General features: G+C 44.5%; 2 protein-coding genes and 1 pseudogene across 2 annotated transcripts; all 3 read right to left on the minus strand.

The window, feature by feature from the left end:
• Positions 1-7,323: 7,323 nt before the first annotated feature.
• LOC124789569 lies at positions 7,324-19,845 on the minus strand. Its single transcript, XM_047256973.1, has 3 exons — positions 19,311-19,845; positions 14,652-15,039; positions 7,324-8,811 (listed from the first exon to the last, which is right to left on the minus strand). The coding sequence occupies exons 2-3, from the start codon at positions 15,012-15,014 to the stop codon at positions 8,383-8,385; spliced, it is 792 nt and encodes a 263-aa protein (XP_047112929.1). The 5' UTR covers positions 15,015-15,039; positions 19,311-19,845; the 3' UTR covers positions 7,324-8,382.
• Positions 15,035-420,655, minus strand: LOC124788592 (serine/threonine-protein kinase 17A-like). The gene is made up of 10 exons (XM_047255862.1): positions 420,408-420,655; positions 194,695-194,907; positions 188,522-188,660; positions 57,370-57,496; positions 31,875-31,923; positions 28,323-28,502; positions 19,868-20,240; positions 19,725-19,795; positions 19,311-19,673; positions 15,035-15,077 (listed from the first exon to the last, which is right to left on the minus strand). Exons 1-10 carry the CDS (start codon positions 420,653-420,655, stop codon positions 15,035-15,037), a joined length of 1,806 nt encoding a protein of 601 aa, XP_047111818.1.
• A 49,949-nt stretch (positions 420,656-470,604) lies between these two features.
• LOC124790768 lies at positions 470,605-470,722 on the minus strand (annotated as a pseudogene).
• Positions 470,723-576,716: the final 105,994 nt, after the last annotated feature.

A 576,716-nucleotide genomic window follows, 5' to 3' on the forward strand; every position in this document is an offset into this window, starting at 1 on the left:
TGACATTTTTGTGGTGATTTTAGTTTTTGTGATGTTTTTAGCTTTCCTTTCCTCTCATCAACCAGGTTCAATCAGTATACACCGTCTGATAAAAGGACTGAAGGAGCCAGAATACATGATCGGATGCCAATGTAACGTCGTACATGTACACATCATTGGCAAATTTGTAAGTTATTATAGTTGCAGTTCTCCGTGTTTTTCGAATTACTGTTGTTACGAGGCCTAGAAGGATCGGCAACTGCTAAGGTTAACTGCTAAGGTACAACATAGGCTCTTCTGTAAATTTAAAAATCGTTGTATGCAGTAAAAGTGAAGATATCTATCGGAAGTAATCATCACAGTACATGTTGCACCTCATAGAAAATGTTGTGCCATTATGACGTGGGCCTATAAGGTTCGAATAATTTGCACTGAAGATGGTCACACAGCGACCGAAATAGATCCGTAAAATAAAGTATTTCACTATTTACGACCGATGCTGCCATTTATTCACGATATATGGATATACACTGAAGAGCCAAAGAACTGGTACACCTGCCTAATATCGCAGGGCCTCCGTGAGTACGTAGAAGTGCCGCAACACGAGGTGGCATGTACTCGACTAATGTCGAGTAGTGTTGGAGGGAATTGACACCATGAATCCTGCAGGGCTGTCCATAAATCTGTAAGAGTAGGAGGGGGTGGAGATCTCTTTTGAACAGCACATTGCAAGACACCCCAGATATGCTCAATAATATTCATGTCTTGGGAGTTTGGTGGCCTGTGGAAGTGTTTAAACTCAGAAGAGTGTTACTGGAGCCACTCTGTACCAGTTCTGGACGTATGGGGTGTCGCATTGTCCTGCTGGAATTGCCCAAATCCGTCGGAATTCAAAATGGACATGAATGGATGCAGGTGATCAAACAGGATGCTTATTTACGTGTCACCTGTCAGAGTCGTGTCTAGACGTATCAGGAGTCCCATATCACTCCAACTGCACACGCCCCTCACCATTACAGAGCTTCCACCAGCTTGAACAGTCCCCTCCTAACATGCCGCGTCCATGAATTCATGAGGTTGTCTCCACACCCGTACATGTTCATCCGCTCGATACAATTTGAAACGAGGCTCGTTCAACCAGGCAACATGTTTCCAGTCATCAAAAGTCCAATGTCGGTGTTGGCGGGCCCAGGTGAAGCGTAAAGCTCTGTGTCATGCAGTCATCAAGGGTACAGGACTGGGCCTTCGGCTCCTAAAGCCCTTATCGATGATGTTTCGTTGAATAGTTTGCATGCTGATGCTTGTTAATGGCCTAGCATAGAAATCTGCAGCAATATGCGGAAGGGATGTACATTTGTCACGTTGAATGATTCTCTTCAGTCGTCGTTGGTCCCGTTCTTCCAGGATCTTTTCCCGGAAGCAGCGATGTGGGAGATTTGATGTTTTACCGTATCCTGATACGGTACACTCGTGAAATGGTCGAACGGGAAAATCTCCATTTCATCGCTACCTTGGTGATGCTGTGTCCCATCGCTCGTGCGCCGACTAAAACACCACTTTCCAACTGCTTAAATCTTGATAATCTGCCACTGTAGCAGCAGTAACCTATCTAACAACTGCACCAGACAGTTGTTGTCTTATGTAGGCGTTGCCAACCACAGCGCCGTATTCTGCCTGTTTACATATCTCTGTATTTGAACCAGTGTGCGATTTGTGCTTTTACCAGTAGGGGGGGATGTCTTAGGGGGTTAGTATAATTACGTATGTTACTAGCTTGGACCGTGGCGTTACCCATGGTTAAACAGTTATTTATAAATAGATGTTAATGCCGAAACTCACTATTCACGCGTATGCACTATCAGAAAAGCTATCCCTTATTATATCTTTAAAAGTACATTATTGGTAAAGTTTATTTACAAAATCATCTACATACAGGTATACGATGGGAATTCAAAAAGTAAAGCACATTTGTGAAATGCTGTACTTATTCTGATAACAGATAACTGAAACATGCGTTATTTTTCTATGTAACCTCCCTAGACTTCAATGCAGTTTTCCCGACGTTTTATGAGTTTTTTTCCATCAGAAAATACGTTTTTCGGTAGCATCTGTAACCAATTTTGCACCGCAGCAATGACGTCTTCATCACTTTCTAATCTTCTTCCCTGTAGTGCTTCCGTTAAGGGCCCAAACATGTGAAAATCACTTGGAGCCAGGTCTGTACTGTATGGTGGATGTTCCAGCACCTCGAATCTCAACTCCTTTATTGCGTCGGCTGTCTGTTTGGCAGAATGTGGGCAAGCGTTATCTTGCTGCAGGATGGCACCTCTTCACAGTTTTCTACGACGTTTGGATCTGATTGCAGGTTTTAGTTTCGTACGCAACACATCACATCCACGATAAAATACAGACCTAGCTCTAAAGCCTCGTTTACGCTGGGGCGACGTCCTGCAACATTGTGGCATGCTACGGAAATGTGGCGTGCGTCGTCTTGTAGCATGCTACAACAGGCAACATCTGGTGGCGTATGTTGCATGCGGCAGGTTAATTTATACCAAAGCAACAGAATTTGTGCCACACGTGTGTCGGTCTTGCATTATAAAGGATGATAAAGTATCGCAGCGGCGGCCTACTTGGTACTTGCATGTGCAGCTAACAACGGAAATGAAAACCAAAGGAAAATAAAACGATGGTGGAAGAGAAGAGTATTTAAAGAAGGTCCACGAAATAGTATCCTAGGAATTAGAAGCAGACGATGGTGCGTTATTTAGTAATGTGTGCTTTCGTCCCAGGCGCGTTAGTCCGTGCCGTACCGTTGCCAAAAGGTGGTCTAACGGTGAATGTTCGCACAGGTACCGGGCCGGTCACCACCCTGTGTCAGGGGCCGGGGTGGGACTTTCAGCCACCAGCTCACCCAACTCTGCGGTACGACTGCTGCGGTATGACTGCCACACAACTTCCCTCGCAAGCTAGCAAGTAAACGAATTACGACGCACCTTAGACGAAAGCAAAAATGACAACATGAGAATGATGATTTGGTTCTAAATGTTTTGAAATGCTTAACTACTACATAACACTTTTTCAAAATTAATAAGCAAACATATTAATAGTATTAATAGTAAGACTGTATTAAAAACTTTCAGTGTTCGGCTCCACAAATTTAAATTATATGTAAAGTTTTACTCCAGTGCGTGGGAAATAAACATCCCAGGTTGGGATGCATAAACTAATGCCAGAGGAGGGGATGGTCTGAGGCAGAGGGGGGGGGGGGGGTGGAAAATCCCCTCCATCCCCCCCTACAAATCGCACACTGATTTGAACACGCATGACCATACCAGTTTCTTTCGCGCTTCAGTGTATAAGGGGCGTGAATAGTGTCAGCTGTTGAGTGATCGCTGTCAAGAACACTGAAATGTCGTGTGCTCGTGCGAGCATGGAAGAGTTTAATATGGACTTCATTTTAGGTCTCCATTTGGATGGCTAGTAGAATCGCGCAACGTCCTAATTTGTAGAGCATGCGGATGTGACGTTAAGCTGGACTCCATAGGAACGTGAATGCGGAAATACTCGCCGTCAGCGTTCCGCTCGACCACGTCCGACCACCACAAAGGAGAAATGCTGTACTGTGCAGCAAGTACATCTTAACACCTTAACATCTTTGCCTGCTGTTCGGTAACAAGTCATGGACTCCCTGCAACCGTTTTCATCATATCATTTCATTGGTCAGAGTCTAGTAGTAGTCGGACTAGGGAAGTATCGTCCCATATGTAGACTGTCGCCATTAACGCTGCAACACAAACGACTGCATTTGGAGTGGTACCACGATTGTGAAGCACGGACTGCTGATGAACGACTTCACATTGTGTTCAACGATGAATCGCGGTTCTGCAGTACTCCGGATGAGTATGGCGGTAACCAGGAGAGAGATCCAGTTCTGCCGGTTTTTTGGTGAGGCACAGCGGTTTTACTCCTGGTGTCATGGCATAGAGAGCCACCGGGTATGACTTCATGTCACGACTGGTAGAGATTGAGAAAATGCGATGGTACAATGGTTTATCACATGCATGCTGAGCCCTTACGTGTTTCCTCTCATGTGAAAGTATAGTGGTGCCATTTTTCAGTGGGACAATGTGCGTACATTCATGCTAGGTGTCTCTGTGACCTGTTTGCGTGATTTTGAGTCATTCACGCAGCCGAAAGATCCCTAGGTTTCTCCCTGGCAGAACATGTGTGGGACCAGGTCGATCGTCAACGCCGTACCATTGCTAGTATCCAAGATATTAAGGAACAGTTACAAAAGATGTGGGACAGATTGCTCCAGAAGAGGATAGAACTGCTGTAAGACACTCTTTCCAGCCGCATCATTGCAAGGATCCAGACTCTCTGTCATATTGATAAGTGGACTCATGCTGCCGATATGTTTCTAAATTTGTCTTGGCTTCGTAATCACTTAAATAACGTAACATATATTCCGAATGGGTGAAGTTTCATCTAGTTTCCTCCTCCTCTTCTGGGTGTTTCAATTATTTTGTCAGGTAGTGTATTATACACATGATTTGCATGCAAGCAGAACTGTCAGTGTATGAGGGTCACCAAATTTTATTTTGAGCCTCTCAATCAACCAGAAAACTGGACCTCACGGTCATTCGAAATTGTACAAATAGTAATTTGAGTCGTAAGACACTTCGTATTTCTGACGTAGGGCATATCTGACGCCATAAGAATGTCACAAACCACTATCACCTCAGCTGAAAGTTGGCAGTTCTGATGAGTTTTCAGTGAGTTACAAGCAGAATGACTGAAATAACAGTTTAAGATGATTCTGTACTAACAAATGGTATGGTGGCAACACTGATAAGCCATGTTGAAGTGGAGCGGATTTTTTTTTTGTGCTGAATGATGATAAACAAACATTGTTTGTTTTTGTGTCGTTCCACATCACGTCAGACATTTGTTTTTGTATGTTGATTATACCTGCAGCTCTGGAAAAAGCAAATTATTTCGACAGGATTTGTGGATTTTAGAGTGTACTGATGGGGGCTCGTCTTTTATGTTAAAAAATGTAGCATAAGCAGATGTCGTGCTGCTGATGCTTACTTATGTAAGACCTCTCCAATTCCATACCATGAAATTTAGAAATGATTATTGTGGCAGCTTCGTATTACAGTATTACACATATCATATACTCTCGAAGACAGGTCGTAATCATGTATCTGCGGTAATATTACAAGAACAGAAATTCTAGGATCGATACAGTAAACTAAAATGAGGCAAAGCAGCCAATCACCTATTGCTGACAGACGTGTGGTGCACAGCCATAATTAACAGTACAAAGACTTAAGTCGTTCTTGAGCTACTACTCTTAGTCTGCTGTATGTACACACCTTCACAAGCACGTAGGTAAAGTTGCCACAGCTGTAGATGGTTGCGTTACCGTATCCATTATAATATTTCTTTGCTCTCAAAGGCTTTTGCCATTGATCAGAAGAGACAAGATACATGACTGTCCATGGTAGCAATTTTGGGTCAATTCTAGTGTCCGATACCACCCGTCGACTTTGACCAATGACGTAATGTGTGATGTTATTTTGTTTGTGTCGTAGATTGCTGTCGATGAACATTAAATGATTTCTCTGGATTTCCGCGTTACGCGCGTATATTAAAATACGATGTAGGCTGTTTTGTTTTCATCTCGTAATTTGTTTGCGGCATCTTTTGTTAATGAAAGTAGTCGTGATTTATAAGTAGTCGTGATTTATAAGGTCTTGATTTTTGACGCTGTTCGTTATGGATGCGTCTTTTTATGTTACTGTATTGTGCCAGTGCTACATTTTTGGTTTCTCTGAAAGGAGGTTTTTCTGTTGTTTTAATATTTTCTGTTTACAATGGTGGGCCGAGGGGTATTGCTGTGTCTTTCACGACTACTTTCATTTTTTTTTTACTATTTTAAAATTTTGTGTCTGGTTGAGGGCGGGTAGGAGGGAAGAACTGATTTGGGTGGTACCTCGTTCGTGCCTGGCAGTTTGTGTTTGCTATAATTTTTTTAATTAGTTGTTCTGGATTTTGCTTCTTTCGTTACAGTTTCACCTTCTAACATTATTATTTCTTGTTACGTCCTTATTTCGTTCTTGTCAGCCTCGATTTTTGACTGCTTTGGAAGTTCATTTGCGGTAAGTTTCTTTTTATGTAGCCACTTTTTGTTTTGTTTTTTGTTTTCGATGTTTCTGCTACACTTCTCTTACATTTACTGTCACTCCTGGTGTATCAATTTTACTGCAGCTGGTGCGACCTTCGTGTAGTATAGTTACCAGTTGCACGGTTTGGTCATTTTTGCGTTTTATTTCTTTCCGTGTACAGTAGTGTGTGTAAAGATTTTCATTTTTTGAAAGTCTCGTCGAATTCTGTAGTTCACTGACAAGATCACTTTTTAGGTACGTTTCTGATATGTTATAAGATTTTTTTGCAACAGACAGTAATATTGGAATCGGTAACTAGAAATGACCTCCTACACAGCGTTTATTATTTAGATCGTTTTTGCAGTACATGTGGAAAATACAAATATGCACTCGTAATTCTTATTTATTTCAGTCATCTTCAACTCGTTTAAATGAAATTCGCGCGTAAATAATAATCGCGTTAAAGTATTATTTTATTGCATGCTACGTTCGTTTGTTTAAGAGTATGATCCGTTACATTCATAGATTGTCCATTGCAGCATCTTTGTCGTACGTCTGATGTCATTCGTCAAAGCCGACGGGTAGTATCGGACACTAGAATTTATCCGCAATTTTAATTCCTTTGCTGTCTTTTGTCTGTACTCTGTCCAGACTTCTCTTGCTTCTGATTATAAAACTTTTTAAAAGTTCTGAAAACTAGAAATTCAACCGACTTTTTAAATGTGTGCTTCTGTGCCCTTCTGGATACTCATATTTTGTAGGCAGTAAGTAAATGATTTCGTGTTTGTCAGATATCCAGATATTGCATTCATAATATTGAAATATACTGCTTTTTCAAAATATTGGTGCCATCCATAATGCTAATCAATTCAGCAGGTATAACGATGTCATGAATATGAATGGGGGGGGGGGGGGGAGAGAGAGAGAGAGAGAGAGAGAGAGAGAGAGAGAGAGAGAGAGAGAGAGAGAGAGAGAGAGAGGAGATAATGTAGTATAATTTTCAGATACAAAATGATTTAAGGTTCATGTCATTCTCTTGAGTGGAAACAAGATGCTATTGTTTTATTTTAAAGTTGATGTTTAATTGTTTGTATATGAAATTAATGTAATGCTTCAGTGTTAGGAAATTATAAAGGCTTATTATTGTAGACCAAAAATAAACAACAAATACTTTAATCGAACTTATATATTTATTCTACATACAAAAATGAACCATTATGTTTCTTAATATGTTACATGATAATGTTTGTATATGACAGCTTCATTTTAAAGTGTGCATTGCTAAAATACTAGATACATTACCTTATTCAACAAAAAAGAAATGAGGAATAAAAGGACAGAGAATATTCCTTAACTGCTAATTCCGGGGGTAAACTAATACTAACAACTCTAGGTACAGTTATGGATGTCCAATAAGATTGGTAATGGAATCACCAAGATTATTGCATCCAGGAATCTAGCTTCTGTCAATCACACTCGGAAACTCCCAGAAATGAGTAACAACTTTGTTGTTTATTGTATAGTCCCACAACTGAAAAGGATACAAACAGTAACCACTCGCTCTGATGTTCTTCTGAGCAGTCAAGCCATTAGCTTTCACGTCTGTACTACTCTTCTTTTCAAGTTAGACATCTGAGTATATGACTAGCTCTGGTATAACGAATATAAAATTACATAAATTGCTCAGTTAGATGTCACAGATAATAAATTTGCACACAAAAATTGAATTTCATTGTTGTATTCTTAAACTAAACTTCTTTTGTGGACGGTAAACCGCCAAAAATTCAATATGTGGCATAGCAACATGTGCATCCCATGATCCTTAAATAGAGAAATTTATTTGAAGTAATGCGAAATTTGACTACATATGTAGCTGTTCCAGAAAAAAAAATTCTATTTAGATCTTTCAAGGCAACTGAGGTCAAGTCACAAAAAGGTTGAAACTAATTATTACTTTCTCATGTAAATATATGGCCACAACATGTGGCATATCAACATGTGCATCCCACGATCCTTAAACAGAGAAATTTGTTCGAAGTAATGCGAAATTTGTCTACATATGTAGCTGTTCCAGAAAAAAATTCTATTTAGATCTTTCAAGGAAACCGAGGTCAAGTCACAAAAAGGTTAAAACTAATTATTATTTTCTCATGTAACAGCAAAAGTCGAACAAAGGATACAATTATGTAATTGTTTACGCTGACTACAAGTGGGGAAAAGATACCAATTACAAATAGACATTTTTAATGGCTGGAGTTGATTTGCGACGTACTTTTTCTGTAATTTGAACTGGAGGTTCTGAAATTGCTGTAAGAGATTTCCTCGTTGGTCGAAACTTGTCCATGGCACGAGTGTAAGAGCCTGTACAGATACGTTCCCACGAAGAACTGCGGGTACCATTGGTGTTGCTGATACACTTGTTATTTCTGTTGTTGTTTGTATCATGGTCTAGACAGAAAGCTGATGTTCTTTCTAAGCTGTCTCCATTCCTGGAGACTCCACCAGCTGATTTCTTGCTGACTTCCTGATCAGATACTCCACTGTTTGACTGAAGACGATCATAATCTGCTGGCACAGTTATCAAGGTCTGATCACCTGTCTTGGAAACAATAGATGACTGTTGCTCTTCAGGTGACGTGGTTTTCTCACCCTGCTCCTGCAAATAGAAATGTTAAATTCGTAAGACATGTCAGATTCTACTTAATTTAAAATTTCATCATTGCAGCAAACGAAGGCATCGCTTGCTGGGGCACAGTGACCGTTGTAATTAATATTCAGATGAAACAGCGACAGGTTGCACACAGTTCAGTTTGTTATTACTGGTTTCGAAGATACTAGCTTTGTCAGATAGTTATTGCCTTGAGGGCAACACGTTAAATGTTATAGCACCGTTTGGTACCATGATCAAATAAAACTTCATGTTTGATTGTAGTTCTGAGAGAAAAAACAAAGTGAGTTGCTCAAATAGGAACTGTTGTTAATGCTACATGGATGGCGATGTGTCTTTTTATCAATTATAATGTTTACGCAAAATGTTTAGTTTGCCATTAAATAGTAAAACATTCACGAAAAAATAAAGACAGTCAAGATCAAACTCTGACTCTGGGAAAGGCAAATGGAGACTAAAAAACCACTGCTTTATAAACTATATCAATAAATGCCTGATTCCTTAAAGCCTCAAACTCCCATGTATACAACATCTTCAAACGACAAATCACTTTACAAATGAATTAATGTTAAATTAAAAATGAATTAATGTTGACGTTAAACATTTACGCGAGAAAAAGTTTAGAAAAGGTTTGGAATTAATTTTAAAGTTCGATGGAACTGCGAAGTGCTCTCATTATCAAAGACTGGATGAGTGTAGTCTGGTTAATTTGCGCACTGTTTCAAGTAAAAACCAGTTTTACACTCAACTCAATGTTCATGACGTCATAGCCCCTGAACTAGGGACGTTAAACCCTAATCTTCCTCTCTTCTCCTGAACTGTGTGCAGTACAGTAATATAATTTTGCATGTGCATTCAATGGTACATGTGGATATTGGCAACAAAATGTGCTGGAGTACAGTTAGTAGTAAAGAAGTACAGTGTTTACTTGGAACCAAAGATTACAATGTGCCTCTTAGTAAATTGATACTGCAATTGCTAGCGTGTACTATAGTTTTATCTGTGACAAGGCATTGTCTTTGACTGTACCTTTGACTGTTTGGCCTAGTTACATCTGTCAGTGTGTTACTAGCTGTCGACGTGGGCTTGCTTCTTGAGGAAAATTATCGTACACGGTTATTACTATGAAAAATTACTTACGTACTATAGGGGAATTAAAAGAGCAAATTACTTTTGTTCAAATTATGGTATAAAATTCCTGACATTTATGCCAATAAGTGAAATTTTACTTAACCTTCCCTGTAAATCTCTAATCGTTTGATTTATTTTTAGGCTAAGCCTGATAATGGTCATTAACTGAAATTAGTACCGAATTGTGCAAAATAAATGACAGCTGAAGGTTTCACCATGTATTTTAACAACTATTTGGCGGCTGAATGTCCCCAGCAGCAGACATACATAAATAAATTAAAAAATCATGTCAGATGGTGAAGTTCTACGGCATGCACAACGAAACTGTAGTAAACGATAAACTTTTTTATGCATAAAGTTGGTGTAAGTCGCTAAGTGCTCTCTTTCTCAGATACTGGATTTACGCACTCTCTGCCTCGGGCTATACGTATACACATTTTCTAACTGTAATACTTGTTTTATTGTCTTAAATCTTTAACATAAGATTATACCTGTTAATGAGTAGGTAGTGATAGCAATTTAAATTTTTAAATTCTATTAATAAGCATATGAAATTCCGAAAATCAAATTTTTGATGCCCCTGGAAGTTGCCAGATAGGCAACCTGCAACTGAGGTTGGGTTCCGAGAATGATGGCTCTCGTTTGCTGTTTCGTAATAGAGATGCGAAACGTATATTGAATAGTTTCGGATGCTATTTAGCACGTAGAAAGAAAATAGTGACCAAAGAATAAATTAAACAGGCGGTATGTTCTACATCTATATCTAGAGTTATACTCCGCAAGCCACCCAACGGTGTGAGGCGGAGGGCACTTTACGTGCCACTGTCATTACATCCCTTTCCTGTTCCAGTCGCGTATGGTTCGCGGGAAGAACGACTGCCGGAAAGCCTCCGTGCGCGCTCGAATCTCTCTAATTTTACATTCGTCATCTCCTCGGGAGGTATAAGTAGGGGGAAGCAATGTATTCGATACCTCATCCAGAAACGCACCCTCTCGAAAACTGGACAGCAAGCTTCACCGCGATGCAGAGCGCCTCTCTTGCAGAGTTTGCTAAACATCTCCGTAACGCTATGACGCTTATCAAATAACCCTGTGGCGAAACGCGCCGCTCTTCTTTGGATCTTCTCTATCTCCTCTGTCAACTCGACCTGGTACGGATCCCACACTGATGAGCAATACTCAAGTATAAGTCGAACGAGTGTTTTGTAAGTCACCTAATTTGTTGATGGACTACATTTTCTAAGGAGTCTCCCAATGAATCCCAACCTGGCACCCGCCTTACCAACAATTAATTTATATATGATCATTCCACTTCAAATCGTTCCGTACGCATACTCCCAGATATTTTACAGAAGTAACTGCTACCAGTGTTTGTTTCGCTATCATATAATCACACAATAAAGGATCCTTCTTTCTATGTATTCGCAATACATTACATTTTTCTATGTTAAGGGTCAGTTGTCACTCCTTGCACCAAGTGCCTATCCGCTGCAGATCTTCCTGCATTTCGCTGCAATTTTCTAATGCTGCAACTTCTCTGTATACTATAGCATCATCCGCGAAAAGCCGCATGGAACTTGCGACGCTATATACTAGGTCATTTATATATATTGTGAAAAGCAATGGCGCCATAACACTCCCCTGTGGCACGCCAGAGGTTACTTTAACGTCTGTAGACGTCTCTCCATTGAGAACAACATGCTGTGTTCTGTTTGCCAAAAACTCTTCAATCCAGCCACATAGCTGGTCTGATATTCTGCCCTCTAAATATTTTTTATGTTTGTCTTTATTTTCTCAAGTAAATAACTGATAATATTATTGGTTAAATCACTCTTGAACGGAACGTCTAAACTTTCCACAATGAATTTCAAATGGTGGCATTCACACAGGCCACCAATTGAACGGAACGGGGTGGACGCCAAGATCAAGGTTTCTCAGGAAATTACGATATGTCATTGAAAAATCTTTAGGTACTCGTATATTAAAGTAGAAGAGAAACTTTCACATTTTAACTGCATGCCAAAATAGCCTGGGCTTCGGATACTGCCATCTGCAAAAACGTGTTTCGGTATCTCGAACAGTTTGAGAGACATGAAGGATGTTATGAATATTTCACTTTCACGCTACTCTTTGTGCACATGAATGAAAGTGAATGCTCTACATACAACCTGTTTTCTGAAGATTGGAGATAGGCATAGATTTTGCATACAATCTTTTTTCTGGAAACTGGAGTAGCCATAGATTTAGTCTCACATTTAAAGGAAAAATGAATATGTTAATTACATTTCGTATGCAGCAATCTATGACCTAATACTCACCAAACGCAAACTCATAGCAACTGCTGTTTTTCATAGAAAAATATTAAAATTTAGAACATTAGCTTACTTAATGTCGAAATATCTCATGACGCTCATAAATGAGGGTATGAGATGCTGGAGGATCAAATTTTTACTGAACAGTTTACTTAAAATTGTTTGGGAAGATCGGAGAGCAGATGGTATGCTCACGCCTCCATTCCCACAGTGTAGTGAATCTGCCACCAGCCACACAGAAGCAGGCGGAGAAAGTTTCGTTCATAATAGATGGAGTGCACAGCCATTTGGCGACAGCAACACTTTGGAACAGAGGCGTGGACTCGGCCAGCACTGGGAACGATAATACATATCTGTGCAGAGGCCTAGTTATCTTCCACGGGCTCTTCTTCAGATACTGAATTGATAGCTTGTGAATGTTGGCAGTGTCCAGCCAAAAAACAATTGCGGGACGAAGTCGACCGATTTCTGTCGATCCAGTACTACGGAGCCCTCGTTCTGAATGCTCTGAACAAATACAATGGGGTCAGGAAAGTCATGGGGTAGCGATATGCACATGCACAGATGGCCGTAGTATCATGTACAGAAGGTATAAAAGGGCAATGCATTGCTCTCAGCTAATTTATGTGAAAAGGTTTCCGACGTGATTATGACTGCATGACAGAAATTAACGGACTTCGAACACGGAATGATAGATAGCGCTAGATGCATGGGACATTCCATTTGGGAAATAGTTATGGAATTTAATATTCCGAGCTCTATAGTGTCAAGGGTGCGTCCAGTATACCACATTTCAGGCATTACCTCACACCACGGGCAATGCCATGGCCGGCGGCCTTCACTTAACGACCGAGAGCAGCGGCGTTTGCGTAGCGTTGTCAGTGGTAACAGACAAGCAACACTGTGTAAAATAATAGCAGAAATCAATGTGGAACATACAACGAACGTATCCTTTAGGAAAGTGCGGCCAAATTTGGCGTTAATGGGCTACGGCAACGGACGTCTGATGTGGGTGCTTTTGCTAACAGCATGACATTGTTTGCAGAACCTCTCCTGGACTTGTGATGATATAGGTTGTACCATAGACGTCTGAAAAACCGTGGGCCTGGTCAGATGGGTCCCAGTGTCAGTTGTTAAGAGCTGGTGTTAGGGTTCGAGTATGGTGCAGACGCTATGAAGCCATGGACCGAAGTTGTCAATAAGGCAATGTGCAAGCTGGTGGTGGCTCCATAATGGTGGTGGCAGTCTTTACACGAAACGGACCGGGTCCTCTGGTCCAGCTGAACTGATCATTGATTGTAAATGATTATGTTGGGCTACTTGGAGACCATCTGCAGCCATTCTGCCGGCTGCGGTGGTCTAGCGGTTCTAGGCGCGCAGTCCGGAACCGCGCGACTGCTACGGTCGCAGGTTCGAATCCTGCCTCAGGCATGGATGTGTGTGATGTCCTTAGGTTAGTTAGGTTTAAGTAGTTCTAAGTTCTAGGGGACTGATGACCACAGTAGTTAAGTCCCATAGTGCTCCGAGCCATTTGAACCATGTTTTTTTTTTTTTGCAGCCATTCTTCCCAAAAAGCGATGGAATTTTTATGATGATGCGCCACGTCACTGGGCTACAATTGTTTGCAACTGGTTTGAAGAACATTCTGGAAAATTCGAGAGAATAGTTTGGCCACCCAGATCATCCAACATGAGTCCCATCGAGCATTTGTGGGACGCCGTTGGAGGTCAGTTGGTGCACAAAATCTTGCACTGGAAACACTTTCTCAATTATGGACGCCTACAGAGCCAGCATGGCTCAGTATTCCCAGGGGACTTCCAACTACTTGTTGAGTCTGTGTTACGTCGAGTTTCCGCAGTACCAGGGCAAAAAGAGGTCCGACATGATATGAGGGACATTCTATTTGCGAAATAGTTATGAAATTCAATATTACGAGGTCCATAGTGCCAAGGGTGTGTCCAGTATACCACATTTCAGGCATTATCTCTCACCACGGGCAATGCCGTGGCCGACGGCCTTCACGTAACGATCGAGAGCAGCGGCGTTTGCGTTGTGTTGTCAGTGTTAACAGACAAGCAGACAAGACCGGTCCGTTTCATGTAAAGACAGCCACCACCATTATGGAGCCACTACCAGCTTGCACAGTGCCTTATTGACAACTTGGGTCCATGGCTTCATAGCGTCTGCCCCACATTCGAACGCTAACATCAGCTCTTAACAACTGACACTGGGACCCATCTGATCAGGCCCACGGTTTTTCAGACGTCTGTGGTACTACCCTTGGTGTAGCATAAGCTGCTGAGACTTTTCCTGGCGCAGTGAGAGTAGGGATGCGTGGGTGGTGGAGGGGGTGGAGGGTGGGGAGAGGGTGCGTGTTTGACTCACTTGTCGTCCGTGGCGGCGGCGCTGGCGCTGCCTGTCGCGGTCGCGGTCACGGTCGCGGCGGATGCTGATGCCCGGGATGAAGAGGCGCAGGGCGTTGGGCCCCGTGGGGAAGCGGCCGGCCTCCGGAGCGGGCGCGGCGCCCGCGACGGCTCGCTCGTGCCGCGTGAAGGCCGACACCAGCTGTGCCACAGTGAAGCGCGGCTCCTGCGACGCGCCCTCGCTCTCCTGCCCCTCCTCCTCGTCCTCCTCGGCCTCGTCGAAGCCGTCGTCTTGCGAACTGCTGCCTCCTCCGCCGCCTCCGCTGCTGGAGCTGCCGGCACCGCCGTCCTCGCCATCCGAACCGCTCGAATAGGACGTATTCATCTCGTCATTGCCGGTCTTCTTCAACCTGCATTTTGTTCAAGGGCAAGTGTTACACCAAGACGCCTGTGGAGTCATGTAAAAGTTTTTTTTTCTTTATTGTATTTCAATAGCTGCTGGCAGCAGCAATGCGCTGCTCTTCAGCCGAATGACATAGAAAAAACAATAGAAGACATTTAAAAATAACAAAGGAGAAAACACGGTGAACATAGATATAAAAAAGGGGGAACATCATGGAAGGCAATAGACAAAAAAGCGGCAACTGTAAAATGGAGATAAAAACCGTAAAAAAGTAGCGCAGATAAAAAACCACACACTGGGACAGTTAAAAGAACACAAGGCGCGGTATTACCGGAACATAAAAGTCTCGACGGATGGCGTAGCACATAACAAACACTAACAGTAACACTAAGTACAGGGCTATTACAAATGATTGAAGCGATTTCATAAATTCACTGTAGCTCCATTCATTGACATATGGTCACGACACACTACAGATACGTAGAAAAACTCATAAAGTTTTGTTTGGCTGAAGCCGCACTTCAGGTTTCTGCCGCCAGAGCACTCGAGAGCGCAGTGAGACAAAATGGCGACAGGAGCCGAGAAAGCGTATGTCGTGCTTGAAATGCACTCACATCAGTCAGTCATAACAGTGCAACGACACTTCAGGACGAAGTTCAACAAAGGTCCACCAACTGCTAACTCCATTCGGCGATGGTATGCGTAGTTTAAAGCTTCTGGATGCCTCTGTAAGGGGAAATCAATGGGTCGGCCTTCAGTGAGCGAAGAAACGGTTGAACGCGTGCAGGCAAGTTTAACGCGTAGCCCACGGAAGTCAACGAATAAAGCAAGCAGGGAGCTAAACGTACCACAGGATGGTGCTCCACCGCACTTCCATCATGATGTTCGGCATTTCTTAAACAGGAGATTAGAAAACCGATGGATCGGTCGTGGTGGAGATTATGATCAGCAATTCGTGTAATGGCCTCCACGCTCTCCCGACTTAACCCCATGCGATTTCTTTCTGTGGGGTTATGTGAAAGATTCAGTGTTTAAACCTCCTCTACCAAGAAATGTGCCAGAACTGCGAGCTCGCATCAACGATGCTTTCGAACTCATTGATGGGGACATGCTGCGCCGAGTGTGGGAGGAACTTGATTATCGGCTTGATGTCTGCCGAATCACTAAAGGGGCACATATCGAACAATTGTGAATGCCTAAAAAACTTTTTGAGTTTTTGTATCTGTGTGCAAAGCATTGTGAAAATATCTCAAATAATAAAGTTATTGTAGAGCTGTGAAATCGCTTCAATCATTTGTAATAACCCTGTACAATGCCAGTTGCAAAGCGATTTAGAAAAGATTGCTGTATGGTGTGGCAGGTGGCAGTTGACGCTAAATAACGGAAACTATGAGATAATCCAAATGAGTTCCAAAAGAAATTCGTTGGAATTCGATTACTCGATAAATAGTAAAATTCTCAACACTCTCAATTCAACTAAGTACCTGGGTGTTAAAATTATGAACAACTTCAGTTGGAAAGACCACATAGATAATATTGTGGGGAAGGCGAGCCAAAGGTTACGTTTCATTGGCAGGACACTTAGAAGATGCAACATGTCCACTAAAGAGACAGCTTACACTACACTCGTTCGTCCTCTGTTAGAATATTGCTGCACGGCGTGGGATCCTTACCAGGTGGGATTGACGGAGGACATCGAAAGGGTGCAAAAAAGTGCAGCTCGTTTTGTATTATCACGTAATAGGGGAGAGAGTGTGGCAGATATGATACGCGAGTTGGGATGGAAGTCATTAAAGCAAAGACGTTTTTCGTCGCGGCAAGATCTATTTACGAAATTTCATTCATCAACTTTCTCTTCCGAATGTGAAAATATTTTGTTGAGCCCAACCTAAATAGGTAGGAATGATCATCAAAATAAAATAAGAGAAATCAGAGCCTGAACAGAAAGGTTTAGGTGTTCGTTTTTCCCGCGCGCTGTTCGAGAGTGGAATGGTAGAGAGATAGTATGATTGTGGTTCGATGAACCCTCTGCCAAGCACTCAAATGTGAATTGCAGAGTAGTCATGTAGATGTAGATGTAGATGTAGATGCCAGTGCACAATTAAAATCACACCTCTTGATGCACAGGAGAACAGCACCAAACACAAGAGAACAGCACCAAACACAACACTGAAGTGGCACACTGATGTTGAACAAAACGTAGGATCTGCCAGGTGCAAGGAGATGACGGAGAAGGGAAGAAGGAAGGGAGGGGAAGAGAGGGGGGAGATGGGCGGGGGCGTGCTGAAGAGGGCCAGGGAGGGAGGGACGTGGGAGGGACAGAGGCGAGGATGGGGTGCAGGGTCTCAGTGGGGGAGGAGGAAAATCCGCTTTGAGAGAAGAAGGGAAGAGGAAAAGGGGGCCCTGGGGAGGGAAGGGAACAAGGCCAGGTTATAGTTGGAAGGAAGGGTATATGTCACGCCCAAGTTCATCATCCGGGAGGGGGAGGCGCTGGAAATTGCCCTGATGAAGGAGATGGAGGGTGTGGAGGTGGAGAAAGGGAGGGATACAACGATGGAGGCATGGCAATGGGCCAATGGGTGGGGGGTGGAGAGGAAGGAGGAAACCAGGGGGTGGGGTGGGATCAAGCCTGTGGACACTGTAAAGGATGTGGAGATGTTGGAGGAAAAGGAGGAGGTGGGGGAAGGGGCTGCGTTCATACAGGGGCTGTGTGTGGGAAGGAAGTCAGATACAGAAGGCAAGGTGGAGTGCATGGCGTTCAAGGATTTGGAGGGCCTTTACAAAGCGGGTGGGGGGCGGATATCCAGGCAATGCTGGCATAACAGAGGATAGGATGGATGAGGAATCTGTAGGTGCAGAGGATGGTGGTGTATTTAAAGGTTATTTAAAATCTACTTAAAAGGCTCAAAAACAGTGTTGCACCATCTGCCTTCAATCTCTAATTAAAAGTATCCAGACACCCCTAAGTATTGCTGATTTGAACACGAAAGAGGCGAACCTGCCAGTACACAAGGTACATTCAATGAGCAATGTAATACATTTTTTTCTCGGTTAATATCGATAGAAAATTTGTGAAATTTGTTGTGGGACATTGTGGAATATTCCTTCAGCCCCTGCAGTTTCATGAAGCTCCGATAGGTGGCGGCACTATATGTAGCCTTTAATATGGCGTGTCTAATGGAGGTGCGTTCCACACAGAGAGGGTCTTTGAGATCCTTTTGGTGGAAAATCAGAGCATCGCAGATATTCATAGGCAGCGCCTGCAGAATGTCTACAGAGATCTGGCAGTAATAACACCGCAGTGAGTCGTTGGGCGAGATGTCTGTCACCATCACAACAAAGTCGCCTTCCACCAAAACAACCAGCCAATCAATACATCTACATCTACATTTGTACTCCACAAGCCATCCAACGGTGTGTGGCGGAGGGCACCTTACGAGCCTCTGTCATTACCCCCCTTTCCTGTTCCAGTCGCGTATGGTTTGCAGGAAGAACGACTGCCGGAAAGCCTCCGTGCGCGCTCGAATCTCTCTAATTTTACGTTCGTCATCTCCACGGGAGGTATAAGTAGGGGGAAGCAATGTATTCGATACCTCATCCAGAAACGCACCCTCTCGAAACCTGGACAGCAAGCTACACCGCGATGCAGAGCGCCTCTCTTGCAGAGTCTGCCACTTGAGTTTGGTCAACATCTCTGTAACGCTATGACGCTTACCAAATAACCCTGTGACGAAACGCGCCGCTCTTCTTTGGATCTTCTCTATCTCCTCTGTCAACCCGACCTGGTACAGATTCCACACTGATGAGCAATACTCAAGTATAAATCGAACGAGTGTTTTGTAAGCCACCTAATTTGTTGATGGACTACATTTTCTAAGGAGTCTCCCAATGAATCTCAACCTGGCACCCGCCTTACCAACAATTAATTTTATATGATCATTCCACTTCAAATCGTTCCGTACGCATACTCCCAGATATTTTACAGAAGTAACTGCTACCAGTGTTTGTTCTGCTATCATATAATCATACAATAAAGGATCCTTCTTTCTATGTATTCGCAATACATTACATTTGTCTATGTTAAGGGTGAGTTGCCACTCCCTGCCTCCTCTGATGCTGGCAAGTCTGCCTCCCGTGGCATCTAGTGGCTAATTCCGCAGTACGTAGCAGTGCCCGGATATGTACTCCTTTCCGACAGTTTAAACGTTTCAAGAAAACACTTAAATGGTTTCGAAAGACCTGTGTAAACAGGTAAGTTTTATAGTAAATTGCTCTGACCTGTGGACCTTGTCGAGGTCCTCGACTTGCGGGTCTGCCGTCCTCGTCTGTTCAGCAGCTGGGATGTCTTCACTTTCGACCGGGTTGCTGTCGTAGCCGTTCTCCCTACCGTCGACGCGCTCTTCGCCGTTGGCGGCCACAGCCTCGACTGCCGCCCTGGCGGAGACGGCGCTGCCGAGGCAGTTCCTGAGCAGCGCGGGCGACGTCAGGTCTGCGGGGGCGTCCCGCCACTCACCGCGGACCGCAGGTGGCTCCGGTGTCGGGGCGGTCGGCACGTCCGCCAGGAGATCGTCCTCGGCGGACGGCGCATCGCAGTAGACGTTGCTGTTGGTGACGTCGGCGGGCGCGGGCGACGCCGCTCGGCTGCAGACGTTGCTGTTGGTGAGGTCGGCGGGCGCCGGTACGGGCGCGGGCGCTGGCGATGCGGCGCGGCTGCAGACGTTGCTGTTGACGTCGTCGCAGTTGTCGAGCGAGGCGGAGCTGGGCTGGCGCGAGAGCGCGGCGCCGCACAGGTCGAGCAGCGAGCGGCAGCCGGGCCGCAGCGGCAGCGGCAGCGCCAGCGCCTCGCTGGAGCGCGACAGGCTGCGCAGCCCGTACAGCTTCTCCCGCGAGCGGCTGAGCGCGGGCGCCGGCCACGGCTGGTCGGCGAGCGCGCGCGCCCGCGAGGCCGCCGCCGGCGCCAACAGCGACGCGTGGCTCTCGCAGAGGCGCCGCCGCTGCTGCGACAGCAACGTGCGCCGTCGCAGGTCCTGGCAGCTGCCCTGCTGCTGCTGCTGCTGGCGCTGCTGCACCACGCGCTCGAACAGCGCCTCCCGCGATTTGGACAGGTACTTGCGCAGCCCGCCGCTGTCCTTCGCGCGAGCCTTCACCTTCACCTTGCTGCCGGTAAACCACCTGTGGCGCAGGCACTCCTTCGCCGTCGGTCGCGCCCTGCGGAAATGATCAGCTTAGATTAGTTTACCTTTTTTAATCTTTTATAGACACCGCCATTTGACTGTATTGTTGTTTATTTTATTACTACCTAGGTTTCGGCCTTTTATGCCATTTTCAAGTGACTGACTTTATGTGATTCTAGATGTTTTGATTAGAAGACGAGCTAACGGTACTTTAGACCACAGCATGTATAGGAAGAAGACGCACACCGATTTCTACCCGGCACAAAAGAATGGCGTGCTCAAAACTCTTGTACACAGTGCTCACACCATCTCCGACAGGGACAGTCTCCAACAAGAATTGGACCATCTGAAGACCGTGTTTCGCCGGCTGGTGTGGCCGTGCGGTTCTAGGCACTTCAGTCTGGAACCGCGTGACCACTACGGTCGCAGGTTCGAATCCTGCCTCGGGCATGGATGTGTGTGATGTCCTTAGGTTGGTTAGGTTTAAGTAGTTCTAAGTTCTAGGGGACTGATGACCATAGATGTTAAGTCCCATAGTGCTCAGAGCCATTTGAACCATTTTGAACCAAGACCGTGTTTCGGAGGAACGGTTACAAGGAAGGGCAAATTCGGAAGGCTCCGAGGATGAACCTCAGGAGGAGACGGCCTTGGCTATTATTCCGTTTTGTGGGGCGTTATCCGGAAAAATTGGACCCATTTTACGTAAACGCCAAGTGAAAACCATCTCCCGTCCTCCAAGCAAAACCAAGAGCCTTCTTGGTAGTGTCAAGGACAACCTTGGTCTACGTAACTCAGGGGTTTATCAGATATCTTGCCAATCCTGGAGTGTATACATAGGACAGACCATTCGTACCATTGACGACCGATGCCGAGAACATCAACGGCACACTAGACTGCAGCAGCCCAGTAACTCGGCAATCGCTGAGCATTGCCTGTCGGAACTCTAGAGCATGAATTATGACCAAACCAAAGACCTGACACAGACTTCCAAATACTGGGACTGTATCATCAAAAAAGCCACAGAGATTAGAGTAAGGCAGCCACAACTAAATCGTGACAGTGGTTACATCCTTAGCGAGGCGTGGGAACCCGCGATCACCCAGATTAAGAAGAAAAAGGATATTTCCCAGTATGTACCGACTTCGGGGGGGGGGGGGGGGAGGGAGGGAAGAATAACGAAATAACGAGAGCGGTGCCGGCAGAAAGATCTCTTGCCCGCGTCGTTTGGTGATGATCGTGTGCTCAGCCGCCACTTTCGTCATGCTTGGCATCCCAGGTCCCCAGACCTCAGTCCGTGCGATTATTGGCTTTGGTGTTACCTCAAGTCGCAAGTGTATCGCGATCGACCGACATCTCTAGGGATGCTGAAAGACAACATCCGACGCCAATGGCTCACCATAACTCCGGACATCCTCTACAGTGCTGTTCACAACATTATTCCTCGACTACAGTTATTGTTGAGGAATGATGGTGGACATATTGAGCATTTCCTGTAAAGAACATCATCTTTGCTTTGTCTTACTTTGTTATGCTAATTATTGCTATTTGATCAGATGAAGCGCCACCTGTCGGACATTTTTTGAACTTTTGTATTTTTTTGGTTCTAATAAAATCCCCTGTTATTTCAAGCATGTGTGTTAATTTGTACCTCTCTATCTACATTATTCCGTGATTTATTCAGTTTTCAAATTTATACTGACTTTTTCATCACCCGGTATATCGAGGGTCTATCCAAGGGCGATGTTCTTGAGGACAATATTATAGGAATGGAAGAGAATCTAGGTGAAGATGAAACAGGAGATATGATACTGCGTCAAGAGTTTGACAGAGCACTGAAAGACCTAAGTCGAAACAAGGCCCCGGGAGCAGACAACATTACATCAGAACTACTGACAGCCTTGGCAGAGCCAGGCCTATCAAAACTCTACCATCTAGTGAGCAAGATGTATGAGACAGGAGAAATACCGTCAGACGCCAAGAGGATTATAATAATTCCAATCCCAAAGAAAGCAGGTGTTAACAGATGTGAAAATTACCGAACTGTCAGTTTAATAAGTCACAGCTGCAAAATATTAACGCGAATTCTTTACAGACGAATGGAAAAACTGGTGGAAGCTGACCTCGGGGAAGATCAGTTTGCATTCCGTAGAAATGTTGGAACACGTGAGGTAATACTGACCCTACGACTTACCTTAGAAGAAAGATTAAGGAAAGGCAAACTACGTTTCTAGCATTTGCAGACTTAGAGAAAGCTTTTGACAATGTTGACTGGAATACTCTTTTTCAAATTCTAAAGGTGGCAGGGGTAAAATACAGGGAGCGAAAGGCTATTTACAATTTGTACAGAAACCAGATAGTAATAAGAGTCGAGGGGCATGAAAGGGAAGCAGTGGTTGGGAAGGGAGTGAGACAGGGTTGTAGCATATCCCCGATGTTATTCAATCTGTATATTGAGCACGCAGTAAAGCAAACAAATGAAAAATTCGGAGTAGGTATTAAAGTCCATGGAGAAGAAATAAAAACTTTGAGGTTCACCGATGACATTGTAATTCTGTCAGAGCAGTTGAGCGGAATGGACAGTGTCTTGAATGGAGGATATGAGATGAGCATCAACAAAAGCAAAACGAGGGTAATGGAATGTAGTCGAATTAAATCGGGTGATGCTGAGGGAATTAGATTAGGAAGTGAGACACTTAAAGTAGTAAAGGAGTTTTGGTATTTGGGGAGCAAAATAACTGATGATGGTCGAAGTAGAGAGGATACAAAATGTAGACTGGCAATGACAAGGAAAGCGTTTCTGAAGAAGAGAAATTTGTTAACATCGAGTATAGGTTTAAGTGTCAGGAAGTCGTTTCTGAAAATATTTATATGGAGTGTAGCCATGTATGGAAGTGAAACATGGACGATTAATAGTTTGGACAAGAAGAGAAGTTTTCGAAATGTGGTGCTACAGAAGAATGCTGAAAATTAGAAGGGTAGATCACGTAACTAATGAGGAGGTATTGAATAGAATTGGAGAGAAGAGAAATTTGTGGCACAACTTGACTAGAAGAAGGGATCGGTTGGTAGGGCATGTTCTGAATAAAGGGATCACCAATTTAATATTGGAGGGCAGCGCGGAGGGTAAGAATCGTAGAGGGAGACCAACAGATGAATACACTAAGCAGATTCAGAAGGATGTAGGTTGCAGTAGGTACTGGGAGATGAAGAAGCATGCACGGGATAGAGCAGCATGGAGAGCTGCATCAAACCAGTCTCTGGACTGAAGGCCACAACAACAACAGCAACGGACAGGTATATCTGGTGTGACACGCAAGAAACACACCAACAGAGAACATCATCGAAGATGAAAGCAAGAAACTTGTGTTTTTGCCTTTCTGTGGTACAGTGTCGGGAAAGATTAGTCGCCTCCTGAAGAGATATAACATTTCATCGGTGTTCAGACCCCCAGCTAAAATTCGACAGCTCATGAGGCCTGTGAAGGACGATCTAGGGCTTAGAACGCCTGGGGTGTACAAGATACCATGTCAGTGTGGCTGTTGCTACGACGGCCAAACAGTACGCACTGTGGAGCAACACCAGACGGAACACGAGAAGTGCTCACGCCTACGCTATCCAGAAAAATCAGCCGTGGCAGAACACGCCTTAGAAAATGGACACCGAATTCTATTCGACGAAACATCTGTCGTTATGAGGACGAAGGGATTTTGGGATAGCATCATAAAAGAAGCTACTGAAAGAAAAACCTCTGAAAACACCATCAACAAGGACGGCGGTTTGCAGCTCAGCACAACCTGGGACCCGGCCATCACGAAGTTGAAACGGGCGCGTCGGATGTGGGATGAAAACATTACCATATGTGGCGTGGAAGAGAGCACTATATTTTAGTGACGTCACAGCCAGCAGGGCGGCTATATAACGACGCGGCCACGGCAACACAGCAGTCAGTCTTACCACTTGACAATGACCGGGGAGAGCTCGGTCGAAAGCTCGTGGGATTTTAACCATCTGACACGGCTGGAAGTCCGAGAAAATTTTATTAAACTGATATAGGCATGTTTATTCAAATACAGAGATATGCAAAAGGCAGAATACGGCGCTGCGGTCGGCAATCCGGCAGTTTGGAGGTCTTTATCATCGTCTTTGCTTGTGATGTTTGAGAACATAGGAGAAGCTCTCGTTGTCTGTTAGGAAAAGATGTGCAGTTCAAGTGCTACATCACAATAAAACCGTCAAAACACTTTCTTCCTCCCTCCCTTCCTAACATGTTTGCTTAGTTGGTTCGTCTTTTGGCTGTTTTTTGTATGTGAGTGTTTGTTTTCACATCACGTATTTTTATTAAATGCCGATGTTCTTTAAATAGCTGATTGTAAGAAATATAGTATGTAAACCGTTTAGAGAGCCGTGACAATATTGTTCCGATTGGTAAATATTACAACCTACGTCGAAAATCGTTATTGTACATAACCTGTAGTAAGAGTGGGTCATTTGTAATAAAGACAGTAATTGTCAATTAGTATCATCGATAATATTTTGTAATGCATAATATGATGCGTTTTCTTTGTCACTCCTAAAATGAGGCTTTAGACCACTGTAGGTGTGAAAATATTTAATTTGAGGGTGTACTGTGAATTACATTAAGAGTAGGCCTAAATTATTACAGTCTTCTAGTAAATCATACTGCCTATTTTTTTCTGCTGCTCTGCAACCGAGAGAAGAGTAAAGCAACACAATGGTAAGATAACAAACAATAAAAAAGGCGATAAAACGGTGACTTTGTCAATAACAGTAAAATGGCGGAAAGTTGCGGAATTTAAAATATAAAAACACGGCGGTGACGCAGCGGATGAAGACACACAGTAAGTAGACAGGCACAATTAAAAAACACGGCGACAGTCTGGTTTCTGTTCGCACGAGATAAAAAACACAACTAGCGACAGTATGGTGGCTGTTCGCAACACTGACAGGGGACGCACAACACTGAACATCACTGAAAACAGCACTATAGAGGCGACACGGTGGAGATGGGGAAAGAGGGGGAGGAGTGGAAAAGAAAAGGGGGGAACGGACGCGAGAAGGAGTGGGGAAGGCAGTGGAGGGGAAAGCAAAAGGACTCGGGGGAGAGAAGGGAGTCAAAGAGAGGAGAGGCAGGGAAGAAGAGGATGGAAGGGGTTGGGGGGGGGGGAGAGCCCAGGAAAAGGATGGGGGGAGGGAGGGGGAGCTGAGGATCAGAGTTGATAGGGGGCATAAATGGAGGGAGAGAAGCCATCATCCGGGAGGGGGGGGGGGGTTGGTGGAAGCCACTTCGGTCGGATGTTTGTCAATCGAAGTCAGTTTTAGTAGTCTCAACATCCATATCTTGAAAACTTTCAAAACTGTCACTGAAATTATCGTCAGTTTCTAAAAGCAGCCTCTCTATCTCCGAATCTGTTACACGACTTCTTTTCGCCATTACAGGACATCACTCTCTAACGCAGCGGTAAACACAGACGAAAAATGCGCGCTTTTGCGGCTGCTTCACAGGACGCATACTGTCGACGCGCGATTGGGTGGAAAATGTTATAACTAGCCCAGAATACACTATGTTGACTGAAGAGAGCTTGTGATCTGGTGGACGAAGCTCAAACACCACAATTTCAACGGCAGACCGATAACTCGTCATTCTCACTAGCTACTACCCATAGAACGCGGTGGACGGACATATCAGGCCAGCCCACTGTAAATTAGCAGAGCGTGGACGGATGTATCCGTCATGCCCACTTGAAGGGTTAAGAGTACAACGAGCATCATTTTTGTTTGTTGCTAGTGCCGTGAGGGAGTGGAGCAAGTGCGATTCGAAACGAGATACACGGCGCATACAGTCGACATTCGTGCTGTTAAATGCAGATATTTTCCGTGAAATGAAGTTACACTGGTAAATGCCCATAAGAAATCAAACGAAAGCAAAGGCATGAAAGCCATGTTCTTGCAATAATTCAACGGAATATGCTGAATGTAAAGGAATGAACTAATGATAATCAAGGACACTAACGTCTGAAGCAACTGTGTGTTGTATATTGGTATTCAAGTAGCTGAAAAGGAGACCTCAAAAAGTTTTGATAATTTTGCTTTCCTAAGTCACACGAAAATTTTTAAAGGACAATATTTTTTCCGAAACTGGCCGAATACGTAACGTACCTCTATTCTGCGTTATTTACTAATGCAATAATTCGAAAACTGGGAACTTCTGTTATATACGTTATTCATTCCCATCCAATATCAACTGAAATACAAAAAAGAGAACACGAAGGAAAGCTTTTAAGTGTGAGACAAGCACACAGCACCATGGCACCAGGGCGCGCAGGCGCATACAGTATTTCCCACTGACCATTGAGGAAGAGGCACGCCAGCTGCCCACTTAACAGGTTAATACTTAATCTCGCAATCAGCACTGCTCGGTTCTGTCTCATATTGGTTTTTCCAACAGTATTAGTTGTACGACAAGAAAGTTTCTCGCGGCGACATGAGAAAGCGGTTTTAAATACGCTAATACAAAGATCTGAGACTCTCTGTGATAAGATATCTGAATTCTGAGATCAGATACCTAAGAAACGTGTTCCGGAAGAGCGGCTGTACCGATCGAGACATTAAGTTATCCATCTGTAAGAATCAAAAACACAGAGAAACTCAGGCATCGGAAGATGATCAGACGGTAGCATTCCTTCCTTTCTGCGGTGCTACATCAAATGAAATAGGCAGAACCATGGGAAGACACGGTATTTAATCCAATTTCCGAGCATGCAAAAAAATTAAAGGAATGCTGTGGTCAGTAAAAGACCATCTTTGTCTCGTCGTTCCTGGAATCTATATAATACCTCTTGAATGTCATAGTAGTTTCACTGGTCATCCAGTACGATTTCAGGACGCCGCATAGATCACTGACGTCACATTAAATATCGCGATTTCGACAAATGTGCTGTTGCCGAACATAACTTTAAGAACGAACAAACGAAATTACGTTTGATAGAACGGAAATATTATTCCATGCATCTGCCTACATGGGCCCCTGTCGTTAAAGAAGTCATTGAGATCAGGCCGTGTAAAAACAACCGAGGGAGCGGATAGATCGTTAACGGTGCACAGAAACGATCACTTAATGATGAAAGTCAACACAGAAATCATTTGTGACGTGCACCATCTAATGAAGTCAGCATCGCTACCAATGTTCTTCATTCAGAGACATCGACATAATCTCTAGTAGCATACGGAAGTTCCGTGACGTCTATGACGTCTCCATGACGTAATTCGGCCAACTAAAATATCCAAGGGCCTTTTAAAATCGTCGAAATCCCGTGATTGACAAATATGAGGCGGCAAGAGTTTCGTTAAGCATTTGGGCCGGTCGCTGTGGACGAAAGGTTCTAAGCGCTTCAGTCCGGAACCGCGCTGCTGCTACGGTCGCAGGTTCGAATCCTGTGTCGGTCACGGATGTGTGTGATGTCCTCAGGTTAGTTAGGTTTAAGTAGTTCTGAGTCTAGGGGACTGATGACTTCAGATGTTAAGTCCCATAGTGATTAGAGCCATTTAAACTCCGGTAAGCATTTATTAAATGTAAGTTCAATTGTAGGTTAACAGTCACTGTACATTCTGCCCTGATCATGGCGGTCGACAATTTGAATAGTACGTGTGAAAGAACAGTTTTGCTTTTTTTACGTGCTGCACTGTACGCTGGCATAACTGATTGAACATACTGTGATAAAAGTGCATGTGATTCGTTACAGGGTTGTCGCATTACTTCGCGTTTTGCGGTGTACGTTTTCGTGGTTGCAGATTACAGGCTAATTCAATATTGTGAAGGTATTTTCAGAGAAATGAAGATAACTGTGGTAACAAATCAAAAACTCATAATTACATTATTACGAGTACTCTGGAACGAGCCATCAGAGACCACGTGCCCCCTTGTACCAAAATACTGAGGAAATATCCATAATTAGCTTCCAAAACTTTGTGGGATTCAGTCTCGTGCCATTACTCACGACTGTTGTTAAAGCGTAGTAGGTACTCGGTGTGTTATCGCAGTACGGGCGCCGTCTTCACTGTGTTTCGCACTGCGGCTGAGTAGCAGGTCAGGACTCACCTGGGATCCCGCACGAGAAGCCTGCGGATGAAGTCCTGCGCCGCCTCCGACACATCCTCGAACAGCTCCTCCGGGAAGTCGAGCTGCGCGCCGGAGATGTTGCAGAAAGTCTCCTGGTCTGTTTCACCGCCGAACGGCGAGAAGCCCGTCAGCAGCACGTAAGTCGTTACTCCTAGCGACCTGTCGGCAAACATCATTTCATGCAGCAGGCAATAGCTGCTAATCTGAATGAAAGTATCCTGACTCCCCTATGTAATGCGAAATTGACCACTAGATGTCACGAGAGATGGATCCGCCAGTATACCACTGATCACGACCGGGCCAAATATCTCGCGAAATAAGCGTCAAACGAAAAAACTACAAAGAACAAAACTTATCTAGTTTGAAGGGGAAACCAGATGGCGCTATTGTTGGCCCGCTAGATGGCGCTGCCATAGGTGAAACCGATACCACCTCCGTTTCTTTAAATAGGAACCCTCATTTTCTATTACATATTCATGTAGTACGTAAAGAAACATGGATGTTTTAGTTGGACCACTTTTTTCGCTTTGTGATAGATGGCGCTGTAATGGTCACAAACATATGGCTCACAATTTTAGACGAACAGTTGGTAACAGGTAGGTTTTTAAATTAAAATACAGAACGTAGGTACGTTTGAACATTTTATTTCGGTTCTTCCAATGTGATACATGTACCTTTTTGAACCCATCATATCTGAGATCGCATGCTGTTACAGCGTGATTACCTATAAATACCACATGAATGCAATAAATGCTCAAAATGATGTCCGTCAACCCTCAATGCATTTGGCAATACGTGTAACGACATTCCTCTCAACAGCGACGCATGTTGTCAGGCGTTGTCGGTGGATCACGATAGCAAATAACCTTCAACTTTCCCCACAGAAAGAAATCCGGGGACGTCACATCCGGTGAACGTGCGGGCCATGGTATGGTGCTTCGACGACCAATCCACCTGTCATGAAATATGCTATTCAATACCGCTTCAACCGCACGCGAGCTATGTACCGGACATCCGTCATGCAGTGAAACATCTTGTAGTAACGTCGGTAGAACATTACGTAGGAAATCAGCATACATTGCACCATTTGAATTGCCATCGATAAAATGGGGGTCAATTATCCTTCCTCCCATAATGCCGCACCATACATTTAACCCGCCAATGTCGCTGATGCTCCACTTGTCGCAGCCATCGTGGATTTTCCGTTGCCCAGTAGTTCATATTATGCCGGTTTACGTTACCGCTGTTGGTGAATGACGCTTCGTCGCTAAATAGAACACGTGCAAAAAATCTGTCGTAGTCCCGTGATTTCTCTTGTGCCCAGTGGTAGAACTGTACACGACGTTCAAAGTCGTCGCCATGCAATTCCTGGTGCATAGAAATATGGTACGGGTGCAATAGAAGTTGATGTAGCATTCTCAACACCGACGTTTTAGAGATTCCCGATTCTCGCGCAATTTGTCTGCTACTGATGTGCGGATTAGCCGCGACAGCAGCTAAAACACCTACGTGGGCATCATCATTTGTTGCAGGTCGTGGTTGACGTTTCACATGTGGCTGAACACTTCCTGTTTCCTTAAATAAGGTAACCATCCGGCGGACGGTCCGGACACTTGGATGATGTCGTCCAGGATACCAAGCAGCATACATAGCACTCGCCCGTTGGGCGTTTTGATCACAATAGCTATACATCAACACGATATCGACCTTTTCCGCAATTGGTAAACAGTTCATTTTAACACGGGTAATGTATCATGAAGCAAATACCGTCAGCACTGGCGGAATGTTACGTGATGCCACGTACTTATACGTTTGTGACTATTACAGCGCCATCTATCACAAAGCGAAGAAAGTGGTCCAACTAAAACTTTCATATTTCTTTACGTACTACACGAATATGTAATAAAAATGGGGGTTCCTGTTTAAAAAAAAAACGCATTTGATATCCGTTTGACCTATGTCAACGCCATCTAGCCGGTCAACGATAGCGCCATCTGGTTTCCTCCTTCAAGCTAGACGAGTTTCGTTCTTTGTAGTGTTTTCGTTTGATGCTTATTTCGTGAGATATTTGACCCGGCCACTATCAATGGACCACCCTGTATAAGGAAGTATGTTTTCAGCAGTAAGCAGTGATTTCGAATGAGGACTAATCATTGGATGTCACCTGAGTAATATATCAACATTTCCAAAGCTGACCAAGTCGACCGTTGGTGATGTGACTGTGAAGTGGAAACGCGAAGGATCAACATCAGTGTAACCCACACCAGGCACTCCTCATGTGCTGGAGGACAGCGACCGTCAAGCACTGCGGAAGGTGTTTGTAAAAAGTCATGTGAAACCAGTGGAAGGAATCACTCGTGAGTTCCATTGTTCTACCAACAGTCCATCTATAACAATGACTGTGCATAGGGACTGAAAAAGAATGGTGGACAGTGGTCGAGCAACTCATCATAAGCCACAAATTTCTGTAGTCTGCGCTAAACGACGCTTGAAGTGGTGTAAAGAGTAACACCATTGGACAGTGGATGACTAGAAACTAGTTATTTGGAGTGATAAATTACCCTTTATCCTCTGCCAATCAAATGGAAGGATTTGGGTTTGCCGAATGCCTGAAGTCGTTACCTGTCGTCAGGTGTAGTGCCAACACTGAAGTATGGACGGGTAAATAAAACGTAAATGCTGTGTGGCTAGGGCCTCCCGTCGGGTAGACCGTTCGCCTGGTGCAAGTCTTTCGAGTTTACGCCACTTCGGTGACTTCCATGTCGATGGGGATGAAATGATAATGATAAGGACAACACAACACCCAGTCCCTGAACGGAGAAAATCTCCGACCCAGCCGGGAATCGAACCCGGGCCAGTCCGTTGCGCTGACCACGCAGCTACTAGGGGCTGACACGGACGGGGTGGTGTTAGTATGGGGTTGTGTTTTTCGTGGTTAGGGTGTGGTCCTCTTGTTGCTTTTAAGAAAACATTACATGCGGAAGAATATGAAGACATTTTACACCATCGTGTACTGCGTAAGCTAGGGAAACACTCAGGAGACGATGATAGCATCAGCATGACAATGCAGCATGCTATAAAGCAGCATCTATGAGGGAACTATTTGCGGTCAAGAACATTCCTGAAATGGTCTGGCCTTTCCAGGGTCCCTACAAGAATCCAGTGGAACACAATTGGGATGAGGTACAACGTCGACTTCGTTCCAGACCTCTGCGTCCAAAATGATTACCTTTTTCTGGTTTCGGCTCTTGAGAAAGAATGCGCTGCTGTTTCACCACAAACATTCAGATACCTCGTTGAAAGTGCCTCAAGCAAATCTGAAGTCGAAGGGTGGACACAAATCATATTAATGTCTGAAAACAGGAGTGTGGATACTTTTGGTGAGATAGTCTCTGGCAAGTCTTGGGATAACTGTGTTGCTTATTTTTAGGGCACAAGATGTTGAAAAGAGACACTTGCAAGAGATTATGTGCTTTTAACTTCAGTGTCACAGAGTACTAAACAAAGTCTTTTTAGAGATTCTAAACTTACCACATATCCGCAGCGAGTGTGATCGGCTCATAGTGAAGGATTTCAGGAGCTGTAACAGAAGTAAAGCATTGCAGCATTACTACATGAAGCGTTGATTATCCTCATTAAACTATACAGCTCAATTGATTTACTGAGGTATTTTCTATGAAGAAGACTAGTTGCTATGTAACATAAATTGTTGTTGTTGTTGTGGTGGCTGGCTCAAATGGTTCAAATGGCTCTGAGGACTATGGGACTCAACTGCTGAGGTCATTAGTCCCCTAGAACTTAGAACTAGCTAAACCTAACTAACCTAAGGACATCACAAACATCCATGCCCGAGGCAGGATTCGAACCTGCGACCGTAGCGGTCTTGCGGTTCCAGACTGCAGCGCCTTTAACCGCACGGCCACTTTGGCCGGCTGTTGTTGTGGTCTTCAGTCCTGAGACTGGTTTGATGCAACTCTCCATGTTACTCTGTCCTGTGCAAGCTTCTTCATCTCCCAGTACCTACTGCAACCCACATCCTTCTGAATCTGCTAAGCTGAATTTCTGGGCAGTATGACACTATAAACGAATAGTAAGTAAACATCAATTTTGCATTATTTGTGATTCAGACAGCCTTTTACAACTCGAGATATAAAGGTCAATAAAAGCAAAACAAGGGTAATGGAGTGTAGTCGACTGATTTTTCTCATTATGAGAGTATTGAAGGGCGATCTGTTTTAATTGTTAAAAACCGTTCAAAAGACAAGATCGCAAAAAATATATTTTTTAAAATTCAAGACAATACGTTTAAACAGTCTTTGCTGTCATCTTCAGGTCTTAAACGTCTGTTTTGTGGTAAAACATATTCATTTTACGCTGCAACTGATGCACAAGATATCAAGTGGATAAAACTCACTACATTATAATCGTTTGTCATCGCTGAGTGTAGTCGAATTAATTCAGCTGAAGCTAACGGAATTAAATTAGGAACTGAGAACCCCAAATTAGGAGACGAGTTTTTTAATGAAATTTCAGCCGATTGATTGTATCTTTTAACATTAATTTATTTCATTATATCGCGATTTCACCCGCCCGGTTGTCCGTGCGGCCTAACCCACGGCTTTCCGGGCGGGAAGGAGCGCCTGGTCCCCGGTACGAATCCGCCCGGTGGATTTGTGTTGAGGTCCGGTGAACCGGCCAGTCTGTGGATGGTTTTTAGGCGGTTTTCCATCTGCCTCGGCGAATGCGGGCTGGTTCTCCTTATTCCGCCTCAGTTACACTATGTCGGCGATTGCTGCGCAAACAAGATCTCCACGTACGCGTACACCACCATTACTCTACCAAGCAAACATAAGGGTTACACTCGTCTGGTGTGAGACGTTCCCTGGGGGGTCCACCGGGGGCCGAACCGCATAATAACCCTGGGTTCGGTGTGGGGCGGCGGAGGGGTGAAGTGGACTGCGGAGTCGTCGTGGGGTTGTGGACCACTGCTGCTGCGGTGGGGATGGAGCCTCTCCGTCGTTTCTAGGCCTCAGGTTAACATACAATACAATACAATCGCGATTTCAGCTTTGTAGCCATTGTGAAGTGCAAAGGTGAGAGACAGAAAAATGTCCGACATTTCCAAAATGACAAGTGATCTTCGAAATATCACAACATATATCTCGCTATATATACCAGTCGTCGCATTGTAGGATGTCAATACGAACAGAAGAAAAAATAAACGATGTTCTTAAAAGTATCATTTACTGGTTTTCTATAAATGGTCTCATCCTCAATTTAAAAAGACACAACATATTCAGTTCTTCTCGTCCAGAGATATTACACCAATGATATTTGTAACGCCTGGAAAGGAAATAATAATAGGTTGAAAATTTCAAATTCTTAGGTGTCCAAATTGATGAGAATTTAAACTGGAAAGAGCAAATTTTGAAACTCCTAAGAGAACTTAGTTCAGCCACATTTGCATTTAGAATCATTACAAATCCTGGGGAGAGACAAATCAGCAAGTTGCGGTATTTTGCGTATGGAATGATGTTCTGGGGTAACTCATCTTTAGGAAAGAAAGTATTCGTTGCTGAGAAACGTGCTGTAAGAATAAAATGTGGTGCTCACCCACTGTCATCTTGTAGATATCTGTTTAAGGAGTTGGGTTTTCTGGCTGCTGCTTCAAACTGTATTTATTCCCTCATGAAGTTTGTTGTAAATAATTCACTACAGTTTAAAAGTGACAATAATGCATATAATTACAATGATGGAGGAAAAATTTCATTCACTACTCCACATGAAAGTCATCCATAGCATAAAAAGGGGTGTACAATGCTGCAACAAAAAGTTTTGATCACTTACCCAGTGGTATAAAATGTCTGACTGACAAGAAGTAAAATTTTAAAACAAACTGAAAAAGTTTCTTCTTGACAGCTCCTTATATTCCGTAGAAGAGTGTCTGTTATAGTAATGTGTAAAAGGTGATGGGCAGGAATTACTGATTCACATATGTATAAAAAATAAATAAAAAGCAAAAAAAAAAAAAAAACGTAGAAATATTCAGTATTAAACACAGTCACAATTAATTTGCTCTGTGGACGCAAAATAGTTCGTTCAACATTATTGTGATTTATCGTGCAAAATTATCCAAGGAACAAGAAACTAACAAACTAGAACTGACATTATGGACAGGAGAGACACTTCATCATATTTTGTTGTGTTTATGGCGGCCTAAACCGTGCTGTGGTATGCATCATACACAAAACACAGTGTGATAAAATGTTTGTCCTGGCGACGGTGTCAGCTGCACTGGCTATTGTCAGTTAATATTGATACACTGTAATGTGACGGCCAGATATACGTTGTAATATTTCTACGATCATTTGTCATTTAGACATATGCGACATTTTGATGTCTTTCAGCTTTGTACGTGATAACGGCTATTTGTACTTGGTAATGGCTATAAAGCTGAAATCGTGTTAGTGTGAAATAAATGAATATTAAAATGTACAGTGAAATAGCGGAAATATTATTAAAAAACTCTACATAGTCTCCGACGAATAAATAATGTTTAGTAGATGAGTTTTGGTAATTAGGCAGAAAAACAGCTTATGACGGTAGAAGTAAAGAAGATATAAAATGTAGATTGTATATAGTGAGAAAACCTTTTCGGAAACAGACAAATGTTTGTGTTTTATGAATGTATATGATTGGAGTGTGTTTGAAGTGAAAGATGAAGAATAAACAATGTAGAAAAATGTTTTAATCAGTTTTTAAAATGTGATGTAACGGAACACTACTACAGATAAGAAGAGGAGAACGGATAACCAATGAAGAAGTACTCAATCGAATCGTCAAGAAAAGGGCTTTATGGACAACCCTGGTAAAGTAACAGATAGGTTGATAGGACACATCCTGGGGTATCAGTTAACTTATGCATCAACCAAGGCATCAATACAGTAAGCAGGCTCAAACGGTTGCATGTTGCACTAGTTATACGGAGATGAATAGATCTTCCTAGGTTGGACTAGCGTGGGGGGCTGCATCAAAACACTTCTCGGACAGAAGCGAACAGTATGTGGTTAAAAGTAACCGGAATATGTAATTAACTTTTCAGAATAAAATTACACCAACAGTAAGGGTAAATAGTTGGTATTTTGTGAAGCCATCGCGAGCTGAAATGCTTCTCTACGTCACATGAGTCATTGAACTTGTTGTTCGTGTATTGCGGACTTGGCTATAATGGAGACCATGAATTACTGATAGCGAGCGCTAGAGTGGTCTTTCATAGTAAGCTGCACATCAATACAGACTTGTTCATCACTCGTCTGTGAACTTTGATCTGCTAGTGTTTGCGCATATAATTCTAATATTTTTCGTAATTTTCTGTACTTAAACATCGCAAAACATTCTGACAAGTGTTCACGTAAGATCGTTCAAATCCAAGCTTACGTTATGGCGATCAAAATACGACGATTGTCTGCTGGTACATCTCGTGAAGAGGGTAGCTGGTTAATATGTGAACGAATACGGTCTCAGCTCTTTTCTTACCGACCTTTAATACTAGCTTTAGAAACGTGTGCCACTATTTCTCCTTCAACTATTTTCTCAGTAGCGCTCACGAGTCTGAGAGGAGAGTCCTCACGAGTCTGAGAGGAGTGCTCAAGGAATGGGAGATGGTCGCTGAAGCACCTCTCGACTCGTATGTACTGTCGTTTCACGCCATTATGCAAGTCAGAGGGAGATATGCAAAACACACACACACACACACACACACACACACACACACACACACACACGCACGCAGAGAGATAGAGAGAGAGAGAGAGAGAGAGAGAGAGAGAGAGAGCGAGAGGAGAGAGAGAGTGGGAAGGAGGGAGAGAGAGAGTGCTCCTTAAAAATCTAAGCTGTTGTTGCCTGAAAGAAAAATTGTTCTATTATGAACTTTAACTATTGCTGTAGCTGCGGGGCTCGGCTTGACCATAATGAATGTTCTGAAGTCTCGTTACGCACTGTCGTACCCAATGTTGAGATGGCTGCATGGGCAGTCTCGAAAGCCCATAAATTATAAAAAAAGCTATTGGCACTCACATTTAATCTAAATTAAATAAATTATAGGGGAATTTCGAAATTAGGGCCGTTAATGAAGTCCAGTTTAGTAGTTTATTGCTCGCTGTCAATACTACACACCCTAACTGTGCCTACCACACACAAACACTTCGGTAATTTTACTATTAAAGTTGCATCCACTGGAGAGTTTGCCATCGCTTAGCCCTTCTCTAAAAGATCTAACATCTCACTTATTTCAATTAATTCTCGGTCGCCGAAATGGTACGGCTTAACTTTGAGTGATTCAGCAGGACAATAGATGATAGAGAATCAAGGCCGCATTGAATTGCTCGTACATTCCAAATCATACGTGCTTAAAAATGCAGTATTACAGTTAATCCACTCGCTACTACGCTACTTGCGACGACAGGCTTTGATACGTTACTGTTATATGGTTTGATAAACACACAGCTTATGCTGATGCATTCGCCGGTTGCGCTGCTTGGCTATAGCTACTAGGTGACATCTTCCCGAAACAGTCCGACAATACTCTCCTAACGTAATAGGTGCACGGGGTTTCCAGTGCCCACGTAGGACAGCGATGAATGAGGTGGGCGCAAATTACTAAAAGCTACACTCGAGTGTCTCGTGAAAATCGGCGAGTCTCGCGAATTCGCTTCGGCTACTCCGTTGAGTTGCAAGATTGTGCATACAGTCCAACAGTTGGCGCAGAGACTCCGTAACAGGCGTCCATCTCTAGTCACGTTATCCCCTATCGCCGGCCGCTGTTCCGAGCGGTTCTAGGCGCTTCAGTCCGGAACCGCGCTGCTGCTACGGTCGCAGGTTCGAGTCCTGCCTCGGGTATGGATGTGTGTGATGTCTTTAGGTTAGTTAGGTTTAAGTAGTTCTAAGTCTAGCATCCCGTGGTCTAGGGGTAGCGTCTTTGATTCATAATCAAAATGTCTTCAGTCCCGGGTTCGATCCCCGCCACTGCCTAAATTTTGATAAATAATCAGCATTGGCGGCCGAAGATTTCCGGCATAAGAAGTCAGCCTCATTCTGCCAACGGCCTTGTCAAAGAGGCGGAGGAGCGGATAGAGGTTCAGGGCACTCTCTTGTCCTAGGGGTGGGAAATTGCCCCTAAAGGCGGAAGAATCAGCAATGATCAACGACATGAGGATGCAGAAGGCAATGGAAACCACTGCGTTAAAGACACGTAACGTGTATCCACAGGACATGTGGCCTGTAATTGAAGAAGTGTCATGATGATCTCTCCATTGGCAAAAGATTCCGGAATAGTCCCCCATTCGGATCTCCGGGAGGGGACTACCAAGGGGGTGGTTACCATGAGAAAAAGACTGAATAATCAACGAAAGGATAACGTTCTACGAGTCGGGGCGTGGAACGTCAGAAGCTTGAACGTGGTAGGGAAACTAGAAAGTCTGAAAAGGGAAATGCAAAGGCTCAATCTAGATATAGTAGGGGTCAGTGAAGTGAAGTGGAAGGAAGACAAGGATTTATGTTCAGATGAGTATCGGGTAATATCAACAGCAGCAGAAAATGGTATAACAGGTATAGGATTCGTTATGAATAGGAAGGTAGGGCAGAGGGTGTGTTACTGTGAACGGTTCAGTGACCGGGTTGTTCTAATCAGAATCGACAGCAGACCAACACCGACAACGATAGTTCAGGTATACATGCCGACGTCGCAAGCTGAAGATGAACAGATAGAGAAAGTGTATGAGGATATTGAAAGGGTAATGCAGTATGTAAAGGGGGACAAAAATCTAATAGTTATGGGCGACTGGAATGCAGTTGTAGGGGAAGGAGTAGAAGAAAAGGTTACAGGAGAATATGGGCTTGGGACAAGGAATGAAAGAGGAGAAAGACTAATTGAGTTCTGTAACAAGTTTCAGCTAGTAATAGCGAATACCCTGTTCAAGAATCACAAGTGGAGGAGGTATACTTGGAAAAGGCCGGGAGATACGGGAAGATTTCAATTAGATTACATCATGGTCAGACAGAGATTCCGAAATCAGATATTGGATTGTAAGGCGTACCCAGGGGCAGATTTAGACTCAGATCACAATATAATAGTGATGAAGAGTAGGCTGAAGTTCAAAACATTAGTCAGGAAGAATCAATACGCAAAGAAGTGGGATACGGAAGTACTAAGGAATGACGAGATACGTTTGAAGTTCTCTAACGCTATAGATACAACAATAAGGAATAGCGCAGTAGGCAGTACAGTTGAAGAGGAATGGACATCTCTAAAAAGGGCCATCGCAGAAGTTGGGAAGGAAAACATAGGTACAAAGAAGGTAGCTGCGAAGAAACCATGGGTAACAGAAGAAATACTTCAGTTGATTGATGAAAGGAGGAAGTACAAAAATGTTCACGGAAATCAGGAATACAGAAATGTAAGTCGCTGAGGAATGAAATAAATAGAAAGCGCAGGGAAGCTAAGACGAAATGGCTGCAGGAAAAATGTGAAGACGTCGAAAAAGATATGATTGGCGGAAGGACAGACTCAGCATACAGGAAAGTCAAAACAACCTTTGGTGACATTAAAAGCAACGGTGGTAAAATTAAGAGTGCAACGGGAATTCCACTGTTAAATGCAGAGGAGAGAGCAGATAGGTGGAAAGAATACATTGAAAGCCTCTATGAGGGTGAAGATTTGTCTGATGTGATAGAAGAAGAAACAGGAGTCGATTTAGAAGAGATAGGGGATCCAGTATTAGAATCGGAATTTAAAAGAGCTTTGGAGGACTTACGGTCAAATAAGGCAGAAGGGATAGATAACATTCCATCAGAATTTCTAAAATCATTGGGGGAAGTGGCAACAAAACGACTATTCACGTTGGTGTGTAGAATATATGAGTCTGGCGATATACCATCTGACTTTCGGAAAAGCATCATCCACACAATTCCGAAGACGGCAAGAGTGACAAGTGCGAGAATTATCGCACAATCAGCTTAACAGCTCATGCATCTAACTTGTTTACAAGAATAATATACAGAAGAGTGGAAAAGAAAATTGAGAATGCGCTAGGTGACGATCAGTTTGGCTTTAGGAAAAGTAAAGGGACCAGAAAGGCATTTCTGACGTTACGGCTAATAATGGAAGAAAGGCTAAAGAAAAATCAAGACACTTTCATAGGATTTGTCGACCTGGAAAAAGCGTTCGACAATATAAAATAGTGCAAGCTGTTCGACATTCTGAAAAAAGTAGGGGTAAGCTATAGGGAGAGACGGGTCATATACAATATCTACAACAACCAAGAGGGAATAATAAGAGTGGACGATCAAGAGCGAAGTGCTCGTATTAAGAAGGGTGTAAGACAAGGCTGTAGCCTTTCGCCCCTACTCTTCAATCTGTACATCGAGGAAGCAATGATGGAAATAAAAGAAAGGTTCAGGAGTGGAATTAAAATACAAGGTGAAAGGATATCAATGATACGATTCGCTGATGACATTGCTATCCTGAGTGAAAGTGAAGAAGAATTAAATGATCTGCTGAACGGAATGAACAGTCTAATGAGTACACAGTATGGTTTGAGGGTAAATCTGAGAAAGACGAAGGTAATGAGAAGTAGTAGAAATGAGAACAGCGAGAAACTTAACATCAGGATTGATGGTCACGAAGTCAATGAAGTTAAGGAATTCCGCTACCTAGGCAGTAAAATAACCAATGACGGACGGAGCAAGGAGGACATCAAAAGCAGACTCGCTATGGCAAAAAAGGCATTTCTGGTCAAGAGAAGTCGACTAATATCAAATACCGGCCTTAATTTGAGGAAGAAATTTCTGAGGATGTACGTCTGGAGTACAGCATTGTATGGTAGTGAAACATGGACTGTGGGAAAACCGGAACAGAAGAGAATCGAAGCATTTGAGATGTGGTGCTATAGACGAATGTTGAAAATTAGGTGGACTGATAAGGTAAGGAATGAGGAGGTTCTACGCAGAATCGGAGAGGAAAGGAATATGTGGAAAACACTGATCAGGAGAAGGGACAGGATGATAGGACATCTGCTAAGACATCAGGGAGTGACTTCCATGGTACTAGAGGGAGCTGTAGAGGGCAAAAACTGTAGAGGAAGACAGAGATTGGAATACGTCAAGCAAATCAGTGAGGACGTAGCTTGCAAGTGCTACTCAGAGATGAAGAGGTTAGCACAGGAAAGGAATTCGTGGCGGGCCGCATCAAACCAGTCAGTAGACTGATGACCAAAAAAAAAAAAAGAAAAAAAGTCTAGGGGATTGATGACCTCAAATGTTAAGTCCCATAGTGCTTAGAACCATTTGAACGATTTTTATCCCCTATCAGATGGCTACGTTAACAAAAAAGCGGTCATATATATAAAGAGATTCTGTTTCCATCCCGTACACAGTCTGGAACCGCGCGACCGCTACGGTCGCGGGTTCGAATCCTGCCTCGGGCATGGATGAGTGTGATGTCCTCAGGTTAGGGGACTGATGACCTTAGAAGTTAAGTCCCATAGTGCTCAGAGCCATTTGAACCATCCCGTACATATTGAACACACCCCATTATCGGAGGCAGATTATAGAATGGAAAACTCCACGTGCTACATTTAAATCTGAAGAAATATACGGGAAAGTTTTTCAAGTCTTATAGAATGAGAATAAAGTTTTAATGACCCACCGCTTGTAATTGCTACAACATCGAACGCCTCGACAAATGAAGAAAATGCTCTGCATCGCTAGAAGAACAGGTGTTATTTTAAGGTAAGTGAAACATGTTAGCTATCACTTTGAATTTCCATTATTAATTTAATTAATTAATTCATTAAACACATTTCAAATCATGACATATCCAGTTTAGTACTTTCTCGTGAAGGACTCAAATCCGTTATGTAAGTTGTTATCTACACTCTCAATAAAATGCTACGCGCAGTTGGTGGTAATTCGCACTATTTTGAGTGCTTTAATGAAGATTCTTTTGTGATTATTAAAATGCGAATCTTCGCAGGTGTCCTGTTTAGTCGAGATTTGTGCCTGCCGATACACGATCGTGAACGTTGTCGCCCAGTTGCTATACAGTTGCTCTACATCTACATCTCTCATCAGCAGCAAATAGCACTTGCGTCGTTTTCAGGGATTAGACGTTATAATCTACACTTACTTTCATCATCATGATTATCTATCACAAGTCTCATTTCTTCGCTTTCAGGGATTAGGTGTGATGCCTGTTCTGTCTACGGGGGTTAGCCTTACTCATTCAATTTATTCTTGGCTCTTTCAAGATTTCTTGTACCTTATGGTACATGTTTCTTGCCTTGTAGTGGTAGTCGCCGCTCTGAAATTCGTTCCACAGGATCGCTCCAACTATCTCTGTATCGTTTATTGTTTTTTTAATATTTTCATTTCTCATAATTTTGTGCATCCTTTCACAGTCATATTTTATTATTAATTTTAGTTTTTTCCCTCATCTTATTTTTGAAGTTCTGTTTACAGTGCCCCAAATACGTATATTGGACTATTAATGTCCTTACTTATGTCTTGATCTTCTAGATAACCTATTTGATCGCCAAAATAGTTAAAACCTATTGTTTGTTATAAATGACAATTTTTGATAGACGCTTGTGTAGTCCCTTGCTTACTTAGATTTTACCAGATATTTTTGAGATTTATACACACATAATCTTCCAATACGAGTCCATTCTTCATCACAGATGTTGTCTGTCTATTTGGCCGAATACCTTCATATCTATACAAATAAAAATCAGTTGTCGCATGTATAAAATATCATCACTTGAGAACTACTCAATGAAAGAAATGTGATGGTCGGTTTGAAGTTGTGTTGTCACATGATTTCAAAACAAAAAAATGTGATGTTCAGTTTGACAGCTCTGCTGTCGCATGTTTTCGTACCAACAACAAATTCAGCACTGAATATTGATATTTCGCGTAAAAGAATAAAGTTAAAATCGACATTTCAGTGTATTATCGCTGGTGATCATATCTTTGGTGTACTGCAAAGGTTTAATTGATGACAGTTCGTGAGCCGGCCGGTGTGGCCGTGCGGTTCTAGGCGCTTCATCTCTGAAACGCGTGACCGCTACGGTCGCAGGTTAGAATCCTGCCTCGGGCATGGATGTGTGTGATGTCTTTTGGTTAGTAAGGTGTAAGTAGTGGCTCTGAGCACTATGGGACTTAACATCTATGGTCATCAGTCCCCTAGAACTTAGAACTACTTAAACCTAACTAACCTAAGGACATCACACAACATCCAGTCATCACGAGGCAGAGAAAGTTTAAGTAGTTCTAAGTTCTAGGGTACTGATGACCTCCGATGTTAAGTCCCATAGTGCTCAGAGCCATTTGAACCATTTTGACAGTTCGTGATAATTTGCTATCTTGCAAACATTCAGTTGATTTCATTTTGTGATTTGTTTCTTTGGAAAGAATGTCACCAGTGAGGCGTCGAAATATCTGTAGGCGTACGCACAACGCAGGTCATCTACTTGATCGTCGAGTCAGTGAGACTGATGAAGAGCATAGACAGAATTTGGAGGCAAATCGCATAAGTATTTCTCAAGCACAATCCATTATGACTTCGGAACAAAGAACAGAGTCGAGTTTGACTCCCCCAGTTGTAGCATACACGCAAAATGACTTGGAACGTTGACAAAACAGACATCCAAACGTGGCAATTCGAAATATACATTTAGCTTTCGGATACAATCAAACAGTCGATTACACGAAAGTTGTGTTTATCGCTAACTATGTAATTCTGCCTGTTTGCACATTAAAACTGTGCGAAATACTGTCATTAAAGCTACTATCCTCACAGATCCAGCAGCTGGTAAAGTCTCTCTCATACGCCATGTACTAATGATTCCTACTAATTTACCCATTCATTTTCACTTCTATTCCCGATCAAGTTTCGGTTTGCAATAACAATAAATTAGGTCAGAGGGCGGGAGAAGTAGTACACCGACAGAGAGGGGGGAAGGAAACGAATATAAAGAAGGGAAGGAGGATATGGATGAAGAGATGAGGGAGGAAGAGATGGATAGAGAGAGTGTAAGACAAGTAGGGGAAGGAGGTGGGCAGAGATTGGGGGGGGGGGGGGGAGGGGAGGATGAGATGGGCAAAGGGAGGGGGGAGGAGGAGGAGAAGGAGATTAGGGCTATATCCAATTCCCATACATACTTATCAGCTGTGAATCATTACTGAGTTCGCTAGTGGTCTACGCTGTATTGGGTGCATTATTATACCCTCTTGTTTTTATCTGTTAGTTCATTAGGAACACGCTGTGGCTACAAGACTTGTCTTTTGCAAGGCTACTCTGCTCTCCTGAAAGAAGTGGTTCAGTTATTATTTGTACTTCTACATTGTACAGCTACATCCATACCACTGTGAGTGAAGCACATGACAGGGGGGGCATCCCCGTAATGTCCCATGTTGCAATATAATTAGAGGACGGTCGAAGGGTTTTTATGATTTTTCTGACGAGCTAACGACTATTCTGTCAAGTAGCTATCATTTGCTGTGTATGCGCCCCACCACAGTTTCCCGTTACCTATCCGTGCGTAACTAAACAGTTAGATATTGATAAACTTTTCAGGTTGTATGGTAGTGGCGCATGAAACTTTTTTGTTCCTGACGTTTCGTCCAGAGCCACATTGGGCAACTTCAGAGTTGTTCCTCGTTCCGATGAGTCTTGTCGACCGACTCACTGTAACCAGGAGTACCTCTGCAGATGCCCAATGCAGCTCTGGACGTAATTCTATTCCATGAGCCTTGTCCCACAGTTATGCAGTGTCAGCCATTGTTGATCGTATTTGGCACGTTAATGTTAAAGGGGTGGCCGGATGCCCTTCCTGCCGCCACCCCAACTGTCTGCGTCGAGTGTAATCCATGGAACAGTGCGAAAGTGTTCAGATGTCTGTGAGCCGTGTAACTGTGGCGGAACCTGGGAACCAGGCCGGTATTCACCTAGCAGGATGTGGAAAACCGCCTAAAAACGACATCCAGGCCGGCCGGAACACGGCCCTCGTCGTTAATCCGCCGGTCGGATTCGATCCAGGGCCGGCGCGCCTACCCGAGTCGAGGAAGCAGCCCGGGAGATTCATCAGCAAGTAAGACAACGGGTCGTGAGGCTTTAATTGAAGGCGCTAGTTTTTCGAGTAAACGCTGTGTGTATGTGACTGGCCTATGACTACGATTCGATTACCTCGAAATGAGTATTATTACACAGTGTCTTTCTCAAAGCAATCTTTCCAAATTTCGCCTTAAGCCATCAACATTGCTCGAGGGAAGTTCAGTACCACTACTCCATAAAGCGCGCCCAGTATTTTAACAACAGTGGTATCTTACTCGGTCACATAAATGGGAAAGTCTTTGAAAATCATAGCGATCGAGCTCAGCTTGCGATGTAAAATTTTGTCCGCTTTGAAACTATAGCATCCTCGGGTGGCAACACTCATCTGCACACAGATTGTACCTCGGAAAGTGAGCGTCGAGCGAATGTGAGACATGCGTAACGACAAGTTAAACATCGTCGAGAGCAAGCGAATAATATGAACCGCGAAATGCCTGGCTCTTTAGCAGCAAAGCGTCCTCAAATTTGCCGAACTGCCAACTTGTGGCGGTCCCATTTTTGAAACGGGCCTGTAATTTGGCGGATGGCTGAAAATAAGGAGCGACGGCCGCAGAATTCGGGACGGTCCTGCCGCGGGGCCGCCGCCCACTGGGCTGAATCACGCCGCCCACACCAGACACCTGCTCTGCGTGCCGGGTTCGCCGCCCTTCTGCTGCAGTAAACGGCACTGCTGTCTCCCCAGCGGTTACCACTGTCTGCTGCGTCACAACAATTCTCCTGCTTACCTTTTACAAGTATGCGTAGTACTGTGAACTGCAGTGCTTTTGTCTGTTATGAAATAACATTTGCTGCTGCCGGTCACCATATTTCTTTATTTCTTTTGTGCGCTAGGCGCTACGAGAAATAATCCTTTTATCAAGTGCCATCTTTGTGTACTACGTCATTTACGATGTGTGAGCTGCTGCTTTAGTCTGATCCCTTTACTACAGTATAAACACGCACAAGATTGTAATGGCTGAGATATACCCTGTGCAGTCACATTAATGTGACACATCTGTCTGTGGTGTGCGCACTGCAAGACCTTCAGTACACACACCATCAGATTATTTGACTTGTCACTCCAACGAAGTAGGCGAGTGTCAGCAATCTGTCTCGTGGTGTTATTGTCGTGTGTTTATCTTCTGCCGTTAGGTCAGACGATAGAAATGCCACTTGCACGCTTAGAGTAGCAGATTGACGGTGACCAACTTTAAACAGAACTTGATTAATTTTCACACACATTTATTAAAATAATAACAAGCATAAAAATTACTTAACTTGGTTCTGGATGCTATTTACAATTGATAATCTGAAGTTCCTTTGGTCTTGGTACGTTAATCTTATTCTCACATATATCTCTGATACTTGACAAAAGTGTCTATACATTTATCTTCATGGCTATGTACAGGAATATGGTAAGCTTATTGGGCGCAGACTGAAACTTGACTATAGACTGGTACAGACAAATGTAGAACTCGTACAGACTGGTACAGACTAATGCAGACTGACCAATCGGAGGTCTGTACACTCGTTATAATACCTCGCGTGTTCATGTATCACTGCACGAGTGTGATCCGCGAGGAGAAAAGGTTCTACGTTAGCAGCAATCTCATTGGCTGCGTTACATATTAATACGCGGATCGGCGGAAGCAGAATTTGGTCCGTCTCTATCGCAGCGCCATCTCGTAGTGCGGAGACGGACGAGGGCTGCGCCTGTGCTGTTGTGCTTAGCTGGGCGCGCTCTAGTGGGAAAGTTGTGTACGCGCTGACTACGTGTAACTATGTACAAAACACTGTCAAAAACCTGAAGAACCACCTTTTGCAGTTTGGATTGCTGCGAGACATGCAGGAAGAGAATCAACTGATTTCTGGAAGCTATTGACGGGGCTGTGGAGCTACGCCGATTCTGATGCCGTGGCCAGCTGCACTGGGTTCCCCGGTTAAGGATCCATGGCTTGAACAGCCCAATCGAGGTGGTCCAACAGATTTTCTATTGAGTTTAAATCCGGGTAGTTTGGTGCCAGGGGAGTACTGTAAATTCATCCTGGCTTTCTTCGAACCACACATGTACACTGCAAGCTTTTTGACATGAATTGTCCAACTAGTAAATGCCATCGTGCCGAGTAGATGGTCCCCAAGCATAGATGCATAGTTTTATTGATCAATTGTGCCTTCTAGGGTGACGATATCACCCAGGGAATGCCCAGGCCACAACGCATTCAAGGTGTTTGCTTTCGGACGTTTCGCGCCATACACGCCAATTCCATCTGTGCGATGGAGCACAAAACGTGATTCATCTGAAAGGACCAGCTGTCGCTGAACAGTGGACGTCCATCTGTGGTACTGGCGTGCAAATTCCAGCCATCGTTGTCAATGAACAGCAGTCAGTGTCAGTGCATGAACCATTGGCCTGCTTGCTGAGGCCCAGAGGCAGCTAAGTTCGCCGACTGTAGTTGAGAAATTTTTGGTAGCACCTTGGTTCACCTGAACGGTCAGATGCTCAACAATTGCACTACTGTTCGCCCGTTCACATAACTGCAGCCGTCGTTCACCCCTGGTGTACTGCAGTTGCCTCAGCGCCGGTTTTGGACAGCGACCATTTTACGACGTACGATATATTTTAACCCCAGCGGCCTGTGAACAGTTTACAAATGTAGCCGTTTCGGAAGTGCTTCCACTCTTGCCCCGAAAACCACCGGTCATGCCGTTTTGGACGTCAGATAAATCACTCAATTTCCGTATTAGACAACAACTGCACTATTTCCTGCGTCCCCCCCCCTCCCCCGACACTGCCAGTGCTGCCACCTGCCGTCTGTGAGAGGTTATTGATGTCGAAGATAGACGGTGGTCATATTAATGTGACTGGACTGAATATTTCCGCTCCATGTTCCATCTAGGAAAAACAGGCCGATGTAGTCACACCTGTTATAAAATGCACATAAGAGCTTACGCGCACACCAGAGACACACATCAGAAAAGACGAGGCACCCCTTCCGAAACGTAAAATAAAATGATAAAATACTCCACCGATTAAATAAAAGTCATGAATCGTCTCTGTCGGAAGAACTGGAGATATGTTTATAATACAAAAATAATAAGGAGATAAAATATTCAATGAAAAATTTGAAAGTGACATAGTGAATTTCTTCATGTGCTTCGTAAGCTTTTAAATAAGCGCATTCAAATACTGACACAGAGCGACAAGGGAAGCGTTCATGAAAAGAGAAATTTCCTAACCGCAAATATACATTTGAGTGTTAGGAAGTCTTTCCTGAAGTCTTTTCCTGGTCTTGAGTGCAGCGTTTCATGGAAATGAAATGATGATGATAAAATGGTTCAAGCGGCTCTGAGCACTATGGGACTCAACATCTGAGGTCATCAGTCCCCTAGAGCATAGAACTACTTAAACCTAACTAACCTAAGGACATCACACACATCCATGCCCGAGGCAGGATTCGAACCTGCGACAGTAGCGGTCGCGCGGTTCCAGACTGAAGCGCCTAGAACCGCTCGACCAAACGGCCTGCTGAAGAAGATGAACAATTCAAACACGAGAAGAACAAACGTTTTCAAATGTGATGTTACAGAAGAATGCTGACGACTAACATTAAATAACTGGTGACACGGTACTGATTCGAAGTGAAGGGAAAGAAATTTTTGGTACAACTTGACTGAAAGAAGTGAAGAAGGGTACATACTGAGGCACTACTGAAACGTCAACTTAGTGTCAGCTTCATCTTTTTTGGGTCTTGATGATGAAAGAAGCAGCTGAAATTTGTTTGACGAAGAATTTAATTAATAGAGACAACAGTTTCTGCTTCTACAGATCATGGTGTCCGGCACTTTTTTTTTGGATAAACTTGCAAAGACGTCGCTACAGTGGTGCTCTTAATGATACGTCGATATCTCAGCATGAATCGATCGCTGTCCACAGATTCAGTTTATGTACACTTTTTTCGACGTCTCTGGCGCTTGTGTTCCTGTGGCCTTACTGTGCAGTGGCGCGGTCCGCGGGTTCAAAACGATGCATGCAGTGCTATTGCATCAACTGTGGGGGAAACTAACTTCACCAGATTCTTGTTGGGAAGTGACGCCAAAATGACGAGTCTTTCATAAAACTCGATGGCAGCGCGAAACTCGATAGCTGACGGCAAATGAAGTACTTTGGAGAGGCCATATTTGATTTACGTATTTCGTTGTTTTCGAATTATAATTTGCGTACTACGAGAGTATGCAGTTTCGCTTCAAGGCATTGGTTCTATCGATTTATCGCCGACATGTCACTCTGGGTACGATTTGTTATTATAAAATGACAGTTAATGACATATCAGCGGTGAAAGCCCTCAGAACTGAAAAATAGTATCATAAATTGCATGATATCGTCATAGCATAATAAATAGAGACATGTGGTTATAGAAAAGAAGGAAGTAGGTTCGTGTTCTGGTTCAAATGGCTCTGAGCACTATGGGACTTAACATCTGAGGTCATCAGTGCCCTAGACTTAGAACTACTTAAACCTAGCTAACTTAAGGACATCACACACATCCAGGCCCGAGGCACGATTCGAGCCTGCGACCGTAGCAGCAGCGCGGTTCCGGACGGAAGCGCCTAGAACCGCTCTGCCACAAGGCCGGCTGGTTCGTGTTCTGCTGTATCGTCATATTTGATTTTCCACCTTCGCCGTCGGGAAATGATGCCGAGCACCTGCTTCTATAAGAGGTTGAATGATGTCTTTGATACAGATTTTTCAAAGATTTTATAGCTAAGCACATTCAATAGCTTTGTTTGATCTTCGCAGTACATGGCTGCTATGAACTTCTGTCCAACCTCATCAATGCCATCAGGAGTCGCACTGGAGCTACTGAATATATCAGATGCTTTCTGCAGGTTGTTTTTCGTCTGCAATGCCCTGAGGAGTTTCAGTTCTCTCGTAGCCACTGAAGGCATGTAGGAACAGAACGTCGTCTTTCGATATTTGAGGCAACTTCAAATTTCGGGAGCTGTCTCTGCCTGGCTTCAGAAGCGAAATGTTGGGGAACAATGGGTCTTAAGCGATCTGAATCACAAGCAGGTCAGTGTCCTCCCCAACAACAACAACGGTATAGAGCGCTGAGCAAGGTCGACAGCTGTAGAAGTAGAAGTTGCTGTTAAGTATCGGCGTCCTCAACAACTTGCTTAACACTGAAGTACTCACCATCAAGCTGTGCCGTCAGTAAAGGAACGCAGCACTGCTTATTTTGTTCGTTCGACAGAAACACATATTTTGCCATGGTTACCGACGTTGTTGGCACTTGTCACATAAGGGTATCCATCAAGCACAATCGTGACCATTCTACCATACCAACACTTGATGTAATCTACATACTACACACATCAAAAAAAGTTTTGCATCACCTCGGTTCCGAGAGTTCCGGAACATGTACAGAAAATTGGAATAGAGATCAACATAAACTTCATTTACACCCTTTTTATTGCTCATGAAAACCACACATTGCGTGTTGTTCCACCATACAGGGAGACCTTCAGAGGTGGTACACACCGGTACCTCTAACACCCAGTAGAACTTTCTCTTGCATTGATGCTTCCCTGTACTCGTCGTGGCATACTATCCACAGGTTCATTAAGGCACTTTCGGTCCAGATTGTCCCACTCCTCAACGGCGATTCGGCGTAGATCCCTCAGAATGGTTGGTGGGTCACGTCGTCCATAAACAGCCCTTTTCATTCTATCCCAGACATTTTCGATAGGGTTCATGCCTGGAGAACATGCTGGCCACTCTAGTCGAGCGATGTCGTTATCCTAAAGGAAGTCATTCACAAGATGTCCACGATGGGGGCGCAAATTGTCGTCCATGAAGACGAATGCCTCACCAATATGCTGCCGATATGTTTGCAGTATCGGTCGGAGGATGGCATTCACGTATCGTACAGCCGTTACGGCGCCTTCCATGACCATTAGTAACGTACGTCGGTCCCATATAATGCCACCCCAAAACAGTAGGGAATCTCCACCTTGCTGCACTCGCTGGACAGTGTGCCTACGGCGTTCAGCCTGACCGGGTTGCCTCCAAACGCGTCCCCGACGATTGTCTGGTTGAAGGCGTATGCAACACTCATCGGTGAAGAGGCGTGATTCCAATCCTGAGCGGTCAATTCGGCATGTTGTTGGGCCCATCTGTACCTCGCTGCGTGGTGTCGTGGTTGCAAAGATGGACCTCGCCATGGACGTCGGGAGTGAAGTTGCGCATCATGCAGCCTATTGTGCACGGTTTGAGTCGTAACACGACGTGCGGTGGCTGCACGAAAAGCATTATTCAACATGGTGGCGTTGCTGTCAGGGTTCCTCCGAGCCATAATCCACAGGTAGCGGTCATCCACAGCAGGAGTAGCCCTTGGGCGGCCTGAGCGAAGCACGTCATCAACAGTTCCCGTCTCTCTGGATCTCCTCCATGTCCGAAAAACATCGCTTTAATTCACTCCAAGACGCCTGGATACTTCCCTTGTTGAGAGACCTTCCTGGAATTAAGTAACAATGCGGACGCAATCGAACCGCGATATTGAGCGTCTAGGCATGGTTGAACTACAGACAACACTAGCCGTGTACCTCCTTCCTAGTGGAATGACTGGAACTGATCGGCTGTCGGACCCCCTCCGTCTAATAGGCGCTGCTCATGCATGGTTGTTTACATCTTTGGGAGGTTTTAGTGACATTTCTGAACAGTCAAAGGGACTGTGTCTGTGATAGGTCTATCTTCAGGAGTTCTGGGAACCGGGGCGATGCAAAACCTTTTTTGATGTATGCATATAATTATGGAGGAAAATAGATCTTTGGCCTCCTATGGCACTGTACAGAACTAAAATCCTCCATCTGCATGAACTCTGCCTTTTCGAAGTCAACTGGGTCTTTAAAGGCATCAAAACTTGTAAAACATAGCTTTTTGTGTTTCCCACATACCTACGTCACTAAACATACTCGGTCCAGTCATATTAATGTTCGACGTCAGCGTGCAATGACCAGTCATAGACGGAAAGTGGTAGCACTAATAGTGAACGGTATGTAACGCATATCGGGGGGACACGGAAAAAAAACTGCAGTCCTCGTCGTAGTGCGGAAACGGAGAGATTTATCTGACCTCCTGAAGGGCATAATCATTAGCTTTCAGGCCAAGGATGGAAGCATTTCCGAAACGGCTAAATATGTATACTGTTCACGTGTCGCTATAGTTAAAGTGCAGCGTGCACGGCAAATTGGCCCTATCCAAAACCGGTGCCGAAACAACTGCGGTGCGCCACGTATCATAGGCGTCGGGTGCAGAGATGTGTTCGGGCAAATACACATGCAGCTGTTGAGCAACTGACCGCTCGGATGAACCAAGGCATTACCAAAATTTTCTCCTCAACGACCGTTCAGCGAACGTTGGTGTATATGGGCCTTCCAGAAGGCGCCTGGTTTATGTACCCATGCTGACTGCTGTTCATCGGTGACCGAAGGCTGAAATTTGCCTTTTCAGATGAATCAAGCTTCATGTTCTTTGCACAGACGGCCCTGCAACAAACGTCGGAAGGATCCAGGCTAGAGGAGAGTGTGTTACAGCCTGAGGAATATTTTTGTGGCATTTCCTGGGCGATCTCGTCATTCTGGAAAGCACATGGTTCAACAGAGGTATACATCTATCCTTGGCTGCCATGTCTTTCATGCAGTTTCTCTTTTTTCACGCCACTGTGCCATCTATCAGAAGGATTATGCATCGTGTCACTCATCTCGCAGTCTACACTGATCAGAGGGAAGGTTATGACCACCTACCTAATAGCCGGAATGTCCATAGCACAGCGGCGACCCGTCGTGGCATGGAAGCAATGAGACCTTCTTAGGCCGCAGGAGGGAACTGAAACCACATCTGCACACAAAAGCCACCTAATTCCCGTAAATTCCGGAGAGGGGCCTATGACTTCTGACGCCACACTCAGTTGCATCCCAGATACGTTCGGTCGAGTTCAAATGTGGCGAGCTGGGGCCCAGCACACCATTTGTAACTCGTCACTGTGTTCCTCGTACCGCTTCCACACACTCTTGGTTTTGTGAATTCGCGCATTATCTTGTTGAAAAATGCCACTGCCGTCGGGAGACATGATCGTCATGAAGGGATTACATGGTCTGTAACCAGTGTACGATACTCCATGGCCATCAAGGTGCCTTGCACGAGCTCCGCTGGAGCCATGGATGCCCACGTGAATGTTTCCCAGAGCATAATGGAGCCAGCTTGTCTCTGTCCCGCAGTACAGATGTCAAGGAGCTGGAAGACGACGGTTTCACTACCATCGGGATGATGAAGAAGGTATCGGGAGTCGTCAGACCATGCAGCGATCTGCCATTTTGCCAATGTCCAGTGACGATGGTCACGTGCCCATTTCAGTCTTATTTGCCGACGTCATGGTGTTATCATTACACTTGCGTGGGTCGTCAGCTACGGAGGCCAATCGTTAGGAGTGTTCGGTGCACTGTGTGTTCCGACACACTTGTACTTTGCCCAGCATTGAAGTCTCACGTTAGTTCCGGCACAGTTTGCCACCTGTCCTGTTTTACCAGTCTGCCCAACCTGCGACGTCCGACATCTGTAATGATAGGTGGCCGCCCAATCTTACGACGTCTGGTCGTGGTTTCACCTTGGTTGCGTCACTTGTTGAAGACACTCGCCACGGCACTCCTCGAACAGCCGACAAGTCGTGCAGTTTCCGAAATGCTCGTGCTGAGCCTCCGGACCATTACAGTCTGCCATCTGTCAAACACAGATAGATCGCACGCCTTCGCTGTTCTACACGTGGACAGCACGCTCACTGCATGCCCCGTGCGTGTGTCTGACTAGCAGTCATTCCTCGCCAGGTGCCGCTGCTATCGCCTAGACAGGTTTATATCGGCAGTAGATCGGTGGTCATAATGGTCTTGCTGATCAGTGTCTGTGCGTGGTTCGAACACCACCAGAATGAATTCACCGACTTCCATCTCCACCAGATTCCCCGGATTTAAACCGAGAACTGTGGAACCATCTCGATCGGGCTGTTCGCATCATGGATGCTCAATTCGCACCATGGATGCTCAACCGGGAAACCTAGTGCAGCTGACCACGACACTGAAGTTGGTATGGCTCAACATCCCTGTCGGTAGCTCCCAGAACTTCAATGGCTCTTGATGTCCGCACTGCAAAAGACTGTTATTCAGGGTTCGGCAGGTGGTCACTTTAACATGACAGGACCTTGTAGACAGGGGATGTGTGGCTACCTCGCACTGTAAATAGTGCTGAAGCTCTTCAGTGGACTCTTTGTAGAACGCGATTCTGCGAAAAATCCTTTCACCGTTGATGATCTTGTAGGGCATTGTGAGTCTATGTGTCTTTAAAGGGAGGACTCGATTTCTTCTTTGTAATTTCGCAAACTGATACGTTACAACTTTTCTCCTGCAATTTTTAGCCTCAAATTGGCCAGTTCTCAGATGCTGCACGTTTTATAGTGACGAAACGACTATTCTTGAAAAGGGTGCAAAATTACCGTTTCCTCACGTAGCTTTTCTATATGAAAATTTAATCAAATATTTGTGGTCAATAGACGCAGAATTTTATGCTGTACATTTTTGTTATCCTTGGCTTTTTCGATTAAAGGCTGAGTTTCGGAGGAATTTGAAAAAAAAAAGAAAAGTGCGAAATTTTGGGAGCTTTCTTTTCATCTAGACTGAAGCTCCACTCAGAAATCGGGACAAACTCGGATTAGTTCATGCCAGATGAAGCCTACTTCAGTGATTAAAACAGTTTCTTGAACTACATTAAGTTTTGGAAGACAAAACTTTCATTTTCTTGGCCTATTAACAGTTGGCCTACAGTTTTTACCCTGCTTCCTCGCACACCTGTTGAACTCTTAAAGGAACGTATAAATGGACACTTTGGTTAACTGGCGACTATCGTGAACAGGAGGAATATCCTGCCAAAAAATTAAAATAAAATAAATTTGTCAAATCGTGGATACAGCGAAGTTTATACGACGAGGTAAGCGCTAGGAAAGAGTGAAGTTGCAGAGCGCAGCTGGCTTCCAGATAAAAAAGTTTAACTTAATGAAGAAACAGAGTAATACATAGTATGTTTCTCAACAGGAGCAGCGAAACAACTGTTCTGTCATTTAATATGCCGAAAGCACGCCGCCTGCTCCGCTTCTGGAAAGACAATGAACGCAGTCGCTAAGGAACAACAAAGAGAGTGGGACTCACGGTCACTGTGGAAGTGGACAATAGTACTTGACGCAATGAACCCAGAAGGATTCGGGGAATGCGTTTGTTTCATTTCAAGCAAGGCTCTTCTGTAGGCGAGGTAAGAATTCCCGACAACTTACGGAAACAAAATTACTGCGCATACTTGACAGCGTTAAGCAAGATTTACGGGTGTATATGAAGCAATGCGTAATGTCGCAACTGTGGAACTCGTCCCGGTTCGCACTAAGGAAAAGCCCCGGAAGGACAGCAAGAACTGACATATTGCACTGTAATGGAATGCGTCCTTCAGAAAGGCTGACGCTAGCGTACGGACACGTCTCGTGAAGACGTCATTTAGCTGCCGTGCGTGCAAACTTCACCTGCCAAGCTCTAGTGGGAGTATTAGACGCCTGCAGAAACTTACAAAGAACTAAGATTCCAGTGAGGTAAGCCATCACACAAACCCTTCACGCAGTGGGGCTCCTCAGGATCGTCCCGCCAGTGAAAAGTAGCACTGCGTGGATAGTGACGGGTAGACCATCACACGTCTTAATTCGAGGAAGATGCAGACGAGTGGCAGCCCAACAACGAGAACTGCCACACAGCCATAGGGAACACATTTGGAAGTGAAGTACAACCGTAACAGCGATAGGAAATAGACGTTTGCACCGAACCCTTTGATCTTCATCTCAGAGTTTGTTTTTCAAGTGATGTCGGGACTTGGGTAATGTCCGCTTATGACCTTTCAACTTAAAAACAGAAAAAAAGCCTTTCAAGTTCCACTATGGATCTGAGATATTTAAGTGCTAATTATCTGTATGTGGGAGGTTTTTTTCATAGATTTCTCAGTACATCTGTGAAAAATGGCAAGTGTTTTGAAAATCCGTCAATGTGCCTGTAAAACATTTCTCAAACCTAAAATAATACGTCTGGAGTAATATATAAATATTTATGAAGGTATAAGCAGATCGTAAATAATTGTTGACCAGGTGTATTTCAGGGGCAAGGAGGTGGGGGGCGAGGGTGGAGGAGGGTCTTGTGGGAGGAGAGACAAGAGGAGGTGTCACTTGCCCCCTACTGGAATCTTGTATACAGTCTTTTAGTTCCTTTCACACCTGTGCTTCCCCCTACTGGAATATGGTGTACAGACTTTTAGTTCCTTTCATACCTGTGCTTAACAAGTGTAAATAAACACTTCTGCCTTGATTACAAAGCAACACAATCTTAAGTTAGTGCAGCTCAGGTCACAAGGCTCATGACCATAAGAGACGATAAGTCTCAGCCCCCTCTTGTTACAAGAAAAATCCATAGCTCTGTTGACATGCACTACGTTAATCTAAGGAAGTTCATCCCGTCGTCTGTCTAAAAAAATACTTATTGTTATTGGAGTACGAGTAGTCTACAATGGAGTGTTTTCCGGTTGATTAATGCAGTGCTTATTTTCCAGTTCTCGTTCTTGTGCCACCAAATAATGATGAAAAGGTCACTGAACAGGTAGTCGACGTAAATAAACAGTGTCTGAAGCACCAAATCGATGCTGTTAATGGATTAGAGGTTTCTACGGAAAATTAGGAAACATACAGGAGTTGGTCACGCGTAGTGCCTGGTACAATGGTGACTGCCGCCAGATGGGGTAGTGTATTAAAAGCACAGAGGACACTCCCCAAAAGAAGTCTAGTAGCAGAAAACACAGGTGTTAATTTGAGAAAGAAATTTCTGAGGATGTACCTCTGGAACACAAAACTGATCCGTCCAAAAAGTTCGCCGACTGTTCTTATTCCTTGGCGTACAAGCGACGTTAGTGCAGTAATTACGATGGCAGCTTGATCTGACAGCTGCAAACAACAGCTCTGCATTCGGCCAGTCAGTTGTAAGAAGACAGTGTTAAGTAGTGACCGTGCGGTCGTGGTGTGTCAGTGTTGTTGTTTAAAGCCTCTGAATCAAGTGTTCAAGACATTCCCCAGAATGTTTTGAAAAAGGGAAAGGGCGTGTGTAAAGTTTGTTCCGCACTATTTGACTCCAGTCTACCGCGAGTAGATTGAAATGCAGAACGCCGATAATTCTTTTCTGGAGAAAAATCAACAAGGATAACAAGACTTGGTATTATCAACACGAACCTACCACAAAACAGCAAAGTGCAGAAATTTATGTGAAGGGTCAACGCTTTTATGACATAACTGACATTCAAGCAAACTTGACGCGCCAGTTGAACAACATTCCAAAGAAAGAGTTTTCTGACAGTTTCACATGGTTGTATGGACGTTATGTACATTGTACTCGCGTGGTGGCAGCTATGTAGAACACCTGAAATCATCTTAACTTTTCTCTATTTTTTATAGGTCCAGTCTCGAAACTTTTTGTACTGATGAGGGAATGTAAATAACGTAAATAGAAGGTGCAGAATGCTAGGATACTTCCTAAATCGGGAATAACTTCCACGGTAAGAGAGAGAGCCGTAGATGGTAGAAACTGCAGAGGAAGATAGAGATTGTGATAAATATATTCCATAAATAACTGAGGATGTCGAGAGATGCTCGAGATGAAGACTTTGACTCACGATACTAAGTCGTGGACGGCCACTGTAAATAAGTCCGAAGACGGACGATGAAAAAAATAAAATAAATTAAAGTAAGACAAATTACTCACCGACATAGTCTGGTGTGCCGAGCAGTTCTCGGATCTCTGCGCCCTCAACAACAACTCGCGATATCTCGAAATCGCAGAGCTTGACGTCGCAGTCAGGGAACTGTGACATCATCACCAGGTTCTGAGGCTGGAACAGAAGAAAAAGGATGGTGATGACAATTCGCAGTGCTTCAGTGGCCGCAGAACTGCTAACATCTTGGAAACACGTAGCTAGCGAAATGTTTAAAATGTATCTGTTAAGCCCAGGTGACTATAGTGGATGTGGATATAGTCTGGTGTTCAAATCAGAGGCTGTTGCTCGGTATCAGTGCTGCAACTGGGTATACCAATCAGTACGCGATGGGAGGTTGGACCTGCAATGCTCTATATTCTGACCAAGCGAGTGAACTCCCAGAACAATCGGCAACGGGTAACAGTCTCTAAATAGGTCAGTCGATGCGCAACCATTATTTTGTTAAGTTTCAGTTTGAGTTTTGTGCACAGCTGTCTGAGCAAATGCTATTAGCACACCACTGTGAAATTCTAAATGGCGCTACGAATTTCTCGGACTTTTTTCCAGGGCTACTTTGAGTTTATCAGTTTCGGAAAAAACTTTTGCCACAGTCAGAGAAACGAACCAGAATGTATGTGGTGATCGGAGCCTGCCTTTCCGGTATTGATTTTCGTGCAATGCCAGACACAGAACTCGTGTCGTACGTGAAACCCCTGTATGTATAGGGTTGGCAAAATAAAAATGCCCTGTAAAATTGTCGTGCACCTTAAGATAGGCAACTCGACGTACATTATGCGCACCTGGGGTAGATGATGTAAGTTGGGTTGCCCAGCTTAAGAGGCATGAAATATTTTGAGTTCTATTTAATTTGCACGTCGTGTATCAATCACCGTAACACTGCACCCACTCGCAGCTTTCTGTAGTGTAAAAGCTGAAGAATTTGAGGTACGAATCGATTGAGCATCGAACTCATTTACCTGGTTTGACAAATTTTGACTTCTACAGTGTTTGTCTTGAAAGGATGATACAAGATGAACATCAACAAAAGATAAATGAGGGTAATGGAATGTAGTAGAATTAAATCAGGTGATTCTGAGGGAATTAGATAACGAAATGAGACACTTGAAGTAGTAAATGAGTTTTGCTATTTGGGGAGCAAAATAACTGATGGTGGTCGAAGTAGAGAGGATATAAAATGTAGACTGGCTATGGGAAGGAAAGCGTTTGTGAAGAACAGAAATTTTTTTAACATCGAGTATAGATTTAAGTGTGAGGAAGTCTTTTCTGAAAGTATTTGTATGGAGTGTAGCCATGTATGGAAGTGAAACATGTACGATAAACGGTGTAGACAAGAAGAGAATAGAAGCTTTCAAAACGTGGTGCTACAGAAGAATGCTGAAAGTTGGATGGATAGATCACGTGACTAATGAGGAGGTACTGAATATAAGTGGGAAGAAAAGGAATTTGTGACACAACTTGACTAGAAGAAGGGATCGGTTGGTACGACACATTCTGAGGCGTCAGGGGATCACCAGTTTGGTATTGGAGGGAAGCGTGGAGGGTAAAAATTGTATAAGGAGACTAAGAGATGAATACACTAAGCAGATTCAGGAGGATTTAGGTTGCAGCAGTTATTCGGAGATGAAGAGGCTTGCACAGGATAGAGTAGCATGGGGAGCTGCATCAAACCAGTCTTTGGACTGAAGACCACAACAACAACAACGCTGTTTGTGGCTGGTAGATCTTTTGAGTCCAATGAAGATGTTATTGAAGCTGTATATTGGTATTCTGAGACCTTGGTTTGTTGGTTGGTTGATTGATTCGGGGGAGGGGACGAGGGGACCAAACAGCGAGGTCATCGGTCCCACCGGCTTAGGGAAGGATGAGGAAGGAAGTCGGCCGCGCCTTTTTCAACGGAACCATTCTTGTATTTACTTGAAGCTATTTAGTGAAATCACGGGAAACCTATATAAGGATGGCCGGACGCGGGTTTGAACCGTCGTCCTCCCAAATGCGAGTCCAGTGTGCTAATCACTGCGCCACCTGGCTCGGTTTTGAGATCTTCCGGAGTCGCATTTTACGAATTAATTCAGGGAAAAAGTTGGACAAAGTGTGTTGATCCACGACGTATGTACTACGTTTTACTGCAAAACGGTATGAAATCGTCAAATGTATTTTTGATAGTATCCCAAGGGAACGTTACACGGCCATTACTTTTTACAATATGTATTCACTATCTGGTAGCTAACGTCGGAACTCCGTGATGCTATTCGTGGACAGTGTTATTATCTGTAGAAACGGTGCAATGCCATAGAATGTATCGAAATACGGGAAGACGTGTGAAGGATCGAAGACTGGTGCAGGAGATGGCAGTTGACTCTCATTGTTAACAAATATAGCGTTTGCCCACTGTACACTATAGATGATAAATCATTGCAAACAATCTGGGGCGTCGTGAAGTGGAACGACCACGTAAAAATAGGTGAAGCAGAGCTGACATTTCCTAGAAGAAGCTTGGGGAAACAAAATTCATCTGTGAAAGAAATGGCTCTGAAACCAATCGTTCGACCTGTTCTTGACTATTGCTCACCAGTTTGGTACCTTTACCAGGTTGGTATAAAAGAAGGGTTAGAGAAGATCCATCGAAGAACAGCAAGTTTCATCACACATACGTTTCGTAAACGCGAGAGCTTTATGGAGATGTACAACGGAGGTCAGTGACAGACGTTACAAGAGAGGTGTTATGCACCACTCAGACGTTTACTGTTAAAACTTCGAGAGCGAGCCTTCCAAGAAGACACAAACATGCGCTTCTTGAAATTACCGGGAGGAGAAAATTTGAGTCGTTAGAGCTCATGAGGGCACTTAACTATTACGTATTCGCTGTAAGAAAACTCTGTTCTTCGGCTAAAGGGAGAAGCCGTAACCACAGAAGTCGAAAGACAGCGTATGACTTAAGGCCGATGTTCACTTTTTCCAGTCGTACGAATACAGTGCTAGTTGACTGTACAGAGGCAGCTGTCGGTACCGAAGGAATTATATTACCACCACACCGACAGTCTTCTTAGAGTGAACAATTAATACACTCATTTGTCCCACGAGACATTCACGAATGGTACAGGGGAGGGAAGAGATGATAGTGGTAACGCAAATACCCTCCACCGCACACAATTGTGATATTGCCTAGGCTTGAAATCAGTTAAAGAAATTAAATTTTGAGCCCCCTTTCAACTGAAGCCACAAATCCAACATATGGATTTCACTAATAACAATGATTAATTAAACTGGCTGCAGCTCATTCCAGGAATTTGGTTCCAGTGTTCAGTTGTGCTATGCACTGTGTTCCAGGTACTGAGTAATAGGTCAAAACATGTCTCTATGTCACAATATTTATCACGTTAACCCAGTTCAGAATACAAATTCATAGCAACAATAGCCAATGACCATATTTTCCCACTGTTGACAAAATTCTTTCGGAAGGCACTCATATAAATATAAGTAATATCGGCGTACACCACCTACCCACAACATTACTACCCTTTGAACAGGCTATTGATTCCTCAAAAATCTATAACGGACATGAGGTCACAAAAACAAAGTATAAATTAGTACTTTACAGCGGAATTAATCTGCCTGATGGCTAGCGCCATTTAATTAATATTAGTTTCAAATGAAATGAGTTTTTCCTTTATATATCAAATTAGTCGTAACGTGTATTAATAACGGTAGCAACCATATCTGAGTCGACTACCTTCCCACAACCTAATATACCATCTAAGCAAAATAGACGTAATTTTTATGACTGTTGAAACGACGGTGAAACGATGCATAAAATTTCACAACTGAAAGAAATATTTGTGCTAATTCCAAAACTGATTTTAGATTTTGCTAGTGCTTAAAGTTTCCAAAGTTATGGAGAATTTATTATTACATTTAATATTTTATTTCTATTAATTCACCTGATGCGTTTGGGTTACAGCATGTGTAAAAATGCTCTTTTGATCTCTAGCGCTAGTTTAATGATGGACACATTTGGAAATAATCGTTTAATTCAATTTCAATATGGCATCACAATTTCTTTCGTTAATACTTGACACAGTTTTGGAATTATCCAAATGAGGAGCTCCCCCATGGAACTTAATATCCTTTAGTTGTTATAGGTCCTCAATTCATGGTAGCAATGTATGGGGTGATGAATGTAGCGGGTTTCAACTTTCAAAATATGAATTTCTTACAGCGGTCCCAAAATACAATTTCAGAACTGTTGTGTGGTATTTATGGAATCAGCAAGCAATATTGTAGTGTTATTATAAACTTTTCTTGTATATAAAAGACAAAATTTGCTTATCACAAATTTAGAATGGGGTCAAAGAGTCTGTTGCTAGGTGTTGCAATCGACTTTGCTTCAATAATCGACAATTGGTTGTGAAACCGTATCTCACCGTGAACTGCTTGCGGAGTAAAGAAGCAGAAGTGGTGCAGTTTACTGGTAGGACCGTCTCACGTATGATGATGCCCGACAAACATGTTGTGGTCTTCAGTCGAGAGACTGGTTTGATGCAGCTCTCCATGCTACTCTATCCTGTGCAAGCTGCTTCTGCAGTCATGGACTGTGCGGCTGGTCACGGCGGAGGTTCGAGTCCTCCCTCGGGCATGGGTGTGTGTGTTTGTCTTTCGGATGATTTAGGTTAAGTAGTGTGTAAGCTTAGGGACTGATGACCTTAGCACATAAGCCCCATAAGATTTCACACACATCTGAACATTTTTGAACAAACTTCTTCATCCGCCAGTACCTACTGCAATCTACATCCTCCTGAATCTGTTTAGTATATTCATCTCTTGGTCTCCCTCTACGATTTTTACCCTCCACGCTGCCCTCCAATACTAAATTGGTGATCTCTTGCTGCCTCAGAATATGTCCTACCAACCGATCCCTTCTTTGCGTCAAGTTGTGACACAATTTTCTCTTCTCTCCATTTCTATTTAATACGTCCTCATTAGTTATGTGATCTACCCATCTAATCTTCAGCATTCTTCTGTAGCACCACATTTCGAAAGCTTTTATTCTCTTCTTGTCTAAACTATTTATCATCCACGTTTCACTTCCATACATGGCTACACTCCATACAAATACTTTCAGAAACGACTTCCTGACACTTAAATCTATACTCGATGTCAACAAATTTCTCTTCTTCAGAAACGCTTTCCTTGCCATTGCCAGTCTACATTTTATATCCTCTCTACTTCGACCATCGTGAGTTATTTTGCTCCCCAAATAGTAAAATTCATTTATTACTTCAAGTGTCTAATTTCCTAATCTAATTCTCGCAGCATCACCCTATTTAATTAGACTACATTCCATTATCCTCGTTTTGCTTTTGTTGATGTTCATCTAATATCCTCCTTTCAAGATACTGTCCATTCCGTTCAGCTGCTCTTCCAGGTCCTTTGCTGTCTCTGAGAGAATTACAATGTCATCGGCGAACCCCAAAGTTTTTATTTCTTTTCCATGGATTTTAATTCCTACTCCGAATTTTTCTTTTGTTTCCTTTACTGCTTGATCAATATACAGATTGAATAACATAGGGATTAAGCTACAACCTTGTCTCACTCCCTTCCCGACCACTGCTTCCCTTTCATGCCCCTCGAGTCATAACTGCCATCTGGTTTCTGTATAAACTGTCAAATTGTAAATAGCCTTTCGCTCCCTGTATTTTACCCCTGCCATCTTAAGAATATGAAAGAGAGTATTCCAATCAACATCCCGACAAACATAAGCGCAGCTTTAGGCTAAGATTCATCCTTAGACCCGTTTAAAATGACTGTACAGTCGAAACCAGTATAACCAGACAAACATTTACGCAACTGCGTAATATATTTTCTTGAACCTGGCTGTGTTTTATGTTTCCACCGGTTTTCGGCCATTCCTTTTTTGGGCATACACGTAATAAAACGTTTAGGGTACGATGCACTGTCTGTTTGACAGTAAGAGCAAATAATTTTGTGAGTGCTACGCTAAATTTGGCACACAATTTACAACACGCTCCACTGAATGGCAAAGCGCCACAGGCCGAGTGTTGTGAAAGAAGAGCCAGCGGTAGGAACCCAACCCCCCCCCCCCCCTCCCCAATCTTGTGTGTGTGTGTGTGAACGGCGGGCTGCTCTTCGCGTGACGCAGCAGGTGGTGCGCGCTTAGCTCGGCTCGGCTCCCAGACGGCGTCCTGTCTTCTCTCCCACTGCGACGCCGCCTCCGCGTCCGCCAGGTTTCGCTCGGCAGATGCCACCGCTCGCTTGTTTACGGGCCAACTTTGCGGCCCACGTGCGGTCCGCTACGTATTTATTATCCGTGCTGTGACACTGTTCCCGCCTCCTTCCACGCGTAATATTTGCGTTGTAAACCAAGACGACTCACGTTCTATTGTGACAGCGGTGAAAAATTTTTCTCTCTGTAGGGGAGGTGCAGTTCTAAATCTGAGGGTACTTTTCCCATCACTCGCATATGGTACCCGAGAAGAACGCCTGTCGGCACTGAAACGGAATAATGAAGCCCCTCACAAACTCAAAATACCGAGTATTGTGCAACAATATTGACCGTCTGAGCGCGATATTGACTTCTTGCGCGGTGTATTGAAGGAGGCTGCAGAGCTTTAGAAATATTGATTCTCCCTCAGTACACTGCGCAATACACTGATGTGACTAAAGTCATGGTACAACGATATGCTCATACAAAGATGGCGATGCTATCGCGTACACAATATATAAAAGGACAGTGCTTTGACGGAGCTGTAATTTCTACTCAGGTGATTCATGCGAAAAGGTTTCCGACGCGATTACGGCCGCAAGACGGGAATTAACAGGCTTTGAACGCGAAATGGTAGCTGGAGAAAGAGCAAGGGACATTATATTTCGGAAATCGATAGGTAATTCGGTAGTCCGAGATCCACAGTGTCAGGAGTGGGCCGAGAGCACAAAATTTCAGGCATAGCCTGTCACCTCGGATGGCGCAGAGGAGGACGGCTTTCACTTAAGGCGAGGTTTACTATCTTTTGGTCCAAAAAATCGATTTTTTTTTTAAATTGAAGTTTCGGATCCATAAAAGTGTTTAGAATCCTTCCCTGAAACGGTTTTTGCGAATACGGAACAGATATGTTTGTTATTCGCGATTGAACAAAAAAACGCACCTGCCTGAAATCGGTCTTTTTCACGCACCAGTTTTTTTCTTTCGGAAGACGAATTATTGTACCGGTGCTTGGGAGGAAACACACAAAATTCAAATGAAAGTTTGAACGCGTGTGTTTGGTAGTTAGCCCCCAAGCATTTGCATTCTGGTGCGAAGGCCGTGGAGATTGCGAATTTTCTGGCAGTGAGCAGCTTCAACGAAGGGTTTTCAGCAATTCTGAAGACCATGAAAACGATAGACGTCACCCTGGGACACTATTCGACGCAGTTCGCCAAGCATTCGGACGACCACCGGATTCAAGCGGCCGAAAACCGCTTGGCACCGGCCGTATGAGCGGCTCTGGAGCAGCGCAGGATGGCCCAGATCAAGCAGAACGCCCTCTACGAGGAAGTGGAAGGACTAGTTTATGGATCCGGAATATCAGATTGAACGTAAGTTGCATAATATTGCGTTTATATGTAGTCAAAACTGCTAATGCGTTTTTCCCGAAATGACTTTTTTTTATTTTTTTTATCGCGCGGTATGCTAACTTCAAATCAACTGAACCGTTTGGCGTGATTCTTTTTTTCCGACGAAGCTAACTAAATCGTCTAGGAGTTGTACCACTTTTAGTCCAATCCATTAACTATAAATAGTTTTACATGGCCGATGAACTCGAAAAATCGATGAAAAAAACCCTATTTTTTCAAATGGCCGCCATTTTGTTTCCTATGGTCCAAATAATATAAGCGAGGTACAACTCCTAAAGAATATTATATACTTCGCTAACGTCAACTCAATTTTGATTTCAGACAAGCCGGCTGAGCTTTGACATACCGCGCGTGGAGGTCTACATCGAAATTTTGTTTCGTTCCGACGGCACTTCCGCCTTTCCTCTTCGACATGCCAATTTGTAGAGGAAGTATCAATAAACATTTTGACCAAATTTGACATTGATATCTATAACAAATCCCGAGAAAAAAATTCTAAAAGAACATGCTTTTTTCGAGCCAAAGTCAGTAAATCTCCCCTTAACGACCGAGAGCAGCGGCGTTTGCGTAGGGTTGTCAGTGCTAACAGACAAGCAGCACTGCCTGAAATAACCGCAGAAACCAATGTGGAATGTACAACGGATGTATCCGTTAGAAAAGTGCAGCGAAATTTGGCGTTAATAGGCTATGGCAGCGACTTCATTTGTTAACAGTACGACATCATCTGCAGTGCCTCTCCTGGGCTCTTGGCCGTTTTGGGTGGACCGTAGACGACTGGAAATCTTTGGCCTGGTCAGATGTGATCCTATTTCATTTGGTAAGAGCTATTCGAATGGCTCTAATAGAAATATGTAAACCTAACTAACCTAAGGACATCACTCACATCGCTGCCCGAGGCAGGATTCGAACCTGCGACCGTAGCAGCCGCGTGGTTCGAGACTGAAGTGCCTAGAACCGCTCGGCCACGTCGGCCGGCTGGTAATAGCTGTCGACAGGTCACTGTACAAATTGGTGGTGGATCCATAATGGTGAGGGCTGTGTTTACACGGAATGGACTGGGTCCTTTGGTTCAACTGAACTGATCGACTAGAAACGGTTATGTTCGGCTACTCATAGACCATTTGCAGCCATTCATGGAAATGGTTCAAATGGCTCTGAGCACTATGGGACTCAACTGCTGAGGTCATTAGTCCCCTAGAACTTAGAACTAGTTAAACCTAACTAACCTAAGGACATCACAAACATCCATGCCCGAGGCAGGATTCGAACCTGCGACCGTAGCGGTCTTGCGGTTCCAGACTGCAGCGCATTTAACCGCACGGCCACTTCGGCCGGCGCCATTCATGGAATTCGTATTCCCAAACAACGATGTCGTGTCACCGGACCGCAGTTGTTCGCGATTGGTTTGAATAACATTCTGGACGATTCGCGCACATTTCGTGCAGAAAATCCTACATCAGCAACACGTTCGTACTTGTGGACGGCTATAGTCGCTGTATGGGTCAGTATTTCTGCAGGGGACAGCTACCTTCTTGTTGAGTCGATGCCACTTCGGGCTGCTGCACTACACCAGGCCAAACGAGATCCGCCGCGGTATTAGGAGGTACCTCATGTGCTTTGTCACCTCATTGTACAGAAACGTGTAAGGGTAACATTGCGCAATAAACTACAGTTTCTGCCGAGATCGAGAGAAATTCAGTTCAGCCCGAACGAATTTCTGCAAAGACATGAAAAAGGTAAATCACGAAAGATTAGGGAGTGAGGTGGAGGATGTGTATGAAAGAACTATGCGGTATATTGAGAAATGACATTTCTGCTGTTTAGCAAACGCTAAATACCTCGTCGCATGACTTAATTTATGAGGGACGCGGCGGAACGGTGTTCCCGTACCTCTCAGGAAATTTATTTTTAACTTACAAGAACAAGTCGACACTGGCGATTGAAACTAGTGCACGTGTGTTAAATCGAAACGTAACTAATTTACCGCTGAGACGTATTAAATGAACGTTCCGGTTCAAATGTGTTGCGTATTTGTAGTAATGAATATAACCTTAAATCGATCCAGTTGTAATATAACTCAATGAGTAGAAGACAAATGACATTTTTACATTTACGAAACATCTAACTCAGTGTCTCATGTTACATCGCATTCTGTTTTTCTTAACTCTTCGGGAAGTAGGAATTGGACGTGATCCCCATTGGGCCAGGAATATCGTCATTGTCATTAATCGCTAAGTGCCGGACACACGTTTACCGACCAGCTACAACGAAAGTGTTTGAGCATTGCGGCTAGCAGTAGTTGATAAAATGACGTCATATCAACGAAGACTACCGACTTTGGCCGATATGTGTCGAGCAAAAGTAGGGAGAAAAGTAACACTGCTAACGGAACGCTTGGGAGCACCTGTTGTTTTTGTTAAATCTTGTGGTTTTTGTATTGTTCGCAAGAAATTATGTTTTAAAAAGCTGAATTACAGAACAGTATTTTGTATCATTTTAAATTTTATCACAAGTTTTCAAAAATCGAAACTTGTGGTTTTTATGGCTGTGGCATGCTGTGGGGGGTTGTATGATCGAAGAGGTGCAATCTGGCACCTAAGATTTTAGAAATTGAGCACTGCCTCGTTATCGACAATCTGAAAGGAAACTGAAGATCATGGTGTCATGACAGTAAGCATAAATGTTGATTTTACGTGTAGCTGTTTTCAGAATTCGCATTCAAGATGGTCTCAAATGCCCATGTTTTTATTTCTTGCAGCAGTTGTCACACTCTGAACAAGATAATTTAAAATTACTTGCGTCCCTGGAATCTCGTATCCAGCCGCCGGTCTCTACGTCATGATGGAAAGTTCAATGTAGCGCCGCTTCTCTATCGTCCCACGGCGCCACAATCAGCTGATTATTAAATAAACGTGATCATTGTACCAATTCTTCACCCCTTTTTACAAGCTACGTAATTTTTCTAAAAAAATTTATACGCTTCATTAGCATGTGACATAAGATCTTAATGGTGTTCCATTTCTTTAAGATTGATGTCAAATTTGTTTGACTTTTGTTATAGACACGAAAGCCCTCATTGTACTTAGTCTTCGTGAGCTTTTAGGCACACTAACGCTCATTGCTTCTTATGTACGTGAAACCTTTTATAGCCAAACTGTCTGCTGGTGCTAATCATCATCATCATATGTCTCGTAGTTTTTAATATTTTACTTATGACGCGAAGTTTTTTTCGTCACCATATCTTTACATTTTTTACGTTACTTTTTAACCGCTTGCAAGTGCTATGTAAAAATTTTAACGAAGGTATTTTTATAACGTGCTTATTACTGTACTCTTATCATTATTAATCTGCTGTTAAGTGTGATACAACCCTCGTAATCCCTAAATCTTTATTCTACATCCATTTTTGTAGGACTCTATCGTCCACTGTTTGCTTGAGGAATACTTCCCGATGTAAGCTTAATTGTATGCTCTTCTGAGGAACTAGCCAAGAAGTTAATTTAATAAAAATCTGTGCAGCTAACAACTGATTATTTCTGTTCTTAAAACGTGCTTCACAGCTGCAGACTGACAGCCATGAATAAAATTGTAGATCTCTAAGATCCACGATGCAGTTTGTTTGACATTTCTGTGGCATTTGCGCACTGGTTAAGCAAATCGGTAACGAATGGTGCAGTCCTTCCTCGAATCTCTTATCTCCTCTGCTTTTCAACAAGGTAAGTCAACAAGACAGACGAACAATACTTAAGAATGGGTGGAACAATATTTTGTAAGCGACCTATTTTCAAGCATCAATTGCAATATCTTCCGCACTCGATGGCTTTCTAGGGCGCAGTCGTTTAATATTTGTGTAATCGCACATTCTCGCTGTGCAGCGGAGTGTGGACAGATTAAAACTGTGTGCCGGACCAAGACTCGAATTCGGTCGGTAGAGCACTTGCCTTCGAAAGGCAAAGGTTCCGGGTTCGAGTCTCGGTCAGGCACACAGTTTCAACTTGCCAGGAGGTTTCGAAAAGGTAGATGTTGATCGCTCTGAATTTTTTTAAATGGTCTGTAAGAAGTGCTTGTTGTCTTCGCTCTTGTGGTGGTTTATGACTTAGGACTGGTAGCCAGAAGTTGGGAGTAGTTTTAACCGGGCGCGAATTCATTCGTTTTGTGTGATTGAGTCCGATTATTTTCTTAGGCTGGAGGCTTTTGAGACGGATGGTGCAGTAGTAATGTGCTACTGAATAAACTAGAACTATAGCTACACTACTGGTCATTAAAATTGCTACACCAAGAAGAAATGCAGATGATAAACGGGTATTCATTGCACAAATATATTATACTAGAACTGACATGTGATTACATTTTCACACAATTTGGGTGCATAGATCCTGAGAAATCAGTACCCAGAACAACGACCTCTGGCCGTAATAAAGGCCTTGATACGCCTGGGCATTGAGTCAAATAGAACTTGGATGGCGTGTACAGGTACAATTGCCCATGCAGCTTCAACACGATACCGCAATTCATCAAGAGTAGTGACTGCCGTATTGTGACGAACCAGTTGCTTGGCCACCATTGACCAGGCGTTTTCAATTGGTGAGAGATCTGGAGAATGTGCTGGCCAGAGCAGCAGTCGAACATTTTCTGTATCCAGAAAGGCCCGTACAGGACCTGCAACACGCGGTCGAGCATTATCCTGCTGAAATGTAGGGTTTCGCAGGGATCGAATGAAGGGTAGAGCCACGGGTAGTAACACATCTGAAATGTAACGTCCACTGTTCAAAGTGCCGTCAATGCGAACAAGAGGTGACCGAGACGTGTAACCAATGGCACCCCATACCATCACGACGGGTGATACGCCAGTATGCCGATGACGAATACACGCTTCCAATGTGCGTTCACCGTGATGTCGCCAAACACGTACGCGACCATCATGATGCTGTAAACAGAACCTGGATTCATCCGAAAAAATGACGTTTCGCCATTCGTGCACCCAGGTTCGTCGTTGAGTACACCATTGCAGGCGCCCCTCTCTGTGATGCAGCGTCAAGTGTAACCGCAGCCATGGTCTCCGAGGTGATGGTCCATGCTGCTGCAATCGTCGTCGAACTGTTCGTGCAGATGGTTGTTGTCTTGCAAACGTCCCCATCTGTTGACTCAGGGACCGAGACGTGGCTGCACGATCCGTTACAGCCATGCGGATAAGATGCCTGTCATCTCGACTGCTAGTGATACGAGGCCGTTGGGATCCAGCACGGCGTTCCGTATTGCCCTCCTGAACCCACCGATTCCATATTCTGCTAACAGTCATTGGATCTCGACCAACGCGAGCAGCAGTGTCGATATACGATAAACCGCAATCGCGGTAGGCTACAACCCGACCTTTATCAAAGTCGGAAAAGTGATGGTACGCATTTGTCCTCCTTACAAGAGGTATCATAACAACGTTTCACCTGGCAACGCTGGTCAACTGCCTTTTGTGTATGAGAAATCGGTTGGAATCTTTCCCCATGTCATCACGTTGTATGTGTCGCCACCGGCGCCAATTTTGTGTGAATGCTATGAGAAGCTAATCATTTGCATATCACAGCATCTTCTTCCTGTTGGTTAAATGTCGCGTCTGTAGCACGTCATCTTCGTGGTGTAGCAATTTTAATAGCCAGTTGTGTATTATTCGTAACATAGATGCCGAAGAGCCTCATGTTTTGCCACACAGCTTCTCTATGTGTTATTCGTTGTACTCTTTGGAGCCGTCTTTGTCAGGTGTTACTTATAGCTTAACGTTCTGTTTAAAGTAACTCCTAGATACCTCAGAGTTTTATTGTGAATTAAGGTGGCATTCTTGAAAGGAATTCTAAGCTCCATGTATGCAAGTATATTGCTCAGATGAAAGAATGAAACCTCCGTGGTATTTGAACTGAGCTGCAGCCTCCATTTCTGGAAACTGTTGTATTGTATTGTATTGTATTGTATTGCAACCGGGGACCTAGAAACGACGGAGAGGCTCCGTCCCCGCCGCAGCTGCAATGGTTCACAACCCCACGGCGACTACCGCAGTGCACTTCACCCATCCGCCACCCCATACCGAAACCCAGGATTATTGTGCGGTTTGGCCCCCGTTTGACCGCACGGCCACCCGGGCGAGCCTGGAAACTATTACCCTTTACAATCAAATCACTTGTTAAAAAGCCCTCCTTTTTTTAAAATTTCCTTATGTTGTGTAAGTAGTGCCCAACCCTGAGCGTATCCTAATTTTAGAGATGTTGTTACAGGCATACCAGGGACATCCATGCTAAAGAGCAGAGGAGTTAAGAGGGGCCATTGAGGAAAACCATTGTAAATTTAATTTGCTTTGTCTATGTTTTCCCAACAATTATTTTGAATGTTCTTTTTGGAAGCGACAGTGTGTGTGTGTGTGTGTGGGGGGGGGGGGGGGGGGGGTAAGAGAGAAAGAAAGAAAGAAAGAGAGAGAGAAGAGAGAGAGAGAGAGAGAGGCTGAAGGGGTCCAAGTGCTGGTTCACGTTGAAAAATCCGCAGATCACAAGTGACGTCGGCCGCTTTACGTCTGAGCGAGAAGTATTTGAGACGGCAGGAGAAAGAAACGGCGGAGGGGTAGGAGTTGACGGGTCCGTCACGGCGCCGCGGTCCCGTCCCGGCAGAAGGCTAACCAGAGCCGCCTGCGGTCGTCCTTTTTCCGTGCGCTGGCTCATGACGACGGGAACACGCCGGCGGCGGCGGCGTTCTCTGGAGATAGCGATCGCCGGCTGATTGGCGACGTCTCCTTGAGCTGCTCACTGCCTCTCCAGCCGGATTCCAGATCCTCCCCCACCTCCGGTCGCACTGCTGCTGGCGCCACACGGCTCCGAGTTAGCAACCGTGTTGGGCTTCCTGCTTCATTAGCGTTGTGGCTTCCTCCCTTCTCCGGTAATTATGCATTAGCCGCCAATTAGTGCCTCGCTGCGGCTGCGTTCCATCCAGACGAGTCACTTCCTCTTAATACGCACGTTCGCGTTGGTCGCGAGCCTCCGACGACTGGAGTAATCGCTTCGTTAGTTCCATTGTTTTACTGTCCGAACGGTCCTGTTGTTATCTTTTCTTTTGTTGTGTTCGAGGGAAACCAGCAGCGTAAGGGTTCTAACGACCGAAGGGTTAGGGCTGAGGCGAATAACGACACGTAAGAGGGCAATATCCTCTTTCGCACGTATTCGCGGGGGCCTTTTCTGCGTCGATATCTGCGGGGTGCAGTCGTCTCTCTCTATCTTTATTCCGCACGTCACTGTACAGTGGATGACAGAAGATACACTATGTGATCAAAAGTATCCGCCGTGGCCGAGCGGTTCTAGACACTTCAGTCCGGAACCACGCGGCTGCTACAGTCGCAAGTTCGAATCCTGCCTCGGGCATGGATGTGTGTTATGACCTTAGGTTGGTTAGGTTTAAGTGGTTCTAAGTCTAGGCGACTGACGACCTCAGATGTTATGTCCCATAGTATTAGAGCCATTTGAACCATTCGTTATTGCGTGGGACTTTTCGCAGACCGTGCAATTATCTACGAAGAAATTATATCCGGTATATATTGCGTTACTATCCAGTTCTGCTTCGATAAAATACCTTACTGAAGAAAAGTTTGGCAGTTAACTCTTATTGTAGATCAATGCGAAGTTGAACAGTTTACGAAAAGCGGAACGTGGTAACCTCGCAGTATATGGTTAGTGAGAGATCCGGAATCAGTCATGTTTTACGAATATTTAGCGGTAACAATGGATAGAGATTTTAAATGGAACGAACACACGCATTCAGATTATGTGTAGTAAATGGCAGCCAACAACTAATTGGGAAGGCACTAGTAACTGCACTTTGTCTACAAAAGAGATTGCGGTACAATACAAACGTATAGTCCATACCTGTATACTGTTCAAGTGTAACTGAGCACATAGAAAGAAGGATCGTGTGAATATTTACAGTGTTTCGTGGCAGAGCAGTAGCGTAATTGAGGTATGGCAGCTGGGGCACGTGCCCTAGCCCTCTACGCGGCGTTTCTGATGGGAGAAACAAAATGAGGAAGGATAAAAGAAAATGAGTTGAAGGATGGGAAAAGGGAGGAGAGGGAGGAAGGAGAGAACTGGAGAGCAATATAATGGTAAGGAGGCTGAGATGCAGAGATAGCACTAGCCTATACCTCGCTGGGCGGCAGTTTTGTTCTGATGATAGCAAGGATGGAAGGAAGGAAGGAAGGTTAGTGTTTAATATTCCGAACACGACGAGATCATTAGAGACGGAGCAGAAGCTTTGATTAACGAAGGATGGGGAAAGAAACCGGTTGCGCCCTTTCAAAGAAACCGTTCCAGCATTTGCCTTGAGCGATTTAGGTAAATCACAGAAAACCGAGATCAAGAGAGTCGAATGGCGGATTTGAACTGTCGTCCTCTGGGTGCTAATCCGATGGGATAACCACTGCGCCGCATTGCTCGGTGAAATACTGATGTCGAAATTATGTTGACTAGCTAATTCAGACTTGGAATACAAAATTTTTTACGGTTAACACAGGAAGAAACTTTGTAAAAAAACTTCACGTATACAGCCTGACGAAAAAAAAAAAAAAGGTGACGCACCTAGAAGAGATGGTCGGATGTCCTTGTGAGTACGTAAATGTACACACCATCGGCGGGCATGTAAATGAGTAGAATTGCGATTCCCTGTGAGATACTGAATGGTGACCAGAATACATTTTTTTGTTCATGTTTCGTGTCGTTACCAGGCCTATTAGGATCCCTGAGGGACCTTAACAGCGGCAAATGTTGCCTGAATGTTGTGAGAGACAAGGAATGCACCGTACTCGTGTGAGGCAGCGTTATTAGCATCTGACATACACTCCTGGAAATTGAAATAAGAACACCGTGAATTCATTGTCCCAGGAAGGGGAAACTTTATTGACACATTCCTGGGGTCAGATACATCACATGATCACACTAACAGAACCACAGGCACATAGACACAGGCAACAGAGCATGCACAATGTCGGCACTAGTACAGTGTATATCCACATTTCGCAGCAATGCAGGCTGCTATTCTCCCATGAAGACGATCGTAGAGATGCTGGATGTAGTCCTGTGGAACGGCTTGCCATGCCATTTCCACCCGGCGCTTCAGTTGGACCAGCGTTCGTGCTGGACGTGCAGAGCGCGTGAGACGACGCTTCATCCAGTCCCAAACATGCTCAATGGGGGACAGATCCGGAGATCTTGCTGGCCAGGGTAGTTGACTTACACCTTCTAGAGCACGTTGGGTGGCACGGGATACATGCGGACGTGCATTGTCCTGTTGGAACAGCAAGTTCCCTTGTCGGTCTAGGAATGGTAGAACGATGGGTTCGATGACGGTTTGGATGTACCGTGCACTATTCAGTGTCCCCTCGACGATCACCAGTGGTGTACGGCCAGTGTAGGAGATCGCTCCCCACACCATGATGCCGGGTGTTGGCCCTGTGTGCCTCGGTCGTATGCAGTCCTGATTGTGGCGCTCACCTGCACGGCGCCAAACACGCGTACGACCATCATTGGCACCAAGGCAGAAGCGACTCTCATCGCTGAAGACGACACGTCTCCATTCGTCCCTCCATTCACGCCTGTCGCGACACCACTGGAGGCGGGCTGCACGATGTTGGGGCGTGAGCGGAAGACGGCCTAACGGTGTGCGGGACCGTAGCCCAGCTTCATGGAGACGGTTGCGAATGGTCCTCGCCGATACCCCAGGAGCAACAGTGTCCCTAATTTGCTGGGAAGTGGCGGTGCGCTCCCCTACGGCACTGCGTAGGATCCTACGGTCTTGGCGTGCATCCGTGCGTCGCTGCGGTCCGGTCCCAGGTCGACGGGCACGTGCACCTTCCGCCGACCACTGGCGACAACATCGATGTACTGTGGAGACCTCACGCCCCACGTGTTGAGCAATTCGGCGGTACGTCCACCCGGCCTCCCGCATGCCCACTATACGCCCTCGCTCAAAGTCCGTCAACTGCACATACGGTTCACGTCCACGCTGTCGCGGCATGCTACCAGTGTTAAAGACTGCGATGGAGCTCCGTATGCCACGGCAAACTGGCTGACACTGACGGCGGCGGTGCACAAATGCTGCGCAGCTAGCGCCATTCGACGGCCAACACCGCGGTTCCTGGTGTGTCCGCTGTGCCGTGCGTGTGATCATTGCTTGTACAGCCCTCTCGCAGTGTCCGGAGCAAGTATGGTGGGTCTGACACACCGGTGTCAATGTGTTCTTTTTTCCATTTCCAGGAGTGTAGTTCGAAGCGGACTCATTATGGGTCTTCATTTGACCAGCTGGTCGAAACGTGCAATGTCGAGATGTGTAGAGCGTTCTAATGTGACAGTGGCCTGATGTTGGACGGTATGGGAACGTGAGAACAGACATATTGTAATATTTCCGGCTTATTCAGCCATCATATTAGGCTCCAGGAAGCTGTTCCCAGGGCAGCGGACATGCAAGAAGCATAGAGATGACGCAATGCGGGATGAGGTAACGGTGGCAGATGTTAGATTCGGTACCATTCCCGTGAGAAAGACCGCCTGCATGAAGCTGCTGCTCTTTGATTGCCTGCTGTGTTCGGCGGTAGGGCGCCAAAACGTTAAACTTTAGTTGCTATTATTAATTAAACTCGTCATCCAAATTACTTCATTTTTTTAATAAACATCTCTCAACAGCCAGCTTTCGGTCAGTCATTTCAAAATTATTAAAATCAAAGTATTACTAAAACAAAAGACTGACGATATTACTGCGTTCGGGTCACGCCTTGCTGGCTTGGCGCGCGAAGTGTCTCGGGCAGTCCGGCTCTCCAGTTCTGACCGTTCCAATAGACAGACATGTTGTCTGTTATAGCAATATTTGTTTCATGCAATTTTATTTACTACAGTTCCGACCGTCGCTAGGTACAGACATGTTGTCTGTAATAGTAGTATTTGATTCATGTAATTTTATTCTCCAGTTCTGACGGTTCCAGTAGACAGACATGTTGTCTGTTCATGTTATTTTAGCCAGATATAATGACTGTGGAAAGATATGTTCAATACGTTGTGATTAAGAATAGTTTCTCGTGTCTATATCAATAAATACGCGAGTGGCATCCCAAATGAGTTATAGTACATTCGTAGCAGCAGTTCCTTGCAAAGTTAATTTCAGCCTCAAGAAAAATAATCCACGACCTGCGTGCTGTTTTCTGCGCTGGGGACATCATCATCATGAAGACAGCAGGTTAGTGAAGTGTACAAGAACTTATGTATTCCACACAGGGCAGTGGAAACAACTAGGCACCTCACGTGTACTGAATGCACAGTACAAATGTGCTCAGTGACGCGTCATCTGCAGTAATGCAGAGGAAGTAAAGAAGGATGAAAGTATTAATACTATCTCACTTTTATTCCTTTTTCTTGTCGTAATATGCATCGTCATTGTTGCGGTCGACCACTTCTGTCTATCAAAAGGCAGGATCACCGTATTGTGCAACAGGTACATCGTAACCCCACCTCTGCAACATTCTACATTGTCGTGCACCACTGACCGCAGACCAGCAGCAGTCAGATTTGTGAATTACTGACCCACGGGCAGGCTGCCGTTGATGCCATGACACAAACAGCTGCGTTTGTGGTGGTGTTCTAACGGGGAGGCACGGATCGCTGATAAATGGCGTCGCATTATGTTCGGTGATGAACGCGTACAACACTACCTCTGATGACGTTCATCGACGAGTATAACGGTGACCTGGGGAGAAGACCGATTGTTTCAATGTTTTGGAGAGGCATAGCAGTGTTACGCTTGGCGTCATGGTGCAGAAAGCAATTCCGATTGACTTCAGGTCACGGTGGTAGTGACTGAGGACACTCTGACGACAGAACGATAAGTTAGGAGCATCCAGTGTCCTCGTGTGTTGCCTCTCATGCGACATCTTGCTGTTCTGTTTCAGCAATGCGATGGTCATCCATGCATGACATGTTTCTCTATAAACTTTCCACGTGATATTTGTGTACTCCAGTAGCCAGCATGATCCCAGCTGGTTCCCGACAGATCGTGTGTGGGACCACACCGGACGTCAACTCCATCCCAGTTCAAGTATCCAGGGTATCAAGGTCTAGTTACAAATGGTGTGGGTCATAATGCCTCATGAGAGGATAGAACGGCTTTACGACACCCTTCCCAACTGAATCAGTGCGTGCATACAGCCGAGAGGAACTGTAGCGTCGTTCTGATAAGTGGGCTCATGCTCCCAACTTGCTCATGCCAGGCGCCTTGATTCTGTAATCACTGCAATAACATCACGTATTCTGTCATCACGTGAAATTTCGTCTCCGTTTTCTCCTCTCCTTTCGAGTGCTTCATTTTTTTTGGTCAGGAACTGCATTTTCAGATGTACAGCGCCATGCTATTTATGCAGTTACTCATGAAATTTTGAAGAAAAAAATTATCACATGAAAGACGAGTAAAGAACTTTAGTTTTGGGAAAATATTTGACAATGTTCAGTTGTATTTAAGGGAGGGCTCACTTGAACAAGTGAGTCACACATGTTCTGAAGCTTGTTATCATTTAAAACCGATCTGTTACCTATGTTTGTATGTGAAATACCATGGCTAATACATTATCTGTGGCCGGCTGGAGTGGCCGAGCGGTTCTAGGGGCTACAGACTGGAACCGCGCGACCGCTACGTGCAGGTTCGAATCCTGACTCGGGCATCGATGTGTTTAATGTCCTTAGGTTAGTCAGGTTTAAGTAGTTCTAAGTTCTAGGGTACTGATGGCCTCAGAAGTTAAGTCCCATAGTGCTCAGAGCCATTTGAACCATTATCTGTGAGTACAAATAAATAATTAGCTCAGTGATAGATAGTGCATTCATTTTTGCCCCTCCCCTTCTCCCTCCACCCCTCCTCCACCCACTTGCAATCCAGGTAGGGAAATCATGTGGAGATTCAGATTGGACGGTGTTGAGCAACAGTTCGTGCCTCTCCCTGGTACGTAGGCGCTCGTTTCTTGTTTTCGGCCACTTAGACGAAGACACTCATGGTGTGCCAAATAGCATTTGCGAGGAAAGTGTGAGCAGTACAAAATCTGATCAAAAGTCTGACAGACCTATGTAATGCAGAACTGACCAGTAGAGGTCACGAGAGGCGGATCCGCCAGTATAAAATGAGGCGAGGTGTATTGTTTGTCAGTACAGATGCTGTAAGAGCAGAATTTGTCGCTCGTGAGGGGTCAGTGACTTGGAACATGGATTAGTCGTTGAATGTCACCTGAGCTACAAATCCATCAGGGACATTTCAACCTTTCTAAAGCTGTCCAAGTCGATGATGCGAATGTGATGCAGAAACGCAAAGGTACCGCCACAAGTAAAGCAAGACGAGGCAGGACTCATGTACAGACCGTCGACATTGCTGAGGGTGTTTGTAAAATCTCACGTGAAAATAGCGTAAGGAGTGCTACCAGCAGTTCAGTTCGCACAATGGCTGTACTTAGGGAGTTAAAAGGAATTGCGTATAATAGTCGAGCAGCTCCTCATAAGCCACACATTTCTGTAGTCGATCCTAAGCGACGGTTGAAGTGCTGAAAATAGCGACATTGATGGACTTTGGACGACTGGAAACGATTGATTCGGAATTCTGAATCACGCTTCAACATATAGCAGTCCACTGGAAGCGTTTGGGTTTGGCGAAAGCCTGGAGAACGTTACCTGCCATTAGATGTACCGCCAAGAGTGAAATACGGAGAAGGAGGCGTTAAGGTATGGGGGTTTTGTTGGGGTTTTGTCACCTTATTATTCCAAAGAAAACGCTAAATACACATAATGAACACATTTTTAGTACTGTGTATGCGTACAGTAGAGGAACAGTTCGGATTCAATGTTTGTTTGTATCAGTATGACAATGCACCCTACCATGAAGCAGCATCTGTGTGGCCATGGGTTGTGGACGATAACATTCTGCCTAGAGTCCCGACCTGAACCAAATGGAACACCTTTGGGGTGAGTTAGAACGTGGCCTTCGCTCCAGACGCCATCGTCAGACAGCACTACCGTCTCTGGTTTTGACTCTTGAGGATTGGCCGGCCGCTGTGGTCGAGCGGTTCTAGGCGCGTCAGTCCGGAACCGCGCTGCTGCTACGGTCGCAGGTTGGAATTCTGCCTCGGACTTGGATGTGAGTGATGTCCTTAGGTTAGTTAGGTTTAAATAGTTCTAAGTCTAGGGGACTGATGACCTCAGATGTTAAGTCCCTTTAGTGCGTAGAGCCATTTGAGGATGAATGAGCTGCCATTCAGATACGTCATACAAGTGTCCCTAGCAGAAAATTTGGTGTGTAAGACATGCGCAAATGAGAGGCATGATTATTCAAGGAAATCTGATTCAGCTGTAATAATAATATTATTAAAAGGAAAGTTGCTACTCACCACGTAGGGGAGGTGCTGTGTTGCATAAGACTCTCACAATTAAAGTTTTCAGCCATTAAGGCATTCGTCAGCAATAGCCACACATACGCACGCGCGCGCGCGCGCGCGCGCGCACACACACACACACACACACACACACACACACACACACGGAAACGCAACTCACACACACGACTGCAGTCTCAGGCAACTGAAGCCACACTGCGACTCAGCATCTCCACCATATGATATGGCGAATAGCAACTTTCCTTCTCGTAATATTGCTACATTCCATCCTGAATTTTCCATTGTTTGACTTTTGTCAGTTGTAATAACGATTTATTCAATCCACAGCCGGTTTTGGGACGTTAAAATCTCATCTTGAGCTGTATAAAGTTATTGCAATTGGTCAGTAAAATTTGTAAAGTCGGCCGTGCATAAGCGGTAACCGGGTGTGGCCTGACTGTAAATAGAGAACAGCCTTTTTCTCACAGCGGCACTAGGAGAGGGAGAACGGCGGGCCCACCGCTACGGCCACCTTTTACCCCCAGGTACACTGTACAACACAAGCGGCTAGTAGAGAAATTGTGTGCTTATGGAATATCGTCTCAGTTATGTGACTGGATTTGTCATTTCCTGTCAGAGAGGTCACAGTTCGTAGTAACTGACGGAAAGTCATAGAGTAAGACAGAAGTGATTTCTGGCATTCCCCAAGGTAGTGTTATAGGCCCTTTGCTGTTCCTAACCTAGATACACGATTTGGGAGACAATCTGAGCAGCCGTCTTCGATTGTTTGCAGATGGCGCTGTCGTTTATCGACTAATAAAGTCATCAGAAGATCTAAACAAATTGAAAAACGATTTAGAAAAGGTATGTGAATGGTGCGAAAAGTGGCAGTTGACCTTAAATAACGAAAAGTGTGAGGTCATCCACATGAGTGCTAAAAGGAACTCGTTAAACTTCGGTTACACGATAAATCATTCTAATCTAAAAGCCGTAAATTCAACTAAATACCAAGGTATTACAATTACGAACAACTTAAATTGGAAGGAACAGATAGAAAATGTTGTGGGGAAGGCTAACCAAAAACTGCATTTCATTGGCAGGACACTTAGATCCGTACCCAAAGACTGGAAAGTTGCACAGGTCACACCAATATTCAAGAAAGGTAGTACGAGTAATCCACTAAATTACAATGCCATATCGTTAACGTCGATATGCAGCAGGACAGCACGTTTTGAACTATCGCGAAATATGGGAGAGAGTGTCACAGAAATGATACAGGATTTGGGCTGGACATCATAAAAAGAAAGGCGTTTTTCGTTGCGACGGAATCTTCTCACGAAATTCCAGTCACCAACTTTCTCCTCGGAATGCGAAAATATTTTGTTGACACCGACCTACATAGGGAGGAACGATCACCAGGACAAAGTAAGGGAAATCAGGGCTCGTACGGAAGGATATAGGTGTTCATTCTTTCCGTGTGCTATACGAGATTGGAATAATAGAGAATTGTGAAGGTGGTTCGATGAAACCCTCTGCCTGGCACTTAAATGTGATTTGCAGAGTATCCGTGCAGATGTAGATGTAATACCCCCAGTACTCACTTGACAGCAAGCTGAGTGGAGCTGTCTTTGAGGGAGTGGAGCGAGGAAAAGATCACTACCCCTATCCGGGATTGAAGTCAGGTCCTCCAGCATCAGGGCACAGTGCTCTACTCGCTAGTCCACCAAGGCCACATTCTATCAGTGCCCATGCATGTTTCCTGAATCAGTACTACGCAATCACAAAAAAGCAAATCGAAATATCAACTCTGGAGATCAGAAACTTTCGAGCGCAACCAAGTACAGAACATTTCTACCTAATTAACGAATACGGGGTAGTTCGTGTTTGGACGCAGAGACGCGCGGGGGTATGCTGTTGGCGGTGTGCAGCGGAACAATTGTTTACCGCGGAGTGTCGATAGTTCAAATGGTTCTAAATGGCTCTGAGTACTGTGGGACTTAACTGCTGTGGTCATCAGTCCCCTAGAACTTAGAACTACTTGAACCTAACTAACCTAAGGACAACACACACATCCATGTCCGAGGCAGGATCCGAACCTGCGACCGTAGCGGTCGCGCGGTTCCAGACTGAAGCGCCCAGAACCGCTCGGCCACTCCGGCCGGCCATTGTCGATAGTGCTCGAGGGAAGTGTCTGCTGGACTTCCTCCTCCCCTGGTGAGTGTAGTGATTGTTGCCCTAGGGTGCGCGGACGCAGCTGCACTGGACGGCTCAGAGGTGCAGAGCGGGCGGGCGTCCGGTGGCGTCCCGGCCTTGGCCGCCGGCCGGCGTGACGCGTCAACGCGGCGATCGTTGACACTGGCGGGCGCGAGCGGCAGGGCGCGGCCGGCCGTGCGTGAGCGGCTAATGGACGGGCCGCCGAACCCGCTCTCTCCTGCTGCTGCGTCTCTCTGCCGTTCGTGTGGCGGTCGCGTTTCGAGACACCCTAACCAGAAACTACTGCACGCAACAGTATATATATATACAAGACAGAGATTGGAATGCATCCAGCAAATAATTAAGGACACACACACACACACACACACACACACACATATATATATATGGGGCAACAATCACTCACACACACAAACACAATATATATATATATATATATATATATATATGTGTGTGTGTGTGTGTGAGTCATCAGTCTTCTGACTATTTTGATGCGGCCCGGCACGAACTCCTCTCCTGCGCCAATCGCTTCATCTCACAGTAGCAGGCTACGTCTTCAATTAGTTGCTGAGTGTATTCCAATCCCTTTCTCTACAGTTTTTACCCCCTACAGCTCCCTGTAGTACACTGGTTCCCAACCTAGGGATAATTGCCCCCTGAGGGGTAAAGTAAAATTTTTTGAGGAGCAAAAACAAAACCATTCGATTCTATTTCAGTCACGGACCTAAATTATTTTCAAAATATCACTACTATTATCATAATTTTGTAAGACTCTCATTATACAAGTTATCAGTAATTACACTACTCGCCATTAAAATTGCTACACTAAGAAGAAATTCAGATGATAAACGAGTATTCATTGGACAAATATATTATACTAGAACTGACATGTGATTACCTTTTCACGCAATTTGGGTGCATAGATCCTGAGAAATCAGTACCCAGGACAACCACCTCTGTCCGTAATAACGGCCTTGATACACCTGGGCATAGAGTCAAACAGAGCTTGGATGGCGTGTACAGGCACACCTGCCCGTTCAGCTTCAACACGATACCACAGTTCATCAAGAGTTGTGACAGGCGTATTGTGACGAGCCAGTTGCTCGGCCATCATTGACCAGAAGTTTTCAATTGGTGAGAGATCGGGAGAATGTACTGGCCAGGGCAGCAGTCGAGCATTTTCTGTATCCAGAAAGGCCCGTAAAGGACCTGCAACATGTGGTCGTGCATTATCCTGCTGAAATGTAGGGTTTCGCAGGGATCGAATGAAGGGCAGAGCCACGGGTCGTAACAAATCTGAAATGCAACGTCCACTGTCCACAGTGCCGTCAATGCGAACAAGAGGTAACCGAGACGTGTAACCAATGGCATCCCATACCATCACGACGGGTGATACGCCAGTATGGCGATGACGAATACACGCTTCCAATGTGCGTTTACCGCGATGTCGCCAAATACGGATGCGATTATCATGATTCTGTAAACAGAACCTGAATTCATCCGAAAAAATGACGTTTCGCCATTCGTGCGCCCTGGTTCGTCGTTGAGTACGTCATCTCAGGCGCTCCTGCCTCTGATGCAGCGTCAAGAGTAACCGCAGCCATGGACTTCGAGCTGATACTCCATGCTGCTGCAAACGCCATCGACCTGTTCGTGCAGATGGTTGTTGTCTTGCAAACGTCCCCATCTGTTGACTCAGTGATCGAGACGTGGTCGCACGATCCGATACAGCCGTGAGGATAAGATGCCTGTCATCTCGACTGCTAGTGATACGAGGCCGTTGGGATCCAGCACGGCGTTCCGTATTACCCTCCTGAACCCACCGATTCCATATTCTGCTAACAGTCATTGGATCTCGACCAACGCGAGCAGCAATGTCGCGATACGATAAACCGCAATCGTGATAGGGTACAACCCGACCTTTATAAAAGTCGGAAACGTGATGGTACGCATTTCTCCTCCTCACACGAGGCATCACAACAACGTTTCACCAGGCAACGCCGGTCAACTGCTGTTTGTGTATGAGAAATCGGTTGGAAACTTTCCTCATGTCAGCACCTTATAGGTGTCGCCACCGGCGCCAACCTTGTGTGAATGCTCTGAGAAGCTAATCATTTGCATATCACAGCATCTTCTTCCTGTCGGTTAAATTTCGCGTCTGTAGCACCTCATCTTCGTCTTGTAGCATTTTTAATGGTCAGTAATACACTTTTTCTCAGTTAGTACCCTTAATGTGGTGGAGATTACAGTTTCTTCACATAGTCCACCAACTACACAAATATGTTATGCTTTGTCCCGTACATCGTTTTTACCCGTTACAGTTTCCTCTACTACAGTGGTTCCCAACACGGGAACTATGCGTAACAAATACTAAATATCTCAAGAAAGTGTCGTCCCCAAGTTGTAGATAGTACCTGCAGTAGCGCAGAAATTGCTTCATTACTCGCTTCGATGACTCACAGTTCTGAGAAAAATAGCTATAAGCTACAGGGAGACATTAGTAATATACAAAATGTAAAAGAACGAAGTTGTACAAGTATGAAGTTGTAGATAGTACCTGCAGTAGTCCAGAAATTGCTTCATTACTCACTTCGAAACGGGGAAATGAATTAATCGATGGCTCGACACAGCAGTAACTACATAAGGGCTACTGCAGTTTTGTACAGAGTATTATTATTATTATTATTATTATTATTATTATTACTATTATTGGCTGTTGTCAGACACAAAGCATTAACAGTCTGAATCTTCCAATTTCTGCAACTTCAGAAATAAGGAGCGCACCAGTCATGTGATTTACAAACAGTAAGTATGGTGCACACATTTTAAATTGCTTCATTTTAAATGGGGTTGCAGCGTGCAGGTCAATCAAGTACCGCAATGGACAGGAGTAATGCGGGGGAAGTATGTTTTGTAAGAAGTGTTCAAGTGGTTCAAATGCCCTGGTCACTATGGGACTTAACATCTGAGGTCATCAGTCCCCTATAACTTAGAACTACTTAAACCTAACTAACCTAAGGACATCACACACATCCATGCCCGAGGCAGGATTCGAACGTGCGACCGCGGCGGTCGCGCAGTTACAGACTGAAGCGCCTAGAACCACTCGGCCACACCTGCCGGCTTGTAAGAAGTGTCTAACCTCATTGTGGATAGTCAGCTTTCTTATCTGAGAAGGAGTTGTGAGTAGCGCTTGCGAAGCACCACGAATTCCTTCGGCATTCATTCTCTCTCTCTCTCTCTCTTACTTACACAGACACACACACACACACACACACACACACACACACACACACACAAACGCGCACGCATAAACTTATTCATCTTTCATCATTTTAAAAATAAAAATGTACCAAGAAAAGTATTTAATTCTCCAGTTTATTTACCTGCTAAAGTTTCTATTAATGTGACGTAGGCAGTGGCAACAGTTAGCAGGGGGGAGGGTGGGGGAACTAGCTAATGTCTAGTTGCACTCGGGGTAGTGGTGTAAGAAAGGTTGGGATCACTGCTCTAGTAGCATAACGGAAGTTATTCCCCGATGTCTCAACAGGTGTCCTACCATCCTGTCTCCTTTTTCTTGTCAATGTTTTCAGTATATTCCTTTCCTCGCCCATTCTACGGAGGATCTCCTCGTTCCTTACCTTATCAGTCTACTCAATTTTCAACGTTCGTCTGTAGCAACCCCATCTCAAATGCTTCTATTCTCTTCTGTTCCGGATTTCCCACAGTCCATGTTTCACTACGATACAATGCTGTTCTCCAAACGTACATTCTGAGAAATTTCTTCCTCAGATTAAGACTTTTGTTTGATTCTACTAGATTTCTCTTGGCTAGGAATGCACTTTTTGCCAGTGCTAGTTTGTTTTTGATGTCGTTCTTGCTCTGACCGCCATGGGTTATTTTTCTGCCTACGTAGCAGGATTCCTTAACTTCAACTACTCTCTGATCACCAATTTTGATGTCAAGTTTCTCGGTGTTGTCATTTCTCTTACTTTTCATTACTTTCATATTTCTTCGATTTACTCTGAATCCATGTTCTGTACTCATTGGACTGTTCATTCAGTTCAGCAGATTCTGTAATTCTTCTTCACATTCACTGAGAAGAGCAAAGTCATCAGCGAATTATATCATTGATATCCATTCACCTTGAATTTTAATTCCACTTTTGAACCTTTGTTTTATTTCTGTCATTGCTCCCTCGACGCATCGACTGAACGCAAGGACGAAACACTACATCCCTGTCTTACATTGTTTTCAATCCGTGAACTTTTGTCCTGGTTTTCCATGCTTGTTGTTCCCTCTTGGTTCTTGTACGTATTGTTTACTACCGTCTCTCCCTATAGCTCATCCCTATTTTCCTCAGAATTTCGAACATCTTGCAGCATTTTATATTATATATACTAAGATGGTCAAGTGGCCGGTGAGCCTTCACTATATATATACTAAGATGGTATCTGTTCTTTCGGACATCTTGACCATCTTCTTCTTCTGTGCGAATGCACAAACAGTGCCCGAACTCCTACGGGAATCGGCAACGCACCGCGAGTAATGAGTATAATGGGCGGGGGCACTACGAATGTAGTGCGAGACAATACGTTGAGAATATGGGTTTCGCGGGAGGCGTGCCAGAGATAAATCCCTGCAGTCGCGCTATCCTCTGTGTCCTCGGTGGTTCAGATGGATGCCGGCACGGTAGCTCAGCGTCGCGTGTTCTGTCAGAGAGCCGGTTGGCCCCTGTAATAAAAATCTGAGTGTAAGGATCAACCACCGAACTTGAACAGGATGTCTTGCGACGTCCGCAACGACCAAACACAACGATCAATAACAAACAAAATGAAAAAAAAAGATGGATAGAGCGTCTGCTATGTAAGGAGGAGATCCCGGGTTCGAGTCCCGGTCGGGGCACACATTTTCATCTGTCTCCGTTGACGTATGTCAACGCCTGTAAGCAGCTAAGGGTGTTCATTTCATTGTAATTGTATTTTACATTCTCGAACGCTTTTTCCACGTCAACAAGTCCTATGAACGAGTCTTGATTTTTCTTCAGTCTTCCTTCCATTATCAACTGCAACGTCACAATTGCCTCTATGGTGTCTTTATCTTTCCTAAAGCCAAACGATCGTCATCTAACAGGTCCTCAATTTTCTTTTCCAGTTCTTGTCTATAATGTTCTTTTCAACAACTCAGATTCATTAATTGTTAAGCTCATTGTGCAATAATTCTCGCATTTGTCGGCTCCCGCAACCTTGGGAACTGTGTGGACGATATTCTTCCGAAAGTCTGATGGTATATGGCCAGTCTACATACCAACGTGAATAATAGTTTTGTTGTCACTTCTCGCAATGATTTTAGAATCTTATCCATCTCTTCTGCCTTATTTGATCTTAAGTTTTTCAAAGTCCTTTTAAATTCTGATTCTCATGGTGCACCTCTTCCCTATTGAGACCTGTTTCTTCTTCCATCACATCATCAGACAAGCCCTCCTCCTCATTACCCTGCCTAATACGGTGTAGGAAAACATTTGGCACTCAAAATAGCTTCCATTCCTCTCGGGTCGGATAAGTGGCCGGCCGGAGTGGCCGTGCGGTTCTAGGCGCTACAGTCTGGAACCACGCGACCGCTACGGTCGCAGGTTCGAATCCTGCCTCGGGCATGGATGTGGGTGATGTCCTTAGGTTAGTTAGGTTTGACTAGTTCTAAGTTCTAGGCGACTGATGACCTCAGCAGTTAAGTCGCATAGTGCTCAGAGCCATTCGAGCCATTCGGATAAGTGCACGAGTACAGGCCCTACACGGTTTTCGAGGTAAGCGTATACCGTTCTTCCTGCAAAATAATGACAAGTGTAGGTAACGGAGGCGGGTAGCGATCACTCAAGCTTCTCTCCAAACTAGACCACAAAGTCTTAATAATAGTGACATCTGGTCACTGTAGGTGGCAGGCTAGGTACGACAGTTCATCCTCACGGTCGCAAAGCTGAGATGAAAAACGCAGGCAAATCTTTCTTGAAAAAAAGAAAAAGAATGACGGGTGACGAGAACTGGTGTTATCAATACGACCCTATCATAAAACATCAGAGTGAAGAATGGGCCTTTGAAGGTTCGCCAAGACCCAACAAGGAGCGAATGTGCCGTGCGAGTTGAACAGTGTGCCGGCCGGTGTGGCCGAGCGGTTCTAGGCGCTTCAGCCTGGAACCACGCGACCGCTATGGTCGCAGGTTCGAATCCTGCCTTGGGCATGGATGTGTGTGATGTCTTTAGGTTAGTTAGGTTTATTTAGTTCTAAGTTCTAGGGGACTGATGACCTCAGATGTTAAGTCCCATAGTGCTCAGAACCATTTGAACCATTTTTTGAACAGCGTTCCAAAGAAAGACTTTTCTGACAGTTTCGCATGGTTGTATGAACGTTCTGTACTTTTTACTCAAGAGGGGGAAGGAGGAGATTAGCGACTACGTAGAACACCCTAACCATTAAAACCACCATCTTAACTTTCATCTATTTTTTATGAACCCTGTCCCGGAGTCTTTTGGACTGACGGGGTATTTCGCCATTCATCACAGTTCAATACTCTGAATGAAAGAATAATGTGGACTGAGATGACAAAACCTACAGGTTAGCAATGTGCACAAATACAGATGGCGGTAGTATCGCGTACACAACGTATAAAAGGGCAGTGGACAGGAGGAGCTGTCATTTGTACTCAGTTGACTCATGTGAAAAAATTTCCGACGTGATTACGATGGGAGTTAACAGACTTTGAACGCAGAATGGTAGTTGGAGCTAGACGCATGGGATATCGTTAGGCAATTCAGTATTCCGGGACCCATAGTGTCAAGAGTGTGCCGAGAATAGCAAATTTCAGGCATTACCTCTCACCACGGATAACGCAGTCGTCGATGGCGTTTAGTTAACGACCGAGATCAGCGGCTTTTCCGTAGAGTTGACAGTTTTAACAGAGAAGCTGCACTGCATGAAACAACCGCAGAAATCTATTTGGGGCGCACGACCGATGTATCCGTTAGGACAGTGCGGCAGAATTTGCCGTTAATGGGCAATGGCAGCAGACGACTGACGCGAGTGCTTTCGCCTCTCCTCCACCTTATCGGTTGGACTCTAGACAATTGACACCGTGGCGTGGTCAGATGAGTTCCGATCCAGCTGGTGAGAGTTGATGGTGTGGTTCAAGGGTGGCACAGACCCCACGAAGCCATGGACCCAAGTTGTCAACAAGGGATTGTACAAGCTTCTGGTGGCACCATAGTGGTGTGGGCTGTGTTTACGTGGAGTGGACTGAATCCTCTAGTCCAAGTGAACCGATCATTGACTGCGGACGGTTATTTTCGGCTCCTTAGAGACGATTTGCAGCCATTTATGGTCTTCATACCAGCAAACAACGATGTCATGTCATCGGGCTACAATTCTTCGCGATTGGTTTGAAGAACATTCTCAACAATACGAGTTATAGATTTGACCACCCAGATCACCAAGCATGAATCCCATCCAAGATTTATGGGACGTAATGAACAGGTCAATTCGTGCACAATATCTTGCACTGGCAATTCCTTCACAATTATGGGCGGTTACAGAGGCTGCGTGGTTCAATATTTCTGCAATTACTTATTGAGCCCATGCCACGTCGACTTGCTGAACTACGCCAGGCCGGGCAAACGAGATGCGACATGGTATTACGAAGTGCCCCATTACTTTTGTCACTTCAGTGTAAAGTAGGAGGCAGCGTACCACAAGGACAGTTTATGAATGAAATTAGAGCTGTTAAGAGACTAGCATCAACAGGGGTGGAAGTATGAGTGAGCCCTCCAAATTTAGGGTTGAGGAGAAATAGAAGACTGCGCCAGGAATTGCACAGTGAATTTCGAGATTTCAAGTAAATTTTCCATAATTGCTCACATACTGCCTCAGACTGTCCAGTATTTGCAAAATCGTGTAAAACTAGACGTAAATTCTGACAGTTTATGCACTTGTTCTGGAGTCTGGTGTCGATGAAACAGCGCTGAGTACCACACAGGGTGGCGTAAGAGAAAATATACGAGTATTAGTTTCTCACATGCTCGTAACTATCACACTCTGGAATGGCGATAGTATCGGCGCACGAGTAGAGGTGTCGGGAGGATGCTACTTTGTCCGGGAGCTGTTTAATATTCGAGGCGAGGACGCGTTCCGCGAAAGCCGAACCGGGCGCTATTAATTAGACGGCGATGCCGCGATAAGACGAGCCGACACCTGCCGCTGTGGGCGTCTGCTGCCTGCCGGGCAGCGGCCGAGCGACGGCTCCATCAGCAACCGGCGTGGCTGTCCGGCCGCAGAGCTGGGAGGGACCCCAACCCACCCCACGTGTCCGTGGGCACCGCCGTCTGAGACGCTCAGGAAGGCCGCGGGGCTGCGAGCTCTGTGTGTCATAGGGAGGGTGAGTCACTGCGGCTGGCCAAGTTACGGAGGAAGGTCGATCAGGTGCCGGTTCTTGTCCAGCCTACTCTGTTCGCTCACAACAAGGTGGGTTGACAAAGTTTTAATTATCAACTTGACAAAATAAATATCTACTACTACTTGTGCAAACTGCAAGGTCAAGAAAGAGACATGAGATTGCAATGAAAGTTATTCCACAGATTACCAAACTGACAAATGTAAATCATTATGACGAACATACAATAACACAGGCCAAGGATTTTTTTTTTTGCTTTGATAGCTGATCTTTATAGATTTTTATGAGATGAATCCAAATCTAGCCTTAGTTTTTTTGTATCACCCACAGTTTACTAGCAATAAGCTTTTTATTATATGGTATAAAAATCAAATGCTATACGGAAAACGGGGAAATTAATGGAACACTTTGTTACAACATAAGCATGGTTTGTATTTACAGTAAGCTACTTAAAACAATGATCTGTGTTAATAGGTGTTCCACTTGTCAGCTGGAATTGGTTTGTATTCTGAAGTGTGAGGTTGATCTGTTATTCTGCACAACGGATTAATCTGAGATGTACCCTTTACCCTGTGGCTCCTGCAAGATGCAATTTCCACTCCCACACTACTACAGAAGTCAGACAGACGCTCCTAACTTTCTAAAGAGAAATGCCTGAAAAATTTTTATTAATAAATATCTTCTGGAGTCGTCCGCTGTAAGGGAATGACACAAAAATTCACAAAATTTATTGCATAACTAGTGGGATACTTGGGTACTGGAGTGGTGCTAGTTAGTGTAAGAAAAACATGAAACTAACGAAAGTTATTATTTATTTTGCAAAAATTCTGAGAAATCACAATGGCACTTTTAGTTATGAATCGAACAAGTTATATCCTGGTTCTTTTCAGAGTGTGAAGTTACCTCTCAAGGATAGGATTCGCTAATGCAATTTATATACAAAGTTTAAGATGGTTGTTGACTTGCCAGAATGGCTGAGAGGCGCACCTATTCAACTTGAATAATTATCCTTTATAATGTTGCTAGGTACGGTCGAGGCTGTCACATATGAAATGCAGTGAAGTGTACTGTTGTGGAGGAAATATAGGGCTCGCAATAACTGTAGCGCACAATACCATAAGCTGTGATGACTGCTGTCTGCGCCACTCGCTGCTGACAAATAAGATCACTGTCGTTCTATTTGGATTGACCTTCGCCAATCAAACTCCCCCTATGGCTTGATGAAGTCAAGGATTCCTATTCGCCCCTAGTCTAACTATTGGCGTGGTACACTGGTCATATAACCAGTCCACAGCGATGCCACTGAAAATTCGCTCGCAGGCATTTAACTATAACTCTGCCCATTCACACTGCACAATAAGTGTGTCGGCCAACACAGTGAACAACACTTAATCGCAAGGACTCAATATAGAGTAGCACTTCGATTCGCTCTCGACAGAGGTGCTCTCCCAGTGAAGTACTGAGGAGAGACTTGTTCCTCGCTCCAAGAGCGACAACGGAACGGCGCCTCTCCACGCCAGACGTGAAGGGGTATATCTTTCGGTCTCTTCCATTATTCCTTCAGCTCAAGGCATCAGAAATATCGTCTGACAATCAGCATTGCACTTCTAAAACGGGAGAATGACGTTTCGTTTAAGGCGGCCAATCCAGAAATCTGTAGCATCGGCGTTTGGCGTTTGCTGTCTCCCTGTGAAAATTTCTGAAACTGCGTGCTATGTGTAAAGAATGTGTAGGCTGGCCGCTCCCACACAATGTAGCGGAATTTGCTTTTAAACCAAACACGGGGTTGTTCGCCCCTTTCACTTGGGCCCACGCTGTCCGCTACACGGGCGGTCACTGGCCGACATAGGCTGGGTCGTCGTCTGAAGGGACCGGCGTCGCGTTGTGTGGTTTCTCTCCCGAACTAAAAGCTTCTGTGACCATTGTGTCTGGAATGTATGTGTGTACGCCAGCCTCGAGTATTTCAACCACGGTGCACTTACATGTTAATTACATATAGTTTACATGAATTCATACAACATTGACTTTATCTTATCGAGTTTGGGTTCGAATGAAGCGTCTTGATGTGCGGAATATGATTGTGAGAGTGGAATATGTAAGCAATGAAGGTCAGGAGACCACGACGTCTTACAGTATTTTCTTTCTCTTTTTTCTTTGAAGCTACGATGAGTCGCTTGATGACCTTCTCGGTGAATTGATCAACAGCAGTCCCACATCATGTTGGTGCTCCAGTGGCCTTGGTAGCGTTTTTCCATCACTAGTTTTGGATGAATCAATAAACAGCCTCCAGTCTTCCTTTTTGTATTCAATACCAACCTCATTCATCAGACCGAGAATTTCTAAGCAGTACACTAAATCACCTCCATGTTGAAAAAAACTTGGAAAATTACTGCTCTCTCTTTCTATACATGTATATACTGGTTCCAACTGCCAATAATTTCTTTTCTTTTAATCTAGAGCCAAGCAATCTAGCTTTTTCTTTCGTTAAGCCCAGATCCCTAACCAAATCGTTAAGCTCGGGCTGAGTAACAAAGATGGGCTCTAGACTTTTTGTATTACAATGGAATTCATCATCATCTGGTTCATCTAAATCAGATTTTACATCAAAAAATACTTCTGTTGGAATAGAATTTAAATCATCTGGTGGTTCATGAACTGGCAAACCTACACCATGCCCTACTGGTCGGATGGCGGACGGAAGTTTAGGTTAGCTTATTACCTTCTTGTTTTTGGAATTATGACCAGTAATATCAACTCTGCAAAATTAGCAATCATCGGAATTATTTCTTGGCTCCCTCCATATCATAGGAACAGCAAATCTAAAGGCTTTTTTCTCCTTTTTGGACCATTTTCTCAGATCTTCAACACACACATAACATCTGATGCGGCGCCCAAGATTTGTCTTGATCACCAAGTTTAGATCCAAAGTATGATAGATAAACCTTTTCCACAAAGTCTGTAATGTTTATTTGGTGTTTTTTAGTCACAAATTCGCCACAGCCACAAATATAACAAAAACTGTCAGCAGAGTTTTTACAACCACTATTAGACATTGTACTGAGCAAATGTACAGTAAAGAAAACACCATCTGTTAACACGAAAATAGAATCGACTTTTTTTAGCCAGCAAATGCTTTTCAGCAGTGCTACCAACGTCATCTACATTCATTACAGCTCCTTAGTAAAGTATTTTAACTATATAAAAGGTGTTAAATTCTTTAAAAAATCGCTTAATTTAATTAATTTAACTGTAAAATGTGAAGAAAGGGTGGGTGATACAGTTTTTTAAGTAACATATTTGGATTTCCCACCCTAAAAAACATAAGTATAAGGTATTTTCAGCAAAAATGTTTTCCATCGTTGGCCTGTGTAATTGAAGAGACAAACTGATGTAGAAAAACCTGTATGTTTTTCCAAAATCAGAACTTTGCTGCTTCTCAACATAATCCACACCAACAGACTTGACCGAACGAATTAGTTTACTAATATCTGATGCAAGGAATCTAATGAAACTACACTCACGTTCAGGAAAAACAGAACACCTTGAACTACTAGAGATAGGACGTTCATATTCACAGGACATGTACATTAGCATTTTCTGTAGAAATAACTCGGTTCAACACGTGTCTTGTTGCCTAGCAGGCACAGGGTCAGCCATGGGTGGTGCCATCGACGCGTATAAGGTGCGAATGGTGTCTTGTGGTGCAGCCATCCATGCTGCATTCACCTGGTTCCAAAATTCATCTGTGGTGGTTGGCATTGGGTCACAGTACTGCACCCGTCATTTCACCATATTCCACATATTTTCGATCGGTGACACATCTGGTGATCTGGCGGGCCAGGGCAAAAGGCTGACATCCTGTGCCATCTAGAAGGCACCTGTTCGTGCAGCAACATGAAGTCGTGCATCGTCTTGCTGAAAAATGGAGTCTGGTTGTGCAGAAAGGGTATGGCTACAGGTCACAGGATGTCATTCACGTAGGTCACACTAACCATAGTGTCCTGGACACGCACCAACTGTGATAGCACTCTACACCATAAGGCCTTGAGTTGGCGCTGTGTGTCTTGTGCGAATGCAGTCACATCATTTTTAAACAAACAGAATCTCGATTAGTCCGCAAACACTGTCTGATGACATGCCTGTCCCCAGTGGCGTCGTTCCACAAAACATTCCCGTCTAGCATGTTTCTGCACATTCATCAAGAAGTGCACGACGCGCAAGTAACCGATGTCATAATAAACGGCGACGGACAGTCATCTTGGGGGGGGGGGGGGGGGGATCTGGGTGGTGCGACCTGGCCAATCTCGTCGTGTTTTACGACCTACAGCATTCTGCACACACCTGTTGCACTGCCGTAATACTTCGTCCCATACTAAAAAAAAAAGTGCGCGTCATATATGTTGGCGGCCGAGTTTAGGATTGTTCTGCGCATCTGACGTCACAAAACACAGTCAGCCAATGAACAGAGAACGACGTTGCCAGATCTCGGCTGCAGAGTAGAGCACAGACGAGTGTCTTCAGTTTTAGAAACGTTCAGTCATAAATAAAGTAATAGAACAAAAGCAATGTCTTGATAGCAGATTTTCTTTCATAGAAAGTTTGGAAAAAGCGTTCTTTATACCAATTGCTTCATATTCTAATAATTAATTAAACCAAACAAACAATAAGTCTTCTAATTCAGGCGATAGCAAGGAAAGGTGTTTGTATCAATCTCACGAACCGCTTTTTCGCAATAAAGAACAGCGGTAATTGTTTATTTCCTATTGTACTTCGATGAAGTGTGAGTAATTCATGATCATACCAACAGTGTTTGTCAGTATTTTGCGTGACGTATTAGATACCTCGTGGTGTTCCATTGTAGGACGAGTTGCGGTAGCGTAACGGTAAAGGCGTTGGGATAGTAAGCGAAAGGTGTAGAGTTCAAACCTCGTGCGATGCTTATTTTCTTTATTTAAAAACAATATCGAAGTGTCTTACTTCACGAATTTTATTCGTTTGAATGCAATTTTTTGAAATTTCTAGTGGTTTGTCTCTTCATTAAGCCTTTCGCTGCTGCAGACACGTGCTCCCCGCATTCCGCGCTGTGCGCGATTTTGTCATCACTGCACTGCTCGCATGTGCAGACACATGGTGTTCTCACTGCTTTGACACACTTATCATTCGATTTCACAAAAACTATTTGGCCCAAAAATTAGATTTTTACACATCTTCTTGACTGATACCTTCCCCCCATAAATGACTTAATTTTGTTTCGATGTTCAATCCAGTTATTGTGCAGCATTAAATATAGTAAACCACTGCACGAAATTTTGAAGAGTTTGCAGAGGTAAATGTCCATAGAGTATACTTTCCGTATGGTCGATTTTAGTTGCCACAATGTTGAGAATGAAATGTGGACAAGGTACCTAAATTTCATATAAAATTTACTGTGTAACAATATCTCATTTAATTTAAGTACCACATAATTGTCGTATGTAATATTGAGAAATATTCCATCTTTCGCGACTGCAACAAAAGTGTGTCTGCACAGGCGAGCAGTGCAGTGACAAAATCGCGCACAGCGCGGAATGCGGGGAGCACGTCTCTGTAGCAGCGAAAGGCTTAATGCGGCCTTGGTGGCGTTACTTCATGAACTGCGCGCTCCCCCCTAAACGTAAGCCTGCGAACTATGCTATACTATGGCGCTGCTTCTCTTGGCGCGTGCGTCGTGTGCAACTGGCAACGCAGCAACCTCCCGCGTCTGGGCGGGCATGCGCGAGCCGCCAAGATAAAAGAATTGAACTATAGTAGCAATTTACCGAATGGATGCATCATATTCTCTCATATCAGTAATACCCCTCTTTCATACTCTCTGATTTGATCGTGTGGTCCGCGCATTTTGTGAGGCATCCTGCTCGTCAGCTTAAGTCACACTGATCCATTGCCTTCGGTTTATAGCTACAACGAGCGCCGCAGGGACATTTTACCGGTAGGTGGTGTTGCACCGCGGTGTCGATGTTGACTTGAACTTGTGGCCGACATGGTTCAGATGCTGATCATTTCTGCAGAAAATACTAATGTATATGTCTTGTGAATATGAACGTCCTATCTCTAGTCGTTCAAGGTGTTTTGTTTTTTCGGAACATGAGTGCATATTGTTCCAAAGACCTTTTTTGAAGTCTCGAACTTCTATGGTGTATATGTGTAGATTGAAGCAACGCATGCATTTTTTCCGTATTTTTTGAGCTGTTCTGCCCACTTTTAAACATTTCTGCGGTTATACAACTTTGAGCAGATTGTAAAATCATTCTAGAAAAGATTTTAGGTGGCTTTTCACTCTGAGAAAGCAAAAAACGAATTACTGGACGTTGTCGGAAACTTCACACGGAACCGAGCGAGGTGGCACAGTGGTTAGCACACTGGACTCGCATTCGGGAGGACGACGGTTCAATCCCGTCTCCGGCCATCCTGATTTAGGTTTTCCGTGATTCCCCTAAATCGCTACAGGCAAATGCCAGGATGGTTCCTTTGAAATGGCACGGCCGATTTCCTCCCCCATCCTTCCCTCACCCGAGCTTGCGCTCCGTCTCTAATGACCTCGTTGTCGACGGGACGTTAAACACTTATCTCCTCCTCCTCCTTCACACGGACACGCCATCGTTAAATGCAATGTTAAGGTTATAATCAGAATAATTTTCATCCGTAAGCTGTTCGCAGCTCATTCATGTCAGGCCAACCTAAAGTCTTGAAATTGGAAAACTCCTCCTAAATACTGCTTCATTTCTACATCAAATTGTCTCTTTGACTACTGAATGTCCCTCGTTATACAGCGAAACTGGACAAGCGATTTGATTGCAAGAATTCACTATAGTGTGAAGCCACCACGCTCTGTAATCAGAGCACGTGGTGGCATGGAATCAAAGAGGGCCTGGATATACTGCTGGGAAACACTCCAGTACACTGTTTGTAGGCGCGAACACAAAGCGTTGAATGTGGTTGCTTGAAGCCCAGAACGAACAAGCTGCCGACCGACCATATCCCAAACATGAAAATAGAATTATATTAATACCTCCAGCTGCTGACGGGCGTTGATATATATCAACGGGGACAGGTGAAAATGAGTGCCCCGATCGGGACTCGAACCCGGGATCTCCTGCTTACATGGCAGACGCTCTATCCATCTTAGCCACCGGGGGCACAGACGATAGCGCGACTGCAGGGACATGTCTTCCATGTAAGCAGGAGATCCCGGGTTCGAATCTCCGTCGGGGCACACATTTTCACATGTCCCCGTTGCTATATATCAACGCCCGTCAGCAGCTGGACGTATTAATATAATTCTGATTTCATTCTAGGCGGCTGCAGGTCATCAATGGTGTCTATTCTATCGGACATGTCCGAAAGAACAGACACCATATCCATATAAGTATATGCCAAACATGTTTTACGGCGCAGGTGCAAGCCAGGGCAGCAATTATACCGCAGTTCTTCGAAGAAGGCTTGCACATTCCTCGCCATATGTAGTCGGACAGTGTATTTCGGAAATATGGCATATGTCTGCAGGAAGGGCAGTGCCTCGGGCTCTAAGACATCCCTGGTGTAGCAGTTTCTGTTCGGATTGCCTTCAGTACGTAGGATACGAGGTCATATGTTATGGAAAATGGGACCCCATACCATACACTTCACGTGTGTCCACTAAGCCGCTCAAAAAAATGCTGTCTGTCCGACCGCGTTCACCATTGTAACGTCTAATATGTATACGGACATCACTGCAAGACAAGTTGAAGGGTGCAGCCCTCGGCATACAACACTTAACCATCGATGAAGAAACGTCTACACGTGCTGCTTTCTTTCAACGCCTAGGCAAATACTGCACGAAGCTGTTCTTTTGGTTACGGCAATGCGGGCAGGATGACGGTCATCCCAGGCTCCCGACACATTGTGTGATCCCATTACCCGTTCACTGCTATGTATGACCCTCCACTACCCATATGTTCCACACACGCTTCATTGTTGCAGCGTGTTCTGTACCGGCCGCAATGACACGGTGCACCACACATTTTTCCAGGGACTAATAATTTTTAGTAATTTTTGAGAGCATTTCCAGACCAATCTGGCTAAAGGTGCTAAAATGGATAACAAACAGTCTCTACCACAAAATATTTATTTCGATGGTAACCGGTTTCGGTCAGTATTTGACCAGCCTAAGATCCACATACCATGACGGTAAGCCATGGAAGTGAATGGAGGGGTGTTGTGACTCCAAGGACGTCAACTGCGGTCGAGACTGTTTGTAATCCATTTTAAGGTACCAACAATTTTGCCTCGTTCGAAGTTACTCAAACGCTGATATTGTAACCTTTGACTCCACGAGGCGTACTGGCACCTGCGTGCGTGTTTCCATTTCGTTTGATGGCTCTGCATCTACTGAGCGTGGCTTAACACTGACCTGTCCTGTCATACAAAAGAGGTCGCTGCTGGGCCTACGTGCACATCATATCTCTGCAATCTTAATCACTTATCATACTTCCATTGTTCTGCCTATCATCCGATTTTGGACTGATTTAGACCATTCCTTCCGGGTGTAGCAATTTTTGCGAACTGTAGTGTACGTAATTGCCAACGGCCTTGCCGCGGTTCCCGTCAGATCATGGAAGTAAAGCGCTGTCGGGCTGGGCTAGTATTTGTATGGGTGACCGTCCGGTCTGCAGAGCGCTGTTGGCAAGCGGGGTGCACGCAGCCCTTTGAGGCCAATTGAGGAGCTACCGGATGGACAATTAGCGGATCCGGTCACTAAAACGGACAACGGCCGGGAGAGCTGTGTGCTGACTACTTGCCCCTCCACATCAGCATCCAGTGACGCCTGTGGGCTGAGGATGACACGGCGGCCGGTCGCTACCCGTTGCGCCTTCAAGGCCTGTTTGGACGGAGTTTAGTTTTTAGTGTACGTAATTAAGGTCTTTTTTTTTTGCAGTACTAGTGCTCTTTGAAACCCATAGGTGATGGTACTGTAGTACGTTGCCAGAGCACTCGCAACAAATAAGTGCATTCCACTGATGAAGTGGAGTATCGTGCGGTAGTTCGTTTTCTGAATTTGGGGGGCGACAACGAAGCAACACCCCATGCTGAGTTAGTGGATGCGTACATCTACAATGGATCGTCATAAGACAGAATGAAATCTGAATAATAAAGAGCGAAATGGCAAATCATATCAGAGAGAAGAAGCGGAAACTGCAAGTGAAGAAGAGGCCATAGTGGTCTCAGAGCGGCATATACCATTCGAGGCGATAGTGGAAAAAGTGAAAATCAACGAGCCAAACCGAGGCAGCAGAGAAAATGCTACAACTGTATTAGACCAATCCGCATTACTTCTTTAGATGCCTAATCTCCATGGAAACAGCTGGGTGTTTTACTACGACTTCTAGAAAAAGGAGCAAGGTAAGAAGTGGGAACATACCACTACCAAAAAAGGCGAAGACCTGCTCATAGTCGGAGAAGGTAATGCTTTTCTGGGACCGCCACGGTATGGTGCCAACAGACTGTGTTTGAAGGGGTCATACCGTCACAGGAGCCCACTATCAATTGAGATGCAGGTGGCTGTTAAGACAAAGCGTCTCGGGAAGCTGCCTAAGTAGGTGTTTTTACTCCGTGACAACGCCCCAGATCATTTTTCACTGGACGCAGACACGCATGCTGCTTCTTTGAGCTATCAAATTGTGCAATATTCTCGCAAATCGGCGTATCACGATTAAGGCAATAGTGTAAAAAGTGAAAATTTGCCAGGGTCTATATTCAGCATCTTGCAGGAAATTTCGAATGTGACAAAGGTCACCATCCGCTGAGTTCCGCGACTGATACATCCATTCAAAGAAGGTGCCGAACTGAGGCAACGGCGGAAACGTTGCCAATCGATATGAGTTCTTTAGCAGAGTAATAAACATCGACGATGTTTATTTCCATACAAAGTTTACAGAATAATGAAATCTGATTACAATTTCATCAAGTCTAGTTTTATCACCTACTTTAGTAATATCACTACGTGGAATAGGTCCAGCAATAATACGCCAATTCTTAAATGAATTACAAACTTCACAACCAGTTAGAACGTCTGTCAGTTGATTAGTAGCTACAATTTTGTCAGTTGACAAGGTGCTTCTTGCGTGTGTATACACTTTGTATTTTTTGACAATACTAGACTTAGCACGAACACGTGGAAACATTCCATGTTCTGAAAGTTTAAGTCCAGTTGGCTGTGAAGATATACCACGCCAAGGACCAAAATAGAATTGTGGGCGGGTACTATACCTCTGAGGAGTGCTGACGTGACATGCTGTTACATACTCTATGCCGACAGATTCTAGATGTACCCTTGTCCGGTTCTCAGCTACGCTACAGATCACTTTATTTGTGAAAATACAAAGTACAGTCACCAACAAATTTTACATATTCACATACACCTTTTCCTTTAATCCAAATAAATACAGACTCATTTACAGATATTTTCCTTCTGTTACGAGTATACAATGTTAGTGCAGAAGTTGACATATATGCTGATTTTCCAAAGTCTATATTCGCCATTTCAGCCATATGATAGGTACGGTAGGCAATAATGTCTCTATCAACAAAACTTTCAAGTCCAGTACGTCGTGTTAAACAAACGGTATATAAAACAATTGAAAACATAGAAATGTCCACGTCTGCTGCAGACAAGAAGAGGAATACTGTGAAGAACATTGCCGCTAATGCCCTCGTCGACGGCCCCTGTGTATTTGTTGGATGTAGAATTAATTTTAGCATAGAACTTAATGATACATTCAGTCATGGTAATGGTTGGCTTACTGTAGCTATTGTACGAGGTGGTACTGGAGTTCCTAATGTACCTGGACTTGAAAGTTTTGTTGATAGAGACATTATTGCCTACCGTACCTATCATATGCCTGAATTGGCGTATAAAGACTTTGGAAAATCAGCATATATGTCAACTTCTGCACTAACATTGTATACTCCGAGACACTGCCAAAACAAGACGACGACCCAACCATAATCGGGCAGGATGATACTGTTTTTGGAACTGCCGTGGTGTGATGGTAACAAATTTCGCTCGTAAGGGGAAAATCGTCGAAGGGGCATACTACCGAAATCTCCTGGCGAGTGAAAATAAACTGTTTAGCATGTCATTGTGCATCCTATCATGAGCACAAGCTACGCGGGACTACCATTACTCAAACGAAACAGAGATAAACGAGACACGTATTACGTATGAAAAACCGGGCGTACTAGATGCTTAACAGACTTAGTTAAATACGAGCTGCTGAGAAGGTGAATTGCGCTGCTGCACGTCTCCCACGTACATTAAGCGTACCCAACTCCGGAAGAGACATGAGCGGGTGGCGACTGCCCAGAATGCAAATTCTCTCCAACCCAATAGCTCGATTCCCAAGTTCGACTTGGAGGGGAAAAATGAATGCTGCTGCCAGCCTGACGTACGATAATGTGCCTCCAGCCACGCAAGAGCATTGGAACGCAACCGAAACTTCCCACTGAACCTATAAATAAATGTATATTACAACGCATTAGGTTGGTACTAATTTTGAACAGTCTCTCCCCATTGGTCAGCAATGTCTGCGTCAAGTCTAATGGCGGGGACGATACTTTGATTGCATAGTCCGTAATTTTTGGACGAAGAGCAACGAACTATCTCACGCAAGGGTATACGGTGGTAGGCAGCATCTTTTCATGTGCACGCACAAAGGCTAATTTCATGCTCAAGCACGCACAGGCAAAAGCTGTGGCGGCTGGCAGCATTGCACCTGTGGAAAAATGAGTCATATTACACGAGTTTAGGGAAGCATCTCAGGAGGATTTTCACGCAGCCGAAACGCCCAATTCATTCTGCACCAGGTGCAGTGTTAAATTTTGCCTTAACACTGTTTTTCTACCGACACGGAACTCTATGACATCTCCCTCTCTCCTTGGATGACGGGTAGTTTTAGAGGTGGTACGTTTTCTGAACAGTCACATGGCAGAATTCTACAACCAAGGTTTCTGCCACGTCATAAATCCTTGGTAAACACACACACACACACACACACACACACACACACACACACACACACACACACTCACATTCACACTCCGTAGTGTGAACAGAATCTCTAAGACATGGCGATGATGCAGTCAAGTTAAAGGCTTTGAGTAGTATCTAGAATCACGCTATCCTCTTTGCCTGCCACAGCTGTTGAAGTGTGCTATTCACACAACGATCGACGGACACACAGAGGCATTCAAATGAGTGACGAACTGTAAACTTCACACAACGATCGGGGGAGACACAGAGGCGTTCAAATGAGTTACGAACTGGAAACTTCACACAACGGTCGAGGAAAACACAGAGGCGTTCAAATAAGCTACGAACTGGAAACTTCACACAAAGATTCGCACAACTATCGAGGAAAATACAGAGGCGTTCAAATGAGTTACGAAGTGGAAACTTCGCACAACGGTTCACTCAACGATCGAGGAAAACACAGAGGCGTTCAAATGAATTACGAACTGGAAACTTCACACAACGGTTCACTCAGCGATCGAGGGAAACACAGAGAACTTTGAGGTCTAGAGGCACGATTTAAAGGTTTGATCGTTCTCTTACAGCCAGTTATGGTTACATCTAGACCATTCTGCTTCCTAGACGAGGTTGCCGTAAGAGTGTACGATTGGGTTTGTCAATAAATCCGTCGAAGTGCTGACGATATATATATATATATATATATATAGAGCTGCCTAATATAAATAAAACCCAAGGCAGGTGGGATCAAGCAGTACAAGGAGAATACTTCTGGCCATTTAGGTAAAGGGAGATTGTAGGTTTTGCTTGAGGACTGGAATAATCGCGTAGATTTGTCACTCCCTAACGTGTTTCAGGGAAACTGCCCACATATCAGCAAGGACCATCAGCTGTCTGGAACACTCTGCACATCCTTGGGGATATCTTACAATGATCCTTCTTAGGGCTGATGGAAAGATCTGCGAGCAACAGGACATGGAAGTCATGGAAGCTGGCAGCAAACCCTGCATAAACAAAGGATTTATTTATCTCGATTTAATTTAGCAAGGAACGTGATGATCGGATGAACGAGCTTTTATTTTCTCCATAAAACTAATATTCCATATTAGAACAATTTTTCTACTCTATTTAAGAGTATGTTCAAAGCAGTTCTTAGAATGTTTTAGTTATAATTACTACTAATATCTTTAACTTTTGTGCACTTATTTTATTTGTTATTTAACTTGATCAGTTCACGATCTTCGGACCACCTCTTACATTACGCCACGGTTTTTCAGACACAACTTTTTTTTTATTTCAGTTTAATTAAGCACAATAACTAGAATAACACATTTAATAATAAAAATAACAATTGTGAAACGATTTTGGCTGTTATAACGCAGGAACAACTCTAGTAATTCCGCTGTCAGCGCAATAACGATGCTATTTGACAATAGTTCAGCTACTGCTGATACCACTACAACAGCTTAAAATAGTGATTATCCTTGTAGCAAGTGGTAAACATGAATAAAGGTACTATAATGATTATGTTATGGCATAGAGAGCCCTACGAAAGACAAATGCAGGCAGATCCCTTCAGCTTTCGGGCATGGGTGAGGCATGATGGCAAGGAAAGGTAACCAAATGTAAATGGCACATGGTGGGTTCCAAATTAAGGGGGCACGTTATTGTTGTTTCAGAAGATAATCATTAGCTGTCTTTTGGAGCTATAGATGTGAATCAGATGTCTGATATTTGTGAGGCAGAACAACGTACAGTCGGGTTTCTGCCTTGGATTCAGAAAAGACGACTGTGTGATGAAGTGAGACAAAGAATTTTGCTCTGATGAGACCGAGTGATTCTACTGTTACGTTCGTATAAGATAAATAAGGTCGAGAATGGAAAATTTACTTAAGATGCAAATCAGGCGATAAAGCAGTTAGATTGAAAGGAAATCTTTGCGCTTGCCCGCGGACGTAACCAGGGTAGTTGGGCATCCGATGATGCAGTATGATCACAGATGCATCGTGAGCATGCGTTTATCAACTGCTCTGAACAGCTACGGGATGTGTTGTATTCACGCCGGCCGTTGTGGTTCAAATGGCTCTGAGCACTATGGGACTTCACATCTGTGGTCATCAGTCCCCTAGAACTTAGAACTAATTAAACCTAACTAACCTAAGGACATCACACAACACCCAGTCCGGCCGTTGTGGCCGAGCGCTTCAAGGCGCTTCAGTCCGGAACCGCGCTGCTGCTGCGGTCACAGGTTCGAATCTTGCTTCGGGCATGGATGTGTGTGGTGTCCTTAGGCTAGTTAGGTTTAAGTAGTTCTAAGTCTAGGGGACTGATGACCTCAGATGTCAAGTTCCGTAATGCTCAGAGCCATCTGAACCATTTTTGTTGCATTCATGCCCTTTACAATAATTTTAATATGTATGGGATTTTTTATCCTTACGAGAGATAAGAACTTCTTATAATTTTGTACTGAATGGAGAGACACTCTTGCCTTCCTGCAATATGTATCCGTGTGCGCAGAACAGTTTCGGTTTTTGTCCACTTGGATTCTTCACTGAGAAAGACAATTTTGTATTTGCCTTCCTTGTTACTGAACCACTAACATTCTCGACGTTCCAAGTTAATTTGTTGCCCACTTTACTCTAGGACAGAAACGAGTCGTCATTAACGTACAATTATTCAACTTTTTGTTTTCGAAACACAGTGAAGGCCTGGTTCTACCTGCATTCAGTGCTCATTGTGCGCTGGACGTCAGATTCGAGCTAAAACATTGTATTTCCCTTATATAAAATTTTAAATTACTAATTTTGGCAAGAAAATATTGAAGACAATGGTATCGGAAGCTTTGCGACAGTCTAATATCAAAACAGTAGTTGCCTCTGGCTTCCCCATGGATATCCGGAGGTGGTCTATTACTCTTATTAAAGAAGATGTCTAGATTTGCGGAAGACTGATTGGTATTTGTCTAGTGGGTTATTCGTCGTAAAACAGTCGCAAAACAGCCGCAAAGCTGGTCGTGGACTATATATTCTAAGGTCCCTGACAGCGCCGGAAGAATACAAATGAAGTGGTAGTTAGAGGGTGGTGTGGCTGAGTCCTTCTTGGGTAGTGGTTTGACAACTCCCTGTTTCTAGGCCGCAGGAGAAGCATTTGCAGTCAGACGGCGGTTGAAGATATTCAGTTACTGTGCGCAGCAATGGATCGATAACATACTCGATCATTTATACTGTAATATCGCCGTGATCAGCAGACGGTGCTCCAACAGTAGCGATTATTCTTTTCACAGCCTTAAGAAAGAACTTTTCGCAAGTGCCGTCATATCTCTGCACGAAATAATAAATAACCTTTACCTGCGGATCAGTAGTTATTGACTTCAAACTGATGTTACTTTTAATGATCATCGTGTTTTATTCTTTCTGTTTTTTTTCCACAAAATGAGAACCTGTTTATTCTGGGATGATTCATCATTGACATGAAACATAAACGACGAAGACAGCTCTTTCTGGTGCTGATCATTAACTTTTTAAATTATGATGTATCTCAGATCGTTACAGTGATTCTGCTGGTTGCGTAAATTTGCTGTGTCAAGGGCAATGACTCCTCGAGTGTCACATTCCGTAAAAATGAGTTTAAACGAGGCTTCCGGCTGAAAGTCGGTGCACTGGTAGCTAGCATCGGAACAGTTTAGTGTCTGTGCACTTATACTTCCGGCCATACAAGGACTGGTAGTCGTTAACTTCGACGCGTGCGTTGAGAGCCTCTTTCTCAACCAATAATCCGAGGTAATTGCTGAGTATCGGCTAAGTGTTTACGTTCCGTAAACTGCGAAAGTGTTGAAGAGTAGCAGGGATGATACTAGTGACAATCGTGACATAAACATTAGAGCCACCTACTAAACAAAGTGAAGGAATTATGGTACCTTAAAAGCAAAATATGGCATGGGGGACGAAGCAAGGAGGACATAAGAAGAGACTAGCGCAAGCAAGTAAAGCTTTCCTCGACCATCAAACATTGCTCGCAGTTTAAGAAAGAAACATCTGAAAAATTTATGCCTGGAGCATAGGAATGTACGGAAATTATTACGATTACGAGAATACCGCGGCCGGTCGGTGTGGCCGAGCGATTCTAGGCGTTTCAGTCTGGAACCGCGCGACCTCTACGGTCGCAGGTTCGAATCCTGCCTCGGGCATGGACGTGTGTGATGTCCGTCGGTTAGTTAGGTTTAGGTAGTTCTATGTTCTAGGAGACTGATGACCTCAGCTGTTGAGTCGCATAGTGCTCAGAGCCATTTGAACCATTTGAGAGTACCGCAAAAAAAGAGAATCGAAAAGTTTGAGATGTGGGAGTGCAGAACGATGCTGAAATTTAAGTGGGCTGATAAAACAAAGTAATGAAGTTCTCGGCAGAATCCTTGAGGAAAGCCGGCCGAAGTGGCCGTGCGGTTAAAGGCGCTGCAGTCTGGAACCGCAAGACCGCTACGGTCGCAGGTTCGAATCCTGCCTAGGGCATGGATGTTTGTGATGTCCTTAGGTTAGTTAGGTTTAAGTAGTTCTAAGTTCTAGGGGACTAATGACCTCAGCAGTTGAGTCCCATAGTGCTCAGAGCCATTTGAACCATTTGAACCTTGAGGAAAGGAATAACTTGAAGATGGGAAACGATGACAAATATGTGTTAAGACATCAGGAAATAAATTCCATGGTACTAGAGAGGTAGCCACTTCCTTTCGTTTCTTCATTTTTATTTTGTCTCATCAGTCTTCTGACTGGTTTGGTGCGGCCCGCTTGAATTCCTCTCCCGTGCCAACCTTTTCATTTTAGAATAGTAATTGGACCATATCTCCTCAATTATTTGTTGGCGATATGCCAATCTCCGTCTTATCTTACAGTTTTTACCCTCTGCAGCACCGTCTAGTACCATGAGATTATTTCCTGATAACACGTTTCCTGCCATCTCGTCCCTTCTTCTTGTTAGAGTTTCCTGAATGTTCCTTTCTTTGCCGATTCTGCTCAGAACTTCCTCAATCCTTATCACCGTATCTAATTTTTAATATCTTTCTACAGTACCACCTGTCGCACTGTTTGATTCTCTTGTTCTCTGGTTTTTCCAGAGCCCGTGTTGCACTACCATACAATGGTGTGCTCAGACGTACATCTCGTGGTGCGTCGTCTGAAGAAGACACAGCCAGGGCAAAAGATGCCAGCTGGTGTCAGTGCCATAGAGACTCGCCACGTGCGTGAGTTCCACCAGCGCCACGGGCGGCGATGAGGATGAAGATATCGACTTCGCCTCGGCCAACTGCCCGTCGAGTACCATCGACTAATGACTGGACGACAACGGACAGAAGCCTACTCAAAAGAGAGAAGAGCAGCTCTCGCCCACTTGATCGTAGATCATCGCCGCGCGGGGTAGCCGCACCGTCTACGGCGTCTTGTCACGGTCCGCGCGGCTCCCCCCCGTTAGAGGTTCGAGTCCTCCCTCGAGCATGGGTGTGTGTGTCGTCCTTAGCGTAAGTTAGTTTAAGTTAGATTCAATAGTGTGTGAGGTTAGGGACCGACGACCTCAGCAGTTTGGTCCCACAAGACCTTACCACAAATTTCCAAAAAATAGATCATCGTCCAGGACGGACTTAATCAGGGAACGTCATTTAGTGAACTCCTAGAATTGTGCAGACAGTTTTTGTAACTGCATTTGCTATGTACTGTGGAGTTTACCTACGATTATTAGCACTTAGCCACAGAGGGTCTATTTTTGTGTTATATTACAAGCAGTGTTGCAGACTTCAGTATTCAACTAGTCACGAAGATAAGTAAACCTTTTAACTCATTTGTTAACTAATTTGTTGGAGTGTTGCAGAACCTTCGTTCTCCTATCCTGTTACCTGACCCTGGGGCATAGTTATGTAGTGGCGTACTGCACAACTCACAAACTCGGCCTACCGTAACAACAGTGGCAACTCGGCCTCCACAGCAGTAGCGGCGAGGCCTTTACAAAACTGGCAACTAAGGTTTACAAAATTTCAGAAATTTCTTCCCTTAAGGCTTATGTTTGATCATAGCAGACTTGTCTTGGTCCGGGATGCCCTTTTTACCAGTGCTAGCCTACTCTTGATATCCTCCTTGCGCCGACCCGATACATTATTTCGCTGCCCAGGTAGCAGAATTCCTTAACTTCATCCACTTCGTGATCATCCCTCGTCATGGTAAGTTTCTCGGTGTTTTCATTTCTGCTACTTCTCATTGCTCTCGTCTTTCTTCGATTTACTCTAAGTCCATATTATAACTCATTAGACTGTTCATTCCATTCGACAGATCCTGTAATTCTTCTTCACTTTCACTTAGGATAGCAATGTCATCAGCGAATCTTGTCATTGATGTCCTTTCAGTCTGAATTTTAATCCCACTCCTGAACCTTTTTTTTTATTTCCGTCATTGCTTCTTCGATACATAGATTGAATAGTAGGGGCGAAAGGCTACATCCCTGTCATACACCCTTTTTAATCCGAGCACTTCGTACTTGGTCTTTCACTCTTATCATTCCCTCGTGCTTCTTGTGCATATTGTACAGTAAAGGACCAAAGAATCTGTTATAGGCAAGCGTATTCAAATACAGAGATATGTAAACAGGCAGAATACGGAGCTGCGGTCGGCAACCCTATACAAGATAACAAGTGTCTGACGCTGCTGCTAAAATGGCAGGTTATCAAAATTTAAGTGTGTTTGAACCTGGTGTTATAGTCGGCGCACGAGCGATGGGACACAGCATCTTCGAGGTAGCGATGAACTGCGGATTTTGAGGTACGAGATTTTCACGCACTACCGTTTCACGAGCGTACCGTGAATATAAGGAATCCGGCAAAGCATCAAATCTCCGACATCGTTGCGGCCGGAAAAAGATCCTGCAAGAACAGAATCAACGACGATTGAAGAGAACCGTTCAAATTGACAGAAGTGCAACCCTTCCGCAAATTGGTGCAGATTTCAATGCTGGGCCATCAACAAGTTTCAGCGTGCGAACCATTCAAGGAAACATCATCGATATGGGCTTTCGGAGCCGAAGGCACAGTCGTGTACCCTTGATGACTGCACGACACAAAGCTTTACGCATCGCCTGGGCCCGTCAGCACCGACATTGGACTGCTGACGACTGGAAACATGTCGCCTGGTCGGACGAGTCTCGTTTCAAATTGTATCGAGCTGACGGACGTGTACGGGTATGGAGACAACCTCATGAATCCATGGACCTTGTATGTCAGCAGGGGACTGTTCAAGCTGCTGGATACTCTGTAATGGTGTGGGGCTTGTGCAGTTGCAGTGATGTGGGACCTCTGGCTTGTCTAGATACCACTCTGACAGGTGACACGTGCGTAAGCATCCTGTCTGATCACCTGCATCTATTCATGTCCATTGTGCATTCCGACGGACTTGGGCAATTCCAGCAGAACAATGCGACACACCATACTCTCAGAATTGCTACAGAGTGGCTCCAGAAACACTCTTCTGAGTTTAAACACTTCCGCTGGCTTCCAGACTCCCCAGACATGAACATTATTGGGCATATATGGGATGCCTTGCAACGTGCTGTTGAGGGCTCCACCCCCTCGAACTATAACAGATTTATGGCGAGCCCTGCAGGATTCATGATGTCAGTTCCTTCCAGCACTACTTCAGGCATTTGAAGACTCCATGCCACGCCGTGTTGCGACCCTTCTGCGTGCTCGTTGGGACCCTACACGATATTAGGCAGGGGCGAAAGACTACATCCCTGTCATATACCATTTTTACTTCGAGCACTTTGTTCTTAGTCTTCCTCTCTTATCGTTCCCTCTTGTTTCTTGTGCATCTCGTATATTTCCTGTCTTTTCCTATAGCTTACTAGCTTACCAGTATTTTTCTCAGAATTCACACGTGCACTGCGGCAGACGGGGGCAGCTGGACGGCGAGGGAAGCGAGCGCACGTGGAGCCGCAGAAGGCGACTCCTTTAAATGGCTCCAGCGAGCGCGCGGCTGCTGGAGGCCTTCCAAGGCGCGGGGGCGCGCGCGCCTGCGGTACGGGGGCAGCGCCACCACGCCCACGGGATGCCGAGGCGGCTGCCTAGCAACGCCGCGGCTGTGGCGCTCAGCCTGCGCGCCGCAGTGCTCGAGGCGGCCTGGTGCACGCTGTGGCCCTCTGCTCTCACCAGGATAGCGAATGGCGTAACAAGGAGCGGAAGCGAAACGTGGGGACGTGAAGAAAGCACGAGATCATGAAATGTAGTGCCACAGAAGAATGCCGCAGTTGAAGTGCGTAGATCGGCTAACCAGTGATAACGTACTGAATCGAACTGAGTGGAAAAGAAATTACTTGAGACATAAACGAATAGTCAGTTTCGTAATGGAAAGAAGTGTTGTGTGGAGTGGGCTGGAGGGGGAGGGGGGGGGGGAAGGACCATTTACTGTGTGATACTTGTGGCATATAGATCACAATGCGCCTTATTTTACTGAACTGCGTTTTATTTTCAGACCAAAAGGCGGCAACTCATTTGTCAACAGTTTTGCCCTCTATTTTAATTGACAATCAGACGAATATTGACATTTACGGTTTTATGAATTCCTCGACTTGTTCCGTAAGATTTTAGGGTGAGGTTTTTAATGGGTTACCAAGGTGGTGATCAGTTGTCCACATACTCCTGTGAATCTATTTTAGTTTTTCTGTTGCCTTACTGAGCTTTACTTAACAGTTTTAGAAGATCTGAAGAATTTTAATGGTATCTTCTATTACGTAAGGTAGTGAGACTGTGCGTGTGATCATGTGTCAGACTGGCAGAGAGTGAATGCCATGTTATTTTAAGTTTCTTTTTATCTCTTTTTTCGCATTTTCTCCGTTTTAACCATATTATTTTCTACAAATTTCGCATGGGCACTGATAACATCGTCGTTGAGCGCACCACGCACGACACACACACACACACACACACACACACACACACACACACACAAGGGTTAGGATAATAATAGTAGAAGGCTTTCAGTAGCTACAAAGCGAAGAGATGTAGAGGCTTCTAAAGATGGGTAGCGTGGAGAGTTGCATCAACCAGTTTTCGGACTAAAGACTACGACGACGACAACAACAACAACATCAACGAAGAGGTACTCAGTCTGACTGAGGAGAAAATCACGCGGCTGCTACGGCCGCAGGTTCGAATCCTGGCTCGGGCATGGATGTGTGTGATGTCCTTAGGTTAGTTAGGTTTAGGTAGTTCTAAGTCTAGGGGACTGATGACCTCAGATTTTAAGTCCCGTAGTGCTTGGAGCCATTTGAACCATTTGAATTTTGAGGAGAAAATAGCTTTACGATTGAAATTGACTCAGAAATGGAGTAGATCACAATCAGAGGCGTCAGTGAATAGTTTGGTAATAGAGGTAAGTGTGTGGAGGGGAAAGGGGTAAAAGTTGTAGATGATGATCAAATGGATGTAGACTGCAATTGTTCTACATCTACATCTACATTTATACTCCGCAAGCCACCCAACGGTGTGTGGCGGAGGGCACTTTACGTGCCACTGTCATTACCTCCCTTTTCTGTTCCAGTCGTGTATGGTTCGCGGGAAGAACGACTGTCTGAAAGACTCCGTGCGCGCTCGAATCTCTCTAATTTTACATTCGTGATCTCCTCGCGAGGTATAAGTAGGGGGAAGCAATATGTTCGATACCTCATCCAGAAACGCACCCTCTCGAAACCTGGACAGCAAGCTACACCGCGATGCAGAGCGCCTCTCTTGCAGAGTCTGCCACTTGAGTTTGCTAAACATCTCCGTAACGCTATCACGGTTACCAAATAACCCTGTGACGAAACGCGCCGCTCTTCTTTGGATCTTCTCTATCTCTTCCGTCAACCCGATCTGGTACGGATCCCACACTGATGAGCAATACTCAAGTATAGGTCGAACGAGTGTTTTGTAAGCCACCTCCTTTGTTGATGGACTACATTTTCTAAGGACTCTTCCAATGAATCTCAACCTGGTACCCGCCGTGCCAGCAATTAATTTTATATGATCATTCCACTTCAAATCGTTCCGCACGCATACTCCCAGATATTTTACAGAAGTAACTGCTACCAGTGTTTGTTCCGCTATCATGTAATCATACAATAAAGGATCCTTCTTTCTATGTATTCGCAATACATTACATTTGTCTATGTTAAGGGTCAGTTGCCACTCCCTGCACCAAGTGCCTATCCGCTGCAGATCTTCCTGCATTTCGCTGCAATTTTCTAATGCTGCAACTTCTCTGTATACTACAGCATCATCCGCGAAAAGCCGCATGGAACTTCCGACACTATCTACTAGGTCATTTATATATATTGTGAAAAGTAATGGTCCCATAACACCCCCATGTGGCACGCTAGAGGTTACTTTAACGTCTGTAGACGTCTCTCCATTGATAACAACAAGCTGTGTTCTGTTTCCTAAAAATTCTTCAATCCAGCCACACAGCTGGTCTGATACTCCGTAGGCTCTTACTTTGTTTATCAGGCGACAGTGCGGAACTGTATCGAACGCCTTCCGGAAGTCATGGGAAATAGCATCTACCTGGGAGCCTGTATCTAATATTTCCTGGATCTCATGAACAAATAAAGCGAGTTGGGTCTCACACGATCACTGTTTCCGGAATCCATGTTGATTCCTACGGAGTAGATTCTGGGTTTCCAAAAACGACATGATACTCGAGCAAAAAACATGTTCTAAAATTCTACAACAGATCGATGTCAGAGATATAGGTTTATAGTTTTGCGCATCTGCTCGACGACCCTTCTTGAAGACTGGGACTACCTGTGCTCTTTTCCAATCATTTGGAACCTTCCGCTCCTCTAGAGACTTGCGGTACACGGCTGTTAGAAGGGGGGCAAGCTCTTTCGCGTACTCTATGTAGAATCGAATTGGTATCCCGTCAGGTCCAGTGGACTTTCCTCTGTTGAGTGATTCCAGTTGCTTTTCCATTCCTTGGACACTTATTTCGATGTCAGCCATTTTTTCGTTTGTGCGAGGATTTAGAGAAGGAACTGCAGTGCGGTCTTCCTCTGTGAAACAGCTTTGGAAAAAGGTGTTTAGTATTTCAGCTTTACGCGTGTCATCCTCTGTTTCAATGCCATCATCATCCCGTAGTGTCTGGATATGCTGTTTCGAGCCATTTACTGATTTAACGTAAGACCAGAACTTCCTAGGATTTTCTGTCAAGTCGGTACATAGAATTTTACTTTCGAATTCACTGAACGCTTCATGCATAGCCCTCCTTACGCTAACTTTGACATCGTTTAGCTTCTGTTTGTCTGAGAGGTTTCGGCTACGTTTAAACTTGGAGTGAAGCTCTCTTTGCTTTCGCAGTAGTTTCCTAACTTTGTTGTTGTACCACGGTGGGTTTTTCCCGTCCCTCACAGTTTTACTCGGCACGTACCTGTCTAAAACGCATTTTACAATTGCCTTGAACTTTTTCCATAAACACTCAATATTGTCAGTGTCGGAACAGAAATTTTCATTTTGATCTGTTAGGTAGTCTGAAATCTGCCTTCTATTACTCTTGCTAAACAGATAAACCTTCCTCCCTTATTTATATTCCTATTAACTTCCATATTCAGAGATGCTGCAACGGCCTTATGATCACTGATTCCCTGTTCTGCACTTACAGAGTGGAAAAGTTCGGGTCTGTTTGTTATCAGTAGGTCCAAGAGATGGAGACTTGCACTGGATGAATACAGAATAAACGATCCTTTAGCTGCAATTATTCATACAAAAATACTACGCACGATCGATTTCTAAGCTAATACGCTTCATCACCAGGCATTTGTTGAAGGTTACATTTGCCTGATATTAAAATTTGTCTTGTATGGATTGCAAATTTATGAAACGATGACCAGTTTCGATTAGAATCATCTTCAGAACTACAATGGACAGAACAAACCATTGTTCGCAAGGTATTCTAACTACAAGCAATGTTTACCATTTCTAAAAACTAACAGAGAACCTTACTGCAAGTAATTCGTCAAATATAGCATAGGAACATACTGTGTCATTAAAACTAGTGTGCATTCTTGGATGCTACTTTTTAAGACAGAAGCAAACGCCCATCCGGTAGAGGGCAAAAAGGCGAGCGTAGTTCCATGATTAAATGTATTGTATGAAAGAAAATTAAATCTAATACGTAAAAAAAGGAATGTTATAAACCTTTCGTGATAGAAGAACCAACAAGTGAATGATGATAAAATGTTGGAAGAGTATGTAACATATTTCCTGGCCACTAAGAGTGCGTGGGCTCTAGCCGCAGATGTGAGTGTGATTTCGCGCAACGCTGCGGAAGCTCCGAAGTAACGACAATAGGAACACTTCAGATATCAGAAAACGTGGACATACTCTGAATGAGTAAGGCTCTGAATGGAAAGTAGGACGACGCATGTTTTTAATTACTAGGAAAGACGAGGATAAAATAAGGAAATAGCCTGGAGTGGAATTCGTAATTCTGACTAAAGAAAATGAAACAATGCAATGGTAAATGGTACAAGTATCTAGGCGATCGATTGGTACTTCGACCAAGGCAGTTATTTTCAAGATTCCAAGACGCAAGAAACGTCCAAGGTGAAGACTTATGAAAGGTAGGTAGATGGCATTAGAAAATACAATGCACATTATTCGAAGCAGATACAGCCCAGTATGGCTTCACTACAACAAGCAGATGAATCTGTCGATAAATTCACTGCATGGCAAAGAAAATTTAAGGTCCAGGAAGGCAGGAGGAAACGAAATGAAACGTCTGGGGCTAAGAGGCTATGTGATGTTATTTAAGTGACTGTAAAATTGAGTCAAATTTACAACGAATTTGATAATACGAGCCCTCTTATCAATATGAAACTGCACCTTCTCCTACCTGGATGCATTCACTGATTCGGCTCTTGTGAGTGAGTAGCCTTTACTTGTGTGTCTGTTACCGTAAATACAAACCTGGGAATGTGAACTAACAATGTAATTGTGCTACTGAGCTCAAAGCCACATCACTTACATGAAATTGAAATGAATTATGTGTGTACGAAAACTGATCTCATTAATAAGCAAACCAATAATTTCACGCTCGGTAGACTTGGTCAGTGGGAACTGTTTGAAGAAAAAAAAAAAGCGTAACTGTATAAAAATGAAACCAAACTGTAGTGTCGGCGTGTATGAGTGTAACCTGAAACGCACGAAAATTTCTGCTCTGACATAGGCCCCTGCTAAAATAAACTGACGGAACCTACAAGGCGCAAAAGCAACGAAACAATTATATGTTTTGAATCTCACCTGAAAAATGAAGTACTGGCAGAAACAGCAACACAGCAACACTCCACAAAAACTAAAACGGTACTGCTAAAAACTAACTACAGTTGGTCCAAGGAAATTGGATTCATAATCTTGACACAAAATGCTAGTGAAACACATGACTCAACCGACAAGTTCTGAAATTTCAGTCAGGAAGGAACTTATCAAAGAAAACAAATATAGAATCAAATATGAAAATTCGTTTAATCTAATAAATTCCATGGTACAGTAAATTAACTCACGTCAGTCAATAGAACAGTTATCAAAAACTCGACTGTGACGAGAGTGAAATGGACCAACAATACAGCTCTACAAATACAAAAATAAACTTTTTACCTCGTCAAATAATAACTTGTTTTTCATTTTAAAACCTTTTTTATGTCCGTATAACATCCAACCACTGTTCTGAGTCGTCATTGCTCCCCCTAATAAATCTGCAACTCACATAGTTCCAAAAATGTGTGCATGCATTGCACTGTACACTCAACGAAAAAGTCCACGTGTTGCACACGGCAGCTATCCACTGCGGGCTGTCAAAGATTCTACGACTCCACAGTACTGCCATCGCAAGCACAGATACTGTTGCCTCCCCCCGTCAGAGGTTCGAGTCCTCCCTCGGTCATGGATGTGTGTGTTGTCCCTAGCGTAAGTTAGTTTAAGTTAGATTAAGTGGAGTGTAGGCTTAGGGACCGATGACCTCAGCAGTTGGGTCCCATGAGACCTCACCACAAATTTCCAAATTTCCAAACAACTGTTTCTCTGTCAACAGTTCTTCAAATATATCATTTTCCTTTACAAATATTAATGCGTCCAATAACATCTTCAAAAAATAGCCATCCCACACTGTGTTGGGATGGTTGTCAAAAGACAGTTCTATCCTCTCCTGAGGCAAATTGACTCAAAACTGTTGTAACTGCTCCTTGATATCCTGGACACTGGTAATAGGTCGGAACTGAGATGGTCGCAAGTGTCGACCTCAGCATCACGCAGACTGTTCATGGACACACGTGCCGTGTGTGGACGAGCATTGTCCTGTTGAAAACTGGCACCACGATTCTGTCTGATGAGTGGTAACACGTAAGGACGCAAGATGTCCGTGATGCATCGTTGTGCTGTCACAGTTCCCGCATTCACTACAAGCAGTGACCTGAAGTCATACCCAATGGTTCACCACACCAAGGTGCCAGAAGTAGCGCTGCAATGACTATCCAAGAGATCAGGAGAATGGGACCTTTACCGAGATCGCTTCCATACTCGCCGACGACGCTCATCCGGGAAAATGCAGAACCGCGATACACTGCTGAACGCAACGCTACGCCATTCATCAACAGTCCATGCTTCCTGGTCAGTATACCACTCTAAACGCAGCCGTTTGTGCTGTTGTGTTAACTTCATCCAGTTCACTGGACGGTAATTCCCTAGTCCAACTACTGCTAATCTCCGACCAGTAATGCAAGATGACACCGGGTGTTGCAGAGATTCCATTATATGCTCTCGGATGGCAGGCGAAAGTACCAAGGAGTTACGATGTGCTTGATGCAGAATACCGTAATCCTCAGTTGTTGTCGACTGGAGCCGGCCGCGGTGGTCTAGCGGTTCTGGCGCTGCAGTCCGGAACTGCGGGACTGCTACGGTCGCAGGTTCGAATCCTGCCTCGGGCATGGGTGTGTGTGATGTCCTTAGGTTAGTTAGGTTTAAGTAGTTCTAAGTTCTAGGGGACTGATGACCTAAGATGTTGAGTCCCATAGTGCTCAGAGCCATTTGAACCAATGCTGCAAATGTCGACTGGAACCTAGACGACGACTATCCCTGCCTTCATATTACCCAACATCGCGGGCTACAGCTACGCCGACCGGGGTGGCCGAGTGGTTCTAGGCGCTACAATCTGGAACCGCGCGACCTCTACGGTCGCAGGTTCGAATCGTGCCTCGGGCGTGGATGTGTGTGATGTCCTTAGGTTATTTAGGTTTAAGTAGTTCTAGGGGACTGATGACCTCAGAAGTTAAGTCCCATAGTGCTCAGAGCCATTTGAACCATTTGAACCAAGCTGCATCTACATGGTTATTCTGCAATTCACACTTAAGTGCCTGGCAGAGGGTTCATAGAACCCTATGACATCTGAATGCTCCACAAATGTGATTATTGCACGATTCGACTAAATGAGGTAATGGAGACCTACAATTAGGTCCTTTTCCATCTCTGTCATGCTGACCCACGCCATCTCACACGGGTATGCGGCATCTCCGTGTCCTTTCCAGTGGTCACTCAACGTCTGGCGCGGCTAACGCCACTTATATACCTACCAGGCATGGTAACAGCACTAAACACAAACAACACTAATGCATTCAAAAATGTTTAGTTTGATAAAAAAAAATATTTCTCACTTCCCTTTATCAAAATGCGGTGGGCTACTGAAACACTTGAGGTAAAATTTCTGACTTTTAAAACATATATGTTGTTTCGGATGCCTTTGTGTAAATGCAGACAAGTAACACACTCTCTCATTCTTTGCGTTTCTATGACCAAATCAAAGGCACTCCCCACAATTACAGTCGCATTGTGCTGTGAATGGAATCCCGTCTCTTCGGCTTGATTTCATGTTTCCCTACAAGTGACTCCCTACAGTGCCCCCACTGCATTCGTCAACAGTTGTTTTAAATTGTCTGCTTGCCAACAAAATGGCTCTGAGCACTATGGGACTCAACTGCTGAGGTCATTAGTCCCCTAGAACTTAGAACTAGTTAAACCTAACTAACCTCAGGACATCACAAACATCCATGCCCGAGGCAGGATTCGAACCTGCGACCGTAGCGGTCTTGCGGTTCCAGACTGCAGCGCCTTTAACCGCACGGCCACTTCGGCCGGCGCTTGCCAACATTTAGAAATAATAAAGAATAATCCGAGATACAAGGAAGCCGATTGTTACAGACCACTTCAATAGTTAATGATAGGTTAAACGTTTTATGTTAAGAAGTCAGTATTTTTACTTTAACAGGCGGACCCGTATCGCGTACGTTATGCCTCTGGATCTGTGGGCTCGTCCAAATACGTTTGAACTTGAGTTTGACCCCATTTCTGTTGCTTTTAAGTCATCTGAGCTGGGGCAGTCTTAACGTGTGCTTATAGTACCGGTATATTTTACTTCATCACAGCACAGATCTTTGTGACACACGAAGTGTTCATTAACGATTATAAATGAAAGGTAATCATTTTGAAATACATCGAGACTCCACAGGAAACATATACTACATTCCACCATTGACATCCACCCTCAGAAATCTTGGAAAGTCGGCGCCCTTGCATCCGACTATGTGTTGTGTGCTTCACTTTCTTTGCCAAGTTGTCTATATGCTTAATTTATCACGATTTCTCAGAGCGAATGTACCACAGTGATTATCATTATTGTAACTGTTTTTCCGAACAAACATGATTTGCTGTAGCGATACAAGTGTTGGTGGAATATCAGGAAGAAAGAGGACGAGAGTGGACCGCAGTAAAGGAAAACTTCTAGTCGGTTGCGCTAACATCTCTGCTCGCCGGCAGGCGCTCTCCTATGGTATTCGACAAGCAAGTAAAACTTCGGACATCAGTTTCTCGGAAGCGCTTCAGAGGTGCATCGTACAAGATCAGGAATTGTTGCATCTAATTGTGTCTTACGACTGAAAAGTGAGAAAAATCGGTTACCTATTGAAAGGTGGCTACACTGTGCCACTGCGCCAGAGAGTGCGCCAAAGAGTACTATTAAGCCGCCTCCACAGTGCTTGTTATGAGATTGTAGAAGTCAGTGCGTGTTTAGAGTTCGTGGCAGTCAGTGGCTGTCGAGAGTTCATGGCGGACAGTGCCTGTTGAGAGCTCGTTGAAGACAGTGTGTGTTAAGAGCTCGTGGTTGTCGTGAAGTTGGAGTAAGATGGTGTAGTAAAGAGTGTTGCTCCTTGTTTTATGCAGTTATTTGATGGGAGAGATAGCAGATGTTATTGTAATGAGTGCATTTCGTCAATATATATGAAGGTAAAATTTATAATGTTTTTTTTTTATTAATTGTCTATCTGAAATAATGTGTCACTACAGGTTCAGTCAACAAAGCATCTGGCTTGTGTTCTAGGATTAGAGTGGAATTCTGGTTTTCTTGCGTAATTATAGTTTTCTAATTTTCTTTTGTCACGTCTGTATAGTTGGTATTTAAAAATTCTTGTCTTGTTGGAAAAGAACCGTGCCAGATGCATACGTTGAGTCACACTCCCACATACAGAACAGTTACATTTGTGCTTGGATTTTGTAGGTTTTTTAGTTGCTGGGGACTTAATTAATTAACTGTGTTTACGAAAATTTTCTTACATTGTTTGTTGCAGTCAGATAGCGTAATAATACTAGTCAGGGCCAACCGATTACGAGACTTACGTAATCGGACATACAGCTACTAATACTAAAAATCATTTTCTATCATAATATTTAAATAAGCCCACATGCACTATTGATGTATGCTTCTTTCCTGGCATTATTCTCATGAAATAATGTATAGGGTAAGCACTCCGTCTTCAGACCACAAGTGGCCCATTGGGACCATCCGACCGCCGTGTCATCCTCAGATGAGGATGCAGATAGGAGGGGCGTGTGGTCAGCACACTGCTCTCCCGGTCGGATGATCGTTTTCTTTGACCGGAGCCGCTACTATTCGGTGGAACGGCTCCTCAATTGGCATCACGAGGCTAAGAGCACCCCGAAAAATGTCAGTATCGCGCGGCGGTCCGGATGGTCACCCATCCAGGGGCCGGCCACGCCCGTCAACGCTTAACTTCGAATATCTGACGGGAATCGGTGTATCCACTGTGGAAAGGTCGTTGCCAATGTGTAGGGCGCGGCGCTTAAATCCGGACAAATTTCGGTTTGAATTTTCTGCCCTATCGCAGTTCCGCTGGAGGTCGCGATTGGCGTTCTTGAAAGCCATAGGCATCTAGTAAACAGTCAGAACCTGAAAATGGCAGAGATGTTACGGACAAGTGTGGAGTACAAACGAAGAGCCGCGATTGTCGAAAGTCTTCACGCTGGGCGTTCGCCCACTGAAATAGATCGATTCCTCGGGTACCCGAGATCATCTGTTCACGATATTGTGGCCAAGTATAATACTTCAGAGAAGTCTGGGGTTCACGTCCTAGGTGTTGTGCCAGTGAGGGTGATATCATGCCGTCACATTTCTTTGGAATGGGACAAGCTTTCACAAAGGAAGTTTATCTGCAAGTTTTGACGAATGTCGTGAAATTATGGATGATAACTGTGGCTTCGGGGAGACAATACGTCTTTCAACTGGACGGTGCACCGGTTCATACGAGCCAGTTATTCCAAAACCGTCTCTCGGTTAAAATTGATAATGTTATGGTCATCCGGCCGGTGTGGCCGAGCCGGCCGCGGTGGCCGTGCGGTTCTAGGCACTTCAGTCCTGAATCGTGTGACTGCTACAGTTGGAGGTTCGACTCCTGCCTCGGGCGTGGAAGTGTGTGATGTCCTTAGGTTAGTTAGGTTTAAGTAGTTCTAAGTTCTAGGGGACTGATGACCTCAGGTGTTGAGTCCCATAGTGCTCAGAGCCATTTGAACCATTTTGAACCGGTGTGGCCGAGCGGTTCTAGGCGCTTCAGTCTGGAATCGCGTGACTGCTATGGTCGCAGGTTCGAATCCTGCCTCGGGCATGGATGTGTATGATGTCCTTAGGTTAGTTAGGTTTAAGTAGTTCTAAGTTCTAGGGAACTGATGACCTCAGATGTTGAGTCCCATAGTGCTCAGAGCCATATGAACCATTTTGAACCGGTGTGGCAGAGCGGTTCTAGGCGCTTCAGTCTGGAATCGCGTGACCGCTATGGTCGCAGGTTCGAAGCCTGCCTCGGGCATGGATGTGTGTGATATCCTTAAGTTAATTAGGTTTACGTAGTTCTAAGTTCTATGGGGCCGATGACCTCAGATGTTACGTCCCATAGTGCTCATCGCCATTTGAACCATTTTGTTATGGTCAAAGGAATTGTGGCCCTCGAATAGCCCGGGTTCGATGTTTGGAGCGTAGTCGAAAGAGTTACAACGACGCATCCTAATGTCTCATCTCTACGCACCGCTATCGAAGCAGCATTCGCTAATATGGACAGCGCTGTTTTCAAGAGTGCGTGCGATATCTTCAAGAGGCGATTGGAGGCGGTCATTGCGGCTGAAGGGCGTTGCATTGAGTAATGTTACTCTTGAAAGTTACCACTACTTATATGGAAAAGGATTTTAATTTTCATTCGTATTTCGTTTTAATAAATTTGCTTTTAAAAAAAAGTTTCATTTGCCCGGATTTATGCGCCGCACCCTGTAGTTCAGGAACAGATTGAGAAGTCGCAATTCGGTACACGAGGAGCCCCGTCGAATGGCAGCACCCAGCAATCAGCTGAGCAGACCTCGGGTGTGGCCGGCACTTGTCGGGAGAGGTGAGAGCGGCCCGCCATGCAGACGCTGCGAGTGTCGTTGCGGCGGGTCGAGGAGTCCCGGCAGAGTAGAGTACCGCAACGTGCCGCGCCCTGCCCTGCCCTGCCCTGCCCCCTCCGCGGGCAAACTGGGCCAGCATTGTCTCAGGCCGCTCCGTATTCCGGACACACTTATTTGGCCGCTCTGACCCGCACCACCGCCGCGCCGTTCGCCCTGCCAGACAGCCTCCACCGCCGACAACGGCGACTCACTTTGATGCGGTGGCTACCGTGTCAGTTGGGCGAATACGTATAAAAATACACAAAAGTTCTATGAACTTGTACATAAAGTAGGCATATTCGAGGAGTGAGCATTCAAATGCACAGAACAGAATTTTTGTCACGACTGTACATTGACTTCAAAGGTCATACGATTGTAGTACGACGTATAGGTTTGTCCAGCAGCGCTCTGCAGCTTTCACATCACTAGTACAGTGCTATCGCAATCTGAAGTACGGTGGATTTTGTACAAACGTTTCACAGGCATCTCAATAATTTTCATTTGATGCCTCGAATGAACTTAGCTTAAAGCTTTTGACAGATAAATGCAGCAGTTCAAATGATTCTAAGCTCTATGGGACTTAAAAATGCAGCAGTAATTTGCATATTTGGGACAAGTGTCACAGCTCATATATTGCTACTTTTTTTTCTTATAGGAAGAAAAGGGATGGACGCAGCTATATTTGTTTTTGGACTGCTTTTGATCGGATTTCTGCTTTACTAAACTGTGCTGCTGCGACACTGCGAAACGGCTTGTTATTACGTCAAAGTGATAAGTTTCCGCCGGCCGAAGTGCCCGAGCGGTTCTAGGCGCTTCAGTCTGGAACCGCGCGACTGCTACGGTCGCAGGTTCGAATCCTGCCTCAGGCATGGATGTGTGTGATCTCCTTAGGTTAGTTAGGTTTAAGTAGTTCTAAGTTCTAGGGGACTGATGACCTCAGATGTTAAGTCCCATAGTGCTCAGAGCCATCTGAACCATCTGATAAGTTTCCGAAAAGTATTTAAGAATGGTTCAAATGGCTCTGAGCACTATGGCACTTAAAATCTGAGCTCACAGTACACACATCCATGCCCGAGGCAGGATTAGAACCTGCGACCGTAGCGGTCGCGCGGTTCCAGACGAAAAATATTAAATTTTGAACTACAACATTAACCAAATTATGGGCTTTTCACACTTTGAAATATTTTCAGGGACAATATTCCCTCATCTTTTCTTTCTGGTTAATTGCACATACTCATTCTCCACGTAGTAGGTACCAGAGGCGAAGGCGTAAAAACTGCCACATGTGAAAATATTGGCATCCTTCTCAAAGAGGGGATGGGAAGAGCTGCAGTCTGGCGGCGAGGACTGTAAACGGCACGTGTTGTAATAGGAGATGCCAATGAGCAGTTAGATCCATACTTTGACGCATCAGCACCATTTTTTCATGTTCTGTGCGGAAGAGCGGCAGTGTACTGGAGCAGGAATCAGACAAGAAATCAAACAATAATAAAGTGTGGAGCAGGAGATTGGAAATCGCAGTTGTGATGGAACCTTCCTAGCGCTCGCCTGAAGAGATTTAAGAAAATCACGAATTTAAAAAATCGAAATATGGCCGGAAGTAGTAGATATATGCTTTCAAATTCCGCTTCTTGCGAATAGTCGCTTGATGACTGAAGAAGAGGTTGGGTTGATGGAATCATCAGAAGCCGCGTTGCCTGACGAAATCCATTGGAAGACGAATAAGCTTTAAAGAGTTCAGTCCTTGTCATCGAGAAGTTTTCACTACGCCCTAATAAATTTTAAGGAAATTTTTGCTATCGCAAGAGACGTAATATGTCGGTGTATTTGGCTCAAATGGCTCTGAGCACTATAGGACTCAACTTCTGAGGTCATTAGTCCCCTAGAACTTAGAACTAGTGAAACCTAACTAATCTAAGGACATCACACATATCCATGCCCGTGGCAGGATTCATACCTGCGACCGTAGTGGTCTCGCGGTTCCAGACTGCAGCGCCTAGAACCGCACGGCCACTTCGGCCGGCGGTGTATTTAAAACTGTGATAACGGAAGAATCATTTTGAGAGGAAAGGCTCTCTATTTTATGTCCTTACACGCCGGAGAAATGGTTCAAATGGCTCTGAGCACTATGGGACTTAACACCTGTGGTCATCAGTCCCCTAGAACTTAGAACTACTTAAACCTAACTAACCTAAGGACAGCACAAACATCCATGCCCGAGGCAGGATTCGAACCTGCGACCGTAGCAGTCGCGCGGTTCCGGACTGCGCTCCTAGAACCGCTAGACCACCGCGGCCGGCACACCGGAGAGAATGTGTGTTCGTTGATAAATAGAAGACTAATTATAAGAAGGAATGAAACATAAAGAAGTGGGAAGAAGTAATAACATAAATTTAAAAAAAATAAGAAAAAATGTTTATTACAATTCTAGCCAGTATCTCTCAGAGGAGTAAAAGAGTATTCACTATTTTCAAATAACAATATATTATGTCTATCTGGCAGTGCCTTGTTTCAGAATCATCGTGAGGCCAGAAGGATCAGAGGTAATAATTCACAGGAGACACACTACAGCTCTGCACGCGCGGAACAAAGTGTGCGCTAATAGAAAATCAACGCGGAACACCGGCACAGTCGTGACTGCCGGTAGAGGAATTGCCTCACTTGAGGACACTACCCTTCGCTGGTGCCGACAGGAGCCGCTAATTCCATGGCCTTTGCTTTCCGCCGCTCACGACCGCAATCAGCCGCCTCCTCTAACGACTCTACAGGGCATGGCCTTCCCCGCGGGTCAATTCCGGGACTACTCCAACACTCCTGGGAAAGTTCCCAGAATGAATCTTTCACTCGCCAGCAGGAGTGTGCACTGTCGTGGGCAGCGCAATCCGTAAGAGGATTCCTCGCAAAAGACAAGGGTCAGGATTCGAGTCCCGGTCCAGTACATGATTATAAATACTTTCTCCTGTATGAGAGAGTGGTAAAAGTGGCACTCTTCGAAGCGCCGGAGTTCTGATGCAACTATTGATGCACATTCTCTGACGATAAAAATGAAACACTCAGAAGATAAGGTCAGATGTCGATGTAACTTCGTTCACGTACACAGTATCTACGGATATGTAAATGATTGCAGTTTTAGTTCTCTGTCACAGGTCGAAAGGCCACCAGACTATGTTAGTGTTGTTCGTGTTTATTATTGTTAGTAGGCCTGGTAAAGTGTTTAAGGGGTGCGAACAGGGTCAAATGTTGAGTGATAGTTCTGAAGGACATGGAGGAGCCTTGTACTCGTGCGAGACAGTGCATGAAAGCGGCTACATTGTGGGTCTCCATTTGGGCGCGGGGTCAGATCGTCTGGCGGGGCATTCGGATGTGGCGGTGGGCCCATTTTGGACTGCATGGGGACGACAGGGAAGGCATAATTGCCATAAAGGTTCCGGTCGACCACGTCTAACTACGGGGAAGGCTTGTCGTATTGTGCACCAAGAACATCGTACCACCTTCACGTATGCGCGTAACATCCGAGAACAAGTAATGGACCTCCTGCAATATACTGTGCCATTCTGCACCATTGGTCGCGGACTATCAGCAGAAGGACCAGGGTGCGATTTGTGCTTTTACCAGTGGGGGGATGTCTTAGGGGGTTAGTAGAATTATATATGTTACTAGCTTGGACCGTGGCGTTATGCATGGTTAAACAGCTATTTATAAATAGATGTTGATGCCGAAACTCACTATTCACGCGTATGCACTATCAGAAAAGCCATCTCTTGTTATATCTTTAAAAGTACATTATAAGTAAAGCTTATTTACAAAATCATCTACATACGGGTATACAAGGGGAATTCAATAGTAGAGGCACATTTGTGAAAAGCTGTACTTATTCTGATGATAGAAAACTGAAACACTACTTAATGGAAAACTTATTAAAAAGTTTCAGTGTTGGGCTCCACCAATTTAAATTATACGTAAAGTTTTACTCCAGTGCGTGGGAAATAAACATCCCAGGTTGGGATGCATAAACTAAAACCAGAGGAGGGTATGGTCTGATACAGAGGAGGGGAAATCCGCCCCCATCCCCCCCTGCAAATCGCACATTGAGAAGGACTGGAGAATTACCGACCCACGCGAAGGGCCAGTCGGTGTGGCCGAGCGGTTCTAGGCGCTTCAGTTCGGAACCGCGCGACCGCTACGGTCGCAGGTTCGAGTCCTGCCTCGGGCATATATGTGCGTGATGTCCTTAGGTTAGTTAGGTTTAAGTAGTTCTAAGTCTAGGGGATTGATGACCTCAGATGTTAAGTCCCATAGCGCTCAGAGCCATTGGAACCAACCACGCGAAGGCTGGAATTAACACAAAAACACGTCTCCGTTTGGAGTAGAGGGGGGAACATGCGGTGCTGATGGATGGCGTTGTGTTGTATTCATCTCTGAATCGCGGTTCTGCATTACCCTGGATGACCATCGTTGGCTCAAATGGTTCAAATAGCTCTGAGCACTATAGGACTTAACATCTGAGGTCATCAGTCCCCTAAACTTAGAACTACTTAAACCTAACTAACCTAAGGACATCACACATATCCATGCCTGAGGCAGGATTCCAACCTGCGACCATAGTGATCGCGTGGTTCCAGACTGAAGCACCTAGAACCGCTCGGCCACAACGGACGGCTGACCATCGTTGGCAAGTATGGTGGTGATTTGTGGAGGGGTTCCATTCTTCCTTTTTTTTGGGGGGGGGGGGGCACAGTGTCGTTACTCGTGACGTGATGCTCTGGGGAGCCATGTGGTGTGCCCTCAGTTCATGGCTCGTAGAGACTGAGGGAACTCTGATGACACATTGATACGTCACAGGTACCCTGCGTCCTCATGCTTTACCTCTCTTGCGAAAGTATCGTGGTGTCAGTTTTCAACAGGACAACGCTCCTCCACATATAGCACATGTCTACGAACTTTCTGCGTGATGTTGAGGTAGCCGGTGGCCAGCGAGAAGCCCAGATCTGTCACGGATAGAACACCAGCTCGGATATCAACTCCGTCCATGTTACATACCCAGGATATAGGAGACTAGTTACAACAGTTGTGGGCAAGATGGCTCCCGGAGAGAATACACCCTTTCCAACCGATCAGAGTGTGCATCCAGACAGGAAAGGAAGCAACGTCGTACTGAGAAGTAGGCTCATAATGCCAAATTCTTTGTAATTTCGAGCTGCTACGGTCGCAGGTTCGAATCCTGCCTCGGGCATGGATGTGTGTGATGCCCTTAGGCTTGTTAGGCTCAAGTGGTTCTAAGTCTAGGCGACTGATGACTTCATATGTTAAGTTCCATAGTGCTTAGAGCCGTTTTTTTGTAATTTAGTCTCCATTTTGTAACAACAGTAATACATACCCCATCAGTCCACTAAGTTTCATATCGTTTCCTCTTCTCCTTCTCGTTGCTTCACTTCGTTTTGTCAGGTAGTGTATGTATACTGAAACAAACGCTCCAGATGTCAATAGTGTTGTAAGACGATCATTCTGAAGCTAAAGCCTCCCTTTTTGTGCTGACTTTGAGTTTTCGACACAATTATGTTGATGTAGGGACAATTTTTGAACTTCCCCCTATCGTCGTTTTGGTTTGGATGTGCAAAGACAGTGGCAGTAGGGGAGCGCTCCAGGCTGGCGTCTGACATCAAGACGCATAGAGTACAGATGTATTTCGTTGAATACCACCGTAATGAATAAACTGCGCCACTTGATAGCTATTAACTCTTGTTGATGTTACGCGGAGGAGTACAACTGATACGAGTAATATGAGGTGGCAGATATTACGTGTCTGTGCTGAAGAAACGGTAAATGAAAAGCCATACCCTGATCGACTCTTCTCAGCTGCCATTTATCGTCATGTGCAGTGTCTCGACCGCAGCTGAATGTCGGCTGTAATGTCTTAGACAAGACATTTCGCAAACTGCGTGCGAGATGGGTCCTGCAGAAGGTTACATAAGACCAAAGAAATCATCCAATGGAAATTTATCACGACCTGTCGGTTGAGGTTGAGGTGGGCAATTTTCCGAAGAAAGTCAGAGATGAGACCTGGTGGCATCCCTATGAGATCCAAAACACAGTCGACGGAGTGGCGACTTAACGAAAATTTTTTCTTCTCCATATATGAAAGGCAATGTCCTGACTGGCTGGCTGACTCATTATCGCCCAGGCCAAATCGCTAAGGATAGAAACTTTAGCCGGCCGCGGCGGACGAGCGGTTCTAGGCGCTTCAGCCCGGAACCGTGCGACTGCTACGGTCGCAGGTTCGAATCCTGCCCCGGGCATGGATGTGCGTGATGTCCTTAGGTTAGTTAGGTTTAAGTAGTTCTAAGTTCTAGGGGACTGATGACCAAAAAAAAAAGATGTTAAGTCCCATAGTGCTCAGAACCATTTTTGATAGAAACTTTAAATTTCGAGAAGGTGTGGATCTTATACTATAGGTGTCGCTTAAGAAGAGATTTTTTGAAATTCCAACCCTGAGGGGGTGGGGTGAAGTAGGGAATGAAAGGCTTTTTGAAAGCTTGTCGCTACTAAGGGAATTTTGAAGCCAGAAATACTAAAACTGGTATTTGATTTCACAGTCAGAAAATAAAAAATTCGTGAAGAACTACTAAAAAAATTTCAAGGCTATGTTATGACAATTGATATTTGACTTGTTGGTGAGAAATAAAAAAAAAATATGTGTTTTAGTGCTTCTGGAAATTAAACTCTTAAGGGAGTGGGATAGGGGATGGAAATTTTTAAGAAAATATTTCGTTAAAAATGTTTTAAAGCTAAATCTCTGCTAGAGATAAAGAAATATTTGTTTGGGGTGAAAGTTGCTATGGAAATATCTCCACAAGAACGCAAAACGTATGATTAACAAAAAATGTTGGACTCCAGTTGTGAGAATCGCTTTTTGGCCGGAAGTACATCCCGAGAGGACCATGCTTTTATGGCGTCAATTAGCGTGGAAAGCTTAGAAGGAATTGCACTTTGTGAACAGCATAAAATTTTGATTAAACAAAAATAAAACACTCTCTGCAGGCCATAGGTCTACGCGAACAAAGCATCGGGCGCTGAGGTAGCCTCTAATAAAGAATAAGTTCAAGAGGTTGCTGTCTCCAGCAGAGTGATGTAGAGAGGCTTCTGGGATTAGTAAGGTGAGGTCCTTTGGATTTCCTGAAAACTAAAGCAACAGTCGGTTCTGTCCGCTACAAGACTAGACTGAAAGCCTGAATTTCCAGGGTCAGGCCATAGAAGAGGACAAACTTCCGCTTGCAACACCAGGCCGCACACCCTTTCTGCAGCCATGAAACTCGGTGTCAAATTTAGCTGAAGTGTCCTACCATATCCATTGCATAGTCCTCATACAGAATCTTCAGGCTTCCATCTGTTAAGGACTATGGAAGATGGACTACATGGCTAACGTTCTCTACACTTTGATGCCGTTATCAAAGCTTTAATACGTTGACTAGTCACAACTGGTTCAGGTTTTTACGAGAGATGTATGTAAGAAGAAGCAATACATTCACCAATTGTTCGTGGAAAGTACTGTAACGGAACTGTAATGCACAATGCCTCTCTTGTTCACCGTTGGCATAAGTGCGTAAATAACGCGGAAAATTGAAAGTACTGTGACTTAAATCTTGTTGTAGTTACCTGTGTTATTGTGCTTTCTGAAAGTAAATGGGAGGAGGCATTACTTTCGCAATGATCCGGTAGTTTTATTCCCATAACAGGTTTCGAGTCAGCTACGACTCAGTTTCAAGTGTGCTATTATGCCAAGGAAAGCATCGTCAGATAAAATGTGTAAACTCGGACGAATACATTGCTATCTGGTGCAGAAAGTGGAGAAGACTACCGGTAAGCCTTTTTATGAGTTCCAAGTTATGTAATTTTCCCGCAGCGAAAATTTAATAAGATGCACATGCGAGGAAGCAATACGTCAACCGACTCTTTCTGGAAAGTACTGTAACAGAATTGTAGTGTCTGCCACTGGAGTTTGATGACCTCTTCTACGACGTCTCAGAGGCTTAGTTAATAAAACCGTGACGTAACGCGCCACAGTTATTGGCTCTTATCTGCAATTCTAGCTGATTGGTTTAAAATCTGACGTGCATTCCTCAAGATCAGGTCTAAAAAATGTTTTACTTAGCCACTTCAATCGTGGATGCATTACATTTCCTCAGGAATCTTCTAACGAATAAAAACTGGCACCTGCTTTTCCTATTACTAGTTGTGCACTATGTGATCAAAAGTATCCGGATATCAGGGTGAAAATGACTTACAAGTTCGTGGCGCCCTCCATCGGTAATGCTGGAATTCAATATGGTGTTGGCCCACCCTTAGCCTTGATGACAGCTCTCGCAGGTATACATTCAATCAGGTGCTGGACAGTTTCTTGGGAAATGACAGCCCATTCTTCACGGAGTGCTGCACTGAGGATAGGTATCGACGTCGGTAAATGAGGCCTGGCACGAAGTCGGCGTTCCAAAACATCGTAAAGGTGTTCTGTAGGATTCAGGTCAGGACTCTGTGCAGGCCAGTCCATTACAGGGATATTATTGTCGTGTAACCACTCCGCCACAGGCTGTGCATTATGAACGGGTCCTCGATCGTGTTGAAAGATGCAATCGCCATCCTCGAATTGCTCTCCAACACTGAGAAGCAAGAAGCTATTTAAAACATCAGTGTAGGCCTATACTGTGATACTGCCATGCAAGACAACAAGGGGTACGCGCCCCCTCCATGAAAAACATGACCACACCATAGCACCACCGCCTCCGAAATTTGCTGTTGGGACTACAGACGCTGGCAAATGACGTTCACCAGGCATTCGGCATACCCACACCCTGCCATCGGATCGCCACATTGTGTACCGCGATTCGTCAATCCACACAACGTTTATCCACTGTTCAGTCGTCCATTCTTTACTCTCCTTACACCAAGCGAGGAGCCGTTTGGAATTTAACTGCGTGAAGACTGGCTTATGAGCAGCCGCTCGACCATGGAATCCAAGTTTTTTCATCTCCCGCCTGTCGTAGTACTTGCAGTGGATCCTGATTCAGTTTGGAATTCATGTGTGATGGTCTGGACAGATGTCTGCCTAACATGCATTACGACCCTCTTCGCCTGTCAGCTGTCTCTGTCAGTCAACAGACGGGATCGGCCTGTACACCTTTGTGCTGTACGTGTCCCTTCTCGTTTCCATTTCACTATCACATCGGAAACAGTGGACCTAGGGATGTTTAGGAGTGTGGAAATCTTGCGTACAGACGTATGACACAAGTGACCACCAATCACCTGGCAACGTACTAAGTGTGTGAATTTTGCGGAGTGCCGCATTCTGGTCCCTCACGATGTCTAATGACTACTGAGGTCGCTGATATGGTGTACCTGGCAGTACGTGGTAGCACAATGCACCTAACATGAAAAACGTATGTTTTTGGGGATGTCCGGACACTTTTGATCACATAGTGTATGTGGTCATTCCACCTAAGGTCCGTCCGTCTTGACGAATGTGTTAAATATTTTAAGGGCACTACTGTTCACGGTGATTCATCGCTAGTAGTATAATTTTTAAGATCTGCCGATGACATTGTAATTGTGTCAGAGACGGCAAAGCACTAATGACCAGTTGAATGGAGAAAAGAGAGTTAAGGCAATTATTAAAAGAAGTAGAAGAAGATTAATGAAATGATGTCGAATAAAATTAGGTGAGACTGAGAGAATTAGGTTAGGAAACGATGCACTAAAAGTTGACGATGGCCAATATATAGAAAACAGTGCCTCTTTCCAAGCGTGAAGTGCCTGCTATGAAGTTTCGCCCATATAACGCAACTGTCATACGCTTCCTTTTTCACGACAGTTCTCCGCTGCACACTGCAGGTGCAAAGAAGACGCTCCTGCATCATTCTCGATGGAAAATGTTTGACCACCCACAATACAGCCCGGACTTGGCTTCCTCTGATTTTAATCTGTGCTCAAATGAAGTGCTGTCTATGAAGAGAGCGTTTTGGCAGAGACACGAGCTGAGATCGTCGTAGGGAATTGACGGAAATCACAGGCGGCTGCCTTCTATGACGAGCGTGTTGGAAAGCTGTTAGTCAGAGCGACGACTGTGCAGAGACGTAGCTAGACGATGTACGTAAATGTTTCAAAGAAAAAAATTTGGTTTTCACAGTAGTTTGCATTTCGTGACCAATCTGAGGTTAAAAAAAAAAAACCGCCCTCGTAAATTCAGCGATGTAGGTATATACTGCACGCAAAATGAATTGGGAACGTGATTAGTGCGAAAGAAGTAACAAATTAAAACGTCATGCCTGATGCCGAAGTTTTACTGTATGAACAGCGAAAATATAGTAAACGCTAAACCTTTTCTCCTTTCATTATTTTATGGGAGGTGTCAGTGAGTAAAAGTTCCGAAAAGGTCTGGAATTTTGTCTACAGACTGCTAGATGTACCAAAGTGCTCTCAATCTCCAAAAATTGATGAATATGGTCTGGGTAATTTGCGGGTTGTTAGTTATGCTGTCTCGAGATATAACTACATTTTGTAACTGTTAATACTTATCTTACTGTGTTAGGTCCTTAACATAAGATTGTACCTCTTAATGAGGAGATGACGACAGGACTTTAAATTTTTAAATTCGGTCAATGAATTTATGAAATACAGAACAACAAATTTTTTGCTCTTGGAAACCATTAGACAGGCAACCTGCAACTGGCATTCAGTGCAGTGAACGGGATTATCCGTTTGCTAATACAGATACCTGACTGAAATTGTGTTCGATTCAGCTGTTTGTGATGTCTCTTGTAGCACCTGAAACGGCGGCGTAAAGACTGCTGCCTCCTTGGAGAAGCCGTGAGCTGCAGGTGGTGGTGGGCGAAACCGGCATGATCCGAGTAGGCGGCCGACTGCATGGCGATGGGCGAATTTATAGAACCGGCAGCGTTTACAAGTCGGCGACGGCATTTATATTAGCGCGCTGCCAGAGTGGGAGCGCCGGAGCTTGCTGCGAAGCCTCGTTACCTCCTCTGCACCAGCCATACTGCACGCCGGTGCAGGCGAGCAGGTGTTTCTGGCTAGCTGCTACACAGTGAAGCATCAATGCCAACGTAGATTCGGCGTAATGGTGAGGAGGCTGGAGCACTACAAACCGATCTATGTCTGCGTTAGCTGATCAAAAGTGGCCGAACGCCCCTGTGTTGTGCGGAATTGACGGCTAGATGTCAAGAGAACAGGACCCACCAGTATAAAAGGAGTCGGAGGGTGTTATGTTGCCAGTAGAGGAAAAGTAACAGCAGAATTGGTCGGTGAGGAGAGCTCAGTGGTTTCGAACGTGGACTAGTTATTGGGTGTCACCAGAGTAACAAATACATCAGGGAGATTTAAACCCTTCTAAAGCTGCCGAAGCTGACTGTTGGTGAATGGTTGTGAAGTGGAAATCACACATAAAATGAGATCAGGAAGATCTCTGGTACTGACGGACAGGGACCGCTGTGGCCGAGCGGTTCTAGGCACTTCAGTCCGAAACTTGGCTGCTACTATGGTCGCAGGTTCGAATCCTGCCTCGGGCATGGGTGTGTGTGATGTCCTTAGGTTCGTTAGGTTTAAGTAGTTCTAAGTCTAGGGAACAAATGGCCTCAGATGTTAAGTCCCATAGTGCTTAGAGCCATTTGAATCATTTTTTTGAGCACTGTGGAGGCGGGTTGTAAAAAAATCGCATGAAATCAGCGAAAGGAATCACTCCTGGAATCCAAAGTGCCACCGGCAGTGCAGTTGAGACAATCGTGCGTAAGGACTTAAAAAGAATGGGGTACAGTTGTCGATCAGTTTCTCATAAGTCACACATTTCTGTAAAAGTAACTCCATCTTGCAGCTGTGAAGTGTGGTACTGCTGCTGGTCGATGAATTGTGATATAATATTCCAAATAACAGCTACTGGAGTATTATTTTACAGGACATTTCTGTAGTCAGTGCTAAGCGATGGTGTAGAGAGTGACGTCACTGGACAGTAGATGAGTAAAACGAGTTATTTGGAGCGATGAATCGTGTTGTACCCTGGGGAAATGGATGGATTTGGGTTTGGCGAATGTCTGGAGAACATTACTTGCCGTCAAGTGTAGTGTCAGCAGTGAAGTGCTGAGGAGGTGGTGTTACGGTATGCGTGTGCGCTTCGTGGTTTGGGGGTGGATTCTTTGTTGCGCTTAAGTAAAGCCTAAATGCGGAAGGATATGAACATTTTTACAACATTGTGTACTGCATACAGTAGAGAAACAGTTAGGAGGTGGTGATTATTTGTATCAACATGACAGTTCCTCCTGTTTAAGGAAGTATCTTGGAAGACAATACCTCTGCCGATGGTTTAGGAACTCAGCGGAATTGAACCGCAAGAAATAAAGGAGTTCTGCCTGTCACTGTTTCCCCCACCATTAAATTTCTAAGCTTCCTTTAATTTACGTCTATGGTCACAAACTGTTTGATAACAGACTACCGGTTTCGGTCTTAAATTTCTGTCATCTGATAGGCTTAGATGAGAAAAGAGGAATGTGTGTTGGTGGAAAGAGAATTGAATGTATAAGATTTTGCTGATGACATGGTGAGCGGACAGTGAAGAGCATGCTGAAAGATCTGAATGGAGCTTGTGTGGAATATGGGACGCAAATAAACACAGCAAAAACAAGGAGTATGGTCATCAGTACAAGACGCAGACTGTCCAATATTAAAACAGGACAAGGTACCATTAGCCAAGTAAGTGCATTTGAAAATCTTGGAAGCACAATAACTGAAGACTTGATGTGTCACCAGGAGGTGAAAACTCGAATTACCATAGCGAAGAAGACATTCAACAGGAAGAGGAGACTGTTTTGTGGTAAAGTAGATAAAGGTCTAAGGAAAAAGCTTGGCAGATGTTTTGTCTGGAGTGTGGTACTTGTAAGTAGGCTGTTTAGGTTTTTATGTTGGTAACGCCACGTGGCGCTCTGTATTAAAATCGCTGACTGCGCTGTGTGCAGTCTGTGACTGGTTGGACTCGTTGTTGCAAATTTTTCGCCAGTGTGGTGTTGGGCAGTTGGATGTGAACAGCCCGTAGCGTTGGGCACTTTATGCCTATCAGTAGTTAGTGCCTTCAGTAGTTAGAATCTTTTATTTAGCTGGCAGTATTGGCGCTCGCTGTATTGCAGTAGTTCGAGTAACGAAGATTTTTGTGAGGTAACTGATTCATGAAGGTATAGGTTATTGTCAGTCAGGGACATTCTTTTGTAGAGATTATTGAAAGTCAGATTGTGTTGCGCTAAAATATTGTGTGTCAGCTTAGAAATGATCAGAATAAGTAAAGAGAAAACAGTGTCAGTATGTTCAGTTTCACTCTGGAGTTTGATAATCAAGTAACTTGGATGTTTTACCAGTACAGTCATTCTTTACTTTCAAAAGGGGAAGTTTCATACTAAGGAAAAGGTTTGGCAAATGTTTTGTCTGGAGTGTGGCACTATATGGGACAGAAACATGGACACTGAAACGAGAGGATGAAAAAAGGTTAGAAGCATTTGAGATGTGGATGTGGAGGAGAATGGAGAGGATAAGCTGGATGGAAAGAGTGCGTAATGAAAGAGTATTGGACAGGGTTGGTAAGAGAAGATGTCTGTCGAAGCTTGTAAGAGAAAGGAAAAAGAACTAGTTGGGACATCCATTGGGAAGGGAGTGCTTTCTAGCAGATGCTTTGGAAGGACTGGTTTATGGAAGAAGACTGAGAGGAAGACGGAGATACAAGATGATAGACGACATAAAGGGAAGAGGAAATTATGCGGAACTGAAGAGGATGGGAGAAGACCGGACAGCCTCGAGAACTACCACGTGAAAACCTGCCTTTTGGCAGAACACTAATGATGATGATGATAATCTTCTTATCTGGAACTTGGGGCAGCGACACTCTCTAGTGTCGAGTACTCAGTTACCGAGATAAATAAATAAATTGACAAATGAAGGGAACAGGAGAAGGCTACACACCCGTAACAGATGGAGAATAGTAATTGAATCTGATATATTCTTCACGAAAGACAGAAATGCGAGGTAATCTCGTTATGTAAAGTTTGAATTTGCTAACCCACAAGTTTGCACTGTACGGAGATGTGCAGGTTTGCTATGGGTGAAGCGAAATGCACATGAGAAGACCCAGAAATACATTAAAAATAATGATCACTTGTTCACTCTCTAGAGAGAGTACTGATCAGAAAATCAGAGAAGAACCTTGAGAATTTAGAATAAAGAGTGAAACTAATGAGCCGTGACTGATCATGAGTTGCGAACACGCAGACAGGAACAGCGCGAGAAAGATTACCGGTCTAGCGTTGTAGATACCGCGAAGCGATGCAAATCGCTACTAGCAGTATGCAGCGAACGTCACGGCTTAATCTGAACGAGACTGTGAACGGTTGCTTCCAAGGTCGTGGAAACCAACACATACACGGCGAAATACTAAGGTCGAGAGGACGTCTCTCAGGAGTTTTGTTTCCTCGGACGGGACGGAACTGTATGGTTCCTTCGAAAGTAATAGCGGTCTGTAGCCACTTTTGACAGGCGGTGGGGATGCCGATGGTCACTTACGCTTTCTGGCGAGGAGCAGTTCGGTCCGCCCACGCGGAGTTTGGCTGTCCTGGTGGTGAAGGCATCTCTCTGACCGCCGAAAGGGTTACTGTTCCTCTGCGCAGCCGTAGCCTTGACTTGAATTTGAAACTAACAGCCACTAGTTTTTCTGCAGATTTGCGCCATCTTGAATAGTTTTTGGATCTCATGATTGCTCATCACGAAAATTTATTTGTCCACACAATTAGTCAGCCACTTAGGCAAGACATCAGTGATTTCGGTTGGCTTGGAATAACTACCTTTGATGTGTAAATAAGCAGATTAAATTCGGAGACTTTGTAATTAATTGGTGTATGCTCTCGATCCTCGTAACACATAAATCTTAATTTCAATTTCAGTACGAATCTGTGATTGGAAATATCACTAGCAGATGATGTTTGAAGTGATCGCTATATCAAAAATCTACAAATAGCAGTCAAAATCTACAAATAGCAGTCTTTGAATACTGGTTCCTATTTTGACTGGAACCGAGGTTGGAATATTCCTATACGTCGGTCAGGGGGCATGAAGATGGCGAATTATATCGCAGAAACTGGTAGACCAATAAAATAACACTTTTGAAACTAGCTGGCTGGTAGCTGTTTGATTTGACATTCTGTACTGAACAGCCGAGGCCCCGCAACCATCTCTGAAAAAATGGACGTACAGAGAATAGGTGTAGGTCGCTAAACAACGAAGAGTACCAAAAAACGCGGGTCATTCCCGTTTTCAAGATAGGTCAGCGAAAAGTTGTATATTATTATACGACTACATCACTGACGTAATTCTGTCGTATAATTATGGAAAATCTGTGGAGAACAAAAATCTCTATAAAACCACCATGGGTTCCATAATGTTATGGAACAGAATATTAAGGGATAGAAAGTACAAAAAATATTAAATATAACTCAGATTGCCTGAGGCAAATTGAAGCTTTGTCTGAGACAGAGGCGGAAGCAGGAAGGGAGCTGTTATGTCGCGAGTGGGTCGGGTCGACAACAGTGTCCGCAGCTCGTGGTCTTGCGGTCGCGTTGTCGCTTCCCGAGCACGGGGACCCGAGTTCGATTCCCGGCGGGGTCAGAGATTTTCATCTTCCTCGAGATGACTGGGTGTTTGTGTTGTCCTCATCATTTCATCATCATTCATGAGAGGGGCGAGATTGGATTGAGCAAAGGTTGGGAATTTGTACGGGCGCTGATAACCTTGCTGTTGAGTGCCCCACAAACCAAACATCATCATCGACAACACTGACTGTCGAGTAAGGAATAAGTATGCAGCAGAAAGAGGACGGAAGCGAGACAAGCATATTAGTAAGGTCGTAAGGCATGTTACAATGAACTATGTCTGTTTCATAAGAGTACATAGCGAGGGACCGGCACGGCAGTTATCAGCCTGTTAAGTGAATGTGGCAGAATACGGAGGACACATTCAGTCGTTACGAACCGAGCTCTGCGTCGTAGCCTGACGCTTCTAGCTCCTTTTACATACTCTAGCTTTCCAGCCCATGTCGAGAGTTGATCACTGGGATCGGTGGCATTCACAGCAATTGCTCTTGATCCCACGATTACGATACTGTAGTGAATCTACGTCCTAGGTGCTCGAGCACAGTCTGTCAACTAGCCGAAGATGGTACTCAAGATAATGGCCTTCACCATATGAACTTCGTGCTGCTCGCCGCTAACTGATTGCCTCCAGACAACATCACGTCTCAGAATGCTGCCAGTTCTCCACTTCAACGTGGAAGGCAGCAACAGGGCCCCTTGGGGTCCACGTTCCTGTTCAGCAGTAGGCGCCTTGGGTGCTGAAACCTACCTGGGATAGGGAGGAGATTAACCGACCACACGACTGGCGACGCTAGGTACATCGCAGGTGGGTCATCAAAGATCATCGTAGAATTTAAATGGAACCTAGTACACCTCGCAGCCGATGCGAGAACGTGCAAACGCTGAGCTGACTCCACGGAAGTCAGCTAGAATCCAGCACGCAGCTGAATTAGCAACAACCGAGGCTGCTACAGACGAACGACGATTTGTAAACACTGCGAAAAAATAACTGGACTCTAATAATGTTTTATTGGCGTCGTTGGCGCCCCACAGGTTCCCAACAGCCATCCTGACTTCATGCAGAGGTGTCTCCGCTTGGCCCTCTGTAGTAAAAGGAGATCTCTCTACGTACAGGCATTGCGCTATTAGCAAAAAATGGTTCAAATGGCTCTGAGCACTATGGGACTTAACATCTATGGTCATCAGTCCCCTAGAACTTAGAACTACTTAAACCTAACTAACCTAAGGACATCACACAGCACCCAGTCATCACGAGGCAGAGAACGCTATTAGCACTTCGGAACTCACGAGTGATTTCATCCACTGATTTCATGCCATTTAGACGAGTGAGGCCTTCGGCTCCGAAAGCCAATACCAATGATGTTTCATTGAATAGTTCGCACACTGACACTTGTTGAAGGCTCAGCTTTGAAATCTACAGGAATTTGCGGAAGAGTTGCACTTCTGTCACGTTGAAGAAATCTCTTCGGTCGTCGTTGGTCCCGTTCTTGCAGGATCTTCTTCCGGGCGCAGCGATGTCGGAGTTTTGATGTTTTACCGGATTGCTGATATTCACGGTAAAATCCATACGTTATCGCTACCACGGATATGATGTGTCCAATCGCTCGTGCGCCGGCTATGACACCACGTTCGAGCTCGCTCAAATCTTGATAACCTACCATTGTAGCAGCAGTAACCGATCTAACACTTGTTGTCTTACATAGTCGTTCCCGACCGCAGCGCTGTATTCTGCCTGTTTACCTATATCTCTATTTGAATGCCTATACCAGTTGCTTCGGCGCTTCAGTGTGTATTCGTCCCACAGAAGGTTTACCTCCGTACCTTGCGGTCACTCATTTTCTGCCGCGCCCCGAATGCACATGGTGAGTCATTAGCAGCTAAATTTTTCGTGTCATACGAGGGTAATCCCAAAAGTAAGATCTCCTATTTTTTTGTGAGTACAGAACTCTGTTTGTGTGGCAGTTGGTCATACTGTTGTGAAGAGTGCTTCACGCAGTGTGTGTAAACATGTGCACGCCGCGCTCAGGCGCTGAGTCTTGGCTTGGTAACCGTTGAGAATGGAGCTCCCGTTGGATGTTACCGCCAAGTTGAATTGCCCGCAGTTATTCGGTTTTTGAACACAAAGGGCACTACGGCGATTGAAATACATCGCCAATTGACGGAAGTGTATGGTGAGTCGTGCATGGATGTCAAAAATGTTCATAAGTGGTGTAGAGAGTTTGCAGCTGGTCGGACCGAACAGAGGAGCGGGAGACCGTCAATTTCTGAGGAGACAGTGTTGAAGGTTGAGCAAACCATGTGTGAAGATAAGATCGGCGGATCATCCTGGATGATATCTGCACGTTGGTTCCTGAGGTTTCCCAAAGCACCGCTCACCGAATTTTAACGGAAACATTGAACTACCGCAAGATGGGTGCCACGCATGCTGACTGAAGACCACATCGTGCGGTAGCGTTCTCGCTTCCCACGCCCGGATTCCCGGGTTCGATTCCCGGCGGGGTCAGGGATTTTCTCTGCCTCGTGATGGCTGGGTGTTGTGTGCTGTCCTTAGGTTAGTTAGGTTTAATTAGTTCTAAGTTCTAGGCGACTGATGACCTCAGCAGTTGAGTCGCATAGTGCTCAGAGCCATTTGAACCATTTGAAGACCACATGCGGCAACGTGTTGATGCTTCCTGCGCATTTCTTCACCGCCTTGCAGCCGAACAGGACAACTTTCTGGACTGGTTAAACGAACATTTGGCCGGAAAGCGATTCAGCTCCGATGACGAGGTGAAAGAAGAGGTTCATAACTTTCTGAACAGCATGGCGGCGGCTAGCTGGTATGACATGGGCCTAGAAAAACCGCCGCAACGTCTACGAAAATGCATCGACAGAAACGGTGATTATGTCGAAAAATAGCTAAATGTTGAAGCTGTAAACTGGTGCAAATCATTGTTGAAATAAACAGGTATATGAGCTTATAAAAAAATAGGAGTCCTTACTTGTGGGATTACCCTCGTAATTGAGCGTTACTAAAGACTGAATTTGCGACCTCACACTCAAGGGATTCCGTATCAGTAGAATTTCTCAGGTACCTCATCCGATCCCGATGCCTTTCCACAACTGACACTGGCCTATGTTCCGTACACCGAGTACTAGGGTGAAACTGCTTGAGAAAGCACTGCTGTGCGTGACAGAAGAGCTAGTCTTTGCGGAGCGGGTACGGTGGCCGACTGCGCCCTACGCGGCTGCGCACGAGGCAGGTCACGTCGGCGTACCCTGTAGAGCCCCAGAGGCCGGCGCGGGGCACACTAACGAGTTTGTGCGCGTGTGGGCAGCGCGCGTGCGGAAACGGCTCGGCCACGCCACGCCACGGCAGGCCGGCGTGATGGATTCGCTGGCCGCCCCGCGGGCTCGGCCGGCACCTGCGCGCTCTCGCTATGGCCTCGGGTTGCCGGTGTCACGGCCGCACCGCGCCACGCTACACCGGCCTGTGACAAGCAGCGGGACGGGCCGTTTTCTCGGAAGACGGCCATTACTTTTTCTGTATACGTGGAGGCGTGGCTGCCGGCTCCCAACTTTGGATCTCAGGCGATATCGTACAACACGGACCTCGCGCTTACGTCACCGGTGCAAAGGTTAATATTTCTGTTGGCATGCCGTCGAGCTTTTGACTGGCCATGGCAAATATGGCCATGTTGTTTCCACACCGGAGTCAGTTGCAAATGCTGTTTCAGAAAGATTCGTTCAATTTCACAAGATTTTTCACTTTTTCATTTCATGGGCTTTCGGGAGGTGCCCGTCCAGCCCGCTCAGCAGTGGTATGTCAGTTCTGACGATGCGAACGTATGAACAACATAACACACAGTACCCGAGTGGTGAAAATCTCCGACCTGGCCGGGAATCGAACCCTGACCCCTTCGCTTGCTAATCTGCCGCGCTGACTGAGCAGCTGGATTTGAGAGGTGGCATGAGCCCCCTCTCATATTTCTATCTTACGATTCTCCTCTCTAATTGCATGCGGTGGAAAGTTGCTATTCCTTCACACGTGGACTTCCCACGCAGCGTCTCTCGTCACCCAGGTGGTCCGGTGACAGGCGGGCTCCACTGATCTCGAGAGGGTTAAGCCGACGTGTGTGAGGCAGTCGAGTGAATGCTTTCCAGACGCCGACATTGTCAAGAGACACGCCCGCCGGGGCCTGAAGTAGCGGCTGGGCTAGAGGTTCCGTTACTTCGCAGAAACTTAGCGAAAACACTTTCTGGCGGGCTACCAGTGAGGCGTGGGAATGACTTGTGTACCCAGGCAGTTGTGGCGGGAAAATTCCTGCGCTTTCTGCAAAATAGTAACTGTAATTGGCTTGCTCAGGGCATAGCTTCGTGACGTAGCAAAATCAGCGCAGAAATTGGCGCCAAGAATCTCCATTGGTGGAATGGTAGTGCTCCAGCAATGAGGTGGAATTTTCCGCCGGTTTTCGAGTTGCTGATTGGAACGTTTAACCACGGCCACTGTGGTGGGGGCGGGAATGTTCTGTGTTCGGCCTGTACGGGTGCTCTTGTGGGTAGTCGGCTCTCGCCTTTCGGTCGAGGACGTCGAAGCAACCAGCCATCGTATACGGTACGCCAGATCGTGTTCTGGCAGTTAAGAAGACAGTTTGGTAATGTATGTCCGCAGCACCGGCAGATAGGGATTTTCCTAGGTGATAATCAGAGCTCAGCAGAGCGTGCCTGTTTGTCTTTTTCTAACTTTGTTCTGTCTTGAGTACCAGCAATTAATGTTGGGTTAGTTGTGTGTCTCTCCTTGAGTAGCAAGGAATTGGCTCCACATACCACTTCGTCTTGAACCTCACAATCTAGTTTAGGGACAACTTCACCTTTACAGTGTTTGTATGAGTATCCAATTTGAGCCAATTTGATGTAAATGTTTCATGTGATTTGGTTTAGTATTTTGTGTTTAGTCTTAATAAATCATATTGTTATTTTGGACAGAACTTTCATTCTGTTAATCGGTAGAGCAAACCTATCATTCCTCACTATGTTAATGAAACCTTCGTTTATTTAACTTATTTATCAAATTAAATTATTGCAGGTGCCAAACTCTTTTCTACTCCACTTGCAGGGTTGATTACAGTCAGTTCGCGTATATTTTTTAATCCTTTTGCAACAGCAAAAGTCGGAGTTAGAATAGGGGGGGGGGGGTTTAGAGCATCATTTACATATGTAGATTCTAGAATTTAGTGTTAAATACACTGCTAGCCCCGGCACCTCGCAGATGTTTATTTAGTCGGGCTACACCTATTCTCAAAAATAAATAGTTTTTGTGTAGATCAGATCCTTGAAGCATGTGCTTGTGAGTTGTTATTGCAATATACTTCTATAGTAATTGGAACAATCTACAACCAATGTTTGTCAAGTAAAATGTCCGTCCAAAATAGCAGTAACAGAAGTGCGTACTTAAGTGTGGTTAAAGAGTTGTTAAGTTCCTGTACTTGAAAGAAGTGAAATGATCGTGTGGCATTGATGGCCGTCCGGGGAAGTTCGGCCGCCGTGTGCAAGCCTTATTTCAGGTGGCGCCACACTGCGCGACCGGCGCGTTGGTGATGATGAGATGATGACGAGGACAGCATAGCACACAGTCCATGAGAGGTGAAAATCTCCATTGCGTCCACGAATCGAACCCGGGCCCACTTTATGGCAGGCAAACACGTTACCACTCAACTAAGCAGGCGGACTGTACTTGAGAGAAAGCCTTAGGGGCCGGCTGCGGTGGCCGAGCGGTTCTAGGTGCTTCAGTCCAGAACCGCGCGAGTGCTATGGTCGCAGGTTCGAATCCTGCCTCGGGCATGGATGTGTGTGATGTCCTTAGGTTAGTCAGGCTTATGTAGTCTTAAGTTCTAGGGGACTGACGACCTCAGATGTTAAGTCCCATAGTGCTCAGAGCCGCATGAACCATTTGAAAAGCCTTTTGTGTTAGAAAACTTAGTGTTAAACTGTTCCTTTTGATTCTACAAATGTGCACCGTTCTATGTTGGATAGTTCGGTAATTGCTATGTTGGATGTTTCAGTTATGACCAATTTGTTTAAAAGGCACTGAGGCAGACCAGTGCCGTGGGGTTGATGTTTGATTGCCTAAGTGGTGCGAGTCCGAGAGAGCGTAAAAATTAGTTATACGGTGTTCTAGCCTCTGCGACGAAAGGTATTTTTGTTGATCCACTATTTTAATCTCTGTACCAGCAGACTATTTCGTCGTGTTCCGCGCACAAAATTCATTACTGCTGAGGCTTGGCGCCTTTTGGCGTACCCATTTGATACTTTTTGGTACAGCCTTCCACCGTTTAAGCACGTGTCTGTGTTAAATAATAAATTGAGCTGTTAACTCGCCAGTTAGAACTGAGTGGCTAGTCATGATTTTGGGTACTGAATTGTAACTTGAAACTGTCATGGACCGAGCACTGTAACGTTTAACTGATTTCGGATTCTTTCAATAGTTGTCTTGGCTAAGTTGCCTGAAAAACCTTATGAGCGTAAGCTCTTGTTGTGAGCTGTTCGGATGGTGTTACTACCAAAACTTACTTGTATAGAGTGTCTCCACATCGTTCATGAAAACATTTTGGTTTTGTTGTTTATTCTGCTATGTTACGAATTTCTTTGACTACAAGCCTGATGCAAATTTTGGAGCAGCGGGTAAGAGTGTATTTCTGAATGCTTTCAAATTTTCTAAGCTTGGTTTAATTTCACTTGGTGATTCTTTCATTTATTTGACAAATAATTTCTTCTATTTGAATTTAATTGAATGCCTGTCCTGGTGTGGATTTTAAAGCAACCGCTACCGTTGATGTCTGAAGTTTGAGTGATCTTTGCTTTATAATCTTAGAGTAATAAGGATAGTTAAATTTGGTTAAGCGTTGATCTGCTGTGAGTCGTGGGTCATGAAAAAAATGTTTAATCACGGACCTCTGTAATTTGTCAAGAGATCGGGTTAGTTTCGTACAGTCGTATTGTGTTCTAGATTGTTTCCTTTGAGCAGCAGCATCTTACCACTGCAATCTAGCTCCCTATCAGCTGAATGGTAGCAGAGCATGGTTGAATCAAGCAGCAGTGTTCTGATTCCGTCTAAAGGCGAAGGTGCTAATTTAGGCTTGTGTACTGTGCCCATGTGTGCTGTTTCAGATTGTAGCTCGAAGGAAGGATCATACTTCGAGGAGTGTTAAGAATGTTCTGCCTTAACAAAGAACAATTCCTATATGAGCTCGCTGTGAGGGGTATCGAAGCTGAGGGCAGGGAAATGTTGAGGTTTTTGGGTGGCAGTGCCCCGATTAGGGCTCAGCTGTTCAGAATTCAGGTCCATCTTAACCTTCTTGGGAATCGACTGAAGGACCTTGGGTTTGCGTATAAAGATGCTAAACTGAAAGAAGTGGCTGAGGGCTTGCAGAGTTTGGGTAGTTAACCTTTAACTGGAGTGCAGTTCGCTGCGTTGGAAGGAGGTTTTGCAGCGTTTAGGTGGACCCTTGCGAAGTCCAGTTAATGCGTCACCCGTCCAAGATGAACAGCCTGCTTGGAATCTGCTCAATAAGTTACCTAAACAATTATGGCCTCTTGTACAGACGATTGAGCGTCTTGCTCTGTATACCGCTCATCGAGTTATTAATTTGTTGTGGTTCATAGCTGACTTATAAGATTAGACTAGAGTTACTCAATAGATTTATAACAGAAGCACTTAACAGGGGTGAGACATTATAAGATTAGACTAGAGTTACTCAATAGATTTATAACAGAACCACTTAACATGGGTGAGACATTAGCTGAGATTAGAAGTCGATGTTTAGCGGATAGACATCACATTCAGATGGCTAACCAGTGTTTTTCCCAGGTGCAGCTGAGGTTGGTCCGATACATAGAATATGCTAGGACTGCGATGATCGCTTTGTGAATTAGTGTTTCTGAGGGTGGAGCCATAATTTGCGGGGCATGCAACTTGAGGATGATGATGTTGGAGTCCCATACTCCGAGGAGCGTAGGGGACGATGCGGGAGACCCGCACCGCCGTACTAGGCAAGGTACTAGTGGAGGTGGTTTGCCACTGCCTTCCTCCGACCGTAATGGGGATGAATGACGATGACGGAGACGACACAACAACACCCAGTCATATCGAGGCAGGAAAAATCCCTGACCCCACCGAGAATCGAACCCGGGACCCCGTGCGCGGGAAGTGAGAACGCTACCGCAAGACCACGAACTGCGGACTTGAGGATAGCTCCCGTATTTCGTTTGATATTCAACCGCAAGTTGATCACCTGTATGGAAAACACGTGCATTTTAGTGATGAAAAGAGGAATGTGACATTCCAAGGAGGGACGCCAAGGACGGAGAACCTCGTGACGTCAGAAACGAAGATACACTCTAAGAAAAAAGAAAAAAAAGAAGGAAAACGACCCACCACGGTGGAATTATCCGAATGGAACGGAAATCGGTAAATGTGACGTACATGTACAGACAAGCACAAGATCACAATTTCAGAAAAATTGTATGATTCACTCAAGAGAATGAGCTTCACAAACTGAGCAAGTCAATAACGCGATGACCCACCTCTGACCCCCATGCAAAGCAGTTATTCGGCTTGGCATTGATTGACAGAATCGTTGGATGTCCTCCTGAGGGATATCGTAACAAATTCTGTCCAATTGGAGCGTTCAAAATCCCTAGCTGGTTGGATGTCATTGCCCATAATGCTCCAAATTCTCTCAACTGGGGAGAGCTCCAGCGACCTCGCTGCCGGAGGTACGGTTTGGCAAGGACGAAGACAATCAGTAGAAACTCTCGTAGTTTGCGGACGGTCATTATCTTGTTGGAGTGTAAGTCCAGGATGGCTTGGAAAGAAGGACAACACAACGGGGTACAGAATATCGTCGACGCAGTGTTGTGCTGTAAAGGTGCCACGGATAACAACCAAAGGGTTCCTGCTTTGAAATGAAATGGCATTCCAACCCATTAATCCTGGCGGGTGACAGTTAGGTTGGTATTCCACGCTGCGCGGGGTAGCCGCGGGTCTTGGGCGTTCTGTTACGGTTCGCGCGGCTCCTCCCGTCGGAGGTTCGAGTCCACCCTCGAGCATGGTGTGTTGTTATTAGCTTAGGGACTGAAGACCTCAGCAGTTTGGTCTCATAAGATCTTACCACAAATTTCCAAATTTTGGTATCCTACTGCTGTCCAGGCTCCAGACACGTCTTTGATGATCATCGGGGCCTGGAATTCCATTGATCGGAGTGTAATTCAGACGTGTCTGGAGAAACCCGGACCGCGGCGGGGTACCAACCTGACTGTCACCCGCAATTGACTTTCTCAATTTGTGAAGCCGTTTCTCTTGAATAAATCATCCAATTCTTCTGAAATTGTAACCAATTGTTTGTCTGTACATGCACGTCACATCTACCGATTTCCGTCCCATTAGCATAATTGCTTCGTGGTGCGCCGGTCTTGGTGGTCGAACGGTCCTAGGCGCTTCAGTCCGGAACCGCGCAACTGTTACGGTCGCAGATTCGAATCCTGCCTCGGGCATGGATGTGTGTGATGTCCTTAGGTTAGTTTGGTTTAAGTTGTTCTAAGTTCTAGCGGACTGATGACCTCAAATGTTAAGTCCCATAGTGCTCAGAGCCATTTGAACCTTCGTGGTGCGTCGCTTTTTTTTGTCTTAGAGGCCGAATATATCACAATTACATTGTTACTCGAAAGGGTGTTTCACTGAAGCTGTGCCTCACATGCTCATATGGAAGTCCATGCGCCGGAGAAGTGAGGCCTGTACCACGGTCCACGGTTGTAACTTCTAACAACTTCTTTGTGGACGAACATTGTCTGCTTTTGTTCTTATTTCTCGATTTCTGCTCTACTGAGCACAATAAATGTGCTCTCTCGCTCTGTTGGTATTCTTCTTTTCTTGTGTTTTGTGTCCTCACTACTGCGCCAGGGAAGACTTTCCTACCATGCATTGCAAAGTGATTTTCCATCGTCGAGGTGTACTCTCTCTCTCTCTGCAGAAATTTTGTACCTGCTGTGCGAAAAGCCCGTATAGGGGGCAATTTGAGACCACGGATCTCCGAAAATATCTCTGAACAACCTCCGAACACAGGAGCTGGGGTTCGCACTGCTGCCTTGGTAGCAGACATATAGGAATTTTATTTCGAATGAAACAACTAGTTTACTGTTACCATTCGCTTTTTATTTGTCTCCACAATGCGTTTCGAAGCTTTAAGGCTCCATCATCAGGTGAATTTGTATGTCTTAGTACGACATGTGTATGTTGTGTTACGACTTTGGGGTAACCTGTTTCGCAGTCTGATGAAGAATCAAAAACATTATTTCAGAAGATGGTTTTTGGCAGGTTTTTGACTAACAATCTGTTTCACAATTTAATGAAGAAACAAACACATTTTATTTTGGAACATCGTTTTGGGCAGGTTTTTGGCTAAACTTAGGCCTGTATATAAATTTGATAGTAAAACAACTAAAATAGAATACCTCCAGTGCTCACAGCCCCTTTTCTCTCTCGTAATACATCACATATAAGCTGTCCGCCCCAGTAGCTGAGTGGTCAGCGTGACGGATTGCCGTCCTCTGGGCCCGGGTTCGATTCCCGGCTGGGACGGAGATTTTCTCCGCTCAGGGACTGGGTGTTGTGTTGTGTTCATCATCATTTCATCCCCATCCGGCGTGCAGGTCGCCCAATGTGGCGCCGAATGTAATAAGACCTGCGACATGGCGGCCGGACCTGCCCCGCGAGGGGCCTCCCGGCCAATGACGCCAAACGCTCATTTCCACATATAAGCTGCCATACTTTGTAAACAGTGATGGTTTCTGGAAATTACTAGGTGCAAAGAACATACAGCAAGACCGAAACATTATCTCGAAGTGCAAAAAGTATTTAGTGAAACAATACTATTATTTTAGAATAAGTTTTAAAGGATTGTAGAGATCTTTGGTTGAGATGATGAATGCGTGCATCAGAATAAATATTTTAAGTAGTATACAAATCCTTTTATGTTAAGTTTATATACGTAACATAAATTTCATACTAGTTTATATAATGATGATGATGTTTGGTTTGTGGGGCGCTCAACTGCGCGGTTATCAGCGCCCGTACAAATTCCCAACCTTTGCTCAGTCCTACCTCGCCACTATCACGAATGATGATAAAATGATGAGGACAACACAAACACCCAGGCGTCTCGAGACAGGTGAAAATCCCTGACCCCGCCGGGAATCGAACCCGTGACCCCGTGCTCGGGAAGAGAAAACGCGACCGCGAGACCACGAGCTGCGGACTTATATAATGAGGTGGCATGTTGCAACTCTTAAGTACAACAATTACGTTGCCAACAGTGGTAAAATTACGCATAAATAACAATTCTGGCTGGGATTCACAGGCACAGGATGAAAGAACTGCGAGAAAGAGAGCTAAGTTTTGGATATGCTAGACCTATGGGTTTGTTAAACTTCCATCTTTTACGTGTTGTAACTAAGTAAATGCTGAAGTAATACATTGGGGATAGATACACCCTTGACAATATAAACAAATATATTTAGTATCACTCTGACATGAGGTAAAAATCGTTGATTTTATTTCAGTGGATCATTCTATCAGTAGTTATTCATCAATCTAAAATTATCTGTGTGAAATTGTTCCACGCGTTTGGGAACGATTGTTTGGGAAGCGATGTTTGGAAAAACTTTTACCAGGAGACGGGACAAATTAGAAGGACCTATGCTAAGGTATGAAGCCGTAATTAACTCACCAGTAGTATAGAGGCGAACTCTTGTTGGAGCACAAAAGACGGATGGACGTGAATGTTGACAGTTTTAGATACGAAGAGATGAAAATATTATCAGATGGTGGGGAACATGGAGGACGGAGACAAAGCACTCGAGAAAATGCTGGCTGGAAACAAAATAAGAGAGGCTAAAAGGATTTGTAACCTGTGGCAAATGGACAGCGATAAAAGCTCATGCTCGATGTGATTGCAAATTAGGTCCGACAGTAGCTTGCGGGTGAGACCACACGGGAATGTTGTGGTCCGTGAGTAAACAACTTACCTTCCTGGAGACTCGGAGATAAGCTATTTAAACGCTTCTACCTGTCTGGTACATTAAGAAATCTTTGCCGGTAAGTGAGTGCAAGATTCCAAAAGGGTACCGGAGAAATGGGCAGTCGATGCACTTTGCGCAAGTTTGCCCGTAGCGGGCCGGCTGAGCTATCGCGACAGGGTTTGTTTACCGTGTCGCCGACCGCAGCGGAGTCACCGACGAGACGCGGCCGGCTGTTGGCGCGTGGGTAGGCGACTAGATGGCAATCGGCCAAGGGGCGCCGTTAATTGAGAGAGCAGTTGTCGATTTTATTGCGCCCACCGTTTCTTTCCTGCGTATTGCGCCAGTGCTGATAACTAATGCTTCGGCCGCCGTCGGACTTTCAGAACCGGCGGCAGCAGTGGCGGGCCGTCTACGCTGGCGACACGGGGTGTGGCCGCCCACGTCGTCTCACGTGGAGAGAGACAGACAGCCGTAAAAGCCAGGCGACCCACATAGTGCGCTTGGCGACATTACCTGACCCCTGACCTCTGCCGACGAGTGCAAGTTCTCTGGTGGGACATCAGAGGTCACAGATCCGTACTTTCAATGATGCACAGAACTGCCATTACAGTGGAGGTGGTACTTGCTGATCTCATCTTGCCTTGCAGGTTCTGAATGAACTGCCATTTGCGACGTCCAACCACACGACGCTTTAAAACGAAAAGACTAGTATCGCCAAATTGAGGTGGCATCCGTCGTGTATTCATTTTTTGTTCTATAGTCTGTCCACGCTGAACAAGGAGACTTGACGTGACTAATGGGCACTGGGTGCCCCAGTCTTCATCATCAATTTTTGTATTTTGGAATTTGTCTCGGAAAATTCCTATATTGCTTTCTAGTGGTAGTGTTCATTTTACAGTGTCTTAGTCGTGTTTTCTCTGCGTCTAACAGTTCAAAAATGGTTCAAATGGCTCTGACCACTATGGTACTTCTGAGGTCATCAGTCCCCTAGAACTACTTAAACGTAACTAACCTAAGAACATCACACACATCCATGCCCGAGGAAGGATTCGAACCTGCGACCGTAGCTGTCGCGCGGTTCCAGACTGTAGCGCCTAGAACCGCTCGGCCACAGCGGCCGGCCGTCTAACCGTCTTGACTAGCGGTTCCTTATATATTCTGCATGATTGTAACTGCGCCACGAAGTGGATTACACCTGTTAAATTTACACCTGTAATTTTAAAAAGAAATTTCTTGGTTAGAAATATTGTTTATTACTGTGTTTTAATTATAGTTGTCCTACAGATGTGTAGTGTAGGCCTTCAGCCACTAATTGTTTTGAATTGCATTTTTTTAAAATTACCTTCTATTTTCAATAGCTTTTGCCCGCCGGGGTGGCCGAGCGGTTCTAGGCGCTACAGTCTGGAACCGCGTGACCGCTACGGTCGCAGGTTCGAATCCTGCCTCGGGCATGGATGTGTGTGATGTCCTTAGGTTAGTTAGGTTTAAGTGGTTCTAAGTTCTAGGGCACTGAGGACCTCAGAAGTTAAGTCCCATAGTGCTCAGAGCCATTTGAACCATTTTTATTCTTTGTACTTTGTGACAATGTTTTCTGTTCTGTCATATGATCCATGCACCCAGTAGATTCCGATGCAATGTTTGTTTACAAACTACGACAGTTTACATGTGATGTGTTACGACTGTGAAAGGAACCTGTGACCACTGGAGGTACTTTATTTTACTTATTTTATGTTTACCGTTAGAGACACGTTTAATTTTTTGTCAAAAGAAACCCAAAACCCTGTTCTGAAATAGAGTTTTGTTTCTCCACTAGACAGTGCCACAAGTTCCTCCAAAATATCGTAACACAACACATACAAAAATTTCATATTAACAAATGTCTTGTATTGTATTGTATTGTATGTTAACCGGTGACCTAGAAACGACGGAGAGGCTCCGTCCCCGCTGCAGCCGCAGTGGTCCACAAGACCACGACGACTACCGCAGACCACTTCACCCCTCCGCCGCCCCACACCGAACCCAGGGCTATTGTGCGGTTCGGCCCCCGTTGGAACGTCTCACACCAGACGGGTGTAGCCCCTATGTTTGCGTGGTAGAGTAATGGTGGTGTACGCGTACGTGGAGAACTTGTTTGCGCAGCAATCGCCGATATAGTGTAACTGAGGCGGAATAAGGGGAACCATCCCGCATTCGCCGAGGCAGATGGAAAACCTCCTAAAACCATCCACAGAGTGGCCGGTTCGCCGGACCTCGACACAAATCCGCCGGCCGGATTCGTGCCCGGGGACCAGGCGCTCCTTCCCGCCTGGAAAGCCGTGCATTAGACCGCACGGCCAACCGGGCGGGCTAACAAATGTAAATCCACCTGATGATGGAGGTTTAAACCTTTGAAACGCGCCGTGGAGATAAACAAATAGTGACTGGTGTATCGCATCGGTCTGCGCTTCAAAAGGTGGTTGTTCAGGCTTTTGACAGGAGGTCTCATAAATGTGACTGTTCAGTGTAATAGCTTATAAACGGAGGAGATTGCTCTTTACTTCGTGGAATTTTTGCCACGACCGCTAGGATTTCCGGCTAGGTAACGCGCAAGAACGGCGCAGTCCGATGTATTGTGCAGAGTGGAACAGGCGCGGGAGATTACCATAGAAATGGACAAGGCGCAGCAAGTGACCGGAGTGGCTAGCGTTGCGCCAGACGCTCGCTGCTGCTGCTGGTGCCGGCCGACAGCGGCCCTCGACCGGCCCTCTCCCGGGTGGGCTTGCGTGCGTCGGCTGACCCGCCTTTTACAGCGTCCCCATCACCCGCTGCTGGGACGTTTACACGCTCCGCTTCAATTACGGCGTCCAGAACTGGCGTGTCTTTCTCTCCATTTCTGTCCTGCGCTGGCCGGCCGGCGCTTAACACACTGCTCACACGGAAGGTCCCGCACACGGTGCCAAGAACGGCCCCTGTCAACCAGTCCACTGCCTAAGCGACGCCCTATCGCTTCATCCTGTTCACGCCCCCTAACAATCGCAATGTAAGCCTATTACTCTACAACGAGGTGACTAAAATCATGGGATAGCGATATGCACATCGCGTGTCCAAGGTGTAAATGGACAGACCATTAGCGGAGCTGCCGTATTTACTTTAGCTACAATATAGTAGGTCTGCAGCTGAAAGCAGTTAATTCCTGGCTGGGAGTAGGCATTAGGAGTGATTTAAAATGGAATGATCATATAAAGTTGATTGTCGGTAAAGCAGATGCCAGACTGAGATTCATTGAAAGAATCCTAAGGAAATGCAATCCGAAAACAAAGGAAGTAGGTTACAGTGCACTTGTTCGCCCACTGCTTGAATACTGCTCACCAGTGTGGGATCCGTACCAGATAGGGTTGATAGAAGAGATAGAGAAGATCCAACGGAAAGCAGCGCGCTTCGTTACAGGATCATTTAGTAATCGCGAAAGCGTTACCGAGATGATAGATAAACTCCAGTGGAAGACTCTGCAAGAGAGACGCTCAGTAGCTCGGTACTGGCTTTTGTTGAAGTTTCGAGAACATACCTTTACCGAGGAGTCAAGCAGTATATTGCTCCCTCCTACGTATATCACGCGAAGGGACCATGACGATAAAATCAGAGAGATTAGAGCCCACACAGGGGCATACCGACAATCCATCTTTCCACGAACAATACGAGACTGGAATAGAAGGGACAACCGATAGAGGTACTCAAGGTACCTTCCGCCACACACCGTCAGGTGGCTTGCCGTGTATGGATGCAGATTTAGATGTAGGTGATTCGTGTGAAAAGGTTACCGAAGTGATCAATGCCGCACGACAGAAATTAACAGACTTTGAATGCGGTATGGTAGTCTGAGATAGGCGCACGGAACACTCCATTTCGGAAATCGTTAGGGAATTCAATATTCCGAGATGTATAGTGTCAAGAGCGTGCGGAGAGTACCAAATTTAAGGCGTTACCTCTCACCTCGGACAATGCAAACCGAGAGCTGCGGGGTATGCTAGAGTTGACAGTGCTAACAGACAAGCAACGCTGCGTCAAATAACAGCAGAAATTAGCGTGGGACGTACAGCGATCGTATCCGGCGAAATAAAAATGAAATGAGCGTCTGGCATCGTTGACCGGGAGGCCACTCTTCGGGGAAGTTCGGCCGCCAAGTGCAACTCTTATTTCAGTCGACCCCACATTGGGCGACTTGCTCGCCGATGATGAGGATGAAATGATGATGAGGCCAACACGGCACCCAGTTCCCGAGCGGAGAAAATCTCCAACCCGGCCTGGAACCGAACCCGGGCCCCCTTGCATGGGAGGCGAGCACGTTACCATCCAGCTAAGCAGGTTGACGATCCGGCGAAATTTAATGTTATTTGGCTATGACCGTAGATGACCGATGCGACTGCCTTTGCTAAGAGTGCTACATCGCCTGCAGCGCCTCTCCTGGGCAAGTGACCATATCGGCTGGATCCTGGACGAATAAGAACCGTGGCCTGGTCAGATGAGTCCCGATTTCGGATGGTAAGAGCTGAATGTAGGGTTAGAGTGTGGCGCAGACCCCACGAAACCATAGATTCAAACTGTCAACAAGGCACTGTGCAAGGTGGCTCCATAATGGTGTGGGCTGTGTTTACATGCAATGGACTGGGTCCTCTGGTCCAACTCAACTGATCAGTGATTGGAATTGGCTATTTTCGGCTACTTGGAGATCATTTGCAGCCATTCATGGACTTCATATTCCGAAACGACGATGGAATTTATACAATGTGCCATGTTACCAGCCACAATTCGTCGCGATTGGTTTGAAAGACATTGTGGACAATTGGAGCGAATGGTTTGGCCGCCCATATTGCATGATCCCATCGAACATTCATGGAACATAATAGAGAGGTCATGCACAAAATCCTGCACCGGTAGCTCTTCAGCAATCATAGACAGATATAAAGACAGCATTGCTCACTATTTCTCCAGGGGACTTCCGGCGACTTTTTGAGTCCATGCTACGTCTAATTGCTGCAGTACGCCGGGCAGATGGAGGTCCGACACCATATTAGGAGGTATCCCAGGCTATTACATATTTTCAGGCTGCTTGCGGATAGACTGAGAATCTTCAGCGACTGAGTGCACCAGTCTCATTTAAAAGTTAACTGCAGTGAAGCCGGAAGTTCAACGCAGTTTTCTCGTGCACCGATCTAGATGGAAGTTAAACGTAGGAGTTGACCACGGTTAAATCTCTTGTAATTGTGCCTTCACGTGTGAGAATATTACCTGTTTTCCTCTAACAAGTGGATCACACGACAATCGAATTTTTGTATTTTTTATATATTTATGATACGTATAATTAAAACTGAAATACGCCTCTTGCAAAGTAATTCGACGAAACTGTCAAAATGTTTTGAGAAAATCGACTTGTAAGTTTTCCGACCATAGTTAATGTACTAAAACAAGCAGGATGGCTCTGCTTCAGCATGTTTATTCATTGCGTAGGGGTCCTGGATTAGATTCCAGGTGGATTCAAATTTTTAAACAAAGATGAATTTACGTCAAGCACAAAATACAAAAAGATAGGTAAAAATTTAATTTGTAGTTTTTTAAATCTACAGTCTTGATTAACAATATTTTATAAAAGATCGGTAATTCAGAAATTTCGTTTGTAATTAAAACTGGATTTTTGTATGTAGTATATTTTTAGAAATAAGAAGTGTATTTTTCATAAAAATGACAATCAGATGTATTACCTAGGATACATTCTATGAATTTGATATATAAATGTCGTAGGAACGGAACGGAAAGAGCGAAAAAAATAATGATGGAAACGTGAAAGTGTACATTTCTTTTTTTATGCTGCAGCCATCAGTTCCTTTAGTTTCAAGAACTAATGCCTAGTGTAGCTGATGTCTCTGCCAGGGGAATCCCCGTCGAATCTAGAAGTAAGAAACTTTCCCGCAGACAAAAGGGGACGGGGCTACATGAGAAGAGCCGAATAAACCTGAACGAATAAATGCCAGTCGCTATTTGTTTATGTGGTTGAATGGGTGTGCCAATCATCAGTGATGTTATAAATATTAGCGAAATCCATAGATTCAGATCACCAGAATGGAAATAAGCGACTAACAGGAACAACAGGTAAGAAAGACTACATATTACGTTCTCGGTGTATCCGAGAAAATGAAATTTTGACAGAAAATGTTTGCCAGTAGGTTAAACTACTCAGGGCCGGTTGTGCAATTAACAGCCATTTAAGTTCTATTCTCCGAATAGCGCAGAAAATGCTTCGTATGAACTCGTAATAACGCCTAACTGGACAATAAGTGTGGGATAACTAGACTGGTGATTCCGGCAGTAGTAAAGTTAACCAGAGAATAACTTTTGAGAATGGCAGGAATAGTTACAGAATTAGTGATGACAAGATTGTTCGTTAGAACGAGGAAGGAGAAGAAACGAGGACGTTACACAAATTATATGGAAGAACATGACGATTCCAAATATATGTATATAAAAACGTCGTACTACTACTTATCGATATCATGCTTGAGAAACTGGAGCGCATGAATGAAGTGTGAAACTATTTCTGACATTAAATTTTTTGCTTGTAGTAGTCCTAATAGGCGTTTGAAATTAGTACTTCATGAACTATATTTTATCGTGTTATTTATGTAACTGAGTTACATAAAAATGACGATTTGTGCCAAAACGGTCTCGCTTATTTGACGTGTGTTGCAATTGCTGCAATATTAGAAAGACCTATTTCATTTTATCTAGTAGACAGGGACGAAATAGATGTAATAAACTGAGAATCCACACCAGTATTGAGTGCTATTCGCATTAACAGCTTTTCCAGTATTAGACAACGACATTTTTATTTCTCATGTAGCAAAACGTTTGACGAAATTTGATTAGGCAATAGTTTCTTTCACAGAAAGGAAAGCACACCGTGTAAAGCTGTAGGAAGATTAGAGAAAAAAAATTTTGGGACCTAAGCATTGAAGAAATGTGTACTGTCTTACTTGTCTCTTGTCTTTACTGGTTTTACGTTTCCTGTACTCAGTTTTATGTAACACAAAAGAGAGATTTATTAGCTAACAGCCAATAAAGACTGAAAATTTTCTGAGGAGTTCCTATTCTCCCGATCACAAATAATTCAACCCATACTAATTGTAAGTTTTTGTAACTGGGGTAGGAAGTCAAACTGTCCGATTGGGAACAGGAGAAGCACCATAGGACATATTAATTTCCACTGTAGTGAATATAGGTTTGATGGCTTCCATTACATGTTTTGTGAAGAGGTGTTACACTGCACTTTGACACACTTAGGAATGAATAACATGGCTTACATTTCTGGGAACATATGCACTAATGGCCATTAAAACTGCTACACCAAGAAGAAATGCAGATGATAAACGGGTATTCATTGGACAAATATAATATAGTGGAACTGACATGTGATTACATTTTCACGCAATTTGAGTGCATAGATCCTGAGAAACCAGTACCCAGAACAACCACCTCTGGCCGTAATAACGGCCTCGATACGCCTGGGCATTGAGTCAAACAGAGCTTGGCTGACGTGTACAGGTACAGCTGCCCATGCAGCTTCAACACGAAACCACAGTTCATCAAGAGTAGTGACTGGCGTATTGTGACGAGCCAGTTGCTCGGCCACCATTGACCAGCCGTTTTCAGTTGGTGAGAGATCAGGAGAATGTGTTGGCCAGGGCAGCAGTCGAACATTTTCTGTACCCAGAAAAGCCCGTATAAGGACCTGCAACATGCAGTCGTGCATTATCCTGCTGAAATGCAGGGTTTCGCAGGGATCGAATGAAGGGTAGAGCCACGGGTCGTAACTCATCTGAAATGTAACGTCGACTGTTCAAAGTGCCGTCATTGCGAACAAGAGGTGACCGAGACGTGCAACCAATGGCACCCCATACCATCACGCCGGGTGATACGCCAATATGGCGATGACGAATACACCCTTCCAATGTGCGTTCACCTCGATGTCGCCAAACACGGATGCGACCATCATTGTGCTGTAAACAAAATCTGAATTCATAAAATGACGTTTTGCCATTCGTGCATCCAGGTTCGTCGTTGAGTACACCATCGCAGGCGCTCCTGTCTGCGATGCAGCGTCAAGGGTAACCGCAGCCATGGTCTCCGAGCTGATAGTCCATGCTGCTGCAAACGTCGTCGAACTGTTCGTGCAGATGGTTGTTGTTTTGCAAACGTCCCCCTCTGTTGACTCAGGGATCGAGATGTGGCTGCATGATCCGTTACAGCCATGCGGATAAGATGCCTGTCATCTGGAATGCTGGTGACACGAGGCCGTTGGGATCCAGCACGGCGTCCCGTATTACCCTCTTGAACCCACCGATTCCATATTCTGCTAACAGTCATTGGATCTCGACCAACACTAGCAGCAATGTCGCGATACGATAAACCGAAATCGTGATAGGCTACAATCCGACCTTTATCAAAATCGGAAACGTGATGGTACGCATTTCTCTTCCTTACACGAGGCATCACAACAACGTTTCACCAGGAAACGCCGGTCAACTGCTGTTTGTGTGTGAGAAATCGGTTGGAAACTTTCCTCATGTCAGCACGCTGTAAGTGTCGACACCGGCGCCAACCTTGTGTGAATGCTCTGAAAAGCTAATCATTTGCATATCACAGCATCTTCTTCGTGTCGGTTAAATTTCGCGTTTGTAGCACGTCATCTCCGTGGTGTAGCAATTTTAATGGCCAGTAGTGTATGTTTTACATCTCAAACTCTTAGGAAAGGAGTGCGGTACAAAATGAACGTATTTTGAAAAAATCGGTATTGTTTTAAATTTTTGACGTCCTATCTCAAACGCTCGATGGCTGGGGGGAGGGGAGGGGGCCGCCACTATCAGTTTTTGCCCCGGTTGGGAAATATCGTAGATCCGGGGCTGGTAGGAGTATGCAAGAGTTCAAATGAAGGTTGTCTAGTAATGTTGCGCCTAGAAGTCGGGCGATGTCACCCAGCTGCAGTAGTTGCTGGTCTGTCGCGTTAACAGACGGCAGCGTGAATTTCGCTGGGCGTGTGAGATAATAAAAAGCGAAAAGAGTGCGGTAATTGAGCGGCGAGCTAACGGTAATATTCTTTGTGGCTGCTGTATAAGGAAAGGATGGCTCATCTGGTGAGTGGCGGCAGAGTGCTAATGACGAGCGCTGTGCTGTCTGGGCGCCATTTTACAGCCGACTGCCTCGCTAATGACGCTCCGGGCGTGTGTGTGCCGCATACAGAGCACTCTGGCGGCGCCTGTGTGAATGCTGGACGCATGTAGCAGCAGTGAGCATGTGAGATTTACGGTTTGCAGAGTGGCTATGAATTTATAAGCTGCGCTGTATTTCTACGAGCTCTAAAGCATAATTATTTTCACGGACTTAAGAAGAACATACAATCATGAACTGGAATGTTATATGAGTAAGTCAAGCTGTTTTTTTTGTTTCTTTTCTTATTTGCTTTGCTTTAGACATCGCTAGAGGACTTATCATAACAGAAATGAGCCGGAGAAGACTTGCGGTACAAAATCACTTGCGAACGCAACTACGAGGCTACAATATCCACGAGCGACAGCTACCGAATCGGATAAGTAACGTTAGAGACAATATCTGGATACAATGATTTTGTCTCTAACCAGACCGTTTGTGTCGTGGTACTGGCACAACTCGGCAACCCGATGACGTTTTAAGAACGAAACCGGCCGTGATACAAAAAAGGTGTAATAATACAGCTGAGGTGGTTTTCATTACTCATTAATCAAGAAATGGATAATGTATTGCGAAGTGATTATCAGATGAACATCGCCAAAAGTAAAATAAGGGCAATGGCGTGTAAACAATACTGCGAGAATCAGATAGGGAAGTAGAAGGCTGAAAGCTGCAGATTAGTTTGACTATTTTAGTCAGCAGAATAAGTGATGACGTCAGAAATACGAGAGTCACTCCAAAAGAAATGCACACTATTTCTTTTTTAAATCTATCTTTAATTCTGCATGTTTGAAAGTTTTACAGCGTGTAGATACATCCTTTAGGAACAATATTTTCATTTCCCCACATAATTTCCATCCCTCTCAACTGAACTGCCTTACGCCATCTTGGAACCAGCGTCTGTATACCCGCACGGTAAAATTCTGGCTCAACCTATTGGAGCCACTGTTTGGCAGCGTGCACAAGGGAGTCATCATCTTCAAACCTTGTTCCACGAAGAGAATATTTCAGTTTCCCAAAGACATGATAGTCACATGGAGCCAGGTCAGGACTGTATGGAGGGTGTTTCAGTGTTGTCCATCCGAATTTTGTGATCGCTTCCATGATTTTTTGACTGACATGTGGCCGTGCATTGTCGTGCTACAGCAAAACATCCAGCTTTTGCCGATGCGGTCGAACACGACACAGTCGAGCTTGAAGTTTCTTCAGTGTCGTCACATATGCATCAGAATTAATGGTGGTTCCACTTGGCATGATGTCCACAACCAAGAGGCCTTCGGAATCGAAAAACATCGTAGCCATAACTTTTCCAGCAGAAGGTGTGGTTTTGAATTTTTTTCTTTGGGTGAATTTGCATTATGCCACTCCATTGATTGCCTCTTCGTCTCTGGTGAAAAATGATGAAGCCATGTTTCATCACCTATCACAACTTTTGCAAGAAATTCATCTCCACCATTCTCGTACTGTTCCAAAAGTTCGCTGCATACCGTTTTTCTTGTTTCTTTGTGAGCCACTGTCAACATCCTGGGAACCCACCTGGTACAAACCTTTTTTAACGCTAACACTTCCAGTTTTCTGCAAACACTTCCTTCCCCTATCCCAACGTAGCGTGACAATTCGTTCACTGTGATGCGTCTGTCAGCAGTCACCAGTTCGTTAACTCCCTGCACATTGTCTGGAGTGTGCTCAGTACGAGGCCTGCCGCTGCGAGGACAATCCTCAGTATTGCCGTGCCCACTTTCATCACGTAACTTGATTGCCCACCGACTGACTGTACTGCGATCGACAGCAGCATCTCCATACACCTTTTTCAACCTCTTGTGGATGTTTCCCACTGTCTCGTTTTCACAGCACAGGAATTCTATGACAGCACGTCGCTTCTGACGAACGTCAAGTGTAGCAGACATCTCGAAGACATGACGGCGCACTCACGGGAACAGATTGAACTAAGTTTGAAAACAACCGGGAAGGATATATCTACACACTGTAAAACTTTCACACAAGCAGAATGAAAACTGTATTTTTACAAAAATAGTGTGCATTTCTTTAGGAGTGACCCTCGTAATATAAAATGAAGACTGGACGTAACAAGAATTTTTTTCCGAGAATAAAAGAAATGAGTTAACATGTTGATTAAATTTAAGAGTTCGAAAACCTTTTCGTAAAATTATATCTTTGGAGTGCAGCGTTATATGGAAGAGAAACGCAGTCGATAACCAGTACAGGCAACATTTCGAAATGTTTTCTTACAAAAAAGTGCTGAAAATTAAGTGGAAAGATCGAGCAACTAATGAATAGATACCGGATCGAATAGGGTAGAAGAGGCCTATCTGGCACAGCTTGCCTGAAAGAAGGAATAGGTTGGTAGACAACATCGTGAGTTGTCAAGGAATAGTTAACTTCGTGATGGAGGTAAGTGCGGGGTCTCAAAACTGTAGAGCGGGACTAAGGCTTGAATACGATTATCAGGTTCAGATGGAAACAATTAGAGATGAAGAAATTTGCCAAAGAGAGACTAGGGTGGAGAGCTGCATCGAACTAATTGTCGACTAAAGACTGCAACAACATCTAGTATAGATCTGAAAGACGTCCCGCGCCAACAACACGATTTGTGACTGTGACTGTACTTTCCAAAAAAATGTTCAAATGTGTGTGATTTCCTAAGGGACCAAACTGCTGAGGTCATCGGTCCCTACATTTACACACTACTTAAACTAACTTATACTATGAACAAAACACACTAACCGTGCCCGAGGGAGGACTCGAACCTCCGGCGGGAGGGGCCGTGCAATCCGTGCATGGCGCCGCAAACCTCGCGGCCACTCCACGCGGCTCGGCTACGCTTTTATCTCAGATCTTACACAAGAATGGGTCGTCATGAATCTTGATAACATGCCTTGCGATCGTCATCAACAGACGAAAGCACACTGCAATGCGGAAGACGACAGTTTCAATACCACGTTGCAGAGTACAGCCATTTTTAAAAGTACGGGGGTCATTCAATAAGTAAGACAACACTTTTTTCCCCATCCAGTTTCGACTGAAAAAATGAGGAATTTGCTGTGGGACATCGTGGAATATTCGCTCTTAAGCCCCTATAGTTACATGAAGTTCCGATATATGGCGGCTTTATATACAGGGCGAGTCAAAAGTCCTTGGACACCTTCATAAGTTGGAAGATTAAAGGGAAAATTGAAATGCGCTGATGGGAACATAGGTTTGACGTGGGGCCGCAACTTTTGGAGTGAATGTCATTCATGGCCGCCATCTTGAAATCCGCCATTTTGGATTCAAGTTTTTCTTTTTTTATGGGAAGGGAGGTGTATGACACATCAAATAATACTCGCTTGAGCTCTGGAATTGAGCGTTGTAATTTGTTTTCATCTATCTTGTACAGTTTAGAAGTTATTAATGTTCAAAGTTACCTTGATACCGACTCATGTCTCGGGATGGACAACATGTAGAACATGTGTTGTAGCAGTCGGTATGAAGGTAATTTCCCAACTCTGAACATTAATAACCTCTAAACTGTACACGGTAGACAAGAACAAATTACACCACTAAATTCCAGAGCTCAAGCGAGTGTTATTTGATGTGCCATACACCCCCCCTTCCCATTAAAGAAAATGACTTGAATCCAAAATGGCGGATTTCAAGATGGCGGCCATGAATGACATTCACTCCAAAAGTTGCGGCCCCACGTCAAACCTATGTTCCCATCATCACATTTCAATTTTACCTTTTATCTTCCAACTTCTGAAGGTGTCCAAGGACTTTTGACTCGCCCTGTATATCATTCAAAAAGACGCCTGTGACGGAGATACGCTCCAGAGAGCTGTCATTGTGTTTCTTCTGGCGGCAAACCAAAGCATCACAATATTCATGTCCGTAAAGAAGAGATACCATCTTCATAAGGCTTACCGATCAATGATCTTTTTCAGTGCGGATGCACTCACATTGCCCGATCTCTTACGGGAATCGGTAGATTGACAGCCGGGAGTAATGAATATAGTGGGCAGTTGGAAGTGTGGGTCTTACGGGGAGCGTGCCAGAGATAAGTCCCTGCAGTCGCACTATCCTCTGTGTCCTCGGTCGCTAAGTCGGATAGGGCGTCTCTGTATGCGGCAGGAGATCCCGGGTTCGAGTCCCGGTCGGGGCACATATTTTCAACCGTCCTCGTTGATATTTGTCAAAGGTCTGGATTTTCTTGTAATTTCACTTTAATTTGAAGTGATCGACGGATCATAGTCGAACACCTACCTGCTCGACTGGACGTCTCTGTTGGTAGTGCTGACATACTCTCCACCATTTGGGATATTCAAAGGTGTGTGTCCACTGGGTTCAAAAATGGTTCAAATGACTCTGAGCACTATGGGACTTAACTTCTGAGGTTATCAGGCCCCAAGAACTTAGAACTGCTTAAACCTAACTAACCTAAGGACATCACATACATCCATGCCCGGGGCAGGATTCGAACCTGCGACCTTAGCAGTCGCGTGGTTCCAGACTGTAGCGCCTAGAACCGCTCGGCCATCCCGGCCGGCCCACTGGGTTCCTCGCCACCTAACAGAAGACCATCTACATCTACGTATATACTCCGCTGGCCACCAAGCGTTGTGTGGTGGGGGGCACAATTCGCGCCAAAGTCATACCTCCCCCCCCCCCCTCTCTGTTCCACTCGCGGATTGTACGAGGGATAAACGACTGTCGTAAAGAACGAGCTCTTATTTCCCTTATCTTTGAATGGTGATCATTGCGCGATTTGAAAGTTGGTGGTAATAATATATGTTCTACATCCTCGGCGAAGATCGGATTTCGGAATTTAGTGAGCAATCCCTTCCGTTTAGCGCGTCGTCTATTTGCAAGTGTATCCCACATCAGACTTTCTATGAGATCTGTAACGCACTCGTGATGGCTAAATATACCAGTCACGAATCCTGCCGTCTTCTTTGGACCTTCTCAATCTCTTGAATGAGACCCGACTGGTAAGGGTACCATACAGACGAACAAAACTCTAAGACTGGACGAAATAACGTATTGTAAGCTATTTCCTTTGTTGAAGGACTGCATCGCTTCAGGATTCTACCAATAAACCGCAATCTAGAGTTCGCCCTGCCCCTTTACTTGGGTAATCTGATCATTCCATTTGAGATCATTTCGAATAGTTACACCCGATACTTGACGGATGTTACCGCTTCCAAAGACTCGTACATTAAGGGGATTTTCGCCTTGTTATGTGCAGTAGGGTACGCTTACTACTATTGAAAGATAACTGCCAGTCATTACACCACGCATTTATTTTCTGCAAATCCTCATTGATTTTTTCACATCTTTCGTCTGATACTACTTTCCTGTAGACTACAGCATCATCGGCAAACATTCTAATGCCGCTGTCAATACTATCAACCAGATCGTTTATTAAAATCGTAAAAAGCAGCGGACCTATTACGCTGCCCTGGGGCACACCTGAAGTTACGCTTGTTTCTGTTGAAGTCACCCCATTCAGGAAGACATACTGCTCTCTGTCTGCTAGAAACCTTTCTATCCAACCGCATATGTTATCGGATAGACCGTAAGCGCGCACTTTTTGGAGCAATCGACAGTGCGGAACTGAGTCCAACGCCTTTCGAAAGTCGAGAAGTATGGCGTCAACCTGGGAGCCGGTATCTAGAGCCTGTTGTATATCATGCACACAGAGGGCCAGCTGTGTCTCGCATGACCGCTGTTTCCTAAAACCTCGCTGGTTTCGGCAGATGAGCTTCTCAGAGTCTAGAAATGTCATTATGTCGGAATACAAAATATGTTCCATGATTCTACAACCAATCGATGTCAGTGAAATTGGCCGGTAATTATATGCATCCGTTTTTCTCCCCTTTTTATAGGTTGTTTTGACCGGGGCCTTCTTCCAGTCCCATGGAACTTTCCGCTGTTCCAATGATCTCTGATACATGTTGTGTGACTAGGGCCTCCCGTCGGGTAGACCGTTCGCCTGGTGCAAGTCTTTCGATTTGACACCACTTCGGCGACTTGCGCGTCGACGGGGATGAAATGATGATCATTAAGACAACACAACGGCCACTCCCCGAGCGGAGAAAATCACCGACCCAGCCGGGAATCGAACCCAGGCCCATAGAATTGACATTCTGTCGCGCTGACCACTCAGATACCGGGGGCGGACATCTCTGATAGATGATGGATAAGAATTGTGCTGTATTTGTAGCATGGTCAATATATAATCTTACGGGGATACCGTCTGGGCCAGATGCTTTGCTGGCGTCTAAGGATCTTAACTGTTTTACAATCCCAGACACACTAAATTTTATGCCAGCCATCCTTGCGTTTGTTCGATAATTGATAGGGGGAATGGTGCTGAAGTCCTCTACCGTAAACGAGTTTTTGAAAGCTAGGTTTAGAATTTCGGCCTTCTGTTTATCTTCATCCGTTCCATTACCCATACCGTCAGCAAGCGTGGGTATTGAATTATTTTACGTACGACCGTAAAGAGCAACGAAGGGCCATCTGTGGGGAATTGCTTGGGCATCACGAGGCGTTACGAAGCAGTACATGGATGAAATAGTACATGGATGATGGGGAGCCGACCGCTGTGGCCGAGCGCTTATAAGCGCTTCAGTCTGGAACCGCGCTGCTGCTATGGTCGCAAGTTCGAATCCTGCCTCGGGCATGGATGTGTGTGATATCCATAGGTTAGTCAGGTTTAAGTAGTTCTAAGTCTAGGGGACTGATGACCTCAAATGTTAAGTCCCATAGTGCTTAGAGCTATTTGAACCATTTTTGATGATGGGGAGGTTATTAATGGAACAAGTCGTTGGCACCGACGTCGACCAGAAAATGCGATACCATGTGATTATTTAGGCCCTCACAGTAAGGTCGCGTAAGGCCGCCGCATTGGACGGAGACTATGATGAAAAATGGGATTGCGTAGTCAAAAGAGTGGGGAATAATATGGTGTTTTGGAGCCCTGAATAAAACCGACCTGCTTTCGGAAAAATTGTGTTGCATTACTTATTGAACGTACATAAAGGGATGCTGCGCCACAAGCTTTCCCTATGCATCCATGCAGAGGCAGCGGTCTTCAGACCGGTTCTGAGACCCGCAACCCCTTACGTCCCAGCAGAACATTTCCATTTCTCACACGCTGACATTTCCTGCGCTCCGTTCCGCAGCTCGCACGGAGCGCATTTCGTCGCGGCTGTCATCGCCCGCGCTGCTATTCGCACTTTACGCAAACCCTTTCCTTGGTGTCCCAACCGCCAGTTTTGTATACATCGGTAACTCACGGCGGACTGAGCGTTGCATCAGCGCGCCGCGTCGTTCTCGTGCTTTCCTGCTGCCGCGGAGTTGGTTGGTCTCCGCATCTCGAAAAGGCTCGCAGGACCTCTAACTGGAAGTGTCAAGTTTCCTTTCACAATTCCAGCGGGACCTGAAGAGGCGTGAAAAATAGCACTTTCGGCAAGTAAATCGTGTAGTAGTTAAATTAATGTCTAAATAAATTTGTCAACATGACTACATGAACTCTCTAGAATACAATTGTTTTCAAAATATTTAGCAGCGATTCTTTACTAAGATACAACAATAATTTTTCCAGAAGGGACATTAAAATTCATCAGTTGTCCAAATGTGTGATTTTATTATTTTGAAAAACACGACGTTTTCGAGGAGATATGATTCCATTCCCACAGTTCATTATTTCAAATACTCACAGAGACTATTGGAAATTTCTGTGTTGTGCATGTAGCACATATGCGCACCTTAGAAGTATAACCCCATCAGAAAGAGACGAAAACTGGCAAGTTTGAAAAACATGTAAACATGACGACCTACTTTAGCGTGTACACGACAATAAGAGCGATTCATCTCAACAGATTATAATGATGGGTAATTCCTGGTGGCTGATACACACTGAATTAAGTAATAAATGATCTGAAGACGTCTCGTCAGTGAGCTGGCGCTAGTAATCAATAAAGAAGTTTTAACGATATTGATATAGGTTTTATTTATCCACACATTTTAACACACCTATCCATCCATGCATATATGTGGAAGTAAACTTGTCTACCGCTTGGTCTGGCATTACTGTTTTCCACCTTATTTACAACTAACATGCGTAAAAGTTTATACGTACTGTGCTGTTTTTTTTACATGTACATTCTTTATTTAGTGCAAGGGAACAAGGAGAACGAGCCTGATTACTACATTCATGCTCATAAATTAAGAATAATGCTGATACACGGTGAAACAACGCTCTGGTGGGCGGTTTGCAGGTTTAAATCACCTCGGAGTATGACCATGTGGTGCATTTGACCTGTTGTCGTCGCACGGTGGCGCTGGCAACAGTCCACATACGCAGGGGTATGTTGGTGCATGTCAGAGTAAGGTGCAGCGAGTAAGTGTGCAGACGTTTCCAGACGTGCTAATGGTTACTGTGTGTTGAAAATGGCTCAAAGAACACACATTGTTGACGTTATGAGGGGTAGAATACTAGGGCGACTGGAGATTGGTCAAACACAGCAGGTCGTAACACGGGCCTTCCGTGTGCCACAAAGTGTGATCTCAAGATTATGGCAACGATTCCAGCAGACAAGAAACGTGTCCAGGCGCTACAGTACGGGACGTCCACGGTGTACAACACCAGAAGAAGACCAGTATCTCACCATCAGTGCCCGCAGACGGCCACAGAGTACTGCAGGTAGCCTTGCTCGGGGCCTTACCGCAGCCACTAGAACAGCTGTCTCCAGACACACAGTCTACAGACGACTGAACAGACATGGCTTATTCGCCCGGAGACTTGCAGGGTGCATTCCACTGACCCCTGGTCACAGGAGAGACCTTAAAGCCTGCTGTCAAGAACACAGTACATTGGTCCCAGGTTACGTTCACGGACGAATCCAGATATAGTCTGAACAGTGATTCTCGCCGGGTTTTCGTCTGGTGTGAACCAGGATCTAGACACCAACCCCTTAATGTACCTGAAAGGGGCCTGTATGGAGGTCGTGGTTTGATTGTGTGAGGTGGGATTATGATTGGTGTACGTACACCCCTGCATGTCTTTGACAGAGAAACTGTAACAGGTCAGGTGTACCGGGACGTCATTTTGCACCACTATGTCAGCCTTTTCAGGGGTGCAGTGGGTCCCACCTTCCTTCTGATGGATGATAACGCACGGCCCCACCGTATTGCCATCCTGAAGGAGTACCTTGGAACAGAAGATGTCAGGCGAATGGAGTGGCCTGCCTGTTCTACAGACCTAAACCCCACCGAGAACGTCTGGGATGCTCTCGGTCGACGTATCGCTGCACGTCTTCAAACCCCTACGATACCTCTGGAGCTCCGACAGGCACTGGTGTAAGAATGGGAGGCTATACCGCAGCAGCTGCTCGACCACCTTATCCAGAGTATGCCAGCCCGTTGTGCGGCCTCTGTACGTGTGCATGGTGACCATATCCCATATTGATGTCAGGGTACATGCGCAGGAAACAGTGGCGTTTTGTAGCACATGTGTTTCGGGACGGTTTTCTCAACTTATCACCAATACCGTGGACTTACAGATCTGTGTCGTGTGTGTTCCCTATGTGCCTATGCTATTAGCGCCAGTTTTGTGTAGTGCCAGGTTGTGTGGCACCACATTCTGCAATTATCCTTAATTTATGAGCATGAGTGTAGAAAGTCTGAATGGCCACATGTACTTGAGGTTCGTGCAAAGAGTTTTACCAGAGTTGTTGGAGAACGTGCCCTTGGCTGTTCGTGAGAGGATGTGGATACGACATGACGGTGCACTGCCGCATGTGGATGTCCGCAACCATCTCAGTCCTGCATTTCCTGGTCGCTGGATTGGAAAAGGAGGTCCTATCCCATGGACTGCGGGGCCACCTTACCTGAAGTCCCTAGATTATTTACTGTGGGGATATCTAAAGTCGCTTCTGTATGAGACCCCAGTGGGTACGGAGATGGAATTAGTTACTAGAATTATAGCTGCCCGTGATTAGATTCGAAACACGCCAGGGATATTTGTCAGGATGCGTCAGAATCTTGTTCGCCGATGTCATGCTTGCATTGAGGTTGATGACCATCAGTTGCAGCACATTTTGTAATATGGAGTATGTTCACTGTGTCATTGGTGATATTTGCAGTTCACTGTAACTAATGTAAATAAAAAAGTACATAGTAATGTGATTTTATTTCTGTTATCTGCTTAAGCTGGCTTTTCCGATCCCAGGTTCTCCACCTCAAATTGTTCAGTGGAGCATCGTCATGTCCTGTTAAATTTTTCCACGCTCTTACGGAACACCCTCTATAAGCAGAGTAGAGACGAATGCGGAATCATTCGACCAACGATAAACAAACGGGGAAATCCACGGACATTAGCGATTCTGACAAAGGGCGAATCATTACGACGTGTTGCATGGGAACTGAAATCTCGAAAACAGTGAAAATGGAAGGATATTCGTGTGTTACTTTCTTGAGCGTCTATGGGAAGTGGTTGAAGGATGGTGAAATCACGAGCGGGCGACGTGATGTTGGAGCTCTCCTTAAGGGGGGACGTTGATGAAGTTGACTAAAAATGTCAACTTACAATATATTTTTTATTTGTTAGTACAACTCATGGACAATAAGTTCGAAAAATTTCAATGTTGAAATCGCATCCGAAGTGCCTGAAAATTAATTAAAAGTGTGACGCGGCCTCCCTGCCACACCCACCTTTTGAAGGAGCACTTCAATACCAGCTCAGTGAACAACGATTCTGTGTATTACTTTCAACCAAACGTATGCGGGATGTATCTAGAAGGCCGTGATACATACTCTTTGGTTTTATAGATAATCTTTGACTCCGTTCCGTATCTTATAAACAATAACAAACTAGCTGCATCATTTATGAAGAAGCAATTTTTCTTTTGCCTTGTGATACTGACGGAGATTTATGCTAGTGTTCGATTCTTTCTTCATTCAGTTATGATGCAGTTATTGTATTTCATGATAGGAACGTCGGGAGGATGAAAGTATTACAAAGAATGGACTTCAAGATAGGAAATTTTACTCGAGACATCCTGAGAAAAATAGATTTACAGAGCGTAAAGGAAAGAAGACAGACAACAAGAAACCAGAAGAGAAGCCTTGAAGGGAAAGATGACCCAGAGTAAAAATGTGGTGCCTTCTGAAGAAGTGACATAAGGAAAAAAGTTAGTTGAACTTTAAATTGCGTTTCCTGAAAAGTTTGTTTTTTAAAGTTTATGTACCTTTTCTTCAGATTCTATGAATGCTAGAAGTATGAAATTTTGTACACATATTTTTGTAAACCTAATAAACGTTGTTTCAAGAGAAAATTTTGAAGTTCTGATTGCAAGCTGAGATATGGGACAAAGTGCTTGGAATTTTGCATGAATTTAAAATTGTATTTGTGGAATTATAATTACAAAATTATGAAAATTCCCCTATTTCACCTGTTCCAAAAACCTCATGAGAGAAGTTTACAACATATAAAGAGATGAAACAGAGAAATTTTTGTAGAAATCTCTTGAATATTCTCTGACAAAAAGGAACATATAATACTTTTTGAAAATAAAACTTCAAATTTCATTAAAAAAAGAGTTGAATATATCTAATCATGGACTGTATATGTAAATGTGTTACTTTCATGTAAAGTGTGGTACAAAATTTCATTGCCATATCTCCAAAACTGTGGATTTGGCGCATTTTTGAAATAGTGTGTGTGTTTCATCAACTTCCCTCCTTAAAGCTGGATGTGGTGGATATGATGACAGGGTACAATGCTGGAGCAGGCACAAGTATTTAGGAGTACACCGTTCAGTGCAAAGTGTTGAACATGAGGCTCCATCCCAGCTGACAACTCCTACATGTTCCCATGTTGACACAACTGCGTCGTCAATTGCGATCATCGAAAATTGCTCCGCGGATCGATGGGAACGTATCGGTTGGTCGGTTGAATGCATTTTCTGGTTACATCAAGTCGATGTTCGTGTGTGGATATTCCATTATCCAGTCGAAAGGGTGAAATTCGCCGAGCCGTTATTTAGGGGAATCGCGTGACCCGTGCGTAGACACCTGAAGCCACGTAACTTCGAGGACCTTCCAAATATTTGTCGGATCCCTGCTATGCAGAATCGCCGCTACATTGCGTTCCAAAGTTTGTCGACACACTGTTAAGAAATGGTCATAATGGTTGACTGGTGAGTGTAACTCTTAACAGGCAATGTCACGGCATGCAGTTGAATACATTGTAAACAATTTGTATACTCGCAAGATATTCTTTGTTCCTTTGTGATTTCTATGCGCAGTGATTTTCAATTAATGTCGTTCCTACAAGTACCGCAACTGATATATTCACCTTTCCACTGTCAGCGTATGCTGCTGCAATAAAATGGAATAAAAGATGTCTCATAGGTTCCGGTTCTTTGTGAAGTGAATGGGTCATTAGTGTCTCTGCCTACTCTACACGACAGATAAAACAACCATGAATGTAATACAACAGGTGATGCTGGACAGCAGAGGAAAGATCTGTCCTCCTGACTGGCAAATCGACTGGAAGCAAAGACGGAGTAATATACGAAGGTTGTCCAGAAAGTAAGTTCCGATCGGTCGCGAAATCGAAACTACAGTGAAAACCAGGAACGTTTTATTTGCAGCACTTAGGTACACCTTCCACCTATTTCTCTACGTAGTCGGCGCTCCAACTTCGAGTTTTGTCGTGGTGTTGTATCAGCTATCCAATATCCTTGTCATAGAAAGCAACCGCCTGTGCTTTCGGCCAGTTATCTTCACCGGTCTGCAGCTCGTTGTCTGTGGAAAAATTTTGTCTTCATAGCCAGCGGTTCTTGTGAGCAGAGATGAGACTCAGGGGGAGCCAATTACGGACTGTAATGTGGGTGATCAAACACTTCTCATCGGAAAAGCTGCAGGGGCGTCTTCATTGCCCCTGCAGTGTGTGGCCGAGAATTGGCGTGAAGGAGGAACTGCTCGACAGTTGTGTTATGTGGGCTGCATGACACAGGCGAAATCTCTAACCAGGCCCTCATACTTGGCGGGAGACGCTATTCCCTACGCATCTTTACATGCTCACTGTTCACTCAAAACTGAAAAGAGCGACGCGACACGATCGACGAGCATACTAGACACTGCACAACACATCTGCGCAAAGCTTTACCGGATTTTCCCAGTGGTTTCCATTTCACGACCGATCGGAACTTACCTTCTGGACAACCTTCGTATCTAGACATCCAATAAACGAGAAACAAGTCAAATCAATTTCAATAAAATTCTTCTGTGTTTTTAACCGCATTGTCAATATGTAAAACCGACGTTTCGGGTATCGTTCTTCAAGGTAAATAAAAACATCCTATAAACGAGAACCAAGTCAAATTATTGTCATTAAAATTCTTCTGTGTTTTTGACCGCATTGTCAATTTGTAAAACCAACGTTTCGGTCACTGTTGCAAGTGACCTTCCTCAGGGTGGTTTTATTTACCCTGAAGAAGGTCATTTGCAGCGATGACCGAAACGTCAGTAGTTTTACTTATTGACAATACGGTCCAGAAGAATTTTATTGGTTGTGACAATGGCCGCGGAAGCCTATGTTTGTAAGTTAAATCATTTTTTCGGTTAAATGACGTTTTCGTACAATAGTACGTGAGCAACGAAGACAGAATTTGAATTGTCGGGTGTACGAATACTTAATAAGCCTATGTGCTTAGAAAATAAATTAATCATCTGCTATGGCAGTTAGCGTAAACTATAATGATACGTGAACATGTAGTAGTGAGATATAAAAAACGCTCGTCCCCTTCTGAACGTCTGTTAGGATAAAATAAACAGTAAAGTTTCATTTAAATGAACTGTTCGTAAATTTAAAAAAAATTAGGAGTTTGGCATGAAACATACTCATCTAAACTTAGCAAGTCTCATGCCTCACCTGATCTAATAATTTGTGAGATGTTTAAAAGCAAGTCCCCCATCAGGCATTATCAGAACAACTCTTAGCCCAAACGTCTTTGTCTATAGAGTATACGACCAGAGTTAGAAGTTAGGAAGAATGTAAGGCAGAGTGTTCTGCGCATTGAGTATATTTCGTAGATTTGTTACAGCTCTGTATTTGTATGTCTATGATGTTTTGTGTCTAGTGGAGAGAGAACTGTTTTATGTCACTCTAAATGATCTCTGCAGCCAGTGGGAGAAGTTTGTCACCTGAACTAAGACGATAGTTTGTATAGTGTGTTACTAGATCGTGATTCTTGGTCTCGGCCCTGACTTTTAGCGTCCCGTGTTCCGGAAGTGCGCATAGACTGGAGTTGTGGCTCCACCGACCATTTTGGTCTTGGATCCTTACTTCTGGCTGATTTTGATTCCGTGACGTTAGCGGTTTATTAATTTGGACTAGCCGAGTTACTTAGCTCGTGTGACTTGATTACATGTCACTGGGGATGTGGTTTTCATTGACACGAAACCGGTTGTGATCAGATGATAGAAAAATTCAAATACAGCTGAGGCGGCCTCTTAATACCCAAGATCATCTCAAAGGATGACCTACTCTCGACTCCTGATTTACACTACGAAACACCACATCCGTCCCAGAGGACACTTAACTTCCTCATTCGAGGAGGGCTACAGACGGACTCCTCGATTTCGCAAACTCCCAGTCACTCTGCGAAGTTATTTAACATGTAACCTTTTCAGCCGATCAGAATAAGGAGCAGAATACAAGTATTTTCATTGGACGTTCTCTGCTCCTTTCCACAGATTTCCTGAAGTATTACCTACTAAGAAATTCTTCTGCCGCGGATGTTGGAGATACCCTCTGTCAGGGGAAATTACATCCCCTGAAAGCCCACCATGTAGCCTCCGACCCAATTCCATTCAGGAGGAAATATTTGATCAGGCGAAACATCCGCAACTGAGGGACATATTAATAGAAAAAATCAGCTTTAGTTGCTGGTTTTTCTCATTTATTGTACGACCGGTTTCGAAGCGTAAAGATTCCTCTTCCGGTGCCACCAACTGCGATCAAGAGAAGGAGCTACTAGTGTACAAAGGCTGTTGGGTTGACATAGCAAAATGAAAAGTAAAGCCATGAATAGTGGTGTATTCGCATCATTGTGGAAACACAAATGCCAGTCGCTGTGACAGAGCGGTTCTAGGCGCTTCAGTTCGGAACCGCGCTGCTGCTCCGGTCGCAGGTTCGAACCCTACCTCGGGCATAGATATGCGTGATGTCCTTAGGTTAGTTAGGTGTAAGTAGTTCTAAGTCTAGGGGACTGATGACCTCAGATGATAAGTCCCATAGTACTTAGAGCCATTTGAACCATTTTTAAAACATAAATGCGTGGAGGTCGGGCCAGTTAGTCATTGGGAGGGGGGGGGGGGGGGGAGATGGGGGCGACACCCAGGTCAAACAAACGCATGGGACTGGAACAAACACGCTAATATAGAGGGAGAGATATGGAAAATAATGAACTTGATGATAAATAAATAAACAAGTAAGTGTGGGGGAGCCGAAATAGATAGCCGAAAAAGTACGCGAAACAGAGGCTAATTGGTTCTTCCGCTTACATAAGTGCGGTTCATATGATTAGTACGAAACCAACTACCATTATAAGAATAAATATAATAACATATAAACATGAGTGCTTGGGAAAACTGCCCACAGATTAACGTGACAGAGTGCATCAGAAAACAAAGATAAAAGATAAAAATACAAATAAAACGTGGGCCACAAATAGTAAACAAAATTATATCTAAAAATTGAGCAATAAGTCCACGAAAATCGTGTATAATCTCATTTTCAAGAGCCAAAGCAAAAGTACAGAGTTCTCCAGAAAAAATGTATACGCACTTTTTACGAAAAGTATTACTTATGTGTTTATTTTACATTTAATAATTGATCACACATGTTGTACCACCTTCAGTTTAGCACATGGTTACTTTAGATGTTCAGAATGTTCAGCATTGGTGGCTTTACACATAACAGAACGACGAGCGGTCGCCGCAACTACGTCAGTCAATGTTACAGTGGAGGTCGCTGTAATCTCCTGGCGAAGTTCCTCCAGCGTGCGTGGCTTACATCGATAGACTTATCTTTCACAGTTCCCCACAAGTAAGTCCACAGGTGTTAGATCTGGCGACCGTGGAGGGAACTCAATGGGCCCTCTTTGTCTTACCCAATGCCCGGGAAAATTTTCATCTAGGAAAGCTCGTACGGCTAGGTGGTAGCGTGGTGGTGCCCCGTCTTGTTGATAGAAGACCTCTTCATCAGCTCCATAAAGCACACATATACCTGGCAAAATTGATGTGCGTAACATTTCCAGGTACACTTCTCCAGTGAAAGTAGCATCAAAGAAAAAGTGCCCTACTAAGCCCCTACATGATAGTCCACACCACATATGAACATAAACATGCGGATCTTCCGGTGTCCAGTACACACTGTTATGCCGATTCACGGTTCCATTAAATTTAAAGTGTGCATCGTCACTCCACACTACCTTCCTCACAAATTGTTCGTCATCAGTTACCATTTGCTGATACCATTCGCAAAATTGCATTCGGCGATCAGGATCGCCATCATTAATCGCGTGCAGTAATCGTAGAACGTAAACGTTCCACTTTGCAGCTTTCAGAATTCTTCGTACACTTGTACTGCTAACCCCCACTTCACGTGCACATTGCATAAGAGACTTCTGTGGAGAAATAACAAACGTTTCCATCACGTGAGCCGACGAAACAGGACTTGTAGCTTTACGCTGTCTTCTTGGTCTTCCTTTGTGAATATCACAAATCGTTCCATACAATTCAAACTTGTCAATGATGCGTTTCATTGTTAGGCTGGTTGGCGGTTTGTTTCAAACTCCCGCCTACAATTACGTTGCACTTCAACGGCAGTATCAAACTTGAAAAACCACAGCCGGCCGAAATGGCCGTGCGGTTAAAGGCGCTGCAGTCTGGAACCGCAAGACAGCTACGGTCGCAGGTTTGAATCCTGCCTCGGGCATGGAAGTTTGTGATGTCCTTAGGTTAGTTAGGTTTAACTAGTTCTATGTTCCAGGGGACTACTGACCTCAGCAGTTGAGTCCCAAAGTGCTCAGAGCCATTTGAACCATTTTTTGAAAAACCACTTTACAATATATTTTCGTTGCTCGAATGTCAAGCGTGCTCCAGCCATCTTGTTTTCTCAATATCGAGATGAAAATACTAACATCTATTGAGCTAAAGACCATACTTCAACACGCTCGTAACTCATATCGAACGACAATATCGATATCACCATAGAGCCTGACAAAGTGCGTATACTTTTTTCTGGCGGACTCTGTATGTGTATAAAAAGCTTAGTCAGGATCGGAATGATAAACGCAACAGGAATAAGACTGTGACTTATAAAAAAGCAAGGTGCAGCTCAGCTTGGAAGACTTATAAAAGTGTACAACAATTAATGTTTAAGAAATTATAGTTAGGATAAACTTGTGTTTAAGTATAGTTCATTGATTTAGCGTAAACTCTGGGTCCTGGTTCAGACTGTGCAACATTTCTGTTTCTTCAACGGTGTCAGAGATACGTTCTTTCTGCTGGTGGTAGAGGATACTGAGGTTTTTGTTAATAAATTGAAATAACAACACCGTGAATTCATTGTCCCAGGAAGGGGAAACTTTATTGACACATTCCTGGGGTCAGATACATCACATGATCACACTGACTCTGTATGTGTATAAAAAGCTTAGTCAGGATCGGAATGATAAACGCAACAGGAATAAGACTGTGACTTATAAAAAAGCAAGGTGCAACTCAGCTTGGAAGACTTATAAAAGTGTACAACAATTAATGTTTAAGAAATTATAGTTAGGATAAACTTGTGTTTAAGTATAGTTCATTGATTTAGCGTAAACTCTGGGTCCTGGTTCAGACTGTGCAACATTTCTGTTTCTTCAACGGTGTCAGAGATACGTTCTTTCTGCTGGTGGTAGAGGATACTGAGGTTTTTGTTAATAAATTGAAATAAGAACACCGTGAATTCATTGTCCCAGGAAGGGGAAACTTTATTGACACATTCCTGGGGTCAGATACATCACATGATCACACTGACAGAACCACAGGCACAAAACACAGGCAACAGAGCATGCACAATGTCGGCACTAGTACAGTGTATATCCACCTTTCGCAGCAATGCAGGCTGCTATTTTCCCATGGAGACGATCGTAGAGATGCTGGATGTAGTCCTGTGGAACGGCTTGCCATGCCATTTCCACCTGGCGCCTCAGTTGGACCAGCGTTCGTGCTGGACGTGCAGACCGCGTGAGACGACGCTTCATCCAGTCCCAAACATGCTCAATGGGGGACAGATCCGGAGATCTTGCTGGCCAGGGTAGTTGACTTACACCTTCTAGAGCACGTTGGGTGGCACGGGATACATGTGGACGTGCATTGTCCTGTTGGAACAGCAAGTTCCCTTGCCGGTCTAGGAATGGTAGAACGATGGGTTCGATGACGGTTTGGATGTACCGTGCACTATTCAGTGTCCCCTCGACGATCACCAGTGGTGTACGGCCAGTGTAGGAGATCGCTCCCTACACCATGATGCCGGGTGTTGGCCCTGTGTGCCTCGGTCGTATGCAGTCCTGATTGTGGCGCTCACCTGCACGGCGCCAAACACGCATACGACCATCATTGGCACCAAGGCAGAAGCGACTCTCATCGCTGAAGACGACACGTCTCCATTCGTCCCTCCATTCACGCCTGTCGCGACACCACTGGAGGCGGGCTGCACGATGTTGGGGCGTGAGCGGAAGACGGCCTAACGGTGTGCGGGACCGTAGCCCAGCTTCATGGAGACGGTTGCGAATGGTCCTCGCCGATACCCCAGGAGCAACAGTGTCCCTAATTTGCTGGGAAGTGGCGGTGCGGTCCCCTACGGCACTGCGTAGGATCCTACGGTCTTGGCGTGCATCCATGCGTCGCTGCGGTCCGGTCCCAGGTCGACGGGCACGTGCACCTTCCGCCGACCATTGGCGACAACATCGATGTACTGTGGAGACCTCACGCCCCACGTGTTGAGCAATTCGGCGGTACGTCCACCCGGCCTCCCGCATGCCCACTATACGCCCTCGCTCAAAGTCCGTCAACTGCACATACGGTTCACGTCCACGCTGTCGCGGCATGCTACCAGTGTTAAAGACTGCGATGGAGCTCCGTATGCCACGGCAAACTGGCTGACACTGACGGCGGCGGTGCATAAATGCTGCGCAGCTAGCGCCATTCGACGGCCAACACCGCGGTTCCTGGTGTGTCCGCTGTGCCGTGCGTGTGATCATTGCTTGTACAGCCCTCTCGCAGTGTCCGGAGCAAGTATGGTGGGTCTGACACACCGGTGTCAATGTGTTCTTTTTTCCATTTCCAGGAGTGTATGAATGACAGAATGTTTACAGGCTATACGATGATTATAACAGATACTGAATTACTTAGATCGTGGGGTTCCTTAAACCCGACAGCAGAAGTCTGTCACATTGACTTGGAGGCAGTTTTTCCAAACACTCATGTTTTTAAAGGGTGACAATTATTGAATTATGTGGAATAAAATCGTCATAACTTGCGTCAGGACCTTCAAACTGTACGGTTGGCCCCGGGGCATGATGGGAATTAGTAGGCGCCTGGATGGTTTGGTTTAGCAACGAAGCCCACTTTCATTTGGATGGAATCGTCAATAAGCAAAATTGGCTCATTTGGGGGACTGGGAATCCACATTTCGCGCTCGAGAAGTCTCTTCACCCTCGGTGGATGACTGTGTGGTGCGCAATTTCGAGTCACGGAATAACCGGTGCGATATTCCTTGATGGCACAATGACTACCGAACAGCACCTGAAGGTTTTGGAAGATGATTTCACCCCAATTATCCAAAGTGACCCTGATTTCGATAAGATGTGGTTCATGCAAGACGGAGCACAACTCCACAGATGCAGGAGGGTCTTTGCTGTCCTGGAGAAGCACTATGGAGACGGAGTTCTGGCACTGGGGTACCCAGAGACCACAGCCACGCCCTTGACTGGCCGCCATATTCTCCGGATCTGAACATATGCGACCTCTTTCTGTGGAGCTATGTTAAAGACAATGTGTAAGGCAATAACCTCCAAACCGTTGCTGATCCTTAAACAGTTGTTCAGGAGGTCATCGGCGGCATCGATGGTCCGACACTTCAGCGGTTCATGCAGAATTTCGCTATTCGTCTGCGCCACAAATCGCCTTTGGTGGCAGACATATCGAACATGTTATAACCTAGATCCGAATATCTGTAGTGACATTTACTTGTTGAATAAAGTGTGTGCACGCCGTAGTTTGTCACTAATTTACGTTTTTTTTCATATACTTCAAAAATTGTCACCCTGTATGTTATTATATTGAGTCTCACAATTGTAGTTTTTTTGTATTGATTATGTGAATCACACCTATGTAAGAGAACGAACCAGTCAACCCCTGTTTCCCTAAAATTTTCGGCTATCTTTTTCGGCTCCCAACAGTTAGTTGTTTGTTCATTTACAGTGGAGCTCATTTTTGTCCAAACCCCTCCATCTTTGTTAGCGTCTTTGTTCCACCCCCATGCGTGTGTTTGACGTGGGTTCATCCCCAATGACTGACTATGCGAATGTACTACTTCTCACGCCTTTACCTCTCATTCTGGTACGTCGGCCACCACAGATCTTGTATGGTAGTAACTCCTCCTGTTCGCAGTTGGTCGCATCTGAAGATGAAGCCTAGGCTTCGAAACCGGCCTTGCAATAAATGAGTAGGTGCTGGCAACTGAAGCGGATTTTTTATTCTATTAATAATTTAGGAGGATTAGGGGCAGGCCAACCAATCAGCTTCCAGGCTGAAGAAAGCCCGTCTTTCCCTTGGAGACGACTACAATACTATACCCGGCTAACACACGTACGCTGAAGAGCCAAAGAAACTGGTACACCTGCCTAATATCGCATAGGTCCCCCGCGAGCACGCAGAAGTGCCACAACACGACGTGGTATGGAGTCGACTAATGTCTGAAGTAGTGCTGGAGGAAACTGACACCATGAATCCTGCAGGGCTGTCCATAAATACGTAAGAGTACGAGGGAGTGGACATCTGTTCTGAACAGCACGTTGCAAGACATCCCAGATATGCTCAATAATGTTCGCGTCTGGGGAGTTTGGGGGCGAGCGGAAGCGTTTAAATCCAGACGAGTGTTCCTGGAGCCACTCTGTAGCAATTCTGGACGTGTGGGGTGTCGCATTGTCCTGCTAGAGTTTCCCTAGTCCGTCGAAATGCACAATGGATATGAATGGATGTAGCTGATCAGACAGGATGGTTATGTACGAGACATCTGTCAGAGTCGTATCTAGACGCATCAGGGGTCCCATATTACTCCAACTGCACACGCACCACACCATTATAGAGCCTCCACCAGTTTGCACAGTCCCATGCTGACATTCAAGATCCATGGATTCGTGAGGTTGTCTCTATACCCGTACACAGCTTTTTGTCGTGCGGTCATGAAGGGTACACAAGTGGACCTTAGGCTCCGAAAGCCCATATCGATGATGTTTCCTTGAATGGTTCACATGTTGATGGCCCAGAATTAAAATTTGCAGCAATTTACGGAAGGATTTCACTTCTATCACGCTGAACGGTTCTCTTCAGTCGCCGTAGGTCCCGTCCTTGCAGGATCTTTTTCCGGCCGCAGAGATTTCATGTTTTACCGGATTTCTGATATTCACGGTACACTGGTGAATTGGTTGTACGGGGAAGTCCCCACTTCATCGCTACCTCGGAGAAGCTATGTCCCATCGCTCGTGCGCCGACTATAACACCACGTTCAAACTCACTTAAATTTTGAACACCTGACGTTGTAGCAGCAGTAACCGATCTAACAACTGCGGTTGCCAACCGCAGCGCCGTATTCTGCCTATTTACATATCTCTGTTTTTGAATATTCATGCCTACACTAGTTTCTTTGGCGCTTCAGTGTATGTTTGTGTTTGCACAGCGCCACCTGCGGCACCGGGGCATTGGGTCGAGTCGCTCGCAGATGTCTCCTGGAGCGGAGAGGCGCCACCCGCTGCTGTCGTATTCCGCGCACGCGCCGCTAAATATAACCCCTTCCAGTTTGCGGGCGCGGCGACACGATTTACAGCGGCGGCCAGCCGTCGCCGTCGCCGTCGCGTCGGCGCTAATAGCCCGGGTGGCCTTCATTGTCTTCCTCTGACCGCTGTGCGGGTGAGCCTGCCCCGCTGCGCGCGCACAAACAAAAAAGCGCCACCGCCAGATTGTCAACGGCGGCGTCTCCGCCTATGACCTCGGCCGGAGTGCCGCCACTGGGCCGAGGGGCCGAGCCAGCGCAGACCAAGGACAGACCAGCTACCTGTGGCGCCTCCTGGGAAGGCTAACAACCTCTCCCCTCTCCCGTATTCTGATTTTTAGAAGTGACTCCCATCTTCTGCGGTATCGTAGAATATACTACCTGATCAAAATAATCTGGACGTCGTGAAACTTCGTGGCAGATTAAAACTGTGTGCCGGACGGGGCCTCGAACTCGGGACTTTTGCCTTTCGCAGGCAAGTGCTCTACCCCATATCACATAAAGCTGTGAGGACGGGGCGTGAGTCGTGCTTGGATGGCTCAGATGGTACAGCACTTTCCCGCGAAAGGCAAAGGTCCCGAGTTCGAGTCCCCGTACGGCACACAGTTTTAATCCGCAAGGAAGTTTAATATCAGCGCACAGTCCGCTGCAGAGTGAAATTCTCATTCTGGAAACATCCTCCAGGCTGTGTCTAAGCCATGTCTCCGCAGTATCCTCTGTTTCAGGAGTGCTAGTTCTGCAAGGTATGCAGGAGAGCTTCTGTAAAGTTTGGAAGGTAGGAGACGAGCTACTGGCAGAAGTAAATCTGTGAGGAGGGGGCGTGAGCCGTGCTTGGATAGCTCAGATGGTAGAGCACTTGCCCGCGAAAGGGAAAGGTCCTGAGTTCGAGTCTCGGTCCGGCACACAGTTTAATCTCCCCCGGAAGTTTGATATCAGCGCACACTCCGCTGCAGAGTGAAAATTTCATTCTGAATCCGGACATCAGTTAGCTGGCAATAAAATCGAGTATGTCCATCCTTCACATTTACGACAGTTTGAACTGTGCTGTCGACACTTTCAAGAGGTGTCTGAATGTCAGTGGAGGAATTGGCAGCCTATTCTTCCTCAACAGCCGTAACCAGATAAGGCAGTGGTGTTGGATGCTGGAGACTGACGTCAAGTAGGGGTGGCGGTTATCGCTGAAACAACCGGTTTTCGGTTACACCGTTTTTTATGCCGTTTCAACTCGACTTTTGAAACCGCTCAAAAACCCTGTTCCCAAAATAACCGATTTTCGGTTTTACAGTCCCATTTTTTTCTGTAGTAAAGGTCAAATCGAGCAAAGACTGAAAAATTTTGACGCAGTTTCAAGATAGCCAACGGTCTTTCCGCAGTGGTAACGCAGGTTCCCGTCAGACCATCGAAGTTAAGCACTGCCGGACTTGGCTACCGCTTGGATGGGTGACCGTTCGGGCCTGCCGGGCGCTGTTGGCGAGCGGGGTGCACTTAGTTCTTGTGAGGCCAGTTGAGGAGCTACTTGATTGAAAAGTAGCGATTCCGGTCACGAAAACTGACAACGGCCGGGAGAAAGGCGTGTTGACCACATGCCCCTTCACATCCGCATCCAGTGACGCCTATCGGCTCGGGATGACACGGCAGTCGGTACCTTTGGGCATTGCGGGACCTGTACGAACAGAGTTTTTTAGTTTCAAGGTACGCAGAATAAAACTGTTAAATTAAATAGGCAAATAAAGAATAATTAATCCTGGTTGAATACTACAAAAAAAAAAAAAAAAAAAAAAAAAAAACAGCATTCTCCAATTGGTTCTAATGTTTTGAAATTCTGTTTTGTGCATTAAGAACGGTCATTGCAAGGGTTGAAAACTAAGGCTGAAGAATTTTGCTTTTACTGTTTATCGTTCTCAAGGACTACAAGTAGGTAAGGGCGTATTATGTAAACACATGCAGCAGATCGACTACTTTTTATTGTTATTGTATACAATGAATGAATTGTGAAGTTTTCAGTTTGTTACTGTTACCATAAGGGAATTAGATTAGTAAACGAGACACTTAAAGTAGGAGATGAGTTTCGCTATTCGGGCAGCAGAATAACAGATTATGGACGGAGTAGAAATGGTTCAAATGGCTCTGAGCACTATGGGACTTAACATCTGAGGTCATCAGTCCCCTAGAACTTAGAACCACCTAAGCCTAACTAACCTAAGGACATCACACAGATCCATGCTCGAGGCAGGATTCGAACTTGCGACCGTAGCGGTCGCGCGGTTGCAGACTGAAGCGCCTACAACCGCTCGGACAGAGTAGACAGGATATAAAATGTAGACTGGCAACGGCAAGAAAACCAGTTCTAAAGAGGAGAAATTTGTTAGCATCGAATATAGATTTATATGTTAGGAAGTCTTTCCTGAAGGTATTTGTCTGAAGTTTAGCCATGCACGAAAGTGAAACATGGACGATAAACAGTTTAGACAAAAAGAGAATAGATGGTTTCGAAATGTGGTGTTGCAGAAGAATGTTGAAGATTAGGTGTGTCGATCACCTAACCAATGAGGAGGTACTGATTAGAAGTGGGGAGACCAGAAATTCGTGGCAAATCATGACCAAAATAAGGGATCGGTTGATAGGATACACTCTGAGACATCAAGGGATCAGCAGGTTAATATTGGAGGGAAGTGTAGGGAATAAAAATCGTAGAGGGAAACGAAGAGATGAATACAGTAAGCAGATTCAGAAGGATGTAGGTTGCAGTAGTTATTCGGAGGTGAAGAGGTCGCACAGGATACAATGGCGTGGACAGCTGCATCAAACCGGTATTCGGACTGAAGACCACGACACAACTATATTTTCCTTCCTCTTTCACAACTTCATAGAAATGACAGGAAATCTTTAATCTTTTAAAGCAAATGAAGCATTGTGCTTCATTGCTTCATGACTTCATAAAAATATTTCCAGACTGAGGATGGTGCCATGCTGGAATACAATGGACGTCCGGCGACGACAGCGAGGAACTACCGTGTAGACGAGGTAGGGACCAGTCTTGCGCGCTGTTCCCTTCACTTCGCAGTGTTCACTCGGAAGCTGGTTGAAATGGACTGGCGTTCACGGACAGCAGCAGCTCCTGTCGGGTTTCAAACCGACTACCATTGTCAAGGCGTGACGCTCGTCACTGTTCGTTACGATCGTTTGACAACCACTATTCAAACTCGGTGCTACATGCCTGTGTGTATATACTATTCCACGGAGACACGTTGGACACTCCACACTGATAAACCAACAAATGTAACAACTTCATTAACGGTGTGGTAATGAGCACGGAAAAAGGCGACAGCTCCATTCTGTCACGTCGCCATGTGGATCCATGTTGCTGCGCTGATCCATACAACCACCGATTGGCACACATACACCACTTCGCTACCATGACCACACGGTACCAGTTCTTCATCATGTACAGCATTACAAACCGACTTGTGTGCACTTCTTATGGGATGACTACTTTTTTTATCGTCCGGTGAACTGACATTGTCTTGAGGGATGAATCTACAAGTACCAAGATCTAGTGAATACTTGGTGTTTAACGTACGACGAAAGCTCCTCGCTGGGTTGAACCAATATCACCGTCCACTGCACGATTTGGCCAATTGTTTGGACACTGGCAGATTGCGTGTCGGTTAACAATGTGTATATGTTTGTTTTCCTTTCTTGTCGTGTAATTTCTGATTACAAGGCGATCAGTGGGTTTTTATTTTTGTTGAACAATGCAAGAACAGAGACGTATATGGAATGTTGGCTTGCCTTCAAATAGCAATTTTGTGGTGTACGCTTTTCCAGTGATGGGGCGATACGTTGGTAAAGACATTTATAAATATGTTTACCGATTAGTTATATAAAAGTAACCATTAATTGTGAAAAGGGTAAATAACATAAAGAAATGTGTGGTACAGCGCTGAATGCACTAAACCTTCAAGTTTCATTCCCACCTAACACTATTAGTTCCCGACGTACCCGCCAGGTGGCATGTGCGAACGAGTTCGTTCTAACAGTCATCATAGAGTCCTATAAACGTGCAGAGTTTGTGCAGTGTTGTTTTTAATGATTCTTAATCGAAAACTGCTACTATCAGAGACAATTCAAGACCAAATATCTCAAGCCACCACGTCTCGTTGATTTACCTGGACTACGAATGTAAATTTGCCAAACTTGTTCAGTTCCTGCATTGACACTGTTGGTCGACCCTGACCCGGCGTCATAGCCAGATTTAGTGAAAGAAAAATGTACCAATTATAGCAGGTTGTCTTTGAGGTGATGGCTTGTGATATTTAGTCCTGAATTCTCTCTGAACTGTAGCAGCGGATTTGGATTCATGGAACCATAAACACCACTGTGCACGATCGGCACCATTACACGACTCCATGATGATTGTTGGAATAGCGCATGCCACCTAGTGGAACGCAGGGAACTAGTAGTGTTAGGTGGGAATGAAACTTGAAGATATACTGCATTGGGTGCTGCATGAAACATTTCTGTAAGTTATTTACTTGCTTAAGGTTACTTTTGTATAACTAACGTATAGATCGCCACAGGAAGCAGGTTTGTATCGGTTGTAATGTCATCCCTCTGCTTTACTGCATTGGAGATCTATATTTCAGTTGAAAGCAGAGCATTCCTCAGTGCGTTATAAGTAGTCATATAGACTGAACGTAATTATAGCGGCACACATTCCAGTGTAACTCAGGCATGTACAAGCATTAGTCCAACTTGTACATGGGTGAGTTAGACTGGAATGTGTATCGCTGTAATTACGATCAGTCTACATGACTTTTTATAACGCGCTGATAAGAACTGCACTGTCAGTTAAAATCTAGATGTGCAGTGGAATAAAAAAGAGAGATGACATTACGACCGATGCTGACCTTCTTTCTGTCCAGGATTACATCATGCTCGTGGGGCGCAATCACTCTCACGAAATCGAACATTGTAATTTATCAACACCTTCTATTTCATGCTAGAGAGAGACATATTGGGCGATGTCTGTGGCCAAATCATTCGCTCGAATTGTCCAGAATGTTCTTCAAACAAATCGCGAACAATTTTGGCACAGTGACATGGCGCATTGTAATCCATAGAAATGCAATCGTCGTCTGGGAACATGAAGTCCATGAATGGCTGCAAATGGTCTCCAAGTCAACGATCGGTTCGGTTTGACCAGAGTATCCAGTCCACTCCATGTAAACATAACCCACACCATTATGGAGTCACCGCCAGCTTGCACAATCTGGGTCCATGGCTTCGTGGTGTCTGCGCCATACTTGAGCTCCACCATCAGCTCTTAGCAACCGAAATCGGGACTTATCTGACCAGGCCACGGTTTTCTATTCGTCTAGGGTCCAACCGGTACGGTCACGAGCCCAGGAGAGGCACTGCAGACGATGTCCTGCAGTTAGAAAAGGCCCTTGCGTCAGTCGGTTGCTGCCATATTCAATTAGCGCCAAATTTCATCGTACTGTCCTAACAGATACGTCCGTCGTACGTCCCACATTGATTTCTGTGGTTATTTCACACAGTGTTGCTTGTCTGTTAGCACTGACACTCTACGCAAACGCCGTTGCTCTCAGTCGTTAAGTGAAGACCGGCGGCCACTACGTTGCCCGAGTTGAGAGGTAATGCCTCAGATTTGGTATTCTCGGCACACTCTTGACTCTGTGAATCTTGGAATAGTGAATTCCCTAACGATTTCCAAACTGGAATGTGTCATGCGTGTAGTTCCTACTACCATCCCGCGTCCAAAGTCTGCCAGTTCCCGTCGTGCGGCCATGATCATGTTGTAAATCTTTTCACGTGATCACCTGAGTAGTACAAATGACAGCTCCACAAATGCACTGCCCTTTTATAGCTGCTGTACGCGAGACTACCCTCATTTGTGTAAGTGGCTATCGCTATCCCACGACTTTTGTCATCTCAGTGTATGTTGATTAGATCCTTGGTGTGTGCGCTTATATAATTGCCGTGTTTTAATGGATGATCTTATAACTAATCTGCTGGCCCAGTGTTTGTTTTTGATGGACTTGTGTATCTTGTCTGAAGTTCTGCGTACAATAGACCTGTCTCTATGTTGTCTAAGTTCTCTATTTCTTGTTGCGTTTAGTTAATTGACAGAATTAATATTAGTTTTAGGTTTTTTTGTCGGAAACTGACATTCTGAGCCCATGGCTATATCAGAATACAAGTTGATTCTTGCAGAGAAGATAACAGCAACCAATCACTTTTTATAATGCTATTTGTTTATATAAACAGCTCTATTTATGTAAATAAATAGCATTATAAAAAGTAGCTGGTTGCTGTTATCTTGTCTGCAAGAACCAACCTGTATTAGGTTTAGCTGTATCACGTCAGTTCTCATTTGTATGTTATTTGCGAATTGTATCTTGGACTTGCACCCACCAATCTTATTTCGCTATTGTTCTTTCCAGCTTGTGTAGTAAATTAGTTGTAGACTCGCTGATTTACCTCGTGATTTCCTGTTCTTAGCAACATTTATTTTAAGAGTCAAAAATTTTGTCGAGTCGACATTTTGTTTTAGATATTGAGTTCATGTTTTTTTGTTGTATTTGACAGGAAGTAATATTTCCTTATGTTTCTATTATGCTCATGCGCTCTGATTCCTTTTTAAAGGCCCCCCTCCCCGCCCCACAACCGCCAGCCACTTACCACTTCCAACATTTGTGGGGCCACAAGTCAAACAGAGTTAGAAGACAGTATTCGATTTGAGATTTAAAGAGTTTCGGTTGAGTGTCTGACATTATTTTCTGAAGCTGTCAGGTTGCTCAAGCCGCAGCGAGACGTCATTTTGAGCACCCGCTGTAAATAAAGGGAAGCCTAAGTTAGTCGAACTGACCCTTGGTCTGTGCTCAACATTGGGAAGACGGGTCGAGCCGTCATGCGCCAGCTGTCGTTTCCCAGTGCACGTTCCGTGTGAACTGCAGACATACTTTTGCGTTGTACGTGAAGCTCCCTGTGGTTGGAGCATTACCTTCTTAGAATCTAGAATATAATTAATATTGTTGATGTTGAATATTAATGAACTTGGTTTTTTGAAGGTGTGGCGCTGCCATTGTCAGTGTCTTCTATGCTGAGGAATCCAACGCTGGGTGCACGGTTGCGTGATAAACAGATGAGTGCAAGAAAACAATTAACGATTGTTCTGAAACAGGTACTGGTTCCTGTCGCCGACATTGAAATCTGTCTTTATATCCACCCTCTCTCTCTGCTAACTGAACAAACAATTTTGATCCTTGCAGTAATGTACAGCATCGCTTTCTTATGCGTTGTGCCTCCAGAGCCACTACACACGTGTGACAGAGCTGGTTTGTTGCTTCTGAACTATCCCTGGTCGCTAAGTGGCGCTGCACTGTAACTTCTGCCTGATACCGCACACCGTTTGAAGACGGGCACGGTACAAAACCTCAGAGGAGATCACACTCAATGAAGACAAAGCCGGAGCGCGCAACAGACTGAAGACACCTTACCTTGATGTCGAGGTGGGCGATTCGGCGTTCGTGCAAATACACCAGGCCCTCTAGAAGCTGGCGGACGAACTTGACGACGTCCGATTCGAAAGGCACCAGGTTGTCATCGATAATAGTCTGCAGGTCGCCGCCCGGAGCGCTGCAAACACACGAAGAAACAATGCATTATCAGAAATTAGTCCTCTCTCCTTATAAAATCACTGCCGCGCGGGATTAGCCGAGCGGTCTCAGGCGCTGCGGTCATGGACTGTGCGGCTGGTCCCAGCGGAGGTTCGAGTCCCCCCTCGGGCATGGGTGTGTGTGTTTGTCCTTAGGATAATTGAGGTTAAGTAGTGTGTAAGCTTAGGGACTGATGACCTTCGAAGTTAAGTCCCATAAGATTTCACACACATTTGAACATTTATAAAATCACTAATAAGTTAACATTGCCCTACTAACTTGACCGTCTCTGCACGCTAGTCTATCCCGTGAAGGACTCATCATTTCTGCATAACCTGCATCCACTTGAGCCTTCTCACTGTGTTGAAGCCTTGGTCTTCTTCTTCACTTTTTACTTCCCAAGCTTCCCTCAGTTACAAAACTGACTGTTCCTTGATACCTCAGTATGTGTCCTGTCCACCGACCTCTTCATTTAGTTCCGCTGTGGCATTAATTTCTTTTCTCTCGAATTGGATAGGGTGAATAGCAATGTGCGGCTGTTTGCTGATGATGCTGTGTTGTACGGGAAGGTGTCGTCGTTGAGTGACTGTAGGAGGATACAAGATGACTTGGACAAGATTTGTGTTTGGTGTAAAGAATGGCAGCTAACTCTAAATATAGATAAATGTAAATTAATGCAGATGAATAGGAAAAGGAATCTTGTAATGTTTGAATACCCCATTAGTAGTGTAGCGCTTGACACAGTCACGTCGATTAAGTATTTAGGCGTAACATTGCAAAGCGATATGAAGTGGGACAAGCATGTAATGGCATTTGTGGGGATGGCGGATAGTCGTCTTCGGTTCATTGGTAGAATTTTGGGAGGATGTGGTTCATCTGTAAAGGAGACCGCTTATAAAACACTAATACGACCTATTATTGAGTACTGCTCGAGAGTTTGGGATCCCTATCAGGTCGGATTGAGGAAGGACATAGAAGCAATTCAGAGGCGGTCTGCTGGATTTGTTACTGGCAGGTTTGATCAGCACGCGAGTGTTACGGAAATGCTTCAGGAACTCGGGTGGGAGTCTCTAGAGGAAAGGAGGCGTTCTTTTCGTGAATCGCTACTGAGGAAATTTAGAGAACCAGCATTTGAGGCTGACTGCAGTACAGTTTTACTGCCGCCAACTTACACTTCGCGGAAAGACGACAAAGATAAGATAAGAGAGATTAGGGCTCGTACAGAGGCATATAGGCAGTCATTTTTCCCTCGTTCTGTTTGGGAGTGGAACAGGGAGAGAAGATGCTAACTGTGGTACGAGGTAGCCTCCGCCACGCACCGTATGGTGGATTGCGGAGTATGTATGTAGATGTAGATGTAGAATTCGACTGAGCACCACTCTGCTATCCGATCCACCCATCTACTCTTCAGCATTCTTCAGTAGCACTATCTTCCCGTAACTTCTTTTTTTTTGTCGGAACTATTTATCACCCATGTTTTGTTTGCGTAAAAGGCCATATCTGGACAAATAAGTACAGAAAAGACTTCGCTTTTAACATATTTCTCCTTTTCAGAAACACTTTGCTGCTATATCCTCTCTAATTTGGCCATCCTGAATAATTTTGTAGCCCAGTTTACAAAATTCAACTATTACTTTCAGTGACCCATTTCCTAATCTAATTCCCTTAGCATTGCGTGACTTAATTCGGCTACATTCTGTTATCCTTTTTTTACTTTGTTTATATTAATCTTACAACCTCTTTTGAAGACATTACCCATTACGTTAAACCGCTCTTCGAAGTTCTTTACCGTCTCTGTGAGAAATGCAGTGTGGTGGTAAACCATAAAGTTTCTGATTCTTCTCCCTATAATTTTATTTCCTTCCAGTTTTTCTCCTTAGTTTCTCTTACTGCCTTTTCAGTCTACAGGTCGAGAAACATAGGGTATAGGCTACTACCATGTCTCACTTCCTTCTCTGCTAGTGCTTCCTTGCCTGAGAGTGTTCAGCCTCTGCCAGTGGGAATTAATATACTCCCCACACTTACATCATTAGGTGTGTGAAGGTAAACAATTAAACTGATCTCATAAATGCGTAATTACTGGTAGATGACCAGTGACAGTTTTTGGAACGATAAGGATAATATTTCAACTATGTGGCTACAAAGTGACACTGAGCATAATAAGGTAAACCAGTCCCCAGCCCAAAGCTGATTTGGAAACCAGAGCGCCTTCCACTGTCCTTTGAACTGACTAACACTACCAGTCATACGGGCCCAGCCCGCAGTTTTTTGCGGGCTCTGAACCACTGTGCAACTTAATATATTTCACGTATAATACACACTGTCAGTGACGACAGCAGCAGTAGGCGAAAATCTCAGAAATGACAAGATTTAACCGCATACCTTTGACGTTATAGTCCATTAGGCACTGCGCTATACTCCAATGGTAAGCAATTAATAATACACAACCACAGCACTAACAGCGAAGATTCCCCAAATTTTCCTTTATAATGTGAGACTGATACTAAGCATAACAGCATCCTATAGATTCCAACATTCTTCTGGAGTGGTAGTGTAATTAACAGTATTGTGAGATTACATTTACACGTCCCAAAAGTGTTGACAGGCCATTAGATTTCACCCTACGTATATATGGGGAAGAAAAAAGTAAATTGTAAATTTAATATCGACTGTGAGTTATTTTTGTTGTATAAAATCCAAAAATTTGATTGACTTTCCACGAACGAGGGGGAAGGCAAACAAAGTATTTTTCACGTGGTACAAATTTTTAGTTCATTACTCATTTGTTGGCGTATTTCCTGTTAGCTTCTGTCTTGGGTTCTTCGGTCGACGTTTGTTTAACGATTTTCCTGGTATTTCACTAGCACGAGTGGTTAGCATTGTCAAAGATTCACCCCCCACTGCCACCAGCAATCTATGACAACGCTAGCCACTCGTGCTGGTGAAACGTCAAGAAAAGCGTTAAACGTCGACCGAAGAACCAGAGACAAAAGCAAATACGCCAACACTGCATGTTTTGTTCTTGACTTTATAGTTTCAGGAAAGGAAGTTACCAATCAGGATCCCTTTTGACGAGTGCTACTATAAGTCAGTGCAGTCCAGAGCCCCATTTCGAAGTTTTCTGCATCACAAATTTATTCTAAGCAGTTTCTGCTGCAGCTTTGTAAAGCACCAAAATGGCTGCCGTTGCAAAGGATCACGGCACTGTGGTTTGACGTCTCTGTAGAGAACTCGACCACAAGCACGGTGACATCTAGCGTCTGGCATATCCTTACTGTCTTACTTACTGATCACGCGTCTTTCGACGTTCTTGGCTTCCTATACCACATGGCAGCAATCTGCGGATTTCGACACAGTAGAAAGAATTTGCAGATGTTATTACATTTTTCTTCTGGTACTCACGGACGGCACTGCGGGAAGTATGATACAGACCTGGCTTCTTTAATGGCGGAAATGAACTGAAGTGTTATCGGATGGCATTGAAAGCTAAGTGAATAGGTAAGATACAATATAAAAAAAAATTAGTATCACACGGAAAAAGACAAGATAAGTGTGCGAAAAAGTTGAACAGATGTAGGAGCAAATTGGCGGGACACATGCTACGGCATCTTGGACCAGTTAACCTCCGAAGGAGAGCAAAGAGGCAAAAACTGCAGTGCTCTGAGCATGTAAAGCCGGTCATGTAATACACTTGCACAAAGATGAAAAGATTATCACAAGATATAATGGGCGAGTTCATCACACTGACTGAAAGGCTGGCAACTCGACGAAAAAATGTAAGGCCCTCCCTTAGCCTTGACAACTGGCCAGAATCTCCCTCTCACGAACACAATTACAGATTATGAAGGAGGTAGGCTGAGTATTAGTCTGTGAAGTGGCTACACGAACGTAGCAGGCCGCCACTGCGAGAGATTAAACGGCCCCTGCCGCCAAATACGGAGCCACGGGACGTGTAATTTGATTACAAAGTTATTAATCCTGAGAGACGGCATGGCCTGTGATACGGCCAGCGCAAGCTTCCATTAGCAGAGGTCCAGGCTTCTGCGCAAGGTCGGCAGCTGCCCGGCCACACAGAGGCCACGTTTGGCCAAATCTCGTTCCACGTATGAGCGAGACGTATTTTTAGTTTTTAACTGCGGCTTAATGTCCGCTTCATATCAAGGTCACAGGGAACACGACTGCAGCTTTTGTGCACTAGCTGGACACTGATACCGTTTAATATTCCCAACAGGTTAAATCTGTTTGCCTGGGATTCGAACCCTGACTTCTCCCGCTTCTACATTGTGCTTCGTCCAGCCACCAAAGCCACGCCTAGCAGTTATAAGTTGCGTAACATCCGTGAGATCTTGACAAAAATATTACCTTGGTACAAAGACTGGCAACGAGATCATGATGTAGAGAAATGCAATGTTGTCCACTCCACGAAACATAGTAGCCTGGTAGCCTTTAATACGGCTAGAGTCATCTTTGCCATAAATATTTTAAATTAACAGTGAGTGAGACATGAAGTGGAACGCCCGTACTGGCTCAGTTCTGGTTAAAGGAAACAGCTGATTACGCGTCACTGGCAGGATACTGAGGAGCTGCAGTCTGTCTACATCCGAGTCTGTACGAGGGTTGGAACTTTAATAGTGGCTACTATTTATTTACAGCTCGTACAAAATAGATACGTGTTTTAAAGTTTTACTGACTTTCAAGGTAGTCACCAGCATTGTGTATAGCCCGTTGCCAGCGATGTGGAGGTCGAAGGATAATCTTAGCAGTGGCAGTTGTGTTGACAGTTCGAGCGGCGCGGTCTATTGCTCGACGAATTTGTAGCAGTTCTGAAACGAATGCCGTGAAGTGTTTCCTTCCGTTTAGAAATCGAGTTGAACTCACGAGGGCTTAAGTCAGGGGAGTGCAGTAGGTGGTATAGCACTTAGCAGCCCCATCAGTCAAACGAATCAGTAACAGCTTGCACTGTACGTGCTTGAGCATTGTCCTGCAAAATGATGGTCAGGTCCTGCAGAAAGTGTCATCACTTCTGTGTTTATGCTGTTCATTTTTGGAACACAACCAACGACCAGTATGATCCTATTTCACCCCCTTAGTGGTTGAATTTCCAAAAACGGTAAATACGTATTTTTCTTATTTCTGACTGAGAAGCCAAATTTAAATTTTATTAGATTTAGCTTTAAAAATGCTTTCATAAATATTTTCATATAAAATCTCAAGCCCTATTTCACCAGGCCGGCCGGTGTGTCCGGGCGGTTCTAGGCGCTTCAATCTGGAACCGCGCGACCGCAACGGTCGCAGGTCGAATCCTGCCTCGGGCTTGAATGTGTGTGATGTCCTTAGGTTAGTTAGGTTTAAGTAGTTCTAAGTTCTAGGGGACTGATGACCTCAGATATTAAGTCCCATATTGCTCAGAGCCATTTGAACCCTATTTCGCCCTCTTAGAGGTTCAGGTTCCAAAAACACAGTCACACGTATTTTTTTATTTGTAGCCGAAATGTCAAATGTCAGTGATCACAGTTGCAGCTTTAAAAATACTTTAGTAGTTCTTTAATGATGATATATTTTCAAAAAAAGCTTTCGCCCACTATTTCACCCCTATAGAATTAAATTTCCAAAAATGCTGAAACATGTGTTTCTTTATTTCTGACCGAGAAACCAAACCTAATTTTCGCACGTCTAGCTTCAAAATTGCCTTAATAGCGACTTTTTCCAAAAAATCTCTTCTTCCCCTGCTGCACCCCATTAAGGTTGGAATTTCCAAAAAGCCCTTCTTAAATGACACCTACAATATAAGATACACATCTTCTCCAAATTTCAAGTTCCTAACCTTAGCAGTTTGGGCTGGGCGATGGTGAATCAGTCAGTTAGCCAGGACACTACCACTTATATATAAAGATTAAACTACTCATTATTGTGCTTTCAACATTATACTTTGTTTACTAATGATATAAATCTCTAACTGAGTAGCTTATGTTGTACAGTTGATTGAAGTTTCGTGAAGGGCGCGGTGTACTCACTATTCGAGCACAATGATGATCTCGTTGTCTGTCTCGAAGACGTCGTGCAGGCGCACGATGCGGGGCGAGGGAGCGCACAGCGACAGCAGAGCGATCTCGTGGCGGATCTCGGCACTGCAGTCGTCTCCGTAGCGCGTGCGGCTGGAGAACTTGGCGGCGAACACCTGGCCAGTCTCACGAGACCGGCACCGCCACACCGACGCGAACTGGCCCCTGCAACGTAGGCATTCGGACATACAGTAGTGCGTCAGTTGCTGAGCATTGCAACAACTACTCTACGACATAGACATTTCCGTGGAACACGCATGTGCCTATTTAGCAATGTCAACAACTCTCATGCTGAAGGGATCACCTTGATGTGTTAAATCGCGCCATCACGTTACACATAATCTTCCTTCCATAGTATCAGACCTTTCCTGCATAATAGGAGATTTTTCGTCTGTCTCCAGGGCAAGAAGAGCAGGTGGAGAAATCAGAGGAATGGCCTACCTCAGGGAAGCGTCCTCGCCCCAGCTCTGTATAATATATATACAAATGACCAACCGGTGCCAAACATCACACGCCAATTTATGTATGCCGATGACACTGCAGTTGCAGCCCAAGGTAACAATTTTATGGATGTAGAGGAGAAATTAACCAGTACCTTGGAAGCTCTCTCCCAGTATTATGAGGCAAACCACCTAAGGCCGAACCCTTCCACGACGCAGGTCTGCGCATTCCATTTAAAGAACAGGGAGGCAAATCGTGAGTTAAATGTAATATGGAGAGGTGAACGTCTCGAGAATTGTAAAACGGCCAAATATCTTGGTGTCACGTTGGATTGCACACTGACCTATAAACATCATTATAATGCCACAAGGGAAAAAGTCTCAACTAGAAACAACATCATCAGGAAACTAACCAGCGGATCCTGGGGATCAAACACAAAAGTCCTGAGAACTTCAGCCCTTGCGCTCAGTGTGTCAGCCGCGGAATACGCCGCTCCAGTATGGTCTGCATCAACACACGCGAGAAAAGTTGATGTCGCGGTGAATGAAATGGCACGGATTGTTACCGGATGCTTGAGGCCAGCCCCAGTGCACAAGATGTACTTAATCATGGGGATCGCACCGCCCAACGTACGACGTGACACCGCTGCCGGAGCCGAAAAAACCAAGCAAGAAAGGGACATGCGTCATCCTTTATATGGACACCAGCCTGCTGACCGACGGCTTTGTTCGAGGAAGAGTTTCCTGTCACGTACCCGTGCCCTGGAAGGGTCGGCTGCAGACAATCGTTTGAAAAGGTGATAGACCCCCATAAAGATGTAAAAGAAGAACTGGCGCCTGGTGGAGACATACCATACACAGTCTGGAGAACCCTAAACCGTATGAGGGTAGAAGTGCCAAAGTGCAAGAGAAACCTGCAGCATTGGGGTTTCCTAAAAGAGAATGAGAACATTCTCTGTCTGTGTGGTTCTGTCCAGGATTCTAAACACCTGCTTATCTGTCCATATTTAGACCAGCCCCGCACAATGAATGACTTATGGGAGGCAAATGACAAGGCCATATTGGCTGCTGATTTTTGGAAGTCTGAAGTCTAGTTCCGGACACGGAAAGTAAGTAAGTAGACCTTTTGAAATACTTGTTCATGGTGCAAGTGATCTGAGATCTTTGTAATCCTCAGAAATAAGGAAAAACAGTATGTGCAATAAGAAAGATGGAACGTTAAAAATGGAAAACCAAGAGAGATATGCTGATAATGGAAAGGATGTATGGTAGGACCCCTGTCTTTCCTATCTACAGTTGAACCAGTACATCAAAGAAGCAATGAAGGAAAAAACGTAAAAATTCAGAAATGGGATTAAAATTCATGATGAAAGGGTACAGTGATAATGTTCGCTGATGACATTTCTGTCATTTGTGAAGGTGACGTTGAAGTACCGGACTTGTTGAATGGGATGAACAGTCTACTGAGCACAGAATATGAACTTAGAGTAAAGGAACGAAGACGAATGTATTTAAGCAGTGGGGATGATTTCAACGCCGAAATTAGCATCAAAACTGGGGATTATATAGAGGATGAAGTGAAACAGTTCTACTATCTTGGAAGCAAAATAACACACTACTGATTAAGAAAGACTATATAAAAACCACAACAGCATAAGGAAGGAAAGGATTCCTCACCAAACAGTGGCCTGTCTTAGAGTAAGAAGGAAATTTTTGAGGCTGTTCATCAGGGGTACAGCACTGTGTGAACTGAATCATGGATTGTGCGAAAGAAGAAAAGAAGAGGCTCAAAGTGTTGGAGATGTGGTTTGACAGAAGTATGATTAATATTAAGTAGCGTTATAAGATAAGAGATCGGCCTCCGAAGGTGAATGGTCAGTGCAACTGATTGCCATGCAGAGAAGCCGGGTTCGATTTCCGGTGCTTCCAGGGATTTTTTCTTGGGCAGAGGAAGGCGCAGCAAAGACTGGCCGGCCATTGTGGCCGAGAGGATCTAGGCTTTTCAGTTTGGAACTACGTGGCTGCTACGGTCGCAGGTTCGAATCCTGCCTCGGGTATGGATGTGTGTGATGTCATTAGGTTAGTTAGGTTTAAGTAGTTCTAAGTCTTGGGGACTGATGACCTCAGATGTTAAGTCTCATAGTGCTCAGAGCTATTTGAACCATTTTTTAGCAAAGACTGTGTTTCAATGGCCGAAAGAAGATGCGACAGATCAACTAAAGAGAGTGCCTACACTACACTTGTCCCTCCCCTTCTGCAGTGCTGCTGTGGGGTATGATATACTAACCAGACAGGACCTCTGGAGTAAATCGCAAAAGTTCAAAGAAGGGATGCTCATTTTGTATTATCACGAAACAGGGGAGAGAGTGTCACGGATATGAACCGTGAGTTGGAGTGGCAATCATCAAAACAGGGGCATTTTTCGTTGCGACGAGATCTTTTCACGAAATTTCAGCATTTTGTTGATGTCCACCAACATAAGGAGAAATTAACATCGTAATAAAATAAGAGGAATCAGAGTTTGCACAGGAATATTTTGTTCAGACCCGTCTACATAGGGAGAAATGGTTACGGGAATAAAATAAAGAAATCAGAGGTTGTACAGAATGATTTAATTGTTTGCTTTTACCGCGCGTTGTTCCATAGTAGAATGGTAGAGAATTAGTCTTGAGGTCTTTGGCTGAACCCTCTGCCAAACACTCAAGTGTGAATTACAGAGTACTTGGTCAAATGTTCAAATGTGTGTGAAATCTTATGGGACTTAACTGCTGAGGTCATCAGTCCCTAAGCTTACACACTACTTAACCTAAATTATCCTAAGGACAAACACACACACCCATGCCCGAGGGAGGACTCGAACCTCCGCCGGGATCAGCCGACAGAGTACTTATGTAGATGCATTCTTCCTGCTGCACTATAAGGGGATGATCAAAAAGTTTCCGTTCGTCGGCCGTGCGGTATGCCAACCACGCAAAATCGTCGTGAGCATTGAGACAATCAGCTCAACGACGCACCAGGTTGAATACCCTGCTGCGTGAAGACGTCCGCAACTACCCGCTACAAATCCTCGTCCGACAGGAATCACCGATCCTCCAAGGCCTTTTCTAAGGGCCCTAGGCGTGATAATCGCATGCGGAGAGATCAGGACTATAAGGCGGATGCTTGACTGTCTCCCAATTGAGGTGGCGTAACTTCTGCGCTACGACGCTTGCAATATGAGGACGTGCGTTATCACGAAGCAGCAGCACCTCTTGACGCACCCTGCCACAACCGTGGTTTTCGACAGGTATGCTTTCCCATACACGTCCTTCACTCTCCGATGGGTTGGTACTGGTGTCTATTCTTCGGTAGCCAGTTTCGGCGCATTTGGTAATAACGTAGCCATATTTCACGATTCCGCATTTACCGGCACATTTTAGAAAGACTTGAATGTCACATTAATCCTTTGTCTACAGCTCGGTGCTTATGTTTATGCACCAGTGTCATGCTACACTGCACATACGCTGCAGCAGCGCCCTCAACAGGAAAACTTTTGACCACCTTGTTGTAAGTCCGACCTTTGTATTTGCACAGCGAGTGTACTAATGTGTGCAAAATTAGCTTACCACTTAGTGTGCAACTGGACAAAACAGCTGAACTGTCTTCTCAAGCACAGGGTGTTAAACAGACATTCTAAATAAATATGACCCTGGCCCTGTAAGGCAGTTAATATCAGGTGCGGATCGTAACAAAAATCATTAGAAATGCTGCCGTCACGTAACTAGAATGCATGAATTAATAAAAGTGAAAGTTTGGGGTCTTTTCTAGGAAGACAAAACAGCTATCCCCTTTCTTATTCTACATATAATTTATAAACTGTGCTTTCAGGAGTCAAGTGAAAAACAACAATCGTGTTCAATTAGTTTTGACCCTCAATAACAAAATATTTAATTCTTGGACACATTGAAATGCCGATTATTAAAATCGTTATCTCTACACACGAAAAAATTTTTTGTCACAAGAAAGAATGATTATTAAAAACCTTTATCAGCTCATTTAAATCTACACTCCTGGAAATGGAAAAAAGAACACATTGACACCGGTGTGTCAGACCCACCATACTTGCTCCGGACACTGCGAGAGGGCTGTACAAGCAATGATCACACGCACGGCACAGCGGACACACCAGGAACCGCGGTGTTGGCCGTCGAATGGCGCTAGCTGCGCAGCATTTGTGCACCGCCGCCGTCAGTGTCAGCCAGTTTGCCGTGGCATACGGAGCTCCATCGCAGTCTTTAACACTGGTAGCATGCCGCGACAGCGTGGACGTGAACCGTATGTGCAGTTGACGGACTTTGAGCGAGGGCGTATAGTGGGCATGCGGGAGGCCGGGTGCACGTACCGCCGAATTGCTCAACACGTGGGGCGTGAGGTCTCCACAGTACATCGATGTTGTCGCCAGTGGTCGGCGGAAGGTGCACGCGCCCGTCGACCTGGGACCGGACCGCAGCGACGCACGGATGCACGCCAAGAGCGTAGGATCCTACGCAGTGCCGTAGGGGACCGCACCGCCACTTCCCAGCAAATTAGGGACACTGTTGCTCCTGGGGCATCGGCGAGGACCATTCGCAACCGTCTCCATGAAGCTAGGCTACGGTCCCGCACACCGTTAGGCCGTCTTCCGCTCACGCCCCAACATCGTGCAGCCCGCCTCCAGTGATGTCGCGACAGGCGTGAATGGAGGGACGAATGGAGACGTGTCGTCTTCAGCGATGAGAGTCGCTTCTGCCTTGGTGCCAATGATGGTCGTATGCGTGTTTGGCGCCGTGCAGGTGAGCGCCACAATCAGGGCTGCATACGACCGAGGCACACAGGGCCAACACCCGGCATCATGGTGTGGGGAGCGATCTCCTACACTGGCCGTACACCACTGGTGATCGTCGAGGGGACACTGAATAGTGCACGGTACATCCAAACCGTCATCGAACCCATCGTTCTACCATTCCTAGACCGACAAGGGAACTTGCTGTTCCAACAGGACAATGCACGTCCGCATGTATCCCGTGCCACCCAACGTGCTCTAGAAGGTGTAAGTCAACTACCCTGGCCAGCAAGATCTCCGGATCTGTCCCCCATTGAGCATGTTTGGGACTGGATGAAGCGTCGTCTCACGCGGTCTGCACGTCCGGCACGAACGCTGGTCCAACTGAGGCGCCAGGTGGAAATGGCATGGCAAGCCGTTCCACAGGACTACATCCAGCATCTCTACGATCGTCTCCATGGGAGAATAGCAGCCTGCATTGCTGCGAAAGGTGGATATACACTGTACTAGTGCCGACATTGTGCATGCTCTGTTGCCTGTGTCTATGTGTCTGTGGTTCTGTCAGTGTGATCATGTGATGTATCTGACCCCAGGAATGTGTCAATAAAGTTTCCCCTTCCTGGGACAATGAATTCACGGTGTTCTTATTTCAATTTCCAGGAGTGTACATTGTTGTAGCTGATCAGTGTACTGAGTTGGTGGTGAATAATTACTTTTTGAACCAATGAAAAATACATTAATGTACTCAATGTGAGGGTAGGTTAGTATCCTAGCTTTTGATATTCAATGCTCAAAGCATACGTAAGTTGCAGAGAGCAAAATCTCAACATTTACTGTGGCCTAATGTGCGACGCTACTTTACCAACAGGCATCTGCAAAGGCGTTGTCCCCATGCTGGATCTGAAACGCTAATTCCCTACTCTGGCCTTGACTGAATTCACTCAGTCGCAACTTTCCTGCGTTCTGTAGAACGTTGATCTTTCCCTAGTCGAAATAATGGCTATTGCCCACCCGCTGCGGGTTGGAGCGTCGTGCACAATTTCTTTGCCAGCAAAATTCCCGCAGAAATATTAACTATCGCTTTGCTATCTGTCGCCACAATACATGAAGTGTATCGTCCTCAATTCACAGAAAGCAAAGCTCTCAATGGCCTCACTTATTTCCACACTCTTCTGCAGTCTGCCGCGAGATGAGAGAGAGAGAGAGAGAGAGAGAGAGAGAGAGAGAGAGAGAGAGAGAAAGAGAAAGAGAGAGAGAGAGAGAGAGAGAGAGATACAAATTTTAGGTCTCAGAATGCTTTTATACTCGTCTAATGGGGATATCTGCACCTTGTCGTGTCTGCATTGCCAAGTATGGCTTCAGCCAATCACCGTCTCGCTAAAGGTGAATACAATTTTATTTTTGTAGCTGGGTCGCAGCCTAGCCCTGTTACTGACGTGCAGCCACTTACCCTCGGTCCCGGCCGTATTTACGTTAAAAGGAATAGTGTGTTGTTCTGGCCTCATCCCTTTCTGCACTGAACCTCGCCGTTCTCTTGCTAAGTGGGAGTTTCACTATATCATCAGTCACCTCCTCGGTTCGTCTCCAAAATGTGTTTCAGTTTAATTTGTTTGTTCATGCCAGTCCATATATTGGTAGATATTGTTTTGTTAGTTTTCGTTACATGAGATTAACTGGAATTGCCTCTCGTTGCTATAATGTAATTATTATTTGCTGAGAATCTCATACCGTATCGTCCTGTCGTTATGGATCAAGCTCATGCAAGGTCCGTAAAATCTAGGTGCCTTACAGCCTCTTATATACACAATGGTTCAGCTGCCCCTACCTATGGGTGTTATACAATCCGCAAGGCCTTCAAATACACTACTGGCCATTAAAATTGCTATACCAAGAACAAATGCAGATGATAAACGGATATTCATTGCACAAATATATTATACTAGAACTGACATGTGATTACATTTTCACGCAATTTGGGTGCATAGATCCTGAGAAATCAGTACCCAGAACAACCACCTCTGGCCATAATAACGACCTTGATACGTCTGGGCACTGAGTCAAACAGAGCTTGGATGGCGTGTACAGGTACAGCTGCCAATGCAGCACCAACACGATACCACAGTTCATCAAGAGTAGTGACTGGCGTATTGTGACGAGCCAGTTGCTCGGCCACTATTTGACCAGACGTTTTGAATTGGTGAGAGATCTTGAGAATGTGCTGGCCAGGGCAGCATTCGAACATTTTCTGTATCCAGAAAGGCCCGTACAGGACCTGCAACATGCGGTCGTGCATTATCCTGCTGAAATGTAGGGTTTCGCAGGGATGGGATGAAGGGTAGAGCCACGGGTCGTAACTCATCTGAAATGTAACGCTCACTGTTCAAAGTGACTTCAATGCGAACAAGAGGTGACCGAGACGTGTAACCAATGGCATCACATACCATCACGCCAGGTGATACGCCAGTATGGCGATGATGAATACACGCTTCCAACGTGCGTTCACCGCGATGTCGCCAAACACGGATGCCACCATCATGATGCTGTAAACAGAACCTGGATTCATCCGAAAAAATGACGTTTTGACATTTGTGCACCCAGGTTCGTCGTTGAGTACACCATCGCAGGGGTTCCTGTCTGTGATGCAGTGTCAAGGGTAACCGCAGCCATGGTCTCCGAGCTGATAGTCCATGCTGCTGCAAACGTCGTCGAACTGTTCGTGCAGATGATTATTGTCTTGCAAACGTCCCCATCCGTTGACTCAGGGATCGAGACGTGGCTGAACGATTCGTTACAGCCATTGCGGATAAGATGCCTGTCATTTCGACTGCTAGTGATACGAGGCCGTTGGGATCCAGCATGGCATTCCGTACTATCCTCCTGAACCCACCGATTCCATATTCTGCTAACAGTCACTGGATCTCGACCAACGCGAGCAGCACTGTCGCGATACGATAAGCCGCAATCGCGATCGGCTAGAATCTGACCTTTATCAAAATCGGAAACGTGATGGTACGCATTTCTCCTCCTTACACGAGGCATCACAACAACGTTTCACCAGGGGGCGCCTGTCAACTGCTGTTTGTGTATGAGAAATCGGTTAGAAACTTTCCTCATGTCAGCACGTTATAGGTGTCGCCACCGGCCCCAACCTTGTGTGAATGCTCTGGAAAGCTAATCATTTGCATATCACAGCATGTTCCTCCTGTCGGTTAAGTTTCGCGTCTGTAGAACATCTTCGTGGTGTAGAAATTTTAATGGCCAGTAATGTACTACGGAAATGATTTTCATTTTTTCTTGCTTGTTACGTTTTAACTTCTAGTCCTGCAGAGGGAATGAACAGGACCTTTTCGTAGGATATTTAATCAAGCTAAATTTTGTACTGCAATACGTTTTCGTTGTAGTCCGTAGTTTTCGAATTATTCAAGAAAAAGTACAAAAATACCTCCAATTACGTTTTTGTTGAATAACTCGAAAACTGTGGCCTCCAGGGAAACCTTATAGAAGTATAGAATTTAACTGCATTAAATTTGCTACAAGAAGGTGCTGTTCATTTTTGTCTGTGGGACTTATTGTTAGCGCATTATGAGCGAGAGAATACGAAAAACTCGCGCGTGGTTTTTGAAGGCGTTGTGGGTTGCATAATACCCAGCGGTATGGGTAGCTAAATCACCTTGTATACAGGGCGAAAAGTATTCAAACCGACAAACTCTGGGAGGTTGTAGGGGACATCAAAACAAATATTTTTTCTTAATGTCATTTTTTCCTATGAGGAGTATTTAAACCGGTGGAGGAAGATTTCTCCGGCAGCAAATTAATTAAACCAACAAACACTTTTTCCATTTTTTTATGCCCAAGAGACAGCACATTAACACAACCCAATTCCAATTACACTAGATTTTTTAAAAATGCCTCCATTGACACGTAAACAAAGGTTACACCGTCGGATCATGTTCTGTCTGACACGGGAAGAAACCCCAGGAGTATCCTGAATTGTTCGTGCTGCTGCTACTATCCGGGCAACCAGATCCTCTTCTGATGCAGCAGGAGTTGCCTAAACGAGGTTCCGCATCTCTCCCCACACAAAACAGTCCAGAGGGGACATATCTGGAGATCGAGCAGGCCATGATACAGGACCACCTCTGCCAGTCCACGTTTCTGGGAACCGTCGCTCCAGGAATCGACGCACACGACGGCTGAAATGCGCCGGCGCCCCGTCATGTTGGAACCATATGTGTTCTCTTGTAGCGAGCGGACGTCTTCCAGCAACTTCCTCAAATTGCAGCGTTCTTACTGTGAGACGGTGTCCCTGTCCAGGTAACCTCCTAAATGGCCCGGTCTCACGCAGACGTTGGTACACAGCAGCAAAGGTCGTATGATGCGGAATACGGTGATTATGATATTGTTGTTGATAAACCTGCTGTACAACTCATCCTACTGGCAGACAGAACGAACCGCTTGCAGTTGCAGCTCGCGGACTCCACCTGCAGCCTGCTAGTGCACGGTGGACTGTGGAGGACGCGGTGTGGAGCCTGTGTTTTTACCCGCTGCGGCAGTAATTGCCAGCGCTGCGCTCTGCTGGTTGCAGCTGTGCCGCTGCGGCTCTGCGGGTCAATTGATTCCTCCCCTCGCTGCCGCTGCCGTCGCCGTCGGCTTATTGGTCGTAAGTCTGCCGCGTCCGCTCCGCACATAAATCAGGTGCTGAGAGGCCGCCGCCAGAAACACCGGTCTGGCAAATTGGCTCTTTCTCAGGCTACGGCGTGACTGGCTAGTAAACGTCAGCGGTCTAGCAACGCAGGGTACGGATAGCGGAACGTCCCCGTCACCTGTCGACCAGTGTGTTCACGGTCTCTCACGGAGGCTGACTGCAGTCATCTCTCCAGTGATTAATGTCGGTACAGAGCATAGTAGGTCATTCGACGGTTCGGGCGTACCGTGTTAATCTATGCATAACGACCGACTTGCCGGATCTACGTGGCCAGGGACCACCGACGAGACAGACATCAATCATTAGTGAAGGAACACTGACTAGCCAGCCTCAATTTGGACACCGAGTAAGTTACAGAATTATCTCAAGAGGATAATTTCGATATATAGTTTATAATGGTGCTTCGTGATGTGTGCCCCCCCACCCCAACTGCCCCAACGCACGACGTAGCAGCATGCGCAGGGTCGCTCCCAATAATCTATGCGGGGGGAGGGGGGGGGGGGGGGAGGGGGGGCCTCATAGCGCGTCGTGCTATTGAAGTAGCTATACATTGTACTCTACTGTTTTACTTTCTAAAGTAGCATACGCTTTTCTCAGGGTTCAGGCTATCTCCATACCACATTCCATCAAAATCGTTTTAGCGGTTTAGCCGTGGAAACGTGGCAGACGGAGTTATAAAACGAGGGTGAGTCAAATGAAAACCTTAAATTTTTTTTTAAATATTACTTATTGTGCAGAAGTGGTACAAAGCTGTATCAGTTTTCAACATAATCTCCCCCACGCTCAATGCAAGTCATCCAGCGTTTACGAAGTGCATAAATTCCTTTAGAAAAATTTCTTTTGGTAGTCCGCGCAACCACTTATCCACCGTGTGGCGTACCTCTTCATCAGAACGGAACTTCTTTCCTCCCATTGCGTCTTTGAGTGGTCCAAACATATGGAAATCACTTGGGGCAAGTTCTGGGTTGCTAGCTCTCTTCGTTTCCGGTTGGTGGAAGTGAACCCAGGTTTCGTCCCCGGTAACGATTCTTGCACGGAAGCCATCACCTTTTCGTTCAAAGCGCCGAAGAAGTTCTTCACAAGCATCAACACGTCGTTCTCTCATTTCAGGAGTCAGCTGCCGAGGCATCCATCTTGCAGACACTTTGTGAAACTGGAGCACATCACGCAGAATGTCGTGTGCTGACCCATGACTAATCTGTAAACATGCTGCAATGTCATTCAGTGTCACTCGGCGGTTTTCCTTCACTATGGTTTCAACTGCTGCAATGTTCTGTGGAGTCACAACTCGTTGTGAAAATGGAAATGCCGTGTGGCTACGGCCTCCCATCGGGTAGACCGTTCACCTGGTGCAAGTCTTTGGATGGGGATGAAATGATGATGATAGGGACAACACAACACCCAGTCCCTGGGCAGAGAAAACCTCCGACCCAACCGAGAATCGAAACCAGGCCGTTAGGCACGACATTCCGTCGCCCTGACCACTCAGCTACCAGGGGCGGACACAACTCGTTGTGCATGACCTAGACGAGGAGCATCTTCCACTGAAGTCATACCATTTGCGAACTTCCTACTCCATTCATAGACTTGCTGCTGTGACAGACATGCATCACCGTACTGAACCTTTATTCGTCGATGACTTTCAATAGCTTTCACACCTTCACTACGCAAAAACCGAATAACAGGACGCTGTTCTTCCCTGGTGCAGGTCGCACGTGGGGCGGCCATCTTTATACTGATACTGCGACGGAATGTGTGCATCTACACTATGCTGCCACCTACAGGCCATTCTGCACGCTGTTTGTAGACCGCTTACTAACTTACAGGATAACGGCGCGAAATTTCGATTTGTTATTACAAATTTAAGATTTTCATCTGACTCACCCTCGTATTAGTACGGAAGTATGAACTGTATTCGGTGGACTTATAACGGTTTATCGGTGTCCACTCTTATGAATCGTCATCATATCAGTATCTTGTTACGAAAGTACCACGTCAGCCGTCGGTTTACCTGAAGACTGTTTGACGTGTTACTTTTGTGAAAAGATACTGCTTTTGATGATGACGCCTAAGAGTCGACACCTTTGAACAGGTTTTCTGACAATGACCTACCGGCACAGTCTCAGAGCATGCCCCTATGACAAGTCACCTAAGCTGGCCACAACAGCGCCTATTGGACTACTGTAACGTCTGTAGAATTCGATCCTTCACAAGCCATGTTGGACAGTTATAAAGGGATCCAAAGCTGTCAAAATGGGGGAACGCGATATATTTTGAAAAATGTCTTTTTGTTCAGATCTATTGTGAATAAAGAAATTTTCAAAATACACTACTCGCCACTAAAATTGCTACAGGAAGAAGAAGTGCACATGATAAACGGGTATTCTTTGGAAAAATTTATTATACTAGAACTGACATGTGAGTACATTTTCACGCAATTTGGGTGCATAGATCCTGAGAAATCAGTATCCAGAACAACCACCTCTGGCCGTAATAACGGCCTTGATACGCCTGGGCATTGAGTCAAACAGAGCTTGGATGGCGTGTACAGGTACAGCTGGCCATGCAGCTTCAACTCGATACCACAGTTCATCAAGAGTAGTGACTGGCTTAATGTGCGAATCAGTTGCTCGGTCACCGTTGACCAGACGTTTTTAATTGTTGAGAGATCTGGAGAATGTGCTGGCCAGGAAAGCAGTCGAACATTTTCTGTATCCAGAAAGGCCCGTACAGGACCTGCAACATGCGGTCGTGCATTATACTGCCGAAATGTAGGGTTTCGCAGGGATCGAATGAAGGGTAGAGCCACTGGTCGTAACACATCTGAAATGTAATGTCCACTGTTCAAAGTGCCGTCAATGTGAGAAAGAGGTTACCGAGACCTGTAACCAGTGGCACCCCATATCATCAAGCCGGGTGATACGCCAGTATGGCGATGACGAATATACGCTTCCAATGTGCGTTCACCGCGGTGTCGCCAGACACGGATGCGCCCATCATGATGCTGTAAACAGAACCTGGATTCATCCGAAAAAATGACGTTTTGCCATTCCAGCACCCAGGTTCGTCGTTGAGTACACCATCGCAGGGGTTCCTGTCTGTGATGCACCGTCAAGGGTAACTGCAGCCATGGTCTCCGAGTTGATAGTCCATGCTGCTGCAAACGTCGTCGAACTGTTCGTGCAGATGGTTGTTGCCTTGCAAACGTCCCCATCTGTTGACTCAGGAATCGAGACGTGGCTGCACGATCCGTTACAGCCTTGCGGATAAGATGCCTGTCATCTCGACTGCTAGTGATACGAGGCCGTTGGGATCCAGCATGGCGTTCCGTATTACCCTCCCGAACCCACCGTTTCCATACACTGCTAACAGTCATTGGATCTCGACCAACGCGAGCAGCAATGTCGCTATACTATAAACCGCAATCGCGATAGGCTACAACCGACCTTTATCAAAATCGGAAACGTGATGGTACGCATTTCTCCTCCTTACACGAGGCATCACAACAACGTTTCACCAGGCATCGCCGGTCAACTGCTGTTTGTGTACGGGAAATCGGTTGGAAACTTTCCTCATGTCAGCACGTTGTAGTTGTCGCCACCGGCGCCAACCTTGTGCAAATGCTCTGAAAAGCTAATCATTTGCATATCACAGCATCTTCCTACTGTCGGTTAAATTTCGCGTCTGTAGCACGTCATCTTCGTGGTGTATCAATTTTAATGGCCAGTAGTGTACTTGGGCAACGCCCCGCTTCTCCGCCAACACTCAATAATATACACGAAGGATTCCTCGAACTCTCTGGAGAAGCCGTAAATGGCACTCTAACACGGAAAAATCCAATGCTGAGCCATTCCATCCGCATTGATCGTTTCATGGGCATGTTATTGTCGACACGAGGTAGAGATTTCCCCGCATCCCACACACAAAAGATGAACGTGTCTCTCGAACCCTCTCGCTGATCCAAGCCCGTAGTTAACGTGTTGTAGGATACAAATGCCAAGCTGCCCAGATATTGTATCCCTTTTTCTGTACTATAATCGCCTCAGCCAATTTCAGGCGTCCGAGGGAGGGGAATATTTTTTCGGACTAAAAAGGATGGGCTGGATTTCCTGAACCCTCCTACACGGGTGCCGGTTGGAGGAGCCGAGTAAGCTACCTCAAGGGAGGGAAATTTCATATTGACAGCCGCTGCAGGACGGGTTCTTAAATCCTGCCAGGAGGCAGCAACTGGCAGAAGTGCTGCAAGCAAGAGCAGGGGAATGGCCAATGGCAAGGTCTGCTCTCTGCTTCCGATTGGTTCAAAAGTCTGTATGTTGGTTGAAAGCCCGCGAAATCGAGAATTCGGCCGGCAGCCGTCATGCGGTTGACAAGGCAAATCATGGGCCCTCTGAGCGTTCGCGTTTTTAAATGGTTAACTTTTCGGAAGTCTGAAGTTGATGATCAAACTTGATCAACGAAGTTACTTTTCCGGCATGTTAAGTCTAAAAGCATGAGAAACTTGTTCCATCCCTCAAATTCTGCTTAGACACGTTACTGTTTTTCTCTACGATTGTGGGTTAGTGATGGTGGACTTTTCGGTGAAACGAGACCCCATAGCAAAGCGTAGGGAAATTAAATACCTAGTGGTGACGGTTCATGAAAATGACGGACCTAGCTAGTGTTAGTTCGTATCAACAAATTTCCATTTTCGCCATGCAGATTACAATGTGGTGTTTTTTTGAGACGTGTTCCATTATTAACACTAAACTGCAGTGGCAGCTCGTGCAAAATTTTACCACTGTGCTACAATGTGGTCGCCTATAGCGTTTTTACTTGCAAGGGTACTAATAACTAGATTGAAGTTCGGTAAAAGGAGGCCTCATAGCAAAGCGTAGGGACATCAGCCAGCTGGAGGTGGCGTTACATAAAAATGACGAACTTGGCTAGTGTTACTTCGTGCCAATAAATTTCATTTGTTGCCATGTAAATTTAAATGTGGTGTTTTTGTGAGACCTGTTCCTTTACTGGCAATGAACTGCAGTGACAGATCGTGCATAATTTTACCAGTGTGCTACAATGTGGTCGCCTGTACCCTTTTACTTAAAAGGGTACAAATAATGACTGTGTTGAATATATGAATTAATGTATACAAATTTAAGTGTTTAAATATATTCAGATTTTATAATCAGTTACTTAACATTGTGAGGAATAAAATAAAACGATAGAAAAATGTTGATAGCGGCTGGAATTGAACTTGGGCTAGTCAGGGCAGCTAACCGTATGTACACGGAGTCTTTAGTCCTCAAAAACTCCTGACTCTCTACCCTTGCACAATACGTCACAAGCTATTTCAAATAATAATGTTGTCCTGGTTCTGTGATCAAGGTAGTGCATGTAGTGCCAGAAGGGATGACATCACATCAGAGCATACGCAGTCGAAAATAGCTGTGTCTCTTCTCCGAGTTGATCGTAGAGCGGCTGACCACCATTTCAGCTCTCAGCACTGGTTTCTCAGCACTACACAACATGTTTCCGTCCGTTTTATTTGCACACCAGCACGCATTCGAAGAGAAGTAGTGTAAGTTTAGTGCGATTTAGGCACGCATTCGCAGAGAAATGGCGTAGTTTTAGTGCACTGAGTGGCAGCACGTGGCAACCAGCCGCCACTGTTGAACTGTACTCATGTTTTGTTGCGCGGATATTATCGGCAGAAGCTTTTAGGAGCCCCAGTCGAAAGCGTTGTTTTGAACTATCAGTCCACTGGTCGGATCTCGGTATCTCCCTGATAGTAGTTGGGTTGCTATATAGCTTTATTATTGAGTTTGGAGTGGTGAGAGTTTAACCCTGCCTCACAGGTCGAAGTGAGGCTGGAGACACTTATTTGTAATTCTCCATGTCTAGCAGGGCATAGAGTTAATATTTATCCACTAATAATGGTTTCCAATTAAACCTGCGGAGCGATACGTCTCGTAATTAATGTTGCGAGTCGCGCATCGCCAAGCATACGTGGATTCCTGAATAAAAGTCTCTCGGTGTACATGCCGCGTCAATTCAGGATAAAACTCCAAACTTTCGACCACCACCTCCATGGCAACACCTGGAAGAATGCACCGGATAAACAAAAATCGCAGAGGAAAACTTCCTGCCCTTTACCTCCAGATTCAAGGGATGGCGCTGCGAGCAACGCGAGATAGAAACTACATCTATGGAAGTAGAGAGCACCACTTCACTACGCGCCATATCGCTATTGCTATGACGTATTCCAGCCATTCAGAATCCGTCATTTGCATATAAAAGTGGGAGCCTCGCTAGTTCACGACTCCTTCCGGCTCCTGGATTTCTCCCTTACTGTCTGCGCCCGTCCTGTCTGCCTCACCCCCACCCTCACCTACCTTGGCCTCACCATTGACCGTCACCTCACCTGGATCCCTCATCCCCGCTCATCCCCGCTCCATCCAATCCAAAGCTCACAACCGCCTCCGACTCCTCAAACTCCTCTCTGGCCGGACATGGGGGTTGCACCCCTCTACCATCCTCCACACCTACAAAACCTTAATCCGTCCCATCCTGTTATGCCAGTCCCGCCTGGATATCTGCCCCCCCCCCCCCAAATTCTTTGAGCATCATACACTCTGCCTCGCCTTCCGTATACGACTCCCGTCCCCCACGCGAATCCTCTATGACCTCATTCCTTTCCCCCATCTGCTCCTATTCCTGGAACATATCCGCCTCCTCTACACCTCCCACCACCTTGATCCCCCTCACCCCTGGTTGCTCCTCTCCTCTCCCATCCCCACCCCCTGCCATGTCTTCACTGTTGTGTCCCCCCTACCCTCCATCTCTACACCCTTCATCTCCTTTCCCAAGGTGGCTTCCATCAACTCCCCCTCCCGGATGATGCCCTCTCTTCCTCCATTTATCGCTCCTATCAAGTCTGATCCGCACTCCCCCTTCTTTGCTCTGTCCTTTTCCCGGGCTCCCTCTCCTCCTCCCCCCTTCCATTCTCTTTTTTCCCCACCTCCCCTCTCTCTGCCTCCTTCTCTCCCCGAGTCCTTTTGCATTTCCCTCCTCTGCCTTTTCTCATTCCCTCTCGCATCTGCCCTGCCTCTCTCCCCCCTTATGAGTCCTCTCCTCCCTCCTTATTTTTCCCCTCCTCCAGGTCCCCTCCCCCCACCCATCTGCCCTTGGCTCGGGAGTGTCATCTTTGTGCCGCCATTTTCGTGCAGTGTTTTACAGTGAGTGTTTTACAGTGAGTGTTCCGTGTTGTGTGTCTTTTGGGGAGTGTTGCGAACGGCCATCATACTGTCGCTGGGTGTGATTTTTTTATCTCTTGCGAACAGAAATCAGACTGTCGCCATGTTTTTTTAATTGTGTGTCTACTATGTTACTTGTCTGTTTCCTGTGTATTTTATTAACATTGCCAACCCATTTGCTTTCTGTTTTAACTTTCCGCATTTTTCCACCATTTTACACTTTAAGTCACCGTTTTATCACCTGTTTTTCTTATTTCTTCTCTTCTTCCGTTTTTAAAAAAGTCTGTAGCCTGTAGAGCAGCGTACTAAGTTGCTGCCAGCCCGCCCCCTTTGGGGGGAATTGAAAATCAATAACGGAAAAAAAATAGTTCACGACAGTCAGTTTTAGCCCTGACGACGACCATGGAGGTAGTGGTCGAAAGCTTGGAGTTTTATCCTGAATAGACACGGCATGTTCACCGAGAGACTTTTAGTCAAGAAATACGTCGCCTAAGACTTCGCAGCCATACATGATTTCCATCCGAGGCGCCAGAAGGATTTCACGTGGCTCTACGGAAGCTCTGAAAAGCAGACAAAAGGAACGAGTTACAAGTTTAGCCGTCAGTTTGTAGCTCGAGGACGTCCTACATCTTTGACCTTCAGCATAGTAACATCGGCAAACGTAAGCAGCCGGTTATGACGCAAGCAGGAGGAGGCGGCGGTGTCCTTCGCCCAGCGCCCCCAATGTCCAACCACGGCAGGCGTCGCCTCCGCCGCCGGCTTCCCAATTCGGTTCCGGCGGCGGCAAACACAAGCCCGGAGACGCGCAAAAACGCGGAATCCGGTGGCCATTGTAAACCGCGACCATAAATCCCACCCGGCTTTCAACAGGGCTACCGGCGTCTCTGAGTCACCGGAGGACTCGTTCGACGAGGGACCTGGAATGCCAATGGTCTTCTTGCGCACAAGTGGTGGCAAGTTCCTTTAACGCGGCGCTGATAATGTTACCTAATTGGAGATTCGGACAGGAGCGGAAATTTCCGATATAGCGGAGGACATTTTCCACTCCTTCGCGAAAGTTAGCGACGCACTCTTTTCCGTACCGCTCTGCCAAAGGTCTGCACCGATGCGGATACACCCGCGAAATATCCGCAGTAATAAATACTTTGCATGTAAAAACCTGCGCCCCTTCGGATATCCTCGGAAAATTTGCAGATATTCACAACAATAATTGCTTTCTGGCTAAAAGTTAAAGGACAGAGTCGATATTACGATTTTCATCTACTTGCAATACATGCGACTAATAGTAACCACTATTATTTCATTTTTAAAACCCTAAGTTTTGCAAAAAACAGTGTACTCATTTTTTATATTCTTTATCCAGACATGTTTCGACTCCTATGTGTCATCTTCAGTTGGTCTCTTTTTGTTTCTGCGAAATATTATACAAAACTTGTGCTCAGTTTTCTAATTGAGGCATAAAAATTATATCACATGCATTTCTGTGATTCATCACTTGAATCTGAATTAATTATAAAAATGAGATTGTGAAGCGTGGCCTACTTTTATTCATTTTATGGCTTGACAGTATGTCATACGCAAAACTGAGTAGCAGAAAAGAAGTTAGGAGACGAGGTACTGGCAGATGTACAGCTGTGAGGACGGGGCGTGAGTCGTGCTTTCCAAAAGACCACTGCAGTTTTTGCCTTAAGCTATAACTAAGATCTGAATTCCCGAACACTAGTACAAACTACAAACTAAGTGAAATAGTAAAAAACCACCCCTGTTAATAGTTTCCCGTCAGCAAGTACATGTCAGCATCCTCGATAGCACAGAGAGAGTTATTATACCAACGACATGCCGGCCAGGGTGCCCGAGCGGTTCTAGGCGCTACAGTCTGGAACCGCGCGACCGCTACGGTGGCAGTTTCGAATCCTGCCTCGGGCATGTATGTGTATGATATTCTTAGGTTAGTTAGGTTTAAGTAGTTCTAAGTTCTAGGGGACTGATGACCTCAGAAGTTAAGTCCCTTAGTGCTCAGAGTCATTTTAACCGTTTCAACCATACCAATGGCATATTTCCGTACTGAATCAACTTATGGCGATTCTTTGGACAAGTAGTGTCCATACCCCTACTGATGCTCATGAAATCAATGAGGGCTCCATAGTTGACTGGAAATGAGTTTCGAATACACAAACAATGATGTTTAGTATCATGTACGATATTTTATTTGTTCATTACCCAGCGTCTGACTAAGCTTCACAAAAATCACAACACACTGTGCGTCCCGAGGTATCACTACGTCTTTTCACACTGAAATTTTAGATCGTATTTCCGTTCTCAATGAAGACGAGTGACTTCATTTTGCAAACTGATTTTCTCACGCTTTGTTTAAATATCAGCGAATCATTAAACCTGCGCGCTAGCACAATTCTTTTCTTTGTCTACAGGTCACCATGATTCAGAAAGAACTACTGCCGATTGTATGCTACTAACACAGCACGATTTCCTTATGTGACCTGCTGTCGGTAGCCTAGCAGATTCCATATGAAAGAATAAGTTTTGGCAAATAAAAAGAATAATATCACACTATAATAGGCTGTCATGCCTACGTGAAGGGGTAAACGTCCCTTACACACACACACACACACACACACACACACAATTGCGAGTGCGCGCGAAGTATATAGGTGCGGCAGGTTTACAGGATGTTTCCGTAAGAGCGTGCAAAAATGTGACAGGACATAGAGAAGGCTGCACCGATCAATCTGAAGCAGGGGATCTGGGGTCAGAGAAGCCAGCTTAAGAAGATGTGGAAGTAAACTTGTCTACTGCTTCGTGTGGCAATACTGTTTTACAGCTTATTTACAACTAAGATGTGTAAAACTTAACAGGTACTGTGCTGTTTTTTTACATGTAAATTCTTTATTTCCCGCAAGTAAACAAGGAGAACGAACCTGATTACTATACTCATGCTCATAAACTCGAAATGACTCGAAATGACTATCCTTAGATAAGGACAGTCATTTCTTAAATCACAGAACGTTTTAGAAAATAGATCCATCCAAGCTTCCTGCTTTGACTATTAGTGTACTTATTTAAATAATCAAACGAACAAATAAAGAAGACCTATCTGACATCTCATGTTATGTACACAACTGGTAAAGCTCTTGCCCTTGTGCTACCTTTGCACTTGGCTTTCTAAAGATGGAAATGATTCCGAAACGCTTCATGCATACTTTGTGATCAATAAAGTCGTTCTCCACCAGCTGAATGACTTTTCATGCGACCTAGCTAGTTTAACTACTGATCTATACGTATTCAAATGAAGAAGAATAATTTTCCCCTTCCTCGATAGTGTGGGGGTTCTCCTTCTCCACCTCCCCTCCCTTACACCCCTACCATTACAATTTCAGAGCGTGGCCCTGTGGCAAATCACCCACGTGTGCCACAACAGCTCACACTGCACTACTGTAACGTCTATAGAATTAGACCCTTGACAAGCAACATTGAACAGTTACAGTGGGATCTGACATTATCAAATTGGCGCACGCGATCCACACTAATGGCCATTAAAATTGCTACACCACGAAGATGACGTGCTACAGACGCGAAATTTAACCGACAGGAAGACGATGCTGTGATATGCAAATGATTAGCTTTTCAGAGCATTCACACAAGGTTGGCGCCGGTGGCGACACCTACAACGTGCTGACATGAGGAAAGTTTCCAACCGATTAATCATACACGAACAGTAGTTGCCCGACGTTGACTGGTGAAACGTTGTTGTGATGCCTCATGTAAGGAGGAGAAATGCGTACCAGCACGTTTCCGACTTTGATAAAGGTCGGATTGTAGCCTATCGGGATTGCGGTTTATCGTATCGCGACATTGCTGCTCGCATTGGTCGAGATCCAATGACTGTTAGCACAATATGGAATCGGTGGGTTCAGGAGGATAATACGGAACGCCGTGCTGGATGCCAACGGTCTCGTATCATTGGCAGTCGAGATGACAGGCATCTTATCCGCATGGTTGTAACGGATCGTGCAGCCACGTCTCGATTCCTGAGTCAATAGAAGGGGACGTTTACAAGACAACAACCATCTGCACACCAACAGTTCGACGACGTTTGCAGCAGCATGGACTATCAGCTCAGAGGCCATGGCTGCGGTTACCCTTGGCGCTGAATCATAGACAGGAACGCCTTCGATGGTGTACTCAACGACGAACCTGGGTGCTGGAATGGCAAAACGTCATTTTTTCGGATGAATCCAGGTTCTGTTTACAGCATCATGACGGTTGCATCCGTGTTTGGCGACATCGTGGTGAACGCAGATTGGAAGCGTGTATTCGTCATCGCCATACTGGTGTATCACCCGGCGTGATGGTATGGGGTGCCATTGGTTAACGTCTCGGTAACCTCTTGTTTGCATTGACGGCACTTTGAACAGTGGACATTACATTTCAGATGTGTTACGACCAGTGGCTCTACCCTTCATTCGATCCCTGCGAAACCCTACATTTTGGCAGGATAACGCACGACCGCATGTTGCAGGTCCTGTACGGGCCTTTCTGGATACAGAAAATGTTCGAATACTGCCCTGGCCAGTACATTCTCAAGATCTCTCACCAATTCAAAACGTCTGGTCAAATAGTGGCCGAGCAACTGGCTCGTCACAATACGCCAGTCACTACTCTTGATGAACTGTGGTATCGTGTTGGTGCTGCATTGCCAGCTGTACCTGTACACGCCATCCAAGCTCTGTTTGACTCAATGCCCAGGCGTATCAAGGTCGTTATTACGGCCAGAGGTGGTTGTTCTGGGTACTGATTTCTCAGGATCTATGCACCCAAACTGCGTGAAAATGTACTCACTTTCAGTTCTAGTATAATATATTTGTCCAATGAATACCCGTTAATCATCTTCATTTCTTCGTGGTGTAGCAATTTTAATGGCCAGTAGTGTATTTATTTATGACTGTGCGTCTACCTCGTACCACGCAGCGTCTGGACTTCAGCTTAATGCTTATGCTTTCATATCTCGTGAACTATGTGTCATACAAAGATATAATTTATAGGTTCATTCCGCTATATATATGGATACTGTCTGCAGAACGTCTTTCAAATGGATCTAGTGGCAACATTGTAATAAGATGAAACGTCACGGACGATGTGTTTCTGAAGCACCTCGCTATTTATGACGTCATATCTTCTGTACTACGTGTCGTACAGTGATATAATATTGCATATGTGGATACTGTCTGTGAAATTTATTGCGAAGAGAGTTACTAGCAAGGGAGTAATAAATTTAAACGTCAGGCATGATGCAGCAGTTTCTGACCCATCTCAATGTTTATGACGTCGTATCTCCCGAACTATGTGACGTAAAATGATACAATTTTACTCTCGTATTCATTGGTATACGTACATACTCTCTGTAAAACGAGTCACGAATACAGTTGGTAGTAAAGAAGTAATAAATTATAACGTCATACCTCGTGCGGTACTTTTACTGTATGAAAGCGGAAAGTAGTAAGAAATAAACTTTTTTTTCCTTTTGTCATTTTACAAGGACTGTCAGTGAGAAAAAGCTTGTTAAGGTTCTGAAATTATGTGTCAAGTTTGTTGCGAGTCGCTAAGCGCTCTCATTCTGAAATACTGGACGAATGAAGTTAAGGGCTTCACGCGTCGTTGTCTACGCTTCTCTTTCACCCTGACTCCTTTGACAGGTATGTGGTTTTATCCCTACAGCCTGACATTAAGTTGTCTGTGAACCAAGTATGGTTGAAATCAGTCGAGTGGTGTCGGCGCAGATGTGAAACACACACACACACACACACACACACACACACACACACACATACACACGCTCGCGCGCAAGCTTGCGGATACATACATCCATTTTTATAATATGTGTGGATTAATAAGGGGACAGTCAGAGACAACTTGGCTGGCCAGAAATGGTCTGGCCAGTAGGGTGGAAGTGCGCAAAGAAACTTAGTATGTCTGAGGAAGTGCAGAGAGTATAGAGGAAGTAACAGACACCCCCTCATCGCCTAAACGTAATAAAATACAATACATCCAGGACAAAACCGGCCCTCGCCGTGAGCAACACACTTTATTACATCCCTTTCGCCCAATGTTCCGAACATGTGCCATGCGTGGTTGTTATAGCTTCGTTTGACTACTTGCTTGCAGGAGTTTCTGTCTCTGCCACCGCTTTTTAGTTCCACTGACACTTACCCTAAACAGGGCGCCATCATGTAGACATTTACTGTTAACAACTTAGACGTTTTGCAGAAGCAGTCCAGGAACAACGACCAGAAAGACTGCGTCAAGTGATGCAAGTCCACGATAACGCCCTCCCGCATTCTGCTATACTGAGGGTTGGGAAGTCATTCCTCATCCACCTTATTCACCTGATCTAGCGCTCTCAAATTTTCACCATTTCCGCTCTCTATCGAATAACTCTCAAGGAATTTCCTTTTTGGACGAAAATGCGCTCCGAAAATAGCTCGACGGGATCTTCATATCAAAACCACGTGATTTCTACAGTCGCGAAATCGAAAAGTTACCCCAGCGTTGGCGAAGTGTTGTAAATAGTGAATGAGAATATATTATCGATTAAAGTCTCTGTGGCTAACGGCCTTGCCGCAGTGGTATCACCGAAGTTAAGCGCTGTCGCTCTTGGCTAGGGCCGGCCGCGGTGGTCTAGCGGTTCTAGGCGCGCAGTCCGGAACCGCGCGACTGCTCCGGTCGCAGGTTCGAATCCTGCCTCGGGCATGGATGTGTGTGATGTCTTTAGGTTAGTTAGGTTTAAGTAGTTCTAAGTTCTAGGGGACTGATGACCACAGATGTTAAGTCCCATAGTGCTCAGAGTCATTTGAACCATTTGAACCATCTTGGCTAGGACTTGGATGGGTCTGTCGTGTTCTGTTGGCAAGCGGTGTCCACTCAGTCCTTGTGAGGCAAATTGATTGAGTAGCGGCTCCGGTCGCGAAGATGGATAATGGCAGGGAGAATGGTGTGCTGATCACAAGCCCCTCCACATCCGCATCAAGTGTCACCTGTAGGCTGAGGATGACACGGCGGTCGATCAGTACCATTGGGTCTTCCGAGACCTGTTCGGAAGGAGTCTAAAGTCTCTGTTGTTTGTATCTGTTGTGTTTATTAAACTTATGTAATAACGCTACGAACTCGTGCACCAACCTACATAGACAACTTGCCAAATACATAAGCTATGGACATTGCGAGAAAGAAGGGACAGTATGTGTCTCAAGCTCGTAACGATGCTGCCAGATATGTCAACTGTCATTTTGTTATAGCTGAGAAAACAGCAGGTGTCTCCATTAGTATCCTTGCCCACTCTTAGATAAAGCGAGAATAGTGAAGCAGGGAACATTATTCTGTAACGTCTCGGCGTCGACGAAGCACAAAATCAGACTGGGGAGAGATAACTAAGAAAGTCGGCTGTGTGCAAAAGAACCATCCCGACATTTTCCTCAGAAAACATTTTCCGACAGAAAACTTGTATCTAGAGGGCCAGACGGGGATTTGAAGTGTCATCCTCCCGACTGCTAGGTCAGTGACACCTTCTCATTGAGGAATGGGAAGAAATAAACCTTAGAACTCGGTTGTACGTAATCGATTATGAAACATGATATGACGAAGAAAAATAATAAAAGGCTAAAAAAATTCGTTCGTAACCTACTCTGTTTCATCTTTCTGGTGAGACAGTCAATGAAACCCTTTTACTAACAGTTGTACTGTTCCCCTTCTTCAGCACGCCCCCAAACTTCTGTTATGATCAGCATTTGGCTCAACAGTTGCCCGGCTACATGGCATACGATTTCTTGAGAATCCGTTTCTTATTTGTTTACCTTACATGTCTATACCATTTGAGCCTGCGTATAGTAGTATATCTTTCAGTTTCCTGGCTTTAGTAAGGTCCCTTTTAGTTTTCTCACATCTTTCCTTACCAGTCATGTTTATGAAGAACTTCGCCTCACGTGCCTGGATTCTCTTATCATCTTTCTATTTCTTAGTGCTTACTTCGGAAGCCATTGGTCAAAATTGGAATGGCAGCAATTCGCTTGATTCGTTCATTTGCACTTTCTTTGTTTCGAACGAAGTTTCTAACAGCATTACACTGCCATCCTAATGCATGGTTTCTATGTGTTCCTCTTGAGGAGAACCTTTTCTTTATGTCACACAACCTAAAAATTTACATCTATTGCTCGTTGTCAGTTGATATCCTTCCCGTAATCTGGATCCTGGTTGGAAGGAGGGAGGGAGGTGGAAAGAGAGAGAGAGAAAGAGAGAGAGAGAGAGAGAGAGAGAGAGAGAGAGAGAATTTACGCATTTAACAATGACTTTGGTCATGCGTAGTTCCCAAACTGATGAAGTCGTTCGTTTTTTCCTTATATTTTCTGTTGGTCTTAGGTGTTGGTACTAGGATGCCGTCAGACGGCTGGGACTGTTTCGAGAGAGCAAAACAGATCTATCTCTGTGGCAGAAAAGTACTTTCTACACCGCGATAGTCATCGTAGAGGGCTGCAGCCAGTTAACATTCCAGGCAGTGAGGCGCTGAAAGGCCAACGTTGTCTCTGTCCCTGAGAACCTCAGAGAGGCTGGAAGCCGGAGCGCACCATAGAGAAACAGGGGAAAGGGGGGAACAGGGGATCATGGAACGCATACATAGAATTAGAAGAAACAAGACGGCGAGTGTGTAATGTTAAACTTTCGACGTTTTTATTACGTGTATCCATAAGAAAACATCCAGATGATGATCTAATACAAGATGAGTTGATTGCATTATAACACCTGGAAGAGCGTGATGGATGGGAGGGTCTGGTGGAGCCCTTTATCCAGCAATATATGTCTAATGGTTGTTTACTATGCTGTTCATTTGAAAAGAAGGCCATTTGTCCAGCTGCTGCGGGAATGACACCCCGAGCGAAGACGACGCGCTGTGTCTAGAGCAATCACGCCTTACGAATAGAATTAGGCTCGCCAATCTTGGGTTCAAAGGGGGCAGTGGTTCCAAGAGGGCGAAACCTAACATTTTTCTCATACTCAGTTGAAAACCTAGTTCCCTTATAGTAATCTGCTATGGCAGAAGTTGGAATTCTTCGAGAAGCTATGTCTCCCCCCGAAACAGTCGTCCAAAATTCATAATTTTAACTGAATTTAAAAAGAAACAAAATGGCTCTGAGCACTATGGGACTTAACTTCTGAGGTCATCAGTCCCCTAGAGCTACTTAAACCTAACTAACCTAAGGACATCACACACATCCATGCCCGAGGCAGGATTCGAACCTGAGACCGTTGTGGTCGCGCGGTTCCAGACTGTAGCGCCTAGAAACGCTCGGCCACCCTAGCCGGCTACATACAAACAAATTGAAATAAAAAGTAATAGCTCCACAGCAACAGGCCATCTTCTTTACGAATACATTTTAAATGTAACTATATATCTATGCCAAACTTCAGAAAAAGGAGCAAGAGTTGATGTATTTTCCGAAGTATATGCATTAGTTAGTCTTTGTGGCGTCTCTTCATGTACCACTTTTAAGAAGGAATTCGTTTTTTTAAAGTAATTCTACGTGCAAATCATGAAAATGAGCCGCGCGGGATTAGCCGAGCGGTCTTAGGCGCTGCAGTCACGGACTGTGCGACTGGTCCCGGCGGAGGTTCGAGTCCTCCCTCGGGCATGGGTGTGTGTGTTTGTCCTTAGGGTAATTTAGGTTAGGTAGTGTGTAAGCTTAGGGACTGATGACCTTAGCAGTTAAGTCCCATAAGATTTCACACACATTTGAACATTTTGAACATGAAAATGAATGTGTCCGACAGTGATATGATCTATGTACAGTTCCATGTTCGTCTCAGAGTAACAACACAATTCTAGTTTGCTTCATTTTTTATACATAACTAGTTACAGCAATGAATCATTTATTGCTGCTTTTGTTCTGAACAAGATTACATATGAAAGCACGTCCGTACTAATGAATGTAAGTTTCTTGTTCTAATTGGAATAATAACACTGAAAAGCGAATCATTTAACCTACTTTACGTAATTTCCCACCCATTCCTAAAGAATTAAATTTAAATGTGGCCACTGTAATTGTACTAGTGTAAGCTAGTGTGGATTTGTGTGTTGTAGTTAAATTATTTTTATAAATATAATATAGTAATTTTATTGTACCTACCGTTTATCAGAACTTACATATATTTTCTTGCATTCAAGTACGATACTTCCATTATGTCAAGCAGTCTAAATTAATTTTCAGTAAATATATTTCTTGCAGACAACCATACAAGCAGAGTGTTTTAAGAAAGAGAGGAATTAAATCTATCCGCGCGGAATTAGCCGAGTGGTCTTGGGCGCTGCAGTCATGGACTGTGCGGTTGGTCCCGGCGAAGGTTCGAGTCCTCCCTCGGGCATGGGTGTGTGTGTTTGTCCTTAGGATGATTTAGGTTAAGTAGTGTGTAAGCTTAGGGATTGATAAAAATGGTTCAAATGGCTCTGAGCACAATGGAACTTAACTTCTGAGGTCATCAGTCCCTTAGAAGTTAGAACTACTTAAACCTAAATAACCTAAGGACATCACACACATCCATGCCCGAAGCAGGATTCGAACCTACGACCATAGCGGTCGCGCGGTTCCAGACTGTAGCGCCTAGAGCCGTTCGGCCATCCTGGCCGGCTATGGGCTGATAACCTTAGCAGTTAAGTCCCATAGGATTTCACACACATTTCAACATTTGAACAATTAAATCAATATAAGAGTGAAAAGGTGTTTCTGACATGTAGTACTTGTTAATAATTCGGTGATTAAATCAAAGATATCATTCGATTCATGTAATCATTTTCTCAGTTGCGACGAATTTATAACTGATCCTCATGAAATATTACGGCGTCGAAATAAAATAAAGGTTTCAGTTTCTTCTTGCTGTAAGATAAAGTCATACATCAACAGACGTCAACAGAAGTCGAGAGAAAAATACATTCCACAGCAGGCAGAGGAAATAAAGAAGATCCAAAGAGGAGCAGAAAAAATAAGAAAAATGGGCTACCTAGTTAGCTAGTCGAAATGTACAAAAATATTCCTATGTCTCATTTCTGTCTACGTGTACGAATGTTTTAGTGAATTTCGACTACCTAACCAGACAGCTCACTGCCCTTATTTTTCGACAAAGCATTTTTCTGCATGTAAAAAGCTTTTACTGTTTATAAATTCTCAGCCTACTTTTGAAATTGCGTGGAATAATATAAATGCTAATAGTCTGCATCATACGGGATTTATCGTATTAGTTTTCTATCCACGCTTGCTCCATATTTTATACCACTTGGGTGATTTAATTTGCAAATTATTTATAGGTATAGCAACTCCCCTTCTTCCACGCTTCGCCGTTCGGTGCACTAGCCCCACTTTTTCCAGCTCCATCTCGTTGGCTTTTCGGATATCACAGCCAATGCAGTTTTTGTAATAGCTGCTTGCATAGCGCTCTGGCTAGTTCAAGTTCGGTATGGCCGTAACTCAGTGTCCCTTATGGCCGTGCCCACTTTCTACTTTTTTATTGGTTCTTATATTTACGTTGTAGCACGCTTTGCATGGCTTATTTTGTCCTTTCCGCATCAAATTTTTATTTCAGGCATAACCATTTTATCAATTTGGCAAACGATATTGTTCGTTATGTGCTGGCATAAGCTGTCGCCAGCACACCAGTCGGCAAAGATGTAGCAAGAAGATGGATAGTAGGCGCTTGATCAAGCACGCCGCGGATCGGAGGGCTCAGTCTCTTAGTCTCAGTCGTGCAGTAACTATCTCAGTCCGTCACTAGCTCACGCTCTCACAGGGGAACATCCCCATCGCACCCCCCCTCAGATTTAGTTATAAGTTGGCACAGTGGATAGGCCTTGAAAAACTGAACACAGATCAATCGAGAAAACAGGAAGAAGTTGTGTGGAGCTATGAAAAAAATTACTAAAATATACAAACTGAGTAGTCCATGCGCAAGATAGGCAATATTAAGGACATTGTGAACTCAGGGGCGCCGTGGTCCAGTGGCTAGCGTTAGCAGCTGCGGAACGAGAGATCATTAGTTCAGATCTTCCCTCGACTGAAAATTTTACTTTCTTTATTTTCGCAAAGTTATGATCTGTCCGTTCGTTCATTGACGTCTCTGTTCACTGTAATAAGTTTAGTGTCTGTGTTTTGCGACCGCACCGCAAAACCGTGCGATTAGTTGACGAAAGGACGTGCCTCTCCAATGGGAACCGAAAACATTTGATCGCAAGGTCATAGGTCAACCGATTCCTCCACAGGAAAACACGTCTGATATATTCTATACGACACTGGTGACAGCATGTGCGTCACATGACGGGAATATGTTGTCGACCCACCTAACTAGTACACTTGGCGAATGGGTAAAACGATTCTTCTACCTTGCCCGATTTAGGTTTTCTTGTGGATGTGATAATCATTCCCAAAAAGTGATGAAAACATAAGAGTTTGTCACATAAACTGAAAATAAAAAGTTAAACTTTTCACTCAAGGGAAGACTTGAACCGAGGACCTCTCGTTCTGCAGTTGCTCACGCTAACCACGGGACCACGGCGCTCCTGAGCTAACATTGTCCTTAATATTGCCTATCTTGCACATGGACTACTCAGTTTGTGCATTTTGCTTATTTTTTCATAGTTCCACACAACTTCTTCCTGTTTTCTCGATCGATTTGTGTTCAGTTTTTCAAGGCCTATCCACTGTGCCAACTTATAACTAAATCTGAGGGGGGTGCGATGGGGAGGTTCCCTTGTCAGTAACTGGCGCACTAGCTCTCACTACAAGATGGCGTCTGTTAGTACATTGGGACCAGATTGATGTACATAGCGGGATTTGTACTTCACCAGCAATGAGTCTAACGTGGACTAATATTGAAGAGCTCATAGCACAACACGTGAACTCTTAAAGTTAAGAAGCTTCCTGTTGGTATGAATACAGAACCCTGTTAATATATGTGTGCAGTTGTGTTGTAGAAAGAGGATACCGGCCACCAAACAACATCCTCTCCCTTGATTCCTATGGTACAAGACTCTACAGTACCAACGAGGACATAACAGTGGCGACGAAGATTCAACGCATTACATCGTGCAAGACCATGCAGTCATGGCACATACTTTGAATCAAGAAATGGGCTTGTTTGTAGGAACACAAGCGTCCTCACAGATATTATGTCGAGGTTTGGAGCACCACGGACTGTCAACAGCACGACGATTGTTACTGTTTCCGTTCACGCGTTGGCACAAAGAGGCACACCGACAGCGGTGCGCTCAAGGGCAGCAGTGGAGACAGAGATGATACCACATCATCTTTCGGACGAGTCCCTGTTATCAGCATCACACTGGATATATCAGTGGTGTAACTACCGGGAAGAACGAATGATGACTGTGAATTCGTTACTGTCATACGGCGCCAGAACCTGGCGTGATGGTATGGGGTGCTACTGAGTACTATAGTGTGGCTACCTAGTCTTTGGGTAAGAATAATTCAGCAAAAGTGATGAGAAGTAGTGTGGAAGCCGCCGCGGAGTGTTGCATTAACAGCCGCGAGTCGGTACCCCCTTAGTGTGGCGACAGGGGGTAGTAATAACAGATAAACAAGTGGACTGTGAAGCAAGGATACAAAGTGCAGCAATGCTGTACCACAGGGCGATGTCACCACATCACAGCAAGTCTTTTGTTATGGGCGATGTGACTATATGCCGGGTTTTGGTGAAATAAATGTGCGCCAGAGGCGTATAAATAAGTCTGAATTTTGAGGCAGGGGTTCACTTCTCCTCACAGGAAACCAGCAGCACAACCATCAGGAGCGAGAGAGAGATAAACTGGATAGCGAGACAACTGGGCATTGGCAGCACCCATGGAATTGACACCGGGCTGCATCTACCGCCACCACTAAGTCCTTCACATGACTTGATGCCAAAACCGTCTGCGCCTGCTGCCGCCGACGCCGAGTTCCTAGTGGGACTTCGTACCACAGCACCATCCGTCGAACTACTACTGCCAGAGGGCAGCAAGTGGTATCTTGAGCAGAGCCGTCTACACGCGCCGTCGCAGTGCCACGAGCGAAGCTAGAGGCCTCCGGGTCTCCACGACGCCGAGGAAAGTATGTAGCGCACCGCTGATGTCAATGGCCGTGGTCATTAATGGCTGCCGGCCGACCACTGGCTTTCCATCAGCAACGCAAAGCGTCAGATTAATAGCAAGGGTGGAAGCCACCGCCTACTCATCAGCACCAGCCAGGAACAGAGAGAGGCAGGGTCGCCTCACTGCATCACTTATTGAAGTCGTTCTTAACCGCCAACAGTGCTTTCCACTGGGGACTTCGATTCTACCACGTACTCCTCTGACCTCAGGTACACTACACTATCAAAATGCTTCAAATAGGTCTAAGCACTATGGGACTTAACATCTGAGGTCATCAGTCCCCTAGATTTAGAAGTACTTAAACCTAACTAATAACATCACACACATGCATGCCCGAGGCAGGATTCGAATCTGCGACCGTAGCAGCAACGCGGTTCCGGACTGAAGCGCCTAGAACCGCTCGGCCACAGCGGCCGGCACTACACGATCACTTCTAGTCAAAAAACAAGTAATCCGGAGAGTAGCCATTATAATTCTGACGATTTAAGTACGTTCACAAGACTGCGTGGTGCCTACACTGTCCTGATCTACCTCGATCCGCTGGTGCCGTGGTCAACACGTTCTAAAAATCTCTGACCCTTTGAAAACACACGGCTTTGCTTAGCTCAGAGGGCGGCATGCCACCGCTCGCCAGCCACTACGAATGATGAACTCTCGCGTATAGCTGAAGCTACGTAGAATGATGTATTTGTCAGTCAAGCCCAGTTGGACTCAGTTCCCAGCTGGGTAAGAGTCTGAGGTGGCAACTCTGATCTAAATGTCACGTCTTCTGTAGCCTCAGATCACTTAGCGCTTTAATTATGTATTCTTCCTACTACGCTGTACATGCACTACAATATAATTTACTTATTTACTGTTCCTTATGGTGTTACAATGGCCAGAAGTCTAGATTGGTTAAGTGTAGTTTTGTCGTCGAAATAGATCAGAAAATCGTAGCTGTTGGAAGACTTTTGCTAGGCCGTGGAAGCCGAAGATCGGTGGGCGACGACTGTCCAGTTTCAAGGATAGCAGGTGCACATTTTCGAATGTCCATGTTCGTGTTGAGCCCAGATTTGGAAAAGCGGACTGTCATGTTACAACCAGAATTCGGGGTCCAGCCGTCACGGGGACCGCACGTTGCGACAAATAACTGGCCCACGTGAAAGAGACCTTAGGGTCAGGGACTGCACTGGATTAGGTACGGGGCAGCGTCCTCCAGCCGCGGAGGCGGTTCGCGTGCCAGGGGCGGGATCTGGCCTCGGCCGCTGTGAGATATGTCTCGGGCTCGCGGCGCATATTTAGGTACCCGGGCGGAACGCGATGGCCCTCTGCCGCGGTGTGTGGAGGTGCACGGAATGTTGCCGCGGCGGTCTTGACCCGAACGCGTCCGGAAGCCGGCGCCGTCCCGCCGGCGCTCGTAAAGACGTCGACGTCTGTTCAGTGGCTGTCCATTAGCATTGCCGGCGAGGAATGTGGCGCCAGCGGCGGACAGCCTTCGCGGGAACTGAAGGCACGGGTCAGCTCTTCCGCGTAAGGTAGACTACTGGCCAGGCCTTCCTATCTGGGGACTTTTCTACTGCTGTCTGCTAATGGAGTGGGACCTCGAGGGGTACAGGTCTCGTCGCATGTTTAATGGCCGTGCCGGAGGCTGGCGAAGGAGAGAGGAAAATCTGGAAAGGAGACGACTGAAAGCAGCTAACATGTGTGTTGCAGCATGTCGATGACGTAACCAAATGATGATCAATTTAAAAGTGAACAGGGCAAAATAAACGAAATGTTTCGGTGTTCGTAAAGAGTAAATACCCCGACGAACTGCGGACCGCACCGAGGTGGCTTGCGTGCTTGAACGAAAAGGGAATGAAGGAAGATTGGGGTTTAAGGTCCCGTCGATATCTAGGACATTAGAGACAGGATGGGAAGAAAATGGGCCATGTTCTTTCAAAGGAACCATCCCAATATTTGTCTGGAGCGATTTAGGAACATCACGGATTAGCTGGATCGGGATGGCAGGAAGCGAACTTGAATCGTCATCTTTCCGAATGCGAGTCCACCTCGCTCGATGTGTCTGAACATTACGGATAGCCTTACAAAAGTACAACCACTTTGGGGGAATATCTGTGAGAGGTCAGACTTACACATGGGGAGGGCAGCAGTCTTTTCAGCAGCTGCAGGAACAAACAGTCTGGATGTCCTGGTCTCGTAACGATCTTTCTATGGTGATATTACGAATGACTGGAAGCAAGATGGAGACAGCAGCTGTCATTTTTCCCTACGATATACAGCACTACAAAGTGGCTTGAAATTTATGCCTTCTTGTGATAGATATTTTAGATAAACTTTTTTCATCAGTATTTGTTGAACACTTATTCATTTTACAAAGACAGACAGACACACACACACACACACACACACACACACACACACACACACACACACACACACACACACAATTGCTCTGAGACGGTAGATGACATTATGCCAGATCCCACGGGTCCTACCAAGGTCCTTGAGAGGTTCTCCATGGATGTCTGTCGAATGCTACGACTGCAAGTCACCTCCTAAATATTCCGAATTGTGATTTATCTTTGCCCCTCTTCCAGCCTAATAAGGTAACTGGCTATTAAGAATCCTTATTCTACTAGCGGTTATATGCGCTACAGTCTGGAACCGCGCGAATCCTACCTTGGGCATGGTTGTGTATGATGTCCTTATGTTAGTTAGGTTTAAGTAGTTCTAAGTTCTAGGGGACTGATGACCTCAGAAGTTAAGCCCCATAGTGCTAAGAGCGATTTGAACCATTTGAACCTTGATTCTATGAAAGGCCAGATTTCAAACGATCTGCTCTACTATTTGGAGTAGGGAATGAAAAACAAGTTTGTTCTCCTTAGGAGGCGAACATTAGAAATCAGTATCATTCTTCCGTAAAACAAAGACTTTTTAATGAAATAGCGCTGATTGCTACTTTCCATGTGTAGAACTTCTTCTACAAACGCCTTCCTAGATAGCAGAATTCTACCACATTATCTTCTGCACCTGGTATCTCCCCCCCCCCCCCCCTCCGCTCTTCATTATTTACAATTGTTTATTCTGAGCATTATAGGAAGCCAACAAGATTTTGAGGACGAAGTCTTTAGACGCAAAGCGCTATCTCGGATCAGACAAGGGTGGGAAAGGTAATCGGCTACGTCTTTTTCATACTGAAACTAGGTAGCCTGTCGGGGTTTGAACCCCGATCCTCCAAAATGCCATTGTCTTTATTAAACCTAAGTCAAATTTTAACATAAACAGAGTGTCTATTCCATTCAACGGATCTAAGTGTTTTTACTTATAGTCAGAAGGACGTGGTATTTATATACTGATGTTGATATCTGTACCTCTTGACACTTAATATCGCTTACTTCAACTCTGTGATCTGGAATTGTGTTACATTTCTTTCACTCTTTTCTTCGACATATACATTAAATATTTAGGATGTTCTGAGAGGACAGTGAGGCCAGACAGCACACTAAATCAGCTGAGTGCTATCGGATACAATGGTCCCAATTGCGTTACCACTCTTTCGGGAACAAGGGATTTTAGTGTGTTTAGACTCATATTCACAGTCCTATAGAAATTAGGTGTATCGATATATTCAGCGATAGCAAAATGTAGATCCTGCGGCAAGAGGGATTTCTTAGTTTTTTTGCTGTGGGTGTGTGCGTGGGTGGCTGGGGGGGGGGGGGGGGCGGAGGAGGCCGACAACACGGTACCATATGCGAGGGCAGTCACTTCGTGGAAGCAGAGCCAAAACGAAGTATCGCATTGCCTGGAGGACGGAACCCAGTCACATAATACGTCAGGAGACAAATCGGACACATAAAGTGCAGTGTATGTGTACTCTGTTTTTTGTTGAAAATAATGCTTAAATTCAAACTTTTTACTTAGATAATTGTAGTACATACGTACCAATTCTATAAAAATTTTGCTTGCTTTGTTATAAATGGATTTAAATGTTGTACATAGATAATAGTAATCAAAACTGACAGTTGTTATTAATATGTATAAATTACATTTGGCTGTATGGGCCGGCCGCGGTGGTCTCGCGGTTCTAGGCGCGCAGTCCGGAACCGCGCGACTGCTACGGTCGCAGGTTCGAATCCTGCCTCGGGCATGGATGTGTGTGATGTCCTTAGGTTAGTTAGGTTTAAGTGGTTCTAAGTTCTAGGGGACTGATGACCACGGCTGTTAAGTCCCATAGTGCTCAGAGCCATTTGAACCATTTTTTGGCTGTATGGTCATGAAACCAGAAGCCAAGAAACAAGAATAAAAAATTCGAAATTAATTATGTATATAGACAGTTCACCCATACGAGGAATCGACCATTTTCGCCTGCTATCGACATTCATACTGGAAAGATATCGATCTCAGGGATTCCAAGAATATTTTAATTTCAAGTTCGAAGTCGGATAACAACTGACAAACAAAAATTGTTTTGTATGAGTTACGAATTAACAATTTTCGAATTTTTTCCTTTGGTTGTTGCGTGAAACCTCCGTTTTTGCAAATTTCATGATTCTAGGTCAACGGCAAGTATCCTGTAGGTATTGATGAGTGACTCTGTGAATACCAAAATATGTGACGTGTAGGCACGTGTTTTTTGATTGCACTGACGTGGAAGCTTCAGTCTTTGACATTGTCAAGGAACCATAGACCTTATATGTGACAAATTTTAACTCGATATGTCCACCTGCTCCTGAGAAAAAGGCTTTTGAACAGTCGGTCAGACAGCGACACAGACAGACAGACAACAAAGTGATACTGTAAGGGTTCTGTTTTTACCAACTGCGCTACGGAACCCTAAAAAACTTTGTTAAACTGGAGTAGTAGTTATTTGTTTTCCGAATTAATTCATGTCTTAGTGGAAGTCAGTGACGCTCCACGGTTGTTCTTTAGCACCGAGGCATTTTCTCTCTGAGAGGAGGAAACAGCTAAATAAAAACAATCTTCTGGTAATCGCAGTTCCAGTGAAGCTGACGGAGACATGGCCTTCGTTGGTAAACATACAAGCTTCTGTACATCTATCGCAACGGCTCACTTAACATGGGCAATTAAAAATAAATGCTAATAAGCTAAAACCAGCCTCTAGTTAGTTGTGTGTAATTGTCAGATGAGCGATTCGCTGAGGCGGACAACTGTCGTCTTAAAAAAGAAGAAAGAAATTTAAAAAAGAGAAGCGACCGACGTAGTTTATTTTCCGCTAATTGCGCGCCGCCGCTGAATGTTTAACGAGTGTCAACAGAGCGGAAAATAGACGCCGGCTGGTGACGCGGAACGAGCTAAGTTAGGAAACCAGCGGCGGCGGCATTCAGCTGTCTGCAGGGCCACTCTTGGAGCACGCGCACATCGCCACACCAGCCCAGCCCAGCCCAGACCTCGACACACAATACTAGCTGAGCACTTTATTTTGAGCGTTCGGTTCCGTACGCTACAAGCCGGGGCCTTTGAGTATCTACTGTCTTATCTCCAGCCGCTGCCTACGTTACAGTCAAACAATACTGTGCCCAGTAACAATTGTTAGGTATGCGTATACCCAACGGGTCAACCAATTTGCTCATCTTAAGCGCTATTGCAATACGTTTATAGTACATATACATTGGTGGGCAAAACTTACGGACGAAAGCAAATTTCACAGAATGTGTCACTGCCAAGTACCATAGCTCGATGAAACTTGGACTACAATAGAAAGAACTGGTACAGTATAATACAGAGTGTGGTTGAAGGAAATATGCAATGAGACGAACAGAATCGACACTTTTACTATACTATACTGAAGTCACCACGATTTATGATGATGCCCTGGACAATATTAAAGGCGAGACATGGTTCTTAAGAGGCTGTGTGGTCATCGTGGACAGCAATACATGATACTCAACGTACTCCCACGATGGGCTTCAGGTTGGTAAGGAGTTCTTCTGTTAGGGAGTTTCATTCCTCCACCAGCACGATTGGAAACTGGTGGATGGTCGTTAGTACATATCGACGTTATTTGCAATACGTGTCTCCCACCACAGCCCACAGGTGCCCGATGTGATTTTAATTCGCGAAACGGGTAGGCCAGTCCATTCGCCGAATATTCTCTCGTTCCAAGAGCTCCTCCACAAGCGTTATTCGATGCGGTCGAACATTGGTGGGCAGGAAAATGAAGTCAGTGCCGAATGCACAGTGTCACAACAAAGTTGATTGGTGGGCGGACTGTGTTCAAATATTTGAAGGTCAGTACGACGAGGCAACACTATTTTCTCCTGACACCATAACGTCAGGACCACCAAAACAATTATGTTCGACAACGTTCCTAGATGCATTAGATCTTCCCAACTCTCGCCATATTGTTGGTTGGTTTGGGTTGTAAACGGACCAAACTACAGGGTCATCAGTTACCTCGCCATATGAGTGTACGTCTAGGATCACTGCTCAGACTGATTCTGCTCTTATCCGAGAAGAGCTCGCTATCTCATTCGTCGTTGGTCCAATCCCTATGTTCATGGTACCACAGCGCCCATCTGCTGCCTTAGTTGATTAGCCGGCCGCGGTGGTCTAGCGGTTCTAGGCGCTCAGTCCGGAACCGCGGGACTGCTACGGTCGCAGGTTCGAATCCTGCCTCGGGCATGGATGTGTGTGATGTCCTTAGGTTAGTTAGGTTTAAGTAGTTCTAAGTTCTAGGGGACTGATGACCACAGATGTTAAGTCCCATAGTGCTCAGAGCCGAGCCTTAGTTGATTGTGGTCGAGCAGTATCAGACTTCTGGGCTACACTCGTCACGCTTCGTCCTTCTTCCAGTTTCCCGATAATTCTTCACCGGGAAGAAGCAGCCGCTACTGAATATAATATGTCCTGTATAGAAATACAGTTCTGGGCGCCCTAGCAGTGGCTTGTCCCTGTAGCCTCAAACTGGCGCCGTTTACCCGTCATGTTATTTCATTTCACTGATCCCACTACATGTAGACAGAGCCTTTGCATTTCCCTCTTAAGATTTTCTAGCTTTCCTACTACTATTTTGAACTTCTGACATTCCACATTCCGCATTCCGAAGAACACCACCACAGTGCACCGTAACTGCTCAATGAGTGACCATCACTGTCTTTTACCGTTCCTTGAACTGCCTCGTCTTGTGGGGTTAGCCCAATTTGTTGCTGTAGTCACGCTGACGTCCAACTTTCTGTGCACGATTGTAAGACCCGTGTTAACATGCTCCCGCATATTCATTCACTTTCACCGAATAATTAATATTATCTTACTTTATCTATCTCGTCCTTAAATTTTGCCGTGTAGTGTATTTAGATGTAGCCAACCTCCGTTGCTAAAAGGCAAGCGTCGCTACCTTCGGTGAGGAAGGATTCGGGCTGGATTCCAGGTACCTCGTCGGATTTTTTTTTTCTGAGGCAACGAGGTCTTTTACGGTGTCCACTCAATCTCAAGAGACTCAGTGAGGGGCTGCTTGAATGAAACAGTGGCATGATCAGGATTTATCAACTGACGGTCACGGCTGGAGGTACGGCGTGACGCTGGTCACATGTCCGACGACCATAGGTCGCTTCTCATAATACCTTGTAGGCAGCAGTGGGCCAGACGGAACAGGGCTCAAGCCTAATCCGCGAGTGATTACGCATATGTAGATGTAAGAAATGCTGCTATAGTACGAAGCGCTTCTTAAACATTTACGAGAAATAATGGTTCACAGATTTACGAGCCTGCTGAATACCATACGAGAGCTCCAACCGCCGAGCAACTCGGAAGCGCACACGGTTAAGATCGCAGACTAGAAGTCTGCACATAGTGCATTCGAGTCGAGACACTTTCTTTCCTACTTTCTTTCTGTAGGCTTCCACAAACTTGTATTGCTACAACGAATCAGGTTCATTTGGAGTGAACTGACGGGTAATAATATTTTTGTTTTTTGCTGACTCTGCAGAGGAGCTGAGAAAACAACTGGCCATACCTGGAACTGTTGCAAAAAGATCGCTCAGACTTATTACAAGCAGAGGCGCAGTAAATGTTCCACGGTGACCTGTGCCAAAATTACCATCTGCCAGCGGCAAAGAACTGGTGAGATCACAAGCCAGAAAAAGTTGCCGAAAACGAACGTGTCAGATTACGATTGCGTGGAATTTCCGACTTCAGACAGATCTTAACTGGAACACAGTACAACAGACGTCACAACTGTAGAGAAACGGAAAGTGTGGCTATGTGACATTGCCATCCCAGGTGACTGTAGAATCTAATGAGAAACAAACTGAAAAGCTAGCGAGATATGAGAAAAATCGAACTATAGCGATTCTGGCCTAAATCAGTGAAACTCGTCCCAGTGGTACTTGGCAGGCTGGGAATATTACGAAAACATCTTGGAGGACAATTCAAACCACTGGCATTGATAAAATATCCGTCTGCCAACTACACAAAACCACTTTACTGGCATCTGCTTAAACTGTCCGCCACTACACCACGCTGTCCTAGACGCCTGGGAAGTGTCCGGCTATTGACAACTCGTTTGCTGTATTAACTATTACAACAATAATACTCTTATAGCAATAATAGTAATTATTATTTTGTTATTATTATTGGGGTACATTCTAGGCAAAAGAGAATGGCGGTATAATAATCATGATGAAATGAAGTGAGCTCGTAAGGTTGTAGTGACAGTGGCATTAACTTCGGCTTATTGGTAGGTTTCTAGGAAATTGTAGCTCATCTGTGAATGAGATCTCGTACAGAACACCTATGCGACCTACTACTGAGTACCGTTCGAGTATTTGGGATCTTAATCTTGTCGGATTAATGGAACACTTCGAAGCATTTCAGAGGGGTGCTGCTTCATGTGTTACCGGAAGGTTCAATCAACACGTGAGTGTTAAGCAAGTGCTGCGTGAACTCAAAATGGAGTCCGCGGAGGGAAGAAGACATTCTTTTCGCGAAACGCTACCGAGAAAGTTTAGAGAACCGCCATTTGCGACGGACTGCAGAATTCATCAAGAGACAAAGGTATCGTCGGGAGTGCCTCAGGGAAATGGGATGGGACGGCCATGTTCACTATATCCACAAGGAATCTGAGGGATAGGATGAGCAACCATCAGCGACTGTTTGGTTATGACGGCGTAGTATACGAGAAAGCATCATCATCATGAGACTGTAGGGCGATGCAGAATGACTTAGGATATCTGTACGTTGTGATGAACTGTAGCTTCCTTTCTAAATGCAGCAAAAATTCAAGTTAATGCGGAAGGGTTGGAGAAAACGGTCCTGTAGCGCTCTAATACAGTGTTAGTGATGTCCTGCTTGACGCTCTTAGCTTGTTTATGCGTAACATTGCAAATCGTTATGAAACGGAAGGAGCACTTAAGGACAGTGGTAATGAAGACGAGTGATCGACTTTGATTTATTTGGAGAACTGTAGGAAAGTTTAGCTTATCTGTAATTAGTGCAACTCATTCTAGAATGCTGATCGAGCAGGTCCACAGCAAGACATCGAAGTAATTCCAAAGTGAGTGACTGGATGTTAGGTCAATACGCGAGCATTACGATTATGCTTCGTGAACTCAAACGGGAATCCCTGGAGGGAAGAAGACGTTCTTTGCCCGAGACACTGTTGAGAAAATTTAGAGAAGTGGCATTTGCAACTGACTGCGAAGCCATTCTACTACCACCAAAGTACATTTCGCTTAACGACCACGAAGATAAAATGGGAGAATTTAGGACTCGTACGGGATATATAGACAGTCATCCATCCCTCGTTCGATTTGCAAGTGGAAACGGAAGGAAAATTACTGGCAGTGGTACAAGGTAACCTCTGTCATGGAATGTATGGTGACATGTGGAATCATGCGTGCAGGGTGATCAGAAACAGTCTGAAAAGCTTGTAAAGGTGTTGCAGGGTAGGTTGGGCTGAGAAATAATTATTCAGAAAGAAATCGATATGTTGCGACGTTTACGACCTAATTCGCACTGAATTTAGGCAGTCAGGCTGTTGCACCCGCAAATTCAACCAACCCGCCAGAGACGGTGTATCCAAATGTGTCCTTCGTTTGATTTCCTGAAACAGAATAGAGAAAGATACAAAAATTTTACATGGGTGATATTAAAGATCGAACCACACCCCAAGGTTGTCCAGTCTCGTGGGCTGTCATCAGCGCTATGAGAACAACTGGCAGTAATTGTATCTTGAATTTTCCCGCACAACGGTCTGATTGGCTAACTTCAGCGCCAATTAACTCGGGAACGGCGCAACGTATCGAATTTTTTTCTTAACACTTATTTCTCAGCACAACTATCCAGCGGCGTCCTTACAACCTTTTCAGATTGTTTCTGACCACCTTGTACATCGCAAATACCATGTACATGTAAAATCAAGTATAGTCCTGTATGGCTTCATTGCAATAGGCCCATAAATGGTCCGGTAAATAAGTGATTCCAAAATTGATCACGTTGGACCGTATGATCAAGAACACACCTGTTAATATACGTATGAACTAATAATAAAACTATAAAGCCTTCGTGTCTGTCTGTCTGTTTGAGCATGCTAATCTCCAAAATAGTCATACGAATTTTCATGTGATTTGCACGGATAGCTCGAGCATAGATGGAGGCAACATATAGGCCTTTTTGCATCAAACTCGAAATATGGAAATAAAAGTAAGATAATTTAATATTTTATCTAATATAATCTGCTCATCTCAGTAGTTCAGATGTTTAATCGTCACGGTGCGCTACACGAAAGAGCCAATACATGGAGCTCTTAGATTCGTAAATCACCAAAGAACCAACACACGGCGCTTTTAATGTTTTAAATCAGTGACAGACATATTTTTGGAAGTTTACTTCAGTGACAGGATTAAGTTCCAATGGTTCAAACGGCTCTAAGCACAATGGGATTTAACATCTGAGGTCATCAGTCCCCAAGACTTAGAACTACTTAACCTAACTAACTTAAAAACATCACACACATCCATGCCCAAGGCAGGATTTGAACCTGCGACCGTAGCATCATCGCGGATCCGGACTGAAACGCCTAAAACCGCTCTGCCACAGCACTGAATTAAGTGCCGCAATCTTATCTTTACGAATACCAACTATCAGCGAATTTATTTGGCTAGGATATACGTGTTTCCTTACGTCTTTTTGCGTATTCAAAACTTAATGAGATTGATTTACTAGCCCCGAGAAGTATTATTTATATTCTATGGTACGAGAAACACATTTATTAAGTTTGATTGTGATTTGGGCGCCTAATGATTAAATTTTGATTTCACTTTGTTTACAAATAAAAATTCCTAGAAAATGTTTGAATCTTTCAGAATGCACCAGAATGACTAAAAGACTGAGTACCACGTGGTCTCAAGAATCCAATGAAGATCGTGAGGCGAGATTTGCTGCTGCTCGAGAACATTCGGCTTTAGCTCGCATCTCTGGAAACTCGTTTTGAAAGTGAGGCGCGATGTAACTCTGATCGAGAGCACAGTGCATCATTTCGCTCCTCAGAACTCTTCACTCACAGAGGCTTAAATTTACCGTACTTCCCTCCAACGTAACATCATAAAAGGGGAAATTTTGACGGAAAGTGGAGCAAGTGATCGAGCTTTCGCCCGCATCTCGTGGTCGTGCGGTAGCGTTCTCGCTTCCCACGCCCGGGTTCCCGGGTTCGATTCCCGGCGGGGTCAGGGATTTTCTCTGCCTCGTGATGGCTGGGTGTTGTGTTCTGTCCTTAGGTTAGTTAGGTTTAATTAGTTCTAAGTTCTAGGCGACTGATGACCTCAGCAGTTGAGTCGCATAGTGCTCAGAGCCATTTGAACCATTTTTTTTATCGAGCTTTCATAACCCGAATCCCGGTTATTCCTAACAGTTTACCATTTCGCCTTAAACATGTTCAGTTCCCAGTGAGCTTTTTATGTCACGATAATAAACAAAGCAAATTGCAGAAGCTGCGTGTTACGGGCGTGCAGCTTAGCGTTGGTTAGTTTTCTCATGGCCCGCTCTACACGGCCCTCTCCCGTGTTAGTGAAGCAAACATTCTCTTCGATCATTTCCCCAGCCATGCTACTTCAAATCTTGTGTACAAAGAAGCTTTATATGTCAAAAATAAACTGCACGCTTACGAAGTCTCGGGCACAGTTATAAATAAATATCCGGACGAAGCCAGCTTTCTGAGATAGAAATAAATTTATGAATAAAGAGAAGTGAAGGAATCTGCCTTAAAAGAAACAAATATGCAGCTACACATTTCTGTGCTCCCGCCTTTCCTATATTTTTCACCAAATTGCTTCATTGCCCAAGAATTCCTCTGGTTTGGCGCCAATTCTTTTCCGGCGACAACGGAAGACGAATGCCGTCTCTGATAGGAAAAGGTGTTGCTGGGAGTATTTTTGGCGCTCGGTATAAAGCGGCATTTATCTCGGCGGCGTGCCACAGCGACAGAATGTTAATGTGGCGCCATATAGGCGCATACGCGGAAGGCCGTCGATATTAGGGAAATATCGCTCGCCTTGGGAGCGCAGCGCCAAGCCGGGAACCGAGGCGCATTAAGAACCCGTGGTCGGGCGTCCGGGCGGGCAGTTTGTTTTTCTGCCTAATGGGCCCTGCCCTTATAGGGCGGCGGCGTCCGGGGACCCTGGCCGCCCGTCCTTCGCCGTGGACGCTGCGCGCGTCGCCCGTGGTCGGTCTGGGAGCCGGTGGGTCCTAGGCAAACTGTCAAAGTTCTCCTAAAGTCAGGTGGAGGTAGCGGGTGTTCCTAGATTGTGCTGTCTTGCTGTGTAAGTGTATTACAGGTTAAGTAAGGTACTCCCCAACAAAACACGCTGTATTCCTTACTGGATTACATACACTACTGGCCATTAAAATTGCTACGCCAAGAAGAAATGCAGATGATAAACGGGTATTCATTGGACAAATAGATTACACTAGAAATGACATGTGATTACATTTTCACTCAATTTGGGTGCACAGATCCTGAGAAATCAGTACCCAGAACAACCACCTCTGGCCGTAATAACGGCCTTGGTACGCCTGGGCATTGAGTCAAACAGAGCTTGGATGGCGTGTACAGGTACAGCTGCCCATGCAGCTTCAACACGATACCACAGTTCATCAAGAGTAGTGTCTGGCGCATTGTGACGAGCCAGTTGCTCGGCCACCATTGAGCAGACGTTTTCAGTTGGTGAGAGATTTGGAGAATGTGCTGGCCAGCGCAGCAGTCGAACATTTTCTGTGTCCAGAAATGCCCGTAAAGGACCTGCAACATGCGGTCGTGCATTATCCTGCTGAAATTTATGGTTTCGCAGGGATCGAATGAAGGGTAGAGACACGGGTCGTAACACATCTGAAATATAACGTCCACTGTTCAATGTGCCGTCAATGCGAACAAGAGGTGACCGAGTCGTGTAACCGATGGCACCCCATACCATCACGCCGGGCGATACGCCAGTATAGTGATGACGAATACACGCTTCCAATGAGTGTTCACCGCGATGACGCCAAACACTGATGCAACCATCATGATGCTGGAAACAGAACCTGGATTCATCCGAAAAAATGACGTTTTGCCATTCGTGCACCCAGGTTCGTCGTTGAGTACAGCAGGCGCTCCTGTCTGTGATGCAGCGTAAAGGGTAACCCTAGCCATGGTCGAGCTGATAGTCCATGCTGCTGCAGACGTCGTCGAGCTGTTCGTGCAGATGGTTGTTGTCTTGCAAACGTCCCCATCTGTTGACTCAGGGATCGAGACGTGGCTGCACGATCCGTTACAGCCATGCGGATAAGATGCCTGTCATCTCGACTGCTAGTGATACGAGGCCGTTGGGATCCAGCACGGCGTTCCGAATTACCCACCTGAACACACCGATTCCATATTCTGCTAACAGTCGACCAACGCGAGCAGCAATGTCGCGATACGATAAACCACAATCGCGATAGGCTACAATCCGGGTTTTATCAAAGTCGGAAATGTGATGGTATGCATTTCTCCTCCTTACACGAGGCATCACAACAACGTTTCCCCAGGCAACGCCGGTCAACTGCTGTTTGAGTATGAGAAGTCGGTTGGAAACTTTTCTCATGTCAGCACGTTGTAGGTGTCCCGTATAGTTTACAACGAAGCAAAACAAAATACATTCTCATTTTACCGTTAGAATTATGTCGAGTACTAAGAAACTGAAAAATGGGTGGTATTTCGGATAGGAAGGGACGTAAGTTGGTATAATGGCAGGTCCTCCAGATGAGGTGGACAGTGGTGAATGTCAACAATTCGTTGCAGTTACAGTTTGGATGTGTGTCTCTTAACGTCGTACGGCAGTTACTGTGATAATGCCGTGTGGGTAGCCTATACCGGGTAAGCAGCAAGTACGTACTAAGGCGCACACAGAACTGGGCCTGTCTAATCGTCATATCGCTAAGAAATTAGGATGTTCCAGTTGTATTATTGATTACTTTGTCTGACTGGGTGCACGGTATGGCAAAGTGACAAATACGGCCTGACGCGAAAATTGTCAGCTTCAGATTTGATTGCAATTCGAATGGAATGGACCTCATTCTCGGAAGAAGCCTTTCTACGATTATTGCCTAAGAGGATTTTTGCAGTTATTAAGAACAATGGAGATTCGACTAAATACTAGGTCATAGTTGTGATATATTTACTGTATATGTTAGATTATAACGACAACAACTCAAAAGTGCTTTTACAGGTGCAGGTGACATACCAAAAGATTCGAGATGCTCGGCCGGCCGGAGTGGCCGAGCGGTTAAAGGCGCTGCAGTCTGGAACCGCAAGACCGCTACGGTCGCAGGTTCGAATCCTGCCTCGGGCATGGATGTTTGTGATGTCCTTACGTTAGTTAGGTTTAACTAGTTCTAAGTTCTAGGGGACTAATGACCTCCGCAGTTGAGTCCCATAGTGCTCAGAGCCATTTGAACCATTTTTCGAGATGCTCTGTAATTACTTCGATGTTTAAAAAAGGATAAACAAGTAACACAAATTATTACAGGGGAATCAGTCTTCTGAATGCGTCTTATAAATCTGTGGCAAATTAATTAAAGAAAGGCTTCGAAACATATCTGACTCGATTTTGTTAAAACAGCAAGCAGGCTTCCATAACGGAAGATTCTGTGCCGACAAAAGAGACAAGAATTCAGTTTGGGAACGTACCTAGGATTTATCGACTACAAAAAAGCATTTTACCGCTTCCGCAGAAAAAAGTTCTGGTCAGTGAGGAAGAAAAGAGGTTTCCACAGTCACTTGATATAAGTATGACAAGGTTTATGTAAAAAGCCAAAATAAAAAAAGATACTGGCAAAGCACTGACACCAGAAATAGAGATAAACCAAGGACTAAGGCAACACTGTTCAACATCTACATCGACAACTTGGCCAGGGAATGGATGAATGACAGAATTGAGACATACAAATTTCTAAGTACAATGCTTTTTGCCGACGGCTAGGTTATCATACAGCAGAGTAAAGACAATGTACAAATAGATTGAACAACATAAGCCAAAATTATAATCTGAAGATATCAGCAAATAAAACAAAAACAATCGCCTTTTCAGGAAAATATCCAATACGGATCAATATAATAGTCAGTAACATAGTAACAGAACAGGTGTCCTGTTTCCAGTATCTAGGATGTGACACAACTTTTGAACAAGAGAAAGACATACATAAAAAATTGATACCTATCAACATATATGTCGCACGGTGTGAACAACGTCGAAGTGTAAAACGAGAAGAGAAACCCAAATGAAATTTAAAAGTCATTGCCGGTCGGAGAGGCCGAGTGGTTCTATGTGGTACAGTCTGGAACCACGCGACCGCTACGATCACAGGTTCGGATCCTGTCTCGGACATGGATGTGTGTGATGTCCTTGGGTTAGTTAGGTTTAAGTAGTTCTACGTTCTAAGGGACTGATGACCTCAGCAGTTAAGTCCCATTGTGCTCAGAGCCATTTGAACCATTTTAAAAAGTCATTGCAGTACCCACAATACTATATGGAGCAGAAACTTGGACACCAGGATCAAAAGGCCTAAGACAACTTGAAACATAAGAAATGAAGTTGAGCTGTGGGATCTGGCCTCGCGGCCAGAGTAGTGACTCTCCGGTGATCGTTGGTCGTTCGGTGTTTAGTCTTCCGATCAGAGACGCTCGTCTGAGGGTCTTTGACTGGAAACTGTTTAACCACGGGCGGGTTGTCGGTTGGCCTTGAGTCCTGCAAGTTTGGTTGCGCTGTGTGAGACAATACTCGGTGAGGTGGCGGGTCACGTGGCTGCTGGCAGACTGAGAGAACGGGCGGGCAGTGCAGTGAGGGGCGTGTAGTCCGCCGTGGTCGATGACCAAAACTCCGACGAGGGTACTATACTCGAGTCTGAGGGGCCAGTTTGCACTTGGGTTCACAAACAGCAGTGACAGTTTGTTAGTTTGTTAGTTAAACTGCTGATTAAAGCATTAGTGTGTGCCACAGCTTGGTCAAAAAAATGGTTCAAATGGCTCTGAGCACTATGGGACTTAACATCTTAGGTCATCAGTCCCCTAGAACTTAGAACTACTTAAACCTAACTAACCTAAGGACATCACACAACACCCAGCCATAACGAGGCAGAGAAAATCCCTGACCCCGCCGGGAATCGAACCCGGGAACCCGGGCGTGGGAAGCGAGAACGCTACGGCACGCAGCTTGTTCACAGTAGAACCATGAGTACAGTTGGAAACAACATGTACTGCGCATGCTATCTTAGAGAATCCCTCGACAAGCGCTGGAATACATTCCTATTGGAAGAAGGAGTGTGGGATAGCCGAGGAAGAGATGACGAGCCTGGAAAAGTGCATAAGGGCTGATCCTGGACTGACAGAAGAAGAAGAAGAAGAAAATTTCTTACTGTAGCTCGACATAATGAGATCATATAATTAATGGTTCAAATGGCTCTGAGCGCTATGGGACTTAATTGCTGTGGTCATCAGACCCCTGGAACTTAGAACTACTTAAACCTAACTAACCTACGGAAATCACACACATCCATGCCCGAGGCAGGATTCGAACCTGCGACCGTAGCGGTCGCGCGGTTCCAGACTGTAGCGCCTAGAACCGCTCGGCCACACCGGCCGGCTATAATTTATGAACGGCATTTTCACCGAGATAAGTCTGTAGTTAGCAACTTGTCATTAATAGATTTTTTAGGCATACAGTGTGAAAGTAATTTACATTGTGATGGATTTATTACACTACCCACTTTGAGGAGGTAATAAGGTATTTGCAATTAATATGAATTAAAATCAGTGGTGTGCCAGCTGCAGGAATGTAATTAAATTATAGTCTCGAGTCCTAACGTGGACGCGACGAGTTTCACATTAAATAAAACAGAGATGCAATGACATATACACTCCTGGAAATGGAAAAAAGAACACATTGACACCGGTGTGTCAGACCCACCATACTTGCTCCGGACACTGCGAGAGGGCTGTACAAGCAATGATCACACGCACGGCACAGCGGACACACCAGGAATCGCGGTGTTGGCCGTCGAATGGCGCTAGCTGCGCAGCATTTGTGCACCGCCGCCGTCAGTGTCAGCCAGTTTGCCGTGGCATACGGAGCTCCATCGCAGTCTTTAAACTGGTAGCATGCCGCGACAGCGTGGACGTGAACCGTATGTGCAGTTGACGGACTTTGAGCGAGGGCGTATAGTGGGCATGCGGGAGGCCGGGTGGACGTACCGCCGAATTGCTCAACACGTGGGGCGTGAGGTCTCCACAGTACATCGATGTTGTCGCCAGTGGTCGGCGGAAGGTGCACGTGCCCGTCGACCTGGGACCGGACCGCAGCGACGCACGGATGCACGCCAAGACCGTAGGATCCTACGCAGTGCCGTAGGGGACCGCACCGCCACTTCCCAGCAAATTAGGGACACTGTTGCTCCTGGGGTATCGGCGAGGACCATTCGCAACCGTCTCCATGAAGCTGGGCTACGGTCCCGCACACCGTTAGGCCGTCTTCCGCTCACGCCCCAACATCGTGCAGCCCGCCTCCAGTGGTGTCGCGACAGGCGTGAATGGAGGGACGAATGGAGACGTGTCGTCTTCAGCGATGAGAGTCGCTTCTGCCTTGGTGCCAATGATGGTCGTATGCGTGTTTGGCGCCGTGCAAGTGAGCGCCACAATCAGGACTGCATACGACCGAGGCACACAGGGCCAACACCCGGCATCATGGTGTGGGGAGCGATCTCCTACACTGGCCGTACACCACTGGTGATCGTCGAGGGGACACTGAATAGTGCACGGTACATCCAAACCGTCATCGAACCCATCGTTCTACCATTCCTAGACCGGCAAGGGAACTTGCTGTTCCAACAGGACAATGCACGTCCGCATGTATCCCGTGCCACCCAACGTGCTCTAGAAGGTGTAAGTCAACTACCCTGGCCAGCAAGATCTCCGGATCTGTCACCCATTGAGCATGTTTGGGACTGGATGAAGCGTCGTCTCACGCGGTCTGCACGTCCAGCACGAACGCTGGTCCAACTGAGGCGCCAGGTGGAAATGGCATGGCAAGCCGTTCCACAGGACTACATCCAGCATCTCTACGATCGTCTCCATGGGAGAATAGCAGCCTGCATTGCTGCGAAAGGTGGATATACACTGTACTAGTGCCGACATTGTGGATGCTCTGTTGCCTGTGTCTATGTGCCTGTGGTTCTGTCAGTGTGATCATGTGATGTATCTGACCCCAGGAATGTGTCAATAAAGTTTCCCCTTCCTGGGACAATGAATTCACGGTGTTCTTATTTCAATTTCCAGGAGTGTATTTATTGTGGCCTGCGGTGCCACTGAAACACTCTCTGTGTCTGTTTGTACACACAGTTTTACAGTTATAGAAAAGTTTTTTAAATTTACGAAAACAGGACTGTTATTGAATCACTGGGTAGCCGCTGCATCACTGTACCTTCATCATCAGATACAATAACGAATGTCGGTAAAAGTACGGCCACGACTGTTCGCTCTTGACTTGTTTTGTGAACTGAACGTGATTTACTTAACAAAGTGCGTTATTTAAACCCGTCATGTAAAGAGATTTTGCCGGCCGAAGTGGCCGTTCGGTTAAAGGCGCTGCAGTCTGGAACCGCAAGACCGCTACGGTCGCAGGTTCGAATCCTGCCTCAGGCATGGATGTTTGTGATGTCCTTAGGTTAGTTAGGTTTAACTAGTTCTAAGTTCTAGGGGACTAATGACCTCAGCAGTTGAGTCCCATAGTGCTCAGAGCCATTTGAACCATTAAAGAGATTTTATTCTGTCTTTACGTAGTAAATGGCGAAGACGTTGCGAAGGAGGCATGCCACGGACGAGTGCAATGAAAAAATTTAAGAGTCGGAATTGAAGACCTGAATTTGCACACTTTTTCCCGTCAAATCACAGTGTATGGGGGAGTTCAGAATAAGAGTTCCGATCAACTTTAGGCGCTAAGAAGATGACGTCGGCTCACTTAAAAGAATACCGGAGTTTTGCCATTCCGTCTTTCAGTTCCTCGCGCGTAAACGTGAGGGGAATGTCACTCTGGTCGATGAGAAATACGAGCCTCCGTAACGAGCTTGTGACGTCACGCTAGTCGGCTCGTCAACCACACTCTCTCCGTGCTCCGGCTCCGTGCAGCGTCCACGGGGCAATCGAAAAGTTACCCCACTAAAAGTCTTAACTTTGTCGTGTGCTATGGAGAGCTTTCCTGCATTTAAACGCGCAGTCAAGAATTATTAAAGTCTTGTGAAATAGTTTCTCGCTCCTTGCCGGAGCGCTGGCACTTGTAAGACCTGATGTGTCACGTGCTGTGACGTGCGCAGCACGGTCTGTCTTCCTCGTGAGCCTCGGACTGGGACTTCAGTTTGCCTACTCGGATAACAGATGCCGTTGAAGAGACAGAACTGAATATGGCATTGGCTAAATCAAATAAAAGGAAGGTATGCACAATGTATGGTTCGAATTTGGAACTAATGAAGTGCGGCGGTAAACTCCTAAAATCCACAATTTTGCATCTTTTTAATATAATCCTGATGAATGGGGCGTACTGGAAGACACATTTTAGAGAAAAGAAAAAGAACCCATCCCAATATTTCGTGTCTTAAATACAGCTTCGAGAGTTTATGGAGTAACAGAAATGAAAAACTCTTTTACCGTGATTTTGGGGAGCAACTACGATGATTTTCCTCTTTCGGTCGAGTGCAGAAACGAGTAAGTTCCGTCACTGCCACTGCTTTGATCGAGTATGAACAAACGTAGTACAGCATTACACAGTGGAAAATTTGAAAAAAAAAAGCAGCCGCTATCTAAAATGCCACAACAAATAAGTTCTTAGTCATGCACGTAGCGTCGCTTCTGTTTCAGCTATTTCAGTAGGTTCTGTGCTAATATCATCTGCACATGGCTAGCCTACCACCTTCGCCAACTTCGCATTATCATTTCAGAAGCACCTATATATCCAGATATCTACGCTGTTTCATGTTCCTTAATGCTATGAGAGACCGTTTTCGAAGAGACGCTTCCTGTCCACTGTTGACAACAAACTCCCCGCGCGCTTTGCATATCTTTAATTTTCAAGTTCCGGGTCAGTTGCATACTAATATTTTTTGACATTTGAAATAAGAATCTTATCTATCTTGCTATCTGCCTAAATTTGATTTCTTTTGTAAAATGTCTCCAAACTGCCACAATTACATTATATATTTAGTACAGAATCAGAGATGAACTCTCGAAAATATGACGAAAATAAATGGCATTATGAAGTTGTTTGGGGAATTTATATAACTTTTTTCTTTGTAAAGAAGCCGATTGCTAAGGAACGGGAATACTGCTTCCAGAGTGGCTCGGCGAAACCGTACATTTTCTTCGGCGTCTGACTCGCCAGTTGGGTGCAAATAAAGGAAAGTGCTAACAAAAGTTTCGGAGGGCGGTGCAGCATTCCGGCAAACTGTTCACGAACCTGCGCGGCCATTTGGGGCAGTTTTCGCGAAATCTTTATGCAAATGTATTCGGAACCACTGTTTTCGCATCGCGGCCTGTGCGACGCGGGTGGAATCTTATTCCACACTGGTTGTTTTGCGGGAGGGGGGAGGGGGGGGGGGCAGAGGGGAAGTTACGAGGTGGACGCCTCCTTAAAAACCCCTCGCACCGCGCTGCCCCTTACATTCAGTGCGCGGTACACCGCTCCATTGTCCGCATACATTTGTTTTTTCGTCGCGCACGTGGGGCGCGTCGCGTCGGGTCGGTTCGGAAAATACGGGATCGTGGTGGCTGGTAGCTGTATCAAGGCGGGAACAGGAACACGAAGCCACCCGCCGATTCAGCCGTCCCTCTGCAAAGACCAGGGGAGCGTCGGCTGGAAGAAAAAGCAGCGCCGGCGGGAAATGCGACTGCTGTTTCGAAATTCCCTGTACCGCCGAGTTTCTGCTCTGCAGGCAAGACCGTTAAAGCCTGTGTCCTCTCGCTAACAAAGACCGCAGACTGTAAACCAGCTCACAAGCGAAGTACCCTGCTGAATAAAAGTGATTCTCACACAGCTGAATGGAACAGCTCTAGGAAAAGATACGGATAACGTGATCACTGTGGCTTCTTAATACTGTACTACGGCAAGGTGTGTATACTAAAAATGATAGAGCACGTCCAAATGTTGCCCTTGTCAAGTCTGCATAAAGTTCAGTCCCGTGTGTTTTAATCATTTCATTGAAAGCCCACAATTGCATTTCAATTACGAATCGGGGAAGAACGCAAAACACAGCGGGTTCTTCAGTGTTAGCCATTAAAACCACAACGTCAAGAAGGATACCAAATAACGCAATTTTGTTTATTATAGGTACAAAATTTTGTAGGAAGCAGGGAGGTGTGCAACATACGAAGTATAATACAGTCCTGTAAACAATCCCGATGACTGTCCAAGATTTATTTCTTTAAATTTTCTTAAATGATTGTTACGACACATAGAGAGCGGTAACGTACTCTGACGCCATTCTAGAACACACACACTATATATATACTCTTACCTTTATAAGGTGTTAGTATTCAGCCTGTTTCTCTCTGTCCGTACCCGTCCTTGTTGAAACTTAGTGTAAAACGACTTTAACTATCAAACATTGTCTGATTAGTATTCATTCTCCTCTTTTAAACAATCACTTTCTCTACGTTTAGTTAATATAATAAACAGCCATTTAGTCTTTCAACTAATATTGCAACTGATTCATAATACATTTAAGAATATATATATATATATATATATATATATATATATATATATATATATATATATATATATATATATATATAAAGGTCTTTAAATATGTCTGCTTGTGTCTGTATATGTGTGGATGGATATGTGTGTGTGTGCGAGTGTATTCCCGTCCTTTTTTCCCCCTTAGGTAAGTCTTTCCGCTCCCGGGATTGGAATGACTTCTTACCCTCTCCCTTAAAACCCACATCCTTTCGTCTTTCCCTCTCCTTCCCTTTTTCCTGATGAGGCAACAGTTTGTTGCGAAAGCTTGAATTTTGTGTGTATGTTTGTGTTTGTTTGTGTGTCTATCGACCTGCCAGCGCTTTCGTTTGGTAAGTCACATCATCTTTGTTTTTAGATACATTTTTCCCACGTGGAATGTTTCCTTCTATTATTTATGTGTATATATATATATATATATATATATATATATATATATATATATTCTTTCGCCTTTATTTAATCATTACTATTATAATTACTATTATTATTAGTATCATCATCATCATCATCATCGTCATTATCAACCAGTTCGATCAGTACGTTATGTGGCCTCTTTGGATCGGCGTACAACAGGTTCCATTTGCCAACTGAATCTTGCTATCTTTCGCAATTTACTGTCCCATCTGTCCGGCAGTTTTTGGTAAGTTGACCTCCAGTCCAGCACTTCTTTGTTCGAGCGGGCTGTCGGTCCCGATTGGCCAGTCTGGGTGCCGACATCAACCGAAGATCGGCATGCTGAACAGATGTCCACCCATAGGGCATCCAGTGATGCCATTGGCAGAGGATGAGACGGCGGACGGTCGGTGCCGATTGGCCAGTCTGGGTGCCGACAACAACCGGAAGATCGGCATGCTGAAAAAATGCCCACCCATACGGCATCCAGTGATGCCATTGGCAGAGGATGACACGGCGGACTGTCGGTCCCGATTGGCCAGTCTGGGTGCCGACAACAACCGGAAGATCGGCATGCTGAACAGATGCCCACCCGTACGGCATCCAGTGATGCCATTGGTAGAGGAGGACACGGCGCACTGTTGGTCCCGATTGGCCAGTCTGGGTGCCGACATCAACCGGAAGATCGGTATGCTCATCAGATGCCCACCCACACGCCATCCAGTGATGCCATTGGCAGAGGATGACACTGCGGACTGTCGGTCCCGTTTCCCCAGACTGGGTGCAGAACGCGTAACTGTACTTGTTGGCGACAGTGTTGGCGATACAAGTCCTGGGGGTGCGTAATATTTCGTGCAGTGTGCTTACAACTGCGGAGGAAGAAGGAGCTACATCCGCGATATGATCTGTATCGTAGCGTTAACGTGTCTATTTAGCCGCTAATGCGAGATGTGAGTCATGTAGATTGGAGCTGTAAGCGGCGGAACTGCAAAGCGATCCAGAGGCGGTCCCTGCGGCGAGACGGGAGGCGCGGAGCGAGCAAACAACCGGACGGCGGTAATGAGTGTTTACGAGCGGGGCCGGCCTCCCACGACCTGGTCAAACGGCGCCGCCCGCGGCCTGTGACTTACGCGCTCCCACACTCCATACCGGTCGCGACAGCCGGCGTCTGAGGCTAGCCGCCTCTGATTTATGCCTCTGGACCGACTTGCAGGGCAGAGGCGAAATATGGAGTCCGTCGTGTAAAACAGCGTGTCGGCTCGCTCGCCGGATGCTATACGGCGGTCGCGCTTGTACGAGACCTACGCCAAAGAATTATACGGCGGTTGTGCCTCAGCGTGCTCGTGCGGCGGAAATACAAGACGACGCCGAGTAACGGCTGCTGCTAATTATATTTACTAGTAATGGACAACAGGACAATTAGTCTCATTTCACATGCAGACGAAGTTACTAGGTTGGTGCACAAGTTTGTGGCGTTTTTTTTTTTTTTTTTTTTTTTTTTTTTTTTTTTTTTTTTTTTTTTTTTTTGCATGTTGATTTTCTGAGTGCTGTGAGTTTATTTACCGATTGTATGCTGTTCACTGCTGTTTGAGTTTATATACTGTCATTTTGTCATTCGGAGATAATGAATGGAGATATGACCGCTTGAAAATGGAGTGCCAAGAAACCGAAACATATTCGGTATATTTGAGTTCAATAGAGGGGTGGCAGCAACGGAAGCAATCAGAAACATTTGCGCCGTGTGTGGGGATAATGCCACTGGACAGAGCACGGCAAGAAAGTGGTATTCTCGTTCGTAAAGTGGATCATTTTGATATTAGAGATTCTCCACTTTTAGGAAGACCTTCAGGCTTTGACGAAGATCGTGCGAGCACGTTAATCTAGAATGATCCATGTCAGCGTACTCGATAATTGTAAAATGTGATGAACTGTGACCATTCGATCATCGTGCGACATTTGCATGCAGTGGTGAAGGTTCAGAATTCGGGTGTATGGGTATTGCACTCTTTACGCCAAAATCCCAAAACTCTGCGGGTGACCATATGTGCATCTCTGCTTACTCGTCATCAATTGACTTGTGAACAATACCAACCATTCGTATCCTGTATCGCTACCGGTGACGAGAAATGGTGTCTTTATGATACTGCGTGAAGAATTTGACAGAGCACTGAAAGACCTAAGTCGAAACAAGGCCCCGAGAGTAGACAACATCATATTAGAACTAGTAATAGCCTTGGGAGAGCCAGTCCCGACAAAACTCTACCATATGGTGAGCAAGATGTATGAGAAAGGCGAAATACCCTAAAACTTCAAGAAGAGTATAATAATTCCAATCCCAAAGAAAGCAAGTGTTGACAGGTGTGAAAATTACTGTTCTATTAGTTTAATAAGTCACGACTGCAAAATACTGACACGAATTCTTTACAGACCAATGGAAAAATTGGTAGAAGCCGACCTTGGGGAAGATCAGTTCGGGTTCCGTAGAAATGTTGGAACACGTGAGGCAATACTGACCGTACGACTTATCTTAGAAGATAGGTTAAGGAAAGGCAAAACTACGTTTCTAGCGTTTGTAGACTTAGGGAAAGCTTTTGACAATCTACACTGGAATACTCTCTTTCAAATTCTGAAGATGTCAGGGGTCAAATACAGGCATGGAAGGCTATTTACAATTTGTACAAGAACCAGATGGCAGTTATAAGGATCGAGGGGCATGAAAGGGAACCAGCGGTCGGGAAGGGTGTGAGACAGGGTTGTAGCCTATCCCCGATGTTATTCAATATGTATATTCAGCAAGTAGTAAATGAAACAAAAGAAAAATTCGGAGTAGGAATTAAAATCTATGGAGAAGATATAATAACTTTGAGGTTCGCCGATGACATTGTAATTCTGTCAGCGACAGCAAAGGACCTGGAAGAGCAGTTGAACGGAATGGACAGTGTCTTGAAGGAGGATATGAGATGAACATTAACAAAAGCAAAACGAGAATAATGGAATGTAGTCGAATTAAATCGGGTGATGCTGAGGGATTTAGATTAGTAAATGAGACACTTGAAGTAGTAAATGAGTTTTACTATTTGAGGAGCAAAATAACTGATGATGGTCGAAGTAGAAAAGATATAAAATGTAGACTAGCAATGTCAAGAAAACCGTTTCTGAAGAAGAGAAATTTGTTAACATCGAGTATAGATTTCAGTGTCAGGAAGTGTTTTCTAAAAGTATTTGTATGGAGTATAGCCATGTATGGATGTGAAACATGGACGATAAGTAGTTTGGACAAGAAGAGAATAGAAGCTTTCGAAATGTGGTGATATAGAAGGATGCTGAAGATCAGATGGGTAGATCACGTAACTAATGAGGAGGTACTGAATAGAATCGGGGAGAAGAGGAATTTGTGGCACAACTTGACTAGAAGAAGGGATCCGTTAGTAGAACACGTTCTGAGACATCAAGGGATCACCAATTTAGTGATAGAGAAAAGTGGAGGGTAAAAATCGTAGAGAGAGACCAAGAGATATATAAACTAAGCAGATTCAGAAGGATGTAGGTTGCAGTAGTTACTCGGAGATGAAGAAGCTTGCACAGGATAGGGTAGCATGGAGAGCTGCATCAAACCAGTCTCTGGACTGAAGACCACAACAACAACACAATGCTAACATAAGGAAAAGAAAGGAATGGTTGAGCCCAAACAAAGCTGCAACTCCCTGTATAAAGAACTACGAGCATCCACAAAAGATAATGTTATGCATATGGTTGAACAACGGTACCGTGGTGTACTACGAATTGCTTTCACGAGGTGTAACCATCACTGCTGACATTTGTCATCAACAACTGAGACGTCTTGCAGACGCAAATCAAAATCAGCGACCAGGAAAACTGCGTGAATTGTTTGTACTCCACGATAACATCCACCTGCATTCTGTTAGACTGACAAAAAGCACTATACATGAGTTAGGTTGGGAAGTCATTCCGCACCCACCTTATTCGCGTGGTCTTGCGCCCTCAGATGTTTACCTTTCCGCTCTCTATTGAATAACCTTCAAGGAACTTCCTTTCCGGATTGAAATGCGATCCGAACATGGCTCGACGAATTCTTTGCCTAAAAACTCAAGTGATCTTTCCAGTCACGAAATCGAAAAGCTACCCCAGCGTTGGCAGACTATTGTAAATAATGAAGGAGAATATACTATTGATGATTAAAGTCTCTGTAATGAGTATCACTTGTGTTTATTAAACTTATGCACCAACCTAATATGTTAAGAATCGTTGCTAATAGACTGGAAAAGATAATGAATGAGAATCTGGCCGAGGAGCAGTTTGGCTTTAGACGGAGTACTATAGAGAACTTTGGAAGAGAGTTCTAATGAAAATGAAAGAGTCCTATATTTCTGTTTTACAGACCAGGAACGGGCATTTGATAAATGGTAAAGACTACTTACGGGAATGCAGCCGGGTGACGTCGTTGACAACGGCCGTTGTTTCGACAGGAGCACACCCTGCCATTTTATGGCAAGACAGTTTCATTTGAAAAGGATAGGACGTAGTTCTGTAGAAACATCGGCGGTTACCGGCTGAATTTCCTCAAGTTATTAGAACACTCTTTATGCCCGATGGAAGATAAGGACAACTTTGTATGGCGCCTTATATCAAGACTACTTCTCATTTCATTCACAAAAGGGGGAGGGGTGGGAATAGATTAGGTTTTGTTGTTGTGTGAAAAAATCTGAAGGCAACAACGCTGGCGTGTAACGTCTCGTCGACAACGAAGTCATTGTAGATGGAGCACAATCTCGGGCTGGGGAAGAATTTCAACCGTCTTCTTATCAAAAGAAACGTTTTGGAATCTGGGGAAACACGGAAAACCTAAATCTGACTGGCCGGGCGAGGATATGAACCGCAATCTTCCAATTGCGAGGCCTCTGAACAGTATCCTGAGTAAACATTAGTGTTGGTAAAACATGAGATAACCGGAGGAATGGAAAATGGTAAAGCCAATTTCAATATATAAGTAAGTCGAAAGAAGTAATACGTCTAACTACAGTGGTATAAATATTCTAAGTAATAGTTACAAAATCTACAGAAAATAATAAGTGGAAGGCTGTGAAATATCTCAGATAAGTCAGCAGCTCGTGGTCGTGCGGTAGCGTTTTGGCTTCCCGCGCCCGGGTTCCCGGGTTCGATTCCCGGCGGGGTCATGAATTTTCTCTGCCTCGTGATGATTGGGTGTTGTGTGATGTCCTTAGGGTAGTTATGTTTCAGTAGTTCTAGGGGACTGATGACCATAGATGTTAAGTCCCATAGTGCTCAGAGCCATTTGAACCAATTTTTTTTATCTCAGATAAATTTTTAATGGAGGAACAAGTAGATTTCCGAAATCGAAACTCATGCGAAGATAATACAGAAGAGACGAGAATTTAATCTGGAAACTTGACTAGAATTTGTAGATTATGAAATGCATTTGACGGAATTCACAGATATAAGCTATTGCAAATCATGATTCAAGTCGCAAGAAGCCTGTATATGAACACCAGAATTCTAATAGACAATGGTAGAGAGTTAACTCCTGACATACAAACAAATGAAGGAGTAAAAGAAGGCTGTAATATGCCACCAACATTACTCTATATCTATGCTGATAATAAGAGCGGAGAATGGAGAAGAGAGAGAGAATACCATCAAGCATAAATATTGCGAGGAATAAACATATCAACACTATATTATTCGCGGATGACGAAGTTATCATACAAGGCGGTGAAGATCAATTATAAATGACGCTATATAGTCCGCAGCTCGTGGTCGTGCGGTAGCGTTCTCGCTTCCCGCGCCCGGGTTCCCACGTTCGATTCCCGGCGTGGTCAGGGATTTTCTCTGCCTCGTGATGACTGGGTGTTGTGTGATGTCCTTAGGTTAGTTAGGTTTAAGTAGTTCTAAGTTGTAGGGGACTGATGACCATAGATATTAAGTCCCATAGTGCTCTGAGCCATTTTTTGACGCTGTATAAACTAAACAAAAAAGGCGCAAGCTACAGTCTGACTGCTTCTATAGATAAAGTTAATACCATGGCCTTTTTAGGTACTCACCCAGTAAAAACGAAAAAAGTCCCCAATAATGAGCCGATGGGACAGGTAGCCGTTTTCCAGTATTTAGGATGTGACAAATCATAGGGTGAAGGTAAGGATATACAGAAGCAAGCTAACATTTACCAACGTATGTGTAGCACAATATGGAGAATACATAAGGGTAAAACAAGGCAGGAAACAACAGTAATTTTGTAAAAAACCATGGCAGTCCCTACTTTATTATTTGGGGCAGAAAGTTGGACGCTGAGAAATAAAGGCAACGAGAAGTATTAGAAATGAAATTTCTAAGATCTGTGGAAAGTTGTACTAGGGAAGACAAAACTAGAAATGAAGTAATAATGGAGGATTAGGATTGCAACCAATAACCCAAAGGAAATCAATACAAAGTAAACTGGAGGAAACATGTACCCCGTATGACAACCCAAAGACTTCATAAACTAGCAACGGAGTATAAACCGTGGGGAAAGACATGTATGGGATTACCGATGAAGAGATGATGAGAACGGAACAGACTTTAGGCCTAACCTTGGAGTGATAAAAGAAGGAGAACAAGAAAAAAAACATTAGTAGCAATGTTTATGTGACTGAAGAAATCAGTTGATTCTGTTTTGAAAACGAGTTCTTGGGATTTGTAGAATAACTGGCAATAACCAGTGTTAATCTCTACTATTACAACAAAAGAAGACATTAGGTCTGTGTAAGAGGAAAAGATCATTTTGACACTTTCAGCAATGAGTTAAGTTTGGCAAACCGAATTTAAGTTTTCCGTGAATTCCCTGAATATCTGGACGGTTCCTTTATAAAGGGCACGCCGTATTTCTTTTCCCATCCTTCCGTTCATATGGATCTAAGCACTATGGGACTTAACACCTGAGGTCATCAGTCCCCTAAACTTAGAAACTACTTAAACCTAACTGACCTAAGGACATCACACACATCCATGCCCGAAGCAGGATTCGAACCTGCTACCGTAGCAGCAGCGCGGTTCCATACTGAAGCGCCTAGAACCGCTCGGCCGGCAAAGAGATTGTCACCGTCTCTAAATGACCTCGAAGGTGAGTTCATTCTACTTAAGTCTGAAGTATAAAAAAATTCAGTATAGACCAAATTCCTTACTTAAATTCTTTTGTAGCAAGTCTTGCGTACCAAAGGCTATTAAAATATTACCTACTTGAGATTGCAAACAACCAAGTTTTCCATGTGTTTAAAAAATGAAAGCGGGAACTTAAATACACAAGCATAGTATGTTTACAACGTCAAACATATTTACCCTTGTTACTAAGTAGCTGATGTGCCGCATAGTCCCCCCTTCAAAACCCATTTACAAGAGAGCGCCAGAGTTCTTTGAAAATTAGTACTTCCACCATGATGCGGATCAAATGGAAAGCAATTAAAAACGACAAAGAAACGCCATGTATGTTTGATCGGAAGAGTATTGCAAAAGAACTGATCTGGGAGGTTGTTGTCTCTGGACGCTTGGGCGCCCGCAATCAACATGCAAATTACTCTTCCCCTCGCGGCGGCCTTCCTTAATTAAAAGGAGTCCTCTGAGGAGAGCGCTGCTTCCACAGAAGCACCTTTCTATTAAGAGTCAATAGTGTGAGTCATTTCCCATCATGCTTGTTTTACTTTCTGGCAAGAGCGCAACAGTGCGTAACGAAGTGGAGAGTGTAATTCGTTTCACCATTCTGCAACATATCTAGTACCAACGATTGCGTCTTCCTCGTGCTTTAACACTACTTTTAAAATGTAGTGGTTTTCAAAGTACTTTGTATTATTCTGCTGTAGGTACAGAACAGCAACTTGATTATCAAAATCAACTAATCGAGCTCCGAGTGTGTGGACCGTTTAAAGTGTGCAGGTTTCTTCTAGGTCTTCTCGAGATAGCGATATGTGATCCAGACCATATAGTTCTTATTGAAGAATTGTGTTAAAGATGAGTAATAAGACTCGCACCAGAACTCACAGCCGATGAGACGAAGGTAAGTATGACAATTTCAGAATAGCCATCCCATTCTGAGAAAAGTTTTCCGCAGATACAAGAAATATATCGATGGCGGCCTTTTCCCCATCAGGACTCTAGGTTGCTCATAAGGTAAATTTATTGTTAAAAAAAGGAGTTACTCAGTATTTTGGGTAAGTAAAAAGTCATAAGGCTTGTCCACGCGGTAAAAGATTCACTCGTTCGTGGACTGTCGTTTGTTACAAATCTTATTCCTATAACTGAAATTGATAAAACGTTTTGGTTATTACAGTTTCACTATTTACCCGTCGAAAGCAAGCAGTAGCACTGAAATTCAGGATATCATCTCCTGTCGAACACCTTATTTTGCTGTCTGTAATCGATTATGAAATACTAGATGTGTATATCATAAACGTGGTGACAAGTATTGGACCAAGTACTCTTCAGTGAGAGGAACACAATATCAGGCAGGTTAGTGATACATTAGATTATAAATTAGTTCTCTAGGATCCTAGTGAGGTAATCCTGAAGTGTATAGAACCTGGTACGAAATAAGAACACGTACGCGCGCGCGCGCACACACACACACACACACACACACTGATATTGTTGTGTACGGCTTCGTACACAATGGTAAGGAGAGGTGCTGTCGAACGAAACCTGGACCGGAGCAGAAATAATTAGCAGACAAATGGTTCAAATGGCACTGAGCACTATGGGACTTAACTTCTGAGGTCATCAGTCCCCTAGAACTTAGAACTACTTAAACCTAACTAACCTAAGGACATCACACACATCTATGCCCGAGGCAGGATTCGAACCTGCGACCGTAGCGGTCGCGCGGCTCCAGTGTGTAGCGTCTAGAACCGCTCGGCTACCCCGGCCGGCCAATTAGCAGACAAGTTAACGTAGTGAACATAAGATTTACTTAGATTTCTTGAAGTGCACGAAGGCTCATTACAAATACGACAGCAAGATGATGATTATGATGATGATGTTTAGACTGTGGGGCGCTCAACTGCGCGGTTATCAGCGCCCGTACAAATTCCCAACAGTTTCTCAGTCCAATCTTGCCACGTGCATGAATGATGATGAAATGATGAGGACAACGCAAACACCCAGTCAACTCGAGGCAGGTGAAAAATCCCTTACCCCGCCGGGAATCGAACCCGGGACCTCGTGCTCGGGAAGCGACAACGTGACCGCGAGACCACGAGCTGCGGACTAAGACGGGAAGAAACAGAGTCTAGCTATAACAGTGTCAACCAAGATGAGGCCCACTGTGCTAAGCATGAACGATGGTGTCGTAGTGAAACGGCTGCAAGTGCAGTTGGGCTGTGTGCTGCCGCCAGCCGTCCTATATTGTAGCGGGGGAGGGCACTCGTAGTCCAGAGCTGCTTGAGGCGTGGCCCAGCAGCAGTGCACCATTATGTCCGCCAGATCCCGCGCAACATCTATTGGCGTCAGATGGAAATCTAGAATTCAGTTGCCAACTTCGAGGCCCGTGGGATAGTATCAATACCTGATACCGCTTATACATGCCCAGTTTTGTATCACCCCGTTTCCCAGAACTACTGTAGATAGACGTTGAATGTGGATATTGTATCACAGACACAGTCCCTTTAACTGTTCAGAAATGTCGCCAAACCCACCCAGAGATATAAACAACTATGCATGAACAGCGCCTATTAGACGGAGGGGGTCCGACAGCCGATCAATTGCAGTCATTCCACCAGGAAAGAGGTACACGGCTCGTGTTGTCTGTAGTTCAATCATGCCTGGACGGTCAACACCGCAGTTCGATTGCGTCCGCATTGTTACTTTGAGCCAGGAAGGGCTCTCAACAAGGGAAGTGTCCAGGCGTTTCGGAGTGAACCAAAGCGACAATGTTCGGACATGGAGGAGATACAGAGAGACAGGAACTGTCGACAACGTGCCTCGCTCAGGTCGCCCAAGAGCTACTACTGCAGTGGATGGCCGTTACTTACGGATTATGGCTCGGAGGAACCCTGACAGCAATGCCACCATGTTGAATAATGCTTTTCGTGCAGCCACAGGACGTCGTGTCACGACTCAAACTGCGCACAACAGGCAGCATGATGAGGAACTTCACTCCCGACGTCCATGGCGAGGTCCATCTTTGCAACCACGACACCGTACAGCGCGGTACAGATGGGCCCAACAACATGCCGACCGGGCCGCTCAGGATTGGCATCACGTTCTCTTCACGGATGAGTGTCGCAGATGCCTTCAACCAGACACAATCGTCGGAGACATTTGGAGGCAACCCGGTCAGGCTGAACGCCTTAGACACACTGTCTAGAGAGTGCAGCAAGGTGGAGTTTCCCTGCTGTTTTGGGATGGCATTATGTGTGGCCGACGTACGCCGCTTGTGGCCATGGAATGCGCCGTAACGGCTGTACGATACGTGAATGCCATCCTCCGACCGATAGCGCAACCACATCGGTAGCATATTGCCGACGCATTCGTCATCATGGACGAAGATTCGCGCCCCCATTGTGCACTTCTTGTGAATGACTTCCTTCAGGATAACGACATCTCTCTACTAGAGTGGCCAGCATGTTCTCCAGACGTGAACCCTATCGAACATGCCTGGGATAGACTGAAATGAGCTGTTTATGGACGACGTGACCCACCAACGACTCTGAGGGATCTACACCGAATCGCCGTTGAGGAATGGGACAATCTGGACCAATAGTGCTTTGATGAACTTGTGGATAGTATGCCACGACGAATACAGGCATGCATCAATGCAAGAGGACGCGCTACTGGGTGTCAGAGGTACCGGTGTGTACAGCAATCTGGACCACCACCTCTGAACGTCTCGCTGTATGGTGGTACAATATGTAATGTGTGCTTTTCATGAACAATAGAAAGGGCGGAAATGATGTTTATGTTGATCTCTATTCCAATTTCTGTAAATGTGGTTATTAAAATCTTTATTTTTTTCGATATCCATCACAGTTCCGTTAGTTGTCATTTCTTTATAGTGGCTGGTCTGGTAACCAAGGTGATACAAAACATTTTTTTGTGTGTATGTAAATTTGTTTAGACACTTCAGGAATTATGTGGTATGCTTCAGTCAACTGAATTTATCATCAGCCTGCAAACCTATGAATTTAACACTTCAACTTTTATCTGCTTGAGATCTTTTTGTACACAAATACACTCTCTGGGTATCCGTACAAATATAAGTGGAAATTAACATGAGGTGGTTTAGGTGCATCCCTTTTTGCTACCTGTATATTGGATGATGGATATGTATGTAATAAATTAAAAAAAAACAAAAAAAACAAGCGTCAGCTCTAAAGTCATCTCAAATTCATTTTATTTGTTGCTGGGCTCAACTACGTAATAGCATGACCCTAAACAACCAATTAAACAGTATTAACAACAATAATTACATGGAACAAGGATACTATCTGTAGCTACAAGGAGTCTTATTTGTCTCAAATCAGTAACATATGAGTAGGATTGCAATATGAGGTGTGTCCAACATTCGCTTTTATGACGATTACAACTCTGCTGGGGATACTTTTAAAAAGTTCTCTGAATTTATAAAGCGCAAAGAAACTGATTTAGGACAGGACCAGCAACTGTTGTTATTAAAATCTTTATTCTTTTGATATCCATCACAGTTGCCATAATATTTCTTTGAAGTGACTAGTTTCGTAGAATCACGTCGATTTTCAAACTGTGACATTAGATGTGAGTGTAATCATACAATTCCCATCGCTGTACATGTGAGTAACCAAGTATGTGTTTTTACTCACCATTAACCATTACATAGATACACCTTGATAAACGTCGTGTGAGAATTCTACTCATTCGTACGCTGCACTCGATTGGAAAGAATTCACATTGTATACTCATGCGAGGTTTATCATGTTCTATCTTCAGTGAAGTTGCCCGCATCTCGTGGTCGTGCGGTAGCGTTCTCGCTTCCCACGCCCGGGTTCCCGCGTTCGATTCCCGGCGGGGTCAGGGATTTTCTCTGCCTCGTGATGGCTGGGTGTTGTGTGATGTCCTTAGGTTAGATAGGTTTAAGTAGTTCTAAGTTCTAGGGGACTGATGACCATAGATGTTAAGTCCCATAGTGCTCAGAGCCATTTTTCAGTGAAGCGCCAAAGCAACTGGTATAGGCATGTGTATTCAAATACAGAGACGTGTAAACAGATAGAATATAGCGCTGCAGTCGGCAACGCCTGTATAATAAGTTTCTTTAATTTACGTCTATGGTCACAATCTTTTTTGTTTAACAGATTACGGGTTTCGGTCTTTAATGACCATCATCATATCTGTTTCATATGTGCTAATGTACTGCAGCCATAGTGGCTGCAGTACATTAGGACTTTGTTTTTATGAAACAGATGTGATGATGGTCATTAAAGACCGAAACCGGTAATCTGTTAAACAAAAAAGATTGTGACCATAGACGTAAGTTAAAGAAACTTATTACATATACAGGTCACTGTGTTTTTTCGCGACGATTTCGCAGCTTGTGAAACTGACGCCTATATAAGACAACAAGTGTCTGCCGCAGTTGTTAGATCGGTTACTGCTGCTACAATGGGAGTTATCAAGATTTGAGCTTGAACGTGTTGTTATAGTCGGCGCACGAGCAATGCGACATAGCATCTACAGTATGAGATAGAGATGAACTGGCGACCTTCACGTACGACCATTTCACGAATGTACCGTGAATATCAGGAATCCGGTAGAACATCAAATCTCCGACATATCTGCTGGTGGAAAAAGATCCTGCAAGAACGGGACCAACGACGACTGGAGAGAATGGTTCAACGTGACAGAAATGCAACCCTTCCGCAAATTGCTGCAGATTTCAGTGCTGGGCCATCAATAAGTGTCAGCGTGCGAACCATTCAACAAAACATGGTCGATATGGACCTTAGGAGCCGAAGGCCCACTCGTGTACCCTTGATGACTGCACGACACAAAGATTTACGCCTCGCCTTAGCCCGTCGACACCGACATTGAACTGTTTATGACTGGCAACATGTTGCATGGTCGGTCGAGTTTCGTTTCAAATTGTCTCGAGTGTATAGAGACAACCTCATGAATCCATGGACCCTGCATGTCGGTAGGGAACTGTTCAAGCTGGTGGAGGATCTGTAATGGTTTGGGACGTGTGCAGCTGGAGTTATATGGGACCCCTGATACGTCTAGATACGACTCAGACAGGTGACACGTACATAACAATCCTGTCGGATCACCTGCATCCATTCATGTCCATTGTTCATTCCGACGGACTTGGGTAATTCCAGCAGGACAGTGCGACACCCCACACCTTCAGAATTGCTACAGAGTGGCTCCAGGAACACTCTTTTGAGTTTAAACTCTTCTGCTGGCCGCTAAACTCCCCAGACATAAACATTATCGAGCATGTCTGGGATGCCCTGCACATGCTGTTCACAAGAGGGTTCCACCTCCTCATGTCTTACTGATTTATGAACATCCCTGCAGAATTCAAGGTCAATTCCCTTCAGTACTACTTCAGACATTAGTCGAGTCCATGCCACGTCGTGTTGCGGCACTTCTGCATGCTCGCTGGGGCCCTACATCATATTAGCCAGATGTACCAATTTGTTTGGGTCTTCAGTGTACGTAACGCAGTGTCACAACAAAGAAGTGACTTATCGCAACTGTGACCGATAGTGATGGAAAATAAAAGATTTTAACTGTCTGAATGTCAGTGGAGGAACGGCAACCTTGACGCTGGGTTCTGCAGCTCTGCTGTTACTGTTTCTCTGCTGACAGCATTCCCCGCGTCCTTTTACACGGAAGGTTCCGTCTCTCTTGGCACTTGGTGCTCAATTCCACATTACACAGTGGTCTACGAATACTTTTTCTCAGATAGTGTGCTGGGAGGAAATTACTTTAAAGCGTGTTTTTTCGGATATTGGTGGGAGAAATTAATTGTAACCTATTGCTAACGGACGTGAAAATTTCATTAACTATCCTTTCTAACAATGTGCTTTTTCTGCTATTATTATGATGTGTGGGCTCCTGTGGAGTCGTATTTAGAAGAGTGTAAGGTGAACGCGAGCTGAGACCGAGCTGACGGAGTGTGTCCGTGTGTCCTTGCAGTGGGCCCTGGAGCGGCGCCACGGCAGATAGCGGCGGCGCCTCGTGTAAGCAAACTGCGGGCTAACCGCCAATCACAGCTCGTGGAGTGGCAGCCGCAGCCACAGCCTCCTGTCCGCTGGCGGCGGTCGCGGCTAGCCTGTGTGGTCCCCCCCTCTCCTCCCCCCCTCTCCGCACCCTAGCCGTGTCCTGCCCTCCCACGAGAGGCGAGCTGGGCTGCCGACGCAATCGCCAAGCGTCTCTGTACGGACGTCCCAACACAAACACGATTACGCGCCGTCACTGTCGCCAAATATTGGTAGGGAGCACCGTGAAGGCCTCGTCGCAGGTAAATGAGACCCTGACAAAGACAAAATGGGAAAAATATGTAAACCAGCCTGGCGCTGTGGAACCACAAGCTCGGCCTTCGAAATGATGTACCCTGCACGTCTACAAGGTGACTCTTAATACACTAGACAAACGACTCCATTGTTTACCAGATTAAGAAACAAACAAGAACAGTTTTTGTGAACACTAGTTCTATTCCGAGTTGTTATCTCTGTACGACGCTGGCTCAGAAAGATATTCATATCCAAATTTTATATAACATGGCAAAATCGTATTGTATTGTACTAGCGCCATCCAGAAACGAAGGAAAATTACGATTTAACATTCTAGGTCGAGTTCATAGAGATTGAACGGAGGTTCGAGTAGTAGAAGGTAAGCGAAGGAAATCGATCGTGTAGTTGACAGAGTAACCATCACAGCGTTAGCCTTAAACGATACGGACAAACCACGGAAATCCCAAATCTGGATACCAGGAGGCTGATTTGAATCTCACTACTTCTGACTGCGAGTCTATTACCTTAGTGACCACACTTGCACTGTAAGGAGATAATAACATCGGGTGCACAGCCTACTTAGTCTAATTAACGTAAGAGTAAACATACGGAACATATAAAAGAGTGCAGTAGGAATATGACTAGCGAGACGTTAAACTAAAAAATTGGGGGATGATACAGCAGAAGAGAAATCATTCTGGTGTACACGGTGTTTCAAAGACTTGGCATCAAAAGCCTATGGGTGATAGATAATATCATGGGGAGCACCTTCTGTTACAGGCAAAATGTTCGCTGGAGCTTCCCGGCTACGATACGCGTCTTTATTTATTTATTTATTTTTATTAAATTCGTCGGTCTTGTAATGGCGAGATTTCACCAACTAACAGGGTATGTTAACCAGGTGTGGTGCATCTGCATACTACATATGCCAATAAACTGATAGAGTGATTGTCAACAAGAAAACATTAAGAATGAGCGTCTCTAACTGGATAAAGGTGTGTTAGAAGCTCGGCCGATCCGCATTCATTTGGAATAGATGACTAACTTATGCCGGCCGGGGTGGCCGAGCGGTTCTAGGCGCTACAGTCGTGAACCGCGTGACCGCTACAGTCGCAGGCTCGAATCCTGCCTCGGGCATGGATACGTGTGATGTCCTTAGGTAAGTTAGGTTTAAGTAGTTCTAAGTTCTGGGGGACTGATGACCTCAGAATTTAAGTCCCATTGTGCTCAGAGCCATTTGAAACATTTTTTGACTAACTTATAGGCAACACACATGGCATACGCACGCTATAGAGTGCTGCCCCTCAGGGTCTTCACCAGTAATAAAAGACGCCTAGCGTCCCCGGGAAGCTTCAGGGAACATTTCGTCTGTAATAAAAGTTGTCCTCTATGACGTGATCTACACTCCTACTTTGAAACACCTTGTATACAAAGCTAAGTGAGCTGATCGAAGCTTGGGGCAAACGTCGATTGGCACAGTTGAGGAAAGTCTTCGTAAAGAAATTACTGGTAGCATGGAATGGAGAGGCAATTCTTGTGAAACTGTACATGCGGAGCGCAGTTTGAAGTTAAACAAAAAACAGTAGGAAAATCGGAGACGACGAAATTTGAATCACAGCGGCGAGCAAAACGTGAAAAATTTAAGTGGAGATATTGCTAAGAGTTGTGGATGGAGGAAGTTGGTGCAGGTTAGTGGAGACATGTAGTAAGACTTCCGGGAATATTGAAACAGCTCTATGAGAGGCAGTAAGGTCTAGTATCTCGGACGGTATTTCTTGTGTTTCTTACTAATCAATACATCAACTGTAAAACATAGCATAGTGATTTTAGAGTATAACTACACTTACCAGTTTATTCGGAGCAAATAATCAATAGAGTATTGTACGATGTATGATGCAATGGCAGCAAATACTGTCAGCAAATCCACTTGCCCGTGAACAGTCGGATGTACTGTGGTAGCAAAGATCTAACCAGCTAATAAGGCAACGCAGTCAAAGACGTCGCAACTGCGTGGTATTAGATTGTCTTGTAACTATGCGGAAAAATTCTTGTACGATAGACACGGATAAATACGACATAGGGAGACGCACTGGAGTAACTGATGAAGAACAGTGGATCTACAAGGGCATTGCACAGGCCATCATACAATTTCTGATGGAGGAACCTTGGTGTACAAGTATCATTCCCCATTCCCTCTTCATCCCGCCCACACTGCTATTCTCTTCCACTTGTCGAATTGTTCGGCTTGAAAGACCGCAGGTATCATTGTGTATACACATGCGTTTCTCTAATTTTTCGTTTCCTGAATCGTATTTTATCGTTGACTCTCAGTATTTTATACGATGAATGATGCTTATCTTGTAATCTCTACAGGCTGAGTTTCTTGACAGTTAGTGTGACACACTCCCTTGCTGACTAATCGAACCTGTGATACCCTCTCCCTTTCTCTCTGTCTTCCGTTTCACAAGTTGTAATGGATCCCAGGCTGTGGAACAGGACTTGAGAACAGATGAAACTACGGTTATGTACATGGCGTCCTCTGCGTGTGAAAAAGACCTTCCTTAAGCCCTCGTCACACGGGACGAGGCAGTGAATGACGACGTGGAAGTGGATAGGAAATCTAACGTCACGAGAGACGGCGTCCTCTGCACACGGGGCGAGCTGGTTAACGTAATTTTGCGCTCTCGGCGCTCTCCAGAGGCAGTTGTCGGCTTCATTTGACTCTCAAACCACACAGTTTATTCACGTAATTGGGCGCGCACAATATTTGGTAATTTTCAAGAATGATTGCCTATCGAAGTTGGAGGGCTCCAAACGATACATATCGAACGTGCGATAGTAAATCGATTATGGAAGTCTCTCGGCGCGCGTTACGAGTATGCTTCAAGTTGTCACTACAGCAACGACAAAAGTAGAGCGTCAGAGAAGCACTTCTAAATTCAAAGGAGACGACTTACCTTACTAGTCGTCGGTGATATCGTCTTGTGACAGTCCGCGTGATGTATAAGCTACAGGGGCAATTCCCTTTTTCCCGTACCCAGGGTAAACTTTGCCTATATCGCGCAGGAATATCGGCAGAGTGTAGCATGCGTCGACTTTCCCCTGCAAAGTTGAGGAAGTACCGGTACTGGAAGGAGTACAGTTCGTCCCTCTGTCCTGGACGCCCTTCTCTTGTTATGGTAGACTTGACAGGCTTCCACAGCCGTTCTATATACGGTGTATGGACACTGGCGTTATCTGAAGAGACGAACTGCACAGAGTGGTTCATGAATTCGTGGTCGAACCCTTCAGCTTTCAGAGTCTGGTACGACTGAAACCTGTCTGTGATGACTTTTGTTCCATGCAGTACGAAATGTTTTATGAGACCCACTAAAGACACCTTATCTCGGGACAATACCCTCACAACGAGACACTTGCGGAACTCTCTTTCTATCCCACCGAAAATCCAAATATGATCTACTTGATTTTTAGAAGGTCGTCTTCTCTGATTCGTCTACCTCTACTGTTTTATTCGGTCCACCAATTGGCACACTGTCATTTGTCACTATCACGTAGCACACTTCTCGGGAAACCCCGAAGTGATCACATGACGTACTGGCCGATAACTCAGTTTCTGATGCTGTGGCTTGCAACGTGTAATCTCGAATCCAGCGCGACACAAGAATTGCACTCGTCTGAATCGATAATTTGGAGTACTCGAACCACGCATTTTTCCTTATGCTAGTTCGCTTTCCGCAAAGTCCACAACGAAACTGCAACGGAATCTCAGTGTCCACACTCCTCTTACAGACTTCGCAGCACCACAGTCAACACAGTACTTCCTTTCCTCGTCCGGCAAAATTCCATATTTCCGGCAAAAAGTCAAACATTTGTCTATGGTGGATATGCATGGAATTAAAGTTTTCCATGTGAGGCAATCCGCAGAAGAAACACGAGAAGCAGCAGACATTACACTCGCTATCAAGAGACACCGTGTGGATTTCCCAATGGAATCACAAGCAATTACGGCGGGGATGTAATGTACACGAACTGAAGAAACAACGCAAAACTTATAAAAATGATGATCACAAATAATTGATCATAACGCGCCACGAGACTTTCATAATCGATTTACTATCCCACGTTCGATATGTATCGTTTGGAGCCCTCCAAATTCGATTGACAATCATTCTTGAAAATAACCCAATATTCATACGATACCTCTGTTTTAACGCAAATTTCCTACCTTGTCCATACGCTACTCACATCGTTCTGGCTGTAATACACACATGTCAAAGAGCGTGTAATAATACAATAAGGAAATATACATGTCCAGTAAGTAAGGACATCAACGTATAAAAGTTCACAAAATTGGACAAACTCACTCCAGACAGAGAGGGCACTTATACTACGCAAAGTATTTCTATTAATTTTATAAGGAAGTCCCACACTCTTTTGGAAAACATGCATGTGTAGAAAAAATCTGAATATAGCGAGCTGCGAACCAACTACCCACAGTTCTGCAACCTAACACACTTACAAACTACGCTACGATGAAGTTCTGCAATTAGCACCCTCTTATATTATGTTAAGGTCTTCTGAACGAGTTAATCGCTGATATGTTATTAACTGGCATTTAATTACAGCAAATCCCACCAAAAGCACGCGTTTAAAGGAATCTTCAGTTTGCTGTCGCGGCGCACACGCGAGTTATAGCACAAAAACAACGAAACACTGTGACGTTTCCAGTGGTTTCATCATAACGAGTCGCACCAATAACGGCGCGTTCTCGAGAGATTCAGTGTGCCGTTGCTTAGAAACAGCATTATTCATAGGGTGTAATGTATAACGTAACTCCCACCGAATAAGGCCTTCAGCTGAACACAACAAGTTTTGCTTGTGATGTAGAGAGCATTCTTGCTTCTTATTGAATTTACTTTACGTGACACGTTACCGAAATATCGCAGAACTTATACTGTGTTTCACGTGAAAAAATAGCTCCTCAACGTGAAACAGCAGCAAGTGAGGTCCCAAAACCCGTACAGTGGCACGTCAACGTTAGCAAACTCGTCCCGTGTGACGGCGGTCTTAGGATATGTGCCGAGATTTAGTGGCACACGACGTTGTTGAAGATCTGCTTCGTTCGGCAAATGCAGCCATGGCTGTTAGTATACTCCTGCCATGGCAGAGAGCGCTCAATGAGAGAAATCGGCCGAACATATCTCCACAGTGAGTCTGCGAGCGGTTGAGAGCGACAGCAGTACGGCGTCTGGTGTGTGTGACAGCGGAGAAGCTACAAGTTGACGCCAGGGCAGATGACGCGCAACACTTCGTGAGCGGCGTCGGACGCACGCAATGCGCGCCGTCCGGTATTGTCTTCTTTCCGGAGTAGCGGTTCCTTTCATGGATTAGCAAGCAGCGGGACTGCCTGCTCAGAGAGTGTGTTCCTGGGGAGACAAGTAGCGGTTGGTGAGTCAGCAACAAAAGTGAAAGACTTCTATGTGAGGATCATGGGACGGCCAATGTTGTCTTGCTATCTGGCGTATTTGGGGCAACAGCAGACCCAGACAGTTGAGGGCAGAAATGTGCACTGTGGTCCCGGTGGAGGCTCGAGTCCTCCCTCGGGCATGGGTGTGTGTGTTTGTCCTTAGGATAATTTAGGTTAAGTAGTGTGTAAGCTTAGGGACTGATGACCTTAGCAGTTAAGTCCCATAAGATTTCACACACATTTGAACATTTTGTGCACTGTGTGCTCGCTTTAAACTCACCAGCGGGTCATATGACCGTCTTCGTACGCTCAGGAACTCCACTAGCAAGTCCCCGCCACTGCCCGTTTAACTGAAAAACCCGTCACTTGAGTTTGGTATCGAGTGCAAGTGGACTACACCAACCTAGAAAGGAGAGCGATTGCACAAGTTGGCAACTACTGGTTGATTATATAACTAAAGTGTAACTACTCACAGAGATCCAGTGTGGGCTATAACTATAGTATAGCAGCGAAACTTGGTATATATTCTAATGCGTCAATGTGGAACCGATTTACGCTGGGAAAAAAAACCTTCAGTTTTGGCCACCAGCTACAGCCTGGCATTGTGAATGCAAGAAAAAATATACAGAAAAGTGTCCGTTTGTAATGAATTACGAACAGGACATGAACAGAAAAGGTCAAAGAAGGCATGAAACGGATGTTATTGTAAAAAGTCACTCACATAATTTGTTCAATATGAGCGCCGGATACGTCGACGACTTGCTGTGCGGAGCCAGATTTGCATCTGGTGGCCAAAATTGGAACTTTTTTTTTCCAGCGTTAATCTGTTCCTCATTAACGAAAATTCGCTGCCATACCATAACTACAGCCCACACTGGACTTTTGTGAGTAGCTGCACTTTACTTATAACTGTCCAGTATAATTGAGGACTCGCGGCATTGTCGTTACATACACAATTGTTGGGCATGACGATTGTTATACAGCGATGGGCAGTTTTTTAAAAATAACGATATGTATCGTATCGCGATTTGCGAGTCATAAATATTATCGAGACGAAAATATCGATATTTATGGCTCGTCCCTACGTGTGAGAAGCCTCGGGAGTGAAACACTTCTGATATGTGTTCTGCGCATGAAATATTGTACTTACCATAAACATTTCAGACAAGAGTTTATTTTTCTTTAAATACCAGTGCAGTAATGTGTGTGACTTTTACGTCGAGTCTACGTTACTTCTACAGTGCGTTTATCTTTTCTTGATCCACGCACTCAGCGTATAAGGATATCATTATGTATCGGTGATACATATCGATATTATTATAAGGAGAGCTTACATTCTACCTCTATCAGTGATACATATCGATATTATAATGAAAGAATTTCCTTCTTTGATGTATCGACATTTTTTGCCCATCCCCATTATTATGCAACAATAGAATGACTGCTGTAAATTTTTTTTAACATTTTATTTCTGTTCAGAGAACGTGTAAAAATTAGTTGACATACACTTCCAACACGTTACCGAGCCTGTGACGACAGTGCAAGAAAACGGGAGATGAGGATAAAGTGTATTCTCTAAATCAGGGCTTCCCAACCTGTGGTCCGCGGATCCCTTAGGGGTCCGCCGGCTCTTTCTAGGGGGTCCGCGGCCACCTTTCAACAAATCGTGTAAAATAATGAGTAAAATTATTGAACAAAAATGTGAAAATCAAATTCATCACTGTTTTTTTTTCGTGTGAAAAACATGTATACTTTTACCTCAGGTCGTATCCCCAAGCAGTCTTTGCGGCTCCTAAGTGAGAACGTATACACAGTTTAGTGCCGGAGAATGCGGCAGCGAGCTTTGCCGACCAATCACAGCTCTCGCTGGCGGCCCCAGGCATCATTAAATGTTAAACTTGCCTTGCCAGTGCACTACCTGTTTCATAAGTCGATTGTTGACCAGTTTATTACTTCTAACATGGATCGGTGGCTGAAGTCAGGATCATTGAAGAAGGCTGCAGTTTCTCCATCGCCTTCACAAGGGAAGTTTCCAGTTGAAATGAATGAGGTGGGAGAACAACCAAAGGAAGACTTTACATACATTTGAACATTTTTCTTCGGATTTCACGAAAAATCACACGCACACACACACACACACACACACACACACACACACACACACACACACACACACACACGACTGTTACGAAATATGCAAGCTCCTTACACAACAGTAGCCAAATAGTGGAAGTGAACAGACCATAAGCGACAGCTTGTCAACAGCGAACAGTTTGGACGTGACGTTGATTGCTCTTGGAGGAAGAAAGCTCCATCGTGTGAAATTTCAATTACCAAGTAATTTTAATCAGGCTATAGTGTGTTGAAGAAAGGGAGTAAATCCACTAGTAAGTGTCTGGATACAGTAGGAATTCAAATTGGATCGTTAATTTCAAGTTGTTTTCATTCATCTCTAAACCAAAGACTATTGATACTTAGGGGGGGGGGGAGGGGGGGGGGTCATTGGGAACATGGCACCTGCATTAAGAAGCTTTCAGTTCCCTTGGGTTTCGCTCTGAAATTTGAAGTTACTGTGCTGTTGACTCACTAGGCCTCCGCCATGGATTTTCGACTGATGAAGGGGTCCGCCAGCTGAAAAGGTTGGGAAGGCCTGCTCTAAATGATGATTAATTATTAAAATAAGTTTACAGCAGTCTTCGATGAATTTACAGCAGTCTTCGAAAAAGTTGCAGAAACAAATGATAAGCTACACAAATCGCTGTTAGACCACAAATGCAGGTTGTCATGACTAAAGTAATATATAAATAGCGCGTCTTTGGTCGCAGGGGTGTAACAATGATGTTGCTATGTGCCCAGTTGTCGTTTGACAAAACACACGTTTTTTCATGGTGGAGGTGGAATAAACAAGAATACTACTATTTTCTTTGCAGTGGACGAACTCGCTACGTTTTTCGTCTGAAGCGTGGACTGTAGCATGGAACTTTTTCCAGATATCACTCTTCCTCTAATGGAGCATTTTCTCATTTTGATACATTGCATCACATAAGTTTCGTCTTAGACTCTCACAATGTCAGGAAACACAGGTTCATTGGAGACCATCTGATCGCGACAATTGTTTATTTCGTCCTGTCAGTGCTACTTTACAACAGCAAGATCGTGCAATCAACTTTTGTGCTAAGTTACTACTAGCTTCACTCCACCACGCTTCAGTAGGAGGGAATGGGTCGGCGAGTAGGAAGCGACGACAGCGTCACCGTTCTCAGACTCTTCACACTCGCGGTCCCTCGTCCGGCCATCCTGATTTAGGTTTTCTGTGATTTCCCTAAATCACTCCAGGCAAATGCCGGGATGGTTCCTTTGAAAGGGCACGGCCGATTTCTTTCCCCGTCCTTCCTTAATGCGATGAGACCGATGATCTCGCAGTTTGGTCTCTTCCCCTCAAACAACTCAACCCAACCCACACTCGCGGAATTGCAGCGGACAGGAAGGAAGCGGGTGTAGCACTAACGTAACAGTGGCCCCTTGATTCCTAATGTATGCAACCCTCAGCGCTAGACTCGTACTCGCTCTGATCCTGATCTCTAACAGTTTTTGACTATGTGCCTGTGGAGATGCGTGGCCACTGACGCTTATGTATGGAGAACGAGGCAGCCACTGTGATATTCGTGACTGAGGAGAGAATATTTTGGAGCAACAGAGCAGCGCAGACTTGGAGGCAACTGACAAGAGGAGCGTGTAGTATCGAGGTTGGAAGTACTGGAAGTCCACTGTTGAAATCTGTACATTGCTCTTCTGGGAAAGCACAGACTGGGGTGGCATCTTAGGCTGTGTGTGCTATTATTGTGATGTCCGTCCCTTTACTGCTATGCTGGTACTAGCAGGAAGTAGAACAGGCACTGAACACTATGTAGTATATAAGTGCAGGGGATCTGTCCAAAGTTGGCCTTGTTTACTGCCATTAACTGATTTTGTGTGTGATTTCCCCTAGTTGTGAATCTGCCAGGTAACGTTATATTTTGCAGTCATTGCAATGGTACTGGGTGAAATGAATGCCGTATATGTGATTTAATGATGCTCCAAAATAATTTTACCTTCCAGATGCGCTACTGTTCTAAGGATTGCGTGAAATAATGTTACCCAGGGTACTCACAACCAGGCATAATCAATAACACACAGAATCATGTAAAGACATTGTAAAAGCATACTCAACTTCGGACAGTCCAGCTGCCCTTATACACTAAGCAGCATTAGTGCCTGTTCTACTTATTGTTAAGTATAAGGCAGGCCATATAGTGGGCAGACTTCACAACTCTTACTGGCTGAAGTGAACCGCTATATGCAAAACTCACACTGGCACCCCAGTTCGTTCTCTCGAGGAACAGCAATAAATTGTTCAAATGGCTCTGAGCCCTATGGGACTTAAGAGCGGAGGTCATCAGTCCCCTAGAACTTAGAACCACTTAAACCTAACTAACCTAAGGACATCACACACATCCATGTCCGAGGCAGGATTCGAACCTGCGACCGTAGCGGTCGCGCGGTTCCAGACTGTAGCGCCTAGAACCGCTCGGCCACTCCAGCCGGCGAACAGCAATAGACAGACATCCAGACACGAAGACAACACCAGATGTCCTGTACTTCTAGCGCTAGGGGCTGCATGCTTGTATTGTCGAAATGTAGGTAAATGAAGAACTTTCAATAAAAATAATCAGGAATCAAATGTAGTATAATTTTATCTCAAGAAAAAGCTACCGGTAGATATGGTACTTTAAGGAATACAGAACTGTATTGAATACTGTGTCTGTTCTCATAGACGACGTAAACTCGACACTGACATGGTCTATCTGTGGGCGAGCTGCAATGAATGGTAACTGAAGAAAGCTGCACAAACCAGGATCGCTAAAAAAGCATTTTATTGTATGATCGGTTTCGACAGGGCTATGCTGTCATCATGGGATCCTATGCTTTTGAATTTTACGACATGCGATGGATAATATGTTGTAAAAATTCAAAAGCGTAAGATCCAATGATGACAGCACAGTCGTGTCGAAACCGGTCATACAATAAAATGCTTTCTTAGCGATCTTTGCGTTTGGATACTTCTTCACATTCCATACCCGATAAAGTCAAGACATAAGAATTGACCTTTTTACCGATGGTTGAGGCTTCTGTCAACTACATAATGTTTCATCGAAAATTAAGGTATATAGCCAGTTCCTCTCTGTCAAACAGTAAAGCAGACGCTCCCAACTCACACATTTAAACACAATTTCACGCACTCAAGTCATTTATGTACCGAGACGTCTGTTTTTACACAAATTAAATTTCTTACAATGTAGCGGAGAATTTCTCGGATTTCAGTCAGTGCACGTCCAGGAAGAGAATTGCAACCCAGATACCTGTCATTCGTGAATTGCAGCCTTCTTGCTCGAGTTGTCGGACGTGAATTTCCGTCGAGCGGTACACTACTTGCGGTCACGAGGCAGCCGTCTGGTCTGATCACCGAGTAATTGAATCTGGAAAGGAAGTGGCTTTGTACTCACTAATAAGTTTCCATTAGCGGATAACCGGCAACCTTCAGGCGTAATGCTGTGGTAGGGAGTTTCTTTCCTCACCTGCGACCTCCGTTATTAGGCGAAGGTTGTTAATAGCGAGGCCCATCGTCAGTGTGTAAACAAGCCGTACCTTTGTTGGACCGCGTTTTGCCTATCAGTATCGTCCACATTACTCATGCAATAAGGTCAGCCCTGACAACGTATTAAACAACAATAGATCAAGGTTGGCAGGTGGCGTTTGAAGGCACGCTGCAAAAAGAAATTTCTGTATGCTTTCCATGGACGTATTGTACATGTTACGAGAACACCAGATTATCCCGTTATCACATTTCGATGGAGTAATTAATAAATGAAGTGTTTCTGATGTAACCGCACGGGATAGACGAAAATATGGAATCATCACAAACACATTACCATGCCTAATACGGTGTAGCAAAACCACTGGCATTAGAAACAGCTTCTACATCTATATCTACATCCATAATCCGCAAGCCACCTGACTGTGTGTGGCGGAGGGTACTTTGAGTACCTTTATCGGTTCTCCCTTCTATTCCAGTCTCGTATTTTTCGTGGAAAGAAAGATTGTCGGTATGCCTTTGTGTGGGCTCTAATCTCTTTGATTTTATCCCCATGGTCTCTTCGCGAGATATACGTAGGAGGGAGCAATATATTGCTTGACTCCTCGGTTAAGGTATGTTCTCGAAACTTCAACAAAAGCCCGTACCGAGCTACTGAGCGTCTCTCTTGCAGAGTCTTCCACTGGAGTTTATCTATCATCTCCGTAACGCTTTCGCGATTACTAAATGATGCTGTAACGAAGCGCACTGCTCTCCTTCGGATCTTCTCTATCTCTTCTATCAACACCATCCGCTACGGATATGACACCGGTGAGCAATACTCAAGCAGTGGGCGAACAAGCGTACTGTAACCTACTTCCTTTGTTTCCAGATTGCATTTCCTTAGGATTCTTCCAATGAATCTCAGTCTGGCATCTGCTTTACCGACGATCAACTTTATATGATCATTCCATTTTAAATCACTCCTAATGCGTACTCCCAGATAATTTATGGAATTAACTGCTTCCAGTTGCTGACCTGTTATATTGTAACTAAATGATAAAGGATCTTTCTTTCTATGTATTTGCAGCAAATTACACTTGTCTACATTGAGATTCAATTGCCATTCCCTGCACCATGCGTCAATTCGTTGCAGATCCTTCTGCATTTCAGTACAATTTTCCATTGTTACAACCTCTCGACATACCACAGCATCATCCACAAAAAGCCTCAGAGAACTTCCGATGTTATCCACAAGGTCATTTATGTATATTGTGAACAGCAACGATCCTACGACACTCCCCTGCGGCACACCTGAAATCACTCTTACTTCAGAAGAATTCTCTCCATTGAGAATGACATGCTGCGTTCTGTTATCTAGAAACTCTTCAATCCAGTCACACAATTGGTCTGATAGTCCATATGCTCTTACTTTGTTCATTAAACGACTGTGGGGAACTGTATCGAACGCCTTGCAGAAGTCAAGAAAAACGGCATCTACCTGGGAACCTGTGTCTGTGGCCCTCTGAGTCTCGTGGACGAATAGCGCGAGCTGGGTTTCACACGATCGTCTTTTTCGAAACCCAAGCTGATTCCTACAGAGTAGATTACTAGTCTCCTGATGAGGACAACACAAACACTCAGTCGTCTCCGGGCAGGGAAAAAAAATCCCCAAGCTGCCCGGGAATCGAACCCGGGACCCCGTGATCCAGAGGCAGCAACGCTTGCCACTAGACCACGTGCTGCGGACAGAAGTCTATGGAGTATCACGTTACGGCGGCCTAAATCATCACTGAACCCTCACCATGTTTCACTCTTAGGCCGTCAGTTCGGCAAGAAGTTGAAAACCATGTGAAACAAGACTCATCTGACCAAATGACAGTCTTCCGATGCTCCACAGTCCACGTTTTATGGCTTCGGTGGGGCTTCCCTGTTAGGGTCATACGCACCACTGATGATTGGTTTTGGCATCCCATCTCACCCTGCAGTTCCCTGCTCATGGAGCTCTCTTCGTGTTGTTTTCGTGCTGAAAGGGTTCACAAGTGCGGTGACTTTCGCAGCTGCCGTTCTTTTATTTTTCGTCACAATCACTAAATGCTTATCCCCTCTTCGTTACGGAAGCATCCGCCTTACATTCACCAACAATTTGCCCACGTTCGAATTCACTAAGGTCCCACATCACGCACTCCCTTTTATACAGAACACTGTCCTGGCCGTGACTGACACTTGCCACGTACTGAGCACACTGCACTGGTGCCGTTTGTGGTCAAATACAACAGCACAACCTTTAGGCTTGGCCTGCATATGCATTTATGTCCAAGCATCCATTTCTCGTGGTGCTCCCATATTTTTGTCTAGGCTCTGCATGTGAACCAAAATTTTGAAAATGAATGTCATCCATGGATGAGAGTAGTTGACAAAAATAAATATTTTCACTTGAATGTCAAACTTCTAAGCAATTTGTCACCATCTGTGCATTTCTGTGAAAGCTATTCTCTTCAAATTATTTATTTCTCTTTATTTCCATTACTTCATTGTATACAGTTGGAAGACTGGAGGGTCCCAACATCAATAATTTGAAATATCATTAGTGATGTTGCTCCGGATCTATCAGTTATATCATCTGCACGACTACGTATATTGTTTCTGTGAAAGACGATGCTGGCCATTATTTTTTTGCATAATCAATTCATTGCACCTGACCTACTTTACAAAGAGTACAGTTCTCATCTACATTAAAAAATACTAACAGCCGCAAATTTATTGCGTAATAATTGTAATTGTTCATGAGTGAATGAGTAAATGGCTTTATCCAAAATTCAAACATGATATACTAAGTGTGATTGTCATCAATAATGGGCACAGTTTGGAGTAAATTCACGATTTTAAAAAAAAGTATGGAAACAGAATTGAAACTATTTGGATATTGTTTTATTTCTCCTCATTTACGTGAAATAGTTAACATAGGTTAGCTGTAGATGCAATAGTGATCTGCAGGTGATGGAGAAACGGCCCAGTCTGTTGCAGTTCTTTCATGGAAAATGTCTCTAACATAGACACTATACTCGCAAACAGCCCATGACGAAACGACTTCGTCATCATCATCATCATTTATTGCCTTATCGGGCCTTTAAGGCCTACAGCAAGAAGAACAAAAGGAAAAGTAAAGACAAAAAGACTTACAGAAGTACTCTATACAGTAGTAAAAGTTACATATGTACATTACAGCTTAAAGAAAAACGAAAAAATAAACAGGGCATTCAATCAAAGGTTTAAAAGGCAAGAGGGATACATTACAGAAACAAAAAAAAACAAAAAAAAACACACACGCAGTGTCTGTCAATTACACGAGAGGAGGGAGCTGTTGCAGATGGCAGTCCATCTCATCCGGTCGTTGGCGTCCTCCTCCACGGCTGCTGGTTCCACTTCTTTTAGGATCGTTGTTATCCTATCCTTCCATCGAGTTCTTGGGCGTCCTCTAGGGCGTTTTCCTGTGGGTTGAGAGTGGAGGACTCTGTTTGGAAGGGATCCGTCTGCCCGTAGGATGTGGCCAAACCATTGGAGTCTCTTCTGCGCCAATATTCGTCCAATGTGTGGCTTTCCATACCGCTGGTATAAATCTTCTTTTTTTCTTCGTTCCCATTTACCTTCCATGGCATTGTAGATGGGTCCATATATCTTCCGAAGTACCTTCCTTTCAAATGCACATATTGCTTCTTCTGCTGTTGCTGATGTTGCCCAAGTTTCGCAGCCGTATAAAAGTACTGGTCTCACCAGTGTCGTGTATAGGTGGATCTTGTTCTTCTGCGATATCAGCCGAGATCTGAAAAGATTGTTCAGGCTAAAGAACATGCGATTAGCATTTGTTATACGTTGCTGTACTTCTTTCGTTACTTCACTTCTATTTGTTAGTATGGAGCCCAGGTACTTGAACTCTTCAACTCGTTCGAAGGTATGCCTGTCGACATCAATGGAAGGAGGGAGATCTCGGCGGCGTGATACAACAAGATATTTAGTTTTTTCCTCGTTCACCACCAGCCCAATTTTCTCTGCATTGTGGAGGAATCGGGAAGTATCCCTGCGTACTTGCTCTAGAGTGTCGCCAAGGATCACAACATCATCAGCAAATGCCAAGATTGTGTCTGCTCCCACCATCTCCATCTCTCTGGTTCGACAAGTGTCACGGCTTACTTTTTCCAGGGCCAAATTGAATAATATTGGCGCCAATGGATCTCCTTGTCTCAATCCATTTTGTATACTGAATGATGGTGATAGTTGATTACCAAACCGCACTTGGGCCGTAGACTGAGAGTAGCAAGCAGCAATTAAGCGGATGTATTTTGATGGGATGCCAAGTTCCTCTAACGTTTCCCATAACGTGGCGCGGTCAATGCTGTCATAAGCTTGTCGAAAATCGATGAAGATGAGGTGTAGATCCTTATTGAATTCGTAGAATTTTTCTATCAACTGCCTCAGAGTAAATATGTGATCAATTGTCGATCGTCCAGCAACGAACCCACATTGATAGGTCCCTACAATTCCTTCAGCCAGTGGTTTCATGCGGTTTAGTAGCAGTGTTGTAAAAACTTTGTAGCCAATTTCAAGTAACGAAATCCCTCGGTAGTTGGATACATGAGTAGCATCTCCCTTCTTGAATATGGGACATATGATTGCTCCCTTCCATTCCTCAGGAATAACTTCTGCTTCCCAGATGGTAGAAATTAATCGTTTCAAAGCACCCACCAGTGTTTCCCCTCCCAAGCGAAGCATCTCAGCTGTGATACCACTACCTCCTGGAGCCTTGTTGTTCTTGAGTGCTTTTAGGGCAACACTGATTTCTTCCTCAGATGGTTCAGGGACTTCAACTCTGTGAAAACGGGCATCCGTCTGTGTTGTCCCTACTGGCGGGTTGTCGGGATTCAATAGGTTTTCAAAATGTTTTTTAAATAGGGTTGCTTGCTCTTCTGGCGGTACAACTTCACCCGTCTCATTCGTTAGGACCAATGTACGTTGTCTGTATGCGCCTCTGGCGAATCTTGAGGCCTGGAAAAACGAGCGTGACGACTTTGCTTCTTCGACTGCAATCAACAGACTTTTGTGGTGGTCCCGTTTCTTCTTTCTCATGAGTTGGTCCGTGTTACGCCTCGCTTCGTAGTAAGCTACCCTTGCTTCTTCCGAGAGTTGCTGTAGCCATTTTATCCTCTTCGCTGCTCTAATCTCAACAGATTCTCGACATTGTTCATCGAACCAAGGTTTACTTCTTCGTTTTGCATCGCAAACTAGTTCTTCATTTGCACTTTCTAACACTGCATTCCTCAGCAGCATCCATGCGTTCTCCACACTGGTAGGGTTCTCTGTTATTGTGAGATGTTCTGCAATTTTTTCTTGATAGCGCTGTCTCACTTCTACATCTTTCAACTTATTCTTGTCGAAGCGGACCATCATTTCAGAATTTCTTCTCCACATGGTTGAAAGTTTCAGACGTAGTTTGACTACCACTAAGAAATGGTCTGAATTCATATCTGCCCCGCGAAAGGATCTTACATGCTCGACACTACAATGATGTCTTCGGTCAACAAGAACGTGATCGATCTGGTTCATCGTACTTCCATCTGGGGATATCCAGGTTACTTTATGCACTGCTTTGCGGGGGAAGTATGTGCTTCTAACGATCATTCTCCTTGTATCGGCAAGGTTAATTAATTTGATACCATTCTCGTTGCTTGTTTCATGGATACTATCAGGCCCTATCGTTGGACGATACTGCACTTCTCTTCCCACTTGGGCATTGAAGTCTCCCATTATCAACTGAATTGAGTGTCTTGGGAGTTTGTCTACTACATTCTCTAGTTCTAGATAGAAGTTATTCTTTGTTTCTTCATCGGCATCCTCTGATGGGGCATGACAGTTGACTAGGCAGATCTTATATGGTTTAGCGTGTAAAATCATCCAACAGATTCGGTCGTTTACAGGAGACCATTTGTTGACAGCCGATATCATTTTATTGTGTACAGCAAAACCAACTCCAGAAGTCCAGGCTGGGCTTAGCTCATTGCTGTTAAAGAGCGTGTGAGTCTCTCCAATCTTCATAACACCCTGAGGAAGTCTTGTTTCTTGAATTGCTGCCACTATGCATTGATATTTACTCAGTTCTCCTCCAAGTTGTTTCATTCCCCCCGTCATGATTGACCTTACATTCCATGTTCCAATTCTAAATCCAGAAAATCCATTTACGTATCCAGTTTCGTCACCATTTTGATCCGTCCAGTTTTTCCTTTTGTCTTTTTCTTTAACCAGAATCTTTTTTTACAGAGGATGGGGGGTTGGCCCATCCTCTAACCCTCCTCCTTTCTCATCCGGGCTTGGGACCGGCAATGGCGGGTTCGTAACATGAAAAATGAAGTTGTCAGTATTTCCCAGAGTGCACCATATTCATCTACATCTTCCCATCGTTGTACCTGCAATGAGAGGCTAGGAAGACGAGAAGCAAAACTGACAATACGTCTCACAAGCCTGTCGGGGGAATAGTTATCAGTTTGCATTGATACCAGATGCTGAGAAAAAAATGAAGACTTTGAACTTTCAGCCAATCTTTGACGTTAAGGTTTAATAACTTCCAAAGAACACAGGCACCGTAATTCATATTTTTCATAGAAATCACTTTTGTATCGACCTCATCTTGCAAGAAATTCTCGTTGAAATCTTTGATGTTAGAAGCTTCGCCGCCAGTGATAGATGGACCATTCCATCGTACATTATTGCTGTTCCATTTATTCTGAGTAATTCTGTTCAGATCATATGGAGGAATATATATATATATATATATTTTCCTCCATATATATATATATATATATATATATATATATATATATATATATATATATATATATATGATCTGAACAGAGAGAGAGAGAGAGAAAGAAAGACATGAATCTACAGAGATTAACTAATCTAGAGGCGGAGGGAGGAGACTGTCAGACTGTCAGGGGAAAGAAGAACGGGAAGTAAATAGAAGGAAAAAATGAGAATAAAAGCGAGAGTGAGAAGCTAATTGTATTCTGATAGAGAGATTCGCAGCAACACTGAGGTGTGTAGACAAATCCACCTGTCCACGCATGACAGTGGCTAGCGGATGTTTGCTGCAGTGTAAAATTTTTCCTTACAACGAATCGGGGGAAATAATTTAGCTAAACAATTGTACGCGTCAAATAACACTAAACTAACCGTGTAAGGTTGACGTCTAAATGTTCTATGCAGATGTTTCGTATTTGGCAGAGTACCTTTCGGCGTTAGTGAGTTAATTAGTTGGCCACATGTTCCATAGATCTTTGGAACGATTCTTTTATCGAATTGAGGTGGAGCAAGTCAGTGTGTGTGGTGGGTGTTAACATTAATGAAGACAGTATTACATAGCCTTACTTATGCCATTACATTTAGAACAAAGTTTGTTTTAGAAAGAAAAAGACTACAAATTTTTAAATAGAAATAGGAATTGATTTTAGGTTAGATTTAAAACTTGCTTTGCTACCTGTCAGATGTTTTATGGTATTGGGCAAATTATCAAAAATTTCTGATGCAGCGTACTGAAGTCCTTTCTTAGCCACTGACGGCTTTACTAATGGGTATTATTCTTACTGCTTGCTTTTTAACAATCAATACTTTCTTTCTAAGCGAAGAGTTACCCCAGGAAATTATTCCATAAGACATTAGTGAGTGGAAATATGCAAAATAGGCCAGGAGGTTGATTCATTTGTTTCCAAGACTACCAATTATACGAAGCACAAAAGTACCTGAACCCAGTTGTTCGAGAAACTCAGTAATATGCTTCTTTCAGTTCAAGTTTGCATCAATATGTACACCCAAAAATCTAGAGATTCTACCCTATTTATTGACTCCTGTTCATATACTTCATCAGTTTTTGGTATGACACTATTTGTTGAACGGAACTGAATACTGAGTGGATAGTTCATTTTCAGAGATTAACGATCTATTCTGCTACTTTCTCTCTAACTAGATTTGTTGTAACCCTAGTAGTATCTGCAAAAAATACCAATTCCGCTTGTTGAATGTTAAATGGAAGGTTATTCACATATATGAGGAACAGGAGTAGACTCAGAATTGAGCCCTGCGGGACTCCCGTTTTGTCAGCTTGACATAACCAAGGCTTTAGTTCGACGTAATTTCCCACCACATATGTAGCATCAGAGGTCCATCGCGAGGAATGTGGTGCTGGAGGCAGTTGCGTCTAGGACGAGCTGCGCACTGGAACGACCATGGACAGACTCCTAGTCATCGCTGCTTTCCTAGCTGAAGGCCCGTTCGTGCCTTTCCTCGTGCCACTTAACCGCTTTAGGCGACAGATTCGCCTTCGTGGTCTGGGGCCTGGGGGACGCATGCATTAGCTGCCGTAGAAAGTGCGGAAAAAAGCGTAGCCAGTGAAACCTCTAACGATCTACGAGACAAGGCCGCAACCTCTGCGGCATGAGCTACGGGAATGCAGACAGTCACGGCCGTGTAATTAGAAAATAGATTAGTTCTGCATATGGAAGCGTTGTTCCGTTACAAAATCCGTCACGGGCATGAGGCTTGAAGGCGGTCGCCATGACGCCAGTCTACCTTTAGTAACGTATCGTTAAAAGAAATCCTCTGCCTTGTAGTACACAGAGAAAATTAATCTCCGAATCTTCTAGCTCAGCTTTTCACAAAATCAGAAATGCAGAAGACAAAAAAAATAGTGAAAGAAATAGAGAAATTTCGGTAGCATTGCGTCAGAGAAGTGCCACATTGTACAGGGTGTTCGTAAATTCTCGTTACAGACTTGTACGACTTGAAGAGCAGAGTGAGTACGTAATATTTTGAATAGGAAAACATGTTCGGAAACTTACCGTCTCTGTTCTAGGGCTACAGTTAACATGTTTAACTCACCACTTCTGCTTAAGAAATTTAATTAGATGTGACTTTTACAATTATTAGCTAACAATTCCAAAGAAAACAACGAAACATCCATTTATCGCTTAAGCATATTTGTTTGTATTAACACTTAGACATTACGTTCTGTACGTACGGTATGCTCAGTTATTTTTTGTTTCGGAATAATGTAAATACGCAGTGTTTAAATGTTAATACAACCAAAACGGTACGTTTCCGGACATGGGTTCCTGTTCAAAATATTGTGTACTCACTCCCCTCTACAAGTTCTAGAAATTTGTAACGGGAATTTCCGAACATCCTGTAGAACGCTGTTATTTTTTAAGAAAACAAGTAAATTATATTTTTGTAAAAGGAAGCAAGTTTTCATGTTGTGATAGGTTGGTAAACAGAAGAGAAACTGCAGCTTACTCTTGTACGCAGGACATATACCACGTGGTACGGGCGAAAATCCACATACTTATCCTGGGTTGATGGTGCGCCTTACGGAAATACTAAAAATGAGATACTGAACACAAACTGCACAACGTGGTCAGTTAAAATAAAATTAGCTGTTGTACGGATAAAAAGACCTTACTAATTCAAAACAATGTGCTAACGACTGGATAGCAAATGCGTCAAAACGTAAAAAAAATTCCGCAAAAATTAATTTTCAGTACCGCAAAAAATACTTTCATTACTGCAAAAATAAATTTTCACTATCACTAAATTAAATTCCTAATTAAATCCTATGTAAGTTACGCAACTTCGCGTTTAATCTATTCCATCGTGCGTACAAAATTATTGCTTCTAGGTCGGAGATCGTACGTTGACTCTATGGCTACTCTATGGTATTGGATGACGTGTTGCGTTTCTCCATGTACACAGTCGGAAGTCAATGCTTTATATAGGTAGTGGGAACGAGGTCTCGAATGTGATATCGAAGTGCATTGATCCTTTTTGGCAGTTTAAGAGTTTAAAGTGTGGACTTCATAAAACCGATTATAAACAGTGGAACGGCTTGTATTATTAAGGACAACTTTAAATAAAGAAAACAGGTTAAAATGAGATCGGGTGACATTCGTGAAGGTGTACGGAGAAGAACTGTGTCGTAACTTTATAGAGTAATCCGGTAATGCGTGAAATAATATATTAAAGAGACACCGTGATCATGAAAACAGAAGCGACAGGGTTATTGAATCACATGTTATGTGAATTAATTACAAACGAAGAGCGTGTGAAAGATTAACATTAAACCAATTGCTAGGTGAAACTTATCTGTGATTTAACACAGTGCATCATACAAGAAAAATGAATAGACGTGACCGTAAAAATCATCGTGTTGCTACTGAATTGCGGGACAAGTATCAACGTTGTGAATTACCGATAATGGAGTAGGTAAAAAGAATTGTACTTAGATTCCAGCCTATTCTACTCTAGGATAAATGTTTCACGGGGCAAGCAGCGTGCTTCGCTGCTAGTTTTAAAGGTAATTATTGTACACTTCATGTCTCCGTTAGTGATTTCTAATATTTTAGGTAAAGTATGTGCGATTTTGCGGTATTGAAAATAGGGTGTTTTGCGGTAGACCTAGGCTGTTTTGCGGAATTGCAGTCCATCGGTGCTAACATGCAGACAAAGATTAAAAAGAAGGTTCAGATTGTCAAAGAGTTGCGTTTGTCAGATGGACGGTTTTCCGCACTCATTAAGCGAATACTGCGTTGTCCTCTCACTAACAAGCGAAATACGTTCTTCATGGAATAGAACAATTAATGCGATGTCTTTTCATGAGAGAAGATCGATGACAGATTATAAATCTGTCTCGGGTTTATCGTAGTTTCTAAAAAGATAAATATCCTGTTTTAGCCTCATATCACATAATAACAATGTACACAACATCTGGATGGTAATTCATGTCGAACCCAATACATAACTGCAACCAATCAAAAAGTAAATCAGAACTAAAAGTTAGGTTGCAATTGCCAGGTCCTTTCACGAAATTTGTGACTTCCAATAGGGTTCCCTGCTACTCATTCCACATATCTGAGCCGTTTCCTGCCGTTTCATATTGTTTCCTGAAGAAATTGAAATTATTCTACACGCTTCAAACGATTACCACGTACTGCCTGAATGAAAACATACTGCTACGCTGGTTGCAGTTAGATTGTATAGAAATATATATTTATTTTGTTTTCATTACTGCACATTTTTGGTGGTGGATGTATTGTCAAATATTTGTACAGATTAGGATGTAAGTATCCAGCTCTCACAATTGTAAAAACAAATTATGTTTGGGTAGGCTTCACAGTCAAAGATATGAAATAAAGCTTATCTGTAACTGCAGTGATGCGAAATATCGCGCCTACGTTTACAGGTTTATAGATTGCTTCACTGACTACGACTAAGGGACGTTTCATAGTCTCTCTGGTAATCTGGATAGGCAGTATCTTCTTATTTTTGTTCGCTTATGCAGCTCGGATGTTAAACAGCTATTTGCTCTGTAAGAATTTTTATCCAGTTCTATTAAAAACTGTGTACTGCGAACCATAGGAGTGATATTTCTGGCTTCTACAGTAACACAACTCGAATTAATGTTTCTTGATATATGGAAGAGTGTTCCGGAAAATTGTAAATGTTCCGTTTTTAAGCTCTAATACATTGGTGCATTCCCCACTTAGCGCGGCACCATTAAATCACGTGTGTAACCTATTGTCACCTCACCTGCTGTATCATATTATGTCGATAAACCTGCCGTCATGTCACGTCTCTCCCAATATTTGCAATGGACTGCGGCGAATGTTTGTCTTATTTGGAAACGGCTCCTCTCTCTCTCTCTTTCAGATTACGGTTGAACGTCCTGTATCCCAAGGGATCATTAGAGACGAACACAATCTTAAAATGGAAATCGGCTGCGTCCGTTTCAGAGGAACTATCGTAGTATCTGCCTTATTTAGGGAAACAGCAGAATACATAATTCTGAACTGGCTAACGGTGATCTACGCGGCCGTCCTCATAGATTACGCAAGTAACCGGGAAGAAAGTTTTTGATTAGTAAATGTCGCTGCTAAATCCTTGAAGCACAAAAATATTTGAAGGAAGTGGCAGACAGCACTTCGGGTTCGTGTGCGTGACCGGTAATGGAAATGTAAGGATTTTCTAAAGGCAACTGAGGCGAGGTTTTACGAGGAGTAATCAGTAGTCATAAGATTTTAACTACCACTTTGGAAAGATGAAGTTACGTAACAATCTCTGCATCATTTTGTTGTAGCTCCTCTAAGGGCGTGCTGTGGTTTTGTGGAGTTAGAATGCTAATGTGTACCACTACTACAGACATACACCGTATACAGTTAAAAATTAATTACGTTATTACTTTTTTCAATGTGACAATTAAAGCATTTTGACTAACCCTCGAACATATGCCTTTTTATTTTTAATTTGTCGAGCTGCAGTTTAATGGCTCTAACGTACTCTGTAAGCCACCGTACGGAGCACAGCTGAAGTTACCCTTTCCCTTTCCCTTTCCTGTTCCACTCGCAAATGGAGCGAGGAAAAAACGACTGTCTCTGTGCTTCTGTACTACCCGCAGTTTCTCTTGAGCTGTCTTCGTCATCCCTACGCAAGATGTATGTTGGTTGCCATGGGATCGTTCTGCGGTTTGTCAGTGCCGGTTCACTAAACTTGTCAATATTAATATGGGAAGAGAACGTCTTCCTCTCTCCAGGGTTTGCCGTTTGAGTTCACGGGGCGATTTCGTACGATGTGATAATCGAAGCTGCCGATACAACTAATATGTCTTCCTCGTATTCAACCAGGTGAGGATCCCAAACTCTCGAGTAGCACTCAATAATAGGTCGCACTCGTGTTTTACGTGTAGTCTCCTAAACAGATGAGCATACTTTGCTAGAATTCTCCCAACAAACCGAAGTCGGCCATTCACTTCCCTGCTATCGACTGCCGTGTGGGATTAGCCGAGAGCTCTAAGGCGCTGCAGTCATGGACTGTGCGGCTGGTCCCGGCGGAGGTTCGAGTCCTCCCTCGGGCATGGGTGTGTGTGTTTGTCCTTAGGATAATTTAGGTTAAAGTAGTGTGTAAGCTTAGGGACTGATGACCTTAGCAGTTAAGTCCCATAAGATTTCACACACATCTGAACATCTGCTATCGACTTTTGCGAGCTCGTTCCACTTCATGTTGCAAGATATTAAATTGACCTGACTGTATCAAGCAACTTACCCCCAATACTACATTCGAATAATAAATATTAAATGATTGTTTTTCCTATTTGTCTGTATTAACTAACCTTTTTTCCACAGAGCGAGCTGCCACTCACCACACCAAAGAGAAGTTCTATCAAAGTATGCCGCATCCCCCTAAAGTCCCTCAACTGCAAGACGTTCTCGGACACTGTAGTTGCCATCAGCGAACAGTCGCAGACTGCTGCTCGATCTATTTGTCAGATAATTTATGGGTATACATCGCCTAACAAAACTACAGACATAGAATGTTAGACTGCTTAAAGGAGATAAAAAAGGACACGTTTTGCGTGACAAAAATGTCATAGGTGCATCGTTTTCCCACTTTCATCTAGGATTTGACGCCAGACTTCCCATGGGTCAACATTCAGAGTTGTTTTGACCTCTTCGTAGGCAATACGTCGACACTAGAATCTAATTTGCAGCCCTTTCGCATCTTAATGCTTGGAAGTGTAAGGTTTCATTACTGCCAGCTATGTCGACGTCCCCGGATAAGCAATTGCGTTATTATTATTGGTGTTTCTTATGTTGTGTTTACCTGTAAGTTTCAAAGGATGTTCAACGTGTTTACATGAAAGTTTCAAAGGATGTTTACAAGATCTTGATGACTGATCACACGATTATGGTTGCAGCCTGAAGGGGCCCCATAACTCTTTGCCGATGGCGTCAGGGAGCATTTGGGTAATAATGTTTTTCCCCATTGCGTGGACTGACAGGGGTGGAGAGGTTCCGTGGCCACCGTGTCCTCCCGACCTCTCTGCTACAAACGACTTCGTTTTGTGGGGGGAGAGGCAGTGTTTGGTGTAGGAGGCACCGAGAGACATTCTACAGTGGTGACGCTGAAGCCATTATTCGTGAAACACCTGACTGTTTTCAGCGTGTTAGACAATCATTGGCACGCAGATGACAGTTATGCATTAATGTAAACGGGCGACAACTTCGGTACCATCTATAAAATAATATTCATCACAGAGAAGATCGAATAGCGTCTCTGAACACACCTAGTCTCTGTTAGAAACGTCTAGCATAATAAATCATGTCACTGGGAGCAAATTTTGTTAGAGACAGAATATTCGCTGATGCTTCCCAGCGATGCTAGGCACCTTTTTTAACAGTGGTTACGCCCCTGAGAGGCGGTAGCGTGAATTGCAGTGTGTATTGCCAATAATCCAAACATCTTCTCTGCATGAAAGGGGATAGGCCGAGCAAAGTCAAAGTTTTTGATTCATCTCTAAAATATCCTTCTCCGTTTAGAGACACTCATTCTTAACGTATTCTTGTTGAAAATTACTTCTTGATTCAAATGGCTCTGAGCACTATGAGACTTAACATCTGAGGTCATCAGTCCCCTAGAACTTAGAACTACTTAAACGTAACTAACCTAAGGACATCACACACATCCATGCCCGAGGCAGGGTTCGAACCTGCGACCGTAGCGGTCGCGCGATACCAGACTGAAGCGCCTAAAACCACTCGGCCTCTGCGGCCGCCAAAATTACTCCTTGAATTTACTGGTGTAGCTAATACGCAGATGCAATACACGTAGTTAATAGACCCCGCTAGTTCTGGGCCTCACGTTTCCGAAAAGCGTAAGCGAATCACGTGTTTCCCAGACTGACGCAAAGGCTTCGGTACGCCCTATATATACAGGGCTACTTTTGCTTCAGGTCCGAACGGTCTCGAAATGTGAAATTTTTAGTTACACCTTCTAGCTACTATGCAGTCGCCGTTACGACTTAGACATTTGTCTTAGCGTTGTACCAACTTCCAGACACCTTAGCCTGCGCTTTCCGCCATTTATCTACGCTGGTCCGCAGCTCGTAGTCTGTGCCAAATTGGCTGTCATAATAGCCAGCGGTTCGCTTGAGCGAAAGAGATGAAAATCAGAGGGAGCCAAATCCTGGCTGTGTGGTGGGCGATCAAACACTTCCCATCAAAAGGCTACAGGAGCGTCTCTGTTGCAGCTTCTTTGACTTCCCGCACCATTGCTTCACTTTGCTGTCGTGCATGGCAGTTCCGTTATGCGCGCTGAATGAAATCAGGCGGAAATCCTAAGGCAATGACAGAATGCACTTCACACTTGGCGGGCGACACTATTGTTCTAGGCATCTTTACGTGGTCACTGTGCGCTCAGAACGGAAAAATTCTACTAGGAGAGCGATACTGTATCCGATATCGCCATTACAAGTGGATGACACGGGGGTCGGTTGGGCACGATTTGCCATTCTACGATCAGAATAAGGAACTTATATATATCCAGAATGAGATTTTCACTCTGCAGCGGAGTGTGCGCTGATATGAAACTTCCTGGCAGATTAAAACTGTGTGCCGGACCGAGACTCGAACTCGGGACCTTTGCCGTTCGCAGGCAAGTGCTCTACCAATTGAGCTACCCAAGCACGACTCACGCCCCGTCCTCACAGTTTTACTTCTTCTTCTCATTCTGGAAACATCCCCCAGGCTGTGGCTAAGCCATGTCTCCGCGATATCCTTTCTTTCAGGAGTGTTAGTTCTGCAAGGTCCGCAGGAGAGCTTCTGTAAAGTTTGGACGGTAGGAGACGAGGTACTGGCAGAAGTAAAGCTGTGAGGACGAGCGTGAGTCGTGCTTGGGTAGCTCAATTGGTAGAGCACTTGCCCACGAAAGGCAAAGGTCCCGAGTTCGTGTCTCGGTCCGGCACACAGCTTTAATCTGCCAGGAAGATTCAACTTATATATATGTTGGTAGGCGTGTTTCTACATCTGAAAGATGATATCTATTCAAATTTCGCTCCTGTTGCCCAAGAGTGGCGCTAGTAGCAACAATATGAGGATGCAATTCAGATTTGCTTTAAATACACGCTGTAGCTGTCGCGAGCGTCAATTTCCTTTGAGATCGAACGTGGTGAGTTTATGTTAATCAATAATGCTTCTAAGACGACGAAGAGGCCTTTTTTGAGCAACTCACTGAGTCTGAACGAGGTCATGTAATAGGGCTACGAGAAGCCGCATATTTCTTCTGCTATATGCAGAAAGACTTGGTAGATTGTAGCCACTGTACATGATTGCTGGCAGCGGTGATCAGGGGAATGTACGGTCACAAGAAGAACGGGCTCTGGATGGCCACGTGGCACTACCGAGAGGGAAGACCACCGCGTTCGGCGTACCGCTCTGGCAGCAGTTGGCACCACAGTGACACAAGGAACTGTTACAAATCGGTTACTTCAAGGACAATTTCGGGCCCGACGTCCTGTAGCGTGCATTCCACTGACCGCAAACCCCGCCATTTGCGAATTCAGTGGTGTCAACCGAAAGCTCGTTGGAGGGCAGGGTGGAGGTATGTTGTGTTTTCTAACTACAGCTAGTTCTGCCTTGGTGTCAGTGATGGCTGTGTGTCGCTTAGGAGGGGGCCATTTGTGGGCATGCAACCAACCTGTATGCATGCTACACACAATGACCTTACACCGTGAGTTACCATCTGAGGGTGCGATTTTATATGACTCTCGTGATAATCCCAAAAGCTATGACTACAAATTTGTACATGTCTGGTGATTCGACCTGTTGTTCCACTATTCGTCAACAGTATTCTAGGGTAGTTCTTGTGGTGTCACCGCCAGACACCACACTTGCTAGGTGGTAGCTTTAAATCGGCCGCGGTCCGTTAGTACATGTCGGACCCGAGTGTCGCCACTGTGTGATCGCAGACCGAGCGCCACCACAATCCAGGTCTCGAGATACGGACTAGCACTCGCCCCAGTTGTACGGACGACGTAGCTAGCGACTACACTGACGAAGCCTCGCTCCTTTGCCGAGCAGATAGTTAGAATAGCCTTCAGCTAAGTCAATGGCTACGACCTAGCAAGGCGCCATTAGTAACATTGCATGTATCTAAAGAGTCTCACTTGTATCGCCACAATCTCCAGATGTACCAAAAGGATGGATTAAAGTTAAGTATTCCAGAAGCTACGTACTTTTCTTTATAGCATTCATTACGTATCCTGTTTCAGACCTCACGCCATCCTGCTTTAGCTTAGCGCGTGCCTTTCGGCTTCCTCTCATTGTGTCTAGGCTGTCTTGTCTAGACACAACAGTTCTCTAATAGGGTAACCATCACCCACGTACCGCTGTTGTAACCCAGCATGCTCCATAGAGCGTCGACATGCTGCCTTAGCCTACTCCGCCACCAGATCCGACTCTAATCGAGCACACATGGGACATCGTTGAACGACAGCTCCAGCTTCATCCACCACCAGCATTAACCATTCCTGTATTGACGGACCAAGTGCAGCAGGCATGGAACTCCATACCACAAACTGACAACACAAACTGTACAACACAACGCATGCATGTTTCCATTCTTGTATTCAACATTCTGGTGGTCACACCGGTTAGTAATGTACCAGCACCTCACATTTTCAACGGCTTATCTCGCGCTTACATTAACCTGTGATCTTGCAATGATAATCACTTAAATTTGTTACCTAGACAAATTTCATTACTCTACATCAATTATTTATTGGTGTTGGAATCTTTTTCCGTCTGTGTATAAAGCGTTACTCTTTGAATGAAATGATAATTAAATGAACACCCTAGCTGCAAAGAGACGTTGATATACTTAATTGGGGACATGTTGAAAATGTGTGCCCCGACAGGGACTCGAACCCGGGATCTCCTGCTTACATGGCAGATGCTCTATCGATCTGAGCCACCGACGGCACAGAGGATAGTGCGCCTGCAGGGACTTATCCCTTGCACGCTCCCCGTGAGACCCACATTCCCAACATGTACACACCACTACATTCGTAGTGCGCCTAATAGAAGTATATCAAAGCCTCTTTGCAGCTAAGGTGTCCATTTAATTATCATTTCATTCTAGCAAAAGCTGCATGGTCATCAACGATAACTGTTCTTACTCTTAGTGCTGAACTGAACACATAAAACGTCTTTTCAGGTAAATGTGAAATAACAGGATAAAATAGTAGGAAATCTTGACTGGCGTGAAGCGATCTCGTAGAACTCGACTTCGTTGCGATTGAAAAGAATTGCCAGTGAACACCAAGGCCTCGTGTGAGAAATGAATCCATTAGCAGGAGCCAGGGCAGGCAGGGTCCTTGCGTGATGCGGCTTCATTAAGCTTGGACGGCCGCCGGTGTCTTCTCAAAGGCACCGCAGCGCCGGGGCGCGAGCAGGGGGCTGGCCGGACCCGCCATATTGATGGCCTGCTGGAGGAAACGGCGCCGCGGATTAACTCGTATCCTCGGTGTATCCTCTCCCTCTCCCTACACTCTCCGTTCCTCTTTCCTAGCTCATCTTCTTCCTCAGATCTCTTTATCGACACAGAGTCAGCTGTAATCTACACTACTGGCCATTAAAACTGCTACACCAAGAAGAAACGCAGATGATAAACGGACATTCATTGGACAAATATATCATACTAAAACTGACGTGTGATTACATTTTCACGCAATTTGGGTGCATAGATCCTGAGAAATCAGTACCAAGAACAACCACCTCTGGCCGTAATAACGGCCTTGATACGCCTGGGTATTGCGTCAAACAGGGCTTTGATGACGTGTGTAGCTTCAACACGGTACCACAGTTCATCAAGAGTAGTGACTGGTGTAATGTGACGAGCCAGTTGCTCGGCCACCATTGACCAGACGTTTTCAGTTGGTGAGAGATCTGGAGAATGTGCTTGCCAGGGCAGCAGTCGAACATTTTCTGTATCCAGAAAGGCCAGAACAGGACCTGCAACATGCGGTCGTGCATTATCCTGCTGAAATGTACGGTTTCGCAGGGATCGAATGAAGGGTAGAGCCACGGGTCGTAACACATCTGAACTGTAACGTTCACTGTTCAAAGTGCCGTCAATGCGAACAAGAGGTGACCGGGACGTGTAACCAATGGCACCTCATACCATCACGCCGGGTGATACGCCAGTATGGTGATGACGAATACTCGCTTCCAATGTGCGTTCACCGCGATGTCTCCAAACACGGGTGCGACCGTCATGACGCTGTAAACAGAACCCGGATTCATCCGAAAAAAATGACGTTTTGCCATTCGTGCACCCAGGTTCACCGTTGAGTACACCATCGCAGGCGCTCCTGTCTGTGATGCAGCGTCAAGGGTAACTGCAGCCGTGGTCTCCGAGCTGATAGTCCATGCTGCTGCAAACGTAGTCGAACTGTTCGTGATGATGATGGTTGTCTTGCCAACGTCCCCACCTGTTGACTCAGGAATCGAGACGTGGCTGCACGATGCATTACAGCCATGCGGATAAGATGCCTGTCATCTCGACTGCTAGTGATTCGAGACCGTTTGGGTCCAGATCGGCGTTCCATATTACCCTCCTGAACCCACAGATTCCATATTCTGCTAACAGTCATTGGATCTCGACCACCGCGAGCAGCAATGTCGCGATACGATAAACTGCAATCGCGATAGGCTACAATCCGACCTTTATCAAAGTCGGATACATGATGGTACGCATTTGTCCTCCTTACACGAGCCATCACAACAACGTTTCACCAGGCAAGGCCGGTCAACTGCTTTTGAGTATGAGAAATCAGTTGGAAACTTCCCTCATGTCAGCACCTTGTGTGAATGCTCTGAAAAGCTAATCATTTGCATATCACAGTATCTTCTTCCTGTCGGTTAAATTTCGCGTCTGTAGCACGTCATCTTCGTGGTGTAGCAATTCTAATGGCCACTAGTATATATAAGACTGCAAGACGTGACACTTGTCTTATAGTACAGCGGAAAGGGGTACAGCCGCAGTGTGTTTGTCATAATTTAGGTTCTTTTGCTAGCCGTGAGTCGTGGGCTACCGGAAACCAGAAATGAAGAGACTCGAACAGTTTGAGATGTAATGTTGTGGAAGGAGTTTCAAGATTAGATGGAAAGATAAATGAGGAAGTTCTCCGCAGAATCGGCGAGGTGAGGAACATGTAAAAAAAAAAAAAAAATAAAAAAGAGAGAGAGAGAGAGAGAGAGAGAGAGAGAGAGAGAGAGAGAGAGAGAGAGAGAGAGAGAGAGAGAGATGGTGACAGGACATGTGTTAAGACGTCAGGGAGCCGTAGGAGATAAAAACTAAATGGGAAGACAGAGATTGGCGTCTTTTAAAATAGGATGAATTGTTTGTAACACCCTAAATTTCCACATACACCATGTGTAATGACCGCGGCGCTAAAATTAGAAAGAGCTGGTCTCGTGCTGAGCAATACCAACAGCCTTCGTCGTGTCGTGCCATTGGCGATCAGAAAATGGAGCGATTACTGTGCTGCACTAAGTACCCTCCGCCACCCATTGGGCAGTGGCTTTGGAATATCACTGTAGAAACCAGTCTACCTCAGCTCTCGCAGTGTGAAAATAACGCATCTCGACTTGGGTTGTCAGACGTATTTCCTCCGTCAAGAAGCATACAACGGGCAACACAAATCAAGAGAATGAAAGCAAGAAATATTTTAGAGGAAGGGGGAGGGGAGCAGACCGTTTTCGTGTTCGATGTAGACCTGATGAGCGCTGTCTCGTAGAGTGCATTCATCCAAGACACACTGGTCCCGCCAGCCGCTGTGGCCGAGCGGTTTTAGGCGCTTCAGTCCGGAACCGCGCTACTGCTACGGTCGCAGTTTCGAATCCTGCCTCGGGCATGGATGTGTGTGATGTCCTTAGTAAGTTAGGTTTAAGTAGTTCTAAGTTCTAGGGGACTGATGACCTCAGATGTTAAGTCCCATAGTGCTCAGAGCCATTTGAACCGTTTCGAACACTAGTCATATCCCAGGCCTTACGCTCTTGGTGTTTCTGGAGGAGACGCTAACCAGCGCACGGTGCGTGCGAAATGTTAGATCCGTTGTGCCGTTCTTGCTACAGGAAGGTGAAGTGTTGTTCCAACAGGATAATGCTAGTCCACATGCTGCCCGTGAAACATAAGGTGCTCTGCAAGACTTGAAGCAACTTTCCTGGCCAGCACCTTCTCTGAATTTGTATGCTATCCAGTACGTGTGGGATATGGCGGGACAAGAAGTGACTCGTGCGAATCGTCAACCAAAACTCTTATAGAACTACATGAACAGGTCGAGTAGGCGTGGCACAAGTATCCCAGGACAGTATTCGCCACCTGTACGATGTCCGCCCCGGTAGCTGAGTGGTCAGCGTGACAGACTGTCAATCCTAAGGGCCCGGGTTCGATTCCCGGCTGGGTCGGAGATTTTCTCCGCTCAGGGACTGGGTGTTGTGTTGTCCTAATCATCATCATTTCATCCCCATCGACGCGCAGGTCGCCGAAGTGGCGTCAAATCGAAAGACCTGCATCAGGCGAACGGTCTACCCGACGGGAGGCCCTAGCCACACGACATTTCCATTTACCTGTACGATCGACTGCTTTGCCGCCCTGGGATGCTACACGTGGTACTACACTGAAGCGCCAAAGAAACTGGTATAAGCATGCGTATTCAGATACAGAGACACAGTGAAGCCTCAAAGAAACTAGTATGAGAATGCGTATTCAAATACAGGCAGAATACGGTGGTGCGGTCGGCAACGCCTATATAAGACAACAAGTGTCTCGCGCATTTGTTATATCGGTTACTGCTGCTACAATGGCAGGTTGTCAAGATTTAAGTGAATCTGAACGTGGTGCTACCGTCGGCTCCCGAGCGATAGGACACAGAATCTCCGAGGTAGCGATGAAGTGGGGATTTTCCTGGAGGACCATCTCACGAGTGTATCGTGAATATCAGGAATACAGTAAAACATCAAATCTCCGACATCGCTGTGGGCGGAAAAAGATCCTGCAAGAACGGGACCAGTGACAACTGAAGAGAATCGTTCAATGTGACAGTGGTGCAATCCTTCCGCAAACTGCTTCAGATTTCAGTGCTGGGCCATCAACAAGTGTCAGTATGCGAAATATTCATGAAACATCATCGATATTGGCTCTCGGAGCCGAAGCCCCACTCGTGTACCCTTGATAACTGCACGACACAAAGCTTTACGCCTCGCCTGGGCAAGCCAACACCAACAATGAACTGTTGATGAATAGAAACATGTTGCCTGGTCAGACGAATCTAGTTTCAAATTGTATCGAGCGGATGGACGCTTACGGGTAAGGAGACAACCTCATGAATCTATGCAGCCTACATGTCAGCAGAGGACTGTTCAAGCTGGTGGAGGCTGTGGGGCATGTGCAGTTGGAGTGATATGGGACCCCTGATACGTCGGGATACGACTGACAGGTGACGCGCACACAAGCACCCTGTCTAATCACATGCGTCCATTCATGTCCATTGTACATTCCGACGGACTTGGGAAATTCCAGCAGCACAATGCGACACCACACACGTCCAGAATTGCTACAGAGTGGCTCCAGGAACACTGTTCTGAGTTAAAGCACTTCCGCAGACCACCAAACTCGTCAGACATGAACATTATTGAGCGTATCTGGGATGCCTTGCAACGTGCTGTTCAGAAGAGTTCTCCCTTCCTTACGGATTTATGGATAGCCCAGCAGGATTGATGGTGTCAGTTCCCTCCAGCACTACTTCAGAGGTTAGATGAGTCCATGCCACGTCGTGCTGCGGCACTGTTGCGTGCTCGCGGAAGCCGCACACGATATGAGGCAGGTCTACCATTTTCTTTTGCTCTTCAGTGTATAATGAATGTTTCAGCATGGATCATACCTGGTATATCAGAACCGCTAATGCTAGTGATCTGTAAATGTGATCATTTCATGTACTTCGTATGCACTAATGAAACATTAAATATTGAGTGAATTGGACACCTCTAAAAGCATGTAGCAGGGTATTTGCGACAATGATGCCATCGACTTTGTTTGATATGTACACTACTGGCCATTAAAATTGCTACACCACGAAGACGACGTGCTACAGACGTGAAATTTAACCGACACGAAGAAGATGTTGTGATACGCAAACGATTAGCTTTCCACAGCATTCACACAAGGCTGGCACCGGTGGCGACACCTACAACGTTCTGACATGAGGAAACTTTCCAACCGATTTCTCGTACACAAACAGCAGTTGACCGGCTTTGCCTGGTGAAACGTTGTTGTGATGCCTCGTCTAAGAAGTAGAAGCGCGTACCATCATGTTTCCGACTTTGAGAAACGGATTGTAGCCTATCGCGATTGCAGTTTATCATATCGCGACACTGCTGCTCGCGGTGGTCGAGATCCAATGACTGTTAGCAGAATATGGAATCGGTGGGTTCAGGAGGGTAATACGGAACGCCGTGTTGGATCTCAACGGCCTCGTATCACTAGCAGTCGAGGTGGCAGGCATCTTATCCGCATGTCTGTAACGGATCGTGCAACTACGTCTCGATCCCTGAGTCAAAAGACGGGGACGTTCGCAAGAAAAATCTGCACGAACAGTACGACGACGTTTGCAGCAGCATGGACTATCAGCTCGGAGACCATGGCTACGGTTCCCCTTGACGCTGCATCACAGACAGGAGCGCCTGCGATGGTGTACTCAGCGACGAACCTGGGTGCACGAATGGCAAAACGTAATTTTTTCGGATGAATACAGGTTCTGTTTACAGCATCATGATGGTCGGATCCGTGTTTGGCGACATCGTGGTGAACACACATTGGAAGCGTGTATTCGTCATCGCCATACTGGCGTATCACCCTGCGTGATGGTATGGGGTGCCATTGCTTACACGTCTCGGTCACTTCTTTTTCGTATTGACGGCACTTCGAACAGTGGACGTTACATTTCAGATGCGTTACGACCCGTGGCTCTACCCTTCATTCGATACCTTCGAAACCCTACATTTCAGGAGGATAATGCACGACCGCATGTTGTAGGTCCTGTTCGGGCCTTTCTGGATACAGAAAATGTTCGACTGCTGCCCTGGCCAGCACATTCTGTAGATCTCTCACCAACTGAAAACGTCTGAATACGCCAGTCACTACTCTTGATGAACTGTGGTACCGTGTCGAAGCTGCATGGGCAGCTGTACTTGTACACGACATCCGAGCTCTGCTTGACTCATTGACTCAATGCCAAGGCGTATCAAGGCCGTTATTACTGCCAGAGGTGGTTGTTCTGGGTACTGATTTCTCTGGATCTATGCACCCAAACTGCGTGAAAATGTAATCACATGTCAGTTCTAGTATAATATACTTGTCCAATGAATACCCGTTTATCATCTGAATTTCTTCTTGGTGTAGCAATTTTAATGGGCAGTAGTGTACCTGTCCGGCAACAAACATCCCTATATTCGTCGTCCTTCCGGGAGCTACTACGGAAATGAAACCACATTGTTTGTTTTAAAAGCTTCAGGAAACTGAGTGCGGGAAGTGCTATTGCGAGACCGCCCACAGTGGCGTCGGCGGTATCTGCCATCAGTCTGCGGAGCCGGCTGCCATTAGACGGCTCGCGGGCTCCGCTGCACCGAAGAGCGAGCACCCGCCGTTAATAGCCGGCGATGGTATCGGCGTAATTCGTTTTATTGATTTAAAACCCGGCGGCGACAGAAAGAGTGCCGCGGACCCGGCGGCCCTCGAGCGCCGCTATTACGCGGCCTTGGCCATAACTTAGCGAACTAAACGGCAGGGAGGGCCCGCCCACGCCGCCTCCGCCGCTGAGTCACTCACCGGCGCCGCTTTGTCCCGTCCGGTGAGTCGCCGTGGCTGCTGTGCGCGAGGGTACTGCATCAGCTGAGAACGGACGTCTGTGGGACAACGAAGCGTTACTAGCGATAGCAAAATGGTGGGGGGGGACACTCCGGTTTCAGGAAGGTGTTGTCGGAGATGCACGTAAGAAGTAGTATCCAGGAGTTACAGATATCTGAATTGTGCGCGCGAACGGATACTAGCAGAGCGGGCTGAAAATTGCTACAGATCTCTAACATAGTGCAGCGCCTTCAGTTGCAAGGTACAATTTTATTAGTTTACCTAGGTTTCGATGTCAATAATGGTATCTTCTTCAGAACCTACAAATTTTACCTTGCAAGTGAAGGCTGAATATCTAAATTTCTGAACAATTCACGATTGCTGAGGCGCTACACTATGTTAAAGACTGTAAATTTGTATCTGCCGAGGCAAGTAAAGCAGCTAACAGATATTTAAACATAGTATAACATACACTACTGGCCATTAAAATTGCTACACCAAGAAGAAATGCAGATGATAAATGGGTATTCATTGGACAAGTATATTATACTAGAACTGACATGTGATTACATTTTCACGCAATTTGGGTGCATAGATCCTGAGAAATCAGTACCCAGAACAACCACCTCTGGCCGTAATAACGACTTTGATATGCCTGGGCATTGAGTCAAACAGAGCTTGGATGGTGTGTACAGATACAGCTGCCCACGCAGCTTCAACACGATACCACAGTTCATCAACAGTAGCGACTGGCGTATTGTGATGAGCCAGTTGCTCGGCCACCATTGACCGGACGTTTTCAGTTGGTGAGAGATCTGGAGAATGTGCTGGCCAGGGCAGCAGTCGAATATTTTCTGTATCCAGAAAGGCCCGTACAGGACCTGCAACATGCGGTCGTGCATTATCCTGCTGAAATGTAGGGTTTCGCAGGGATCGAGTGAAGGGTAGAGCCACGGGTCGTAACACATCTGAAATGTAAAGTCCACTGTTCAAAATGCCGTCAATGCGAACAAGACGTGACCGAAACGTATAACCAATGGCACCCCATACCATCACGCCGGGTGATACGCCAGTATGGCGATGACGAATACACGCTTCCAATCTGCGTTCACCGCGATGTCGCCAAATACGGATGCGACCATCATGATGCTGTAAACAGCATCATCCGAAAAAATGACGTTTTGCCATTCGTGCATCCAGGTTCGTCGTTGAGTACACCATCGCAGGCGCTCCTGTCTCCGATGCAGCGTCAAGGGTAAACGCAGTCATCGTCTCCGAGCCGATACTCCCTGCTGTTGCAAACGTCGTCGAACTGTTCGTGCAGGTGGTTGTTGTCTTGCAAACGTCCCCATCTGTTGACTCATGGGTCAAGACCTGGCTGGACGATCCGTTACAGCCATGCAGATATGATGCCTGCCATCTCGACTGCTAGTGATACGAGGCCGTTGGGATCCAGAACGGCGTTCCGTTTTACCATCCAGAACCCACCGATTCCATATTCTGCTAACAGTCATTGGATCTCGACCAACGCGAGCAGCAATGTCGCGATACGATAAACCACAATCGCGATAGGCTACAATCCGACCTTTATCAAAGTCGGAAACGTGATGGTACGCATTTCTCCTCCTTACATGAATCGTCACAACAACGTTTCACCAGACAACGCCGGTCAACTGCTGTTTGTGTAAGAGAAATCGGTTGGAAAGTTTCCTCATGTCAGCACGTTGTAGGTGTCGCCACCGGCGCCAACCTTGTGTGAATGCTCTGAAAAGCTAATCATTTGCATATCACAGCATCTTCTGCCCGTCGGTTAAATTTCGCGTCTGTAGCACGTCATCTTCGTGGTGTAGCAATTTTAATGGCCAGTAGTGTAACTACAGATCTTTAACACAGTGCAGCGCTTCAGCAACCGTGAATTGTTCAGAAATTAAGAAATTGAGCCTACAGTGAAAAGGGAAAATTTTATTAGTTTACCTGGTTTTCGATGCCAATAATGGTATCTTCTTCAGAACCTACAAATTTTAACTTGCAACTGAGGGCTGAATTTCTTAATTTCTGAACAATTCACGGTTTCTGAAGCGCTGCACTATGTTAAAGGTTATAAATTTGCACCTGCCGAGGCAAGTAAAGCAGGTAACAGATATATGGACGTAGTGTCACATATGTCTGTATGGGTTAATTTATATGTTCTGAAGACGATACCATTATTGGCATCGAAACCTAGGTAAACTAATAAAATTTTACGTTCCAACTGAAGGCTGAATTTCTTAATTTCACAAAATAGCTACACTGAGGTGACAAAAGTCAGGGGATAGCGCTGTGCACATAAACACAAGGGGGTAGTATCGCAGACACAAGGTCTCCGGCAACTAAAAGACTTTGAACGGTTTTAGGAAATCATTAAGGAATTCAGTGCTCGGAGAATCACAGAGTCAAGAGCGTGCCGAGAATACCAAATTTCAGGCACTGCTTCTCACCACAAACGGTGCAGTGGCCGACTCTTCACTTAACGACCGAGAGCAGCAGCATTTGCATAGAGTTGTCAGTACTAACAGACGAGCAACACTGCGTGAAATAACCGCGATATCAATGTGGGACGTACGACGAACGTCTCCATTAGGAGAGTGCGGGTAAATTTAGCGTTAATGGGCTATTGCAGCAGACTACCGACACGAGTGTCTTTGCTAACAACACGACAGCCGGCCGGTGTGGCCGTGCGGTTCTCAGCGCTTCAGTTTGGAACCGCGTGACCGTTACGGTCGCAGGTTCAAATCCTGCCTCGGGCATGGATGTGTGTGATGTCCTTAGGTTAGTTAGGTTGAAGTAGTTCTAAGTTCTGGGGGACTGATGACCTCAGAAGTTAAGTCCCATAGTGCTCAGAGCCATTTAACAACACGACATCGCCTGCAGTGCCTCTTCTGGGCTCGTGACCATATCGTTTGGGCCCTAGACGACTGGGAAACCGTGACCTGATCTGGTGAGTCCCTATTTCAGTTGATAAAATCTGATGGTAGTGATCGAGAGACCCCAACAAGCCATGGACACAATTTCTCAACGGGGCACTGTGCAAGATGGTGGCTCCATAAATGTGTGGGCTGTGTTTACATGGAATGAAGTGGGCTCTCTGGTCAAACTGAACCGATCATTGACTGCAAATGGCTATGTTCAGCTGCAGCCATTCATAGACCTTATATTCCCAAACAATGATGGAATGTTTATGAATGTCAATGTCCCACGTCACCGGGCCACAATTGTTCACGATGGGTTTGATGAACATTCTGGACAGTTCCTACGAATGATTTGTCGCCCAGCTCGCCCTACATGAATCTCATCGAAAATCTATGGGACATAATTGAGAGGTGAGTTCGTGTGCAAAATAGTCCACTGGCATCACTTTCACAGCTACGGATGGCTAAAGAGGCAGCATGGCTCAGTACTTCTGCAGGGGACTTCCAAAGACTTGTTGGGCTCATGCCATATCAAGTCGCTCCACTACGTCAGGTCCGATACGATATTACGAGATATCCCATGACTTTTGTCACCCCATTGTTCATCTACATTTACGAAGGTGGATCAGAAAAGTAATACCTCCGGTGTGATAAAAAAATTAGTACTGAACACCTTGAAAATATCTACAGAAATCTTGTAACATGCTACTGATCAGCGTTGTGGTGCATAAGCCGAGCGTGTGCAACGCTTGTTGCTTTCTAAGAAATAATAGTTAAATTATCTTTGTACTTGGCCACTATACGTAAGGAAAATGTGGACACAGCAGAGCACCCACATAACCAACAACCCTGCAGGACAATATGAGAATCTTGAAACGGAAGACAAGTCTGCTTGTAACAGAAATGTATTTAATCTTAGTTCCACAAATGTTTTCAAAGAAACAAAGTTAACTGAATGACGAATTACGATAACGCAAAGTGACTAACACTGTGGCAGGTACCAGATGAAACGAATATTGCATGGAGAGTGAAGCATCGAGATATGCTTTCCGTGCAGCTTCTGGATACGAGATTATGGAAACATAATGAAAATTCGGATTAAATCAGCGACCCAAGTTGCCCGCCGGAAACATAAGAGGAGCGAGGTGCTCATATTGTCGATCGCACTATCACACGCTGCGAAAACTCACATCTCTTGAAGATGTGCATAGCAGTCCGAGATGGCGGTCAGCTCCCGTCTTCTCCGATACTCAACCGTTCGTCCCCGAATGCCCAAAAAATTCCTTCCTCCTGGACAGGTTCCAACCTTTGAAAAATCCAACTTGGAGGAACAACTCTAAACTATTGTCAATGTGACGGACGAGGGATGTAATAATATTTACTAAAAAAAAAAAACAACAAACCACCCACTTCTTGCTTACAAGACCCATATTTTACCATCGAGAGGTTGGCAATAGGCTTAAACAATATGCTTTTGTTAATCGTCCCATGCCCACCATGCAATAAGTGGATAAACCAGATTATTGATGCGAACCCCAACCGATTCTCCCACGATGGGCCTTTGAAGAAGCACAGAAAAGCAAAAATGTCGTGCCAATTTTTTCCAATGGGTGCCAAGATAGGAGTGGTGTTCACTATCCAGCACATGAACTGGCGCCGGTCGCGTTCACACAATGGCATCAGAGCGGGCCACAGCCTCAGTTCCGTGTAAGTTGCTCAAAACTCCATGGAGGGATACTTGACCCAAAGAAATGAGAGTCACAAGAGGATAAACCGAATTATATAGGGTAGCTTCCTCTCCGAGTACACTTTTGCAGTACACTCCAAAATACTGGGCGAAGAAAGAACAGATATCGCATAACGATATGTGGCAGTAATGTCACAATATAACAGTAGTGTTAGTACAGAACATATCCACAACTGTCCTTTACACAGTACTATCGTTAAACATAGTCAACATGCATTTGTACACATATCGTCATTGTTGAGATCAGGCGTCAAAACGGAAAAATTCAGGACTTTGTTTCTTGACCAATGATTTTAAAGCTGGTTTAACCCCTTCCGTGAAGAAGGTGTATAAGGACGCTGTAACGCACATCAACAATGTGCGACTTTGGGTGCGGCCGTTTAGTAATGGAGAAACGGACCCTGCACATAAACAGCGCATTGGCCAGCCGACAACGTCTGTCCAAATGCCAGCTGAGGATGTGCTTGCGAAGTGACTCAAGCAGACAATGCGTTTAAGTTCACAACCAATAGTGAAAACTGGGTTTTTAAAATAATCGATCAAGATGCTGAAGTCAGAATGTTTTTAAACTGATTTTGGGGTTAAACGATGGCGGAATATGAACGTGTGTTGTGTAGAGGAGAGTTCAGAGTGCGATCTGTACTAATCCCGTATTACATGCTCATTATTAAATATTTTATGACGCGGCAGGCATTACTTTTTGATCCACCCTCGTACATCTTTACTCCCCAAGCCACCTTAAGGTGTTTGGTGGAGGGCAATTTATGTTCCACTGTCACTTTTCCCATTTCCCGTTCGAATCGGGAATGGTTCGCTGGAAAAGCGGTTGCTGCTAAGCCTCCGTGTGTGCTCGAATTTCTGTGATTTTATTTTCATTCGTGATAAAATTAGGATCTACGACTTTGATTCTAATGCTAATCAGTAGAGTTCCTGAATAATGTAGGCCGTTTGCAATACTGCATTGTCACATTGTCATGGTGGAGTACTCAGTCGTTAATACGCCACCTGTGTGGAAGTTTGCACCCGATGTCCCCCCCTCAAACGTCTTAGAACACAGAAACTGAGATCTTTATTGATCATCTGATTAGGTAATGTGAACACTTTATGAAAAATTCTGTCAATGTACAGGTGTATAAAACTATGAACACAAAATTTAATATGAAGAGGAGATACAAAGAAAAAATTGCTAATAGGGAAGCAAGAGTGGTCGGAAGGAGGGGTAGGGGGATTTAATTCCTGAGGGAGACCAAAGTTTGTCTATTGCAGGCAGGATCAAATCGATGTAGACTGCAGTTGTTCAGTGAAACGGTAGTGATTTCTAGCGTTCTCGAAGGTAGTGTTATATGCCCTGTGCTGTTCCTTATCTATATAAACTATTTAAGAGACAATGTGAGCAGCCGTCATAGGTTGTTTGCAGATGATGCTGTTGTTTATCGTCTAGTAAAGTCATCAGAAGATCAAAACAAATTTCAAAACTGTTTAGAAAAGGTACCTGTATGGTGCGAAAATTGGCAATTGATCCTAAATAATGAAAAGAGTTAGGTCGTCAACAATAGTGCTAGTAGGAATGCGTTAATCTTCGATTACACAATAAATCAGTCAAATCTAAAGGCCGTAAATTCAACTAAATACTGAGAAATTACAATTACGAACAACTTAAATTGGAAATAACACATAGAAAATGTTGTGGGGAAGGCAAACAAAAGACTACGTTTTATTGGCAGAACACTTAGAAAATGTAACGGCTCTACTAAAGAGACTGCCTACACCACGCTTGTGTGTCCTCTTTCGGAATACTGCTGCGCGGTCTGGGATCTTTACCAGGTAGGATTAATGAAGTACATCGAAAAAGTTCAAAGGAGATCAGCATATTTTGTATTATCACGAAATGGGGGAGAGAGTGTCACTGACATGATACAGGATTTGGGGTGGACATAATTAAAACAAAGGCGTTTTTCGTTGTGGCGGAATATTCTCACGAAATTTCAATCTCTTTCTCCACCGAAGGCGAAAATATTATGATGACGCCGAACTAGGAGGGAAAACTATCATAATAATAAAATAAGGGAAATCAGAGCTCTCACGGAAAGATATAGGTGTTCAATTTTTCGAGCGCCGTTCCAGATTCGAGAATTATTCTGAAGGTGATTCGATGAAACCTCTGCCAGGCACTGAAATGTAGAGTATCCATGTGGATGTAGATTTAAGTAGTGTAAGGGTGATAGTTGCATCAAATCGGTATTTGGACTGAAGGTGTCAACAGCAACAGCAACGTCTGACAATTGTTCTCCTCTTATCAACATCTACGTAAGCGAAAGTGTGTTTCAGAGAGTATTTCTTGTAACTGTATCATTCCCCCCTTCCCTTCTCCCCCCTCTCCAGTGAATGGTACGTGGGAAGAACGATTGTAGATAAGACTCCGTACGAGCGCTCATTCTTTTTTCCTCATTGTTATTTCACGAGAAGTATGTGGCAGGAAGTAATATGTTGCCTATTTATTCTCAGAATGTACGCCCTCGGAATTTGGACTGTAAACCTCTCTCTGAAATTAAGGATATCCGGTATTCCTAATCGTTTGGCCTTGTTCTCTCTGAGATTGTTTCCATTGAAACTATCCGGGTATTTCCTTTGACGCTGCTGAGTAATCATGTTTTTTGTACTCGAGCGGGATACCAACATAACTGTTCAACGCGAATCCTGGAGGACAGGGTAATTTGTAATTGAGGTTTTCTTCCCCTAGCCTTTGGCAAGCCAACGTCATACGGCAAGGTAGCTTTATCTGTTCATCACACCTACAAATACGTTTGCTGCTTCCGTTCTTTGAGCCATGGCGGGTGTCTCTTGGACCCACTTTGCCTCGCCGGTCGACATTAGATGTAAATTGAATATTTTTGGAGTAAATGAGGGAATAGAAGAACATAAACAAAACTGGAAGGAACATCTGGGAGTAATGGAAGAAACAAAGATGGCCTTGCATTAGGAATTCAAAGTTAAACAGGGACATAGGAAGGCCAGTTAAAAGATAGAGCTGAGGCTAGAAAAAGTCGATAGGCCTAATCTGAGAAAAGCAGAAAATCAAAAAGAGGGAGAAACCTCTTCCTGATGCACAACGTTTCTCTCGAGCACCTGGCACTGGAGTTTGTTGATAATGTCCATAAAGCTCTCGCTCTTTCCATAACGATCCCACGACGAACCTCATCCCTCTTCGTTACATTCTCTCTCTCTTCTTTGAGTTCAACTTGGTAAGGTTCACAGATTGGTGAGCAGTACTCAGGAATCGCCTGAACAAGTGTTTTACAACCCACATTTTGGAAAATGTGGTCGGTTTATGTTAATGCACAACTGGTATTTGCGTGTCAAAAAGCTCAAAAATCCAGGTATTTCACGCTTAACGGCTGCAGCTTTAGCTGTGAAATGTCCCTGATGGAAGTATTACTCAGGTGACTAGCCCACTTCAGAAGTCACTGAGCTCTCTTGGCCGACCCGTTGTGCTGTTTCTGATTCTCTACTACCCCCACCTCCTTTTATACTGACGGATATACTTCTCGTAAGATCTAATGGTCAGTTCTGCATTACTTAGGAGTGACTGCAGGCCAATGAACGCTCGATTCTTCAAAGAATTGAACTTCCATGTGTACAACAACTTTCCTTTACAAACGAGTTAATATTTTAAATATTTGACTTCTAACACGAAGCGAGAAAAAGTTTAGGGAAGATTTGAAATTATGCTTATAGGTTGAAAGTCACTCTCTCATTATGAAACAGTAGATGAATGTAATCTGAATAATTTCCGCTATATTTTAAACAAAAATTAATTTTTCACACATCTCAATGTTTACAATGTCATGTATCATGAACTATGTGCCGTAAAATGAAATAATTTTGCAAGTACATTCAGTGGTATATGCGGAAAACGTCTGGAAACTCCGCTGCGAATAGAGGCGTTAGTAAAGAACTAATAAATTTAAAAAAAAATCATCCCTGATGCTGAAGTTTGGCTGCATGAACAGCAAAAATGTAGTAAGCAACAGACATTCTACCTTTCAGTATTTTGAGGAGCGTCTTAGCGAGAAAGAGTTTCGTCACGGTTTGAAAGTATGTGTAAAGTTTGTTGGAAGTCACTAATTGCTCTAGTTCTCAGATACTGTATGAACAGAGCCCGGATATTTGCGCGCCGTCAGTTATGCTGCCTGGAGACCAACAAATAGTTTCTAACCGTAATATTTGTCTTGATGCGTTAAAATTTTATCGTAATTTTATACCTCTTAGTGAGTAGTATATGACAGAATTTTAAATTTTTTAATTCGGCCAAAAATCACACGAATTATTGAAAATAAAAATTTTATTGTCCCCGGAAGGCATTACACGGCATGGCAACCCGCAACTGGTACTCATTTTCTGGATTGTGGTTTTGTAATATACGGTGCGTTCCAGGAGGGCTAGTCAGTATTATGGAATATAACAAGAATGATACTATTAGAAGCAAAAAGCTTCACATGGACGTAGCTCTATTCCGAATGGAACACATTTAATGTACATTGGTATTTATTTTCTGTATTATTCAATACATTGCTAGGTTTTTCGCCCGTACATGAATGTACCGCAAAGCAAACATATCTTCCTTCCCCTTCCGACGGTCCATTTCTTCCTCCACACTATGTCCATCTCAACCTCTTCTACACTCTGTCCATCTCATCTTTCCCACTCTCTGTATCCATCTCATCCTCGACGTCTCTGTCTGTCCATTTCCACCTACCCGTTTATCTGCCCCCTTCTTCTCCCCCCACCCCTCTTACCATTCATCTCCATCCCTCTCTGCTCAGCTATGATCATGTACACATGTACCCCTGCAAGGCAAGCCAATACTTCCCACACAACATGCTTATCATGCAGGGCAGCCTAATTCCTGGGACAGAATTCCCCCCCCCCCCATATTCTTTCTCCTATGGGAGGTAGGCGGTTCTAACCCTTACAGTGTTAATTCTCATATAACAAGCAGAACGTGTAGCAAATTTGGTTGAAATAGGTTCAGAGTTCTAGGAGGAGATGCTGGACACACACACACACACACACACACACACACACACACACACACACACACACACACACATGAACACCAATAGACACATATCGACTGGGGTTTTCAAAGTATCAGTTGAAAAATACGTATTTTTAACACATTCACCTCTAAGGTGGTAGTAGGACTTCACAGCACCGTTTCAACAACGTGTTGCTGTTCCTGCATAGGTTGTTGAACTAAACGTTTTGAAGAAAAAATAGGAACCTAGAAGAATACATGTTTTATGCAATGTGTTGGCCGGCTGGGGTGGCCGAGCGGTTCTACAGTCTGGAACCACGATACCGCTAAAGTCGCAGGTTCGAATCCTGCCTCGGACATGGGTGTGTGTGATGTCCTTAGGTTAGTTAGGTTAAAGTAGTTCTAAGTTATATGGGACTGATGACCTCAGAAGCTAAATCCCATAGTGCTCAGGGGCATTTGAACCATTCTGGAATGTGCTGAAAACTGTGGTCCACGCTCTACGATCAGTAATTCGACGTATCGGAAAGCGCCGACGGTATTCTTCGACAGAAGCAGGAGCACTACCATCTCAGTAGCCATAACAGTCATCGCATTCGTTATTAGTGCAGGTGTATGGTACTGTACCCGCAGCGTGTACAAACGCAGTTACCGGACGCTTCTCTCTGATACACTGTCAATCCCTCACAACCTCACAACACACGATGGAGAAATGTTTGTTCAACGGACTAGTCTAGCGGCAGAAACACGTCACGTGCAAAGAGGTTGAAAGCAAAGAGGTAGATTTGGGTTGAATAATACATCGAAGCGGTTCAAAATGGTTCAAATGGCTCTGAGCACTATGGGACTTAACTTCGGAGGTCATCAGTACCCTAGAACTCAGAACTACTTAAACCTAACTAACCTAAGGACAGTACACACATCCATGCCCGAGGCAGGATTCGAACCTGCGACAGAAGCGGTCGCGCGGTTCCAGACTGTAACGCCTAGAACCACTCGGCCACTCCGGCATGCCGTCGAAGCGGTTGGGGTGGGTAAGGCACATATGTGCGCACTACTACACCAGAAACAAATGTACCTTAAATGTGTTCTGTCTCTGAAACCATTTAAATGCGTGTGAAGTTTTTTGCTTCAAATGAGCATGCGTGTCATATACCTCAATATTAACCACGTGGATGTTAAAAGAACTACCTGTTCAAATGGTTCAAATGGCTCTGAGCACTATGGGACTTAGCTTCTGAGGTCATCAGTCCCCTAGAACTCAGAACTACTTAAACCTAACTAACCTAAGGACATCACACAACACCCAGTCATCACGAACTACCTGTTCGAAGTTGTCTATTTGACATACGAGCTAATCAACAGCGCGCGATGACCTGCGGCTCGGACGTTACGCGTCCGCCTGGCTCGGCCCCTCCGCGATGAGAACGCCGGCGGGGCGCCCGCGGTGAGTCACTCCAGCCTGGCTGGCCTGGTGCTACCGCGGCCGCGGTCCCGGGCGCCTGGCCGGCGGCGCCGCAACCCGATGCCGAAAGCCGATACCCGGCGCGGCTCCGGTGGCCAGCTAGCGCCGCCCACACCTGTGATCGCCCTGACCGCACGCTGCCCGCCGCTGCCGCACTTGCCGTTACTTCCCAGAATCGCGTCGACCGCAGAAATCGTGGTTCCGCCGCAATCTCTTCCCCAAAAATGGCCGACGGGGGTAGTCACACAGTGTTGTAATGTACGACGCCAGTTCCGCAAATACCGGAACATTCGTAATTTTGAAAGAAACAGACATAACGTCTGATGGGATACCGCAATCACTGGTTATACAATATTATTTACAATCCGTCTTGATTGCAAAAATGTTTTTTCACGTGGCCGGTTTCGGTTCATCTAGAACCATCTTCAGATCTGAAACGACAATGATACTACTTTACTGTTTCACAAATGCAAACCTTTTTCATCCTGTCCGATCAACATCAAATGTACCAGAATGTACCTGTAATTTCGCTTGCAGGAGTAACCCGTCCACACACAGCGACCTTCACATTGTGGGTCACTTTGAATTGGTTGACAGGTGGTTCAAAAAATCTTGAGAAATCAGCGGAAGGACCACACATGAGTTGCAAGGTGCAACCAGCAGTCCAACTAGCACAATAAATGTGTTTATGGATTTGAAAACAATGGGCAAAGTAGTGGAGCAACTCCTCATAAACCAATCTTTTGTTAACGCTAAGGAAAGCTTCAGGTGGTGTAAAGAGCAATGTAACTGGACAGCGGATGACTGGAAAGGTGTGATTTGGATTGCTGAAAAGTTTTCGTTTGGCAAACGCCTAACGAATGTCCACAACTGCCAACAATGAAGAACGGAAGAGAAGTTATTACCTAAGGTGTTTTTTTCATGATTAGGGCGTGCTTCTCTTATAGCATTTAAGAAAACACTAAATGCGGGAGGATACGAACACCATGCCCAGCATTGTGTACTGCTTATAATAGAGGGTCAGTTCGGGGACCATACTTGTTCATATCAGCACGAAAATGCAGCCTGTCATAAAGCAGCATCTGTGAGCGATGGTTTGGAGACGATAACATTTCTGAAATGGAGTGGCTTGCCCAGATCCCCGACCTGAACCTAACGGAATTAGGATGAGTTAGAAAGTCCACTTCGGTCCAGGCTCCAGTGTACATAACTACCTTCTCAGGTTTAGGTTATCCAGGAAGAATGGGCTGCCATTCCTCCAAAAGCATTGACACACCTTATTGAAAGTGTCCACATCATTGTTCAAGCCGTCATAAAGGCGTAAGATGGACACATCCCGTATTATGTCCACTAATAGGTGTCCTGATACTTTCCATAAGACAGTATATCTCTCGCAACTGTTTCGATGTAGGAATGTAGACTGATAAGCCAAAACCGCGACGTCGGAAGCTGCCTTGTGGCGTTGCGAGCACATGATACGGTAACAAAAGTATGTAAGCGGAGCAGACACGGACGGAGGATCACCCAAGCGAAGATATTGGCTGAAAATCAGCAAATATATTGAGATAAGCGACTATGACAAACGGCAGATTATTATTAGGCAGTGACTGTGAACAAGTATCTCGAAAACGGCAAAGCTGGTCGAATATTCATGTGATATTGTCGTGAGCATCTACGGAAAGAGGTAGGGCAGTGAAACTACCACTATACGTTTAATCGTTGAACTTTCGGGTTCGGAGGCTTGTCCGCTCTGTAAAGTAGGATAGATAGCGACCTACTGCATAATGCTGGTGCACGAACAAGTGTCTCAGAGCACATCGTTCATCGTACATTGTTGAATCTGTAGCTCCGCAGTTGACCACCCATGCTTGTTTACATGTTGACTCAACGAAGTCGTCAATTACGGTTTCAGTGGCCACGGAATCGTCGATTAGTGGAAACCTATCGACTCTTCGAGTGAATCGCTTTTTTGCTACGCTCTCCACAAACGCCGTGATCGAGGTGAACGGCGGCTGGAAACAGCCAGCGCGCCACTAACGCAGGCTGGTGACAGCTGTGTTATGCTACGGGAGACATTCTCCTACGCTTGCATGGGACCTCCGGTAGTAATCGAAGACACGCTGACAGCTGCGAACCATCTGCGTCCCTTCATGCTTGATGTCTTCCCCGACGGCGTTATCATCTTTCAGCAGTGTAGTTGTCCTTGTCTCGGAACCAGAACTGTGCTACAGGTGTTTGGGGAGCATTATAGTGAACTCACATTGACGTTTCGACGACCAAATTTGCCTGATGTAAATCCTATGGAATCCATATGGATCGCTATCGGACGCAAAAAAGAAAAGGTTCAAATGGCTCTGAGCACTATGGGACTTAACATCTATGGTCATCAGTCCCCTAGAACTTAGAACTACTTAAACCTAACTAACCTAAGGACAGCACACAACACCCAGTCATCACGAGGTAGAGAAAATCCCTAACCCCGCCGGGAATCGAACCCGGGAACCCGGGCGTGGGAAGCGAGAACGCTACCGCACGACCACGAGCTTCGGACTCGGACGCCAAACAGTGGCCCGTTATTTACGCGTATCACAAGATCTGTGCGTAGACATCTTATGCCGCATAACTCCACAAACCTACGAACAAACTGTAGGACCGCTGATACGCAGAATCAGTGATGTATTTCGTTCCAAAGACGGACATCAAGCTGTTAAGCAGGTGGTCATAATATTTTGAGTGGTTCAAATGGCTCTGAGCACTATGGGACTTAACATCTGAGGTCATCAGTCCCCGGAGTGGCCGAGCGGTTCTAGGCGCTTCAGTTTGGAACCGCGCGACGCTACAGTAGCAGGTCCGAATCCTGCCTCGGGCATGGATGTGTGTGATGTCCTTAAGTTAGTTAGGTTTAAGTAGTTCTAAGTTCTAAGGGACTGATGACCTCAGATGTTAAGTCCCATAGTGCTCAGAGCCAAAGATTGTACATGGAAACTGGTACATGAATTGTTCACTGAGCTAGGACAACAGCCAGAAGACCATCTAAGTTCATTTTTACTGTGTTGCGTCGGGTGAGTATTTTGGTCTACACTCGTAAAAATGGACGAGATGACCTCAAAAAGTAAGTTGCACATTATTGTGGAAGCACAAGTAACTTTTACTGAATGCCGCTCTACACTTCACAGTGGTACAAATACATGGCGCTATTTATCAACATAGTCGCCAAGACTCTGTAAACAACTGGAGGACGTTCTAACAATCATTCAATTCTTCGACGATAGAAATCCGCTCCTTGTTCTTGGAGCCATTCAATCATCTTCGAAAACTCCGCTATTTCTGCGAATCAGTTCCTCGATTGCATGAACATTGTCATCCATGGTCGATGCTGATAGTTTTCCTTCTCGACCAGCATCTTCAACGTCCGTGCGGCCTTGGTCAAATTTCGCCACGGCTGGACGCGATATTGCCTTTTGTCTATATATCGGAAGAATTCCACAGCGAATCTTTGTGCAATTTGGACGTTTTACCCACAACAACTTTCCAGTAGGCGCGCCATTTCACTTCCACAATTTAATGTATCTGTTATTCGTACCACAGGGAAACTGTGCCTACAGGAATCGCAGAACATGTACTCTCTTCCGACCATGCGCCACTATTTTTGCTTAGCTGTTTAGCCCCCCTTAAACATCCCAACAACCACCACTATTTTTGCGTGGTGTTGTTAGCGTGGGACGACATGCTGTGTAACTTACGTTTTGAAGTTCCTTCACAATTAGGAAGTTATTTTTGATGTGGTGGAGTGGTTAGCACGCTGGACTGACATCCGGGAGGAAAACAGTTCACACCCGTGACCAGTCATCCAGATTTAGATTTTCCATGATTTCCGTAAATCGCTTCAGGCAGAGACGCGATGGTTCCTTTGAAAGGCCGCTTCCGGTTTCCTCCCCCATCGTCCCAGTCTTCCGTGCTCCTGCTCCGTCTCTAATGACCTCATCGTCGACGGGACTTTAAACACTAATCTTTCTTTCATTGTCTACAAATGGAAACTTCTAAAACATTCACGAGTTTCAAGTGGGTAACGTTACTAGCAGAACCGATTGCTTTTAACTGTCACGTCACAATTGCTCATATATCAGTTTGCAGAATTATAATACTAATTTATAGGGTGCAAGAAAAGTTGCACATGAAAATGAGGTTAAAATGGAGCTAAATGTAATTCTTCCTATCCAGGGTCAATTTTCTGACGCAGACAAAGTTGCACGTTTAGAGTGTCGGTGAAACGGTGTACATCATACAAACGCCTGAATGAACTGAGAGAATTTTTTCATCATGTCTACTATGCTTAGATTAATGAAGTGCCCTTCCACGGAACAGTTAGTTTCTCGCTTTAGGAAGTAGAGTCATTTTAATTTACTGCTGGCACCTGGCGTTATTCATCATCACGCACAAACGTGCGCAGTCGCAATGTAAAAGCTGCTCGAAATTGTATGGCGCGGAGCTTGAAATAACGGTTCACGTAGAGTAGGTAGCCAGCAGTGTGGGTGGGTAGAGGGGAAACTGAGTGGTATAAAAATCATCTATCTCACCCACAGGGGCAGGTACTTAATTGAAATAATAACTCCCGACTCGGCGCCTAAACAGGCGACATAATGGAAACGCGTCGTTAGGTCGTGACTGAGGTAGCGACCGTGCCTACCTCGTGCAAAGTCCTGCGCGTTGAGTGTTGGGGCGCAGCGCAACTCGCCTTATACACCTGCTGACGTCATTCGCGCTCTGACAGCTGGCAAAGTAATCGCCTACACTCGCGAGTGGCTGCACGATGATTGCACACCGCGCAGCGTCCGTCATTCCTATCTCCCATAACACACCCATTCTTTACACGTAATAACAGACTTGAAAGCAACAGAGCGCTCGTGTCTGCTAGTCTGCTATCGACTAAGAAAAAAGAAAAAAAAAATTAGAGCTGTTTGAGGGGCAACCTTGACTAAACTTGATTGTAAAATTAGCAACGGACCACTTTTGGCAACAGCTGTATCTGTTGCTTTCCTACTCATGCGTTGAAGTCACCAGCGCAAAAGTACACGTGACGCAATGTTTGTCAACGTGTCAAAGATGGTGTTGCACCTTGTAGGACTCTTAACTCGGTAGGTTGGTTTTACTGTCTGTGGTTTTTTTTTTTTTTTTTTTTTTTTTTTTGATGGGTCTTCGCCGCGTGCTTTTGACAATACGTGGTAGTACAAGGGCAGAAAAGAAAGTCGCGTCTGGTGAGCTTTCGTGCATTGTAAAGTACACAGATATGACCCCTTCATGAGTACTTCTAATTCAATTGCGGGAGTCCGACCCCATGTTAAACTAGATCCTTCCAGAGATAAGGGAGATACGTACTCCCTCTTGGGCCATTCAATGAAAATGTGTGTCGGATGGAACAAGGGGGACTAAATGAAAGCATTCTCTCAACCCAAGGTGTGACGCTATCTCTATGATGATGAGTGCGTGGCCCATGGGGTAATGTGAACGGAGCCTCAGGCGTGCGTGGTGACTTACCTGAGCCTTACACTAACCGTTAGCCGTACACCAGTACGGGCTCCGCTGGTGTCGACCGGTAACACCTATGCTCGTGGGACTGAACTGGAGAACACAGTACTAAACATAAAAACAGAGGGACTTTATGTTCAAGATATCTCAGCACCCGGAACTCGGATGCCGAGACGATGGAAGCTGATTCTAAAACTGGATCGGGGATTGGGGGAGGGATCATTTCCAAAATATGTTACTGAGTAGCTGGACAGGAAACTGGCCAACAAAGATAAAAGGTAGGCAAGAAATGGCTCCCTGGGAACAAATGGGGTGAATTAAAAGGGCTTGGACATAGGAATCCCTATTTACAGGAGTAACGCATACTGAAAAAGTCAAAGCAGGTAACAAGGAATCAGAATTAAAGTAGTCCAGTCTTGAATTTTAGGGTAGCAGTTATCGAACAAGGCTACCCTCTTATTAGCATCAACTCGCAACAGGAGCAGCTAATCCAAACTGACTTCTTTCAGAAAAATTTGGGGGCGAAAATCAAGATCCGAAATTCAGTAGGGTCTATTTGGATAATGTGGCTCTGATTATTGTCTGTGAAGAGATTGAGTGTGTATTCGGCCGGAGGAAACTGTGCCCAAGACGTCATGGGATGCGGCGAGGTGATCGCCCAAGACAGTGGTCGAGCAACACTGCTAAAATATTAATCTGGGTACCAAAATACTTACAGAGATTCTGTTAGAGAAATTTCGGGTTTTCTTTCGTCGATTATTTAGTCTTTTCCTCATAGTTACCATCCTCTTAGCAGCACGTTTTCAGAGATCGGAAAGGACCATTAATCGTTCACCGTTTTCCAACGTAGAGATCATGATTAAACTTTTCAGTTACACGCCTTATGGCCTGTGGGTACACATTATGTGTCTTTAATCCATTGCATCATGCATCCTTATGCGTTCGTTGCTGTTTCGTGCGCCTTTTAGGGGTGGTTTCTCACCGCAAGTGATGCTGCCCTGAAATCCTGTCTGCTTCTTCGCCCTCTTTGACAAAGCCTTTGGTAGAACAAGATTGATTACTAATGCCGATGACGTTTTGATGGTTTTCATTAAAAATTTAAGCATTGGCTGACTTTGTACCCAGAATCATCGACTTACAAGAAGAATATTAGTTTAAGTCCCCACCTCTATACAGGACCGACCGATCGTTAATTGCTTAGCCGTTCACAGTGTATCCAACGAACATTTAATTCCTAGTAAATGCAATCATTCTACATAAATAAAATTTACCAGTTATGAATATGACAATTACAGCGTAAGCCTAAAAGCGAATAATTACTGTACCTGTAGCGTTATTACGTTTATGACATGCTATATTAGAGAATTTAATTCTCTAACGTCTATTGGTATGGTTCAAAATTGTTGGTGTATTCTGAGAGCTTTTCATTGTACCAGCTTTTGTTAAGAAGCATCGTGTCACCAGTGATGTTACTGACAGCACTTTGACAACAAAAATTATCACATAATATCACTAAAGAATAAAAGGTTTTGCTTAACTGTACTACTAGTGGTGACTTTGTGGAAATATGACATATTATTTATTACTAATTTCCCTGTAATACGTTAAAACACATCAACATTCAATACGCTTTTAGGAGTAACGTATCGTGGTGAGTGAATAAAATTGTTTGTTTGACAGAGTTAATAATGCCAATTAGAGTTTGCATTGTATGCAGGCGGTGTGACACTGAAGAGACTTATCTGGAGTTTTTTTGTCTGCTTTGCTGCCAACAAACACGCGCTTTTATTCTACTAACTACTTCGCCATTCCACCTTCTCACACCTCCTTCACTGCCTTCTCACACACACACACACACACACACACACACACACACATACACACATGCTAGACAGCGCCAAGAGGCACTGCTTATATTACGACACGTCAAGAACTTATGTAGGCTGATACAAATGACAAGGTAATTTACGTTCTGAACTGTTCAACTGGTTTTGATTTCCGTGTAACAGTTGCAGCAGTGGTACCTGCAAACGGGTTTATTACTTTTGTTGCTCTATACCAGAAAGAGAGAAGAGAGAGAGAGGGAAAACAGAGGGAGACTGATATTCTAGGTTATGTTCCTTGTTTCTGGCAAAAGGACTTTATCGATGCTAGTTATTGATTGCCTTTATTAAGGCTCCGTACGTCAATTAGTAAAATCGGAATCTCTACAGGATCTCTTTGTTATCCGTCTGCATATCTGTTCCTCTAACTGTTAAGATCTCTTTTTTTCTCAGGAAGGGTTAGAGGACAGAGGTATCAAATTGAAATTTACGCCGCATACTAAGGTCTACGGCGCTTTGGTTATGTGAAAAGTTAAGCTTCTAAGCAAGCAAAAGATACGACTATTTATTTCTGATATTGCGTTACTCGCAAACTCAGTCCTCAAAGCCTGTAGAGTACTCGCGTTGACCTAGAATCATGAAATTTGACAAGAAGCAAGGTTTCTCAGTGCAAATAAAGAAAAAAAATCAGAAAATGGTTAATTTGTTATTATGTCAGATAAAAAATACTTTTCGCCATTTGTTGTGTGTCTGACTGTTAAGACCGCCTTCTCTCAGGAACGAGTAAACGTAGCGAGTTCAAATTTATGTCGCTTACAAAGATCTACGGACTCTTGGCGGTGTAAATAATTTAAGCTCTATACTTGGAAGGTTGTTTATCAAAACCTAGCGATGGCCGGCCGTTGTGGCCAAGCGGTTCTAGGCGCTTCAGTCTGGAACCGGGTGACCGCTACGGTCACAGGTTCGAATCCTGCCTCGGACATGGATGTGTGTGATGTCCTTAGGTTAGTTAGGTATGTCGGGGCTTGTGGTCAAGCGGTATAGAGATTGCCTGGAAACTGGGAGGTCGCGGAATAAAATCTCGGTCGGATCACGCATTTTTCAGTCTTCGTTTCAACCCAGCCTTCACTTCTCAACGATGTGAGGAATCACCGGAAAGAACACGTGATTCGTAGGTACCCTTTCCCCGGTTGGATAATTGGGGTACGTTAGAAACACGCAAGTCGCCAAAGTGGTCTCCAGGTGGTAACACTGTTCAGCTGGCGTATTAATTAGAGAGCCACATACTAAGGTCTACGGCGCTTTGGCTTTGTGAAAAAGTTAAACTTCTAAGCAAGCAAAAGATACGACCATTTATGTCAGATACGCGATACTCGCAAACTCAGTCATCAAAACGTGTAGGGTTTCGTTCAGTTACTGAAATTTTAGTAGTGCAATTAAGTTATTAATACATCCATAGCATTAGACTTCTAGGTCTACATCAACATCTGTATTGCTGGTACCATTAGCGTTAAACGCCCTTTCTATTCCATTTGTGGTGTCACCGCCAGACACCACACTTGCTAGGTGGTAGCTTAAATCGGCCGCGGTCCATTTAGTACCTGTCGGACCCGTGTGTCGCCACTGTGTGATCGCAGACCGAGCGCCACCACAAGGCAGGTCTCGAGATACGGAATAGCACTCGCCCCAGTTGTACGACGACTTTGCTAGCGACTACACTGACGAAGCCTTTCTCTCATTTGGCGAGAGACAGTTAGAATATCCTTCAGCTAAGTCCATGGCTACGACCTAGCAAGGCGCCATTAGCCTTACATAGTTTGATAGTTATCGTATGAAATGTCTCATCAAGAATGCTGTATTCACATGAAGGAATAAAAGTTAAGTATTCGAGGAGCTGCATACTTTTCTTATTAGCATTCACTACTTATCCTGTTCCAGAATTCACGTCCGTCTGCGTTAGATAGCGTGCATTTCGGCCTCCTCGATCTACAAGGTGTTGGCACATTCGCCAACAGGGAAACCTCCGTATGAGCTCTAATTTCTCTGATTTCCAAAGTGGCCGCGCGGTTCTGGCGCTGCAGTCTGGAACCGCGAGACCGCTACGGTCGCAGGTTCGAATCCTGCCTCGGGCATGGATGTGTGTGATGTCCTTAGGTTAGTTAGGTTTAACTAGTTCTAAGTTCTAGGGGACTAATGACCTCAGCAGTTGAGTCCCATAGTGCTCAGAGCCATTTTTTTTCTCTGATTTGCTCGACGTGGTTATTTGTATGTGAGAGAAAATAAAACGTTTCCGGACACTTCTTGGAATATACGCTGTCGGAAATACAACAGTAAATTTCTCTGTGGGATATAAATCCTCTTTTGTACGTTTTGTACGTTTGATGTAGAATTTGGAGTATTAAAAAAACGCAGCAGTGGGTTGTAATACTGTATTATACACCGTTCTGTCAACTTAACGTGACTACCTGTAAAAAAAAAAAAAAAATCGAATAACCACCTTTCGCAGCGCAGTCCTCTGCGAGACGCGCAGGGTGAGAGCCAATTGGCCTGTGGAAGTTCCGACAGTGAAACCGGCTCGATGGCCGTGACCAGATGCGCTACGTTTCTCAGTTCAGGATCCATGGCGCGAAGAACCCAATCTACGTGGTCCCTCAGATTCTAGATTTGGTTTAGGTCTGGGGAGTTTGGTGGCCAGGGAAGTACGGTGAACTCATCGTGTTGCTGTTCGAATCACGCACGTACGCTGCGAGCTGTGTGACACGACGTTGCAGTGTCCCGCTAGTAGATGCGATTGTTCATCTACATGTACATGCTTACTCTGCAATTCGCACTTAAATGCCTGGCAGAGGGTTCGTCGAACCATTTTTATACTACTTCTTTACCATTCTACTCTCGAATGGAGGGTGGGAAAAAGGAACGCCTAAATCCTTCCGTTCGAGCTCTGATTTCTCTTATTTTATTATGATGATCATTTCTCCCTACGTAGGTGGGTGTCAACAAAATATTTTCGCATTCGAAAGAGAAAGTTGGTGACTGAAATTCCGTAAATAGATCTCGCCGCAAAGAAAACCTCCTTTGTTTCAGTGACTGCCACCCCAACTCGCGTATCATATCCGTGTCACTGTCACGAAACGAGCTGCCCTTCTTTGCACTTTTTCGATGTCCTCCGTCAATCCTACCAGCTAGGGGTCCCACACCGCGCAGCAATATTCCAGCAGAGGACGGACAAGTGTAATGTAGGCTGTCTCTTTAGTGAGTTTGTCGCATCTTCTAAGTGTTCTGCCAACAAAGCGCAGTCTTTGTTTCGCCCTCCCCACAATATTATCTACGTAGTCTTTCAAATTTAAGTTGCTCGTAATTGTAATTCCTAGGTATTTAGTCGAATTGACAGCCCTTAGATTTGTTCGATGTATCGTATACCCAAAATTTATCGGATTTCTTTTAGTACCTATGTGGATGACCTCGCACATTACTTTGTTTAGTGCCAATTGCCACTTTTCGCACCATACAGAAATTCTCTCTAGATCATTTTGTAATTGGAACTGATAGTCTGATGATTTTACTAGACGTTAAATTACAGCGTCATCTGCAAACAATCTAAGGGGGCTGCTCAGATTATCACCTAGGTCATTTATTCAGAGGAAAAACAAACCACGTAGGGGCGGACTTGATCCGCAACGATAGATTCATACTTGTATTAATCCACTGTACCTTTCAGAATGACTAAACCACCCAGCGAATGCCACGAAAACATTCCCTACTACAATGCACTCAGGGTGTTTGATTTCATACATTTCACGCCGATATGTCCGTTGGAGTATAAACCGGGATTCACCTATCGTCACTCATTGGACGTCCATTTGCAGCATTGGCGTGCCAATTCCAGGCTTCGTACAGATGGACTGCAGTCAGCATGGATGCATGAACGAGACACCTGCTGAGGCAACCCCTAAGCAACAACGTTCGCTTAACGATCGCTGAGGATACACTGCTGGAAGTCCGTTGGTCCATTTGGGCTGTCAGTTGCTCAGCAGCTGCACGTTTATTCGTCCGTACACATCTCAGCATCCATCGTTCTCCCCTATCGCCTATGGCCAGCGGTGCAATCACAGTTACCTGGGCGCCGATTTTGGATAGAGTCATTTTCCCTTAGACGATACACTTTAATCACAGCGGAACGCAGTCAGTTTACAAACTTAGCCGGTCCGGAAATGTGCCCACCCTTGGTCCTAAAGCCCATGTCATGCCCGTTTTGACGTCAGATAAAACGCTCCGCTTCCGCATTACTATATTAACTGCACTGTTTTCCGCATCTTTTCGGCACGATCCATGTAGGCTCCACTACTACTGCTGCCGTCAGCGAGTGGTTGATTGCACGCTGACGTTGAAAATGGACGGTGGTCACTGTAATGTGACTGGACCATGTATAATCTTAGTTGTACGGCCGTTAAGGCCATCAAGGTCGTGCTGAGCCCGTAGCGCTGATTAACTGCGGGAAGCCTACATATGATTGTTTTTAAAAAAATTATTACACATAGAATATGGAGATAACATAGAACAAATATTTATTCCACAAATACGAGGTGCGACAATAAAGTAATGAGACTGAATTTCTTTACAAGATGTGGCAACCCTGCAGGCTTGCGTAGGCACAGTATCTTTGACCTTGGTCTGTAAGCTGCTTCTAGTCCAAGCGGCACATCGATGCAATTGCTCAGTCGTGAGTTGTGCTGTAATAACATGTGTTTGTGTCTCTCGTCACGGAAATGGAACCACACAATATTGCGCAACAAAAAAAAAAGGTTCAAATGGCTCTGAGCACTATGCGACTTAACTTCTGAGGTCATCAGTCGCCTAGAACTTAAAACTAATTAAACCTAACTAACCTAAGGACATCACACACATCCATGCCCGAGGCAGGATTCGAACCTGCGACCGTTGCAGTCACGCTGTTCCAGACTGAAGCGCCTAGAACCGCACGGCCACACCGGCCGGCTATTGCGCAACAGTATGGCATTTCTTTTTGCGTTAAATTGGTTGAAAACGCGACGACAACTTACAGTAAGCTTCAGAAGGCTTTTGGAGAGGAGGTTATGTCAAGAGCTCAAGTTTTTCGTTGGCATAAAATGTTTAGAGAAGGCAGAACGAATGTTGATGATGAAGACCACAGTGGACGACCATCAACCTCACGGGCGGATGTCAACTTGGCCAGGGTGCGTGAGCTCGTACGGTCTGATCGAAGATTATCCGTGAAAATGAATGCAGAAGAATTGAACTTCAATCGAGAAACAGTTCGTCTAATAATAACTGGAGATCTTGGTATGAGAAAGATTTGTGCAAAAATGGTCTCCAAAAATCTCACACTACAACAGCGAGAAACACAGAAAAATGTGGCAGACGATCTGTTAGAGCAAACGGAAATCAATCCAGAATTGTTGAGCCATGTTATCACTGGTGATGAAAGTATTTTTTTTTTCAGTGCGATCCAGAGACAAAACGCCAAAGTTCGTAATGGTGCTCAAAGGGATCACCCAGACTAAGAAAAGCTCGCATGTCAAAGTCAGAAGTGAAATGAATGCTTGTGTGCTTCTGTGATCCCAAGGGAATTGCTCATAAGAGCGGGTGCCTCGTGGACAAATAGTTAACCAATATTACTGCAAAGAAATTTTAGAAAGACTTCGTGAAAGAGTTCTTCGTTTCCGTGCCAACATTGTTGATAATTGGATTCTGCAACGCGATAATGCGCCACCCCATACTGCTCTGTCAGTACAGCAATTTTTAACTTCAAAACAAATTTCAGTACTACCACAGTCACCTTATTCACCAGATATAGCTTCGTGCGACTTTTTTCTATTTCCAAGAGTCAAAACGGTGGTCAAGGGACACCATTTTCAAACAACACAAAATGTCCAAAAAGCTGTGACAAGGGGCTTGGAGGATATTACAGAAGATGAGCTCCAGAAACGTTACCATCAATGGCAGAAGTGCTGGAAAAAGTGTGTGCAATCAGAAGGGAACTACTTTGAAGGAAACAACACTAAACTTGACTAAAATGGTAAGCAACATTTTTTTTGTTCACATCAGTCTCATTACTTTATTGTCGCACCTCGTATAAGTACTAATTTGTTATGCACTTTGATTTTTCAACCATTACCTGACCAATGTCAGAAACTTAGCCAAGATACTAATCTATCCTTTGCAGTCGACTTGTATTAGCTCCGTTCACACATCAAGGAAAAATCCTTGTTTAGAGAAGTACACGTTGGTTATAATTAAACTTTCCATATTTAACACGTTATGACACGGAAACTAATTACCCTATGAGTAGCACATTGAATAGCGTTAACGTCCAGAGAATGGGGTGCATGATTTCCATGTGTCGCAGCGCCACCGCCTAGTTCCCACTATGGCCATCAGGTGCCGTGATCAGTCATCGTGATTCATAGTCTCACACATCTGACCAGCCGCTCTGCCCTTTTTGAAGCGTCAACATGAGCTTGGACAAAAGGAGCAGGGCATTGTTGGTGAAACACTATTATCAGAACAACAGTAATGCTGCAGCAGCACTTGGAGAATATCATCGGCTGAAAGTATTACGAAAGGGTCCTGTTTTTCCACGTGCTGTGAAGAGCATGATGAAGTTCGAATCAACTGGAATGGCTCTGAGCACTATGCGACTTAACTTCTGAGGTCATCAGTCCCCTACAACTTAGAACTACTTAAACCTAACTAACCTAAGGACGTCACACAACACCCAGTCATCACGAGGCGGAGAAAATCCCTGACCCCGCCGGGAATCGAACCCGGGAACCCGGGCGTGGGAAGCGAGAACGCTACCGCACGACCACGAGCTGCGGACTCGAATCAACTGGAGGCTGGAGGGTTGGGCGTCGCTCCGCGAGGAGGCCGACGACCGTTCGTACCACAGCTGTCTGATGAAGTGGGTGTTGCTATTGTAGACAACGCTGCGCGCAATTCCCTATCGTTAGGCAGTCCGCGTGTTGTGTCACGACAGTTGAACATCCGGTGGTCCACTGTACGGAAGGAGCTTCGAACCATTCTCAAATGGTATCCGTAAGACCCATATCGTACAACAGCTTGCACCATAGGACGCACAACGATGTGTTGACTTCGCTCTCCATTTTCTTACAAGGACTGAAATTGACGAGGGCTGGCCCTGGACCATCCTATGTACAGACGAAGCTCATTTTTCTCTGACGGGCGAAGTGAACCTACGGAATTGCCGAATGTGGGTATCTTCACCACCAGTCACAGTGCATGAAGGTCGTCTGTATGGTGAACGTTTTACCGTATGCTATGGCCTCACGGTTACGTTCATCTTTGGCTCATTCTTTTTTGCACAAGTTGGCGCTCAAGGACCGAAGACGTGCTGTGTGACTGGCCAGCGTTACCTCGATATGCTTCGCCAGCATGTCATACCCGCCCTATAGGGGAGAGACGCATTGAACTCAACAGTTTTCATGCAAGATGGAATCCCACAGCACACCGCTCGTGAAGTTCACCTGCTTCTCCGAAACACAAATGCTTGATCAGCATCTCACTCCCTCTGATTTCTGGTTGTGGAACTACCTCAAGGAGTGGACATTCACATATGTGCTGATCTGAAGTGTAGCATATCAAGAGAGGTAGCCAGCACACCTACGGACATGCAGTCCTGTGCTTTCAGACACTTCTGGAGAGTGACGGGTGCCGTATTGGACCCCTTTTGTAGCAGTAATGGTACCGGTGTGTAATGGTACGATGTACCGAGCAGAACATTAAATATGTTTCATTTGAATTGATTGTGCATTGTTTGTCTTCCCCATGTCTTTGACATTAATAGGGAAAGTTTAATTATAACCACCCGATATATAATGGAAATACGCGCCGCGTATTACGCCACTTTACGATACGAAAATCCTCAGTCCACTATCCAACAACGCATCAAGACTGTCCCGTCACGTAGGTGAACGCTGTTTGTATTCGATCCCTGGTCATAACGAGTTGGTGCCGCTGGTCAGCCTAAATGTGATTTTTCAGAGTTTTCTCCTAAGTTATGCTTTACGAAAACGGGAAGATACGAAAAAATACAACCACGTTGAAACAATAATATACAGACAATTTCAATATTCATCAATTCTATTCTTGATTTAACCATTAGTCATTCTGTTAGGGAAAACAAGCCTACAAAGACCTTTATAGAAAATTAAAGTTAGGAGGATCATGCCAGATTCAGCATTTCTGAAATTTGTGTCAGGTGTTTCAGCTCTCTCATAAGCAATTACCCTCCCCTATTCCATACCTATACTACACCTTTCCGCCGCTTCTCAAAATCTCTTCTAACATTTAAAATTCATGTCAGTCCTGTTATAATCATTTCAAGTGGAAAGCAATGAGAACACCGCAAAAAGACAGATTATTACCAGCCGCTTAGAAAAATATTGTGCCATACTTGTTCGGTGTGAGCGTACATCGATCTTCCGGAAATGTTCCGAAACTGGATTTACTCCCGGTGTATAAGCAACGTCAGCGCAATAACCACGGTGGCAGCTTGAGCTAACGGATGCAAACAACAGACCTGCATTCAGCCAGTCAGTTTGTGGGCAGGCAGTAGCAAGTAAAGAACGTTTTGTGCCACAAATCGCAATGGAACAATATCTCTAAATGAAGTTTTCAAGACATTCTCCAGATCGTTTAGAAGAAGAGAAAAGTGTGTGCAAAGTTTGTCCCGCACACCTTGACTCCCGAACAATACAATGACGCGTGGTCGCCAGCCGTGATTTGACTGAAATGAAAAACGCGGACAAATCTTTCCTGGAAAAAAAAAAAAAAAAAATCACGGGTGACAACACTTGGAGCTATCAGTACGAACCTACCATAAAAGTACACAGTGCAGAAATTCCCATGAGGGGCCAACCCTTTTACAACACAAATGACATTCAAACTAATGCGACACATGACTTGAACAACATCCCAAAAATGGCTCAAATGGCTCTGAGCACTATGGGACTTAACTTCTGAGTCCCCTAGAACTTAGAACTACTTAAACCTAACAAACCCAAAGACATCACACACATCGATGCCCGAGGCAGGATTCGGACCTGCGACCGTAGCGGTCGCGCGGTTCCAGACTGTAGCGCCTAGAACCACTCGGCTATCCCGGCCGGCAACAACATCCCGAAGAAGTACTTTTCTGACAGTTTCACATGGTTATATGAACGTTCTGTACGTTGTACTCGTATGGTGGGAAACTACGTGGAACACTTTAAGCATTAAAACCACAGTCCTAACGTCTCCCTATTTTTATTAATCGTGCCTCTAAATTTTTTGGATTTATGGGGTTTATTAACAATGCAAACAATCTCTGCCGGCAATTTTGTGGCGCGGGTACGCTAAAATCCACAGGAGTGCAAAGGGGAACAGAATAATGTAAACAAAGCTCTTGTGCAAGTTTGTAATACGTAAAACGTCGTTTAATGAAATAGCAATACGACGAATGTATCCTTCAAACGTTCGGAAAAACGCCTTTGATGGACTCGAGGCCCCCGTGTTAACATCACTGTCCAGCTGGAGTGTCGTTTACTTCGCAGGCGTCATTTGATAACGTCTCGAGGCCAGCTAGTCGCCGGACAAAGCGGGCGTGAAGATAGTTGTCGGTGCGTGCCGACCTTTTTACTCGCTGGCCACTTAGAGAGATTGGCGATTGCATCGTAACTTGCCTTTCCTGGCATCCGCGCCCGTTCACCGCCCTTCGCAGAGAGCGTTAAAACAGGTGTACAGCAAACATCACCCATGGCGCGATAAGCTGCCCTCGGCTCACGCACTATAACCGTAACAACGCATGATTTACGACCTGCAGACATTTGTATCCGTCCGCCTTGGCGTATTATTCCCATACTGCTTATTTTTGCACTGGATTTGGTCGTAATGCACCGTAACTCGTAACACTTTCAAGAAGGCGGTATGAGTTTGAGTATTGTTAGTTCAGTACTGCTATGAATGTCACTTTTATCTCTGTAATTACAAGCCTAGCGGCTTGCACGCAAGAGCTTTCCAATACTTGCAACCTAGCGGTAATAAACTCTAATCCTAACGATAGAAATTTTTTACCATTATTATGTGTGCATTAAAGGACAGAAACAGCGCAATAACATTTGTAGTCACCATACCGTGCGCTATCGTTGTAATTTGAAGGAAAAACACGCCAGAAATATCTCAGGTACTGAGCAACTGAATTTGACAGCTCTGAAAATCACTTGTTACTTACCTAAAGAAAGAAATGATTACGTCTGAACCCGTTTTTGTTAGCATTCGGTGCGGGCAGCATCAGTGTGGTAGGGATGGCTGGCGGTAAGCCACATATCGGACCAAAAAAAAACGATAGATGGCGTTTTACATGATGTACGAGGGACGTTCAGTAAGTAAAGCAACACATAATTTTTCTGGGGCAATTTATAGTCATTCCTGAGAAACTTAAGTCTCTAATTTATCTACGATAACGTTGGAAGCTGAAGAAGGAATTAAAATATGTGCTGTGGGTTCGGGGCGGATGTCATAAGACACCCGTCGTTGATCGGTTAACTCAGTTTCTTTATTACAGAGGGCAGCTAACCCTCTGACCGAACACGCTGAGCTACCGTGCCGGCTAGGACTCGAACCCAGGTTTTCTTGCTTACTAAGGAGATATGCTGACCATTACACAACCACAGCATTATGGGCAACACAGCTGTACGAACTACCCAAGTCAAATACCGAGGTAATAGTGACAATATAAGGGGAGATGTGAATTGGAGTTTGTGTTGGGGATGGTATGTGACTTGGGTAGTTCGTCAGCATATCGTCTCCAAGTTGGTCAGCATACACTCCTCGAAATGGAAAAAAGAACACATTGACACCGGTGTGTCAGACCCACCATACTTGCTCCGGACACTGCGAGAGGGCTGTACAAGCCATGATCACACGCACGGCACAGCGGACACACCAGGAACTGCTGTGTTGGCCGTCGAATGGCGCTAGCTGCGCAGCATTTGTGCACCGCCGCCGTCAGTGTCAGCCAGTTTGCCGTGGCATACGGAGCTCCATCGCAGTCTTTAACACTGGTAGCATGCCGCGACAGCGTGGACGTGAACCGTATGTGCAGTTGACGGACTTTGAGCGAGGGCGTATAGTGGGCATGCGGGAGGCCGGGTGGACGTACCGCCGAATTGCTCAACACGTGGGGCGTGAGGTCTCCACAGTACATCGATGTTGTCGCCAGTGGTCGGCGGAAGGTGCACGTGCCCGTCGACCTGGGACCGGACCGCAGCGACGCACGGATGCACGCCAAGACCGTAGGATCCTACGCAGTGCCGTAGGGGACCGCACCGCCACTTCCCAGCAAATTAAGGACACTGTTGCTCCTGGGGTATCGGCGAGGACCATTCGCAACCGTCTCCATGAAGCTGGGCTACGGTCCCGCACACCGTTAGGCCGTCTTCCGCTCACGCCCCAACATCGTGCAGCCCAACTCCAGTGGTGTCGCGACAGGCGTGAATGGAGGGACGAATGGAGACGTGTCGTCTTCAGCGATGAGAGTCGCTTCTGCCTTGGTGCCAATGATGGTCGTATGCGTGTTCGGCGCCGTGCAGGTGAGCGCCACAATCAGGACTGCATACGACCGAGGCACACAGGGCAACACCCGGCATCATGGTGTGGGGAGCGATCTCCTACACTGGCCGTACACCACTGGTGATCGTCGAGGGGACACTGAATAGTGCACGGTACATCCAAACCGTCATCGAACCCATCGTTCTACCATTCCTAGACCGGCAAGGGAACTTGCTGTTCCAACAGGACAATGCACGTCCGCATGTATCCCGTGCCACCCAACGTGCTCTAGAAGGTGTAAGTCAACTACCCTGGCCAGCAAGATCTCCGGATCTGTCCCCCATTGAGCATGTTTGTGACTGGATGAAGCGTCGTCTCACGCGGTCTGCACGTCCAGCACGAACGCTGGTCCAACTGAGGCGCCAGGTGGAAAATGGCATGGCAAGCCGTTCCACAGGACTACATCCAGCATCTCTACGATCGTCTCCATGGGAGAATAGCAGCCTGCATTGCTGCGAAAGGTGGATATACACTGTACTAGTGCCGACATTGTGCATGCTCTGTTGCCTGTGTCTATGTGCCTGTGGTTCTGTCAGTGTGATCATGTGATGTATCTGACCCCAGGAATGTGTCAATAAAGTTTCCCCTTCCTGGGACAATGAATTCACGGTGTTCTTATTTCAATTTCCAGGAGTGTATCTGCCTAGTATACAAGAAAACCTGGATTCGAGTCCCGACCACATCACAAATTTTAATTCACTTTCACAAGCTGCGACATCGTCGCGAAGATGCACAGTGACCCGTATATTTAATAAGTTTCCTTTAATTTACGTCTATGGTCACAATCTTTTTTGTTTAACAGATCTGATGATGGGCATTAAAGACCGAATCCGGTAATCTGTTAAACAAAAACGATTGTGACCATAGACGTAAATCAAAGGAAATTTAATTCACTTCTTCAGCTACCAACGTTACGGGACAATTTTGATTGAAAAAAAAAATGCGGAATTTGTTGTGCGACGTATTCGAGCTTCAGCCCCTATTCTTCCACGCAGTTCCGATAGATGCAGGCTCTATACGTAGCCCTCAAAATGACTTCTGTAACGGCCGGCCGGTGTGGCCGAGCGGTTCTAGGCGCTTCAGTCTGGAACCAGGTGACCGCTACGGTCGCAAGTTCGAATCCTGCCTCGGGCACGGATGTGTGTGATGTCCTTAGGTTAGTTAGGTATAAGTAGTTCTAAGTTCTAGGGGACTGATGACCTCATATGTTGAGTCCCATAGTGCTCAGAGCCATTTTTTTTTTTTTACTTCTGTAACATCGGAGCATTCCAAGCAGAGAGCTATGATAACCAGAGCATCGGAGATACTCACAGACTTTTGCAGAATGTCTTCGGAGATTTGGGTAGAACAAAAGCATGGAGAATCGTTGTGCGAGGCGTTTGTTATCATCGCAACAAGGTCACGCAAACCTGTCCGATCTCCCGCTTGCCGCACCTACCCTCAGGAAATTGAAGAAACGACTTCAGTGGGTTAGTCACCACAAAAATGCAAACGATCTTCTTCAAGACAATGCGAGGCATCTCCAAGTTTGCGCACCCGAAAGGAGCTAAAAAAAAAAAGAAAAAAGAAAAGAAATTGGGCTCTTCTTTCACATCCACCCTACAGCCCCAATACTGCACCTTGCGACTTCCACCTGTGTGGCCCAGTGAAAGTTACGCTCCGCGGGAAGCAGTACCTGGATGCCGTGGAGGTCACGCAGCCAGGCGTTGGCTCCGAAGTGTTCCAAGAATGGTACCATGTGGGCATACAGGCCCTCCCAATAAGGTGGCCTAACGCTGTCGCACTGAACGGAAATTATTTTGAAAAATAAGGTTTTGTGGCCAAAAGAGTGGGGGATAATATGGTGTATTGGAATCCTGGATGAAACCAACTAGCGCTCAGAAAAAAAAAAATGTTTTGCATTTCTTACTGAACGCTCCTTGTACACTGATGAGACATTACGTTTGCACGCCTGGTGGCCCAGAGCACATGTGGCGCTGCGAGAACAGAATACAAGCAGAGCAGAGACGAGTGGGGAGTCTGTCTAGTGACGATACGAGCCGCAGACATAAACTACTTTGACAAAGGGCGGATTGTTACGGCCCGGTGCCTGGGATCAAATACCCCGGAAACGACGACGCTCATCAGCTGTTCGTGTGCTACTTCCGTTCTCGTCTTTGGAAAATGGGCGGTGATCCTACGAGCAGGTGACTAACCGTTGGACTCCCACGCGTCGTCACAGAAAGTGAGCCGCGCGGGGTAGCAGTGCGGTCTGAGGCACCTTCCCACAGTTCGCGCGGCTACCCCCGTCGGAGGTTCGAGTGCTCCCTCGGCCATGGATGTGTTTGTTGTCGTTAGCGTAAGTTAGTTTGATTAAGTAGTGTGTAAGCCTAGGAACCGATGACCTTAGCAGTTTGGTCCCATAGGAACTTACCAAAGACATCCAAATTATCACAGAACGTGGAGTTAGGTGTCTTGCCCGCATTCTGGAGAACCGCGGTTCAAAACCGCGTCCAGCCATCCTGAATGAGGTGTTCCCTGATTTCCCTAAATCACTTCAGGCAAATGCCGGGATGGTTCCTTTGAAGGGGCATGGCCGACTTCCTTCCCCATACTTCCCTAATCCAATGGGAGCGATGACCTCGCTGTTTGGTCCGCTCCCCCAAATCAATCAGTCAACCAATAATGACTATCGAAAAAGCAATCAAAATCGCTTTTAATCTTGATTTGCTCATTCGAGCTTTTCTCACTCTCGGTGAAGTTTGGCTCTTCCATGGCATGAATTGGCGTGTAGTGTCTCTATCATAAATGAGAAACCAAGGTAACGTAAATGTCGTGTGACTAGGGCCTCCCGTCGGGTAGACCGTTGGCCGGGTGCAAGTCTTTCGATTTGACGCCACTTCGGCGACTTGCGCGTCGATGGGGATGAAACGATGGTGATTAGGACAACACCCAGTCCCTGAGCGGAGAAAATCTCCGACCCAGCCGTGAATCGAACCCGGCCCCTTAGGATTGACATTCTGTCGCGCTGACCATACAGCTACCGGGGGCGGACAGAAACCAAGGTAAGTCACATGTTCTCAGTCTTTCAAAGACATCAGAATCATTTTCAATGCTATTGAAACTACCGGTAGAAATATTTTTACGAGATTCTTTTTGTTCGGGCGTGAGAATTTTAGCATAAGTTCCGCACAAACTTTTCTCATATTAAACTGGGTACGCAAAATTTGCCTATCGCACTCTTTGTCACTTCCTACACTTTCAGCAATCTATCGAATACTCAGCCGACGGTAAGATCGAATCAGATTACCGACTTTTTCCATATTGTCATCAGTTTCTGATTTTGATCCCGGCCTTGGGTCATCTTCAGCGTCTTCTCGGCAGCCTTGGAAACGCTTGAACTACTCAAAAACTTCCATACGTCATAAACTTTCTTCGTCATACACTTCTTTTAGTAACAGATAAGTTTCAGTAGCACTTTTTCTGATTCATCAGAAACTTGCAGAATTCCTTGCTCTGTTATTACACTAACAAAGAAACTAACATCTCTCGCACAAGCGAAGGCAACGTCCACACTGATCTGTCTACAGCCAAAAGAGATGTTGCGTTCGACTGAGAAGTCTTCACGCTTCACAGTTATCGGTCGTTCATCGGGGGCACATGCGTTGTTATTCTGAGACAGCATCAGTCCCGTTATTTTATATACCTCGTAAAACATATGCTCTTCTTGCAAGGTATACGATATAATAAACGTCGTCTGAAGCTTTAATGTTGCTCGTATGATCCAGTCACAATATTCTGCATGAATTAGTAACCAGTTCAAGTTAGTCTTATCACGCTCATTTCTCACCTGTTACGAAAATTTCGTAGCTGCACTGATGAAACGCGTGTTCAAAATAAATAAATAAATAAAAAATAAAAATAAAAAAATATAGTTCAAACGGCCGTCAACAGTGCTTTCCACTGGGGACTTCGATTCTACCACGTACTCCTCTGACCTCAGGTACACTACACTATCAAAATGCTTCAAATAGGTCTAAGCACTATGGGACTTAGCATCTGAGGTCATCAGTCCCCAAGACTTAGAACTACTTGAACGTAACTAACCTAAGGACATCACACACATCCATGCCCGAGGCAGGATTCGAACCTGAGACCGTAGCAGCAGCGCGGTTACGGACTGAAGCGCCTAGAACCGCTCGGCCACAGCGGCCGGCCACGCGTGTTCCACTTGTCGGCTATTGTGTTATGAATTTACAGTGTCTGTTGACTTAGAGCGTGCTCAATGAGCACCTACAAGTAAGAATTGCTGTGACTATCGAAGATAACTGAAGTGACATATCGTTCTCTCAGAGGCCTTATATGCTTTCTGCCGGCCACTGAGGCCGAGCGGTTCTAGGCGCTTCAGTCTGTAACAGCGCTGCTGCTACGGTCGCAGATTCGAATCCTGCCTCGGGCATGGATGTGTATGATGTCCTTAGGTTAGTTAGGTTCAAGTAGTTTTAAGTCTAGGGGACTGATGACCTCAGATGTTAAGTCTCATTGTGCTTGGAGCCATCTGAACCATTTGAATATGCTTTCGGACAAACATGTCAGCTATCTTTCTGTATATATTTATTTAAAAGTTCATGCTAAACTTTTCGTAAGTAATACTGTAGCTTCCAAACATTTAAAGGAATGAGGTAATCTGAAATCTGTTTCTGAAATCTATATCTTTCTGCCTTTCATTACATTCCTAATGACATCCGTAGGGCGTTATATCACATCTAACCAGAGTAAGAGAGATCAGTCACTAAAGGGATCTAACAAAAAGATCAAAATGCGTTTAACACTTTGGTTGCTTTAGAGATTGTTCGAATTTCAGCTGAAGGGCAAACCGAGTAGTCTTGTAACAGTGAATTCGCCGCAGCGCAGGCGAACTTGGCTGCAGATATGTGTGTCGAATCGCAGAAGAGGCTGACCTTCGATTCGTGCGCAAGGCGACAGTCACGACTTGTGGAAATTGCTCTCAACAGCGGGGCAGCTCATGGGCGGGTCTGGAATAACGAGGCGGCAGCCGTCTGATCCCAGGAGAGGCGTCAGCAACCGCTGTGTCACCCCTCCTGGCACTGATCCAAGGGGGGGCTGGGATGGGTGTGGGAGTTCTTGCAAATACAGTTGGGGTCATGTTCACCTCCCCCTCCCCCCCCCTCCCCCCCTCCCCCCAGCCACACACCCGGGAGCATTTTATTAAAAATGTTTATGTTTTGCGCATATCAGTTTCCAATTTTCTTAGATAATCTCCGGAAAATAAAGTAGCATGAAAACATACATGAATGTAGACTTTCCGAGCGTGTACTGCTGATGAAATCTCGGCGGCACTGAAATTCAGCGACATTTCGATGACTGTCGAGATTACGCGGAGTTCCATGCACAGGATACCTCAGAGTCTTTGCATCAAACGGCACGGGGAGATAGATCACCCCATGGGGAATAACTTTTGTGAGACAAAAGCCGCGCAGAATTAGCAGAGCGGTCTATGGCGCTGCAATCGTGGACTGTGTGACTGGTCCCGGAGGAGGTTCGAGTCCTCCCTCGTTCATGGGTGTGTGTGTGTGTGTGTGTGTGTTTGTCCTCAGGATACTTTAGGTTAAGTAGTGTGTAAGCTTAGGGACGGATGACCGTAGCAATTAAGTCCCACAAGATTTCGCACACATTTGAACATTTTTTGAGAGACAAAATGTTCCTTGAGACTAGGTCTCTTTTTATTCAATTGAACCTGCCATGGCGAGATTCCACCGAACTAGTTGGTTTTACTAACCAGTCATACCGCATCTGCTTACTATCTAAACTAAACCAAACTATGCCCGAGCAGACCTCGGAGGGGCCAGTGGTATCGACCAGTAATTGTGTCGAAATTAGAATTATAGTAATACCTTCAGCTGCTGACAGGCGTTGATATATGTCAACGGGGACAGGTGAAAATGTGTGCCCTGACCGGGACTCGAACCCGGGATATCCTACTTACATGGTAGACGCTCTATCCATCTGAGCCACCGAAGGCACAGAGGATACTGCGACTGCAGGGACTATTTCGCGCACGCCTCTGCGAGACCCACATTCTCACCTTGTATGTCCACGCACTCCGTTTGTAGTGTCCCACCCCAACACACTCATTTCTCGTGGAAGACGTTCTTCCAAAGTTCCGTAAGAGTTCGGGGAATGTGTGTGCCTCCGCACAGAAGAAGAAGGTCATGGCCGGTGTTGCCAAAACTACACTCCTGGAAATGGAAAAAAGAACACATTGACACCGGTGTGTCAGACCCACCATACTTGCTCCGGACACTGCGAGAGGGCTGTACAAGCAATGATCACACGCACGGCACAGCGGACACACCAGGAACCGCGGTGTTGGCCGTCGAATGGCGCTAGCTGCGCAGCATTTGTGCACCGCCGCCGTCAGTGTCAGCCAGTTTGCCGTGGCATACGGAGCTCCATCGCAGTCTTTAACAATGGTAGCATGCCGCGACAGCGTGGACGTGAACCGTATGTGCAGTTGACGGACTTTGAGCGAGGGCGTATAGTGGGCATGCGGGAGGCCGGGTGGACGTACCGCCGAATTGCTCAACACGTGGGGCGTGACGTCTCCACAGTACATCGATGTTGTCGCCAGTGGTCGGCGGAAGGTGCACGTGACCGTCGACCTGGGACCGGACCGCAGCGACGCACGGATGCACGCCAAGACCGTAGGATCCTACGCAGTGCCGTAGGGGACCGCACCGCCACTTCCCAGCAAATTAGGGACACTGTTGCTCCTGGGGTATCGGCGAGGACCATTCGCAACCGTCTCCATGAAGCTGGGCTACGGTCCCGCACACCGTTAGGCCGTCTTCCGCTCACGCCCCAACATCGTGCAGCCCGCCTCCAGTGGTGTCGCGACAGGCGTGAATGGAGGGACGAATGGAGACGTGTCGTCTTCAGCGATGAGAGTCGCTTCTGCCTTGGTGCCAAGGATGGTCGTATGCGTGTTTGGCGCCGTGCAGGTGAGCGCCACAATCAGGACTGCATGCGACCGAGGCACACAGGGCCAACACCCGGCATCATGGTGTGGGGAGCGATCTCCTACACTGGCCGTACACCACTGGTGATCGTCGAGGGGACACTGAATAGTGCACGGTACATCCAAACCGTCATCGAACCCATCGTTCTACCATTCCTAGACCGGCAAGGGAACTTGCTGTTCCAACAGGACAATGCACGTCCGCATGTATCCCGTGCCACCCAACGTGCTCTAGAAGATGTAAGTCAACTACCCTGGCCAGCAAGATCTCCGCATCTGTCCCCCATTGAGCATGTTTGGGACTGGATGAAGCGTCGTCTCACGCGGTCTGCACGTCCAGCACGAACGCTGGTCCAACTGAGGCGCCAGGTGGAAATGGCATGGCAAGCCGTTCCACAGGACTACATCCAGCATCTCTACGATCGTCTCCATGGGAGAATAGCAGCCTGCATTGCTGCGAAAGGTGGATATACACTGTACTAGTGCCGACATTGTGCATGCTCTGTTGCCTGTGTCTATGTGCCTGTGGTTCTGTCAGTGTGATCATGTGATGTATCTGACCCCAGGAATGTGTCAATAAAGTTTCCCCTTCCTGGGACAATGAATTCACGGTGTTCTTATTTCAATTTCCAGGAGTGTATATACTTATATGGATATGGTGTCTGATCTTTAGGTCATGTCCGAAAGAACAGACACGATATCCGTATAAGTGACAGTGTCGTCCTTCGCCCAGTTGCGTCATCGCATGTGGATATTGAGGGGCGTGATGCCGACGCACCGCCATCCCGGCCTTTGTCAGTTTTCGTGACCTGGAACACACACTGATCAGCCAGAACATTATTGCCATCGACCTACTATCGATATAACCCCGTCCAGTCGGTAGCAGCGTGGCCAGCCGAAGAATGGCTGCTGGTCGGACAAACGCACAGTACTTGTAGTATCAGTGAGCGTGCTTTCCGTGTGTAAATCGGAGAATGCGCGATCTGTCTGAGCTTGACCGAGGGCAGATTGTGATGTCCCAGAGGCTCGGCACAACTATTTCGGGAACTGCACGACATGTCGGGTGTTTGAGGAGTGCTGTGGTGAGTAACTTCAACACGGTGAAAAGGCGTCCAGACGTCGTGAGGTTGACCGGCCGCCCCTTATCACAGATGTCTGACGTCGCAGGCTGGACAGGCTGGTAAAACAGGACAGGCGGCGAACTGTGGCAGAACTAAAATCAGACTTAAATGTTGGGCGGAGTACAAGCTTGTCTGAACACACTGTGCAGCGAACACTCCTGACGATCGGCCTCCGCAACTGACTGCCCATGCAAGAGCCAATGTTAACACCACGACATCGACAACTATGACTGAAATGGGCACGTGACCATCGGCACTGGTCGTTGGCGCAGTGGCAGAGCGTTGCATCCTCTGATGAATCCCGATATCTTCTTCATCATGCCGATGATAGGGGGCGAATTTGTCGTCTTCCAGGGGAACAGCTCCTTGACACCTGTACTAGGGGACGGCGACATGTTGGTGGCGGCTCCATTATGCTCTGGGAACATTCACTTGGGCATCCACGGATGCAGTGAAGTTAGTGCAAGGCACCTTGACGGCTACGGAGTATCGTGTACTGGTTGCAGATCACGTAGACTCCTTCGTGACGTTCATGTTTCCCGACGGCAGTGGCATTTTTCAGCAAGACAGTCCGCCATCTCACGAGGCCAGGAGTGTGATGGATTGGTTCGAGGAACACAGTGGTGAGCTCCAGTTTATGTGCTGGCCCCCACATCGCCAGATCTGAACCCGCCGAACACATCTGGATTGAACGTAGCGTCAGAGCTCATCACCCCATCCCCGTAATTTACGGGAAATAGGTGACCTGTGTGTGCAGATGTGGTACTAACTCCCTCCAGCGACCTATCGAGGCCTCATTGTTTCCATGCTACGACGCGCCGCTGCTGTTATCCATGTCAAATGTGGACATAACCGCTGTTGAGTAGGTGGTCATAATGCTCTGTCTGTTCAGTGGACTACCTACCCCCGTAAACTGGTCAGGTAATTTTAAATCAGAAAACGTGAGAATGAGTGTCTTTAAGCAGAGAAAGGTATTTTAGAAACCAATCAGGAACTTTAATTTGGGATGGAAATGGAAATGCCTTGTGGCTAGGGCCTCCCGTCGGGTGGATCATTCGCCTGGTGCAAGTCTTTAGAGTTGACGCCACGTCGGCGACTTGCTTGGCGATGGGGATGAAATGATGATAAGGACAACACAACACCCAGTCCCTGAGCGGAGAAAATCTAGCCGGCAATCGAACCCGGGCCGTTAGGTACGACATTCCGTCGCGCTGACCATTCAGCTACCAGGGGCTGACTAATTTGGGATGGTGTACCATTTTCCACGCAGAGCAGATGACTGGATTACAGGCAACACACATTTCACACGTATGTTGTAGAGTGCCTATGTCCCGCCACCTGTCAGGAGCATAACAGGTACAAAAGGACGCCTAGCGTCGCCAGACTTTTGATGCACAGACTTGAAATGGTTATTAACTGGTGAATGGTTATCTGGAAAGTGATTTAAAAACAGAAACTGGGTGAAGTTAGTCAATGTGGAACTCTCTAGTCTGCTGTCGGTTTCGTGTGGCACAAAATTTTACTGGATCGACACCAAGTTTCGTTAGAATTGGAAAAATGTAATACAAGATCTGAATTAATTGCCGAATTGGTAAGCAAAACCAACGTGTTAATATTAATAAAAAGATCCAAGTGAATATATTGAACGAGCATGTGGGAACTATTTAAGTACAAACGTTAAGTCGAATCACTCAAAGAGACCAGGAAGCTTAAGCCTCAACAAAAGAATAAGATAATCAGATAAGTTTACCAATGCCTGCCTTTTGCGCTTCAGAAACGTCAGGTGGGATATCTTAAAAATAATCTTACAAAAGGGGAGGGTTTGTCTGAGAAACATAGTTTATTAAAATAAAACATGAAGTTCAAATTTCACGAAGTAATTCTAAACTATGACCTCTCGTTGCCTGTTATTGAATTAATTAACTCATATTATTATTATATTGAGTACTGAGGTACATTGCGGCAATTAATGAAAAGGAAATCTTACACGCGCATGGGAAATGTTCACAGAAACACACACGATTCACGTGCACAAGAATAGAGATAAAAAGAATTTTGCACGTCACAATAGGTCAACGGCTCGTAGGTTCATCATTATCGCTATGATTGAATTAATGTGAATACGAATACACTTTCCGGGAAAGAACTTTGTCTCCATCACCTTGCACATGAAACGAAGCTACGCTGACGTGAAACACCCGCAAACGCTGTGAATATTCATTAACAAAGCAAAATTACTAAGAGTCTTGCAAACTTCAAGAACACAAATGTAAACCGTATAGAAATAAATAGCAATAAAATATCACGCGGATATAAGAATAAAACTTATTCAAGATGGTACTGAAATTACACACGGTGAAATCAGCAGTACGTGGTATGAAAAAAGCTACTGAAGCGAAATGAATAGTAGAAGAAATAGAACACCTATATACGAGAAAAGTTCACACATACATTCCAGTTAAAAGAGAAGTCAGCAACTGAACTTTAAACCTGTACTGGAGTAACGAACTTCCTGCATCACGTGTTCTGCTTACAAAAAGCAAGGATCGGAAAAACTTACTACATACACAAAACTATACTCGTGACCACAGTCTGGAAAATATAAGGATTCGACTATCGAACTTGAACCAACAGATCAAACATGTACATGAGTTAGAATAGCCACTCACTATCACGCATTAACACACTAACCAGCACCAAGTCGCTCGTAAAAGAATCATCTTCAGTCACCAAATGTCCAGACCTGAGTGACGAGAGTGCGCTATCCCTGCAACGAACTTCCCCAAGGTAGCCGGAAGAGAGCAGAGGGGTCCTTTCCGCCACACATATATCTATTGTCGAATGACTATCGAAAGGGTACAAATTTCTTTGCTTTGATTGAGATAGATTCGTTGGCTACCACAGCAGACAGCCAGGTCCTGTAGTGATAACATACAAAAGACAAATTCAACATACACACTCACTCATTCATTCAACAGATGATAAAGAGAGAAAGGAAAATGTAGGTAATGTACATAGGTCTGGGTGCTCACTGGAAAAACTGATACTTTAATGTAATTGTGTAACACTGAATGGGAAAAACTCGAAGTACAAGACTAAGGTAGAAATGATTGAGCATGAGAGCACGAAATACAAGTTAAATAGTATGAAAAGAATCTAACTACCGGGTTGGACTAATGGTTGTGCATGCTTAAGCGCCAGCCGGACTGGCCGTGCGGTTCTAGGCGCTACAGTCTGGAGCCGAGCACCGCCATGGTCGCAGGTTCGAATCCTGCCTCGGGCATGGATGTGTGTGATGTCCTTAGGTTAGTTAGGTTTAATTAGTTCTAAGTTCTAGGGGACTGATGACCTCAGCAGTTAAGTCCCATAGTGCTCAGAGCCATTTGAACCATGCTCAAGCTGTAGTTGAATGTGTTTTATTATAATAACCTTGAAGCTACACGACTACTTATAACGCACTGAAGACAGCTGCACTGTCAGCTGAAATCTAAACTGCAATAAAAAAGACATATAGCAGTATGACCAATGCTGATCTTCTTTCTTTCCTGGCCTAAGTTAATGTCAATAAGAGAGTAAACTGCTAGATATCCATAGACGATTTTGGAAGCACACTCCCCTGTAGATGGTAATAAAAATGAAAGTCTTACCGAGTTTTTACACTGAAAAATACATAAGAAAGAAAAAGAAACCAGTCCGACAGTACCACAGGTAGATAAGTTCTTACCAAACGGACAAAAATTAATTAGAATCGAAGAGGACGCCGTGATTGTAAATCCCATTGACCACACGGAAAAGAATAATTCTTGTATTGTTAAGGTTATTGTTTGATCGCTTCAAACTGTGCTCTAATTCTACTCACATTTAATTGAATTATTCCTACTTACAAATTATGTACCAGCTAAACCAACAGGAAAATCTGAGAGGACATTTCAGTACTCGTATTAACCTACAAATAAACAGCGTCGTTCGGAATAATGCCCTAACTGTTAAGTATTTCTCCCATCCAGCAGCTCTGTTCATGGTCATTTCTTGTTTTATAAGTGAAGCAAAAAATCAAAACGGTGGAACAGAAATAGCAGCTCTCTGTGGCAAGCGAAGCGAATTTGCAAGAAGTTAAAGAAATGTTCGAGATATTACTAGAACCGAAAATGGAATGAAAAACATTACAGGAGCAATTCATATTGAGATATTCGTTCACCTTCAGACAAGAACTTTCGCTCGTTTACGAGAATACGAGATATGCAATAACGTAACAGGAAAAGGGATCTCTTCGTGCTGTTTAAGTAGTAATAGGCCATAAAATTTACTGGTACAACTATTCATCAATGCTGTTTCTTCAAGGACTTTTTGCAATCCTATCAACAGCTACTAAGAGCTGATTACATGTCTTTTGCAGTAAGCATTTTGAACGTAATACCTAGTACATTTATGTACGTTTATCAGCTATTGTCCCATGTCATTCGAATGCTTCAAGCTATGAATGATATGTGACATTTATCAAACTGCGAAATTTGCAGTACGAACAATGAATTTACAACGTAAGGGAAGTAATAACGTGCGACAGACTTTTTATTGTTGTTAGAATTTTTTTCAGCTAAGACCATAGTAAGTTTTTCACAATGGTGTTTCATGACAGAACTTGGAAATGCAAATCACGTAAGTGGTTGTGAGTTCACGTATACTTGTCAACTGTGTAAAACTTCCCTTTACTTTCTGATACATGTTTTTCGATTGTTGAATGTGGCTCCTTAGACGACACTTTACACTAATGAGGGACGTTACATATTCAACTATTTCTGGAAAAACTAAAACATTACAGTGGCAGAGGGCAGCTTGCAACCAAAATGATGAGTACCTTTGTAGTTCGAGAGTTTTATTGTATATAAAGAGTTTTGTGGTATTTATGTTTTACGGTGTTTATGTATTTATCCAAGAAAATTGGTTCTTTGTAAGATATACTCGGTATCTTATTGTGTTACCATGTTTTAGAGTTGTGTACTGGCTCACAGTTGAGTGCTTATTTTTTTAAATTTTTTTCGTGGTACCTGTATTGTGCTTGGCAGTAATTGGGAAAATCATTATACTCAGATTAATATGATACGTTAATTGATACTTCCATCGCTGCTTTGTAGAACAACTTCATATTTATAAATGAGTAGTTACAAAATATCATTGTTCTCAGTATTAATTTACTTAGTTAATCGGTTTTCTGCTTACAAAACTCTCATCTGAAAATCATATGTGGTTTTGCTACACGAAGCTGCTTAGTGTTAGCAGGTAAGAAAATCGTGTGAAGTGGTGAGTATACATGGAAAACGTTGTAAGCACCAAATCTGACATTTGTGAGGACAATGAAAACTGGTTTGTATCAAAAAATTGAGAAGGTATTTTGATACTACGGAATTGTCCTGCTCGCCACATACCCACAAAAATAATCAGACAAATTAGAAAATGAATGCTTTATTAAGAACGTTCTAAGTTCCACACCAGAAAACTGACTCGTTCTAATTGCCAATAAGAAAGTTTTTACAAGTTGATTCTTGCAAAGAAAAAAGCAGCAACCAGCTATTGTTAATAATCCTATTTATTTACACAAGTACAGATTCCGAAACGACAGCTTCATCTTCAGACGGCTGTTCACATGTGTATCACGTTTGTTGTTCTTTACAGTTGTAGTTGGCTGTTTTTTTCAACAACTAATAGAAACGTCAACAACTGTCTGAAGGTGAAGGTGTGTGCTAGAAATCGGTATCGGTGCTATTTGTGTATGAGAAAAATAGCGTTATTAACTGCGGCTGGATGCTGTTTTCTTTTTCAAAAGAATCAACTTGTATTTTGTACGCAGCCACTGCCTCAAAAATGCCAGTTTCCGGTAAAGCAACAGGAGGATGGTATTTGTTCCAACAAGTGTCATCAGTACTGAGGCACTGCCTTTTATGTGATAATACAAGTACAGAAATACTCGTACTGCATTAGGGTTTTTGAACTAGTAGAGCTGTAGCCAACAAAAACCACTTCGCATACGTTTTAAATTTAGGAAATCCAGAGGGAAGCTTAGTCAGGCTCAAACATTATTCGCCATCTACTAACGAATGTTTGAAAGACTTTCCTCATAGTTTGTCACCTGGATCAGTCTAGGGACATGCAACAGAATATCGAGAACACAACAGCACTGAAAATTCTGTTTGTGAAAACATGGAAGATTTTCATTTCCTCTCTCTACATGATGTTTATACACAAGTGCCTGTAGATGGGCATTCCGAGTAAGTTGTATGAAAGAAGTGTGATTAACTTTGTGATGATTTTATCAAAGCTGGTAAATGTTACCCTTGCGGTGTTGGCGAGTGACTGAGTGAATAGAATGTGAAAAATAGTATGAGCGTTGATAACTGAATATGTCTCTGAATTCTACCGGCAGATATGGTACTTTGTCCGCCTGTTGTTTCCTGAAATAACCTCGTATTGCGAAAGAAGTTTTCTTCAGTCATCTTTACCAAGGAATGTATGGTGTTGACATGATCAACATGGAAATTCAATAAAGGACTGTGATAATTCTATGACAGCTACTGCAAGAAGGTCGTATCCTCATCCTGCTGAGAGTAGCTTCAGACACTTTGTGATCGTACCTTGTTCACAATAGCATTTGTTTGTTTATTTTTGCAAGATCAACGCACCAAGTAGCAGACACGATCGCTTACGCGTTTATTGAAAATAATTAAAGTTCATATGTGATGTGGCTCACCGTATTGACTTTTTCGTTGTTTTGTGTAAATATAATTTTTTCAGAATTTCGTTTCCTATTAAATCTTAAATCGACATGCCTGTTCTGCAATTGTTTCCGTCATTCACGTGGCAGCCCTTAATAGTCATAATCCAGGTCCTTAAACTTCAAGTAATATTGATTAAATCGGATTCGAGGTTTCGTGGGAACAGTCCACTATCCATAGTGTAGCGACGCAAGAAAAATTGCCATAAACTGGGCGGGAGTGTTACAACTCAAGAATGTCGTAAAAATTTTACAGCTATGAAAAAGAGAGAAAAAGAACCAGCATGTTTATTAGGACAATCGGCCAGCATCAAAACACAAGCGAAGAGTAACGTCAGCAAGCTGTTGCACTTTCGAACAAATCGTGCGAGAATTTTCTTGGCCTACATGTGCCCCAAAAGATGGTTCCGCGTGAGAAATTTTGACGTAGCTTTGAACATCTACGTGTACGTGATTACTCTGCTATTCACAATAGAGTGCCTGGCAGAGGGTTCAATGAACCACCTTGAAGCTGTTTCTCTACAGTTCCACTCTCGAACGGCGCGCGTGAAAAACCAGCACTTAAATTTTCCTGTGCGAGTCCTGATTTCTTTTATTTTATCGTGATAATCATTTCTCCCTATGTAGGAGGGTGCCAACGGAATGTTTTCTCAATCGGAGAAGAAAACTGGTGATTGAAATGTCCTTTGCGTGTCTTTTTGATGTTATAGGTGTTGTGGCATTCAGCCTAGCAGCAACTGCCTTGTGATCGCTAATCCCTGTATTCGTCATAATACTCTCTATTTGTCCAGGATTATTTGCTGCTTTAGAACAAGAATCATTCTATGGGCTGTTGAAAATAGCTGATAGGTCGAAACGATTATAGCGACAGAAACTTTTATGTGAGTGTCTACAATAAACTTCATTGTTAAAAGATGTGTTTGCTAACTACTCTGCCCACTAAAAAACAAGCCGTGCTCATTTAACTTCTACAAAGTGTTGCTGCTTTAGTTCTCGACAAGGTAGTTATTTAAGCGAATATATATTTGTAATTATGAACGAAAGCTTTTACTTGAAAGAAAGTTACGCGTAACAGGACTGAAGCAAACAGGTCTTGTAAAGTGGAACGTTGAAATTGCAAGTTCATGTAATTAGTCGACATTTTACCCGCTGTCACAGTGTATGTACATTTGCGCACTCACATCGTGACGGAATGATGTCACACACAGAATCAGAAAGGAGTTATGAAACCGGACACCATTCGGGGCCAAGGGGAGAGCTGCCGAGAAAATTGAACACGTACATCCGTCTTCAGCTCTGTCTGGCCTTTTCGGAGCGGGCGGCCGATGCTGCACCCCAACAAGTAGCTGCGAGCCGTCAGAGATCACGCCCGTATGCGAGCGTGTGCTTTCACCGATGGCGAAGGACATATGGCGGCCACCTCGCTGACCCATGATGGATGTCGTTTGTCCCACTCTTCACAAGTGCGTTGCGACACAGTGTCCGAGCGCTGCCAGTGTGAAGTGTGTGGCCTATTAATACGTAACGACCACCTGGATGAAGCAGCAAGTAAGTATTTTGATAAGCTGTCATATTTGGTTGGCATCCTAAATAGATTGCAGTTTGTCTGCAAATTCATGCTCTATCAGAACTGTTTAGCCGTATTGCCTTCAGCACTCATCTTTTCAACGACATCCTAAGTACGTGAACAAGGAATATTTGAAGACAAGCAGCCGAGTCGGCCGGTGTGGCCGTTCGGTTCTAAGAGCTACAGTCTGGAACCGCGTGACCGCTACGGTCGCAGGTTCGAATCCTGCCTCGGGCATGGATGTGTGTGATGTCCTTAGGTTAGTTAGGTTTAAGTAGTTCTAAGTTCTAGGGGACTGATGACCTCAGATGTTAAGTCCCATAGTGCTCAGAGCCATTTGAACCATTTTGTTTTGAAGACAAGCGCGGAAGAACGAGTTAACCTCAAATCTAAAAACTTAGAGATAAGTGTTGCCATCTGTTGCTGGGTAGGAAGACTATCAAAACTGACATTGATCTGACTCCAAAATATCCTAATGTGATATTTGGTGGTGAGACCAATGTCAGTTTTGACAATTCCCGTACTCAGCAACAGATGGCAACACTTATCTCTAAGTATACTTGAGGGTTAACTTGTTTTTCCGTGCATGTCTTAATTTGAAAAGGTACGCGAATGGACTTTATAAGAAACAGAACCCAGTACAACATTCTTGAAGCGGGATATCGTCAGAAGTGTTGTACCTAGAGCGGCGGTTCCCTGAATTTTCCTCTAACGCAACACTTAGAGAATCCTATTACTTTATGAAAATCATCATTTATTTTGAAGGTTAACAAAATTAATAGAAATTTTAGAAATGATATAAACTTATTTTATTTTGTGGTTAATTGAATTTCAAATAGCAATTATTAAGACACAAATAAAATTTCAAAAATACGAAAAAATGTCAAAAGACGACCGCCATGTTATCAATAGTTTTTGGCGGAACGCTTATTCACTTCCCGTGGAACACCAGTTTTCTCGCAACACGGTTTGGGGAACCATGACATAGGGGTAGTGTACGTAGGAAAGCAATAGACTTTTTTATCATTACTTCGGTCTATATTCCAAACGGGGTAAGAAAATACCTGACAGTTGCAGTGGGTTTGGAGCGATAGGTCGAGCGCAATCAATAACGTAAACCGATTTTGTAAACGTCTCTATGGCAACACTTCAGTGTTGTCCGCAGGTCTATAGAGGCTCTTGTATTCGCCGGAAGAGGTGTGCGATTCGCGCTTGAGAGCAAACAAGAGTGCTGCTGTCACGGAACTTCTTATGCCGCCTCAACTGCAGTGACTGATTTTAGAATAACTTGATGGAACGCGCACTAGAAACAGCCATCAGCAGTGTCCTCCTTTTCCTACAATTTTTGTTGTTGTTATTGGAAATGAGATTGTTTTCTGCACAATATGTAGTTCTACACATTCAACTGCTGTATAATGTATTAAATATATTTGGAAAAACTAAAACTGAACTCCGTCCGAACCAGCCTTGGTAGGCCCAACGGTACCGACCGCCCGCCGTGTCATCCTCAGGCCTGAGGCGTCACTGGATGCAGATACGGTGGGGCATGTGGTCAGCACACCGCTCTCCCGGCCGTATGTCAGTTTCCGAGACCGGATGATGATCATGATCTTTGGTTTGTGGCGCCCTCAACTGCACGGTTAGCAGCGCCCGTACAAATTCTCAACCTTTGCTCAGTCCAATCACGGCACTTTCATGAATGATGATGAAATGTTGAGGACAACACAAACACCCAGTCGTCTCGAGGCAAGTGAAAATCCCTGACCCCGCCGGGAATCGAAAGCGGGACCTCGTGCTCGGGAAGGGAGAACGCGATCCGAGACCGGAGCCGCTACTTCTTAATCAAGTAGCTCCTTAGTATGCCTCACAAGGGCTGAGTGCACCCCACTTGCCAACACCGCTCGACAGACCGGATGGTCACCCATCCAAGTGCTAGTCCAGCCCGACAGCGCTTAACTTCGGTGATGTGACGGGAACCGGTGTTACCACTGTGACAAGGTCGTTGGGAAAGCTATTTGGAAGATATTGTTAATTCTTCAGGTACAGAATTTTATGGTTAATGAAGTGCTATGAAGTTTTACTCGTAGAAGTACGCTACGCAACAAAATTAAGTCGGTCGCAGGTTCGAATCCTGCCTCGGGCATGGATGTGTGTGATGTCCTTAGGTTAGTTAGGTTTAAGTAGTTCTAAGTTCTAGGGACTGATGACCACAGATGTTAAGTCCCATAGTGCTCAGAGCCATTTTTGAAATTAAGGGATCACTTTTTCTAAACCCCGTAGTTGTCTCCTATTGCTGTGCATGAGTCTGAAATTTTGTTCAGTAATGGCTACAGCTCTCCTCTGTAAGTTCCAAAAGCATGGCACTCACCGACTTTATCCTCTGGTACGGCGACGCTTCAAACAGCAATGTGTCGACACACGCGAAAAAAAAGACCAAAGTCCAGAAGTTCAGGTACGGTGTAAGGAGGGTTATTAATGTCACATTGGCACCAAATTTTAACACAACTCTGCCCAACGTCATCGTCGACGTGTTAAACGATGGGCAAGTTGTCACACCCCATCTTACCGAAATTAAACTCCTTCTTTTGACGCCTCTGCCACGGATGTCAGAACCATGACACCCAGCGTTGAAATCACGCAGATTTCTTATGGGTGGACGAGGAAAACATTTCACCCTACCGCCCAGAATCGACGTGAAGAGCCCTCAGGAAGAGGAGTAAAGGATGGTAATGAAACCGTCTCTTCCTTTGGGGTGTTGATTCCCACACGTTTCGTGGACTAAAGCGACGGTTTGCAGTGTGATGAGCAACAAGAAGATGACCTTGACAACGTTCGACGCTGAAGACAACTCTCGGACGATTCAACCCTTCTCTCAGGACATGATGGGGCAGCAACACCACTGAAAATGATCTGACACTTTTGCAGTGCAGTGCAACCGCTATTTTTGCTCTGGTATACAGGGTGGAACCACCAGGAACCGTTCAAAATCATTCGAAGAAATTTGAAAGTGATCCGAAGCAGAAAAAGATGTTAATGCCTTTCCAGCCCTCTTGTTTCACGCCCTCCTGTGGCGCAATCACAGAATGATAGAAGTGGTCTAACAATGACATGTACATGAATAAAACGGAAAAAGATTTCTCTGAGACACCCAGTCTGGTAACACGCTCAGTGCCAACCACACACCGTTATTGGGAACATTAAAAAATGTATGTGTCTGAGGTGTCAACACCCTGCTGTAGCGCCTGAGGGGAGACAACCCCTTCAACACCCCTTAGGTGGGCTTGCCTGCCCTCAGGCGCTAGAGCAAGAGCGAAGCACACTCAACTGATACATTTTTAAAGTGCTCAACTAAAGGCATGTGGATAGCACCGAGGGTACCGCCGAACAGGTTGATCTTAGAGGGACTGTTTGCTGTTCTAGTTATGCGTGTCTGTGTTATGCCTTCCATCATCAAGCGACAGGAGGGTGAGAGGTACACGGGCTCAATGAGTATTGACACCATTTGCTGCGTCACATTACGTTCAAATGTCGTCGAATTGTTTTGGACGGTCTCCAGTGGTTCCACCCTGTATACCAGAGCAAAAATTGCGGTCACACCACACTCAAAAGGTGTCAGACCATTTTCAATGGGATTACAGCCTCACGATGTCCTTGCGACCTGTCGTTTCACACCGCGAAACTTGTGAGAATCAACACCACAAGGGAAAAAGTGGTTCCATTGGCACTCTTTACCCCACCTATTGAGGGTTTATCTTGTCAATTCTGAGCGGAGGACAGTCTGGAATGTTTTTCTTGGCTACCCAAAAGAGAACAACATGATTTCAGCGCTGGGTTTCGCCTTTCTCACCTCCATTCAAATGGTTCAAATGGCTCTGAGCACTATGGGACTTAACATATGTGGTCATCAGTCCCCTAGAACTTAGAACTACTTAAACCTAACTAACCTAAGGACATCACACACATCCATGCCCGAGGCAGGATTCGAACCTGCGACCGTAGCAGTCGCGCGGCTCCGGACTGAGTGCCTAGAACCGCGAGACCACCGCGGCCGGCTCACCTCCATTACAGAGGCCTCAAAAGAAGGGGGTGAGATGTGGATAAAACGTGGTTTGACGCCCTTCCCAACCTGTGACACGTCCACGAGGGCATTGGACAGAATTGTGGTGACATTTGATGCGAGTGTGACACCATCAACCCGCGTTACACCTCACATTAATTTCTGAGCTCGTACGTTTTTTTCACATGTGCCGACACCTTGCTGTTTGAGCGTCGCCTAGCCCGCGGTTGACGTCGCAGGGCGCCACGCTTTTGCACCGTTACGAAGGGAGGTTTTGGGCGCCTTTGAGCCAAGTTTCAGACATGTTTCGCAATGGGAGGCTGTATTTATGTAACACGTGGACGGTTAAGCCATACTTCATCTGTCCTGCGCCACCATTCACATTGAGACAGAAGAATGTCTTCTGTCATAGAATATGTGGTACTTGCAAATGAACTGAGTTTTTGAAGTGTCTTATCAATTTAAACTGTCTTGGAAATGGAAATTAGTGGTGGTTTCCAATAGCATCCGTTGCAAAGTATATTTAATTTGTAGCTGGTTTATGATAATACTACTTAATTTACTTCTACTTACTGATTATTCGTGTGTAGCAGAGTAGTAATGTAAGAGATAGATTATTAAATACAGCGATTACTAGTCTTTCTCGATCGCAACGCTTCGAAATTTCAATTGAATATTTTTTCATGACTATTTTAGACCTCGGAATATGTTTTCACACTTGGAAAAACCTTAATTTTCCAGAGTAATTTTTGTAATTTCAGAAAAAGACTGCAGCACACAAAAACTGAATGCTATCATTTAAAAATGAATTAAGAAAATTTATTAATCTTCTATTACAGGACTCGCTGGAGATGAAAGTCCGTAAAGCGTAGTAAAAGTAGAACACCTGCAGACGGCTACTCAGTCATTGGGATTAGTGACCACCGTCAACTGGGTAGAAATATTGTGCGGTCTGAGGTTGAAGGCTCACATATTATTGAGTATTGTTTCTCAACTTGAGACCATTACCAAGTTGGACTAATAGAAGTTGCGCACACACACACACACACACACACACACACCACACACACACACACACACACACACACACATATATATATATACATGCAAGCACGCGCGCGTAGAAGAGCTACTTGTGAGAGGCACAGTAATTATCCAACTCAATCCAATGTAAAACGCTACAAAACGGTGCTGTGCGTCTTGGGAAGCCATTTTATCAATGGACTAGGAGGACGAACCCAGTATGACTCCTGAAATATCTTAATTCCTGTATCTTAATAATAGCATCGAGAATAAAATTAGAAAAATCCAATTTTAGAGAAGCAGCATAAAGGTGGAGATTCTCCGATTGAATCAAGAAAGAAAAAAATTGAAAATTAAATGATACTAAGAAAATTGTTTGTAGTATCTTAGTATATACTTCAAGAAATAAAACAATAATTATATAAATACAGACATTTATTGAAACTTTATTTTAATACCAGCCAAAAAGACCCACTTAGCGTGGACTCAATTCTCATTTGTTTCTGAGAAAATTTCAGATCATTCGAGAACATTCAGGAACATCGTAAAAAGTAACATTCAAAAAAATCGTAAAAATTTTAGTAATTCACACTCAAAAATAAATTCAATGCTCAAAATTTAAGTAGATTTCAATCCTGTTAGAAGCAAACTCTGAGCAGTTTCAGCCACTTTGGCGTTCGATTCCCAGCTGTTTCACTGTCTTCCCATAAGAAATCCATTGGAGCCATGCCCTCTTTTGACATCCATATTCTTCAAACCCAACCACTGTAGTTCAAAACAAATCTTCTTCATGAGTGGAGGATGAAGAGCTACCAGACGATATAACCCACAAGGGACTGCAAGTATGGATTGTTGAGCTACAGCGGTTGGCACAGAATATATATATTGATTTGTGCTTCACTTTCTTAAACCTTCTAGTTTTGTGGAAAATCCGAACATGAAAGAACGAACTGAATGTAATTTTCAGAATCTGCATTACAAATTGAGTCTGTAAGCTAATTTGTCCGTCGCTGACATAGAAGACCGCAAACCTTCTTTCCTTCTCGTCTGGGGAAGCTGTGCAGTGACTAGAGCACATGTAAATGGTTCAAATGGCTCTGAGTACTATGGGACTTAACTTGTGAGGTCATCAGTCCCCTAGAACTTAGAACTAGTTAAACCTAACTAACCTAAGGACATCACACACATCCATGCCCGAGGCAGAATTCGAACCTACGACAATAGCGGTCGCGCGGTTCCAGACTGTAGCGCCAAGAACCGCTCGGCCACACCGGCCAGCTACATGTAAAGCTTACTGGGACAGAGTCGATAATTCGATTCTAATACTGGCATTTTAATTTGATATCCCCCACAACTGACAAAATTTACAAAAAAAAGTGAATTTCTTTGTCCACCCACACACTCCCGAGAATGGCACATCAACAATTTGCAATTACGCTCCCCTATTACCGGCAGCTACGTTGGTAAATACTCGGCACCTCGCAAGGATAACTACCAGATCAAGAATATTAGGTAAGTTGTTGGAAGTGGTGAAGCGTTGGTGAAAATCTCGCTTCTGAGCACACAAAGACCTCTAACCGCAGAATTCTGCAATTACACGCCTTGGTGCAGTGCTGCGATACAGACCGTATATCTCCCCTCGAAGACGATGGGCCGGCCGGAGTGGCCGTGCGGGTATAGGCGCTACAGTCTGGAACCGGGCGACCGCTACGGTCGCAGGTTCGAATCCTGCCTTGGGCATGGATGTGTGTGATGTCCTTAGGTTAGTTAGGGTTAATTAGTTCTAAGTTCTAGGCGACTGTTGACCTCAGAAGTTAAGTCGCATAGTGCTCAGAGCCATTTTTTTGAAGACGATGGCCAAGACGCCATCTCCAAGTCCGTACCGCTTGATGGCTGAAGGCGAAGTCCTTCTCCCCCAGTTCTCCAGTCTCACCACGCGTACGAAAACGCGGCGGAAGAATACTCAGTTTCGGCCAATGTCGAACGCTCTATCATCGCCGAAATCCCTCCAACAGCAATTCTGAGATCTACCCAATGATCGAGTAGGTTCAAATGGCTCTGAGCACTATGGGACTTAACATCTTAGGTCATCAGTCCCCTAGAACTTAGAACTACTTAAACCTAACTAACCTAAGGACATCACACACATCCATGCCAGAGGCAGGATTCAAACCTGCGACCGTAGCAGTCCCGCGGCTCCGGACTGATGCGCCTAGAACCGCACGACCACCGCGGCCGGGGATCGAGTAGGTCATAACGCCCCTAGGCAAACAAAATTCCCGTCTTCGCCACGTGTTGCCCAGCACAGGTGGCTCCGGATGCCGGGCTATCCCCAAAAGCGCCGTATTTTTCCACATTTCCGGTGACCGCTACCTGCCGCCCACGGCGGCCCGGCGAGCTACGGCCATCTGCAGACTTTATATTGCACAATTCTCAACTTCCGACACTTTTCACCAACGCTTTAGGTTAGTGTCTCAGTCACGCTGACATGCGGGGAATACTGCTCGAGAGTGCCTCATATTTATCGTAATTCAATATCTACATCTACATTTATACTCCGCAAGCCACCCAACAGTGTGAGGCGGAGGGCACTTTACGTGCCACTGTCATTACCTCCATTTTCTGTTCCAGTCGCGTATGGTTCACGGGAAGAACGACTGCCGGAAAGCCTCCGTGCGCGCTCGAATCTCTCTAATTTTACATTCGTGATCTCCTCGGGAGGTATAAGTAGGGGAAAGCAATATATTCGATACCTCATCCAGAAACGCACCCTCTAGAAACCTGGACAGCAAGATACACCGCGATGCAGAGCCATGATCTGATGCCCTTGACAGTCCCTTTATTATTAATACTAATGTTGGTAAGCTAACGTGTTGTGCCCATGTCCTGGCACCTTACAAGACTAGAACGTATATTTTGAGAAATGCAGACATGTGCAATGTTTACTACTCAATTTTTAACCGTGCAGACGTTACTACTCTACTTTTCGTAAATTTGGAAATGAAAAATGTAGACATAAGACGCGAACTGTTGTAGAATAATAGGTATAGTGCTGAGTAAATAAATAAATGGACGCCGTGCTATGTCAGAGACCATGCAAGCGGCGATGCTTCTCTACCTACCCAGGCGGACTGCATGCATAAATGGAGGCTTGTAGGGCTCTTGGAATTACGGCCAGTAATTATTAGTCCGTATTGAGATTTACGAAAACTGCTCCCCCCCCCCCCCCCCCCCCCGCCCCAAAGCTGCTAAGCTGCTGTAAAAGGCGTATCTTTGAAGTTATCTGGCCTTTTCTTAACACAAACACGTCAGCGATCGCGCCTTTGATTACGCCTAAACCCGCCGACCGTACGAATTTAATAACTGCCCCGGGAGATAATTCCTGAGAACGGCCCGTCATCGCCAGAACTACGCGGCGGCTCGGTCGCAGCCGCCAGTCGGCGCTGCCGCGGTCGATCAGAGGCCGGATAAGGCGGCAGTTTACGGCGCCAGTACGCCTTTATGACGCCGTAACGCCTCGGGCCAGGAGCTGGTTCACGAGCATCTCATCTGCGCGCTATCGGAGATCCTGGCGGAGATACGGGCAGCTTGATTTACAAAGCGCTCTCCACCGCCGCGGAAGGTCATCCGCTCGCCTATCGATCCCGGCGATCGTCGAGACACCGCGTCTGTCGGTCGAGCCACTCAGTGGCGTCTGCTACGTCACTGCTGTATGAGACCTGAATTTGGAGTCTGCCCTTTCCGTGGCAGTAAAGAAAAGAGCCAGTCTAAATTTTCTCATATTGAGAACTTCTTAGCAGCGATCTATGCTTCGCTAACAGCTAGCTCGTAGCAAGTGAGAGAATATAAAAATCTCGCACGTGGTCTTTGAAGGCCAGATGTGGCACTGCGGGCTGCATAAAACGACGTCGGTAGGGGCAGCCGAATCACACTGTATATTGTAAACAAAAGTATTAATGTGTTACCGTTTTGTAGATGTCTAATTGTCTTTCTTGGCCACCTCAGTTACCGACACATCAGACACGGACCGACTACAGCAGCTGACGAGGGACAAGCGTCCCACTGCCTTCGCATAGCTGTTGGCTATTCAGTACAGAATTTTACACTTCCTCCTTTACGGAATCAAATCTACTTCATCGTGGTTAAGAAGTCGCTATATTGCTTTCTGCTACTGGGTTGGGGTTGGGTTGATTTCGGGCAAGGAGACCAACCAAACTGAGAGGCCATCGGTCTCATCGGATCAGGCAAGGATGGGGAAAAGTCGGCCGTGCCCTTTCAAAGGAACCATCGCTGCATTTGCCTGAGGCGATTTAGGGAAATCACGGAAAACCTAAATCAGGATGGCCGGACGCGGGATTGAACCGTCGAACTCCCGAATGCGAGTCCAGTGGGCTAACCACTGCGCCACCTCGCTCGTTTTGCTACTGGAAATGAAACGTTTGAAATGTGGTGCTATAGAATGATAATGAAAATTTGGTAGATTAGGAGGTTCTCCGCAAAATCGAGAAGGAGAGGAACATGACGGAAAATATTGGCAAAAAGAAGGAGCGGGATGATAAGAAATGCGTTAAGACATCAAAGAATAACTTACATGGTAGTAGAGGGAGCTGTAGCGTGCAAAAACTGTAAAGACAGAGCCTGGAACACACTCAAAGAAAAAAGAAAAGACGCACCAGGAAGGAATTATCCGAATGTGACGTACAAGTCATATCTATTATCCAAATGTGATGTACACGAACAGAGAAACAAATGATTATAATTTCATAAAAAATGGATAATTTGTTTAAAAAAGCTTCACAAATTGAACAAGTTAGTAACGCGTTGCTCCATCTTTGGTCCTTATGCAAGCAACTACTCGGCTTGAAATTGATTGACAGAGTTGTTCGACGTCCTCCTGAGAGACACCATGCCAAATTCTGTCCAACTGGCTCGTTCATCGTCGAACTCCCGAGCTGGTTGGAGGACCCTGCCCTTGATACTCCAAGCGTTCTCACTTGGCGAGAGATCCAGCAAGCTTGCTGGCCAAGGTAGGATTTGACAAACACGAAAACAAGCAGTAGAAGAAACTCTGGTCGTTTGCTGCGGGCATTACCTTGCTGAAATGTGAACGCAGGATGGCAACCAAACGGGGCGAAGAAAACCGCTGTGCTGTAGGGCTGCCGCGGCTGACAACCAAAGGGTGCTGTGTAATGAAATGTCATCCCAGATCAACAAATTGATTGTCGGGTCGTATGGCAGGCGACAGTCAGATTGGTATCCTACAGCTGGGCGGGACGTCTCCACGTCTTCGGTGGCCATCGGTGGTCAATTCGAAGCGGGACTCCAGTCAATGCGAGTCCACTCAGAATGCTAACACACGTGAGGAATTCGTGGCGGGCCGCATGAAACAAATCCTCAAGCCATATTCTGTGCTGTGCTAATGGTAGCGTTCATTCCACTCAGCAGGTCTATCTTACTCTCAGGCATAAAGGTAGCCGCATCCTCGTAGTTTGTGATAAGGGTCGATATTTTTTTCATCTTTGCACTTATGACCCACAGAAGTCGATGCTATAAGCAGCGAGTCTCTGCTGTGTCCTCTTCTAAAAGCGACAGTAGCAAGGTCAGGTCACGCTAGACTATTTCGAGCCGTCGTTTGACGCAGACCGCCTACCCAGCTGCTGCATTATTCAGCAGCTGCTTGGTCGCCAGCTGTAACTCAAGACTAACAGCTGACAGCCGGCCGTCGCTGGACTCTCAACGCAGATAGGTCGGTCTCCACAGAAAGGGTGTGCGGTCGAGTCACCGCCACACCGTAGAGACCTGCGGTTCGTTGTTTTCTGTGGAGAATAGGCTGCAAAATGTTGGAAGAGGCTCTGGAATGCACGCCTTTTTTGCGGTATAATTTTGGTGATCCTTCTTTAAGTCTTCCGTTATTTATTGGCAGAACAATTCCATATTTAATCCTTTGGCTTAATTATAATCCTTTGGCTTATGCAGCCGGATCACTGCCGGTCGCAGGTTTCAAGTTCGTCATTACGTTTCCTGTTGTGAGGTGGGCCGAACACGTATAGCTTCTTCGTAGTGTTTCTTCTTCTCTGTTAATAGATGGGAAGACATATTATATACCTTTCTAAGGCCGAGAAATCGATCTATTTAGTGGTGTATAGCAAACTCGACTTCTTTTGATAGATTGCGGGTTATAAGCAACCGTCTGCAGGTTTCGTACGTTTACCGCCCCCCCCCCCCCCCCCACCCAAATCTCATCAAGAAAACAACCTCCAGAAATTATCAGAAATTATGTAGTGTGCAAAGCAAGGAAGAAGAATTGTTCAATGGTTCAAATGGCTCTAAGCACTATGGGACTTAACATCTGAGGTCATCAGTCCCCTAGACTCAGAACTACTTAAACCTATCTAACCTAAGGACAACACAAAAATCCATGCCCGAGGCAGGATTCGAACCTGCGACCGTAGCAGCCGAATGGTTTCGGACTGAAGCGCCTAGAACCGCTCGACCAAAGCGGCCGGCTGAAGAATTGTGATACACGGTATGAGTGTGAGAAATGTCTAGTAGCGTTGCACATGCCTGTATTTTTGCGGTATACCACTCCAGTAAAGACTTCTAAAACAGTGTTATTTGACTCTTCATCACTTCAATAGATAGTAAGGACAGATTTATAAGGAATTCCTATAAAAATTGCATAATTTTTGGAAAAGTGTGTAAGATAAAATATGCTGATTTTGTAAATTTAAATAGTAAATATAGGGTCGACCATGGGGAAAAATATTAGTAAGTCAATGGGATATGTTTGTAAAACAAGGCACTGTTTTTGTTCTGCTGCTTTTTGTTTATTTAAAACTAGTTTTCGGCTTATAAGGTCATGTTCAGGAAACAACTAACTAGCGTCTGTAAGGGACACTGGTTCTTAGGTAACCAAACATTATGGGCAAAGATACAATCACTTGCTTAGAGTGCTGTACATGAAACTTGTTTATTAACGTTGAAATTACTTTACACAATGGACAGTGTTAAGCACAATGATTAATTAAATTACACAATACTACACGTTAAATGGCTGCAATGATAACATTTTTTGTGAGAGCTTGATTTTGGTCGTGAAACTGTTAAACTGAGCACTCTTTGATGTAACGTAAATGAACAGTGATCAGTTTCACAGTTTCTCAGCCAAATTCGAGATCTCACAAAAAAAGCTAGCACAACAACCATGTAACATGTAATATTGTGTCGTTTAATTATCCATTCTGTTTAACACTGTCCATTGCGTAAAGAATAATTTCAACGTTGAGAAAGAAGTTTGATGCACAGTACTCTGCGCAAGTGATTGTATCTCTGCCTGTAATGTTTGGTTACCTAAGAACCAGTTTCCCTTTCAGACGCTAGTCAGTTGTTTCCTGAACATGGCCTAATAAGCCGAAAACTAGTTTGAAATAAACAAAAATCAGTAGAACAAAAACAGTGTACTTGCTTTTCAACCTTTGGTCACCAGTAGAGAGTGCAGACCGGACATTTGTGTTCAAATCTAGTCACCTTCGGATACACTCATCACTCACTACATCTGATTCATGTTCGTTAACCTTCAACAGTATTTTTACGTCATTACAGAAGTTGTATTTTTAACCTTGTGCGAAAAATTAGTCAGACGGAATAAAATGATTTACACGGAGTAGAAATGAAAATATATTTGTGAAAAATACACACAAAAATAGAAAAATACATTACTGAGGAAACAGAGACATTAGTAAAATTCTAAAAAGTTGTTGCCAATAGTAATGCATTGTAGAGCAAAATAAATCGCACGATCCGACGAAACTTGGCCTTTTACATCAATTTTGAAGTTTACTTTCATTTCCTTTATTGCTTCTCTATGTACAAGTTGAACAACAATGATGCGCAGTAACCCTCCAGGATACGACTCTCCGTCAAATCAGACAATGGCGGCATAGTTCTTTTGAAAGAGACAAACTAATTGCATTCAAAAAAAGTGACTACTGATAAACCTGTCGCTGCAGTCATCTTTACGTTCCACCTCATATTGGCGCTGCTCTTTAAAATATATATATATATATATATATATATATACGTACTCTGACGCTCAACCAGTTCAACTAAGAAGAGATCCTCAAAATGTCGTTACTAACACAACTTTTAGACGCTTGCTGTAGCACATCCATACCAGAAATTTTTTAAAGGTGAGTTAATGCAGCTGACCTTACAAAATAAATAAATAAATAAAGTGGTTTAAAGTTTGTTTCTTCATGCATAGCAGGCCTTTGTCTCTTCTCTCCTTGTTCCTATCCTTGTTTCTTTCACAATTATTTACTGTTTAGTTTGTAGCATACGCACTTCCTTCTATAATTAACATCTCTGTAAGTTAGACATCGTAAGCACTAAAAGCTTGTAGCTGTTACAGTTTGTAATGAGAGATAAATGAATTGCTCGCCTTGGCTTACAAAGTGCGCAAATAGTTTATGCAGCAGTTCGTAACAAATGCACTGCGAATGTGACGTTACAGGTCATATTATCTTCTGCCATCCGTCAATACACAACGTAAAATGGGAAGTCATAAATCCGGTTGCATCACATCATTTAACATCGTTAAGTTGTTTTAAATTTAAATTTCAAACATTCAGGTTTGTGCACCAGTACTTACATTCAGCGAAGGTGGATATAAGTAAGTTTTTTCTTACTTGTATTTTCAAGGTCAAATTTTAAATGGGACTGAATTCTGTTGAGTCACGAAAGCAACAAAACGTATCATTATCGAAAATAATGTTACTAGGGGAAGCTCATGCTTTATCACTAGGAAATCGCATGAGCCGGAAATAATGGATAAGCTGTTCCTTGATTGCACGTTCTTTATTTTCACTCAGTTTTTCACTACACGGAAGGACGGAGAAAGTCGTAGACAGCTCCTAGCCGTGAATGCGTAAATAGCAAAAATAATCAGCGTTCGAAGTTCACTGACCCTTACATGAATTAAATATTGTACTTGATTTTGTTCTCCTTCTCCTTTCAATTAACTGCAAGGAGAAAATATCGCATTTGTAATAAATTGGCCAACAAATTGAAGCTACTGTCAGCACAGTTGTGCTGCCGGTTGAAGGAGAAGACATTTACTACGGTGCTCATTAAAAGATAACTTGGTCATTTATATGATACCCCATGGAAAAAACTGACAGTGCCTGTTGGATTATAAATCACTACCGGAGTTCGTTCTCGAAGCAAGTAACCAGACTCGTAATAGGTGGTTGCGGTCTCAGACAAGTGCCTGCGTTATTCGTGGGACAGGACCAACAGAAAGCGACGTTCGCTCTCAGTGCCTTATCCGGCGGTCTGGCTGTTATTAAGTGTTTAGTGGAGGGCTAAAAAGATGTGCCACACGCATGAAGCACGCAGTCGTCCGCGCCCCGCCTAATAGGGAACGCAGTGCGTGAGGCTACGTGAGCCAACGAGCCTCCATCTGGGCTCGCAACCACATGGCTTAACCAGGACCCGCACAAATCTCCGTATATGTTAGCGAAGGTAAGACATAGTTGTAAGGGTATTAAGAGTGATATTCCCTAAATGGTAATGAAATAAATTTTTATAGGATACGTAGTGCAGCGAATGCGTGGGCTAGTTCTTATTTCAGAAAAAAATAAACTGCAGAAATTTACATTAGGCTGCTCGAGCAATACAAGGAGAGTCGTCACACCGGCTGCATCGGGAGAAATTACAACGAGACTCCCACAGGGTTCGAGTATTGAGCCATTTTTGTTCTTGGGTTATGTTAATGATTCGTCATTTTATTTGAAGTAGACCTGTTTGCAGACGATGCAAGCATTGCTGTGAAGTCGAGCAAAAGCGCATGAACAGAGAAAATAGTAAATGGTCTTTATGGGAAAGTTGCTGAATGTTTTTGAACAAATAGTCTAGCTTCAAACTTTGAAAGAAAAGCAGTTCATTTAGTTTTGTACTGTCAAAAATATCCCACCTTCTGTTACTCTAATAATCAAAGTAGAAAAGTGTAGGATTTTTATTTATGGATTCCTCCGTTACTCCTTGGTAGAACAATTCCATAATTAAGGCTGAATAATAAGTGTACTATTTTGTACACAATAATTAAAACATGCTATCTTATAGTAATACCGGTTGTATACTTAGTTTGTGAGGTCGTGACAATTGGTTGGGAGGTATCCAACTGAATATTAGTAACTTACGTTCAGCAACAACATATTTTACATTGTAAATAATAAAAAATGACTCGACCTCAGAAGCTATGGAATAATAAGCTTATAACCGGTAATGCTGTAAGATTATATATTCTAATTATTGTGTATAATACTGTCAATTGCCTAAAGTTCGGTTCACAGTGTTAAAAATCATTTTTTGTTGCACAACATACGAGGGTGAGTCAAATGAAAACCTTAAATTTGTAATAACAAATCGAAATTCCGCTCCGTTATCCTGTAAGTCGGTAAGAATGCTACAAACAGCGTGCAGAATGGCCTGTAGGTGGCAGCATAGTGCAGATGCACACATACCGTAGCAGTATCAGTATAAAGATGGCTGCCCCACTTGCGACTTGCACCAGGGAAGAATAACGTTCTGTTATTCGGTTTTTCCGTAGTGAAGGTGTGAAACCTACTGAAATTCATCGACGAATGAAGGTTCAGTATGGTGATGCATGTTTGTCACAGCAGCAAGTCTACGAATGTTGTAGGAAGTTCGCAAATGGTGTGACTTCAGTGGAAGATGCTCCTCGTCCAGATCAGGCACAACGAGTTGTGACCACAGAACATTGCGGCAGTTGAAGCCATAGTGAAAGAAAACCTCCGAGTGACTGAATGACATTGCAGCATGTTTACAGATTAGTCATGGGTCAGCACACCAAACTGTGCGTGATGTGCTCCAGTTTCGCAAAGTGTCTGCAAGATGGGTGCCATGGCCATTTTTAACAAACGGCAGGAAAACCTTAGATTTTGCAGTAGCCTGTACGTCAGTATGATTTCTGCGTGGCTGCCTCAACGCACGTTTTATTTCGGCGGACGAATATCCGTTCTTCATTAGTGCCACTTTTTAAAAATGTAACGGAAAGAATAGGGAGGATCATGACGAAGCGGAATATTACCGTAATTTACAAGCCCACCAGGAAGATACAGGAATACCTTAAGCCTGCCAAGGACGCTCGCAAACCATTGGAAAAAGCTGGAGTGTATAGGATCCCATGCAGCTGTGGTGATGTTTATGTGGGTACCACTAAAAGAACGGTTTCTAAACGTTTGGAAGAGCACAAGGGAAATTGTAGAAGAGGAGAAACGGAACGATCAGCTGTTGCGGAGCATGCTTTCCAGCCAGGGAATCACAATATTCGTTTCGAGGAGACGCAAGTACTAGCGGCCACAAGCGGATATTACGAAAGGCTCTACAGGGAGGCAATCGAAATCGCTAAACACCCAAATAATTTCAACCGAAAGGAGGAGGGTGTGAAATTAAACGGTATATGGATGCTGGTGTTAAAGAAGATGTGTACCACCCGTCCACTACTGGGTGACGGCAATGGCGATCGACGACGACGGACAGCGGCCAATTGCACTGACGTTTTCAAAACACGTGACGTCACGCCGCGGCGTGGGAGCGCGCGGACACGGAATTTAGCGGCAGTCAGTAGCGAGCCAGTGGGTGTGTTGGACCTTCCATAGAGCTACGGACCCCCTTGAAGATGTCTCCCGCAGTCGGAGACGAAACGTTGGGAATCGACACAGAATTCATCAACCGACCACGGCATAACAGCCCGGATTATTATAATGCACATGATATTTCCGGCCGTGAAAGTCTACATTTTAGTTTCTAAGCCAATGTCAAGACTTCAGGTAATTTGGCATTACAACTATTTAACCTATAATATTGCGTAGTCTAAATGTTTACTGTGCTTAACGTTGTCCATTTGTGTAATTTCGGCGTTAGGAAACAAGTTCGAGTCACAGCACTCTAAGCAAGTGAGTCTATCTTTGCCTATCATGTTTGATTATCTAAGAACCAGTGTCCCTTTCAGACGCTAGTCAGTTTTTTCCTGAAGATGGCCACATAAGCCGAAAACTAGTTTGAAACAAATAAAAATCAATAGAACGAAAAATTATGGGTTATTAGATGTGCATACTGATAAAAGTTAAACGGGGAGAGTCATATAATAGAACTGCTAAAACGCTTGGTTTCGACTACTTTTGCTATCAGAATAACTTTCAACTACGGGGATACAGATTTTGCACATTTTCATTAATTGATGCCTTACGGATAATATTCTGGGGTAACTGCTCACTTAGTGAAAGAATTACTTGTTCACACATAACGCGTCTCTGCAGGATATCAGCAACGTCAATTTCTTAAGACATTTGTAAAAATAATTATTACAAGCCTCGACGAGCAAAATGACGAATACTATTGAATGCGTTTGCCTCCCCGAAATCCTGTGGCGGGAATCCAAGTAAAGTTGCAAGCAATAGAATCGTAGACATGACATGCGGAAGTTTGGGTCGGCTCTAGAAACGTCCTCGAATAGCTGAAGTGTTAAGGCGACCGCTCGCGACAAGCAGGAATTCCAGGTTCGAGCCCCAGTCCGGGACGAATTTTCATGTGTCACCAGTACGTAATATCTTCATACCTAATGATGCAATGTCAAAAAGATTCCGTAGTTCCGAATAAATTTATTAAAAGTTACCTGTTTTTAGACAAGAAGAGAATACAAGCATTTGAAACGTGGTGCTACAGAAGAAAGCTGAAGATAAGATGGGTAGATGATAGGAGGTACTGAATAGAACTGGGGAGAAAATAAATTTGTGGCACAACCTGACCAGAAGAAGGAATCGGTTAGTAGGATACATTCTAAGACATCAAGGGATCACCAGTTTAGTGCTGGAGGCTATCGTGGGCGGTAAAAATCGTATACGGAGATCAAGAAATGAATACAGCAAGCAGATTCAGAAGGATGTTGGTTGCAGTAGTTACTTGAAGATGCTCACACAGGATAGAGTAGCATGGAGAGCTCCATCAAACCGGTCTTCGGACTGAAGACCATAACAACAACAAGCTCTTGTGTAACCAACTGCACTCAAACGGAATTAGGTGGCAGGAAGAGAACCCTCTACCACAGAAAATAAATTCTGTTATGAGATGGCTTGGTAGCACCCAATTCCCTTCCTCGTCAATGGACAATTAGGTTCAGACAATATCTAAGGCAAAACTGTGACTCCACTGATTAGCAACAATTTACAATAATTTATCAATACAAACCTTATAAATATTTGACTGTAATGTGAAGATAGAGCGTGGGAATAATTTAACACTTCCACTGTCTTCAATTCTCACCTACTACTGAATCCAGTGAACGATAACTGCCATCACTTGTAGAACAGTTTGGTTGTTCTTGGCAGTGAGTACGGTTAAGTCCTCATGCTGTCTGGAGGCGCTGATACTGCCTGCTGAGTGGAGCCGTGTATCTGCTTATATCTGCGTTTGGCGGATGGGTGTTCACCTCGGAAATATTTGCCGGACGTTGGGCGGATGCGTAAAATACTTCCTTGCCTTGTGGCGCCGGACAGTACCGGTACTCTGCGGCTCGACAGTATTCCAAGTGGCTGTATTCGGTATTTACCGGAGGCCACAGCTGTATCTATCGGTTTTAACGAATGTCTGTCAGGTCAAGAAAACATAAAATGCGAGAAATTAGTCTGGCGTTACCACTGCACAGTACACGATTTGCTAGTCCACCTACACCCGGCAGATAGTAACTGCAACATTTTAGCTTATGCAGTGCTTTGTAGTCTGGCATTTATGTTACGTTTGGGTCTATTTGCCATTGATTCAAGATTGTGGCATTATTTGAAAATTATAGCGTGCTGTTCACGATTTTCTTGTTGTTAACTCTATATCCAGGGTGAATCTCCTAAAACTCGCACCGCAGATATTGCGGAAATGGAAAGTGCTATTGATGAGTGGTTTTCACAAAATGAATTGTTAATCAAGGGCTTGTACTGTTAGCCAACAGCCGGCCGGAGTAGCCGAGCTGTTCTAGGCGCTACAGTCTGGAACCGCGCGACCACTACGATCGCAGGTTCGAATCCTGCCTCGGGCATGGATGTGTGTGATGTCCTTGGGTTAGTTAGGTTTAAGTAGTTCTAAGTTCTAGGGGACTGATGATCTCAGCAGTTAAGTCCCATAGTGCTCAGAGCCATTTGCACCATTATTTTGTTAGCCAACAAACGGAATGGAATAATACGTAGAACTTTTTTGTGCAAACGAAAACATTTTTAAATGGAAAACTGCCTTGTGACATTAACAAATTAAAATTAGGATAAACTAGAATGTCAGTGGTGTTTTTTGTAGGATTCTAGTCGAATCGTTTTCGAGATATCGTATTTTGAGGAGTTCCCACATCGACGACTATATACTACCTGTGGTAGCATACACTAAAGTAAATCACAAGTGCATGCACTACTTATGTGGATTCTGACGAGTAACGAGACAGTTGACCGTCATAGATCGCGTTCAAAATGGCCACCGGCAGCGGCAATACACGCTTCCAGACTGGTATGGAACGACTGCTGCATACGTACTAGCATTTCAGGCTGCAGTAATACGTCGCTGCATATCATCGAGTGTAGTTCGTATGGCCATTAGAAAGCGTCTCTTAGCTTTCCTCGCAGAAAAATGTCTACAGGCGCCAATTCCGGTGAAGTGAAGGCACGCTGTAGTGCTTCGTGCACCATGGGCTGAGCAGCCACCGCGGCAATACCACAGACTTCTCATAGTCTGCAGAGGAAAGTCTTCTAGCATCAGTGGAAGATGGTCTGTTAGGAGGCTACAATACTTGTGCGCATTCAGTGTTACGTCCGTGGAACACCGGACTATGAGCTGATGGTTCGTTATCCCACACCAAACGTTTACTTTCCATGGACGCTGAAGTTCCATCTGACGAAGCAGTCGGGGATTTTTAACAGACCAAGAGTGCTTGTTTCGACGCTTTACCTGTTCATGATTGGTAAATGTGGCTTCATCACTAAACATGATATATGATACATCTGGAGTATTCTGTCTTAATGCCCATGTATAGAAATTAAGACGATTCCCATAACCGTTTCCATGCAGCTCTTGGTGTAGAGAGATATGATAGCGATGGAACCTATGTCGATGGGAATGCCTGACTCATATCACTTCCTTGTGCGCTTTCGCGGGAACTAACGTGTGGATCAACTGCAACAGCAGCAAGAACATTAATTTTTCCCCTTCTGTCGTCACTTGTTCCAAATGGCTCTGAGTGCTATGGGACTTAACTGCTGAGGTCATCAGTCCCCTAGAACTAAGAACTACTTAAACCTAACTAACCTAAGGACATCACACACGTCCATGTCCGAGGCAGGATTCGAACCTGCGACCGTAGCGGTCGCGCGGTTCCAAACTGTAGCGCCTAGAACCGCTCGGCCACATTGGCCGGCTGTCGTCATTTGTTCCTTCTATTACATTGTCTAGTCGTTACACTACGACTTTCATATTAGTGGTTGAAGAGGTTAATAATTTTTGAGATGGTTGACGGCTGTTGGGATATATTTCTGCATACACCGTATACAAATGAACTGCGTTCTTCCTACACTCTCCATACACTATGAGCATGTTGGCTTTTTCTGCATTGGTAAATCCCATCGTTGACTCACAACCTACTGCTTGGACTGTCACACATTAACTGACTAGTAAGTGGCAATGCACTCGAGGAACACACAAGCACGATGTAAGCAAACATAACAACATCGTACTTAGTAACCACGCACGTCAAATGGCGCAAACAAGTGTCGGTGTGGATACTTTTGAAAGTACGGTATCTCCTAAACGAATCACACTAGAATCCTGCAACAAACACCACTGATACTATAATTTACTCTACTTTTAGTGTGTTAATGTCAATATTCATTGTTCCATTCAAACAAGGTGTATGTTTGCCCAAAAATACACTTTCTAAGTATTATTACAAAAGTATACGAGTACCTGAACACCAATCCATTCTGTGAAAACCGCACATCAATAGCAGTTTCCATTTCCGCAATATTCGTGGCGCAAATTTTAGGTGTTATATAATTTTAGGTGTTTTATAATCAGGTGGCCTTGTGTTTTATTCGTGACAATCACTTCTGTACTGTAAGTTACATACTAACTATAGTGCATACTACTTTATATTCCATATGCGTTTTGCATTGAATGATCGTTAGTCACTACTGTTAATCTGTGAGTGTATGTGTGTTCTGCGGCTTTAGTTCAGGTTTACTACACGTTTCATCAAGTACGATCACTGTCGACTATATCTTTTTGAAGGTGGTCATCTTTCGTACGTGTGTCGTTATTACTTTGGACTGTTTATCTTTAGCCAGTTCTGATTTCCAGTTTACGTTGTATCTTTGATCCCTATCCTAAATACACTTCAGCCGTGATGTTCGCTTCTTACGGCTTGTTTAAAACGGTGAGGCCCGTAACGCTACTGCTCGGTCCTCTTTCCGCTGGTGTACGGGATCCATTTGCGCTTTGTACTTGTGTTCGGTAGATGTTAGCTGGAGTGCGGTAACGTCATTTTCAGGTTTTTTGGTTTGTCATAAAGCTTGAACAGTGGTTCAATTTTTTCAGTTATATGTTGCCTGTATGCTGCTTTCCAATGACCGCGCCACCTAAACATTTGATCGGGTACTTCTTTCGTTACAAATTTCTAGCCTGCTGTTCTCAGGTTTCTGGTTCCCTAATAATACCTAATCTGGCTTTATTTGGGATATTTATACTCGCAGCCCTCTCTCTGAGACTTTCTGGATAAGTTCAAATGGTTTAAATGGCACTACACACTATGGAACTTAACATCTGAAGTCATCAGTCCCCTACATTAAGAACTACTTAAACCTAACTAACCTAAAGACATCACAGACATCTATGCCCGAGGCAAGATTCGAACCTGAGACCGTAGCAGCGGCGTGGTTCCGGACTGAAGCGCCTAGAACCACTCGGCCACAGCGTCGGGCTCTGGATAAATGACTTACGACAGTTATAGCTGAAAAGTGCTTCTTCTTTGGTTTGGTTTTGCTTTAGGGCGCAAAAAACAACTGGGGTCATACGCGCCCAAATCAAAACTATAGAACACGAAGACAGAGAGGAGTTAAAAAACAACTATACGTCAGTCCCAATGAACATGGTACAAGACAGTTAAAAACAGGCACGTGGAAAAATGGCTAAAAAAAAGACACAATACAGAAACGGAGGTCGACGGGTACTGAGTCTGATGAGTCACGTGCGGTAGATGTCTTGCCTTGTAAGTTAGCTTTGATATGGACGCTTCGACCTACTACATTGACAAAAGGAAATCGCAACACCAAAAATAATTAATGTAATGAAATTTAGGGAATACATTTGCCTCGGTAACATATTTAAGCGACTGACATTAAAAGATCACAGGTCAATGTAAGCGCGAGATAAGTCATTACAAATGTGACATGCTGACCCATTAATAATCGGTATAACCTCCAGAATATTGAATGCAAGCATGCAAACGTGAATGCATTGTGTTTCGCAGATGCCGGATGTCAGTTTGTGGGATGTAATTTCATGCCTGTGGCACTTGGTCGGTCAATAAAGGGACGGTTGATGCTGGTTGTGGATGATACTGCAGTTGTCGTCCGGTGGTGTCCCATACGAGACTCGGTTGGAGATAGATATGGTGATCGAGCAAGCCAAGGCAACATGTCGACACGCTGTAGTGCTTGATGAGTTACAACAGCGATATCCTGTTGGGAAAGAGCCATGGAATACTGATCGTCAATAACAGCATAACAGATCGAATCATCAAACTGACACACAGATTTACAGTCAGGGTATGTGGGATAACCATTAGAGTGATCCTGTTGTCATATGAAATCGCACCTCACACCATTACTGCAGGTGTAGGTCCAGTGTGTAAACTGCCCTGAGCAACACGCGGCTATCACTGGCACAGAAGCAGAACGACCTTCCGTTAGAAAACACAACAGACGTCCACACTGCCCTCCAGTGAGCTCTCGCTTAACGTCACTGAAGTCACAAATGGCGACAGTTTGGGGTCAGCAGAATGCACGCAACAGAGAAGTTCAAATGGCTCTGAGCACTATGGGACTTAACATCTATGATCATCAGTCCCCTAGAACTTAGAACTACTTAAACCTAACTAACCTAAGGACAGCACACAACACCCAGCCATCACGAGGCAGAGAAAATCCCTGACCCCGCCGGGAATCGAACCCGGGAACCCGGGCATGGGAAGCGAGAACGCTACCGCACGACCACGAGATGCGGGCCGCAACAGAGGATCTGGCTCGGAGTTCTTCTTGAAGTAACCGGTTTGTAACAGTTCGTTGTGTCACTGTGGTGCCAACTGCTGTTCAGATTGCTGCTGCAGATGCAGTACGATGCGCCGAATACGTCTTGCCTGTTGGAAGTGCCACGTGGCCGTTCGGAACCCTGTCTTTTTGCGACCTTACATTTTCGTGACCAGCGCTGCCAGAAGTCATGTATAGTGACTACATTCCTGCCAAGTCTTTCTGTAGTGTCGCAGAAGGAGCATCCAGGTTCTCCTAGTCCTATTACACGACCTCGTTCAAACTCCGTGGGTTTAGGTAATGGCGTCTTTGTCACTTTAAATGCATTCTTGGCTACCATCAAGTCGCCACGTCCAATCTCAAAGGTGACTAACTCACGCAACTGGTACGGGGTGTATTTAAAGCAGACCTGATTTGAATCTTCATAGTGGCGCTATTAGGGCCTTCTTAAGCCACTGGCGCGAATTTGGCTCTGGCTCTGAGCACTATGGGACTTAACATCTATGGTCATCAGTCCCTTAGGACTTACAACTACGTAAACCTAACTAACCTAAGGACTTCACACAACACTCAGTCATCACGAGGCAGAGAAAATCCCTGATCCCCCCGGGAATCGAACCCGGGACCCCGTGCTCGGGAAGCGAGAACGCTACCGCGAGACCACGAGACGCGGACTCGCGCGAGATTTGAACAGATATCATCTTTCAGATGTAGAAACAGGCCTTCCAATTTTCGTTTATGTCGCATAGCTCTTTCTTGGTGTTTCTCTACTACTGTTAGCTTGTTTATGGTCTTGCAGTTTAGAGACATCGTTTTATTTTATTACTTGGAGCAGGAGAGGCACCACAGGACATTTTAATTTCCACTGTCTATACTTTTACAAATAAATTCATAAACTTTGTCAGCATGACCAGGAAGGATTCAGAATTCACACTCATAGCAGTGGAAGTTCGAAAACATAACGAAGTATTTTTTTTTAGATATAAAATTTCATCATTTTTTTTTCTTCACTTACTAATGGCAGCATTTGTTGCTACAGGTACACTTTTCTTCATAAGTAAGAGAGATTCTTCGATGAATTTTGCGCAGCATACAAACCATACTTAAAGGTGTATGAAACTCTAGAATTTTCCAAATCTATTAAAAACTGTGGTAAAAATTGAGGCAATCAGCTATAAAATTTGTGTTTTTCCTAAACATGAAGTTTAAAATATAACAGCTCATTCGTTTTTTCATAAATTAAATAAATTCTACAGTTTCATACACCTGTAAGTATGGTATGTATGCTGTGCAAAATTAATCGAAGAATATCTCTAACTTATGAAGAAAAGTGTACCTATAGCAACAAATGCAGCCATTAGTAAGTGGAAAAATAATGAAATTTCGCACGTAAAAAAAAAAATTATTTTGTTATGTTTTCGAACTTCCACTGCAATGAGTGTGAATCCTGAATCCTTCCTGGTGATGCTGATAAAGTTATATGAACTTATTTGTAAAAGTATAGACAGAGGAAATTAAAATGTCGTGTGATGCCTCTCCTGCTCCAAGTCGGCCCGTTTGACGTCCTACCCCCCTTAACTTACCTATACAGCTGAAGATGAGACCCAGTCCCTGAAACTTGGCACTGTGAAGACTTCAGTCGATAAATAACCACACATTTGTAGCGGACGTTTTAATCGTGGCTATTACACACAACTGTTGTGGTGTCCCACCAGCAACAATTTATGTAAATTATTTTGTTACCAATGTCAGCAATTTTTCGGCTCAAACGCTGCGTTCCCACAGGTCAGGTATTCAATTTTTTTCCTTCTCTCAAATGTATCACTTCGTACTGACAGCAAAAACGTAACGGGCACAAGTGATTAATCAGAGACCATGGGACTCCTCATTACTGTCATCTGTTCTGATATCTAGAACTGAAATATATTCACACCAGTAGACGCCACCACTACTGTGATCGTTGAAAGGTTCTGGCAGTTCACAGCGAACACGTCTCAATTCGTCATAACAGCTTCGGCGAACGATGACTTGCGTGTTGCTGGCGCGAGCCTGGCTGACTCCTTAATGGTGCCTCTCACGTGTACACCTTTATCTAGCAGCGCCAGAGCTGAACACGTGTACGATTAGGTTCTCCACTCCGCCCTGACCGGCCGCCAACACCAGCGCCGCTTGCGTCGTGATTTATCCTTTAGCGAAGGAAATCGTGTGCACAGGAGATGACAGGACGAGACGGGGAACGAGACTACACCATTAGCACGAGAAGAGGCCGACAATTTCACTTGTCATCTGTTGCCGCTACGCATCTAGTCTTTAGGGCTGATACAGCTTTGATTGCTTCAAAACAATATATTTTTTTTCATTTATAATATCTTACGTCGTTTAGTCAGACTGCAGTTATAAGAGTCGAAGGAAATCGAGTGGAAGCACTGGTTGAGACGGGAGTCAGACCAGGTTTTTGCATATCCACAATGTTATTCAGTCTGTAAACTCAGCGAACTATGAAGGAAACAAAGGTGAAATTTGGAAACAAACTTAAAGTTCAGGGAGAAGACAAAAACTTTGAGGTTTGGTAAAGACACTGTACTGCTGTCAGAGACGGCCAAAGATTAGGAGAGTTCCTTGAAACGATGGTATAAGATGAATACAAAGTTGATTCACGTAGAAAAGATAAGAAATGCAGACCGGTAACAGCAAGAAACGATTTCCTGAAAGGGGGAATTTGTTGACATATATATTATATAAATTAAAATAATATACCCAGTATTTTCTGAATGTACACTGGTGTCCAAAATTAAAGCAATAAACGGAAATTTTGGAAGGTTGCGTTTATTTTGCCACGAAAGAATATAGACAGGTGGCAGTAAAATAGAAACAATGTGAAGATTCTAGAATGTGAGCAACTGCAACTTGCACAAAGGTTTTTTTTTTCAAACTCAGCAGACTTGCACACACATTCCGACAATATGTTAACGTGTCAGTATGGAGTGTGACCATTTCTTTCAGCAATACAGGCCTGATGACGACGGACCATGGAATGAATGACGTTATCAATCTCATGTTGGGACCACAACGCCTATTCTTCCTGCACAGCTACTCGCAAATCTTGGAGACTGATTAGTGGATGCTGACGTGATGCAACCCGTCTCTGTAGTGCATCTCAGATGCGTTCCAAACGACTTAAATTGGGAGAGCGAGTAGTTCACGTCATGCGTGCAACATCCTCCGTTGCAAAGAAAACGTCATTCACCCGTGCTCTATGGGATCGAGAGTTATTGTCCGTCAATACGAAGTCTCGGCACACAGCACCTAGCAACAACCGATATCATCACGATACCTGACACCAGTTAAACCTTGCCGACATACCCGTAGAATTTCATGAAGAGGCGTTCGGGCCGCGCGGGATTAGCCAAGCGGTCAGGGCGCTGCAGTAATGGACTGTGCGGCTGGCTCCGGCGGAGGTTCGAGACCTCCCTCGTGCATGGGTGTGTGTGTTTGTCCTCAGGATAATTTAGGTTAAGTACTGTGTAAGCTTAGGGACTGATGACCTTAGCAGTTAAGTCCCATAAGATTTCACACACTTTTTTTTTCAGAGGCGTTCGAGTGGTAAACATAATCCAGCCCGTACCATTAATGAGCCTACTCGATATCGCCTTTTTTCCACAATGTTTCTATATATTGTTCTCTCCTGATGCGAATCCGTCGAGAATCACTCTCCAGACTAAATCGGGACTCATCTGTGATAAGAACATACGCCCACTGTTCGACCATTCAGGTGGTATCTTAACGACTCCACTCTAGACTTTTCCCTCTGTGATGACGCGTCAGAGGTACTCCATACGGCATGTCTCCGACATTAAAGGACACATTTTTGAAACGCTCTGTACACCATTTGCGTCGATACAAAACGTCCAGTTGATGCTGCAGGGCCAGATGCAAGTTGCCGTGCAGTATTAAGGCGGTACCGTCGAGCTCTTACAATCGAACAACGGTCCTCTTTTCCTCAGGTCACAAGTGTTCGGCATTGCCCTGGTCTTTTGGTTTCTATAGGCTGTCGCCACCTCCGAGAACAATGGAATAATTCACATTAAGCCATGTGGCGCATCAGTTTGTGACCGTCCTGCTTGTATTCTTGCTACGGCCCTCTACCGGAGAGTGTCTGATAAGTATCTTCTCAGTACCATATTGCACCGTCTATGACAGTGTAGACAGCGATTGTGAGTGTGGGACTACCCAGCAAAACTACCCCGTTTGGTAGGTACCCTGACGTAATCGTTGGTGAGGTTGTCCGTTGACCGGAATGCCATCTTTCGAGCAGAACACGATGGTATGGGCATCTATTGACAGTCTGTATGATTATACGGAGAATCAGATACTGCACAATGAAACAGCAGTTTGTTGCTTTAATTTTGGACATAAAAGTATTTGTCTGAAGTCTAGCCTTGTACGGAAGTGAAACGTGGACCATAAAAGTTCGGACAAGGAAACAATAGAACCTTTGAGATATGGTGCTGCAGATGAATGACCAAGCCTAGATGGATCGATCGGATAAGTAGTCAGGAGGTGCTGAATCGAATTTGGGACAAAATAAATTTGTGGTGCAACTCAAAGATGGGCTTGGTTGAAGGGGCACATCCTGAGGCATGAAGGAATCGTGAATATGGTAACGGAAGGTATCTCCACCAAGTAGCGAGGAGGAATTTCCGCCAGCGGTCAGCGATATGGAGGTGGAATCGATTAGTCGCTCCGACGGGGAGCGTGTCTTGGACTGTGAGCCGCGCAGCAGCAGAAGCCGCCAAGAGGCTTGACTTACAAGCAACCCCTTGAACGCGAGGTCGCAATAGGCCAATCATCTTTACCGCACTTGACGCACCACATATTGTCTGCCATGAAACCAAAATATTGGCTGCTAATGGAAACATGGGGTGAGACTGGAAGTACCCAGTTGTGAGCACAGCATGAGACTACAGAGAGTAGTGGAGATGCTTAGTCGACGAGTAACTCACAACAGTGCTGCAGCGCTAGCGGAGTTGATACAAAGCAGAGCGATGGCAACGATAACAAAGCAGCCTAGCGGGACTAGCCGAGCGGTCTGAGGCGCTGCAGTCATGGACTGTGCGTCTGGTCCCTGCGGAGGTTCGAGTCCTCCCTCGGGCATGGGTGCGTGTGTTTGTCCTTAGGATAGTTTAGGTTAAGTAGTGTGTAAGCTTAGGGACTGATGACCTTAGCAGTTAAGTACCATAAGATTTCACACCTCCATTTGATAAACAAAGCAAATATCGCGTTATAGCTACAGCAACAGTTGCTCAAGTTGATGTTTCGTTATAAAGGATCCCAAGGAATTACGCAGAGTGAGAAAGAAGTGGCAGATGAAATATCAGCGTTTCTGCAAGCCGAGTCGTTTGAATGTGTGGTGACCTAGTCGTTCGAGTGTGCGGACAATGTACATGAGGAGTACAATGATGACGAGACTCGCTTAACAGTTCAAAGTGATCATGAAACAAGCGTCGAGCCACACAGTTCATCATGCCTGTCGGAGAGGGAGCCACAGATTCTTTCTCCGGTGAAACGTAGCAAAGGACAACCATCCAAGTAGCGGGTACTAAACCTTATTATATACAAGACGGATCATCCGACGCGTTGTATATATATAGATTTCGAATAAGTCCACATCAGTATCAGCGTTTAGTGGATAAGGAAAACTACGGGTATTCAAGGAAGGAGACAGGGCACCTGTTACGAAAACTGGTGCCAATTTGCAGGATGTAGTAGTGACCTACTACGTTATGCACATCAAACTGAGCACCACATAGATTACAGTGATTTTAAGGGAAGCAGTGGATGGTTGCATAGATCCGCCAGTGTAGCCGAGAGAGCTAACGCGCTGCTTCCTGGACTAGTATGGGCGCACCGGCCCCGGCGGATTAACGAAGAGGCTGGTGTGCCAGCCAGCCTGGATGTGGTTTTTAGGAGGTTTTCCACATCCTGATTGGTGAATACCGGGCTGGTCCCCATGTTCAGCCTCAGTTACATGGTTCACAGACATCTGAACACATTAGCACTATTCCATGGATATGTGCAGACAGTTGAGGGTACACTAATTCCTCCCCAGGTGGTACAGGGTGGCGACAGGAAGGGCATCCGGCTACGTGCCACATCCGATTAACCAGCAGACCCCACAAGTCGGGATTAATGCTTGGAAAGAGAGTGGATGGTTGCATAGCTTCAAACAGTACTACACAATTCAAAGATGTAATATAACCAAATGTCAAGCAGAGTGTCAACTTGACAGTGCCCATCATACTGCGGAATTGGCCTGAAAATTTGTAGATGAGATAAAGAAACTCATGCGATCGTTCAATATCGAATTTGTTTTCAACTCCGGCCTGTCGGGATTTGAAGAGGATACGGATATGAAAGGAACCCAGGTAATTGCGGGTACCGAGAGAGCTGCATCAAGGTCAGCTAACATCAATGCCTTAACGCATTCGTACACTATTATGCCGACTGTTAATCTGGATAGTAAATTGGCTGGAAAGCCACTTGTTGTGCTACGAGAAGTTGTAGGTCTTCTGCCCCATATGATCCTTTCTCGTGTGTGTGATACATTTTTAGTTTTATTTACTGTAAATATTCTATGTTTGTTCTGTTGACACATTCCACACTATTACATTTACCGTGAATTTGACCCACGGAGCAAGTAAGTAACCAGCTAACTGTGTAGAAAAATCCAGGATGAAGTCGCGCTTCGGCTTCTACGAGCTTGTATCAATTGTCAAAGCGTTGCTAGCGTTGCTGTCTCTAGATCCCGTGGTCTCCGGTTCGATTCCCTACCAGGTCGGAGATTTTCTCCGCCCGGGGTCTGGGTGTTTGTGTTGTCCTCATCATTTCATCATTATTCGGGAAGGTGGTGAGACTGGACTGTGTAAAGGTTGGGAATTTGTACAGGCGCTAATAACTACCCAGTTGAGCACCTAATAAGCCAAAAATTCAAAGCGCACGCCGGTTTGCTCTGAGCACCTCGTAGCAGGTATCTTCCATCAGGTGCGTAAATAACACTTTTTGTTTGTATCCATTAGGATGCAAAGGAAGGAAGTGTGAGGAGTAGAACTAGTAGATGGAGACAATGACTTGCTATAGCAATAAGATGGAAATAGATGCACTTATGCAGAGATGAAGGGATTGCCTAGCGTGAGACTTGCTTCGAACTAGTCTTCGTGCAGAAGACCACAACAGCGACGTTGTAACTGTTATAAACACAGATGAAAAAATTTTAAAAAATATACACTACTGGCCATTAAAATTGCTACACCAAGAAAAAATGCACATGGTAAACGGGTATTCATTGGACAAATATATTATACTAGAACTGACATGTGATTACATTTTCACGAAATTTGGGTGCATAGATCCTGACGAATCAGTACCCAGAACAACCACCTCTGGCCGTAATAATGGCCTTGGTACGCCTGGGCATTGTGTCAAACAATGCTTGGATGGCGTGTACAGGTACAACTGCCCATGCAGCTTCAACACGATACCACAGTTCATCAAGAGTTGTGACTGGCGTATTGTGACGAGCCAGTTGCTCGGCCACCATTGACTAGACGTTTTCAATTGGTGAGAGATCTGGAGAATGTGCTGCCCAGGGCTGCAGTCGAACATTTTTTTTATCCAGAAAGGCCCGTACAGGACCTGGAACATGCGGTCGTGCATTATCCTGCTGAAATGTAGGGTTTCGCAGGTATCGAATGAAGGGTACAGCCACGGGTCGTAATGCATCTGAAATGTAACGTCCACTGTTCAAAGTGCCGTCAATGCGACCCCCTATAGGCTACAATCGGACCTTTATCAAAGTTGGAAACGTGATGGTACGCATTTCTCCTCCTTACACGAGGAATCACAACAACGTTTCACCAGGCAACGCCGGTCAACTGCTGTTTGTATATGAGAAATCGGTTGGAAACTTTTCTCATGTCAGCACGTTGTTGGTGTCGCCACCGGCGCCAACCTTGTGTGAATGGTCTGAAAAGCTAATCATTTACATATTACAGCATCTTCTTCATGTCGGTTAAATTTCGCGTCTGTAGCACGCCATCTTCGTGGTGTAGCAATATTAATGGCCAGTAGTGTATGTTCTGCACTCTCCATAATGGCTAAAAATTATTTTTGTATTATCCTGTTAAAGTACAGACTACACGTACTGTGAACGCGAATAAACAGGTCGTTATTGTACACGAAATTCGAAGGACGGCGCAAGTAAATGAACTCAGATGAAAGCACCACTTGTTGCTTGACTCCTTAACGCCGTAATGGCATCTTCCTGGACAGTGAGAATAGATAAATATCGATACAGTCATTGAGCTGGTGTGTAGTTAACCTCACAGTTAGGGAGAGTCCCCGAAAATTGCCGGTGTGGCGCCGGTCGCAAACTGCTCCTTCTGATTCGGGCCGGGCCCACCTCAGCCCGACGCGACGCGGGGTCAGCGGGTGAGTCACGCGCGGCCATTGTGCTGAGCAGCCCCTCCTTCAATCGCTGAGCCTCTGCCCGCCTGTGGTGCCGCGCGGCGCTTACGTAACGCACACCTTGTTTTCGTTTCGTCTCTACGTGCCGTACAGGGACTAGCTGCCCAGATTTATGCGAGATGCTGCTCTGACTCAACGATAGAGACGTTAGACTAGGCCTCATTACAGGCTTTTTTATAGAGGGCGCGGCGTCGGACGAGAACAGCGCAGGGTAGCAATTCAATCGTCCAAGTAAGGGCGTCCTGATGACGCACTTCACCGTCCACGTCAGTGGAAACCTACTGTTCGTCAGCCTCCAAAGAAGGCCCAGGAGTTGTTTTTGCTACCGAAAATGTTTCCTATGACATGACAGCCTTTCTGAAAGGCTTTTGATTGCGTAAATCATGGACTACTTCTAGATAAGCTCAAGTTAAAAAATTGTTCAAATGGCTCTGAGCACTATGCGACTTAACTTCTGAGGTCATCAGTCGCCTAGAACTTAGAACTAATTAAACCTAACTAACCTAATGATATCACACACATCCATGCCCGAGGCAGGATTCGAACCTGCGACAGTAGCGGTCGCTCGGGTTCAGACTGCAGCGCCTAGAACCGCAGGCCACTCCGGCCGGCTAAGCTCAAGTACTGTGGTATGAATGGGACAGCGTTCAATAGGTTTAAATCATACCTAACGGGAAGAGTGCAGAAAGTTGAAATAAGCAGTTCACATAGTATGCAAAAAAACTGGTGATTTCTCAAACTGGGGAACAATCAAGAATGGGGTGCCGCAAGGTTCAGTCCCGAGTCATCTGCTGTTTTTAATATACTGGGTGATTAAAAAGTCAGTATAAATGTGAAAATTGAATAAATCACGTAATAATGTAGATAGAGAGGTACAAATTGACACACATGCTAGGAATGACACGGGTTTTATTAGAACCAAAAAACACAAAAGTTCAAAAAATGTTCGACAGATGGCGCTTCATCTGATCAGAATAGCAATAATTAGCATAACAAAGTAAGACAAAGCTAAGATGATGTTCTTTACAGGAAATGCTCAATATGTCCACCATCATTCCTCAACAATAGCTGTAGTCGAAGAATAATGTTGTGAACAGCACTGTAAAGCATGTCCGGAGTTATGGAGAGGCATTGGCGTCGGATGTTGTCTTTCAGCATCCCTAGAGATGTCGGTCGATCACGATACATTTGCGACTTCAGGTAACCCCCAAGGCCAATAATCACACGGACTGAGGTCTGGGGACCTAGGAGGCCAAGCATGACGAAAGTGGCGGCTGAGCACACGATCATCACCAAACGAAGCGCGCAAGAGATCTTTCACGCGTCTAGCAATATGGGGTGGTTCTAATAAAACCCCATGTCATTTCAAGCATGTGTGTCAATTTTTACCTCTCTATCTACATTATTCCATGGTTTATTAAGTTTTCAAACTTATACTGACATTTTGACCACCCGGCATATTAATGACTTGCCATTCTATATTCACGAAGATGCAAAGCTGGTACTTTTTGCCGATGATACAATTATAGCTATCACACCTAACAGACAAGAATTAACTGGTGAAATTGTAAACGATATTTTTCAGAAAATCATTAAATGGTTCTCTGCAAATGGGCTCTCATTAAACTTTGACAAAACACAGTACATACGGTTCCACACAGTAAATGGAATGACACCATTAATAAATATAGACTTCGATCAGAAATCGGTAGCTAAGGTAGAATATGCATTGATGAGGGGGTGAACTGAAAAAAAGAAAAAAAAAAAAAAAAAAACCACTCTAGATCTGCTGAAACGTTTGAGTTCAGCTACTTATGCTATTAGGGTCATTGTAAATTTTGGCGATATACATATCAGTAAATTAGCTTAACACGCCTATTTTCATTCTCTGCTTTCGTATGGCATCATATTCTGGGGTAACTCACAATTGAGTAAAAGAGTGTTCATTGCACAAAAGCGTGTAATCAGAATAATTGCTGGAGCTCATCCAAGATAATCCTGCAGACACTTATTTAAAGAGCTAGATATCTTCCTGTAGCCTCACAATATATATATTCACTAAGAAATGTGTTATTGACAATCCGAACGAATTCAAAAGTAATAGCAGTGTACATGGCTACAACACTAGGAGAAAGGATGATCTTCACTACTCAAGGTTATATCTAACTTTGGCTCAGAAGTGGGGAAATTATGCTGCCACAAAAGTCTTTAGTCACTTACCTAATAGCATCAAAAATCTGACAGATAGCCATATAGCATTTAAAAGGAAATTAAAAAAATTTCTGAATGGCAGCTCCTTCTACTCACTAGATGAATTTGAATTTTTGGATATAGTAAGTGGGTAATTTCCCGAACCCCCACAAAAAAACGTATTAAGTACCATGTAATATTTTGTGTAATGTAATATCTTGTATGGACACCTTTTATTAACTTGACACGTCCCACATCATTACGAAGTATCGTATTCATGATCTATGGAACAAGTGCTAATCTAATCTAATCTAAACAATCATCATCAGACGTTTACCACAAATGTTGGATAAAGACTTTCTCTGGATTTTTCTACGTATTATCGTCTCTATGTAAGCGGATCCATGCCACCCCAGCCTTTTTTCTAATACGGCTACTGTATCATTTCGTCCATGACCATGCCTGTGTGCTCTTCGTGTGGGCATTGTCTGCGTCAGGATCGGTTTCTGGGGGAAGAAAGCTCTCTACATTCTCGAGTTGATGTCCCTGTCATTCCCTAATCCTCCTAAATGAGCTACGGTCGGAATCTACATCGCTGATTTACAGGAAGAGTGATTTCCCCATGATGGCCGGTGTTTCCAACATCCGTTGGAGAAAAAATTCTGAAAGTCCTGTCAGAAGGCACCACCCTATAGAAGAGCTGCGACCACGACCATGAAATGGTAAACGAGAATGCCTAAATTCTGTCTCTGAAGCGGACTCATTGGGAGGCCTGAATATTAAATACGAGGAGCGTTCAATAAGTAATGCAAAACATCTTTTTTCTGAAAGCACGTTGGTTTTATTCAGGATAACATATTATTTCCCACTCTCTTTGCTACGAAATCCTATTTTTGAATATAATCTCCATTCAAAGCGACGGCCTTACGCCACCTTACTGAGAAGGCCTATATGCCCGAATGGTACCACTCTACTGGTCGACGTTCGAGCCAATGTCTCGCTGCATCAACAACCTCCCTATCGCCCACATGCTGCGTCCCGCGGAGTACATTCTTGATTTGGCGAGACAAATGGGAGTCGAAAGGTGCGAGTTCCGGGCTGTAGGGTGGATAACGAAGAACAGTCCAATGAAGTTTTGTGGGCTCATCTCGGGTGCGCAGCCTTCTGTGAGGTCTTGTCATGGAAAAGGAGAAGTTCGTTTGCATTTTTATGGCGATGAACATGCTGAACTCGTTCCTTCAGTTTCGTTTCTTCAATTGCCCGAGCCTACCACAATACATCTCAGATGCGTGAGGACATAAAACAAACTACGGGACCTCTTCGGAGTCCCAGAAGGCTCCTCGGAAGAGAGGTGATATGCCACCACTGTATCAATAGATCAACTATAAATATTTTGTTTCCAGTTCGAAGAATGAACCCCTGTCTCATCGCCCGCGACGATGTGCCACGATCAGTCTCGCAGTGCGCTAGCGGGCACAAACATTTGAGTACCGCAACTGGTAGATAAGAGTGTCAGGACTATAAACAGAGACGTTCTGTTGTGCAGCTAAGTGTTTGATTTTGATCCGTCGATCACCTCGAACGAGAGTGTCCCCACGTTCCAACACTGCAGGAGTCCAGCTGTGTGCGGTCGGCCGGCACGCGTAAGACTGGACTGATTTTCGCGACCTTGTTTCGATATTAACAGACGCCTCGCCTAGCTTTTGTTCTCAGACAGGCCTCAGTAGACATTCTGCAAGCGCATATGAATATCTGCGATGCGCTCTCTCTCTCTCTCTCTCTCTCTCTCTCTCTCTCTCTCTCTCACACACACACACACTCACACACTCACGCACACAACACACACAAACAAATGAAAATACCAAACCACATACACGACATAAACAAAAGACGAGAGATAAAGACACAGTGCCAGTTATACACACAGAAAATACACAAACGCTGAACACAAAACGTAAAGTGCAAGTGCTGTAAGCAGTGTGTTGAATCAAACGTGGCTGAAAGAACGCCGGAAATCGACCAACTGGAGCATGGAGACTAATGAACACATCTCTAGGACTACACACATGGTGTAACAGCGCTGGAAATCGTAACATCGAACAATAATTTCACGTCTAATTTGTGTCCGCCCCCGGTAGCTGAGTGGTAAGCCGGCACGGTAGCTCAGCGTGTTCGGTCAGAGAGCCGGTTGGCATCTGTAATAAAAAAACTGAGTGGAAGGATCAACCACCGAACTTGAACAGGATGTCTTGCGACGTCCGCAACGACTAAACACAGCGATCAATAACGAACAAAATGCAAATAAAAAAAAAAGTGGTCAGCGCGACAGAATGTCGATCCTAAGGGCCCGGGTTCGATTCCCGGCTGGGACGGAGATTTTCTCCGCTCAGCGACTGGGTGTTGTGTTATCCTAATCATCATCCTTTCACCCCCATAGAGGCGGAAGTCGCCGGAGTGGCGTCAAATCGAAAGACTTGCACTCGACGAACGGTCTACCCGACCGGTGGCCCTAGTCACACGACGGAATTTGTACTAGAATAGTTGATTCTAACCTAAAAAACAGGAGAAAACCATGACAAAATGTAACATAGGAACATATTGTAACTACCACTTAATACATTTATTATATGTATAAAAAGAAACATGTTTTACAGGCGACTGAAGAAGCTCCGCAAATAAAAGAAGCGAAACGTATATGGCGATAAACAAACTGCCTTCAATTAGTTGCATAGACGGAACATATGTCCACGAATTTTGAAGCAAGTAAGGAACGACGGAAAACAGAAAGAAAATGATGGTTTAGTTTAAATGGTTCAAATGGCTCTGAGCACTACGGGACTTAACTTCTGTGGTCATCAGTCCCCTAGATCTTAGAACTACTTAAACCTAACTAACCTAAGGACATCACACATGCCCGAGGCAGGATTCGAACCCGCGACCGTAGCGGTTGCGCGGTTTCAGACTGTAGCGCCTACAACCGCTCGGCCACCCAGGCCGGCGATGATTTAGTTTTAGTTTTACTTGTCCAACTGGCTGAAGAGCGGGTTGACTGTATTGCTAGTAGCCCACCCCGTCGCCGTTATGCGGCGACAGGGCGTGAAATGATAAGCGGAAAACGAATCTTATGTTCTTTTAAGATTAATGACATGACTGATTACGACGTGATAACTAAAGACATAAACTGAGCGATCTAGACGGTCCTATTCACAAAGTGTTTTTCAGAGAGCCAACGGCTGTCGCAGACGCCTCGGCAGAAGCGTCGTGGCGGCCGGGCCGCCGCGCTGTGACGGCCGTTTTTCCGCTCCGCCTGCGCCGTCGCCGCCGCTCACGCTCACGCGCAGGCCGGGCCCGCGTGGGCGGCGCCGCGGCCCACGTGCGGCGCGCTTTCGCGGCTCGCGTGCCGCCAGTAGAAGAGCGGAGCAGGGCAGGCGCCGAACCTCGCGGCAGCGCAGGGACCCAGACCCAGCATTAGCGCCGCGCCTCGATCTACGCAGCAGGCGGCCCGCGGCGGCATCCCGCTGTTTCGTCACTGGTAGTGAATGAGTCCTGCGTTAGATTTCAGGCCCTTCCGCAATCGACCACTCCTGAGGAATTTCGCAAACCACTATTATACCAACGCCCTCCTTACGCCAATAGAAAATCAAGGAGAGGAGACTGGTGCAGAAAGTTTCGTCACGGACATTGTGTCATTCCGACAGACTGCACCGTCGTAGCCGTGGGTGTTAGCAAAAGCTTATCCAAGAGGAGGCAAGTTCCTAAATTTGTGGTCGTCCATTAATAGTGACCGGGCCGAATATCTCACGAAATAAGCATCAAACGAAGAAACTACAAAGCACGAAACTCGTCTATCTTGAAGGGGGAAACCAGATGGCGCTATGATTGGCGCGCTAGATAGTGCTTCCATAGGTCAAACGGATATCAACTGCGTTTTTTTAAATAGGAACCCCCATTTTTATTTCATATTGGTGTAGTACGTAAAGAAATACGAATGTTTTAGTTGGACCACTTTTTTCGCTTTGTGATACAAGGTGTTGTAATAGTCACAAACGTATAAGTCCGTGGTATCACGTAACATTCCCCCAGTGCGGACGGTATTTGCTTCATGATACATTACCCGTGTTAAAATGGACCGTTTACCAATTGCGGAAAAGGTCGATATCGTGTTGATGTATGGCTATTGTGATCAAAATGCCCAACTTGCGTGTGCTATGTATGCTGGTTGGCTCTGAGCACTATGGGACTCAACTGCTGTGGTCATCAGTCCCCTAGAACTTAGAACTACTTAAACCTAACTAACCTGAGGACATCACACATGCCCGAGGCAGGATTCGAACCTGCGACCGTAGCAGTTGCACGGTTCCGGACTGCGCGCCTAGAACCGCGAGACCACCGCGGCCGGCTATGTATGCTGCTCGGTATCCTGGACGACATCATCCAAATGTCCTGACCGTTCGCCGTATAGTTACGTTATTTAAGGAAACAGGAAGTGTTCAGCCACATGTGAAATGTCAGACACGACCTGCAACAAATGATGATGCCCAGGTAGGTGTTTTAGCTGCTGTCGCGGCTAATCCGTACATCAGTAGCAGACAAATTGCTCGAGAATCGGGAATCTCAAAAACGACAGTGTTGAGAATGCTACATCAACATCGATTGCACCCGTACCATATTTCTACGCACCAGGAATTGCATGGCGACGACTTTGAACGTCGTGTACAGCTATGCCACTGGGCACAAGAGAAATTAACGGACGATGACAGATTTTTTGCACGCGTTCTATTCAGCGACGAAGCGTCATTCACCAACAGCAGTAACGTAAACCGGCATAATATGCGCTATTGGGTAACGGAAAATCCACGATGGCTGCGACAAGTGGAACATCAGTGACCTTGGCGGGTTAATGTGTGGTGCGGCATTGTTGGAGGAAGGATAATTGGCCCCCATTTTATAGATGGCAATGCGGCATTGTTGGAGGAAGGATAATTGGCCCCCTTTTTATCGATGGCACTCTAAATGGTGCAATGTATGCTGATTTCCTCTGTAATGTTCAACCGATGTTACTACAAGATGTTTCACTGCATGACACAATGGCGATGTACTTCCAACATGATGGATGTCCGGCACATAGCTCGCGTGCGGTTGAAGCGGTATTGAATAGCATATTTCATGGCAGGTGGCTTGGTCGTCGAAGCACCATACCATGGCCCGCACGTTCACCGGATCTGACGACCCCGGATTTTTTTCTACGGGTAAAGTTGAAGGATATTTGCTATCGTGATCCACCGAAAACGCCTGACAACATGCGTCAGCGCATTGTCAATGCATGTGCGAACATTACGGAAGGCGAATTACTCGCTGTTAAGAGGAATGTCGTTACACGTATTGCCAAATGTATTGCGGTTGACGGACATCATTTTGAGCATTTATTGCATTAATGTGGTATTTACACGTAATCACGCTGTGACAGCATGCGTTCCCGAGAAGATAAGTTCACAAAGGTACATGTATCACATTGGAACAACCGAAATAAAATGTTCAAACGTACCTATGTTCTGTATTCTAATTTAAAAAACTTACTTGTTACCAACTGTTCGTCTAAAATTGTGAGCCATGTGATTGTGACTATTACAACGCCGTCTATCACAAAGCGAAAACAGTGGTCCAACTAAAACATTCATATTTCTTTACCTACTACACTAATATGTAATGAAAATGGGGGTTCCTACACTCCTGGAAATTGAAATAAGAACACCGTGAATTCATTGTCCCAGGAAGGGGAAACTTTATTGACACATTCGTGGGGTCAGATACATCACATGATCACACTGACAGAACCACAGGCACATAGACACAGGCAACAGAGCATGCACAATGTCCGCACTAGTACAGTGTATATCCACCTTTCGCAGCAATGCAGGCTGCTATTCTCCCATGGAGACGATCGTAGAGATGCTGGATGTAGTCCTGTGGAACGGCTTGCCATGCCATTTCCACCTGGCGCCTCAGTTGGACCAGCGTTCGTGCTGGACGTGCAGACCGCGTGAGACGACGCTTCATCCAGTCCCAAACATGCTCAATGGGGGACAGATCCGGAGATCTTGCTGGCCAGGGTAGTTGACTTACACCTTCTAGAGCACGTTGGGTGGCACGGGATACATGCGGACGTGCATTGTCCTGTTGGAACAGCAAGTTCCCTTGCCGGTCTAGGAATGGTAGAACGATGGGTTCGATGGCGGTTTGGATGTACCGTGCACTATTCAGTGTCCCCTCGACGATCACCAGTGGTGTACGGCCAGTGAAGGAGATCGCCCCCCACACCATGATGCCGGGTGTTGGCCCTGTGTGCCTCGGTCGTATGCAGTCCTGATTGTGGCGCTCACCTGCACGGTGCCAAACACGCATACGACCATCATTGGCACCAAGGCAGAAGCGACTCTCATCGCTGAAGACGACACGTCTCCATTCGTCCCTCCATTCACGCCTGTCGCGACACCACTGGAGGCGGGCTGCACGATGTTGGGGCGTGAGCGGAAGACGGCCTAACGGTGTGCGGGATCGTAGCCCAGCTTCATGGAGACGGTTGCGAATGGTCCTCGCCGATACCCCAGGAGCAACAGTGTCCCTAATTTTCTGGGAAGTGGCGGCGCGGTCCCCTACGGCACTGCGTAGGATCCTACGGTCTTGGCGTGCATCCGTGCGTCGCTGCGGTCCGGTCCCAGGTCGACGGGCACGTGCACCTTCCGCCGACCACTGGCGACAACATCGATGTACTGTGGAGACCTCACGCCCCACGTGTTGAGCAATTCGGCGGTACGTCCACCCGGCCTCCCGCATGCCCACTATACGCCCTCGCTCAAAGTCCGTCAACTGCACATACGGTTCACGTCCACGCTGTCGCGGCATGCTACCAGTGTTAAAGACTGCGATGGAGCTCCGTATGCCACGGCAAACTGGCTGACACTGACGGCGGCGGTGCACAAATGCTGCGCACCTAGCGCCATTCGACGGCCAATACCGCGGTTCCTGGTGTGTCCGCTGTGCCGTGCGTGTGATCATTGCTTGTACAGCCCTCTCGCAGTGTCCGGAGCAAGTATGGTGGGTCTGACACACCGGTGTCAATGTGTTCTTTTTTCCATTTCCAGGAGTGTACTTTTAAAAATGCAGTTGATATCCGTTTGACCTATGGCAGCTCCATCTAGCGGGCCAACCATAGCGCCATATGGTTTCCCCCTTCAAGCTAGACCAGTTTCGTTCTTTGTAGTTTTTCGTTTGACGCTTATTGCGTGACATATTTGGCCCGGTCACGATCAATGGACCACCGGCCATTTGACCAACTATTTCTGTGCGGATGCACAAACAGTGCCCGAACTCTTACGGGAATAGGCAGTAAAGCCGCCAGTAATGAGTGTAATGGGCAGGGGTACTATGAATAAAGTGCGGGACAATAAGCTGCGAAAGTGGGTCTCACGGGACGCGTGCCAGAGATAAGTCCCTGCAATCGCACTATCCTTGCCTTCCTATTCGTAAGTAATCCTACACCTGTTATTTCATTTTCTGCTGTTGTTGATGTTACCCTACACTCGGCTGACCAGAAATCCTCGTCTTCTTGCCATTTCACTTCACTGATCCCCCACTATATCTAGATTGAGCCTTATGATTTCCCTTTTCAGATTTTCTAGCTTCCCTACAGCTTTCAACGTTGGAACATTCCAGGTCCCCACTCATAGCTCGTTATCCTTTCGTTGGTTATTCAATCTTTTTCTCATGGTCAACTCCCGTACACTTGTCTCCTCCCGGAGATTCGAATGGGGGACTATTCCGGAATCTTTTGCTAATGGAGAGATTATCATGACACTTTTCAGTTATGGGCCACATGTTGTGTGGATACGCATTATGTTTCATCACCACACAAACAACGGAAGCGCAGTGGTTTTCATTGCCTTCTTCATCCTCATTGCTGAATCTTTCACTTTACAGGGCCTGTTTCCCACCTGAAGGGCCAGAAAATGCCATCAACCTCTGTCCGCTCCTTAGCCCTCTTTGATAAGACCGTTGGCAGTATGAGGCTTGACTTCTTATGACGGAGTCTTCGGCCGCCATTGCTGAAGATCTTTATTAAAAATTTAGGCAATTGTAAGGTTCGAAGCCGGGAGAGACGACCTTTTGACTACTAGTCAAAGACGCTAACCAGAGACCCTGAGTGTACACTTGGACAACAACAGGGCTCTTAATTATAGAATTTGGAGTAACAATAATTGTAGCCCTGTCTTTCAGGTCAAAGCGAGGATGGCGATCTCTATTTAGACGAACTGGGTGGTGTGGCGGTGCAGAAAATTTCCAACTAAATGCAAGGAGTAGTGCATGCCACAACGTGTCTCGTGTGCCAGACATCGCTAAGAGGGCGTGGATTTTGGCCGCGGACTCGAGAGCGTTTTCGTGGCTCGCTATGGAAGCTCCGAGGCACGGACTGCCCAGATGTAAAATAAGTTTGAAGATCGAATCACTTTCAAATCTCTCGCTTCACGGTAACGCACACAGCTGAGACAATGTGGTGTGGCCCGTGTGCTCTACAGGAGCTCACGGCACGGGCAATGTTTCGAGTACTCGCCGTCGCGGTCTCTTCTGTGTAACGAAGGAGCTCCTCTTCAAATTCGAGGATGCAACGCGTTCGTGGGGCACCACAGACAAGTTGCGAAAGCGCCGCTTTCTCGTAGCCCATGTTGTAATGGTATGTGATATAATTAAAACAGACACTAGCGACGGGGCCCTTTTATTGTTCTTTTGTTCTGCACTACAATCACTCCACAGGTAGCATATAAGATCGTATTATTGACGGACCCGTATTAACCATATTGTTTCTAGAGGATTTGCTTTGGGGTGCTAGAAGGTGCACGTGTGTGCGTGTGTGTGTGTGTGTGTGTGTGTGTGTGGTTCTACGTGGGTATCAGCGGGATAAGGAAAACTGAGGAAGGGAGTCAGGAAGTGAGAAACGTGTGGGCCGGTGCTCGCGCGTATGGAGTGAAAAGCGGGCAACTACCGCGTCCAAGACAGCGGGTGGTCTGGCGAAAACTCCGAAGTGGAACTTTCTGCCTCGAGGGAGAATGTCTATACGGCCAGTTGGCTCTTCTCGACAGCTGCAAACCGTAGGGGAGACCGGAGCACATTTACGAGGATTTCTTTTCGGATTTTTTTAATGTTTTTAAGTTAAATTTATTGTGTTTAAAATTAATTAGAGCTATAACATGGTTATTAAGTATATATATATATATATATATATATATATATATATATACTTTTAACTCAGCTTTGCATTTAAGAGTGCAAAATAATTTTGTAATTATATCCTCAAATCGAGAGCGTAAACGTGCATGGTGTGGGGCAGGTTTACGCACCTATGGGGGCAAGTTTACGCATATATTAAAAACAGCAGAGGACTCGAGACCGAACCTTACGGCACCCCATTCTTGATTGTTCCCCAGTTTGAGAAATCACCAGTTTTTTTGCATATTATGTGAACTGCTTATTTCAACTTTCTGCACTCTTCCAGTTACGTATGATTTAAAACCTATTGAGCGCTGTCCCATTCATACCACAGTACTTGAGCTTAGCCGGCCGGAGTGGCCTGCGGTTCTAGGCGCTACAGTCTGGAGCCGAGCGACCGCTACCGTCGCAGGTTCGAATCCTGCCTCGGGCATGGATGTGTGTGACGTCCTTAGGTTAGTTAGGGTTAAGTAGTTCTAAGTTCTATGGGACTGATGACCTCAGAAGTTAAGTCCCATAGTGTTCAGAGCCATTTTTTGAACACGGCAAAAAACAATTTTATTGGCAGTAAACAAATTCTTGGATAACTTTCAGCCGTCCTATGCTCTACATAGAAGGCTGAATGTTAATTAAGGACCTATTCACCAACACTGCCGAGCTGCAATTTTTTCATACAAAAAATAATGTTTCCTGTGGCACATTCATGATGAGACAACATTTTACATCTAAGACACTGGGTCCATTCTTGGTTTATTTTTGATTAAGGTACTCTTTGCGGGACATCCACAAATTAGCTAAATTTTTTCATTGTGAATAATTCCGTTCCAGCTGTACTTGAAAAATCCTTTTTTTTTAGATGAAATCGTACACACGACCCGGTTTTCGAGGTGTGAATTCCAGCTTCAGGTCCTACGAAAAACAAGTAAAACGAAGAGGGATTCTTCAAAAAACAATTAACATTAAAAGGGCCCATACAACTGTGAATATTAGGCCTAGCTAGACTGCATACGATAAACTCGTTCCAGTCACGTAATAAATCCAGCAAATTTGTCAAGTAGCATGCGAGATCCCATGCGGGTGAGACATAATAGGATACTCTGAGTCAACCAGTGCCACACCGGATAAACGGAGCCTAACTGAAAAAAAACCATGAATGTAACAGCGGATAAGCATACTTTGACAGTCTAATGTACCGTATGAACCAACCGCGAACGAGAAAGCATGTGGGATAAGCTTAAATTAAAATGAAGGCATAAAAGCCGTAGAATGGCAATTTGTGGACCATTTTGATTGGTTGTAGTAAATACAAAGGCAATTTTCATTCTATTCATTAGACTACTGCGGCTTATAAGAGAAAGGACGAAGAACTGGGTGGGACATTTATTGAGACGGGGGTGCTTCCTGACAGAATCTTTCGAAGGACTAGTTCACGAGGGAAGAGTGAGACGAAGCAGGGTGACAGAAGACAGAAACGGAAGCGACAATAACGCGGACCTGAATACGATGGCAGAAAATAGGAGAACATGGACAGATATCACGTGAAAACTTGCCTTTGGCAGAACGCTAACGATGACATCGGATGTAGGCGTATCCATATTTTTGCTTGTTTTTACTTTAAGCAATATTTTGTCCTTATCGGTCCTTGGTCTCAAAGAATTCTTTCTGCTTGTGATTCATTAGGTTCAAATAACTCTTTTAACGACTTCTACATCTACATCTACATCCATACTCCGCACGCCACCTGACGGTGTGTGGCGGAGGGTACCTTGAGTACCTCTATCGGTTCTCCCTTCTATTCCAGTCTCGTATTGTTCGTGGAAAGAAGGATTGTTGGTATGCCTCTGTGTGGGCTCTAATCTCTCTGATTTTATCCTCATGGTCTCTTCGCGAGATATACGTAGGAGGGAGCAATATACTGCTTGACTCTTCGGTGAAGGTATGTTCTCGAAACTATGACAAAAGCCCGTACCGAGCTACTGAGCGGCTTTCCTGCAGAGTCTTCCACTGGAGTCTATCTATCATCTCCGTAACGCTTTCGCGATTACTATATGATCCTGTAACGAAGCGCGCTGCTCTCCGTTGGATCTTCTCTATATCTTCTATCAACCCTATCTGGTACGGATCCCACACTGCTGAGCAGTATTCACGCAGGGGGCGAACAAGCGTACTGTAACCTACTTCCTTTGTTTTCGGATTGCATTTCCTTAGGATTCTTCCAATGAATCTCAGTCTGGCATCTGCTTTACCGACGATCAACTTTATATGATCATTCCATTCTAAATCACTCCTAATGCGTACTCCCAGATAATTTACGGTATTAACTGCTTCCAGTTGCTGACCTGCTATTTTGTAGCTAAATCATAAAGGATCTATCTTTCTGTGTATTCGCAGCACATTACACTTGTCTACATTGAGATTCAATTGCCATTCCCTGCACCATGCGTCAATTCGCTGCAGATCCTCCTGCATTTCAGTACAATTTTCCATTGTTACAACCTCTCGATACACCACAGCATCATCTGCAAAAAGCCTCAGTGAACTTCCGATGTCATCCACAAGGTCATTTATGTATATTGTGAATAGCAACGGTCCTATGACACTCCCCTGCGGCACACCTGTCATGTGTCAGTGCCTTCATTTTTTTTATGTTGCGTTTCCAAGTGGTGTTTTCTTAAAATTTCCTTGAGTGGAGTACCAGTTAGGGTGGCAACTTATCAGATAGGATGGCAATGCAAAACAGTGCGTAAACGTGCCCCGGCAGAACTGCGTGTTTGAATTAGTTTCGAAAGTACAGTAGTGTACCTAATATAATTATCTTCTGTAAACTAACATATATCTATCTATTCTAGAAGGTACGCCCTCAAGGAGCTTCGGCATTTGAGTAACAAAATTTACTAACATTGCACAGAAACAAAAATATGTTCTTCGCGCTAAGACGTTTATTCAGCTGGTGCCTGGAAGTATATGACAGACCTCAGTAGATGGTAGTACTAATCTTCCATAGCGGGTAGCAGTCGACAGCAAGAATAGTTCCGGAGAAGAGAACTCTGCGTAAACATATCCCGTGCGTAAATGCGTCCTGGTCTTCCCTATATATTAAATCACGAATTACGGCCTTGCTGGAAGAGCAGGTGGCAGAGGAGAGTTTTCCTGTTTATTTCCTAACTGCCAAATTTCAGGATATAGAAGTCAGTAAGTTAACATATTTTCCATAATTTCTATCACTGCCAATTCAGGCGATAATGTTATGGCAAAAATCATTCATTGCACTAAAGAAAGTAATTAGAATTGTTTGCAAAATCTTTCGGGCCTCTCTATAAGCAGCTGGGAATATTAATCACAGTATATTACTCACTTGTAAAATTTGTTACTGACAATACTTCTCAGTGTGAGAGTAACAGAGGCATTGTCAAGTACAACATTAGCAGGAAAAATGGTGTGTGTAACTACTTAATGAAACTAATTTTGACACGGAGAGTTGTGAAATATGGCGTTACAGAACTGTTCGATATATATTAAAGTTCCGGTTTCAAAATACCATAGAAAGAGAATAACTGCTCAGAATGACGCCAGATTTGAACAGTATGTTGTTGACACAAGGGGCACGCTGGTAAAGCTCTTTTACAAGAACGGCGACTGTGCGCCAGGAGCCTTGCAGAAGTTCCAGGCACTCAAGGATATGAAAAAAGGCACTGGTCCGATTTATGCTAAGGATCCGGAGAAAATAATTACAAAATTCGGAAAGACAGTTTTTTTTTTTTGATTCGACGTGTATCAAAGATGCGGCTACGACATTGCAGGAGAGATGAAGCGGTGGTGTGCAAGCACGCAGTGTACGGGGAATTGCCCAAACGTTGGACATGCCTGCGAGCAGTTACATAAAATCCTACGAAACAGCCTGCGTTGCTATCCATACAAGATCATCCACGTTCAAGGGCTGCTTCCTGCTGACCTGAAAGGATGACAGGCGTTCCCACTGGCATTCCTCGCTGGCATGGAATGGACAGTGAATAGATACGGAACACTCTATGGACAGACGGCACCCATGTCTATCTCCAAATAAATGTAAATATGCAAAATTGCAGAATGTGGGTAACGGAAAATCTGCACGCACATCAATCGGTACCGATTCATTGTGAAAAGATGACTGTGTGGTGATGGTTGACGGCATCGTTTAAGGTAGGGCGGTACCTTTTCGAGAAGATGATCCCTGCGTATGCTGATACCTGCACTGTACCTGGTATACGCTATGAGAGCCTTTAGCGCAATAACGTCATTCCAGCCCTTCAACAGTGTGAATTTGTGGGTAAAATCATTATATGCGAGGTGGCGCTACTTCACACATTGCACAGCCAGGGCAGCGGCTGCTACACAAGCATTTCGAAAACGCAGAAATTATCTGCCGACGTTTCCCTACAACCTGACCTCCCAGATCTTAATCCGTGTTACTTCTGGCTGTGGGGTTATCTGAAAGATGTAGTGCTAGGTGATCCAATTACGAACGCAGCTGAATTGAAGACAAGCATTGAGCAAGGCATTGTGAACGTGAGCCTCGAGAAACTCCCATCCGTTGTGGAACGTGCTGTTTCTCGATTTCTGCTCCTGGAAGAAAACGATAGATAGCACACTGAACATGTCTTGCGCCAGTCTCACAACAATTAGGAGATGTTGAGTTTGCTGGTCCAAGGACACTTAAACACCGATGTAATTTTGCTTTTTATGCGGTTTTTGCCCTCAGGGCAATTGAAAATCGATTTTTCACATCCGATGTGGTACGACCTTACGTTTGTGGATGGGCTTACTAAGTAACAGCGCCACAACTATTGACTGCCGAACTTGAGCAGTTACGCACTGTGAACAGACCGGATGATGTAATGTGCAGCTCAAGCCATGGCCGTCGTATCGTGATTCACCTATCATTTGCAGCCGACGTTGGTGACTTACACCGCCATATATTGATAAAATCTTCGTTAAACTTTTTTTGGTCCATGTCGTTTCCCGTGCGTCAGTAATACGCTGTTCAGTCTTGACGTTTCTGACAAGGGAACCTCCCCATCGCACCCCCCCTCAGATTTAGTTATAACTTGGCACAGTGGATAGGCCTTGATAAACTGAACACAGATCAATTGAGAGAACAGGAAGAAGTCGTGTGGAACTGTGAAAAAAATAAGCAAAATATACAAACTGGTCATCAGGCAACATAAAGGAGAATCTGAGCTCAGGAGCGCCGTGGTCCCGTGCTAGAGTGAGCAGCTGCAGAAGGAAAGGTCCTTGGTTCAAGACTTCCCTGGACTGAAAATTTTACTTTCTTTATTTTTGCATAGTTATTATCTGTCCGTTCGTTCATTGACGTCTCTGTTCACTGTAATAAGTTTAGTGTATGTGTTTTGCGACCGCATCGCAAAACCGTGCGATTAGTAGACGAAAGGACGTGCCTCTCCAATCGGAACCGAAAACATTTGACCGCAAGGTCATAGGTTAACCGATTCCTCCACAGGAAAACACATCTGATATATTCTATACGACACTGGTGACGGGATGTGCGTCATATGACAGGAATGTGTTGTCGACCCACCTAACTTGTACACTTGGCGAATGGGTAAAAATATTCTTCTACCTTGCCCGATTTAGGTTTTCTTGTGAATGTGATAATCACTCCCAAAAAGTGATGAAAACATAAGAGTTTGTCACATAAACTGAAAATAAAATATTAAAGTTTCCACTCGATGGAAGATTTGAACCAAGGACCTTTCGCTCCGCAGCTGCTCACGTTACCACGAGACCACGGCGCTGCTGCGGTCCCAGTGTCCTTAATGTTGCATATCTTGCCACGAACTACTCAGTTTGTATATTTTGCTTATTTTTTCACAGTTCCACACAACTTCTTCCTGTTTTCTCAATTGATCTGTGTTCAGTTTTTCAAGGCCTATCCACTGTGCCAACTTATAACTAAATCTGAGGGGGGTGCGATCGGGAGGTTCCCTTGTGAGCAGTGGTTCTCTTTATACACCGTTTTGAAACAGGAACTTTAATTATGGACGCCCCGTATATGTGTTCGTAAGGCATCCCAGACAAGGTCTGTGGGTGACATGTAAGGTTCAAATGGCTCTGAGCACTATGGGACTTAACATCTGTGGTCATCAGTCCCCTAGAACTTAGAACTACTTAAACCTAACTAACCTAAGGACATCACACACATCCACACCCGAGGCAGGATTCGAACTTGCGACCGTAGCGGTCACACGGTTCCAGACTGAAGCGTCTAGATCCGCACGGTCACACCGGCCGGCTGACATGACACGTTAATTCGCACCACAGGAAACCCCATCCGTTCATTAGGGGACGAGCCGGCAGCTGTGACCGAGCGGTTCTAGGCGCTTCAGTCTGGAACCACGCTGCTGCTAAGGTCGAAGGTTCGAATCCTGCGTCGGGCGTGGATGTGTGTGATGTCCTTAGGTTAGTTAGGTTTAAGTAGTTCTAAGTCTAGGGGACTGACAACCTCAGATGTTAAGTCCCATAGTGCTTAGTGGACGAAAACGAGACCTCGTGTCAGTAGCCAGTAACGGCAGCCACTACGCCTTAGGATCGGTGATTTTGATGGTAATAAATTTACATGAATCTAGGCCCGAGTTTTCAATCACCAGAATTCACTTACGAATGATTTCGTCATGGTAGGCTTTGTTCGGCGCTGCAGCCGAGCTGCACATTGCGTTATGACTGCGACTCGGCGGCAAAACCGGCGGGCGGTTGGCACGCGAGGGCCGTATCGTGCGGCGATCACTGGAGGCAGAGGTACCGCCGCCCCTTGCGAAAGCCCAGCGAGGCGGACGGCCGGCTCGGGTTACCGTGTGGCTGGCGCCGCCCACGCGCTATTCAAAAGGCGCCGGGCAATCAGGGAGCTGTGGGAAGGGCAAGGGGGGGGGGGGAGAGGGGAGGAGGGAGTGAGGCAGGACCGGCACCGCACACGCAGCTCGCAGCCTGCCTGGCCCGTGCCGGGCACAATTGATTCCTGGCCGGCTCTGCCTGTTCGGCGCTGGGTTGGGCCGCGGGCGGCGGCGAGAAAGTGCGCGCCACGCCGCCCACAGGGGACCGGGCGCCGGCGCTGCGGCTGAAGCAGGACCCACGCAATCCTCCGGGCCGAGAGCGCGCAGACGCGCCGGGTCGACGAGGACAGCTTTCTGGAGCTGCTGGTAGGGCAGCGTAGACACTGTTCGGCCTCTGTGAGGACTGGCACGCTTCCTTCATTCCGAAACGAAAGGAAGCGGACACAAGATTTCCTCGAACAATTCGCTAGTGCTCGCTACCGTTCAGTTGTTACTCTTTTTTTTTTTGTGTGTCATCATTCTACACGACTCAACAAAGCATTTCGCGAGACATTGCTATCATCTTCAGGTTGTCTCTCAGAAATCTTTGTTGAGTCGCATGTAGGACATAAAATGGCTGAATGCTACCAACTTATTTTTTATTCGAGTCATCAGTCTTCTGACTCGTTTGACGCGGTCCGTCACGAATTTCTCTCTTGTACCAACCTCTTCATCTCAGATTAGCACTTGCAACCTACATCCTCTATTATTTGCTGGATATATTCCAGTCTCTAAAGCTCCCTCTGGTACCGCGAAAGTTATTCCCTGATGTCTTAACAGACGTCCTACCATCCTGTCGCTTCTTCTTGTCAGTGTTTTCCATATATTCCTTTCCTCGTCGATCCGCCGGAGAACATCCTCATTCCTTACCTAATTTTCAACATTCTTCTGTAGCACCATATCTCAGAGGCTTCCACTCTCCTCTTTTCCGGTTTGCCCACAGTCCATATTTCACTGCCATACAGTGCTGTGCTCCAAACGTAAATTATAAGAAATATCTTCCTCAAATTAAGACCCATTTTTGATATTACCAAGCTTATCATGACCAGGAATGTCCTTTTCCCAGAGCTCCTCTTTTTTTACACTACTGGCCATTAAACCTGCTACACCAAGAAGAAATGCAGATGATAAACGAGTATTCATTGGACAAACATACTATACTAGAACTGACATGTGATTCCATTTTCACGCGATTTGGGTGCATAGATCCTGAGAAATCATTACCCAGAACAACCACCTCGGGTCGTAATAACGACCTTGATACGCCTGGGCATTGAGTCAAACAGAACTGGGATGGCTTGTACAAGTGCAGGTGCCCATGCAGCTTCAACATGATACCACAGTTCATCAAGAGTAGTGACTGGCGTATTGTAACGAGCCAGTTGCTCGGCCACCATTGACAAGACATTTTCAATTGGTGAGAGATCTGGAGAATGTGTTGGCCGGGGCAGCAGTCAAACATTTTATGTATCCAGAAGGGCCCGTGCATTATCCTGTTGAAATGTAGGGTTTCGCAGGGATCGAATGAAGGGTAGAGCCACGGGTCGTAACACATCTGGAATATAAAATCCACTGTTCAAAATGCTGTCAATACGATCAAGAGATGACCGAGACGTGTAACCAATGGCACCCCATACCATCACGCCGGGTGATACGCCAGTATGGCGATGACGAATACACGCTTCCAATGTGCGTTCACAGCGATGTCGCCAAACACGGATGCGACCGTCATGATGCTGTAAACAGAACCTGGATGCATCCGAAAAAATGACGTTTTGCCAATCGTGAACCCAGGTTCATCGCTGAGTACACCATCGCAGGCGCTCCTGTCTGTGATGCAGCGTCAAGGGTAACCGCAGCCATGGTCTCCGAGCTGATAGTCCATGCTGCTGCGAACGTCGTCGAATTGTTCGTGCAGATGGTTGTTGTCTTGCAAACGTCCCCATCTGTTGACTCAGGGATCGAGACGTGGCTGCACGATCCGTTACAGCCATGCTGATAAGATGCCTGTCATCTCGACTGGTAGTGATAACGAGGCCGTTGGGATCCAGCACGGCGTTCCGTATTACCCTCCTGAACCCACCGATTCCATATTCTGCTAACAGTCTTTGGCTCTCGACCAACGCGAGCCGCAATGTCGCGATACCATAAACAGCAATCGCGATAGGCTACAATCGACCTTTATCAAAGTCGGAAACGTGATGGTACGCATTTCTCGTCCTTACACGAGGCATCACAACAACGTTTCACCAGACAACGCCGGTCAACTGCTGTTTGTGTATGAGAAATCGGTTGGAAACTTTCCTCGTGTCAGCACGTTGTAGCTGTCGCCGCCGGTGCCAACTCTGTGTGAATGCTCTGAAAAGCTACTCATTTGCATATCACAGCATCTTCCTCCCGTCGGTTAAATTTCGCGATTGTAGCGCGCCATCGTCGTGGTGTAGCAATTTTAATGGCCAGTAGTATACTTCCTTACCATACAGTGCTGTGCTCCAAACGTAAATTATAAGAAATCTCTTCCTCAAATTAAGACCTATTTTTGATATTACCGTACTTATCTTGACCAGGAATGCCCTCTAGTCCCTTTTTTTATGTCATACTTGCTCCATTCGTCATGGGTTATTTTGCTGCCGAAGTTTGTCGCTGTTCTCATTTCTGCTACTTTCCATTACTTTTGTCTTTCTTCGTTTTCCTCTCAATCCACATTCTGTACTCATTAGAATGTTCATACCATTCAAAACATCCTGTAATTCTTCTCCTCCTCCTCCACTGAGGATAGCAATGTCATCAGTGAATCTTATCATTCATATCCTTTCACCCTGAGTTTTAACTCCACAACTGAACCTCTCTTTCATTACAGTTACTGCTTGCTCGATGTACAGGTTGAACAGTAGGGGTGGAAAACTACATCCCTGCCTTACACTCTTCGTTCTTGATCTTCCGCTCATGTTGTTCCCTCTTGGATCTTGCACATATTGTATATTAACCGCCTTTCCCTACAGCTCACCCCTATTTTTCTCAGAATTTCGAACATCTTACACCATTTGGCATTGTCGAACGCTTTTTCCAGGTCGACAGATCCTATAACGTGTCTCGAGTTTTCTTCAGTCTTGCTTCCGTTATGAACGGCAACATCAGTACTACCTCTCTGATGCCTTAACCTGTCCTACAGCCAGACTGATCGCCAGCTAACATTTCCGCAATTTTCTTTTCCGTTCTGCTCTATATTATTCTTGTTACTATCTTGGATGTGTGACCTGTTAACCCGATTGTGCGTTGATTCTCGCATTTGTCGGCTCTTTCAGTTTTTGAAATTGTGTGGATGATGTTTTTACAAACCTTAGATGGTATATCGCCAAACTCATACATTTTACAGCTACCTAGAACAAGTCAAATGAAGCTATATGCTGCCAGAGCCCTTTTCAAGTCTCAAAAATTTATGATGCATGTGTGCAGACTGAAGTGACGAATGAACATTTGTACCGAGGTCGGGATTTGAGCCCGTACCTTCTTACTGTCAAGCCTTGGTCTCACTGCATAATTGTTACCACATACACTCTCTCCCATTACCGAATCGACTAACCCTTGATGCCTCAGGATGTGTCTATCAAACGACCTCTTCGTCTAGTCAAGTTGCGCAATAGGGCTGTTTTTTTCTCCAGTTCAGTATCTCTTCATTTCTTATTCGATCTACCCATCTAATCTTCAGCAGTATTTTCTAGCACCACATTTCAAAAGCTTCTATTTCTGTCTGAAATGATCGTACAGGATTCACTTCCATAGGGACTACACTTCAGACAAGTACCTACAGAAACGATTTCCTAACACCTCAATTTCTATTCGATGTCAGTAAATTTCTCTTTTTCAGAAAGTTTTCTTATTGTTGCCTGTCCAAATTATACATCCTCTCAACTTCAGCCATTTGGTGATCAAATAGCAGGTCTCAAGTACTACTGTCACTTCTTCATTTACTAATCGTATTCCTCAGCATCGCCTGATTTAATTAGACGTCATTCCATTGCTCTTGTTTTATTTTTTTGAACATGTAGCCAGTTTTCAACTCATTGTACGTTCTTTGGCACCTGTGAGAGAATTGCCGTGTCATCGACAAACTTAAAAATTTTCATCCATTTTCACTGACATTTAATTCAAATTCTGAATGCTTTTTGATTCTTTTCCTGGTTGCACATTGTAAAGAATGACTTCCGTTTACTTTCCGCTGATTGTTATAACACACACACACACACACACACACACACACACACACACACACACACATTGTCCCGAACATCTAGTTGTTTTCCGGTTTTCTTCTATTACCAGGATAGTTCATCCCAGTTACCGCAAAATTTCTCCCAAATCCTTCTACAGTTGAGCTTTCTGTGACATCGACGATGGCAACACTTTAACGCTCTGATCCTCCTTCCTTCCTTTTTCCAAGCTACTTGCGAGCAACAGAATACAAATGAGCTTTGCTGTCCTTGAATACCTTATTACAAGCCATAAAAGAGCCATTCCTGTGCGTTCTAAAGTAGTAATGGAACACGACATAGCGTCTAATATGGAAGGTACTGGCTGATATGCTAAGACACTCAAGTTCTGCAACGAGGAATTTTATTTTAAACTACAGTAAAACGTCTCTGCGAAGAAAAGGCAGGCATGCTAATTCAGTTGCCAGTAATCCACGAGGCGCCACCATTTAATGACCACTAAAGGCGCGAGTCACCGGTGACGTTCATTTTCTGCCATTAAACCTCCCGTATCGCGGCGCAGAAAAAAAAAAAAAATCTTTTACTGAGGCGCCACGTGACTCTCCCAGCTCGATCTCGTATCGGTCTCCTTAATGCGCCGGTAATTTGGCATCCTTTTAATGTAGCTCCAGGCAGTGATTTCCACTTAAGGGTTCATAAATATACATGAACAGCGAATGGCTCAATAATTCGCACTAGGCGAATTGTGCAACAACGTCGCGTCGCTTCTCGCTTTCGATGGGGCATGGTACAGAGGGAGTGACCACGGCATTGCGAAAATCGTCCTCCTGGCTCTTGCTCCTCACTGAGAGTGCTGCAAACATACGTTGCGGTCTGTGTGCTCTCTCTAAAAGACAGTTCCGTAATCAGCAATGAGTGGAGTTTCGGAGTTACGTAACATTGCCGTTAACGACCAACGCACTGTAGAGTTACCGTACAGCCTCCATTTAAACAATGTTTTACAGAAAGTAATCAAAAACTGCTAGTTCGTCTTCGCCAAAGCAGTTAGAATCCCATTAGTACGCAGTATCAGTTATCTTTATTACACCAGAACATTCCGGGACTCAGAAATAAAGTTGATGAACTACTCATTTGTATTGATGAAATGAATTCATCTAACCAAATTGACATAATCTGCTTCTCTGAACATCTAGTGACCACTGGTATAGATATGTTAGACATTTCAGGATTTAAGCTAGCGTCCTACTTCTGCAGAGTAGATATGGATGGAGGAGGAGTTGCCACATTTATTAAAAACTGCCATAAATTTTTCTTGTGTACATTAATGATCTCTCATCAGTTACACTGCCAGAAGCAGAGTTCGTTTTATTTTCAGATGACAGAAAGATTGCAATAAATAGTATGTCTCGTGTAGTTCTAGAAAGATCTGCTAATGACATTTTCATGGATATTAATAAATGGTCTAAAGCCAACTCACTGACATTAAACTTTGAAAAGACTCACTATATGCAGTTAAGAACCTGTAAGTGATTTCCATCCAGCATATGCATAAAGTATGAAGAAGAGCAGATAGAAGAGCTTGACAGTCTTAAATTCCTGGAATTACAACTTGATAATAAATTCAGTTGGGAGGAGCACACCACAGAACTGCAGAAACGCCTTAACAAATCTGTATTTGCAATTCGAGTGTTAGCTGACATAGCGGAACATAAAAATGAAAAAGCTTGCATACTTTGCCTACTTTCATTCCATAATGTCATATGGTATAATATTTTGGGGTAACTCTTCAAGTCAAACAAAAGTTTTCAGAGTCCAAAAGCGTGCAATACGTATTATTTGTGGAGTAAATTCGCGGACGTCCTGTAGAAACCTCTTCAAAGAATTGGGTATACTAACTACTGCCTCTCAGTATACTTACTCCTTAATGAATTTTGTCCTAAATAATATATCTCTTTTTTCCAACAATCAGCTCAGTTCATACATACAATACCAGGAACAAAAATAATCTGCACAAGGACTTAAAAGCACTTACTTTAGTTCAAAAAGGGGTCCACTACTCAGGAACACTCGTCTTCAATAATTTGCCAGCAAACATAAAAAATTTAGTTACAAATAAAGATCAGTTTAAAAGGAGCCTGATAGACTTACTAGTGGCCAACTCCTTCTACTCTACTGACGAAGTTTTTAATAGAAACAAATGATGTATTGTATATATTCATAATATTAGTATAGTTATTTCAGCTTAAAAAAATACTGACATGTTCCACATCCACTAGGATCTCCTCAGCACTGATCTATGGAACGAAAAACAAATCTAATCTAATCTGATCAGAGATTTGTTTACCTTCAGCTGTTTGTTGGCAATACACGTTCTAATGTTGCGCTTGATAATCGACTGTTTCTATGACATGCAAGTTGTTCATGAACTGAGAACCCGACTTGCACCCCTCTAAACACAAAATTGTCTTTATTGATCTTCCAGTTTTATTGTTCACACTTGGTAAGCTAATAGGCCAAACTGACTTGTCCCATCTGAAGATGTGCTGTGCTCGACGCACGAATGTTACTGCTAAATACGGAGTACGTTGTAAACGTAGATACTATACACGATAAGTCTCTTGTAGACAGCTATGTACTGAACATGACAGCACGCAGCGAATGAACCGACTACAAACGTCGGATAATCATAGTGTAAGACACAAGCTACATTAGTCAGTCAACGAAGACCAAAAAAGGCCGAACAGGGGGAAAATTCGTGTAGTCGCAAATTTTTGTACAGTGATAATAAAAATCCCCACCTTTTGATCGGTGGGGTGTGAGTGAGGGAGGGGGGAAGGGGCTTTAAAGGTTACGTTTTTATATTTTTCTTGAATAACTCGGAAACTGCTGCTTCTCGAGAGAATATTTACCAGTAAAAAATTAAAATACATTAAATCTCCTACAAGAAAGATCTTATTCTTTTTTCTCTCTAGGACTAATAGTTACTGCGTTGCAGGGAATGGAAAAAATCACAGATTATTAAAAATAGTGTTTTAATGGTATATAATTACTATTTACTGCTTGAAGGTGTGGGTTATGAACAAATATTTAATTTTTATACCCTGTCTAATTGCAGTACAGCCATATTAAGTAATAAATAGTGTTCTGGGATTGTAACAGGGTGGAGGGTAGAAGCGTGAGGAAAGATAGGACGCCGTATTGTGGTCATGCTCTTCCCTCCTTCTTAGGCCTGCAAACTGAAGTGCGAGGAGGTGATTCCCCATCCTGTCTACCTCTCTATGTCACATGAGGAAATTACAGTTACTCCAACTCGCCGCAGCATGCCGTATGGATCGCTGGCGGCGCAGTGAATGGACATCCCAAGGAGTGTTTATTTTTCACAAAGTGTATTAGTACTACCGTGAATATCGATACAGGTTGATGATAATACTAATGCAAGGAAAGCTTATGGACAGAATTTCTGCACACCGTTCTACAATGCTAGAGAGGAAATTGATTCCTAGTCAACCTGTATGGCAGTTACACCATTCTTCCAGGAAAGACTACTTCTTAATCACGAGTGCTGCTCGCTTTTGTGTTTACTGACAGACTATATCTCACCAGCAGTTCTTTTCTAGTTTTCTTATGGGAGCAGACAAAATAATACCCCTGAGCTCGCGTTTATGCAGTGGAGTTCAGTTCATTAAATTGGTACTTATATATAGTTGTTAAGTGAGCTAATATGCAAAAAAGTTTAACGGCTGGATCTGTTAGCTGTCTACCACACTGAGTGTAATCAACAATGTCGATTTCATTGTCTGACCTGTAAATTGCTGGAATAATTTTCACAGCATGAGGGATATCAAATACACCACACCAGCTTTAACTCCTCCGATATCTGAAGAGGGCCAGAGTCTTAAATTGTCTTCGTCGGCAACAGAAATAGGTCACCTAGGTGTTATTGAGCTTCAGATTTTTCATCATAGGTGAAGCACTGCAATGATCAGTCCCTTTCCTTCAGACATATTCGCACCCACTTTTGATGATGAACTGTGGATGTGTGCTAACTGGTTCCATTCCGAGCTGCCCACTCTACAAGTTCCAGCAGTTCCTGAATGGAAGAGATTTGCGCAGCCAAGCAGTAGCAGAATTAATCGCGACAAAAGTGCAGCAACTTTCTGCTCATTCATTTATTCGCAACAAGTGCATACAACGCAATTACAGAGCTTTACAGTACCCTGTGAATGACAGACAGCAGCAAGGTGTCACACTTACGAATCCAGTTACTTTGTCACAACAGCACAAAGGTCAATGCACTTCTCAGCCATTGTTTGTAGGACCGTACGTATTTTATATAAAAGCTCACTAAAATCACTTAAAGTATGCTCTTCTCAGCCATTGTTTGTAGGAACGTGCGTATTTTATATAAATGCTCACTTACCAACTGCAAATAAGTACTCATTTAATAAAAAAAAATAACTCTGCTATACAATCGGGAGGTCAATGAAGACACTTTGTCTGCTCACAAAAGAGAACAAAGCGGAAAGCTGTCGTACAGGATAACTAAGAAACTATTTTCCCTCCTAGCAGTATAGAATAGGGTGCAAAGACTTAATTTGATTCTGTCCATATACGTTTCTTGCGTTGATATTATTAATAATTCGTATGTGCATTTCATATAGTGTTAACACAATTTGTGGAAAAATATCACTTCCTGGACATGTCGCCAGTGATCCATAAGGCGTGCTGCGGGAGGGTGAAATACCCTGTATTTACTTCTTGAGATGTAGTGGGATAGACAGACTGGGGAATCACCTCTTCGCTCTTCTGTTTTCAGACCTATAAAGAAGGGAAGTGCATGACCATAATCCGGCGTCTTACCTTTACTCCACCCCCGCCTTCTCCACCCTGTTACACCCCCAGAACTCAATTTATCGCTTAATACGGCTCTACTGCAATTAGACATGGTACAAAAATTAAATATTTGCCTCGACACACGTTATTTAACAGTAAACAGTAATTTTACCCCATTAAAACACTGTTTCGAACAATCTGCAATTTTTACGCCACCTGAAACGCGGGAGCTATTAGGTCTACATAAAAACTGTATAGTCCTTTTTTGTAGGAAATTTAATGTAGTTTAATTTTGTGCTGGCGAATATGTTCGCTAGACGCCGCAGTTTTTCGGTTATTCAAGTAAAACCTCTAAAGCCCTGCTACCCCCATCCCCCACGCTGACGCTCACACCACACTGGTGGGTATTTTTGGTACGTTGTTTATGACACTCACTAGTACCAGTGTAGAAAAATTTGCGTCAATAAGATTTTCTTCCCCAATTGTCCTTCGTCGACCGAACTACACAGTTTAGCCGAGGTTACACGAGAATTTGGGTTTTCGAGGTCACCTGTGTCTACGGTGGATTTCCACAACCATAGACCGCAACACGGGACTGTCATATATATTTGAAGGTCACGTATTGATGGATGGTGTACGCGTGAGTTAGATCGCTGCTGGTTTGGCTGTGAGGCGTCAAGAACCCAATTCTAGCAGGATTGTACAGAGATAAATGCACCATATACACTATGTGATCAAAAGTATCCGGACACCTGGCTGAAAATGACCTACAAGTTCGTGACGTCCTCCATCGGTAATGCTGGAATTCAATATGGTGTTGGCCCACCCTTAGCCTTGATGACAGCTTTCACTCTCGCAGGCATACCTTCAATCAGGTGCTGGAATGTTTCTTGGGGAATGCACTGAGGAGAGGTATTGATGCCGTTCGGTGAGGTCTGGCACGAAGTGGGCGTCCCAAAACATCCCAAAGGATTCAGGTCAGGACTCTGTGCAGACCAGTCCATTACATGGATAACATTGTTGTGTAACCACTCTGCCAAAGGCTGTGCATTATGAACAGGTGCTCGATCGTGTTGAAAGATGCGGTAGCCATCCCCGAATTGCTCTTCAACAGTGGGAAGAAACAAGGTGCTTAAATCATCAATGTAGGCCTGTGATAGTGCCACGCAAACCAACCAGGGGTGCAAGCCCCTCCGTGAAAAACACGACCACACCTTAACACCAGTGCCTCCGAATTTTACTGTTGGCGCGATACACGCTGGCAGATGATGTTCACCGGGCATTCGCCATACCCACACCCTGTCAACGGATCGCCACATTGTGTATCGTGATTCGTCACTCCACACTACGTTTCCCCACTATTCAGTCATCCAATGTTTATGCTCCTCACACCAAGCGAGGGGTCGTTAGGCCTTTATCGGGGTGATGTGTGGCTCATCAGCAGCCGCTCGACCATGAAATCCAAGTTTTCTCACCTCCTGCCTGCCTGTCATAGAACTTGCAGTGGATGCTGATGCACTTTGGAATTCCTGTGTGATGGTCTAGATAGATGTCCGCCTATTACACATTACGACCCTTTTCAACTGTCGGCGGTCTCTGTCAGTCAACAGACGAGGTCGGCCTGTACGCTTTTGTGCTGTACGTGTCCCTTCACATTTCCACTTCACTATCACATCGGAAACAATGGACCTAGGGTTGTTTAGGCGTGTGTAAATCTCGCGTACAGACGTATGACACAAGTGACACCCCATCACCTGACCACGTTGGAAGTCTGTGAATTCCGCGGAGCGCCCCATTGTGCTCTCTCATGATTTCTAATGACTACTGATGTCGCTGATATGGAGTACCTGGCAGTAGGTGGCAGTACAATGCACCTAATATGAAAAACGTTTGTTTTTGGGGGGTGTCCGGATACTTCTGATCTCATTGTGTATATCTTTCACCAGCCGACTGCGTTCCTTCGGCCACTCATTGTATTTCGAGCTCTAAAGTCATATTACTACTTTTTTATTGGCTGAAACTTCCTTTCGGAATAACAATGTCTGTTAAGCCACTCTTGCATAATACGAACAATAAACGGGTCTCGTACTCGACCAATTCCCGTGCGCAATTGAGGCACCACTGCTCTGTGTGTAGAATATTGTCCATCCAGGATAACGTCTTGCTTTTCGGACGTCAGAAAATATTGAATACAGTTACAGACATGGTCGAGTACCGCAGAAGAAAGGAGAATGTCGTTTCGTTGCAGGCACGTCTTTATTTGGAAATTATTTTGTGTTTTATTATTGTGCTGAAAATCGAGGTGAATGGTGTTGAATCATAATTCTGTGGTCCACAGCGCCTGGTCTAAGGGTAAAAAATAATTTTAAAAAATGATTAGCGTCGCAGTCTTTAGATCGCAGGGTCCCAGATCCGATTCGCTTCCGGGTCGAAAATTTTCTTTGCACTGAGAATGTATTTTTATGTAGTCCTAATCATTTCGTCTCATCTGAAAGACGTGCGCCGGCCTTTGTGGCCGAGCGGTTCTAGGCGCTTCAATCTGGAACCGCGTGACCGCTACGGTCGCAGGTTCGAATCCTGCCTCGGGAATGGATCTGTGTGATGTCCTTAGGTTGGTTAGGTTTAAGTAGTTCTAAGTTCTAGGGGACTGATGACCTCAGATGTTAAGTCCCATAGTGCTCAGAGCTGTTTGAACCATTTTTAATGACGTGCAAATCGAAGAAGTGGTGTAAAACAGAAAGACTTGCACCAGTTGGGCAATTAAGCCCAGATGAGTTATTCCGGCCAATAACGTAATACGGTCATTTTATTTCATACTTCTATCAAAGAACTGCCTTTTCTGGTGGTGGTGGTATGTGTAAGACACTCAACAACGAGGTTATCAGCTCGCGTGCTCAACTGGTAGGAAACGAAATTGGTTTTGATGCTTGAAAAGTATGCAAAAGATGGTTAAATATAAAACGTAATCCTCAAACGCCCTGGGACGCTCTCTCTCACTCACTTTCACGCACACCACCAGAAAACGTATGCCTCAAGTCTGTGTGTGATTTAAGTACACAGGTATAACTACACAGCATAAAACAGTGTAACAGGGAGCGTGCCTGGTTGAGCACATGGCAAGGTAAAAGATGAAGCAACCACCATGGAAACATTAAAATATTCTACCTCTGATACCACTGAGAAGACCAGATGTCACACAGAATCTCAAAACGGGGATTAGGTTCCTACAGACTGGCACGGCCAGTGCTCTTGCCCAACCGTTGGGAACAGCGTTACTCCATTATACTGTGTGCTTCCAAAAAACGTTCCTAGTGCAGGAGGGTAAAAAGTAATTTCAGTAGTAGTAAGCTTGGAAGGAGGAGGCGATGACTCATGTTCGTTCACAAACAAGTAAATACGAGAAAAAAGTACAAGACTAGTGCGGTTGTGTTCTAAAGGGATCACACGAACAGAGAAACTATCGTATCTCCATACAGTTCTAACAATTTCATTATGCAGTGAGAAACTGCAAGCCAGGATCTTGTGTGATTGTAGAAACGTACGTCCTTCCTTGTTCCTGGTAAGGAATGCTACTGTCAGCTGCCGCGAAGCGCGCTGTTTAGGCTGCGAGGTCGTAATTGCTTAAACGCAGAGCCGCGAGCGCGTTTGCAGGTGAGGGGAATGTGCGCTCCGAGCAACTGTCGGCCTCGCTGAGAACAGACAAGAGAAACAGCGCGCTGTTCTGCGGTCGAGCAAGCAGCTGCATTCCCACGCAGCAGGAACAGCTGTCTTGCATACTGTGAGCAGCTTCGTTGCTCGTTTGTTAGCTTGACACGATTCATTTGTCCAGACGGTAGAAAATTAAGTAAAAGCAATTCACTAGGCAAAGGAATGTAGCGTTCTTGTGTCTACCGATTGTCAGTAGGGCTTGCTCAGCGCGTCATGGCATATGTACGTTACTACAGCAGGATTTATACATGCCCAGTGCACTTACAATTTCCAGGATGGACACCAACCTGCAGTGGAGGCGTCACTTCGGTGAGCCATAGTGAGTTACAATGGAACTACCGTTCACCGTCATGTATTATATACACTAAAGATCCAAAGAAACGGGTTCGCTTGCCCAATACCGTATAGGGCACCCGATAGGACGCAAAAGTGCCGCATCGTGACGTGGCATGGACTCGACAAATGTCTGAAGTAGTGCTGGAGGGAACTGACACCATGAGCCCTGCAGGGCTGTCCATAAATCCGAAAGATTACGAGGGGGTGGAGATCTATTCTGAACAGCACGTTGAAAGGCATCCTAGATATGCTCAATAATGCTCGTGTCTGGGACTTTTAGTAGCCAGCGGAAGTGTTTAAACTCAGAAGAGTGATCCTGGAGCCACTCTGGACGTGTGGGGTTTCGCATTGTCCTGCTGGAATTGTCCAAGTTAATCGGAATGCACAATAGACATGAATTGATGTAGGTGATCAGACAGGATGCTTACGTACGTGTTACCTGTCAGAGTCATATCTAGACGTATCAGGGGTCCCATATCACTCCAACTGCACACGCCCCACAGCCTTCACCAGCTTGAACGGTTCCCTGCTGACATTCAGGGTCCATAGATTCATGAGGTTGTCTCCATACCTGTACACGTCCATCCGCTAGATACAACTTTAAACGAGACTCGTCCTACCAGGCAACATGTTTCCAATCATCAACAGTCCAGTGTCGGTGTTGATGGGCCCAGGCGAGGCCTAAATCTTTGTGTCGTGCAGTCATCAAGGGTACACGAGTGGACCTTCGGCCCCGAAAGCCCATATCGATGATGTCCCGTTGAATGATCGCACGCTGACACTCGTTGATGGCCCAGCACTGAAATCTGCAGCAAGTTGCAGAAGGGTTGCACTTCTGTCACGTTGAACCATTCTCTTCAGTCGTCGTTGGTCCCGTTCTTGCAGGACCTTTTCCGGCCGCAGCGATATCAGAGTTTTGATGTTTTACCGGATTCCTGACATTCACGGTACACTCGCGAAATGGTCGTACGGGAAAATCCCCACTTCATCGCTGCCTCGGAGATACTGTGTCCCATCGCTCGTGCGATAACAGCACGTTCAAACTCACTTAAATCTTGATAACCTGCCATTGTAGCAGCAGTAACAGGTCTAACAACTGCGCCAGACACTTGCTGTCTTATATAGGCGTTGCCGACCGCAGGCCGTATTCTGCATGTTTACACATCTCTTTATTTCAATAGGCATGCCTACACCAGTTTCTTTGGCGCTTCAGTGTAACATCCAAACGCAGCTTCAGTATGAGAAACACAATGAGTAAACTTTCTACGTATACAGAATATAGATTGCGTTATTCTTACTGGCTTTGTGTGCTTGTGGTGCAATACTAACTTTATTGTATATTCGAGGGTGTGGTGTACTTCATGCTACTTAGACGTTTGTCACAAGGTGTCTTTAGTCTGAAATTGTAAAGATCAGCAGCACAGTGTAAGTTAAAATGTATCAAAAGCCTTACGAATTCGGAAAAATGTTACTGAAGCACCTTGTATTACACTTAGGTAATATCGGACAGCGATATGCGGGTATACAGATAGCGTTAGTATCGCACACACAAGATATAAAAGGGCAGTGCATTGGGGGAGCTGTCATTTGTGCTCAGGTGATTCGTGTCAAAAGGTTTACAACGTGATTATGGCCGAACGACGGGATTAAAACTTCAGGCATTATCTGTCGACAAGGACAACGCAGTGGTCGACGGCCTTCACTTAACGGTCGAGAGCAATGGCGTTGCATTGTCAGTGCTGACAGACCAGCAACACTGCATGAAGTAACCGCCGAAATCAATGTGGGACGAACGACTAATCTATCCGTTAGGATAGTGCGGCGAAATTCGGCGTTAATGGGTTATGGCAGCAGACCTTGGAGGCGAGGACCTTTGCTAACAGCACGACATCGCATGAAGCGCCTCTCCTCGGGTCGTTACCATGTCGGTTCGACCCTAGACGACTGGAAAATTGTGGTCTCGTCAGATGAGTCCTGATTTCAGTTGGTAAGAGCTGATGATAGCGTTGGAGAGTGTCGCAGACTCCACGAAGCCAAGGAGCCAAGTTTGCAACAAGGCACTGTGCAAACTGGTGGTGGTTCCACGATGGTGTGGGCTGTGTTTAGATGGAAAGGACTGGGCCGGCCGCCGTGGCCGAGCGGTTCTAAGTGGTTCAGTCCGGAACCGCGCGACTGCTACGGTCGCAGGTTCGAATCCTGCCTTGGGCATGGACGTGTGTGACGTCCTTAGGTTAGTTAGGTTTAAGTAGTTCTAGGTTTAGGGGACTGATGACCTCAGCTTTTAAGTCCCATAATGCTTAGAGCCATTTGAACCATTTTGAATGGACTGGTTCCTCTGGTCGAACTAAACCGTTTTCAAACGATGGTGGCATTTTTATGGATGACAAACCGCCTTGTCACCGGGCCACAGTTGTTCGCGATTAGTTTGAAGAAGATTCCTGACAGAGCGAATAATTTGGCTACTCGGAACGCCCGACATGAATCCCATCGAACATTTATGGGACGTAACTGCGAGGTCAGTTCGTGACACGAAATCCTGCATCGGCAACACTTTCGCAATTATAGATGGCTATAGAGACAGCATGGCTCAACATGTCTGCGCGGAACTTCCAGCGACTTTTTGAGTCCATGCTACGTCGATTTTCTACACTATGCCCGGCAGAAGGAGGTTGGTTGGTTGATTTGGGCGAGGGGACCAAACAGCGAGGTCCTAGGTCCTATCGGATTACGGAAGGATGCCTGAAGCGATTTATGGAAATCATGGAAAACCTAAATCGGGATGGCCGGACGCGAGTTTGAACCGACGTCCTCACGATTGCGATTCCAGAAGAAGGTCCGACACGATATTAGGAGGTATCCCACGACTTTTGTCACCTCAGTGAAGAGCTTTGGATTTTGTGCGCACGGCAGGTCACGCTTTTCGATTATCTCGCGCAGCGCCTTGGTGAATGCGGGGTATTAACACACTATGGCTTGTGGCGCGTTCGCCGGACAGCCGGTTAATAAACACGGGTGGAGGAGCGGATGGCCGCTCGCGCTTAATGCTGTTTGCTTGTAGCGGGCGCTGGCCGCGTCCATCGTGGCTGTGTGCACTCAACCGCCCTCGCGTTGCGCAAAGCCCGGCCACTCTCGTATAGGCCGCTCCCTTGTCCGGCGCTAACGAGGGCCCGGCAGCGCAGCCGGACCGCACACGTGGCCGCGGTGCTGACTAATACTGCGCCAGAGGACACCCACCTCGTGTGTGATGGAGACCAGAGGCGCCCCTGCCGACCATTGCTTCTACTGAGCAATACTACTCTCAGGCAAAGTCTCAGCGACATGTTTCAAGTTTCGTCCCTGGATGGGTAAATCTGTCTGCAAGCAGCGTGTAAGGTCTCAGATCCCGCGATTTTCTGTTATCTCTGGTGGAAAGCTCCTGAACAGTGTGGGCCATGGGTGTGAAACTCATGTAGGTACTTCCAATACCAGGACCTTGATTCACTGCCAGGCCACTTGGAGCGCTGCATGTTTATGAATCCATCATCTCGTTTCCTTACTGGTTGCTGTCCGCCCCCTGTAGCTGAGTGATCAGCGCAACAGAATGTCAATACTAAGGGGCCCGGATAGATTCCCGGCTGGGTCGGAGATTTTCTCCGCTCAGGGACTGGGTGTTGTCATCACCATCATTTCATCCCCATCGACACGCAAGTCGCCGAAGTGGCGTCAAATCGAAGGACTTGCTCCAGGCGAACGGTGTACCCGACGCGAGGCTCTAGTCCCACGACATTTACATTTACTGGTTGATTTTTAGTCTTCCGGTTCGAAACCGGTAATGGTACAGTAAAAATTGAAGAACAAAACAAAAGGCGACTGTTTGCAGTAATTTTAAGAAACCTTTCTTCCCTGTTTGTTTTCGTTTCTTAATAGAAGCTGTTTAATCACATTGTGCTTTTGATTACGACTTCTCGTGTGTATTGCACTCTTTGAATTGCGTTGTAAACATGTTGCTCATATTCTGATTGAGTTTTGCTCACATCCGATATTGTGTGGGATAAATGATACCGCCGCGCGGAGTGGCCGTGCGGTTTGAGGCGCCATGCCACGGATTGCGCGGCCCCTCCCGCCGCAGGTTCGAGTCCTCCTTCGGGCATGGGTGTGTGTGTGTTGTTCTTAGAATAAGTCAGTTTAAGTTAGCTTAAAATAGTGTGTAAGTCTAGGGACCGATGACCTTAGCAGTTTGGTCCCATAGGAATTCACACAGATTTTAGATACATGATATTATATTTGTTTTTGTTTCATATGAAACATAAGCTGCTATCATTCCATGGTGTTCTATGGACTTATGTGTATTTGTTAGTCTTTACGAATCTGTGTGTGAACCACTCGATTTAAGTGCAATGTAAGTATATTGCTTATATATATATATATATATATATATATATATATATATATATATATATATATCCTTTTTCCACACTTTTTCGCATTTAATGGAGAACTCCTTGTTAGCGCCCTTTGACAGTAGTAGTACTCAGTTTTGTTACATCTTGTCACGAAATGAGTATGGTCGATAAACGACAGCGTCATCTACAAACACCCAAGACGGATGCTCAGATTGTCTCCCAACTCGTTTATATAGATAAGGAACAGCAAAGGGCCTATAACACTACCTTGGGGAACGCCAGAAATCACTTCTGTTTTATTCGATGACTTCCCGTCAATTAGTACGAACTGTGACCTCTCTGACAGGAAATCACGAATCCAGTCACATAACTGTGATGATATTCCATGAGCACGCAATTTTACTACAAGCCTCTTGTGTGGCACAGTATCAAAATCGAGAAATTAAGAAATTCGGAATGAATCTGAAATCCCTTGTCACTAGCACTTAACACTTCATGCGAATAAAGAGCTACTTGTGTTTCAAAAGAACGGTGTTTTCTAATTCCATGTTGACTGTGAGTCAACAGACCGTTTTCTTCGAGGTAATTCATAATGTTCGAACACAATATATGTTCTAAAATCCTTTTGCATATCGACATTAATGATATGGGCCTGTAATTTAGAGGATTACTCCTAATATCTTTCTTGAATACTGGTATGGCGTGTGCAACTTTCCAGTCTTTAGGTACGGATCTTTCGTCGAGCGAACGGTTGTATACGATTGTTAAGTATGGAGCTAATGCACAAGCATACTCCGAAAGGAATCTAACTGATATACAGTCTGAACCAGTCTACTATGTGATTCAAGTTCCTTCACTACTCCGAGGATATTTACTTCTACGTTACTCATGTTGGCAGCTGTTATTGACTCAAATTCTGGAACATTTACTTCGTCTTCTTTTGTGAAGGCATTTCGGAAGGTTGTGTTTAGTAACGCTGCTTTTGGCAGCAGTGTTTTCGATAGTATCTCCATTGCTATCGCGCAGGTAAGGCATTGATTGTGTCTTGCCGCTAGCATACTTCACATACGACCAGAATCTCTTTGGATTTTCTGCCAGGTTTCGAGACAAACTTTAGTTGTGGAAACTGTTACAAGCATCTCAAAATCAGCGCTAAATTTCGAGCTTCTGTAAAAGATCGCCAGTCACATTAATGCGATTGGACAGTGTACATGCATTTCAATGCTGTGCTGCCCTGGAGAATTTCCACTATGGGATCAAAAGTTTCCGGACACAACCAAAAACATGCTTTTTTCATATTACGTGCATTGTGATGCCCCCTGCTACCAGGTACTCCACATTGGCGACCTCAATAGTCTTTACAAATCGTGAGTTAGCAGAATGGTGCGCTCCGCGGAACTCACGGACTTCGAACGTAGTCAGGTGATTGGGCGTCAGTTGTGTCACACGTCTATACGCGAGATTTCCGCACTCCTAAACATCCCTAGGCACACTGTTTCCGATGTGATAGTGAAGTGTAAATGTGAAGGGACACGTACAGCACAAAAGCGTATAGGGCAACCTCGTCTGTTGACTGACAGAGGCCGCCGACAGTTGAAGAGGGTCGTAATGTATAGTAGGCAGACATCTATCGAGACCATCACATACTTCATCAGGTTCCACTGCAAGTACTATGACAGGTAGGCGGGAAGTGAGAAAACTTGGATTTCATGATCAAGCGGTTGCTCATAAGCCACACACCATGCCGGTAAATGCTAAACTCCGCCTCGCTTGGTGTAAAGAGCGTAAACATTGGACGATTGAACAGTGGAAAAACGTTGCGGTACACAATGTGACGATCCGATGGCAAGGTGTGGGTATGGCGAATGCCCGGTGAACGTCGTCTGCCAGCGTGTGTAGTGCAAGCAGTCAAATTCGGAGGCGGTGGTGTTACGGTGTGGTCGTGTTTCTCATGGAGGGAGCTTGCACCCCTTGTTTTTTTGCGTGTCACTGTCACAGCACAGGCTTACATTGATGTTTTAAGCGCATCCTTGCTTCCCACTGTTGAAGAGCAATTCGGGGATGGCGATTGCATCTTTCAACACGATCGAGAACCTGTTCATAATGCACGGCCTATGGCGGAGTGGTTACACGACAGTAACATCCCTATAATGGCCTGGCCTGCACAGAGTCCTAACCTGAATCCTACAGCCGGCCGGAGTGGCCGAGCGGTTAAAGGCGCTACAGTCTGGGACCGCACGACCGCTACGGTCGCAGGTTCGACTCCTGCCTCGGGCATGGATGTGTGTGATGTCCTTAGGTTAGTTAGGTTTAAGTAGTTCTAAGTTCTAGGGGACTTATGACCACAGCAGTTGAGTCCCATAGTGCTCAGAGCCATTTGAACCATTTGAACCTGAATCCTACAGAACACCTTTGGGATGTTTCAAACGCCGACTTCGTGCGAGGCCACACCCAACGGCATCGATACCTCTCCTCAGTGCAGCACTCCGTGAAGAATGGGCTGGCATTCCTCAAGAAACCTTTCAGCACCTGATTGAACATATGTCTGCGAGAGTGGAAGCTTCCATCAAGGCTAAGTGTGGGCCAACACCGTATTGAATTCCAGCATTACCGATGGAAGGCGCCACGAATTTGTAAGTCATTTTCAGCCAGGCGTCCGAATACTTTAGCTCACATAGCGTATGTTCGAAGGCTGAGCAAAACAGTACGCATCTCTGTGGCACTCATCGGTATTGCTAATGACATACAGTGTTGATGGAGATAGCTTAAGTCGTTACAATATGGATAAACACTGTGGGTTTTGAAGAGCGCGCCGCAGCGTGTAGTGTGAAGCAGTCGCGCTCCGTTTCTGGCGGTGGCGCCGCTGTCGCTATCGCAGCTTTGGTGCCTCCCCTGGTTGGAAAGGTTGCCTGTTCACGTGCATTTAAGGGGCGCTATGAGCTCGCCAGTCGGTCAGTTGGTCAGCCGGGTCAGTGTGGCGCAGTCAGTGTCTGTCTGTCGTTCGGAGTGTTAGTATGTCTGTCGTTTGGATCAAACTTTAAAGCCGGTAAAATGACAGTCTTTCCACTCCGCCAGTAACAGAACTCATCTAGTGGTCGCCAGGTCGGGGCTGAGTTCCTGCATCTGAGTCTGCACGTTAGGCCGCCAGTCTGCTCGTGTTGCTCGGGCGACGGTCACTGACGGTTGGATCGATCGGTTGGTCGGTCGCGCACTGAGACACAAGATGACTTGTCCGCCTTGAGCGTCGGCGCATGTGAAGTCGCCACGTGAGTCCAGTGGGCCGCCCCGTATAGCGAGGGATAGTGGCTTCGCGGCCGACACGAGAGCAACAGGAGTCAACCCACGACATCGGTCTGACCGGTGCGAGCTGCGACGCCGTGAGAAAGGAGATCGGCGCGACTTCCTGCGTCCGTTGAAGCGGCTGGCAGCGGACGGTTCGGGAGAGCTTTGGGGGTGCTGCGCCAGGCCTTCGCCAGAAATCGCAGTTTATTAGAAGTTAAGTGATTCGTGATATGTTGTTTCATTTAGTTGTTAAATTCTACTTGTTTTCTTGTCAGTCTCTCGTCCCCAGCTTGTTCGTCAATCTCTCGTTCGCATTTGTTAGGCAGTTACTGTCTGCCATACGTTAGTAGCTGCCTCTGTCATGTTTGTCGGATTCGGTATTAACGAATTTATTGCTTGAAGTGTAACGGCCGAATTTCTGAAATATGTTTTTATCTTGCCTATAATCTTGAGAGGCGGTATATGTGTAATGTAGAGCATGTTTGGCTAACCTTGTATATTTTATGTAAGAATGCATTTCATGGGTTTTTATTTAAATTGTTGTTTTAGTATATAAAGTTACCACCCTTCCACCGTAAAAGTTTTTTTAATCAAGTTGCACCTACGGTCGTTGGTTGGTTGGTTGTTTTGGGGAAGGAGACCAGACAGCGAGGTCATCGGTCTCATCGGATTAGGGAAGGACGGGGAAGGAAGTCGGCCGTGCCCTTTGAAAGGAACCATCCCGGCATTTTCCTGGAGCGATTTAGGGAAATCACGGAAAACCTAAATCAGGATGGCCGGACGCGGGATTGAAGCGTCGTCCTCCCCCTACGGTGGCAAGTTAATCTTTTAATGTTAGTGTTTTGTACTATTTCCGTCCCTCGTACAGGTTGCATAGTTTATGTGCTTGTGTGAGATGTTAAAAATTTTAGTTTAAATAAATCTGGTGTGTTACAGATTTGCACCAGTGTAGTCTTTCAGAGGTTGTTGTGAGCGGTCGTAATTACGGCCGTGTCAAAAGGGAGCGGCAAGGTTTTCAGCCCGAAAGCTCATACTGTCAAAAATTTGTTCTTTCTGCCTCTGAATATATTGTAACTTGATATTTAGAGGGTGCTTTCTGACTATAATTTTAAATCTGTTTTTTTTTTTAAAAATGGCTTTTGGGAAAAAATTGCCATTTGTTGAAAGAAATTGATTTGTTTTCATCAGTTACCCACTGGCAACTACTTCCAATCTCACATAGTGTGATTAAATGTGTTAATGTTCTTGATGAATCGTAGTAAATAAAGTAAATTCTTAAGAAAAGGTTCTGAAAGTAAATTCACGGTTCAGGTAAATACAGGGCTATTACAAATGATTGAAGCGATTTCATAAATTCACTGTAGCTCCATTCATTGACATATGGTCACGACACACCACAGATACGTAGAAAAACTCATAAAGTTTTGTTCGGCTGAAGCCGCACTTCAGGTTTCTGCCGCCAGAGCGCTCGAGAGCGCAGTGAGACAAAATGGCGACAGGAGCCGAGAAAGCGTATGTCGTGCTTGAAATGCACTCACATCAGTCAGTTATAACAGTGCAACGACACTTCAGGACGAAGTTCAACAAAGATCCACCAACTGCTAACTCCATTCGGCGATGGTATGCGCAGTTTAAAGCTTCTGGATGCTTCTGTAAGGGGAAATCAACGGGTCGGCCTGCAGTGAGCGAAGAAACGGTTGAACGCGTGCGGGCAAGTTTCACGCATAGTGATGTGAAAGATTCAGTGTTTAAACCTCCTCTACCAAGAAATGTGCCAGAACTGCGAGCTCGCATCAACAATGCTTTCGAACTCATTGATGGGGACATGCTGCGCCGAGTGTGGGAGGAACTTGATTATCGGCTTGATGTCTGCCGAATCACTAAAGGGGCACATATCGAACATTTGTGAATACCTAAAAAAACTTTTTGAGTTTTTGTATGTGTGTGCAAAGCATTGTGAAAATATCTCAAATAATAAAGTTATTGCAGAACTGTGAAATCGCTTCAATCATTTGTAATAACCCTGTATCGTGGATACGCGCAAATATCTTGGCTGAGTGCAAATATCTTGGCTTTGAGCACATATCGAGACACGTATAGATGTCGTGGCTACACATACAGGGGTTATACACTCCTGGAAATGGAAAAAAGAACACATTGACACCGGTGTGTCAGACCCACCATACTTGCTCCGGACACTGCGAGAGGGCTGTACAAGCAATGATCACACGCACGGCACAGCGGACACACCAGGAACCGCGGTGTTGGCCGTCGAATGGCGCTAGCTGCGCAGCATTTGTGCACCGCCGCCGTCAGTGTCAGCCAGTTTGCCGTGGCATACGGAGCTCCATCGCAGTCTTTAACACTGGCAGCATGCCGCGACAGCGTGGACGTGAACCGTATGTGCAGTTGACGGACTTTGAGCGAGGGCGTATAGTGGACACGCGGGAGGCCGGGTGGACGTACCGCCGAATTGCTCAACACGTGGGGCGTGAGGTCTCCACAGTACATCGATGTTGTCGCCAGTGGTCAGCGGAAGGTGCACGTGCCCGTCGACCTGGGACCGTACCGCAGCGACGCACGGATGCACGCCAAGACCTTAGGATCCTACGCAGTGCCGTAGGGGACCGCACCGCCACTTCCCAGCAAATTAGGGACACTGTTGCTCCTGGGGTATCGGCGAGGACCATTCGCAACCGTCTCCATGAAGCTGGGCTACGGTCCCGCACACCGTTAGGCCGTCTTCCGCTCACGCCCCAACATCGTGCAGCCCGCCTCCAGTGGTGTCGCGACAGGCGTGAATGGAGGGACGAATGGAGACGTGTCGTCTTCAGCGATGAGAGTCGCTTCTGCCTTGGTGCCAATGATGGTCGTATGCGTGTTTGGCGCCGTGCAGGTGAGCGCCACAATCAGGACTGCATACGACCGAGGCACACAGGGCCAACACCCGGCATCATGGTGTGGGGAGCGATCTCCTACACTGGCCGTACACCACTGATGATCGTCGAGGGGACACTGAATAGTGCACGGTACATCCAAACCGTCATCGAACCCACCGTTCTACCATTCCTAGACCGGCAAGGGAACTTGCTGTTCCAACAGGACAATGCACGTCCGCATGTATCCCGTGCCACCCAACGTGCTCTAGAAGGTGTAAGTCAACTACCCTGGCCAGCAAGATCTCCGGATCTGTCCCCCATTGAGCATGTTTGGGACTGGATGAAGCGTCGTCTCACGCGGTCTGCGCGTCCAGCACGAACGCTGGTCCAACTGAGGCGCCAGGTGGAAATGGCATGGCAAGCCGTTCCACAGGACTACATCCAGCATCTCTACGATCGTCTCCATGGGAGAATAGCAGCCTGCATTGCTGCGAAAGGTGGATATACACTGTACTAGTGCCGACATTGTGCATGCTCTGTTGCCTGTGTCTATGTGCCTGTGGTCCTGTCAGTGTGATCATGTGATGTATCTGACCCCAGGAATGTGTCAATAAAGTTTCCCCTTCCTAGGACAATGAATTCACGGTGTTCTTATTTCAATTTCCAGGAGTGTATATAGAAATGTATGTGTATGTGTATATAGTAAGTCGAGATTTAGAAAGGGTGGAGCGCACGAGATGGATTTTGGATAGAGTGGTACTCACGTGGCGAAGGGCTTGGGGTCGAGCTGGTAGAGCGTGTGGATGGGCTGTCGCTTGATGAGGCGCGCCAGCTGCGCCTCGTCGATGACGAGCAGCCCCTCGCGCACGTGCCTCCGCCTCCACTGCACCACCGGGCGGCCACCGCCCACGCGCGCCCGCGAGCACGGCGCCGCCGACGGCGACGACGACGAGGACAGAGACGGCGTGCGGCCGGCCGGCATGGCGGTCGCGGACTGCGGCGGCAGGATCATCTGCGCACCGCCAGGACACCACACGCTTACACACACGTCACTTTCTATGTACGAGGGTCACTCCAAAAGAAATGCGCACTATTATTTTTTAAAAAATCCATCTTTTATCCTACATGTTTGAAAGTTTTACAGTGTGTAGATACATCCTTTAGGAACAACATTTTCATTTCTCCACATAATTTCCATCCCTCTCAACTACCTTACGCTATCTTGGAACCAGCGCCTGTATACACGCACGGTAAAATTCTGGACCAACCTGTTGGAGCCACTGTTTGGCAGCGTGCACAAGGGAGTCATCATCTTCAAACCTTGTTCCACGAAGAGAGTCTTTCAGTTTCCCAAAGAGATGATAGTCACATGGAGCCAGGTCAGGACTGGAAGGTGGGTGTCTCAGTGTTGTCCACCCGAGTTTTGTGATCGCTTCCTTGGTTTTCTGACTGATATGTGGCCGTGCATTGTCGTGCAACTGCAAAACATCCTGCTTTTGCCGATGCGGTCGAACACGACTCAGTCGAGCTTGAAGTTTCCTCAGTGTCGTCACATATGGTTCAAATGGCTCTGAGCACTATGGGACTTAACATCTATGGTCATCAGTCCCCTAGAGCTTAGAACTACTTAAACCTAACTAACCTAAGGACGTCACACAACACCCAGTCATCACGAGGCAGAGAAAATCCCTGACTTCGCCGGGAATCGAACCCGGGAACCCGGGCGTGGGAAGCGAGACGTCACATATGCATCAGAATTTATGGTGGTTCCACGTGGCATGATGCCCACAACCAAGAGTCCTCCGGAATCGACAAATACCGTAGCCATAACTTTTCCAGCAGAAGGTGTGGTTTAGAATTTTTTTTTTTCTTGGGTGAATTTGCATGATGCCACTCCATTGATTGTCTCTTCGTCTCTGGTGAAAAATGATGGAGCCATGTTTCATCGCCTGTCACAATTCTTCCAAGAAATTCATCTTTACCGTTCTCGTACTGTTCCAAAAGTTCGCTGCATAGCGTTTTTCTTGTTTCTTTGTGAGCCACTGTCAACATCCTGGGAACCCACCTGGCACAAACCTTTTTTAACGCCAACACTTTCAGTATTCTGCAAACACTTCCTTCCCCTATCCCAACGTAGCGTGACAATTCGTTCACTGTGATGCGTCTGTCAGCAGTCACCAATTCGTTAACTCTCTGCACATTGTCTGGAGTGTGTGCGGTACGAGGCCTGCCGCTGCGAGGACAATCCTCAGTATTGCCGTGCACGCTTTCATCACGTAACCTGCTTGCCCACCGACTGACTGTACTGCAATCGACAGCAGCATCTCCATACACCTTTTTCAACCTTTTGTGGATGTTTCCCACTGTCTCGTTTTCACAGCACAGGAATTCTATGACAGCACGTTGCTTCTGGCGAACGTCAAGTGTAGCAGCCACCTTGAAGACATGCTGTGACGGCGCCACTCACGGGGACAGGTTGAAGTAGGTTTGAAAACATGCGGGAAGGATGTATCTAAACACTGTAAAACTTTCACACATGGAGAATGAAAACTGTATTTTTACAAAAAAATTCTGCATTTCTTTTGGAGTGACCCTCGTGCGAATTCCATCTGTGTTAGTATTCGTAAGCTGAGCACGCCTTTGACGTTAATTCAGGGCGCAAAATAACAAGAATCCCGTTACTATAAAAACTTGACTGACGCGTTTCGGTCACTGCCCACTAGCAGAATATTTCAAGAAAACATTGTCATACAAGCACAGATCAGAAATGAAGCATTAAGTGCAGACGTACTCACGAGCGGACCTTACGGTCTCGGAAACTCCGTTCGGGCTGAAACCTCGCAGATCAGTAGTTACCTCAAGGGTGTCCACCCATAAAAGTTTTAAGGCGCACTAACGGGAAGATTCCGAGTAACACGGCGCTAAAATTTTACAGGGAGCTCATATACGGGTTAACTTGTAGGCTATGGTAGCACAGTGAAATGGATTCACCAGCAGGGGCTTGTTTGCCATGAAGGCGATTCCGATTCGATCCTACCTTTGGGTAACATTGAATTTTTTTTATTGTTTTAAAAATTATAATAACGTTTTGCAGGATGACAAAATATTTTTTTTCAATGTTTTTGTGATAAATATCATTCAGATGCTTGCATGTAAAATGCGAAATTGACAAATGAAGATCATATTGCATATAAATAAAACCCAACCCGAAATTTTGATAAATTGGTACTTAAAGCTTTAATTTACCTCTATTAAAATCGCATATAAAATTAATCAACTTTTTAAAAAGAATTAACTGTAGCAATCATTTCATAAATAAAATTAATTTTTTAGTGACTTAATTGATAATATTTTAGGTCACTAACTTTATTTAAGACTTGTTATACTTTTTCAAATAGTTTAAAAAGTAATTAAAAAGCTACTCGAAGGTACGTTCGAACTTAGGTGGCCCTCGTAGCAAGAGCAGCCATTTCGCTGTGCTGCCATCGCGTATAAAGTGACCGGTGTATGAACTGCGCGCAGAACTGTAGAGCCATTTTTCTCGGGGTCTTCTGGCTAGTGTGCTCCTCAACTCTAATGGGTGGACACTCTTGATATATACTACTAACCAGCAAAATCTCATCCCGAACTGAACTTCCGAAAGTTGCCAGATTCATAGACAGCAGAGTTTACATAACAGAAACAATAGTGTCAAATGGTAACTCTTCTAACATCTGAGCTCTTTGCCCTGTGTTTTGTACTCAGACAAGAAACCCCAGATTTTTCAAAGTTCTAACGTCAGCAACTCGATCTCATATTTTAATGAGAAAAAAACAAATTTTGCAAGATATCAGCACCAGAAATCGAGTCCCCGCTAGAATTTTTGCCATGATTATGATAATTCGCAGTTATGAGTTTCTAAAAGTATAGCTTTCAAACTTTCGACGACAGCTTTGTTAATCATTTGCTGCGCTACACTGCAGCAGCATAGTGCCCGAGCGAGAAGTACTGTGAAATACTGTTTTGGCTTCGGTAACATTCTTTGTTCATTCTGTCACAGTGCTCGGTTTCAGATCTACACCTGGTGCCAGAGACCTCTTTGAACATTTTTATGTTGCGATTCACAAGCGCAGTGTGAATGAATGAAAATGGATTAGTATGTCTTTAAAGAAGTAGCCTATAGCTATTTAAAAATTTACATTGCTGTGGGGCCTTTTTTTTCTTTGGACTTCAAAACTGGCACCGTTAAAGAGAGGTACGTTTGCGGGAGATGCGCTATTCTTCAACGTGATTTGCATCATTAAAGTGTAAATCGAAAATTATTAACTTTATTTCACAATTATTCTTTAGGTACGTACGTTTGTGAATTTTGATTTTGAGCTGCAAAATATCAGTACAGGAGTAATGTTAAAATAATATTGAACATATACGTTTTTATTTTTCGCGTGGCATAACATTACTTTCCTCCCGCGAGATTTCAAAATATATTGGGCAGAAATACATCGAGCAGAAACGTCCACTTCTCCCCTCCCCTTCCCTCGCTTTTACTGTTCCTAGAACCTATAGGGTACTTCGCCTGCAGTGGAGTAGAGCGTTTGACAAACAACAGGAACGCGTGGGGTTTAAGAGCTGTACTTTCAGAAGGTTATAACTGCGTATTATCGGAATTACAGCCCAAATTATCTCAGGGGATAGATTACTGGGGCTGATATCTCGCAAGCGTTCTTTTTCCCCTCAAAATATGCCGTCTAGATGGTAATATTTCCTTGTAGGTATAAACACCACACTATCTGAGGCGAAGGCTGTTTTTGAAGAAATCCTTAGGGCAAGTAAATTTGTGGATGGGTGAAGAGCACACTGAAAACTGCAGTGTTCCCACGACTTCTTATCTTGATCCCGTTTCCTACATCTCCTTTTCTATTTCACATCAAATGTCATGTCCCATCTCTTTTTCATTATTTCCGTCAGCTATCATGGGTACACACTTTTGTTAAACGGTGGAAAGAATCGGTTGGAACATATTTTGTATCGATGCTTGTATCAGCCTTGTTTTTCAATAATGTAGTTGGCTTCTTGAGAACAACCAACATCGTCACCTGAAAATGAAAATATGTTCCAACAGAATACTGCGAAGTTGTGTTCTCATTCTACATTCAAGTCACCAACTTCGTGAGAACCAATTAAACCCATAAATATGGGGGCTGGAGAGATAGCTAGTAGCGAAAGAAGTAAAGAAATCAGAATAAAAACATAACAAAAAACGCAAACAAATACCACCGGATAAATTGAAACACGAATAAGTTCCGGCACTATAGAGCGTCCGAAGTAGTTAAACGGAACAGAAAAAACAAATATGGAATTTACCGAGCAATATACTGCAAGCCGGCCGCTGTAGCCGAGCGGTACTAGGCCCTACAGTCTGGAAGCGCGCGACCGCTACGGTCGCAGGTTCGTATCCTGCCCTCGGGCATGGATGTGTGTGATGTCTTTAGGATAGTTAGGTTTAAGTAGTTCTAAGTTCTAGGGGACTGATGACCTCATAAGTTAAGCCCCATAGTGAAAAACAATGGTGCAATTGTTGTGATGCGGAATTCATATTATATGCTTTACGTCGAAATGCCCTTTCGCCGTAACCAGATATTGTACACCGAGTTTACCTAAATTGCTTGGGTCACTATCCTACCCCAGCCTTTTCGATAGAGCTTGTGGTTCATTTTTAACGTCTTCGTCGTCGAAAGGACTAATCTTCCTTACTTTTCCCCTCTAAGGGAACTTCACGCCAGACACAACAATTCAGTGCTGACTTCATGTAATGAATACTGTCAGAAGTGCTACACACGTCCTCTCAAACAAAAGCAAAGTGTATGTGACAGGTAAAATTATATATGCACCAATGAAAACAAAACGGAAAGGCGGCCTCCGTGCAAAGGCCAATTTGAGTACAATGGTGCTTTAATAGTAATGGCCCTTCTGAAAGTGGTTTTCTGTTGCCTGCCATTCGCGTTTCGAACTGACGTACCTAGCCAATTATTTAATCTTATGACTAAAAACAGTTTTTGTGAAACATATCTTGTGTATTTTGATGTTGTAACATATGTTTCACAAACTCTGTTTTTAGACGTAAGATTAAATTACACTTAGTGGTATACAGAAGTACATTATCGATAGTCATATGTCTTATCTTTGAGTGTATTCTTTGCTAGAAATTAGAAAAGCTGATTTCGGCCACAGTATGAATGTGGAGGTCTTGTGTTTTACACATGATCAGAAGTGGTTATTTGCTTCAAGTACTATGTTTTCGATCTCAGACAGCAAAAAAAAAAAAAAAAAAAAAAAAAAAAAAAAAAAAAAAAAAAAAAAAAAAAAAAAGGTTCAAATGGCTCTGAGCACTATGGGACTCAACATCCGTGGTCATCAGTCCCCTAGAACTTAGAACTACTTAAACCTAACTAACCTAAGGACATCACATACATCCATGCCCGAGGCAGGATTCGAACCTGAGACCGTAGCAGTCGCGCGGTTCCGGACTGAGCGCCTAGAACCGCTAGACCACCGCGGTCGGCCCCAGACTGCAATGCAGATGTATTATTCCTCATAAGGAAGAACATATGGAATGGTTTCCTCGATTGTATGCCACAACACATAGGGCGTATATTGTACTGCTTATGAGTAAAAAATGGTTCAAATGGCTCTGAGCACTATGGGACTTAACATCTGAGGTCATAAGTCCCCTAGAACTTAGAACTACTTAAACCTAACTAACCTAAGGAAATCACACACATCCATGCACGAGGCAGGATTCGTACCTGCAACCGTAGCGGTCTCGCGGTTCCAGACAGTAGCGCCTAGAACCGCACGGCCACTCCGGCCGGGGCTTATGAGTAAGTAAGTAAGACTGCCTCTATGAAATGTAAACGCAGTTACAGTTATGGTTAATGATATTCTACAGTGTATATATTATAATGCAAAACTCGTCCATGTTCATGATTTTTTGTAGGTGCTGGAAGATGACCTGGAGTCGAAACTGTCCAAACGCACAACAAATGAAGGATAACTTTCTTTCAAAAAATTCTTCGAGGCTGCAGTTCGCAATGGCTCTGAGCACTATGCGACTTAACTTCTGAGGTCATCAGTCGCCTAGAACTTAGAACTAATTAAACCTAACTAACCTAAGGACATCACACACATCCATGCCCTAGGCAGGATTCGAACCTGCGACCGTAGCGGTCGCTCGGTTCCAGACTGTAGTGCCTAGAACCGCACGGCCACTCCGGCCGGCCCGAGGCTGCGGACTCACGAACAAAATATTTGATTATTTTTCATATATACCAGTTGTTACCAGACGTGAAAGAAACGATAAGCGACAGAAAAAAGTTAAGACTACCGGAGCCCAATGCTGACCCAAAACCCTTAAGGCCTATACTCATACACGATTCGTTCATTTTACAAAATGCCTATCACATTATGGTGAAAAGACATAATTTACGGAAAACCAAGAATAATGACAGCTACTGACGAAAAAGCAGAAATCCATTTTTTTCTATTGATGCATCTATTTTATGTCGTCATCCCATCCCATTGCTGGCACAAATAGAGCGCGTTATAGCAAGCCGAACTTGAAGGACTTGTAAGCACGCTGGCTGGAAACGCTCACTAAGGAACTTTCCTTCCACCGGTAGAGGAAGAGAAGATTAATGTTCAACGTCCCGTTGACAACGAGGTCATTAGAGATGGAGGACAAACTTGGATTAGGAAAGGATGGGCAAGGAAATCGACCGCGTCCTTTCAGCGGAACCATCCCGTCATTTGCCTGAAGTGATTTAGGGACAAGTGTGGTGTACCGCGAGCTACTGTGGAGGTATAGATTTTATTGGAATTATTTGAGATTTCTATGAGGCAGGTGTACGCAACGATACTATACTTGATTGCTAGGCCGCTGTACCACATACCACTAGACTTCGCGACAGCAGCCAATTTGTTTAGCGCACCGAATTTTGGGTCAATTAACTACCGAATTCCATAGTTTTAGTAATGTATTAATTCGTTTGAGAGAATTACCAAATAGAGGACATGTGTGGGTTTTTTCAGGAATGAACTAGAAATAATGAAATTTAGTTGACAAACTTTTGTCATTTCAACGACGCAGATAATGCCACTCAAGATGCGTTGGCGTTTTTCCTGGGTATCTCGCACCCACATCTTATTGCCAATCTACAGTTCGTGCACGTTCATGGAAATGCAGTGCGATGAAGCAGAACAACACGTTACCTGTGCCTCACGTCGGACGCCCAGTTAACGCGTCAACATGTACGAGAAGTTTAAATTCTACACATGTAACAGAAAATCCAGAGAAATTTTCGTCTTATCTGTAAATAGGCTCTGTGACTACAATGGAAACGAAAAGATAGATGACACAGAGACGCCGAAACACCAAATTCCTATTCCCATAATTTTTCACTGATGAAGATCTTACTGCGGTTCATTCCTACAGTTGTCGCACGAACGCTAAAATGTCAGATATCGAAATAGGTGATAAATGGATAGAAAACCAACTATAATCGCTCAACAGACGAAAGGTCACTGGACCTGACGGGATACCTGTACGATTGTATACAGTTCACGGGAAAGAATTTCTATTAGCAAGGGAAACGAATTACTCCAAGCGACTGGAAAGATGCGCAGGTCACTTCCGATTTCAAGAAGAGGTCTCAAATAGACGCATAGGACTATTTTGTAGAATTTTGGAACACATTTTATGCTCGCTTATTCTTATCTTTCTGGAGACCGAAAATCTTCTCCATGCGAGTCAACGTGGATTCCACAAATAATGACCGTGTGAAACCCGGCTCGCTCTGTTCGTTCCCGAGACCCAGAAGGCCGTGGATACACGCGTCCAGGTGTATGACGTATTCCTTGTCGTCCGGAAGGCATTCGATACAATTCCGCAATGCCGTCTAATGAACAAAGTACACCAATATGGAATATCCGACCACTCTTGTGACTGGATGGAATTGTATTTCGAACCACAACGGAGAGAAATCTTCAGACGGAAAAGTATATTTGGGTGTGCCCAGCCGTCCGCTGTGGCCGAACGGTTCTAGGCGCTTAAGCCGGAAACCGCGCTGCTGCTACGGTCGCACGTTCGAATCCTGCCTCCGGCATGGATGTGTGTGATGTCCTTAGGTTAGTTAGGTTTAAGTAATTCTAAGTCTAGGGTACTGATGACGTCAGATGTTAGGTCCTATAGTGCTTAGAGCCATTAGCCATTGGGTGTGCCTATGGGGCTTGTTACAAGTCAGTTACTGTTCGTAATTTATGTATAAGTGTCGCAGTGGGCACCGTCGGAAACTCCAAGACGCTGTTCGCGGGTGACAAGATTGTATATGGAGATGTCAGAAGCTTAGAAAATTGTCTTAAAATGTAGAAAGACCTGCAGACGATCAATGTTCTGTGTAACTGTTGACAGTTGACTTTAAACATAAAGAAATGAAACGTACTGGATACAAACAGCCGAAAAACCTGTTATTGTATGATGACAATCACTGGAACAACCGCTACAAGCAGTCAAATCCATCAGTTGTCTGGGAGTATGCGTACAGATAATTTTACAGCGGATGCCATAGGAGTTATTATATTCGAATTCAGAAAATGTTCAATAATTCTGCAGCAAACCGATGTTGACGATATTGATATGTTATTTGACGGATCCATTCTTTTAGCCTTCTTATATACAGGAGTTACCGGAGCTTTCTCCCAGTCACTTGAGACTTTGAGCTGAGCGAGAGATTCGCGACAAATTGAAGTTAGTAAGGGGCTAATGGTGAAGAGTACTCTCTACAATACTGATCTGGGATTCCGTCCGTTACTGGAGACTTATTTGTTTGGGAATCTTTCAGTTGCTTCTCAACGCCAGGAATGAGTATTTCTCTTTGTTCCCTACGCGATTTAATGAGACAATCAAACAATGGTATGTTCGTAGATCCTCTTGCATGAATTATTTTTTTTAAAGGCGAAATTTGAAACTTCTGCTTTAATTTTTCTGTCTTCTATTGCACATTAGACTGGTCGATGACTGACTGGATAGAAGTCTGCAACATATGTACTGATTGTACGAAACACCAAAATGTAGTATCGTATTCTCGCCAATATCTTTCTCTTAAGCATGACAGTGCATGTTGTACCAATATTTTTACGGACGCACGAATTTGTACTAATTGTTTAGTTTGTCGACGTTTCAGCGCTTTTTTTGAGGCGATAGTGCAACAATCACTGCTTGCTCAAAATTATCTCTTAGGTCAGACTTTATGTTTTGTGCGGGCGGCGCCCCAACACCTTGTAAGAATATAAAGAAAGCAATTTTTAAGTAACACCCTGTAGTGCTGATAAATAAATATAAATTAGTTAACAGTTTCAGTGTACCTGATTATCATTAGTCAGAATGGCAGTTGTTTAATTTGGCGTAGGTGTTCATAAAAAGAGATATATTTGTAGCCTTTGTCTGTTAAAAATTTTTTATTAACAAAATCCACTACTCCATATTTTGGCCTTACAACCATTTTCGAGCGGAATCCAGAAAATATTTTACGTTGACATATTTTTCAATCATAACATTAAACAACGGTACATTGTACTCTCATTTATATAGTTTGTGCAGTGTTGCTGTATAGGGTCTCGTAGCAACTTCTATTTTGCCTGACGATGCAGACGCATCGTCTGCTGGAGGACACAGCGAGAGCTGTAATTAATATTCAGATTAAACATCAACAGGTCGAGCACAATGTTATCCGTGTTTCAAAAAACGCAGTATTTGCCTCATGATATGTGCTTAATATATTTACGAATTTACCAGTTAATGAGACCGTAGAAATAATTACACAAAAACTGTGTCTCTCAGAATAACATAGGAGAGATTCAGGACGGGATCTGTGTAATTCACACTGTAGTTGAAGGGTCGTTGTTAAACGCGCTAGATAAGCTGTAAATATTTACGGGAAAGAAAAGAAACCCGCAGAACCTATCAAATGAGCCGAGTGCGTTCAATCTGAATGGATTTTTCAGCCTGTTTAATGAGGTGTTATACAAAAATCTACAAGTATATGATTTATACTTATCGATATGAATCTTACGTTCCAAATGATATGTAATAACTTCATCAACTTAAACCACAAATGCAACCTATGAGCTTACAATAAACATTACGTATCCCACACAAACCACTTCGTGTTCCACTGTGGTGCAGAGCGATGCTTTTAACATCCCACCATGTTGCCACCAGGGCAATGATTGTAAGTTAACATGTTACAAGTCAACTTTTAGTGACTATCGGGTATTGTTGTTAAATACTGTAATTTCCACAGATGTAACGAGCAAAACCAGTAATAGCGAATCAAATGGTGCACGACCTGCGGCTGTTTTATTTGAACATTCAAAAGTCAAAGAGGTCCCATACTTAGGGAATGAGCGTAGGGGAGCAGATGCAGGAATCCTGATTAGCCCTTCCAAGCAAGGTTCTAGTATATGTGGTTTATCGTGGCCTTCCTTCGACCTATTACGAAGTGTTGGATGTGTGTCTCCTGTTGATGAGTACTTGTACAGTGCACAGTTGGGTTTGTGTTGTTATGGATGAAGGTAAGGGAGAGAGTGGAACACGGAGCCAGCACATAGGCTACAACTCTCGAATTACCCCACGGGGGCCACCGAGCTTGAAGTCTCCGTCCGACGAACGGATCACCATCAACAGTGTAATATGCTCTCACTTCCTGAGACATTGTGGAGAGGTTTGGAGCTTAATCCAGGACACTGGTGCAAGGACTGGTGATTAGAAAATTTGCGCCATCACCTCTCCTCTTCCTGCTGACCAAAGACTGGCAGTGAAAATTTTCCAGCACCAGTATTTGAACCACATCTGAACCGAACGTCTTTGCAAAGGCGTGCGTTAAGATACGTTTACACTGGTCACAAAAATTTCATATTACCAACAATGTATCTCGACAATATTGAACGGCGACATTGTGGCCACAAGAATTGCAGCCTCTAATACTAACACAATAGCGGCTGCTGTTGATTGGAAATGTTTGGGGCAATAAATATCCAGGCCAGAAGTGTTCACACAATAGCCACTCTACTGTCACAATATGGACGAACACAAGCTAGTGTGTGGGTGCGAGCTCCTGCTTTTGCATCACGCAAATAATCAAATTTCGAAGAAGAAGAGAAACTGGGCTTTGTGGATGCGCTCTTTTTTAAGTAAGCAGAATGCTTTAGTGAACTAATGCTGGACACGTAACTGTTCCAGAGTTCTACTAGAATGTTGAAACACAATTTGGAATATGTCGTACAAGCAGGTTTCCCGATAGTTAACATATTACGACTATTTTAGGGACGTCTCGAGATATTATGACACTCTTCGCATCAAGTGCAAACCATGTGGATGAAGAGCCATCTATGCTTCCGCTCTTCCTACGCAAAATTTTGCCTCGCATTTGGCATAGGTTCAAAGAGTTCGGAATTTTTTCTCCGCTTCATCAAGCCTGCTTCCGAGCTCATCGTTAACAGCTTACCAGATGCTTTACTTTCCAGACTGCTATCGTTGTGTGTGTTATAGGACGATCAGTTCCCGTTTGGGAGACGTGAAGCCACGAGAGATGATGTTGCGGTTGATAATGGAAACAAGGCTAAACAAAAATCAAGACACGTTCATAGGATTTGTCGATCTGGAAAAAGCGTTCGACAATGTAAAATGGTGCAAGATGTTCGAAATTCTGTGGAAAGTAAGGGTAAGCTGCAGGGAAAGACGGATAATATATAATATGTTCAAAAAACCAAGAGGGAATAGTGGACCAAGAACGAAGCGCTCGGATTAAAAAGGATGTAAGACAGGGGTGTAGTCTTTCGCCCCTACTGTTCAATGTATACATCGAAGAAGCAATGGCGGAAATAAAGGAAAGGTTCAAGAGTGGAATTAAAATTGAAGGTGAAAGAATATGAATGATAAGATTCGCTGATGGCGTTACTATCCTCAGTGAAAGAGAAGAATTAGAGGGTCTGCTGAATTGGATGAACAGTCTGATGAGTAAAGGGTTTGGACTGAGAGTAAACAAAAGAAAGACGAAAGTAATGACCAAAATCAGAAATGAGAAGAACGAGAAACTTAACATCAGGGTTGGTGAACACGAGGTAGATGAAGTTAACGAATTCTGCTGCCTAGGCAGCAAAATAACCCATGACTGGCGGAGCAAGTAGGACATTAAAAGCAAGGCAGCACTGACAAAAAGGGCATTCCTGGCCAGGAACAGTCTGCTAATATCAAACATAATTTGCGGAACAAACTTCTGAGCATCTACGTTTGGAACACAGCATGATGTGGTACTGAAGCATGGAATGTGGAAAAACCGGAAGAGAGTCGAGGCATTTGAGACATAGTGCTACAGAAGAATGTTGAAGACTTAGTGCACCTATGAGATAAGGAAGGAGGACGATCTCTGGAGAATCGACGGGGAGAGGAATGTATATGGAAAAGACTGGCAAGAAGAAGGGACAGGATGGTAGAACTTCTTTTAACATACTGCGGAATAACTTCCATAGTACAAGAGGAGACTAGAGGGTGAAAACTGCACGGGAAGACAGAGATCGGAATAAATTCTGCAAATAACCGAGGATGTAGATGACAGGTGTTACTCTGAGATGAAGAGGTTGGCACTGGAGACTTCCAATGACTTGTTGAGTCCATGTCTCGTCGAGGTGCTGCACTACAACAGGCAAAAGGGGGCCCAACTAGATATTAGGGGGTATCCTATGACTTTTGTCACATCTCTTGTTTACAACTCCCGTACGCAAAGGTAAGGAACAGAAATGATTAGCGAACACGAAAACACAATACACAGAAAATTTACTTGTATTTCTCCAATCGAATGGACTCATTACAGATGATGCAGCAATAAACGGAGTCCATCTCGTACAACAGCAACAACGATGATATTGGAGCTGCAACTAGCCAACGTCTGTGTGGCTGTGGGAGGGAGGACGTCGCTGCCGCTGGTCGTACTACACTCGTGCTCATAAATTAAGGATAATGCTGATACGTGGTGAAACAACGCTCTGATGGGCGGTTTGCTGGTTTAAATCTCCTTGGGGTATGACCATGCGGTGCATTTGACCTGCGGTCGTCGCACGATGCCGCTGGCAGCAGTTCACATACGCAGAGGTGTGTTGGTGCATGTCAGAGTACGGTGCAGCGAGTAAGTGTGCAGACGTTTCCAGACGTGCTGATGGTGACTGTGTGTTGAAAATGGCTCAAAGAACACATATTGATGATGTTATGATGGGTAGAATACTAGGGCGACTGGAGATTGGTTAAACACAGCAGGTCGTAGCACCGGCTCTCCGTGTGTCACAAAGTATGAAGATTATGGCAACGATTCCAGCAGACAGAAAACGTGTCCAGGCGCTACAGTACGGGACGTCCACAGTGAACAACACCACAAAAAGACCGATATCTCACCATCAGAGTCCGCAGACGTCTACGGAGTACTGCAAGTAGCCTTGCTCGGGACCTTACCGCAGCCACCGGAACAGTTGTCTCCAGACACACAGTCTACAGACGACTGAACAGACACAATTTATTCGACCGGAGACCTGCAAGGTGCATTCACTGACCCCTGGTCACAGGATAGCCCGTAAACCCTGGTGTCCAGAACACAGTACATGGTTATTGGAACAGTGATCCTAAGTTATATTCACGGACGAGTCCAAGTATAGTCTGAACAGTGATTCTCGCCCGGTTTTCATCTGGCGTGAACCAGGAACCAGATATCAACCCCTTAATGTCCTTGAAAGGGGCCTGTATGGAGGTCATGATTTGGTGGTGTGGGCTAGGATTATGATTGGTGCACGTACACCCCTGCATGTCTTTGACAGAGGAACTGTAGCAGTTCAGGTGTATCGGGACTTCATTTTGCCTCAGTATGTCCGCCTTTTCAGGGGTGCAGTGGGTCTCACCTTCCTCCTCGTGGATGATAACGAATGGCCCCAACGAGCTGCCATCGTGCAGGAGTACCTTGAAGCAGAAGATGTCAGGCGAATGGAGTGTCCTGCCTGTTCTCCAGACCTAAACCCCATCGAGCACTTCTGGGATGGTGTCGGTCGACGTATCGCTGCACGTCTTCAAACCCCTACGACACTTCAGGAGCTCCGACAGGCACTGGTGGAAGAATGGGAGGCAGCTGCTCGACCTCCTGATCCAGAGTATGTCAACCCGTTGTGCGGCCTGTGTCCGTGTGCATGGTGATGATATCCCATATTGATGTCGGGGTACATGTGAAGGAAACAGTGGTGTTTCGTAGCACATGTGTTTAGGGACGGTTTTCCCAACTTATCACCAATACTGTGGACTTACAGATATGTGTCGTGTGTGTTCTCTATGTGCCTATGCTATTAGCGCCAGTTTTGTGTAGTGCCACGTTGTGTGGCACCAAATTCCGCAATTATCCTTAATTTATGAGCATGAGTGTATATTGCGGCGGCAGAAGGCGCTCGTAGTACGGAGCCGCTGGGGGTGTGGCTTAGTAGACACGCCGTTGGGGTCGCACGATCTCGGGCGACTGCTGTTGGCTTCGAATGAAAACTTGCAATTCCGTTACATAACGACACCCATGGGGTGGTTTCGACATGTGATACCACAACCTAAGCGTAGGTTGCCGTGAGCCTGCGGCTGCCCCTCTGGCGTGTTGTCGGACAGACACACTGACCTACGCCGCGCGCCCAGGCAGGTGGGCGTGTTGCGTCGAGACCCCGGCCACCGCTGCCCGCTTCCCTGTAATTACTGCCCGGCGATTTACGGCTCGCTGCTGCGGGCTACGCGAGGCCCGCCCAATCGCAGACCGGCGCGTGGGATCCCGCGACGACGCGACGCCGGCTTTTAATCGAGCGTCCAGTCAATAAATAATGAGCGCGCGGACTTCCCCGCGGCCTTGGCTGACTGGCGAGGACGTGGAGAGCGAGCGCGCGCAGCCCGGTGCCCGGTGCGTGCTGGCTGCTGGCTGCTGGCTGCCCACGACCCAGACAACCGCGGCGCGCGTGGGACGCCGACAGATGAGCCGCGCGAGGCGTGAGCGAGCCTCCAACCCGCTGCTCCTGAGGGGCCTCTAAAAGCGAACAGGAACTTCCCGGCCATCATCCGGAACCGTCTTCACAGATACGCTATCATTTACTTTCGCTCTAACTCCCATCATACATCCAACATCACGAGATTGGGGGAAAAGAGGGAAAATGAGAAATTCACGGTTAATCAAACTTAAGTTCTTTCATTTTACCATTCAGCAGTATACCAGAATTTCTTTATCTGATAATCCGGATACCTGGAACTTCTTCTGTAATGCATTAACCCTTGCACGGTCTGTTACAGCTACGTTTGGTCCTTCCCTCTTTTTTCTGGTAATCTACGCATCTTCTACCTTGCAGGATATATTGCCAACAATTTAAATGTAATTTCTACTTCTCCATTCGAACCAAATGGGGTATCGATTGTTGCCTTTTTTCTTCAACATTTTCGTTTATACAAAATTTTTCAATTCCTTCCTAATATCTATATTTGTTCTATAATCTAACTCTGTCTATCTTACTATTTTATTTGGGAATTTCATTTCATTGGCCTGTGATGTAAACTGGCCTTTTTGTCGTTACCAACTTTTCACTCCGATACACAAGGTGGAGGCCAACGTAATTCTATAGAATTTAAGATAAGTTTAAATTTTTATTTCATTTAGGAGAGATATTGTTAAAGTACCGTATAGTTAATTGAACTTCACAGTTTTGTCATTTTCATCTTTGTCTCCTTTGTACGTTAGCAGGTTTCCAAAAAATTTGAATCTATCTATTTGCTCTGTGACCGTATTTTCTATTTCTGTTTTCGTCCTTACTGCGCTTTTCCAGAGAAACCAGTGGATTCGGTTTTTCTTTTGTTATTGACATGCTCTGCAACTGACATATTTTGTGTAGTTCACAGGCATTCTGTAGTCCACCTTCACGCTTCTCGAGATTAAAACTTGATCATCTGCAAAGAACATCGTCATTACATACTCATGTTGTTAAAATTGCGTGTATGATTCTGTAGCTTAGTTTTTATTTGCCGTACAATTTAATCAATGTACAAACAAACAAAGGTGCCGAAAGGTTGCAATCTAATCGAACCAGGTTAATAGCTTTTGTTCTTTTATCATTATCACCAGTTACTTGCATTGTTGTGTTATTATAGACTTCTGAATTACCTGCGTAAGATGTATTTGTATGTCCCTTCTTATAATATCTCCCGTATTGTATATTTACTTTATCGAAAGACCTTATACACACATCAAAAAAAGTTTTGCATCACTCCGCTTCCCAGAACTCTTGAAGACAGACGTTGACTGTAGATATTGTATCACAGACACAATCACTTTGACTCTTCAGCGATGTCACTAAACCCGCACAAATATTTAAACAACATGCATGCGGAGGGAGTCCGACAGCCGATCAGTTCCAGTCATTCCACCAGGAAGGAGGTACAAGTTTCGCGTTGTCTGCAGTTCAACCATGCCTAGACGGTCAATACCGCGGTTCGATCGCGTCCGCATTGTTACTTTGTGCCAGGAAGGGCTCTCAACAAGGGAAGTGTCCAGGCGTCTCGGAGCAAACCAAAGCGATGTTGTTCGGACATGGAGGAGATACAGAGAGACAGGAACTGTCGATGACATGCCTCGCTCAGGCCGCCCAAGGTTTACTACTGCAGCGGATAACCGCTACCTACGGATTATGGCTCGGAGGAACCCTGACAGTAACGCCACCATGTTGAATAATGCTTTTCGTGCAGCCACATGGCGTCGTGTTATGACTCAAACTGTGGGCAATGGGCTACATGATGCGCAACTTCACTCCCGACGTACATGGCGAGGTCCATCTTTGCAAACACGACACCATGCAGCGCGGTATAGATGGGCCCAAGAACATCCTGAATGGATCGCTCAGGATTGGCATCACATTCTATTCACCGATGAGTGTCGCATATGCCTTTAACCGGAAAATCGTGGGAGACGTGTTTGGAGGCAACCCGGTCAGGCTGAATGCCTTAGACAGACTGTCCAGCGAGTGCAACAAGATGGAGGTTCCCTGATGTTTTGGGGTGGCATTATGTGAGGCCGACATATTCCGCTGGTGGCAATGGAAGGCGCCATAACGGCTGTACGGCACGTGAATGCCATCCTCCGACCGATAGTGCAACCATATCGGCAGCATATTGGCGATATGTGGGCCACCACGTCTGGAGGTCACGCTGTATTGTGGTACAACATGCAATGTGTGGTTTTCATGAGCAATAAAAACGGCGGAAATAATGTTTATGTTGATCTCTATTCCAGTTTTCTGTACAGGTTCCGGAACTCTCGGAACCGAGGGCATGCAAACCTTTTTTTGATGTGTGTATAATCTATGAAAAGGATGTTCGTTCCTTTGTATTCTCTGTGTTTCTCTATAATTTTTTGTAGCATAAACATCTGGAACTAGTACAATCGATTAGAAACACAATATTTCCCACTGTGTCCTCATTAACGTACATTTTCCTTCAGTGGATCTTTTGGGAACCCAGTAAAAGTAACCCCTACCAGAGAAGCTAAATTTTGCCTCTGACTACATGTAAACCACTATCACCATTTGTAGGAAGAAGCATAAAGAATAACTAACACTCAGATAATAACATTTATGAAGTGTGGATCAGCCCATGCAGTTACAAGAAACATCTCTTTCAACTTGTTAAGACGTGTAAAGGATTCGCGTCATCTGTTCTGTACAGCCAACTAGTGATGCAAGAAACACACCACAATGACCTATGAACCCACTATTCATTTGTAGATATCTTGTAATCAGAAAGGAATTCAGCAGTTCCATGTGCACACTGTGGGCTCTAAGGGGTTAATGGAGATGTAATTATTCAACTGTAGAAAATTGAATGTCTCTTGGAATGGCGCCCTGTCTCACTCCAAAATACCGAAGAGTAACACTGGACCGCTCCCTCATCTTTAAACAACGCTGATCCAATGTCAAACAGAAAATCAGGGCTCAGAATAACGTCTTAAGAAAGTTAAGAGACACAAACGCAAGGGAGATGTTCTCAGAATCACTGTTTAGGCTCTATACTAACCTGCAGGAGAGTATGCCTCCCCTGTGTGGTACAAATCATCTCTAGCGAAAACTGTAGCCCCTTCTCTGAAAGAACCTTGCAGGTTGATTATGGAGTACTTAAAACCTATCCATGTTTAGAGCATTTACTGACTTGCCGGTATCGCACCTCTAGATATTTGTTGTAGTTGAAGTCTCAGGACGTCGAAGCTCACCATAAGCTAATTCTGATAAGGCTAAGATCAAGAATAAGTTTCCTTACAACGGCAGAACTTGAGCATGAATGCTTGTCCTTTGGACATGCATGGCGGTAATTTTCACTGTCGCCATTCCATCCTACAGCTGATGGTAGTCCTTATTCGCAATTGAGAATTCATTTCATTTAGCAACTTCATCCAGACAGAGCAAGACATACCCAATGGACGTCCATGCAACAAGAATGGGTGGGAGCGGGAGAACATATTTCAGCCGGCCACACAATGAGCAGTGGGATGTTAGGACACTTAACCGTTTACGAATAGGTGTCACTAGGGCGAAGTCGTCCTTTAAATCGTGTGGTTTGAAATTGGAGAATAGCAAGCTCGAGTGTGGAGAATGTACTGTGGAACATTGTGCCAGTGCCGTTTTTGTTCATTTACCTGTTCAGTACAGGGCTGTACGTTCACCCACGACAGCACACCAGATGTGGCTCAGTTTTGGTCAAATTTGGTGGATTATATTTCTTTTTTTTTCTTTATTACGAGTGCTGTTTTGGTCCAAGGTCCGACTGGTCGTGAAATTAAAATAACAGTGAAAATCTGATGGAGTTTTGAGCAAATGTCTTCTGCAGTGTATTTAGTATGCCCATTGATCAGGCAACATCACACTTTTCGTTTCTCAGCGTACAGTAGGCAAGTTAAAATGTCTAGAACAGTTGAGTGTACTGCCTAGTGAGACGTGCGAACTCTCATTCCGCCTGATTTTATGCAGCCCACATAACATAACTGTAACATGTGACAGCATAGTGCTGCAATAGTGCAGGGACTTCGAAGCAGGACGCACAGACATTCATGATGAAGGCAATCAGGGAAGGAAGCTCACGTCAACTGACCTCGTTCAGCGAGTGAACTAGACGATTCGAGAAAATCGTTTACGAAGGACGGTTCAGAACAAGTGAAGAGCGCCAGACATTGTCCTTCTTCATGACAATGGTCAGCTGCACACTCCAGCTGCAATAATGGCGCTCCTGTATGATCGACTTGGCTCCCTCTGATTTTCATCTCTTTGCTCACATGGATAACTGGCTATGAGGACAGCATTTTGGCACAGACAGCGAGCTGCAGACCAATGCAGAGAACTGGCAGAAAACGGAGACGTCTACCTTCTACGAAGAGGGAAAACTGATACCACGCTACGACAAGGGGGTAACTAGGAGCGGCCATTATGTAGGGAAGTAGCTGGAAGGCGTAGCTAAATGTTGCAAATATAACATTTATGATTTTCACTGTGGTTTATATTTCGTGGCCAATCGGATCTTGAAAATAAAATAAAAAAGCCCTTGTATGTACGAGGGTTGCCCAGAAAGTAATGCGCCGCACTTTTTCCCTTCAAAAATTCTTCATTAAACATAATGAGAAATACCCACACGAAAGGGTGGTGTTTTATCTACACTCCCTATTTTTCCACGTAATCTCCATCCCATTCTATGGCTTTCCTCCAGCGCGAAACAAGGGCATATATACCCTGTCGGTACCAATCCTTGTCCTGTTGGCGGAGCCAGTGCTTCACTGTGTGAATCACCTCCTCATAGTCCTCAAAATGTCTTCCACGAATGGCATCCTTTAATGGCCCAAACCTGTGGAAGTCCGAGGGGGATAGGTCAGTTGTGTCAGGTGTGACAGCGGTGTACCGATGCAAATCGTGGAGCTCCACCGAACCGCCTTCTGATGACCTTACCCTCCATGCCCAGCGACTAACTATGCTGCTGTCGACAGCAGATGCTCCATACACTTTGCACAATCGTTTCTGAAAATTCCTCACGGTTTCCTTCTCTGCGGTGAGAAATTGAAAGACGGCACGTTGCTTCTAACGTACATAACCCACAGACGCCATTTTGAAACTGTCCTACAGCTACGCTGTCTGTCGGAAGTGACATAAACTTGTAGCGCTCGCTCAGAAGACTTCAAATAATACAAACGTAAAGTTTAGTATTCGTAGTATTGTTTCTGGCTGAGAAAAAAAATGCAGTGCATTACTTTCTGGGCAACACTTGTATGTACTGTGTTTAATTATGTGTACAGTGTAGGTAGACTCCAGTCACTAGCAAATAAATGATTAAACACAGATAGCAGAGCGAATTTAATTTTCAGAAGTAATAGTGATGGCATTACTTCTTCAGTCATTATTCTCGTCGCAGGCTTGAATAACTGCGTTTTATGGACTCGTGTCTGCCTTCTGTATACGACTGCGGGGTTCCAGCCCGTCGCACCTGGCAGCTATGCTACCCGCGACGCACTCACCTCTATAAGGAACGCCACGCCAACACTAGCAAGCTGGGTCGTATGTCAGCACGCTCCAGAGAAAAACAGCTCTGGGCTCTTTATCTGCTGGACACACACGCTAGAGAATCGTCCCACACGTACGTCGCTTATGTGTTTCACGAACATGTGTAAGGCAGGACGTTAACAAAGTACTCCGCGAATATTCTCTGCAACATAACCAATCCCAACGAGTGATTTAGTTGGAGCCTACCTGTGTGCTCGCTTAACAGAGTGTCGATGTGACACGATAGATTGTTACTCAGTGACGGTTTTACAGAACTTTCCTATTTAATGCGACAATTATGTCGTTCCTAAAGAACGATACGTTAAATTTTGTCGGTAATTTGCATTCATTTTGCATCCCCGAATCACTGACTTCAACCGAGAAGTTTCAGAACGACATTTCAGTCTCTGAAAGAACTTACTCCTGTCACCCACAGTACATTGAGACTTCTAAACATTACACACTAGTATCAAATATTACGAAGTTACGCAGCACTAGCTGGAAAAATAGTAAACGACCACCAAGAAACTGAAGTATAAAACAGTCGAAGTGTAATATCCAGATGTGGTGGATTCAAACGAAGTCAAGTGCGGAAATTCTCAATTTAAGAAGAAATAGTACTGCTTACAGGAGCTACAAGTCAGTTAAATAGCTGCTAAACTGTTACGAACCAAGCTCCAACACAAAATACTTCACGGTGTCACTGTACGTGAGTGCAAATGAACTTAGATGACAGGTAAAAAACTACCTGACGCATAGTTCTCTATAAACGTGGCGTGCTCTCTTTCCCTAGTTGCTATACTTGTTCGTACTGTAGTTATCAAAACCTGTCGCCTATCATCCCTTCCCCGAAATCGTTATTCCTCGTCCCTAATAACATTTGAAAACTCCTACTGTACCCGTGCCGTATGAAACTGTAAGCCTGTCGCTAGAATATGAAGACTTAAAAACACCAGAATGACAACATGCGTCATATGCAGTCGCATCGGGCGGCTGTCGTCTGGGGTAGCTGTGAAAAAGAGTAAATCTGTTCCCCAGTGAACTTGCTATCTGGTAACAAATCTCGTGAACATGTAGTAAGAGGTTGTTACACGACCCCCTTGTCTCTGTCTTCGAGACGAACAGGTTTCAATTTGCAGGTCTCTCTCTCTGTCTTCCCTGACACACAAACACACACACACACACACACACACACACACACACACACACACACACACACATCGAAGCACGAACGGTCGTCCATGCTTAGTCACACTTGTGCGTCAAGCGTCAATTTCGTACTTCGCCGTATTTGGCCGCTGTGACTACGCAGGAGGCTGTGTCGTCGCGCTGTATTCCGCTCTCTGCAAGGAAAGAAGTGGTCTGTTCGAATAGCAAGAAAATTACCTGTCACTGGTGCTGCGGGGTTGGACACTGTAAATATATGCTATATCATTGAAAAGAACTAACTTATTTACAGCACTAAACGGTAGACTGGAATTGTGTAAAGTTCATACTCTCGTATCTTGTCCTACCAGTCTACATCTGATCTCCGAAAGACTCCTTATAGGGTATGGTGGAGTTTACTTATCACATCTTTCCTCACTGATCCACTCGCGAATAACTTGTGAGAAGATCGCCTGTCGGTAAAGCTAGGTATAAGCTTTCTTTCTTCGTTTTGCACTGTCACTTGCGAAATGTACACTGAAGAGCCAAAGAAACTGGTAACTGCCTAATTGACTGTAGGGCAACCGCGAGCACGCAGATGTGCCACAACACGACGTGGCATGGACTCGGCTAATGACTAATGTCTGAAGTAGTGCTGGAGGGAACTGACACCATGAATCCTGCAGGTCGAGGGGCTGGAGATGTCTTCTGAACAGCATGTTGCAAGGCATCCCAGATATGCTGAATAATGTTCACGTCTGGTGAGTCTGGTAGCCAGAGGAAGTGTTTAAATTCAGAAAAGTGTTCCTGGAGCCACTCTGTACCAATGCTGGACGTATGGGGCGTCGCATTGTCCCGCTGGAATTGCCCAAGTCCGCCGGTATGTACAATGGACATTAATGGATGCAGATGATCAGACAGGATGCTTACGTACGTATCACCTGTCAGAGTCGTATCTAGACGTATCAGGGGTCCCATATCACTCCAACTGCACATGCCCCACAGCCTCCACCAGCTTGAACGATCCCCTCCTAACGAGAAGGGTCCATGCGTTCATGAGATTGTCTCCGTACCCAAAAACGTCCAACCACTTGATACAATTTGAAACGAGGCTCGTCCGACCAGGCAACATGTTTCCAATCACCAATAGGCCAACGTCGGAGTTGACGGGCCCAGGCGAGGGGTGAAGCTTTGTGTCGTGCAGTCATCGAGGGTACACGAGTGGGCCTTCGGCCACGAAAACCCATATCGATGATGTTCCCTTGAATGATACGCACGCTGACACTTGTTGATGCAGCAGTGTTGAAATCTGCACAAATTTGCGAAAGGGTTGCACCTCCGTCACGATGAACGGCTCCCTTCAATCGTCGTTGGTCCCGTTCTTTCAGGATCTTTTTCCAGCCTCAGTGATGTCGGAGATTTGATGTTTTACCGGATTCCTAATATTCACGGTCCACTAGTGAAATGGTCGTAGGGGAAAATCCCCACTTCATCGCTACCTCGGAGATACTATGTGCGATAACACCACGTTCATACTCACTTAAATAAACTGCCATTGTAGCAGGAGTAACTGGTCTAACAACTGCGCCAGACACTTGTCTTATGTAGGCGTTGTCGATCGCTGCGCCGTATTCTGCCTGTTTACATATCTCTGTATTTGAATACGCATACCTATACCAATTTCTTTGGCGCTTCAGTGTATATGAGAGGAAGTACGAGCCTGAAACGTTTTTTTGGGATGTGCGCCCTCAGAACCATAACAGAAACTACACCTTGATGCACAACGCCTTCCTTGCCGCATCTGTCACTGTAGTTACATGAATATTTTTTGGCGCTCTACAGTTTATTAAACGGAGCCCTGACTACATACTCTGATTTTATTTCTGCCTTGTCCGTCTGATCAATCAATCGTATCAGATAAGGGGCCGAAATTGGTATGTTACAGTCAAGACATTATCGAACGAGAGTGTTGTAAGCTATATTCTTCGGTATGAATTACCTTTCCCTAGAATTCATCCCATGAACGTCACTGTGGTATCTAGGTTTCCTACAACTCGTTTGATGTAGCGGTTAGACTTTAAATTGCTCCGGAGACGTAAACTCTGTTCACAGCATCTGTCAGTCTCATCGGTGTCGATCGACTTCCGTGTCATCCTCTGCCAATGGTGGCACTGGATGCGGTATGGGAGGGCAGGGGATCAGCACACTTTTCGAGATCTTGGAGCCGCTTTTTCTCGATCAAGCAGCTCCTCAGTTGGCGTCAAGAGTGCACTCCATTCCAGTCCTCGCACCGTGGAAAAATCCTTGGCAGTACTGACAATCGAATCTGCGTCCTCCGCATGGCAGTAAGCCGTGTTGACGACCCAGCTACGGAGGGGACATACCGGACACGTACTATTTCATATTTGAGGGTTGAAACTGTTTGTAGTAAGTGGCCGGCAATATTACTTCATTGAATATTCGTGTTATTCATTTAAAACTTATGATAATCGACTGTTTGCATTGAAGATTCATTTTTAAGACGGAGTTGGAGGGATTGGAGCCGATGGATACTCTAGTGTTTTTTTCGAAGATAAGTGTCTAAAACTCACGGTATCGATATTTCTCTTTCGATACTTTTAGGAGTTCGATATTTCCTTACGGTAATACTCATAAGTAAAATACCAATACTTTTCGTTCGATACCGTGTGCTTGTCACACTCCACACAGATATTGATGATGGGTATCAGCTACAGAACGATGATGATTCAAATGGTTCAAATGGCTCTGAGCACTATGGGACTTAACATCTGTGGTCATCAGTCCCCTAGAACTTAGAACTACTTAAACCTAACTAAGCTAAGGACATCACACTCATCCATGCCCGAGGCAGGATTCGAACCTGCGACCCTAGCGGTCACGCGGTTCCAGACTGAAGCGCCTAGAACCGCACGGCCACACCGGCCGGCTGAACGATGATGATATTTGGTCATCAGCGCCGGTAGAATGTCGCAATCTTTACACAGTCCAATCTCTCCCCGTTCACCAATGATGATGAAATGATGAGGACAACACAAACACCCAGTCCCCGGGAAGAGAAAATCTCCAATCCGGCTGGGAATCGAACCCGGGACCCTGTGATCCAACGGCACCAATGGGAGCCACTTTTTTTTTTTAGTCTCAGTTTGTTCGTTATTGTTCGTTCTATTTGTACAGCGTGGTCGTCCCATGACGCTTGTTCGAGTTCATTGTTGATCCATTACCTCACTTCCTTTATTAGAGAGGGCAGCTAACTCTCTAACCGAACACGCTGAGCTACCGTGCCGACACCACTAGAACACCAGCTGCGGACCATATAGAACGAGAATGTAGTCGCCGGTCGGAGTGGCCGAGTGGTTCTAGGCTCTTCTGTCTGGAACCGCGCGACCGCGACGGTCGCTGGTTCGAATCCTGCCATGGATGTGTGTGATGTCCTTAGGTTAGTTAGGTTTAAGTGGTTCTAAGTTCTAGGGGACTGATGACCTCAGAAGTTAAGTCCCATAGTGATCAGAGCTATTTGAGCCATTTTTTCGAGAATGTAGTCATTTGACACCCGCTATATGATGAACACCTGCGTGAAGTTTGGTAAATATCGAACAGGTGATTCATTGTGTAACACTTTCCACTTCCGTCAGTGTGTAAATATAACATGTAAGTAGCTTCTAGAGGTGTTTGGAGATGGTTATATAAGCGCTCTAACTGTGCGAAAGTGAAGCGCGCTTTGTATACGATACCTTAGGAGCAGTGAAACACGCACACACACACACACACACACACACACACATACACACACGTGTTATTTATAGGTGTGCTCAGTCCGGGGGGACGTGTGACGTTGCTGGCAGCCGCTTATTACGACGTCGTCCGCACATTATGCGCCGCCTAAATATGCATAATGCCTGGCACAACTTAGTAATGGCAGCCCGTTGCCAGGTGAAGTACGTGCGCATAGGAAACCTGGCCGCAGGAATAAACAAGCCGAGAACGCGCTTTGCATAAGCAAACGCGCGGAGGGCCAACTATTTTCACACTCGCTAATAATGTTCGTTCCGAATGTTCTCGGCGTGATTGAACATCTAGTAAACTTCAGCCAAAAAGTGGAACGTCTGCGATAAAATGAAGTCTACAAGCATGAGCCAACCGCGTCAGTTTTTACAATCAGCCAACATCAGACGTTATATTGCTTTCACTGTCGTATTTATGTTCATCCCTAACGCCAGTCTCTGTTTGAGAATCCCAGAGCATATTCTAAGCTCTAACATATCCGCAGAACAGAGAACACAGCTTCAGAGAAAACCATGTCTGACACGCAGCTTGGTTCACATACCTTCTAAATAGTGGATTTGGGTGATCAAACAGATTCCGCCCTGCTACTTTTTTGACGGGCGTTGACATTTATCACATTAACAAAGGCGAACGACGGAGCACAGAAATTTGTAACCACTAGTGTTAATAACGAGATGTTCAAAGACCTCACAAGGGAATTTGTGGATGACAGACAATGTTCTTGTTGGACAACAAATATTCATTAAGTTTCCAGTATGGAATTTAGGGACTGTTAAATGACCCATCTGCTTCTACCGTTTTCATTAGCTACAGTGGTACCAACGTGATGAAAGATTAAGAGGTATTGGGCTACGGGTCGAAGCTTAGAGGTTCGATTTTACCTACGTGAATGGAACAGGAAAGGGACAGACAACAGTATAAAGCCCCCTCCTCCACGTGTTGTACAGTGCCTACGCAACCTAATGTAGTTGTGGACGGGGAGGCGAATCGCTCGTAATCTTGTTGAAGGAACCATCGCCCTCCCTACATCAGATCTCTAAAACCGACCAGTGAAATGCAAGGTCGCGCTCTAGCCACAAGCAGAACTTGGGAGACGCCATATTGGACTTCGTCGCTTCCCGTTGAAAGCCCATATTCGGTTGTTTTATAATATAACTCACGTCCTTTGAATATATACTGTTTCAAAGCACCTGCACAACGATGATCTCTCGAAAACGCATCATTATTGGTACAATTTTTTGTAATGAAATATCACTTAATGACATATCAGTAGTTAAAGTCTTCACGAGATCAGAACATCAAAGACGTAAAAAGAGAGATTGTTGCACGCTCGGTTCAAAAAAGGAAGCGTAAATGTTGGTAGGCAAAGGGATGAATAGCAAATGCAGTCCTGTAACGTTCGAATACAGCGTTAACAGAGTTCAGCTTGACACTGTCACATCGATTAAATAACTAAGCGTAATGTTGCAAAGCGATATGAAATGGAAAGAGCAGGTAAGGGCAGTAGTAGAGTGAGTGAGAAGATAACTTAGTTTTATTAGGAAAATTTTAGCAAGGTAGGTGCTCCAAAAATGAGACCACGTCGGGAACAATAGTGCGACGACCCATTCTTGAGTATTCCTCGAGTGTTTGGGACCCCCAACAGGTCGGATTAGAGGAAGATATCGAAGCAATTCAGAGGAAGACATCGAAACAATTCAGAAGCGAGCTACTAGATTTGTTACTGGTGGGTTCGATCAGCAGGCAAGTATTACGGAGATGCCTCGTGAACTTAAATGGGAATCCCTGGAAGGAAGACTCTCTTCTAGCAAGGCACTATTGCGGAAATTTAGGGAACCGGCTATGAGGGTGACTGCAGAATGAGTCTACTGAAGTCAACGTACAAGGACCGCGAATATAAGGTGTGATAAATTAAGGCTCGTACAGAGGCTTTTGGATCTTCCCGCGCTCTGTCTGCGAGTGAAACAGGAAACGAAATGAGAAGTAGTCGTTCAGGGCACCCTCTGCATGAACAGTACGGTGGTTTGCGGAATATGTATGTAGTTGTAGATATGTTCCCTGTTTGCTGTAGCGTAGCAGATAGAGGCGTGTAGTTGTGAAGTCAAATGTATTTGATTTGGTTCCTGCTTTATCGAAATATTTTTTTGTTCACTTTCCTGTTTTCTAACCATTTCTGGGACTTTCTTATTAATTTAAGAGAAGTATGTCTGGTAGTATTCGATGTTAGGTAAATATAAGAGCTCACTCTCTCTCTCTCGGAAGTGAATTAGTTCATTTCGTGAACTTGTCAGGGAACCAATGAATTGCAAGATTTCTTGCGAGATCACTGTTTAGTGTTTGTTTATTCGTCCAGAGATGATTCTAGATGTCGGGCACATCATTACTTTGTAAATATTGTGTATGATTGTACGCAGAATAATTTCTCTCTAAAGTACAAAAAAATTAACAGTAATATTGTAGTAAATAAACGACTTTTTTTGGCGTTACGTAAACTAGAGGCTGGACTAACTGCTGTAAGATTTTTTCTTTTTCTTGTTCTAATGCCTGTATTTAATATGCTCTAAAATTCTCCAACTGAATGGAAATAGTGATGTAGTAAGACTAACCATATGGTTCTACTAAGAGGTGAGAGTGTTGAAACAGTTTTTATCTTATTTGGAAGACCATCGTAAATTTGTATTGCACTATTCGTGCCGGCCGGGGTGGCCCTTGCGGTTCTAGGCGCTACAGTCTGGAACCGCGCAACCGCTACAGTCGCAGGTTCGAATCCTGCCTCGAGCATGGATGTGTGTGATGTCCTTAGGTTAGTTAGGTTTAAGTAGTTCTAAGTTCTAGGGGACTGATGACCTCAGAAGTTAAGTGCTCGGAGCCATTTGAACCATTTTTTTGCACTATTCGTAATGGCTGGACAAGAAACTTTCCTTTTCTCCTTATGAAGTGTTCTTGGTTATTGAAATTTTTATTTGTGTATCCTGAAGACAGAACAACAAGGCTAGCGTTTGGACAAGGGAGAAAATGCAAGTTTTTGTAGAACTGATGTAGCAAGTTTACGTCCATCCATTATCATAAACAAACTGTGTGATTTGCGAGCCAGACACAGCCGCTGGAGAACGCTGTATTCGAACATCATGATGAGGAGCATGTTCCGTCTGATGCATCAGCTAGATTCTAAGCGTGCACCAACCGTAGTGTAAACAGCGCATCGTGTGGCGTGTTTATTGACGAGAAACACGTCCCGTGTGTGGACGGCATTAGCATACTACAAGTTCCGTTGGTGAATATATCGTTTTGATGTGCTGGTTACATAGTTGTATATATGCCCACATTTCATTATGACTATAAAACTGAATGGGCTCAAGTCGCGGGGTTGGTTGTACGATCTGAATACGTGCTGTACATTGGTCGAATGTTTTCGGCTAGGCGAGGCGTATGGCGTCAATTAATCGACTTTGAATGTGATAAACAGTAATATTAGAAATTGAGTCCGCCTTGATGCAAAACACCTTGTTATTCGTTTATTTCTTTATTATCCCAAAATAGTGTCGGCGACAAATACCACCATCATCAGTGGTTTTTTTTAAATCTAAAACATGTAGAAAATAGCATGGTTATACAAACACAATAAAACATTATTACATTTTTACTATTCGTCTTTTGAAATATAGTTTTCTATGGATACTTACATACTACCTTATTTATTGTATGTTACAGCATGTTTTAAGCAATTATTGGTGCTGTTTGTGCTCTTTTTCTCTGTTGCCGTTTTTTTAACTTAGCGAACATCATGTCATCGCCAACCATGTGAGCGGCTGTTAGTAAACAAAATCAAGGCGGACTCAGTCTCTGATATTACTGTTTTTCTATGCAAACACGGACGGAAGAGTTCCAAGATAAAATCATTGTTTGAATGTGATGTTACACTGAGGTGCCAAGTGCATGGGAGAGCGATATGCAAGTATACAAATGGCGCTAGTATAGCCTACACAAGGTATAAAAGGCAGTGCATTGGTGCGGCTGTGATTTGTATTCAGGTGATTCATGTGAAAAGATAACTTGATTGTGGCAGCACTGTGGGAATTAACAGACTTTGAACGCGGAATGGTAGTTGGAGCTAGATGCAAGGGATATTCCATTGCAAAAATCGTTAGGCAATTCAATATTCCGAGATCCACAGAGTCAAGAGTATGTCGAGAATACTAAATTTCTAGCGTTACCTCCCAACACTGAGCCGAACGGCCTTCACTTAACGGACGACAGCAGCAACGTTTGCGAGGAGTTGTCAGTGCTAACAGACAAGTAACACTGCACGAAATAGCCGCTGAAATCAATGTGAGACATACGACTAACACATGCATTAGGACAGTGTGGCGAAAGTTAACGTTGATGGGCTACGACAGCAGACGACCGACGCGAGTGCCTTTGCTAATAGTACGACGTCGCTTGCAGACATCGCCTGCAGCGCCTCTCCTGGGCTCGGGACCATATCGGTTGTACACGTCGCTTGCAGACATCGCCTGCAGCGCCTCTCCTGGGCTCGGGACCATATCGGTTGTACACTAGACTGGAAAACCGTGGCCTGGTCAGTGAGACCCGATTCCTACTGGTAAGAGCAGATGGCAGAGAGAGTGGCGCAACGTCAGGAAACCACGGATCCAAGTTGTAAACAAGGCAGTGTGCAAGCTGGTGGTGGCTCCATAATGGAATGGACTGTGTCATATAGAATGGACTGAGTCCTCTCGTCCAACTGAACCGATCATTGAGTGGAAAAGGTTATGTTCGGCCACTTGGAGACCATTTGCAGTCATTCATAGACCGCCTGTTCCGAACACTCCATGAGTTCTTATGGATGACATAGAACCTTTTCATCTGAGCACAGATGTTTGCGACTGATTTGAAGAATATTCTTGACACTTCGAGCGACTGATATGGTCACTCAGATCTCCCGACATGAATCCCATCGAACATTCATGGGACGTAATTGAGAGGTGAGTTCGTACACAGGATCCTGCACCGGCAACGCTTTGGCAATTACGGACGGCTGTAGCGGCAGCATGGCCCAATATTTCTGCAGGGGACTTCCAAGGACTTGAAACTTCCTGGCAGCTTGAAACTGTGTGCCGGGCCGAGACGCGAACTCGGAATCTGCGCAGGAGAGCTTCTGTAAAGTTTGGAAGGTAGGAGACGAGGTACTGGTGGAAGTAAAGCTGTGAGGACGGGGGTGAGTCGCGCTTGGGTAGCTGCGTTGGTAGAGCACTTGCCGGCGAAAGGCAGAGTTCCCGAGTTCGAGTCTCGGTCCGGCACACAGTTTTAATCTGCCAGGAAGTTTCCTATTAGGGCACACTCATCTGCAGAGTGAAAATCTCATTCCAAGGACTGGTTGAATCCATGTTACGTCTAGATGCTGTCCTGCGTGGGCAATAGAAGGTCCGATAGGATATTAGGAGATGTCCCATGACTTTTGTCATCCCAGTGCTATAATCACGCAACAGGCAAGAGACATGGGCCGTAACATATAGGAGACTACAGAAGTGGGGTTTCCATAGACTATGTTTCGTATTCCATTACACAGAAACGATGTTTTCACACATGTAAACCGCTTCACTGGACGACTGCAATTGTTTGACAAACAGACGTCACGTTCTCTCGATTCTGCTGAGACCGAATAAGGTAGCTTTGTGTTTAAGACGCTGGACTATCATTCAGAAAGAGTGCATTATGAATCGTAGTGGTGCTATCTACATTTGTGCATTCTGTAGTTTCGTTAGATCATTTCATGTAAATACCGGGATGGTTTGTTTGAACGAGTTATGACGATAACAATCCAGTCACTTCCGAGCTGACGTGCTCGGTTGTTAAGAATCTCAATGTCAGCTTTACTTTCCTTCTTTGATTTCGATTCAGAAGAAGAGTAAGAGTATCCCAAAACACTGTAAGATTTTTATTTTATTTTTTATTTAATTATTTTTAAGGAGGTAAAAGCCTATGCAGTAGCTAAGGAGTAATAAGTGTACTGAGACAGCGTAAAAGATAAGAGGATCTAACAACATAACGGAAGTAGCGATGCATGAGGAGCGAATATGTCTTAGGAAAGGACACTCCACGATAGGTGCAATTTTTATTTTGCAGTTGATAACACGAAAACTTATATAATACAATAAAAACATCTAGTACAAATTTAAGTGTCAGGAAGTCGTTTCTGAAAGTATGGAGTGTAGCCATGTATGGAAGTGAAACATGGACGATAAATAGTTTAGACAAGAAGAGAATAGAACCTTTCGAAATGTGGTGCTACAGAAGAATGCTGAAGATCAGATGGGTAGATCACATAAGTAATGAGCAGGTACTGAATAGAATTGGGGAGAAGAGAAATTTGTGGCACTACTTGACTAGGAGAAGGGATTGTTTGGTAGGACATGTTCTGAGGCATCAAGGGATCACCAATTTAGTATTGGAGGGCAGCGTGAAGGGTAAAAATCGTAGAGGGAGACCAAGAGATGAATACACTAAGCAGATTCAGAAGGATGTAGGTTGCAGTAGCAACTGGGAGATGAAGAAGCTTGCACAGGATAGAGTAGCATGGAGAGCTGCATCAAACCAGTCTGTGGACTGAAGACCACAACAACAACAAGAATAAAAAAACGAAAATTGCCTTCATTCATTTTAAAAAATCTTTTGTCAAAATCAATAGATAGAAATTTTGGAAGATACGTGGTTATCGGAAAGATATAAAAAGTTTATATCAGAACACGACTACTTCTCGATGGAAAAATAACTGATGAGATACCAACTAACAAAGGAGTACGACAAGGATGCTGCATGTCTCCAGTTTTGTTCCGTATTTACATATATGAAATAATGCATCGGTCTATACGGGAACGAGACTTTCAAAAAGGTATATACTTAGACAGGAGAACTCTTTTAAATAACTACTACATGTTGACGATGCTGTGATAGTAACAGATAAAGACGAGGACGTCAGAAGGGAATGTATGTGCTGAAATAAGTATGTGGGACATTTGCCATCGAGATTTTTATGTGGACGCTTACAGCGTTTGAAATAAAACAAAATTTATTAACTTTCTCCATCTTTATTCCTCATGTTTGTATATTTATGTCTAACAGTAAATGCCCTGGCGACGAGCGCATTTCTTGTAACGGCAGACCAGTTTGTTGATACCATCACTGTAGAATGTCTGACATTGTTGATGGCGCCATAATCTCACCTGTACATGCATGACTTTATCGCTGTCAAACTGAAGTCCTCGTAGGCGTTCTTTAAGTTTTGGAAACAGATAAAAATCTGAAAGGCGTCAGATTGCTACATATGTCGCAGCGCTCGAGTGTGGTCTGGCAGTGTCGTGCTGAAGGAGAGCTTGCTTCATGTGTGGACCAACTCTTCTTGCTTTCAGTTTTCTGAGGGTCTCGCTGTACCATGTAGAGTATAGGGTTCTGCATTTAGACACGAATTCCAAATGCACCACATACTGGACGTCCTGGAACACTGTGAGTGTGACTTCACCTGTTGAGGGCATGGTCTAGAACTGTTTTGGCGTAGATGATCCTTTGTGGTGCAACTCCAATCACACACTCTTGTCTTTGGGGCCAAAACCAGGTTCCATCACCCTCCCGCTCAAAACGCACAGCACTGAATGGTAATGAAGTACACTATCGGCCATTAAAATTGCTACACCACGAGGATGACGAGCTACAGACGCGAAATTTAACCGACAGGAAGAAGATGCTGTGATATACAAATGATTAGCTTTTCAGAGCATCCACACAAGGTTGGCACCGGTGGCGACACCTACAACGTGCTGACACGAGGAAAATTTCCAACCGATTTCTCATACACAAACAGCAGTTGACCGGTGTTGCCTGGTTAAACGTTGTTATGATACCTCGTGTAAGGAGGAGAAATGCGTCCCATCACGTTTCCGACTTTGATAAAGGTCGGAGTGTAGCCTATCGCGATTGCTGCTCGCGTTGGTCGAGAGCCAATGACTCAGCAGAATATGGAATCGGTGGGTTCAGGTGGGTGATACGGAACGCCTTGCTAGATCCCAACGGCCTCGTATCACTAGCAGTCGAGATGACAGGCATCTTATCCGCACGAACAGATAGACGACGTTTGGAACAGGATGGACTACCAGCTCGGAGACCATGGCTGCGATTACCCTTGACACTGCATCACAGACAGGAGCGCCTGCGATGGTGTACTCAACGACGAACCTGGGTGCACGAATGGCAAAACGTAATTTTTTCGTATGAATCCAGGTTATGTTTACAGCATCATGATTGTCGCATCCGTGTTTGGCGACATCGCGGTGAACGCACATTGGAAGCGTGTATTCGTCATCGTCATACTGGCGCATCACGCGGAGTGATGGTATGGGGTGCCATTGGTTACACGTCTCGGTCGCCTCTTGTTCGCATTGACGGCACTTTGAACACTGGACGTTACATTTCAGATGTGTTACGACCCGTGGCTCTACCCTTCATTTGATCCCTGCGAAACCCTACATTTCAGCCAATCACTACTCTTGATGAACTGTGGTATCGTGTTGAAGCTGCATGGGCAGCTGTGCCTGTACACGCCATCCAAGCTCTGTTTGACTCAATGCCCAGACGTACCAAGGCCGTTTTACGGCCAGAGGTGGTTGTTCTTGGTACTGATTTCTCAGGATCTATACACCTAAATTGCGTGAAAATGTAATCACATGTCAGTTCTAGTATAATATATTTGTCCAATGAATACCCGTTTATCATCTGCATTTCTTCTTGGTGTAGCAATTTTAATGGCCGGTAGTGTACTTACAGATGTCCAGTCTCTTCTGTTACGTGTGAGAAGTGAGTACTCGAGGCACCCACCGCGCCGTTTTATGTACTGCATTTCTCCAATGATGCTCTGCACACGTTCTCGTGGTAAGCACACTTGCCTGAGAGCAGTGTCTGTGTTATTCAGCAACTTTCTTCTGATGAGTTCAGCCGGATTCCTGTGAATCTCATCGGTTGCCACAAGCGGTGATACTGCACGAGCTCTATAACACACGGTCAGGTTAATACCATCGTTTCCTTCATTACGAGCCCGGAGAACCCAACGTCGCACATTACTGATGTCGATAAAATGATCACCGTACACAGCTTTTATTCTTCCATGGATTTCAGTTGGCGACACGTTTTCTGCGGTTAGAAACACCGATTACCGCAAACTGTTTCTTACGCACTGACATAGTTACGTTACACACCGCCATGTTACACGATACAATTTGGGGCCCTTGAGCGGAATCTGCTCGGAAGCGGGAAGGTCGACAGAGTAATATTCGTGACATGAATGCATCTACCGATACTTTTCAACACACCGTGGTAAAGAAAACGAAGACCTGTTGAGATTCCCTTTCGCTGCGTATTGAACGCGAGTGTACGTAAACGGCGTTACGGAGAAGGTCACAATTTTGAACTGACAGTGCTCTGAGAGGGCGATGCCAGAGGCCTGGCCTTGGTGCGACGCCTCCTGGAGGAGAGGCGTGAGTAATCGCCTAATGAGGCCGCCGAAAGGGCGCACCTGATCACAGGGCAGCGGCAGCGGGCGCCGGGCGTAACCTGTTTGCAGGCGCTGCCTGGACCCGCCGCACGCCACGAGCCAGACTCACTGGGAGTCACAGCGCGGCCAGCGGCAGCGCCGGCGCGGAGGATGCCTTCAGACATCACTAACGTAATTCTTGTGTTAAAAAGGAGTCTCTCATTTCCTCATTTCAGTGTACTGGGCACCGGGCAGAGGAAGAAATAGAGGTGTGAAGGAAGGGAACAATCAGTGTTAATGTCCTGACGGTAGATACGTTGCTAAAGATTTTATGAAGGTGATGTCTCGCAGCTCATAAGTACACTACACTGGTGTCCAAAATTAAAGGAACAAACGGAAAATTTGCAAGCTTGCATTTGTTGTTGTTGTGGTCTTCAGTCCAGAGGCTGGTTTGATGCAGCTCTGCATGCTACTCTATCCTGTGCAAGGTTCTTCATCTCCCAGTACCTACAGCGACCTACATCCTTCTGAATCTGTTTAGTGTAGTCATCTCTTGGTCTCCCTCTACGATTTTTACCCTCCACGCTGCCCTCCAGTACTAAATTGGTGATCCCTTGATGCCTCAGAATATACCCTACCAACCGATCCCTTCTTCTAGTCAAGTTGTGCCACAAATTTCTCTTCTCTCCAATTCTGTTCAGTACCTCCTTATTAGTTATGTGATCTACCCATCTAATCTTCAGCATTCTTCTGTAGCACCACATTTGGAAAGCTTCTATTCTCTTCTTGTCTAAACTATTTATCGTCCATGTTTCACTTCCATACATGGCTACGCTCCATACAAATACTTTCAGAAACGACTTCCTGACACCTAAATCTATACTCGATGTTAACAAATTTCTCTTCTTCGGAAACGCTTTCCTTCGATTGCCAGTCTCCATTTTTTATCCTCTCTACTTCGACCATCATCAATTATTTTGCTCCCCAAATAGCAAAACTCGTTTACTACATTAACCGTCTCATTTCCTAACCTGATTCCCTCAGCATCACCCGACTTAATTCGATTACATTCCATTATCTTAGTTTTGCTTTTTTTTGATGTCCATCTTATATTTTCCTTTCAAGACACTGTCCATTCCGTTCAGCTGCTCTTCCCCGTCCTTTGCTGTCTCTGACAGAATTACAATGTCATCGCCGAACCTCAAAGTTTTTATTTCTTCTCCATGGATTTTAATTCCATCTCTGAATTTTTCTTTTGTTTCCTTTACTGCTTGCTCAATATACAGATTGAATAACATCGGGGATAGGCTTCAACCCTGTCTCACTCCCTTTCTAACCACTGCTTCCCTTTCATTCCCCTCGATTCTTATAACTGCCATCTGGTTTCTGTACAAATTGTAAATAGCCTTTCACTCCCTGTATTTTAACCCTGCCACCTTCAGAATTTGAAAAAGAGTATTTCAGTCAACATTGTCAAAAGCTTTCTCTAAGTCTACAAATGCTAGAAACGTAGGTTTGCCTTTCCTTAATCTATTTTCTAAGATAAGTCGTAGGGGCAATATTGCCTCACGTGTTCCAACAATTCTACGGAGTCCAAACTGATCTTCCCCGAGGTCGGCTTCTACAAGTTTTTCCATTCGTCTGTAAAGAATTCGTGTTAGTACTTTGCCGGCGTGGCTTATTAAACTGATAGTTAGATAATTTTCACATCTGTCAACACCTGCCTCCTTTGAGATTGGAATTATTATATTGTTCTTGAAGTCTGAGGGTATTTCGCCTGTCTCATACATCTTGCTCAAAAGATGATAGAGTTGTGTCAGGGCTGGCTCTCCCAAGGCCGATAGTAGTTCTAATGGAATGTTGTCTACTCCCGGGGCCTTGTTTCGACTTAGGTCTTGCTCTGTCAAACTCTTCACGCAGTATCGTATCTCCCATTTCATCTTCATCTACATTCTCTTCCATTTCTATAATATTGTCCTCAAGAACATCGCCCTTGTATAGACCTTCTATATACACCTTCTACCTTTCTGCTTTCCCTTCTTTGCTTAGAACTGGGTTTCCATCAGAGCTCTTGATATTCATGCAGGTGGTTTTCTTTTCTCCAAAAGTCTCTTTAATTTTCCTGTAGGCAGTAACTATCTTACCCCTAGTGATATGTGCCTCTATATCGTTAAATTTGTCCTCTAGCCATCCCTGCTTAGCCATTTTGCACTTCCTGTCGATTTCATTTTTGAGACGTTTGTACTCCTTTTTGCCTGCTTCTTTTATTTTGCATTTATTTTGCGACAAGACTGTGCAAACAGATGATAGGAAAGTAGAAACAATGTAAAGAGTAGAGAACGTAAACAGATGAAACAGAAATGTTCTACATGTTTTTACAACTTAACGGATTTGCACACACATTCCAACAAATGGTTAATGTGCTCAAAATGGAGTGTGCCCACCTCTGACAGCAATACAGGTCTGGCAACGACGGAGCATGCTGTGAATGATGGCACCGGTATCACGTTGCGGCAGTAACTCCCATTCTTCCTGCAACGCTGCTCAAAAATCTTGGAGAGTGGTTGGTGGACATTGGCTTGATGCAACCCGTCTCCCTAGTGCCTCTTAGACATGCTCTATGCCATGCGTGCAATATCTTACGTTTCCAATGAAAACATCAACCACCCGTGCTGTATGAGGGCGAGCATTGTCGTCCACCGTTACCAAGTATGTACCCACTGCACCTCGCTACAACCGCACTAGAGGTCTCAAGATCTCGTCACGATACCTGACAGCAGTTGAGACTTGCTCATTCACCCACGCAATTTCATGACGAGGTATTCGAGTGGCTGAGTAGCCTCTGCCCACATCATTAGGGGTTCTCTTAGACATCGGTCTCTTTCCACAATCTTTGGGTCCCCGAGTCCTGTTCTACCTTCCCTCCCGACGGGAATCTATCGAGACTCACTCTCCAGACCAAATAGGAACAAATCTGTGAAAACAACATTGCCAATTGTTAGACCTTGGAGGTGGCAAGTTGACGATTCCATTCTAGACGTTCCCTTCTGTGAAGAAGTGTCAGAGGCAACATGCAGCAGATCTCCGACAATAAAGGCCACTCTGCCGTAGCCTTCTGTACACCGTTTGTCTCGATACAACACGTCTTGAGTATGCAGCGATGTCAGATGGCAGGTGCCGTGCGGTACTAAGATGGTACCACCGTGCCCTTACAACCAAATAACGGTCCACTCTTTCGGATGTCACTCATAGTCGTCTCTGCCGTGTTCTTAGGATACAGTTTCGATCACTATAAACTGTCGTCACATACGAGAAGCAACAGAGCGATTTACATTAAACCATCGCGCCACACCAGTTTGCGACTCTCCTGCTTCCATTCTTCATATGGACCTCCATCATAGAGGCCGTACCACGAACATTGAGATTAATGGGCAGGGAACACTACTTTCGTAGTGTGTGGAGTAAGCTGAGAACGTGCTGGAAAGAAGGGGTGGGGGGGGGGGGGGGTGCTTGGGATACGTCCGCGGAGCTGCGCTAATTCCTAAGTCCTCGGTAGCTTACGGGCTGCCGGCGCGGTAGCTCAGAGTACTCGGTCAGAGAGCTAGCTGGTCTGTGTAAAAAAAAGAGTGAAGGGATCGACAACGGACTTCAACGCATATAATGTGACGTCCGCTACGACCAAATACAACGACCAATAACGAACAAAAGGGGTTAGAGTGCCTGTCTAGTAAGCAGGAGATCCCGGGTTCGAATCACGGTCAGGTCCACTTTTCCAACTCTCCCAGTTGATTCTATCAACGTCCCGTACACAGCTGGTGATTGTATTCAAATTACCTACTATTTTTCACGTAGAATAACTTGTGTTCTCCAACAAGATTTCAAAGCACATCGGGCAGAGGTGTCCACCTCTCCCCTCCTCTTTCCTCGCCATCAACATCCCGTGTAAAGGGGGCTCTCATTATTATCATCCCTCTGTACGGTACTTGGGCTCGCACATTAGGCGGCTGTAGTGGGGCGCAGAGAGTGACAAACAGTCGGTGCGTGTGAAAGCTTAAAAATAGTGATTTCAGAAGAACATAACTGCGCACTATCGGAATTATGCCGAAATTTTCGCTCGGGATCGACTGCTGGTGCTTATACATTGCGAGTTTATTTTTTTTTCTCTTTAAAATATGAGATTCCCTTACATAGTTGCGTAGGCTTCCGAGGCAAGAGTCAGTCGACAGCAGCAGTTGTTTTTTTACATTATGACGCGGTACCATAGCCAGAAAACTTTTATGTCGAATGAGATTCCCTTTTTAGTAGACTGCAGTTCTGACGTGGCGTCCGCTCGTAAAACATTCCTCTGTGCCGCTGTTTACAATAGTGGATACATTGTCTGCCGGCCGCTGTGGCCGAGCCATTCTAGGCGCTTCAGTCCGGAAACACGCGACTGCTACGGTCGCAGGTCCGAATCCTGCCTCGGGCATGGATGTGTGTGATGTCCTTAGGTTAGTTGGGTTTAAGAAGTTCTATGTTCTAGGGGACTGGTGACCTCAGATGTTAAGTCCCATAGTGCTCAGAGCCATTTGAACCATTTGGATACATTGTCTCTACTGTACTGTAAATTGACCATAGACATAGGTGAGTTCGGATATCTGAATTTCTAGCCTGCAACGATTCATGTGTATTGCGGGGCTTATCACCAAATGTTAAAAGTCAGTTAACTCGTGACGTATTGCCATATTCACTGCACGTATCTCTGTAACAGACTGCTCAAATACAGCGTCTATATTCGTGCCATACGCAACATCCAGCTTCAACATTCGGGCGCCATGCACGCCGCAACTTCAAAAGGGGCAACAGTTCTCGTAAGTTTTGGCCACTCAGCTTGCAAAACACAAGTGCGAGCAATAAAAGTGGAAGGTCAACGAAGAAAAGTGTCTGTTTTAGAACGGTGTAAGGCAGCGTTTCATCTTATCCTCACTGTTGCTCTAGCTGAATTAAAAAAAAAAAAAAAAAAAAAAAAAAAATACGGGAGAGAGAGAAAGAGAGAGCAATGTTGCTCGCAGAAGAAATACACTATCTGATTAAAAGTATGCGGACAGTCGTTTGTAATGCGGGGCGCCTCCAGACATGTCTTCGGACTGGAATCTCCTTGACTGGAATGGAGTCTTCAGTAATGAATCTCGTTTCGAACTGAGTCCCGATGGCCAGCGAAGAGATGTCTGAAGAAGCCATGGACAGCGATGGGTTACCAGCCTGACTGCCGTTCGCTGTAAGTCCCGATAGCCAGGAGTGATGGTTTGGGTTGCAGTCTCGTTTGATAGCAAGACCCCTCTGGTTGTCAACCGCTACACGCTTCCAGTACAGCGGTACGTCAACGATATTCTATGCCCGGTTTTGTTGTCCTTGACGGGAGACCGTCTTGGGCTTACATTTCAGCAAGATAATGCTCGACCACATACGACTTGAGTTTCTACCGTTTGTCTTCGTGATTGCCAAACCATAATTTGGCCAGCGAGGTAGCCGGATCTTCCCAAACGAGAAAATTTGGGTCGCTACAGGCAGTGCCCGCCAACCAGCTCTGGATTTTGACGATCTAACGAACCAGTTGGGCAGCATTTGGTACGCCATCCCTCAGGTAGATGTCCAACAGCTCTGTCAGTCAATGCCAATTCGAATAACTGCTTGTGTGAGGGCCAAAAATGGACCAACGCGTTGTTGACTTGCTCAGTTGCTCTCTCTCTTAAATAAGTCAACCTGTTTTTCTGAAGTTGTAATCATTTGCCTGTCTGTACATTCACATCACATCTACGCACTTTCGTCCCATTAGGAGGATTCCTTCGTGCTGTGTCGGCTTTTTTTTCTTTACAGTTTATTTTATTTGTGACAACCAAGAAAATATACTCAAACAGTCCACGGGTGTACTGCCGGTCCATATTGTCCAATGGACACAATATTTCGGCGATCAGACATGTCGCCATCGTCAGGTGCGCTGACGAACTGAGCTCCTGAGGGCGGGTGGTCGTCTTAAGTCCCCACTCCTCTCGAGGCGTTCTCTCTGCGGTCCGCGCCCGCGCGTCAGCGGTCGGTGAGACGCTGGCGTCGGCGTCTGTGGTAGCCTCGATGTAATTGCCTCGTCCACATTAGTCGCCCGTTTGTTTCCTTTGCTGAGCGTCTTTTTTTTTATTGAGTCTAATTAAAAAGACGCAAGAAATACGCCCGCAGAAACTGAAGAATCAAAAGAAAATATATGTTACTGCTGGTTGCTGATAGGTTCCTGCCCAACCCTCGGAGTTTGCGACATACTCTGAATAAACAGCAAAGTATTTTAACAAGCTAGTATATAAATATCATTGCTGGTCGTTTCATTTGAAGCAATTTAAGCTGTACTCGTAGGTTTCCTGCCTAATCACACCCTTGGAAATCGCGACGCATTCAGAAGTAAGCGGCCTAATATTTGTAATAATCAATAATACAAAATTGAAAGAATAATTGGACTGATGTCAAAAAAACTAAAAAAATTGATTCATGAGAGAACATATTTCTACTGCGTGAATAATAAGGAACCAAAATATATTGCAAATGTGAAAATGGAAAAGAAATATATTGTACTGGAGCTGTACACGAACCTATTTCCTTCGACACCATAACCGCATCTCTCTACCGATAAGACCACGCCGATCACCTACAACTCTGTGTTTTAGTTTTCTTTATCTTAGGATCTCATGAAGGTTTAACTGCAACAAATTGTACCAAGAGCGACGTTTATGATAAATCTTCGACCTGCCATTGCCTTGAAACGGCATCCTGTCAGAACAGGTGAGTTATAATACAGAAACAACAAAATACGATGAAATCCCATACGAAGTCTCCAAAGTACTAGGAGGCTATAATTACTGTTCAGCTGGTCACATAGGTCCACAATGGGCCGTAATTATCATACGGCAGCGACACTTGGTAGATATTCTAATGCGTTAATTTGGAACCGATTTTCGCTGGAAAAAAAATCAATTTTGGCCACCAGGTTCAAATCTGGCGCTGAGAATCCAAGAAAGACCTATAGAAATGTTTCCAAATATAATGAATTAGGAACGCGTTGTGGGTGGGAAACGTCAAACAAGAGAGTAAGTTAGAGCGTTAATTTTATTATTACTTGCCGCTTTCACAGTTTGTTCAATATGAGCACCAGATGCATTGACGAAACGCTGTACAGCCCTGTCTTTGGACCTGGTGGCTAAATTTAGAACTAATTATTTTCCCATGTATATCGGTTCTGCATTAGCGTATCTACCAAGTTTCGCTACCATACGATAAATGCAGCCCACACTGGACTTCCGTGAGTAGCTCCACACTAATTATAGCCAGTCGGTAGCAAATGAGGGACGTCACGTGACCAGACCCGAATGCCAGTTGTAACTTACGAGTTTTAGTCACTCGTGTTCTACACTATCTGCAGCGCTGAAATCAGCCAGAATACTTGTTTAGGGGGCTGACTAATATCTTGTCCAGAGAGTTTATTTTCAGTCTTAAGAGAGAGAGTCGCATCGTTTCTGGGTCTCGGAGCGCAGCAGAGGCACCCTGGCTTTGTGTCGGCGGACAAAGGCGCGGCGCCCGGCAAACCGGCCTCTGCTGCCCACCTCACATGCACACACACACACACACACACACACACACACACAGTGGGAGTCGGGTCGCCGGCGCGCCGTCCACGGTTCTCCACTTTTTCCCGCGCATCCTTGCCTTCTAGCCCAGACGTGACACAATGCGGGTGCGAGCGTCACCTCCAGACGCAGGGATCCACCAGTTCGCCTGACTCATCCCTGACAGACCGCGAGACAGCAGCTGCGATGGCACAGCCACTACACGTTGAGCGCCTCAGAAATCGACTTTGTCGTTTCTTTCTTATCGGATGCTAAGGGACGACTTCCGCAAGGCGTTCGATACAGTTTCCCACAGTCGTTTAATGAACAAAGTAAGAGCATATGGACTATCAGACCAATCGTGTGATTGGATTGAAGAGTTCCTAGATAACAGAACGTAGCATGTCATTCTCAATGGAGAGAAGTCTTCCGAAGTAAGAGTGATTTCAGGTGTGCCGCAGGGGAGTGTCGTAGGACCGTTGCTATTCACAATATACATAAATGACCTTGTGGATAACGTAGGAAGTTCACTGAGGCTTTTTGCGGATGATGCTGTGGTATATCGAGATGTTGTAACAATGGAAAATTGTACTGAAATGCAGGAGGATCTGCAACGAATTGACGCATGGTGCAGGGAATGGCAATTGAATCTCAATGTAGACAAGTGTAATGTTCTGCGAATACACAGAAAGAAAGATCCTTTATCATTTACCTACAATATGGCAGGTCAGCAACTGGAAGCAGTTAGTTCCATAAATTATCTGGGAGTAGGCATTAGGAGTGATTTAAAATGGAATGATCATATAAAGTTGATCGTCGGTAAAGCAGATGCCAGACTGAGATTCATTGGAAGAATCCTAAGGAAATGCAATCCGAAAACAAAGGAAGTAGGTTACATTACACTTGTTCGCCCACTGCTTGAATATTGCTCAGCAGTGTGGGATCCGCACCAGACAGGGCTGATAGAAGAGATAGAGAAGATCCAACGGAGAGTAGCGCGCTTCGTTACAGGATCATTTAGTAATCGCGAAAGCGTTACGGAAATGATAGATAAACTCCAATGGAAGACTCTGCAGGAGAGACGCTCAGTAGCTCGGTAGAGGCTTTTGTTGAAGTTTCGAGAACATACCTTCACCGAGGAGTCAAGCAGTATATTGCTCCCTCCTACGTATACCTCTGGAAGAGACCATGAGGGTTAGAGCCCACACAGAGGCAAACCGACAATCTATCTTTCCACGAACAATACGAGACTGGAATAGAAGGGAGAACCGATAGAGGTACTCAAAGTACCCTCCGCCACACAGCGTCAGGTTGCTTGCGGAGTATGGATATAGATGTAGATGTAGACTTAGGATATGTGTCAGTAGACAGGGGTATTTGAAAAATTTGTTAGGGAGCGCAGGGTATTCCAGGTGATTCAAATTAACAAATTATAATTTATAAAGTAACCTAGCCACAAGCGTAATACGTAACTTGTACTCAGAATCATAATGATTTCTGATACAGAAATCCGTCCTCCTAAGGACAGAAAATCGGCATTACAAGGTCCTGTGACAATCAATACTTGAGATGGCTGCTTAATGAGAAGGTACCAGTTGGTGGCTGGAATCAATCTGCACACAAACGAACAGGAAAAAACACCATGATAATAATGTGCTTACTGGTGGACATGCTAGATAACTTAATAGTAAATTTCAACAAGAGACACGAAGTGGACGAATTTTGCTGTCTCGGAAGCAGAATAGACAAAGAAGGAAGATGTGTGGAAGATGTAGTAACAAATATGTATCTTAGAAAAGGCCTATAAAAAGAAGCATATTCTGACATCCATAAATATAAAATTTGAAATAAAAAAAAATTTAATGGAAGTCTGTGTTTGATGAACAACCGGATAAGGGTGCGATACGTGAACAACGTAGAGGACGCAAATCAAACGATTCCAAGTCTTTGAAATGTGCTGTCGCAGGAGGAACGATCAAACAAGGAACGAAGGAGAATGAAGAGTGGACGAGACAAAATGCCTAATAAAGGACAATAATGATTCAAAAATATGAAATATTTGGACTTGTACGAGGGGGTGCTTAAAGGTATTGCATCCGAATTTTTATGGGTAAAATTTTAAAGATTTTAAAATAATAGGAATGTTATTAACATTCTAGATCTTCATTCTTCATCTCGACATGTTTATTTCTCCATATGCGGTAGCGTTCTCGCTTCCCACGCCCGGGTTCCCGGGTTCGATTCCCGGCGGGGTCAGGGATTTTCTCTGTCTCGTGATGACTGGGTGTTGTGTGATGTCCTTAGGTTAGTTAGGTTTAAGTAGTTCTAAGTTCTAGGGGACTGATGACCATAAATGTTAAGTCCCATAGTGCTCAGAGCCATTTGAACCATTTTATTTCTCCATACAGTCACTCTCGCGACAAACACATTTCTCCCAACGAGAGACCAATTTTTGATACTTTCATTGTAGCATGTTTGATTTTGTTGGTGCAGCACAACCTCACCTATGCTAGCACTGATCTATCACTGTCAAAGTGAAATCCGAAGGTGTTCTTCAAGTTTTCGAAACAGACGATAATGGGATGAGGTCAAGTCGGAACTATATGGAAGATGATTGATGACAGTGAACCCAAGGCGTCGCAGAGCTGAAGACGTCGCCGCTCTCGTGTGTGGAAAGCTTTGCCATGCTGAACGAGAGGGTACTGCATGTGTGGGAAAACTGTTCGAATTCGAAACTAGATTACAGCACGCTATTTCTCACGAGCCGAAATATTTACGTTACACGGAGTCACGTTGCACACTACAATACGGAGATCTGTAGCGGCAGAGGGACATGAAAAGTAAGGTTTTAGAATGTTGCTTTATGTAAAAAGCTTTAAAACGTTTCAAGAAAAACCTAGGAGGCATTACTTTTCGCACGCCCTCGTATTAAGAGACGAATCGTTCATGAGAACTATAACTGATATGATAGTGGATAGAAAAATAAAAAGTGCAGCATATCTAGTATAGATTTATTTAACTACAAGTTTTAATTTATGTGTTTGTTTTCATGAAATAACGCAGGTAGCGTATGTTACTTTTGTTGTCTGCAGTCGGAAGACAGGTTTGGTTCAGTTCTGCACGTTGGGCACTGTTTGTGAGTCTGTTGATTTCCGCACAACTATTGCAAACTACATCCATTTATTTCACAATGAAATTCGCCTAGCAGCCGTGCAATGGAGATATTGTTTTATTTTAGCTACGTTTCGGCAATTCATTATGCCATCTTCAGGCCCTATGTGCACCTCTCAAAAATAATCGACATTGGCATACTGGGGCCATATGTTTCTAGATGTCGTGAGTAGTTCAAGTGCTTCCTTCGAAGACTTGACTGCAACTGAATTTGGCGAATTTCATTGTTAAATATTTGACCGGCAGTAGTTATCCGATATACGTATTTAATTTTCAGCGTTATTCCGCATCAGAACACATCAAAAACTTGTTTGTTGTCCATACAGTGTAATTTCCACGTTTCACTTGCATAAAATGCTACATTGGAGATAATTACTCTGAAAAAATACTTCGTAAGGCTGCACTCTATATGAGACCTTAATATACGACTTCTAGGTATAAACAGTATAAACAACGATAGTCATTTGAACGAATAAAGTTATAAAGCGTCAGGCGAATATTTCGTTATGGCACGGAATGACCTTACAGCAGCAGCTCCATCGGGAGGCAGCTATGTGACGACATCGGTGGATGCATCCCGTATTGATTACAGGAATCCATATGGTACAAAGAAATTACAATTTAATAAGGGGATTAATATTTACTTGACAATTAGAGGTACGTATGCACTTAAATTATCATTATTGATAAGATGTTCATTGGTTCTACAGACTGAAAAACCTAAACTACCTGGCAAAAAAAAAAAAAAAAGCGAAGCAAGTAGATGACATTGTCGGATGTCAGTGTAACGTCGTAGGTATACACATCATCGACGGGCATGTAAATGATCAGAGCTGTAATTCTCTGTGAAAGATAGAACGGCTATCAGAGTATTTCTCGTATTTAGTATCGTCACCATGTTTGAGAGAGTATATAAGTGGTTTGAACAACGGCAGATACTGAATGACCATTGTGGAGGACACGGAGATGCAGCGTAAACGTTTGAGACAGCGTTATCAGCGCATGACACAGTTTGAAAGGAGCCTCGTTGTGAGTCTCCATTTGGTCAGCTGATCGTGTCGTGCAATATTGCAATATTCAGTGCAATGTTCAGCAGGCCTATATTGGACTGCTTGGGAACGTGGGACAAGCCGTGGAGTTGTCCCATCCTTTGTTTCGAGAGGTACGGCGGTGTTACTCCTCCCGTCAAGGTGTGAGCAGCCATCAGATATGACTACAGATCATGGCAGATAGTGACTGAGAGAACTCTGACGATACGAGTTATGTTCCGAACATTCGCGTCCTCGTCTGTTACCTTTCTTGAGACAGTATTGTGGTGCCATTTCTCAAAAGAACAACACTCCTCCACACGTGGAACGTGTCTCTATGAACTGTCTGTGTGATGATGAGGTACTCCCGTGCTCAGCCAGGGTCCTAGGTCTGTCTAAGATATCACATATGTGCGATCATCTCGAACATCAGAACGTGGTGCCATTTTTCTGTAGGACAACGCTCGTCCACACGTGGTATGTGTGTCTATGAATTGTCTGCGTGATGTTGAGGTACTCCCGTGCCCAGCCAGAGTCCTAGATCTGTCTAATATGTCACATGTGTGCGATTAACCAGAACAGCAGAATGGGGTGCCATTTTTCAGTAGGACAATGCTCGCCCACACGTGGCACGTGTGTCTATGAATTGTCTGCGTAATGTGGAGGTTCTCCTGTGCCCAACCAGAGCCCTAGACCTATTTACGATGCCACATGTGTGCAATCAACTCGGACGTCAAAATGTCCCAGTGCCATTATCCACGATATAGAGGACCAGTTGCAAAAGTTGCGGATCAATTCGCCTCAAGAGAGGATGCAACGGTTTCATGACATCCTTCAAAAAATGGTTCAAATGGCTCTGAGCACTATGGGACTTAACATCTATGGTCATCAGTCCCCTAGAACTTAGAACTGCTTAAACCTAACTAACCTAAGGACAGCACACAACACTCAGTCATCACGAGGCAGAGAAGAATCCCTGACCCCGCCGTGAATCGAACCCGGGAAGCCGGGCGCGGGAAGCGAGAACGCTACCGCACGACCACGAGCTGCGGACATGACATCCTTCCCGACGGGGCCAATACATGCATCGTGACCAGAACATATGCAACGTCTTACTGATAAGTGCCCTCATTTCCAAGTTCTTTATAAATTGGTTGGCAGCTCAGTCACTGAAATAACATTACATGCCTGCTCAGCCCGTACAGGCTCATTTTATTTCCTCGTCCCTTTATGGGTGCTTCATTTTCTTGTCGGGTAGTGTATGATATGCAAGCTAATCATTCACTTACTGTCAACAGTGTTGCGAAACGAAATGTATCTGCATTTCGCGCTTCCTCACGGTTTGCATTTCTCCTCCGTCAGACACTACAGGTAGGTGGGCAGGACGTACCAGATTCACATGGCTGTGCACTGATATACTTCTACAGTTTCAGTAGCAAACGCTTGCCCATTTAATTCCAGTCCTCCATTCGGACGAGACAGCACACTGACGTAACCAGCCTAACACGTTGGCATGGCCAGCAGTGTCCGCAGTAGTCAGACTTTCTGAGAGTGTCCAATCACGATTTGTATAACAGACGCTGCGTAATGCTGGTAAAGTGTTTAACGATATTATTTACCAACAGATTACCAGCACGTTGGTTACAAATCAACCTGATACTGATCTAGATTTTTGCCATTTTTGACAAATCACGCCTGGCAAACGCTATCAGCGTTCCTCAGCTATGACGTTGACGATTCGTTTCCAAAATCCTTGTTCAACTGAGTCAAACGATTTTTAAAAAATTGTTTTGCAAAATTGTAATAACAGAGCAATAATTATAACTTGCACGATGTTTCAGAACGTTCATTCACTCATATTCTGACAAACAAAGATTGAACTCCTACTTCCTCTGTAGCATGAACAAATAAATTTCTGCGTTACTTCTCTAGTTTCTTATTAGTCGTACTTGTAAAGAAGGCAGTTACATCTACGTCAAATTTTGGTATCCGACGAAGATAATTACCTGATATAGCTGACAGTAATAGCGTCACGAAAAATGCTTACAAGAGTATAGCCGATAAATCAATAACTTCGTTCGGCTTCACGTTCAGATATGACGTGTTATTGCTGAAAAATACCGAGTAACCGGCTTGCATCAATGTTGTCAGTTGTATTGACTGGTCGACACTCATGTGATTCTGTCGTAAGATTATATAAAATAAAAGAAGATAGTCACTTAATTTCCATTGACAATATGTCTTTTTCCAATACAGAGTAGTTCATGTTCAAATCACTACCTTAAATTGTATTCCAGCAGTGCAGATACAGAGCAATTTTGTGTACTACTAAGATATATTTAAGTGTACTGGTGGAGAATAAGTCGATACCAAGGCCATTATAGGTGGAGCACAAGCTCATAATGAAGCAAGAAAAAAAGCACAGCACTCCGTCTTCAGGCCACGAGTGGCCTACCGGGACCATCCGACCGCCCTGTCATCCTCAGAGTAGGATGCGGATAGGAGGGGCGTGAGGTCAGCACACCGCTCTCCCGGTCTTTAAGATGGTATTCTTCACCGAAGCCGCTACTATTCGGTCGAGTAGCTCCTCAATTGGCATCACGAGGCTGAGTGCACCCCGAAAAATACTAAAATGTAAACTTTCACGGCCGGAAATATCATGTCCATTATATTATCCGGGCTGTTATGCCGTGGTCGGTTGATGAATTCTGAGGTGATTCCCAACGTTTCGTCTCCGACTGCGGGAGACATCTTCAAGGGGGTCCGTAGCTTGATGGAAGGTCCAACACACACACTGGCCAGCTACTGACTGCCGCTAAATTCCGTGTCCGCGCGCCCCCGCGCCGCGGCGTGACGTCACGTGTTTTGAAAACGTCAGTGCAATTGGCCGCTGTCCGTCGCCGTCGATCGCCGTTGCCATCACCCAGTAGTGGACGAAACGTTGGGAATCACCTCAGGATTCATCAACCGACCACGGCATAACAGCCCGGATAATTATAATGGACATCACCCCGAAAAGTGGCAACAACGCATGGCGGCCTGGATGGTCACCCATCCAAGTGCCGACCACGCCCGACAGCGCTTAACTTCGGTGATCTCACGGGAACCGGTGCATCCACTGCGGCAAGGCCGTTGCCATAATGAAGCAAGACGGTGAAAGAAATTGTCCTTTTTCAAGAACTATCTGTATATGTTTAGGAAACGTCGAAAAATGAATGGACAGGTGAGAGAAATCGATCCTCGTTCCTCCTGAAGGCGAATTCAATGCCTTAACCTCTGCGTCATATGGCTAACGGTTTGGTGAACTATACTGTTAACAGAAGCATTTTATTTTACATCGGACTCACATCGGGATATACCCCAAATTATTGTTTGAAAGTACTGTTTGTCGACGGACACTAGAGCCAACATAACAATTGTCTATGTTCGTATGTATGCTAATACATCAACAGTTTGACTTCATTATAGAAATAGTTATTATGTTTTGAAACGCGGCAGTAAATCTCGAAATAGAGAAATTCGTATAACATTTCGATAAATACACTCCTGGAAATTGAAATAAGAACACCGTGAATTCATTGTCCCAGGAAGGGGAACCTTTATTGACACATTCCTGGGGTCACATACATAACATGATCACACTGACAGAACCACAGGCACATAGACACAGGCAACAGAGCATGCACAATGTCGGCACTAGTACAGTGTATATCCACCTTTCGCAGCAATGCAGGCTGCTATTCTCCCATGGAGACGATCGTAGAGATGCTGGATGTAGTCCTGTGGAACGGCTTGCCATGCCATTTCCACCTGGCGCCTCAGTTGGACCAGCGTTCGTGCTGGACGTGCAGACCGCGTGAGACGACGCTTAATCCAGTCCCAAACATGCTCAATGGGGGACAGATCCGGAGATCTTGCTGGCCAGGGTAGTTGACTTACACCTTCTAGAGCACGTTGGGTGGCACGGGATACATGCGGACGTGCATTGTCCTGTTGGAACAGCAAGTTCCCTTGCCGGTCTAGGAATGGTAGAACGATGGGTTCGATGACGGTTTGGATGTACCGTGCACTATTCAGTGTCCCCTCGACGATCACCAGTGGTGTACGGCCAGTGTAGGAGATCGCTCCCCACACCATGATGCCGGGTGTTGGCCCTGTGTGCCTCGGTCGTATGCAGTTCTGATTGTGGCGCTCACCTGCACGGCGCCAATCACGCATACGACCATCATTGGCACCAAGGCAGAAGCGACTCTCATCGCTGAAGACGACACGTCTCCATTCGTCCCTCCATTCACGCCTGTCGCGACACCACTGAAGGCGGGCTGCACGATGTTGGGGCGTGGGCGGAAGACGGCCTAACGGTGTGCGGGACCGTAGCCCAGCTTCATGGAGACGGTTGCGAATGGTCCTCGCCGATACCCCAGGAGCAACAGTCTTGGCGTGCATCCGTGCGTCGCTGCGGTCCAGTCCCAGGTCGACGGGCACGTGCACCTTCCGCCGACCACTGGCGACAACATCGATGTACTGTGGAGACCTCACGCCCCACGTGTTGAGCAATTCGGCGGTACGTCCACTCGGCCTCCCGCATGCCCACTATACGCCCTCGCTCAAAGTCCGTCAACTGCACATACGGTTCACGTCCACGCTGTCGCGGCATGCTACCAGTGTTGAAGACTGCGATGGAGCTCCGTATGCCACGGCAAACTGGCTGACACTGACGGCGGCGGTGCACAAATGCTGCGCAGCTAGCGCCATTCGACGGCCAACACCGCGGTTCCTGGTGTGTCCGCTGTGCCGTGCGTGTGATCATTGCTTGTACAGCCCTCTCGCAGTGTCCGCAGCAAGTATGGTGGGTCTGACACACCGGTGTCAATGTGTTCTTTTTTCCATTTCCGGGAGTGTATATCTCATATATTCAGATAAAATTTATAATTTTTTGCACCCCTTTTAGATAAGGATCCATCGAAATCTCATGTGTGATGAGTAGGAAATCGAGAATACTGGAGGGAACAGGCAACTGAAATACTGAAAAACCAGTTGGAAGTTATATGGCAAGATTTGTAGCTTCAGCGTGCGCGATAGGGAACACGAAGTTATTTATTACTATTATGTCATTTATATAAGCAGAACAATACTTCAGCAAAACATCAGCTGAGAGTTAAGCGTATTGCCAGATAGCTGCAAAATAGCTTCTCGTGTTCCCAGGGAAATAAGTAAGATTCTATATTGCTCATTGTTACGGAAAATGTATTTTGTATTTCGCTGTCTCGAGTCACGTAGTCTGTTGCATTATTTCGCACGTATTTGGAGTAGTTAACTAGTCGGCGTTGTAACGAGCAGCGTATGGTGATCTCAGACGTATTAGGTCAGTAGTCGAAATACTGTGAAGAGCGACGCTAGGAAATATATCTCATATATATATACTAAGCAGGGAAAATATCATAACTCACATCAGGTTACGCTTTGTACGAATATGAATGGCTAACTCTATAATAGAATTTGTTATCATCGACTTTTCGAGATTACACGGTTGTATGGGACAAAATCTTGTTGGTCGAGCGAGGTGGCGTAGTGGTTAGCACACTGGACTCGCATTCGGGAGGACAATGGTAAAATCCCGCGACCGGCCACCATCCTCATTTAGGTTTTCCGTGATTTTCCTGAATCGCTCCAGGCAAATGCCGGGATGGTTGCTTTGAAAGGGCACGGCCGACTTCCTTCCCCGTCCATCCCTAACCCGATGAGACCGATGACCTCGCTGTCTGGTCTCCTTCCCGAAACAACCCAACCCAACAAAATCTTGACAACTGAACGAAACTCTAGTTTGGCAGTGATATTATTTTGCTCGGAGATTGATAAGTCGCTTATGAATACACAAAATTTTGCTTTACAGACTTCGTAAACGAAAATATAGATAACGCTTCACAACTGAATCGAGCTCCATCGAAAAAAACCTCGTGGGCATCAATAAATGGGGATAAAGAGTAAATATGTAATATCTGATCTGATATGAACACCGCTGTGCATTACTAGGCATTGTTCTACTGGGGCTGCTATGCCCTTGCCCAGTGAAGTTAGGGTATATAGATGACAGTAGGACATCGATAATAAAATATTCTGAGTGGTGCTTATATAATCATATCCACAGACGAAAAAAGACTGAGCTCGTAAAAAAATATGCCACTTGCTGAAGCTATACAAGCATTTGTCGAAACGTAACCGTCTATAACAACGAGCACTCTGAATATCTAAAAATGAAACAGAACATTCAGTCATAATATTCCAATGGAGCTGAAAGGATAAATAAATAGCACTTACTAATGAAGTATGTAAAATGGGAAACATTTTACAGCAGAAAGCAAAAAATGACCAGAGGAATTAAAAAATCATAGCTGACGAAAATAAAATGGTTGCAGAGAATTGGTACTTCGTGAAGTTGTTGTGTATGTTCCGAATGGGATGTGTTTTTATAAGCCCCTTCATTTAACACCTGTGACCAACGTCTTCGGACGGTAACAGCTACGATGTCATGATTTTCCATCAGTGTACATGGTTGTAAAACCATCGCTCAGATTAAAGTTTATTATTTATGTCAGTGATATATATGTCAAGTGTGTTGGCTTGGGCTTTAAAATAATGAAAAGCTGTGAGACAACACCTACAGAGAATTTTCTGGATTTTTTTTCCTTGTGTAAACTAGTAATTTTATCTGGTTAGACTAAGAGTAGAGCAGACCATTTAGAGATTTGGCCACAGATTCGTCAAATTCGCTAGTGGCTGTCAAAGACTTCAAATTAGCAATTTAAAAAGAAATAAAAGCATATTACGCGAACATTGATTAAAGCTACGGCTTTTGAAGCTCCACACAGTTGCCAACGTACTGACGTGAAAATATTTAATTACAGGCTGCAGCTAGAGGGCGAAAGAAACACTGGTGTCATTTATTCAAGGGCATCACTGCTATGACGATGTGCAAAAGCTTCGCCACCCACGCCACGCATATTTTACATAACTCTCAAAAGAACATAGAACCACGCAAGCAACTGAGGCATCATTTACATACATTTACAGTAGCTTTATTTAATATCCCGCATTTCGTTAGGACTCTCCTCAGTGTTACCTCCAAGAGATTTAATCTGTTATTCCTTGACGCATGTCTGAATATGCGCATTGTTATTGAAACCCATTGAGCAGAATGAATGCAACACGAGGGACCCGATTTGTGTCTGGTGCCTGCAGTCTATTAAAATGTAAGAGAGAGTGTAACGAAGACTTCACAATGATTTGCAGAAAACAGATATAGGTACTGTAATAAACCCTATCCCTTACTGTCAAAATGTTCGTAGACGTACAGAAAGTAAATATTCTACGTTGAACTATTCTAATGATTTCGACGTTTATATAATTTCACAAGGGCAGAAACATTAGATTAGCAGATAAATGTTGCTTATCCTGCTGCGGCTGTCTGGTTGTCTAGGGTGTCGGTTCCTTTATATGCCTTCCAGTTGATAGTTCCAATGCTTTTTGTTGTAGTAAAAGTCTCTGGAATATTATTACTTTTTGACATTATTAGTATTTATTCGTAAATTCTTGACGCTTTCTACAACACTATTTGTTAAGTAAATGCATTGTGCAACATGTCAACACAACACAAAGAACTTGATAGTTACATTGACCAACATCCACAACAACTGAAACTATAATAGCGCGTTTTGTGCCCAAAATTCCTATAAGTATTACTTACTTAGCATCAAAATCCTTCTAGAACAGGATATAGTTCAAATGAATTTATGACTCAACTGAAATTACTTTTCAGTTATAATTTACATAACGTTTTCTGGCAGTAGTTAATTATATAATTAATAATGAAGATTGTTGATTTTGGTAATATAAAAACTATCAGCTCCCTGTCTTTGTATAATTGTCGATTGCACTATCGATAGCAAAATTACAAAAATTATAAATGAAAACAGAAATTTTGATTACATAAAAGCAAAAGAGTAATAATATTAGATTTACTGTAAAGTGGATTTTGACTCTTTTAAGTTAACAAATGTGATTACTAATTTTCACTGTTCAAGATCGGTGTTCCTAATGGAGCGATATGAAAAATAAAATTATGTTATCAGAAAAATAGTTTTTTGGTGGTTGAATATATGAAAAATTATTTTTGGATGTGAAATATATAATATAATTATAAAAGTTAACTCAAGCCAGGCCGAAATTTATACGGATTCGAATATTTCAATTGAAGTACGAAAGAGCTAAGGAGGCAAGAGTCATTACAGTACGCAGAAGCGCAGGAAATACAACTGCGTAATTGTCTAACCCGATAGAACTGTTAAGTATCTGTAATACGGCCATTTAGTTACACACTATGCCACCGGGTTCGTTACATATCGTGCGTCTCAACATTACACTGATTATCAAAGAATGCATGTAGATGCACACACATATGTACAAAACAGTCACAACAGTGCGTCACTATTAAAGCCACTCACTTCTGCGTAAATCCTCTAAATAAATGAGGACTGCGCAAGAAATTAAAGCACTGGCATTTTTTTTTTTTTTGGTAATTTGTACCGAATGTATTTAGCCTTATCTATTTCGAGCAATTTATCCACCCACGGGGTACAATTAAGAAACGTGGTTAGTTATTCTTGGTTATAAACCCGACGATAGCTCAAAGCTCGAAAAACTCTGGACTGCATTGCAAAGAATACGAATTGTAAGTGATGGGTGCAACCTTTTCACTGCAGGGTGACCCGATGTTCACCAACAAAATTTCGGAGTTGTTCAGGGATATTTTCAGAATATTTTGGCACAAGAGGCCTGTGGTCTCCGATGCCTCGTTAAAAAGTGACAGCATTTCGTTTGATTTCTTACCCTCACTTATCTTTGTATGTGTACTGCTCCGAAATTATGTGCACAGTAACGCTAATGTCGACTGTATGCGCTATGTGCCTTATTCACTCAAGGTACTTGCTGTCGACAGCAGCAATGTCCACTTAACTCTTCACTCGCAAGGTTACAGTCCGTACAGCTCGCTTTTGTCTCGGAGGAGGAGGAAATTTGTGTTTAACGTGCCTTCGACAACGAGGCCGTGACAGACGGAGCATAAGCCCGGGTTAGGGAAGGCTGGGGAAGGAAATAGGCAGTGCTCTTTGAAAGAAACAATTCCGGCATTTGCCTGAACCGATATAGGGAAATCAAGGAAAACCTAAATCAGGATGACCGGACGCGGGTTTGAACCGTCGTCCTCCCGAAAGCGAGACCAGTGTGTTAATCACTCCGCCACCTCTCTCGGTGCTTCTAGGTTAACAGCGATCACAGCAGCATGGACCATTTCACAGACGGAAAATAGGCTGATATGACCGTCGCGCATGGGTTAACTGAACGCAGTGCAACAGCGGTACAACGACGGTATGCCGTGCTGTTTCCGCAGCGCCGGCAACCATATGATGGTACTTATGCATCTGTAATAGACACCTATGAGAAACACGCTCATTCCGTGTTAAGTTTGGTGACTGTATATTGCACGCTTTTTCACTGTTGTCAAAGTATTTACAAAGAAACAATAGCGATTGGGGTAACAAACGGAATAATTATAATTACGTTATTACTCTGCATCGAGCCGCTGGAGAACGCTCGTTTCTTATACTAAAATACTCAGAAGATATCCCAGAATAACTTCCAAAAATTTTTTTATTATACAGTAAGAATTAGGGGAAACGGTAAAGGGCCGAGCTGACTGACTGCCTCGGTAGCTTTGGGTCAACGCGGCAGATTGCTAATCGAAGGGGCGAGGGTTCGAGTTCTGGCCAGGTCGGACATTTTTTTTCTTCACTCATGGACTGGGTGTTGTGCTGTCCTTACATTAACATGGTCATAGGTAACACGAACATCGCTGACAAGGCGTCACATAACAAGACTAAGCCTATTTAACTTCGTACCAGGGTACGGCTTGCCCCTAATGAACATACTGAACTGCCGAACCAATCTGTTGCATAATCTTTCCACTGTTGAGTTGTCTATATGGGCACGTACCGAAAGCCATTGAATAAAAAAAACAAAATAACGAAAAAACAGCTCCGATCACCGTGTACTTCGCAGTGATATGCAGAGGATAGGCTGTAGATACGAATTCGTAAGTGAAAAACAGCAGAGTTGGTAATCGAACTAGCTACAGTAAGCTCCATGTTGAAGTGGACCATAGACTGTATGGATAACGGAAACACAAAGATAATCCAAAACATACAGTTTTTTTCTGACTGCGCTTTTTGTTTTCCACTGAATCAAAACATCAGTATAGTCAAACTAATTTTGTCCTGCATTCTCTAATAACAGATTAACACATTTCACTGCCTTGGTATGTGCGGCTAAACAGGAGTCACATGCATAATCTACAGTTACTAAAACACTAACACAGTGCGTTGTCCCAGTTGCAGGTTGCGTATGTAATGGCTTCCAGGGGCAACAAAAATGTGATATTCAATGTTTTGTACAATTACTATTCGAATTAAAATTCTGCCAAAATCTACTCATTGAGAGGTATAATCTTATGTTAGAGGGTTAACACAGTATTTATACAATCGGTTTCATTCGTCTGACCATCATCAGGTTCGTAAAAGTGGTCACAGCATCATGTTAGGCGAAGTATATAATCCTTATCGCAGTTCGCCTAACATAATGATGTGAATACTTACATGAACCTGCTGATGGTCAGAGGACTGGAAGTAGTTGCACAAATACAGTATTTTACCAGCAGCCAATAGTAATAATAATGTCGAATGACTAGTGCCTGCCGTTGGGTAGACCGCTCGCCCGGTGCAATTCTTTCGAGTGGACGCCACTTCGGCGACTTGCGCGTCGATGGGGATGAAGTGATGGTGATTAGGACAAGAGCGCAGAAAAATCTTCGATGCTGTCGAGAATCGAACCCGGGCCCTTAGGACTGACATTTTGTCGCGGTGACCTCTCAGCTACCGGGGACGGACACCAGGAGCTCATGGTGGTAATATATATATATATATATATATATATATATATATATATATATATATATATGAGCAGTGGGGCACCGGGCACCATGTCCTGAATATACTGAAGTGCGAATTAAGACTCTCCTCATACAGTGTTTGATAATGGGAGCACTTAGCGACTTCGAATAAATTTACGCGTAGTTTGAATTCTTTTTGAAACTTGTTCTCGTGTACACGCTTAATATCTAACACATTGTAAATCGATTAGATGTTTGAAGCTGTTTCGTACGAGTAGTTCGAATCTTTAACAAATAGTGGCTGGGGGGGGGGGGGGGGGGAGGCAAGTTACTAGTAGCGTATTTTAAACGGAAATATCGGTTTTAACCGTAAGAGAGGATGCCATGCTTCCGTTTCTTTCCAAATATAACCGAACTATACGCGCGTAAGTTGCACGCGGGTAATGGTACCTTGCCATAGTTGCTAATGAAACAGCGACTAACATTTGACTGTGTAAGTAGCTGAAGTGCCGACAAAAACAAGAAAGTTAGCAAGCGAATTTCGTTCATGTGAATATGTACCACGCGTCGCCAGGTGTGCGTTCAAGAAATAGCTATCGGTACTGAACATTCTCCTGAGGTCGAGCCCATTGTTCGAAACGCATTGTGTTGAATTACTGCAGTAGGAATAACACTAATTATATCTGCCTGGTGCCAGTGTCATAGTGAGCACGGCGTGGCCTGAAGACGCTGGCACCAGCCACCAGCCCCTAGACGCGCGCAGAACGAGCAGCGAGCAGGGAGCAGCAGGTAGCAGCTGGAGTACGTACGCTGTTTGCAGAGGCGGACGGGTCCCGCAGCGTCCGGACGGCGCGGCTGCTGGCGGCAGACTGAGGCTGCAGGTTCTCCAGCCGGACCAGCCGCCCGCGCACCGGCTCCAGCTCCAGCACCCGCCCTGCCTTGGCCGCCGCGCCGCTGGAGACCGTTCCTCCGATGAGTCACGGCCGCTCAGCGCCGAGGTGCGCGCGGCGCGGTTGCCCTGCAGGGTGGAACCTACCCTCCGGCAGACGCCGGAATAGTGTGATCAGAATTTAGTTTTCAGCACGTTTCTTGCAGAGAGATGTGTACTTCTTAATTGTAGGGGAGGTAGCCACAAAGATTCAATCATCACCTCCGAAAAATACCATAAAGTTATGTAACGAACTTTTTGTTTGTCTCTATATGTAGTCATCGCTTCACATTACCGTAGTAAAACAAAATAGCGACGCTCATGCCCACTTTATAAGCTGGCTCCGCCATTTTCTTTTGTCTCCTCCAGTGGTGTGCTGCGGTACTGCTGCGCGCGATTTCATTGTCTACCGGACTGCAGATATATATAAACAAACGAAGGTTCGAATGGCTCTGAGCACTATGGGGCTTAACTTCTGATGTCATCAGTCCACTAGAACTTAGAACTACTTAAACCTAACTAACCTAAGGACATCATACACATCCATGCCCGAGGCAGGATTCGAACCGGCGACCGTAGCTATCGCGCGGTTCCAGACTGTAGCGCCTAGAACCGCTCGGCCACTCCGGCCAGCTCATACGAAGGAAACTAGTTAATTAAATAACTTTATTTTTTTCGATTTGATAGTTAAAACTTGGGACTACCTGTGGCCTATCGTATTGTCTTTGACTAGTAATCAGAAAGTCCTCGGTCCAGGATTCGAACCACACCACTGTTTAAGTTTCTATAAAAATAATCAATAGAGGCCGAAAACCTCCAGCATTAGAAGTCACTCTCGTTCTGCCACCGGCCTTGTCAAAGACGGCGGAGGAACAGACAGAGGTTCAGAGAACTCTCACGCCGTTGGGGCGCGGAACTGTTCCGAAAAGCAGAAGGATCAGCTTTGATTAACAGCGTAGGATCCAGCAGGCAACGGAAACCACTACATTAAAGACACCTGAAATCGAAAAAAGTGTCATGATTCCCAAGGGGGAGGTGACTAATAAAAATGATTGAATAACCAACGAAAGGATAACTTTCTACGAGTCGGAGAGTAGAAAGTCTGAACGCGGTAGAGAAACTACAAAATCTGAAAAGGGAAATGTTAAGGTTAAATCTAGAAATGGGCGGGTAAGTGAAGTGAAATGGAAAGAAGAGTAGGATTTCTGGCCAGATGAGCAGAGCGTAACACCGACAGCAGTAGAAAATAGTATAACAGGAGTATGATTCATTTCGAATAGGAAGGTAGGGTGTGGAGTGACTTACTGTGAACAGTTCGGTGGTAGGCTGCTCTCATCAGAATAGACTGCAAACCAATACCGACAACAACGGTTCAGGTATATACGCCGACATCGTAAGCAAAAGCTGAAGAGATAGAGAATGTATATGAGGATATTGAACGGGTAATTTAGTACGTAAATGGAATGTAGTCGAATTAAGTCGGGTGATGCTGAGGGAATTAGATTAGGAAATAAGACACTTAAAGTAGTAAAGGAGTTTTGCTATTTGGGGAGCAAAATAACTGATGATGGTTGAAATAGAGAGGTAATAAAATTATACTGTTAATGACAAGAAAAGGGTTTCTAAAGAAGAGAAATTTGCTAACATCGAGTATTGATTTAAGTGTCAGGAAGTCGTTTCTGAAAGTATTTGTATGGAGTGTAGCCATGTATGGAAGTGAAACATGGACGATAAATAGTTTGGACAAGAAGAGAATAGAAGCTTTCGAAATGTGGTGCTACAGAAGAATGCTGAAGATTAGATGGGTGGGTCACATAACTAATGAGGAGGTACTGAATATAATTGGGGAGAAGAGGAGTTTGTGGCACAACTTGACTAGAAGAAGGGATCGGTTGGTAGGACATGTTCTGAGGCATCAAGGGATCACCAATTTAGTACTGGAGGGCAGCGTGGAGGGTAAAAATCGTAGAGGGAGACCAAGAGATAAATACACTAAACAGATTCAGAAGGATGTAGGTTGCAGTAGGTACTGGGAGATGAAGAAGCTTGCACAGGATAGAGTAGCATGGAGAGCTGCATCAAACCAGTCGCATGACTGAAGAACACAACAACAACAAGGGAGATGGAAATGTAATAATCATGGGGGACTGGAATGCGGTTGTAGGGGAAGGAACAGCAGAAAGGGTTATGGGAGAATATGGCCTGGTGTTAGGAATGAGAGAGGAGAAAGACTAATTGAAATCTCCAAAAAATTTCAGCTAGTAAGAGCGAGTACTCTGTTCGGGAACCACAAGAGAAAGGAGATATACTTGGAAAAGGGCTGGAAGATTTGGGAAGATATCAGTTACATTATGTCATTGTCAAGCAGAGATTCCGATATCCGATATTATATTGTAATGCGTACCCAAGAACCGATCACAGTTTAATAATGATTGAGAGTAGAATGAAGTTTAAGAGACTAGTCCGGAAAAATCAATATCCAAACAAGTGGGATACATAAATAGTTAGGAATGAAGAGATATGCGTAAAGTTGTCAGAGGCTAAAGATCCTGCTTTAATCAATAGCTCAGTAGGCAGTTTGACTGGAGAAGAATGGACTTCTCTAAAACAAGACAATGACAGTGGTAGAAAAAACATAGGTAGAAAGAGGGTAAATGTGAAGATACCGTGGGTAACAGAAGAAATATTTCAGTTCATCGACGATAGCAGGAAATAAAAAAAATGACTAGGGCAGTTTAGGAATACAAAACGATAAATCACTTAAGAGTGAAAAAAGTAGGAAGTGAAGGAAAGCTAACGACAAATGGCTGCAAGAAAAATGCGAAAAAATCGAAAACGAAAAGTTTGTCGGCAGGACTAACTCAGCATATGGGAAAGCCAAAACAGCTTTCGGTGAATTAAAAGCAAAGGCGGTAACATTAAGAGTACAATACGAATTCCAGTGTTAAATGCAGAAGAGAGAGCAAATAGATGGAAAGCCACTATGGCTGTTCATAAGAAGAAACAGGAGTTGATATGGAAGAGACAGCCGATCCAAAATTGGAAAAGAATTGAAAAGAGCTTTGGAAGACATAATATCAAATAAGGCAGAAGGGGTAGGTAAAGCTCCACCGGAATTCAAAATGGTTCAAATGGCTCTGAGCACTATAGGACTTAACATCTGAGGTCATCAGCCCCCTAGAACTTAGAACTACTTAAACCTAACTAACCTAAGGACATCACACACATTCATGCCCGAGGCAGGATTCGAACCTGCGACCGTAGCGGTCGCGCGGTTCCAGACTGTAGCGCCTAGAACCGCTTGGCCACTCCGGCAGGCCCACCGGAATTCTTAAAACATTTGGTGAAAGACAAGAAAATGACTATTCACGTTGGTGTAGAGAATGTATGAGACGGGTGATATACCATCAGATTTTCGCAAGAACGTCGTGTACACAATTCCGAAGGCAGCAAGAGTCAACAAGTGCGTTCAAATGGCTCTGAGCACTATGGGACTCAACTGCTGTGGTCATCAGTCCCCTAGAACTTAGAACTACTTAAACCTAACTAACCTAAGGACATCACACACATCCATGCCCGAGGCAGGATTCGAACCTGCGACCGTAGCAGTCGCACGGTTCCGGACTGCGCGCCTAGAACCGCGAGACCACCGCGGCCGGCAGTCAACAAGTGCGACAGCTATCGCACAGTCAGCTCAACAGCTCATGCATCCAAGTTTCTGACAAGAATAACACAAAGGAGAATGGAAAATAAAATTGGGGGTGTGATAGATGACGATCAGTTTGTTTTCAGGAAAGATAAAACCGCCAGAGAGGCGATTCTGACGTTGCGGTTGGTAATGGAAGCAAGATTATAGGAAAATCAAGATACGTTCATAGGATTTATCGACCTGGAAAAAGCGTTGTACAAAGTAAAAAGGTGCTAGATGTTTGAAATTGTGAGAAAAATAGAACTAAGCTATAGTGAAAAACGGGTAATATACAATATGTACAGGAACAAAGAGGGAGCAACAAGATTGGGACACCAAGAACAAATTGCGAAAATTAAAAAATGGTATAAGACAGGGATGCAGCCTTTCACCGTTACTGTTCAATGTATTCATCGAAGAGGCGAAGACGAAATAAAGGAAAGGTTGGAGAATGGGATTAAAATTCGAGGTGAAAATGATAATATTCGCTGATGATATTTTTATCTTTAGAGAAAGTGAAGAAGAATTACGGGATGTGTTGAATGGAATGAAGAGTCTAGTGATTAGAGAATATGGGTTGAGAGTAAATCGAAGAAAGACCAAAGTGATGAGGACTAGCAGAAATAAAAACAGCGAGGAAATGAACATCAAAATTGGGGATCACGGACGAAGTTAAGGAATTCTGCTACTTAAGCAGCAAAACGACCTATGATGGTCGAAGCAAGGAGGACATGAAAAGCAGACTGTCACGGGCTAAAAGGGCATTCCTGGCCAAGGGAAGTCTATTCGTATCAGACATAGACCTTAATTTGAGGAATAAATTTCTGAGAATGTACGTTTGGAGCACAGCATTGTATGATAGTGAAACATGGACTGTGGGAAAACCAGAAAAGAAGAAAATTGAAGCGTTTGAGATATGGTGTTACAGAAGAATGTTGAAAATTAGGTGGATTGAAAATCGAAGGAATGAGGAAGTTCTTCAGAGAACCGGCGAGGATAGAAATGTGGGGAAAACACTAATAAGAAGGGACATGAAGATAAGTCATCTGTTAAGACATCAGGGAATAACTTCCACGGTGCTGGAGGGAGCTGTAGAAAGTAAAAACTGTAGAGAAAACGGAGGTTGGAATACACTCAAGAAACAATTGTGGTCGTACTTGGCAATTGCTACTCTGAGATGAAGTTATCACAGGAGAGGAAATCTTAGCGGACCGCATCAAACTAGTCAGAAGACTGGTGACTGGAATAAAAGAAATAGTTGGTAGCATCCAGCCATTTTATTTCCTACATACAACGTAACAAAGAGTTCTGAAAGACAAATTGAAGATGATAGTATTATCTCTCGAATTGCTTTGTTGAGTCGTGTACAGGATAGAACATGTTTGGATGCTACTAATTATTACTGTATCTGTTCGTTCCAGTGCCCAGTTAATTGCAAGCTCAGTTCATGGTTCTACTAAGCCGTCTTCCTTAAATTAATTTCTTTCCCTGTTCTTTCTTCTTATTCGACACTATAACCCTCGATGGCCCTTGATCTCCTCAATAAACTGCTTCCACGCTCTCTGTTCTGTTTTTCTCCTCCATTCTTGTATTTCCACCTTTGTAAGGTCAGCTAACACAGTGCCAATTCATCTGCCGTTTGGTCGGCCCTTCATTCTCATGGAACAGACTCTACCATTATTTACTCCCTGGAGTATCTTCTCATCTACCATCATCTCCACGCCAGTAATCCGTACCTGGAATTTCTCAATGTAGTAAGTTCTTTGGCTAGGTGATCAACAAGCCCCAATCCCACTTTGAAATTACAATCAAACAAAGATAACACGTTTGTCTTCCTTTCCCTCGCTAGCTAATTCTGATGATCTTCTATGAGACATGGTTTTCGCCTTGCTAGCACTAAAATTTTATAAAATTCTTAGAGTTGAGTGTGAATCACTGGTTATCAGCTACTGGGTCTAATACATGGTCAGTGAGGTACACATTTAGAGACACACATAAGTATCCTTTACGTTTCCGCTTGAGACGCATCATTTCCGAATCAAATTACTGCAGTTCTAACCCCTCGGTTCCGTCGAGGCTATTTGAGTTTTCACCCCGTTCTAAGAACAACGCTGAAACAGATTATCCCCTCCCAAATATCCCTGTTTAGCGATTCCTCCGCTCCTTTTCCAGCTCACCAAAATTTGTCTGGAAAGCAATGAGCTATCAGAGCAGCTCCTTTTGAGCCATCAGTCTTTTGACTGGTTTGATGCGGCCGCCACGAATTCCTCTCTTGTGCCGACCTCTTCATCTCAGAGCAACACTTGCACTCCAAGGCCTCAATCATCTGTTGGATGTAATCAAATCTTAACTTTGCCTAAAGTTATCACTTTCTGCAGCTCCATCTAGTCCAATGGAAGTTATTCTTCATATATATCCTGCTACCCAGTCGCTTCTTTTTTTCTCAGTGTTTTCGATGAATTTGCGAAGAACCTCCTCATTCCTTGTTATATCAGCCACCTAATTTTCAACATCCATCTATAGTATCATACATCAGATGCCTCGATTCTTTTTTCGTGTAACCATAGACCATGATTCACTGCAATGCAGTGCTGTGTTCCAGACGTACATTCTAAAAAAAATTTATGTCAAATTAAGGGCCATTTTTGACATTAGCAGACTTGCCTGTACTAGTTCGTTTTTTTATGTACTTCTTGGCTTTGTTTGTCTTCTATTTTGCTTCCAAGCTAGCAAATTCCCTCACTTCGCCTTCTTCATGGTCTCTGTTATACCCTAGCCAGTAATGCCACCCGAGCCCGCTGCCAAAAGGTTGGCAGCATCAAAGTCCGGACGCCGTCCGCATAAGCAGCGCCAGCGAGACAGCAAATCGCCGCAAGTCTGCGCGCGCCACCGCTGGCTTCTGGCTTCTTAAGCGCTGGAGTCGCGAGCGCTAGGACAGTTCTGTATTCGCCGCTCAGTTGTATACTCGCCACCGAATTGTGTACTTGCTAGTCAGTTGTGTGTTCATCGCAGCAGAGTTGTTGTTTGTCGTCAGCCGACGCTGACCTAGCCGCTCCGACTCGAGCTAGACAGATCTCTGTAGACGCGGAGTTCACTATTGTGTTTCTGTATCTTCGTCAATAAAGATAAGTAGCGACTTTTATTTAATCAGAGTGTTTGGGTTTTCATCTTTCTGTTCACTGTTCCAGCGGACCGGTCGGCCCGCTATTAAAAGTGTGGCGGTGACTTCGTAAGCCGTTTCTACAGCGAATTGTTTGTCGCTACGAACACCGCCACAAAAGTCTCTGATTTGACGTTACGTATGCAGTTAACCTCATTTCTGCTACTCCTCATTGCTTTCGTCTGTCTTCAGTGTACTCTCAGTCCATATTGTATGCTCATTAAACGATTCATTCTATTCAACAGATCCTATAATTCTTCTACAATTTCATTGAAGATAGCAAAGCCATCAGCGAATCCTATCACTGATATTCTTCCATCCCGAATTTTAAACAAACTCTTGAACATTTCTTCTATTTCCATCATTGTTTCTTCGACGTATAGATTGAACAGTAAGGACGATGAGCCGTGCTGCTGCTCGCGTTGGTGTCGTTGCTAGGCTGGCATCGTTTAGTTGGTATAGTTATGGTTGTCGTCTTATTTGTGCTCATTGGCGCGTTTGCAAGCGTTGTCTGTCCACTAGTGGCATCATCGGTGGTTATTAAGGCCTTCAGTCGTGGAAAACTTCTTATTTTATTGTCACCTTTTATTTGTTGTTGTTTCCAAATGACGTGTACGTGATTGAAAAAATTAACTAACCAACAGCAACTGATTACGGCCCCCATTCACAATCGTATCCCAATCCTGCCTTCCTTGGTACCAGGTCACAGACGAAATTCTACATTCAAGTCATATTCCCTTTTGATTTAGAACACTTAGTTCTTTATCTTCTGTTCTTATTGTTCCCTCTTCATCCTTTCACATGTTGTGTATTATCACTCTTTCACTATAGCATATTCGTGTTTTCGTAGAATTTCGAACATCCTCTTCCATTTTACACTGTCAGACGCCTCATGTAGGTCGATAACTCCTATGAAGGTGTCTTGATTTTTCTTAAGTCTTGCTTCTACTATCAATCTCAAAATCAGAATTACATGTCTGATGCCCTTACATTTGCGAAAGTCAAACCGAACATCATCTACCAAATCTCCAATTTTCTTCCCCATTCTTCTGCATATTATTTTGTCAGCAACTTGGTAGCGTGAGCTGTTAATCTGATTATGCAATAGTTAACATGTAAGTTTTCACTGATGGAACCAATGTTTCGGCCACGGTTTCAGGACCGGAACGTTGAGTTCATCAATTTTAGAATGTGTCGCAGCATCATACCCAGAAAACTCTCACATTGACTGGTCCTGGCCATGGAACCCTACGCAGTTGTTTGATTTTGTGGAAGTTCTCACACTTATCTGCCCTTGCTGTCTTCGAGATTGTGTGGACGACTTTTTTCCGAAACTGAGATGGCTTGTCTGCACTCTTGTGGATTCTACACATCAGCTTGAACAATCGTTGGGTAGCCATTTCCCCCAGTGATTTTAGAAATACAGAAGGAATGTTATCTGTCTCATCTGCGTTATTCGATTGCAGGTCTTCCACTGCTCTATTAAACTATAACTTCTTTGCAGAATACCATATGCCTTCCATATCGACTTACGTTTCTTCTGCTGTCACAGCAGCAAATCCTCCCCCTCGTTGAGGCATTCACTGTACTCTTGACACCTAACTGCTCGCTCCTCTGCGCTTAACAGTGGGATTCGCATTGGTCTCTTAATGTTCCCGTCTTTATTTATTTCTTCTTTATTGATTTTCGATCCCCCCTAGAGGGGGGGGGGGGCTAACAGCAGCTTAATACGCCGCTCTACAGCCAAGAGTTAAACAACACAATGGTAAGATAAAAAAGAATAAAAAAACGCGATAAAACAGTGACTTTGATCATACGAGTAAAATGGCGGAAAGTTGTGGAATTTAAAATATAAAAACACGGCGGTGACGATGCGGATGAAGACACATAGTAAGTAGACACAATTAAAAAACACGGTGACAGTCTGGTGTCTGTTCTCACGAGATAGAAAACACAACTAGCGACAATATGGTGGCTGTTCGCAACACTGATAGGGGACGCACAACACTGGACATTCACTGAAAACAGCACTATAGAGGCAACACAGCGGCAGATAGGGGCCAGTCCTGGCTTTTAATTTCACCAGAATCACTTGAATCAGTCCTTCCGATGACGAGTTCCTTTTCTACAACTTCACTTTTTTCCTGCAGCCATTTCACCGTGACTTCAATTCACTTCCTATTTACACTCCTGGAAATTGAAATAAGAACACCGTGAATTCATTGTCCCAGGAAGGGGAAACTTTATTGACACATTCCTGGGGTCAGATACATCACATGATCACACTGACAGAACCACAGGCACATAGACACAGGCAACAGAGCATGCACAATGTCGGCACTAGTACAGTGTATATCCACCTTTCGCAGCAATGCAGGCTGCTATTCTCCCATGGAGACGATCGTAGAGATGCTGGATGTAGTCCTGTGGAACGGCTTGCCATGCCGTTTCCACCTGGCGCCTCAGTTGGACCAGCGTTCGTGCTGGACGTGCAGACCGCGTGAGACGACGCTTCATCCAGTCCCAAACATGCTCAATGGGGGACAGATCCGGAGATCTTGCTGGCCAGGGTAGTTGACTTACACCTTCTAGAGCACGTTGGGTGGCACGGGATACATGCGGACGTGCATTGTCCTGTTGGAACAGCAAGTTCCCTTGCCGGTCTAGGAATGGTAGAACGATGGGTTCGATGACGGTTTGGATGTACCGTGCACTATTCAGTGTCCCCTCGACGATCACCAGTGGTGTACGGCCAGTGTAGGAGATCGCTCCCCACACCATGATGCCGGGTGTTGGCCCTGTGTGCCTCGGTCGTATGCAGTCCTGATTGTGGCGCTCACCTGCACGGCGCCAAACACGCATACGACCATCATTGGCACCAAGGCAGAAGCGACTCTCATCGCTGAAGACGACACGTCTCCATTCGTCCCTCCATTCACGCCTGTCGCGACACCACTGGAGGCGGGCTGCACGATGTTGGGGCGTGAGCGGAAGACGGCCTAACGGTGTGCGGGACCGTAGCCCAGCTTCATGGAGACGGTTGCGAATGGTCCTCACCGATACCCCAGGAGCAACAGTGTCCCTAATTTGCTGGGAAGTGGCGGTGCGGTCCCCTACGGCACTGCGTAGGATCCTACGGTCTTGGCGTGCATCCGTGCGTCGCTGCGGTCCGGTCCCAGGTCGACGGGCACGTGCACCTTCCGCCGACCACTGGCGACAACATCGATGCACTGTGGAGACCTCACGCCCCACGTGTTGAGCAATTCGGCGGTACGTCCACCCGGCCTCCCGCATGCCCACTATACGCCCTCGCGCAAAGTCCGTCAACTGCACATACGGTTCACGTCCACGCTGTCGCGGCATGCTACCAGTGTTAAAGACTGCGATGGAGCTCCGTATGGCACGGCAAACTGGCTGACACTGACGGCGGCAGTGCACAAATGCTGCGCAGCTAGCGCCATTCGACGGCCAACACCGTGGTTCCTGGTGTGTCTGCTGTGCCGTGCGTGTGATCATTGCTTGTACAGCCCTCTCGCAGTGTCCAGAGCAAGTATGGTGGGTCTGACACACCGGTGTCAATGTGTTCTTTTTTCCATTTCCAGGAGTGTATTTTATCCGTAAGCGACTTACGAGCCATGGTGCAGTCGACCTTGCTTCAATGATTATCTTGTTTCGATATTTCGCCCTAAATCGAAGCTCTGATTACTAGAGCCGCGCCCTGGAGCGGCGAGTTTTAAAGGCCAAGCACGGAGGCGCTGAGGATAGAGTGAGACCGGAAAGCGAGTGCTTCGTTGCGGAGAGGAGAGGTGGAGCCATCGTGCAACTAGCCGTACGCCTCGGACTGTGTGTTGTGTCCTGTATGGATTGGTGGTCGTACGTGCCGGCGTTGGTTTCTTCCAGCCTCGACGAAGTACAGAGTGCCACAGTGTCTGCACTCGGCACTTGTTAGTTTGGCTTAGTTTCAAGTGCGGATGGCGATTTCGGCAAATGCGGTTGCTGTTTGATTCCTGTTGAAGGCACTGCTCCAGTTATAGCTTGTGGAACAGGTTACTGACGACAGTGTTTGGAACGCAGTCAGCTTTGGGTGAGAGTTTATGTGCGGCTAACGTATATGGGAATGGAATTACAGCGCTAGCAATGAAGGATACAGCGAGAGTTTTATTTTTGGTAAGCACTGTCCTGCTCAAAATGTACTTCTTAATGTAAAACTGTGTCAAGTTCTCCATGCATGTTACCAGAGGCAGATTTAGTTTCAGTGTCTCTGTAGTAATGTGTCTAAAAGACCTTGCCTTAAACTTAAATAGTGCAGTGCGCAAAATGATAATTGTGCGCTTTATCGAGATTTAAATTTGCTAGTTGGTTTTGTTAATTAACCCATTTAGGTCCTTCTCGTGTCAAGTAACTTCAATTGTTTGGTTGAAGTCTGCTAATTACGCCACGTCCTTGTGATTTCAAGGATAAACATATTTTGTTCCTGTTACCTGACTATTGCAAGTACCTAACAATTATTCTCTTTCAGGAGCCATTATTATGTGCTGAAGTTGTATTACTAAAATTGACGTAAGGCCAAGCTGGAAGTCATAGAGATGGCATGTATAAGTGTTACAACCCTAGCGCCCAATCTAGATCAAATGCTGCAAATCAAATGGGGTTCCTTTTGGTAACAAGTCGCCTGATTTCCCGTTGCTGTTCAAGGGATTGGCCTACTTGCCATTTCATTGCTTATTTTTTAAGTGATTTAAATCTGATCAGTTTTGGTTATTTTGTTTATTTTTTTAATTTACTGTAAAGTTTCACCTAAAATATTTTTCAAATTTACGAAACCTATGAAAATATAGAGTTTCAAATAGTTGGTATTTATTTATTGTAAAGTTTGCTTAAAATTTTTGGCTGTTTCATTGCAAACCTTACTTAAATTCAAATTTAAGCTGTAATGGTTTGGTAGTGAAAGTAAATGAAAGCGTTGCTTAAAGTAAGAGAGATTTCAGCAATTTGTAATTTTGAAACTACCTGTCTCTGGTATTTACTACAATGGGTAAGTTCTTTTAAAATAGTCGTTAAACTTTTCTTGTCCTAGCGTCTCTTCTACTCCACAAGCTTGGAGCTGCCTGTTTTGTCCAAAATAATTAATATTTGTCTGTTTAAAACTCTGTTTGACCTTTCTTTTTCAAAATTATGGGACATACTCATATTACTGAATTCTTGTTTTTCCCTGAACGTTTTTGTACATCCTTCTTCCGTCGAAAAGTGAAATTATTTCTCCTATTTCTCAAGCTTTCTTCGCCATTACTTTCCTTACTTGTCTGTTAAACTTTTGTGATAACCCTCTAAAGATGTTCACTCTTCTTCAACTGATCTACCTATTGCGGCATTCACTATCGCAGTATCTACAGCCTTAGAGAACTTCAGACGCACGTCACTAATCCTTAATGTGTCAGTATACCTCTTTCCACATTATTTCCGTGATGTCTTAATAGATGTTCTACCATACTGTCCCTTTTTCTCAATGCTTTCCATGTATTACTTTCTTAGCCGCTTCCCCAGAGAATCCTCTCATTTCTTACCTCATCAGTTCACTTGATTCTCAACATTCTTCTGTAATTCCTACAAATCAACATCTAATATCGAAATCTCTTTCTGGCTACGACGTAATTCAGCTAGAATCGTCTCATGCGTCCGGGTTTCTTTCTAGTATACCTAATTCTCCTGTGATTTTTGAGTATTCGCTGTCACAAGCTGAAATCAGTTACTGAACTCAAATAATCTTTCTTTTCTCTCATTACTACTACCAAGCACATATTTTCGCAAATTACTCGTTCTTCTAGCGCATGGCCAACTATCGCTTTCTAATCTTCCCTGACTATTAGATTATTGTATCCCTTTCTGTGTCTTTTCATCTTCTGTTTCTGGCGTCGGCAGGTGTATGTGAACTACTGTTGTTGGCGTTGGTTTGTTGGTGATTGTGTTGAGAACAATCGTATCACTAACTGTTCACTGTGATTCACTCTCTCGTCCTACTCATAACTAATCCTAATCCAGGTACAACATTTTCTGCTGTTGTTGATATTACCCTGTACTGGTCTAAATTATAACTGCTTATCTTCTTTCCATTTCACTTCACTGATCCCTACCCTATCTAGACTGAACCTTTCTGATTTTCTAATCTACAACGTTCATACTTTCGAAATTCTACACTCCCACTAGTAGAATGTTACCCTTTCGTTGGCTGTCCATTCTTTTTCTCATGGTTCCCTCCCTCTTGCCAGTCCCATCCCTCATGCCGTTGATACTTGCAGCTACTCTAGCCCTAAACGTTATTCCTCCCTATTTGAAAACGCAATTGACAGAACGACGGTTATGAAGGAAGTCTTGGCATTGCTGATGAATTGTATTCAGAATGGCTGGGATCGAAGCTGCGACCCTGGAGAGAAAATGCGCGCTTTTCCTTTTCGACTAGACGCGTTTCGCTTTATTGAAATAAAACGTCACCAGTGGTCTGTAATTAAAGATATTTACAATTTGATTTGTTTCTAAGATCGGAAAACAGTGTGTTGCTTTTTACTTACGATGATTTCCGCTTGGTTTCTCGCCTGCATCGGGAAATGCATCTTTGGTGTTCTTCATTGGACACTGATACTTCAATCTCATTTTTTAGTTTTTCTGCAGAACTATGCATTTCTTAAGTTTCACACAGCGCAGTTTTTTTGCACACCACTGTTTTCTGCTTATTTTTATACTTCTAATTGTGTACTGTGGCTTGTGTTTTGTAGTTTTGCCAACATAACATTGCCACTAGTTTGTCTTTGCCCTATACTTTATGTGTATTGTGTAATTCTATTTGATTATGTTGTTGTGTATTTGTATATTGTGTAAGAGTAGTGAAGGAGTAGCGAGTAGGAGTGTCATGGAATGTGAGCTGGAGGAGAAGGTGAGGAGCAAGAAGTGAAATGAAACTGGGAAGGGGGGGAGGTTGGGTGGGAGAGGGTGGAGGATAGAAATGGCTCTTTTCTTTTTCATGTAATTTCTCCAATTATTTTATGTAGTGTCTGGTTTCCAACATTTATTTGGTCATTGAGCAACTGTTTACTTTGTGTTAATGCTTTACATATATGGAAATTTTCTTGGAAAAGGAAGTGTCTGTCTTTACTGATTCTTATGATCTACATATCTTTTCAGTATTACATGGTCTACAGTATTCTTTTTTTAGATTATCTGAAAATGTTGAATTGTTTGTACGATATGTAAATACTCTTGTATCGAATGTCATTCCAATGTATATTTTTTCACAATCTCTGCAACTATGCTGATGGATACCAGATTGTTGGTATTATCTGGTTTTGATTTCAGTTTTGGGATGTGCTTTTGTTCTGAGTTGTTTCTTTTGAAAGTAATGTTTGTACCTTGCTTTTTGAATATGTTACCTATTTTATGTGTGAATTTGTTGTGGTAGGTTATAGTATGCCATGACATTACTGTACACTTATGACCACTCATCACGCCTTCTCCCTGCCGCATATTAAAAAAAAAACAAAAAAAACCACACACACAGTATATAAATGTATAGCAACATAATTAAATGTAATTACACACATACAATTAACTAGAGTACAAAAAAGTATAGATCAAAGACAAACAAGTGGCAGTGATATGTTGGCAACACTACAAAACGCAAACAACAATACACACTTAAAAGTGTAAAAATAAACAGAAAACAGTGGTGTGCGGAAAAGTATGCTGTATAAAACGTAATAAACGCATGGTTCTGCAGAGAAACTAAAAATTAGACTATGAGTATCAGTGTGTAATGAAGAAAAACACTAAAGACGTGCTAGCACACGGCATTTCCCGATGCAGGCGAAAAACCAAGCGGAAATCACTGTAAGTAAACAGCAAACATACTGTTAAAGAGGTGGTTTTCGATCTTAAAAACAAATCAAATTGTAAATATCTTTAATTACAGACCACAATTACTGATGATGCTTTATCTCAATAAAGAATCTGGTTAAAAAACGCATTTTTTTGTAATTGCAACGACAGAATGAAAATACTCCCGGGAACTGCAAAGCACCTGCGGACAATATGGCCACAGAAATGTCTGAATATAACTTATGGAGACATCATCTGGAAGCAAAATATAGTGCTAGTACGGACACGACTACGGCATCATAATGCTTGTATTTGTTGGTAATGTGGGATTAACAAGTTTTCTCCACATTAGGAATGTGGATTGCGATTCCAAAGGAGTCACTGCTGGGCATAGTAAGCCTTACGATATTGCCTAAAACACTTTGTTAATATTTTACTATCTAAAAAGGCATCGAATTCATAAAACACAATTATATTCATCTGGAACACTGTTTAGTTAGATTAGGCTTACAATCTTCCTCAATATATACTGAATATCTAAGTACGCTTCTACTAATGAGGGAGAGTTCTGGTAAGTCCGGCAAAGTAAGCTCACCGGACAGAATATTAGTCACGCCCTTGAGGTAATACCGTACCCATCAACCTTGGTAACGGCTGCATTTCGGGGAGTAAAAGGATCCAAAAATTTGGTTAGGTGTGCCATAACCCAACTTGCAAAGCCCTGCGTGTGTGTGAGTGACATCAAGCGAATGAGAAGTAATTATGACACAGACTCGCGCTTGAGGTCCAACACGACATATTCATTTACACTGCGAAAGATCGTGGCCCTAGCAGTGAATCTTAAATTGTGGAACGTGCATTTATCACTGAAAAACATCAAAAGTAATCATGAAGGCAACAACTACTAGAATCAAAGCTATGATTTACGTGAAGTCTTTAGTTTATTACAAAAGCATCATAATGGACAAGCACCTAAAGCAATCTCAAAATCATGAGAATTATAAGCCTAGAATATTAACTCTGAGAACCAGTTGGCAAAGTCACTAGTTGGGGGACAGAGTTAATTAGTAATCATGTATCTGACTTCGTGAAATTTATGTTGACGTGCCCACATATCAGTTACAGTGTCACAACACAATTATATTCATCTGGAACACTGTTTAGTTAGATTAGGCTTACAATCTTCCTCAATATATACTGAATATCTAAGTACGCTTCTACTAATGAGGGAGAGTTCTGGTAAGTCCGGCAAAGTAAGCTCACCGGACAGAATATTAGTCACGCCCTTGAGGTAATACCGTACCCATCAACCTTGGTAACGGCTGCATTTCGGGGAATAAAAGGATCCAAAAATTTGGTTAGGTGTGCCATAACCCAACTTGCAAAGCCCTGCGTGTGTGTGAGTGACATCAAGCGAATGAGAAGTAATTATGACACAGACTCGCGCTTGAGGTCCAACACGACATATTCATTTACACTGCGAAAGATCGTGGCCCTAGCAGTGAATCTTAAATTGTGGAACGTGCATTTATCACTGAAAAACATCAAAAGTAATCATGAAGGCAACAACTACTAGAATCAAAGCTATGATTTACGTGAAGTCTTTAGTTTATTACAAAAGCATTATAATGGACAAGCACCTAAAGCAATCCCAAAATCATGAGAATTATAAGCCTAGAATATTAACTCTGAGAACCAGTTGGCAAAGTCACTAGTTGGGGGACAGAGTTAATTAGTAATCATGTATCTGACTTCGTGAAATTTATGTTGACGTGCCCACATATCAGTTACAGTGTCTGCATGGAAAGCTGAAGAAACCTAAGCAAATGAGAATGCACTGGCGAACGTGGGAAAGGGAAACCAGTTATGGATCTGAACGTTTAGTTAATGATGGTCGTAATATGTCGGAGCTGCTCATTTTGTTCGCCATTATTGTTGGTACAACATGAGCTGGACGGTGACACCGTGGCTGGCTTTCATGAAGTACAACACTAGAGTCGCTCTGCGAAGAATTCAAACACTGGACTCCACTCTGCTGATGTGTTTAGCGCCAAGTCCAGCGAGGAAATCCTTCCTTTGTACCCTGTACGGAACTGGCTCCACCCTTATTACCAACGAGACTCTTGGTATCCAATCCTCTCTAACATTATAGCGACCCGTCAATGGCGTAATTGTTTCGTTGACAAACTATCCCCTCAAGGACAGGCGAAACATTAAAAATCCAATCACTTCCATTTCCTCTCTACTTTGGTAAAAACTTCACACTACCTGTTACATCCTCCTGACGACACATCAATTTCACCAATCGATGCCCCCTCGAGCAACAGCTAGTCTCGCATCACATGCCTTGGGAAAAGCTAAAAAACTGTGCTCGAGACTATCCTTCAGCTCTGCGGTGTCCTCTGAAGCTGTAATTTATCAGAGTTTTTTTTTCCTTTCTTGTAATTTCCATTCCCCATCAGGGGCGAGCTGGCAGCAGTAAAACAATATAAAGAAGAAAACATGGTTGAATATAGAAACAGAAAAGGCGGAACAGAAGAAAAGAAAGCATACAAAACATTGACTGTAAATCGGAGATAAAAAACTAAAAAAGTATGTTACACAAAAAACACACACTAGAATAAAAGGCACCAGGCAAATTACGGCTGGAGCATAAAAGTCGTAGAACGATGAAAACAGCCACGTGATGGACGGCGTAGCATGGAATAGTCATGGACGAAAAACAGGTCGAGCACACAATTAAAACCACTTCACTAAAGGGCACCGAAACACAACACTAGCGCGTCACACTAATAATGTATAAAAACCTGTGAGGATCTGCAGGGGGGGAGACAAGGGAAAAGGGAAGAGTGGAAAAGGAGGCGACGAGGTGGGGAGAGAAAGGGGGATGAGGTGGGGGCGTGCGCTGAAGGAGGGATGGGGAGGGAAGGGACGGGTGAGGAAAACAGCTGAGGAAGGGGTGCAGGGACTCAGGGAGGGAAGGAGGAAAATCCGCTCTGGGAGAAGGAGGGGAGAGGTAAAGGGGGCCTTAGGGAGGGGGGGGGAGGAACAAGGCCAGGTTACAGTTGGAAGGAATGGTAGATGTCACAGGGAAGTTCAACATCTGGGAGGGGGAGGTTAATTTGTCAGAGCTCTTTATCCAGGTTTTAAGGAAAGTTGGAAGGTGTTTATCAGCTGAACACACTTTTTTATACATGGTCCGAATGCCTACCTCCTGCCAGGAGGGTTCCATCATCCTGAACGAATGCTATCAGCTTAGCAATCCAAACTAGACACGTGCAATAAACTGCACAATAGGCTGCGCCAGTATGATGTTAGTGAACGCAGCTTTTCGTAGGCTGCGAGGGCAGTTACACCTGTTGCTCCCCTGGTGACAGTTGTGCGAAGGTACACTCCCTTGCCATAGAGGGGGCTGCTTTCGCTGCGTCACTTGCGAACCTGCCATTGTCTACAGTCCTCAATCTTTAAACTCACCCAGAAAATAAATGAATATAGCCAGCTACAGGCTAAATTAAAGAATGTTAAAAAAGAGGAAATGAAGTCAGCACATACAGTCAATGTAATCTCATTAATCTGTCTAAACTTTTTTACTGACAGAGCCTGCCTAACTCAGCTCCCACCCAGTCGAATTATTCATCATAATTAAATGAAAAGAGACGAGCTCATCAGCTTGCCACTTTTCATCAAATCCTGTTTGCACAAAAATTTTGCGCAGGAGGTGTCCCTCTAAAGAAACGTAGTGGAGCATCAACAAGAAAAATTAATTCATTGAGGTCGACAAGCTTAAAAAGGTGATACCCATTGTCATTGGCTGAACAGAAGGTAAAATCGGAACGTGGAAATAAACGTCATAAGAACAGCACACATTCGTTCACTGGGGAACCGCCTGACACAATTATTCTTAAAGCTGGTCAAGATGTTGAAGGCAGTTACCTGATGCTGCTATCTCACATTGGGATTCATAAATACTTTAAAGACTGAATATCAAAAGTCCAGCTGGTTAAACCGCTCATTCCTTTACCACTGCTAGATTCGAAATAATGCTGTGATATTATTTTGTTGCCCTGCTCTATCTCTAAATGTGGTTCCATGATTATCCTCTGAAAAACATGGCAGACCATTGGCTTAAGGTAGACACTGACTTAAGGTCCAACCATATCATTTATATACACTCCTGGAAATGGAAAAAAGAACACATTGACACCGGTGTGTCAGACCCACCATACTTGCTCCGGACACTGCGAGAGGGCTGTACAAGCAATGATCACACGCACGGCACAGCGGACACACCAGGAACCGCGGTGTTGGCCGTTGAATGGCGCTAGCTTCGCAGCATTTGTGCACCGCCGCCGTCAGTGTCAGCCAGTTTGCCGTGGCATACGGAGCTCCATCACAGTCTTTAACACTGGTAGCATGCCGCGACAGCGTGGACGTGAACCGTATGTGCAGTTGACGGACTTTGAGCGAGGGCGTATAGTGGGCATGCGGGAGGCCGGGTGGACGTACCGCCGAATTGCTCAACACGTGGGGCGTGAGGTCTCCACAGTACATCGATGTTGTCGTCAGTGGTCGGCGGAAGGTGCACGTGCCCGTCGACCTGGGACCGGACCGCAGCGACGCACGGATGCACGCCAAGAGCGTAGGATCCTACGCAGTGCCGTAGGGGACCGCACCGCCACTTCCCAGCAAATTAGGGACACTGTTGCTCCTGGGGTATCGGCGAGGACCATTCGCAACCGTCTCCATGAAGCTGGGCTACGGTCCCGCACACCGTTAGGCCGTCTTCCGCTCACGCCCCAACATCGTGCAGCCCGCCTCCAGTGGTGTCGCGACAGGCGTGAATGGAGGGACGAATGGAGACGTGTCGTCTTCAGCGATGAGAGTCGCTTCTGCCTTGGTGCCAATGATGGTCGTATGCGTGTTTGGCGCCGTGCAGGTGAGCGCCACAATCAGGACTGCATACGACCGAGGCACACAGGGCCAACACCCGGCATCATGGTGTGGGGAGCGATCTCCTACACTGGCCGTACACCACTGGTGATCGTCGAGGGGACACTGAATAGTGCACGGTACATCCAAACCGTCATCGAACCCATCGTTCTACCATTCCTAGACCGGCAAGGGAACTTGCTGTTCCAACAGGACAATGCACGTCCGCATGTATCCCATGCCACCCAACGTGCTCTAGAAGGTGTAAGTCAACTACCCTGGCCAGCAAGATCTCCGGATCTGTCCCCCATTGAGCATGTTTGGGACTGGATGAAGCGTCGTCTCACGCGGTCTGCACGTCCAGCACGAACGCTGGTCCAACTGAGGCGCCAGGTGGAAATGGCATGGCAAGCCGTTCCACAGGACTACATCCAGCATCTCTACGATCGTCTCCATGGGAGAATAGCAGCCTGCATTGCTGCAAAAGGTGGATATACACTGTACTAGTGCCGACTTTGTGCATGCTCTGTTGCCTGTGTCTATGTGCCTGTGGTTCTGTCAGTGTGATCATGTGATGTATCTGACCCCAGGAATGTGTCAATAAAGTTTCCCCTTCCTGGGACAATGAATTCACGGTGTTCTTATTTCAATTTCCAGGAGTGTACAATATTGATCGTTATTGCTACATAAACATGTATAAAGGAAATACATATCTCACAACATAAACTAAACTGTTAAAAAAATTGAAATTTTGTGTAATCGTTATTACTTTTCAGAATAATTATGCAAAGAATAATACTGATATGCTAATCAAATATGATATTAATACAAAACATAAACTTCAGCCTGATGTTATACACTACTACTGTCATACACCAGTTAAAAGGAAACAAACAATATAAACACTTTAACACGTTGTAGAAGTTTCATCTGGATGTACTGTATATTTTTTCAACGCTAAGATATGAAAAACAACAACACAGGGAAATTAATGAAGACCCTAAATCTAAAAATAGTATGTGAAAAAAACCATCGTGTGCTACTGCTTTTCTGTGGCAATTACAACATAAAAGATAAACAGGCACTAAGCACACCATATTACTATTATTATTTGCAAAACAGCATTTGATAACCTAGGATACACTGGTGGAGGACTCGAACCTCCGGCGGGACGCGCCGCGCAATCCGTAACATGACGTCCTAAACCACGCGGCTACTCATCGCGGCTATACAGTGCACATCAGTGCCACAACAAAGGAAACTTATGTACATACATGCTGAAAAAGAATACATAACAACATTGAAGTGAACCTAACCTGGGACGACAGCAGCTATATACTCACACGAGAACTGTGGAGAATTCACATTGTCACGTGACAGTGGCGGGTGTGCACTTTCGCAATAATATTCTCGAGAACAGCGAGGTTTATCTTAGTGGGCGTGCATGTGGTGTGACTCATAGACTAGTCATGGCATGCCGCGCGGGATTAGCCGAGCTGCAGTCATGGACTGTGCGGCTGATCCCGGCGGAGGTTCGAGTCCTCCCTCGGGCATGGGAGTATGTTTTTGTCCTTAGGATAATTTAGGTTAACTAGTGTGTAAGCTTAGAGACTGATGACCTTAGCAGTTAGGTCCCGTAAGATTTCACACACATGTAAACATTTTTTTTGAACTAGTCATGGCACATCTGACAGGTTCACCTCCAGCTGGAGTCAGCAGTCGAATCGCCTTTTCTTCAGGCCAGGCATTGTCAGTAAGACAAGTCAGTAAGCTAGTGATGAGGTTGCACGAAGGGTCCAAAAGATGACAGGACTGCGGCTTCTCTTCTCCTCCGTATAGGCTCGAAGACAATGTATGCTTGTGGCCAAGGAACAATCTGCTTGTAGTTCCTGACAAAGGTTGATGTGCTTGTAATACAGGGTGTGGCAGATAAGTCAAAGCACTCCTTGTATCTCACCAACCGTAATAGCTACAAAGATGCCGTTTGAACAGTGCAGGGACAAGGGCTACTTGAATACATCAAATTTGATGTTTGTGTTATTTCTTTATTACAGAGATATGAGGCCATCTGATATGAGGCCATCTTTGGCTTTTTTAAATGGAACCCTATGTTAAATTTTAGCGTAACATGATGGACTTAAAAAGACGGTTTCAAATATGTGTATTTCATAATATTCAGGCGAATAGTTTTTGAGACACAGATCTTTTCCCGTATCGTATTCGTCCTTCGAAGTGGCGTTGACCACTGAGGAACTTAACAGCGAAGGCGTTGTATTCCTGCTTCTCGATAACGCCGTAAGGTGACGCACGAGGTAGCTGGAGAGAAGGGTATAAATGTACTATTGGGGTAATGAGACATCGCATTTCCGTCACAGTTTCTTGGAGCAGACATGTACACCAACGAAGAAAAGTTAGATATGCTTCTTGTGTATGGTGAAAGCAGAAGAAATGCTGTTAGAGCAATAAAGCGATGTGGAGAGCTGTATCCTGATCGTGAGCGTCCTACGTGCCAGCTTCTTGCACGTATTTGCAAGAAACTACTTGAATCGGGATCATGGAAAGCCATACAGAGGACAAGGCAGAAAACTGCGTTGGCGCATAACGACCGTTTCGTCGCGACGTATCGCCTCGGAATGTGGTATAAGTCAGAGAAGTGTTCTACGCATATTGCACCGACATAGATTTCATCCATTTCACCTCTCATTGCATCAAGCAATATACGGTGTGGATTTCGAACGGCGCCAGGAATTTTGACGGTTTGCCCTGCAGCGACTACAAGATGATCCAACGTTTTTACAACGGGTGCTTTTTACTAATGCAGCAACTTTCACCAACCATGGTAATGTGAATTTGCATAATATGCATTACTGGTCAATAGAGAACCCTCATTGTCTTCGACAGGTACAGCTTCAGCAACCGTGGAGTGTTAACGTGTGGGGCGGCATCGTCGGAAATGTCATTGTGGGGCCGTACGTCATTCCGGGTATACTAAATGGCAATAACTATGCACAGTTCCTGCGAAACGTTCTCCCCATTTTGCTGGAAGAAGTACCACTAACTCCGCGTCAGTGCATGTGGTTCCAACATGACGGCTGTCCTGCTCACTCTTCCCGTGTGGCTACAGAGCTATTAAATGAAGAGTTCCCGGTTTGTTAGATAGGACGACATGCTGAAGTGAAGTGACCAGCCCGGTCTCCTGATTTGACCCCTCTTGATTGTTTTTCTGTAGGGTGCAATCAGTCATAATGTGTATACTGAAATACCAACTACGCCAGACGATATGAAACAACGTATCATCGAAACGTGCGCTGATATCTCACGTGACACCCTCGCAGCCGCTCACAAATCATTCGAACGGCGACTACAAATGTGCATTGCAGCAGAGGGGAAGCATTTTGAGCACATGCTTCAGTAAAGTTTTGTATCCTGTACAGTATTGTGTGTATATGCTTCGTACTGTGATCAATAGTAAATATTTTCAATTAAAAAACAAATACGTACGAAATAATTGTGACCAATAAGGGCCTCCTCATTTACATTTGTATTTCTGTTACTTAAAATGTATTAACATCTTGTAGTATTTTAATACTGGATGTTGTCTACTATTTTGGTATCACAATTGTGATTTGCACGACATCATCAGTTAATTTTTGCGCAAAATATCGCAGTATGTATTACTATTTTCGGGTAATTGGGCGTGTTTGTGAAAGGACGAACTCGCGACATTTACCATTTACTCTACACAACAGGAAAGGTCGCTTTGGACAACGCCGTTTCCAAGGAGGAACGCGATACGAGAACATGTCTGTGTCTCAAAAACTATTCGCCTAAATATTATGATATACAAATATTTGAAACCGTCTTTTTAAGCCCATCATGTTACGCTAAAATTTAACATAGGGTTTCATTTTTAAAAAAAGCAGAGATGGCTTCATATCTCTGTAATGACAAATAGCAAAAACATGAAATGTGATGTATTCAAGTATCCCCTGTCCCTGAAATTCACTGTCCAAACGGCGTCTTTGTATCTATTCGGTTGGGGAGATGCAAGGGGTGTTAGGACTTAGCTGCCTGACCCTGTATATTGGTCATACTGAGATTGTTAACTTGACTGCACAATAACAGTTAGGTGCTAATGACTCCATCGAGAACAGAACAGATTTCAGTAGTGGTGGAATAGCGTGAACAGGTAGATCCTTGATATCCATGTGTTTAGACTGAACTGTAAGTGCTGATCAGTACTGTTTGCCAAGATCAATAGTATCTGCGTGTTCTCCCTTGGGAAGCAAATTATGACAATCAAACAATGGCCTCGTAGCACAGTACTGGAAAGTGGTACTGAATGGCTATACTATAGATCTTCCACAAGCAAGAAAGGTATTTCTAGTCATCATTTTAACGTAGTCCGTCTGCATAAGACGGCCCGCAGGGACGAGTAATGTCGTGGCACTCAACACAAGAGGTGGCCATCATAAACGTCAACAGCTGCTTTGTCCCGAGTTATGGCACATTCCGTGTTTTGAAGGGGAAGTCACGCCTCTGTTCTGCACTTCTCTGATTTCAGACTTCCTAGGGACCATCCTCCACACGAGCCTGCGTCCCGCTGTTTCGCCCATAATTATTCAGTAGATACCGAAAGTTAACGATTCACAGCGACTGGTTGCCTCCTGTTGTCCGCCGCCCCGTTCCCAACTGAACTGGACGGACACTGGCACCATCAGGACCCGAGTTTCCTCACACATTGGATGAGTTGGCCTCTCGTCCCCTTTTCCATGCTCGCGGCTACACAATTCTCAAAACCAGACCCACGGCAAAACTTATCCTAACAGAACATAATCAAAATATGTTTTAAAATCAATATGTTTACTTTACACAGTTTATATAATCTAATATCCTGGGTAACTTCATAAAAGAATTGAACAATCCATTGATTATTTGCAATGATGAAGCTAAGACGCCGAGAGACTTTATTTACACAATCTTACAAAATGATATTTTTCTTCATAACATTACAAAAGAATCAAACATCACCTTGCTGATATGCAATATAGAAGTTATAAAGTTAGAGAAAATTTATAAGCAACTAGTTTAATGACAATTGTAGATAATATCTGACCTTATTTTCCTTTGTATTACGTAAATCAACGCATATAAAACGGTTAGTCTGTCGTTGCTAGCTGATTAGTACACTACTGGCCAATAAAATTGGTACACCAAGAAGAAATGCAGATGATAAAGGGTATTCATTGCACAAATATATTATACTAGAAGTGACGTGATTACATCTTCAGGCAAATTGGGTGCATGTATCCTGATAAATCGGTACCCAAGACAACCACCTCTGGCCGTAATAACGGCCTTGATACGCCTGGGCATTGAGAGTCAAACAGAGCTTGGATGGCGTGTACAGGTACAGCTTCCCATGCAGCTTCAACACGATACCACAGTTCATCAAGAGTAGTGACTGGCGATTGAGACGAGCCAGTTGCTCGGCCACCATTGACCAGACGTTTTCAATTGGTGAGAGATCTGGAGAATCTACTGGCCAGGGCAGCAGTCGAACATTTTCTGTATCCAGAAAGGCCCGAACAGGACCTGCAACATGCGGTCGTGCATTATCCTGCTGAAATGTAGGTCTTTGCAGGGATCGAATTACGGGTAGTGCCACGGGTAGTAACGCATCTGAAATGTAACGTCCACTGTTCAAAGTGCCGTCAATGCGAACAAGAGGTGACCGAGACGTGTAACCAAGGGCACCCCATACCATCACGCCGGGTGATACGCCAGTATGGCGATGAGGAATACACGCTTCCGATGTGCGTTCACCGCGATGCGCGATGTCGCCGAACACGAATACGACCATCATGATGCTGTAAACAGAACCTGGATTCATCCGAAAACATGACGTTTTGTCATTCGTGCACCCAGGTTCGTCGTTGAGTACACCATCGCAGGCGCTCTTGTCTGTGATGCAGCGTCAAGGGTAACCACAGCCATGGTCTCTGAGGTGATAGTCCATGTTGCTTCAAACGTCGTCGAACTGTTCGTGCAGATGCTTGTTGTCTTGCAAACGTCCCCATCTGTTGATTCAGGGATCGAGACGTGGCTGCGCGATCCGTTACAGCGATGCGGATAAGATGCCTGTCATCTCGACTGCTAGTGATTCGAGGCCGTTGGGATCCAACACGGCGTTCAGTATTACCCTCCTGAACACACCGATTCCATATTCTGCTAACAGTCATTGGATCTCGACCAACGCGAGCAGCAATGTCGCGATATGATAAAACGCAACCACGATAGGCTACAATCTGTCCTTTATCAGTCGGAAACGTGATGGTAAGCATTTCTCCTCTTTACACGAGGCATCACAACAACGTTTCCCCAGGCAACGCCGGTCAACTGCCGTTTGTGTATGAGTAATCGGTTGGAAACTTTCCTCGTGTCAGCACGTTGTAGGTGTCGCCACCGGTGCCAACCTTGTGTGAATGCTCTGAAAAGCTAATCATTTGCATATCACAGCATCTTCTTCAAGTCGGTTAAATTTCGAGTCTGCAGCAAGTCATCTTCGTGATGTAGCAATTTAAATGGCCAGTAGTGAAGTAATTCTATTTTCCTCTGATCATGCCATGCCGTAAGATCACTTTCTCTGTGTGTCTGGTTAGTTATCTTCCACCAAGGACATAAAAAATTAGTATATTGGTGCTGTGGTTCTAGTCCTTCGTCCTTTTGCTGATTGCATTTCCCTTCCACCTTATTCTGTGTTTATATCAGGACTAGACACAGTTCTATTTTCTTATGGGAGATCCATTTATTTCCTATTCTTTAGCCACAACGATTCTCCTGCTGGAGTATGCATAACAACACAATTCCATCTCTGAACAATATATCACGCAAAACACAACAAAAATTACGCCAATAATTTTTTTAAAGTAGCCAATTGCAGACGAAATAAAGCAACGTTGCTCACGATGTTCTCAGATAACTTAAAAAATTACGTACCTTCATTAGTGCAATCACATCCTTAGTTATGATATTCACTTTATTAGTGTTAACATGTGGTCTTTATGTATTTGCGATCACTCTGTCCCAAAAAGATCCCTACTCTGTCTTTCATCTCGATTCTTCTGAATTCTAAATAAACAAATACATACAACATTTTATAACCAGCAATAAATAAACCAAATGCTGTATTTTCATCTCTGATTTCTCCTAGAATAAATGAAAGATGAAAATACAGCTGCTTTTTATTTAATACTGGTTATATCAGCTGTCGTTCTATGGTCCAATTTAGCAAGGACATATGAAATGGAAATAAGACATATTGCACAGTAATTTCCATATCAAGTTTAATATCCTGTCAGTAACGTTGCTCTAGATTGATGTTCGTTAGCTCACCAATGTAGCTCGTACTCCTTTGATCTTAGGCCGTCATTTTCGTCCCTTGTAAGCTAAGACATCTTGCTTACCTTATAGTAACCCAAATATTTCATGCTCTTGTAAATAAAAATATAAAAAAGTCCCTATCGAATTATCAGTCTGTTTAAACCTACCCTGACGTTAAACTACCACAGAATACACTCTATAAAACAACGTCCAACATCGTCTTTGGCGAGGGCCTCTACTCAAGACATCAGTAATCTGTCGTCCTAAAACGGTCCATCAATCCGGAAGACGTGTCACCACCTATATCAAACACTACCTGCCAACTAAGGACAACTGCAACACGTTTTAAAAATTCGAACGCCACATATCATGGACCAACAGGCAATATCTCCACACAACAGTCAACTCAACACGAAGTACATTCTTAGTTTGTTTCACAACTCATCCATCCCTAATATCGTTATATCTGGATATTCACGTCTCTTTGATATCCCTGTTTCATCACTAATCCCAGCAAATTTACCTATCGTCTTCTCAATCATAAATTACCTCTTTTTGAAACAGATCGGGATTCTCAGAAATGGTACCCTATTTTACTGTTTTATTCATCTGTAATTCTAGACACAGAGAATATACCGCAATCTCACACCATGGTCCAGTGCTACACAATACAACTGTTCAATGCAACTGATACACAAGTATGTTCGAGTGATCAAAAAATCTTCATTTGTATTAACCGCTTGACCTGCGTCCTTATGAAGTATTTTACTGCAGGAAAGGTTTGATGTGGCTGTGGTGCAAAAAGATTTCTTTGACCTAATCTACTATTCTGAAATGTCAGGTACTGCAAGATTTTTTAAATTTTTTCTGTTGTTTGGCCAACTGATGATGTGTAGCTTTATGTGGCCTTTCGCGAAGTACCCATTTCCAAATATCCAATGCATTTCCAAACATCCAACCTGCTGTTCTCTTTGCAATATTCGATGGAAAATTGAGTGATGTGGACCAATATTCATTGACTGCTGCCGGATTTGAAACTGATGGTCATTTAAGTCGTTTCTGGTACCTGTAGGTTAGGATCTTCTTATAACCACGCCATGTTTCATGGCTGCGAGAGGTGCTTCATTCCTTACAGTCAGGTTGGACGGAACGTGTTCATACACCCATAAAGGGCCAACGATCAGCGGTGCGGTCATGAGGACGTCCTAGCACAGTAGCTCCTTGCTTCCACTCTGTCTGCAGTCGACCCTCTTACTGCACTGATCCCACACAAGTGACTTGCACGTGTACACCTCTTCACTGATACGACTTACGTGGGCTGGGATGCCTACTGCCAGTTCTACAATGTCTACAGTGCTCCAATGGGGTGAAAACATAATAATTTAACTTTTGGGTGCAGCCACAGTCATATAAAACTTTTTGAAAGATATAACCGCGATTTGGCTGTCAACAGGTTATAGTCCACTATGTAGATTTTCAAGAGTGCAAGTATTAAAATAGTTAAACTCAAGTACAAGTCATCGTCAAAACATGTATGGCTTGTGCTCTACTCAAGTCTAATGATGTTTAATACTTCTAACATTTGATAATGGCCGAAGGACGAAATCTACATAGTGGAATAAAACCTGCTGCACAGTCAAATGGCGGTTATACCTTTCAAAAAGTTTTAATATTATTGTGGCTCCACACAAATGTAAAATTATGAAAAATGTTTTCACCCCATTGAAAGAGTACATTGGCCCTTAGGAGCACTGTAGACACTTTCTCATTATTTATCTACTGTTCCACTCTCGAACAGCGTCCGGGAACAACGAACACTTAAATCTAAGCGTCCAATATCTGATTTCTCTTATTTCATTACGATGATGATTTCTTCCTACGAAGGTTAGTGACAGTGAAATATTTTCACTTTTTGAAGAGAAAGCTGCCGTTTGAGATTGATTGCCATCCCGACTCACGTATCATATGCGTGACACCATGTCCCCTATTTCGCAGTAGCACAAAACGAGCTGCCCTTCTTTGAACCTTTTCGGTGTCCTCCGTCGATCCTGTCAGGTAAGGATCCCAGACGGCACGGCAATACTCTAGTAGAGGACGGACAAGCGTTATGTTGGCACTCTCTCTAGTGGATTTGTTGCGTCATCTATTTGCTCTTTCTATAGCGGACAGTCTTTGGTTCACCTTACCCGCAACATTGTCTATGTGATCGATCCAGATTAAGTTGTCCATAATAATAATCCATAGATATTTATTTGAAATGACAGCTTCTAGATTTGTTCAATTAACCGTGTAACCGAAATTTAAAGCAGTCCATTCACTAATCATTGTTTAGCGCGAGTTACATCTTTTTCACCATACAGGTCTTGTGAAATCATTACGCAATTGCCTTTTATCTTTTGATGACTTTACTAAAAGGTAAATGGCAGCATTATTACACTGTCTCCTAAATCATTTATATGAACTGGGCATCTTATACCTCATCGGGGAACACCGGATATCGCTTCTGTTATACACGATGACCTTCCGTCAGTTGCTACGTACTTCACTTCTTTAATAGGGAATCACGAATCTAATCACACAACTAGGATGATAAGTCACAGATTCGCAATTTGATTATAGCCAGCGTGAGAGGAAAGTTACAAAACCTGGAAATCTAGAAATATGGGATGAATTTGACATCTTCTATCGGTCGCTCTCACGAATACAGGGATAAAGTCCTAATTGTGTTGCACACGAACGTCATTTTCTAACTCCGTGCTGATTATGTGTCAATAGTTTTCTTCTAGGTATTTCATAAAGTTCGAACACAGTAAATTTTCCAAAAACATACTACTAATTGAAGTCAGTGTTACAGATTTTTAATTCAGCGGATTACTTCAATTCCATTTCTTGCGTAGTGGTGTGACTTGTATAACTTCCCAGTCTTTATATACGGATCTTACAGCAAGCGAACGGTTGCATATGTTTACTGAGTATGGGCTATTGTATTGGCATACTCTAAAAGGAACCTAACTGGTATACAATGTGGACCGGAAGACTTGTGCACTTGTTAAGCGAATTGAGTTGCTTCGTTACACCGAGGATATCTAATTCTAAGCCATTCATGTTGGCACCTGTTTTTGATTCGAATTGTGGAATATCTACTTCTTTTTGTTTGGTGAAGGAATTTCGGAAAACCATACTTAGTATCACCACTTTTGTGACGTTGCCAACGCTACCACGCATTGGAAGTATTTATTGTGTCATATTTGTGTTTAATTTCCTGCGAGATTTCGAGACAGAGTCCGCACTGAATTTTGACCTTCTGTAAAACTTCGCCAGTCTTCGGGATTTTCGTTTTTTAAAATTTGGCACGCATTTTTCTTTACTTCTGCATTATTATTCTGACCTGTTTTGCGTACCGTGGTGGATCAGTTATGTCACTCACATTTGCTACAAGAGGTGCTGCTTGTACAGATGAGATGTAGGTTCTTGTGCTTCGACCAGCAGTCCATTGTCTGGAGTGTAATATGCTGCTACCACACAGACACTGTGCCTCTCGCTGGGCGTACCCTGACGCTGTATGTCATCAACTGTTGTAAACAATACCTCACTCAGTGACAGCGAAAGCAGATTGTACTAGAGATGATATAGTTTATGTTATTATGGAATTACTGTTCTCTCTGATTTGCTTGTCGTACACAAAAAACCAGTGATGCTTACGGAAGAGCAGTGTCCCAAGATCTGTGGATATATAGCAGTACAGATACTGGTACCATTTTATTAAGAACCTTTTACATAATAACCAGCAAAAGAAGTACTACCAGTTTTTTTCAAAAGTAATTAATTTAAGCACTTCACGTCGCTATGATTTAATGCAGTCGAGACACTCAATGTTGTAAAAGCTGTTAGAATTTGACATTTGGAGCGACACTAACGGGCCTACCGGAAAGAATTCTTAACGTTCTTTAAAGTCGTATGTTCCGAAAGGGTTATGGATCTTTTCATTTGTTTTCTAAGTAGTTCACGAAGCAGTTACACTATTTGCCATTAAAATTGCTACAACACGAAGATGACGTGCTACAGACGCGAAATTTAACCGACAGGAAGAAGATGCTGTGATATGAAAATGATTAGCCCTTCAGAGCATTCATACAAGGTTGGCGCCGGTGACGACACCTACAACGTGCTGACATGAGGAAAGTTTTCAACCGATTTCTCATACACAAACAGCAGTTGACCGGAGTTGCCTGGTGAAACGTTGTTGTGATGCCTCGTGTAAGGAGGAGAAATGCGTACCATCACGTTTCCGACTTTGATAAAGGTCGGATTGTAGCCTATCGCGATTGCGGTTTATCGTGTCACGACATTGCAGCTCGCGTTGGTCCAGATCCAATGACTGTTAGCAGAATATAGAATCGGTGTGTTCAGGAGGGTAATACTGAACGCCATGCTGGATCCCAACGGCGTCGTATCTCTAGCAATCGAGATGACAGGCATCTTATCCGCATGGCTGTAACGGATCGTACAGCCACGTCTCGATCCCTGTGTCAACAGATGGGGGCGTTTGCAAGACAACAACTATCTGCACGAACAGTTCGACGACGTTTGCAGCAGCATGGACTATCAGCCAGAGACCATGGCTGCGGTTACCCTTGACGCTGCATCACAGACAAGAGCGCCTGCGATGGTATACTCAACGACGAACCTGGGTGCACGAATGGCAAAACGTCATTTTTTCGTATGAATCCAGGTTCTGTTTACAGCATCATGATGGTCGCATCCGTGTTTGGCGACATCGCGGTGAACGCATATCGGAAGCGTGTATTCGTCATCGCCATACTGGCGTATCACCCGGCGTAACCGTATGGGGTGCCATTGGTTACACGTCTCGGTCACCTCTTGTTCGCATTGACGGCACTTTGAAAAGTGGACGTTACATTTCAGATGTGTTACGACCCGTGGCACTACCCTTCATTCGATCCTTGCGAAACCCTACATTTCAGCAGGATAATGCACGACCGCATGTTGCAGGACCTGTACGGGCCTTTCTCGATACAGAAAATGTTCGACTGCTGCCCTGGCCAGCACATTCACAAATTGAAAACGTCTGGTCAATTGTGACCGGGCACCTGGCTCGTCACAATACGCCAGTCACTACTCTTGATGAACTGTGTCATCGTGTTGAAGCTGCATGTGCAGCTGTACCTGTACACGCCATCCAAGCTGTGTTTGACGCAATGCCCAGGCGTATCAAGGCCGTTATTACGGCCAGAGGTGGTTGTTCTGGGTAGTGATTTCTCAGGATCTATGCACCCAAATTGCGTGAAAATGTAATCACATGTCAGTTCTAGTATAATATATTTGTCCAATGTATACCCGTTTATCATGTGCATTTCTGCTTGGTGTAGCAATTTTAATGGCCAGTGGTGTAGTATATTTGTGCGTCCCGAACTATAGTAAAATATGAAGAGACGTAAATGATGTTAAATCAATTGTGAAAGGAGCAAAAACTCCCGAATGACATAACTTAAGGTAATTTCAGCTTAAACCGCTTGGAAAGAAACCTCAGTATTTCAGATGTAGAACGGATCGGTACACTTTTTTATGTTTTGTTCTCGTTTACATTCATTAGGAAATTATTCCGAAAAACAACACCTTTCGTCTTATTGTTTTGTGTGACATGAGGTGCTTCCGAGTGCAGGTGGCAGCAGAAAAAAATTACACATGCAATAAATTAGCAGCCCAAATGAGGCAGCTCCAGCTTTTTGACTACCTAGATTTAAATTTTTTTTAATGAAGTTTGTCCTTCTTCCCTTGGTTCATAAGACATTTGTTGCTTTTCTTGTCACGTAATAGTTTTGCTCGGAGGCTAATAATTTCTCCACTGTACCATTTCATTTGATGAAATGATAGTTAAATCAAAATCCTACGCTGTCGACAGGCGTTGTATACACCAACAGGGCAGTTTGAAAATGTGTGCCCCGACCGAGACTCGAACCCCGTTGATGTATACCAACGCCTGTCGACAGCATAGGGTCTTGATTTAATTATCATTTCATTCTAGAGCGCTGCATGGTCACTGATAGTATCTGTTCCTCCCGACATGTCCGAAAGAACAGATACCGTCTTCACATAGTTAAGGCTAACCGGCCATTGACCTTCTTCTTCTGTGCTGGGTGCACACGCATTGCCCGATCTCTTACGACACTAGGTAACATTGTCTGCATCGAGTAAAGAGTGTAATGGGCAGTGGCACTACGAATGTAATGTGTGGACATTAAGTTGCGAAAGCGGGTCTCACGGGGAGCGTGCAAGGGATAAATCCCTGCAGCGGCACTATCCTCTGTGCCCTCGGTGGCTCAGCTGGATAGAGCGTCTGCAATGTAAGCAGCTGATCCCGGGTTCGAGTCCCGGTCGGAGCACACATTTCCAAACTGTCCCGGTTGATATAAATATCAACGCCTGTCGACAGCGTAGGGTCTTGATTTAATTATAATTTCATTCTTGAGCGCTGCATGGTCACCGATGGTATCTATTCTTTCGGACATGTCCGAAATAACAGATAATATCTTCATATTTCATATGATTTTCCAACACACGAATAACACTGATAAACAAGCTATAGATACTTTTTATAACGTAATTTTTATGCTAATTTCAAATATGAAAACTATTTTGCTTTATCACGCCAGGTTTTGAAGTTACTGACAAAAATAAATTTTCATGGAACATCGTTAACCAACTATTTTAACCCCCGTTTTTTTTAAAAAAAGCTCTTTCATGCAATGCCGTATAATATTTTCGTCGTCTGTGAAAAGAGTTATATTTAAGGTATACATCAAAAGACTTTCGGTATCGTATTATTAATTTTTTATTTGTTTCTTTTTTACTTTCAGTTTAAAGCGATATTATGGTCTTCGGAGGTTCTACAAATTCACCAGATCTGTTTTGCTCTTTGTGCGGCTATCTAAAAGACATATCCCTACGGGAGATCTGTACACCGTTTCTGAAGAAAGGATATGAACTATACTTCGATTCAAATGTGGATGTTGCTAAGTCGTGGGCACCACAGCTCATCTGAGATGTGCATACAACTTGCGCAATTGAATAAGAAGGGCGTAGAAGAACAAAAATCTGGAATTCGAAGTTCCTATGATGTTACTTGAGTCAAGCAAGTCAAGTGGAAAACACATGTTATAGTTACGTGTGCGTTACAACACCTCAGCATGATGCGGAGAATGGAAGTGCTCGCCGCACGAAAACGTAAGTAAAAACGAATATAGGCGCGAAAACATCGCGACGAACTAAATTACATTCTACAAAATAGGTTAACTCCCAGCAGAAAACTTTCTCGTCAACATCATTTGGCTGCGGATGATAAGCTACCTGTTGTAATTAAGACACAAGTGATCCAGAAAATTCATACACACCAAATGTAAAGGTATTTACAAAAAGAAACGATCTGTTGTTTGAATTAAAGATGCACATAATTTTATAATCATTTAACAAAAATGTTCACATTGCAGAATAAATAAAAACGAAAACCCACTGATGATGGCATAGTGGTGCCGAAAAATGTCTGGGTACTGAGAAAAAACGGTGTTTTGCATGACTGGCGGACCTCACATCCAACAATTTTAACTGCAAACACGGCCAATACAAGGAGCTGCAAATCAAAATGATGAATAACTACTTCATATTCAGAAGACATCTGCGCTGAAGTCGCTTAGGTTTTCGGATCTGCTTCTGCGTCTGAAGTAGTAATACCTGTACATTTTTTTTTTTTTTTTACTTTCTGGGTAATGTTTATCACTATGACTTTTTGTTTTCATGCCTGTGTGGCAGTTCACTTGGGTGACATTTACGGTGGCTAATTTGGTATCTTAAATAAGGTGGGTATCACATTCCAAAAGAAATATTCTTTATGATCCTCGTTCATAAAATGGTTTAGCTCAAAGTGTAGCGAACAAAACATTGTTGTGTAGGTACACAACATTTAATTGTGAAAGTATTTCTCTTATACATCACGCTATTTATTTGTTGCTCCAACGAAAAAATATTAATTTTCAGTAAATGAGTGGAGGTTAGAAGAGAATCCTAATTAGGCAGTCATATCCTGTAATATTTCATACTTCTCTCAATCCTTAGGAAACCTAAAGAACGACAATTATGAAGTCTTCCTGTTATTTCTGTAATCTGTTGCGGTACGTACACTCCCTTTTCTAAAAGTCATTTTACAAATCAGTACAAATGATGCTCTTCAAAATCATCAGATATCGTTTTAACGCTGTACTTTTTGGTAACTTGGCGCAACATCAGCGGGAGTGTCGCGACCACAGAACACCAAAATATAGGTAGTGCCAAGACCCATGTTATGACGTGGAAGCCGACAACGATAGCAGTGCTTCTAGTTACCTAGCAGTGAACTATGAATACGAGGAAATACGACGCAAAAAAGCGTTCAGTGCATAGTGTTGTGGAATGGCGAAAAAAACCGCAAATTGTTGTTCATAAGAAGAAGAACAACACCAAAAATGCAACAGTAGCGTAATATGTAGGAAATTGTCCACTCAACCTGCCACTGATGATGCCTTGCAGAAAATAAAGGCGAAACGCGTATGGCACTAAAATTGTATTTTATTCAGTTGCTATCAGACGGGCCATAAGTAAAAATTATTAATATACCGTAACAAAAAATCCGTATTTAGAATTCGAAATAAGCGATTTAGATGAAAATATTTCTAATTTATACTTTACGGGTTGGTCTCGTAGTCTAGAAGTATACTGCGTACCGAAACAAAAAGTTTTTGGGCGACTGCAAAGCAATATATTCGAGAAATCTGAAAATTTGTGGTAAGTTTCTATGGGACCAAACTGATGAGTTCATCGGTCCCTAGGGTTACACACTGCTTAATCGAACTTAAAGTAACTTACGCTAAGTACAACACACACACATGCCGGAAGGTGGACTCGAAACTCCGACAGGGGGAGCCGCGCTAATCGTGGCAAGAGGCCTAAGAGCGCACGGCTACCCCGCTCGACTAAATTCGAGAAATGTCACTCAGAAACTAACATTGACTTGTCGTTACTGGGGTTCACACTGATACAAAATTTAGTAAATGATGTGGTGGTTGCTTTTTGATTGTAGCGCTATTTAGTCATAAAACCCAATAATAAAATTTCGTCCGTGCGGCCATTACCGGCTCAAAGTAGTTGCCCCTTAGCGCACGTCAAAATCTGAAAACCATTTGATATGATATGACAGAGAAGTTGGTTTCATCTCATTGCGCTCCTGATTAAGAATTCTTTTGAGTATTGCACACTTTGAATTACTTTGTGACTAAGTTACTCGTTTACTGATTTATTTTTCCTCGTGTCCCTGATATTGGGTGCACAGTGATTAGGGATCTAAAAGAATTGTGCAGTGGAGTCAAGAAATAAGGTAAGCCGCTCGAAACAATAGTTGGGAATGCTTTATAGTTGGCCATCAGAAACTAGTCCAGTTGTAAATGAAGACAGAGTGTAAGAAGATTCCAAATGTATCAAAGTCAATATTGAAGCAGCCGTACAAGGCGACTTAGTTGATTCGTTACACTGTAACGAATGTGAAAATATGATGACCGATAACCAGTGAAACCAGTAATCGTCTACATTAAATAGCAACTTTGACCGAAATAACTAACTTTAACCTTCCAACAGTTGCTGCATGGCTCACAGACGATATCTCTATTTCATAACGCTACTGAAGTATCCCACTAAAGATGGGGAAGCATATCGACTGGATCTTTTTCTTAGGAACTATATGAGATTCACCTATCTCGATTTAGGGAAATCATGCAAATCTTGACGGCCTAATGCTGATTCTAATGGTGCTCTTGCAGATGGTTAGTCTAGTGCTGCACCTAGCTCGGAAGACTGCCGTTTAAAGTACCGTCGATGTCCAGGTCATTAGAGATGGAACACAAGATTTCATTTGGACTGGATAGACAAGGAAACCGATCGTGACCTCGCAAAGAAAACATCCAGACATTTACCTCCAATTTATGGAAACCACGGAAAACCAAACCGAGATCTTGGTGGTCCGATGGAGATCTAATCCACCGTCCTTCCGAATTCATGTCCGGTGTCTTACTATTGCGTCACTTCTCTCGGTACCTCGATCGGTGCAGAATTACTGACTTGTGATAATGATATTTATTCGTTTCAGACTTGCAAAACTTATTCAGTATTAGAGGATAATGATCTATCTCTGAAAGAGAAAGCTCGTAAGACACAATTGAAGACCTCAATGGAAAAACATCCTAAGTCCTTTGACTTATTGATGTTGTTGTATCAACGCAATATTTAGTCATCACTTATGAATAGCTGACTTTTATATTCCCTGCAAGTTTCAGAAGCTTGGATCGCACACTTCAAGACAAAATGATTAATGTATAGCCATGGAGCTGGAATGTTTTTTAATGCATGGGAAAAACACACTGGTGAAAGGAAAATTGCTTTTTAATAATATTTTTTCACATCCTAACATACTTTGTGGCATTGAATATACGAATAAAACAACATAACCTTAGGAAATAAAAAAAATATAATGTACGCTATTTTTCTACAATGAAAAAAACTTGTTTTTCCTTCACTGTGTTGTTTCTTCTTCTTCTCCTGATTCCATCGCTGTTACTTCGGGCTGGAAATATCCTGTGAGTGATGAGCAAAAGGCTACACCCTCTGATGATAAGTACTTTACGAGACATTTCAGATTTTCTGATTTTATGGGCAGTGTTTTGATGTACACTGGCAGAGTGCCGAAAGTGATCTGCTGGGAAGGATCTTTCATCAAGGAATATGTTATGAAGTCTGTTTCTCCCACTGTTTCTGCAACTGTAGCATTTCTTGGATATTCGTGTGTGTATTTAAATATTTTACTCCTAGAAATAGAAAATTTTTGACCTCTGATTCTTACTCAAATTTTGTAATACTGACTTAAATGACGTTTGTATTCCGGAAAATCATCATCTGTCATCCGTACCAAGTTGAAATTTGCCACATTATTGACAATATCTTCCCGATCTCTAGAGTTACTTCCCTTTCCTTCTTTTAATTTTTCTATTTGAAAACTTGGCGTCATATGTACGAAAGCTACGGCCTTTCATGGGAAAGTAATGACTGACATACTTGAATCTTCTGGAAACAAGTAAAGTTGTTAGATAGTGAACCATTGCCATATTTTTGTTCTGGCCAATGCAGCCATCGGAGAACAAGTACAGTGTGTCAACTTGTCGTGGTAATGCACTTGCAATGTAGCTGTTTAGGCTTGAATTAACTTCATTAACACCGTTATGGCCCTGTGTCTCACCCCACATAACCATTGTACTTTTTGTTGTTATTCCACTGTGAATACAAAAGTTAAATTCCCAAAGCTGACGGAGGTAGAATATTTCATTTACAGGGAGTAAAGGGAATGGCAGATTCTGTTGGTAGTCAAAACACAGTATATACACATTGTTCTTTAACCTGGCCAGGTTTGTGAACTTTTTCTTGCTGTCGTAGAAGACAGAAGCTTTTCGTTTGTGAATTGATAATTTTAGTGCCTCTTTAATGGATTGTTTGCGCAAAATTTAAAATTGTTCTCTAACTCGTTACATGAATCACATATGTCTGTAGTAGGACAACCAAACCCATAATTAAAATTATCTGCATAGTATTTATGAAACCACCGGTATTTCACTTCTGCGTTTACTTTTTCGGTTGATGTACCACTTTTGATTTTAAAGTAGTTTTGTGGCTCATGTTTCCCATTATAGAGATTGTAAATTTTCATAATACTCAGATCTGATAAGAAATATCACTTCTTACTTTTATTCCTCCAATAGTGGTTCACTTTATAAGGAAAATATCATGTGTGTTCATCAACTTGTTAGATTTGTAAAAGGAAAAAAATTACATGCAGTCCTGAATTAACCATATGATGAAATCATGAAAATTAATAATCCAAAGAAAACGTACCTATTACCTTACTTAAGGTTTCTGAAGGTTTTCTATGGGGTCTCTTAGTATGTACATCTCTTTTATCAATAGGAGATTCCCCCATTGCAGTTAGTGTTGCCATGCATTTCACTCTCCCTCCTCCGATGCCATGAAGATGACAAAATGCCATGCACCATACAAGATGACTAGTTGTTATAATGGTTACTTAAAACAATATATAACATTATGTGCTTAATAATGATTAATTTTGCAGAAAAAAGTCTTGTTAAGGATATGAGAGAGAGAGAGAGAGAGAGAGAGAGAGAGAGAGAGAGAGAGAGAGAGAGAGAAAGAGAAAGAGAAAGATGTAGGGGGGAGGGAGAACACAGAGAGGCAAAAAGGGAGACGGAGAGAAATTATTATGAGTATTTGATATAAGAATTCAGAAATTCAGAAACAGAGAACCATGTTTGATCAGGGACATAAATATAAAAAAATGTCCTAACATTTTACTTATCTTATATTTCATTGTAAAGGTTTTCTGGGAAAGTTCGTCTGTGTGGAGTCTTCGAAGAGAAACAACCGTGGGAGACATCAGCCCGCAGAGATGAAAATCTTGCTTATTTTTCACAGCTAAACCATTGAAATTGCGTAAAATAGCTGACCTTTCTTCTTCAGCGAACAAATCACAACACTTTCTTCTGCACTTGCAGTTAGGGCCTGTTTTTTCGGCCCAGATGTATTTCTCCTGTATGTGTGGTATATTCTTCTCCCACCTCGCGTTTTTGTTTCGCCATATTTTTTTTCATTTCTCAGGCATAGGCATTTTAACTTTTTTTACCACAAACTTGTGAATCACCATCATTTGAACCACCTTCATATTACAAGGAACAAAATATCAACTTTCACAAATGATGCATTCACTACACAGGCTTCATAGAAACTGAGTGGATGGTAAAATATATAAAATATCAACAATGGAATTTGTAGTAAGCCGCCCCATTGTTGAGAAAAATATATTTTATTGATTATTGCAGCTGGCATGAGGTATTGAAAATTGAATATGGCTTGCAAAGTGTTACTGAATTGAAAGACTGTCCAAGTAAATGGACTTTCGAAGTTACTTCATTCACTTGAAAATCTGTTGTACCCTTTCGTGGGGAAAGAGCCCTTGGAAAGTTCTTTTCGGCAGGGAAATAGCTCTAGGTATGTACGTTTAGTTTCATATTAAAAATGAAAATTGACCAAAGGTAGACTTGCGATGTTTTTCCATTCAGGTATTCAATTAAGTGTTGTTAAACATGTCTCGATCTCTTTAAGTGCAAGATATCTGTAGAACTCTAAACAAAAATAAAAACCTCTTCCCACTGGTAAATAAAAACAAGTGCATCCCTCTATGAGCAACAAAAAAGGGTATGATCTGTTTCCGTATACCTGAGATGGTAAAAATTTCTGGATTCGAGCAAAATAAATTTCTGAATGTATTCAGTAAGGCGTACTGTTACAATGTTTTTCAAAGTACAAACACTTTGTTAATACGGATGATATAAATATTAGCAAATACCACTCGCTATCATTGTTTTCGGTTAAATTGTGAAACTGTAGCTGAATTATTATCTTTTGGAATAAATGAACACAAATAGTTCCCGAAGAATTCAGAAAAATAAAGTTATAAACGAGTGAACTATTCATAATACCAATAAAACGAAGTGCTGTTTGATGGGTGAAAATCAGATAAAATATTTTAGAGAAAAAATCAGCAAGACTAAATTCAGCACATTCTAAATAGAACAAAATTCAATGACAGTTACATAGTTTCACCTAAAACGGTTAAAGAGGCTGCATGCAACAAAATGGAAAAAGTGTCATAATGTGAATTTTCAAATTTTCCTGGTGATTTTTAATGATCGAAGCAATCTTAAAATCCTTGTCAGACACCTTTATGAGGCGTAAACGTCCGAAGTTTCGACAGTCTTCAGAACTGGAGAGCAAAACTTCTTTCCTTGTACTTTTTATTCGGGTGTCTGGACCAAGGAATAATACCGAAACTGACACTTTTTGTTAAGGCTGCCACTGCACGGAAGATATCTGAGAAGTCTGGTTATGCTACTGTCAGAGAGAGGATCTGCTGTGCGAGACAATGTATGAATGCCATTTCAGAAGTACTGTACCACATACACCTAAAGGTTGCAGCACATTTCTCTCCTGTGTCATGGGAGTGATTGATGGAGTGACTTTGGTGAAATTTGATTGGATCCACAGCGATCCAAAACCAAAATTGATCTTCTGTCGCCACAGCAGTCTCACCATATTATCACTGACGCTGGGAGAAAGCTGCAATTAAGAGGTTGAATAATGTTTTCTTTGTTGCTTGATAGTCATCTCCATTTAGAAAGAGACAGTGTCCCCTCATTGTGACTAATTCAAAAAGTACTGAGAGTAAAAATTTATCCTAGTAATGAAATATAACTTCATAATCAAAGATTTAAATACAAATCAGAGAGAATTAACCATAGAGATACTTCGCTATGTCGACTGTTCAGTTACAAATTTAAAAATATTAAATACAGCAAATAACTTGTGATATATTAATATTCTTGCTATTACAAATATTGTACGTTTTAGCTTTTATGCCTTAACAATTCATGAGAAGTACAACCTAACTGAGACAGATTGGAAAACTTCAGGCAGTGCAGTGCGATTCAGCAACTCTCAAGTAAGATGTTATTGCTTATTTTCGAGTAATCTCGCTTGCCACAGAATTGTGATATTAGGTTTCTTTAGGATTCTTAGATTTCTCCGAGACTTAAGTAGGAAAATAATGTAAATTAATTCACCAAAATTTCGAACAAAAAGGCTCATCGAATGTACTATATAGCCAAGATGGTCAGATGTACTACTAAACGTCTTTGTACAAAGCTGTTTGACAGAGGTAGACTGCACTATAGTTCCTTCTCTAGATTGTCGCACAGATGTCAAAATGGTAGATATCGAAATAGATGACAGAGGGATACAAAACAATTAAAATCGCTCAAAAGAGGAAAGGCCGCTGGACCTGATGGGATACCAGTTCGATTTTGCACGGAGAACGCGAAGGAACTTGCCCCCCTTCTTGCAGCGGCATACCGTAGTTCTCCATAAGAGCGTATCGTTCCAAAGGATTGGAAAAGGGCACAGGTCATCCCCGTTTTTAAGAAGGGACGTCGAACAGATGGGCAGAACTATAGACTTTATCTCTAACGTCGATCAGTTGTAGAATTTTGGAGCACGTATTATTTTATAGTATAATGACTTTCCTGGAGACTAGAAATCTGCTCTGTAGGAATCAGCATGGCTTTCGAAAAAGACAATCGTGTAAAACCCAGCTCGCGCTATTCGTCCACGAGACTCAGAGGGCCATAGCCCCGGGTTCCCAGGTAGATGCCGTGTTTCCTGACTTCTGCAAGGCGTTCGATACAGTTCCCCACCATCGTTTAATGAACAAAGTAAGAGCATACGGACTATCAGACCAATTGTGTGATTGGATTGAAGAGTTCCTAGATAACAGAACGCAGCATGTCATTCTCAATGGAGAGAAGTCTCCCGAAGTAAGAGTGATTTCAGGTGTGCCGCAGGGGAGTATCGTAGGACCGTTGCTATTCACAGTATACATAAATAACCTTGTGGATAACATCGGAAGTTCACTGAGGCTTTTGCGGATGATGCTGTAGTATATCGAGAGGTTGTAACAATTGAAAATTGTACTGAAATGCAGGAGGTTGTGCAACGAATTGACGCATGGTACAGAGATTGGCAATTGAATCTCAATGTAGCGAAGTGTAATGTGCTACGAATACATAGAAAGAAAGATCCCATATCATTTAGCTACAATATAGCAGGTCAGCAACTGGAAGCAGTTAATTACATAAATTATCTGGGAGTAGGGATTAGGAGTGATTTAAAATGAAATGATCATATAATGTTGATCGTCGGTAAAGCAGATGCCAGACTGAGATTCATTGGAAGAATCCTAAGGAAATGCAATCCGAAAACAAAAGAAGTAAGTTACAGTACACTTGTTCGCCCACCGCTTGAACATTGCTCGCCAGTGTAGGGTCCTTACCAGATAGGGTTGATAGAAGAGATAGAGAAGATCCAACGGAGAGCAGCGCGTTTCGTTACAGGATCATTTAGTAATCGCGAAAGCGTTACGGAGATGATAGATAAACTCCAGTGGAAGACTCTGCAGGAGAGACGCTCAGTAGTTCGGTACCGCCTTTCGTTGAAGTTTCGAGAACATACCTTCACCGAGGAGTCAAGCAGTATATTGCTCCCTCGTATGTATATCTCGCGAAGAGACCATGAGGATAAAATCAGAGAGATTAGAGCCCACACAGAGGCATACCGACAATCTTTGTTTACACGAACAATATGAGACTGGAATAGAAGGGAGAACCGATAGAGGTACTCAAAGTACCCTCCATCACACACCGTCAGGTGGGTTGCGGAGTATGGATGTAGATGTAGATGTAGATGTCGCTATATTGGTTTTCATTACGTCAGTAAGTGTAACTGCCTCTTGATCCACAATTGGTAAGTGATATCAGTGGACGCACTATTAATTATTTATTCTTAAGTTATATACCTAATATTCTGAGGCTTTTCCATATTTAGTTAGTTAATGATTAAAACTGCGAAACAGCAGTCCAGTATGAAATTGGAAGTGATTCCTGGTAATGAATCTCCGGCCGATGTAGCTACATCGAATGAACAAGCCACCAAACTCACTGCTCTTCTGCTGTAATTGTTCTGTGGTTTTGTAATAATGGCTACGACCATAACTACTGTTGTGGTCAGAATAGAGGAAATTTAGTCGACACAACATACGCAGTCGACAGAATTAAGCACAATTTCACCGGCACAAGGTAGTTTCTGCCACAAGTGATAAGCCTAGCACTAGTTGGGAAAGCCCTTTTGTCACAACATTAGTTTCTGTCTTGATATGAGTGAACCCGAAGTCATATTCCTGAAGGAATAAAGACCATCTGGATAACCTAGCGCCTAGCAGCTTACAATGTAGTAGAAAGCCTTAATACTTGGCGGTCACAATAGACTTTTATGTGTTTACCAAGGGGGTAAAATAAAAACTATTTAAAAGCATGTGCAGCTGCCTATGTTTCTATTTCTGTTGTTGTACATGCCGTTTTGCAGTCAGACAAAGTCCAAGTAGTGAAACGGATGGTGCAAATAGTAGGTTTTCGCTCAGTCTCCTTGATCTGAACGAGACAAGCCCTAAAACAATCCATGAGGCATCAGTGAATAAACAGAAATCTATTGAAGTATGAGGATAGTGTATATTAAAAGCGTCTGTTCGATTTTTTCAAATTATAGCTGACATTCGCAGTTCAAAACAACAGTATATGTTTTCTCAACAACGGATCTGATATAAAACGTGTATAAAATATGCTCAACCAGAGAAAAGCTTTAAGTCGATTATTCGACTATAAAATGAGACCAATCAGAGTAAAGCTTTAAGCTGTTTCCTCTATAGCACTGAGGTTTCCTTTACCGGGTAAGGTTCAATTTGGTGTTATGTCCAACAAATTTTGTTCGTTCCTGGACGAATGTTGGCTCGTGCAAGTTGGCAGTAATGCCCTCCTGCACGAATCTGTGCAGTACTCTCTCCGTCAGCTCAATATGTTCCTTCCACATTCATATCGCAATTAAAAAACGATTCGCAGACAGAGTCACCTTATCGAACAACTCAGGTCCAAGTACTCAGTCTAAGGCCGCAGTAAATACACTGGTTCTAATGTTCAGGCCAAATCACAGAATATTGGTAAATACGGTCAGCATAGACAAATACAACATGTTTGCGTGGTCTCTCTGACAAGGATATTTACTGATATGAGGAACACAAGTTCTGAACCACCCTGATGTCCCCTGGCTTAGTGACCGGTAGCAATAGACTACACAGTCTGGCACACTGATGATTCATTTGTGTCCCATGGGCACATTTTCCGAATTTCATAGTCAGCTTCTGATTGCTTGGTCCATGGAATGCAATATGAGGTGCGGCAGTACATTTCATGTGGAAAGATTTCAATATGGCACTGATAACCTTGGATAGCTCTAGGTTTTCTTCAAGCACAGATGAGTATTTCAACGATATATTTACTAAACTAGTTTTAGGTTTAGAGACACTGATTAAGAAATCTTGATTTTAATAATTTCTGACACAATACAGGTCATTAGCATCGGGTTGCAGACGGAATTGTGAATCTATTTACTAATTAATTTAATTTTGAAACCTTGGGGCTATTTGGCGTGTTTACTTTTGTTTTATTAACTCTACTCTGATATTGATCAATTACACTTTCATGTGGCATTGGCCTATGGATAGGTCTATTTTTGCGTTTCTCTCCCCAAGGAACTCAATATTGAGGATACATTCTACTATATCATCTACCACTAAAAACGCGTCTTTCATCACTATATATTTCCTAGTGTGATTGGAAGGCAGACTCTTATCTAAACTTTTTATCTCTGGCACCGATGGATCCCAGAATCCTACAGTTCTGTACCTCCAAAGTCAGTACTTCAATTATCTCGCAAACACATTTGTATAAAATAGGTGGCATAACATTTACAGCTGCACCTGTATCTATCATCATCGCAGTTGCTATAATAGCTATCTTCGTAATAATAGATAATTGGGAAACGTCACTGTTAAGTGTACTGGTTGCGTTCTGAAGACAGCTCCTCCCTGAAGTCCATACCATCATAATATCTTTTTCAATGCACCGTTGGATTACAGTTATGGGCGAATAAATGTTCACTTTTAGTTTACCAGGTGTAGTGCAGCTGAGGCACTTTCACTGGGCGCTTCAACCACACTTATCACAAGACGATGTTCTCAGCAGTTCTGATTATTCTGTCTCATTCGTTCATGGTACTGGGTTGGTCAGTGGTTGTTTGTATTTACATGCTACTCGTTCCCTGGACCATGGTTATTTGTCCATTGGTTGCTCAGACCATTGTTCCACAGGATATCGTAGTCTTCTGCTAATGGTTGCCTGTGTTATTATTTTGTTATCTGGAATTCAGTCTCCTATCTAGTCTATTCCTTTTATTTCACGCTACAGAATTCATTTCATTGCATTCACTTGGTTCACTTTTTTGAGCGGCTTCTGTGGACACAAAATTCACATGTGAATCATGCCTTCCGTTGTTGTTATGTTTTTTATACAAGTATCTGGCGACGGGCCTGCCACACTAAGAGCTGTTGCTTTTTCTTCTCGTGTATGAGGTACACTGAATCGAGCACTGACATGAAGTAATCCAGGTTTGTCTGCCTTATGTGAGTGAGATTTTTCATGACTGTCTATACGCAACAACACTTTTTAGATTCGGAACATATTCCTATAAGATATGGGCTCATCCCAATATCTTGTTTTATTTGTGTACTTGTCAAAGTACTTGTGAAGGCTTTTTTGCCGTATGCTAAAAGTCTTTCCTGAATATCCGCGGACCAATACTTTGCGAGAAGTGCCCTTCAAATTGTTTATAATTCTGGCACTATTCTATGGCTCCCATTGTCCACAGGTTGGCTTCATCTTGTATGAAACCTCTTACATACTGGATTTTCTGCGTATCCGTCTAATTTCTGTTAGGCTTTCAGTTGTAGCAGAAATTACAGAACAAACTGCAGATTTTCAGATCCTCTCTGTGAAACACACAGCTCACAGGAAATACTACTTAGATATGGTAAATGCGTGGAGTCATTGCAGAATGTTGACCTCATCTGGAGCAATGTGGAACAGCAGTTATTGCACAATCCTCCTCCCAAGCTATTGCAACATTATATGCGTCACAAAATGTTTTTCTTTACAGACATAAGACGTTGTCAAATCACAGGTGTGTTTATATTCCAGCTGAGCGCTCCTATCATCTGCAGACCAAAATTTGGCAAACATAAGTCCTTAGTATTTGCTAATGCTACCGCTTTTACCATCAGATACTGGCTAAGCTTCTTATAGAAAGAAATATTAAATACATTTCGCTATCACAATACCACCCTGAAAGTAACCCTGTCGGGAGGACCTTCAGGGAGTTCAGTAGATATATCTGACTTACTGATCGCATAAATACACCAACAGGATTAATTTCCTGACTCCACTTGAAGAAGTGGTGAATAAATTGTCCCATACTTCGACGAACTAAACTTCCAGAGAGTTAATGTTGAGAAGATTACAAAGGAATGAGTGGATTGATCGACTTCCTCGGATTCCAGAAGACGATATTTCGTGGTATGAGAAACTGAGATAAGCACTTATCATACTAATGGGTAGAGCTATCCAGAGAACGAAATATAAGCAGTGCTAATAAGACAAAAAACTAATTTGCTTACGCTGTACTATGAGTGAAATGTGTTCCTGCTGTGTGACTGATAGGTATGCACTTTAAGTTTCTGAAGATCAAATGATGACAACATGGTTTTGATGGAGCTGGTCATCGTGCAATAAGTAATGTTTTCCGATCCTGGTTTCTGAAGAAATTTCTTTACACTAATAACAAAACTGTTGAGCTATGAACAATTTCTGTGAATGAAAACATGTATAGTGGAAGTTCATTGCAATGAAAAAAGATACTTTAGCAAATGCAGATGGTATGAAGGAGACAGACTAAGCTCGTCCCTGCTTATAACTGTGCTTTGCTGCTTACTGTTACCAACTAATGAGCTGGAACCTCTTGTGCGTGTAATATCTTGAACATTACTGAATACACACAAGAGTTGGTGTGTGAGCAATGCACAAAAACTGTTCTCCCTCGCAAGGTGGATTGGATGTATGGCAGCTCCAGCTTAATTAGCTGGAGTAACAACAATACAAACTCTGTCTGCACTGGTTATTAAAGCCCACCTATGTGGAAGGTGCCAATGGCTGATTCAAAGCGAAGGGTTATGATATACACTCCTGGAAATTGAAATAAGAACACCGTGAATTCATTGTCCCAGGAAGGGGAAACTTTATTGACACATTCCTGGGGTCAGATACATCACATGATCACACTGACAGAACCACAGGCACATAGACACAGGCAACAGAGCATGCACAATGTCGGCACTAGTACAGTGTATATCCACCTTTCGCAGCAATGCAGGCTGCTATTCTCCCATGGAGACGATCGTAGAGATGCTGGATGTAGTCCTGTGGAACGGCTTGCCATGCCATTTCCACCTGGCGCCTCAGTTGGACCAGCGTTCGTGCTGGACGTGCAGACCGCGTGAGACGACGCTTCATCCAGTCCCAAACATGCACAATGGGGGACAGATCCGGAGATCTTGCTGGCCAGGGTAGTTGACTTACACCTTCTAGAGCACGTTGGGTGGCACGGGATACATGCGGACGTGCATTGTCCTGTTGGAACACCAAGTTCCCTTGCCGGTCTAGAAATGGTAGAACGATGGGTTCGATGACGGTTTGGATGTACCGTGCACTATTCAGTGTCCCCTCGACGATCACCAGTGGTGTACGGCCAGTGTAGGAGATCGCTCCCCACACCATGATGCCGGGTGTTGGCCCTGTGTGCCTCGGTCGTATGCAGTCCTGATTGTGGCGCTCACCTGCACGGCGCCAAACACGCATACGACCATCATTGGCACCAGGGCAGAAGCGACTCTCATCGCTGAAGACGACACGTCTCCATTCGTCCCTCCATTCACGCCTGTCGCGACACCACTGGAGGCGGGCTGCACGATGTTGGGGCGTGAGCGGAAGACGGCCTAACGGTGTGCGGGACCGTAGCCCAGCTTCATGGAGACGGTTGCGAATGGTCCTCGCCGATACCCCAGGAGCAACAGTGTCCCTAATTTGCTGGGAAGTGGCGGTGCGGTCCCCTACGGCACTGCGTGGGATCCTACGGTCTTGGCGTGCATCCGTGCGTCGCTGCGGTCCGGTCCCAGGTCGACGGGCACGTGCACCTTCCGCCGACCACTGGCGACAACATCGATGTACTGTGGAGACCTCACGCCCCACGTGTTGAGCAATTCGGCGGTACGTCCACCCGGCCTCCCGCATGCCCACTATACGCCCTCGCTCAAAGTCCGTCAACTGCACATACGGTTCACGTCGACGCTGTCGCGGCATGCTACCAGTGTTAAAGACTGCGATGGAGCTCCGTATGCCACGGCAAACTGGCTGACACTGACGGCGGCGGTGCACAAATGCTGCGCAGCTAGCGCCATTCGACGGCCAACACCGGGGTTCCTGGTGTGTCCGCTGTGCCGTGCGTGTGATCATTGCTTGTACAGCCCTCTCGCAGTGTCCGGAGCAAGTATGGTGGGTCTGACACACCGGTGTCAATGTGTTCTTTTTTCCATTTCCAGGAGTGTATAATTCAACTCCACAAGGACAAATGAAGGTGTATGTGATATTTATGGACAGGTATGAAGGATTATCAATGACCAGATTATGTCACGATTTAGTAAATACGTTAACCTGCTTGTTTGAAAGACGATATAAAAGAAAATCATACATTTTGTTGAATAGTATGTGAAAGGCTAATTTAAATTATACTATTTAATTTGTTAAAACAAATATCCTTTATTATTTGTACTAACACGTTTATCTTTCAGGTAGATTTAAATTTTTGTATGTTATTCTTCAATGTTTACAAATGTTTCATATAGCACATCTCATGCGTTTATTACGGGCCTGATGAGCTCTTCCTGCTCCATCATGAGGGCCCACTTTTACTGATCATTCCTCATATTTTTGACTGACCCAATCTATAGAGAAATAATCAATCAGCATGACTGTTAATTCGAGAGGTTGAAGAATTCATCCATGGTTTTTATTCCATAGCATCCCTATTGGACATTAACTGAGCTGTGAGTAGTAGACAATAAACAATAATTCTCAGGTCTGTTTAAAATAGACCAACCTCCAGAAATTACAGTGCATAATTAACTTTCTGTAATTTTAAAATAAATATATAACAAATTCAAGATAGTTCCTCACTTATTGTAAACAACTGAACAAAGTTTGTTTTTCCTCTGAACTGATATAGGAGATGTTTACTTTAAAATATCATACTTGTATAATATAGGATAAATTGTACAGTTCAGATTGGCAAAACCTGTAATCTGGACCTATATGTTCCACATATGAAAGATTACCTCTTATGTAACAACTGCAATACCTATAATAAAGAACTGTGACCTATAGAATTTTTGAACTCATGATTACTGCATGATTAACGTGTTAGCCAATTGGGGACTATATAATATATTTTCAAAAACGTGATAAAATGACATAATATCTATATAAGAAAGTTACATTACCTATATTTCTCATACATTAATCAGTGTTATAAATACACCAATTTTCTGTTATATAATTATCTACAGGTTTTTTTTATATGAATGAATAACACACTGCATTCTTTCTACTTTTTTCTGTTACAAGAGTTGGAATTCATGTACGAGAACATCCGTGCAGACCCACGCCATTTGTAATAATTAGCAAATAAGTATGCTACACCGTTAGCAACCCCAGTTAACTAATGATATAGCTCTTTTGGTTGAAGCTCTTCTGCCTGTGTTTGTCTACAAATGGTCTTGAGCAAAACACAATTTTTAACTTTTCTTTTATTTCTCAGACATGTTTCACAGAAGTTTCAGCATCATCAGCAGGCTTTCATTATTTTCTATAAAACAGGAAAATCGCTCATTATTACTTGTATGCATATAAATTTGAGATTTGAAGACAGTATTTACAAATATGAAAATCAATGTTAATACACCTTGTTACCAAATGCTGTATTTTTTCTGGAATTTTATGTTTTTTATTGCAGTGTTTTTTTCCCATTTTGTCATTTGCAACCACGTAGAACTTAATGTAAAACAGTTAATTACTTCGAAGTTTCATAACTGGGACTGTTTTAGTTATGCCTAACATTAATTAATTCTGTGTGGAAGATCGTATACGTGTTTTTACAATATATTTCACTTACTTTTGTGGTTTCCGCATTGTCTGCACCGTGAAGGCGTGGACTAAGAAGTAACTTTCTCTGTCAGTGTTTAAAAACTACAGGAAAAAAAGGCGACCACCTGGGCAGGAGTTTTGAACCTTTGTCAGGTGTATCTGCCATTTTGCGTGTGTGTGTGTGTGTGTGTGTGTGTGTGTGTGTGTGTAGGTGAATGGGTGCGAGCTATATTTGTTTAATTGCTGCTTTTTTATTTTAATTTTATATTCTTATTTTCATAACTTCTTCATTGTGTGTGTGTGTGTGTGTGTGTGTGTGTGTGTGTGTGTGTGTGTGAGAGAGAGAGAGAGAGAGAGAGTGAGAGTGAGTGCGTGTGTGTGTGTGTGTGTGTGTGTGTGTGTGTGTGTGTGTGTGTATGTTTGTGTGGAGATGGGTTTGGGGTGTTTATGGGTTAGTGTTGTCTGTTAATTATTTGGGGGTAGAGAACAGACTTCCATTGCAGAGAACTATGTATCCATTTACTGCTTGTTGTCCTTCAACTATGGCTTCTTGGATTGGATTCTTTTCTCCATTTATTAGTTCTTTTGGGGGTGCTGTTGCTGTTTGTTGGGCTACATTTCGTGCCCAACAGCTGTTCAGCAAACGTAAAATGATAGCTCTTACTTTTTAATACCCTTCCGTGTTCTGTGTATCTCGTATTAAAATTTCTGCTTGTCTGTCGTATATATAAATTGATCTGCAGTCCTGAATGCCGGATGGTAAATATCGAATGTGTTGTGTTTGACCTTGTACTGGTTGCCTTTAGTTTTCTCTGCATTGAGTTGTTTGTCCTGTAGGCTATCTTTAGCCCTTGATTTTTGAATATGTTACCTATTCTATGGGCTGCTTTGTTCTTATAAGTGAGATTGTACATTTGCTTGTTGTTATGGTTGTTTCTTGTTCATGTGTACTTGTGTTTTTCTTCTGTGTGTTTGTGGTCTGTGTGATTATGTGCCATGTGTCTGTGCTCAATGTTACGGTTGTTTCTTGTTCATGTGTTTTTGGCTGTGTGTGTTCTGTGTGTTTGTGTTCTGTATGTTTGATCTGTGTGTCTGAGTTTGTAAGTTGGTGACAGGTTGTTTGCTTTTGTGAACTAGATGTCCCTTCTATTTCTAATTTTGTGATCGAAACAAAAATAAAGGGGACGCCTAGCACACAAAAACACAGAATCGGTCATGAACTTACAAACTCAGAAATACAGAATGTAAACATACAGAACACAAACATACAGAATATAAACACACTAGACATATACACACACAAAATAAAAATAATTATAATTAAAAAAGTAAAAAAAAACAGGAAATAAAAAAGTGATAATCAAATAAATAAAACTCACACACATTCACTTGCAAACACACACACACACACACACACACACACACACACACACACACACACACACACACAATTCCACATTGAATTAGTTAAAGTTAGGCATTGCCATAACATTCCCAGTCGTAACATTTAGAAGTAAATAACTGTTCCACATTAAGTTCTGCATGGTTGCAGATGACAAACTGAAAGAAAACAACTGCAGCAAAAATACATAAAAATCCAGGAAAACGACAACACCTGGTAACAAGGTATATATACAAAACATGGTTTTTAAAATTTTAAATACTGTCTTCAAAACTGAAATTTATGTATCTACAAGTAGTAAAGGACATGTTTTCTGATGATTCTGAAATTTCAGTGAAACACGTCTTTGAAATAAAAGAAAAGATAAAAGCTGTGTTTTGCTCAAGGCGGGCCCTCTCCAAAATCAAATCTACTGATACAGCTGTCACTAGTGTAGACATAAACTTAATCCTATTGGCTCAAAAATGGCTCTGAGCACTATGCGACTTAACTTCTGAGGTCATCAGTCGCCTAGAACTTAGAACTAATTAAACCTAACTAACCTAAGGACATCACACACATCCATGCCCGAGGCAGGATTCGAACCTGCGACCGTAGCGGTCACGCGGTTCCAGACTGTAGCGCCTAGACCCGCACGGCCACTCCGACCGGCCCATCGTCTTCGAAGGCCGAGCGGTGGCCGAGCGGTTCGAGGCCCTTCAGTCCGGAACCGCGCTGCTGCTACGGTCGCAGGTTCGAATCCTGCCTTGGGCATGGATGTGTGTGATGTCCTTAGGTTAGTTAGGTTTAAGTAGTTCTAAGTTCTAGGGGACTCATCAGTCCTCAGATGTTAAGTCACGTAGTGCTCAGAGCCATTTGAACCATTTGAAGTCTTAAGAGGGACCTGTAGCAACTGTAATGTGTATTCCCTGATAGAAAGAAGCCTTTTCAAATCAGGTCTGTTACTGAATGTGTTCTACTACTTTAAGTAAAGTGGTCGAAAAACTTTTCTACGTTTCTTGAAAGTAACTTTCATTCATAAAGAGACAGGTTTTACCTTATTGTGAGTAACAAAGAAGAGATTAAAATCTTTATCCTATTAGTGGATCATAAAGTCATAATCTCAGGTTTAATTGCGATTAGACAGAGAGAATAAGTATCAATCTAGGAATACTTCAACATTCTACGAAACTTTAACAGTCTCAGATCTAGACTGCCTAAAGAGCTCACCCAACTATAAGCACTGTATTGGGAAAATGGGTATTCTACCCAGTAAAGGTTGGAATTTAAGGTGATGGGACCTGGATAAACTGAAAGAACCAGAGGTTGTACAGAGTTTCAGGGAGAGCATAAGGGAACAATTGATAGGAATGAGGGAAAGAAATACAGTAGAAGAAGAATGGGTAGCTTTGAGGGATGAAATAGTGAAGGCAGCAGAGGATCAAATAGGTAAAAAGACGAGTGCTAGTAGAAACCCTTAGGTAACAGAAGAAATATGGAATTTAATTGATGAAAGTAGAAAATATAAAAATGCAGTAAATGAAGCAGGATGAAGCAGGCAAAAAGGAATACAAACGCCTCAAAAATGATATCGACAGGAAGTGCAAAATGGCTAATCTGGGATGGCTAGAGAACGAATGTAAGGATGTAGAGGCTTATCTCACTAGGGGTAAGATAGATACAGCCTACAGGAAAATTAAACAGACCTTTGGAGATAAGAGAACCACTTGTATGAATATCAAGAGCTCAGATGGAAACCCAGTTCTAAGCAAAGAAGGGAAAGCAGAAAGGTGGAAGGAATATATAGAGGGTCTATACAAGGGCGATGTACTTGAGGTCAATATTACGGAAATGGAAGAGGATGTAGATGAAGATGAAATGGGAAATATGATATTGCGTGAAGAGTTTGACAGAGCACAGAGAGACCTGAGTCGAAACAAGGCCCCCGGAGTAGACAAAATTCCATTAGAACTAGTGACAGCCTTGGGAGAGCCAGTCCTGACAAAACTCTACCATCTGGTGAGCAAGATGTATGAGACAGGCGAAATACCCTCAGAATTCAAGAAGAATATAATAATTCCAATCCCAAAGAATGCAGGTGTTGACAGATGTGAACTATCACTTTAATAAGTCACGGTTGCAAAATACTAACGCAAATTCTTTACAGACGGATGGAAAAACTAGTAGAAGCCGACCTCGGGGAAGATCAGTTTGGATTCCGTAGAAATGTTGGAACACGTGAGGCAATACTGACCCTACGACTTATCTTAGAAGAAAGATTAAGGAAAGGAAAACCTACATTTCTAACATTTGTAGACTTAGAGAAAGCTTCTGACAACGTTGATTGGAATACTCTTTTTCTAATTCTGAAGATGGCAGAGGTAAAATACAGAGAGCGAAAGGCTATTTACAATTTGTACAGAAACCAGATGGCAGTTATAAGAGTCGAGGGGTATGAAAGGGAATCAGTGGTTGGGAAGGGAGGGAGACAGGGTTGTAGCCTCTCCCCAATGTTATTCAATCTGTATATTGAGCAAGCAATAAAGGAAACAAAAGAAAAGTTTGGAGTAGGTATTGAAATCCATGGAGAAGAAATAAAAACTTTAAGGTTCGCCGATGACATTGTAATTCTGTCAGAGACAGCAAAGGACTTGGAAGAGCAGTTGAACGGAATGGAGAGTGTCTTGAAGGGAGGGTATAAGATGAACATCAACAAATGCAAAACGAGGATAATGGAATGTAGTCGAATTAAGTCGGATGATGCTGAGGGAATTAGATTAGGAAATGAGACACTTAAAGTAGTAAAGGAGTTTTGTTATTGGGGGAGCAAAATAACTGATGATGGTCGAAGTAGAGAGGATATAAAATGTAGACTGGCAATGGCAAGGAAAGCGTTTCTGAAGAAGAAAAATTTGTTAACATCGAGTATAGATTTAAATGTCAGGAAGCCGTTTCTGAAAGTATTTGTATGGAGTGTAGCCATGTATGGAAGTGAAACGTGGACGATAAATAGCTTAGACTAGAAGAGAATAGAAGCTTTCGAAATGAGGTGCTACAGAAGAATCCTGAAGATTAGATGGGTAGATCACATAACTAATAAGGAGGTATTGAACAGAATTGGGGAGAAGAGGAATTTGTGCCACAAGGGATCGGTTGGTAGGACATATTCTGAGGCATCAAGGGAACACTAATTTAGTACTGGAGGGCAGCGTGGAGGTTAAAAATCGTAGAGGGAGACCAAGAAACGAATACACTAAGCAGATTGAGAAGGATGTAGGCTCCAGTAGGTACTGGGAGATGAAGAAGCTTGCACAGGATAGAGTAGCACGGAGAGCTGCATCAAACCAGTCTCAGGACTGAAGACGACAACAACAACAACAACACCCAGTAAACGTACAAGGTCCTGTCAGTCAAAACCAACTAGGAAAGGTAGAAAGAGGAGAGCAACCCGGCAAATTCTCTAGCACTTTTTCTCTTTATTGGCAATATTTCGTTGAAGATAGCAATAATTCCCCGCAAATATCAGCTTAAAGCAGATTTCCGCTAACCATACACGGTGCTTTGATAAAACGGTAACCCCTGGTTATCGGGCATACAATAAGGATCAGTAATCACATAATGAGTGGGGGTCGCAAAGGCCATCCGGGGCTACTACAGTGAAGAGCCAAAGAAACTGGCACACCTGCCGAATATCGTGTAGGGCCCCTGCGAGCACGCAGAAGTACCGCAGCACGACGTGGTATAGACTCGGCTAATGTCTGAAGTAGTGCTGGATGGTTTGACACCGTGAATCCTGCAGGGCTGTCCATAAATCAGTAATAGTACGAGGGGGTGGAGATTTCTTCTGAACAGCCCGTTGCAAGACATCCCAGATATGCTCAATACTGTTCATGTCTGGATAGTATGGTGGCCAGCGGAAGTGTTCAAACTCAGAAGACTGTTCCAGGAGCCACTCTGTAGCAATTCTGGACGTATGGGGCGTCAAATTGTCCTGTTGGCATTACCCAAGTCCGTTGGAATGCACAATGAACATGAATGGAAGCAGGTGATCAGATAGGATGCTTATGTACACTACCGGCCATTAAAATTGCTACACCAAGAAGAAATGCAGATGATAAACGGGTATTCATTGGACAAATATATTATACTAGAACTGACATCTGATTACATTTTCACGCAATTTGAGTGCATAGACCCTGAGAAATCAGTACCCAGAACAACCACCTCTGGCCATAATAACGGCCTTGATACGCCTGGGCATTGAGTCAAACAGAGCTTGGATGGCGTGTACAGGTACAGCTGCCCATGCAGCTTCAACACGATACCACAGTTCATCAAGAGTAGTGAATAGCGAATTGTGATGAGCCAGTTGCTCGGCCACCATTGACCAGACGTTTCAGTTGGTGAGAGATCTGGAGAATGTGCTGGCCAGGACAGGAGACGAACATTTTCTGTATCGAGAAAGGCCCGTACAGGTCCTGCAACATGCGGTCATTTATTATCCTGCTGAAATGTAGGGTTTCACAGGGGTCGAATGAAGGGTAGAGACATGGCTCGTAACACATCTGAAATGTAACGTCCGCTGTTCACAGTGCCGTCAATGCGAACAAGAGGTGACCGAGACGTGTAACCAATGGCACCCCATACCATCACGCTGGGTGATACACCAGTATAGCGATGACGAATACACGCTTCCAATGTGCGTTCACCACGATGTCGCCAAACACAGATGCGACCATCATGATGCTGTAAAAAGAACCTGGATTCATCCGAAAAAATGACGTTTTACCATTTGTGCACCCAGGTTCGTCGTTGAGTACACCATCGCAGGCGCTCCTGTCTGTGATGCAGCATCAAGGATAACCGTAGCCATAGTCCCCGAGCTGATAGTCCATGCTGCTGCAAACTTCGTCGAACTATTCGTGTTGATGGTTGTGGTCTTGCAAACGTCCCCATCTGTTGATTCAGGGATCAAGACGCGGCTGCACGTTCCGTTACAGCAATGCGAGTAAGATGCCTGTTATCTCGACTGTTAGTGATACGAGGCCGTTGGGATCCAGCACGGCGTTCGGTATTACCCTCCTGAACCCACCGATTCCATATTCTGCTAACAGTCATTGGATCTCGACCAACGCGAGCAGCAATGTCGCGATATGATAAAACGCAATCACGATAGGCTACAATCTGACCGTTATCAGTCGGAAACGTGATGGTACGCACTTCTCCTTACACGAGGCATCACAACAACGTTTCACCAGGCAACGCCGGTCAACCGCTGTTTGTGTATGAGAAATCGGTTGGAAACTTTCCTCATGTCAGCACGTTGTAGGTGTCGCCATCGGTGCCATCTTTGTGTGACTGCTCTAAAAAGCTCATCATTTGCATATCACAGCATCTTTTTCCTGTCAGTTAAATTTCGCTTCTGTAGCATGTCATCTTTGTGGTGTAGCAATTTTAATGGCCAGTAGTGTACGTGTCACCTGTTAGAGTCGCATCTAGACGTATCAGGGTTCCCGTATCACTCTAACTGCACATGTTTCCCACCATTACAAATCCTCCACCAGCTTGTATAGTCCCCTGATTACATGCAGGTTCCATCGATTCATGAGGTTGTCTCCATACCCGTACACGTCCACTCAACACAATTTGAAACGAGACTCGTCCGACCAGGCAACATGTTTCCAGTCATCGACAGACCAATGTCGGTATTGACGGGCCGAGGCGAGGAGTAAAGCTTTGTGTTGTGCAGTAGTGGGTCTTTGGTTCCGAAAGGCCATATCGATGATGTTTCGTTGATTGGTTCGCACACTGACACTTGTTGACGGCCGAGCATTGATATCTGCAGCAATTTGCGGACGGGTTGCACTTCTGAAACATTCTGACAGATTAAAACTGTGTGCCGGACCGAGACTCGAACTCGGGACCTTTGCGTTTCGTGGGCAAATGCTGTTCCAACTGAGATCCCTAAACACGACTCACGACCCGTCCTCACAGCCTTAATTCCTTCAGTACCACGCCTCCTACCATTTTACTGGCAGAATTAAGGCTGTGAGGATAGGTAGTGACTCGTCCTTGGGTAGCTCAGTTGGAAGAGCACTTGCCCGCCAAAGGCAAAGGTCCCGAGTTCGAGTCTCGAACCGGCACACAGTTTTAATCTGCCACGAAGTTTCATATCAGCGCACGCTCTGCTGCGGAGTGAAAATTTCATTTTCGGCTTCACTTCTGCCACGCTGAACGATTCTTTTCAGTCGTCGTTGGTCCCGTTCTTGCAGGCTCTTTCTCTGGCCGCAGCTTTGTCGGAGGTTTGATATTTTACCGGATTCCTGATATTCACGGTACACTCATAAAATTCTCGTATGGGATAATCGCCACTTCATTACTACTCGGAGAGCCGAGCGGTGGCCGAGCGGTTCGAGGCCCTTCAGGCCGGAACCGTGCGACTGCTACGGTCGCAGGTTCGACCCCTGCCTCGGGCATGGATGTGTGTGATGTCCTTAGGTTAGTTAGGTTTAAGTAGTTCTAAGTTCTAGGGGACTGATGACGCCAGATGTTAAGTCCCATAGTGCTCAGAGCCATTTGAACCAACCACTCGGAGATTCTGTATCCCGTCGCTCGTGCGCCGACTATAACACCACGTTCAAACTAACTTAAATCTTGATAACCTGAAATTGTAGCATCAATAACCGATCTAACAACTGCGCCAGATACAAGCCGGCCGCAGTGCCATATTCTGCCCGTTTACATATCACTGTATTCGAATGCGCATGCTTTTACCAGTTTCCTTAGCACTTCAGGGTAAATGGCGTTGCAATTCTTAATTCACATGCTGCAAATTGCCGCCCACTACAGGATGCATCGAGATACGCCTCAGATCGACGCTGCATTGAACGACGCAGCTGGCGCACCTAGTGTACCTCGTAGACATACAGCTGCCGCAACAATCGTACCCAGTACGTCCTCCGCCGATGTAACAGGTGTTTCATACAGAAGGCTTCTCATATACCCTCACAGGAATAAAACGATTGGAGACAGGTCTGGTGACCGGGATGGCAATGCTACTGGCCCACAGCGACCAATTCAACGGTCAGGAACAGTTACCAGCAAATGTGACCTCACTTGTGTGTTGAAATGCACGGGGGCTCCGTAGTCCTGTAGTCGAATGTGGGGCGAATAGGCATGGGAACATCATTCAGCATGTCCGGCAGAACCTCTCGCAGGAATACGAGATACGTGCTACCACTAGGTCTGCACGGCCTAACTAAACAATCTCCGAAGACGCCAACCTATTCGTTAAGAGTATATTTTGCATTGTGAGGCATGCCTACGTCTAGCGTGTGGGTTCACATCTGCCCATGTGTGCATGTTGTGTACGTTCATCACACCTTCGTGTGCGAACGCAGTCTCATCGGTTAAGAGGACACTCGCTTCGAAGCTTCGATGTGCAGCGGATTCCTGCAGAAACCACCGCTTACACCCCTTGCGGTTGTTGTAGTCCCTCTGTTGCAATGTCCGGTCGCTTTGGAAATGAAAAGGATGAAGTCTTTGCGCCTCTTTTGCGGCGTACGCTGCGTTCTTTCGCGAAAGCTCTCTTCCGCCGCAACTGTCCGTGTTGTTCGTTGGCGACCAGTATCCGTCTTGTGCACATGGAAGGACGCGGTTTCGCACAATCGACGATACAGAGTGGCGATTAATGTGTGGTGTAGCACCTTTCTATTTCGCACAATACAGTCTCACGGCTTCTCGTCCATTTCATTTGGCCGCACCACAAATCAAATGCATCTCAGTCATATCGCGGTACATGCAGTTAACCACGTTACAAAGCTTCCAAGGCGTAGATGGCGAAGGTGTCCGTGCCTTCCATCCGTGTCTGTATAGCAACGCGGTCTCGTAACCGTAGCGCCCTTTGGTGGCGTTCCTAAGTGATTACTGATCCTTGTTGTATGCAGGCGTTTGTAAACTTTTTTTGGGTCACGCTTCGTAAGGATGCAGATTTTCTGGAATCAGTGAAGAACAATCAGTTATTGTGGAAGGCTGGAATTAATAAATGAGATATCTTCTTTTAGTCTATTGTCGACAAGAAAAAAGAACAGGGTGATAGAACATCTGTTTAGAGGTCAGGGAGCTGTAAAGGGTAAAAACTGTAGAGGAAAACAGAGACTGGAATACACCCAGAAAACAATTGAGGGCACGGGTTGCAGTTGCTACTCTGAGATGAAGAGGTTGACACAGAGAGGAATACGTGGCGGGTCGCATGAGAAAAGAGGATTCTACCTACCACACATTGGTAACCAGGTGCAGAGATCTTTGCTCTTGCGGAATCCGGGAGGCACATGCTACTGTTCTATTGTGCGATGCTGCATTATTGTATCATAAATTTTATGAGTTATAATTCTAGGCTACACTACCACACCACAGTCTACCGCACTACACTACGTTATCTATACTACTGTACTTTCTATCAGAACCGTTCTCATTTATGTGGCTAGTTAGCCGCCGATTCACTAAGGCACAAGTCAGGGTTTATCCAAGGTGTAGAGATCTGGAGATGGCTGTCGAGGCCTCTGGAAATCGTTCCTGACCTTCCCTGAGGCTCATCTCCTCACTGTTTTACGAAGGTTCTAGTTGGATGTTCTGTTGTGGTGCGACTCGATGTCATGATGTATGACCTGTTCTTGGTTGTCTCTCGGCCATGTAGGCTTGCAGCTCATAAGCTGATATTTTAGGTGTCAGCGAGTTCAGCTTATGCCGTAGTTCCTTATTCCTTATTTTGTTATAGACTTGTATTACCAAAGACGTTCCTACTCTTGTCTCTAACATATTGTCTAATGGTACAGCTGCAGACGATGTGGTCCGAGGTCCCGATTGCTCCACATTGACAAGTGCCTTTGGTGCGTTGTCAAGTTTTCAGTAAGTACCTGGGACGTGGAGCATGTCCCGACGGGTAGTGTATAGCTCCCTTGATCGGAAGGAAGTATGACATTCTGGATCTTTCTTTTATGGTAGGAAGGGACTGATGAGGTTGAAATTTTCAAGATACCTTGTCAATGTGGAATAGTTTAATAGGCCACGCCCACTGTGGAAGAATACTGTACCGGATCTCAGCACTAGACTTGCATGAAGAAACAATAACTTTGGCGGCAGCAACAAATTTTTGGCTCTCAGTTATTAAAGAATCCGTGGAAATAACGTAAGACAGAAAAATCCGATGAATCGTGTTAGCGTGTACCGTTGGATAAAGTGTGGAACTCCAACATTTGCGCCGCGTGGGATTAGCCGAGCGGTCTAGGCGCTGCAGTCATGGACTGTGCGGCTCATCCCGGCGGAGGTTCGAGTCCTCTCTCGGGCATGAGTGTGTGTGTGTGTGTTTTTATCCTTCGGATAATTTAGGTTAAGTAGTGCGTAAGCTTAGGGACTGATGACCTTAGCAGTCAAGTCCCATAAGATTTCGCACACATCTGAACATTTTTTCCAACATTTGCACTATTTTCTCCAAACGAATACGACAAAATAAGCTGATGCCCGCGATGAGCGTCAGCCCTGAGAATAGCTGAGTTCCGCAATTTCACTGCTGAGGGTGCTTATCGCAGGGTAGTGTGGTCGCTCTGTCACCACGATCATAACATCATACGTTGGACAAAGGCTTCGTCACTTGTCGATGGCTTACCTGAAGATGATTGACAGATGCCCGTTCGAAATATCGTGGTGTGTAGTTAATGACCCGCCGCACGGGCAAAATATCTTTGTTGTAATGTTGCAAATAATGTTCCTGCGAAAAGAACTATTAACAGTATCAGCCTTTCACTGAAGATACCGGATGGCCATAAATAAAGTGCAGCTACTCACGTGCGGACATTGTAATTCTGTCAGAGACAGCAAAGGACTTGGAAGAGCAGTTGAACGGAATGAACAGTGTCTTGAAAGGAGGATATAAGATGAACATCAACAAAAGCAAAACAAGGATAATGGAATGTAGTCGAATTAAATCGGGTGATGCTGAGGGAATTAGATTAGCAAATGAGACACTTAGAGTAGTAAAGAAGTTTTGCTATTTAGGGAGTAAAATAACTGATGATGGTCGAAGTAGAGAGGAAATAAAATGTAGACTGGCAATGGCAAGGAAATCGTTTCTGAAGAAGAGAAATTTGTTAACATCGAGTATAGATTTAAGTGTCAGGAAGTCGTTTCTGAAAGTATTTGTATGGAGTGTAGCCATGTATGGAAGTGAAACATGGACGATAACTAGTTTGGACAAGAAGAGAATAGAAGCTTTTGAAATGTGGTGCTACAGAAGAATGCTGAAGATAAGGTGGGTAGATCACGTAACTAATGAGGAGGTATTGAATAGGATTGGGGAGAAGAGAAGTTTGTGGCACAACTTGACTAGAAGAAGGGATCGGTTGGTAGGACATGTTTTGAGGCATCAAGGGATCACAAATGTAGCATTGGAGGGCAGCGTGGAGGGTAAAAATCGTAGAGGGAGACCAAGAGATGAATACACAAAGCAGATTCAGAAGGATGTAGGTTGCAGTAGGTACTGGGAGATGAAGAAGCTTGCACAGGATAGAGTAGCATGGAGAGCTGCATCAAACCAGTCTCAGGACTGAAGACCACGACAACAACAACAACTCACGTGCGTGGTGTAATTAGCGTACGGCAGCGAAACTTGGTAGATATGCTAATGCCTTAACGCGGAACCGATTTAGGCTGAAAAAAAGACTTCCAATTTTGATCACCAGGTGCAAATCTGGCGCTTTATACACTTTATATGACGATATGACATACACCTTGTGTACTCCACGCTCTGCGCTCGTAAGTAGCACGCTGCGCCTTGTACACGTCCACCGCGATGCTCGGGGGTTACAGCACCAAGTTACGACACCTGAAGATGGGCGCATAAGAGCCCGGAACTGGTCGTGTGATAATAAAAGAATCTTACAACTGTAGCGGTATTTTCAGCATCTGATACACGTCGTCATTTGACAAGTCATAACATCAGTGAACAGTATGGCTATCAAGAGAAGAGCCTATGCACTGTTAGTGAAACTGTTTTATGTGAACAGCAGCAATTACAGTGCTGCGTTGAGAGAGTACTTCCGGTTGAAAGGTCAGAGAACACGTCTGTGTCATTAAATGGTTTGAAGAAAATGATAATGACATTTCAAAACAATGGTGAGCTTGGTGAGGCACCTGGAAGACAAGGGCGTCCTATATGAATGGAAGTTGTTGACGAGGTTGCTGTTGCTGTAACTGACCACGCAACACGAGCCGCTGTTAGTGCTAGTGCTCGTGCTGTATCACGAGAATTCTCCATCTCATTGTCAACAGTGCGGAAATATTTTTCGTTCTGTATTACACTGGCATCCGTACAAGCTCCAGATGGTGAAGCAACCTCATGTGGGCTTGCTTCTTGACGAAAATTATGTACTATGGTGGGCTTAAAAGAGCAAATTACTTTTGTTCGAATTATGGTATAACTTTTCTACCGTTTATGGCAGTACGTGACACACTATTTAGCTTCATATTTCCCTATCAACTGTGTAATCTCTAATGGTTTGATTTGTTCGTTGTAGGTTTGACCGCAACTACTAGCGAATTGTGCAAAATAAATGACAGCTGCAGGTTTCATCATGAATTTTAACAACCTCATGAGCAGCAGTAACGTTCTGAATTTGCTTTTCGGTTTCTGGCAAGGATCAAAGTTGATGTCACGTGGCTGAGCAATATCGTGTGAAGTGAAGAGGAATATTTTACACTACAGGTTGCGGTGAATACCCAGAACTGCCGAATATGGAGTACTGTTCAACTGCGTGTTGTACACGAAGAGCCATTGCACTCGCCTTATGTAATTGTATGGTGCAGATTCACAAGCATCTTTGTTTTCCGTTTGTTCTTCTTTAAGGACAATACAAACAGAGGACATGTCAGGCGTACCGTGCCGTCTGCACACTATCGAAATCGACTTGTATAGCAGGTGGTTCCAGCTTTGGAAGATTGCTACTGTGTGGAAACCAATGTTTTCGTGCAGGATGGGGCAACACCTCAGTGAAAGATCTGCCTAATGCAACCTTCCACGAACGTGTTATCTCCAGATGTTTTCAAGATGGATGGTCTGCAAGATCACCTGATTGGAATCTATGTGACTTTTGGCTCTGGGGATATCTAAAAGAATGCGTTTACCATCGACCTGTTCGGTCTCTACCTGATCTTCGGGCCAGTATACAGGAACACATTGCTCTTATTCCACTAGAACCACGTCGTTTTACGTATGCAGCATCTCGTCGACGTTTCCGGCGCTCATATTGAACAAATTATATAAACGGTGATTAATAACAAAATCAGAATTTTGCCTGTCTCACTTGTCTGATATTTCTCCCATATCTCGTTCCTAATCCGTTACTTATGGGAACATTTCTATGCTGCTTCATTGCATTTACAGTATCAGATTTGCACCTGGTGGCCAGCACTGGAACTAATTTTTTTCCAACGTAAATCAGTTCCGTATTAATGCATTAGACTATCTACCAAGCTTCTTTTCCATACGATAATTACAGCCCACACTGGACCTGCACTTTAATTATAACCACCTAGTATAATTAGAAGCGAGATGCTTATGGATGAAAAAGCACTTGATGAATTGCAGCGTGCTACGAGGAAGCTTGTTTATTGCAAACGATGAGGAGTACCTCTTATAACTGTTGCGGAAAATCGCCAGTACAGCAGATTTTGCATGGTGCTTGATTTCTTCGGAATGCTTTCTGTTTAATTCGAAACAATTTAGTGATGGAGGATTCATAGCCTTCTGGTCAATAAAACAGCAACAACACGAAGGAGGCATGCAACTAAGGTCAGACTGCCAGAAGTGTACTACATGCTTGGATACGGGACTGCTCAGCATTTGAGCGCAATTGCACGAAGTATGTAGATGTAATGCCATCTGCATTCTGCACTACCTGAAAAAAGTGTAGCAACCAGAAGGCGTGTGGGCTTTCAACACAACTTGATATACATACTCATCATTGGTGGGTACGTAAATGATTGGAGGTGAAGTACCCATGTGTCATGTGGAATGGCCACCGGAGTGCATTAGTGTTGTTCATGTTTAGTGCTGTTTCCAGGCCTGGAGGGCGCATAAGAAGCATGAAGAGCACCGGATGCCACTGTGGAGGCCATGAAGATGCCGCATACTCGCCCGAGACACCGTTAGCAGCATCTGACACAGTCTGAAAAAGAGCCTCATTGTGGATCTCCATTGACCGGCTGGTTTAATCGGGCATTCGGACGTGACAGAGGCCACGTGTTCAACTGCTTGGGAACGTGAGGGAAGGCATTCTCATCGTCATGGTCGCGGTCAACCAGGTCTGACCATATTTTGCACATCTTAATATTTTCACATCTACACCTGCTATCAGAGAACAAGGATGGATTCTCATCAACATTCTACCTCATCCCGCACCATTGGTCGGAGACTAGCAGCAACCACAATAGGGAATGACCTTCCCATGCATGGGTTGCAGTTAACACCACAACACAACTGCTGCGTTTTGAGTGGTGTCCTGATCGGGAAGCATGGGTTGCTCATAAATGGCATCGCATTGTGGACTGTGATGAATCGTGTTCTGCATGACCCTGGAGGACGATCGTGGCACGATGTGAGGAGAAGTTCCATTCTTCAAAAGTTTTGGAGAAAAACAGCTGTGTTAATCCCGGCATTATGGTGTGGGCAGCGTTTGGATATGACTTCAGATAATGGCTGGGTGTGATTGAAGGAACTCTGACAGCATAACGGTACCTCATGGACATCTTTATGTGCTACCTGTCCTGCTCAAATGGTTCAAATGGCTCTGAGCACTGAGGTCATCAGTCCCCTAGAACTTAGAACTACTTAAACCTAACTGACCTAAGGACGTCACACACATTCATGCCCGAAGCAGGATTCGAACCTGCGACCGTAGCGGTGGCGCGGTTCCAGACTGTAGCGCCTGGAACCACTCGGCCACCCCGGCCGGCACCTGTCGTGTGACAGTATCGTGGTGGCATTTTTCAATATGAGAATGCTCGTTCACACATGGCACGTGTCGCTAAGAACTGCTGGCGTAATGTTGAGATACTCCTGAAGCCAACAAGAGCTACAGATCTGTACCCGATATAGCTTGTGTTGGACCAGCTCGGAAGTCTGTCCCACTGGCATTACCCAAGATATCAAGGACCAGGTACACAAGCTCTGGGCCACCTTGCACCACGAAAGGATATAACAGGTTCATGAAACCCTTCGTAGCTGAATCAGTTCATGGATGGGGATCAGAAGGAACACTCTGTCATACTGATAACTGGGCTCATACCGCAAAGTGCTTTGTAAATTTGTCGCGATGTTGTAATCAGACAAATAACATTAAATACCCTTTCAACCCATGAAGCTTTATTTCATTTCCTGCTTCCCTTCTGAATATTTTTTGTCAGGCAATGTATTTGTAAGGAAAGATTACGTAGCATATTCTTTTATTTGGAAATCGCAACTGAATGTTGGTTAGTTAGAAGATCGTGCTTTGACTCGTGTAAGTTGGAGAAACATCTACCAGAATTTGTCGGAATTCGACAGCGGCACGATCATGGTCTATCAAGCACGCGGTTTGTCACACCGCGATACTGCAGCTCGCACGGATTAGGACTCCCGATTGTAATGCGTATATGAAATCGATGGGTTCGGTAGGACTGTACTCAACGGTATCCAGTACTTCAGTGTCTCACATAATTAGCGCCAGGGAGAACAGACATACCGGGTGATTATAATTAAAGTGCAGCTACTCACGGAGTTCCCGTGTGGGCTGTAATTATCGTACGGCAGTGAAACTTGGTAGATATCCTAATGCGTTAATGCGGAACCAATTTAGTCTGGAAAAAGTTAGTTCCAGATTTGGCCAGGCCACCATGTGCAAATCTGGCGCTGTATATGCAAGAACTAACTGCCACTTACTCAATTTATTCAACATAAGCTCTGCAGGCGTCAACGAGATGATGTATCCGTAAAACAGCTTGATAAACAGTTGTTCGCACCACTTCCGGTGGAATATTAGTAACCTGTTCCTCTATATTGTCCTTCAGATCAGATAGATACTGAACGTGTTGCTGCTAAATGCGATCGTTTAGATATCCCCAGAGCCAAAAGCCACATGGATTCAGATCAGGTGATCTTGTAGATCGCATCTGGAAAATTTCTGGAGATAATACACTCCTGGAAATTGAAATAAGAACACCGTGAATTCATTGTCCCAGGAAGGGGAAACTTTATTGACACATTCCTGGGGTCAGATACATCACATGATCACACTGACAGAACCACAGGCACATAGACACAGGCAACAGAGCATGCACAATGTCGGCACTAGTACAGTGTATATCCACCTTTCGCAGCAATGCAGGCTGCTATTCTCCCGTGGAGACGATCGTAGAGATGCTGGATGTAGTCCTGTGGAACGGCTTGCCATGCCATTTCCACCTGGCGCCTCAGTTGGACCAGCGTTCGTGCTGGACGTGCAGACCGCGTGAGACGACGCTTCATCCAGTCCCAAACATGCTCAATGGGGGACAGATCTGGAGATCTTGCTGGCCAGGGTGGTTGACTTACACCTTCTAGAGCAAGTTGGGTGGCACGGAATACATGCGGACGTGCATTGTCCTGTTGGAACAGCAAGTTCCCTTGCCGGTCTAGGAATGGTAGAACGATGGGTTCGATGACGGTTTGGATGTACCGTGCACTATTCAGTGTCCCCTCGACGGTCACCAGTGGTGTACGGCCAGTGTAGGAGATCGCTCCCCACACCATGATGCCGGGTGTTGGCCCTGTGTGCCTCGGTAGTATGCAGTCCTGATTGTGGCGCTCACCTGCACGGCGCCAAACACGCGTACGACCATCATTGGCACCAAGGCAGAAGCGACTCTCATCGCTGAAGACGACACGTCTCCATTCGTCCCTCCATTCACGCCTGTCGCGACACCACTGGAGGCGGGCTGCACGATGTTGGGGCGTGAGCGGAAGACGGCCTAACGGTGTGCGGGACCATAGCCCAGCTTCATGGAGACGGTTGCGAATGGTCCTCGCCGATACCCCAGGAGCAACAGTGTCCCTAATTTGCTGGGAAGTGGCGGTGCGGTCCCCTACGGCACTGCGTAGGATCCTACGGTCTTGGCGTGCATCCGTGCGTCGCTGCGGTCCGGTCCCAGGTCGACGGGCACGTGCACCTTCCGCCGACCACTGGCGACAACATCGATGTACTGTGGAGACCTCACGCCCCACGTGTTGAGCAATTCGGCGGTACGTCCACCCGGCCTCCCGCATGCCCACTATACGCCCTCGCTCAAAGTCCGTCAACTGCACATACGGTTCACGTCCACGCTGTCGCGGCATGCTACCAGTGTTAAAGACTGCGATGGAGCTCCGTATGCCACGGCAAACTGGCTGACACTGACGGCGGCGGTGCACAAATGCTGCGCAGCTAGCGCCATTCGACGGCCAACACCGCGGTTCCTGGTGTGTCCGCTGTGCCGTGCGTGTGATCATTGCTTGTACAGCCCTCTCGCAGTGTCCGGAGCAAGTATGGTGGGTCTGACACACCGGTGTCAATGTGTTCTTTTTTCCATTTCCAGGAGTGTACCTTCGTGGGCTGTTGCACTAAACAGATCTTTCATTTGGCGAGTGACACGAGGTTTTGCTCCATCTTACATGGAAACAGTGGTTTCCACACAGCTGCACTCTTCCAGAACAGGAATCACATGCTGGTGCTTGTGAATCCACAGCACACCATCAAATACGGCGAGTGCAATGGCTCTTCATGCACAACACGCAGTTCAGCAATACCTCAAATTCGGCAGTTCTGTCTATTCACTCCATACTGTATGGCAAAGCGTGCCATGTCAGCCCATGGAATCTTGCCGCGCCACATGTCATCAATTTCAAACAGTGCCAAAAACCGAAGAGCAAATTCAGAATATTGGGTGCGGATTGTGAGGTTTCAGTTGTTGCACCGTCCGAATGTTGTACGAAAAGCGGTGTAATAAAAACTGCGAAACATTCCATACTGTTGACCATGAGACGGACAATTCTCGTGACACTGCAAGAGCACTATCTGGGGCATGTGCTGCATGGTCAGTTACAGGAACAGAAACGCGGTCAGTAACTTCTACTCGGATTCGCCTATTCTACGCGCGACACCATGGCAGGCAGCCCTGAAGCCGGCTACGAGCGCTTTTCGGTTGCTGTGTTACGAGATAAGTAATTTAGCTACTAATTAATCATTTTTTGCTGTATATTCTATAGTATTTACGTGAATTAGTGTCAGATAGACGTGATGAAGGTTTTCGTTTTTATTTGCGTCTGAATAAGGTAGCGAAGTTGGTGTTTAGGACAGTTTCGCGTGCACACAAACGTTTGTTTACATTCTTAACTGACGTTAAATACGCGGGATTATCAATTAAGTCAGTGCACAATACTCAGTATTTACGTTTATTAGTGTCATTTAGACTTGATACATTGAAGGTAGCAGTTTTTATACGTTTTATTAGGAAAAGTGATACTGACAGTGAATTCTAACCTCACTTGTATACGTTTTACTAGCGCAACCTGCGACCGTTAACAGCTAAGCAAAGGTAAAATACGTGGTAAATTAGTGTTACAGTACAATATCTGAGTAAATCAGTTTTACAATATAACTTCTGAACCTTTCTCACATACGGTTTAGTTAGCAGAAAGCTAAAACTCACCTCTCTGTCTGCTTAAGTTCCTTCGTTGTTGTGGGCTTTAGTTCAAATCAAATGGCTCTGAGCACTATGGGACTTAACTTTTGAGGTCATCAGTCCCCTAGAACTTAGAACTACTTAAACCTAACTAACCCAAGGACATCACACACATCCATGCCCGAGGCAGGATTCGAACCTGCGACCTTAGCGATCGCACGGTTCCAGACTGTAGAGCCTAGAACTGCTCGGCCACCCCGGCCGGCTGTGGGCTTCAGTGATCGTGTACTGCAAGCCCACCGGTTCCTATAGAGTTCGTATTTGTGCTTTACATATTGTTAGTTAAAGGTTTTGTTTTGTACCTGCATCTGTCAGTGTACAGTACTCAGTATTTACGTTTATTAGTGTCATTTAGACTCGGTACATTTAAGGTAGCAGTTCTTATAATTTTGTTAGGTCATTTTCGCGTGTGCGTAAACGTTTGTTTACATTGTTTGCATTATAAATGTTGTTGTTATGGTCTTCAGTCCGGAGACTGGTTTGATGCAACTCTCCATGCTACTCTATCCTGTGCAAGCTTCTTCATCTCCCAGTACCTACTGCAACCTACATCCTTCTGAATCTGCTTAGTGTATTCATCTCTTGGTCTCCCTCTACGATTTTTACCCTCCACGCTGTCCTCCAATACTAAATTGGTGATCCCTTGATGCCTAAGAACATGTCCTACCAACCGATACCTTCTTCTGGTCAAGTTGTGCCACAAACTTCTCTGCTCCCCAATCCTATTCAATACTTCCTCATTAGTTATGTGATCTACCCATCTAATCTTCAGCATTCTTCTGTAGCACCACATTTCGAAAGCTTCTATTCTCTTATTGTCCAAACTATTTATCGTCCATGTTTCACTTCCATACATGGCTACACTCCATACAAATACTTTCAGAAATGACTTCCTCACACTTAAATCTATACTCGATGTTAACAAATTTCTCTTCTTCAGAAACGCTTTCCTTGCCATTGCCAGTCTACATTTTATATCCTCTCTACTTCGACCATCATCAGTTATTTTGCTCCCCAAATAGCAAAACTCCTTTACTACTTTAAGTGTCTCATTTCCTAATTTAATTCCCTCAGCATCACCCGACTTAATTCGACCAGCCGTACAGTCCATGATTGCAGTGCCTTAGACCGCTCAGCTAATCCCGCGCGGCATATGAAAGTGATGAGCAAGAATTTTTAAAAGTCATCACCTTAATTTTTTAGGGAAACCGAGTACATGGCCTTAATCTATTAGGTTGGTGCATAAGACCGTAGTGTTTTTGTCTTGTTTGTTGGTATTCGAGTTATTATGGGTTTATTTATCGTTTGTTACGGTTTTGCTTGTAGGTCACTGTTGCTGTTTGAGTTTACTAATTCTCGTTTTGTCATTTGAAGATAGTGAGTGGATCTGTGGACGCTAGAAAACGGAGTGCCAAGTGCAGAAATAGGAAGATTTTCGACATGTTCTTCTCTATGAGTTCAATGGAGAGGTGACATCAGCGGAGGTAGCCAGAAACATTTTAGCCTTGTATGGGAGCACTGCAATTGAACAGAGCATGGCAAGAAAATGGTTTCCTTGTTTTGAGGAGGGTCATTTCTTCATTAGTGGCCATCCGCATTCAGTGAGACCGTCGGAATTTGATGAGAAACTCGAGAACTGGCAGATATGATGAGCTGTGGTCATTCCAGCATCGTGTGACATTTACATGCAATGGGGAAGGTTCAAAAATCGGCTGTATGGGTAGAGCATGCTCTAAGCCAAAATCACAAAAATCAGTGGGTGGCCATTGTGCATCTCTGCTTGCTGATCATCAGTTGGCTCGTGAACAACGCCGGCCTTTCCAATTCTGTAGCGTTACTAGTTACGAGAAATGGTGTCTTTATGCAAACATAAGAAAAAGAAAGGACTGCATGAGCCCAAACAAAGCAGCAACTCCCCGTACAAAGACCTGCGCCCCTTAACAAAAGCTGGACGGTGTGGCAGAGCTGTTCTAGGCGCTTCAGTCTGGAACCGCGTGACCGCTACGGTCGCAGGTTAGAATCCTGCCTCGGGCATGGATGTGTGTGATGTTCTTAGGTTAGTTAGGTTTAAGTAGTTCTAAGTTGTAGGGGACTGATGACCATAGTGCTCAGAGCCATTTGAACCATTTTTGAATCATTAACAAAAGATAATGTTATGCATCTGGTGGAACAGCGACGGCGAGGCGTACTACTAATTTCCTCTCCGAGGTGCAAATAGTACAATCGTTACTACTGACATTTATTGTCAACAATTGAGACGCCTTGCAAGCGGAGTCCAAGAACAACGCGTAGGAACACTGCGTGAAGTGGTACTACTCCACGAGAACGCCCGCTGGAATTCTCCTAGAGTGGCAAAAAATGGTATACAGGAGTTGGGTTGGGAAGTCATACTGCACCCATCTTATTCACTTGACCTTGCGCCCTCGGATTTTTTTCTTTTCCGCTCTCTATTGATCAACCTTGAAGAAACTTTCGTTCTGCATGAAAGTACTCTCCGAACATTGCTCGACGAGTTTTCCGCCTCAAAACCATATGTTTTCTACAGTACCCCAGCGTTGGCAGACTGTCATAAATATTGCAGGAGAATATATTATTAATGAGTAGAGTCTGTGTTACGTGTATCTGTTGTGTTTCTTAAAAAAAAAGGAAAACACTACCAACCTAATATATACTTTAAGTAATTTTTCAACATACCTGTAGTCTCCGTTTATTTGCACATATTTTTTCTGTCGTTCTCTAATTTTGAAAATACTCTTACGACAGAACTGCGTTCCAGCTTCTCAGAGATACTGACGCACTGCTTGTCGAACGTCCTCCAACGTCTCGTAGCGTTTGACTTGAATCAGTTCCTTAAGAGAACCGAGAAGATGATAGTTGGAGGATGCCAAGTGTGGATTGTAGGAAGGATGTGGAGGAGTGCACACCCAAATGCCCTGATCTCCTCAGATACGTGCAGTGTCAGAAGCCGCGGCATTCTGTTGCTGGACGATATTCTTCCCAGAGCGCTTATGGCACAATGCTCGACGGAGCTTCATTAGTGTCTGCGTGAAGCAAGCAGCATTTGTAGTTTGTCCAGGTTTAAGAGAATTAATCAGAGTGCAGCCTTGCGCATCCCAGAAGAAAGTACCTCTCCCAGCAGATTGCACTGCCTTCTCTTTCTTCTTCGGTGCCAAATCCGAGAGGTGCCATTCCATACTCTGACGTACGGTTTCAGACTCGTAGTGATGCAACCAGTTTTCATAGCCTGTCGCTATGAAGAGGGTTTCGGGTGACGCTTCTTCTCCAATGTTTGTAGTCTTCACTGAATAAACGGGGGACTCAGCGGGAACAGACTTCTAGATAACCCGAGCTTTGAATGAGTTTTGCACTGCACTTTGTCCTCCTGCACGTTTCTCAGTGATTTCACTGTGACATGCCAGTCTTCTCCAATCAACTATCAACTACTTCATTGTTGCGTTCCATGGAGGCCGTTCGAGGGTGACTTCTATGAGGCTGATCTTGGATACTCATGTTTCAACCTTTGGTATGTTTCACCCACCTCCTAACGCTGTAGACATCTCCAAAGGAAAGTAGAAGTTCGAAGTGAATTTCAGCAGCACATTTTCCCCTCTTTGACTAGGAATTCAGTAACAGCCAGCTGTCTAAACTAAACAATGATTTCGGCGATTTATGAGGTACTGGTGGTTACATGATAGATGCTAATGACATTTGGCAACATGCAATGTAAAGTCTTTAGAGAACCATCCTACAGTCGTTTCCGTTACATTGTTTTAATTGCAATTTTGAAAATGGGCTGCTTCAAATATGACCTTAGTTTCGCGACATGGTTTGGTTCCCTTAGCCGATAGTCTGGACGGCAACTATAACTGCAGTACTCTCACCGTGTGTGGGCGGGCATTATTTTGCTGAAATGTACGCCCAGGACCTACTGACCTACTACAATACACAGGGGATCGACTGTTGCCGTGACTACTACGTCCAACAATGTCTCTCACCCGTTGAAAACATCTCGTCATCCGCTGATAAGAGACTGACAGACCATCACTCGTCAGCCACTACGGCTGATGAAATCTGAAACAGCGTGGAATGGCGTTCCCCTGTCTCTCATCTATGCTCACTTCGTCTCGTCACCCCGTCGTGTTAGACCCATTATAGGAGGCACAAGTAGCAACTCAGTTTACTAAGTTTTGCACTCTGCACACCCTCATATCACCTACAATTGTACTGCATGTACACGATAAGTTCACTCATGCGCATAAATTATGGATAACTGCAGTATGTGGTGCCACACAACGTGGCACCACACAAAACTGGGGCTAATAGCATAGGCACATAGGGAACACACACGACACAGATCTGTAAGTCCACGGTATTCATAAATAGAGAAAACTGTTCAGAAACACATTTGCTACAAAACGCCCCTGTTTCCTGCGCATGTACCCCGACATCAATATGGGATATGATCACCATGCACACGTACACAGGCCCCACAACGGGTCGGCATACTCTGGATCAGGTGGTCGAGCAGCTGCTGGTGTATATCGTCCCATTCTTGCACCAGTGCCTGTCGGAGCTCTTGAAGAGTCGTAGGGGTTTGAAGACGTGCAGCGATACGTCGACCGAGAGCATCCCAGATGTGCTCGATGGGGATTAGGTCTGTAGAATAGGCAGGCCACTCCATTCGCCTGATATCTTCTGTTTCAAGGTACTCCTCCACGATGGCGGCTTGGTGGGGCCGTGCGTTATCATCCGTCACGAGGAAGGTGGGACCCACTGCATCCCTGAAAAGGCGGACATGCTGGTGCAAAATGACGTCCCGATACACCTGACCTGTTACAGTTCCTCTGTCAAAGACACGCAGGGCTGTACGTGCACCAATCATAATCCCACCCCACGCCATCAAACCACAACCTCCATACAGGTCCCTTTCAAAGGCATTAAGGTTTTGGTATCTGGTTCCTGGCTCACGCCAGATGAAAACCCGGCGAGAATCACTGTTCAGACTATACCTGGACTCGTCCGTGAACATAATCTGGGACCACTGTTCCAGTGACCATGTACTGTGTTCTTGACACAAGCCTTAACGGGCTCTCCTGTGACCAGGGCTCAGTGGAATTTATTTATTTACTTATTTATTGCCAAATTATAGACCTGTTACCTGATGTTAAAAACAGGTCGTACATCTTTTTACAGTTTTCTTTTCTTTTGTTTTATCTACAACATTTACAAAGAATGATACTTTTCAAAATAACAATAATAACAGTGGAATGCTCCTTGAAGGTTTCCGGGCGAATAAACCATGTCTGTTCAGTAGTCGTCTGTAGACTGTGTGTCTGGGGACAGCTGTTCCAGTGGCTGCGGTAAGGTCCCGTACAAGGCTACCTGCAGTACACCGTGGCCGTCTGCGGGTACTGATGGTGAGATATCGGTCTTCTTGTGGTGTTGTACACTGTGGCGTCCCGTACTGTAGCGCCTGGAAACGTTTCCTGTCTGCTGGAATCTTTACCATAATCTTGAAATAACACGGAGGGCCCGTGCTACGACCTGCTGTGTTTGACCAGCCTCTAGTCGCCCTAGTATTTTAGCCCTAATAACGTCATCAATATGTGTTCTTTGAGCCATTTTCAACACACAGCCACCATTAGCACGTCTGAAAACGTCTGCACAGTTACTCGCTGCACCGACTCTGATATGAACCAACAAACCTCTACGTATGTGGACTATTACCAGCGCCACCGTGCGACGACCGCACGTCAAATGCACCAAATGGTCATACCCCGGGGTGATTTAAGCCCGCAAACCGCCCACCAGAGCGTTGTTTCAATTTGTATCAGCATTATCCTTAATTTATGGAGTGTAGAAAGAGCTTCACAAATTGAGCACGTCAATAATGCGTTGGCCCGCCTCTGACCTTTAAGCAAGCAGTTAGTTATTGGGCTCGGTATTGACTGATAGCGTTCTTGTGTGTCCCCCTAAGGGATATTGTGCCAAAGTCTGTCTAATTGGCACGTTAGGTCGTCAGAATCCTGGCCCACAATGCTCCAAACGTTGGGGAGAGATTCAGCGACCTTGCTGGTCATGGTAGAGTTTAGCAACGAAGGAGACAAGCAGTAGAAACTCTCACTGTCTGCATGCAGTCATTATCTTGCTGAAATGGAAGCTTAATAGGACATGCTATGAAGGCTAACAAAACAAGGCGTACAATATCGTCGACGTAGCGCTGTGCTGTAGGGGTGATAAGAGTGACAGGTGTCCTGCTGTGAAATGAAATGGCGTCCCAGACCATCACTCTTGATTGTCGGGCCATATGGCGGGCGACAGTCAGGTTGGTATCGTACCGCTGTCCGGGGGCTACTCATTGGGGCTCCAGTCAAAGAGATTCCAAACTGAAGACGTGTCTAGGGACGCCTCGAACAGCGGTGGAATACCATCCTGTCGACTGCCATACGCCCTGACAGCCAGCAGTGATGGTCTAAGATATCCCTTAGGTTGTCATCCGCAGCAGACACAACGTTAAGACACAACGTTAAGTCCACGATATTCTGCGCCCAGTTTTGCTGCCGTTCGTGACAGGCCGTCCTGGGCGTACATTTCAGCAAAATAATGCCCAGCCGCACACGATGAGAGTTTCTACTGCTTGTCTTCATTCTTGCCAAGCCATGCCTTGACCAGCGAGGTCGCCGGATCTCTCCCCAGTTGAGAACATTTGGATTATTATGGTCAGGGGCCTCCAGCCAACTCGGGATTTTGACGAAATAACGCACCAATTGGACAGAATTTGGCTTGATAAACCGCGGGAATCTGCATCAAGCCGAATAACTGCTTGCATAAGGGCCAGAGGTAGACCAACCTGATATGGTCTACTGACTTGCTCAGTTTGTGAAATTCTTTCTGTAGAACAAATCATCCAATTTATCTCATATTGTAGTCACATGCTTGTCTGTACGTGTACGTCACTTCTCCTGATTCCCGGCACGTTACCAAGCGAGGTGGCGCAGTGGTTAGACACTGGACTCGCATTCGGGAGGACGACGGTTCAATCCCGCGTCCGGCCATCCTGATTTAGGTTTTCCGTGATTTCCCTAAATCGCTCCAGGCAAATGCCGGGATGGTTCCTTTCAAAGGGCACGGCCGACTACCTTCCCCGTCCTTCCCTAATCCGATGAGACCGATGACCTCGCTGTCTGGTCTCCTTCCCTGAAGCAACCAACCAACCAACCCGTCACGTTCCGACAATTTTTTCTTGTCTTACAGTGTATGAAGTATTGTATTTTTCCACGTGCACAAGAGAACGTCGACCTGCATGTATATTTCTCCCAAAGCTAGGGCACTGTCGGTCAACTGTACTATCCGTGGTTGTAAATATTTCAGCGAACAAAAGCAAGCCCGGTCGTTAACGCTGGCCTTTCAGGCCGTTGTTTCAATAATACATCGCAGGTGGAGGCGGTTACTGCACACCTGAAACGAGGGAAACGGAATCATGAGATCTGGCTGCAGTTAATAAGAAGCGAAGAAAGGCCGAGTACTGGAAAGGATCGTTGTCGCCGCAATGTAACGATCTATATGCCCCGGTATCGCCACATGCCGCGCGTTGCAGCGAGCGCATAAGGTAGTTCAGACGCGCCGCCGCCGGGACGTGTTCCCTCTACAAAGGACTCGGCGCGGTACTTCCTCATGAGCGCAAGGCCTGCCGGCCGACCTCCTAGGAATGCCTAGCACTAGTTATTAGGTGTCTGCAGACCGACTAGCGTCAATCAGCCCTGCCCTGCGGCTAGAAGGCAGCCGCGATTGACATTTATACTTAAACAGCATGTGAGGCAGGTAGACGGAATAGAAGAAAAGGGGACGAATACTAAATACTTGCATGGCGAGGATGTGATCATCAGAGAGCCTCTAACTTACGCATGTTAGGGCGATCTCTGTTTATACGAGGCGTCTTTTTTAAGTAAGTACCGTTTTGCAATTAAAAAAAGGCGTGCTAAGATATCTCAATAATTCTATTTTTACATGAAATCCTGTACCTTAATCTACTTTTCTTCTTAATTTCCATCAATATTGAGACACTTGTCATAACGTTGTACCAGTTTTGAACACTCTCCTCATAGAAGTCTGCCGCCTAATTTCTTCAAAAGGCTCTGAGCACTATGGGACTTAACTTCTAAGGTCATCAGTCCCCTAGAACTTAGAAATACTTAAACCTAACTAACCTAAAGACGTCACACACGTCCATGCCCGAGGCAGGATTCGAACCTGCGACCGTAGCGGTCGCGCGGTTCCAGACTGTAGCGCCTAGAACCGCTCGGCCACCACGGCCGGCGCCTGACTTGTTAACCACTGCATCACCAGTGTTTTGACTTCGTCATCGTCTTGAAGACGCTGACCGCCCAGGTGTTTCTTCAAATGTAGTCACTGGGCGCAAGATCGGGGCTGTACGGAGGATGATCTAGAGTTTCCAAACGAAAAGATGTGATGAGATCTTTGGTCTGATTTGCCACATGCGTGAGCGTTTCTAGGCGCTTCAGTCTGGAATCGCGCGATCGCTACGCTCGCAGGTTCGAATCCTGCCTCGGGCATGGATGTGTGTGATGTCCTTAGGTTAGTTAGGTTTAAGTAGGTCTAAGTTCTAGGGGATTGATGACCTCAGTAGTTAAGTCCCATAGTGCTCAGAGCCATTTGAACTATTTTTTTGCCACATGCGGACGGGCATTGTCTTGCAGCAAAGACATGCCCTTGCTCAACTTCCATGGGCTGTTGCTTTGATTCTGGTGTGATGTAGGCCATCCATGTTTCATCGCCCGTAAGAAAAAATAATGGTTCAAATGGCTCTGAGCACTGTGGGACTTAAGATCTTGGGTCATCAGTCCCCTAAGAACTTAGAACTACTTAAACCTAACTAACCTAAGGACATCACACACATCCATGCCCGAGGAGGATTCGAACCTGCGACCTTAGCGGTCCCGCGGTTCTGGACTGAAGCGCCTACAACCGCACGGCCACCGCAGCCGGCGGCCGTAACAATTTGGTTTAAGAAATCATCACAGTCGTTGTGGTACCTGTATAAACGTTTGGTTTTGTGCAAATCCGTCAACATTTTCGGTACCCAACGTGCGCACAATTTTCGGTAATTCAACTGCTCGGTCACAATGCCATACAAAACACTACGAGAAACATTAGGAAAGTCATCCCGCAAGGAGGAAATCGTAAAGCGCCTGTTTTCTCTCACCTTATTGTCCACTTCCTACACCAAACCTTCATTAACGAACGAAGGACGCCCACCCCGTTGTTGATCATGCTCATTTACGCGGCCACCTTTAAATACTCTCACCCAGTTTCTTACCATTCCATCACTCATAATGTTTTCTCCGTAAATTGCACAGATCTCACGATGAATATCGATCGCTTTTAGGCCTTTAGCACTAAGAAATCTTATAACAGCCCCTACTTCACAGTCGGCGGGACTCACTGTTATCGGAGGCATCTTAAATACTCAGTACACAATGTAAACAAGGGAGAAATAGACTGTAATGGCGTCAGTGCGTAGATTAAGGTACAGGCTTTCATGTAAAAATAAAATTATTGAGATATCTTAGCACGTCTTTTTTTAATTTCAAAACGGTACTTACTTAAAAAACACGCCTCGTATATAGCTTGTGAATGCTAAGATCACTCGATTTTAAGACCTTTATTCCGGCTATTAGTTTCGACAGAATCGTGCTGTCACCTTCAGATTGGCATTACACTTTGCGAATATGTTCACATACCTGTATCGTCGACATATTGAGAACATAGTGTAAATACATTAAATACTCCACATGGTTCGTCATTTACGAAACAGAATGCTCCAAGATGGGTTGTCAAATGAATAAAAGGTAAAAGTACAACATCCATAGTACCAATAGAGTTAAAACTACACGCTCTCTCGACGACCTCACATGGACCGTGGCCTCACATGGACCATGGCGTGTAGTTTTAACTGTATTGGTGCTATGGGTGTTGTACTTTTACCTTTTGCTCAGTTGACAACCCATCTTAGACCATTCTGTTTCAAAAATGACAAACCATGTGGAGTTTTTTGACTTATGTACACTTTATTCTCAATATGTCGACGTCACATGTATGTGATCACATAAGCAAAGTGTAATGCCAATCTGAAGATCACCGCGAAGTGTTGTCGAAAGTAGTAGTTGGAATAAAAATCTTAAAATCAAGCGATCTATGTATAGAAGAATGTTCCTAACTCTTGCAGAGATCGCTAAAAAATAAAATAAAATTATGAGGCATACTTCTGTGGTTGTTGGTGCCTGTAAAATGTATGAACATTGTATAATCCGAAATAAAATAACTAATTACGATTTTATAAATGTGTTACAACTTCGTTAGTAAACCCCTGATTCTTTAAAGAACTCAACTTTCATGTATAAAACAGCTTCAAACTTCTGATTAGTTTACAAATCCTTTTATTTATTAAATATTTGACGTTAAGCATGTCAGCGAGGAACAAGTTTACGAAAGGTTTGAAATTATGTTTGTAGTTTGCTGGCAGTCTCTAAGTGCTCTATTATCAAACAATGATGAGAATAGCCCGAGTAATTTGCTCTCAGTTTTAATCGGAAGGTAGTTTTCCACGCGTGTCAGTGTTCATAAAGCCGGATCTCCTGGACCGTGTGTCGTACGATTATATAATTTTGCAGGCACATCCAGTGGTATAAATCGATACTACCTGCAGATTTGATGCCAATGAAGTTAGTAGTAAAGTAATAAAATAAAACGCCATGCGTGATGCGGCAGTTTCTCTTCATGAACAGCGAAAATGAAATAAGCGATACACACACACACACACACACACACACACACACACACACACACACACACACAGTGTCAACTAAAATTACTTTTGACCCAGGACAGGACAGTGCAAGGGGGGGGGGGGGTTGATTTGGGGAGGAGACGAGACTGCGAGGTCATCGGTCTCATCGGATTAGGGAGTGATGGGGAAGGAAGTCGGCCGTGCCCTTTCAAAGCAACCATCCCGACATTTGCCTGGAGCGATTTAGGGACATCACGGAAAACCTAAATCAGGATGGCCGGACGCGGGATTGAACCGCCGTCCTCTCGAATGCGAGTCTAGTGTGCTAGCCACTGCGCCACCTCGCTCGGTACTTTTGACCCATTAAAGACATTGTAGTTTTATTTCCTCCTAGACGAACAGTCAACTGCTCTTCGTGTAACAAACAGCTAAGTTTTCTCACAACTTTAATAACAGAGATACAGCTATCAAATTCTTTTATTCTTTTAATGGATCTATTATTTACCGCTAGAATAGGATATCTCTATGAGACGAATTCACTGATACAACTATTTTTTGTAGATTTAAATTTAACCTGATCTGATCAGGGCCATAAGACCCCTCTTACATGGGACCTTTTTTTACATTATGGTTACCTAAGAAATAACGATTTTCACTTGAGAACTAGGGAATTTTAGCTATTGTTGCCACCTTTGAATGGCCCCGCTATTGGGAGATTTGTGCCTCTTTCCAAGGTAATTTGGGCCGCTGAGGTGATATTTACGCTGCTCTCGATGCAAACCTGGGTCATCGAGACAAAAGATATGCCACAAATTGTGTGTTGCGCATTAGAGGAGTTAAGTGACATTCAATGGAACCAATGTCTTCGTAGATGAGGGTTCTTATGGGCAATGCCGGAGGTCATTTACAGTCTTGGGCTGTGAGACATCATCTTACTCACATCATTGGTAAAGCGTAAACCATTTTCAGGAGTACATTTACTAATGAAGAATTGGTCGATATGCTCTTAATTTATCGTAAATGTTACCAAAAGGCACCAACCGCATCAGAACTGTATGCTGAAAAGTACCGCAGGTAAACATTGTCGAACTCGTCCCACCTTCATTAACACCATCAAAATACTTCACGAGGCTGGAATTTTTACTCCAGCAAAACGTACACGATTGAAGACTGCTACCAACAAAGTTGCACAAATAACAGTTCTTACAAATGCTGCAATAAGTTCACGTACCAGATGTCAAAAACAGATGTTTCTATCAGCCAAAGATGATGATCGTTCTTGTCATATGCCTGAATTTTGACCACTCCTCCTGGGACACCATGTATGTCACCCGTTCCATATTTCTATATATCAAAAGCTACATGGCAGTGGTTTTCAACGATGTTTTGAATACTGTCAGTGCGCTCTCCTGTAAGGCACTAATTTTATGGGAAAATCAAATCACGGGAATGTAAATTTGAGACATCTGTACTACTGGTCAATGGGAATCCAGAATGGCTTCACCAAGTACACTTGTTGTAGCTGGAATTCACAGTCATAAAAAACTTTTGGAAGGACATCATCTTTACGCCAGTGACGGTTATAAATTTTTATTACACTATTGCAATTTCGGCCTTAGGCCATTATCCAGTGCTGATATTATGGCTTTAAGCCATGTCAACGTAATGCAAGCTGACACATTTGTGTGTCGTTGTCAGCTTACATTACGTTGACATGCCTTAAGGCCATAATATCAGCACCTGATAATGGCCTAAGGCCGAAATTGCAATAGTGTAATAAGAACTTAAAACAGTCACTGGCGTAAAGAAGATGTGCTTCACCAAGTGTTCAGCCAATGGCAATGGAATGTGAATTTGTGGTGTGGCGGTAACCGTACACCACGTGGTTGGCCCTTATTTCATTGTGGTACCTTTAACGGATAAAAGTACACACTTTTTAATAAACATTTTCTACTTGTCATTTGAAAATGTGATCTTGTTCGAAGATGATGGATGTTCTGTCTGTAATCCTTCAGTAGCAAGAGATGCAAAAAAATGGTTCAAATGGCTCTGAGCACTATGCTACTTAACTTCTCAGGTCATCAGTCGCCTAGAACTTAGAACTAATTAAACCTAACTAACCTAAGGACATCACACACATCCATGCCCGAGGCAGGATTCGAACCTGCGACCGTTGCGGTCGCTCGGCTCCAGACTGTAGCGCCCAGAACCGCACGGCCACTCTGGCCGGCCAAGAGATGCACTGAACTGCTTATTGCCAACCTGATGGGAAGAAGTAATCGCAATCAGAGGTAATGGGCATGATCGCCTGACCTGACGCCGTTAGACTTCTTCCTCTTGGGAGATGTAAGGCATGTGGTGTTCAGGGACATTTGTAAAGGACATATTGTTGTTGCGGTCTTCAGTCCTGAGACTGGTTTGATGCAGCTATCCATGCTAATCTATCCTGTGCAAGCTCCTTCATCTCCCAGTACCTACTGCAACCTACATCCTTCTGAATCTGCTTAGTGTATTCATCTCTTGGTCTCCCTCTACGATTTTTATCCTCCACGCTGCCCTCCAATGCTAAATTTGTGATCCCTTGATGCCTCAGGACATGTCCTACCAACCGATCCCTTCTTCTAGTCAAATTGGGCCACAAACTTCTCTTCTCCCCAATCCTATTCAGAACCTCCTCATTAGTTACGTGATCTACCCACCTAATCTTCAACATTCTGCTGTAGCACCACATTTCGAAAGCTTCTATTCTCTTCTTGTCCAAACTATTTATCGTCCATGTTTCACTTTCATACATGGCTACGCTCCATACAAATACTTTCAGAAACGACTTCCTCACACTTAAATCTATACTCGATGTTAACAAATTTCTCTTCTTCAGAAACGCTTTCCTTGCCATTGCCAGTCTACATTTTACGAGTATATCCTCTCTACTTCGACCATCATCAGTTATTTTGCTCCCCAAATAGCAAAACTCCTTTACTACTTTAAGTGTCTCATTTCCTAATCTAATTCCCTCAGCGTCAACCGACTTAATTCGACTACATTCCATCATCCTCGTTTTGCTTTTGTTGATGTTCATCTTATATCCACCTTTCAAGACACTGTCCCTTCAATCAACTGCTCTTCCAAGTCCTTTGCTGTCTCTGACAGAATTACAATGTCATCGGCGAACCTCAAAGTTTTTACTTCTTCTCCATGGATTTTAATACCTACTCCGGATTTTTCTTTTGTTTCCTTTACTGCTTGCTCAATATACAGATTGAATAACATCTAGGATAGGCTACAACCCTGTCTCACTCCCTTCCTAACCACTGCTTCCCTTTCATGCCCCTCGACTCTTATTACTATCTGGTTTCTGCACAAATTGTAAATAGCCTTTCGCTCCCTGTATTTTACCCCTACCACCTTTAGAATTTGATAGAGCGTATTCCAGTCGACATTGTCCAAAGCTTTCTCTAAGTCTACAAATGCTAGAAACGTAGGTTTGCCTTTCCTTAATCTTTCTTCTAAGATAAGTCGTAAGGTCAGTATTGCCTCGCGTGTTCCAACATTTGTGTGGAATCCAAACTGATCTTCCCCGAGGTGTGCTCCCACTAGTTTTTCCATTCGTCTGTAAAGAATTCGCGTTAGTATTTTGCAGCCGTGACTTATTAAACTGATAGTTCGGTAATTTTCTCATCTGTCAACACCTGCTTTCATTGGGATTGGGATTATTGTATTCTTCTTGAAGTCTGAGAGTATTTCGCCTGTCTCACACATCTTGCTTACCAGATGGTAGAGTTTTGTCAGGATTGGCTCTCCCAAGGCTGTCAGTAGTTCTAATAGAATGTTGTCTACTCCCGGAGCTTTGTTGCGACTCAGGTCTTTCAATGCTCTGTCAAACTCTTCACGCAGTTTCATATCTCCCATTTCATCTTCATCTACATCCTCTTCCATTTCCATAATATTGTCCTCAAGAACATCGCCCTTGTATAGACCCGCTATATACTCCTTCCACTTTTCTACTTTGCCTTCTTTGCTTAGAACTGGGTTTCCATCTGAGCTCTTGATATTCATACAAGTGGCTCTCTTTTCTCCAAAGGTCTCTTTAATTTTCCTATAGGCGGTACCTATCTTACCCGTAGTGAGGTAAGTCTCTACATCCTTACATTTGTCCTCTAGCCATCCCTGCTTAGCCATTTCTCACTTCCTGTCGATCTCATTTTTGAGACGTTTGTATTCCTTTTTGCCTGCTTCGTTTACTGCGTTTTTATATTTTCTCATTTCATTAATTAAATTCAATATTTCTTCTGTTACCCAAGGATTTCTACCAGCCCTCATGCTTTTACTTACTTGATACTCTGCTGCCTTCACTACTTCATCCCTCAGAGCTACCCATTCTTCTTCTACTGCATTTCTTTCTCCCATTCCTGTCAATTGTTCCCTTATGCTGTCCCTGAAACTCTGTACAACCTCTGGTTTAGTCAGTTTATCCAGGTCCCATCTCCTTAAATTCCCACCTTCTTGCAATTTCTTCAGTTTTAATCTACAGTTCATAACGAATAGATTGTGGTCAGAGTCCACATCTGCCCCTGGAAATGTCCTACAATTTAAAGCCTGGTTCCTGAATCTCTGTCTTACCATTATATAATCTATCTGATACCTTTTAGTATCTCCAGGATTCTTCCATGTATACAACCATCTTTTATGATTCTTGAACCAAGTCTTAGCTATGATTAAGTTATGCTCTGTGCAAAATTCTACCAGACGGCTTCCTCTTTCATTTCTTAGCCCCAATCCATATTCACCTACTATGTTTCCTTCTCTCCCTTTTCCTACTGTCGAATTCCAGTCACCCATGACTATTAAATTTTCGTCTCCCTTCACTACCTGAATAATTTCTTTTATTTCATCATACATTTCTTCAATTTCTTCGTCATCTGCCGAGCTAGTTGGCGTATAAACTTGTACTACTGTAGTAGGCATGGGTTTCGTGTCTATCGTGGCCACTATAATACGTTCACTGTGCTGTTTGTAGTAGCTTACCCGCACTCCTATTTTTTATTCATTATTAAACCTACTCCTGCATTACCCCTATTTGATCTTGTATTTATAACCCTGTAGTCACCTGACCAGAAGTCTTGTTCCTCCTGCCACCGAACTTCACTAATTCTCACTATATATAACTTTAACCTATCCATTTCCCTTTTTAAATTTTCTAACCTACCTGGCCTATTAAGGGATCTGACATTCCACGCTCCGATCCGTAGAATGCAAGTTTTCTTTCTCCTGATAACGACGTCCTCCTGAGTAGTCCCCGCCCGGAGATCCGAATGGGGGACTATTTTACCTCCGGAATATTTTACCCAAGAGGACGCCATCATCATTTAACCATACAGTAAAGCTGCATGCCCTCGGGAAAAATTACGGCTGTCGTTTCCCCTTGCTTTCAGCCGTTCGCAGTACCACAACAGCAAGGCCGTTTTGGTCAGTGTTACAAGGCCAGATCAGTCAATCATCCAGACTGTTGCTCCTGCAACTACTGAAAAGGCTGCTGCCCCTCTTCAGGAACCACACGTTTGTCTGGCCTCTCAACACATACCCCTCCGTTGTGGTTGCACCTACGGTACGGCTATCTGTATCGTTGAGGCGCGCAAGCCTCCCCACCAACGGCAAGGTCCATGGTTCATGGGGGGAGGCCATGTAAAGGACACGAGAGGGCGAATTAGTGCTGCATGTAAAGAAACTGCTCTAGATATTTAGGCAATATTGAATTCATCAGTAATGTAGCGTTTGGTAAAATGTCGTTACCACATTGTTATCACTTCAAAACATTCACGAACAGAAATGTGACGACTTATAATAATGTCTTCGTTATTTTTTTGTTCACAATCTTTGACTACATTTAGTTTGTGTGTGTAAATGGCACAGGATATACAAAACAGAAGCAAGAAATAATATGATTTCCATTGAAACTAATGAATTTTTTTCTACAGATTCCAATAACTTTGTCACAAACGAATACTCCTTCGCGAGCATCAGATGTTCATTGTGGAAGATAAAAACATTTAACAGCCTCGCTTTAATGTCGGCTGAACGACTTTCCACTGATATGACATTTTTTGTGGTACAAACAAATCTTAAACATTTGTAAAATCTAACGCACGAACATGGCATTAAGCTCTAGCACGTTTCCTTGGCGAGAGGCGTAATCTTATGGATGGCGGACCGTTCAACAGCTGCGACAGCAGCACATATATCGCCACGTTCAATATACCGATCCGCCGTAATTTCTTGTGACATTAACCAAAAAGTTATAGCATAGGATTTTTCTCATCGAGATCTGCTATTCTGGTGGCAGATGATTCTGTTTTTTTTTGTTTTTTTGTTTTTTTTTGTTTTATGCCTACATCTTGGTTGCTCAGGAAGTTGCGAGAACGTATTGCTATTTGTTGTTTGAGCTTTTGGTCACTGTTTCTCTATGAAAAAGCGTGTTACAAATTTCTTTAACGGGTCAAAAATAGTTTGAGGTGAAACAGTTAGGTTCCTCGACCTGTATATAGAGGGTTATCCAAAAGTAAGTGTAGAGTATCAGAAGGCGACTGCATGAAAACTGTAAGATATGCATAAAACAGACACATACCAGTCGATAGTGCATGTCTGCAAGTTTGGAACTCACTTAAGAGGTGCCCAGTACGAGAGCCGTTTGTGACGTAGCGGATGTCAATAATTATGAGCATTTCGTCGAAGCCTCCGCTTGGGCTGCCATGGCAGACACTACAGCGGCCCGTTTTGGAAATCTGCCAACTTGGTTGTCTAATTCTATGTGACAATACGGAACGAAAGATTTCCCATGTGTTCTGTCGTGACTGCTCCCTAGTGGTGTGCTCTGCAACTACGCCACGGCGTAAATTACGAATAGAAACTTGCAGATATGTTCTATCCACTGATAAGTGTGGTTTTTCTGTATGTATTGCAGCTTTCGTGGAGTAATCTTCTGAAATCCCGTAGGTAATTATGAAGAACCCAGCATAATTTTATGCTCCTTGTCGACTAAACCAATTGCTTCACTGAACTTGTGTGTAAACCTAAAATGACTGATCTTTTGTAGAACAATTCAGATACTGATGGTTTCCTGTTTAAAACCTAATAACTTTTTTTCAGAAAACAGTCATTCTTTTGGTTGGATAAAATACCGGATTTATAGAAAATATCGATATTTTACGTCCAATATATTGCCAAAACCGACATCACTCAAGCTGTTTATCGAAAAGATGATACATCGTTTCTTCGAGTTAATTTTGATACCTGTGTGTGTAAATGTTGTCTAAAATCTACACCGATTCTGATCTTGTACTTGATCAACATAGCTGTTTTGTCAAACCCATGTACTGAAACAGCGACTGGTGATCATTACAGGTTCAGCATCGGTGTACATTCGACTCTCGAGGTGCACAATATCACATTTCTGAACACTTGAAGCAACTTGCCAATCTTTGAACTTTGTTGATATCTTTTCAAGGTGTAATTGGATTTATGGTTGTCGACCCAGCTAACAGTCCGAAACGAAACACGTCAATTATTCTATATTCGCCTAAAATGATGCTGTAAATGCTTTTAAGAACCGAAACTATCAGCAGCTCTACGGGGTAATCATGAAATTTTTCAGAATGAGGATCGTGTTTTCTCATTTGTCGAGCTTTACACACAACTGTTCTCGTGAAGACTCTCATTTCCCATATTAGACACCTTGCAGGACCTAAAGTAGCTTTCTACAAGAAGCAATATGTGAACATATGCTGTATGTCGCTATGTACCTTACGAAAATTAAAACTGGTAAAAAATTTTTTTTTGGAGGGGGGGGGGGGGGGGAGGGGGAGTGGGGAGGAGGAACTCCTTAGATTTTTATATAAGAAGAAATCAGAAACAATCAAACAATGGAGGATCCAGGATGGAATGTAACCGTCACGTGGAATAAGGTGTAATTAGATGAACGACGGACACTAACTTCTCTTAATGGAGGTTTATTCAGCACTTGCACATACAAGAGCACTGAGCGAACTGCCTCCGGTCAGAACACATACAGTATATATGCAGCTACAGAACATTCCTGTGCAATGATTCTTGACATTTGTGGATATTTCTAGAATGTACACGAACCGAACATAGAAATTAAAATTGTACAGTCTAGGTGAGTTTTCAACTCCATGCAACAAGTTAATATCATAACCACTACACCACGGTGCTACTCAGCTTCTTCTGCGACAGTATTTTCTCCACCGCGTACACACTCTAGGGATTGATCGATGAGAGAATACGGAACAAGAAAGACCTAATGAACCTATGTCCGGAAATGCATCATTTCCATGCTAGAGATCATTGATTCAATAATACATTGTTCCAGAGACTGCGAGCTAATATGCGTTGCACTACGCAGCCAAGGTTGCAGTATGTGTTGAAAATGGTGAAAATGGTTTCCATGTGCCTCAAAGCGAGCTTGTATGCGCCGTAGCATGTTCTGTCTCACAGGTTCTCAGCTGCCAGGGTGCATCCCAAAGTGTCAAAGGCATCATGAATATGCTGCTCCAGTGTCTCCACATCTGTAAAGGGCTCTGCATCACGATGATTTTGAGATGACCCCATAACCAGAAATCGCACGGGTGTGGATTCAGTGAACGAGCAGGCCATGCTAATGGACCTCCTCGTCCGATCCATCGATCAGGGAAGACGTGATACGTGATTGTGATGGGTCCGGACGTTAACGGCGAAGTGGGCTGGAGCACCATCACGTAGCAGCTACATAACCCTTCGAATCATCAACGGCACTTCTTCCAGCACGTGGGGGTGGGGGGCGGGGGCAAGTCACCCGCAAGAAACGCCGATAGTTCCGGCATGTTAGGCGACACAGAAGGAAGACTGGTCGGTCACAAAATATGGTCGCCAATTATCCCAGCCGACACATTGAAGGACTCTACGAGGGGATGACTTGTCAGACGACGTAATAAAAGAAGAAACAGGAGTCGATATACAAAAGATAGGGGATCCAGTATTAGAATCAGAATTTAAAAGAGCTGTAGCTGAAATGGTTCAAATGACTCTAAGCACTATGGGACGTAACATCTGAGGTCATCAGTCGCTTAGACTTAGAACAACTTAAACCTAACTAATCTCAGGACATCACACACATCGATGCCCGAGGCAGGACTCGAACCTGCGACCTTAGCGGTCGCGTGGTTCCAGACTGAAGCGCCTACAACGGCTCGGCCACATCGGCCGGCAAGAGTGAAAGACCAAGGACGAAGTGCTTGGATTAAAAAAGGTATCAGACAGCTTTTCGCCCTTACTGTTCAGTCTATACATCGAAGAAGCAATGAGGGAAATCAAGAAAGGTTCAAGGGTGGAACTAAAATTCATGATGGAAGGGTATCAATGATAAGATTAGCTGAAGACATAGCTATCCTTTGTGAATATGGAAAAGAATTACAGGATCTGTTGAAGGGACGAACAGTCTAATGAGTATCGAATATGTAAATCTAAGAAAAACTAAAGTAATGAGAAGTAGCAGAAATGAAAACAGCGAGAAACTTAACATCAGGACTGATGATCACAAAGTAGAGAAAGTTAAGGAATAACCAATGAAGGACGGAGTAAGGAGGACATCAAAACCAGACTAGCACTGACAGGAGGGAATTCTTGACCAAGAGAATCTACTAGTATCAAACATAGGCCTTAATTTGAGGAAGACATTTCTGAGAATGTACTTTTGGAGCACAGCATGGTACGGTAGCGAAACATGGACTGTGTGAAAATGGGAAACGAAAAGAATCGAAGGATTTGGGATGGGGTACTACAAAAGAATGTTGAAAATTCGGTGGACAGGTAGATAAGGAATGAGGGGGTCGTTCGGAGAATCAGCGAGGAAAGTAATATGTGGAAAACACTGACAAGAACAGGTACAGGATGATAGGACACATGTTAAGAGCTCAGGAAATAAAGTCGATGGTGCTAGATGAAGCTGTAGAGGGTAAAAACTGTTGAGGAGAACCGAGACTGGAATACGTCCAGCAAATAAATGCGTACGTTGGTTGCAAATGCTGCTCTCGGATGAAGGAGTTGGCACAGGAGGGAAATTCGTGCCGAGCCGCAACAAACCAATCAGAAGGCTTATGGCCCCAAAAAGTGACTCATACAAGAGAAACATGAAAACAGTCTGTACACACATCAATTACAGTCACATACAACAGCTACATTTAAAACTCACATACAACGCGATTAAAACAGCTATTGTGCGTGGAAAAAAAAATCCGATATGCGGTTGAACTACTCTTTGGGGTCCCTGCGTCACAATGTCACTCGGGTCCGTCTCTTTTTTATCGATTAATGCAGCTAATACGCAAATAAACATGTAAATGTTGTATATGCAGCCTGATTTTCAAACGTGATATTTGTGTAGTCTACTTACAGGCGCGGATCTACTTCAGTCAGCTTTGACACTACTGCGTACAGAATATGGGCTCGTGATATCCTAATTCTATTATGTCTGTACCAACACAATGGTTCCTTTCTCTGTTCTATGGTGCGATACCATAAGAGAAATTTGATGAAATGGTGATTTCCATCACATGACGTAAAACGTGGGTAATTAGTAGCTGTGTTAACATTAAGCTATTCATAAATCGAAAATATTATATTTATCCCGCTACTCTTCCACAGACATAGAAGGAACTTTTTCCTTTTGCGTTGGGCTTGGGATCTAAATCTCTTGCAGTGTGAATACGATCACCGTAACGAAGACAGAGTAGTGATTGCCAGACGGAAGAAATAATAAACATACGCGAATATCAATCACTGTAGTGTGTCAGCTCGGCCCCTCCCCCGCCACGGTTCCCCTTATCCTATCTACCCTTCGGTGGAACAACGGATGCTGTACAACGACGTAAGAGAAAAATACGGAGGACGGAAAGTGTCTACAAAAGAATAATTCTTGCCCCCGGGTATGGGCGCCCTTGCGTGGGACTGCACACATGATACGAGCGGTAGTACCTAACCATCTCCACACTTTTCTGTGACGATCATCAGATGATAAACATACCTTACACCAGTCGATGAAGTCAATCAGACGACACTGTTCCAAGTTCCACACAATGAGATTCCTTGCCCACTTTCTCGCAGACCATAGCTCTGAAGGGGCTTATGGTGATATTCGTAACCGTCATATAGAGGCCAAACCGTTCGTGCGGAGATATTTGAAAATTGCCTAGGGAAAAGTACCCCCAGTTTCCTCCAAAAAGGCGGCCGCGCGAAGTTCTTTTGCATCCTCCTCGTCGTGTACGATCCGTAATTGCGGGTACAGCACGGAACGAGCGTGGAAGGACTGTAGTGGGGAAAGTGAATGGTCGGCTTCGGTTTACGGGAGAGTTTTGGAAAGGTATGGTCCATTTGTAAAAACAGACCGAGTACAGAACACTATTGCGGCCCAGTCTTGAGTACTGCTCAAGTGTCTGGGATCACCACCAGGGCGGATTAAATGAAGACATCGAAGCAATTCAGAGGCGGGATGCTAGGTTTGTTAATGGTTGGTTCGATCAACACGCAAGTACTACAGAGATGCTTTCAGAACTGAAATAGGAACTCCTAGACGAAAGTCGACGCTCTTTTTGAGAAAATTTAGTGAGCCGAGATTTGAATCAGATTGCAGAACGATTCTACTGCTACCAACGTACATTTCACGCAAAGACCACGAAGATATGAGAAATCAGGGCTCGTAAGGAGGCATGTAGATCCAGAATAAGATTTTCACTCTGCAGTGGAGTGTGCGCTGATATGAAACTTTCTGGTTGATTAAAACTATGTGCTGGACCGAGACTCGATCTCGGGACTTTTGCCTTTCGCGGGCAAGTGCTCTACCATCTGAGCTCTAGCAGGAGAGCTTCTGTGAAGTTTGGAAGGTAGGAGACGAGGTACTGGCGGAATTGAAGCTGTGAGTACGGGTCGTGAGTCGTGCTTGGGTAGCTCTTATGGTAGAGTACTTGCCCGAGAAAGACAAAGGTCCCGAGTTCGAGTCTCGGTGTGGCACACATTTTTAATCTGATAGGAAGTTTCAGGCATGTAGATAATCTGTTTTCCTCGCTCTATATGCGAGTGGAACAGGAGAGGAAATGGCTAGTTGTGGTACAAAGTAACTTCCGTCACGCACCGTAGCGCATGTGGCTTGCGGAGCGAGTAGATAGATGTAGATGTAGCGGTGATATGCTTGTATTTCTGACCACACTCAACCCTTTCGAGGCACACCTCCCACAATTTCTTTCTCGATAGCGTTTCAGTGTTCGGATAATGTCACTGTGCTACGCGCAAATTCGAAGATAGACTACCTATGCCGACAACACTACTTTAACATATACGCTACCTGATTAAAATATTTGGGCACAGAATGTAGTATGATTCGTCACTGCAAATCACTCGTTTAGTTGTCCGCTGTCTAGGGACGCCGCTATTTACACCACGTCGAGCGTCGTGTAGCACTGACTGCAGGAATATTTCGCTTATCAGGAACTGCTCGACTACTGTTCTCAAATATAATCACGGTCTCTGTGCTAGACAGACTACAGGCGGGACTTTGGAACTCATGGGCGATGTCTTCCACTAATTTCAAGCAATTTTTTTGACGAAGTCTGCCTAGTCTTGCTCAGCCGTGGTTGTTCCTTCGCGTTTGCACTTCACAATGACACCACCAACAGTCGATTTGGGTAGCGTTGCAACTCTTGAAATGTGTCACTGTGTGCCGGCCGGGGTGGCCGAGCGGTTCTAGGTTCTACAGTCTGGAACAGCGCGACCGCTACTGTCGTAGGTTCGAATCCTGCCTCGGGCATGGATGTGTGTGATCTCATTAGGTTAGTTAGGTTTAAGTAGTTCTAAGCTCTAGGGGACTGATGACCTCAGAAGTTAAGTCCCATAGTGCTCAGAGCCATTTGAACCATTTTGTGTCACTGAGTACTCCTGAACGACCCATTCTGCAGTTACTTCTATTCTATTGCCTGCCTCCATTTATAACTGGTGGGTACGCCTATTGTGCTAACTGGTGGTCAGTTCCAATCTACATATGTCTGTCCGTTTGCTTCTGATCATGTAGTGTACATCTGCATTCCACCTCACAGGATGTAGCGGTGTGTAATTTAGCTTCCTTCTTTGCTCCGTTCACGAATGGTGCGAGACAAGAACATCTTCGATAAACTTCTGTATGAGCTTTAGTAGGAGAAGTAATAAAAAACCGTTACGAGAGAATGTGGAGTGACTAGAAGGAATGAGACAAGAATAAGGCTTATTGCGTTCTGGAATAAATTTCAGCTAACATTTGCGAAGAAAATGCTTAAAAATCACATTAGGAGAAGATATACTTGGAAAAGGCCCTTAAAGACCACTTTGTTACATACCGGTCAGACAGTGATTCCGAAATCATATGTTGGATTGTAACGCATACGCAGGAGGAGATATACACTTATAAGCCAAAACATCATGACCACTGCTCACCGCGATGTTGGATGCCGCCTGGTAGTGTTGCGGGCACCTGAAGTGGTAACAAAAATGTGTAAACGCAGCAGACAAGAACAGCGAAGATATGACTGCAATTGAGGAAATCCATTGAGATAAGCGACTCTCATAAGGGGCAGATCGTTATTACGCAGAGTCTGTGAACGAGTATCTCGAAAACGGCGAAGCTGGTTGAATATTCACGGGCTGCTGCCATGAGCATCTACGGAAAGAGATCGAAGGACAGTGAAACTACCACAAGGTGCTGAATAGTTAGACATCGACGACTGTTCACAGAACAAGAGGTTCGGATGCTCGTCTGTTCTGTAAAGTAGGATAGATGGTGATCTATGGCATCTCTGCCGAAAGAGCATAATGCTGGTGAACGCACAAGTGTTTCGGAGCACACTGTTCGTCGTACATTCTTGAACCTGGAGCTCCGCAGCAGACCACCTCTACATGTTCACATGTTGACCCTACGACATCGTGCAGTGGGCACGGGACCATCGGGATTCGACCGTCGATCAACGGAAACGTGTCTGCTCTTCAGGTGAATATCATTTTTGGTGCAATAGGTCAATGGTCGTCTCCACAAACGCCGTCATCGAGGTGAACAGTGAATCGAAACGTCATCGCGTCACGGACGCAGGCTGGTGGGAGCAGTATTTTGCTGTGGGAGACATTCTCATGCGCTTGCATGTGACCTATGGTAGTAATCGAAGACAGCTGCCAGCATCTGTGTCCCTTCATGCTTGATGTATTCCCCCACGGCAATGCCATCATTCAGCAGTATAACTGTCCTTGTCTCGGAACCAGAATCGTGAAACAGTGATTTCAGGAGCGTTGTAGTAAACTCACGTTGATGCTTCGGCGACCAAATTCGCCTAATGTAAATCGTGTGGAACCCATCTAGGTCGCTATCGGCCTTCATCACTGTGTACGCATATCAGTGGCCCTTCATTTACTTGAATTTCTTGACCTGTCCGTAGACATCTAATGCTACAGACATCCACAAACCTACTAAAAAACTGTCGGATCCCTGGTACGCAGAATCAGTGATGTATTTCGTTCCAAATACGGACAAACAACCTATTAAGCAGGTAGTCACAATGTTTTGGCTCAGCGGTATAGACTCAGATCACAATTTAGTAATGATAACGAATTTTCTGGAACAATATGTGCGGAAATAAGTGTGATATAGAAATAGGAGAGTTGAGATGGATCTGAAGTTCTCTAAGGCCGCAGGAACTGCGAGAATGAATTCCACATAGGCAGTTCAAATGAAGAGGAATGGACATCTTTAAAAACAGAAGCAAGAAAAGGAATTCCGCCACCTTGGAAGCAAAATAATTCGTGATGGACGAAGAAAGGAGGAGATAAAAAACAGATATGCACAAGTAAAGAGGGCATTCCCGACAAACAGAAGTCTACTAGTATCAAACATTTCTGAGTACGTACGTACGTACACATGTAGCACAGTACAGTACGAAAGTGAATTGTAGACTGTGGAAAAGCCAAGGGAGGAGACAGTGGAAGTGTTTGAGATGTGGTGTTAAAGAAAGATTGTGAAAATTTGACTGAGTAGACATGTTCCACCTTCTTGAAGGGTTGTGAAAATTTGACTGAGTAGACATGTTCCACCTTCTTGAAGGGACCAGACAATAGGGAATGTCTGAGAAATAAGGAACATCAATGACACTTGAAGGAGCTGCAGAGGGCATAAATTTAGGAGTATAGGGGAAAACAAATATTAGATTGTATCCAACAAATTACTGACAACGTTGGGTCCAAGTGCTACCATGAGTGGAAGAGGATAGCACCAGAGATGATTTCCTAGTGGGCCGCATCAAACCAGGTAAAAGACATAAAAAAGAAAGTACGTGCCTGCTAATGAACCAAAGGGAAAAGAATCTCTAAATTTTCCCGATGTCGTCATTTCAAGAGACTTTTGTGGGAAGAGCCATCATGAACCATGAACTTTAGTGAGGTGAGGCGTCTTGCGTGCCACAACGATAGAGATAATCGTAGCGTAGACGCAATTTGCAGCGAGGCCAGAGAAACATATGGTTTCTGAATACCCATTTCAATAATTGCAGGGGCAACAGTCTGAATGTCTGACTGATCTGGCCTTGCGGCAATAGCCAACAGCCGATGATGAAGGGAATATATCATGACATAAAAGAAACTATTCACATAGTTAAGAAAGAGAAACATTTAATTATGCTGGGGGACTGGAATTCGCTAGTGTGAACAAAAAATAGTAGGAAAACACGAGCTGAAGAAATGAATGGGGAAGCTGTCGGCTAGATTGTTTCACGGAGTATAATTTATTCATCGCTGATACTTGGTTTAAGACTCATGAAAGAGGGTTGTATGCGTACAAGAGGCTTGGAAACACTTGAAGGTGTCACATTCACTATAGAATGGTAAGACACAAATTTCAAAACAGGTATTAAGCTGCAAGAGGTTTTCAGAGACAGTCATGAACTCTGACCATAACTTATTTTTTATGAACTGCAGTAGAAAACTGAAGAAGGTCTGAAATTAAAGCTATGGGAATTGGATAAATTAAAAAAAAATTAGAGGTTGTTTCAGAGGCAACGAATGAGCGGTATAGGGGAAAGGAATATAATAGAACATAATTGAGTAGATTTGAGAGACGCAATTCCGAAGGCGGCGGAGGATAAGATAAGTACAAAGACTAGGTCTAGTAAAAGTCGCTATTGAATTTCGTTGACGAAAGGAGAAAAAATAGAAATGCACCAAATATAGCAGACGAAAGGGAATG

Source organism: Schistocerca piceifrons, chromosome 3, assembly GCF_021461385.2.
Source record: "Schistocerca piceifrons isolate TAMUIC-IGC-003096 chromosome 3, iqSchPice1.1, whole genome shotgun sequence".
NCBI classification, from domain to species: Eukaryota; Metazoa; Arthropoda; class Insecta; order Orthoptera; family Acrididae; genus Schistocerca; species Schistocerca piceifrons.

What these genes read in the sequence shown, in the direction of transcription:
- LOC124789569 (XM_047256973.1), bottom strand. Translation starts at nt 15,014, where the DNA reads ATGAATACGTCCTATTCGAGCGGTTCGGATGGCGAGGACGGCGGTGCC. An exon ending in GCCGCCGCCACGGACGACAA is followed by an intron (nt 8,812 to 14,651) that starts GTGAGTCAAACA and finishes TTCTATTTGCAG; the next exon opens with GAGCAGGGTGAGAAAACCAC.
- LOC124788592 (XM_047255862.1), bottom strand. Translation starts at nt 420,655, where the DNA reads ATGATCCTGCCGCCGCAGTCCGCGACCGCCATGCCGGCCGGCCGCACG. An exon ending in ATCATCATTGTGCTCGAATA is followed by an intron (nt 188,661 to 194,694) that starts GTGAGTACACCG and finishes GTGTGTTTGCAG; the next exon opens with CGCTCCGGGCGGCGACCTGC. An exon ending in GACCTCGACAAGGTCCACAG is followed by an intron (nt 15,078 to 19,310) that starts GTCAGAGCAATT and finishes ATGACTCCACAG; the next exon opens with GCGTCTTGGTGTAACACTTG.